This window comes from Hemicordylus capensis, chromosome 1 (genome assembly GCF_027244095.1).
Source record: "Hemicordylus capensis ecotype Gifberg chromosome 1, rHemCap1.1.pri, whole genome shotgun sequence".
Lineage (NCBI taxonomy): Eukaryota > Metazoa > Chordata > Lepidosauria > Squamata > Cordylidae > Hemicordylus > Hemicordylus capensis.
In genome coordinates, this window is record NC_069657.1 from 430,815,301 (window position 1) to 431,392,016 (window position 576,716).

Consider the following 576,716-nt stretch of genomic DNA (forward strand, 5'->3'; position numbering starts at 1 on the left):
GCCCCCTGAATAATTCTAGTCGCTGGGGTGTGTGGGGTGAGTCGAGCAGGCCTCCTCCCCAGCCATCCCCCGTGGCGGTGGTGGTAGCAGGGACGGCCACTGACTGTCAGGCCCAGCAGCCCCTGAGAACTGCGAGGCGCTCTAGCGTGCCTGCACAGTTGGGAAAGAGTGCCGCAAAACTCTACTGTAACTGCGCAGGTGTGCTGGAGCACCTCGCATTTCTCAGGGGCTGCTGAGCCAGTCAGTCATGCCCAGCGGCTGCTTCTGCTACCGCCGCCACCACGGGGGGAGGCTGAGGAGGCCTGCTCGGCTCATTCTCCACCCCCTGGCGGCTAGAATTATGGGGGGAAATCCATAGTTCAGCCTCATAGTGGGGTAGCGGGTCCAGGGTGGTGGCAGGATGCCCCCCTGGGCCTTTGGAGCCCCCCCCCCGATCTTGGAGGCCATGGGCTGGGATCCCAAGTTCTGGGGGTAAGAGCACCTCTGGGGGGGACAGCAGGATAGTGGCCATATGCTATACCAGAACAAAAGCAGATACAGCTCAGCATGGTGACATCCATAAGGTGCCTGTGCAGCAGCAAGAACCCACAGCATGGGGAAGGGGAAGGCTGCAAGCAGCCTCCCGACACTGGTGGCTGGAGGATATCCACCCACACCACCCCGGGCTTAATCATACCTATGTACCTATTCCATCTGGTGGAACTTGGCTATAAATCTCCCTCGGCTGGGCCTAGGTGTTGCCCAGGCAAACATCCAGATTCTGTCCTTGTCGGTATGGGTATTTTCCAAGTACCTACACTTCCAGGCTTTCATGCCTATTCCTCATTCTCTGCCTTCCCAGTCCTTCCTAAGCCCCCTGCAAGGCTAATCCCCTGCGCTAACACAGACCAAGTGCTCGCTCTCATGTAATGTGAATCTCTATGGGACATATGTGTATTTCAAAACAAGGCTTTCTTTGACCCACATTTCAGATGTGTGAGTAGCAATGCCCAAACTACCTAAGGAAGTTCTACCCTATAGAATTTACTCTAGTTTGGAAACCCAGGTTATCAGACCTTGTGTGAAAATGCACCCCAAGGCAGAAAAGGCACTATGTGGCTCGCAGAAAGGGACAGTTAGGAAAACCATAGTTGGGAAGTGGACTGGAAAGATGGGTGGTGCCAAGTCCTGGGGCAGTAGGCTCATGATGGGACCAAAGGATTGATAGGCAAAGTGAGTTCAGGGTGCAGATATTCTGGGAAAGACATCTAAGTGGTAGCGGGGCAAAAACTGAGGACTTCAAGGGAGACATCTATTTGTCCAATACGATGACGAATGGGAAAACATGAGGCTTCCTTGAAGGCTACGAAGGAGGAGGAGGAATATGGATGAAGAGACAACTAGACATAGGCCAGGACTGAGAAAGTGGGATTACAGAAATAGCACAAGTGCTTTGAATAGCAAAACAAGAACCATGACAAATAGTCTACCAAAAAAACCCCACATGAACTTGAATGCCTCTTATCCATGTCATTGGCCAAAACCAATGCACAGTGTACAATACAATCCCTAAAAAGCCAGCTCTTGGCTTTGTTGGATGTTTCCTTGTGTTCTCCTCTATATTTTTCTTTCTAAAGCTGCTTGCTCAGCCCTAGGAGTAAGGAAGCCTCTACAGGAATGGCCCACTGTGGACTGATACATATCATTTTCTACATGGTGACTACACAGGGAAATCACCACGAGCTGACATTCCAGTCCTGTGGGACAAGTGGAGCCCGTAGCTCTCCATCTCTTGGCACAAACCATCTTTGGAATGGGTTCAAACTGGGTTATGGTGAGCTGCCATCTTAAAGCACATTGGAATGATCACACATCTGCCCATCACGCCAAAATGGCAGTGCACAACAGCAGCAAATAATAGTGTCAGAAACTAATGAACAAATCAGGAGGGAGGGTTGCTGTCTGCACAGCAACACGAGGAGAGAAACACAGGATGGTAGGGGTGGAAATGAGGTGGTTGGGAAGATGGTGTGTTAATTTTGCTGTGTTTAAGCCAATTGTGAATATTCTACCCCCAAATACTTGGTGTCTCAAAAGCTTTACCAGCTATGGTCTTGGGGGCCTAGAACAGTCTGCAACATGAGGGGGATCTCATGCACACCACAGAGAGAATCCTGGACCCTAGAATGGGGAGGATACAAATACAGTGCAAGGAAACAAGGAAAAATACTGTGAAAATGTGAAGCATTTGCTCTCAAAACCCCACTGCAACTCCATCTCTCGTAGACACATGCTTCAGCTGCACATATCCAAGTCAGGGTTTTTGCAAATACCTCAATTATAATACAAAACCAGCAGGTTTGCCTGTTGTGACTCCTGTCCACCTCTTGGAATTCAGAGAATTCTGTTAGGGTAATTAGCCTTCTTGAAAAACTACAACTCCCATGGTTCCTTGGGTGGAAGCCATGACAGAAACATGGTGCTAGAACTTTGTAGTCTAAACACGCTCTGAGTTCCTCAAAGGGACTGCAGTATTTATCAATGAAAAGAGCCCATCTTCTAATACAATATAAAGTTAGCCACCATCTCACCAGAGGTGGGGACATGCAGAGTAAATCATGGCCCTTAAGGACCTCTTAACAAATAGCTACCAAAGATTTGCCTTTCCAACTGAGTTCTTGATTCCCACTGGGCAAAGGAGTAGCCAGGCTGTCTGGATTTAGACATAGCATGAGAAATCTCCTCCACCTGCCAAATAAGCAGCTGAAGTCTCACCAGTCAGCTGCCTGGATTGGGTGAGTGGATGAGACCCCTTTCACTCTTCAAATAACCTTTCTTGTTGGTTGAGGGGGGGGGGAATACCCAAGATGAGGGACCCAAGAGCTAATAGCAAATTAATATCTGCCCATTTCATGGTGTCATTTCTGGGTATCTATTCCACTGCAGATGCCATCACATCTACATGGGCTACCTTCAGGTTTTTAGATTTCACAGCAAAAGATGTGCATTTTTGCTGTAGTCCTGGGTTCCTAAAGCCTGGGCTCCTAGATGTATACCTTTATTTAATGCCTTTTCCTGGCTCACCTAGCAAGTTCATATCTCCCATTTCTCAGGCATGAGAAGGAGGAGGAGGAGGGAGGAGGAGGAGGAGGTGAAACCGGCTTCCCCAGATTAGCTGGGTTTAATAGCCACATCAGGACACTCACTGATTGCCCGTAAGTGCCAACCAGCAAGCCAGCTACTCTGCCATGTGGACCAAACAGCAGTTAGGCTTCAGCCTCTGGCAAGGTAAAGTTGTGTTTCTGAGGCAAGCATGTACAGCTATCAAAAGGCATCTTGGTCACAGGAAGCCTATTCAAAAGTGCTTGTGCCTACTGGTTTGTCCTACACAGTGCAGCTAGCAGGCAGAGAGGCTGAGTCTCAGTATGGGGGATGGCAACTAATTCACAGAACCTTGCATTTGGAATTAGAGGAAACCCTAATGATGGAACCATACGGTCCCCACATATCAAACTTTGGGGGTTGAGGGGCTATTTTTTCACCTTGTTCCTATTCCTGCCAAGGAGACAACTTTAAAAGGGCTCCCAGGAAGTGTTCACTGCTGCCTTTACACAAAACACCAGCTCTCAGTGGACAGTTCACTTAAAGATGTATCACTGAACAAACAGAACGAATGTCCCTCCACGTCAGAATATGTTGGAACAGCTGCATGCTTGAAGGGAAAGGAAGCCTTTCCCGAGAGCGGCACTTCTCCCCTACCACATGCTCTTCAATTTCTGCATCAGAAGCGACTCCAGAGAAGGCAGCTCCTCTTCTCATCAAAAAGAGTGTCACACATTCTCCTTGCTTAATATTGTAGGCAGGACAGCCAGGGAGGAGGGTGGTTGTAACTTTTGTTCCATCAGTGCTCAGGGTCAAAGGGCAGGAGGTGAATGGACAGGCCGCAGCACCAGAGCCATGTGAAGGAAGGGCTGGAGAGTGGGGAAACGAGGCCACTGGCTTGTCCAGACAGTCTTGAAGTTCACACCGAGACTCCTCCCTTCCAGGTAAATGCAGCCCTTTTAACCTCTCCACTGCTTTCGGCTGATGCTTTATAAAATGCCGTCTCCCCTCCCAAGCTGTCAGGTCTCTGGGGAGGAGACTGTGGGTATTGCTAACTGAGAAATGGAAAAGGACGGCGTGAGAGAAAGAGGAGAGTCAGGCACTAGGCAGGCTGCCCGAGTCGCTGCTTGGTGGCTGGCAATAGCAAGCAAGCATGAGCTGGCCAGGGAGGTCTCCGCCAGGTAGGAGCTGGATCGAGACAGCGTGGGCATGTGGGCAAGTGAAGCACTGAAGTACAGCTAGCTGCTATGCGCTTGGATTTCCGACACGTAAGGCTGTGCTGCAGCATCTCAATATGCAGAGGTTTCTCCAGCCTGGCAAGATGGTGGGTCGGTGGGTCACATGGTTGGCAGCAGCAGGTCATTATCTAGCAGTTGCCTTGCCTTCCTGGGATACTTGTCTTCCTTTGGTTGCTGGAGTTTGAACGGGGGCTTTCCCTCTTTGTCCTTTCCTCATCAGGCCGGGGGACACAGGGGCGTCTCCCAGCAGCCCACCTGCCTGAGCTCTGGAGGGAGCTCTGGAAGAAGGCTGGACCCGCTGAGGCAACGTGGTCCCCAGCTTATGTTGTCGGGATGGTGATGGGCTTTCCTTTCTGGATAGTGACTGGCTTTTGGGGGAAGCACTGAGGTTTCTTGGAGGGAGGATGGGACTCCTGGGTGGAGCACGGGGGGCTTTCCATGGGCTGCTCCGCAAGGGTAGCACAGCAGGAGTTGGTGTTGGCTTTGTTCGGGAGTCACCAGACACATTCCCAGGAGGTCTTTGACCCTGAAGCCTGGAAGAAGGAAACAAAGAGAAAGAGGAGATGAGGGTGAGATGGAAGAAAAGGGATTTTAGTGGAAAGGGTGCAGCTCCTGGTTAATCCTCCCAAACGCTGGACAAGGCCATGTGGCAGGACAGAGCAGCAACTGATGACATGTAGCCGCTTGGGACTGAGCACCACAGTGGCCAGAGTCCCCATCAGTAGCACGTCCAGGGACAGTCAGGCACTCCACAGGTAAAATCACACAACTAGGCAATCAAACCCCAGTTCAGACATTCTGGCAGTGCCACCCTCATATGGAGCAGCAGCAACAAGCTTGGCTCTTCTTTCATACGCCTTCTGCATGTTGGGCACTCCACACAAACAACTGATCATCGGAACATAGGAAGCTGCTGCCATATACTGAATCAGACCCTTGGTCCATCTAACTCAGTATTGTTTACACAGACTGGCAGCGGCACCTCCAAGGTTGCAGGCAGGAATCTCTCTCGGCCCTATCTTGGAGAAGCCAGGGAGGGAACTTGAAACCTTCTGCTCTTCCCAGAGCAGCTCCATCCTGAGGGGAATCCTACAGTGTTCACATGTGGTCTCCCATTCAAATGCAACCAGGGCAGACCCTGCTTAGCTAAGGGGACAAGTCATGCTTGCTACCACAAGACCAGCTCTCCTCTGCAGACCAGCTCTCCTGGTCAGGAGGCCTGGCATTTCCCTCCCAAAAAAGGGGGTGAGGGATCACATGAATGCAGCAGCAGTGGCTGGGAGACAAAGATAGGAGAAGGAAGAGGAGACAAGTGATTCTTTGCCAAGAGATGGCTATGCCACCACTCGGCAAAACTGGCTCCAGTGGTGAGATGTGGCAAGGGGGAATCTTGTCACCCCAATAATCTGCTGCTTGAGGTGACCGCCTCACCTCGCCTCACAAAATGACTGCCTTTGCGTAGATCTGTCTGTAATTTAAACAATATTGTAATCTCCTCCCTGGCTTATCAGAGAAGTAGCCCCCAGTGTCCAGGAAACACTGTGAGGCCTGTTCCCTTGAACTTTACATTTTGATGACAAATTCAGCAAGGTGCACAGAACTTTTACTGGTCAGTAAAACTATTACTGGAGAGCAAAACTATTACTGGTCAGACATTAAACAGAGTTAACCAATCAAATGAAGTGGAAGCTTGCAGGACTGGCTGAAGCCAGGCGGTGGGGGGCCCGCCCAGCCCGCAGAAGCCAGGGGAGAGACAGAGAGAGCGAGAGAGGTGCGGGGGGAGAGACAGAGAGAGCGAGAGAGGCGCGGGGGGAGAGAGCGAGCGAGAGAGGCGCGTGGGGAGGGGGAGACAGAGCGAGTGAGAGAGGCGCGGGGGAGAGAGACAGATTGAGCGAGAGAGGCGCGGTGGGGAGAGAGACAGCGCAAGTGAGAGAGGTGTGGGGGGAGAGAGAGCGTGAGCGAGAGAGGTGCGGGGGGGAGAGAGCGCAAGCGAGAAAGGCACGGGGGGAGAGAGAGCGTGAGCAAGAGAGCGCGAACGAGAGAGGCACGGGGGGAGAGCGTGAGCGAGAGAGGCGTGGCGGGGAGAGACAGAGAGAGCGAGAGAGTCACGGGGGAGAGACAGCGTGAGCAAGAGAGGCGCAGGGAGAGACAGAGCGAGCAAGTGAGACGTGGGGGGAGAGACAGCGCGAGCGAGAGCGAGAGAGGCGCACGGGGAGAGACAGCGCGAGCGAGACAGGCGCACGGGGGAGAGACAGCGCGAGCGAGAGAGGCGCAGGGAGAGACAGCGCAAGCAAGAGAGGCGCACGGGGAGAGACAGCGAGAGCGAGAGCGGCGCAGGGAGAGACAGAGCGAGCGAGGCGTGGGGGGAGAGACAGCACGAGCGAGAGCGAGAGAGGCGCACGGGGAGAGACAGCGTGAGCGAGACAGGCGCACGGGGGAGAGACAGAGCGAGCGAGACAGGCGTGCGGGGGAGAGACAGAGCGAGCAAGACAGGTGCGCAGGGGAGAGACAGAGCGAGCGAGACAGACGCGTGGGGGAGAGACAGAGCAAGAGAGGCACGGTGGGGGGAGAGACAGAGCGAGAGAGGCATGGTGGGGGGAGAGACAAAACGAGCGAGAGAGGCGCGGAGGGGAGAGAGACAGAGCGAGCGAGAGAGGCGGTGGGGGGGGCAGAGCGAGCAAGAGAGCTGTTGTGGGGGGGACAGAGCGAGTGAGAGAGCTGTGGGAGGACCAGCCAAACAAATTCTCCCAACTAACCCCCAAAAGGAAGTGAACTACCGCACAGATGCTCTGTGTGGGTTCAGCTAGTATACTTTATTACATAGGGTAGCATGCGTAGGATTCTAGGGGTGTGCACCGGACCGCGGACCTGCGGTTCGGCACTGGGGTGGGGGGTTCCATTAAGGGCGGGGGGGATGCCTTTACTCACCCCTCCCGCGCTTTGCAAGTTTGGTGCCATAATTCATTTAAAAAATGCGCCGCAGAATCGCCCTCCACTCCTATGGCTCCGGACCGGGGCTCCTTCCTGTCTTCAAAATCGGGCGGCAGGATACTTCCCTGCCGCCCCCGAAGCCCCCTCAAGCCATTTTAGCCCTTTAAATCTCGCCCCGGACCGAGTCCTATGGCGCTCGGGCGGGCGGTGGGGAGATGTCCGTCCGTCCGCCCGCCCCCTTCCCTGCCTTCTGCGAAGTGCAGGGAGCCTTCTGCGCGCGTGCGCAGAAGGCTCCCTGCACTTGAGTCTTCTGCGCACGCACACGCAGAAGGCTCCCTGCACTTCGCAGAAGGCAGGGAAGGGGGCGGGTGGACGGACGGACATCTCCCCGCCGCCCGCCCGAGCGCCATAGGACTCAGTCCGGGGCGAGATTTAAAGGGCTAAAATGGCTTGAGGGGGCTTCGGGGGCGGCAGGGAAGTATCCTGCCGCCCAATTTTGAAGACAGGAAGGAGCCCCGGTCCGGAGCCATAGGAGTGGAGGGCGATTCTGCGGCGCATTTTTTAAATGAATTATGGCACCAAACTTGCAAAGCGCGGGAGGGGTGAGTAAAGCCCCCCCCCCCGCCCTTAATGGAACCCCCCACCCTAACCCTCCTGAACCAAAACCACCCCTTGTCCGGACCAGTTCGGAGGCCAGTAGAATGGCCTCCGAACCGGTCCGTGCACACTACTATAGGATTCCCAGGCGGTCACTCATCCAGGCACTGACTTGATCGAGACCTCACCAAGATGACTCCATCATGTGCTGTTAGACCACGTTGGGACCAATATATTTCTCTCTCTTGGTAGCTTTTGGTCTTTAAAGCTGATTTGGCAAATTAACCATTTAAAATGTGGCATTAGTTTTGGTCTTGAGTGTGATTTGGATCTTCAGTCTGACCAGACTGGATTCTAGCCACAGAGGCTCAGCCATGGGAAGTACTGAATTCCTGTAGGTCCAGGGTTTTCAAACCTGAGTCCCCAGATGGTACAACTCCTATCATCCCCAGCCACAAAGGTTGCAGGCTCCCACTGATGAGAGTTGCAGATCTACTTGAAAGTAGATTATATTAGTTCCCAGATAGACACTGATCTAGATTCTGGTTTTAAAAACAACTGGTTTCTCCTGGCTATGGATCTATGGACACAGGGCTATTGTTGTTGTTTATAGAATAACAACAACAACAACAACAACAGTGGAAAAATAAGCCACTGCATGGTCAATATTTGCACAATATAAGTGGAAAATAATACATCACCAAGAACTGGCAATGGCTTAAGAATGGCAACTTGAAGAAAGAAACAGAAGGTTTAATACTGGCTGCACAAGAACAGGCACTAAGAACAAATGCAATAAGAGCAAAAGTCGAAAAGTCAACAACAAACAGCAAGTGCCGCCTTTGTAAAGAAGCAGATGAAACCGTGGACCACCTAATCAGGTGTTGTAAAAAGATCGCACAGACTGACTACAAACAAAGGCATGACAAGGTAGCAGGGATGATACACTGGAACATCTGCAAAAAATACAAGCTACCTGTAGCCAAAAATTGGTGGGACCATAAAATTGAATAAGTTGTCGAAAATGAAGATGCAAAAATATTATGGGACTTCCGACTACAATCAGACAAACATATGCCACACAATACACCAGATGTAACTGTAGTCGAGAAGAAAGAAAAACAAGTTAAAATAATCGACATAGCAATACCAGGGGATAGCAGAAGAAAAAGAAATAGAAAAAAATCACAAAATACAAAGATCTACAAATGGAAATGGAAAGGCTGTGGCAGAAAAAGACCAAAATAATCCCAGTGGTAATTGGCGCCCTGGGTGCAATTCCAAAACAACTTGAAGAGCACCTCAACACCATAGGGGCCACAGAAATCACCATCAGCCAATTACAAAAAGCAACTTTACTGGGAACAACCTATATTTTGCGACGATATCTATAATAACCAGCAGTATTGATGATGGAATTCAGCCATCCCAGGTCCTTGGGAGGGACCTGATGTCTGGATGGAGCAAACCAGTCAATAACACCTGTCTGACTGTGTAAACAAGAAATAATAATAAATATGTACATACTGTTTTTAAACAAAAATGTTCACAAAGCAATTTACACAGCAAAAGAAAATAAAAGATGGTTCCCTGTCCCAAAAGGGCTCATAGCCTAAACACCTACAATTCCCCCACTTCTCACCAAATCAGACTCCGAATTCTGTGTAGCCAAAATAGTCAAACTACAGCAGTTGAAGAGGGAGCCGACCACTATAGCCAGGCTGCCCTTTAAGGAAAGAGACAATAACAACCCTGCAGAGGGGCTGAATGGGATGGGACAAAAGAGGAATTGAGGAGATAAAGAATTAGGTGCCTGAAAGAGCTGACCCTCTGCCCCAGGACAAATTAGAGCCTCACTTACCTGTTTGTCATCATCATATCCCCTAGATTGCCACTCGGTGGTGGTGGAGGAGGAAAAGTTGAATGGCTCCCAAGTTTCAGTTCTATCACAGCTGGCTTTGCAAACATAATGGGGCGAGGGATTCTGCTCTTTGAACTTCTCTCTTCCCTTTTAATCAGGGGAAATTTCTCCTGATTCCCCATCTTCCTTGGGATAGAATCATCCGAGTCATGGGTATCCTCCTCGGAGCCAGTGGCTGACAGGGTTTCTGAAGCTCGCCGCCTCTCATCACTGGAAGAAGCAGAAGATGAAGCTCCTGAAGCCAACCTGAGCAGGCGGTTTTGCCTTTTCTCCATCACCAGGCGGGCCAAATCTTGCTGTTTCAGCCTCTTGTACAGCCTCTCTTTGCCAGAGTGTGAGGCTGAAAGCTCGGAACCTGTGTCCTCTTCAGAGAGCAAGATGGGAATCCGACTTCTATACCTGATGTTCATGGGTTTTCTGGAACCTTCCTTTGGAACATCTGCAAGAAGTTCTGTTTGTTTAAGAGATTCTGTTGCAAGAATCTTATTTTCGAGACCAGGCTCTTCTGAAACCAGCTTACCAGCTTCTTCCAAATCCAGTTCAAGGGCAACTTTGCTTTTAAGTTCTAGTTCCCCCTCTTCCATTTTAGTAATGCCATTGAAAAGCAGAGCTTGCTCCCCAGCAACTTCAAAGGATGTTTCAACATGATTCACTGAGAGAGCACAGCTTTCCATTTCTCCCCCTTCCAGGGCTGAATTCACACTTCCGTTTTCAATTAACACCTGATTTTCCTCCAGCTCTTCCTCAATGATTATCTCCTCAAATTGCCCTGGAGTGCAATACTCCTCATGCCTCATCAGCTGCCCACCGGAAGACATGATGTTTAAATGCGTCTTTTCAGCAATATGAACAAAGGTGCGCTCAACTTTGGTAAAAGGGGAGGAGGTTGTGGCCACAGTAACAGGAGGCTTTGGTTCGGACTTTAGGATGGAGGACAAAGTTCCTGGCTCAGACACATCAAGCTGACTTCCCATAGGCTGCGGTCTTTCACTCTGAGGTGTCAATGCAGCAAGTGTCCCTAGGTCAACATCAGGAGCCAAGTCTGTGTTCACTGGAGACTTCTTTACATCACCTGGTGAAAAGAGAACTAATGTTTTGGAGCCTTCCTCAAGTTCTAGGTCACCTTCTGCAGCTGATGCTCGGCCCTTAGATTCCTTTTGGTCATCAGCCAAGAGGGTTGATGGGGCACCTTCCTGACTACGCTCTGTACTCTTCTGGCTCACATCACTGCTCGAGTCACTGCGCAGGTCAAGCTCTTCTCCTAACTCACCAGCTTCCTCATCCTCATCATCCTCTTCCTCTTCTTCTTCCTCCTCCTCTTCCTCCTCCTCGTCATGTCTGCCATTTTCCATTTCCAGATGGGTTGCAGATGATTTGCAAGGAGCAGTTAGGACAACATTTGAGAAATCCACCTTCTTTACACGCTGGAGCATTCTAGATCTTTCTCTGTTTTCTGACACGTCTCTTTTGAAGTCCTGATAAGGCAAACTTAAAGGCACCACCTTGGGGAGACCATTCATTTCAAAAGGCTTCAGAGTAAACACCTGGAACAAGACATTAAAAAAAAAGATGGTTATCCAAGGAGGTATTACTACCTCATGAGCACTGATACGGTATCTGGGGTTGGTCTGATAAGCTTTTCAGGACAATAAAGTAGAACCAAAGAAGAATCCAAGCAAAACACAGCAACACAAAAACATCTATAGGTATGGAAAGTGTCTACATGATTCTGTAGAGATTAAGGTGTAGTTAGACATACTGGAGGGTACATTACCACATGGTATCAAACCCTGGGTTTATGGTATTCCAGGTTGTCTGATGAGCAGTTCATTCCCCCCTCATTCCATTTCAGTGCTTCTTTGTGACTATCCTGACATGATATTAGTAAGAGGGAATGAGAGGCAACTGCCTCCCACTAATCTGAAGGTCCATGCTACTAAAGGCAGGCAAGAGGCAGGAGCTCTCTTTCATCTGCTTACTTGTGTGATGTCTGATGAACACTCCTAAGAGGTAACAATGCAAAAGTTCATTATTCAGTTAGTGCACCAGCCAACCACATGGGCCATAATGGGGAGGGTTGAGGGGAGAAACCCAACTGGAAAGTGTGCAAGATGAACCGGTAGAAATATATACAACAGCAGTATCCCTGTAAATGATCAGAATACATATATAACAGCAAGCATAGGAAATCACATGGCTCATTGCAGTTTGTGATAGCATGAAAAGGGGATATAACCAAGTAAAACATAAGGGAGCATGTAAAATAAATTCTTAGGCAAGTCGGTGATTCCTCCGGAGCTGAAATATCCAGGAATAAGACAGAGACATACAAGATTATTGTGAAGACAATTGTTGGGAATTCTCCCAACATTTAAAAAGAAAGGAAAAAAGAAAGATCATGTCAAGATGTTAGGCTTGTGCACATAATCAAGAACAGGGTAGGAGAAGCCTTCTACTTTAGTTCAGGAGCTGTGCATACTCCCAATATTTGATTGTCTGTCAGTTAAAAACAATGTTGGAGGCTTCTTCTGTGATCATGTGGGTAAGCAGTAGCTAGGTCAGACGGCTCCCTCCTACCCAGCAGCACCTGTACCCAGCGGCTGAATGAAGCAGAATAAAAAATCCTCAACCCAGCTGCTCCTTAGCACATGATCACAGATGGCACCTCTGGCCTTGGCTTTAACTGACAGATGATCAAGTATTGGGAGCATGCACAGCTCCCAAACTAGAGCAGAAGGCTTCTCCTACCCTTTCCTGAACGACCCTGTTGAGCAGGAGGTATGTTTAATATGCACTACAGGAAGAGCTGTCACATAACCAACAGAGCATGGGCAAATCAAAGAAAGTACTGCACACAATTAATTTATGGAATTCTCTGCCACAAAATGTGGTGGCCACTATCTTAGATTGCTTTTAAAAGGAATTAGACAAAGCAATGAAGCAGAGTTGTGTCAATGGCTATTTGTGAAGTGCGAAAAGGACAATTTCCTTCAAAGCTCTGCTTGTGAGCTTCCCAGAGGCATTTAGTTGGTGGGAAGCCAGCATGCTGGTCTAGATGGGTCTGATCCAGCAAGGCTCTTCATATTTCTTATCTGGGGAAGCACCTAGGTTTCCTAGGAAGCACGGACAGATTACTGGTAGCAAGAACAGTCAACAGCTATGAGTCAGGATGGATACGGAAAACCATTACCATTAGCATGTTCTGTCAATGAACAAGAAATGTATGTACAGAATTTAAAATGCTTAATCAGGCTCTAAAGTAGGGTTGTACAACTTTGGCACCCCAGGTATTGTTGGACTACATTTCCCATCATTCCCTGCCACAGTGGTGGCTTGCATTCTTCAGGGCATGATCCAGCCAAAAGTACTTGACCCTCTAGTCCCCATACCCTACTTCAACCAAGCACAAGTACGCATAATTGAAACAACTGCACATTCTATGTCTGTTCATCCCTGCCTCCATTTCCCTTTTCTTCCTCTTTTGTCTTACCTGTGTCAAAGTTTACTGTGTAATGTCCTCAGGACACAACACTATGTTCTCTTGAACTTTGATGGTACTACATACACACATACATACAATTAAGTTCTCATTGATTTAAATAGAATTTAAGCACATGCTTCCCACTGAAATCAATGGCTGACATACAGAGCAGCCTACAGTAGCACAGCAGGAAGACATGCCTATGTGACAGCGAGCTTCCCACCACCACTCTGACCATGTAATCCTGGGCACAGAGCAGGACTATTGTCCATTTGGATGGTCTGTGCTGCCTCCAGATGTGCCCTGTCTCATCCAAAAATATGTCCCTGTGGGCTGCTTGATTCTCAGGGACATATTTTAGGGTGACACAGGGCACATCCAGAAGCAGTGCAAACCACTAAAATTTATTCCCCACTGCTGTGCACCCAAGGCTGCATGGCCAGAGAACGGCTAGGAAACGTCTCTATTGTTGGCATGTCTTTCTGCTGCATTGCTGGCAGACTGCTCTGGATGTCAGCCACTAGGCTTCAGTTTTGGCTGGGTCATACTCAAAATGTTGAGTTGTATAATACTAAAGTAAAAGGAATTAAAGACAACATTTTAGGATATACACACTGGTGGATATCCAGACGAACACTGTTGTAGTGCACAAAAATGCATTTATGCAAGATGGTTGCATAGTTGAGTGGTTGCTTGCAATTGCAGAATCTCTTGCTTTCTTGGTCTGCTTGTGCAAGTAACAAGGAGAGTGGATAGTCTTGGAACATATGTGGGTTGAGAAAGAGGTCTCACAGCAGGAGGCGTGCCAAAGGTTGTACACACCCTGTTGTTCCAGCACACACTAGCCTGGATTGCAAGCTCCCAACATAGCAGAACTGGCTGGCTAGCACAACATCCTTTCACTAGGGCAACATGTATCCATTAGCGCAGCATTAGTCCTGATGCCAGCTTGTTTCCTTTTTCCTTCCCAAGCACTAAACTGCAACATCCAGTAGTGGTATTCTTTGAGGTTTTGTTTTTTTGTTTTGTTTTTTATGTTCAGTTCTGCATCAAAAGTGGACAACTACTTCCTGTATTGGCATTACACTGGTTTCTTATTTCCACTCTCCCTAAAAATTAGTAGCAAGCTGCCACTTAAGGACATAGGAACAGCCCTGCTGGATCAGGCCCAAGGTCTTTGTAAGTCCAGCATCCTGTTTCCCACAGTGGCCCACCAGATGCCTATGAGAAGCCTACAGGCAAACTGAGGGCATGCCCTCTCCTGCTGTTTTCCCCCTGCAACAAGTAGCTAGAGGCATCTTTCCTCTAAGCCTGTCCTACAGTCATCAGACCAGTAGCCATATATAGACCTGTCCTCCATGAATTTGTCTAAGCCGTTTGACTACAACATTAGTCAGTGAGCACCTTCTGTATGTTGTAGTCAATGAGTGCCTTCTTCTGTATGATCCCCATTCCATGTTGAGGTCATCTGGAGAGGTCCGTCTCCAGTTACCACCGGCATGTCTGGTGGTGACTCAGAGCCAGGCCTTCTCTGTAGCTGCTCCTGGCCTATGGAATGCACTCCCAGCAGATATCCGCAGTTTAGGCTCACTGTCTGCCTTTAAAAGAGCCCTAAAAAACGGACTTGTTTGACTTGGCCTTCCAAGGTTTTAAAATTGTTTTTAAGTATTTTAATTGGTTTTAAATGGTTCTGAACTGTTTTAAAAATTGTTTTAATATTGTTTTAAGCAGTGTGTTTTGAAAATGGTATTTGTTATTATGTTTTTTAAACTTGTTGTGCACTGCCCAGAGCCTTTGGATAGGGCAGTCTAGAAGTGCAACCAACCAACCAACCAACCAACCAATCAATAACATTATTCCTCCTGTTCTAGAGCAGGGATTCTCAACATTGGGTCCCCAGATGTTATTGGACTTCAACTCCCATAACGCCCAGCCCCAGTGGCCTTTGGTTGGAGATTATGGGAGTTGAAGTCCAATAACATCTGGGGACCCACCACTGAGAATCTCTCTTCTAGATTATCCACTCAGTAAACTGGAAGAAGAGCCATAGCTCAGTGGGAAAGTATCTGCTTTGCCTAGTTAAGGTTCCAAGCTCAGTCCCCAGCATCTCCAGGTAGGACTGGGAAATACCTGTCTGAAACTCTGGAGGACTGCTTTAGTCAATGTACACAATACTGAGATAGATGGACCAATGGTCAGACTTGGTATGGCAGCTTCCTATGTCACCTATAAGTTTGTCAACTGGCACATTTTAAAATGGATTAAATAAGGTGCTAGGTAGATTTGAATTTCTTTTTACCATATAGTGTTAGTCATTCCATGTTCTGTTTGCATGTTTCAACTATTTTGAACTGTGCTGGTAAGTAGCTAATGTTCCAAGCTGGGTGAGAATTCCCTTGAGGAAATTGGTCCTGAAGCTTTACAGATGTTGGTTCTCCTTTTGGGAGGCCACCAGTGACTGATGAATATGTCTGGTTAAGTGGGTTAGGGAAAAGGTTTGCAGCTTCTGAGGACTTGCCTGCAAAGTTGTTTCACATATGCAATAATGTGAATGAATTGGAAGTGGATTTTCCACCTGTTGCCACCGAGCTCTAGCCAATGTAATGCAACTTTGCAACACAGCTTTCCATCACACAGTAGCTGAAATTGACACCCACTGCTATGCTTATAGGGCAGGAGGAGAAAAGTAGCTCCAGAACTTTCCAGAAAACTAGCTCCCCCTCCCCACCTACCCCCACTGCCAGACCCCTGTGGTTACTGGAAGGAAACCAGTTAAGCTCCATTAAGCTCATATTCCTGAAATGAACTTTGCCCCTTTTGCGCCCCTCCAGTGTTTCTTCTGGTGCCACCTAATGGCGCAGAGGGAAAAATTATTATTATTATTATTATTATTATTATTATTATTATTATTATTATTATTTTACATTTATATCCCGCTCTTCCTCCAAGGAGCCCAGAGCGGTGTACTACATACTTGAGTTTCTCTTTCACAACAACCCTGTGAAGTAGGTTAGGCTGAGAGAGAAGTGACTGGCCCAGTCACCCAGCTAGTTTTATGGCTGAATGGGGATTTGAACTCGGGTCTCCCCGGTCCTAGTCCAGCATCAAATCAGGTAGCAGTGATATAGGAAGATGCTGAAAGGCATCATCTCATACTGCACGGGAGCTGGCAATGGTAAACCCCTCCTGTATTCTACCAAAGACAACCACAGGGCTCTGTGGTCGCCAGGAGTCGAAATCGACATGACCGCACACTTTACTTTAGTGCTTCTGGTGCCACCACTGGGACTGCTTATCAAAAAAGAGATAGCAATAGCATGTACCCCCACGTACCCCACTATTTCCACTGCCCCTCCCAACCAGAAAACAGTCAAGGAGGACATTCTTGACCTACACTTTATGCCAATTGCAACCTTCATTTTTTTTTTGCATCCTCTCCAGGAAATTCTGAAATGCCTGTTGTTGCAGTCTATTCCTCCTTTGGAATAGAAAGAGAAATTTTTGGCCCCACTGGCCCATCAGCAGTTCCTGGGTGACCCTAGGACAGTTGTCATCTCTCAGCTTAATATTAAAAGAGGAAGGATTTTATTTTTTTAAGGGAGAAGTGGTAGAGTATCTGCTTTGCATGCAGAAGTCCCCCCGTTTACTTCCTGGTATTCCCCAGGTAAGGCATGAAAAGACTTCCCTGAAACCTTGGAGAATTGCTGCCAGTCAGGGTAGAAAATACTGAGTGGGATGGACTAATGGTCTGACCTGGCAGCTTCCTATATTCCTAATCTTGTACTTTTCATCTTGTACCTCAAGCTCCTTAGAGAAAGGGTGGGAGGAAAATGTAGCAAACAATAGTAATGAGCTAGGTTGGATGCTATTTTGTCCAGTGGCTGAACTACATGCTGTAAGATTGCATTTGTGCTTTGAGCACATACATCCTTCCTCCTCCCAGCATGCCAAGGCACCATTCATTAAACTGACTCTGAATAAATTTATGAAAGGCGGTACAGAAACAAACGAATACATATTCACATGGGGGAGTTGTCCATCCAAACCAATCCAAATGCCCCCTCCCCCCCACCATGCCCCACAGTTAAAGAAGCCCACTCTGGCACACCAGGAGGCATGTACATGTCCTTACAGCACAAAGTATCTTCCAGATTGGCCTAGTGTGTTTCTGGAACAGTGTGCAGGGTTTTTGTAAGATGAATCAAAATACCACCAAACAGGTCATCTTCATTGTATCTCCTTCCCATAGTCCACTATTACGATGAAGAGTGAGAACATTGCTATATATCACTAGTATAAACCCAAAATGGGAGTTGTGTTAGTGATACTCAAGGGCATTTTGAAAAGTGTTGCTGTTTACTTTCAGAAAAACCATCAAATGTAGGTCAAAATATGTAGAGTTTGCTTAAAAGTTGGGGTAGAGAGAAGCAACGTTGTGAATCTTGAAAAATTTTATAATCTCAATATCGATCTCCTTTCCTTATCATCTTTGTTTTGTCTCTCTATTTATGGAATTCCTTGATAAAAACACTCACTCTTCCAGCAATTCACATCCTGAGCATCACCAAGTATCAGTGTATTCTCTGAAGTCACAGATTTGATTAGTGTATCTCTGAGCAGGGGTGTAGTGACAAAAGAGACAAGGACTGCTGCTATACTGGGGCTGCCACTGCCGTGCCAGTCTGGGGCTGCCAACCACTTCCCCCCCACTGGGCATTCCACTGGCAGCTCTCTAATGCCAGAGCCATACGGCAATCCTAATGAGAACAGGTGACTCCTTTAAGGGAGGCCTGTTCTCATCAGGATCTGGAGTTGCACCAGCTCTGTGACATCATCAGGCTGCACTGGTGTGGCTAAAAAGAAGGTGGCCAGTCGGGCAGCTACAGTGAAGGTGGCTGCTGGACAGGTAGACGGTGGCAAAGAAGAAAGGCAGGTGGGCAGGTGGTCAAGGAGGCATCAAAGAAGAGGAAGAAGGCAGGCAGGTGGTGGCCTGCCATCACCCTTAAATCTTGCCCCGGGGCTGTGTCCAACCTTCCCACACCCCTGTCTCTGAGTGTCCTTGTCATACCACTTTGAGACTGATTCCAGCAGCCAGATGCCTATTTGGATTTCTGCTATGTGTGGAAAGAACTCTTCGAGACATCCCTCCGATACTAAAGGGGGTAGAGATCATGTTGGCATCAGGCCTGACGCTTCCCCCTGCTCCTTTGGATGATGAAGGTTGTACTCTATGAAATAGTTATCCACCAGCTTTTGTGGACAGCTTTTAGCAGTTCCATCTGCTCTCAGTCCTTGCACTCTCTGGGTTTGTAGGCTCTTCCAAAGCCCTGTGGTGGTTTGGGCTTCCAGTCTGCAGTAATACGTTGTCCCCCTGAAGATCAGTTCTAGAGGAGCTCCAACTAACTTGGAATCCATGGAACCTCAGAAAGGGAATGTGACCCAGGATGCACATCCCAGCTTTTAATCTGAAATTTCCTATTGGCCACCACAGTGGATTGTAGCCCTCATGCTTCCATCTGTAATGTGTCAAGGACAATCAGCTAGCAGAGCTGCCATGCGAGAGAACTTATTGGGCCCTTCTTTGATCTAGCAAAGGATCTGCTGTGGCCATTTATTCTGCCCATAAATATGTAGCTTTAGGAAACAGAGAATTAATAACTGATGCATAAAGGGCCACTATAGGCATTTTAAATCTGTGTCTCAGTGCTGCATTGGTCCACCTACATACATTCTTCATTAGGAATAACAGCTAAGGATGTTAGCATTGCCAGTAGATCAAAAACCTGTGAGACGCTCCAAGCACCCCATTGCTTTATTCAACGAATTATTGCTGCCTGACTTTCTTTTTCACTGCCTTGCCTCTAGCTGAGCTTGCTTGTTCTGCCTTCACGAACCTGTCTAAAATTCTGAGCAGGGTACTGTGGGAGCTCTGGATGTTCTTTGGAGCAGACCACTTTAGCCCCTTTAGACTGAGGATGTAGCCATAGCTTATCCACTTTATCCCACTCCTTTTCCCATTTATTCATGAAAGACTTTAGAGCAGCGATCTTCACTATTTTTCAAGGGCCACACTTCCCAGCACTCCATGCACACCTTCCAAGATGGTGTAAAGGCTCAAGAGGGCCTCATTTCCCTTAAAGGAGTCCCACAAGCACTGGGCAAAGCAAAGCACTGTGAGAACGCTCGCCTCCACATGGTGCCAGGGGGGCCATGCAGAGTATTCAGCTTCGCACAGGCCCAATAAACAATTAGTCAGAGAGCCGCACTTAGGATTGATGAGGGCTGCCACTAGCCCAGGCTTTGCAATGAAGAGCACTGCTTTAGAGGGTGGATAGCCTTGGCTAGCTGTTTAGGAGAACAGCTCTAAAGGAAGCAATCTTCCATGGGAAGATTCCTGTTGTGTACTTTTCTTCCTCAGGCAACTAGCACCTTTCCCTGTTTGAGGATGTCATGGATTTCACCAAATAGTCAAGGAACTTCTCTTTAGCATTCTCTCAGTACTAGCTGCCCAGTACTCTTGGTTATTAAGGGAATGAGGACCAGGAGAGGTGAGGCCCATGGACATTCCTGCATTGCCAGAGACCTGATAGGACATGAGTGTGATGATTCAGTAGAGGGACTGCTGGAGGAGACCAGTGCCTCCTGGGCTTCTAGTATGAGTAGCCATAACTGCAGCTCCTGCACTTGCTGTGGAATTGGTGGTATCTCTCTTGCACTTGTGGAAGTATCTAGATTTGTCCACTGAGAGTGATCTGCTTTCCTCCTCAGCCCACCCAGAGCTTTTTAAATTTGGCCAACCTTGGGATTAGACTTTTTTTTACTATTCTGGCCACCATTTATTTAACCCACCCAAGTAACCTGAGTTTTGCTTTGCAACCTGATAGCTTCAGGGAAGCTGGTGTGGACAGGAGGCTGGGGGTATGACCTGTGGAAAACTGATGTCCTTTGCTACAACTCACTGGAAGTGTTGACTCAGTGTGTGGCAGCTGTGAAAAAGGCCAATCCCATGCTAGGAATAATTAGGAATGGGACTGAAAATAAAAATGTGAATATTATAATGCCCTTATACAAATCGATGGTGCAGCCACATTTGGGAGTATCGAGTACAGTTCTGGTCACCATATCTTAAGAAGGACATTGTAGAACTGGAGAAGATGCAGGGCAACCAAGATGATCAGGGGCCTGGAGCACCTTCCTTATGAGGTAAGGCTACAGCATCTGGGGTTTTTTAGAGTGGAAAAGAGGGAGCTACGGGGATACATGATAGAGGTTTATAAAATTATGCGTGGAGTAGAGAGAGTGGACAGAGAGAATATTTTCTCCCTCTCTCACAACACTTGAACCAGGGGGGTCATCCCATGAAACTGAAGGCTGGGAATTTTAGAACCTACAAAAGGAAGTACTTTTTCACACAGCGTATAATTAATTTATGGAATTCCCTGCCACAGGATGTGGTGATGGCCACTGGCTTGGATGGCTTTAAAAGGGGCCTGGACAAATTCACAGAGGACAGGTCTATCAATAGCTTCTTGTCTGGTGGCTATAAGTCACCTCCAGCCTCAGAGGCAAGATGCTTCTAAATACCAGTTGCAGGGGAGCAACAGCAAGAGAGAGGGCATGCCCTCAGCTCTTCCCTGTGGGCTTTTCAGGATCATCCGGTGTGGAACACGATGCTGGACTGGATGGGCCTTGGGCCTGATCCAGCAGGGCTGTTCTTATGTTATGTTAGTCAGTTGGGTCCTTGACGAGTGCAAGTGACGTGCTAGGGCAACTTGAGATAGCAGACACAGAAAGACTTGTCGCTATCACTGCTCCCCATATGCTGGCATGTCTGGCAGTTGCTTCTGTCTTCTTCACAGCACAGTGTACTGCTGGAGCCCTCCCATGCCACTACAAAAAGAGGGAAAAGGAGATCCAGCCATTGCACAGAGCTCTTATTGCCTGCTCTCTCCCGCTACAAGAGTGAATCTAAGCATCTAACTGTAAGTTGTTGGCTTCATTTGATCCCGGCAGGAATGGCAAATCACTACCTCTCTTCTTCTTTCTCACCCTGGGTCCACTACAGAGACCAGGAAGGGAGAGAGGAGAGAAAGGAGGAGGAGAAGTCACACCATAGAGCTCCAAAGGAAACCCTACTGTCTGCCCAGATGATAACTCTGGTCTGGGGGGGTCTTTCCCAGTGGTGTAGTCAGAAGTGAATTCTGTCTTCCACCAGAACGAGATGTTATCCCAGAAATCAAAGACTGCCCTCTGGCTACCTATGGAAAGAAGCCCTCCCCCTGTGCTGATGTACACGTATTGCCCAATAGACAAATTCTTCCATATTGACCTGAAGGTTGCATAACAAAACCATATTTTAGTTTCAGTGAAGGTTCCATTCAAAAGAAAAGCAATCATCACAAATGTTTGCCTTTGATTCTTTAATAAGGTTTTGGTAGTATACAAGCTTTTTTCCCTTCCGATTGTCTGGATTAACATACATGGATTTAAAAAAGGCACAAAATCCATTGCACAGCTTCGGTTGTAGTTTCTTTTCTTTTTTTAAAAGATGAAGTTGCTTGTTAATTGTGATTTCAAGTGTAGGATCTTACAGTACTCTGCAGCATTTACAGCGTGTTCTACATACAGGTAAATTCAGTGCATGCTTTTATACAGGAGACAGAAATCAAATTCTCTCTCGTTATTAGTCTCTCTATATACACAAATAATACAGTGCTTTTATTCTGAAAAAAGCGTCAATATTTTTTCTTCTTCTCGCATGCTTGGTGTGCCCAGGAGAATAGTGCAAGCATATTATACAATGTTATTGCAGTACAAAAGGGCGAAGGGGGGTTGGGATTGTTACCTTCAGTCCTAACAGGGATTAGAGTCAGAAATAATAAAAAGGCTCAGGGAAAACAAACTTTTAAACCCCTTCATCAGACAACTTGGTCCTTCCAGGCTAATTCCTCCTTCACACTTGATAAGGTTACAGCTAACAACTCTCCCAGCAAAAAGGGCTCCCGGGCTTTCCTTGGCCTTGTTGCCACAGCAAGCGCTCCTGCCAAACAGATTTATGTCCTTCTGCAGTGAGTCCAAGATGACACACGTTTCTAAGGTTTTCATTAAAAGGGACTTCTAAAATATGTTACATATCGACTCCCTGTGCAAAACCCAAGGCTTCAAAGCTGACTATTCAAAAAGAAAACAAACCCAGATGCACCATCACAAGTAACGCAGCAGACAAGACAAGTAGCCAGTGCATACAGAATGTAGTTGCACTCTCAGCTGGAAAACTGTGCACTCCATTCCCAGGGTGAATTCCTCCCTGCTGCCTTAACCACGGCTAAGGGAGACATCGGCACTGAGATCCACCCTGGTTAAGCAGAGGATCAGGCTAGTCCATTCCATGGTTAACACTGGCGCCATCATCTCTTTTGACCTTGGTTGAGGTGTAGGTGGAGTGATTCACTCTTGGGGGAAAGTATACGATCCCACAAGTCTAATCCTGATTTCTAAACTACAGTTAAAGAGATTGCATCCTTTGGGTGCACCCTGGCCCTTTAAAGTGATGGAAGCTACAATTCTGTGCACACTTACTCGGGATTTAGTCCCACTGAACTCAGCACATCTCTGCATTTCCGCATCCTGCCTTTTTGGAACACAACAGAGATCCAACTCTGCATCTCTTTAAAGTCTTAAGTACCAAGTGCTGAAATCACACTTGATTCAGCACAGCAACATCAGAACTGCAGCAGCAAGCCTGCATCTTTAGGAGATAAGGCAAAGGACGGATATGCTGGTCCCTGAGGATTTTATTTATTTTATTATTTTTTGGAAGCTGGAAGGCCTGAGAAGCAGAAAGCAAGTTATCAAAGTGACTTCAGGCATCAGAAACTGGAAGAGGCCTGAGCCCTGAGAAATGCAGCTGGCAAACCAACAATTAAGAATCCAGCTTTCTCTACAACATTTTTATTGAATACTGTCAGGGCCTTAGCATATCCTGAAAGTGGCATTATCCTCTGCCAGCAGGTTTAGATGGAAGTGCGAAGCTTGGCAAACCCTGGGATTTGGACATTTTGGAAACCAAGAACCTGGGGGTGATAGCTGCTTTGTGAAACAGAAAAGGCACAAGTGCCTCCACAAGAAGCAATTGCATGGTGCTGGTACAAAAAAAATTGCATGGTGCAGTTTCCATACCATCAGCATTCTAAATGTCAGTGCTGAAAGCCTATACAATGCCTTTCTAATACTTTGCCATCAGACATTATTTATCCCTTCATAGGCTTTTGTAGGTTGAGAACAGATTCAGATAGCAAACTCCTGTGTTGCTGTTTCACAACTAGCAATACAGGAAGCGCTCCAGCAAAAAGTAGCTACTTTCCTCCCTGCTGGTGGGCACCTCTGCGCTCACAATGGGGAAACAACTCTGCAGAATGCACAAACTTGTGCTGGCAATTCATGGCTGTCCCTGTCAGTCATACGGACCAACTGGGAACCAGCAAAGGTTTCAGCAATCTGCACTGCAGGGATCAGAAGCACTGAAACTATCTTAGCTGGATTTGCTCTTATTGGAACATACCCTTCAATTTAAAACCTGAGATGGTTTATACCCTCACAGTGGCTGTATTTCCCACCCACTAGAGATCCGAAAGATAGAAAGTGAAGTGGAAGGGGGTAGATTTCACGAACAATTGTTCTTGGCTCTAGTTAGGAAGGCAACTTTATAGTAGTAAGAAAGAGAAGCATTAAAATGGGCTGAAATTGTTAATTAGAATGCCAAATATGAACTTGGATCTAGCTTTTTTCAGGAAGGACCAACGTGAAAGGGCAAGTAAGTGTCCCATGAGCATCCTTTTTATTCCACTGGTAACATGAAGCAGCTTTTGCAATGTGTATGCATTTCATGTTGGCAGATCACCTGTCTGCACTTGCAATGAAGTGTTGATAAGGAAGCTCTGTGATTTCTTATAAAGAAGATATATCAAGCCAGGTGCACTGAGGTGACAGGACCCAACAGAAAACACACTGCATAGTAAAATAAAGAATGAAATGAAACATAGAGCAAGTTTGTATCTGAATGTTAAGTTGCATGCAGGTGAATGTAAAACGGAGATCAGCTTTTTCAACCCGCAGGTTACATGGTTTAGCAGCTTGTTTTAAAAAAGTACATTCATTAGAAGATCATTTCCTCAATGGTTTGAGTAGTACAAAGAAGGACTTTTAGTACATCAAATGGAGAGTTAGAAACATTTCCTATAAATGTCATCTTTGTGCTGTCCTGTGGAACTGCTAATGCAGATCTATATATTACAGTGATCCAGATAGAGATTAGATGGTAGAAGGAATCTTAACAAGAAAAGGAACTAGAACATTGACCAATCGTTTACTGTACTATGCAACACCACACACAAGGACATCCTACCGGATTCATACTATTTGTGGGGAAAGACAATATCCAATAAATCACAAGTCACGCTGCCACACAGCTTCAACCAAGCACTCTTGTACAGTAAGATAGCAGACAGAGCATAGGGTGCAAGTGATATCAGACAGTGCAAGAACAAAACTATGATGGCCTAGCTCTTTGAAACTACTGAAAGTTGGAAACTATTGGCTCTAATCTGCAGGTACAAGCGTGGGTCCACTTGACTTAAAAGCTACATCCTATGAGAAGCTGCGCTGCCAAAGCAGCAGCCCAGAGGACCAAGCTTGATGGTTCTAGCCCCAATGGAAGGGTACCATCAGTGCCCTTCTGCAAGGGCTGGGATGACATGGTAGCATCAGAGCAATAGCAGGCACACCATTATTTGCACGAAGGAACTGTCATAGAAGGTAGGTAAATGGCAGGGGCAGACCTGGCGACAGCACTGTATATAGCATCCTAAGGGAATCTGAACAGCCCAGCAGCCCCATCAATAGCACAGCCCAGTGCATGAGGAGGGAGGATGGGATTTTACTGTTGTGTTTTATAGTCAGAAGCTTTGTCAAAAAGTGGCCCAGAGCTAAATGGTTCTGCATTCACATGACAGCACTGAGAGGCTTCAGCAAAACTACTGGAGTGCTCTTCATCTATTTGACAGAACTTCACTATAGTAAATACAAAAGGAGCCTCATAAACTGTCTTCTTGACATAAAAGATCTGAAATAGACCACCATAATAAAGACTACCCCATAAACTGCTGTGCATGGGCCTCAGACAGAATGTACATCCATCCCATCAAGAAACAGAAGATCCAGTAACAGAGGAAAACCACCATGGGATAAATAAGAAAAAGAGGAGCATTTTTTGGCTTTTTGAAGGGCCAGAATTTCCATTACCTACTGGTGCCCTTTCATATGATAGTGAAGTAGGTTAGGTGGAAGGCAGCCAAATCGGGGGAAGCTTTCCCAAATTCTCCAGGGGTAGTGTCTGCACCAGAGCTCTTCTGCTACAGCTCCTTTCATTTTGACGTATCCCTGGTTTTGTTCCTATACTGCTCTTTCATATCTGCAGTCCACATGCACAAAGATCAGCAGAGGAACAACAGGCAAGGCAGGCAAAGAGGGACAGTTGTGTCAGTTCAAGCAACAAGCTGGGGTCCCTGCTATTTATTTGTAGGTAGATGTGTTAACCTGCTACTTGAACAACAAGCTGGGATGCCTAGATGCAAGTAAAATTTCCTTCTGGGCAGACACCAATTTACCACTTGAAATGACAGGCTGGCATGTCTGTTCACAAGTACAATTTACTCATGAGTTGGTGAGGAAGCATGCCTTAGAATAGGGGACACTGTTCACTGCAAAATTGTGAGGGAAGTTGGTACTTCATTAGTGAGGAAACATGGAAGCACAGCCCTTACCACAGACAGACTACACCCACTGACTGCATTGTATCTTGGGACATAACATGCAAAAATGCTCTATTAAAGTAGGTGAATTCACCCAAAAGAGAAATAGGAAATTAAGCAATTTGCACATTTGCTGGAAGTTAACATGTTGATTTCTTAGGATTGCAGAACATTTGTGCCAGAAAATAGCCCACTCTTACAAGCTGGCTTCTTTCAAACAACTTCACAAGCAACCCACATGAATGAAGAAGAGACATCCCATCCTTCCTTATTCAAATGGTGCCGGTTCAGATGAATGTTAGCCTGCCAACCCTTTTATATGCAATAAGGTTTGAGCCCCATCGCTAACGTGCCCACCCCTACGTCACTTGAGGACTTGCCGATGCAGTCTTAACATGTCCTTTACTCACATGTGATCATCCGAATTGCCCCTCTACATGTGCTGCAAAACTCTGTTTAAACAGCGCATGTGGAGGGGCCATTTGGATGAGTAAAAGAACATGCTGAGAATGCATTGGCACATCCTTGAGTGACGTAGAGGTGGGCACATTTGCCACGGGGCTCGAGCCTTCTCGCATGTAAAAGGGGTAGCAGGCTCACATTCATCTGAACTGGCCCATAGTCTTGCACTCAAGAACTCAGCATGCAATAATGACACATGGAGGAAGCACCATTTAAGGGCAGTAAGAATGAAACATGGACTATGACACCAGCTTCAGACACTCCCACAAAAGGTGCATTGTGGGGAAGCTCAGATTATTTCATGACAAAGGAACAAAATCAAAAGCCATTTCTCAGCTCACTAACATGTTTCACAGAAATTGGTACAGGATTCACAGTAGTGGATTTGTGGTGCAGTTTCATATAGACACAAAACAGATACCTTGCTCTTCTTTGGACGTTAATAAACCCCAGGTGTTGTTTTTTTTTTGTTTTTTGTTTTAACCAGACAGAATAGCCAAGCACTCCTGGGGTTCTGCATACACTCCCAACTTGCATTTCATTTCCACTCTTCCTTGTGTCCATCCTAAATTTACTCTCATTCTGCAGCTTATCACAAACTGGTGTATAGCAGCATAGGGGCTGTTGAATCAAACTACTCTTTCATCAGAGATGGAGGCATTTCAACAGCAGAATAGAGAATTCTTATTATGGAATAGCTATGTTGTTAAACAAATAAATACTATGTATGTATACATATGTGTACATGTCTTTGTAAAGCACTTTTGAACATTTGAGATGAAATATGTTACAGAAAGCTAATATCCTATCATATATACATATAAAGTGTGCAGAAAAAACTGGCTGCCTGTTGTCTTGCGAGTTGCCCATGCCCCCAACACACTGAATGTTGCTGTGAAATCATGGAATGTTCACAAACATTCCAAATGCTAACAAGCAGGTCTCATTCAAAGAAAGTTGCCAGTTGGAGCGGTTACTAGGAAAGAAACCAAAAACTTTGACTGGAAATAGAAAGGGTGGCCTACAGGAAACTGGGGCTGTTTGTCAATGGTGGGAAGTGGGGCAGAGAGGCAGTTGAAATGCTGAGAACAATTGGGTCTGGAAGCAGCTTAGATGGATGAAGGGGGACAGAGTATGAAGTGTGCTGAGAAGCAGAAAGAATGGAGGCTGCTGGGGGGGGGGGGAAGGGAAAGTAGTCCAGTGCCAGGGAAAAACCTCACATAGGGCCTAGCAGGAAGAGGAGATGTATGCTGTTTGAGGAAAGGAAGTGGAGAGACAAGGAACTAGGAAGAGGGACCAATGGAACAGGAAGACCAAGGCGGCAGTGGGGCTGAGTAAAAAATAACAAGCCAAATATTTAGGTGTGACCTCATGTATGACATTGTTTACAAAATATAATTCACATTTTTATGAGGAGCAACACCCATATTTATTGCTCTCTGCAGTTTGGAGAACGAAACAATGCAGTTGTATAGACTGATCTGCCTGAATGAAAAGACTTTAGCCTTTACAAAGCACAGAGTATGAATACTCCTAAAGGCCTTCCCTGTCACATTCTCATAATTTAGTGATCTTTGAAACAAAACAAAATAATCACCAAAGCTCCGGTCCTCACATGTGACCCTGTTGGTGAGACATTGTTGGTGCAAACCCCATTAATTCCAAATCAAGTTTCTGTCGGTGAGGTATTGTAAACATCAAGTTGCTTGGCAGAAACAAAGCTATCACTTTGCAGCTGAGATTTTGCTGCAATGCATGCTGTATAAGCATTGCTAGGACTGAGATTTGCTTGTGGGATTAGCACACACAAAAAATTAGTCCTTCGTAGTTGTGTGATGATGATGGTAACACCTGCAGAAAACAACTGTACTAAAAATATGGGAATGGAAAGTTGAACTACAGCTCCCATCATTCCCAGACACAATTTATTGTGGGTGGGAATTATGAGAATAATAGTTCAACAGATGGAGAACCAAGATTACCCCTGCTTTAAGCAGTCTCCCCAAATACATGCATTTCACTGCCACTTTGTACACAATATGGGTTCTGATTAGCAACCTTAGGGCATGGCCCGATGTTTACTCTGAAGTAAGATTCACAGATTTAAATAGAACTTACTTTGAAGAAAGCATGCATAGGCTCACAGCCCTAAAAATGCAGGATCACTTTTAGGGTCTATCAATTGTGTGTACAAAATAAAAAGACATGACAACAAGCTGAAAATGAGCCCTGTGTGGCTCAAAATGATGCTACTGAAGAGCAGGCCTTTGAACCTATGTGAGAATATTGGGAGTTTGAAGCCTGTTTCAAAATTGTGAGCCTGTTGTGCCTACACTTGAGTTACCTGGAGAAAGTAAAAATACTCAGCCCAACCTCCTAGTGAAGGGACATTAATGCAGTAATGGCTTCTGTGCAAAGCTAAAACGGGGATCTGCCAGGCAACATTAAAGAAAAAGAGCTTGAAAATAAATTGAAGGCAAGAGCTTACTCAGCGTCTACACACTCTTGTAGACAAGCATCACCTTTTCCAGCACGATCTCACATGTAGGTTACACAGCCCACAGAGACCTTGCATGATCTCCACAGCACCACCTGCTGGCCAGCTTTTGTTTTCAGTGATTCATCCATCATATTTCATACTGCTTTTCAACTGAATTGGGGAAAGGGTGGGTTGATCACTGAAACCAAGAGCTGGCCAGCATGTGGAACTGGAGAAACTGCACATGATCCCTGTTAGCTTTGTATGGCCTGAGCATGAGATCACACCAGAAAAGCTGGTGCTTTCTGAAAGTGTGTGTAGATGCTAAGTAAGTTCTCGCTTTCAACTTATTTGCAAGTTTCTTTTTAAGCACTCGTCATTGCCTTCCAGAAACACCCAGGGGCAGGCTGCAGAGGTATATTCTAACTCACTTTTGTACGTTTTGCTCTAGATGAGTCTCCCACTGGTTGCAACAGTTTTGGAGAATCTCCTCTTTGGAGAAGCAAACAAACGCCATTTAAAAAAAATACAATGTTAGTTCAGTGTCACCCCCTCCCCGTGCTAAGAATTTCTTGAGAGTAAACTAAGATGCCAATGAAAGGGCTTTGGTTGGAAAGCCATTACCAACCAAGTATTTCCAGGCTCCTGGAGAGAGTTGTTTTGTAAAGAGCAAACACTGACTTTGGACACATAATCCCAAACTACACAATATTTGGACTAATTCTGAAGTTATTTTTTTCTCCACAGGGAAATGCATGATTTTGTACATACAGGTGGTCTGCAAGAAGGAACAGACATGAATCTAATCTCTTCCTCACATAATTTTCTGTAAAAATCCACGTTGCAACATTCTTCATACTATTGCTCTGTGGTGGGAATGGCATAGTAGCTGTTGGACTACAACTCCCACCACCCCCAGCCATAATAAACTGCAGTGGGGGATGATGGAAGCTATAGTCCAACAACAGCTGGAGAACCTCAATGTTGGTCACAACTGCTCCATGGGGGAAATCAAGCCATGAGAAACAAACCTTTCTTTGGCTCTTCTTAAGGCCTGATAAAGGAGAGGCTTACCAAAGCACTGGTTGTAGGAAAGTGTGGCAGCTCAGGTTTTCACATGACTTTTCCTATTCTAGACTTTGCTGGCATGGCAAATGTAGGAGATGTGTATGAATGGTGAAAGTACAGTTGCCATCTCACAGCTGCCCTGTGCATATAACAGAACTGGGGGTGGGTGAGGAGGGGGGATTAGTTTTTGTTTTAATGAAAATATATTTCCATTCCTCCTGCCTGCATGAAGGAAAGCTCCAACCAACCAACCAATACATACACATACTAGAAACGTGTTAAAAAATAAAGCCAATCATAAATTATGGGGCTAGTTAGTGTTTGTTGATCATTTTGAGCTGGCACCTTTATAAAGTGAGCCTTAGTAATCCTGGTACTCATAATAAGCACCCCATTAAGACTCAGAAAGGCTGTAAGAAAAGCTCTACAGCACAAAAACAGCCTCTGCACCACCATCCCAAATCTTCCCACCCTAAGGTCCTTTAGTTGCTGTATTCTGTCCTGCACTGAACCTCTTCAAAGCATCTCAGCATCATCAAACTCCTATCTGCTTTAAAAACCTGCAACCATTTGCTTCATGATACCCTGGCTCCAAAAGTGGCTGGAGGATTGACCAAATATTTCTTTGACCCTGCATTCATCTAGGTCAGAGGGAGATTTTATCCAGTTTGATGCTTCACATAAATGAGGATCATACCTTGCCCTAGGGTGGGCAGGGGGTTGTATGCCTCTTGACAATTCAAGTCACCTTTGAACATTTTTGAACCTTGTAAGATTTAATTACTCACATGAAACCAGTTAAAGACAACTCTTTCTGGCTCTGGACAATGGATACTAAAGGGGCAATATTTCAAAGGAAATCTAGCTAAAGGCAGGTGGTGTTCTAGCAGTTAAAATCCTTCCTTTCCGAACTATTCTAATATTTTGGCTGATTAATTTCTTCTCTTTTGCTAAAAGAAGCAGGATTATTGAAATAAACAGAAAAAGGAGTTGCCTTTTCTTGCCTTCCAAGAAAAACATAACTAGAAACCAATTCCTTCCTGACATGGCACCTGCTTAACTCCAGGTATGCACAAAACCAGGCCAGGCAAGAGAGGGGCAGGCAAGATTCCTGTTCCTGAAGCCAGGGAGTCTTTATAGCAATTGATAGGTGGGTCAGGATGAAAATCATTGCTCTACTGTCACACCTAAGTCAGAGTTGGGGGAGAAAAAGTGCAGGTGGATCTATTCAGGGCAAGGCGACAAAAATAGTTACAGAGTAAAGACAACGCCACAGGGGACTGACGGATGCCATTTGCCCACTGATGCACAAGCTGCAATAGAAGTACTGCAGTTTTGGCTGTCTAGGTGATGTGCAAAATATGCAGCAGCAAATCCCTCTCAGCTTCTGAGCTCTTGACCCAAACTTACCATGTGCCTTCACATGAATCAATGGCTGAGCCAAATTTGAGGGGAAGGCCTCCATCTGCGGCCTACCATTATCACAGACCAACACACATCTGCACAAATTTTATCTGACTGGGGAGACAGCTTTCTCTGGCACCTGCACTGCCTCTCCCCCGCAATCCCACAGTCTCAGCCTGTTCACTGAGGCAGCCCTAAACTCACCACCCCCAGCTGTAGGCCGCCATCACAGAGGCTCGACATCAACCCTTTCATATGTTACACATCCACTATTTGCACTCTCATCACAAATGATGACGCAGCCTCTGGCCCAGAATGAGCGAGGCAGGTGTTCCGAGTCTCTGAATTTTCTCTTGCAGGGGACTTGGACGTTTACAGTACCTTTTAGGCCAAAGTTGTCTGAGATTCAGTATTGCATTAAATGGTGACACACGGGGCAGGTGGGCTCTATTATTGCATTACAAAGGCTGTTGCTTCCCTCGGTACAGGCTATGTTTTGTGTGTGAAGCGGGCCCACACCTGCTGGAGCTGGGATCTGGAAATGCGGAGGACAGAAGGCATGAGTCTGTGGTTTCCTGCTGTGAGGGGCATGTGCCTGCGGTGGGGCATGCGCACGGGGCTGCTCTCCGCCGAACGGCTGCGCTGTATGAAAGTGCCGCCAAGGTGAGGGTACTGTTCTGTCTCCAGGGTTGAGGAGGAGAAAACGGAGGACGCCAGTCTTCTCAGGGGGCTGTACCTCGGGAGGGAGTGCTGAGAATGCCTGTCCTCCTCCAACTGAAAAAGACCAAGAAGAGTGGAGGGAAAAGGTGTCAGGCAAAGACTTGACTCGCCCCTGGTTTGCGTTGTGCATGCTGCAGAAATCTTCGCTGGCAGATGGCAAACACTTTTGCTTTAGGGGGGAGGGGGAGGAGATGCCTTTTAGGGGCAGGAGGCACAACTATGCCCTACAAGTAAACCCTCACACAAGGGAAGCAGGCCTGTACTTTCTCTAGTAAGGTGAGAAATTGAACAAGGGGCTAAAGCTCCTTGACACAAGTTCTCACCTTCTCCCTACCACACAGTGTTACAGTGGCTGCCTTCCTAACCTATCTGTCACTTACTCCCACATTTATTTTGTATATTTCAATACAACTGAACATTTTATTTTATAACATTTGTTAGAGCAAAAGCTGCTTGCTAAATTAAGCATTTAAATACGGTATCTTGTAATAGGGAAATTAAATATTTGAAAATTTTTATACATACATGCAGGTGGACCTCATTAATTACGGTACCGCTATTTGCAGTTCTGCATATCCACATCATAATAATAGGGACACATCCTCAATATCCGCAGATACGAAAGCATTAAAACCCACATATCTGTGGTTCCTAGGATACAAGCCCATTTCTGACCACCATTTTGAGAAAAGGAGCCATTTTGTGGCTTAAACAACAACAACAAAACATTTCCCCTGTGATTTTTCACAGGAAAATGGCAGGCTTGGGACTGGGGGAGGGAGGGATTCCTGGACAGTTGCAGACCTGCGGAGCATAGTAGGGCACTTTATTTTGATTTTTTTGCTGTTTTTCAACCTTTTCTCCAGCCTCCAGGAACCTAACCCCCCAATTCCCATTGCCTTAATGCATGATTATATGTGGCCCCATTATCCACAATGGTGGTAAAGAATAGAACCTCCGTGGATAATGAGGCCCATCTGCACATACGTACATACATAATCTCTCTCTCTCTCAGGCGTAGCTAAGAGAGAGGGGGCTCATGTTCGTTCATCTCCCTGGCAGCCCCTCAGAGTGATGTAGATAATGATGAAAATAGGGAGGGGTGGAGCTGGGGGGCCCTCAAGAGCTGGGGCCCCCGGGTTCTTTAAACCCATCTGCTCACCCCTGCGACACATCTGCTCTCACTCTTCCAGGCATTTTCCTAAGAGAAATGCTCCCACAGCATCTTGATCCGCAACTTCATATTACTGCCAAATACCCACACTGTGCAAGAGTGTGGGTATACAACACACAAGAGCGCAGCAGTGGGCACAGCATAGGCTGAAGAGGCCTCCATCTGTCATGCATGCACAATAAACCTCTCAACAGCTGCAAGCTTTATTGACATTTTGTGAGGGCAAAAACAGGTCTTCAGTGAATGTGAAGGGAGTTGGCATAAATCCTGCAGGGACCTATCCAGCAATTAGGCAGCTTGCTCTTCTTCTGACCTCGTTTCCCCAAATGCATATGGACATACCAAGGCCCACCATTTTATAAATACCAGACTTATTCCTGCAGTGCTGAAATTATAGCAGACAGCACTGGCCCAAAGTTTGCACATACCTGAGGCCAACAGACGAAATGCTGCTTCCCCAGCTGAAGATGTTGGCCTACAATTTCCATAATCCTTGGCTATTGGCCACTGTGACTGGGGATTATGGGAGTTGTAGTCCCAAAACAGCTGGGGGGGGCCTAAGTTGAGCAGGCCTGCTCTAGAGTCTATCCTCCCCAGCAATCAAGCAAGTGCCCTTCTTGTCCAAATCACATGATGAAGGAATTCACAAGGCTCATCTTAGTCTAGAAGAAAAATCAACATCCTTGCTAGCAGAAGGCTTATCTGGTCCGCCCTTAAAAATCTCCCCAAAGAACTTATGACATCCCCTACCTAGTGTGAAGTTATACTAGAACTTTTACAGAACTTATGACGTCCTTAATAGTAGTAGTAGTAGTAGTAGGTATGTACCACTTTTAAACAAAAGTACTCAAAGCGGTTTACACAGAAGAAATAATAAATAAATAAGATTGTTCCCTGTCCCAAGAGGGCTCACAATCTAAAGGGAAATATGATGCCAGCAGCAATCTGCTGGAGGAATACTGTGCTGGGGTGGAGAGTGACAATTGCTCTCCCCCTGCTAAATATAAGAGAATCACAATTTTAAAAGGTGTCTTTGCTCAGTTACTAAAGGTTTTGCTTTCTGCAATGTAACTGGCTGACTTCTAGACTGAATTACTACTGAGTAATCCTATTGGAATTAAGTAGTCCTTGGCTAACATGATGCACACTGTTACAGAGATGTAAAGCTGCACCTAAGGGCTGCTGTGGAGTTGGAAGGCAGCCCCGATACAGTTAAGAATTTAGTGATTGCACTAGCAGCACTTCCATAATTCCCCCCATTGTCACCAATGGGGGAAATGGCAGAGTGCTGCTAGCATAACTGCCTGTTCTTACCAGCGTCAGGGCCACCTTCCAACTCTGTAGCAGTCCTGGGGTGCAGCATTATGTAACAGTGCACATCATGTTCACCCTTTAGAGTAAATAACTCCTGAACAGTAACTTCATCTGGATGTCAGCTATTGTCTTACCCTCCTCCGTAACAAGGCAAAACTATTGCTAAAGAACTATTGCTCTTCTTTACAACATCCTTTTACCTCACTATTACATCCCATTCCCCTATTTCTTTTGTATGTGCCAAATATATATGGTTTCTTCAACATTTGCCATGAGAAACCATATGCCCGCCCCTTCTCTAATTTGCCAACTGACGTCTTAAAATCTAGGCATAGGCCTAACTAATGATGACTACAGCGGTGCAACTATCCCTGTATTAAAACAGGTATCTCTGCTATTAACTCCCTTCTCTAACAACCATCTTCCTTCTCAGCAACAGCAGTTCACTGCTCTATCATGTTCAATCTATCTTCTATATTACACCACATTAAAGTCACTGAAACACTGAACAAAGGTCATGGAGGTGTCATTCAATCATATTGGCCTCCAAAGTTACCCCCCGCCATGCACAATAGTAATCACACCCCTTGAGAGTCAAAAAGATTTGCCTGATTTGCCTACACAGATGGCTTCCTAACAGCACCTGCAGTTCTAAATTCTGTTGGACTTCTCAGTGGCATTCAGTACCATCGACCATGGTATCCTTCTGGACCGCCTCTTGAGTATAGGGATTGGAGGTACTGCTTTGGAGTGGTTTGGGTCGTTTCTCGGGGGTGGGGTACAGAAGGTGATGCTGGGGGACTGCTGCTCAGTTCCATGGCCATTGGCCTGTTAGGTCCCGCAGGGTCCGGTTTTGTCCCCCATGCTAACATCTACCTGAAACTGCTGGGAAAGGTAATCTGGGGAATTGGATTGAGTTGTTAGCAATATGCAAGTGACACTCAGCTCTCTCTCCCCTTATCGCCTGATCCTAGGGGGATAGTGATAGGTTGGATATGGGCTAATAAACTGACACTGAATCCAGGCAAGATGGAAGTGCTGTCAATCAGTAGGAGAGCCAATCGGGATGAGGGGATTCAGCCTATTCTGAATGCGGTTGTACCCCGAGCAGATGCACAGCTTGGGGGTATTACTGGACCAGGTTCTGCATTTGGAAGCTCAGGTGGAGGCGATGGCCGGGGTGCCTTCAGGGGTGCACAGCTTCAGCTACTGCATTCCTTTCTCGAGAAGGCAGATCTGCCCACTCTTACCCATGCCTTAGTCACATAGTGGCTGGATTACTGTAAAACGTGCTACATGTGGCTGCCCTTGAAAAATATTCGGAAACTGCAGCTACTGCAAAATGCGGCAGCTAGAATTTTATCCGAAGTTGTCCACTGGGATCACATCACACCCATTCTGAAAGAGTTACACTGGCTGCCAATTTGTTCCTGGCTCCAATTCAAGGTGTTTTTGACTTTTAATGCCCTTAACAGGTTGGGCCCTGGATACCAGTAGCACCGCCTGCTCCCAAGGGTTTCTGCCCACTTGACATCAGAGGAAGCTCTGCTCCGTGTGCGGAGGGAGACGCAGCTGTCATGCACAGGAGGGAGAGGGCCTTCTCAGTTATTGTCCCCAGATTTTAGAATGCTCTCCCGGTGGGCATCCGCTCCTCAGTCTCCACTAGTTTTTAGAAAGCAAGTGAAATTTTGTTTTTTTTCGTCGAGCTTTTATATTTTTGTTGCTGCTGCTCTGTATTTTATGGTCCTATTGTGTATGTTTCTTGTATTTTTATATTCCAATTTAATATTTTTATTTTGTAACTGTTTTATAGTCTTATATTGTTTTAAATGTTTTGTAAACTGCCTTGAAATTGTTTTAATGAAAGGCAGGATAAAAATGTAACAATAAATAAATAGTGTGCACATTTTTTCAAAAATAATTATGATAATAATCAGAAATTTACTACAACTTTCAACCATGAGCATAGGCCCCTTAAAACCTTATCTGTTTGGCCTGGACTTCCAGGGTTTTTAAACTGTTTTAAATGTTTTAATTGTTAATGGTTTTGTGCTGTTTTTAAATTGTTCTGTAATGATTGTTTCTGAAGGACTGATTTGTTGATTTATTTTTGTTGTTATGTACTTCCCAGAGCCATTTGGATGGGGTGGTATATAAATATAATAGATAGCTAGATAGCTAGATAGACAGTTAATAAATGACCAGTAAGGCCCCCTCCAAAAGGATTATACAACACTACATTAAAGTAATGCATGTGTGAGAGCCTGTCCTACAGACATATCTGTATACTATTTTCAAGAATGTATACTAGAAATGTTACAATCCTTATGCATGGTAAATTGGAGTATCTGCTAGCAAGTGGGACACGTACCAGCAGATTTGGGGTGACCCACAGATGTATAGTTTCACAAAAAACTGAAGGGAGAAAATACCTAATGGGGGGGCAGGGGATGGAACCCAACTGTCCCCATGTTAGTCAATGGGACAGAATATTTGTGAGATCACACAGTTTAGACACACATGTGGACAGAGCTAATGGAACTCAGGGCGAGAAAGCCAGGAGAGGAGGGCTTCAGCAAAAAGAGCAGGAAATTTCTCAGCTTGAAAAACCGCTTCTGCTCTGATGGGGAAAGCTGCCACAAAAGAAAAAGCTGAAATGCTATGGCTCCCTCCCCCACCTGTCAAGTGACCCTGTCATATTTTTAAAGGAGAAGAAGTTTGACACAGTTAATCTCTTGGTGTTATGAAGTACTGCCCTCTCAGGTGCTGGTTGGCAAGTTTTAAGTGAATTTCCTCACAACTCCTCAGTTTTATGGGAACACTGTGGAGGTTCAGAGAACCACAAAATTTCACAGAAGAAATGTGCCTTAGCCCACCCTGTAGCAGTTACAGGAAAATGAAGAGTCCTGCTTCTTATCATTACTCTTCCAGTTTTAGGGCTGAATGAAAAGAAGGTGGGACTGAGCATCAGTGCGCCCCCTCCCCCCACAAAGGAAACAACAACAAAAACTTGCACATGAAGTAGGATCCAAGTTACAGCAGGAACACCTATCTTCAGGGGTCAAGAAATGTTGGCTCAGTTCACCAGCCAGGCAAAAATATTTTGCTCGTCAGATGTTTCCTTGAGCTATGTTGATACATGACTTGTCAGGATTCTTCCCCCCCACCCCCCACCCCATCAGGCATATTTCACTCGTCACAGACTAGTAGACAAGTGCATTCCCTGAGTCCTGCCTATCTTTATTGTTAACTTTGGTTTTGTCATCATGTCCAGCCATCAGCTCAGGTAACACATGCACACCCGAGATGTAGTGCAACATTTTGTTATAGGTCCATACTTCTATTAATTCATAACTTCACAGAAACTGGCAGCATCTGACTATAACCCCTTCAACAGGATCTTGAATAAAACATGCTCAAAGGATAATAGTATTTGTATGACTAGGCCAGTGGGCTAGGGGAGGCAGGGTGAAACCTACTTTCCCCCAGATGATGGTCTCTGTTGTTTTTGGCACACCACTGCAGATCAATGGAGAATTTGGCATAAAAGCAGCCATACTGGGGGAAAAATTAAAAGAATGAAAGATACTGAGGCTGGTCACACGAGCAGCCAAACTCAAACTAAAGGCAGCCCAGCTTGGGTTTGGCTGCCCATGTGCACAGCTGGGATCGATCCTAATCCCAGTCATAGGCAGACCGGGGGGGGCAGCCAGGGCATGTGCCCTAGGCGCCACTGAGGAGGGGGCACCATTCCAGTTCCTGCCACCCACACCCCATTGCCCACCTGCCCAGCCCCAGGGCTCCTCAGCCACTTGCCATCCTGCTTGCCTTGGCTCTGGCTCCAGCCTAGGACCAGCGAGGCCTAGGATCTGAGCAGCCTGCAAACTCTTCTCACCCTGCCTCTCAGCTGATTGGTGGGTGGGCGTGGCTTCCAGAGAGGCCTCCGAGTAGGCCTCCCTGAAGCCTGAACTCGGCAGGCCCCAAGCAAGCCAGGAAGGAGGCAGGCAGAGTTCTCTGCAGCAGACCCTCTGCCCAGACCATCCAGCACAGCTTCTGCCAGGTAGACTGTGAATTCCTTTTTTGTGGTTACCCCCCACACACACACACACACACCCCAGGTATATAGGGATCTGCTTGCCATAGGGCTTTGATGTGGGGGGAAGACTGAGAAGTCTCTGAATATTTAATTTAAAACAGATTGAAAAATTTGCTGGCTTTAAAAACAAAAACTATCTAAAAAGGCCTATAAGTGGCTTGTTTCATGGCAGAAAATTACAAAAACTTCTGGAACAAATATTTATTCATTCATTCATTCATTCATTCATTCATAAATGCACTTCTGTTCAAGTTGTTTTGCAACCCAGAAGGTCTGAGTGAGAACTATGAAGCATGTGTTGTGCTTTTATTTTATTTTTCTTGTGTGTGAACTGCTCTCCAATAACTTGCAGGGACTTCCGGGTCAATCTGGCCAACATGTGAATGCAGCACCTCCATTCCAGAGATGTGTGTTAAAGGGCTTCAAAAGCCTCATGTGAAAAACTCCTGGAAGCTATTCAGATGAGCAGAAAACAGGGTTACCTCCTAAAAGCAGAAAGAACTCTATTTTTACCTCATAGCAAACAGATGGGCACATGCTGCAAACCCGGCAGGGAGTGTGAGTGACAGACGATTAACATTTTAAGGTTCTCTCCAGCCATTGCTAGCATTGTTGGTCCTCCAGTCCCGCCCATGGCAACAGCAATCATGAGTGGACAGAGCAAGCACGTGACCCAAGGAGACCACTCAGAGGGCTCCAAGCTGCAGTCCCTCTTTGCTGCTCCCTGATGGGTAGCCTCAGTTAACCCTTTCCTGTCAATTGCAGCACTGTCAAAGGAACTGAACTCCGTCCTGATGCCCAAAAGGAGAGAGAAGACTAGAGCAGCTGCAGCTGCCAACCAGCCCCAAAGGAAGAATCACACACACACCCAACGCACTCCTCAGATCCAGGAGGAAACAGCAGATGCCCCCTGGAGCAATTGCAAGATGCCCCCATAAGTAGCCCAGGCACAAGGCACACTCCGTACACCGCAGCATGGTTTAGGAAGGCAGAAGGGGGAACCTTCCCCTCACCCGCTCACCCTCCGCACAGCTGTGGCTGTGGCCTCCATGGCACACCCACCCACCCCACTGTATAGTGTGTGTAGAAGGTAAAAAGGAGAACCCCACCCCCCTCCGCCACCGTAGCCAAGTGGTGACTCTGCCTCCCCATCAATCTGCCACTGCCACCCCTTGCTAGCTTCTCTGGGCGTAGGAGAGTGGGCATGTGGGGAAGGATGTCCCCAACACCCACCTGCCCTGATGCTGCCACTTGCCACTCTTGCAGTGCCAGCAGGGTGGGAGAGTGAGTGGCAAAGTGTCGCCCACACCAGCACACCCTCATTGGCACTGCTACCCTCTGCATCTTGATGATGGTGCAAGGGCGGGTGGGTGGGTGCAGTGCCACACCGAGGCAAATTGGGCACTTGGAATGCCTCCGCCGTGAGGCCCTCTGCCGCTGCTGTGAGCCCCCTGCTGCCACCGCGAGCCTCCCCCCACTGCCATTGCCTCCATGAGGCCAAACCAGTGACCCTTGCATGGACAGTCATTCCAGCGGTCGCTCCCACTCCACCAGCAGATTGCGTGAAGCGGCAGGGAGCTCAGAGGCTGTCAAGCAGCATTCCACAGCGTTCCATGGCTCCACACGGACACTGGGAGGGGGCAGGCAACCTCCCCTGCTTGCTGAACTTGGTTTTAGAAGAGGGGCTGGGAACTGGGTGACCCTCTTTTGACAGAGCCCTGTTTGGGAGCATGCCGAGGTTCCACACGGTAGTGCTAACCCCGCCTTCAGACCTCAAGCCCTGTTTTTGCTGGTCGTGAGAATAGCTTCCTGGAATCAAACTTTACTGAATTTGTTCAAAATTCTGAGAAAACAAACACAGGCTCACCCTGCATGGTTGAAAGTCTCCTTTGCTAATCTGCAGCGAGGGGGTCATTTTAATAGTTAGCGTTGCTAGTGTGTTCTAGGCATTACAAGTAGCACAAATATATAGCACTCAATGTATATCACTATATATTGTGAAGTGCACGTGTGTGTATTTATTTCCAGGCAGCATACTTATTTTGAAACATCAGACTTAAATCCTTGGGGGCCTGGGGTGTGTGGAGGCTGGACTTTGAGGGGCTGGGGGCCCATTTTAAAATCTCATCTTGGCCCATTCCAACCTTGCTATGCCCCTGGCGGTCACTACACATGGGTTTCTGCACAACACCTGCACAGAAGAAACTTCCATGTAGAAAATGTGTCTCTTGTAAATTGACCCTGAATTTTCCATCCATGACTGGGATATCTGAGAGTTAGAGTCAATAATAAAAGAACAGCACACTGCTTGTGACACGAAGGAGCAAATTACAATGATTTCTTAGTCTGGCAGGGGCTGGTTTTGCCCCTGGCAGAACTTGGCTGTCTGCTCCTGTTGCAAATTCCTCTGTCTAGTGTGGCAAACTAATGCATCCTCCTCCCTCCTGGTGCCAAAGTAAGCACTAGTGTGGTGAATGCACATATATCCCATCATGAGCCAACAGTCATCACAAGACAAAGGATGGCAGGAATCATTCACTGGTTTATAGACACACACACACCCTCCACCTTCTTCTTCCCCTATTTTGCTAGTGGCTCTTTGGGCAGGTGGTCCTCTAGGACAAAGTCGTGTTTTTTTAAAAAAGCATGAGATGAGACAGAGAAAATAACACGTAGAATCCTCACATAACTCCTGACTGTTGTTCTAAGTCTTTAACAGAGATGGCTCGTGTTTTCAGGTTTTGATCAACAACCATGTCTAGATGGTACAGTGTTCCTTTTAACAGGGATTTCCAGAAATTGTTGACTACAAGTCCCATCATTCCTGTTTGGACAGGGGCGCAATTTCAATGCTTGCCCTAGGCACTATTTTCCCTAGATACACCTCTGATCCCAGTGCTGCCTTTGTGGATAGCCCGACTTTTAACCCTGGCCTTTAGACATGAGTGCATGCTCAGGGTTGTGTGTATGCTCAGGTGTCTAGAGCACCTGACTCAGGGGGAAATCCCTAAATTCACCACACTGGGTTCCTGAGCGGTGCAGGAAATTTAGGGATTCCTGGGTTCTTTGTGGAGCTTTGAAAGAAGAGTGAAGCTATCTCAGTCCAGGAATGAAGGGTGCAAAGACTTCTTGGTCTTACAGAACCAGTCAGCAAATCCAATCCAAACTCAGATTGCATGTAGCTTTCTCTGAGCTCCTTGGAGGAAGAGCAGGATATAAGTATAAAAAAATAATTTTAAAAAAATCATACCAGACTGAGTTTGGGGTAGGGGACAGAGCCAGGTAAGAAGAGATAACAAGAAGAGGTATCCCATGAGCTTGGGAGCATGGCTCTGGAATTCAGCACAGATTCTGGAAGAGCAGGGGTACAGAAATTCAGACACTTCCAGATGAAAAGTCCAGGCCCACTGGACCTTTTTCAGAGCCTAACAACGTAGCTTTACCCATTTCTAACTAGACAGGGCAAGCATCTTCCTTGAGGTCATCCAAGGACACTGACTGCCAAATGATTCAGGACAGAAAAAAGAAAGTACTTTTTCACACAGCATGTCACTGATGTCTGCAGTTTGCTACTACAAGGTGTGGCAATAGCCACTAGTTTAAATGGCTTAAAAGGGGATTCAGCAAATTAATGGAAGTTATGTCTGTTGATGGCTATGCATCATGACAAGTGGGACCTGTACAAAATGTCAACGTATTTTCCCACCTACAAACACAAGTGTTCTTGTTCAAGCCTTCAGATAGTGTTTATACCCCGCCCCTCCAAGACACTACTGCTTAGGATAAGTCACAACAATAACACAGATACAATATTAAATAAAACTAATAACATTAACCAAATTAAATAAACAAGTTAAAAGTCCTGGCTAAAACCACAATCAGAATTACAGTTGCTGTTTTATAAGTTTCAGGTTAAAAGTTATTTAAAAAGCTAAAATTGAGAATTATAATAACTAAAGAACCTGCAAGATATAACTGGAGATGGTTCCTTAAAACTTTTAAAGCCTCTTTTAAAAGATGTGTTTTCAGTTGTTTTTTAAAAACACTGAGGGGAGAGCATGGCAAAGCTCTTCAGGGAGGGTGTTCCAAAGCCAAGGGGCCACAACCGAAAAGGCCCTAATCCACAGCAAGAGCCTTGTAGTGCTGTTCAGGTCTCTTGGGCGCAAAGAGGTGAACTGCAGAACAGGAAGGGAAGAGGAGGACACTGTTTCTTTCTCACTCCATTGAGACCTCCCCTGCTGTACTATATAGCACTAGAGGATCAGGCTTGGGGCTGCCTGCCAGCCCAGACCTGAGCATTTATTGCTATATATCATGTGGGGTGGGGGTGGGAGAGAGGGAAAGGGGAAGTAAGTCCTTTTTCTTCTTTTCCCTTCTTCCTGTATAATGCAGGAGTTTTCCAACCTCACCGTGTGCAACCTACCAATTCTAATCACCCCTCCAAGATACTTACTACATGCTGTTAGGTGCATGAGCAGGCCAGTTCCCTCTCTCTCTCCCTATCCTCCATTTTGATGTGTTTTTCCTTTCAATGTACACCTTAAACATTCTGTGTCTTAGCCATAAGTTGAACAGGCTGACTCACACAGCCTGCCTGGATCCTTTAGACTGTTTTCTTTTCTCCACTGAGGCAGAAGTGAGAGCTGCCAGTGGATAACAATGGAAAAATCCAGGACTTTAGCATAGCTGTAATTGGGCAGTTGCAGCAGTGTGTCCCTTTCAACTTGCCACCAATGAAAGGTTGCAGTTCCCTCTCTCCAGACACCAGTCAACATGATGTTCAGCCTAATGCTGGCTCTTCCCTTTTGCTGGGGTTGCTGCACAAGTGAAATCTAGCCATGGCATAGTTGCACAAGTGTGCAGTTACACAATGACTTGGAAATGCAAGCTTGCACAATGGAAGACAATGGAAGCTCCTTGGCACACATATGAATGCACATTTCCAAGGCATTAAGCAGCAGGCCCAGCAGAAGGAAAACACTGGTGTTGGGCTGCGCATCATGTCAGCCAATGAGGTTATTATCGCTTTACTTTTAACATTCCATAAAGTTCTGTAAACTCACTCAGGTGCTAGAAGCCCACAAAATCATTCTGTTTTTATTTATATATTTATTATTCACATCTATATGCCAGCTCATATACAAATCTCTGGGCAGTTTACAGATTAAAACATAGACAATTAAAACATTAGATCATTTAAAACAATTTAAAATAACTATCAGTAAAGCTTTAAAACATTATTAACTAAAAGCCTGATTAAAACAGGTGTGTTTTCAGACGTTGTTTAAAAACAGCCAGAGATGGGGAGTCTCTGGTTTTGTTTGGGAACATGTTCCAGGGCAATTCTAGCAAAGGCCTGGTTCTGGGTCACCATCAAACAAGTCAGTGGTAACTAGGGATGTGCATGGAACCAGTTTGGCCGGTTCGATTCTCGGTTTAGTCGAAGCGGGTCTGGCTCAGGCCGGGCTGAACCCTCAAGCCAAGCTGAACCAGCTCACGGACTGGCCACCTCCAATGCTTATCTGTCGCCTATGTCACGGCCTCCACTAAAGGTACAGAGGCCGCTTTCTCTCACTACCTCCCCACCACCACCAGGAGCCTTTAGGGAGATTTAGGGATGCCCTCTTTACTTGTAAAGGAGAATCCTCAAAGATTCCCCTTTACAAATATACCCTAGCTGGCCTACGAGCTGGATCTTTGAACCGGGAGCTGGTTCAATTTCGAGCCTGGCTCAGAGCCAGCTCATACATTCCTAGTGGTAACTGCAACTGGACCCCCACTGATGATCTTATTAGGCAGCAGGGTTCATGAAGAAGAAGGTGCTCTCTTAAATACCCTGGACCCAAGCCATTCAGGGTTTTATAAGTAATTACCAGCACTTTATATTTTGCTCAGAAACTTATTGGCAGCCAGTGTAGTTCTTTTAGAATATGAGTAAAGTGGTCTCTTCGGGTAGCCCCAGAGACCAATCTGGATGCCACATTCTGCACCAATTGCAGTTTCTGAACAACATACAAAGGCAGACCAATGTAGATCACATTGCAGTAGTCAAGCCTGGATGTTACCAGCATATTCACCACGGTTTTAAGGTTGTTTATCTCCAGAAATTGATGTAACTGGCGTTATTAGCTGGAGCTGATAAAAAGCACTCCGGGCCACTGCCTCAACCTGAGATACCAGGGAGCGGTTTGGATCCAGAAGTACTCCCAGATGTAACTGTTCTTTCAGGGGCAGCATAACCCCATTCAAAACAGGCAGCTCTAAAGCATTTCCTAAGCTCTGACCTCTCACAGTAAGTACCTCCATCTTGTCTGGATTCAACTTCAGTTTCTTCTCCCTGATCTAGCCCATTACTGACTCCAGGCAGGCATTTAGGGAGGTCATTTCCTGATGAAGTTGATATTATTAATTTACAAACATGTATATATGCATACTTAGGGAGCTCCCAAGTATGTAAAACAGCTAACTTGTTTTGTGCAGACCCTATTTTGCTTTTGAGCACTTGATGGCCCAAGTTTGCTGCTAGTGTATGATGGCGATGGCTATACAGTACCTCCATTTTCAGTGGAAGATCACATTGAAGCTATTCTCACGAGCAGTGGAAACCGGGCTAGGGAAGCCCAGCCCAGTTTTCACTGCATATGAGAACTGCCGGGAGCCGCGCAGCTCCCAGCGGTGGTGAGCCCTCTAAAGTAGCCTGCCGCTTAACCCGGGTTCTGGGTGCAAATGTTTCCCAAAACTGGGCTAAATGATCATGTGTCACACTCGGGGGGCTCCTAGTAACCCTTGGGGAGAGGGGGCTCCCCAACCATTATTGGGGGATGGGGCATGACATAGGGGCACTTCCCTGAGCCTCACCTCTGGAGCTGTCGAGTAAGCCCGCAGGAGAGCCGCCAGTCGTCTGGGCGGGCAATCCGCCCACCCAGTTAAAGATAAGGGATCGTCTGCGGGGTGGGTCAAGAAAACCCACTCTCCCTGCAGACCTCACACTGCTTGTCTGAAGTGCCCCGTTGTTTGCAAGGGAAAGACCCATGTCTGAAATCCTGGAGAGTGGCTGGCAGTCAGTGTAAACATACTGAGCTAGAGGGACCTGACAAGGCATCTGCATAAAGGCAGTATGTCAGTGAACAACCATTGCTGGGGAGGAACAGCAGGAGAAGACTATTGCCTTCAAGCTTCAATTGTAAGCTTCTCTCAAAGGCAGCTAGTTGGCCATGGTGGGCCTACTCAGGAGTAGGAAGTGACCAGTTCAGGCACCTGCTTTGAATCAGGGCCAATCTGAGTTCCAGGAAAGGGTGAGGCTCCTAGCTCCTACATAACCCCTCCCTTTGCAGATTCCCCAGTTCCTGCCTTGAAGACCCAGCTATGGACAGCAAGCCAGAGCACAGTGTTGTCAGGTCTAGAGCAGACACTGACCTAGCTGATGTTCTCCTCATATCATTCACAGGGTGAGTGTGGGGGGAATTATGCCAGTTGTAGCTTCTATTATCCTTACAGCATTATGACCCAGGAATTCTTAGCAGGCAACAGGGACCAAGGTGAGGCCAAATTTCATATACTGATTTAAAACTAGATAGGGAGGAAAACTTGTGAATTTCAGACCAGAGTGAAAGCTATCTCATTTTGGCTCAGGCTCCATAAAGCTGGGAAATTCGAATCTAAAGCTGATGCCTTAACAGATGTGCCACGTGATTAGTAATGATGTTGTGCAATGTCACAAACAGTTCTTGCTTTCAACTTGTCCTCCATGCACCCACACTTTTTCTTGGTCTTTGAGGCCCAAATCAAGATGAGGAGGATGGAGTTTTTGGCAGCAGCCAAGATGTCCCAAACTCTCCTGGTCCTGTACTGCTGTATGAAGCATCTGGGACATTGCAGGGGTTTTCCAACTTAGATTGCCAAATGTAGTTAGACTACAACTCCCATTATCCCCAGCCACTGCCTTGCTATATTCTACAGCAAAACCCATTATGATACATTCCCAGATCCAGAGTAAGAAACTTGAACTCTCACGTCATTCAATGGCATATCTTCCCTAAATGCCTGCTTGGAGGCGGTAACAGGCTGGATGAGGGATAACAAACTGAAGCTGGATCCAAATAAGACAGAACTACTGGCTATGGGGGGGTTGGGACATGCAATATGGTTTAGATCTGCCTGTTCTGGATGGGGTTTACACTCCACCTGAAAGATCAGATACATAGCCTGGGAGTGCTCCTGGACCCAAAGCTCACCCTAGTTTCTCAGGTTGAGGTGGTAGCCATGAGTGCTTTTTATCAGCTTTGGCTAATTCATCAGCTACATCTATTTATAGAGGTGAATGACCTTAAAACAGTGGTACATATGCTGATAACCTCCAGACTTGACTACTGTAATGTGCTCTATATGGAGCTGCCTTTGTACGTAGTCCAGAAACTACAACTGGTACAGAATGCAGCAGCCAGACTGGTCTCTGGGGCAACATGAAGGGACCATATAACACCAGTTTTGAAAGAACTACATTGGTTACTGATAGGTTTCTGGGTGAAATGAAGCCCTTAACGGCTTAGGACCAGACTATTTAAGAGAACGTCTCCTCTGTTATGAACTCACCCTCCTTTTACGATCTTCTGGGGAGGTCTGGTTGTAGTTGTCATCAGCTTGTCTGGTGGCAACTCAGGACCAGGCTTTCTCTGTGGCTGCCCCAGGGCTTTGGAACATGCTCCCTGCTGAACTAAGAGCATCTCCTTCTCTGTTTGTTTTCAGGAAGACCCTCAAGACTTTCCTGTTCTCACAAGCTTTTAATTAGAATTTTAATAATTTTAATAATTTGCTTTATATTGTTTTTATTGTGTTTTATGTATTTTAACCTGTAATTTTAACCTGGGATTTGTACACTGCTTAGAGATTTACATATCAGGCAGTATAAAAATATGATAGATAGATAAATCATTCAGTCCCTTGAGTGACAAGGCAAGCCCTCTGGGGCACCATGTGATCCCCTTCACCTGCTGGAGTAGTGTCCTCCTCACCCTCCTCCTCTGGTGTTCTGTGTACCAGCTGAGGCTTTAAAAACAGAACTGGAAGGGACCAGAGACTATAGAAGACACTAGTGACTCCAGCATCTTATATAGTCTATGGGGCCATCCTCTAAGTTTTTAGCATCTAAGTCTATAGTCCCTAACAGAAGAGAGGGAAGCTAGTGACAAAGGAGCATCAAATAAGCTTTCTCCATGAACTTGGGACAAGCTCCGGATGGTGTTGCCATACAGCTTTTACTGGAGTGCACCATAAAACTTCCTCCTGTTGAGTCAGGATAAGGATGATGAAAGGTGCTAGAACAGAGCCCCCTCACAACTGCTCCTGCTCTGACAAAGAACTGCCTTTTTCTTCCCAACAGCTCTCTAGGTCGGGTGTGCTGATTGGCTGAGCCCTGGAGTTCACCAGTCTGTCAGTCAAGACAGGGTTCACTTCCAGTTAGCTCTTTAGAGGGAGGGGTGGTTGATCACTACAAGGGGCAGCAAGCTTATTTATGGCAGCCAGAATTTCCTATATATTATAGAACTTAATAAATAACTTTTCAAATAGTCATTTTTAAAAAAAAACTATCTTTAGATCTCTTTGATGTACACTACCAACAGCTGTCTATTGTGCCTTTCTGGTGTTGGCTATGATAGGGGCACTGCATGTCCCCCTCCTCTGTGTGTGTGTGTGTGTGTGTGTGTGTGTGTGTGTGTTGCGGGGGTTAGTTAGGGTGTGTGTTTTTTAATGGGGAAGCCACAGTGACTCCTCTCTCTTCCACCTTCCTCATCAATATGGCATTACCTGCCCTCCTCCTGACACCTTCTGAAAATGGGAAGGGAAGGAGATGCCTCTGAGGGACTTGGCCGTGTCTCCTGCCCATCCCATCTTACGTATCACTGTGGTGGCATTGGCAGTTCTTCTCCTCTCATCCTTAGAGTGTGGCAGAAGGCTGAGCTGCTGCCACCTAGTGGCAGCTCCTCTTATTCTCTTTCAGCGAGTTTTCCTCCCAAGGCCCCTGTGCCATCATGAGGGCCTCTGGGAGGAAGCCTATTTACAGATGAGAAGGGCAGGAAAAGGCAATGTCGCAGCAAGTCTCTCGTACCATTGCTGCCTTCTCCTATCTGCCACTCCAGCCATAAATGGGAATGCTTCCTAAGGTTCTGGGGATGTTCCCACTTTCTGATAGAGAGGTGGGTGAGGTGGCAGTGCAAGAGACTGACAGTGGCACTGTCTTCTCCTTTTTGTAGTAGTAGTACTCCTGGCATCCTCCATATGCCAGGGGACACAGGGGTTGGCCATGTGGCTTCAGACTAGTGCCCAAATTGGTCAACTCCTTGTAATCTGGCACAGCATACAATTGCTGGCATAGATTTCTAAGAATCTCAGTTTTCATGACATACAGAGCAAAATTTTAGCCCTCATGGTGTGCAAATGCTCTTTATATGTCACACAATATGTCTGCAAAATGCTTTTCGTCTCTCATCCACCACACAGCCCTACTATTTTAAAGCACTGAGATATATTTGTTGAGTTTGTGAAGTTAAAAAAACACTGGTAAGATGAAAGTAAAAATTAAAAATGTTCAACAATTGTGAAAAGGGTATTTCAACATTCTTGTAGTTAATCACTGAAGCCACAGGGAGAGAAATTTGGTCATCAGCTTAAATGCACTGAGCTCTTATTGTGAGCCAGTGGCTACAATCAGCTGACATCTTCATGATATACCTGTAGGCACCATTTCTTTACAGAGGAAGAGCCTTTGTTCATCTATGTGACAGGGTTAAATGTTTGTACAAATTTGCAAGATTCCCATATAAATAGTCCACTTCATGCTATTAATAACAAATTGCACATAGCAGCAGCATCTACTGAAATCACAAGTTGAAGCAGTTAGAGCTTCCTTTAGGCAGATTTACAGAAGCAGGATTCAAGTCCCAAATGATGGTTGTGTGTGCATGTGTACTCAGGCTGACCAACATCCTGCATGAGTCTAGCCTCAGGTTTGCCTTTCTTTGCCCCCTGCCACGATAAAGATTCAAGTGTTGCACTCTCCCCCTCTGTGTCACTGTCAAAACTCAACAAAGCTCTCCCTTTCCCAAAGCCCACATATTCCTTTTTTCAACTATGTACTAAGAATTTTTTTTTGTAACTGCACAGCATGTGAAGGAAACCAGATTCATTTTTCAGAGCTGTCTTTGGTTCTTTAAATACATCTGTAAATCTAAGCAGTGAGAATTAGGAAACAGAAATCATTCAACCAAATGCAGCAGTGGCTTGATTCATGGAACAGTCTAGCTCTTGGATAAATAAAGCAAGTATTGGGGAAAACAACTAGAAAAACATAACTGGGAACAAAAGAACCAAGAACATAGGCAGGCATATTTGACAGACTGGTGAAGAACTGAGGCAATTTGTTTATGTTAGCAGGGTAACTAGGAGTCATTTAGAATCCTCATCTCTCTGTTGTCCAATAGATAAGATTTTTCCTATAACACTTAGCATTTACATAACACCTTTGAGCACTCTAAAGAGTTTCACATATATTATTTTGGTAATGACTCATTTTCTTTAGTTGACCACAAGGAGTGCTCTCTGATGCAGGAAGTCATTTAACTTTCCCCCGATTTCCAGCCTAAACTCTCTGAATGACAGCAATACTTGGCAAAACGTCTGCATTAGAAGGAAACTGAATAGGTATTTCTATCTGGCCTAACAAAAGTTATTATGCCAACCAAATCTGACTCTCTTTAGCTGAAATAGGTTGACTATGTCATGGCTCCACTCATAAGGGAAACAGAATCCAACCCCAGTCATCAGCCCACACCTCTGAGATGTCAACCAGAATCTCCTGGGTGTTTTCTGAAGTATGAGATTTGCAACAGGTAAAGCGTTGCAAAGTGTGACAGAATAGTGCAACAGTTTAAAACTGAGAGTAAAGCGTTATTCAGTGTTTTGTTGTAGGCTGGTGGTCATTCATATTTTTCATCCATTACATGTTTTCAAGGCAGGACTGACCATTTTCTCCTTGAAACATGTTTATCTGCCCCTCCTCCTGCTCCATTTGGGCCAATGGAGTTGTAGTGGGAGGTGATGTGAATTTTTTGTTGTTGCTGTAACTTCTTGGTTGCCTTGCACAAATCCGCCAGCAGGGGGAAGAGCCGTCCCAAAACAAAAATCTAACTTTGTCTTGCATCACTCTAGTTTTGCGAAAGAAAAATCAATGATTGAGGCGGGGGCGGGGGGAGAGAATCCTGTGGTGAGCCAGGAAGGGGGAAAGACAGGAACTGGCATGCCTCCAAGTAAATAAATAGGAGGGAAGAGGCAGAGGGGAGGGCAGCACTCCTCCAGTGAGGGTTTATGGGATTGCACAGAAGTAAATTAATCATGATTCAGTTCAATGGGCTTCCTTTTAAGTAAGTGACTGTTCTGTCTCCCTGGTTCCTGCCCTTTGCCTTGTAGTAACCAAGTGGGATTGCACAGAAGTAAGTGATTTAGTTCAATGGGCTTCCTCTTCAGTAAAAGGTGCACAAGAAAGGGGTTGATTCAGAAATCTACTCAGCTGCTCTCTCCTCCCCTTCTGTGTTGACAAGTTCAAGTTATATTGGAAGCAAGTGGAGGAGGAGGGAGGTGTGGGGTTTGGGATCTGTGGGGAGGAAAGGAGGGGAAAGCCGAGATTTCTCCATGCTTGTTTCTCTCCCCATAGTGAAGGGACAGAGGAAGCAAGCGCGGGGGGGGGGGGGGGGGGCAATACTGCAACACGCTACAGTGCATTAAATGCAAGGCAAGGCTCCTTACAACAGAAAAATACAGCTACTTTTGCAGCGCATTTACAGTGTTATAGGCCAAAAATGCAACATTAAAATTTGAATCAAGGCATGGGAAATATGAACGGTACCCTGCTGACAACACAGCAACACCGATGTGGAAACACGGGCAATATGGAGGGGCGCTTAGCAGATATGTTGCGAGTATGTTGCAGCGTGTAATCTGGAAAACGCCTTGAAGATCTATCCTAGTGACCACAAGAAGCACCCAGCATGCTCCCCAGAGGCATAAGCACAGTAGAAGTGCAAGGCTCCAAGTGCAGGCCCTTCAAGGAGATGTGCCCTATCCAGGGGAGGCAGAGTCTGCAGGGCCTGCTCCAGTAGATCAGGGTTCAGTTAGCTGAGCTTCATAGGAAGCAAGCTGCAAGTTGCCAGGCTTGGATCTATCTGTAGTCTTGCAACCCTAGTCCAGCCAAACCAGCTATCTGTTGCATTGGCTGCTGCCATCCTGAGGGTCTCATCTGGCTAGGCCATGCCTGTAAGGACTTTGCCCTGCCCTCCAGGTCGCCACTCAAGGGCAGTGGTGCTCTGCCTGGCTTCCCATGTGGGGAGGTAGCATGGCCCTGGCCTCTGCACGTGTGTGCACAATGCTGGGCAGAGCACTGCTGCTTGAGGTAATTTGCAGGTGCTGCCCTAATGCTGGTAAGCGCCTGTTGATTTATTTTTAAAGGTGCCTCTGATTGCTGCTGCCCTCACTGGCCACTACTGGACTCTTGTTATCCCATCTTCACCACTAAATAGGCTTTGGGTCCAGAGCCTCACCTATTCCTTTAATACACACACTTTTAAAAACAGATTCATTTTTCCGTTGAGCAACGAGAGTGTTTTGCCCTTGCCCCTGCGGAGCAATTCAAAGAAAAACCAACTCATGCAGATCAGGGCTGGCTCCTCTCAGGAGGCCTTTGCTTAAGATGGTTCCATAATTGCTTGGGAGTAGTGGAGGCGTTGCTGACTGGGAACAGAGGGGAGAAGGGCATGCAAGTTTTACAAACAAACCATGCCTCTTTGCACCATCACAAACAATCTTAGGAGACAACACAGATGTGACTTTGAAGGGTCATAAACAGTGCAAAATGCATCTGAAAAGGCTAGGTCTTGAGTCTTCACTGTCAGAACCAAAATGGCAGAAACAATAATCAAATAATGGGTCCTTTAACTGATCTGGGACCCAGAAAGTACCCCACCCTGCTAAGCTCTGGTGGTAGCTATACATGCAACTGAACCTCCCCAGTGTTTTTGTCACCAGTGGCATTTTTAGGTTAGTCCAAGGGGGCATGTGCCACCAATCAACTACTTAGTGCCCCTGTTCTGGACACCATTAGTCCCCTGACCTCTCCTTGCTGGGCTACTTCCTGGAAGTTCTTCACACCTGGCTTTTAGTTCACATCTCCTCTGGAATGGAGGTGTACATTCACATATCAGCCAAATTTACCCCAAAGTCCCTGTGAGCTATCAGGGAGCACTTCACACACAATTCAAGTTTTTCATTGCACATTAGAGTGTAGCCTGATTTATATTTGGGGTTAAAATCCACTTCTTGAGTTGGTCTTGGGGGGCAACTTTAAACTCGCAGAAAACCCACAGTAAAGCCTGCTGTCTGGGAAAGCTCCTGGTGCTGGCTGGCTGGCTGGGTGTCATCTATACTGCCTCAGCCAGTGGAAGCTGAGCTCATACGTGGGGACACATAATCATGGCCAACATCAGGCTCTCTACAGGCCTTACTGGATGAGCTGTAAAGAGCACTAGGCAAAGGCAGTGAAAGTGCTCCTCCTTGAGGGCCTGCTCTCACTGGACGGAGTGCTGCATTCTAGTCAGCACAGAGGGAAGGAGGGAGACGGGCTGAGCTGCCCCATCGTCACACAGCCTCAGGAGGTAGAAGGGCACAGAAAAGTTAACACTGCATTAAAATGGGGCTTTTGTGGAAGAAGACAAAATATTTGTTAGGCAATTTGTGCTTTTTTGCCTGCCAGTTCAGAATGAGGGTAATGTTTTCTGTATCCAATTACTCTCATTCTAGATGGATAACAGGATGGAACAGTGTTTGCCCTAAATGCATGTTGAGCAGAGAAGGGGCACGTGCAAAAGAATGGCTGCTTTTGTAGCAGTTTCCCACCACCTAAGCAATGCAGGAGATTCCCCCAAAGTAAAACTGCCTTAATTCACAAGCCCCCACCCACTGCGAAAGATGTAGGGCCATTTTTGTTAGCAAAGAAAAAGGCTGTAAAGTTGGAGAGTGTGTTTTTGCTCAGCCCTAGCCACAACTGTCAGGAGAGCTCACAACTCTGATCCTTCTCAAATTGCAAAGACCCATGCATCCTCAAACATTCAAACCACAAGCAGTTTATATACCAGAGTCAAGAAATGTCAGGTCAGAATTGACCTTTAGTTTGTAGCAGCAGATGAAACTGCCAGGAAGAGCTGATTCGTTATGCCCAAAGCATTACTCATGAAACTTTACCCATACCACAGTGCAATGTTATGAAAGCCTTCTCCAGAGATTGTTCTGGTTTTTCTCAGGTACATTTCCTAGCAGTGTGGATGTTGGAGAAAACTGATAAGCCAAGCTTCACAAGTTCCTGCTTTTGCTCAAAGGTGTGTCTGCAGCATGAAAGGAGGGAGGCAAGTGGGCTGAAACTTCCTGTTTTCACACAGCCTTGAGAGGGAGTTTCACAAGCAAAGTCTAACATGTCTTGGTGAGCGGTTTAGTTTGGGAGGTAAAAGCACTGGGGCTCATGTCTGCCCGGAAGTAACATTAGCTGATCTGCAAGCCTTCCCTCTGACCTTTATTTATTTATTCATTCAAAATATTTATACCCAGCCCTTCCAATGCAATATCACTCAGGGCAGCTCACAAAATTAGGAAAACAATATAAAATTAGTAAAAACTAACTGGAAAAAGGATCCAATTAAAGCCAAATTTTAAAACGGAAAGTTAGAAAGTTATCTTTACCCCTGCAGGTGTGGCTTTTCTGGTTACTGAAAGTCCGTAGTGAGAGAAATGCATTCTGCACTTGCTCAGAGTAGCCTCTCTCTATTGAAACAAAGCCTACTCAAATGTGACTGGGCTGAATCTGTATTATTCTCCATTTCAGCCTTGCCTCCAATTTTCCTCCCTTCCTTCTATTGGATCCTTGCCTTTTTAGGATGTTCAGTTGTAAATGCTTAACTGCTATAATGGATTCACAGCTGGATGGAGATATACAACAGCAGCATATTCTCTTGCAGAGGGAATGCCCCTGATGTGTCGGTGTATAGATTTGGGATTACCCAGTACTTTTGGATCTCTGCCATCTGGCAAATGCTGCTGGAATGATTGCCTTGGAGCCTTTCAATCTTACCAGGTTCTGTAAGTTTGTTAGAATAGATGAAGTCCTTATCTGAGTGTCTGGGAAAATATCCATGCATTTGCAAGGACTACCAAAGCAGCATTATATTGCATCTGTTTATTTTTCAATAAACTCTACCATCTAGCCTTGTTTTTGTAAGATAAATTGTGGCCCAGTTAAATTCCTCCCAGTCCCCCTCATCCTATGGAAATGTAACAGAAGAGCCAACTGATCAAGAAAAACTGCATTGTCTGTTCTCCTTTGCACCCACACAGGTCTGTGTAGACCTACTTCCAGTGGTGGTGTTAATAAAACATTATTGATGCTTGTGCTATAGTTCTAACATCAATAACATACCTCTGGAATCTGGTGCACAAGGGTGAGAAGTATATTCACTATAATAGAATAGAAGCAGATTTTCTGGATGAGATGACTTAACTAGACTAGACAAACACAACAGAGATGAGGGCTAGCGAAAAATGGATGAACTGTGTTTCTTTTACATGTCTTACCTGTCTCTCAGGACCAGTAGGCTCAGATTCCCGTCTCCGTGGTCTGATAGCTGGTGCTGAATGTAAGGGGGACTGTGTGGGGCTTCCTGGTTGCTGTTCATGTTTGTTGTCAGATACTGTCTGACAATGCCCTTCATGTCTGTGGGAACTGTCCTCCTCAGCCACAGGCTGCATACCCCGGGTTCTCCCATCATGTATTTTCGGCCTGACCGCTACTTCTATTCCAAATCGCCTCCTCTCCTCGCCCTCTTCAATGGGTCTCAGTTCTTCAGGCTCTTCATCTGTTGTTCCGGATGTGCTCGGCTCAGCACCTGGGTGGAAGTCCTTCAGCTCCGTTTCTTTATCTATTATAACCCACTCTTTGCTGTCAAAGTCCTCCTCCTCAGCCAGGGGCACTGATCGGAAAGCATTGCTCAGTGCTTCATGCTCCACAGAAGCAGACACATCCATCCTGCCGCTTGCTTGCCTGTCTACCTGCCCAGTGTCAATGGACAGCATCTGTGCCGGCTGGGAAGAGCATACAAGCCGTGAAGGAGAGCCAGGCAAGTCCACTCGAGACCTGAAAAGAAAAATGGAAAGCCTTAGGGACTCATTAGATATCAGCTCAAAACTCAAATATCACAAAAGTCTGAGGTCCATTTTTTAATATGGTAACATCACCAAAAGGAAACTGTTCCTGTCACTCGTAATGGCAACTCTTTCTTCTGAATGCAAGGTCCACAAGGTTAAATCTGTTATTTATCATGTCCTTAAGACTCATCAAAAACATAGTGCTAGGGAACCTTCCCCTCACCCCACTTGCCCTGCCTCTCACAGAGCATTCCAGCCACAAAGATTAAACAACCAAAACAGCTGTATTGTTTGATTAAACTTCATTAGCAAATCAAAAAAGAAACTGCGAAAATTTGGCGGGTAATTAAGGTCAGTTACCGTACATACACAGAAAATAAAAGTAAACACTCTAACACAGTTTCTGGCTAAAATACTTTCCTTATCCTTTCTTTTCCTATTGGTAGTTTATCTAAGAAGCCTCTATGCTGTAGGCTTCTAGGCCCGACTTCTCAATCTTCCTGAGAGAGAGTGTCTCCAGTGCAACCTGCTCTCTCCACCTTCAGGACCAGACTATGTAACAGAACCCCACCTCTCAAAAAGAGGGGGGGGGGAATCCGTTTAAAATTGCTTGGTCTCAGGCTGGGCCCTGCTACCAATCATGATCCTCCTGTGGATTTCTAGGTCCTGTTAACCCATAGCTACCCACTACAATGATATAGATACCATGAATTATTTCATGAAACCCACTTGCATGTCCCAGACCACACAGTTTTGGGTGAGCAAATTCTGTTCTACCTATAGTCCTGATAAAGGGGGGTGGTGGATATGGGTCCATTCTGAACATAAATATGAAGCATTTGAAAGGATTTCAACATGCTACTTGCTAACCCTATAATTACTCTCCACAACAAAGCAGCTGTTTGATAGTTCTGTCCAGACACTCACTTTTTAAATTTTTTTTGAAAAGTAACACTTTCGGACAACAGAACAAGTTGTTCTAGTAAGAACCAATCAGCCTACTTTGCTTTCACTGTCTCTACAGCTGAACCGCCATCTTGAATTGGTGTGGATGACAACATCACAAACCATGCTGTTGAGGTATCCCTGTGTGTCACTCACTGCAACTGTACCCAATTTGGTTCAGATGGGTTAGGCAGTCCATAAATTAGCCCGCTTGTGCCTCAGATGTTCATGTGGTCACCATTTTTAATTGGAGTGGATGACATCATCACACACATCATTAGGGCATCCCTATGTGTCCCTATAGCTGTAGCAAATTTGGTTTTAATTGGTTAGGTGGTTCACAAGTTAGCCCATTTGCACCTCAAAAGTTTATGTGTCCGTCATCTTGGATTGGGGTGGATGATATCACAAACTACGCCGCTGAGATGTCCCTACAACTGTACCCGATTTGGTTCATATTGGTCCAGGTGTTGCAAAGTTGATAAGAGGGGACAGATGGACACACACACAGAATGCCAGGTGATCTCATAAGCCTACTGGAAAGTTGGCTAAAAAATCATCAACATTACAGGGACAATTTCCCACATTCATTTTAAAAGTGTCCACTTAAAGTGTTTTAGTTGCACTCAGAACCAACTGCAATAATTTTCCAAAGTGCAAAACAATGAATTGCTCTCAACTTTGTTCTTTGAAATGGCTGCATTATCCCTACTGACACTTTGAGCACAGTATGATGCTAACATATGGACTATTCCAGTCCAAATTGCTAGTTCAAAGTTATAGATTGAAAGAGGAGTTGTACAAATGCTATGTGGTTTTCATGACTTCCTGCTTCTAACTTGATAAAGAAATTATACAAAACTTCCCTATATCTATATCTTTATCTACATCTATAAATAACAAACATATTTTTATACCACCCACGCCCAAAACTTACATCTCTGGGTGGTTTACAATATTGCAAATTTATCTGATAAAATGGAAACAGAAGTAAAATTACCTCTGAGTAACCTGAATAATCGAGTCATATGACAGAGCTTTAGAGACTTAAATATTCAACATGAAATTAAGTGCCTCCAATAAAATAGCCAATAAGAGCACCAAGTGTGTAAGTGGCACTGCTGGTGAAAGCCTAATGAAAACACTTGGTGTGCCCAGTCTAAATAAATCAAATAGTATAAAATGTCCCTCTTCTATCTTAAGGTTAAGTGACTGCAGCAAATTAACATATCTCCCTGATATTAGGAACCTTCTAATTTGTCCTGGATTTCTAGAACTCTCTGATTTCTGCAAAATTATCATACATGTTAAAGCTGCACTTCCCTCAACCATGCCGATCGCAAAAGCAACCATGATCATGCCTCCAGCATTTGCCTCTTCAAACATTCTGTGAAGGGAGTGGGGAGACAGAGGCTTCTTGGATGTCGGTGCTAGGGAGAGGACTTCCGAGTATACTCTCAGACACTGTACAAAAGGACAGCATCCCTTTTTTAAAAGCATCTAAACAGTTTGATGAAAAATGTCTGTTTTTCACCACACTTTTCAAAAAACCTATTACCAAGGCTACTATTTTGATGGTGCATCTAGACCAGGCCTGCTCAACTTGGGCCCCCCAGCTGTTTTTGGACTACAACTCCCATAATCCCCAGCCACAGTTGTCAATAGCTAGGGATTATGGGAGTTTTAGGTCAACATCTGCAGGAGGGCAGAGTTGAGCAGCGCTGATCTAGACATACTTTTGAAGCTCAAACAGGTAGGCCCTAAGAGTTGGCCCATTCATGTACAGCAAACAAACCTTCTCTCGTGCTGATCCGCTTTGCCATCAGCAGTGGAGAGGCGTTCTGACTCAGGGCTATTCACACGACGATATCTCAGCGAACGCCCTTGAGTGGTAGGGGAGTCTGGTGCAGCACGCACTGGGGAACTGGGGCACACACCACTTTTCTGATCTTCTTCTGCCAAACACTGTGTCTGTGTGAGAGAGAAAATCCAAAGGAGAACATTATAAATCATTATAAACATTATAAGTCCAGCCACAAAAAGCACCATGGAGTATATGAGATTGCCTGCCATCTGGTAGTGCTAGTTAGCAATAGCACTAGCACTAGCAATAGCACTTACATTTATATACCGCTCTATAGCCGGAGCTCTCTAAGCGGTTTACAATGATTTTTAGCATATTGCCCCCAACATTTCTGGGTCCTCATTTTACCGACCTCGGAAGGATGGAAGGCTGAGTCAACCTTGAGCCCCTGGTCAGGATCGAACTTGTAACCTTCTGGTTACAGGGCGGCAGTTTTACCACTGCGCCACCAGAGGCTCCTAGTTAGCATCTAATCCTGTGGATTTCTAGGCCCTGTTAACCCATAGCTCTCTCTGTGTGTGTGTGCGTGTGTGTGCGCGCGCGTATGTGTGTGTGTGCGCACGCGTATGTGTGTGTGTGTGCGCGCGCGTGTACACACACACACACACAGAGATCAAGGGCCTGCTATGTGTATCACGTTAGAACATAAGAACATCTCTGCTGGATCAGGCCCAAGGCCCATCTAGTCCAGCATCCTGTTTCGTACAGTGGCCCACCAGATGCTGCTGGAAGCCACAGGCAGGAGTTGAGGGTATGCCCTCTCTCCTGCTGTTACTCCCCTGCAACTGGTACTCAGAGGCATCCTGCCTCTGAGTTCTTTATCTATGCACCTGTGACTAAAAAGATGTTCACACTTCCGTGCACTCATTAACGGAACACATAAGCTTACCAACACAGAATTTAACCTGTGAGCTAGAAAATGTAGCAAGTAATGCTGTCCTCACGGATGATTCTGAATTAGAGCAAGGGCTGACATGCCACACAGAGTTTGCAGCAATCCAGAATTAATGGGACACCTACTATAGATCATCTCTGTTAGTCCAAGAAATGCCAAGAGCCCTCATGTTTGATGGACCACTTACACAGCAAGTAAGAACAATCCCCTCCAATGCATGAATCAACAAAGTCAAATTTTTATGTCCTGTATCTTGCAGAAAGCCTAACTAAGGAATGATGATATCCTCTTCAACTCCACAATTCTATCACCTTTACCCCCAATCAGAAGTTTTAATAATGATAATTAAGAAACATTTTACAGGCTTTATCATATTTGGTCTCTCAGGTTTCAAGGCAGGAAGAGGAAGGGGGAAAACAGTGCACATTCAAAAAGGTCAAAGGAATTTACTTTGCTGATGCTGATCCTGAGTTTGTTGCGGTTCACATCCGTCTCTTCCCAAACCTCTCCTTCATTGAAGGCAATGTTTGGAGTCTGGCCCAAGTTCTCTGCTGGCCGGCCAGGCAAGATTGGGGGAGCATTCTCCTGGTCACTCAGGTGCTCTCCTTGCAAAACATCCTCCGTGTTCTCACGAAGCAAATCTCCAGGAACTGGGGTGACATTAACAACACTAGAGGAGAGACAACATATGAAAACATCAGATCAAAAGGCCTCTGTTGTGCATTGAGCATTAGGAACATTGTGGAGAAAAGGATTCCCCTTAGACCCTGGCCAGATCCCCCATTTTGTTGCTCTGGCTTTCAAACACCATTTCATTGTAACTGGGAAAATCTTCCTGTATCATTCAAAACTAGCTGCTGGTTAATAGTTGTCATCCTGTAAGAAACATAGGGACCTGCCTTATACCAAGTCAGACTATTGGTCTAGCTAGCTCAACACTGTCTACACTGTCTAGCAGCAGCTCTCCAAGGTTTCAGGCAGGAGTCTTTCCCAGTTCTACCTGGGCACTTTCCAGATATAAGACATCATAGCACTATATTACAGCGATTAAATTCGAAACAAGGCATTGGAAATCTGAACAGCACCCTGCTGTCAGCGTAGGGACTGCGGTGTCACAACACAGGAAGTGTAGAAGTACACTTCAGAGATACATCCTGACTCTGCTGCAGAGTCTAATCTAGAAAGCGCACTGGAGATGCCAGGGATTAAACCTGGGACCTTCTGCGTGCAAAGCAGATGCTCTCCCACTGAGCTATGCTTCCATCCACTAACTAAAGTAGGTGTAATGGGCTTACTCCAGCCCCAGGTCAATGTTTCATAATGGACATGCCGGTGGGGAGCGGGGGGTGGGGGGAGAGGATAATTGGCAGAGTGTCTCCAGTCATTCCAACTTCACACATACACAACTTCCACATCTAGGGTCCTTCCAGAAAAACTATACAACATGAAGAGCTTGCACACAAGTTGGAGGCAAAAGCTTTCTCAGCCTCCCCACACTCCTAAAAGATTGTGTCTTCTTTCCCAGTGGGACGTGACACACTGTTTAGAGAACTAGCAGCCACCTTGCGTGATTTCCACAGTGCTAGCTGCTAGTTAGCAAGAATAACCCATTCCTTTTCAGTAGTACTTTTCTGGAAAATGGATAAAAGGGTGGGTTATTCACGAAAAGCAGGAGCTGTGGAAATTGCACAAGGCCCCTGCTAGCTGTATGGATAGCCTGTGAGATCCCACTAGCAAAGAAGATGCAAGCCTTGCCCATCGTTGGGCAAGGTGATTGAGAGAGTGGTGGCTAACCAGTTCCAAGCAGTTTTGGAGAAAAACGATTATCTAGACCCATTTCAAACTGGTTTTAGAGCGGGCTATGGGGTTGAGATGGCCTTGGTCAGCTTGATGGATGACCTTTACCAGGGAATCGTCAGGGGGAGTGTGACTCTGTTGGTTCTTCTGGATCTCTCGGCAGCATTCAATACCATCGACCATGGTATCCTTCTGGATCACCTAGGGGAGTTGGGGATAGGAGGCCCTGCTTTGTAGTGGTTCCGCTCCTATCTCTCAGACAGATTCCAGATAGTGGAGCTTGGTGACAGTTGCCCTTCTAAATGGGAGCTATTATATTATATGGATTCCCTCAGGGCTCCATTCTGTCACCAATGCTTTTTAACATCTACATGAAACCGCTGAGTGAGGTCATCAGGAGATTTGGTGCAGGGTGTTATCAGTATACTGATGACACCCAAATCTATTTCTCATCATCATCATCAGAAAATGGCATTCACTTCCTAAATGCCCGCCTACGGGCAGTAATGAGCTGGATGAGGGATGACAGATTGAAGCTGAATCCAAGCAAGACAGAGGTGCTCATTGTGGGAGATCGGAGTTTGAGGGATGAGTTAGATCTTTCTGTGCTGGATGGGGTTATACTCCCCCAGAAGGAACAAGTACGCAGCCTGAGAGTGCTCTTGGATCCAGGCCTCACCCTTGTATCTCAGATGGAGGCTATGGCCAGGAGCACTTTCCAATCAACTTCAGCCGATTCAACAACTGCATCCATTCCTTGAAGAGAATGATTCTTAATTCCATTCCTTGAAGATGAATGCACTCCAAGCAGATATCTGTAATTTAGGCTTGTTGTTGGCCTCTAAGAGAGCCATAAGACTTACTTGTTTGGCCTGGTCTTCTAAGGTTTTTAAATTGTTTTTATGTATTTTAATTGGTTTTAAATGGTTCTTAATTGCCTTTAAATTGTTTTTATATTATTTTAAGCAGTGTGTTTTTTAAATGGTGTTTATATATTTTTAAAATTTGTTGTGCACCGCCCTGAGCCGTTGGATGGGGCAGTCTAGAAATGCAATTTTTTTGTTTTTAAGACTTTTGGAGTAATGTGGAGGCTGAGTTAGCTCTCACTTCCAAGTTGCACACAAGCTCTTCATATCACACAGGCCTTTTGCTGTCTGGTTGGAATTAGCTATTGTATCCAGCTGTCTTCTTGTATCTCAAGCATTATAAGTCAAATTTCCAAAGCTACGCTGTATACACCAAACCCTTTCATGTTTGGGTATAAGAGAATGAAGCCTCTTAACCCCTTCAGTTCCTTCCCTGCTGAGGTGAGGCTCAGAGTTCATTTCTTGACAAGGAGTGAAGTTTTCTGAGGTTTGCCTTTGTTCCCGATTGAGACAAAGAGCAGAAGCTATGCTTTCTTAGAAACACTTACTTTAAACCACCTTTTTTTTTTGCAATTTTTAAGGGAATTTGCCTCTTGATCTGAAGAGCCAGACTACTGTAGATTTTAAGTCAGAATACAAAATATGCTTTGCTTTTATGCACTATTTTAACTTGCCTCATTCTGAACCTTTGATTGTAAAGTCTGCTCCTTTTTTGTAATAAAACAAGATTTTTATCCTTTTACTATAAAAATTAGACTATGCTAGGTTTTATTAATATAACTAGCCCTGCTTATGCTGCACTCTGTAGAAACTGGAGGAATGCCTCCTTCCCCTTTATGTTCTATAAATTATTTTCTTTGTATTGGTTTGTTCTGTGTTCCCTCTGGTTCTGTAAAGCTCTGCAGAAGTTAAAAGGTCGCAGTAGCCTCTGATTGTCAGCTAAGTCTGAGGTAAAACGTTGCATTGCTGCTGGGTTTGGGGGGGGAATGTATCTAAAGGATCTGGTTGTCTCCTGGCAGAGACAGAAGGTTCTGGTTGCCTGAGGTAGGAATTATCCTACCTGGCTGATATGCACTTCTTCAGGGGGAAGAAGTGAATAAAAAGAGAGGGTTGGAGAGGAGAGAGAGCAGAGCAGCAGACTGCTGTGTGAGCGAGAGGCTAGAAGGTTGGAAGACTGAGTAGGACAGGTTGAAATTGCTGGGGAATTATTGGCAGTGAGGGAGAGCTGGGCCTACTGGAACCTGCTAGGCCTTAGTTTAGAAGGCTAGCAAGCTTGTCTGTCGAATAGTTTTATACTCTTGCTTACCTGAATTTCCCCCTGTTTGTTTCTATATGGTTGGATTTTTGAAGGTTTTGTTCTAGTCAACTTATTCTTGTTTTTCACTATTTTACTAGTGTCTGTGTATGTTGTTTTGTTCCCACTTCATGCCTACTTGCCCTATGGATTTACCACACTACTGAGTTTTTAGTTATTTTTGAGAGACAGGGGTTAAAGCTAAAAATCCTAAACTGGTGGCAACGGGTGTTTAGCCAAGGCCTCACAGGAACATAAGCAGAACATGATGCCACCAGATTCTACAGAGGAGTATGCCCTCAGATGCCTTTCTGTATATCTTCTGTAGCTGTATTGTCCCTTTTTACATCACACCTGGAGATTACATTGGCAGTTTCTCAGACCCTTGTTCTCTCCATTGCCCTGCAGGTCAAAATCACATGGAAGCTGAACACTTCAAAGAAAATTACATAAGAGAAAATGATGAAGGTTTATCTCAGAGTGATCTGAGACAGCATTCACAGGATCTGCACTTGGATATACATCCAGACTGTCACATACTTTAAATTTCCACATGCAATTTACATATATAAATAGTATATAGAAATTTGCATATATAAATAGTACATATAAATGTAATCCACATTTTATCACTGGGATTTTTGTGCTTGTAAAGCACCCAGCAGACTTACAGGATGTGTGTGTGTGGGGGGAGTGTAATGAGATTCTGTGAATGATGACTATGTTATGGGTGTAAATATGTCACTTACCCAAACATGGCTGCTGTCTGCCTTGTGTTCTGCTGAGGTGGAGTGGAAGTACTTGTAGATAATAAAATATCTGTACCAGCTTTCTCCCAGTCAAAGGCCTCATTTTCAGTAATCCCTCTTTCCTTCATGCTGTTTTCAAATACTGTCATGATCAGCTAGAAGAACATTGTAGTAATAAGGCTGCAATACTGATCCACAATCAGAACTATTATTTAGAAAGGATTCCTTATGTATGTTTTTGTTTTCACCTGATATAGGACAACAAACAGTTAGTTCAAATCTTGCAGCCTTATGTAACTATCACTGAATACTGTAAGCCTGATTAAGGCAGTATCTCAGGTCATACCTGAGGGGGAATATCTTCTGCTCATGGTTCTGCACTTGCACACTACGTCCAAAATATCCCATTTGGGGTCATTTGGATAATATAGCCAGAAGTAGCCCTGCTGTGCAAATGCAGCGAGAACTTCTTTATTCCAATGAAAATTGGGTTCTTTTAGGTTGCAATCCTATGCACACTCTCCTGGGAATAAGTCTCACTGAATACAAAAGGATTTCCTTCTGAGTAAACATGCATAGTATTATGTTCTTAATAAGAGTTTAGATGTTGAGCTATTTTTGACTTTTTAATGGCCCGGCTGATATACATTTAAACAGGTTGCTCACCTGTAACTTATGATCTGTAAGTGGACATTCATAAACCTGGGTTCTGCGTTTGCACAGGACCTTATGCATGAAATAGCCAAGCTCCTCACGGTGCTCACACTCGGCGTGACAGTTTATTTTGGCAGTTGGTTCCTGGATGACCGCCTCCATACGGTGCTCACACACTGCCTCACACTCGGCGTGATAGTTTATTTTGGCAGTTGGTTCCTGGATGACCGCCTCCATATGACAATCATCCCACGAAGTCTTCCAGAGAGCACAGTTAAGTCTTTATCTATTCACTTACTGCTACAGGGAAGATGGGAGGGTCTTATGAATGTTTACAGATCACTTAATAAGTTACAGGTTGGCAACATGTTTATCTGTAGCATGAACCGTAGGACATTCATAAGCCTGGGTGTTTAGCTAGCTTTCCCAGGAGGAGGGAGCAGTAGGTTATTGCAAAATTCTCTTCAAGACTCCCCTTCCAACATTAGCCTCCACAGCACAACAAAGGTCAATTGCATAGTGTTTCACAAACGGTAGTTCAGACAACCATGGTGCTGCTTTACAAATATCTTCCATTTGGATCCCTGAGACATGTGCCGCTGATGTAGCATAAGCCCTAGTAGAGTGAGCTCTAATTGTGCTTGGTGATTCTACCTTCTACCTTGTATGCTAAAGAGATTAGTTCTACCAGCCAATGGGACAGACATTGCCTTGATGGCCCTTTGACCTAAGCCTTATAGGCTACAAAAGGTTGTTTCATCTGATGATAACCCTTAGTCCTATCTAAGTAAAATAAAAGTGACCTCCGAACATCCAATGCATGTAAAGATGTCTTGAGGTGTTGTAGGATTTCTGACTCGATGGCACACTTTACCTTTACGATATCCTGATTCAGGTAAAAATCTGACACTACCTTAGGACAGAACTATAGGGATGTGCACGGAACCACAGAAGCGTGGTCCGGCACTGGGGGGAGTGTGTCTTTAAGGGGGGGTGGTAGTACTTACCCCCCCCCGGCACTGGTGTTTCTAAAAACGTTCTTCGGGCGGCAGAGTTCCTCCCTGCCGCCCCTGCCCCCGTCGTTGTCTGAAAAGTATACAACTAGAAAGAGCTGGTGGTGCGTATTTGCCCTTCGCGGCGCGTGCGCTCGTCTCCGCCGCTGGCACGCATGCGCCATGTGATGTATGTGGTGCGTGCGCGTGCCAGTGGCACAGACAAGCACGCGCCGCGAAGGGCACATGCGCGCCACCAGCTCTTTCTAGTTTTACACTTTTCAGACAACGACGGGGGCAGGGGCGGCAGGGAGGAACTCTGCTGACCCAAGAACGTTTTTAGAAACACCGGCGGGGGGAGGGGGAAGAGCGGCGGGGGGAGGGGGAAGTACTATCACCACCCCCTTAAAGACACACTCCCCTGCCCTGCCGAACCACCGGAATTCCGAACCGGTCCGGAGGCCTTTTCTATGGCCCTGGACCGGTTCTGTGCACACCAATACAGAACAAAGGATCCATTCACATGAGCACCTTGTCAGAATAAAATTTGTATATGGTGAGTCAATTCTTAGACCTGTTAATTCACTAACTCTCTTTGCAGTAGTTATGGCTACTAGAAAAGCAGTTTTCAATTAAAGTAATTACCAAAATAAATGGTAGCCATTGGCTCAATAGGTGGCTCAGTCAAAGTTGAAAGAACCAATGAAAGGCTCCACTGTTCAAACGGTTGTCTAACCGAAGGATAAAAATTATTTAACCCCTTCAGAAATCTTTTGCAATCTGGATGAGAAAACACAGTCTTGCCATCCCATCCCTTATGTTTTGAAGATATTGCTGCCAAGTGGACCTTCAAGGAAACATTAGCCAAACCACTGCTATTGTCAGATATTAAAGAACTTGTCCCCTGCTTTGGCTAAAGCTGGACACTCCTGTCACCTCTCATTCTCTCCAAAGAAACAGACCTACATAGATGGTAGTCATCATAGTCATATGGTGAGCCTGGAGACATAGTGCAGTGAAGTTCTTGAATTCCAGTTGGTTTTCTACTGCAGCTGTGGTGGTGAAAACAACCCAGTGATGCAGGTCAAATCCAGTAAACGGAGCAGCTGCAGCGATGTGAGCACCATGTAAAAGTCCTGTGTACATCATCTGATGTAGAGGGATGACCCAAATGCTGTGTGCTTCTTGGAGAGTAATGTTTAGCTAGAGACATAGAAGGAGTCTTGGAACTGGTATAACATCCTCAACATCATATCATCACATCCTCCTCCTCAGCATCAACAGTCCACATCTAGTCCTTGACTTTAAAATCCATTAAATGTTGAAGCTGATGGAGTGCTTTCAGTAGAGTCTAACAGAGAAAGCATGGAATGGGTAACAACCTGATTTGGACCAACATCTTCCCCCATCAGAATTTCTTCTTTGGCATCGATGATCAACATCGACGGAGAAAGACGACCTTGAGAATGAGACTCTGTTCCAATCGATGTTGATGGATACAGCAATGGAGACAAGTGTCTCAACACAGTCACTGTTGACGCTGGCACTGGGTCTGAAGCTTGCTCTTTCAACACTGAGATAGACGTTGACAGTCGCTTTGATACCAGTATCAAAAGTGCTTGCAGCTTAGCCATCATGGCTTTCTCCTTCGACAGTGATGTGATGCCGATGTCCACTTTGGCATCAACAGTGGAGATGCCTGCACCACCATTTGAATCTCTGACAGGGACGGAGTTCAAAGAGTGGATTTCGATGTCAAGGCATTCGTCGACTTGTGGGGTCTACGCTTCTTCAATGATGACTCCAAAAGCAATTCCTCATCTGAGGATCTTTTCTCTTTTCTAATGTTTCCTGCGGTGACTCCTGGACGCAGACAAATGCTTCATAGCCCGGACTGGCCGAGTGGCTTTCAGATAATAAATCAAGGCTCGACGAACATCCAGTGAATGCATTGTGCGTTCCAGATGTGTAGATGGATCCCAGAAAAAGGTGGGTAGTACTAACTCCGTGTTCAGATGGAAGTCGGTTATTACTTTAGGTCTGAAGTCTGGGTCCAAATGCATGACTACTCATTCAGGATAGAACCTCGTGTAAAGTTCATCAATCCAAAGTGCCCTGACCTCGCTCACTCATTTTGCTGGCATGATTGCCACCAGAAATAAGGTCTTTAAAGTTGTGTGTTTTAACGATGCAGACTTCATAGGCTTGAAAGGTGCTTCTGTCAGAGAGGACAGCACCAGGGAGAGGCTCCATTTTTCCACAGGTGGTCTCACAGGCAGGTATAGGTTATTAATCCCTCTCAGAAAATCCTTACATCTTGGGTGGGAGAAGACCGTCTTGCCATCCCAACCGTCATGACGGGAGGATATGGCTGCCATATGTAGCTTGACAGATACGTTTGCAAGCCCACTCTGTTTCAGGCTGGTCAGGCAGAGGAGTACTGCCTTCAGGCAAGCTTCCCTGGGGCCATAACCACGTGATGCAACGTGTGCACAGAATCTGCACCATTTGTCCCTGTAGTTGTGCCTAGTAGATGATTTCTGAGTGTTAATAAGGATTCATCTCAGAAGCCTATCTTCCAAGCAGTCAGATTGAGAACCATGAGGTTTGGCTGCAGTACGCGGCCGTGGTCCTGAGTTGTAAAATCTGCTCTGCGAGGAAGCCTTCTGTACATGCCGTCGGATAGTCTGAGTAACTGTGTGAACCACTGTTGCCTTGGCCACCATGGTGCAACTACTATTGCTCTCGTGCCGCCTTGCAATAGCTTGGTCGCTACGCTGGACAGCAATGGGGTCGGTGGATAGGCATAAAATGTTCCCCGACTCCACCAATATTGAAAAGCATTGCCCTTGGAGCGTGCACCCACTCCCATCCTGGAGCAATAGAGGAAGCATTTTCTGTTTGCTACTGTGGCAAATAGATCCACTTCCGGTTGGCCCCATGAACTGAACAGCTGTGTCAGGATGTCTGGGTTTAGTTCCCATTCGTGCTGTAGAAGAATTTGGTCCCTGCTTAGTGAATCCGCCAGACAATTCTGAATGCCCTTGATGTGAATGGCAATCAGATAGATTTGTCGTGGAATACACCAGTGCCATAGCTGGAGACTGAGGTTGCAAAGGGACCAGGACACAGTCCCACCCTGCTTGTTCACATAGGCAATGGCCGTTGTGTTGTCCATCTGCAGTTGAATGACCTGGCCTACTACATGGCTCTGGAAAGCTACAAGGGCATTGTATGCTGCTAAAAGCTCCAGGTAGTTAATGTGTAGCCACACTTCTTGCCGGGTCCAACGGCCTTGTACCCTGAATTCCGCTAGGTGAGCTCCCCAGCCCAGCATCGAGGCATTCAAACTCACCATCAAGGTGGGCACAGGTACCAGGAAGGGAACGCCTTTTAGTAGGTTTGCTTCCTTTGTCCACCAGTCTGACGAGGACAATACCCTTTTCGGGACAACAACCCGTTTGGACTGCGGCTAGGTTTGTGGATGGAAGGCAAACAGAAACCACATCTGCACCTGCGCAACCTTAATTTTGCAAACAGTACTGTTGTAGTGCATGAGGCCATCAGGCCCAGCAGAACTTGTATGGTCTTTGCCCCTTGCTGTGGATGGGGTTGGATTGTTTGGACGAGCGCTTTTATGCACATGAAGCTGTCCTTGGGCAGATAAGCCATCTGTTCTGCCATATCCAGCTGAGCCCCGATATACTGCAAGCATTTCGTTGGGGCTAAGAACAACTTCTTCCAATTGATCTGGACCCCTAGGTCCCTCAGTAGTGTCGTCACTACGTCTATGTGGTCCAGTAATTGATAAATTGTCTTGGTGGTTAGGAGCCAGTTGTCCAAATATAGGTACACCGACAGGCCCTGCATTCTGAGGTAGGATACTATCACAGCCATGCATTTTGTGAATACTCGAGGGGCAGTGACGAGGCCGAAGGGCAACATGTTGTATTGATAGATCTCCGACCCCAAGGTGAATTGGAGATACTTGCGGTGACTTTCCTTTATTCCGACATGGAAGTATGCCTCCTTGAGGTTGAGCGTTGCAATCTAATGCTTCTGGGCGAGAAGTGGAAGAATGGCTCACAACATTGTCATCCGGAACTTCCGTACTTCAATGTACTGATTTAGCGCCCACAAGTCCGTTATTGGTCGTATTCCCCCATTGCATTTGGGTATTTGGAAATACCTGGAGTAAAATCCTGTCAGGCTCTGAGCCCACTGCACTGGTGATATAGCTTCTTTCAATAACAGCTGTTGCACCTCCTCCCTTCATATCGGTGTTTCGGGAGTGAACCTCATCCCCGTGAATGGCAGAGATTCCTTGAACTCCATCACACAGCCCGTCGTAATTATACAGAGGACCCACTGGTCTGATGTTATACGGTGCCATGCTTGGGCATGACTTGCCAGTTTGATAGATGTTTTGGCTGGCGTTAAGGTGATGGCATTCCTTGCACTGAGGTCTATTTGTTGTGTGATTGTGCTGTTGATATTGTAGCAAAGCATGTTGCAGTGTGCTGGTGGGCTCTGACCCAGATCAAAGTTGCTGTTTGGATTGCTGTGAAGGCTTGTTACGGCCAGATTGTGCCGACCTGTTCCTGGGGTAGAAAGGTTTCTTTTTAGCATTATAGCGCTGGTATGGTCGTCAGAAGTCTCCATGGTTGGACTGACGATATCTAGGTTGACATCTTTGATAACTTTGCTGATATGGCTGGAATCTGGGGTTGGAGTACTTGGGGTGTGTAAAGGAGCATGCAGTTATCTTTGATTTCTTCCACTGCTCCATAGTGTCATCAGTTTTGTCCTAGAATAGTTCTTTCCCTTCAAAGGGCAGAGATTCTATACGGTCCTTCATGTCCTGCTGTAGTCTAGTAGCTCTCAGCCAGGCATGTCTCAAGATTATGGAGGAGGTAAGAGTGTGCGATTCAGATTCGGCTAAGTATTTGACATTTGCCAGTTGTTGCCGAGTCGCTGTAGTTGTCCTATTAAAGGTAATTTCAAATTTCTTCAGGAATTTCGCTGGCTCTAACGTTCCCCGTTGATCATAAAGTTGTTTCCAGAGTGAATGGGTGTATTTAGCTTGGCATGCTACGTAGTTTGCTATCTTTGAAAGACATGCAGTCGAATATGTGCGCCTGCCTAGAACATCTAGTTTATACCCTTCTTTGTCTGCAGGTGTAGTGTGTCTCTTGCCCCCTTTCAATGTTGTAGTGCAATCCACCACTAAGGAGTCTGGTGTGGTATGGCGTAGCAGGTACTCATTTTCTTCCTCCTGGATGCGGTATAGCACTTCTAGTCGCTTGGAGGTAGGCATTGAGTAGCAGTGCTCATCATATTATATGCAGGGTCATCTAACTCTGTTGTGTTCTGTTTCAGGTTTAGACCCAATACATGTGCCATGTCTGCCACCTGGAGGTGATAGCCCTTCATTTCTTCCGTGGGCGAGTTTGACAGGACAGGAGCTACATCAGGAATAGGGTCCGGAAGTACAGGATCTCCTCCGTCTGGTTCAGTTGAATCAGACTCATAACTGTCTTCCCCATCATCATCATCAGAAGAAGAAGCGACTGGGGAAGCGGCTGGGGAAGTGGGCCATGTCAGTTGAATGTAAGTACTAGAAATTGTCCAAGTGCCAGTTTGACACAACCTGCGTTGTAGAGGATCTGCCAGTGGACGTTTGGGTGGGAAATTAGCTTGCAGAGAAACTCTTCTTTGCCCTGTTTGTACTGGCGTAGTCTGGACTGCACATTCCGCCTTCTGTCCCTCTATACGTACTGTGGCTTCCCTTTCTCTCTTCCACTGCTCGAAGAGAGTGTACTCATCTGGGGAGATGGTATGAGCGTACCCCTGTGGGGAGATGGTATGGGTGGATCCCCATCCCCCCTGGGGTATGGTGCCCCTTATGGGAGTTGCCCTTTTGTTGAAGGATGGTGTTTTCAGGATCGTAGACACCTGTGCGTCCGTTTCCTGGAGTTGGGCATGGAACCCAGCAAAGGTCCCTGTTGAAGGAGTGCTCTCCTCCAAGTGTAGCATTCGGAATAGTTTCGAAGTGGTCCTTTGTCCCTCGATTCCGTCGTGTCTTATTTCTTCTGGGCTTGCTTCAATGTTAAGAATCTCGACACCGACAGTAGTAAGGTCATGTTCAATGTTGGGCTTGGCATTGAGCTCGGTGACCTGAATGATTGCAAGCATTGCTTCTTTACGTTTCGACGTCGATGAGGAGTGTTCCTTCCTTTCTTTCGACGTCGAAGGGAAACCTTGCGTCATCGCAACCGTGGAAGGAGTAGGCGGAGATTGATGAGGCGTCGGTGCCAGAGACAGAGAAACTGCCCGATGTCGAGGGCCTTCAAAAGGTTGTAGCCAGGACGGAGAGGGGGTTGCACTCGTAGCACTAGTACAGTCCCTCCCATGTTGATGTTTATACTTTTTTGCCTTAGGCTCCTTTGCCATTTCTCCACCCTTTCTTTTCGGGCTGCGCATAAGACTACTCGGCTTCTTGGCCGGTGCCCTGCCCTTCGCTGCCAAAGTAGCCACTGCTGAAGTGGTCAATGTCGAGGCTAAAAATGGTGCACTTGAGACTTTAGACTGCATTGTATTTGTATCTGCGGGTCTCTGCGCCGAAGGGGATGTCGCGGGCATTTTCCATTTTGAAAGTAAAGCCTCCTCCATTAAGGCTACTTTTAACCTCATGGCTCGATTTTTCAATGTCTGCTTATTAAAAGTGGAGCAGACATTGCAGCCAGCCATATTATGAGACTCTCCTAGGCAGAACAAACAGAGTTCATGCCCGTCAGTAAAGGGGAGTTTCCCATGGCATTCACGGCACCTCTTGAAGGTGGTTTTCTCCCTCCCCTTTGCCTTACTCATTAGAGGTTGTGTTGTTTTTTGTTTTTGTTTGTTTGTTAGTAAATGCAGTATTGTGTTACCACGTCAGTTGGAGAAGAAAGTAGAGAAGTCGTTTGAGCCACGGTCTCACCAAAGGTCCGAGTAATTTCCTAAGCCGAGGGTGATCCAAATAATATCCGATTATATGCCAAAGGTCATTGCCAGAAGTATGTGTTTTAAAGTTTTATTGAGATATAAAGATCTTAGTGGAGCAACCGTTCCGAGGACTGATCGCAATGGCGGTCAGCAAGAAACTGAATAGGAGGACGCCCAACCGCCACAAGAGGGTACTACAGTCACGTGCACCTGGAGGTTGCCAGCGTCGCGAGGAACTAGCTAATTCTAACTGAAGCCGATCTGCGCAGGTACAGAACCCATCAATTATGAATGTCTGGAACCACTATCCAGATCCTAGGTCGATATCAACAGTTTTTGTGGAGAGCATGGCATCGGTGTCAGGGGACGAAGTGCTTACTTGGGTCCGGTTTTTAAAAGTTTGATGAGAGAAGGACGTGCAAATTCTGCAGGTCCTTGTATTATGATCCTCGCCTAAACAGAACAAACAGGAGTCATGCCGATCTGTCAAGAGCAACTTTCTCCAACAATCCTTGCACATCTTAAAAGTTTTCCTAACATCCATTGAGAAATTAGAAACCAAAAATAAGCTGTGTCAAGCCAGAAAAGCAACCTAAATCCATCAACAAAAACCAGTCCATTTAGCAATGAGTAGTCAGCAATAAGTCCAAAAAAAGCACTTCACCAAACTCTCTCTCTCCCCTCCCCCCAAGTCTGAGGAGCCCTAGCCAATGAGGTGAACACTTTGACAATCGGAAATGAAGTAAAGGTGGGGTGCCCCAATCACCTATATAAACAGTTGCACCGAGCACATGGGGCAGTGCGTGAGCACCACGAGGAATTGGATATTCCACCTGCAAGGTCCTGCACAGGCGCAGAACCTAGGCTAATGAATGTCCTATGGCTCACACTACAGATCGTATAGTAATTTTGTTTTAATATTTGTTGTATTTATGTATGCTTTTAAGAAATCTTTTAGCAACTGTGATTATCTTTTAGATGGAAACATAGGATAAGAATTATCAGAAATACATTGTTTCCAACTAACTACAAACTTGGGAAGAGAACTGCTTCCATACTGATCATTAATTCTGAAAGCATGACATAAATGCAGCAGCTAAAGACATGAAAGGTGAGCACTCAAAGGGCCCATCAGAGATTTCCCAAACAGCATTTCAGTGAGCCCTTCATATATCAGAGGCCCACCCAACATGTTTAGAACAATCTGTCTGAAGACTTGTGTTGGTTTCTTGTGGAATACCAAAAAGGCAGACTTCTCTTTGACTAGTTTTTCAGAGATCCTTCTTTCTTGGTGATCTAGGAAACGCATCCAGAGTTGGCCACAATGAGTCCTGAACGACACGATTCAAGCTATCAATAAAGATAGGATTTTACCTGATAATCCGGTTTGGTGAAATAATCCAGATTTGCAATGTGATCCAGGAAAAGATGGAACTCGGAAGGCATATGTTTTAGCAGCATTCGATGTTCATATTTCTCTTTAATCATACCAACTTGCTCCTAGAGAAAAAGGTAACAGATTCCAGCATTACACAGCAACTACACATATTATACCCTAGGCAGACAAAATGAGCAATGAAATGGTTTAGAGTTTAAAGCAAGGATTCTCAAACTTTGGTCCCCAGGGAGTTATTCACACATGACTTCACCCTGCAGGGTAAATGTTGAGTGAAGTCACTTGGAAGTACACTAGTGGCATTGAGGGAAGCAGCCCCTCCCTCTGCTATTGGGTTTGCTTTGGATGCAGGTTCACAAGTTTTCCTTCATATTTTCCTTCTAGTCAATGGTGGGGAAGAGGGAGAGAGTATTGGAGCTACATCTGCATTTGTAAAGAGAGTATCTATATAATTAATTCTCTAAGCCAGAATGTGTGGTGATGTGGGGGGATGTGTAGAGATGCCTGGTGGAACTCTTGCAAGATCCCGTGAGAGTTCCAGCATGCTGCCCCATGCACCAGTAACAAGCGCCAGGACGGAGGAGGACAGAGCAGCAGGACAGGCACCGGGATGATGGAGGACGTATGGCAGGAAGACATGCGATGGGCGAGGACGGGTGATGGGCGAGGAGGGCCTGTAATGGGTGGCTACGATGAAGCAGGACAGGCGGTGGGAGGAGGGTGGGCGGCAGGTGAAGCCCCACTGCCCTCAGGAGCAGGACAGCAGGAGGGCAGGCCAGCGGGCAGAAGGTGGGGGGGGGAGACTGGGGCAGGTGAAGGGGAGGGCAGGGGAGACTGGGCAGAAGGTGGAGGCGAGGGCAGGTGAGACTGGGGCAGAAAGTTGAGAACTAATTGGGCCTGAAGGGTGGGGGGAAACTAACTGGGGCAGAAGGTTGGGGGGAGTGTACTGCCGCATAGATGTTCTGTGTGGGATCAGCTAGTCTTTCTTATCATGCTAATGATTCTACATCAGTGCCTCTCCTTATTTACTCCAGTGTTTTCAGGGGAAAAAAGCTTAAAATCAGCATTTTCAAAACCCGGAAATACCTCAAGATAAGCTAGAATTCACAAGGCAAAGCCCAACGTGTGTGGAGTGGGTCCAAGGATCTCGAAAGGATCTCAGGGTAAGTTTGGCTAGTGTGTGAATGCACACATTCTCTCCTGAAGGAGATTTGGGGTAGAAGCTCTGTCAGTAAAGCCTCCAGATGATGCTGGATTACAACTGCAATAATCCACAATGGCCTGTTGTAGTCCAACATAATCTGGGAATCCAAATTTGAGAGCCCCTGATTTAAAGTTTTCTATTCTGCTTCTATCACCAAGTTTCCTACCTTATCTTTGATCTTGCGCCATGGAAGCTGACCAACTGCAAACTCCACCAGCATGTAAAAAAGGGACCACAAGTCATCATGTCGACCCATTTCCTGAAGAAAATGAAAACAAAGGTGAAGGTGCTGGTACTAAAACAACTTCACAGCAGAGCAGGAGACTGCTGTACTGTGGCCTAGCAATAACAAATTAGAGGCAAATTTATTGTATTGACAATCTAAAGCAGTGTTTCTCAACCACCTGTCTGTGGACTGGTCCCAGTCCACGAGGCATTGGGTATCGGTCCGTGAGGCATCACTAATAAAAATCACCCCCCCCCCAAAAAAAACAACTTTGGTTCGGTTGGAGCCACCGGGAGCTCTCTGGAGTTCATTTCCAGGCAGCCCTCTCTGCTGGATAACATTCATTTCACTTCCTCAAAATGAACATTATCCAGCAGTGAGGGCTGCCTGGAAATGAACTCAGGAGAGCTGCCTGAAATCGTTTTTTGGGGGGTGTCTGGGGGTGAGGGGGGCAACCCCCTTACTAACTGCTGGTCCAGGAAATGGCACATGAATAATGTACCGGTCCGTGACTCCAAAAACGTTGAGAAACATTGATCTAAAGTAGACACTCACTCAACCTAAAGCTAAAAATTTAGAGCAGTGGTTTTCAGTCACTGTCTCTAAGAAATCCTTTCTGCGCTGTCTTGTTTGTTGAGGGGTCCCCTGTACATCACTCAGAAAGTCTCTTCAAGTTGCAGAAAACATTGAAGCCCAGAATATGCCCCACTCTCATCGTTTGTGAGGTTTGTCCTGCTGGGTTTCATTAGCACCTTGTTAGAACTAAGAATTTTCCCTGAAATTTGTCCAAACCCACAGCTGCACTTTAAAGGAGAAGATTAATCGAGAAGGGTAAGCTGTGCAATTTTGTTAGCTAGCCTTTTCTTTGAGGGTACAGTCCCCTAACTGAGACCTGGTTTATATGTATAAGCCATGGGAAGGATGGGATGGGGCCATAGCTCAATGGTAGAGCATCTGCTTTGCAAGCAAAAGATCCTAGGTTCAATCCCTGGCATCTCCAGATAAGGCTGGGAAAGACTCCTGCCTGAAACCTTGGAGAATTGCTGCACAGTAGCAGACAGTATTGAGCTAGATGAACCAAGTGTCTGACTTGGTATGAGGCATGTTTATATGTTTATCAATTTAAGTGTTTCACATGTGCCCCATTATATTTAAATGCACGTACCAGATGCGTCAGCCTGGGTGCACATAGCCTCAGCATGCCAGTGGTATGATGGTCCACAAAAGCACACTGGTATAGTGTGCTAATGCTACATGCATTTAAATGTAATGTGACACATGTGCAATACTTACATGGGAAAAATGACTGACCCATGACACACAAAATGTATAAACTGGGCTATGGCTTTTAGAGTTCAAGCCTCATGGAAGCAGAAATAGAGAGGGACAAACAAGCAAGTGGACGAGGAATCTAATCCGGTTTGGTGAAATAGCTGAATGGGCCAGGGAATAACAGCCTCAGTAGAGGAAACTGACAGATGCAAAATATAGTTCTCAACGGATCACACTGATAACCTTTTTGTGGGTTTTCACTGGATTTAGTGTTCTACGTTGTTTTATGATGCACATGTCAGAAAAAGTTATAGTCTCTTTTTGTTCAGGAAGAAATATGTTTCCCTTTCTCTAAGGGTCAAACTAGACGTGGCTTTAAATGTGTCTTTGAATCTCATGCTTGAAGGTGACTTGGACAAATGGCTACACTTTTCTGGGTCAATTTTCTAGTTCGTAAGAGAGAGCATTACTGATCAGTCAGTCCTTGGGAAGCACTGCAACAGGTAATTGCATAATCTGAAAAGCATTTTGTGAAGATTAAAAAGCCAATACAATTGCTAAGAAATATCACCCATAATAACTATCCTCTCTAATAAAAGCCTTGGTGTCCGTCCGTGGACACCAAGGCGTGTGTCCATGCCTCCCTGGGCTGTTCTGGGCATGCGCGGAGTGCATGCCCAGAACAGACCGAGGGAGACACGACCGCCAGCACCAGGCGGCCATGTTGGGCCGCGAAAAAGCGGCGGAGCCATGGGGAGCAGGAATGGAGGAGGAGCGTGGATGAGGAGGAGCCAGAGGACGCGGCGAGCCCCGCGGGGCAAGAGGCGGCGGGGGAAGCCGGCTGAGGTGGTGGTGGCACCGCCGCCAAGGCCTGGAGGCGTCGCCGAAGCTGGGCGGGTGGGAGACTTTGGGGCCCTTGCCCGAGAAAGAGCCAGAGGAAAACAAAGACAAAGAGAAAGTGAGAAAGAAACAGAGAGAGAGAGAGAGACAGACAGGTAAAAACACGGGCGGCCATGTTGCCCAAAATTGTCCAAACTGCCCAAAATCGTCCTATGAAATTGCCGCCGCCAATTACGGCCACCCAGACACGGGCGGCCATGTTGCCCAAAATCGTACCTCCATACCCGCTCCCCCCCCGATTAAGGGCCAATTTGGCCCATGAAATTACCGCCGTGGACGCCGCCGCCGACCATCCTCCCGCCCTCCCAGCTGCCCAATTCCTCCATTCCCGCTCCCCCCCCATTATTAAGGGCAAAATTGGCCCATGAATTTGCCGCCTCAGCTGCCGCCGCCGACCACCCGCCCTCCAAGATGCCCGAGTCCTCCTTACCCGGAAAAATGCATAGTCAAAGCAGGAGAGAGGAGCTCGCTAGCAGAGCTCCTTTCTGTGCACAGCCTCTGCCCATACTGCCGCTATGGACGCAAAGGACGCTACAGGCGTCCTTTGTGCCCAAAGCGCCAGTTTGGGAAGAGGCTTTGCAGAGAGAGGAGCTCTGCTAGCGAGCTCCTATCTCCTGCTCTGATTATGTTTAACTGACACAAGCCAGAGCAGGAATGGAGGAATTGGGCAGCTGGGAGGTTGGGAGGACGGGCGGCGGCGGCGGCTGTCACAGAGGTGACAATTTAAACAATTTTGACCAGCATGGCCACCCCTGTCTGGGCCAACCAAAAAAACAACGAACAGTTTCACAAGCACTACACAAATCCCCTGTCAGCCCAACCCATGGAGCAGAAAGCAGCCACCATTCTTTCGAAAAGAGATGAAAAACGCTTAAAGGGGGGAAACAAGGGTGGAGGAAAACAAAGACACAGAGAAAGAGAGAAAGAGAGAAAGAGAGAGAAACAGACAGACAGGTTTTAAAAAAAAAGGAACACACACAAACACAAAAAAAAGGGAAAAAGAGATGAAGAATGCGTAAAGGGGGGAGGAAAGGCTAGCGCCCGTTATTATAACAGGCTTAAAAATACTAGTGTCATATATTTTTGAATCTCTTCCAAAAATAAAAAAGCGACTCTAAGGACGATTCCAACACAGATTACATCATTGTGCATGCAACAATATTTCTTTCTTCAAGAGCTTTAATTTCTTAGTTTAAGGATGATTTCCTCTCCACACCCATACCAGGAAAAGAAAATATAATTGGGGACATTGCAAAACAACTAGAACACTATTGTTTCAAGCAAAGAAAACGACGACTGTAGAATTATAGGGCTCTAAGTAATGTTCTTAAAGTAAAAGTAAAGTGTGCCGTCAAGTCAATTTTGACTCCTGGCACCCACAGAACCCTGTGGTTTTCTTTGGTATAATACAGGAGGGGTTTACCATTGCCTCCTCCTGCTCAGTATGAGATGATGCCTTTCAGCAATGTTCTGAGGGCAGAATTATTCTTTCACTGCGTTCAGTGGATACCTTATTGAGAATATGTTGTGCAGTACAGTGGCTAAGAATTTGGCTTGCTTCAGCCATGGAAAGCACTCGGGGCAAATGTGTGCCTCAAATCCCCTTCTGTAATGTATGTGAACACACTGAATGCTCAAAGAAGTGTTATATAAACTATAATGATTACAGGAGGCCCTCTTTATTTGCAGGGGTTCCATTCTTAACTGAAATCATGGGTACAGAAACTGTGAATAAAGAAACCTTACTCCTATGGGAATAGAGGGGTTAGATTCCTTAAAGCTTTAAAAAGGCCCCAAAACGCAGAAATAAGAGAAATAAAGCACAAAAACCTTCTTTGGGGGGCCCGTAGCCAAACCTCCATTTTTAAAGAATTCATTACCATGGCTGAGGGGTGGCCGCGGGGGGGGGGCGGGGCAGAGCAGTCCTTCTCCCCTCTCCCCCAGCAGGGGCCAGAGCGACGCTGGGCTCGTCCATTCGGGCCACTGTCTTCCAGCTGTGAGGTGCGCCTGCATAATTGAGAGAGTGTCACAAGCCCGTGACGTCATGGCCTTGTGACGATCTCAACTGCGCAGGCGCGCCCCACAGTTGGGAGAAGACGCCGGCCCAAATGGACAGGCCCAGTGTCATTCTGGTCCCCGCTGCCGCTGGGGGAGAGGGGGAGAGAGGAGAAGGACTGCTCCGCTCCCCCACCCCCCAGCAGCCACCCCTCGGACACGGTAATGATTAAAACAAAAAATGGAGGTTTGGTAGGGTGGCCTCTGGAGGCCCCTGGCCCCAGTCATTTGGAGCCCCCCCGCCAGACCTTGGAGGACTGGACCGGGTCCCCAAGGTCCGGGGGTTAGAGCACCTCTGGTGACAGAAGAAGCTAACAATCATAAGACTTTCCTTTAAAGTTTGTTAAAACTATATTTAGTGTTCCTTGACTATAACAACCAAAAAATGGTGCTGACCTAGCATTAGGTTGTCTTCCACAGATGAACGAGTGACAAGCTGACTTCTTCAATAGCACAAGATTAATTTATGGAATTCACTACCACAAGAAGCAGTGATGGCCACTAGCTGAGATGGCTTTTAAAAGTGAATTATCATTTATTTAAGATATTTCTGATCTGCTCTTTGACCCATAAAGATCCTCAACACAGCTTACAAAAGTAAAAGCATTGGGCAGCATCCAAATTACTATTTTCATAAATGGAATACATTCTGTTCACTCAAGTGGGGGGGAGGGAATTTTTGTCAATCCCTCCTTCCCCGAGTCCTCATATTTATGTGGGACACAAGAAATTGCAGGAGGAAGAGGGAATCAGCAAAAACCTTCTGTTCATGGTACTAGTCTGGATGCTGCCCATTAACAATATCACAAACTAAAACTTTAAAAAAAAACATAAACCCAACAGAAGCAACCAGAGGTTAAAGAGAAGATCATTATTCAGTGCATCCCAAATGCCCCCTGAAATAAAATTGTCTTTATCCAGTGTCTAAAAACAGAGAGGGAAGGAGCAAGACGAGCTTCATTGCAGAGAGAGGTCCACAGTCTTGGTGTTGTCACTGGAAAATGCCTGTTTTATGTCACCACCCTCCACACCTATGATGGAGGGAAAACCCAGAGCTGGGATTCTGAAGATGGCTGATGTGTGTGGATTGGTTTATAGGGGAGACAATGGCCCAGGACAACCCCAAGCCAGTTAGGACTTTACAGGTCAAAACTGCATTATGAATTTGGACCTGAAACCGAATGGAATTTCAGAATTAGAGAAATGTGTTATATGTGCTAAAGGTAAAGTGTGCCGTCGAATCGGTCTCGACTCCTGGAGACCACAGAGCCCTGTGGTTGTCCTTGGTAGAATACAGGAAGGGTTTACCATTGCCTCTCCCACGCAGTATGAGATGATGCATTTCAGCATCTTCCTATATCGCTGTTGCCCAATATAGGTACCAGTGGGGATTTGAACCGGCAACCTCTGACCTGCTAGTCAAGTCATTTCCCATTGCGCCATTAGGTGGTTAGTTCCTGTTATTAGCCTGGCAGCTGCAGTGTCCAAATACTGCTACTACTATTTATATACTGCTTATCAACAAAAAATGTCTCAAAGCAGTTTAAATTAAAATCAAAAAAAGATGGTTCCCTGTCCCCAAAGGGCTCACAGTCTAAAAAGAAACACAAAGGCAGGTATCAGCAACAGGCACTGGAGGGATGATGTGCTGCAGTTGAACAGGACCGGTTGCGCTTCCCCTACTTAATATAAAGAGAATAATCACTTTGAAAGGTGCCTCTTTACCTAGTTGTTAGGCGCCAGGTACCACAGACAGAGATAAGCACAGAGGATAAGTCGTCAACCCAAGGGCTTTGACCAGAATACCTATAAGGTACCTCCATGTTCAGGGATAATAGTTTGAGTGCTATATGTTGGTCATCTTAAGTGGCGCAGCGGGGAAATGCTTGACTAACAAGCAGAAGGTTGCTGGTTGGAATCCCTGCTGGTACTATATCGGGCAGCAGCAATATAGGAAGATGCTGAAAGGCATCATCTTATACTGCGCGGGAGAAGACAACTACCCCCCTGTATTCTACCAAAGACAACTACAGGACTATGTGGGCACCAGGAGTCGAAATTGACTTGACGGCACACTTTACTATATGTTGGGACCAAACAGCAAGGGAAGACTGTCACTTTCATGCCCTTCTTGCAAGCACCCAGAGACTGGCTGCTACTGATGGAATCTGGATTAGATGGACCTTTGGTCTGCTGCAGTAGGCAGTTCTTCTGTTTAGACAACAGTCCCAATCCAGAGAAACGAGGACAGATCTGCTTACACAGTGGGGCTTCAGTATACTTTCTCCAAATTTCAGCCCCACACTTTGTATTTCTTTCCCTGATAAGCAGCTTGCAATACAGCACAGGGAAGCTGCTGTTTGGGGGAAAGAAACAAAAGCCCTGCTGCATGCATGAACTTTGTTGCTTATGTATATTCAAGTCAATACATTAACATATAACAGCAGGAGTGGCCAGTGACGGAAGCGCCAGGGGGGTGGGGCAAGAAGCAACTTTATGGAAGTAATAAGCAGGTGCTTACCAACGTGTAAGCAGCACCTGCAAGCTTCGTCACTCCACCCACAATCCTGCACGGGGCAGCAGTACTCCACCCAGCATCCAGCAGGGCCACAGTGCAGCCCTAGCCTCTGTGTGCGTAGAGCCCACACACAGATGCAGAGACCAGGGCCACGCCGGCTGCCAGGCAGAGTGCTGCCGCTTTGCGCAGGATTGTGGGCAGAGTGATGCAGCTTGCAGGCGCTACTTATACGATGGTAAGCACCTGCTTATTACCTCCATAAAGGTGCCTCTCTCACCACACACACACCCCGGCACTGCCCTCACCAGCGGCTCCTGTATAACAGATCATACACATAGGAGTTGTTGTTTTGTATACCGGCTTGCTACAGAAAACATTCAAGCATACACTTTGCATGGCAACGAAGCAGAATACCAAATGCTGCCCTGCTCTTTAAACCTCCCTCCAAAAAAAAAAAAAAAAAGCAACACTCACTCGGTTTTTGTGTGCGTTCACGGAAGCATAACGGACTGTTCCCCGGAAACCAGCAACATTACGAGGCTAATGAGAAAGAAAACAAAAATTTAATTTAATACCAAAGTTGAGATTTAGAGTTACTTATGTTGTCTTTAACATGTAGGGCCATAAAGCATTTTAATATGTATTTGTTAATCTATATTGGTGGACTAAGTAGGCATTTTGATTATAGATTAGAAAGCAGCATTTAGGCCCAATGATGCAGTATTTTCCACTGAATTTCTCTTTAAGACAAGATTGAACAATTAAATCCTGATTTTCAGGGCCCATTTTTATATATATCTATCTCCCGCTCTTCCTCCAAGGAGCCCAGAGCAGTGTACTACATACTTGGTACTACATACCCATGTCATCCAGTAGCACTAAAAGGGATATTTCTGGCTAGTTAGCGTAATAAAAGAATCTGATCTAGCACTAAAAGGGAATAACTCTAATCTCCCAAATATGAATTCTATTCAAATCTCATCTCCACTGTAACAAGTTCCATTGTGTGGTGCAACTAAGAGAAGAAGGTTCTCTTGAAGTTGTGACCTCTATTAAAATTTTCACAAAGAGCTTTTCCAAATTATCCTGAATTAGAAAATGTATTAAGCCACTAATGAGACTAAAAAAAAAGTTTTTAAAAATTTGTTATTTATTAATATTTTTGGTTTTAAAAAAAACATCTGGTGGACCACTGTACGAACCACTGTGCGAAACAGGATGCTGGACAAGATAGACCTTAGGCCTGAGCCAGCAGGGCTGTTCTTATGTTATCTTTTTTCCCCTCCTCTAGATCTGAGAACAAGGAAGCATATGCCAAAGGGGTGGCGGGAATTGTCACATGAGTCAAACCATCCTTGTTTTTATGGGTAGGATTCATTCACTAAAACAGCTTGAATTACAGGTGCATATTTCACACTGTCAGCTTTAGAACACATTTTTGATGGCTGTAAACAGCCATTTAGCATAATCTGTCTGTGCATAAGAAGCAAGACTCAAATGCAACAAACCACAGCAATCCCAACAGTGCCAAAACCACTGAGCTTTTTGAACTCAGAATCCAGAAGTCTTGGCCTATACATCAAGAGTTGCAACATATCCCAGTCCTGAAATGCAAAAATTAGATCATGAAAAGCAAGCAAACAAACAAACAAAAAGAAACACATAACCCAGAACTCTAATCATAATTAAAGCAAGCAAGCACAAAACCAAAAAACCCAAGAAGCATCATGATGGCTCACTCACTCACAACTCATGGCTGAGATGGTTATAAGCAGCAGATGGGAAGCCAACACGTCAAACACAGTCTCAAAAAAGGAGCCCAAAAGAACTGTAAAACAAAGAGAAACCCAAAGAAAACCATGACAATAACAATGCAAAATGAAGGAAAACAAAAAAAGAAATGATTTTTAAATCAAGTCAACATTTATTTATGTAGGCCCTTCCTGCAGCATGTGCTTGTGAGCAGAGGGAGTTGGGAAGTATATGCCCTGTAGTCTTTTCCACTGTTCTTGCTCAATCACTGCGGTTCTGCTGACACTTTCCCAGGCCCAGTCTGCACTCCAGGCTGCTGATCACAGAAACAGATGTGACTATACTTATGGCATTTGCTTCTTCAGACAAACACCCATAACTGTGAAGAGCGCAAGCTAGGGGAGGCTGAGTGGAGTGCTGGTGAGTGGGACTTCTGTTTCTACTTTGCATGCTGTAATCATGTATAGCAGTTTCCCCCCCGGTCTGAACCAGTTTATTGTTGGCTTCTACCAGGGGCTCGCAACCTTGTCCCCAGATGTTGGACTACAATATTCATGATGGGGTTGATGATGGAAGCTATAGACCAATGTCAGGGGAGCCAAGTTTGAGAACCCCTTGTATAAGTCAACACAAATTGGCCCTCATTTCTATTTGAACTAAGGACTGCCAACTTTTGTATGCTCGGGCCATTCTGTTTCATATTCTCCAGGGCTCCATTCACCAAGGACAGTCCTTGTTTTCTGGTACCTATCTCTGGAAGATCAGACTGTCTTTGACAGAAAATTTTGGAGACAGCTTTATAAATATTTGGTTATTGTGCATTACTGGAGTTACAGTTCTTCAGATTTCAGTACCCTCTCCCATCTCCCCAAAATCTAAAGGAGAAAATAGATATAATGTAAAAGAGAAGTCATTGTGATCTATTTACCTACCAGCTTCCTCTCAGTTTCACAATTTGCAAGAGAAATGTATAGACAAGCAAATCAAATGCGGGTTTAGATATCAGTCTTGCCCCTCCCCTATTCTTCACACAGGCTTCTCAACTTTATTTCTTAAAGCTCCACATACATATATTCATTTATACATTTATCCTTCAACTTTCAATAATAATAATAATAATAACAATAACAACAACAACAACAACAACAACCACTACCACCAAGATTATGCACAGTTTCCCACTGACAATAAGGACCCGCCGCAGCCGCTGTGCAACTTCAAAGGCAGTCCCAACAGTACAGTGATAGAGCTCTTGCAGAATGCCTTTAAACTGCTTCCAGGCAGCAGCACAGAACTCCTTTCAGCTGAAGTTGTACAGCAGCCCTGGCAGGTCTTTACAGCAGATGGGAGACTGCATAACATGTTAGCCAAGAAGAATAAACTTTTTAAAAATTGCTGTGGGGAATGTGGGGAGGAAGACATTGTAGTGAGAGCACAGGCATCAGCCAATCAGTGCCATGCATAGCCAGCTTCTGCTACAAACTTGCAGAACACTTTTCCCCCACCAGAATTTTGCCCTGGAGATGAAAACACATGTTGGAAGTGAACATGGTGAAGCCAATTCCAGACTGATCCCTCCACGTTACAACTTATGCCCCTCTGGCCTGCCCAAAAAAGTTTGAAGAGAACCCTTTCTGTTTTCAATTTATTTTCTCTTGACTGATTGTTTAAATACAAAACATCAGTGCACTGGTTCACCCCTATCCCTAGCATAACCACCTATCAATACAGGAAATATTGCTGAATATCGTTGTTATTCTATATTAGTTAATATTAGTGGAATGTTTATTTATTGTATTGAAATGTGTTTTATTAATTTAGTAAATTCTTGATGTTATTTATACATAATTTTGTATTTTTTGATTACATGATGTCATTTTATGTATTACTGTTCTTTTTATTTTTATGCGTTGTAAACCACTTTGAGTGCACTGTATGATGTGGAATATAAATGGAAAATGAGCACGAAAAAATGAAACAATAAGTGCAACCATATCCATTACAAGATTTAAAATTCTTACGGGATTTTTTTTTTTTAAAGGAAACGTTTATGATCAATTTACTAGCACATTTGCTTCAGAAGCGAATGTAAGACAGTGTATTTCAAAGGAAGGGAACATCATGCATAAGAGACTAAGAACAGCTTTCTGGAATGTATAATTGTGTGGCAGAGTGGGGCATTCAAGCAGTGAACCTTAGTGTGAAAATAGCAGTATTCCAAGTATACATGAGCGTCCTTATTGTCATTTGAGAAATGTTAAAAGGATGTCATTTTTCAGGGGACTGGAGGCACAGATTGCTATACAAACTGACCCCGCAAAAAAAAAGTCAAACCTATAATAAAGCTGGTGCCCTCTTGCAGTAAGGGCTTCATCACCTCATGCACTCAGGCATAACAGAAATATTACAAAGTGAGAAGAGAGATGTAATGCTTGATGAAGAATCTCTCTTCCAAACTGAAAATTCCTTTGTTTCACTGTTATGACTCACACTGTGGGCAAACTGTTTTGCTACATCTTGATTAAAATTTGGTAGAGCTGCCCAGGAACCAGATAAAATTACACTGGAATTGACCATTTCAGACGTAATGCAAAGCCATGGTTTAGTGCTAAGCAAAAAAGATTCTGAGAGCCAAGGCTCACATACAAAAGGAGCAGAGTAAAAGTTTTGGTTTGTTTTCACTGTAGAACAAACCACAATGTCTGTGTTCTTTACAAAGGGTGTCTTCTAAATCTAGGCCGCTTTTGCACGTGATGCCAAACAAGAGTTGAATGGGGCAGAGGTTGGAATTCATGTACATCTGAATGCATGAAACCACAGTTCCAGAAAAAAGCAAGATGGCGTCTGGAACGAAAACTCTTGACTAAACCAGCTGTCAAGGTTTTCAACAATTGTTTGGTCCTATCACCTCCCATCGGTCAGATGGAGGTCGGTATGTGTGCGGGGCTCGGTCCTCCTCCCAGAGGTGGGAGTCTGGGGTGGTCTTCAGACCCTGAAAAGTCTGGAAAACCCCAGATGAACATCTGGAGAGACCTTTCTGCAATCATCGAACTGAACGACCTGCTCCATTCTCTTTATCTTACCTAATAAATCTCTGAGATGTCCATGGCCGTGAGTTTGGCAGATCTACGGTTTCTTTCTTTCTCTCTTCCTTTTTATTGAAAGCTCTTGCCAATTTTCTGCTATCTTTACTTTGCTGGAGATCTCAGCATTCCAATGCTAACAGCTTTCAGTTTTGTCTTGAAGAGTGTTTTTTAAAAAAATGTCTGATATCCCAGCAATTACTTATTTCTTACTTTAATCTTGAACTCTAAATCATTTATAGCTTTCGTCTGAGATCATTACGGACTTTTTTTGTTGTTCTTGCCCCCCCCACCCAACTCTTTGTGAACCACCACCCCTTGCCTTGAACTTCCCTGCAGACAGGAACTTACTATGGAGAAGAGGAATGGAGAAGAAAATAGACTTGGAGAGAAGTATGTTTTTTTTCTTTTTTCTTTTGATTCCGTGTTTTTATTTTTTGTTTTGCAAGGCCACACATTTAACCGGGATACGTATGTCTTACAAAGCCCTGCGTGGAAAAATTCTGCTTACCTGCTTGCTGGGAGGCTCGACTCTAGAAGACTTTGCTTTGAACTAACAGTTTCATTTACAATTCCTTCTGTTTGCACGGCTGACAAAGTGTTTTATGGCTGAACAATCACCTTTTTGCCACTAATTATCTAAGCTCTGATGGGGGAAATGAAAGTGTTGGGAAAATAGTTTGCTTCTTTCATGCCAAGACTCTGACTTTATCTTGAAGAATTCCCATACATATCACTTGGCTGAGCTGGAGCGGTGAAGATTCCTCATTCCTCTCATTCCTCATTACTTTCACTTTTACTGAATGTTGATCTCGTTAAAGACAGGCTGGGCTAATTGGTATGGGGAGAGACTGTTAAGATGTGTTTTACTATGAGATAAATTCAGAAGATTCTACCAGAACGGACCTGAAAGTTTTAACTTTATTTGAAAGTTTACTTGCCTCAGTTGTTTACTCTTGGAAGAAACCTGATAACCGTTTGTTTTAGCCTCAGAAGTTAATTCCGGCATTGCTTAGTCTCTCCCCTATGAGAGAATGTCCTTGGACATTGTTTCAAAGATTTCAAATTAACCATTTGTGGTGTGAGTGGGAAGATTCTCAAAGCCTTAAGATTTTAATGCTGGTTTCTCCCTTTTTTCCTATCTATTTAAAGGTTCTAACTTTGAGTATAAGTACATATTATACCTCTTTAATTGGCCCTTCAATGTATTCCCTGTGTTTAATGTATTCTTCATCAAATATTTAGGGAGTTCCACATAGGGTGCAATACTGAAATAACCCCAATGTTCAAAGTCTTAACCTAAAGAATTAATACATACCATTAGAAAAGAAACTGAAATATATGTGAATATTTAGGGTATTACATTAGGATAGTAACTTTGAGTATAGCTTAATATTAAGCCTTATTACTTAGTCTTTCAAGGTGTTCCCTGTGTTAACTGCCTTTCTTATTTCAACCATCAATATTTAGGGAGTTATAAATAAGGTTTAATATGGGTATCAATCTAATCAGGAACTTAGTGGCATTATGATTTCCTTGGGTTTCAAAGACCCAAGGAAATGTCACATATATCTGCTTTTGGTTCTTTTTGTTTGTTTGTTTTCTTGCTCTCTACGGAAGAAATGAGAATGCATTGGGAATGGAGGATTCAGGGAAGAACTGAGAATATTTTTGTAAACTTAATTCTTAGAAGCAAATTGACAGAATAGAGCAAATATTTTTAAACATATGGCACAAGACTACCGGCTATACCCTATAATATGACATTATATATTCTGAAAGGATATGAATGACAAGCAGTTGAAGATTATGCTCTCTCTTTTCTTAGCTCCAGTTTATTATTCCCCTTTCCCCCCATTATGGGCTTTTGTTAACCGTTATGAATATTTTATAATAACACTTTGACAAGTTTAGCTTGACGCAAACAATTGGAAGTAAACTGCGAAGGATTAGACATCTGTATAGAGGGGTTATCTCACTGCTAAAGTTTGACAGTTTATGCTACCAGCTGTAGGTTATAAAGATCAGTCAGGGCTGAATTTAGTCTCCCTCCATTTATCTCTCCGGCTTGTTTGTTTGTCTTTCATTACATGAGGAGGGGGACTATTAGAGGTTTGGCTGATCTTTGTTAATTATTTTACTATGGTTTTTTGAATACTAGTCTGTAATGAGATGGGATACTTGTACGTTGGTGGACATGTGGCCTTGTATTTACAACACGCGTACTACTTTTGTCATGGCAGAATTCGTATTTCAGGTATTATTCTCTTCTCCATTGAATATTCCTGTTGGAAATCATTTTGTATGCACAGTTGTCTAATAATTAATTGAATCCAGAGTGAGTGTTCCGTGAGAGTTTTAAATCCTATTCTCTCTGACGAGTAGATTTATAGATGAGCCCATAGATGCCAATAAGTTTTTTCTGTACTGCTGTTTTTTGAACTTCCCATGGATTCTTCAGCAGGTAGCTGAATTGTCTTTGGAGGAGAGAGCCAGTATGAAGGGGTTGGTGAGATTTAGGGCGTGATTTGAGCGCAGAGAAACGCATAACCAATTTATGTTTGGCCTGACAGTTCTTTCCTTATTGTATTGAAATTATAACAATATAATCGGCACTGAAGCACATTTAAAACTACATACCAGGACATATTTGAGACACATATCTGAGGTACATTTAAAAATACACATATAGGTGGAGCTCACGCCACAGAGTATTGGGGACATCTGGCTCTGCACTCGAATTACTGGTATTATTTCTATTTTGTACGTCATAGTTGGGCTGGGTCCCTCCTCCTTAGATTACCTGACAGTAGGATGATCAACCAGGTCTGGGCTGTTTTTTTCCTCCCTTTCCCCCCCTTTAGGGTTAGGGTTCAAGACTCTTATAAACTGGGCAACCCGATTAGATCACTGCAAAGACAACATATGGCAGGGCAGTGATACCCGGGATCGGGTTTAAAAGGCAGTCCCACCCAGGAGTTATTGAATGGCTCTGCTCTATTTTTTGTACAATAAAGTTGGGAGAGGGGGCCCAGCTCCTTCCCCTTGGGTAAAAGCATGCTGTCTCTGGCGTTACTCATGAGAAGATCTGTCTAGCAGGAGCAGTATTGCCTTCAGTCACAGGAGAGATTCCTGCTGTGTGATGATGATGGATGCTGCTCCAGAGTGGACCACTCTCTCATGAGAGTGAAAAGGTCATGGAGACACACAAGCAGACCAGATGGCAGCTGCTGCCCCACCTGATTGCTTGACATAAGCAACCTGTGGGGACAGGAACCCCAGCAACACCTTTCCCTGTCATGGTGACTGCCACAAAGAAGCAATCCAAGCAGGCCCCTTTGCCACTCCGGTTGTCCATTGGCACACATCCATGTTAGTTTTTGCCTGGCACTCTGACCCTACTTTACTGGGATCATTGATAACTGGGGCTCCCTTCTCCTGCAATTCCCATGGTGGCTGATCTGCATACTCCACAACACCAGTCCAAACCTGGGAAATTTGAATGAGAGTAAAGATCTATCCCTGATCCCGGTGTTTCCCAAGTCTGTCCACCCTGTACCGCCTGGACACATGGAGCAGCCGCTACTCCTTGGGAGTATGAAAGGGCTGACTGGAAAGGAGGAGATCATGGTGTACAAGTTGTATTACTTACTAGAGAGAACAGGGGCCCCACACAAGTGGGGGGCCCTTGATTTGGGTGGCCTAACTCATGAGAGCACAGCCCAACAGAGGACCGAAGGTCTTGGGGCCTCTGGTCTTCTGCAGTGGACTGGCCCTCTCATGAGATGATTAATTCCCAGGCAGCAGGACAATCCAAGGGCAGGAGTGTGCTTGGGTGTTCCTTGACTGCTTAGCCAGGGCTGGCCATCACAAGAGCATCCCTGGTCACAGTGGACCCAACTCCAGGATTCTTTGCCCTCCCTCATATACATATTCCCTCCTAGGAAGTCATCATGATCCTTTCCTAGAATAACAAAAAAAATAGTGCCCCTCTGCATCCCCCTGTAGCCAGAAATTGTGCTTGTGCAAGACTGTCTTGGTCCAGGGCTGTTACGAAGGTAGCAGTGCAGCTGATGTCAGGAGAAAGGCATGCATGCAATTTAAAGGGATTCAAATGCTTTTCCCCTGCGCCTAGGGTGAGCGGGCAGGAGGTCAATTCAGAAAGGGCATGATCGCGCTTGGCACGCCCGATTGAAGATCGTGGCCAATGGCTACCTCTCTGCCGACATTCTGATGGCTTGCCCACAGCCTGACGATGCAAACGCTACAGAGCTTGCTGGGATGCAGCCTCGGCAGAAGAGAGAGTAGTTATAATCTAAGTGTGCTGCACAAATCTAGTTCCTCTGCCCTGAAACCAGAGGTTGCCAGACTATGGTAGGATGAACATATGTGATGTGATTCACGGTTACAAAAATTAACCTCCGGTTTATTTACCCATGGTTTGCCGTTACGTGCGAATGCGGCCCTAGTTGGAAAACAAACCGTCCAGTTTGTTAATGGTTTGCTTCAGCAGACAGGGAGGCTCTCCACACAAGCAGTGTGGAGAGCCTTACCAGGCTCTCCTCTGAGGTGAGCAGTCACTTGTTGCTGGGCAGTCGGATCAGCTGCCCACACAACTATCAGCTCTGTCACAGAGCTGGTAGGGGCTGCAGGGATCAGGGGCTACTTGGACCCCGGAAGTCCCAGGATGCCCTGAGACTGGGAGTCCCAGGAGACCCCTGAGACCAGGAAGCTTGTTTTAGCCTCCTGGAGGGGGTCTCCTCATGAGTCGCTGCGGCACAGAGTTGCGCCATGGCAACTCATGATCAGGAAAACAGGGTTAGTGGAGCACTCGCTCCACTAATCCCATTTAAGAGGAGGGCTTCTTTGGTGGGGTAGCCACCAGAGTACCACTGGGCTCGCCCGGGGATTCTCACGATGGGTGGAAACCGAGCTGTTTCCCCCATCGTGATAATAGCCTCTGAGTTAGAACAAACAAAAGTTCAGATTGTGTGTATAACAAGCATGGACCCACAACAAAACGTTGCAGTATATTCCTCATGTGCATGAGTTATTTGAGCTTGTGCCTGAGCATGGTTAAAGTTGTAGGCACCTTCCCTCCTCAGAAACAGAAAAAGTTGTGACTGTCAGTACCTCTTTCTCACCCACAGGTGTTCCATTTATGTGTCCATAAGGATAACAACATTTCCAGCTCATTCAGAAATAGACAGCTGGGGAAATATTGTTGAAAATGGAAGCTTTCTCCTTCACTGATACATGAGAGTGAAGGGACCACGCAAGCCCACGGCTCTTTCAGGCTCATTCACATCGCACAAAATTCCAGGCATTGTTTAGCATTACATCTGAACTGGGCCTATGAGCATTTCAGAACCGAAATCACATTGTGTTATGTTGGGTACCCCTAAGTAGCTAGCACTACCACAATGCCATGACAGGATGTAATGATCTACCTCATTTAGCCCAGCTCTGATGCAAATACATAATTCTTGCAGCTATTTTGTTAAAACAATTATGTTAAAAAAAATCCTAACAGTAATAAAATTCAGTGATAGGAAATACCTATATCAGCAACTTTGTTTTCTAATTTGCACAGATCTGTGACAGACTGAGACGGAAAAATACTGGTCTATTAGAAAATTAAAATATTATCTTCTTTAATTAGGGGTGTGTTGTATTTTGTTTGCATCCTGCAACTTTCAGATTAATCAAAGCAGATCATGCATTCTCTTTCCTAATCTTCTGTTTTCACCACACATTCACGGCCAGATTCCACTTATACATACATACAATATCCTCAGCCAAGCATTGCAAACTACTGCAGTGCGGTCTCAATCACGAGGAGACAGAGCTCGAATCAATGGCTAGCGCTGAGTCAGCAAAAGCAGCAGCAGCAGCATGTAAAGCATAGCAGTGCATTGCCAATTCATGTAAAGGGAGACACTTGTCATGACAAAAATGCTGCTTTCCCCTTGCTGTTCTACAAATGATATTGTGCAAAAGAAATATTTTTAAACAGAGAGCTTCAAGGGACTACATAAGCCAAGGCTTCTTGCACGAAATAAAATAATGTATGGTCCAGAGTCAGATTTCAAGCAGAGAATGAGAGTTTGCATTGAAAGAAAATAACTTGCATTTCCAGACCATTTAACTGTAGGCAAAGGTATTTCCTTATACGCAGCTGTCTGGGTGGCAGCAGGAATTTAGATTTAAAGTCTGCTAATATGGTTAAGCACAATTTTAAAATTGTGCAATATGAAACACATCTATTCTAAATCAATAGGTTTCTTTACATGGAAATCTGAATGTGGTTTGATAACATATATGCCACAAATAAAGTAGACATATTTTGCTGGATCAACCCCTGCTAACTGGGCAAAGAGGCACCTTTTACCATGGTGATTCTCTTTATTTAGCAGGTGGAGAGTAACTGGCCCTATCCACCCCCAGCACAGTACTTCCAGTGACTGTTGCTGGTGTCTATCTTACGTTTCTTTTTAGAATGTGAGCCGTCTGGGGACAGGGTTCCATCTTATTTGTTTGTTATTCTCTTGTAAACCGCCCTGAGCCATTTTTGGAAGGGCGGTATAGAAATCAAATTATTATTATTATTATTATTATTATTATTATTATTATTAATACGCTTTCGTGTTACATTGAGCTCTTTGTCAGGCAGAATGGCAACACAGCAAGTCACCAGCATATTACCAATATAACAAAGCTGCTTACTTGAAACTATTTTTTGTGTATTCACTATACGGCCTGGAATTGCATCTGCATAGCCCTCTGCTATACAACCACTAAAACCCTATCTGGACATTACACCGTATGTGTGTATAGGTATCTGTATGTGTTAATTACTATACATGTGTTCATTTTAAAAATGAACCAGGGTACAAGCCCTCCCAAATGTGGGGTACAAATAGGAAGTGTATTACAGTATGTACATTGAAGATAATGTGTAAAAAAACAGTATGTGTGTTCAGATTCAGAATACTGTACACAGATTCAGAGGTGCACCTAGGTAATGTTGGAGCCTGGACCTAAAGGCCTTTAGAGCCGCCCACCCCCCCACCACACACACAAATTAAGCATTGTCATGCTCAGCTGGGCGACCACACCACCCAGGACAGACTAAAGAAGATTTCGGGGGCCCCAGGGGCTGTGGGGGCCCTGGACTTTGGCCCCGAAGTCCAGGGGTAAGAGCATTTCTGCACAGATTGTACGTGCTTTGAACATGTGAAGAGGACATGTATCCTTTCTATTTGTTTCACACAGCCAAAGAGAAGATGCAGTAGTTCGAGACAACAGCCAATCACAGAGGGGAATGAGGGCAGAATGCACAGCTGTGTCACAGAAAGAATAATGAGCACAGATGAACGCCCCTTTTGCTCACCTGGGCAGACTTGGGTATTGTTGGTCATCAATTTGTAACTGGTAGGAGAGAAAAAATGCCCTGACTTATCTCCATCTTGTCTAAGGACCAAAGCAGATACGACATTAAATGTGTCAGTATCTACTTTAGAGCTAATTTTCATTGCCAAACAGCAGCTGTGCAAGAGTCAGATTTGGATTGAGACTGTGCAAGGAGGAAGGTGGTGCTTAACCGTGTAGTTCTGCATGGTTTTCCTGCAGGGGCGTAACGATAATAGGGCAAGGAGAGACAGTTGTCTGGGGGCCCACTGCCTTGGGGGGGCCCCCAGAGACAAGTCACATGACTGACTCCCCCAGCCGTGCACCCGCCCGGGCTTCCTTTAGTTGTATTCATCCTCCAAAACTGATGTGAGTGTTAAGACCTGGAGCTACCAGAACAGCCTGTCTTTCTTTAATACCATTAATTGACTTGCATTATCCACAATTTACAAAACCTGTTTAAAAATAATTTAGGATGATGTTCTATTGTGGCACATAGGGGTGTGTGTGTGTGTCTACACATACACACACACAAATTTTACTATGCTTTTTGTTACCACTATTCAGCCTCATTTAAGATTTCTTTACTGCATGAGCTGAGCTTCAGTGAGAAGGGGGGCCCATTTTAAAATCTTGTCTCTGGGCCCACTTCAACCTTGCTACACCCCTGTTTTCCTGCCAAAACTAGTCTTCCCAAAAGTGTTATGGGCCCCCAGAGCTGCCATTTGCTGCACTGGGGGGCCATAGCAACTTTGATAAGGAGCAGTCCATTATACTTTCTTGTGTAACCAATAAACAACCTGCCCACTGTCCACCTGAGACAGCGGTAGGGACGGCAGGTGGCTCCCCATGTTTAACTATCATTTGGAAGAGCCAGGAGGGATTAGGACATCTCTAGGCATTCAGCCTTCAGCCATTCCACCTGAGACTGCAGAAGGCAGATGGTGGGCTGTATTTATAGTACTGAGTGGGTATTCTGCTCTGCACTTTGATTTCTGCAGCACACGATGGCATGGTGCTAGGCTCTAAAGACCTTTGTGGATGAGATCAAGCACAGGGATGGCTGCCTTAAATATAATGCGAAAAGGCTGAGCATCATCTTTAAAAAAGGGTTATTGAAGGGCATTCTGAAAAGCAGGGAGAAAAGAGGAAGAGTTACATTGGCTCTGTGGGCTTTCAGAAAAACAGTGGACGGCCTGGAACCTATCGGGCAAGATTCAGTGATGCAATCAGTTAATAGTCTAGTAGGTGCCAGTCAAAGAGGCTACTCTGGCTCTGCTACATGATTGACTATATTATGATTAAGAAAAGGTAGCTGCTGAAAAGGCACTGCAGGTGGCTCCAAGATTTGACTGTTACCTGGAGGTGCCAGGAAAACCGGGGCTTCCTCTGTCTGTTAGCCAAGCCATTCCCATCAGTCACTCCTAGCCTCTGATGTCATCTTTTGGCAGAGGACTTTTAAGAGGCCCTGACAAAGGAGTAATCATGACCAGATTACCGGAATCCATGAAAGTATCCTCATTGCTGACTTCCTAGGGGGCTTCCTCTGCTTGCCTTTTAACCCATTTGGACTGGTTCAGCCAATCATCATTCTAAACCATAGGGATGGCCAAGCAGGAGCTTTCCAGCTTTTGCTGGACTACAAGTCCCATCACCCCCAGCTGCAACAACCACTGGAGAGCCTCAGCTTAGCCACACCTGGTTTAGATTATAATGCACACTGAGTTTTGTGCTTGCGTGCTTCCCTGTCTCCTCTTCATTTGCACTGATGAGTGTCCACTTTCAGTTTTGAATAAACTGCAGTTTGCTGTTCCATCCAAACATGGGAAACCATGGTTTGAGCCTGCTTTGTTTGAACTAAACACAGTCTGAATAAACCACCGTTTCATGATTTCGGGGCAAAAGAAACTGTGGTTGATTTATAACTGACAAGAGATGCTTTCAGCCAACAGATAACCAATTTGGGAGGAGAGCTGGTCTTGTGGTAGCAAGCATGAATTGTCACCTTTGCTAAGCAGGGTCTGCTCTGATTTGCATTTGAATGGGAGACTACATGTGTGAGCTCTGTAAAGTATTTCCCACAGATGATGGGGCCGCTCTGGGAAGAGCATCTGCATGGATGCAGAAGGTTCCTGGCATCTCCAAGATAGGGCAGAGAGAAACTCCTGCCTGCAACCTTGGTGAAGCCACTACAAGTCTGTGTAGGCAATATTGAGCTAGCTGGACCAATGGTCTGACTCAGTATATGGCAGTTTCCTGTATACTGTAGCGTTAGGGTGGGGCTACACAACTTTGGCCCTCCAGCTGCTGTTGGACTACAACTCACATCATCCCTTATTATTGGCCACTGTAGCTGGGGATGATGGGAGTTGTAGTCCAACAACAGCTGGAGGGCTGAAGTTGTGTAGCCCTGTGTTAGAACATTAGTTTTGAACTAGAGAGACCTGGGTATAAATTCCAACACACAGCTATGAAGCCAGTCTCTGTCTCTCAGTGTAGCCTACAATACAGGTAGACAAAAATCATAAATACTTGTGTTGGTCCATTAGAAAAATGCCACCAAAAGCCACCATTTGGTAATAGCTTTATTAGAATGAACCAAAATGACCCAAACTTAGAAAACTCAAAAACTTGCTTTAGATTTTGTGTCAGTTTGGTTTGTCCTAACACAGATATTACTTTTGCATGGCTTTATCATCTTACAGAATTGTTGTGAGGATAAAACTCCTTGAAAAGGGTTAAATATAAGTGATGTGTAAGAAACAATAACAAACAACAACAGTAAACAATAATAATACACCACCTTCCCCCATGCACAATGGAGGAGAGTGTGAGCCCAAGACTTAACAGTTCAGATAGATAGATAGATAGATAGATAGATAATCTCCTCTGCTATTCTTTTTCTTCCTTTAAAATACTTCATTTTTTGCCTCTTGCTTTCCTTTCCCAAAATTTTAATTTGGTTTAGTTTACAATAAGAAAAAAATCAACAACAAAAATCTATCTACCGACAAAACCATTATTGTCCACTTATATAAAGTGCAATTGTGAGTGGTAGTGTTTGTTTACACAATCCACCAATATCATCTGCTTTGCAGCACAGACAGTCCTATGGTACTCCACTTGGAACTAATTCAAATGTTTTGATTATATAGAAATTAAACATACCAAGAACTTAAATGAACACTGCTTCTAGTAGTACCTTCACAATGCTATTTAAGTAGAATGATTTTGCAAGAGAATGCTCTCATCCTCAACAATATATTAGTACATGAGTTCCCCTGTTAAAACAAAACACTGGCACAAAATCATATTTTTTTACTAATCCCATTCAGCATCCTTGATGTGTCAAAAACAGAGAGTAATGGACAGATAATGGGTCAGTTTTTTAATACTCTCTGGTGCAAGTCCTCTGCGTTTTTTGGTGTTGTTTTTTTACTGTTCAACATTCTCCTTTTGTTCACAGTAGGACAAGTATTTAAACATGTACTGTGATAGTACATCTCACTTATTTCCAAATTCAATATAATTCATAAAAGGCTTCTTTTTTATGACCAACATTTTTACTGTAAAGAAAGATCTAATGCTAGGATTTAATTTACTCGTATTATGAACCGCTGTATTTATAGTAACATATTTAAAGAACCTATGGGGCATTTCTTTAACAATAATCTGCATTTCCAAACTATGACATAACTAATGGCTGTCTCCATATGTCTCCATTATTTCAGTTTATTTAATTTCCCACTGATTTGACTGAATGATTGAAAGATCTGAACTCAGCACAGAAAATGAAATAACTTGCCCATAAATGCAAATGCAAATTATAATAAAGAGCAGGTAAAGGGATGCTGAATGTGACAAAAAAGCCTTTGATCCTTGTGTGTTGATGTTTGCTTGGAGTCTGGAGTATAGTGAAGAACTGCTGCTATCCTGAGTCATATGCCCATGGAGCTCTGGATGTCCCATTCATTTCAATGGGGTCAGGGGACATGGCTTTGCATAACCAAAGAGATGCCTCCATCACTGAAATTCCTTACAGATGAGAAACTTCAAGTGTGCATCAGAGCCCCAGTGTTCACAGCAATCACTGTCTCAGAGCACATTCATTGGTGTGTGACTACCCAGTGATGTTTCTGAAACCAAAAATAAAGGAAGGTGGAAATGGCTATAGGATGAAAATAACTATTCTTCACAAGCCCACCCTGCCTCAAAATTATAAAAGACATTTGTTCAAGGGAGATAATATCTTTACTGTTTCTTCTTTACTCCCATACAAGATGTGTTTTTAAAAAGGAAACTCCAGAAAATGTCAAATTACTGGAGCCTTGTGAACAATTTACAGCACTGACCTCTAAACAACAGGCACAAGCATAAAGGGGAATACTATGGCTTGAAAAGAAACACAGCCCCTCTTGGACAACAGGAAGTACCTGATGTGTTCTCTTTCCACGTCAATGAATGCACATGCTCAACCAGTAGCAATAGTGTTGTAGCTGTGAATTAACAGCATAATCGATTTGAAAATCCCGGTTACCTAAACAGCAGCAGAATTGGAAAAGATGTCACTTACGGGCCGGACTTCACCGTTGGTATTGGTATACTGCCGGGCCAGACCAAAGTCTAACATGTAGCATTTTCTATAGGTTGAGGGCAGACGTCCCATGGCAAAATTGGACTAGACAAAAGCAACAGGATGAAAATAGGTTAGCAGCACATAGCATAGCAGTCCTTTTCACATATAAAAGTCACAATCCACTGTTCTGTTTTAATTACCAATATTACCATCATCGTACTTAACGATTATCATCAGTTTGTTAAAAAAAAACTTTTGCAAATACTGCAGAAATCTTTCAGTTATATTCTCTCTGTGTTTTTGTTTTGTTTTTACTTTTTATTGCCTTTTGTTCCTAGCAGCTTCCCATACTCCACTCATACATACTGCTACTATGGCTAATACACTACAACCCATAAGTATTAGGCTTCTTTGGTTATTTTGCATGGCATCTGCATGCATTCCCAATCCTGGTTCAAGTAACTGAGATGGTGGCAGCTAACTAAGGGTTGTATAAGTTTGGGGGTGGCTGTGTCCCCATTCCATCCATATGCACAATTCCAATATTGCAGTTCTGTGAGATAGCACCCACAACTTACATTCTTCCTGAAAAATAGTTCTGCTTTCACTTCAGCATTGGACAGCATTTTAAGAACTCCATTTATGCAGCAAAAAATATTTCTATTCGTATACACTGATTGGGAAAGTTTTTCTCTATATAAAAGGCAACTAAAAAAACACAACATGACCTATATTACTACTACAAGAATGAAGCACTGTGAACCCACACTCTCTTTCAACCCATGTGAATCAAAACTTACTGAGCACACCTGGCTAATCATAACTGGTTGAGATCCAACAAATATACAAAGCAAAGCCAGCTCATCTCAAGAACACCACAGGAGAGGCTGCATGAAGCTGTTGCTAAATGCTTGTTATGGAATGGTTACAAAGGCACAACTTGGTCTGCCTCTGGAGGAGCAAAAAGATACTTCTTTGGGTCAACATAAATGTCCACAAACTGAAGACCAGTTCTTTGAGCAACAAATATTCAGTTGCTCCTAATTTGTTTATTTATAGGTATTTCTTAAAAGTAGAGCTTCTGAGGCTTCTCCCTGAAACCTTCAGTTTGAAGTTGCCATTGGCACCAATGGCAGGTTCCTTCCAGGGCCAAGGGGCAGCTTCAGGGGCAATTTTCATCAAGATCAAAAAGGGGAAGAGGCTGCCCACGTCTGCTATTATTATTATCTTATTTTTTAATTGAAGCACAATGACATTTTTAGCATCACATGCAGTTGACCCCAAGATCTGAATTTAATGGCACCCAGGCTTCAATACCAACCCTGTTGTGAGCTGAGTTCAAAGGTCAAACGCTGTTCACCAGGCCCCGTGAAGCCCCAGGCTCAGAACATCTTCCTTAATCTGAGCAACGTGTTTCATCGCAAAAAACTTCATATAGTCAAGCTCCCTGCTCCCTTCTAAAACCTAACTCCTTGCCTGCTTGTCTTGGAAGACATGCATGGCTGTCCAGAGATTTGAAGTGCAGTGTCATCAGTATGCAGATGACACTCAGCTCTCTTTCTCTCTCTTTTCCATCAGATTCCAGGAAGGGAAGGGAGATTCTGAATCAGTGTCTGGAAGCTGTGATAGATGTGGGTTAACAAATTAAGGAAATAATCCAGACAAGACAGAAGAGTTGCTGTTTGGTATGAAAGCTGAGCTGGGCTTGGTTATTCATTCAGCCTGTTTGTGATGGGGTAGCACTCCCTCTAGTGAATTAGGTTTCCATCTGGATGTACTCCTAGCCCCAGCTTTGCTCTTGGATAGTCAGCTGGTAGCTGTGGCCAGGAGTACTATCACACAGCTTTGGCTAGTACACCAGCAGCTCTCCTGCCTGAAGAAGCCAGAATTGGCCATTGTCAAATATGCTTTGTCATAACTCAGTTAAATGATGGCAACATGCTTTAGATGAGGCTGCCTTTGAAGAGTGTTTAGAAACTGCACTTGGTGCAGAATACTACAAGCAAGATGGTGATGGGGGCCCATCATTTGGAGAACATTACTTCACTATTATTTCTATGTGTCTCTAGGTCTTATTTCGCAAATGGAGGATACTGTGGGAAAATATGAATGTTTTTTCAGTATATGTATGTTTGTTAACAGAATTTGTTATGATATTTGATATTGACATGTGTTCATTTTACTGTTTCCAATACAGTACCCCTGCCCAGAAGAGAGGTGGTGTATGCATTTTGTTTATGGGTATTATTTTACTTATTTGATAATATCAATACACAGGTCCCCAGGCTACAGTCTAGCCTGTGCTCCTCCAGGTTTTCACCAGTTTGTTTTTCCCTATCCAGCAGTGTTCACAGTTTCTTTTTGGAGTACACGGAACGTGGCCTTATCAGCTCTGCCAACTCAATTCTGGAATTCCTCCCCTTGAGGGGCCATCTAGCCCATTTCCTCTTAATTGTTCAGTAATTGATGAAGACCATCCTGTTCTGGCTGGCCTTCCATGTCATTTGATGCATTTCCCCTGATTTGTAGGTTTCATTTAGCTCTGAGGCTGTCTGACAGACAAGATAACAGCAACAAAAATCACAAGAAGAGTCATTCATATATATAGGTAGAATAGGATCAATGTAAACTTCTTACAGGCTTGATGTCTCGGTGCAGGAATCCCACTGAGTGAATGGCTTCTATGGACTCTAGAATCTGCTTGCCTAATCGAAGGGTTGTGCTCAGTGTAAAGGTTCCTCGTGGCTGGCTTCTTCTGAGGTCTGCAAGGTTCCGGCCCTAAAACAGTTGCACATTGTTTTGGTAAGAAATGTCAGCACCAGGTACAACATAGTCAATTTAATACCCGGCAAGGAGAAAAGGTTCTACCTTCTATATAAGAACAGCCCTACTGGATCAAGTCCAGACTTTTCTAGTCCAGCATCCTGGTCCATAGCGACCCACCAGAAGCCTCTGGAAATCCCACAGGCAAGAGATGAAAGCCTGACTTCTCTCCTGCAGTTGCTCCCCCTACAACCGATATTCAGAGATTCAGAGACATCTTACCTCTGAGGCTGGAGGTGGCCTATAACCCTCAGACTAATAGTCACTGATAGACCTACCCTCCATGTTTTTAAAACAACAACAACCCAAACTCCTCTTTCTCTGTGCCATGGGCCTGATCCAACACGGCTGCTTTTTCAAAAGGAAGATGACACTGGAAGATCCAATTGAAGAATTCCCACATCATGTCTAGTGTGACCCAGTGAGCTTCATGGCTGAGTGGAGATTTGAATTTGGATCTCTCTCATACTAGCCCAGCCACCCAAGCTCCTAATGTTATCTGTATACATTACTTAAGATTTTGGTCATTTTAGGCATCTGCCTGCAACCTTGGAAAAGCCACTACCAGTCTGTGAAGATAATACTGAGCTAGATGGACCAAAGGTCTGACTCAGTAAATGGCAGCTTCCCATTTTCCTATTCTCTATATCAGCAAACTCAATGGAAAAATAATACATGGGTTAGAACATACAATACTTTGTATCCCATTTTAACTACTTTTGTAAGTGATCCTCTCCAGACTAAAAGACATTATTCACACTGGTTGTGAAGATATTTCCCAAAACGGTGACCACCAATACTACAGAGCAGCCCTTTTCCTTGTGGAAGTTTCTCTTGGATGTTTTGACAAACAGTTTAGTCAAAACAACCTTTAAAAACTTCTGGACAAAAAATAGAGAGAAAATGGGAACTGTCCTAAATATTTTTTCTCCTTTTTTCCCTCCACACTCTAGCCACTTATGCAGAACCAAATACAGAATGCAGCCATTTCACCACCCACTTAATGTCAAGCTTGGACCTTTCAGTTTATCTTTCCACAAAAGATTCCTTGGTCAGTATGAGATCCAGTAAAAGCTAAATGGTTCTTTTTGGGAAGCCAATCCCTTCACACATCATTGAAGAACAACCTCTCATTTTTAAGCTTTTTGGTAAATGCTGATATTCACAGTGCTGTTTTCAGTGGCTTCATACAGGTGGTATGAAAATATAATTTGATCATATTGATGGATTTAATAATATATTCCACTGGTGTTTATATCCCAGTGGTTAGCAGGATCCCTATGTCCCAATTCTTAGGATCCCAAAGAAGCAATAGCACGGAGAGGGTTGATCTGAAGGGAAGTATTTATTCCTTCTTGAGCTACAGAGAAGGGATTTCCTCCCCTTCACTGAGAACCTGCCTTTGTTTCCTATTCTGCTCTTTAAGTGCAATAACTATGGTAAGGGTGAATTTTTTTTTTTTTTTTAGGACCCAAGGTGGCCAAATTGAAAGGTAGACTTGGTTGACTGGTTCAAGCAACAACCACCAGCAGAGGGCAGCAAAGCCAGCTGGCTGTGAGTAGTAGCAAAGACAGTTGGCTTGAAGAAGCAACAGACTAGCAGCTGTAGAGCACACAGGCAGCCAGCTTCTCAAGAAAGAGACAGGCAGTGACAGCTGGCTGCTAGGCATGCGACTCTGCTTCTGCTTCTGATTGCTGGGCTTTTCTCTTTTCCTCCTTCCAGGCAACCTTTATAGAGTTGACCATTCCAGCTACCTCCCTTTGTAGCCATTCAGGGTGAAGATGCAGTGCTCCAGTCGTGTAGGGCAAGTGCATGTCAACTGGTCCTGGAGTCCTTAGTGGGCTTACAATGGTCAGGAATAGGAGGCCATGGTCAGACTCACACTCCTCTTTCCATCATCAAGCTTGGGGCATGTAAACAGAACTGCTGCTTCTAGAAGTTGGACTGCAGCATCTGCTTTGCATGAAGCTGGTCTCAGGTTCAGTTCCCAACATCTCCAGGTAGAGCTGGGAAAGACCTGTCTGAAACCCTAGAGAGTTGCAGCTAGTCAGAGTAGACAATTCTTAGCTAAATGGGCCTGACTTCCTGTGGACAGTATCCTATGTAACTAGTCTACTAACCCACACCCAATGTCATGCAATGAACTGAAAACTGGGCGTAGGTGCAGGAAACACAATTCAGAATTCCCTCACAGCAGGGGCATAACTAGGTTGGAGTGGGCCCTGAGACAAGATTCTTAAATGCCCCCCCCCCCGCCACCGCTTACCTCTCCTTCCTCTGGCCGGATGTCTCTGCTAACTATCCCAACTAGTTGCAAGGTACAGAGAACACGAAAGCAGAACCAACTAATACAACAGATTTGTGATGGCGTATTGATACCAATTGCTGTTTGAATCACAATTATCTCCCCCGCTCCATTAACAAGCCTTAAATGATGTTTGCGCGTGGGTACAATTTCACACATGCCCATCCTGGTTATTGGATTCTCTCCTTCCCTCCCGCCGCTGTGCAGGATTTAGAATGGGTATAGAAAGAATTCTGCCTGAAGAAAGAATGCACGATCTTTGTAGTCGTGTGTGTCTTCCTCCTCCTCCAACCCGCCGCCACCGTTAGCTAATTTTCTTCTCCCCCCTCCCAGTTTTCAGGCCCCAAAAGTTGCAGGAGTTTGATGTTGACTGATGGGGGAGTGTTGCTTTAAGGAGAAATCTTGTGTGTATTCATTGAAGGAAAGGGAGGGGGACCGCACATTCAGAGAAAAGGGGAAGGCTGGAGAGGCGGGCTACGGGCTACGGGCTTCACGTGACTGGTTGGCTGGCTGAGGGTTGTGCAAACAAGGCTGGGCTTCCCCTCCGCATGGAATTTGGCGCGGCTACTGCTGCAGCCTCTTCGCCTAGCGTGCACCGCGCAGTATCGACAAAGCGGTCGCAGAAGGCAGGAGAAGGAAGTTTGCTTCGTTACAAGCTAGAGAGCAGAGAGGCTCAGCCTTGGAACGTAGGGAAAGCAGCCGCGAAGCACTCCACCCCTCTCCCCGGGAGAGAAAAATGCCAGACAAGCCATAGCCCGCCGAAGAGGAAGCCGCCTTCTGCACTTCTCCCTGGGCTTGGGCGGGGGCGTCTCTCTTGTGCACGCTCCTGTCCTTTGATTTTGAAAACCTGCCATGAGCTTTCCAGGGCTGCCTCCTCGGCGGCGGAAGATCGGGTAGGCGCTGGGTGGGGGAGAGCCTCTGAGGCGCCCCCCCAAGGCGGGGGCCCCCGAGATAACGGCCTCCCCCTGCCTAATTGTAGTTATGCCCCTGCCTCACAGTCATAAATACATTTAGGGTGGCCTTGGGCATGTCACTATTCCTTTGACTTAACCAACCTCACAGAGTATGTTGGAAAATACATCCAAGAAGAATTTGGGTCTTGTAACGATCAGGCAGTAATAGCCTTTCCTTTCCTCTAAAGAGTGAACCGGAAGTGAACCCTGTCTTGACTGACAGGTGGGTGACCTTTAGGGATTGGCCACTCAGCACATGGTGGGTGGGACCTAGAGGGCCATGTGGCGGCAAAAGAGCCTCCATTTGTGCAGTTGAAGCCAGGCTGGGCTTGCAACAGGATGTGTAGTAGCCATGGAGTTACAAAAAGGAACTGCAGATTCTTGAGAGACAGGATGGCAGGATACTTGAATCTCATCAGGTGAGGGGTGAGTTTTCAAGGGAAAGGGGTTTTAGCCTAGGGAACAGTTTGCTAGTTAGTTTGCATCAGAAACTTATTTTCTTTCAGTGTGCCTTGCAAATCCTTGCAACTGTTCTATTGTGTTTTATCTGTAACATAACTAAGCCAAGAAACAACCACCTGTGCCCATCCATCCAGGGTGCTGCAAAAGTCTCTGTACACTTTCTAAGGTGCTTTTGTGTGTTCCTGCAGCCCTGTTCTTTAGAACTGGGGTGGCTTTTTAAAAGTATTATTGGAACCTACTGATTATTTTTGCAACTAAAAACTGAGAAAGCCTCAGAAGCAGTCTGTAGTATTTTGAATAAAGTTCATTCTTTGCAATTTTGGATAAGCCTCTTGAGTGGATTTATAACTCAGGAAAGGGGGACAGGAAAAATGGCTAGCTCTGGTGCAACACACAGCTCAAGTTTAACTGTTTAGCAACTCTATCAAGTTTTATCATCACGTGTAGGCTGCACGTGGAAGGTTTTTGTACTTTTCCATTGGTAAAGAGAAGGAGAGTCTCCCTGGAATTCCACCCAAATCCGGGTCTGTGTGTGTGTTTAAACTTTGTAGTAATTGGGTGGTGGTGGCAGCAGCCATTAGGTTCCTAAAGAAACAGGAAAGTTTAAAAGGAACAGCCTTTGTGGGTGAAAGCAAGAGAGAGGATGATTCAGCATTTTTCTTCCGCTCACGTGAGCTTGCTCTAAGACAAAGGCTGGATTAAATCTGCTACAAGTCTCTTAACATGTAATATACAAATAAATAATAGAACAACAACACTGAAACTAGATTACACTGTTGCCTTGGCTCTACCTAGAGTTAGAAAGACAATTCAATTCTTTCCATAACTGAAAGAAATAGGAAAATGCTCTCATTCCCCGAAGTCAAATCCATGCAATTAGAATGTCAATATGCCATTTTCACATCCACCACAGAAACATGCTGGCTACATACATTAATGTAAACCTTTAACAGTGTCAAGGGAATAGAGCTGAATTTAAAGAAATAGAGAACATCATCTGCTCAAGAACTCTTTTCCTGCTCTGTTTGAGTGACTTGTTCTCCTTGCAATTCCTGTAAAGAGACGGGGGGAAATTGACATTTCCCTGTCTTTTTCAGTTTACTAGCTTTGCAAGCTTGTAAATATTTTTAATATAAATCTATTACATTACATCAGTCAGGAGGGCCTATTAGAGTTACCTGGGAAAATCTCTGAACATTAGTTATTATGTTTGAGAATACTGACACTGTTGTATAGGACAGAGGAAGAGCATATACTCAGCAAAACCTCCACATATCTGCCCAGGAATCTTTCTCTATGAAATCAATGAAACTTAAAGCCCGCTTCAGCCATCATTCAGTGCCAACACATGAGAGGGGCACACTCAAGCTAGACATGCCCCCCCCCCACACACAGAGCTGGCTAGCCATACACCACATGGCCACAATCCTGGAGAACCCCACATTCACCACTTATGTGCAGAGGATAGTCACTGAATACGAAACGTTTCTCCCCATGGTTTAGAACCCTTGCCATAACATCTTTAGAATACCATGTCCAGTTCCAGATTATGCTCCAAGTGACTCAAAAGAGAGTCACTACTATTTACCATGCAACAACAAAAATACAAAATGTTTTACTACTACTACTACTACTACTACTACTACTACTACTACTAATAATAATAATAATAATAAATTAATAATATGGTTTCCTGACTCCAAATGTCTCACAGTTCAAAAATTCTTACAAATCTAGAAGGCAAGCCATATGAGGAAAGGCTATAAACAGGAAACCAATATGGGATTAACATCAAAAATAAAGTATTTTCTCTTCAGGAGTTCTTATCACAGGAATCCAGCAGAGATCTTTAGCACATTAAGAGACGGCCTAGCACTTCATTCATCTTTATCGACACTTTTCTCACAGCACAGAATATCTAAACCCAATATATGTCACACGATTACTTGTTAAAGTACTATAATCAAAAGGAGATTAAGGTGCAAAGTCAAAACTCCAAAATAGGCAAGTGCTCTCATGTCATTGATTTTCACACACCACTGCCATTCTAATTTTCAAACAAATGCCCCAAAATGTGTTTCCAAGTATAACACAAAACCTCTCTTTTCCCTGGAAGGAGGCAAAAGAAAAAAGTGGGAGAAATAATGTTTTTTCTGTTCTAATTGGAAAAACACAGGGATCCATGTATTTTGACTGGACTTGACAAATAGTCATTATTTGTGGTTGTCTCACTAGGGGTATACAATTCGATTTGCTAGCAAATCAATTCACCGTTAATTGGGAGTGATTCACTGATTTGTTCACTAATTGGATCACCCTTACATAAAGGGGCTTACATAAATCATAAAAGGGGTGATTCAATCACGAATCGAATTGGCAGCAATTCGTAGCGAATTGATTTGTGCTATTCGCTTAGCAAACACCATTTTGTCTCCATGTTTTTCGCTGATTGGCCTCCTAGCGCTGCCTTCTGATTGGCTTGAGATCTCCTTGCTTCTTGGTTGGCTTGTTGTCTTTCAAATCAAGTGTCAGCAGGGCAACTGTACTCCCATTGGCTGGGAGCCAAAAGAGGGAGTTTCAAAAGGTAAACAAGGGGCTGCTTGGAGGCAGAGAGACCATTGGTTTTGTGCCTCAAGAGAGGAAATAACTTGGACCAGAGACAGAGAGAGACTGCAGCAGCATTAAGAAGACAGCAGAGAGACTGTGCCTGAACACACACTCTCGCTTTCTCCTTTTAATTGCAGTGTCTGCCAACTACTTTATTTTTGCTCCCTACCTTTTAAAAATTATTATTTGTACCAGCAGCACCAGTGCCTTTAAATGGGTGCTACTTGGAATTTTATTTTATTATTCTTGATAGCTAGTACCACCCCCAGTGACTTTAATAACTGGGGTGCTATGTGTGTATGTGCACTGCAGTTCAAAATGGCAGCCGCTTGAGCATCTGAGGAGCCAGAGGGCTAATTTGTGGACTGCCTAACCCATTTGAACCAAATTGGGTACAGTTTCAGTGACTGACACACAGAGACACCTCAATGGAATAGTTTGTGATGATGTCATCCACATTGATTCAAGATGGCGGGCGTATAAGGTGCAAATGGGCTAACTTTTGAACCACTTGGGTGCCTGACTGGTGCCCACCTGCCCTCCCCCCAGCTGTTGAGTCCCAGTGTCTGCTTAGCCCAAGCGTGCCTCCGAGAGTGACACCTGGAAGACTCCAGCTGAAGACCATCCCTGTGTGCACCACTGCACTATAGACAGATCTGTGTGTGGCACACAGAACATAAATAGACCATCCCCAACCCCACATCCCCTTAAAGTTGCTTATTTTTCCATGGTGCGGGACCACTTTGAGTACTGCCCCAGTGACCCATGCCATGCTTTCTGCACCCATTGCAGGACAAGTGTCAGCAGGTGTAAGGACCCCAAGCATCTTGGGATGATGGCGATGCTGCAACATCTGAGACAGCACCTCCAGGGGTTCCCTGCTCTTGCTGGCAGCCATAGGCATGGTGTGTCCGTAGCTAGCAGAAAGGCATCTGCTCCTGTTTTCAAACAGGGGAAGTAGCCTGCACAGTCAGTGCAGTAGGTGGACAAGTGATCTGGTCACCCAGAGCTTCATCGTGTGACCCAGGCCATTGGGAGGTGATCACTTTGGACGACCAGCCATTCCAAGTGGTGCATGCTGGCTTCTGCCAGCTGCTTGCCCCCAATTACAAGATCCCCTCACGCATCACCTTCTGCAGGCAGGACCAGTCATACAGGGAGGCCATGTCAAGGCTGATGCATGCAGCAGCACCTGACACCAGCGTGCACGTCACTGCAGATCTGCAGACTAGTCCCAGTGGGAGATATGCTACTTTCCTGTCCCTCACGGTGCACTGGTGGGGGCAGGAGAGTGAGGGAATAGCTGGTGGCGTGGCCAGCCCCTCCCATGCAGCGAATAACAGGTGGGCTGTGCTGCATGTGGAGGTGCTGGACACTGAGCACAAGGTAGTTGAGCTATCAACAGCCCTGAATCCAAACCTTCGCCGAGGGTTCATGGTCACCGACAATGCTACCAACATCAAAAATGCAGCCTAGAAGGGTCAGTTTGTGTCCACCCGTTGTGTGGTGCACACTCTGAACCTGCTCGTGCAGGGTGTGCTTGGCCTTTCTGGGGCTGTAGCCAGGCAAGACATCCCTGCTGTAGGCGCTTGGTGTCATCCTGCTGCTGCCACAGCTGCTCTTGTGGAGAAGTGCAGCAAAAATGAAGCTTTCTTCCATCGGAGTGAAAAGGGTGGGAGTAGGCTCAGGGAGTGGCAGCTTGAACTGGGCCTACCTGAACACCTGATCCGTTAGGATGTTCAGACCCAGAAGAACTCCACCTTTCTCTTGATTCAGTGCCTGCAGGAGCAAGAGCTGGCCATCCACGTCCTGGCAAGGAGGTGCAGCTTGGAAGTGTGAGACCTATCCAACCAGGACTGGGCACTGCTTTCCAAGGTTGTCTTGGGACTCGAGTCATTCTATGTTGAACATCTTGTATGCCGAGACAGCAACACTGAGCCAGGCTTTGCCCAACACACTTCTCCTTGAGAAGATGGTGGGTGAGCTCCAGATCACTCTGACCACTGAGGAAGGCATTGCCTTGGCATGTCAACTGAGGAATGGAGTGGTGGATCGGCTCAGGGCACCTTTGAGTAAATTGGAAGAGCATGTTTTGTCCTGCCTATGTGGCTGAAGGATAAAGGGTAAAGTAGTCACCCCTGACTAGCTGCCCATGTGGAGGTACCTCCTGCTTGCAGAAGTTACACAAGTAGAGGAGAGGAAGCAAGGGCACAACCAGGAGGAGAGTGCTGGAGCACCTACTGCTAGTGCGCAGTCCACCAAGAACAGTACTACTATCGCTGCCACTTCCCAGTCTATTATTATTATTACATTTATATCCCGCTTTTCCTCCAAGGAGCCCAGAGTGGTGTACTACATACTTAGGTTTCTCCTCACAACAACCCTATGAAGTAGGATAGGCTGAGAGAGAAGTGACTGGCCCAAAGTCACCCAGCTAATATCATGGCTGAATGGGGATTTGAACTCTGGTCTCCCCGGGCCTAGTCCAGCACTCTAACCACTACACCACGCTGGCTCTCTAGATGTCTAGAAGCGTAGTGCCCCTGGCAGGGTCAAGTCGGCTGTCTCCACATTCCACCCGGTGGTTCATGGAGGGGTTCTTTGGTGCCTTCCCAGGGATATGGGAGGAACCCACTAAGCCCTGCAATAGTGCAGAGAAGTGTGTTCTGCAGTACCTGCAGGAGCCAGTGGCAGGCTGGGAGGTGGAGCCGATCTAGTTTTGGACAATGCAAATTTGGCCGGACTTGATGTCGGTTGCCAGACAGTTCCTCTCATGCCCGCCAACCAGCATGCAGAGCAAGAGGGTGTTCTCCATGGCTGGGGGCATGGTGATACCCCATTGCTCATGCTTTGATGCTGATATGATGGAGTGGCTGGTCTTCCTCAATGCCAACCTCCCCCTGCTGGGCTACGCAGAGCTGGCCATGGACTGTGAGTAACTCATGGTTACCCCCACCCACTCCAACACCACTGGCAGATCGCCCCATCCTGGTCGACCCCAAACCAAGATGTGTCACAGTTTGCCTGTTAATGCTGCTGACACATACACACACACACACCACCGCCATAGCCAATGATGAGATATGGACTGGTGCCCTGACCCATGTGTCAGGCTGTCAGCCAGGGTCTAGCACCAATCTGAGACCATGGTGTGTTATCCAAACAAAGGCAGGCAGGAAGACATATACGCTTACACTGGAGAAGAAGAGAAGAAAGAAGACTTCTTTTCATGGTAAGAGATTATCTCAGTGTCAGGCCTTGAGGGTAACTTGTGCTTCACGCACTGCTCTGGTCCGCTGAGCTCTGCAATCTGCATTGCAAGGTGTACTTGCTCATTCAAAATGTGACTGAGTGAAGACATTCTAGTTGAGCTTATGGCTATGCCTGCTGGTTGCTAAGGGTGCTGCTGTGCTGTGGCAGCTGTTGCTGAGGATAGAGTCATAATTGTGTGAGAGCGCAACTTGTGCACCAGCGCAGGCAGGCACTGTGGCTAGCAGTGGATTTTGGGTCAGTGATTCTTTTTTGGCCATCTTGGGACTGTCTGTTTGTTTGGCAAAATGTAGTGTTCTGTTCTGTGTTGGAAGGGAATCTGTGTGCTTCTGTTCTGCAGTGTTGTTTTTCAAAGCAGGGCTGCAAAATGTGTGAATTCCACTTTTTTTAGGCCCTAGAGATCAATGGGAAACATGAATCACCCCACTGTTACCCATGGTAGGTTCTAGGGACACCAAAGTGGGTTGGGTATCAGGGTAAGACCCTACCTATCTACCATCCAACCCACAAAACAATCAGGCAATCAGGCTATGTTTAATGAATTTTTGAATTTTATCTGAGTCAGTAGGTCAATGGTTTATTTTCAGAGCGTGGTTTATTCCAAACACTTTGATTAGAATAAGCCAGGATTCGTCAGTTCAAACATCATGACTGAACCCAGCTTGTTTCCAATCACAACTGGAAGTAGAATTCTTCCAGCTCATACATAGATAGGGGAGTGAGGAAAAACAGGTTGCTTACCTGTAACAGATGATCTGGAGGTAATCCGTTGTATTCATAAGGAAAGGGCAACCAGGGGCCGGGAATTGGCATTGTGGTGCAATGCAACTGACACCCGCCCACACTCGTGTCTCCTGCGCTGACCCCACAGGGGCAGTATCGGACGGACAACTTTTTAGCTTTTGGAAAGACGGCACAAGACCAGGTATCGCTTGATCCTAAAATGAAAACAGATTTGTTAGCAATGCTGGATTCGACCCCGACGGTGTGGTATCAGTCGAATCCAGCATTGCTAACAAATCTGTTTTCATCTTAGGATCAAGCGATAACTGGTCTTGTGCTGTCTTTCCAAAATCTAAAAAGTCGTTCATCCGATACTAGCCCCGTGGGGTTAGCGCAGGAGACATAAGTGGAGTGTGGGCGGGTGTCAGTTGCATTGCGCCACAATGCCAATTCCCGGCTCCTGGTTGCCCTTTCCTTATGAATGTAACGGATTACACTCCAGATCATGTATTCCTGCGACTGAGAGATGGTGTGGGAAGCCAAGGTTTGATCTTGGTTCCATGTGACATCTGAACCAATCCTAAGTATCTCCCAACCTGAAGCAAGTAAATGCTGACTGCTTCTCACAGGTCTTCTGTATGTGCCAGAGGAAGAGTGGGGTTTATTTCTCCCACTCAACATGGAGAGAGAGAACCCACTTGTGAATTTTCTGTGATATTCTCTGGGAAGGGGAGAGCCACAGATATGGTCATCAACAAAAAATTCTAGGTCACCAGTGGTGACCTAATGTCTGTATTTGCAAAAGCCTGAATGTGTAGAATGAAGAAAAGCTCACCTGAAGCTGCATAACAACATAGTTAAACTTCTCATTCCTTCCACAACCAATAAATCTGCAAACATGATCTTTTCCTGCAAAGAATAAAGACACATGACAATCAGAATCAAGTTTGCTTGTGGCCATAATCCCACTGGGCCAATGATTTTAAAGCTCTTATTGGGAATCCCTGAGATCCCTCAATGAAGCATAACATCACATGCACTATTTTAGAGGAATATCTACAAACCAATTTACACAAACTGTTACTTTACATCTCAGTACTCTGGAGCATTAGGTAAGACACTAGATTCCCAGTCATCCACTGAAACTAATTAGCAGTAAGTTCAGAATTGAAAAAGTAGAAGGTGTTTATGAATGCATGATAAACCTAAATAATTCAACACCACAACAAGTATAATGATGCCCAACACCCCTGGTAGTCTTCAAAAGGGATTAGTCAAATTCATGGAGGACTATCAATGCTATTAGCCATAATCGTTAAATAGAAGCATATTCGAAAGCAGTATGCCTCTGCACCAGATGCTGATGGGAAACAAAAGGTCATGCCTATTTACTGTGGCTCACATCCTTACTAATGTCACACTTATGGAAGTACTTTCCACTTGCATACAGAACAATTCTTGCCAATTCTCCCCTTTTCTTTTGCTGCTTTTGATGCCCCCTGAAAATGTCCCTGAAGGTTATTCAGCTCTCAAGGACATGTGAGGGGGGACATGGGGGGCAGCAGAGTGAAGGAAGAACAGCCAAAAATTGCTATTCTCCTTGTGAAAGTGGCAAGTAATTCTTCAAGTGCTACATTAGTCAGGATGTGAGCCACTGTCTCTAGGAAGCTCCCAAGTGGGATATATCTGGCTGGCCACTGTTGGAACAGAACATTGGACCAGATGGATCATGCCCTGATTCCACACAGTAATTTTTATATCAGTGGCAACCAATGATTGCTGAAGCACTCATCCTGTCTGGGAGGCAGAAACTGAAGATGCATGCCAGGAAGTAGCAGGTTAGCCTGATCATTTGGACCTGCGAGACCAAATAGATAACTGGTATCTTATTGAAGGAATGTTTGCTAACATAAGCTTATACAGGCTTCCTGAGTTCTATAATGAACACTTTCCCCTTCTAAAAATTGGCTCAAGAAACAAAAGCACTTTTCCTCATCCAGATGCTTTATTTTCTGGGTCCAACTTGGCAATAAAAGTCATACCAGACTTTGGAGCTTGGTCAGACACATCCGAATCCTTATTTAGGGATAGACATTTGCTGGTTCAAGGCAACCTTCTCCATGACTGTTTTTACTCACACAATGTGATGTAGAGGGGAGGAAAAGCTGAACTGATGGTCCATTCCAATGCAGGAATATCATAGTTTATGAGATCAAGCACAAGAGTGCCAGTAATAGCATAAGAATACAATATGTCCCCCTCTTGCCAGGACTGGGTCATCCAGCACCACAGTAAATGCATTATATATCCCAGACCTGGCAACACCACCATGCATGGAAATCTTAGGGCTATCAGAACAGCCTTAAACTCTTGGTGCTGCTACAACCCAAAACTAATTCTGTGCCAGGTATGGTGCAGCTAGCATTTGACAGCTGGAGCAGAGATGCATAGCTTTCCTCCATATGTTATCTTTTAGATGTCATTAGTTCTGCTACAACTAAAGCATGCCCTTTATATTTAATCACAAGTAAGGAACCCACATCTAAAATATTTTGGTTGCCTTGAACCTGAATTGAATGATTCATGGTTTTTCTTGCATGTTTTTTAAAAATCTTGTTGCACATACTGTATGTTGTTTCTAAAAACCTTTAATTTTTTTTTTCAAAATAAACAGTTATAAAAATTTTCTAACATATGAAATGAAATTGTATTTAAATTGAATTTATTGTATAGAGTTCGATTTCAAGCAAAAAAAGATATTATTCTGCATGAGAGGTATTTAAACTAGTTCAAAGGGACTCGATCAGTTACTGAACCCACTTTTAAGTTTGTGTCTGAACCAGAGAGTTAAAAAATACTAATGAATCTGAACTAAAATTGAACCCAACTTGTATGGCTTGCTGAACAGAAGTTTGCAGAATTCTTGGCTGGAAGACTTACAACGGGGCGGAGCTGTAACAGAGCAGATGGGTTCAAAGAACCAGTCATGCTCTGTGTTGAGGAGCCTCAGAGCATCTGGAGGATGCTGCCGAGCTCCCATGGCTGGGGCTCCTGCCACCGCCTCCACCTCCTTCCATGGCTGGCCTGGCTCTGCACCTCCTCCTTCCATTGGTCAGGCTCCCAGCTGCAACCCAGTGATGGGAGAAGGATGGGTAGAGCTGTGTGAGTGGGGTGTACTGTGTGAGTAAGCGTGCATGCTGCCACTGAGAATTTGCCATAGGGAGAGGGGAGGCCGGCTGTGTATTGGACACAGGCCCACTCTCCCTTCTCTATCCTCCTTACTTAGAGGGCATATCTACACTCTAGATTTAAACTAGTTTAATAGTTATTCCCTCTCTGGAATAAGGGAATAGGAGTTCTGGGAGAGAAGCTATGGATCTCCACAGAGCATACTTAGCAACCTCACTAAACTACACAGGATCATTTGGAGAAAAGCCATGACAGTTAATCTAGCATGCAGTTCATATGAGGTTGAAATGTAGATATGCCTCAAGAGAGAAACAGTCTGCTGTATAGAATGTAATAATATTTTGTGCTTTGCCCCCTTTTTTGCAAAAAAATATTTAGCATAAAATAGGATGTAGATGGTAGGTAAGATGACCAAACACAAGCTCTAGAAATGTACACCTTCCAGAAAATATTTTCCTCTCACCTTGTAACTTTTTTAAAACGGCCACTTCCATCTTAAGAACTTGCTTTGGCTGCTGAGCTGACTCCACCTTCAGGGCCACATTCTCACGGGTCAAAAGATCCATTGCCTCATAAATCTCCCCAAAGCCGCCACCACCAATCTTCTTCAGCTAAGTAGGAGACAGAACAGTATCATATTTGACAACTGGAGAGATTCCATCCAACTGATTCAGAGCTGATTCCATCCAACTGATCAGGGGCGGACCAAGGTTGGAGTGGGCCAAGAGACAAGATTTTAAAATGGGTTTCCTGACTTTTAAGACATTATTTCTGAACACCAAAAAAAACAGTATTTAATATACCTGCCATAAAATAAAAATAATGGAGAGGATTGTCTCAGTGTGCTTTCACAGACTGAGGTAAAAACACATCCTGTACCTACAGTTCAAACATAAAACCTACATTAGTTATATCCCATATTCCTACAATAGCATAAAAGAAGCTGAAATCATGACAGTCTCTGCATTAAGAATGCATTTTTGTGTGAATGCATACTTTACAAGAACTCTATCTTTTATTCAGCATTAATTCAATATTCTTGAATTGGCACTGCTTCCCTGCTTTTATACTCAAAATCACAAAAGCAATTAAGCCACATATAAATATGTGCTGAGTAAACAGAAAATGACAGATTGTAAACAGTCTTCTAAACACCCCAATAGCTAGCAAATTAGCATTATAAACTCTTTGGATATGCATGCTTCCATTGTTTTAGTATGTTATGGGTGTCTGTTAGCTCTTCTGGGTAATCTGTTTTGAAAATGGAAAGGTGGGAAAGAATTTTTTTAATAAATAAATCTTATATAGTGGATGATGCTCTTGACCTCATTATCTCTTTTTACAAACGTATATTTTAAAAAGACAAAGGCGGAATTTACAAGGGCAAACGAAGGCTGAAACACCAAATATTGAAGTACAGCAGTGGGGAATGTCAAAAGGTGACTGGCGCATGAGGAAACAGGTGGGCAACCACCACCTTTACAACAGCGAATCCTCAGATTCTCTCTACTACCCAAAGCACCCCCTTTTAAAAAACATTATTCTTTCTTTTATTATCCTTTAAGAAAATAAAACAGAAAAGCAAATTCAGATGTGAGAGTGCACAGTCCTTTCCCCACTGGCTGCTTTCTCTCTCTGAATAAGTTTGCCGATGCCACTTTCCCCTAACCTGTGGAGTTCCAAATGCATGTCTGCATCAGAGGTGTTCAGCTATTGCTTTCTGATAATCTTCCCATTTAGACACAGGAGTAGCAAAAGGTAATCATTCTGACAAAGCAACTTGTTCAGAATTGGTCTCATTACTAAAAGTCTGGCTTGCAGTGCAATCCTTTTGTTTAGTACTTCTGAGATGCAGCACTTGAGAACCTGTCTGCAGTGGCACCCTATCTGCTTCCCCTCCTCGCTAGTAAGGAGGGTGATGTGGAGGAGGTTTCCCCTTTCCGGGAGGAGGCAAAGTAGTAACAATAAAAATGAGGCTTGCTGCCAAGGCTAGAGAAAAAGAGAGGCACGCGCAAGTGCACACAGTTACCCCAGCGTGAAATCTTCACGGCCATGTGCAATAAGGAGGGAGTGAAGCCGGGGTCAGGAGCACAGCTAAAGCAGGAGGGAGGAAAGGCGGGCAGGGCCCCCGGCGCCCTTACAAGGGGAGCAGGAGGGTGCTGGGGGAGAAAAAAATTAGGGGGCACGTGTTAAAAAAAGCACCGTTACCCTAGCTCAAGGGAATAGCCTCCTCCCTTCTGTTTGCAGGACGCGTTGCACCAGTTAATTAACAGGGTTTGGGGTGGGAGGGGACTATTCTGGTCATCTCAATGGACATCTGCAGCAGAAGAGCAGAGCCAGGTAGCTGCCTTTGCACGCCCTGTCTGCTAAGAAAGAATGAACACAGGCATGAAAAGGAAGAGCAAGAAAGTTTTGACCTTTTGCCCCCACCCCCATTGCCTGAGGGGGACGCGACAGCTCTCTCCAAACTCAGCCTCTCTTTCCTGGAGCCAGCTATTTGCAATTTCACTACCAGGTTGCAGGGAGCAAGGGAGAGGGGCGAGTGTCCCAACAAGCCGGCTGCCTCTGCACTGGGTCGCTGGCCACCACCTGCCTTTCCTCAGCTCTCCCTCCAGCAGCAGTGCCGGACTGAGGCAGGACAAGGTAGAAGTTGGCAACAAAAGAGAAAGTTCTTCTTCTGTGGGCTGTGGCGGCTATGTTTGCAAGCAGGTGAGCAGAGTGAGCAGCTGGCTGGGGGTGGGGAGGGTGTATGGGCGCCCAATGGGAAGGTTCAGCTTGTGCAAAGCACCACATCAGGATGGAGAAGAGCCTACCAGCTGCCGCAACTGCCCGGGAGCTCATAAGGACGACAACCCACAAAGAGCTCGGCAGCCGGGGCTACGCGCACACCTCTTCTCCAGGACAGTGTGAGGTGTGTGAATGCTCATTCTGAGGATCCAGGGAGCTACTTCTGGGTTAGCTCTTTGGACACTGCCCAATGAAAATGCACAATTCTGACCTCTGATCAATGAGAGAACAGAACGTAAGCAAGAGGGCAACAGATTTCTTGTCACTCCTTTTCTTTACCAAAATGTATCCATCTCCTGATTCCCAGGAAACGGCACTGGGGAGTCAGGATCATGTGACTTGCCTCTGGGGGGCCCTTTGAGGCAGCAGGCCAAGAGACAACTGTCTCCCCTTGCCTAACTAACAGTACGCCCCTGCAACTGATCCACACTAGAAATTGGCCTTTGTCATAACATTGAGGGCCAGTTCAAGAGAGACATTTGTGTCAAAGAGATCTGAAGGATAATATCAGAACATGCATCTTTGGAAGATTATCCTCAAATTTATGTCAACAAAACAAGTGGCTCCACAAAAGCAAACACAAAGAAAAAATTGCTTTCTCAGAGATAAAACTGAGTAAAATGGGATAGAATTAAAATAGGTAAATAAATATACGCTGACCATTCACTATAGATCTCTGCTTCATGTCTTCATATGAACAGAATAAAAGCTACCCAGTTTGGGGCAGAATGTTCTCCTGTCTAGGCAACCTAGCTTTACCTGACAATATTATAAGAACATGGCAAGTTCCCCATATAATTAGTCAAGCGATCATTTCAAAATATTTCTGAATCACAAGGGATGTTGCAAACCTTCCAGATCTAGTGAACTTGGACCGACTTCATGGCATTAGAAGTTAGCCAAAAATATTTGTACATTTTGAATCTAGAATTTGCATGTCCAAAGAGGACACTACAGTCTGCTTGAAAATCCTTTACATGACTAGATTCTCCAACAGTTCATTTTCTTCTCTTCCCCCTTGCCCCACTTGCTACTGGATTATTCCAAAAAAATCCCTAGAGAGCTGTGGTTATATCTTCTGTGACCAGACAATAAACATGGAAAACATTGCTACAAATGTGATATTACATCGATTTCCTATAGAGAACTGATACAACATTCATGGAAATAAGGTTAGGAGTTTACATGCACATCCAAAATTGCTATTTTACATTAAACGGCTTAATATCCTTGCAGAATACACAACTCTGTGACTTATGACGATGATATAGATTAGCTGCTAGCTTCCAATTCAAGATACTGATGTTGATCTACAGTGCCCCCATTCAGTTTGAGTCCCACATACCAACCTATACATATTTCCCACACCTCTCTGCCCATTAAAATGGGGTTTGGAGATCCTGCTTAATATTTGATCTGTTTATTTAATCCAACACATATTGTAGGGCCTTCTCAACAGGAGCTAGAGGAAGAACGCTACAAGGAAAATATTTTTTTTGCATTCTTGCCATATCTTTCTTGTTGCTGTTAAACTCAGTGAATTAAATGTGAATTCTGTTGCACAACAAGATACCAACCAGCCAACAGCAGATGTCAAATCAGGCGAAGACATTCATACTGTCAATTCCTGAAGAGACCAACAATGGTCCTTGAGAATTCAGCTGGGACAGCCTCTACCTTAAACTCTGTTTTCAGGGGGAAGTAAAAGAAAAGAAACCTAGGGCCCATTAAGACATAGAGCTGGGTCTCACAATCAGTGAGACCCAGTTTGGTGCGCTGAGTGGGGAGGAAGCCCTGGGCAGCCGGATTGACCGCCCACACGATTGCCAGCTCCATGACGGAGCCGGCAGGGGCTGGGGGGGGCCCCGGAAGCTCCAGCATGCCCTGCGTGAGCACGCAGGTCATGCTGGCGAGATCCCCGGAGCTGGAAGGCGGCTTTTCGCCTTCCCTCTGGGGGTCTCCTCATGAGTAGCCGTGGCGCGGTGCGGCTACTCACGATTTAAAAAAACTGGGTTTGTGGAGCACTCGCTCTGCAAACCTGGTTTTAGGGGAGGGGTATTTAGGCTTGCGAGCCCGGTGGCTCCCATGATCAGTCAAAATTGGGCTAGGCTCCCCTAGCCCAATTTTGGCTGATCGTGGGAATAGCCCCATAGTGTGAAACATCAGGTAGACAAACCTGTGGTTAATCTGTTAAACCGGAAATCATTCCACAGTTCAACTGCGGTTTCGCAACCACTGGCTTCTGGGCAGAGTGACCCCTTTCTCTTCCTGGTCTGCCAGGGCTGTATCCCAGCAAGTTCCATACCATGTGCATTGCCAGACTGTGGGCAAGGCATCAGAACTCAGTAAAGCGGCAACCATTGGCCATGATCTTTGAGTAGGCATGCCCAGTGCATTCGTGCCTTTTTGGCACTGATCGCCCACTCTCAGCAGGTAAAGGACAGAGCATCAGCTCTGAGAAGTGGCCAGTGAGAAATGATGCTGGCATAGAGCTAACCCATTTCTGGGCTGCTCTGAGCCACCCCCTCTATGGTTTCAGGAGGAGCTAGAGTACTGGGTGTAGAGTACAAAATCCAGCAGAATTCAGATAAAACAATGGCCCTTTGGAACCTGAGGTTTTGGCTGCAAAACTCACTACAAACCGAAGGTTCAAATCCTGGTTTGGAAGTGAAAACAGAGCCATGGTTGGGTGACAAAACTGTGGCTTCACGCATTTGGATGACCACAAACTCAAACCTCTGCCATGTTTACCTCCGGTTTCATGTTATGCCTATAGGCAGCCCTAGTCTAGGAAGTTCTTGTCATCACCATCATCCTAAGACAAATATTTTTATTGCTTTATTCTTTTAAATTTCAAACCACATTTAATGATTTGGCAGAAAGGCTGCATATAAATGGAGCAAACAAAACAAAACCACTTTTTGTGTGTATGCTCGCACCCAGAACCCATGTTAAGCGGTGGGCTCTGTAAGCAGGCTTGCTGCCATGGCTCCCAGCAGTTCTCACAACCAGCAAGAACCAGGCTGGGCTCCCTTAGCCCAGTTCTTGCTCGTTGTGAGAATAGCTTCTATGTGTTTGAGGTGTCCCTATGTGTCCATATAACTGTACCAAATTTGGTCCAAACCAATTCCCACTTGTACCTCAAATATTCATGTGTCTTCCATCTTGAATCAGGGTGGATGACATCATTACAAACTATGCCCTTGAGGTGTCCCTATACCTGTAGCAAATGTGGTTCAAATCAGTTAGGCAGTTCACAAGTTAGCCCAATTGCGCCTCAAATGTAGCCCGTCTGCTATCTTGAATTTGAGTGGATAACATCATCACAAACCATGCCATAGGGGTGTCCATGTGTGTCACTCACTACAAGTGTACCAAATCTGGTTCAAATTGTTTAGGCAGTCCACAGGTTAGCCCTCTTGTGCCTCAAATGTTCACGCGTCTGTCATCTTGAACTGGGGTGGATGACATCATTACAAACTACACCACTGAGATGTCCCTATGTGTCACTCACTACAACTGTACCAAGTTTGGTTCAAATTGGTTGGATGGTTCACAAGTTAGCCCACTTAAGCCTCAAAACATTAATGCATCCACCATCTTGAATCGAGGTGGATGACATCATCACGAACTATGCCACTGAAGTGCCCCTACACCTGTAGCAACTTTGGTTTAAGTTGGTTAGGCGGTTCATAAGTTAGCCCACTTGTGCCTCAAACGTTTACATGTCTGCCATCTTAATTTGGGGTGGATTACATCATCACAAACTATACCATTGAGATTTCTCTATGTGTACCTACAACTGTACCTGATTTGGTTCATATTTGTCCAAGCATTGCGAAGTTGATGGCGGCCAGGGGGATACACACATGAACAGACACACACACAGAATGCTGGATTATCTCAAAAGCCTACTGGAAAGTAGGCTAAAAAATGACTTTCAGACATAAAGAGTTATTGAAGTCAGTGAGATTTGGATGCACTCACCTTTGGCTAAATTATGCCCTAAAAGTTTAGCAAATTAATCTTCTGTTTAATCTGATTAAGTATTGATGCCCTGATTTTAATGTCATTTTCCTTCTAATTCTTTGACACCATCTCTGCCTAATTTGCATTTCAATATTCCGATTGTTTTTTTCCATTTGATTGCCCTTTATTTTCCTTCGGCTCAGTTTCCTTTACTTTCCTATCTTTTTTGCATGCATACCTGTGTATCCTCCTCTTAACTAGGATTGATCTATCATACTCAACAAGAGTAGCATGATAAACATGGGCACAATCCAGCAAAAGTTAGTTGTGGCATTTATAGAAATAGATGTGTCCTTTAATGTGTTCTATTTTGCTATCCTGGAAAGAAAAGGAAAAACCTGAAAGAAGTCAGTAATTCAAAACACTCTCTCTCCCTCCAGTGAAGAAAATCTGACTGAATAAAGGATTCAGCACTGAACCATCCCCCTGTCTCTGCCAAGCTGAACAAGAGAGCAATAAAATGGGTGGAATCATTAAAATCAGTGGGTTAAACCAACAAAATGCAATTAGAAAACTTTGAATTAACACTGGAAATAGAACTTACTTAAAAATGGACATTATCAGGAACTTAGCCATGAGAAAGAGCATTGCTTGTTAAAAAGGCACTATAGTAAAAGCTGTGAGGAACTTCACTGTTTCCACTTCCAGAAAAGAAATGCCTCAACTGTGTAAAGGACACGAATATGGAAGACAGCAAAGTCCCATTGAAAGCAAGAGAACAAGCAACTATTTTATGCCATTGGTTTGAATAGAACTTACAGTTTCATGTTATACTGTCACATAACAAGGAAGGAAAAATGCTAATAAAGGTGTTGCCTCTCACCTAAAACTAGTGGTGCACTTTATACTACAATGACTTGAAAATGTTATATCATGTCAAACCCTACTGAAAAGATGGATAACACTGAGGCTGCTTTTACTATGCACAGGCCAACTGCAATTCAGGATATAGTGCTGAGCTCAACTCTTTACAGCAAGGTAAAAGTGATCTATACCTTGTCTCCAATACAATCTTACACTGGATATTGCAGTCTTGCAGTAAAATATGTGTCCACTTCTGCAATACACCCAAGATCATTTCAGCACAAACAAAAGGGGTAGAGTTGATAAATGACTGAAGGACACCAAGGGAAGATGGTTTACGGGCAATGGCTGAAGAGAATGGGCCTACCTGAAAATTTTCTGTAGAAGCTTAAAAGATATCTGTATTTAGGCACTTCATATTGTTAGGAAGTCCATTACTGTGCACCCCTGTGCACCCCTAAAGAGGCACACAGTCTGGACCTGCCTACCCAAAGGAGGGTCCAAGAATTAGAGAGTGTTTAGCACTATGGTTAAAAGCTGCATAGGGAGACTAGCCACAAAGGGAGTGCAGCTGCAGTTCCCCGCTTTAGTAGCCCAGTACCCCAACAACCTAAAAAGGACTTTTCCTCTATGAAACCTTTGGTGGTCCTGAGACTCTAGGGCAAGGCAGCCCTGATTCCCCCTTCACACACTCACGATGTTGCACTCCTGACCTCAGCACCAATGCCACTAAAGTCATGCCTCTCAGATCGTCCAAATCCCCAGAATCAACAAGCCAATATCCCTAGAGTCAACACTCTACCTCTGTCCCAAGGAAATCCCATCTTTATGTCTAACTACAGCAAATTCATTGTTCTCTGCTGGGCTTCATCCCCAGGAACCATTAACCCAGAGGGGCACTAATTCTGCATGTAACTTCAGTACACAAAGCATCTTCTTTCTCTATAAAGATAGTAAGCCCAAAGCCTCCAAACAGCACAGTCTCTGGGATCCATTCTGGAGATTGTGACCCTCTGCTTATTCACCATTGCACCCCACTGTCACACCTGAGGATCCCAGGCTCCCCACTTCCTTCACATTGGACTGGTAGTACAGGGAGCCTCCCTCTCCCTCCTCCTCTCTCGGGAATTTCCTCTTCTCCCCAATTCCCCCTTCCCTTCCCTGGGTGTGTGTGCACGTGTGTGCGCGTGTGCAATAACCTCTAGATTAGGCTAAGAAATTCTGTTAGGTTTATCTTCTACCAGAAAAGGCAGGGAGGGCAGTCAACTCCTCCCCTAATAAAGGTAGCCCAGGAGGTTACCCGGGACTACCGAGACTAAGACCGCTGTGCTTAGACAAAAACAACAGAGGTGGCTGCTCTAGCCGTCTACTAGAATGCACACTTTGGGGTGTGCTCTCCCATGAGTAGCTTAGGACAAAGTGAAGAAGAAGAAGAAGAAGAAGAAGAAGAAGAAGAAGAAGAAGAAGAAGAAGAAGAAGAAGAAGAAGAAGAAGAAGAAGAAGAAGAAGAAGAAGAAGTTGTTAAAGTGGTTTACACAGAAAAGGAGGAGGTTCCCTATCTCCAAAGGGCTCACAATCTAAGGCAAAACAAACAAACAAACAAACAAACAAACAAACAAAACCCCAACAACCAGAGGAGACACCATTAACTGCCATTGGAAGGATGATATGCTGGAGTTGGATAGGGCTGGTTGCTCTCCAGTTGCTAAATATGAGAGAGAAGAGGGAGATGAGATTGAAAGCAGAAGGGGGAAAGTTGCAATCTCAAGTTTCAGAGTGGTCTATTGATAATTCTTCACGGCAACCGCTCCCTCCAGACTCTTCTTTTGCATCACAGTTGGCAACTGTGGAGAGAAGTGGCAGCTCTCAGGGAACGGATGTTGCCCATGGGTTATTTGTTGTTGACCTCTATTACAAGCACTAAATTCAGTGACCTCTGCACATTTCCTCTGAATGACTATGAGTTTAAAGAGTTCAGATACTATCAGAGCCTCACCAACCATTCTGAAACGTCACGTCCTTCTACAGTATCCCAGGTGTCTTCAAGAGCTAATTTATAAAACTATCAAAGCACAACTTCCAGTGGAATCGAATTAATAATAACAACAATAACAAACATCTGCCACACAATACACCAGATATAACTGTAGTTGAGAAGAAAGAAAAACAAGTTAAAATAATCGACATAGCAATACCAGGGGATAGCAGAATAGAAGAAAAAGAAATAGAAAAAATCACAAAATACAAAGATCTACAAATGGAAATTGAAAGTCTGTGGCAGAAAAAGACCAAAATAATCCCAGTGGCAATTGGCGCCCTGGGTGCAGTTCCAAAAGACCTTGAAGAGCTCCTCAACACCATAAGGGCCACAGAAATCACCATCAGCCAATTACAAAAAGCAGCTTTACTGGGAACAGCCTATATTCTGCGACGATATCTATAACAACAGCAACAACATTGACAATAAAATCCAGCCATCCCAGATCCTTGGGAAGGACTCGATGTCTGGATAAAACAAACCAGTCAATAACACCTGTCTGACTGTGTAAACAAGATAATAATAATAATCCTATGCATGTTTACTTGGAAGCAAATCTCAGTGTGCTCAATGGGGCTTACTCCTTAGTAAGTGTGTTTAGAACTACAATTGAGCAGAGTGTCTTAGGAACAGGTGCCACTCACAACCAGGGGCTACTCACCTGCTGCCTCTCTCCCACCTAATCCCCCAGTTCCCTGCTGTCTTGCCACTCCACAGTGGCTCCTAAACCACAGTGACAGCTCCTTTGCCTGGCCACTAACAATATAAAGATGTCATGGCCCAGCACCTGATGGTGGCAAAACAGCGGGGAACTGCGGGTAGAGAGACGACAATTAGCGAGTGGCCTCCACAGTTGTGGCGGATCACCTCTCCCTGGCAGTGGGAGAGGTAATCTGCCACACAGTCAGCCTCGGGGTCAGAGTCCAAGTCCAGGGTGGCAGATAAGAAAGGAGGCTGGTGACATGGTGGCTGTGTTTAGGCTGCCACCAACTTTCTACACCACTGGAGAAAAGCAAAGGAAGGAGGAACACTCTAGTCCAATTACAATGAACCCTCCCCCCTCCACAAGTGCTCCCTCTAAGGTGTGCACATGTGTGAGTGCACACAAGTTTTTAAATGTCCGTTCAGTTGATTTTAGTTCCCGCTCACGTTGAATCAGGAAGGTCACATTCTGAATGTACGTGTGTACACACTGCCTTGATACTGTTGCCCAGAACAAATCTCATTATGTACACAGATGAAAAAAATGAGAGGGAACACTGCTACACCCCCGCTCACACACACACATATACTATGTAATTAGGAGCTCCTAATAGCACAGAGCTTATGCATGTACAGCTGTACGTACACAGGCCCTTTCTAACATTCCGCTGAATGCACGTATGCAGGTGCCGGTGGGTACATCGCTGTATACACTGAGTTTACATAAACATGGAGCAGTTCGTTAAAATTGCATTTATGCCTTCTCATGGTCAAAAATGGAGCCAGAAATCTCAGAAGAGAAAAACCAGAGTGGTGGTAACCCTCTTCCCTCCAGCAAAGGGCCTCTAGGCTGAGCGCCCCTCAAACACACCGATTACATAGTGCTGTGATTCATATTAAGTCTTAGATAATTAGGCTAGTCACCTGCCCAAGATTGCCTTTATGCTCACAGCCAGCTTCTTGCTTAACCTCATTTCACCTTTTATACAGGTCTGTCATAGAACCTGTACCTGACATGGAGCATCTGTTAATGCACTTCATGACTGCCAAAACTGGTGAACTGTGAACAACTGACTACACTGTACCAAATACCAATAGTGTGCCTGAATGGTGTCAATCACATCCAGTCGGACTGACAAAAAAAGAAAAGGGAAAAAAGAAGTGACCAAGCAGACTTCAAGAACTATTGATCGTTGAACCACCTCCCTGCTGCTTTTAAAAGTGCCCACATAAGCAGCAGGGAAGATGGTGGGGGCGGGGAATCTGGAATGCTGAATAACCCTGCCGAAGTCTGTGACTGCATTTCTGCTAAGGATTACCTTATGTCCACTGACTTATACTAATAAACCAGTTCAATGGTTAAGAAGAGACACAATCAGAGAGGACCCCTCTAGCTGTGGCATCTAAGATTGTGGTGGGTCGGGGGAGAAAAACATCTTTAGCTGAGTCAAATCTGACTAGGATAGACAATATTATATTCCTAATTTCAAACATGGCATAAATCATATGGACAACTGAAGACAGCAATCATCAGATCGCTTTGCCATCTCAGAGATAGATGTATGGTGTGTTATAAACCAAGTCAATGCCCCATTAGAGCATCTTTTCTGGTTCCTGAGCTGGAGGTCTTCTGAATGACAAAAACAGACACACAAAAGACAAATGTTGAAGCTACCTGCAGCATGCTGATATAATCACTTGGGCTCAAACTGCCTGTTACAAAGAATGCATGATTGCCATGATGAGAAGCAGCCCTCCTCATTAACATTTAATTTAATTTAAATTGTATGTATGTATGTATGTATGTATGTATGTATGTATGTATGTATGTAAAGGCTTTACCATTCACTTTTCAGCACATGTGAGTTCTCTATGAGGGGAAGGAGTACTGAAAACTAAAAATATAAACTAAATATCAAAACAGCCAGTGCAAATTGAATCAGCAGCGCTAGCTTAGCAGAATGGAGAACAAAACAAATCCAAGCTAAATACTGTTGCCCTTGGCGGTTCAAAGCTTGCTTTAAAAGTAAGAGTGGGAAAAGACCTTCGGAGTCCATCTAAGCAGACAAAACAAACCTCAGGTAATAATGAGTTCCATAAATGCAGAGCCACAACAGACAAGGCTATTTTTATTGCCAAAGTCAATCTAGCCTCCAAAGGGACTGGCAACTGCAGCAGGAATGTAGTTGGTCACACATGGAAGTAGGTGCTCCTTCAGGTATATGACCAAGACTCAGGTTTAATTACTTCGCTACTTGAAAAACTTTTAGAGATACAGTACGGGAAATTAATATGATGGAATGTGTGTTTTTCTTACTGTATAAATATTATTTATTATTATTATTTATTCAATTTCTATACTGCCCTTCCAAAAATGACTCAGGGCGGTTTACACAGAGAAATAATAAATAAATAAGATGGTTCCCTGTCCCCAAAGGGCTCACAATCTAAAAAGAAACATAAGATAGACACCAGCAACAGTCACTGGAGGTACTGTGCTGCGAGTGGATAGCGCCAGTTACTACTCTCCCCCTGCTAAATAGAGAATCACCACATTAAAAGATGCCTCTTTGCCAAGTTAGCACTTAATTTTAGATCCCGCTGCCAAATCTGATCATAATCTATTTAAGGCATCAGAAAAAATTGTCTAGTAATTTTTAAAGAAACAAATACAAACTTTATGCAAATGAGGGGAAAATTTGCATGGGGGGGAATTCCAATTCAAAAATTTCCAGAAGACCCACATCTATGTGCATTTCCTTGCAATCCGTACCTGCTTTCTAAATAGATACCACCTAGAATTTGTATATTGCTTCAGAAAGTAAGTGCTTCACATACATTAGTTATCTGAATGGTCATCATTACAACCATCCTGTCACTTAGGTCAGTAACCTGTAACCCAAGTAGTTAAACTGAAATATTTGGGGGCGGGGTGGAGTGCGCCCAAGCCAGGCTGGAACTCTCGCAACGTGAGTGTTCTGCAACCAAATTCTTAAGGACATGCATGGCAGCTAAGATAAATAAGTATATAGATACTGGAATAAATTCAAAGCTTTATGTGGATATAACCTTTTTTAAAATGAATACTCAATAAATCAAAAACACATATGTACTCTCTCACACACTTACTAGGTATAACCACCTTAAAAACATTAACTGTAACTTTGAAATTGCTGAACTTGCCTAATATTGCATTGGCATCCATTCATTGTTACTAATGAATTTTATGAAACAATGTTGGACACAGGGGCGTAAGTTCTATAGTGCAAGGGGATACAAATGTCTCTAGGCCCACAGGCCTGGAGGGCCCCCCAAGGCCCCTTAGCCAGTCCCCCTTGCTTTACCTACTGGCCCCCTCTCTTGCTAGCCCTCCTGCTCTGGCCAGGGAAGTGAAGCAGCCTGCCAGTGGCTTCAACCCCTTCAGGCTCCGCCTCTCAGCTGTTCGGAGGGTGGGCGGGGCTTCCAGAGAGGACTCCATGCAGGCCTCCCTGAAGCCTGAACTCGAGTGCCGGCAGGCAGGCAGGCAGGCAGGCAGGCAGACAGACAGCAAGGAAGGAGGGAGGGAGGGTGGCCAGCACTGGCTGCCCTTGCCCACCACAGCTCTGCCCAGCTTTTGACTCCTCAGGTTTAGTAATGGAGGTAGGATGTTGTTTCCTTTTTGTGGTTCCCCCCCCGCCCGGATATTTAGGGATTGCTTGCCATAGAGTTTTAATATGGGGGGGGTGTCATAGGGCAGCTTGAAATGACTCTGAATATTTAATTCCGAGATTGAGGAATTTGCTGGTTTAATTTTAAAAACAAAAAACAAAACTTTTTTTTTAAGTAGTTCCACCCCAATTTGGAAGAATCTGCCCTTTGCTTTCATTTAAAAAACAACAACACACAAACCATTTCAGCCCCAGTCTTTAGATCACCTGGAATGACTGGGCATAGGGCTTTGGTTTTGAGCAGAGAGATGTGGGATGAATATGTATATTTAAACTGAAGTGGGTTGGACAAATTGTTGGTTTTTAATATTTTTTAAATTTAAAAAACCATCAAAAAAGTCCTATAAGTGGCGTGCTTCATGACAAAAAATTACAAAGTCCTTTAGCTTTCAGTGAAATGTACTTCCAGCTAAATGTGGTTAGATTTGCTGCCTGAGGCTGCAATTCTCTACACACTTACCTGGAAGCAAACTGTTCTGAATTTGTTAGGATTTATAAGAAAACATACATAGGACTGCACTGAATGGTTGAAAGTCTCCTTTGTTAATCAGCAGTGAGGGGCCCATTTTAAAATCTCGTCTCCAGGCCCACTCCAACCTTGCTACGCCCCTGGCTGGATATCCAGACTAGCAGTGAGAGTTCCAGAGTACAGCTGCACTGTTGTTTGAGCAGGGGAAGGGGTGATTTTTGCCATTCTTCCCTTCCCTCTGAAGTCCACTGTACATCACCAAAATATGCCCCCAGGGATCATACACACTTCAGGGACATATTTTGGTGATGCACAGTAGGCTTGAGAGAGAAGGGAAGATTGGCCAAAATAATCCCTTCCCCTGCTCAAGCAGCAACACAGTGGTAGTCTGAAACTTGCATTGCAGGATATTCACAATGATAGTCTGGATGTCAGTCAATGAAATTTTACAAATGGAAATTTTTCCACCAGAAAAAATAAAGTATGAGAAAATGTTCTCACATGTCTAGAAACTCAACCCCGTTAAGCTCCCTCATCATGAGATGAGCCCATGTGAAATATCACAAGACTATGCAATGGAAAAGGCAACGTGTTTGGACAGGGTTCCTAGTTCCAAAGACAACAGCATGCATCAGTACCAATTATGGTACTGATGAAGTAATCGCAGCTGAGGCAGTGAATGCTAAAAAGTAGTGTTCCATGGTCTGCTGGCAAAGTATAGAGACCAATTATTTGTTCAGTACCAAAAAAAACTACTACGGACATGTTCATTCTCATCTTTGTACTGGACAATTGAGTTGATTATCAGGATATATTAAGCCACATTGAATCATATGTCTCACAGTAAGCTTCATGCCTCAATCCTGCTGACTATGAAGATTGTTGATGGGTGGCTTACTGCCTGACATGTGTACCTGGAAATAAATATCAGAGAACTGAAGGGAAGTTAGTCCCCAAGAAGTGTGTTTAAGTTTTCTGCCCTAAACTCAGACAGGGCACTCTGTCTTTTCTCTGCTCTAGATTTTATATCTTTTGAGAATATATGTCTTCTACTTTTTTGAGCTAAAGAATCCACAAGGCAGTTTACAACATGGACAAAACTGGATATATACTAAAGCAACAAAAGCATAATACACAAGATAAGTCCCCAAATCAAGCAGGTATTTCACGCATGAGCTCAGCATTCCTTAAAATACTGCTTTCCACCCAGCAAATAGTTTGAGAGACCGAGACTGGTTTCAGGGGTGTTTGCTGTGAAATAAATTGTATAAATCGTTTGTGTGAATGAGCTTCACTAACTCTATTCCAGTATGGTGGAAATCAACCATTTTCAGGATAGGGTGTATTTAATATGCCCAACAGTCACACTGCACAAGCACAGAATTCAGTATCAGGTATAGAATTCCAAGAATCTTGGCATCCATGTTTAAAAAGCACACAACAAAACGTATTTTTATCCTGACGGCAAGGATTTGCAAGGATTAAGCTTGCAAACATGTGGACTGCTGAGATGTGTAAGCCACCTTGCTTCAAGACATGCTCGACACTGAGCTGGCCCGGTTCGGCTGGTCCAAATTTGAACTGCTCCAACCCCCCAAAGGGGGGTGCCGGTTCGAGTTCGAACCAGACTAGACCCTGGTTCAAAGAACCGGCTCGCAGACGGGCTCGGATATACTTGTAAAAGGGAATCCTTGAGGGATTCCTAAGCATCTCTAACCTAAGCTTCCCTAAAGGTGGGGGTGGGGCAGTGAGACAAACCAGCCTCCATACCTTTAGGGAGGTTGAAGAGTAGGCAGCATAGGCAGGTGGCGAGATGGTGGTGAAGCATCAGAGGAGATACAGGGCTCCTCCAAGCCCCCTGCCGGCCTCCCAAATGACAGCCTGGACCAGCTGCAGCCCAGTTTGGGCCTCTGCACGTGCACAGAGGTCCAAACCAGGCAGGGCTGTCATTTGGGAGTTTGGCGGGGGGCTTGCAGGAGCCCCGCTCCCCTCCCCTGCCACCTCGTAGTCCACCTATGCCGCCTATCCTGTAGCCTCCCTAAAAGGTACAGAGGCCACTTTCTCTCCCCCTCCCACCCACCGCACCTTTAGAAAAATTTAGGTTAGAGATGCCCCTTTACTTGTAAACTTTGTAATCTTGTACTTTATTAATATACCTGAGCTGGGCCACAAGCCAGTTTGGATAGGCTTGAGGGTTGAGCCAAGCCAGACCTGGTTCGACCAATCCCAGAACCAGACCAGACTGGTTCAGATTCGAACCGAGCTGGCCCAACCGGTTCCACGCACATCCCCAGTGGACTGGAGATTAAGGACACCTCAAAATACAGAGGGGATTCAGAAATTAGGGATTAGGTTTCAGTATTTTTGATTACCCTTTGCCCTTCACATATATCTAACCAAAGTCAGGGAAAAATATATGCAATGCTGCATAATATAGTCAGTGGCAAAATCTGTCTTTTATTTTGAAAGAAATTTGGTGAAGAAGTACATTTTTGGTGCAGAGTATTTTCAATCATGTGCCTGTTTTCTCAAGAGAAGTTTTAAAAGAAACATGTGCTAGAATAGTTAGCATTCTTGGGGCAGCTCTGTTATACTGACACTGACCCTGAGGCATGTAGACACGATAGAAAAAGACAATCCAGATCAGACTCAGGAGCAGGTGAACTATAAACCACCAAAAGTACTTTGGGAGTGACAACGTTCAGGACTGCACTAGAATTACATGTGTTAAAAGCAGAATTGACTTGTCTTCATGCCCAATATCTGGAAGCTGAAGTCTGTCAACTTCAAACAAGCAAGATGATGTAGATGTTTAGCTCAAGTATTAATGACTACAGTACATCTCCGATACTTTGTGGTGGTGGTGTTTTTTTAATCAAAGATGGATGACTTTCTAAAAATAAGTTCAAGCGCAACTATAGGGGTAGAAAGATCGATGAAAGTACTGCAAAGCATTGAGCAGATGGCGATTTGGGGAATATTGCCAGAGACACATCATGGAGAGAAATCAATGAAGATGGAACGGAAAGCAGCAGCAAAACAAACACACACCCTGACAATATAAACCTCATAATCACAACACACAGCTAAACGTTGTTGCTGTAAGAGTTCCTCATCAAAGACTCCTGAGGAAACTTAGCAGTCATGGGATAAGCGGACAAGTACATGTGTGGATTGCTAACTGGTTGAAAGACAGGAAACAGAGTAGGTATAAACGAAGAGTTTTCACAATGGAGGGAAGAAAGAAGTGGAGTCCCCTAGGGATCTGTACTGGGACCAGTGCTTTTAAATTTATTCATAAAGGATCTAGAAGTAGGGGTAAGCAGCAAGGTGGCCAAAACTGATTGTGACGAGCTCCAAAAGAATCTCTCCAAACTGGGGGAGTGGGTGACAAAATGGCAAATGTGGTTCAGTTTTGGCAAGTGTAAAGTAATGCACATCAGAATGAAAACCCCCAACTTCAAGTATACATTGATGGGATCTGAACTCAGTGACTGAACAGGAGAGGGATTTTGGGGTCATGGTGGAGAGCTCGTTGAAAGTGTTGACGCAATGTGGGGCAGCTGTGAAATAGGCCAATTCCATGCTAGGGATCATTAGGAAGGGGACTGAAAATAAAACTGCTAATATTATAATACCTTTATACAAAACTATGGTGCGGCCACACCTGGAGTATTGCGTACAATTCTGGTCACTACATCTAAAAAAGGACATTGTAGAACTGGAAAAGGTGCAGAAGAGGGCAACCAAGATGGGCCTAGAGCACCTTTCTTATGAGGCAAGGCTACAACACCTGGGGCTATTTAGTTTAGAAAAAAGACAACTGCAGGGAGACATGATAGATGTCTATTAAAATCATGCATGATGTGGAGAAAGTGGATAGAGAGAAATTCTTCTCCCTCTCACATAACACTAGAACCAGGGGTCATCCCATGAAATTGATTGCCAGGAAGTCTAGGGCCAACAAACAGAAGTACTTTTTCACACAGCGCATAATCAACTTGTGGAATTCTCTGCCACAAGATGTGGTGACAGCCAACAACCTGGATGGCTTTAAGAGGGGTTTGGATAACTTCATGGAGGAGAGGTCTATCATCGGTTTCTAGTCGGAGGGCTATAGGCCACCTCCAGCCTCAAAGGCAGAATGCCTCTAAGTTCCAGTTGCAGGGGAGTAACAGCAGGAGAGAGGACATGCCCTCAACTCCTGCCTGCAGGCTTCCAGCGGCATCTGGTGGGCCACTGTGCGAAACAGGATGCTGAACTAGATGGGCCTTGGGCCTGATCCAGCAGGGCTGTTCTTATGTTCTAAGACATTGTGCATAGCCACGGAAGGCAATATTGGATGGCCTGAAGCATGCTAAAGCTCTCTTTGAATCTTAACATACCCACCTCATATGAGCTAGAGTGGCCATTGGACAATGGACTGTCATATATCTGTTTCATAATCATAAACCCTTGCTAACTTCGCAAAGAGGCACCATTTAACACGATGATTCTCTTTATTTAGCAAGGGGAGAGTAACTGGCCCTATCCACGCCCAGCACAGTACCTCCAGTGACTGTTGCTTGTGTCTATCTTGTGTTTCTTTTTAGATTGTGAGCCCTTTGGGAACAGGGAGCCGTCTTATTTATTTATTATTTCTCTGTGTAAACCGCCCTGAGCCATTTTTGGAAGGGCGGTATAGAAATCGAATAAAATAAATAATAAATAAATAAATAGTCATTACATTGCTTATTTAATTTACAAAGCCAGGAGTACTTTATCAACAGACAGACAGACACAGGAAATGGTGCAGCTGCTCTAAGTTCACTAACACAGCAGCTCCTCCTTGTAGCAAGCAGCAGGTGCCACACATCAAACAGAAACAAAACTAGATGTTCCTTCTGCATGTTGGGAGTGGAGACTGCTTCTCACCTCAGATTTTATTTTTTTCCCTATGTAGGTTTTAAAGTATACACTTAAACATCTAAACTTTGAATGCAACACACAGACATATGACATCAAATGTATCATGCTCAGGGCACTGGAACTGACCCCTATTCAAGCACAATCTGTAAAATGGGCCTAAAACAGACTTTCGGGGAATGCAACAGAATGGTGAGGAGCAGCCTTAGACCAAACATCGGATTGTCAACAGTGAAATGTAGGAACAATGTTAACAAAGCAAGTTTGTGTTAACATTTACTAAATTTCAGCTTTGACAATCTCTAGTCTTAGAGTGGCACCCTTATATAACATTGATGTTATATAATGCATTAATTTTGATTCTGTGAGGGCACACAAATAATTTGCTGAGGGGAGAGGCTGCCACAGACCACAAGTCAGAAAGCATTTTCCAGTGGGTACTGAAAGGGAATTATCACTAGATTCAAAAGCAAAAATTATTTGGTCCTTATTTTAAGTAGAAGGTAAATGTATGATATTTCCCATCTCTCTCACTCTCTCTTTTTAAATTGCCAGTCTCTGCTGTCAGCAATCTGAACATCAAATGGTTAGAAAGTGACTGGAAATTGAACTGTCACCCTGTTAAATGAGAAGAACTAACATCTCCATTTGTCAAAGTACTGACAGCCTGTAATATCTTGGGGGAAATAGCTTGAAAGATGTATTAAATTGATCTAATTTTTTTTTTGTTTCACTGTTGGCATAGTGCCAGGTCTAAGTATTTAAAAGGTTCAAGGAGGAGTCCAAGTCAGAGCCAGTCATGATGCAAAGGGCACATTTATGAAAGTATTTGGGACTATGTCTGTAGAACCTCGGTTTTGGGGATCAAATGCAAATTACAGTGGGCAAGACAATTCTCCCTGTGTGGTTTCTGCAGGTCCATGCTGCCAAATTTTCATACAGGATCAGCACCGGCTCTGTAGCCCACATAACTGGACTCCAACATTAAATGTGGATTTTAAAAAAAGAGGGGGTGCTAAGGAAAATGACAGGTCCTCCCCCAGCATACTTTTTGTGTTCCTCAAAAAGCACCATGGCACTCAAGTCACAGCATGTGGATGGTCCCTTAGTGAGCACATTTCCTCACAGTTAAATATTTCGTATTTACTTTAATCCAAAACTAGTTTTCCCCCAAGTTCTTGGATGTTAGAAATCAGAAGGACAGCTTAAATTTAAAGTACTCTTCTTTTCAGGTATATACAGATATGACCTGTATTTAACCTCTATTTTTAAGGGGCTAGCCTTAAATTCAGAGTCATCGTCTATTTGGGTAAATACAGTATTAGCACAACTGGCTCCAGCACCCAGCAGGACCAGACTGCTACCAAGGGAGCATGGAGAGAACAGCAGGAAAGAAGAAAAAGGAATAAAAGGATTGAATAAAAGTCACGGGAATACATAGGAATAAACGTCTGGGTCTCTGGGCCTAACAGGGTGTGCTGGGGTCAGAATATCAGACTAGGGCCAGGGAGGCCCAGGTACAAATCACGACTCAACCATGAAGGTCACTGAGTGACCTTGGGCCAGTCACTCTCTCTCAGCCTAAGCATCTCACAGGGCTCTTGTGAGGATAACATGGGAAGGGGGGAAACCACATACACTGACCTGAGCTCCCTGGAGGAAGAGTGAGATCTTTAATTTAAAACAAAAACTCCTTACTGTAACCTTCCTGCTGTTCTCCTACGACTTTGAAGACTAGAGGGAGGAGGAAACAAAGATAACACAAGAGAGTAGCTGAGATGCTCTTTGTTGCCCTCAGTAATGAAATTGTATATATTTATATTGCCAATAAATAACTATCAATGGATGAAAGAATTGTGTAACCCAGTACCCGGGGTGGCTCCCCCATGAGGCAAGGTGAGGCAACAGCCCTCAGGTGGTGAGTGCACTACCGGGCAGTGAGTGCAGGCACCACACCCATCACCCATCTTCCTAGTGTCATTGCCCCTGACTATGGGTTTCCTCCCCCAGCCCCATTGCTGGCTCCATCCCCTGCCTCTCTCATCATCTCACCCCCAACCTCACTGGCCCAAATGCCACCCTCTGGGGTACACCACTGCAGCAGTGTGGAGTGTGCATCCAGCAGTGCTCTCTCCTTTTCTCCCCACCCCAGCACCAAGTGTGCAGCGCTGGTGCTTGCACAGTGCTGAAATGGCAATGAGAGGTCAACTGATGAAGGAGCTGCTGCTGCTGCTTGCACACTGACAAGGTGGCAACAGCTCCTGCTAACCACTCATTGCCACTGCGATGCTGTGCAAGCACCAGTGCTGTGCGTACGCACCCTCTCCTCCAGCATCCACAACTGTGGAGAAAGAGTGAGAGCATGATGCTTGCACACCATCACAGTGGCAATAAGAGACCAACTGGTGAAGGGGCTGCTGCTGCTGCTGAATGCACACTCCTCACTGCCTTGCCGTTGTGCAAAAAGCAATGATATAGGAAGCTGCCACATACTGAGTCAGACCACTGGTCTATCTAGCTCAGTATTGTCTTCACGGACTGGCAGTGGCTTCTCCAAGGTTGCAGGCAGGAATCTCTCTCAGTCCTATCTTGGAGATGCTGCCAGGAGGGAACTTGGAACCTTCTGCTTTGCCCAAAGCGGCTCCATCCCCTAAGGGAAGTATCTTCCAGTGCTCACACTTCTAGTCTCCCATTCAAATGCAACCAAGGCAGATCCTGCTTAGCTAAGGGGACAAGTCATGCTTGCTACCACTGCACCAGCTCTCCTCTCCTGCTCTAGAAGTCCAGCAGCAAGGGGAAAAGAGGGTGATGTTGGGGTGGTGAAGTGAGCCAGTGAGGGAGCAGTGTGGGTGGCGTCTTCATTGACTCCAGCCCAAGGAGCAGGGTGGCAAATAGCAGCAAGTCAGTGCTGCAGGTAATACAATACGTTAGATCAGTCATATGGAGTCCTAACTTGAATCACTGTCCCCATATCTGTGGAATGTTGTCATTACAAATCAAATACAAAAATAAATAAAATAAGGATGATGGAGGCATCATTAAGAGCTACCATGCTCAAGTAGGGTGTGGAAGCCCTACAGCTTTAGTCAAAGTACATAGAGACAGGCTGCAGGTGTTCGGCAGTGAGAAAAGGCACCTTTTTGCATGCCTTTATTGTATCTTAAAACAGTTTCTTTGATGAATGGGCATAGCTTCAGTTGGGAAGTGGAGGTACTAGACTGGCATGATTAATGGAGGAAGAGATTTGGAGTTGCAAAAGCAAGGCCGACAACAGGACCTGTGAGAAAGTTCTTCTGCTTACACCACTCAAGAGCTCCCAAATAACATTGAGCCAGCCCTATATATGAAGCTCACTGGGAACATGTTTTGCAAATGCAAAGCCCTATAGGATATAAGCAGTGCTATTTCAAAGGGTTTTTTCCCCTTTAAAGCATGGAGAGGTTAACATATTCCGTTTGAGCACATGCCACCTTTTTATTCCCAAATTGTACATCAGATTTCCTTTGAAACATTTTTTGTGACACATCTCCTTTCCCGGCGGCAATCCTTCCCTTCTGGACTATCAATCACGAGTTCAACTAAAATCACCTGCTCAGCAACCATCTGCTGCATAGCTGTTATTCGTTTTAATTATTTCTTCCTGGCTACTTTAGGGATTCATAGCTTAGACATTCCTGGGCCTGACTCAAAACATGAGACATTGTTCAGAAAGACAAAGTTTAATGACCACAGGCAGACTGATAATTTGCATTCTATTTCTTTGAATTTAGCTTTAAGATAGCTAACATGGGGCTAAACTACATGTTGCATGCAAACAAGTATAACTGCAGCCTGACGACTCTTTTACAAATGGGAAAGTTAGGCTGTCTATTGTTTTTAAGTAATTTATTATGAGTGATTGTATTCTGTTATATTGTGTTTGAGCATTGTTTTATTGATCGTTGTATTGAGTATATTTGTTACTCCTATTTCTGCTGGCCAATGGCCGTAATAAAATTGATGATGATGGCTGGCAGTGGGCACTTTACCCTGTTTCCCCAGTCACTGTTTCTCCAATCTAAATCATCCTCCAGCAAGCTATTTTCCACCATGTGGTTCTCTGAGAGAGGTTGGGGCTCAGTGGTAGAGCTGCTGCCAGTCAGTATAAATACTGACCGAAATGTACTAAAGGTCTGATTCAATAGAAAGCAGGTTCATATGATGCAGATAGGTATACTAGTTTAACAAGGACAAACAAGCATTTGAAACACCATTGGGGGAGCCACTTGTGGGAGTGACTTGGAGGAGGGTCTAAGCACCCCCTTCCCTGTTTCATATGTCTGCTTCCAAAAGAGCTTTTTCTGTTTTAGTAACAGCCAGCCAGCTACAGTTACAGAAGTATGGGCAAAACTATATTGACAAGCAAATGGCAAAGAAGCTCTCATCCATTAGGATCCCAGGACATTCTTGTAGATTTCTCCTAAAGACAGATGAATTTGGTTTTCCTCTCTTTTGTGATCTTCAGATTACTCCAAAGGGTCATGTGGCTCGAATAACTGGCTGAGAAAAGGAAGTTAGGAAGTCACGTGGATGTCCTGGAAGTGCCTTCTGGAACATCAGCATGATGCCAACTCTTTCTTTTTTTCCCGTCAAATCCCTCACCTTTTCCATGAAGCCTTCCAGTAACACATACAGCACAGTGGCAGGAAAGTATGGAAGTACTTTGGAGCTCTCCAGGGACGGAGCCACCATTGGGTGGATGGGTCCAAAGAACCTGGCCTCCACTCCTTATGGAACTGTCCCATCCAACCTAGCCACTCCCCCTGCGCCTGACGGTGCAGACACAGGAGGCATGGCTAGGGTACCCATGATGCTGCAGGCTTCCTATGCACTTGGAGCTCTCCCATTACTTGCTGGTCATCTAGAAGGCCAGAATTAACATGCACAGAAACTCAGAAAATGAAACGGACTACTCAATGTGCATGTCCTGTACATATTGTATCCACAGCTGCAAGTGTACATAGCTGTCAGCACATACGGTATATGTAGTCTAAGCCTGATGCATAACTGCATGCTCCCATTAACCATTATTTTGGATGTTTGAAAAATCCCATTTTATGTACAATGTGTTCTGAGATTTAATATGAAATAAAAATAGGGATTTTTAACTACCACTTTCTAGACAGGACAATGCAAAATAGAATCAAACAACACATTGGCCTTATGCTTTACTTTTGAAGTCATGTTAGGGTATTTGGGATGTGCAGGAGAAAGAAACCCGGGTTAGGGGTATTGCTTCCTCAATTCTAAGCTTAGATGTTCCCTAATGCATCACCATAATGAGTGTGCAATACAAAACTTCACCAGATTCCACTGCCACCAGCAGCCCTTTATTTAAGAGTAGCTCTGCCTTGCCTTTCCACTTCCAAACAAGCAACAGCAGAGCGATAATAACAATCACAGAAAAAAATAGGAACTCCAGACTGGCTGCTTGCTGGGAGTAACAATCTACTTACAATGGTACTTTAGGGACATAGCCTTCTCTAAAAGGCACACCCTTTACCACTTCAGATCTCCTAGACACTCCAGTGAGTTATGACTCTTTAGCAGCACAAAAGATGTAGGTTAGGTATTATGTAGGTAACTGCAATGCTACTCCCACTCTAAAATTAAAAAGCAAAAATTCCAAAATGCATTGGTTTATACACACAGCCAAAATTAGGAATTGTTAAACAAGCTATATGTGTGTTTCCTTCACATATTAATTCATTCATTGATGAGTGGACTGGCATTAGCTTAACAGTTTGCAGAATAATGGATTTTACTTCTGAAGTACGATCTTACATCATCAGGTTAAGGTGGAAGACCACCACTCAAAGCAACCAACTACTCAAAGCAATTCAGAACCTTCCATGATTGAACAGCTCCAAAGGAGCAATCCAATCAAAACAATGGACCACTCTGAAGATGGACCACATTCATTTGCCTCCAGTATATAGGCGCAATTAAAAGCAGCAGAAGGGAAATAGAAGAGAGGCTGTAGCTCAGTAGTAGAATACATATGCTTCACATGCAAAAGGTCCCAGGATCAATCCGTGGCATCTCCAGCTTTAAAAGTATCAACTATTAGGGGATGAGAAAGATTACTGATGGAGACCGTGAAGAGCCACTGTTAGCCAGAAAAGACAATAGTGGGCTGGGCGGACCAATGACATGTTTCATTACAAGACAGCTTCATAATAGGAGACTCCCAGGGGAAATCAGTCAGTTCTTAAATCTTCTCCTTCAACATACTCTATCTTGGGGCTTGACCAATAACAGCAAATTCCTTGAAGCATCTTTCAAGGAGCCAGCAAAAGGCTTGCTTCAGTTAATATCCAAAACTCAAGGGAAACTGTAAGAAAAATTCTAGTATTTCCTGCACAGTAGGGCTACTTCCTTGATAAGCTAGGAAGGAAATTACAATATAAGCTTATGTTTTCAATTGCATGGTATCAAGCAGTCTCTCTCACATATATTTTGCAACGAAGCTTGCTCTGGTGAGCAAACAAGGAAATTGTGGCTCCCTCAACAAAAGGCTTTTATTAAACACTATGAGTGAAGAATGTTCATTAGCATAAGCTGGAAGATGATACAGTATTTTGACAGTTCTTATATCTAACTGGGAAAACAAAAATCTATAATTCTAAAACAGCCAATATTTTTTCAAAAACAAAACCCCTGTGAGATCTAAGGAACCCTTTGCTAGAACTAGCTAGCTGCATTTTGCAATAGAAGTTCTTTCAATTGATTAAAATAAAGCTAAAACATGCACCCATTTCATCTCATGTCTGAACACAGGCCCTAAGAATTTACAACTTAAGGAGATAACTTAAAATTAAACACTGCTCAGATCATTTAAAAAATTCCCCTGCCCAACCCAAGTACTGACATGATACAATTAGACAGAAAAGGAGATTATGACATAAAGCACTGCACCTTCACAAAAGTATTGGGGAAAGCCAATGTCCTTTGAATACACTATTCGTAAGGACAAGGATCTCATGTTTAGAATATTCAGCCTTTATCTGCAAAAATATTATGTTTAATTCAGTGTGCCACTGAATGGATGAATATAACAGAGGCTGGTCTGGCTGGCTGTGTGCCAAGCACTTCAGAACACAGCAAGCATGAAAACCACATTAGCAGTTGACCTCCTCAGCTGCAGTTCACGTATTCTGAAGCAGCACAAACAGCATGGAAGAAAAGCAAACACAGCTACTAATTACCCTGCTGCAGGCAAACCTGCATAAAGTACCAAATACCTGCAACTCTAAAGTGAGACTGTGCATATTATTTGCATTACAGATACAGGTGGACCTCATTATCCACAATGGTTCCATTCCCGGCTGAATCGGCGGATAGCGAAACCATGGATAACGAGGCATTGAGAATCGGGTGGTTAGGTTCCTGGAGGCTTAAAAAACTGCTCAAAACTAAAGGAATAAGAGAAACCAAGTGCCATATTGTGCTCTACAGGTCTCCAGCAATACCCACCGCCTAAGCCACAATTAATTATTTATCTATCTATCTATCTGTCTGTCTATCTATCTATCTATCTATACATACATACATACATACATACATATTTTTATACCGCCCAAAGCTTACGTCTCTGGGCGGTTCACAACCAGATAAAAACAAAGATAAAACGTTAGTTAAAAAAAAACAAAAACTTAAAACACAGCAATTTAAAAACAATTTTAAAAACAATATTCTAAAAACAACATTAAAACAATTAAAACAATAAAAGTTAAAAGCCTGGTTGAACAGATGTGTCTTTAGAGACTTTTTAAAAATTGTCAGAGATGGGGAGGCTCTTGTTTCACTAGGGAGTGCATTCCAAAGCCTCGGGGCAGCCACGGAGAAGCCCGTCCCTGAGTAGCCACCAGACGAGCTGGTGGCAGAAGCAGACAGACCTCTCCTGATTATCTCAATGGGCGGTGGGGTTCATGACAAATTATGCCATTTCCCCACGAAGAATTGTGGGGAAAATTCCCCCCGCCTAAAAAAAGAGCCAAAAAAATTACCTTGGAGGTCATTTCCGGCCCCCTAGGAACCACAGAAACAGTTTTAAACCCTTTTATTTACCACATATACCGAGGTCAGGTGTCAATTTCCCTACTGCAGATACACAGATCTCAGAACCGCGAGTAACAAGGTCTGTATGCCTAGTGGACAGAATAGAGGCCTCCTGAAATACATTGCCAAAAATGGAATAAAAGAATGGTGCACCAAGCTAAACTCTGCAGTCCATACTACATACTGCGAAGTCACTTTGCATGTGATCTATCACCCTGTCAGCCCTACCAGCAGAGTTCAGTTGGGTAAAAAGTGCATTATGAATGCACAGTAACTTTTTCTTCCTGTTTAGAAAGGAGCAGCTAGCTCTACTATTTTCTCACAATACACCAACTGAAAATGTGCCTCCTCATTTATTTATTGCATTTATATACCACCTCATACAAATGTCTCATGGCAGTTTACAAAATAAATGATAAAACCAGAATTAAAGCCAAACATTAAAACAGTTAAAAAATTTAAACAACCAATTCAACAGCTGTAACAACCATAAAAACCAAACTTACAGCTGATTGAAGGCTTGATTAAATAAATGCATATTGAGCGCTCTTTTAAAATCTGCTAGAGATGGGGAAGCTCTTACAACAGCCAGGAGTTTGTTCCAGAGCCTCAGGGCAGCTTTAGAAAAGACCCAACCCTGAGAAGCTGCGGACAACCAGAGGTGGACCTCTCCCAAAGATCTTAATTAAAGATAGGGGTCCTGAAGCAGAAGGCACTCTCTTAAATATGGCTGTTAACTGGGAAACATGAGCTCACATGCTCACAAAGCAGGTACTATGGCAAATCTTCAACTGGCTGAATATGGTATAATGAATACAACTCTAACAGCGGTGAATGAAAAAGGGCAAAAATTCAAATAGCAAAAAAGGAGTTCCTTTTTTCTTGCTATTGTCGTTTGCAGCTCTGTATCTCTTTCATATACAATCTCAAGCTTGCCATGATGCATTCCTATTGGAGGTCTTCAGCAGAAGGATTACTTACATATAGTGGTTAAGAGAAACAAAGGTGATCCACTAGAGCAATGATAGTGGGGCACTTTCCTCCAAGTCAAGTTCTCCAGACGGAATCAGCAACAAGGCTGGGGGAATTTAAGTGAACCATAACTGTAGTGAAAGTCAGGCTTGAGGGAAGACTAGTCCTCAATCAGAGTAATTGCTTAGAAGGTGGGCTTCTCCAAATAAGGAAGAAAGCCCGGGAGAGTCAAATCTCTGTGGCCCAATCCAGAGTGGGGAAGGGTTTACAGGACAACAGTCTATAGAGAAGTAGGGGAGGAGTGTGTAGAGTTCAGTTCTTCTCTGGGGGCCTCTGAAAGAGGTCTGATCAGCAACTACTGCAGGACACAGAGAGACTAACAGCCTTGGGCTGGGAATCAAGTGGGAGTTCCTTACCTGGAACTAAGTAGGAAGGATAAGGACCAGTTTAGCTAGACACGTCAGAGAATTTATTTTTATGTAAGTGCTTAGATCTGACTGCATGGTTCTTCTAGTTCCTGGGGAAGGGTTTCACTTGAATGGAAGCAGTTATTGTGATCCTTTTATAGTTTTCTTTATCATCCAATTATTAATAAATCCTTCTTGTTGTTGGAGTGTCACTCCTTATTGGGTCCTCCTGCCCTAGTCATACCCTCTTGAAGACCTAAGACTGCTCAAGCCTTTTTTTGTAGGGAGGGGTTTTGCACTTTACTCTCCCAGAACATTCCCTTGGAAGGGTGAACCTGCTCCTATAAAAAAGTGAATGGTGGCAGCCTACCTGGGACTCCTCACAGCCAGAGGAGGGATTTTGTACTTTTTTTATTCTGCCCGCTCTTGATTGTTACAATAACAATCATCCATCATTCCACACAGCAACATAATGAAGGTCTTGGACACAGAAACATCTACTCATAAGAACAGATATGGATAACTTAATTGATAAACTGAGGAAAACAACAATGCTCTCATAAAATAAAATAAGTAAAATAAAACAATACATCTTAAGAATATCAATGCCAATTATTATTAGGGTGCTGCTGTCATCAAAATCCAACAAACGGGGATATAATTAGGCAGAGATTAAGTAGTTCCATAATTCTCTCTGCATGGGCATACTGTCTTAACTTCTCACTCTGATCGTATTAAGAGGGTACACTACATTAGCCTAAAAGATTATTGTGGGTGAAATGGAGGACGCAGTTTCTTAGATACACTGGGCCCAGTTAACAGGACTTTGTAAAGAGAAACCCACACTTTCAGAGTCTTTGCATGGGTTCTCATGATTAAAATGCCTCCAAAGGTTGGATGGAGGAGGGAGCAGAAGGTGAATGCACACCCATCTGGGTGGCAAAAATGTCAGGTGGAGGACCAGGAAGTGATTTTGTGCAAGGAGCAAATGTAGTTGGTTGGTGCAGGCAGCCAACCTGTTCCACCTTAAATCAAATCTAAGATCAACATTGACAACTACCTGACCAACTACAATCGACTCTTTGTATACTATCACTTCCTGGTCCCTTGCCCAACATTTTTGCCAATCAAAGTGCTGCCAAAAATTGGCAGAGGAGGCTGCATGTGAGCTTCTGATACTCAACTGCCTGGACGGTGAAAATGTCAGGCTGAGAACTGGGAGGTTATCATGTGCAAGGAGTCAGCTATAGTTGACATTGGTAATCTTAGTTTTGATCGAGGAGAGGAGAGCTGGTCTTGTGGTAGCAAGCATGACTTGTCTCTTTAGCTAAGCAGGGTCTGCCCTGGTTGCATATGAATGGGAGACTAGAAGTGTGAGCACTGTAAGATATTCCCCTTAGGGGATGGAGCCACTCTGGGAAGAGCAGAAGGTTCCAAGTTCCCTCCCTGGTTTCTCCAAGATAGGGCTGAGAGAGATTCCTGCCTGCAACCTTGGAGAAGCCGCTGCCTGTCTGTGAAGACAATATTGAGCTAGATAGACCAATGGTCTGACTTGGTATATGGCAGCTTCCTATGTTCCTATCTATGGTGGAGGAGGTCAGCTGCCCATGTTGACCAATTATAATTGCACCTTGGACATAATCACTCCCCAGTCTTCTGATCAATATTTCCCCACCCACCCCCAGACAATTGAGCATCGAGAACATGCCCTTCTCCACCTCCATCCTCCAGCAGACGTTTGGCAGCACTTTGATCATGAAAACCAGGCCATTGTATATATAAATTAGAGGAAGCGCCATGGCTAAGTGGTAGAGCACCTGCTTTGGATGCAGAAGGTCTCAGGTTCCATCCCTTGAATCTATAGATAGGGCTGATAGAGAGACCTCCTGTTTGAAAGAAAGGAAAGCTGCTGGAAGTCAGCATAGACAATACTGACCTAAGTGGTCAGTAGAAATGTAATAAACAAAGCTCACATGTCCCCAAAACCATACATTCATAAGGATGGAATTGAGTACAGGAGGGAAATTGGCACATGGTATACTCTGTGCATCGTGGGGCAGTGGAGGAAGAAGGGAGGAGCATTTACAAGGCACACTTTGTGTACCAGCACACCATTCCACCTCAGGCACTGGGGAGCTTTGGGTCAGGCCTATGATTCATCCAAGGCAACACTCAAAAAAATCAGAACTGACTTAGGTTAAAAAGCGCAGTGGGTGGCCATCATTAGTGTTTATTACATTTTTATCCCACTACTTGGTTATCTACTTCACCATCCCACTTTGGTAGCTACCAAGGCCAATGGTGGTGGAGGGGGGGGGGAGGGAGAGAGAGAGAGAAATTATACTCACCACTTTCCAGCGGTCCTTCACCACGTAGTTGGCCGGCAGAATGTCGACCTGTTCCCCTCCCCCACTCATGTTTGGTTCGTCCTTGATAGCAGCTGCTAGGCACTGCATTTGCCAGCCAGAGAATATTTTAGTAGCAGCTCCCAATTTAAATGAGCCATTTATCTAGAAAGAAAAGGGGGGAGGGGACACAAAAGAATTAATGCAGGTCATCACAGGCAGATCATGCTGGTGAATGAAACCCAATTTAGAAAAAGTAGCACTGGAAAGGCGGCAAACTCACCTTGGGGTCACAGCGCAGCTTGCAGTAAAGCCTTGCTGGCCCAAGCAAGTGCCCTCTTTACAAAATCCTCAGCTGCCTTCATGCACAAAATTAGCAAAAGCAACCATGCTGTGAGTCAGCAGCACAAACTCAAAGTAGTGATAAGTTACTGGCTTACACCATGCAGGGTTTTCAGTGCTCAGGGGTCTGAAAGCCAGCAACTTAAAGATGGGCCAAAGCCAACTCCTTGGATACTACCGGAGTATCACAGTGGTGACAACAGAAACAACTGCACAAAGCTGTAACTCTACAAAGAGCATCAGTGATCTTGCTGAATTAAACAGAGCGCTTTCTCTTCCAAGAACCACTTCCAACACTCAATGCACCAAAGTCTGATAGGTACCACAAACAGTAAGCATCCAAGTGGGACCAGAGTGCTCTTTTGAGTTCCAAGATTAAAAATAGCTACTTCTGTGAGACAGCCAAGCAGAAAAAGGAATACATTCCGAAGGGTTTCAGTCATAATTAGTCCTATTTGGAATAGGTGGCCTTACCAAACAAATAAGTCAAATAATGTACAGAAAGGAGTTTTAAGGCTGATTCTAGCTATGCTTACTCAGAAGTCCTATTGATTTTGGCTGGAGCTGCATCCTTGGAAGCTGGCTTAAGATTGCCATCTTTGTTACTGTTACCATTCCTCATGTCCAGAGTAATGGTCTCTTATTGCCCACCCCAACCCAAAGAATTAGGGCAAGTCACAGCAATTTTCCTGCCAAAGAACCAGCCACCTGTATTCACTTTTGGATGCCTGTTTAGGTCAGTGTTCCTGAAGGTATCAGTATCTGTTTATTTTAATTAAGAATACTATTCCTTTGTTTTCTCAGATAACCTACGTTATGACCTTTTTGCTACATTTCATTAATTGAGAGGAAAGGGGAGTTTGAATTAAACTTTTCCCTAGTCATTCTACCTTCCTTTCCTAAGAAATGGATCTTGCCTTGCAGCTGGATTGGAATATAAAATTCGTCATTACTGCATTTTCTATTTAAAACTGTTAATTGTTTAACCAAGTACACATGCATGCATACGCGTACACACACACACACACACGCGCACACTGAAAGACCTCAGAGGGGGGTGGAATGAAAACATGAATGATCATGATATGAAATTGGATACATCAGGGATTTTAATGCGAAATTTGTATGACTAAAAAAAGATTGCAATACATACCTTGCAATAAAAAAACAGAACAGCTTAAAATGAATTTTTTGTATAGTCTCATATACTACTTTTTTTCTCTACCACAAAATCACCAGCATTCAAGAATGAATACACCTGGCTCAAGAATGAATACAACAGAAAAAATGTTTGCTAGAATCATTTTCTGGTTTTGAAGATTTGGGTGTTTTATTCTTTTATTTTTTTAAAAATAGACCATCCTTCATCCAGAAATCCATGTGCACTATGATGTGCATGGAGAACCCTGGTGAATATGGGATTCTCTATTCAGTTCAAGGGAGATAGCTGATCTATGTATGCATTCCTTGCATGATCAGATTTGGTCCCTTCACTGAAATTAATTAGGACATTCTTAATAGGGGACAAAGTGGCACACCCACAAACAATTGTTGGATTGAAGTGGTGGTGAGCCACAGTCTGTTGGACAAATACACACTAACAAAGATTTCCTGGTTTTAACTATGGACAACTTGTCCTTGTCTACCCTTGTCTTCCATGGGCCAGCAATAGGACCTGTTTACACACACAGTTTCAATACATAAAGTTTTAATACTGTTTTATACATTAGGTATGCAGACTAGTACTACTGCAAGTTCCGCTCACACATGGGGGAAAGGGCAATATGCAATGATCCCTCCTTCCATCTGTTGCCCATATGAACCCCCTGAAAATCTGCTCCTGAGTGTCCCCCAACTCTCAGAGACATATTTTCAGGGGGAACAGGAGAAAAATCATCCCAAAAAAATCATCCACCAAATAATCTAGAATTGTTGGGATGGGATTTATTTTCTTAAATAGAAAAGCAGAGAGTCTGCCAGCCCTAACTCAAGAAGTGAGCTTCATCTTGAAGGAAAACATTTTCTGAATTGTCAAGGAAGTTAAGTGAGCAGTAGGAAAACATTTGCTGTTATTTGTTCTGTAAAGGGAGCACAGTTATACTTAAAAGAAAAACAGGGCTGCCTGGGACAAATAAAGTTTTTATTAAATTATTCCACCTAGTCTAGTCTACGTGCCACAGTTAAATTTCTAGGCATCATGGCTCTCTGGCACCTGAGATTTCTCAAGCCCTGCTCCAAAATATTAAGCCACATAATGGTGCAGCAGGCAAATGCTTGACTAACAAGCAGAAGGTTGCTGGTTTGAATCCCCGCTGGTATGTTTCCCAGACTACGGGAAACACTTATATTGGGAAGCACAGATATAAGAAGAAGCTGAAAGGCATCATCTCATACTGTGCAGGAGAAGGCAATAGTGAACCCCTCCTGTATTCTACCAAAGAAAACTACAGGCTCTTTGGGCGCCAGGAGTCGAAATCAACTTGACGACACACTTTATCTTTACTTTTGCTCCAAAATATTACCAGTTTACAAGATAGAATTATATTATGTAAAATTGTCTCTCTTGCCCCATTAAGTATGATCATCAGACATTTTTGCTAACAAGACAGCAGATCCTACCTTCATACTGCAAGACCCAAACTGACCTCATATTTAAAAAGGAGGTTAACACGATGTTTGCTGCCTACATCAGAGATACACAAAGTGGCAACAGTGTAGGGAGGCTGGCAGCGGCTCGTGTGTGACCACCGCTGTAGCCCCCTGGGCTCAACCCCCATGCCTGATGTCAGATGCAGGGGCCTGGCTAGCCACGCCCCTGCGTCTGATGTCAGACGCGGGGGGCATGGTATTCTTCCCAAACAGGGCCACGTGGCCCCGTTTGGAAGGGAGATCAGCCCGCGTTGCATTGGGCAGCGTGGGCTAGAGTGACTCTCCCTGCCTTAAAGGCAGGGCCAATCTCTCTCCTAAATGGGGCTGCACAGCCCTGTTTGGGAGGGAGATCGATCGGCCCCACTGCATTGGCAGCAAGACCAGGTCCCTACAAGACCAATGCAGCGCGGGCCACTCTCCCTTCCAAACAGGGCCGTGTGGCCCTGTTTGGGAGGGAGACCATGTCCCCCATGTCTGACATCAATGTAGCATGGGCTGATTTCCGCTTCAAATGAGGCCGCGCAGCCCTTTTTTGGATTGAAATAATGCCCCCGCGTCTGATGTGAGACATGGGGGTCGTGTCTGAGGCCAAGATCACGGCCCCTGATTGGTGGTGGCCCAGGTTTTTTGAACCCGTTCACCCAATGGTGGCTCCGTCCCTGCAAAGTGGGAAAGTAGCATTCAGATCTGCTTGCCATTGACAAAGTGGGTGGAGGGGGTAAATAGGATGAAAGCAGTAAATAAATAAAAAATGTTCACCCAATCAATTTGGGGAGTTATTTCCAAACATGAGACTGTGGGTTTGGGATTTTTTGTGCACTGACTGATCCACACGGAGAATCACTCATGAGAACTGGCTGCCATAAGTATCAGTCATCAGCATGCACACTGTGAGATCTGTGAAAAACCCACACAGCCTTTTGCATTCACACATGCTCACATATCAGTTCTGTGCTTGTGGCAAACAAATTACAGAAATAGTATGCTGTGTGCACATTCAAGCTATTTGGGAATGTGAGCTTGAGCTCAAAAAGAAGTCCAGCCCCTCTCTGTCAGCTGGTTCTAACAGTTAAGGAAGTAAGCCCTTTTCTCTGAACTAAACTTGAGAAGTGACACAGTCCAGCACATTCCCAACACCATCCCTGCGTCTTCTATGACTATTGTGTGTTGACTATCAGGCTCTGAAATCTTATCAGGCCCTTTGGGGTCTCTGATATGGCCCTGGGCATTCCTACTGGACACTAAAAAATTCAATCATTTTCAGGGTCAGGGAGTGAATGCCCTTAAGAGGGCAAAGGTGCTGACTTGCCAATAGCTGTTAAGACATGGCACAGCACCAGCTCTTCTCTCATTTCTTTTATTGTTGCAATGCACAATGGCAAGTGTTGTGGCAAGTGCAGTGTTGTGTTAAATTCCTGCTGCCAGGAATGTGTCCTCAACAAAACTCCTCAGTTTATTTATTGGTTTTTCGCTCCTCCTCACCCCTGTCCTTTCCTACACTGCTCTTTGTGCATTCTTGCAAGTATCCCATCCAGGCAGGGTCAGCACCAAGGATCAGTCAACTGGCATATTGGCCAAGGGCCCAAGGCCCAGAACCAATCCCTAAGCCCCTATGAAAACAAGATAGTGGCCACTAATGAGGCTGCTGAGAAGTGGCCCAAGCCACTGCCACAACTATCATGGTAAGCTTCCCACAAACTTCCCTGGAGGCAGTGGCAGCCCAGAGTGTTCTTCAGCAGCTGAACTGCTGGTGCCTGCCATCTTTGTTTACCTACTATTTATAAACCACTTTTCAACAAAAGTTCCCAAAGCGGTTTACAAAGAGAAAAAACAAACAAGTAAGTAAGATGTTTCCCTGCCTAAAAAGAAACATAAGCTAGGACACCAGCAGCAGTCAGTCACAGGAGTGATATTGTGCTGGCACGGTATATAATGCAATGCACTTGTCCCGACTGTTGCATCACTAAATGCAGCAATGGGAACTAGAGAGCACTGCATTACAGCTAACCAAAGATGGCAGGTGCCAACAGCCAAAGAGTGCTCCAGGTTGCCACCACTACCAAGGTAAGCCTCCCTTGTAGGAGGCAGTGGCAGCCCAGAGCCCTCTTCAACAGCTGCACTGCTGGTGGTTGTCATCTTTGTCTCCCCCTGCTAACTGAGCAAAAAGGCATCTTTAAAAGTTGTGATTCTCTTATTAAGAGGGGGAGAACAACTGTCCCTATTCAACCCCAGCACAGCATCCTTCCAGTTGTTGTTGCTGGTGTCTACCTTAAAATGAGAGCCCTTTGGTGACAGGGAACCATTGTATTTTTCCCCCTATGTAAACCACTTTGAGCACTTTTGCTGAAAAGCATTATATAAATAATTACAGTAGTAGCAGTAGAAGGCATTGTGCTCGTCCCTGTCATTGCATCTGGGGTGAACACATTTCATTATTATGCAAGGCACAGCTGCCCAATCACACCACTAAAGGGTCCACAACAGCCCTTGGCAAAGAACCCATGTGAGCTTATTGCCAGCACTGCATCCAGCTACGTCAAAGAGTAGGCTTAGGTGCTTACTCCCCAGTTTACCATTTCAAGCAACCAGCTTGCAAACTGAATAGTTATCCCTGCATTGAGCAGGCAAACCTCAAAAAGAAGACTTGGACAAATGATCTTTATTTAAAACCTTCTTTCTCTCCTGCCCTTGTTTCTCTACCTGGGAGATGCCCTAGACAGTGAAGCAGTTGCAATGGGCATTAGACTTTGGAGAACTGATGTGCGTAGAATTAACTTTGGAGGTGAAACATTATGGATGCAGCCTTTGGCATCTGCTAGAACATGGCTCTCCAACTTATTTCACACCCCTATCATAGAATATCACCCCAGGAAGACTTCAGTACAGTTTTACCTTTTTCTGTTTATGAGAGCTAACTGAACTGATCCTCAGAAGTCTCTCTCTGCCTGGCATCAGCCCATATACTATATCCAGCCAGACATAGACAAGAGTTCTTAAGTATTAGTACAGTTATCCTGCTTTTAAGTTAGATTTGCAAAAGACAGATGCTATCTATCAATAGCAGTTGTCTCTTTGAAACTCAAAATGGAACTTCATATACAACAGAAATAAGTAGATTAAAAACAAGCGATCAGCTAGAACAGGCAGCAGGGAAGAAGCTCATTTTTATTTTTAAGAAAGTTTGTAGGAGAGGATTATTTTCAGTCCAGCAATCAGCTGATTTCTCCCTACACAGAGGAAAGCTAAACAGTTTAGATTACAACTTCTGTTGGTAAATAATGATAGGGCTTTTTCAAATCGCAGAGAAATGCATGTCCAGCTGAGGAAGAGTGTTCTATAGATCACATGGAGGACTTAAGAAAAGCTTGGGGGGGGGCAGAAATTCCCCACCATAGCTTTAACAATTTTGCAAATTTTCTGGATAAAAAGTTTTAAAAATGGAATTGGAGATGTTCAACACCCCTTTCCTATGTTAAATCTCTCTCAGCTCAGGGTTGCTGCAGCAGCATTTGCTCAAACACAGCCAAAACGTAAAAAGTAACATCCAAAATCTCTTCAGAATGCTGCATTGTCTCCATTCAGCAGAACAAAGCTATGGAAGTCTGGCTCTCACCATCTTACTAAAGGTCCCAGGAAACACTTAAGTGTCTTATGCTCAATGCTGAAGAACTGCAATATCCCAGTTTATCTCAGGATACATCCTCACCTCAGGAAGCCTATGAATTAGAACAAGCAACATTTATTCAAGTCGTTGGAAACAACCATCATCCCATCCCATCCCACCCTCCCCCCACCGCCCAGATTTTCAGTATTTTCCCACCCAAAGAAAGGCTCAGCAAGGCTCATTAGTGAAATAAGGAGCGAATTTTTCATTACAAAAAAAAGAAAAAGAAAACAAATGACTCAAGAGAAAGCACAAACTTGATTCAGTTATCTGTAGAGTAGTATGAGAACTCCCAGTTTGCTGAATGGATTTTGAGAGTATTGATTCCCCCTTAAAAACAGGAAGGGGGCCAAGGGAAGAAAGTTGTAAAAAGGTTGGAAAGCTGGGATTCTCATTTTTGTATATCTAATATGCAGAAACGCCTTCTGCACTAAGACAGAGCAGAGAGGAAAGAAGGCAATAGATACACAACACTGGAAACAAAAGCCAAACAACTGTGGAGCAGTAAGAAACGAAGAAAAGACCCTACTCTGCAGAGGAGGAATTAGCATGCAGTGGGCAGGCCCCAGCCAAACATCTAATGACAGCAAGGACTTTCACCACATTTGTATGAGGAGCTGCATTTTCCTTTTTCACAATCACCCTGTAAGTTAGGCAAAGAGTGTGTAACTGGCCCAAGCAGGGGCGTAGCTAAGAGAGAGGGGGCCTGTGTTCATTCCTCTCTCTGGCGGCCCCCCAGAGTGAAGGAGATAATGAAGAAAATAGGGGGGGTGGACCTGGAGGGCCCTCAGGAGCTGGGGCTTTGAACCTTTTCGCTCAATTATAGCTATGCCCCTGGGCCCGAAGTCATCTAGTGTACCTCATAGCTGAGTGGGGATTTGAGTCCAAGTTCCCGCAGCCCTAATCCAGCATTCTATCTACTATGCCACACTGACCCTCAATGTGTATTACAGGTACATTCAGAAAATCCACATTTTAAAAGCAGTCTCTGGCATCAACACGGGGCTTTCTTTCCCTCTCTCTTTGTCCCTGTCTTTGCAATTTTTTTCTCAATAAAATAATTAGTAGGCATCCTATATAATAAAAGGCTAAGTGAGTGGCCGTGGCTTTGGAACGTTGGGGATCTGCGTCCCTGCCTCCCTGGGCTGTTCTGGGCCTGCGCGAAGCGCAGGCCCAGAAGAGCCCAAGGGACACAGGACTGCAGACACCAGTGTCCCACAGCCACGGGCGGCCATTAGCCGGTGTGTGGCGGCGGGGGAAAGTGGCCGAGGCGGCGGCAGAGCCGCCGCCTCGGCCATGAGCTGCGGCACGGCGAGAGGAGGCCGAGGCAACCAGAAGCGGCCGCCCTGAAAAAGGCGAGGGCAATGGCGGCGGGGGAAGACCGAGACGGGGGACAGGGAAGCTGGGCGAGGTGGCGGCGAAGCCGCCAACGAGGCCCCCGCCCGCTCACAGCCGTCGCCCCCGCCTGCTCACCCTCCCTCCCAGCTGCCCAAAATCACCTTCCCCGCTCCCCCCCAAAAAAGATTAAGGGCCAAAATGGCCCATGAGAAGGTCGCCGCCCCCGCCTATCGCCCTCCCGCCCACCCAGCTGCCGAAGACCACCTTACCCGCTCCAGCCCGAGGGAAAAGAGAGGAGCTCACGAGCAGAGCTCCTCTCTGTGCTAAGTCACTGCTCAAACTGCCGCTATGGACGCAAAGGACGCCTATTGCGTCCATTGCGACAGTATGGGCAGCAGCTTAACACAGAGAATAGCTCTGTTCCCGAGTTCCTCTCTTCTCCTTCGGGCTGGAGCGGGTAAGGTGGGCTCCGGCAGCTGGGTGTGCGGGAGGGCGATAGGCGGGGGCGGCCACCTTCTCATGGGCCATTTTGTCCATTATTCATCCACACAACCCCCCCCCCAAAAAAAGTATAAGCAAAATAAGGAAGAACAAAAACAGAGACAACAACAACAACAACAACAAAAAGAGAGAGGGGACAAGGGGGAAAAAAAGAGACAGAAAGAGAGAGAGAGAGACAGAAAAGACGGGATAGAAAGCTAGCGCCCGTTATCATAACGGGCTTAAAAATACTAGTACAGTATATAAAACACCTCAGATAAATGTAACAAGCATGATACAATAGTAAAGCAGACAGCAAAACAGTCTATACTGAAATTGCATTTGAAACTTCAGTGTCACAGTCTGCAACAGCAGAAACTGCAAATGGATTTACTTTATGCTACTAAAGCAGGGGGACAGCAGCAAGCTAGTGAGCCCTCATTTCTGTCTTAATATATTTCTTATTTGTATTTCTCATATGGCAAGATCCTGTTTAGGAGACAGCAGCAGTCCCTCCCTCTGCAGTTTGGGCTCCTCTCCACTGAGATGTCTGCTTTTCATCAGAAAGAATCCCCCTTAGAAATTCTTTATTGACCCTTCACAGGACCCAGGTTCTAGAAAAATCAAATGTAAGGATCTGGGGAATACTGTTTGTTCCTAGAAAGCTGGAAATTTACATGCCATTAAGAATTTAGACTAACCCAAGGATACTATAACCACCTCCACCACCACCACCGAACCTGAGATAACATACCAAATGCTCCTGTCAAAGTGAGGCACTGACAAAGATTACCTTTTTGAATAAGCTTTTTGGGGATCTGAGTTACCCCCATTATCAATTCCTCAATCCCCATTATAAATCCCTCAGAAATCCTTCAACTGTTGCCTAAATCTGCCTATGGCTATACGTAAGGACTTAGTATTCAAAGAATGTGGCCTAAAATAACTTCAGATTCCCAAAATTCCTTTGGCTATCTTCATATTTAGGATATAAGATTGCCAGCTGCTAATGTTTTTAGTGGATTGCTTGTATTTCAGGAGCATTGACCATAGTAAATGAAATTGTCCGTATTCTCATGAGAAAAAAATCTCATAAGTGCAATAGCCAATTTCACCTAAATGATTAATGACAATTTGAATTTCATTTCCCAGAACCTCCCGGGCACTGCACTGTCTTAAAGAAAGAAAGTAGATAACAGCTGTGAGTCCTGTGGAAAACAGAATGCCTGGATAGGTGGTCAGTGCACCCTACTCATAACAGCAAAGCTATAATGAGCTGTTTTCCAGCTCTATAGTGGGAGATGGCAATAGTAAACCCCTCCTGTTTTCTACCAAAGAAAACCACATAGCTCTGTGGTTGCCAGGAGTTGACACCAACTTGTCGGCACAACTTTTATTTTTATAATATACAGTAGTTATTGATTACACTGTGCTCTCAGTAATCCTGTTAATGGGCTACTAATTTTGCCCCAAAGGCACACAGAATGGCTGGACTGTCCAGTAAAATGGTGGCAACTCAGGAGCCTCACCCTCACCAAAGTATCAGAGTCTGACCAGGAAAAGGCAGGGCCCAAATCAGACCCAAACTCTGGCCAGCAATAACCCAGAATCTGTGGGAGTCCCAGAGGTTAACAGTGCTGCAAGGGGGAGCTCTAGAGATGGGACCCCTTGTGACACCCTGAGAAACCAGCCTCAGAGCCAAAGCACCCAGAGGAACCAGTTCCTCCTCCTCCTCCATCACCCCCTCCGATACTGGCTCATCAGCGCCAGACAAGGCGCCAGACAAGGCAGGATCAGCTAGAGTGGTGTCAAGCTTCAAGCAAGGACACTACCCCTTTAAATAGGTTGCTCTTTCAACAGGAAGGTGGAGCTTAGCAGCGGCAGACTGGGCTCAGTTGACCTTTGCCTGCTGTTGGATCAACATGTCCCAGGGCTCTGTCCATAGTGCTACTTAGGCTGCTGCCTGCGTCTCACATGACTGCCTGAGCCACACCTCTTGGTTGGAACTGTGCCTCACTCAACTGCCGTTGTTGATCTCCAGACTTCAAGGACTCTGCAGTAAAGGATGGGACAGGACAGCAAATCGCTTGCGACTTGTACAGGCAAAGACACTGGCAATGGAATGTAAACACAACACACAATTATCCAGTCAGTTGCTGATCTGTCTCCCACTGCTATTCTGTATAGCAAACCACCAGAACTCCTCGCATTTAGGCACATTAGGAGGCACAAATGTCATCAGAGAACCATACATGAAAACTAAATAAACTAGAAGTAACAGTGAGGAGTGATCACTTTCTTTTCCATAGTAAAGAAAGAGTTGAGACCAGAGTTCCCTCCAACAGGGATTCCCAGATGATGTTGAATACAACTCCCAGCATCCCCAGCCATAATAGCCTTTGCTTGGGGATTATAGTCAACATCTGGGAATCCCTGTTGGAGGGAACACTGATTCACATGACCCCATCTGGGGACTTTTTTCAGTCTGCACCTGGAGTTGCCAACCTGCAATTATAAAAATGCCCGCTCAACACTAAGTCTGTGGGCAGAGCCTGAGGTTTTGGCAAGGCTTGGCAGATCAGGGTGCAGTGTCCAAAAAATAAAATAAATAAATCACATCTTTTCTGACATATTTTGTTCAACAATATACCTCATATCAAATCCAATGCATAATAGATATAAGGCAACCCTGTATGTATCTATTTTCCTTTTGTTAGCCCAGACTAAAAATAAGCATAGCAAAGCATCTCGAGTCTTCCTCAAAGACCACAACACTTTGAAGACTAGTGCAGGCACCACATGAATCCAGGATCCAGCTTGTGGTGGAAAGGTAAAACAATGACTTTATCACATCCACCCCTCTCATTAGGCAGTATGGCAGTGCTTGAAAATACATTTTCCATCAGCCACTGAACCAAGCTCTCCCATCTTTGAGGGCCAAAGCATTCTGCAAACTACTAGTCCAGTAGACCAAGTTTCATATTTGGACTAACCTTAAAAAAAAATTGTAAGAGAAACTATTCCATGTTCATTTCTCTCATGGAACTCTTTTATGTGAAATATCCAAAATCTACAAATCTAGGAACAAGGAAGGGGGAAAATAAAAGATGATCACTTTTTAAATTACACTTTTCTGAGACCAAAACAAAACTAATATATGATTAACTGATAGTGTTTTCATGCAACTGATCTGTAAATGTGTTAATTCCTCCCCACCCCTTCACATCAGTTTGAATTTTGTTCAGTGTTTTAAGTTCTGTAGTGGGCATCATCACATCTGAGAAGCTCAAAATCAAACCAATTACAGGAATGAACATCTACGTTGGCAATTCAAGAAAAATCCAATGCATAGTAGCATATAAGGCAACCCTGTTTGTATCTATTTTCCTTTGTTTATTCCAGCTCTTCATCATTAATAATCGCTGATGCATTTGTGTGGTGCTTGCAAACCACTGTACCTGCAAGGCCAGAGTACTCAAACCCTAGTATGAGCCAACTAGCCTCTTGAATCTGCCCAGGGAAGCCATTCCACAGATGCAGCACCACCACCGAGAAAGCCTTGTCTCTATTCACTGCCATACAAATTTGAGATACTAGCAGGCCAAAAAGCAGGGCTTGCAAAGATGATCTTAACGCCTGGGCAAGTTTTTGTGGTTGCAGACAGTCCTTCTTGGGTGACTCCAAGCCATATAAGACTTCAAAAGTTAATACCACCACTCTGAATGTGGCTCAGAAGCAAAGCAGTAGCCATCACTTGAAAAAGTACCTCTGCCCAGATACAGAGCTTGAAATTTACAACAGTGCTGTAGTTGAAACTGATTAAGTTGTATAAAAGACCTGCTTATTTCATTGCCTAACTTACAGAACAGCAAAACTGTATATTTTATTTTTAACAGTTACACTCATTTAGACTGCTTTGGAAAAGGAAAAAAGGATGAGATTTTTATTATGTAAATGGATCATATATGTACTTTAAAAAATAAATAAAAATTGTTCTCTTATAATTATTTTAGCAGCAGCATCTAGGTCTATTGGGCTATACAGTTTCTTTCTTGGCATCTATCCAAAAATTCCCACTGCACCAAAACAAGCTTCTCAAAATCAAGGGGAAAGGAGTGTTTGGGAATACCAAGAAAAGACAGAAAGCATAAGCTGATGGTGCTCAGGAAGAAAAATATTGTGTAATTTAAATTTCTTACAAAAAGGGCACAGGAAAAAAAAAGTCAGAGAGGAATTATAGATTGCTTCCCTGGCTCCCAGTGTTTAAACTAATTAATTAAGGCTAATTAATGCTTCTTCTTGCACTGATTAGGGCAGGCTTGCATACCATCAAGCCTGTGAGCAGATTGCAGCCTCCCCCGTCATTATTTGCAGCTCCCTGAGGCAAGTCCAAACACCTATTACGTAGGCTCCAAACTCTCCCTATTTACCAGGGATAGTCCCTGTTTTCTGACATCCTGGTAAATTATTGTCCCTATTTTTGCCTCTTAGGGATGCCTTGTTCACTCTTTTCCCCATGTGAGTTGCTAGAGTTCATATCCTTCAGGATTCAGCTCTCTCTCCAGAGTCTTTAGGAATTCAGTCTCCAAGCGTGTGGGTGGATGGGTCATGTCTCTTTAGTGCATCTGCACATAAATAGGTACACAACTCTAAGGTATTATGCAGTGCACAGTGCGTGGAATGCAGTCTTCTGTACCGTGTAACACTAGAAAGGGTGGTTAGACTTGAGCAGTGATCCTTGAAATGAGAACTGGTTGTTACAAGCATATCCCTGTTTTCTTCTAGGGATGTACATGGATCCGGCAGGGGCCAGGTCGACGAAAGGGGTGGGATAACTTACCCACTAGGGCAGGGGAGGGTGCACTTACCCCTCCCTGCACTTCCCCCCTGCAGCTTGCTGGAAAACCAGTCGGGGGCGGCGGCAGCGTACCTCCCTGCTGCCCTGTCCGCTCTTCAGACCATAAGTAGGTGGAAGTAACTCATGCACATATGGACACATGAGACGAGAACAACGTGCGCATGCACACATGCTACTTCCACCTACTTCTGGTCCAAAGAGTGGATGGAGTGGCAGAGAGGAACGCTGCCATCCCACCGGACCAGCCAGAGCCAGCGGGGGGAAAGTGAAGGGAGGGGGAAATGCACCCTCCCCTGCCCTTAAAGTCATCCCACCCCTGCTGTCAAGCTCTTCAAACCGGCCAGTGTTCGAACCTGTTCAGAGGCCCATAAAAGGGCCTCCATACAGGTTCGTGCACAACCCTATTTTATTCTGTGAAATACTGGAGAATATAGGCTTGGTTCATTTGCTTTGGTAATCTGGAATCATGTACTCTGCATGCTCTTTATTATGTGCTTTCTATTTGTGGCATGCTTGTTAGAAACCTATTCCAAGCCACCAAAACTGCTTTGGCCACATCCCCTACACATTCAAGGCATGCCCCTATTTTTAATCAATGAAATGCTGGAGACTATCAGCAAACTCTTCCCATCTATTTCATGGGGAAATGGGTCACAAAGGTCTGTCAGTAGTGGACTGGGGGATGAGAAATAGCTATGATATGTTCTGTCTTGTTCCTCCTGCCCCAAGATTCAGATGGACATATAGTGGAATGAGTGCTTGTTTTTCCAAGCAGCCATCCTGCATTGATTGATTAAGTGCTGTCAAGTCAGTATTGACTCTTAGTGACCACATGGATAGATTCTCTCCAGGACGATCTGTCTTCAACTTGGCCTTGAAGGTCTCTCAGTGGTGCATTCATTGCTGTCATAATCGAGTCCATCCACCTTGCTGCTGGTCGTCCTCTTCTTCTTTTTCCTTCAACTTTTCCCAGTATTATGGACTTCTCAAGGGAGCTGGGTTTTCACATAATGTATCCAAAGTATGATAGTCTGAGCCTGGTCATTTGTGCCTTGAGTGAAAATTCTGGATTGATTTGTTCTATGATCCATTTATTTGTTTTCCTGGCTGTCCATGGTATCCTCAAAAGTCTTCTCCAGCACCAAAGTTCAAAAGCGTCAATACTTTTTCTATCTTGCTTCTTCAAAGTCCAGCTTCCACATCCATAGAGTATCACGGGGAAAACCATTGTCCGAATTATTCTAATCTTTGTAGGTATAGATACATCATGTCATCTAAATATCCTTTCCAAGGCCTTCATTGCAAGTGCTAGTCTGCGGCATATTTCTTGATTGCTGGATCCTTTACTGTTGGGAAAGGCAGAAACTATTCACCACTTCAATGTATTCATTATCTGTTCTGAGGCTGGTTGCTGTACCCCTTGTCATTAGTTTAGACTTCTTTACATTTAGTCGTAGTCCCATTTTTTCACTATGCTCCTTTATTTTCATTACTAGAGCTTGCAGATCATCCGCATTCTCAGCTATCAGAGTAGTGTCATCAGTGTAGTGCAGGTTATTGATGTTTCTTCCTCCAACTTTAAAACTATGTTCATCTTCTTCCAATCCAGCTTCTCTCTTTTGCCGATCTGAAACCAGTCTGTTTCACCATGTTCTGTCTGGACTGTGGTTCCCTGTCCTGTGTATAGGTTTCTCATGAGAACAATGGGATGTTCCAAGACACCCATTTTCCTAAGGATATTCCACAACCTGACATAGTAGACACAATCTAAGGCTTTTCTGTAGTCAATAAAGCACATATTGACTTCTTTCTGGTATTCTTTGGCTTTCTCAACTATCCACCATGCATCAGCAATGAGGTCTCTCGTTCCTCAGCCTTTTCTGAAACCAGCTTGAACATCCAGCATTTCCCTTTCCACATAGGGCTCTGATCTGCGTTGGATGATCCTGAGCATTATTTTGCTAGCATATGAAATTAAGGATATTGTGCAATGGTTTGCACAATCTGTTAAGTCTCCTTTCTTTGGTATGGATATGTAGACTGACCTCTTCTAATCTGTTGGCCATTGTGTCGTTCTCCAGTTTTGCTGGCATAGGTTGGTTAGAGCCTTGACTGATTCTTCTTCTGTTGCCTGCCATATTTCTGTAGCTATTCCATCAATTCCTGTAGCCTTCCGATTTGGCAATGACAGGAGTGCTGATCTAACTTCATCTTCCCATACTAGAGGTTCCGGCAAGTGGGGAATATCTTCTAGAGAGTATCTTGGATATTGACATCCCTGCTGTACAGATTTTCAGTATACTCCTTCCATCTCTGTTTGATCTTCTTTGAGTCAGTTACTTTCTGTCCTTTGCCATCCCTTAACATACCAATTTGCAGTTGGAACAACCTTCTGAGTTCAGAGATCTTTTGGAAAACTTTCCTCATTTTTTTCCATGTCTATTTCCATCCTCAAGGTCTTTACAGATGCCATTGTAGTACTGCTCCTTGTCTCTTCTAACAACTTTCTGAAATTCCCTATTAAGTTCCTTCCTGAGGTCTTTATCTTTCTTGACTCTGGCTTCTCTCCTCTTCTTGGCAATTTCTACTGTCTGTTCTGACATTCATTTTGCTTTCTTCGTTTTCTTGGTCTTTGGCAGTCTCTTTTCACATTCATCCTTAACAACTTCTTTGATTTCATTCCACAGTTCCTCTGGTTCTCTATCAATGAGGCTCAGAACTTCAAAGTGGTTCCTGATGTTCTCTTTGAAAATGGTGAGTACATTCTCAAGATTATATCATTTAAACTGGATAGCTTTGTTTCTCCACTTTAGCTTGACTTGGAACTTGCACATAAACAGTTCGTAATCGGTTCCACAATCGGCCCCCTGCCATGTTTTTGTTGTTATAACAGCTCTTCCACCTCCTTGCACCAATAATGTAATCAATTTTATTTCTGTGTACTCCATCTGGTGATGTCCATGTGTATAGGTGCTGCTTTGGTTGTTTGAAGAATGTGTTAGCAATGAAGAGATCACTGGCTTGGCAGAAAATAAAAAGTCATTCTCCTGCTTCATTTCTGTTTCCTAGGCCATACGGTCTGACTGTGTTTTCCTTCTTACCATTTCCAACTTTGGCATTCAAGTCTCCAACCACCACCAGCATATCTTGCTTGCATGTTCTGTCAATTTCAGACTGAACTTGAGCATGAAACTCATCAAATTCCTCTTCTTCTGCATCAGTCATTGGGGCACAGACTTGAAAAACTGTCATGTTAAAGGGTTGTCCACGAAATCTAACTGATATTAGTTGGTCACTGACCACATTGTACCCAAGTACTGTCATTGCTATATCCTTCCTGACTATGAAAGCAACACCATTCCATTTTTGTTTTTCATGTCCTGAGTAGTAAATGGTAGGTTTTTCTGACTGAGTGTGCAATTCCAGTCAATTTTAATTCACTGATGCCCAAGATGTTCTATCTGTAGTCAATTCATTTCATCTTTCACTGTGTCAAGCTTTCCCATATTCATGCTTCTTATGTTCCATGTTCCCATTGTAATTCTGACTTTGCAGCTTCGGATTTTCTTTTCTCACATGGCAACATCAGCCGCTAGACGTCCAAAAGGCTTTAATCGAACTGTGTCATAAACACCATGGGTACTCTGAGAGATCTTCAGCTTTTCTTCAGTAGTATGTTGAGTACCATCCAACCTGAGGGGCCCATCATCCGGTACTACATCAACAATCATTCTATTCTGTCTATCCATGTGGTTTTCTTGGTAAAATACAGGAGTGGTTTACCACTGCCTTCTCCCGCGCAGTATGAAATGCCTTTGTCATTGTCACTGAAGTGATTGCCCGCCTCCATCACCTTCTTATATTGCTGCTGCCCAATACAGGTGCCTGCTTGCTTTAGCTGGGCAGCTGGGATGACCTTTGCGCTTTGGGTGACCCTACTGGGAGTATATCTCTCGGCATACTTCGCTCATCTGTCCCAGGAACACACACACACACACACCATGATGAGGCAGCATAGCAGGACTTGTGGGGGCCATCCTGCATGGCCTACCCAAATCCTTGCCACTGGGCTCTGCAAGGAGAAGGAAAGACAAGAATGGTCACAGGGGCAGAAGAGAAACAGAGCAAAAACAAAAAAATTGAGATAAAGGAGGTGCCTTGCTGGAATTTGCAGCTGCAGCAATATTTTATGCCAGCACTTTTACAGCACTTCTGTAGCACTGATTCAATAATATTGCTTCATTATCTCAAGTATTCAGGAGTGAGCTACGTGTTGGTTGTTTTGTATTGCACCAGGGACTTTTGTGCACAGCAGGTTTTACCACGAGTTTACGTGGAGGCTTTACTGCAGATTCGAAGTTGTCCCCCTGAAAATGCCACAAATAGTGGATTTTTTAACCCCGGATATAAATTGGGCTACACTATAATGTGATATTGTATCAGGCAGCAGCGATATAGGAAGATGCTGAAAGGCACGATCACAAACTGCGCAGGAGGCAATGGTAAACCCCTCCTGTATTCTACCAAAGAAAACCACAGGGCTCTGTTGGCACCAGGAGTCGAAATTGACTTGATGGCACACTTTACCTTACCTTTACACTGTAACATGCAATGAAAAACACCAAATGTGTAAGAACTGCTCCCCGATAACTCTCAGAGACTTCAGGCTAAATCTAGGTGATATGTGAACACACCCCCTCCATTCTGAAGGAGATGCACGTTAAAGGGCTTCAAAAGCCCTGTGTGAAAAGCTTCCAGGCTATGTTTTTGCCCCAGATGTTTCCAGGCAGTTTATACTAATGAATAGTTTCTAGTTACTCCTAGTTAACAACTGGAGTTATTCCTAGTTAAGCAGTGTTCTCCCAGCTCAGTACAGTTAATTAGAGATGTGCACGGAACCACACGGCGCGGTCTGGCACTGAGGGGGGGTCTACCTTTAAGGGCGGGGGGGGTAGAACTTACCCCTCCCGCCGCTCTTCCCCCTCCGGCGCTGCGTTTTAAATTGAAGTTTTCGGGGCAGCAGCATTCCTCCCTGCCGCCCCTGCCCCCGTCGTTGCCCGGAAGAAGGAGTAAGACGATCACGCATGCGCGCATCGCGGCACACGCACGCCTGTCGCCGCCGTGCGCACGGCGGCAACAGGCGCGCGCCGCGACGCACGCATGCGTGATCGTCTTACTCCTTCTTCCAGGCAACGACGGGGGCAGGGGTGGCAGGGAGGAACGCCGCCGCCCCGGAAACTTCAATTTAAAACGCAGCACCAGAGGGGGAAGAGCGGCGGGAGGGGTAAGTTCTACCCCCCCGCCCTTAAAGGTAGACCCCCCTCCAGTGCCGGACCGCCGGACCGGTCCGTTTCCGAACCGGTTCAGAGGCCTCCAACATGGCATCCGAACCGGTTCGTGCACATCCCTACAGTTAATAGACCTGTGATGATACAGAAAGAGTGAGCTTGTGGAGAGAAAAAGGAGTTTAAAAGATAATGGCTAGGCTAAACACTTGCCAAAAATGCCTTTCTATGGTTAAAGTAGTGATGCAGCATTCTGGAGTTGTCAAGGGGACCCTTGGAGGGATTAACTGTGCACTCTTCGATTTGGACAGGAAATCACCTTCCACCTAGTGGGCTAATCAAGACAAACAAAGGCTAGGAAGGAACGCTTTATAGAGGAGGTCTGGAAAGGGGGGAAACTGCTTTTCCTTACAAATCATCTTGGGCTTTGAGAACATTGGCTCTAATTCAACACTTCCTATCCTTCAATTCGCACACCAGGTTTTCCCAGTTTCATATAACTGACCTAAATTTTACAGCCCCACCAGTAGAGAGATAAAGTAATCCTGCATACAGGATTATAATCCTCACACAGTTGTAAGTCAATGATGAAATCCAATTGAATTCAATGGGCTTTATGCACATGTTACTGTGTGCAGGATTACAGCCCATGCTGTTAGTTTCTCATGCAACATTGATGAAAAATGTACTGAACAGCACTGGCTCACAAATCAATTGCAGTGCAATGCAAGTAGAATCTTCCCCATGTTTTTTTTTTAAAATGTGCATTAACCAGTTTTAATACATATAATATTGCTGTATTAGTATAGTATAACAGTATACAGCCCCAGTTTGGAGCTGGGGTACCTGTATGACTGCATTCACCCATATGAATCTGCCCGAGTCCTCCGTTTGGCATCCCAGGCCCTGCTCATGGCCCTACCACTAACAGAGATTCGGTTGGCAGGGACTAGAGACGGCCTTTTCGGATGTGGCCCTTTGACTTTGGAACACCCTCCCAGAAGTGCTTTGCCATGCTTCCTTCCTCAGGGTTTATTTTAAAAAAATTAAATGCACATCTTTTTCGGAAAGATTTAAATGCTTTATCCACTGCTTATAGCTGGTAAGTTTCTTAGTTTTTAGCTTTTTACTTATAACTTTTAATTTGAAACTTTTAAAATCTGAAACTTTTAAATATGGTTTTAGCCTGATTTTTTTTTAAAAAATAAGTTTTTACTGCTTCAAATTGTATCTATTTTATTAATGTTGTGAGCCACCCTGAGTAGTAGTGTACTAGAGGAACAAGGTATAAACATTCATTCACAAATAAATAAATATGTCTATCTTCTCTGAGAAATCCTGGAGAATTTACAAGATGCCACAATACTAGAGATGGATTAATATTGTCCCAGTCTTTGAACAGGGAAAGTATGAGGATCCAAGCAACTGCATAGTCTGATATTAGGGAAGATACCAGAACAGATTATAAATCAGTCAGTCTATAAGTAGCTTGATAACACTGCAGTGATTAGTAGAAAGCAGAATAGAATTGTCAAGAATAAATCCTGCCAGACTATTTTATCTCTCTTTTCTTTTCCAAGTCATGAGAAGCAATAGGGATTATTGAAGACAAGCCATATGGGGAAAGATTGAAGGAATTGGATATGTTTAGTAAGGGGAAGAAAAGGCTGAGAGAGACCATATAGAAGACAGCAAAGACATGTTCTCTACTGCCCAGAGGGCAGGATTATATCTAAGGGACTTATGTTAAAGAAGGGCAGATTTCCACTGAACATTAGCAGAAACTTATTTTTATATATACCACCTGATATATACATAATCCAAAATAAGTCAATCTCTTAAATACCCTGGACCTAAGCCATTCAGGACCTTATGGGTAATAACCAGCACTTTGTATTTCACTTGGAAACATATCAGCAGCTAGTGCAATTCTTTCAGAATCGGTGTTATATGATCCTTTTGTGTTGTCCCAGAGACCAACCTGGCTGTTGCATTCTGTACTAGTTGTAGCTTCCAAACTACATACAAAGGCAGCCCCACATAGAATGCATTACAGAAGTCAAGCCCGGAGGTCACCATCATATATACTAGCGTTTAAAGGTAATTTACCTAAAAAGCATTCTTGGCCATTGCACCAACCTGAGAAACCAGAGAGAGTTTTGGATCCAGGAGTACTCCCAAGCATTGTTCCCTCTAAGCTAAGTGGCTGCACACACGTGCAGAAAAGTCTCACCACCACCACCCCGCTCAGCTGATTCTAGTCCTGAATAGTCCCTATTAATTTGGAAGGAGATCAACATGGCAGCAGTAGCAGAGTAGCGAGATCAGCAGTAATATGGGGCTTTTTTAAAAGGGTTAACTTCCTTTCTGCCTTAGACTTGACCTCTCCTAGCAGGAGCCTAACTGGTTCAGCTGCATTCTTCTGCAGCATGAATGGGAAGTGGATGAAGCTAGGCTGGCTGAACTTGTCTCTCTCAAGGGAAGTAAAACAGAACCACCACCACGCTTATATCTGTTTTATTTGATTTGTTCCCCTTAGGAACATAGGAATCTGCCATATACTGAGTCAGACCATTGGTCCATCTAGCTCAGTATTGTCTACACAGGCTGGCAGCGGCTACTCCAAGGTTGCAGGCAGTAGTCTCTCTCAGCCCTATCTTGGAGATGTCAGGGAGGGAACTGGGAACCTAGATGCTCTTCTCAGAGTGGCTTCATCCCTTAAGGGGAATATCTTAAAGTGCTCACACATGTAGTCAACTAGGGAAGACCCTGCTTAACTAAGGGGACAAGTCATGCTTGCTACCACAAGACCAGCAATCCTCCCCTTGCTTAAGCCACTGTGTGGCTTAAGCAAGGGGAGGATTCCCCCTTCTTCCCCCACCATGTATGGACTTCCCCCACCATGTATGGACCGTGTGTGTGCAAATGTGGGAGAAGCCTCCCACTTGAAAATTTCAATTGATTTATTGCATATGCTTCTTTCCTCCTGGGCTGTATGTGCCTGTGTGCATTTGAAAGGCAATTTGCTTGTGTTTTTTCTTCCACTCCGACTTCCCTCCCTGGTCTGGAATGTGTGTGTGTGTGTGTGTGTGTGTGTGTGTGTGTGTGTGTGTGTGTGTGTGAGAGAGAGAGAGAGAGAGAGAGAGAGAGAGAGAGAGAGATTCCCGCCACACAAATAATAGAAGCCTCCATTTCTCTGTGTGTGTGTGTGTGTGTGCACGCAAGTGTGTGCTATTGTGTGTAATCTGATTGTTAAAATAAGCCAAGTTGGGCAAAGGTCAAGAGAGCAGGTGTAGGATGCACAGTCCAAAACAGCTTGTCCACATTCTCAGGAGTCACAAACTGAAAGTGATCCAGTCTGACCACACAAGAGGAGTTGCTGGATGCATACCTAACAGACTCTACCCTAATTGTAAAATCCAGTTTGGCCCGAATCCGAGAGTTTTCCCCACAAAAATATCATTAAAGGTATCGCAGTGGGTAACCGATGGTTCCAAATTTGGATTCAAGGGGGAAGAGGCTCATATTCTTAACAGTAGGAGAAGTTATGGACAATGGAACCAATTACTGGAATGCAGGGGGAGGACATTCCCTCGCTGGAATTCTTCAAGCAGAGACTGGACAGTCATCTGTTGCAGATGTTCTAGCTCTGGATTTCCTGCACTGAGCAGGGAGTTGGATTAAATAGCATATAAGGCCCCTCCAGTTCTAGTACTATCTATCTATCTATCTATCTATCTATCTATCTATCTATCTATCTATCTATCTAAAACCCACCTTCCAAAGACAGAAGATACAGCAGAAATAAGTAAAATACAAATAATAAGTAAAATAAAAAATAATCTGAATAGGGATGTGGTCATTTTACTTTGTACTAAGATGGCGAACTAAAATCTTAAGAATCACAGCTGACGAGCTGAGAACATTCTGCTAAAATGTTAGGAGCAAAATAAACAAGGGGTGATAGAACCAATAAGCTCTATACATACCAGCCAAGCATATGTCTAGTCCTTCCTGAACCAAACTAAATGAACTAATTGGGTAAAATAGTAAATACATAAGTATGACAACATTTTGCTTGAATTTGTTCCATTAATAAACACAGAATTAGCAATAACAAGGAAGAATTTCTGGAACAGACCAACCTCAAACAACTCCAAAGAAGAACGTGCAACACAACCTGATTAAACAAAAAACCAGGATCTGTGTTCATCTGGTTGGTTTTGTTTTTTCTTGCCCTAATGATTCTGAAAATGTTGTTTCAGACACATTCACTCGTATTTGGATCTGCTGGGATTGTTTGCTTTAACAACAGGGCTTACCAGACAATGAAAAGTGAGACCACTGACCAGTGCCAGTTGAACCTTCTAACAGCCCTTCAGAGCAGGTGAATGGTTGCATATGACCCATGTTTCGATTTGTTAAATTGTCCTATATGCTTTGCTCCAGATTCTTGCCAAAGTCCCTCAGGAATGTTTTGCAGACAGCTGAACATAGACCAGACTCTGCCTTGCTACTTAATCCCTTTGGTCTTATATTACAGCTGTTTCCTACTTCAGTAACCACTCTTACCCTTAAACGCTGCTACGAGAAATCAAATATTACAGCATGACCTACAGTATTAAGGATTCTGTCCACAAACAAGGTTGTGCTTACTGACCAAGGATTTTCATTGGGATAATAAAAAAGCTCTTTAAAAATCAATCCTAGTAAAACAGATTTTGTACCAAAGCTAGAGAAAATGACACCTGAAAGTTTTATCTAAATATATTATCCCGTTGTTAACAGCAGTAGGAATGCGCATGGAACCGGTTCAGAGGCCCTTTATGGGCCTCCAAACCAGTTCAAAGGCAGCAGGAGTCTCCCTTTAAGAGCGGGGGGAGGGTGCACTTACCCCCCCCACACACACACTGCTTTTCCTCCTGCTGGCGTCAGTTTTTTTTAAAAGCCCATCAGGGCAGGAGCGTACCTCCCTGCTGCCCCATTACCCTCGTCTTCCGGTTAACCCCTGCTAACTTGGCAAAGAGGCACCTTTTAACATGGTGATTCTCTTTATTTAGCAGGGGGAGAGTAACTGGCCCTATCTACCCCCAGCACAGTACCTCCAGTGACTGTTGCTGGTGTCTATCTTGTGTTTCTTTTTAGATTGTGAGCCCAACTGATGTGTTTAGAAAACCAAAGAAACTCCATGTTTGCCCAGAATACCTCATTCTAACTTAAAGTAACCTGGCCCAGCTCAGGGACATCACTGCCTCTCATGATTGGCGTCATTATCTCTATCCAGCTAAAATGTATCTATGAAATTTGCTAAGACAGCTAAGCTTCCCAGGCCAGAAAACAGGATATAACCAAATAAGGAGTAATCACCAGATGAACAATGAATCATTCGCATGCGTACTAGACACTTAGACCACCACTTTATTGCCACGTATACTGTGTCTAGGGTGTCAGCATCATTCAGCTTGTTTGTATAAATGTAAGATGCACCTGTAACCAAACTGTAATAGGTTTGAGAGCGTTAGCCTATTGATTACCTATTGCTAAACTGCAGAAGCAATAAAGCCTCTAAATGATTCCCACTGAGTCTGTTTGATTGACTAAGAGGCGGACGCAGGGACGAACCATGTTCACATCATTTGGGGACAGGGAGCCATCTTATCTTATTTATTTATTATTTCTCTATGTAAATCGCCCTGAGCCATTTTTGGATAGGTGGAATAGAAAGCAAATAAATAAATAAATAAATATGACTGGAAGTCGTCACACTGCTTGTGTGAATATGGATCAAACAAATTGCAATACAGTATACACACACTGGATTTCTTCAAAACCAACTATTACTCCAGAAAACAATAATTGGTTAATTGTTATCCTAACCCTGACCCTACCCTAATTCTAACCCTTTCCGTTGTGCAAAAATGAATGCAATTTTACCCTAACTGTATGTGGGTAGGGAATAAGAAGGTATGATAACACAGAGAAACCTGTAAGTGCAACAATGCTATCACCTCTTTTCCATCTCTACGGCACTGAAGACATATTTATTCACCCAGGCATTTAATTAGATTTATAGTTTTAATACTTTTAATGTTGGGTTTTTAATGATTTGAATGTTAATCCTTTTAATGGTTAAATGATTTTAATTGTAAATCACCCAGAGATGCAAGTTTTAAATATAAATATAAATATAAATATAGGGGACAGATGTTGTCAGATTATCACTATGAGCATTCATCCCCTGAGATGGTATCGATGGGCAAAAATTTATGGGCCTAGCTCATGGACTATATAACCTTACAAGCTGTTCAGACAGTATTTATTTATTTATTTATTTATTTATTATCATATTTCTCTATCGCCTGATATATGCATCTCTAGGCAGTGTACAAAGTTAGAAAACACAACAAATATAAAAACAGTATAAAAACAGTAAAAATTCAGAAAACAAATAAATTCAACAAAAAACAGTAGCCAGTTAAAGAAAAAGACCACCATTGTATGTGGAACTAGAAGTTTATAGCTAGTGGAGGAGCAGTCTGGGATTCCATGGGAGTACAGGGGAAGTACAGAATTTAGTACTAGGCACAAAATTCAGTTTCCTGAGAATCACAGCTTTCAATTTTTAAACTGTCCAGAGATTCAAGTTTTAGGCGGTATAAAAATATGATAGAACTGAAAGGCCACATTTCTAGCCCTTGTGTCTACAAAGATATACTTGAAATGCATGAGCAAGAACCGCTGACATTTCAGAAGCCAGAGGGCTGGCTGAATAAGATTTCCAGTGGCTTCAAAGTCTCTGTCCCTCCCCACAACTAGCAAAATCAGAATAAAGTATGCAAAATTGTATGCAACATTTCAGAATTTTTCAGTGTAAGAAAAATTACGAACATTCGCTTAATTTGCATGATTTACCTGGAGACCAAACTTAATATGACTTGTGATGATGATCTCTCTTAGTAAGTGCAACTCCATGCAGTTGCTCTGAAGGCTGGGGAAGTGGCTCTGGAGAAAGAGAAGTTAACCATTTCCCCTTTGTGCCACCCCCTGATCTAAACCACACCAGATGCAGTTGGTAGACCCTCAGCATGGTGTAGTGGTTAGAGTGCTGGACTAGGACCGGGGAGACCCAAGTTCAAATCCCCATTCAGCCATGAAACTAGCTGGGTGACTCTGGGCCAGTCACTTCTCTCTCAGCCTAACCTACTTCACAGGGTTGTTGTGAGGAGAAACCTAATTATGTAGTAAACCGCTCTGGGCTCCTTGGAGGAAGAGCGGGATATAAAATGTAATAATAATAATAATAATTTACAGGACCCTCATGCAGTCACCAGAGGAGGTCACTTCAACTGGGGAAATGGTGCAGGGGGAAAGGGTTACCTGCTCCTCCTCCTCCTCCAGTGCCAATTTCCTAGCAACCAACCATGTGGGGCAGCTTATTAATTAAACAAAAACAAAAAGAGTGGGAAATCCTGATCATGGATCTCTATGTCATGTCTAGTTTGGCCTATGTGGCAGAATTCAGCCTTTCTCAAAACTGGATGCAGAATTTTAGTCTCAGGGAGGGGGAGGTACTGCTCATAAGAACATAAGAACAGCCCTGCTGAATCAAGCCCAAGGCCCATCTAGTCCAGCATCCTGTTTCGCACAGTGGCCCACCAGATGCCGCTGGAAGCCACAGGCAGGAGTTGAGGGCATGCCCTCCCTCCTGCTGTTACTCCCCTGCAAATGGGGAGTAACTGCTCAAATACCATCCAAGTGTTTAGCCTATTAGGGACAGCCAAGATTTGTACATTTAGGAGTACTCAAATAATTCCTCAAGAAGAAGAAGAAAAGAGGTCTCTCCTCATCCAAGTACCCCCCACAAAGGCAATTTCATCTACTTACAACTTTAAAAGGAGGAAAATGTTCCTCTTTATCTCCATCCCAAACTTTTGATAGGCTGATATACTCCTTTCAATTTATGGTAAGAAAATATACATTCCACTGCAGAAAATATTCCTCTGTTCTGGTTTCTCGAGTGAACAATACTGTTTATAGACAAGAGATGAAATTTAAAAGCTTTGGGCAAATGACTCACTGAAGAGCCCCCATTGGTAGCATCAGAAACACTTTAAGAACTGTGAACACATTGAAGGAAGTGGCCACAAAACATATTAGCACATAAAGCAGCAAAACTCCAGGTCCTTGCAAGAACTACCTATTCCGATCCCCTCCCTCAAAGACTGTCAGCAAACTAAACTGAAAGACAAATCCCCCCAATCCTCTGCTTAGCTACTCTGTCACTTAAAATAGTCTGCCCATAGTCAACGTCACTGAGAACATAATGACTCCCTCTTCTGGCAATTACTCTATCATAGTCACATTATTTCTGCACAAAGGCCTTATAAAGCTGACTGATGGTGGCATGTTAAAGGAAATATCGTATGCTGTCAGACCAAAGATTCACTTAACCCTGTCATTGATGCCAGCCAATCAAGCACTCCCAGGAAAGTTCACAAACAGGAAGCTGCCTTATAGAGAGTCAGAACATTGGCCTATCTGGCTCAGTATTGTCTAAAGTGACTGACAGTGACTCTCCAAAGTTTCAGGAAGAATTCTCTCTCAGCCCTAACTGACGATGCCAGAGATTGAACCTGGGATCTTCTGCATACAAAGTAAATGCTCTGCCACTGAGCTATGGCTCTATGGCAATAACCAACCCTTGTTGCATGTGCCTTGAATCCAATAACATGAGGTATAGTTTCTGAATACAGAGAGGGTCATTGTTGACCATTATGGCTAGTGATCATATACAAATGCTATTTTACATATGATATGGATTAACTGGGTTGCTATAAAGTTTTTGTTTCTCAGATTAAGACTGACACCTTGTTAGAAGGTGATCATATACTGAATTCCTGCTGCTTCCAACAGTCAGGTTAGTGACACAGTGAATTTCAAGCCCATTCAGTCTCCAGAATCTTCAATTAAAATAGCTCACATAGCAGTTCTGGGTAAAACACTACATCTAATACCCTGGGGAGCTGTCACTAGTACTGAGCTATATGGATCGTTGGTACAACTCATGTTAAGGCAACTCCTAATATCCTATACAAGCAACCAAGTGTGTTTATGTTTGCTGGAAATAGTTTTTTCAATTTTTTTTCCTTCTGTAAGATTTAATTCCCGACATTATTTGCAAACCACACACCCCCAGAAAAATCGTTATCTAACATTAAAACAGGAAAGCAAGCAGAGCAATTAATGACATCTTTCATGTAATCAGAAACTGTAAACTAAAGGAAGCCAGCAGTCTCAAATTTCCAGGTGGTTTTACACAGAGGCAGGTCTAAAGCTAACATTTATTTATTTATTCAATTTATATATCACCCTTCCTAAAATGGCTCAGGGTGGTTTACATTAAAATAAAAAACATGTAATAAAACAATCAATTAAAAAAAACATTTAAACCAGATTAAAATTAAAACTAAAATTAGATATCATTAAAAGGCAGGCTAAAAAGATGGGTCTAAGGCTCTCTTGAAAGCCTCCAATGAAGATAACCCCCTCATGTCCATGGGGAGCGTGTTCTACAACCTAAGGGTGACAACTTTAAAGGCCCAATAGCATGATCTGATAGCAGTTTTAAAAAAAATACCCAAGGAACTGAAAAGCCTTGATAACTAATTCTTAGATCATGTACAAGACATGGCATACACCTGGTAACTGGACAAGGAAACACCTATTGGAGTGGTTGCTCTTATTTTAACAGTGGTAGTGATGTGGAGCTACTGTCCCTATTCAGCCCCAGCACAGCATTTCTCCAGTGGCTATTGCTGGCGTTTACCTTGTGTTTCCTTTTAGATTGTGAGTCCTTTTTAGACAAGAATAATATTTCAATTCAGTTGGCCATGTAAACCACCTTGAGAGCTTTTTGTTCTTGAAAAGCAGTGTGTACCTATGTCAAACAACAACAACATCTGCCTGCCTGGGGTATTAATAAAGATTTGGTGGGGTTGTAGCAACTGATTTTGAATTAGGATTAGATTCAATAGTAAAGTGAATTCCCTTTCTGTTCCAAATTAAAAGGTTCTATGCCCAGGTTCCTAGACAAGAAGTAGGCTAATTACTTCATTAGAGCACCTTGCTCTATAACAGACCTATACTCCACAAATTTGTCTAATCCCTTTTCAAGTCATCAATCTATATTAATGACCAATACAAAGTGACAGTGAATTTGAGGTGTTAATTATGCATTGTGTAAAGAAGCATTTCCTTTTGTTTAACTACCAATCCGTTATATTGCTTGGGCTCTTATTTTGAGAGGGAGAGACAAGAACATAAGAACAGCCCTGCTGGATCAGGCAAAAGGCCCATCTAGTCCAGCATCTCACACAGTGGCCCACCAGATGCCTCTGGGGAGCCCACAGGCAAGAGGTAAGTGCATGCCCTCTCTCCTGCTGTTGCTCCCCTGCAACTGGTATTGAGAGGCATTGTGCCTCTGAAGCTGGAGATGACCCACAGCCACCACACTAGTAGCCATTGATAGACCTGTCCACCATGAATCTGTCTAAAGGCATCCAAGCTGGTGGCCATCACCTTATCCCATGGCAAAGAATTCCATAGATTAATTATGTGCTGTGTGAAGAAGTACTTCCTCTTGTTGGTCCTAAATTTCCCGGCCTTCAGTTTCATGGGATGACCCCTGGTTCTAGTGCTGTGAGATAGGGAGAAAAATTTCTCTCTGTCCACTCTCGCCACTCCATGCATAATTTTATACACCTTGATCATGTCTCCCCTTAGTCACCTCTTTTCCAAGCTAAAGAGACCCAGATGCTGTAGCCTAGCCTCATAAGGAAGGTGCTCCAGGCCCCTAATCATTTTGGTTGCCCTCTTCTGCGCCTTTTCCTGTTCTACAATATTCTTCTTAAGATACAGTGACCAAAGCTGTACGCAGTACTCCAGATGTGGCCACACCATAGATTTGTATAAGGGCATTATAATATTAGCATTTTTATTTTCAGTCCCCTTCCTAATGATTCCTAGCATGGAATGTCAGTGTGGATGTTGACCACTACTCTAAATGTAATGTCCACAGAATTGTGTAGTAACACTAAGACAATTACAATTGTGCAGTAACACTATGACAATTTTCAACTGCTTTCCATGTTGGTCTTACTGAAGTCTGTGTCAAGAATCCATTCTTGTCACAATGAATAACAATACGACACATATTTATATATCGCTTTTCAACAAAATTTCCCAAAGCGATTTACATAGATATCAATAAATAAACAAAATGGCTCTGACCCCAAAGGGCTCACAATCTAAAAAAGAAACATAACATAGATACTAGCAACAGCCACTAGAAGGATGTTGTGCTGGGGATGGATAGGGCCAATTGCTCTCCCCCGCTAAATAAACAGAATCACCACTTTAAAAAGGTGCCTCTTTGCTCAGTTAGCAGGGGTGACAGAACTTTGCTTGCATTGACAAACCTCATTGGCAAGTACTCACTACTGCTTCTGTTCACTAAAAGTAGCATTGGGTTATTAATATGAAATGCTAAAAAAGGGACCAAATGAAATGACAGACAGATAGATACTAAACTATTACATAGGATTATCAAAACATCCATTCAAATATCCCAATGCCCCTAATACATAAGACTATCAGCTGCAAGAAGTGAAAGGCAAGAAGTGAAAATATTGTTAGTTCCCCAAGTTGTTGAAACTTCACCCAATCCCCAAATTTAGCATAACAGGACACTGAGCTGGACAGACCATTGGTCCGATCCAACAATGTTCTTACAAATCACTAGACCAATAGGATGTGCCATGAGACATTTGAATTTAGCCACCAAGGGCAACATTTAGCTGAATCTAATGTCCAGAAATAAGAGTGGAAAAGCAAAAGCATGACTCTCAACACTAATGAAGGGACTATAGAGATATAATCTACAGTATATTTGCTTTGGGGTGTCACATTTCAAGGAGGATGCGGCAAATCAGAGAACACTCAAAATAGTAAAACCATAAGAATAATAATTTGTAAAAGGCAGTCATGTGGAAGAACTGAATGTAGCTAGACCAAGAAAACAAAGATACAGTAATGGTTTTAAAGTACAAAAGAGAGATCTAGAATAAAATGCAGAGGAAGGAAGATCAAATTTATAAGAGCAGTAGATCAATCTAAAATGTTGTGGGCCTTGTGAGCTTAACATGATTTTTTCAAGAAAAAGTTCGATCAGTGTTTGTTTTTTCCATTATTACTGTAAATTTGACAATGTAAAAAAACATAACCTAAGAGATAAACCCCAAATTGCTTAATACTCAGTATTACAGGATACACACTGTAACAAGGCACTTTGTCTCCTCATCTCAAAGACATTGCTGCTTCCAAACCAAACTACTTGTAGCTTGGTCACTTGAGACAACTACATGGCCGTCTCACATTTATGTATTAAGGGATGCAAAAAGAGAGTATGAGGAGCACATAGCTAGAAGTCTTAAGGGGAATAACAAGAACTTCTTTAAATATATCAGAAATAAAAAACCTGCCAGGGAGGTGGTTGATCCCTTAGATCAGGGGTGGGGAACCTTGGCCCTCCAGCTGTTGTTGAACTACAACTCTGGCTGGGGATGGTGGGAGTTGTAGTTCAAAAACAGCTGGAGGGCCAAGGTTCCCCACCCCTGCCTTAGATGATGAGGGTGTGAAAAGATTAAGGGGAATATAGAGACTGCAGAGAAGCTGAATTAGTCCTTTGCATATGCCTTCACAGAGAAGGATACTGACCATATACCCTCTCTGGAATTGAACTTCTCAGGTTTAGAGGCTAAAGAACTGGGACAATTTGAGGTGACAAGGGAAGACCCTAACAGTCTTGAAAAAATAAAATTTAACAAATTACCAGGGCCAGGTAGCATCCACCCAAGAGTTTTGAAGGAACTCAAATGTGAAATTTCTGATCTCCTAGCAAAAATATGTAACTTGTCCCTATAATCAGGCTCCGTACCAGAGGACTGGAAAGTAGCTAATGCAACTCGAGTTTTCAAAAAGGGATGGGGGGTGGGGGATCTGAGAAATTACAGGTCAGTCAGTTTAACCAGTGCCAAGTAAGTTGATGGAAAGTATGCTTAAGGGAAAAAATGTTCAATATATAGAAGAAAAGGCCTTGCTGAAGGAGAGCCAGCATGTCTTCTGCAAGTGCAAGTCTTGCCTCACTAACCTTTTAGAGTTCTTTGAGAGTGTCAACAGTCATGTGGATAAAGGTGATCCAGTTGACATTATATACTTGGACTTCCAGAAAGCATTTGACAAAGGTCCCCACCAAAGGCTCTTGAGCAAACTTAACAGTCATGGGATAAGTGGTCAGGTTCATGTCCTGGTAACTGGTTGAAGGACAGGAAACAAAGGGTAGGAATAAATGAACAGTTTTCAAAATGGAGGGAAGTAGGAAGTGGGGTGCCCCAGGGATCAGTACTGGGAACAGTGTTCCTTAACTTGTTCATAAATGATCTATTATTAATTATTATTGTTGTTGTTAGATGGATCCCTGTCCCCAAAGGGCTCACAATCTAAAAAGAAACACAAGATAGACACCAGCAACAGTCACTGCAGGTACTGTGCTGGGGTGGATAGGGCCAGTTACTCTCCCGCTGCTAAATAAAGAGAATCAGCACGTTAAAAGGTGCCTCTTTGCCAAGTTAGCAGGGGCTGCTAACTTGCCACTTGCTTCTGCTGTGGCTGGTTGCACCAAAGGGGTCTCTCTAGTCCAACTCAATGTGTGGCACTTCCTCCTCTTTGCTTTGCAACATTTCTCCATGTATTTCTCCCTGAGCCATTTTTGGAAGGGCGGTATAGAAATCAAATGAATGAATCACCACATTAAAAGGTGCCTCTTTGCCAAGTTAGCAGGGGTGAGGAGTTGGGGTAAGCAGCGAAGTGGCCAAATTTGCAGATAATGCTAAACTATTTAGGGACGTGAAATCCACAACAGACTGTGAGGAGCTCCAAAAAGTTCTCTCCAAACTGGTGGAGTGGGAGACACAATGGCAAATGTGGTTCAATGTAAGCAAATAGGGGTGTGCATGGAACCGTCTGGCTTGGTTTGGTTCGAGGCCGGACTGGCCTCGAACAGAACCGGGCCAGTTTGGTCCGGCCCCCCATCGAACCCCCATCCCGGTCTGGTCCGGTCACAGACCGGCCCGTGAATTTTTTTAAAATTAAGTATATTTTAAGTACCTTTAGCCCCTTCGGGGGGCTTGCTGAAGCTGCGGGGTGTGTGTGTCCGCGCGGATTCCCTCTCCCCCCCGCCGGCCTTCCTCATCACCGCCGCGGCCTGCCGCAGCCGGGTAACTGAGCATTTTCGGCCCTTTCGGGCCTCCGTATGAGCGCGCAGCCGCCGTGCATGCGCCAATGCCCTCTGCGAGGCTTATCTAGTCCAGCATCCTGTTTCATACAGTAGCCCACCAGATGCTTCTGGGGAGCCCACAGGCAAGAAGTAAGTGCATGCCCTCTCTCCTGCTGTTGCTCCCCTGCAACTGGTATTGAGAGGCGTGCCTCTGAGGCTGGAGATGGCCCACAGCCATCACAATAGTAGCCATAGATAGACCTCTCCTCCATAAATTTGTCTAAGCCCCTTTTAAAGCCATCCAAGCCACTGGTGGCCATCACCATATCCCATGGCAAAGAATTCCATAGATTAATTATGCGCTATGAAGAAGTACTGCGAAACAGGATGCTGAACGAGATAGGCTATGGGCCTGATCCAGCAGGGCTGTTCTTATGATTTCATCTTTTGCTACATAGTAAGGTATCTCAGTCTAAACCAGGCATCCCCAAACTGCGGCCCTCCAGATGTTGCTGAACTACAACTTCCAGCATACCCAACCACAAAAAATTGTGTCTAGGGATGCTGGGAGTTGTAGTTCAGCAACCTCTAAAGAGCCGCAGTTTGGGGATGCCTGGTCTAAACTGAGCTTGTCTGACCTGCATCTTTTCCAGTTCCAGTTTTCCTGTTTTCTATCATAAGCACTTGAAATTGTTTACTCATTAGGATCCTTCCTCTCCTACTCCTCTAGGACAACCTCTTCAATGAGGTCCTAATAACCAACCCATCCTTCTACTGCAGACCAACCAAGTAGTAACCCTTTAATGTCTATTTCTTAAACATGTATTTAGTACTATTAGAATACATTCTTGGAAACCCAAGATATACATTCAATTTTTTTTAATCTTCACATGAAAAAATTCAAGGAATTATTTATATTTTAAAAGGGTGGGGAGCGGAGAGAGAAGAAAACCTCTAGGATGCCCAGGACATCAAAATGTTTCAATATTTTTTAATATAATAAAATCAGCAAAATAAATCAATGGCTGACATCCTGACTACATTACTCAGCTGAAGTCCCACTGGAATTTAGTAAAGTGTGCCATCGAGTTGGTGTCGACTCCTGGAGACCACAGAGCCTTGTGGTTGTCTTTTAGTATTATACAGAAGTTTACCATTGCCATCTCCCACAGAGTATGAGACGTTGCCTTTCAGCATCTTCCTATATTGCTGCTGCCCGATAAAGGTTACCAGCAGAGATTAAAACCAGCAACCTCTGGCTTGCTAGTCAAGTCATTTCCCCACTGCGCCATTAAGTGGCATAACTAACTTGCCATATTAATTTTAATGGGACTTCCATTGAATAACTTAGTCAGGATGTCAGCAAGTATTGTGTGCACCCTAAAGGGTTTTTCCTCTCTCTTGTTGTGTTCCAACAAGCTTCCATCCTTGATACGTTTTAAGAAATGACGACAAAACACGTGCCTCACTTTTCGACCTTCCACAGAAACACCTGAGGACCTCACACAGGGGAGATGTACAGGCAGTGTGGCTCCATCACCTGAATTTCCCTCTAAGCATTAAACTGAATGGACCAGAACCAAAAACAGAGGGAGCTGAGTGTGGGCACCCCATGTGAAGCTATCCTAAAAGAAGACCCAGCTACATAGCTCTCATCACAAGGAAGGCCACGCCTCTTGCATAAACTCAAGGGAAAGTCACCCATCATCATGTGAAGCATGCACCCCTTTACCTCAGCTGCCTTCAGGGAAAATATATCCTGCTCCAAAAAGAACCCAAGCTCGTAACCCTTATTAGGAAGCTGTAATGGAAAGCTATTTCAGATTAGGGATACATTTGGGGAGAAGCTGGACCCGGTGGTCAGGAAGGTCTACTAGAAAAGGTCTTAGTTTGGATTACTAGATGACTCCTGGCGGGTGGAGCCCTGAGCCAAACCCCACGGGTTGCTCACAGAAACATTTAATCCCCCCGACCCCGACGTATCTTTCTACCTATTACGCCCCAATTACACCACTCGCAGCTCTCCAGGGCGTTCCCACCTCCTCAACTGACCAATCCCCTGAGGAAGGCAGAGAAACCAACCGCCAGAGCCCCTCCCCCTCGGTCCCTCAGGTAAGGCGCGAGGCCCGCCCCAAAGAAGCTCCGCCCCCTCCTTCCTCTCCCTGCACTGCAGCTTGTTTTAAACTCGCCTCCTGTTTCGGCCCCTTGGTTTCCCCACCCACCGAATGCTCTTCCTCGCGACCGGCCAAACGTCCCGTCAATCCCGCCCCGGGGCATCCTGGGAGATTAAGTCCCTGCGCCCAGACTCGTCGTTTCTGTTTCCAACCCCCTCCATGCGATGAGGTGCGGGGGGGTGGGTTAAAGGACTACAACTCCCACAATGCACCACCAGGCCACACTCAGCTGAGGGGTCCGAGGAGGGCCCTTCCCGCAGGGCCCCCTTCTCTCCCCTTATTCCACCCGGCCCCCGAGTGTTAAGTTGAGGGGTGGTCGCGCCCTCCCGCCCCGCTATTCCCCGCTCCGCGGGCCCGCCCCTCCCTGCCTCGCGCGCGCTCACCTGGTCCCTGCCGCAGCCGTTGGTGAGGGCGGCGCATCCCCTCCCCGCTGCTCTCAGTCAGTGCGGCACCGGCGCGTAGCTCCTTGCCCTGCCCTGGACCGCCTGGCGCTTCGCCCGTGGCTGTGCCTGCTCCTGCGGGGGCCGCCCGGGGAGCATCCTCCCCCCCTCCCGCACCGGCCTCGGGATGGGTCCGCGGCGGCAGGAGGGAGAAGGTAGGAGGCGGCGGCGGCGGCACTGGTAGCGGGATTCGCCCACAATGCACCGCGCGCAGCAGCATCAGCATCAGCCTGACATCAGCTCCAGCCTCCGCAGCGCCGCCCCGCCCTGCCGGCTTGCACCGGGACCTCAGGTGCCGGCTGGCACGCCACTGTCTCGGCCGCGGTGCCTGCAGCCCCGTCCCCAGCGACACGCGCGCGTCACAAGCTCCTTTTTCCATATTGTGCTTCCCCGCACTCGTTATTCACACACACTGCAAAATCTTGATGACAATGAACACGTGATATATGCTGACACCGGTCAGCAGCGTGCATGCAATACTTTCCCAGCCCGCGCTAGACATGTTGCTGCTACAGGCACTCCATGGAACACACCTACTTTGGATGGAAACTCACTCCCTCATTCAAATGATAGGAAAGAGGATGGAAGCAGATATACAAAGTCACTAGTGCCAGGCGAACTTGCTTTTCACAGTTTTCTCTTGAATGATGAGAAAAATATGCGTGTGGCATTCCACTTTCTAATTAGCTCTGTGGCTGAAGTAAGGGTTTTGTTCGGCAAGAACGGTTGGTATGTACAGGGATGTAGCTATAATTGAGCAGATGGGTTCAAAGAACCCGGCCCCTGAGCTCCCGAGGGCCCCCTCGGCTCCACCCCTCCCTATTTTCATCATTATCTCCCTCACTCCAAGGGGCCACCAAAAAAAAGGGTGAACGGGGCTCCCTCTCCCTAGTTATGTCTGTATTTTAAAGACATTACCTTGCTGCTAAAAGCAGCCCAGGCACCGTGCAACAAATTAAAAGTCATACCATGAAATAGCTACTGTAAAACTGGAAGCCAAAAGAACACATTAAAATCATTTTAAAAGCACATAAAATAGATTTTACTCCATGTTTGAATGTGAACAATGAGGCAGCCTGGTGTACCTCCGTAGGAAGCTGATGCCATAATTGCATGGCCACCCATGGAGAGTAGCCAGCCCCAGGACCCAGAGATGTCACTGCCCAATGTGGCGGTCCACTGGGAGGTGGGCCTACTCAAACTGGAATCCAGGGCATGGCTAATAAGAATATTTTACTGGATTATACTATACCTTCACCCAACGGGACTAATTCCTAAATTTTTATCGGTTGAGCCGCAAGCATCCTGGAGTAGGAAGAGAACAGATAAATTTTGCCAAAGCAGACTATCTCCTACCCTAATGCTGGAGGCCGGCGAAAGCATGGCCCTTAGATTGGTGAGACAGAGATTGACTGACAAAGATTTACAAACTGAGAAGGCCAGCTTACCGCTTTTCTATGAATCAAGCTATGCTAAGGCGGATTTCATTCCGGCAGCGTACTTATTCACAATTAGGGATGGGCCCGGACCGGTCTGAAGGCCATTGAAATAGCCTCCGGACCGGTCCGGACCTGGGCAGTCCAGTTCGGGGGTGGGGGGTACCTTTAAGAGCGGCGGGAGGGTTTACTTACCCGTCCTGCTGCTTTCCCGCTCTGGCGCCGTAATCTTCAAAGTAATTGGGCCGGCAGGATACCTCCCTGCCGCCCCTCCCCCACTGCTGTCTGCAAACCTCCCAGGAGTGCTTTGCACGCGCACATCTCTCTTTTTTTGCGCATGCGTGCGCAAAGCACTTCTGGAAGGTTTGCAGACAGCGGTGGGGAAGGGGCGGCAGGGAGGTATCCTGCCGCCCCAATTACTTTGAAGATTACGGCGCCAGAGCAGGAAAGCAGAGGGAGGGGTAAGTAAACCTTCCCACCGCTCTTAAAGGTACCCCCCACCCCAGTGCCGGACCGCAATGTGGCGGTTCCGTGCACACCCCTATTCACAATCACCTTAAGCAAATTTAGATGGGCCTTTTCTAGGGCTAGGTTTAACATTTTCCCATCGGCTTTACTGTATGGGAAATACGCAAAATTACCTTATGAAGAAAGGAAATGCCTTTGCGATCAGGCGGTCGAAACTATGGCCCGCATTTTATTGAAATGTCCTATATATCAGGACATAAGGCTAAGGCATCAATTAATTGGTCCATTATTAAAAGATCTGAATAGAAAAGCTGATGACCTTGTGGTAATGCACTTATTAGATGATAAGGATACATCAACTTCTGCCACAGTGGCCAAGTTTTGTTATGTGGCCTTAAGATTACGGCCCTCAAAGGAATAGTTTTTCTAAGGCTTCTGGGAAGCTACAATTTGTAGATGTACTCCATTTTAAATGATCAATTGGTTGTTATTTAATGTTCTGAATTTACTGTAAGAATGCTTTGTCTTCTTTTTTGTAATTGTAAATGTTTTGTATTATTTGGTCAAAGACCGTAAATAAATAAATACAAATCCAGAGATGTCACTGCATAGAGAATGTCTGTCTTTGTGGCAGATCCCAAGGAGTAAGAAGGTAGAGAGAGTGGCGAGCATGGAAAGGAGGAGTAAATTCCAGATGAATATGCATAGATCATATCTCCCATTCTATGTCCGGAACTTTAAAAAAATAAAAGTGTAATGAAAAGGTCTTCATTTGCTTTTAATGATACTGGAATGCTTCCCCTCCCCTACCTTAAGTCATTTTAAAAATATGAGACATTAGAAAGCAAAAATGCAATAAATTGTTGGGTATGGCATAGGGACACATGATATACAACCATCTTTCTCAAGTGTAAGTGAAACTGATCTAGGTCTAGTCAGTGTCTGGATGAGTGATCACTTGAGAATGCCATGTATAGCACTTTGAGTTCCATGATGGGGAAAAGGCAGGATATAGGAACATAGGAAGCTGCCATATACTGAGTCAGACCATAGGTCCATCTCGCTCAGTATTGTCTACACAGACTGGCAGCGGCTTCATATAAATATTCATCGTAAAACAAACTCTTAACACGTACTCAGAAGATTCATCGCTCCCCACTCCCCCCACAAAAAAACAAGTATGCTCTCATGTTGGTGAAAGCGTATTTAAGTCTCAGCTTGGAATTTTATTTTTAGTGCCAGGACCTGTCCTACAATATATCAAGAAATCAGCGTGCCAGTCCTTACCAATGACAAACAATGTATTCCCACACACTTAGAATGTAGTAGTAGTGATTTATGAAATCCTTGCCCTGCTGCTTCTGAGATTGGCTAACAAAGTAAATGTAAAGAACCAGCGTGGTGTAGTGGTTAGAGTGCTGGACTAGGACCGGGGAGACCCGGGTTCAAATTCCCATTCAGCCATGATACTAGCTGAATGAATCTGGGCCAGTCACTTCTCTCTCAGCCTAACCTACTTCACAGGGTTGTTGTGAGGAGAAACCTAAGTATGTAGTACACCGCTCTGAGCTCTTTGGAGGAAAAGTGGGATATAAATGTAAAATAATAACAACAACAACAACTTTACTGGGAACAGCCTATATTCTGCAACGATATCTATAACAATTGACAATAAAATTCAGCCATCCCAGGTCCTTGGGAAGGACTCGATGTCTGGATAAAACAAACCAATCAATAACACCTGTCTGACTCTGTAAACAAGAAATAATAATAATAATAATACCACCACCACTATAAATGAAAAGCACATGGCATAGCTTTGAAGCAGGCTTGAGCTTTACTACTTTTTAGAAACAAGGTTTCTCCCCAGACTGTTGCTAATCAGGAATTAAAAACAGCAACTGGCTGAACAATAAGTTGAAATCTCTCCCTTTTTTGTGGGTGTTGTGTTCAGTCTCTCTCTCCCAATTCTAAGCCCTCAAAAACTTTAGATCGGTCTGGTTGACCGGACCACTCAACTTGCTTTAGACTGCTTGTTAACTTCAGAGACTTCCTCCACAAGCATTCCAGCTGGAACTCAGTTCACTTTCCACATAAAATGCACACTAGTGAGTCAGAAGTCAGCAGAAGTGCACACTTGCACAGGCTGTTCAGAAGCTACTTTAAAAGCTGCTCGAGGGACAAAGACAGTAGTTAGAGCTTGCAGGAGCCCACAGCAGAGCCTTTAGGCTTTGCTGAACACTCCCAAGTCTCACTGAAATGACACCCTTGTCCACAGGAAGCAGAAGCATGGCAGAGATGTTCCCTAAGGAAGAGAAAGGCTTATCACAAGATTGCTTATCTCTTGTCCAAGGGCAATCCTCACATACCCAGAAGTGCACAGAATCAGAATTCTGCATGTGTCATCCATTTATGCATCTGAACTTTGCAAAAGGATAATATATGAACTACTGAATGCATTTTGTCTTACTGCTGAGAGATGGAAATGATGTGTGCTTCAAGTGTTCCAAAAGGGACAAGCAAACCTTTCCATGTAAGCAAACAAAACAGGGGAATTACTGTACAGGAATGTCTGCAGTATCTGACTATACACCATTTTTATTACACATTAGTCTATCAGACATGATATCCAGCTTTGACATAACATAACACCTATGTCAAAGCTGCATAAAATGTCTCCCCACATTCCAACCCATTACCCATTGTGTGGGGGAAAGTAAGTGCACGTAGCTCCTCCCTGCTCCCTAGGCATGCTGCCATCCACATGTAAATTATTATGTTTATTTCTTACATTTATATTGTACTCTAGCTAATATCATACTCTATGATTAGGTAGCATTTGGATGTTCTGTCCCAAGTACCTGCGGGGACAAAGAAGTGATGTACACTCACTCTTCATCATTCAATGGGCTGAATCAGAGGAGACATCATCTGATTCAAGAGTAACATATTAGGATGCCAGGGTTAGGGCTTTTCTTTTAAGAGTTCAAAATGCCGAAGCTGCCTCTTGCTGAATTTTTCGACTCTAATTATCAGGATAGTTCAAGACAACAGCATCTTCTTACATTCTTAGTTTGGAATTCATGATCTGAATAAGTGTGGGATACAATCAAAGCAGGTATCTTTTAAAACAATGGAGGGGAGCAGGGTATTTTTACACAGGATCATGATGCAATTCCTGTGATATAAGCTGCTTTCTACCCAAACTCCACCTGCAGAGTATGCCAGCATGAATAGGATGGAAGCAATTACTCCTGCTTTCTTGTGTTCCAGTCTGTAGATTGTTATCTAGGAGGCCTCCGATTTTCAATATCTTATGCAAGCTTTTTCAGATCAGCTTGTTCCCACCACTATAATTACATTAAATCATATTTAAACGAAGCCATTATTTCTCAGGATAGAATCCACCATACTCTGTCAGTCCTCCCCACTTTGTAGCAGTCCTTATCCCTCTTCAATCCAGCCCAGTATTTCTTAGTTTTCCTTTCCACTCAACACACTTTTTGTGTTATTCTCAAACACCATATCTCAAAAGTCTGTTTCCTTATTGTTCATTCTTTAAAGTTAAAGATAAAGTTGTGCCATCGAGCCAGTGTCGACTCCTGACAACCACAGAGCCCTGTAGTCATCTTTGGTAGAATACAGAAGGGGTTTACCATTGCCTCCTCCCACGCAATATGAGATGATGCCTTTCAGCATCTTCCTATATTGCTGCTGCCTAATATAGGTGTTTCCCATAGTCTGGGAAACATACCAGCAGAATTTCGAACCAGCAACCTCTTGCTCCCTAGGCAAGTTACTTCCCATGTTATACTCCATACACATGAAGTAGCATTAAGTGGAATTATTAAAATGTGTGTGCTGTGGGGGTTGGACAGATACTGAACATAGTATGTTCCTTCTTTAAAATTACCTTTGGGTCACATCCTTAAGAGCTAAGTAACAGTATAACTTGTGCACAGAGACTGGGAAAGGTGAGGACAGCATCACAGGTGAGACAGAGCAAGATGAGTTTAGGTTGAGAGCTATGGGGCACAGAACAAACAAGGAATTCCACATGAAAGTATCCCTAATCATCATCATAGGTTTTTAACTGGCATTTAGAATAAATGAAAATACCCTTCAAGATGAGCAAAAGAATCAGGCATTGCCTAACTTGTCCTTTTAATTTCAATGGGACTAAACAATTTTCCTCATGTCTGCCAATGGGTATATTCAATCTATTTTACATAAAACCTATACCATTGCAGAATACATAGGAATACAGGAAACTACCATATACTGAGTCAGACCATTGGTCCATCTAGCTCATTATTGTCTACACAAACTGGCAGCAGCTTCTCCATTGTTGCAGGAAGGCGTCTCTCTCAGCCACATCTGGAAATGCCAGGGAGGCAATGTGGAACCTTCTGCATGCAAGCATGCAGGTGCTCTTCCCAGAGCAGCCCCATCCCCTAAGGGGAATATCTTAGTCTCCCATTCAAATGCAAACCGGGGTAGACCCTGCTTAGCAAATGGGACAATTCATGCTTGCTACCACAAGACCAGCTCTCCTCCGCAATCCAGTTTGTGTGTAAGGGACTCAGGGCCAAACTGAATTTTATGTGTAGCTGCTGCTCAGAACAGCAGCCTCAAATCTCATTTAAGTCTATTAGCAGATATGTGACAAAATATCAGGGCTCAATTTTCCAGCCCCTGCAAGCAGTGAAGCAGAGGCAAGGAAACCACACATGACATCAGGTAAGATACCTTATTTTACTAAATATTACCAAGGAGATGTGGAACTACTTCTTCGGACAGAGCTGCAGCTCTGTTAGAGCACCTGTTTTGCCTGCAGACAGTCCCAGGTTCAATACCTGGCATCTCCAGTTAGGGCTGGGAAAGACTCTTGCCTGAAACCCTGGAGAGCCACTGCCAGTCAATGGAGACTATACTCAGCTAGACTGATCAAGGGTCTGTCTTGGCATAAGGCAGCTCCCAATGTTCTCGGCAGCAGCCCAGCATTTCCTGTAACATCCAGGTTGCCCCCAAGAAACAAGACTTGGAAAGGTATAGAAAGAAGAGAAGATCTAAAAGAGAATCACACTTAAGGCAGTAATAGAAGAAAAAAACCTGTTTATTTCATAAACAGTAGTAGTAGAATTTTGTTCTTTCAGGATTCTTTCATTTTCAAGAAAAGATAAAGCATAATAATCTGAACAATTTCAGCTTCTGCATATATATATATATATTTATATATATTTATATTATATATACGAATCCTCTGAACCTCTACATCCTTCAGAAATTCCCATCTGCAGGAAGAGAAGGCAATGACTCCAATGACAAAGTAACCCAAAAAAGTTGAAAAGTTACAGAAAACTCGACTCTAAACAAAAGACACGCACACAAAGCCATGTCCATTCAGAGTGCTGGCGACGCACAGAACTACCCATCAGATCCAGAGCAGGGCACTTTGGCTCAATTTGGGACATTGTGTTTAGCAATTTAAATAGCTCTCATCTCCAAACACACATAATGACCTAGATTACCTTCTCTCCAGTTAGGCAGAACCTTCCTCACTATACACCCATTCCAACAGAGAGCTCTCCACAGCAGTGGAATGAAAAGCTCTGTCCCTTCTTTCTAGACTTGTGCTAGAACAGAAATGAGAACTGCTCTAGCAGACACCTCTAATAGGTATTGCATCTGTGTGTGCACATGTTAGATCATCCATGTATTTACCACATGGACCATCCCTACTTGAAATCAAAAGTCATTGGCTGAAGCTGGCACTTTTAAGACTGTGCTGCTATTCTTTTCTGGGATTTCAGTCATTGTTAGGCTAAATTATAAAATCAAGTAGGTTTTGCCAAGGCCAGATTCCTGCAGAATAGTAGCAAATGGGCAACAAAATACAGGAAATACTGGTAAAAGTAGTGAACAACTTTTCATCTAACAGCTTTTCCCACACAAGTGTAACTTGTGGTGCTTGCTTAATTTCGTAAGGTGAAGTCTGTAGTGGGGCAGAGGCCATGGCTGGACCTTCGAGACTAATACCTGGTCTTATTTCCCAAGGAAAAGTATGAAAAAAAACCTCCCAGGTGACCCTTTCTTGCCAACAATAGATTAAGTTCGACTGTAACCAGGGACATCATCCCTGTACATTTTATCACGAGTCACAAGGCAGGAATCCCAAAGAAGAATGTGCCTTTTGTTGTAAACCACCATACAGCTCCTTCCCACCTGACTGAAATCTAATCCTTTCCCTGCTGTTTTTGACCATGACAGGTGTACAGAGTGCAGCAGGGAAAGTGACAGGTAAGTCATCTGAGTGACAGGTAAGCTTCACTTTCAAGTTTCTCTTGGGTGAATTTGGAGCACCAGAAAGCCAGCTCTAATCATAAGTTTCATCGTCGTCCTCAAAAAAGAAAGAATCTCTCTCCAGATTCTCTGATTCATCATCATAAGAAATGTTGTCATCATCAAGATCTTCATCATCATACTCCTCCTGCCACTCAGGGACATACTCCTCATCCTCGTCGTCGTCATCTTCTTTGCCGCCATCATCTGTGTCCGGTGAATCAGATGTTTCATCAAAAAGCAACCTGTGTGAAAACAAACCATTGTAGTCAGGGTAAACTTTATACATTTTTCTGCGGCTCAGCCGTAGCCAAGCAGGTATCTCTAAGATCAGATGTCTAAGTTCTAACCACCTCTGGAGCCTTCTCCTCCATTCAGATAAAGGGCAACCACGTTGCAGGCAAGGCTGTCAAACATTTGAGGTGAGCCACTCAATTAGGCCTTGTCCTTAAAGCCTGAAAGTCATCACATACCACACCACACATGGAGATTCTACGGTGTTTCATGGGTTTGGGGGGACATTGTTAGATCTTTAAAATTCGGGAATTCTGCATTTGCACTGCTATTATGACTCCAGCTAGAATGGGATAAAATTACACATTCATATATTACAGTAGGCAAGGTCAGAGGAAAAAGAGCATATAGGGTCTATACACTTGCTCACAAGAGCATTTTGTCAGGCCTAAAGACCACCAACTTGAAGTACCTGACATTCCAAACTATCTAGCTCGTTGTAAAAGAAGAAAGGGTGGGGTGGGGGACAGACACAAGAGGGCACAGCTTTTGTCAGCTTCTTCTTTTTCCAGCCTTTACAACTCTTGTGTGTTAAACCGTTCAATCTACCATACATTCAATTTAGATTCTAACCCCAGTTACCTTGCACCTCACTAAGAGTACAACAAAATCCCAACACCTCCTGTTCCTGCTGCCCATATCATCCCCTCGAAGAAAACTCACTGTTTATAAGCAGAAGCAGCATTAGGCACATTGGATAACTTCATCTCCCTTTGTTCAGAGCCTTGCCGGCTCTGGAACCCTACACGGAAGTCCTGCCAAGAGACAAGAAAGCTCAGAAAAAGCTGCACTCTGATATTAACACCAAAGATTTCCCTCCTAAAAACATGATGCAGTTTTTAAATCCAGGTCTGCTATTTTATTAATGTCTCCCCTCTTGTTGTAATACTGAAAAAAACTAATTTCTGGCAAAAACAATTGGTACCTGAGTGGCATGCTGCAGAATTGCTAGGAGCCGTTCCTGGATCCTGCGCACCAGCTCTAGACCCGTATTAAAATGTTCTGCTTTAAGCAGCTGAATGGAGGAGGCAAGATCTTGGCACTGCAGCAACGTCTCTTCTGGAATACAATGCCCAAAACAATAACATTCTCCAGGTTGCAGGCTACATAGTAAGCAGTGAAAAGCGGAGAGTCAGCTGATCCATCAAACCAAGCTGCCATCAGGAAAAGCCTGGAGTATCACTTTGCCTCAACTGCAGTTAATTTTAGGTCAGTTCAGAAGAGGAACACAAAAGGGAGGAGATTCCCCTTTGTTCCCATTTTTCTAGCTTGGATAGAAACTAGAAGATTTCTAAGGTCCCTTCCAACTCTAAAATTATTTATTATTTTATTTACTGATTGACTGATTACATTTCTAGACTGCCCCATCCAAAGGGGATGATTCTATTAACACATGTGTGTGAAACAAGTCCTGAATGCTGTTTTTCATAGTGCTGGAGCCTCTGTGAAGGAGTCCACCCTCCTCTCTTGCCAGCAATGAAATAAAACTTGAGTCCTATGGTAGATGGGACACAAAAGTAGGAAAGGGGTCTAATGGAGGAACGACTACAAGCTGTCTCAGTGCTTTGGAGAATTCAAGTGTATCGGCTCCTCCTCCAGATAAGAATCTGGCAAGCTGAACTGAATTTTGGGTACTAAGATCACAATTAACAAGTTAATCTAACTCTACTCATCTTCCTACTGGCTAGCAGGCTGCAGCTGGCAGCTCTAGACAGAGGGGAGGGAGAGGACTACTCACATTCAGAGCCCCTCCAAGTTTCAGTCTAGAATGAAGACTGCAGCAAGATCCCATCCCCTCCTCAGGAACTGTGCATTCAGGCATACAATACTCAAAAGGGTACAAGCCTTATAAGCTTTAGTGGTCTCTATCTTATGATTTGCTCTCTGCCTCCATTTCGGACCACAGAAAGTAGATTTCTGGCCAAATTTCATTACTAATGTAGCAACTTTTCCCCCATTCCCAAGCACTTTCGTTAACTATTTTTCATACACACATTATTTTAGACTTTTAGACTTAGACTTTTCTTCTTCTTCTAAGGAACACACACACACACACACACACACACACACACACACACACTGTTTTAACATGTAATGCAGACAAGTCCCTGGATTGGAGTTATCTAGAACAGTGATAATCTTGAGACACTTTGTCTTTTGGGATTATCAGTTTCCTCTGCCCTCCATATTACCAGCATTTTCTAAATCTGTCTCTCAAGGCAGAGGCTGGTTCATCTAGTCTTACTCACCTAAAAGGATTTGCAGAGCATTGGTATGCAGCTCCAGGTTCTCCGATTGCTGTTCCATGACATCCATCTTTTCCGTGTCTTGATTATAGTAGCTGTACACACAGGAGTAAGCCAGCACCTGGGAAAGTGCACATATAGCACCATATTTTACATACAAATAATGGGCAGCTACTTTTTTGTTTGTTTCCAGGAACTAATTCATATATGCATAGTTAACATTCCTGCTCTATGTTATTTCTGGCATAATCCTGGCCTGAATGGAACATCCACTTACAGGCACATGAACAGAAAGTCATGGGCAGACTAGAGATAATTCAGAAGAGAAAGAATCTGATCCTGGCAAGATTGCCAATCAAAACAATCAGAAAAACTAAACCCTTGTCTGCACAAGGGGTTTTGTTGCAGGTCAATGCAGACTTTAGGCCTGTATTGGGCAACTGAAATACTCTCTCTTCAGGCTGCGCAAATCAGGCATGACGTTATAAAGTTAAAAACTGCATGGTTTCAAGGACAAAATCTGTTTCTAATGAATGCTAGGGCTGGAATAAAATGGATTTTATTACTGCTGCCTATGAACAGAGCTTGTTGTACTCCTGTTTTCACTTTCTATAGCTTAAAAGGGAAGATGTGTTTACTGCTTTTCCACCTAATATTTATTTATTGTTAAATTTATATACTGCCTTTCATTAAAACAATCCCAAGGAGGTAAGACTTCAGTAGAATTGTAATAGTCACCCATAATGGTATATATGGCAAAGAAAAAGACGCAGGAGCATATGCACACAAGACAGAAAATCTGGGCTGATGCTGGAAACCAAATACTGTAATGCCCAAGACACAGCCAAGTGTTCCCAGAATAACCAAGCACAGACCCATACAGAATATGCTTCTGATACATGAAAGTGGAAAAACAAAACACTAGGCACAAAAATTCTGCTCAGAATTTGGATACAGAGCATGTACAACCACAGTAGAATCCCCCTATTAGCCAAACCAATATAATTCTGCATCAATGATGAATCAGGCTGTTTACAAAAGGTTATATCACAATAATAACTAAAGACCCATCATACTTTAGGTGTTTTTCAAATGAATTACAAGTTTTTTTCTTCTTTTTCTGCATGTGCACTCTCTTACCTACCTTATTATCCAAAACCAAGTTGTTCCATTTACCTGAATATGTCCTTCAAACATGTAAAAAACTAAACTAAACTGGGTTTCAACTTGTGCCAGAAACAGAACAGAACAACTGCAGCAGAAAAGGAGAAAGCAAAGACAAGAGGAGTGCATGGACACCCCACAGTCTGTTTCTCAAGAGTTATGCACTTACTTTTCGTGCCTGTTCCAGTATTTTGCAGGCATCGACAACAAATGTCAAGGTCCGAATCTTTGGCACATCACTGATAGTGGAAACTCTATTTCGCAGGTTCACAGCAAATTCCTGCAACAACCAAAAATATACTTCCAGTTTACGTGCTGTCTGCTATAGTTTCCCTGTTGCCTGCATGGACATAAGCATGCATTCCCTCCTCACCATCATTCAGGCACTGGCTTACTATCAACATCTATTCCCACTTCAGAATAAGATCTCACCCTATTTCTTCATAGTGAAACAACTTGGAGAGTAACTGATCTGTTTAGCTGAGAGGTTGACTGTTCTACACAGGGCCAAGTTCCACATGAGACAAATTTCCAGACTTCTTCACTAGAAAAAGCCAAAGTGGTCTTCATGGACACTTTCTACCACTAAAACTAAAACCAGCTGTTTATGAAATATTCTTGCCCACCACAGTTGGTGAAGCTTGATAATCAGCAGGCAGTTTTTTCGGATTACAGGTGAAACTCGGAAAATTAGAATATCGTGCAAAAGTCCATTAATTTCAGTAATGCAAATTAAAAGGTGAAACTGATATATGAGACAGACGCATTACATGCAAAGCGAGATAAGTCAAGCCTTAATTTGTTATAACTGTGATGATCATGGCGTACAGCTCATGAAAACCCCAAATCCACAATCTCAGAAAATTAGAATATTACATGGAACCAAGAAGACAAGGATTGAAGAATAGAACAATATCGGACCTCTGAAAAGTATACAGTGTACTGTGCTTGATTGGCCAGCAAACTCGCCTGACCTGACCCCATAGAGAATCTATGGGGCATTGCCAAGAGAAGGATGAGAGACATGAGACCAAACAATGCAGAATTGCTGAAGGCCGCTAATGAAGCATCCTGGTCTTCCATAATACCTCAGCAGTGCCACAGGCTGATAGCATCCATGCCACGCCGCATTGAGGCAGTAATTGCTGCAAAAGGGGCCCAAACCAAGTACTGAATACATATGCATGCTTATACTTTTCAGAGGTCCGATATTGTTCTATTCTACAATCCTTGTCTTCTTGGTTCCATGTAATATTCTAATTTTCTGAGATTGTGGATTTGGGGTTTTCATGAGCTGTACGCCATGATCATCACAATTATAACAAATTAAGGCTTGACTTATCTCGCTTTGCATGTAATGCGTCTGTCTCATATATCAGTTTCACCTTTTAATTTGCATTACTGAAATTAATGGACTTTTACACGATATTCTAATTTTCCGCGTTTCACCTGTATCTGTAAATACTGGTTTGGAGGAAAGCGACCATCAGATAAGTAGGAAATGTACCTACTTAATCAAATTCCATGCAACAGTATTTTATTTTATTTTTTTAAAGGATGAGCCCAACCTACTTTTTAAATTGTAGTCAAAGATTACCCTTCTGGCACTGACAGATTCCCACAACTGCTGATGTGAAATAGAATATCATTCTACATTGTTCTGTAACAGTTGTGGTTTCTGATTGGACTTTGTGTATGGGTAGTTCAGGGATGATGCTCTGCATAGCCTCCAAACACCAAGAGAGGAAAGCCTCCCATGTCTGGTGCAGGAACAGCCCTATCACATAATATGAGGAATCAAGCTACTTTCTGGCAGCAGATGAGGAGAGCAAATATTAAGGTGCTTTGCCCACTTTATTTATTCATTTGATTTCTATACCGCTCTTCCAAAAATGGCTCAGGGTGGTTTACACAAAGAAATCTATATTATTAATTCTCCTGGGTGTGCCTTAGAATGTGCGTCCCAGCACCCAGCTGATTGGCGGGGCGGCGGAGGCGCCTGAGTGGCTGAGGCGCACCCACAAGGCAAGTGGCGGGCCCAGCCTGGTGAGGCATGCGGCGGCGGGCCTGGGCCAGTTCGGCCGTGGAGGCCAGGCTGTGGCAGTGCACCAGGATGCGGAGGCCAGGCGGCAGCAGCATGCTCGGCCGTGGAGGCCAGGCAGCAGCGGAGCACCCGGCTGCAGAGTTGGACAGGGGGAGGAGGGAGGACAAGAGAGAGGAGGAAGGGAGAGGGGTAGGGCAAGAGAGTGGGGCCGGAGGGAGGGGAGAACAGCCGGCCCTGAAGAGCACACAGATGCTCTGTGCGGGTTGGCAAGTAATAAATAAATAAGACGGATCTCTGTCCCCAAAGGGCTCACAAACTAAAAAGAAACATAAGATAGACACCAGCAACAGTCACTGGAGGTACAGTGCTGTGGGTGGATAGGGCCAGTTACTCTCCCGCTGCTAAATAAAGAGAATCAGCACGTTAAAAGGTGCCTCTTTGCCAAGTTAGCAGGGGCTGCTAACTTGCCACTTGCTCCTGCTGTGGCTGGTTGCACCAAAGGGGTCTCTCTAGTCCAACTCAATGTGTGGCACTTCCTCCTCCTTGCTTTGCAACATTGACTGTCAAGGAGAAGCAGCTGTGGCAATGTGGCTATTACTCCACCTGCTGTCAAGGCATGGCATGGCTGCCCATAATGGCAGCAGCTGCCACCACCCTAATCACAGCAACGCTGGGCAGCTGCAAGAGCTGCCTGTGGATACCCAGCCTAGCCCAAGAGTATTCTTACCTGCGCTTTCTGCTCAGCACCACAGCAACAGCCATGGCTGCCCTGCAACTCAAGTCACTCTACAGGCACTCCAAGCCAAGTGGCCAGAAAAAGGGGAGAAGGTAAGAGAGTGTGTGTGCTTTGGGAATTTGGCACTCTGCTTCAGGCACCAATATATTTTGGGCCATTACTTTGTGCTATCCTGGAACTTCCCAAAGCTCCAGGATACTTCCTTTTCAATGCAAGGACACTTCCCAAGGACACTTCCTTTTCAATGCATGCCCCTTCCAAACAGAGGAATTTATACAGAGAAGAAGGAGAAGAAACTTTCAGCCCAGAACATTACCCACCCCCAAGTCTATTTTAGCCCATCTGAAGTGATTATTCTGGAAAAGAAATTGTTATTCTGGGGGGGATATTCAGGCCTTCACACCACTTTATGTGTAAGAGCAAGACACTAAATATCCTCAAATCTGAGATCAACATCTTTTAGCATGGTTTTTGGTAGGAGAGAAGTGCACGATTAACTTTTTTTATGCTACTGACAGAGAGAAAAGCCCTACTCCCCTACTAAAAGGAAACTACTATCTGAAGGGCACCTCCTGATACCAGAAGACATATTCTCATTTTTGAGCCTACCTCCTGAAGGAAAAAAGGCTTATAAGGTCACCATGTCCATAACTTTTAACTTCTGTGTTTACAGTTAGATACAAATTACATTTATAGAACACAAGAGTGGGTCCTAGGGGATACTGAGGAGGCTATTTTTATTTCAATCTGCCATTTTGTTTCAAGATGTCAACCACTCAAAGTATAAGCACTACCCTTTAGAACTTGTGTTGACAGTCAGAGGCGCTCTTAGCCACAGACCTTGGGGATTTGGGCCGTGGCCTCCTGCCCCTAGGGGGCTTCCCTCAGAGCCCCACCAAAGCGCAGCTGTGTGGTGGCGGCAGTACTTGGGGGGAGGGTGGGGGAGTGAGAGTTCCCCTTTATCTAAAGATTTTCCTCGGCCCAGGAAGGGTGGGATGGGGTGCGACAGTGGCAGTTGCTGCAGGGAATTAGGGGGGTGAGCGAAGAGGCAAGAGCTCCCCCTTTTACTGGGACAGGGGGTGGCGAGCTCCTTCCAGTTCCCCTCCCTCCTTCCAAGTGACTGCACGAGCCTTTAGGTGAAGGGGAACTCCCCCCTCCTCGCTCTCCTCACCCTCCCTGCAAGTATTGCCGCCGTCAGACAGCGGTGGCGGCTTCTTCTTTTTAACATAAAAGAGGGGACTTCCCCCCCCCGAAGCCACTCCCCATTCCGCTGCAAGCAGCAGCAGAGCTCTGGGGAGGCCTCTACAGAACATTTGGAGGCCCCCGTAGGAAGAAGCAGTGGCAGCTGCTATTTCTTTAAAAAAAATAAGGGGGGTCCTTGTGGCAGGGGGCCTTGTGGAGGGGAGGAGCCTCCAAAGCCCTTCAGGTCCAGGTTTATTTTGGACCTAGGTGCACCACTGTTGACAATACATGGGAACCCCTCCCCCCCGCCACCATCTTGAAACGAGATAGGGGCTACTCAAAATTATGAGCACCAACTGAATCATTTACAGTTGGATTGCAAATAAGATTCACAGCACATGTGAAGGAAGGGCCTAAGGCAGGCATCCCCAAACTGTGGCCCTCCAGATGTTGCTGAACTGCAACTTCCAGCATACCCAGCCACAAAAAAGTTGTGTCTAGGGATGCTGGGAGTGTAGTTCAGCAACATCTGGAGGGCCGCAGTTTGGGGATGCCTGGCCTAGAGTATGCTGACAGAGATCTTTTCATTAAACCCCCCAAACTTAAAAGCAGATGATGGTCATGCACATTATAAACACCTCCTTTAAAACTGTATAGAGGGTGGGCAGGGGGAACCAAGTGGACAAAAAAACCCCAATTTTCAAGAACGGTAAATAAATACTATCTAACAGATTTCATTCTAAATCCTAAATATGACTTGGATGTGAGAAGAAGTAAGCTCCACTTAAAACTATTGCTCTAAAACAGAAGCAGACAAATCCACTTTTTATTGCCTTTCCTTACTGAATGAGAAGGGTTGAACTGAGGTCTTGAACTGCACTTATCAACAGAAACCTATTGTAACTATAAAGTCCAATATGGTCTAGGTGTGAGACAAATAGTGGCAAGATGAAGGTCTGAAGATGGAATAGCGATCCTTACCCTTTCTTGATGATGGAAAGTGCATCTTTCATTGTAGTCCTGGAAACGCTTTTCCTGTCGAGCTGCTTTGCTCACCTAAGGAAGGGAAATGGGAAGTTGTTATACCTAGTGTGTCAGTACACTCTATGTATGTCTTGGACTCTGTAATCACAGACTCACCATAGCAGAGCAGTTGTAATAATCCTTGTGGGTTGGCTTCCAAGGCTTCAGGCAACGCCAGCAAAACCCATGGTTACATTTGGCACAAGTCATACTGCACAACACAGAAAGAAGGATAGTTCAAAAGTATGGCTAACAACTTAATTTCAAGGATCAGGCTAGAACAAAAATTCAGTAACAGCAAAATACAGATTCAGAGCTATTCAGTGTCTGATGAATGAGGACTATGAGCCATCACTAGCAATTACTGAACAGATCTACTGGGGCCACAGGTCTACTCTTAAGATCTTAAGAACATATCCACAAAACTTCTGGAATCTGCCACTTCACCAGCTATCATTTTATCTGAATGGGTACAATGTGCTTGCCTTCTGTTTCAGACATATTTGGGTCAATCTGAATAACCAAGTTCCCGAGCCACCAAACAATTCCTTATCACTTTGAATTTTTATGGCATTGACACTTCCCAATGGCAACATTCTGGATTTGATCTTCATCTTGCTGGGACCCATCCATTTTTGATTACATGCACAACCAACTCCAGTCTGCATTATCTCCTATTCTGTATGAAATATTTACTATGGGCAATAAAACGAATACTGCTATATATTATTCTAGGATAGTATCTTTTCCAGTGGATGTTTTCTAGTAACTTCCTTGTATCTTTTTTTTTTTTTTAAGATTCTGAGCCCCTTTAGAACGGAGAACCATTATTTTGATTGTTTCTTTTACTGTGTAAACTGCTTTGAGAAACTGGTACGCAAATATTCTAAACTAACCTATATCTTGCTCTCTTTACAAGTAGAGCTGAGAGCAAAACATAGGTAAAACTGTCAGTATAAGACCCTATTTGCACATATTTCTGACTGTCATGCTTCAGATATTCCTCCTAAAAATGTTTAAAGACAAGGTACCAAATTTTGAATTGCATCCTTTTTTTTTTTAAATGTGTGTTTGAACATTTGACCAGTGTAATGTATAGGGCAGAGCATCTGCGCCTCAGCAGCGTGTCCCTCCGCTCCCCTCACATCAGCCCTCTGCCACTGTTTCCCCCATCGCTGTTGTTTTCTCGCCCACCCACCCCCACCTGCCTGGCTTCTTCCTTCCCCTGCCTGCTGGCCCACCTGTCTCCTGCCCACGCAGCTGTTTTGTCTTCTTGCTCATCCTGCCGCTGGCTGTCCACCTGCCACAATTTTCTGCCGCCGCCGCCATTTCCCCCTCTCCCACCCGTCCTGTGACTAGCCTATCCGGCAGCTCTCTGAACTCTCACAAGAGCTGCCACGCATGGGATTAGTCATGGGTATGCCTTATAGAATTAAATATATAGAAGATAATTAATTAATTAATATTTGTACACCATCCTAAACTTTTGTCTCTGGGTGGTTTACAGCAAAAATAGAACAAATTAAAGCAGAAATCAAAACCTTAAAACAATTTAAAACCACAAATCAGGTTAAAAAGCTTGGGTGGTTATAACTAAACAAGTTGTTCTAGTAAGAACTAATCTGCCTACTTTCCTTTCACTATCCCTACAACTAGACTACATTGTTTTAAAATTTTAAAATTGTGTTTTACATTTCTTGCTTTTAAATTTTTGTTTTGTTTTTGTTTTTAATTAATGTTTTACTTTTTAATCTTGTTGTAAACCGCTCAGAGACGTAAGTTTTGGCGGTATAGAAATATAATTGATAAATAAATAAATAAAATTTGGTCCAAATTGGTTAGGCAGTTCACAAATTAGTCCACTTGCACCTCAAACGTTAACACATCTGCCATCTTGAACTGGGATAGATGACATTGTCACAAACTATGCTTCCAAGGTGTCAACTGTACCAAATTTGGTCCAAATCAGTTCCCACTTGCACCTCAAACGTTCACATGCCCACCATCTTGAATCAGGATAGATGACATCATTACAAACTATGCCCTTGAGCTGTCCCCAAGTGTCCCTACAGCTGTAGCAAATTTGGTTCAAATCAGTTAGGTGGTTCACAAGTTAGCCCAATTGTGCCACAAATGTTCATACATCCATCATCTTGAATCGGAGTGGATGGCATAATAAACTACACCATTGAAGTGTCCCTGTGTGTCACTCACTACAACTGTACCAAATTTGGTCCAAATCAGTTAGTCCACGAGTTAGCCCCCATGCGCCTCAAATGTTCACGCACCCACCATCTTGAATTGGGGTGGATGACATCATCACAAACTGTGCCACTGAGATGTCCCTACAACTGTACCAAATTTGGTTCATATTGGTTCAGGAACTGTGAAGATGATGGGGTGGGGTGGACAGATACATGGACAGATCCACACACATTGCTGGGTGATCTCATAAGCCTACTGGAAAGTAAGCTTTAAAAAATGTTTTCTTGCGGTAGATACCAATCGATGATGAAATAATTGTTTCAACTTTTCTTCACTGAGTGACAGAATTTTAATATCTTTCAGTCTCCATAGCAAGACACAGGTTTCAAAACTCATGCCATTCCTGTATCTCTTTTGAAGGCAGAAGTGATTAGAATTATGTCCATCTACTCTGAAAGGATCTGGAAGAGAGTGATCAAAATTCTCCAGTTGCTTGTTAAAGACCCAGGACTGACCCAAGTTTTTACATATTCCCCAGACTGACTGGTAAACCTACTGGGTCTCATTTTACTTCTTTGCTCCTAAAACCACTACAGCCTCTCACCTCATGAATGAGGAAGAAGGCACAAGGTGACTGATTTCAGCACTCTGAGAAGGAAGAGATGGTAGATGATATCAGTAATCCAGCACAAGTACAATTATCAAGCCAAGCCAAGTCAGGCAGACCTCCAACTTCTTTAGAATATAGTTGCAGAACTGTCAACATGTATGAGTGCCTTCTCTAATGTCATCCAGGCATCAAGTGAAAGCTTGTTTAATTTATTTCAAGATTACATTTTAGTGTTTTTAAGTTACTGCTTATTTTGTATTTAATTTTTGTATTTTTAATGTGCAACTTTGACATTTATGCAAACAAATTTCTTGGTACATCACCTTGGATACACACTAGAAAAGTGATTCACAACACTTAAAACTACCAAATAAAAAGATACTCACTGAAGACACCCCTCATTTTTCTCTATTTGAGCTTGGCAGCTTGGGCAGCGCTTGGAGATGAGTTTGGCTAAGTGCTTACTTTGGGCTTCCACAGTCATCCCTTCATAGAACCCGCCATCATCCATCCACTGGGACATGTGACTGCAGCTGGCAGGATAGTGAGCCTATAACAAATACAGAACCCTTTGAGTTTGGAAAGAAGGTGGGTACAGGAGGATATGATAGAGGTATATAAAATTATACATAGTGTGGATCAAGTGGAGAGTCTCTCTGATAATACTAGAACCTGGGGTCATCTGTTGAAAATGAATGCTGGGAGATTCAGGACAGACAAAAGGAAGTAATTCTTCACACACTGTGTAGTTAAAACTATAGAAAACACTGTCACAAGATGTGATGGTGGCCACCAACCTAGTTTTACAGTTCTAAAAGGGGATTCGACCAATTCATGAAGGATAGGGTTATCAGTAACTACTAGTCTTGAGAACTGTATAATTCCATCAGAATCAGGTGGCATAACCTTTAAAACTAAGTGCTAGGGAACGCCAGCAGGCTGGGGTGGTTGCCCTCTTTTCCTTGCTTATAGGCTTCCCAGATGCATCTAGCTGGCCACTATGTGAAACAGGATGATGGACTAGACAGGCCTTTGGCCTGATCTAACAGCACTTCTCTTACATGCTGCAGAGAGCGGGGGGGGGGGTCTAAAGTAGTGCTTTCTCCAACTGTATTTCAGCCTTACCTCTGGAAAATTGCAGTTGAAACAGGAGATCCAAGAGCACTTTGAACAGGCTTCTCCACACCCAAGGCCTTCCTTGCAGAGGATCTGATCACAGCCCTGAGGATTGGTGCACCACGTCAAGTTTGAGCAGCACTCAACATAACCTCTCAGGAGTGCTTTCTCATACTAGAGAGGAAAATAGAAGAATGGTGGTTCTGAGGTTCTCATACAAGATAATCATTTATTTGGAAGACAATCATTTGATATTTCAGTATTACCCTCACATCAGATTTGGAACAATTCTGAGGTTAATTATAAACCTATGACCAAAAAAACGCCCCCAAACAATCTTGGGAAATTAATTGATTAAACCCAAATTTCATGGATAGTGAGGATCATCATCTTAAAAATGAATGTGTAGCCTAACATTCTTTTTTATTTTGTAGTGTTCCAAGTCATACAGCAGGATGCGTTAGCATCATAGCAAAAAGTTTTAACTAATTCTGATTGGAAAAACAAATCACCCAGAATTTGCTTCCCAACTAAATGCTGTATGAAGCTTGATCTTATGAAGAAGATAAACTTTGGTTACAAATTGAGCAGATGGGCTGATCAGATTCCATTAAAGTATTTGCCATGGTATTCTATAAAATGACTCATGAGCATCTTTGTGTATTGTCATCATTACGTATTATGAAAGACAAATCCCTAGTCTGCTTTTGGTGGATGGCATCTAGACCTTCAGTGGAGTGGTGCTCCTCATGAGTGCAACTCTCCTTCCATTCACAGGAGCTTCCGGCAATGGAATGTTGCTATGTTGAAGGTCTGGATGCCACCCAATATTTCCAACTAAGGCATAAAAGCTACAATTTAGGAGAAATAATGTCATGTAATTAACCTGTATCAAATTATATGAAGGATGATATAACTGGTAATACTTACTATTTAGATGTATTATTATTAATTAATAAGTTTTATAGGAGTCTTAATATCAATATGGGGAATCAGTTTAAGATAAGAAATCATTATGGGGACCAATTATCAGCTTTTTTCACCAAGTGCTTTCAAAAAGTTCTCTTTGAAGTTAGCACAAAAGTTTATATCAGTGGTATCCTACAACTGAGAAGCTGAAAGAGATTTGCAAGATGAAAGAGCCAAAGTGTTGGCAATTTAGGTACTGATAAAACCAGTTTTGTATGTGTGTGATGGGCTGCCTAGAAATTAACTTTTATCAGGAAGCAAGAACTAAACATGGGGTCAGTAAAACTAGATGTATTATCCCATTAGCTTCTGAAGTTGTATTGTTTGGTAACGTTAACTTTTAACAATGACAAGCTACCTTGATAACACAGGGGTTTAATAAAATGAAGAATACAGCCAAACCAGCAACTTATGTATAAATTAGAGGGCACCCCCTAAACATATATAAATGATTTTTGTTAATGCAACTTGGGGGTCTTTTTTCCCAGGCCTCTGAAAATGTGGTTTAACCATGATGACTTATTTTAGAATTTATTTCTTTTATTAGGTTGAGCTTTGTCTTTAGTGGCTGCCTCTCTTCTGCACAGCAGCCACTGCCTGCCTGTCCTTCCTGAGGGTTGGGGAACCCTGGGGATCAAGGTAGGGCAGAACGTTGTGGGAGAGGGAATCCCCCCCCCCATGAGGTGGAAGTACTGTCTGCTTTGGGAAGGAGGGACATGGAAAGTACTTTGTGGAAACCTTCCCTAAGCACTACTTAGGACACAACCTAATCTTATAAACTGCATTTGTAGATTATATAGTTGAAGAGCAGGATAAAAACATACTAAACAGAAATAAACGTATTTCATGAAATATTGCACCAGTCAATGTAATTTAAGAAATATGGAAATAGATTTGTTATGGTAAATCTATGTATAGCACAACCAGATTTGCATAACTCCTTTTTAAAAATCAGTAGTCCTCCTAATCAATGTGTTTATAAGCATCCCTTCTGGCTACACTATGGCAAGAGATAGTCTCTGTATCACCATCCTGCTGCTCCCTTATTTATTTGAGGGCAGAAGCATCTTGCTGATACGACTTGGCTCTATTATGCCAGCCGCTCAGCATATGGTATCATAGGAAGCTGCCATATCCTGAGTCAGACCACTGGTCTATCTAGCTCAGTATTGTCTTCACAGACTGGCAGTGGCATTTCCAAGGTTGCAGGCAGGAATCTCTCTCAGCCCTATCTTGGAGAAGCCAGGGAGGGAACTTGGAACCTTCTGCTCTTCCCAGAGCAGCTCCATTCCCTGAGGGAAATATCTTACAGTGCTCACACTTCTAGTCTCCCTTTCATATGCAACCAGGGTGGACCCTGTTTAGCTAAGGCGATGTCATGCTTCCTACCACAAGACCAGCTCTCCTCTCCTGAGGGGAGAGGAGAGTGAGCTTAGAGCACAGAGAAACAAAGAGTTTCAAAATGACTTTATTGAGAATATAAGAAAAATGATTTCCCTCTCACATATGTTACTCAACTCTCTTATGTTGATTAAGAGTTTATAAAACATATATGTTCTACCTAATCTAACCAAACCAATTTCTCTAGTGGTTGTCAGAGCCACAATTATAACCAACTGTCAGGTCAAAGTTTTTTTTTTCCTTTCAAATTCCAAAAAGGTAAGAAGGGCACACCTCTGGACCCCTGAGAGGCTAGAGATTTTCCACCAAAGAAGGAGGCTGGTTCCCTCAATATAAACGTTCCAAGGTGATGATTAAGATCATGGTTTTGTAAACAAGTATGATGCAGCGGGGAAGCAACCTGCCTAGAAAGCAGGAGGCAGTTGGTTCAAATCCCTGTTGGTGTGTTTCCCAGACTATAAGAAACTCCTATATTGGGCAGCAGTGATATAGGAAGGTGCTGAAAGGCATCATTTCATACTACGCAGGAGAAGGCAATGGTAAACCACTCCTGTATTCTACCAAGAAAACCACAGGGCTCTGTGGTCTCCAGGAGTCAACACCGACTCAACAGCACAACCTTTCCTTTCCTTATGATGCAGTTAGGAGAATTGGGCTCAATTCTTAGCTCTGCTGATTCAGTGTCCTAAGAATCTTAGCTTTAATTTTTTCCACCCAAAAGGTCACATTTCAAGCCCTCAGGGGCTTGAAAACATGTAGAGCTGTGCAATGCCTGGTGAAACATCAAATTACAAGAGTGTGCACATGGAAGCTCAGCAGAATTTCTAGTAATCAGGGGAAAGGCACTTCAGTGTCCCCTCTCACTTATTAGTTCAACCTGAATTTTGCAAAATAAGCCAATATGCTAACATGTATGATTAATTCAAAAGTTGTGGAGTTCATTTGCTTTTTGTATGCAATATGACGACTCTGGTGCAGAGTTTTTACTTTGGTTTTTGGGTGTAGAATATATAACAGCCCTACTTAGAAAAGATCTTAAGAGAGACCAAGGGTAGGGATGTGCTTGAAATGTTTTAGCACCTCTATTTCTCGGTGCCAAAATGCTTCAAGCTGCCCCAGCTGAATTGTTTTGGCTGGGGGCTAGCGGGCACTTTACAAGGAGGAAAGTTACCTGCCCCTCCATTACAGCTGACCACTCAAGATGGTGTCTGCACATGCTCAGACACCATTTCCTGCAGGGAACAGGGAACTTCCTGTTCCTAAGCTAATGCAGCCAGCAAACAGAGAGCCCAGATGTTTAATACAAACAGTGCCACTGGGGCGGCATGGAGAGGCAGGTAAGACCTGCCTTCCTCCTTTTAGAAGTGCCCATTCTCCGCTGCCCTGGATATGCACGAAACGCTTCGTGCACATCCCTACCCAAGAGGCTGTTTCAGTTCCACACCAAAGCAGGACTAGGCATCCACCAGACCAGCTGACACTATCCAGAACACCAGATGTAACAAGCAGAGAGCAGGACCCTGAAGAGCAATCTCTTGCAGGTAACGACAGGATCATAGGAAGTCAGACCATTGGTCCATCTAGCTCAGTATTGTTTAGACATACTGGCAGCAGCTTCTCCAAAGTTACAGGCAGGAGTCTCTCTCAGCCATATCTGGAGATGCCAGGTAGGGAAGCTGGGATCTTCTGTATGCTAGCATGCAGATGCTCTTCCCAGAGCAGCCCCATCCCCTCAGGGGAATATCTTACAGTGCTCACATGTAGTCTCCTGTCCAAATGCAATTCCAGACTACAGGACAAGATAAATGTTGGCTCACAAGGATAAGGCCCAAGGTAATGACCCTGAAAGCAGTCAGAGAGCTCTCACCTAGGATGGCTGGTCATTCAGTGAGTTGTATCAGCACATTAGCACTACTGTGCCTACCTTGGCAATGACCTCCTTGGAGGAAATGATGGAGCGGATGAATTCAGTAGTGGGCTGCGCAGGGCAGTCAGAGATGGGACACGTGCAGTTCAGAATCAGGTTTTGCTCAATCCGAGTTGTCAAATACTCATTCCAGCAGGACTATTAGTAAATATAAATGAGAGGGAAGAGAATAAGGGAATTAGATCTAAAGATCCAGAGAGTAAACATCAGAGGCAGCATTGCTCTTGGTTGTATGCAGGGAAGGAAACTATTGGTCAAAACAAAAACCTATAAGCTATTTGTACTAAGCTATTGTTAGCCACCCCAAGCAGCAGTGTACTGAAGGAGAGGGGCATAATGAAATGAAATGAAATGAAATAGGACACATTCTCTTGTGGATCTGAATGGCAACATGACCTTTTGAACCCCAAACAGAGTGAACATATGATGAACAGAATGCAAGCAGATATTCAGTTGCGTGGGGGGGGGGAAGCAGGGGGGAAGCGCACCTCTATCTTCTCTAACACACTCCCATGAGAACTTCTGAAAAAATATGCAAGAAGGGGGAAGGATTCTCCCTACCACTTGGACTTAAGAGAGCAATCCTCACCTTACAGCAGTAGTGCATGCAGCAGAGGATGGGTGGATTGTCTGTTGTACTCAGCTGATTCACACACACTGGGCAGTGAGTGACAGGACTTGAGGGTGCCTGGGGGTTCCGCACTTGCAAACCCGAGGAAAACAGGAGCTGCTCTGGATCCTCAGTGTAGCGTTGAATCAGCACATCCACATTCCATTTACAGTGTATAAGCAGGTGCTGGGCTATATCTGCAGACACACTGAGCGTATCTGAGACCCTCTGCACTATCTGGTTCATTAGCCCATCAACCTCTTCCTGGTTCATTGTGCGTCCCATGGGCAACAACACAGTCTCCATCAACACCTCTTCTGTGCCAAGGCCAAAGGTGTCCAGCCTAGCAGAGAGAAAGACAGGTTGCTTACCAGTAACTGATGCTCCTTGAGTGGCCTTGCTGTGCAGAGACCACAGAGCAGGATTGATCAAAAACAGCATGTGGACATGGCCCCGCTCCTGATGTGCATCATACACTTAAGAGAGTTACCGGAAAGGAGAGAACTGGTTGCCCGTCTCTGTATCAGAAGGCATTTTTTTCTTCCAGCAATCAGCGTTCTGGAAGATGAGCTGAGCTTGGCCTCGGTGAGGTGTGGTGGGCTCTGTGGAGATGTACTCCAGGAGCTGAGGGCTGTCCTCCTGCCGCCGGATGTAGCCCTGGCTCAGCAGATGCAGGATGCAGGACAGCACATCGGTGCTGCTGCAGCAGAAGCTCAAGAATTTCGGAGCCAAGCCAGACTCCCACTTCTGGCAAGCATCAATCACCTGGGAGAGGCAGAAAGAGATCATCAAAGCCTGTTTTGGCTGCCAGATGGATTAAGCGACAGGGTTAGAGAGCCCTGCACTCCGTACCCTGAACACGAGGTTGTCAATGTGGATCTCTTTCTCTTCTTTCAAGATCTGGATGAGGAGGCAGCAGATGATGTTCCTCTTCCTCTCCAGAGCACTGCCCTCATTCTCTTCCACATTCAAGTATGTCTGTTTGGGCAACAGCCAAAGGCGCTGGCCAGACGCTTGGGCCAGCGTCCCCTCATTCAGCCTCAAGACACCTAGAACCAAGAGACATGGGACTTCAGATCAGCAAGGGCCTCCGTGGCTGCCTTCCATGGGGTCTGGCTGGGAAAGCGGACCTCAACCCCACTCTCCAGCAGGGCTTGGCAAACCACATGCTCCAGGGAAGCAGCTGAAAGACAAGTCCCCAAGTGCCTCCAAAGGCCAGCTTCAGACAAGCTTCCCAAAGCAGCTCCAGATCCCACTCCTCCTCCTCCTGCTGGGAAGTCCTTCCAAACTTACTTTGACTCTGGGTGAGGATCCCATTCTCCTTTGTCAATGGTTTCAGTGCATGGCCCAGGAGGACAGGGGAGAGGCCTGTGGCTTCTAACAGGGTCTCCAAAGAAACCTCCTAGAACCAATAAGAAAAAACAAAACAAGATGGAGGGAAGTACACAGAGAGTGAGGGAGACAAAGATATATCTGCCCTCTCTGAGCCCCTCTAAGTACAAATGTAGTAATGCAATAAACCCCCCACTTGCAAAGGAGACAGAGGCTGAATTGCAGGACACTGGCTCACAAGAAACACCTCCCGGACAGAGGAACCTCTAGGATAATGAAGAGACACTCAGTCCAGGCCTCGCCTTGATTTCAGCACCATTGACAAGTATGGAATAATAGGGTTACACTCCAGTAATCTCGGGAAAAGCCATCTTGGTCCCTCCCAGAGATTCCGTACATCTAAATATTCCGACTGAAGTCAAGACAGAAAATGCTGGTGGCTGCTGAAGCCCAGACCTTAGGAACCAGTAGCCACCTACAGCCCAAGTCCCTGGAGAATCAGGAAAGCTACCTGGCTGGAAACAGGTTGAAGAAGAGCAGAAGTCACTGATCTTATCCCACCTCGTCCTTCCCATAACCTACAGCTCATGGGCAACACTTCCAGATTGTATGACAAAGTGTGAACTAAATATATTTGCACCATGCAGGAATTGCCTCTACTAGAGTTTATTCAGAGACAGTTGAAGGTGGATTATGCCCCAGTGCTGAGCCAGTTCTTGGGACCTGATTCCATCAGTGTCCATAATGCAGTCCTATTGTCTCTGAGTGAAACCTAGTCTGCAGGAAGCTATGGTGGCAAAGGGTGGGAAACCCAAGGCAGTCAAGACCTCAGCGCCGTTGAAGCGAAGAAGGATGTACATCTGCAGGGTAGACACGTGCAGGATGCAACCCTGGTACTCAAGCTCAGCATGGCCCAGCCACGTCCACTGTAAGCGTCGGGGCTTCGAGTGCTCCAGCCCAAAGCGGCTCTGACCTGCAAGAGGCAAAGAGGTCAGTCACGGAGAACTCCACAAACAGCATTTCCCTGAGGGTTCCCCAAGCCCTCGTCTCCAGGCAGAGTGAGATCCTAGACCTCGTGGGACAGCAGCCATCATGGCAAAACTCACTACCTTGGAGGTCAACTGGCCCAAAAGGTAACAATACAAGAATTCCATCACACACTCTCTCTCTTTTCCTGTAGTATAGGCAGTCATCAGAAGTGGAGGGAAACACTCCCAACCTCTTCCTCACACCTCTCACTTGGTCTTTTAAAAATCGTACTTCTACTTCTCAAGTGCTGGGCCCTCCTCCTTCCAGCACTGGACCACAGATTTCTCCACCAGCTCATCTCCTTCAAGTGGCCAGCGCAACTGAGCCATTTTGGAAGGGCAGTATACAAATCAAATACATAGATAAATAAATAAACTAGGATGACATCCTCTCCCCACCTGGCAAGGCTACCCTCTTCCTTCCACTAAGCCTGGATCTCCTCTAGCACTAGCAATGATCTTCCCAGTTGTCCCTGAAATCCTATAGTCAGTCAGTTCCTCCAAAGAGGAGCCCTTAACACTGCCTCTTGGAAAAGCGACTCATATTTCTCCTTGGAATACCGTGTGGTCTCTTCATGGGAAGTTCAATGCCACTTGTTTCCCACCCAGAATCTAGAGGTGGACCAATACTGAACGGTCCACTACCAACTAAGCCGCCCAAGGCAGGCTGATGGCCTTGTAGGGATTGATCCCCCAACCCTGCCCAATCTGGCTGCCAGGACAGCCCCACACTCACTCTGGGTGTAGAAGTCAGCAAACTTGCCCAGGTCCTGACTCAGGGAAGGTGGGAAAAATCTGGCCGGGTCCTCCAGGTAGCAGAGTGGGGAGATGGTCCAGCAGCGCGGAGACAACGCCAGCACCTTCACCTCCGCCTCTACCTCCTGATGGAATGGCTCCACTTCCATCATCTGGGAGATAAAGGGGGCCAGTGTCAGGAGGCTCCTGGGTGGTGGCAACCAGGACCAGCGGTGGGGGGCTCGGCATCTGGCCCCACTTACCTCTCCCTCCTCTTCGCCTCCCCCATCCTGATCGAGTCCCAGCAGGTGTTGGTCGAGCTGCTGCAGCTGGAAGAGGTGGAACTGCTGCTGCTGCTCCTCCAACTCACTCAGGTTCTTCAGCATCTGCTGAGGGAAGCGGTTGGGGAAGCAGAGCCCAATGTGCTCCACCACCACCCTCTCCAGCCACGTCTTGCCCTGGGACAGGAGCCGGTCGCCCAGGTAGTACCTGGAGAGGGAAGGTGGGCAGGCAGGGTGAGGCAGGTGGGCAGGCAGGCTCCCCTCTCTTCTCATTCCCACAGGCGCCCCCCCCCAACAGCTTGTGTATGTATGTATGTATTGGTTTATTTCGGCCCAAGGCCAGCATACCCAACAGCTTGTGGTCCTCCCCCCACATGAAGGTCTAGGGCCTGCCTAGCCCACGTGCCAGACCCAAGCACCACCTGCTTGCTTCTGTCCTTCCAAAAGCAACCCAAGGGCTGAACTTGCACCCGTGGTGATTTTGTCCCACACCAGGCCGCCCTGGAGGTGCTTGGCTCCTGCTCTCCAAACACTTCCTCCGCTCCCTCATCCCACCCTCTGCCACCACAGAGGCCTCACCGGTAGAAGTGCTCAAAGGTGCTGGCCAGCTCCAGGCCCGAGAGGAAGAGGATGGGCTCCAGGCTCTGCTGCAGGCGCCGCAGCTTCTCCACGTTGCCCGAGTCCGCCCAGCTCTCCTGGATCCAGAGGTCGATGAAACGGGCAAACTGCTCGCTCACCTGGGAACCACAGGGCAGGAGATGCCAGATCAGCCAGGGAGCGGGAGATCCTCCAAGGAATTCCCCCCACCAGACTAGCAGCAACATCTCCAGGGAAGGGAGAAAGGCACTTTCTCTGGAGAACAGCCCACACGGCAAGGCACATGATGGGTTAAAGGGCAGCATGATGGGTTAAAGTGCAGGGGACTCAAGAGAGACCAGGGCTTCTGGCTCAGGGCCCTTGCAGTTCCTTCCAAAGGGCCTAGTCCAGGCATTGTTGGCCCTGCAGGTCATGCAGGACTACAACTCCCATCACCCCCAGCTACAATGGCCAGAGCCATTTAGGCTGGGGATGATGGGAGTTGTAGTCCAGTGCCATCTTGAGTCCCAGGGTCGAGAACCCTCCCAATGACCCATTTCCAGGACTGGGGGAGGTCCCCCAGGCCCTCCCACTCCCCACCAGCCCTCACTCACATGCATGGCAGTCAGGAAGGAGAGCTGCAAGAGCCCCCCCGAGAAGCCCTGGCACAGGGCCAGCATGAAGGACATCTGCTGCCCAAAGAGCTCCTCCATGGCGGTGCGGAGGCGCAGGTAGATGTTGCAGTATCGCTCCACGAAGTCGGGCATCTGCCACGAGGACTCCAGGAACCGCTTCACCTGGATAGAAACAGCAGCAGCAGCAGCAACATGAGAAGAGGCCCATCAGTATCTGGCTCAAAGAGGACTACGAGAAATCCGCGCGCGCACACACCCCCAGCAAGAGGGAGGCTTTTGCAAGGGCAGGTGCTGGTCTGCAAGTCGGATGCCATGGCTGGCTGCCTCTTGGGCTATTCTGAGAGCGACGCACACAGCAGCCATTGCTACTTCCGGTGACATCCGGTAAACGGTGGCACGGGGGTGGCAGGAAGGTACACTGCCGCTCCGACGGGCTCTTACATACTCGTGCACCAGCAGGGAAATGCATCAGAGAGGGGGGAGTGCACCCACCCCCGCCCTTAAAGCCATCCCCCCTCCCCCGCCATCAAACTTCGAACCGGCCCCGTCTTCGAACTGTAAAAGAGCCTCGGAACAGGTTCGTGCACATCCCTAGTATCTTGTAAGCAGCTGGGAGAACCTATGGGTGGGCTAGGAGGTGGGGTGGACAGATCAAAATCAAATTTTAAAAACCCAGCTAAGTCAGGAGCCTCACAAATGGCTGGGAATCAGGAATCCACCTTAGCCACCGAGATCCAGTCCTACTTTCCAGGCTCAGGCTTCGTGAAACTGCATCCCCATAAGAGCCCTTGAACAGGCGGGCAGGAAAAGGGCATGCAACAGCTCACCCCCGCCCCTGGGGAAAAGGCATGCACTAGGACCGCACGGTGGCTTGTTATGGAGAACACTGGCTTGCAGCGAGAGAGGGGGGGAGAGGGGGAGAGAGAGGGAGAGGGGGAGGGGGGGAGAGGGAGAGGGGAGGAGAGAGGGGGGAGAGGGGGAGGAGAGAGGGGGGAGAGAGGGGGGAGAGAGGGGGGAGAGGGAGGGTGGAGGAAGGGAGAGAGGGGGAGAGAGAGGGGAAGAGAGGGGGGGAGAGGGGGAGAGTCTGTGCTACTGAGCGAAGACCGCCCCTCCGAGCCCTCCCCTGCCTCTCGCTACTTGGCCCACACGCCTCCTGCTGCCGGCCACCCCTACCTGCTGCTGGACCACCCCTTTCCAGCACTGCGTGATGCCCGTCGTACTGCTGGGTTTCTTCACTACTGGCTTAAAAGCCCCAGAGCTCAACTCCTTGTTCTTCCCGTTCTTCCCGTCTGCAAAGTGGAGGTTGCAAACACTGATAAGGACTCCCAGGGCCCACGAGGACCACAGCCCCTACTAAGGCAGAGAGCATGAGGCGGGCCGCCCCGGATCTCTCGAGAGCCTTGCTCTGGAAGGGCCTGTCCAGCAAGAGCCACATGCCACCCACCCCGCCGTTCTGCCCTACAGGTCCCCTCCTCCTCCTCCCCCCACACACACTGCCCCTCTCACAGCCCCCTCGTCTCTTGCCTCTCCAGAAGGCTGACTTGCCCCTTCTGCTGCCTGTCTGCCCGGGGGTGGGGGGCACTCACTGGGTTTGACGGGGGGCTTCAGCTCCTCGGCCTCAGAGCTGCTCGAGTCCACGTGCACCAGCAGGTGGCTCAGACGCCGCACACGGGAGTTGAAGACGGCAGCTCGGCTCTTGCTGCTCCGGCCTGCCTCCAGGTTCTCCAGATACTGGCTCAGGAGCCACGAGAGGGGGCTGATGCCGCTGGCGTCTGGAAGGCCAGAAAGCGGCGGGGTCGGCAAGGGGAGGAGGGGCACGCATGACCCCCCTCCCAAGGGGGCCCTTGCCGGACGGGGGAGATCACATACCTGGGGAGGTGATGCTCTGCACCAGGGGGGTGATCAGGGCCTCCCAGCAGGTCTTGCCCAGTGCCTGGGCAGCCTCGTCGTCTGGGAGGAAGCGATCGGCAAAGACCTGCTCATGGCGCAGGGCGCTGTTCAGCCTGCAGCAGCAAAAGGGGCACAACGTGAACGACCGGCTTGGGAGAGACGCTGGATGTGGGGGGAAATGGGCGCAGTAATGTGGGCACGTGGTGTGCGACAAGGCAGGGCAGGAGGATGAACCACATTGGGGCGATACAGGTGAATAGGAGGATGCTGGCTCTTTCTGGATGAGGGAGTGGAGACTGCGGATGTCTGCCCTCTCCCACCACAGCGGGGAGCATCTCTAGCCTGCTCCCAAAGCTGCAATGCCCAGCATTTTCCGTTTGTAAACTGCTCCGGGTGAAATGCAAGGAGGCATTTCTGCTACCCAGACATCTCCTCTCTTGCCCCAAGGAAAGAGACTATGAGTGACACCTGACCTGTTGAAGAGCTGCAGAAGCTGCATCCGATCTTCTGAGATCTCCTGACACCAGGTGTGTGCCTTTGTGGTGTAGAAGAGGTAGGTGCGCCGGCACAGCTGCTCCTTGAAGATGGGCCAGAAGGTGGGCTTGGGACCCAGCACCTCAATGCCACGCACACGCGTGTCGATGCCACCCTGTGAAGGACACAATGTGCTCCAGTGAGGCAATGCTTGTAAGCCAAGTAACTCCCTGCCAGGTGCTTACATGCTTTCCAAGGAACTTTCCATGTGATAATTCAAAGTGTGTCTCAACCATGTTTTGACCACTGCACAATATTTAGCAAAACAGCTCAATATTACAGCCACATGCAAGAGCACAAAACGTGCATTACACTCTTTTAGGGACATAAGAAGCTGCCTTATAGAAAAGCAGCTACCCCTGCTAACTGGGCAAAGAGGCACCTTTTAATGTGGTGGTTCTCTTTAGTTAGCAGGGGGAGAGTAACTGGCCCTATCCAACCCCAGCACAGTACCTCCAATGACCTTTGCTGGTGTCTGTCTTATGTTTCTTTTTAGATTGTGAGCCCTTTGGGGACAGGGAGACATCTTATTTATTTATTATTTCTCTGTGTAAACCGCTTTGCAAACTTTTGTTGAAAAGTGGTATATAAATATTTTTCGTTGTTGTTATACAGTCAGACAATTGGTCTATCTAGCTTAGTATTGTCTACACAGACCAGCAGCAGCTTCTCCAAGATGGCAGGCAGAAGCTTCTCCCAGCCCTATCTTGGAGATGCCAGAGAGAGAACTTGGAACCTTCTGCATGTAACATTCAGGTGCTCTTCCAATGAGCTACAGCTTCATCCCCCAAGAGGAATATCTTACAGTGCTCACACGTTGTCTCCCATTCAAATGCAAAATAGGGAAGACCCTGCTTAGCAAAGGGGACAACAACAACAACAACAAATATTTATATACTGCTTTTCAACAAAAGTTTCCAAAGCAGTTGGAAGGAAGGAAGGAAGGAAGGAAGGAAGGAAGGAAGGAAGGAAGATGGATCAATTCATGCTTGCAAGACCAGTTCTCCTCCACATCTTGTAGTTTAGCTGCTGTTTATCTCTTCCAATCATTCTGGTAGCTCTGCACCCCTATGCATGGGTTGTGCAATAGGAATGCCTCACCTCCAAACCATTTTTTAAAGAAGTAAAGTTCCAAAATATAGCTCAGCATGCTTGAGCTGCAATGCAACCAAGAAGGAAAGGGCGGGTTTGTTTGCCACAAATCACATAAACTGTATCCTGTATACCTCCCTGTGCCACTCACACAACTGCTACAGTGGCAAAGAATCCATTATCTGTGTAAAGTATTGCATTTTCCCCAGGTACACAATTTAATCATTCAAGTCAGCTGCTTGGAAAATGCAGTACAGGAGAACCTCTATAAACGCCGACTCACCATCCGCAGTTTTACATATTCAAGGTCAGGAAAAATTCAACAAACAAAAGGTTAATTCTGTGTATCCAATGCAGCTAGAAATGACCATGGAGGTCATTTCTGGCCATTTTGTTAAACTGAGCCATTTCGTGGCTTGTTTACTTGAAAAAACCTGTGGAAAATTGCGGGGAAAAGCTAAAAGATCGGTGGTTTCTGGCTTAAGGGAGTATTGCTGGACCACTGGAGGCCCGCAGAGCATGGTAGGACACTTTATATTGCCCTACCAATGCCCAACCCCCCCCCCCATTTTTCCCTTTGAATTTTTTGGGCAATTTTCAGACCTCTGGGAACCTAACCCCCGCAATCCCATTGCCCTGATGACTCAGTATCCGCAGTTTCCATATCCGCAGAAATTGCAGAGAACAGAACCCTTGCGAGTACTGAGGTTCTCCTGTATTGCTAAAATAACATTATTCTGAGGAAAGATGATGGATGCTGCCCTTTTAAAACAAGCAATTGTGCTTTTAATGATCAAGAACTAACTATGCAGAAAAATCTAAATGAAGCTATTTCCTATTTGCTGCAGGCAGCAAGAGACCAGTATACATCCCTACCTGCTGGCAACGCTTGATTTTGATCTGTATGATAGGCCAGAAGCGGATCATGTTTTCTAGAAGAATCACTCTGCTTGCTGAAGGAAGAACATTCACCTGTTTGGGAGAAAAGAAGAGCTGAAGTCTCTATACAGAAGTGCTAGTTAATTTAATTAACACAATGAAATTGGGGCCTAGCCAGTAAAAGCAGACTTAACCATTTTGAAGAATATCAAGTTTCCAGTATGTGCACATATACTAGCAAGATCATGAGCAATGACTGAACTGAGGCCAATTCAGAGTTGGGAGTTTCTGCATAGATGCACATTCTTTTGTACAAGGTTGATCTGGGCATGGATCTCAGCAACATGGTGGGGAACCTTCCAACGTAAAGCCTTCCATTCCTGAAATTCATGCCCAGGTAAGAAGAGGCCAGCTTTAGAGAGAGGTTGCAGCACTCACAGTATTAAGCTCAGTAGTGATGTTGGATGTGTTCTCCCCTCCCATGACGACAATCCGAGCTGGCATGTAGCTGGAATCCTCACTAGCCACTAGCAAAGTCATCTGCCTGCAGCAGGAGAGAAACAGTGTCTTCTTCAGTGTTTGAGCCAAGCCTCTGGTGGAATCCTAGCATCACCGGAAAGCAGGAGAACACCTGCCTCAGCAAAGCAGCAGCATTTCATACCTGCCTGGCACAAGAAAAAGCTACAATTCTCACCTCCATCCCCAAAGAAGCAGATTCAACACAAGAAAACCAACTGGCCAACAAGCAGCTGAGCCGGTCATGTGAGGATGCCAGCTGCACATGCTTCAAGCACAGCCATATCCGTCTGTGTGGCAAAGTCTCAACCCCACCTGTCCAGAGATTCCTTACTAATCCCCAATAGGACCCACCTGACCACCACTCCACGGTGCATGTAGACATTGATGTAGTGGGAACCAGTGCTGCCATTCGACTCCCAGTATGTCTTTGGATTCCTGTCCGTCAGCTTGCTGGCACGATGGGGGTTGGAAGAGACTTCCACCCTCTCCCAACACTTATCCTCCTTCACTTCCACATTGGATCCTAGGTTAAAAATAATATTCTGTGTTGGAGAGAATCAAAACTGACACAAGCAGGTTCATGGGGATGAGTTCTCCAGCTTTCTTCTTCCCAAAGGCATGAGTCACTCACCCTGGCAAAGATTGTGCAGGAACACATCGAAGAAGGGAATGTTGATAGGCTGGTGGCTACGCCTGTGCTCTTCTATCTGACCCAGAACCATCTGAGGAAACACGGAAAATAATGGAACAAGGGCATGAATCAAACTGCGGACATGATTGGCTCTTTACCCCATCAGCTCCAGAAATCCAAGCTCCCAAGCATTTGTCTTTGTGTAACTACAATCTGCAGACCAAATCAGTAAACACACCTTAGCGAGATGGATAGAGAACAGAACCTCCCAAACTCAACAGAGCACCACTTCCAACATATTGGCCCTGATTTCCCTTGGATATCCTCCAATTTACTCCAGATCTCAGTACCAGTATCAGTACTGGTATATACTCTATCAATACTGATGCCGTACCTGCTATTTGGCTTTCCATCCCAATCCATACACCCCTACAAAGGATATCATATTCACCTGGATGCAGCCGGCCAGGATGCTGGTTGTCATCTTCTTGTAAAGGCTGGCATATTTCTCACAGTCAGTCACGAGGTCACGCAGCTCCGTCACTAGCAGCAGGTTGGAGTTATGCTTGTCCATAGCTTTGGTTAGTGCCTCCTTTGTGCCCACACGACCCATGACCACAGCACAGTCCTTGTTGGTGGTGGCCAAACGATGCAGGAAACGGATGAATTCCTGTACAACCTGCAGACAGAGAAGTAACAATGCCCAGCTGGTAGGAAACAGGGCTGGATTCTCCACCTTTCTTCCTCACAAACACTCCATATAGCTTTCAGCAGGTTCAGTGAGGCTTTGCATCTCCCCTCCCTTCCTCATCTTCCACTCCTTACAATCTCTAGCTGGTTAGTGTCCCATCTCCAATTTTTCTCCTTTCAGGAAAGGCTGAACTAGATGTCAGTCTGCACCTTCTAATGCAGCTTGATGCTTCTGGCTTACTAGATCCCTTCAACTGGTTTTCTATCTAGATATGGCTCCACAACGTTTCAGTTGTGGCTTTGGCTGATGATCCATGCTCTGAGATCACTCAAAAAAGCGTAGACCCCAACTAATCCATTTCGTCTTTAGGCTCTTGAGCATGAGTTCTCGCTCCTAGGAGGAAAGTGTCAGATGGCGATGACCAGCATGGTGCAGTGGTTGGAGTGCTGGACTAGGAACAGGGAGACTCGAGTTCCATGCCCATTCAGGGCGACTGGGTGACTCTGGACCACTCACTTCTCTCAGCCTAACCTACTTCACAGGTCTGCTGTGAGGATAAACACAGTGGAATAGCTAGGGGAATGGGTGCCCGTGTTCATTGTCCTCCCTGGCAGTCCTGCTTGGTGTGTGTGTGTGTGTGTGTGTGTGTGTGTGTGTGTGTGTGTGTGCACGCCAGTGACACCCCTGCATGTGACATCACATGTAAGGGGGCGTGGCCAGAGCCCCGGAAGGGCTGCATGAGCTCCCCGGAGCTCATTCCCAGCTGGCGGTTCTTTGCGGGGTGCACATTTCCCCCCTCTCCTTCACATGAAACAGCCAGCAACAAACATGGCTGGGAAACAAGTGCCAGCAGGAGGTCAGGGGGAGGGGCAAGTCAGGTGGCCCCCAGGAGCTGGGCAGCTTGGGTTCGTTGATTCTGTCCACCCTATTACAGATCTGCCTCTGGAGAAAGATGACCATGTACACCGCTTTGGGCTCCTGAGAGGAAGTGCGGAATATAAACGTAAAAGTAAAATTAATGATGAGAAAGGCCCATAATCTCCTTGGAATACTGTATGGGAGAATCACTTTGTATTTCTGATCAACAGGTGGCCTTTTGGTTAGCATACAGATATTTGAAAGGAGGAGCCATGAGCACGTTGAAGATGCTTAGTGGGCTATCTAGACCACTTCCTGCTTCCACACAATTATGTTTCTACATTCCTTTAATTTTCTTGGCACTGGATATAAAGCTGAAGGAGGCAAAACTAAAGTAACTTTACACATAAGCCCACAGAAAGCTATAAACCATTAACAGCAGTAATAGTTCACTCTGCTCACACATGCCTAGCTGAGCACTTGAGACCTAACAACAAGATAGCTACTTTCATAAAGCTCCCATCTGATTGGCTTAAAAAAGAAGTTGCTTACCTGTAATAGATGATCTGGTAGTGGTTCTGGACATTCATAACAGTGGGTTCTACCCCTGCGCAGATCAGCTTCGGTTAGAATTCGTTAGCTCCTTGCGATGCCTGCAACTGCCCTGTGCATGTGACTGCAGTACCCTCTAGTGGCGGTTGGGCATCCTCCTACTCAGTGTCTTGATAGCAGACTACTGGTAGTTGTATGTCAGGTACATGGATGCTTGTGTTGCAACGGGGATGGACGGGCGGGATTTATGAATGTCCAGAACCACTACCAGATCATATGGTAAGCAACCTGTTCATCTGGATAGTGGTTCTAGACATTCATAACAGTGGATGAATTACGTGCTACCCTGTTGGTGGTGGGTGCCACAAGCTACTGCAGAATTTGCTTAAGGTCCGCCCGTCCAAATTCCGCCGCTGCTGCTGAGCGGAAGTCCACTGCATAGTGCTTAATAAAGGTCTGGAAAGATGCCCAGGTTGCTGCAGTGCAAATATCCGCAAACCTAACGCCTGCAAGATGTGCCGCAGAGATGGCATACGCTCTGGTGGAATGCACACACAACATGGAAGGCAGAGTAACATGTTGAAGCTTGTAAGCCAGCCTAATCAGCTCCACTAGCCAATAGGAGAGCTTTTGTCTACTGGGCAAAAGTCCCTTATGCTTGCCCTTTTCACACACGAACAGGTGTCTCATCTTCCGGATGTGGCACATAGCCTTGAGATAGAAAAGCAGAGCCCTACGTACATCTAGGGAATGGATTGAGTGCTCCAGTAGAGAGGAAGGGTCTCTGAAAAAGGTAGGTAATATAATATTTGTGTTTAAGTGAAAGTCTGTAACCACCTTAGGCCTAAAGTCAGGGTCTAGGCACATAACTATTGGGTCAGGGTAGAACTTAGTGTAGGGATCATCTATGCAGAGAGCCCGAAGTTCACTGACCCACCTTGCAGTAGGGGTGTGAACGGACCGGTTCGGAACGGACTTTAGAGCGGAGAGTGCAGAGCGGGCGGCAGGAGAACTCCCTGCCGTCTGCTCGCTTCGCCCGCTGAGCTGCAAATGGCTTCTAGGAAGCCTTTTGCGCAGGCGCGCAAAAGGCTTCCTAGAAGCCATTTGCAGCTCAGCGGGCGAAGGGGACGGGTCGGCAGGGGAGTTCTCCTGCCGACCCGTTGAGTATGGGAAGGGAAGGGGCGGCAGGGGTCTTCGGGCTGCGGGGGGCGGCCGCCAGCCGAGCCGGGAGAATTGAAGAGCCGGGCGGCAGGGACTGGGTGATACCCTGCCGCCCGATTGCATGTTCAAAACGGAGGAAGAAGATTATTCGCAATGACTCACTGCAGCCGCGCCGAGAGGAGGGGGAATGAAGCGGGCGGCAGGAAGGTATGCCGCCCGCTTACTCTATAATATACGGTGCCATTCTTGAGGGGGTGAGTAACACCCCCCCTATTCCCTATTGGAACCCCCCACCCAAGTGCCGGACCGCAGCTCCGCGGTTCCGTGCACACCCCTACCTTGCAGTGGTAATGGTCACTAGAAAAAGTGTCTTTAAAGTTGCTAATTTTAAAGTTGTCCCAGCCATTGGCTCAAATGGCGGTTCTGTAAGTACCACCAGAACTAGTGATAAACTCCATATCTCTGCTGGCGGTCATATTGGAGGATAAAGGTTATTGATTCCCCTGAGGAAATCCTTACATTTAGGGTGAATGAATACAGTTTTGCCGTCCCATCCACTATGGCGGGCAGAAATAGCCGTCAAATGAACCTTTATGGAGACATTTGCTAGTCCGTCTCTTTTCAAGGTGGTGAGGTAGAGAAGGACATCTTTGAGGCTAGCCTGTCTGGGTAGAAATCCCCGTGAGGCAGTGTGGTTATAGAATCTGCACCATTTAGCTCTGTAGTTACGCCTTGTAGATGCCTTCCTGGTGTTGAGTAGGATATTTTTCAAAAGTCTATCCTCCATGCGGTCAGACTCAGCACTTGACAAGTCCGGGTGTAGCACATGGCCCTGGTCCTGAGTGACCAGATCCGGCCACCAAGGGAGTCTTCTGTAATTCCTATTGGAAAGCCTGAGTAGTTACATGAACCATGGTTGCCTTGGCCACCATAGCGCAATTACAATGGCCCGAGAATGCTCTTGTAGCAACTTGGCATCCACCTTGGCCAGCAGCGGTATTGGAGGATAAGCATAGACAATGCTCCGATTCCACTGGAACTGAAAGGTATCACCCTTGGATAATGGGCCTAGACCCATGTGTGAGTAATATTGATCGCACTTTTTGTTGAGTTGCGAATAGATCTACTTGGGCTCTTTCCCTAGACTGGAAGAGCTTTTCCACAATTAACGTGTTTAACTCCCACTCGTGTTGACAAAGAACCACGTCTGTGCTTATGGCCCTGCTCAGGGAGTCCGCTAGATAATTCAGGGTCCCCTTGACGTATATTGCAACAAGATGGATCTTCTTGGGAATATACCAGTTCCAGATCTGAAGACTGAGACTGCATAGAGACCTGGGTACAGTTCCACCTTATTTGTTTATATAGGCTATGGCTGCCATATTGTCCATTTGTAGTTGGACTACACAACCCGTTACATGGTCTTAGAAAGCCTGCAGAGCTTTGTAGGCCGCCAGGAGTTCCAAGTAGTGGATGTGATATTGAGCTTCTAATGGAGACCATAGACCTTGAGTCGTGTGTTCGTTCAAGTGGGCCCCCCATCCTGTCACTGAGGCATCTGACGTCACCGTAATGGTGGGTCGCAGTGTTCCGACGGGCAACCCCCTTAGCAAGTTGTCCTGGTCCATCCACCACCGTAAGGAGGTTAGTACATTTTTCGGGAGCAGTATTTTCTTGGATTGAGATTCAGTTCGTGGGTGGTATGCTTGAAGGAACCATTGCTGCAATATGCGAAGCCGCAGTCATGCATAAGGGACTGTTGTTGTACAGCATGCCATGAGGCCAAGCAGTATCTGCACTTGCTGTGCCCTTTGTAATGGTGTCAAATGAAAAGCGTTTATTAGGGTCTGTATGCGCCGGAAGCGGTCCTCTGGAAAATATGGCACTTGAGTCACCATATCCAGCCCTGCCCTGATGTATTGCAGGCAAGTGGATGGTGTCAAAAACTTCTTCCAATTGATCTGGACTCCTAGATCTTTCAACAGAATTGTTACCATAGTTATGTGGGACCTGAGTTTCTGTTGTGTTTTGGCTGTCAGAAGCTAATCGTCTAGCTAAAGATATACAGATAGGCCCTGCGATCTCAGATATGCCACTATTACTGCTACACATTTTGTGAAAACCCTTGGAGTGGTGACTAGTCAAAAGGGCAAGACATTGTATTGATAGATCTCCACCCCCAATGTGAAATGGAGAAATTTGCGATGGCTTTCTTGTATCCCCACATGGAAGTACGAGTCTTTCAGGTCGAGTGTTGCAATCCGTTGCTCTCCATGGAGTAGCGGAAGGATGGTTTGCAACATTGTCATTCGAAAGTTCCGTACCTCTATGTACTGGTTTAGCCAACAAAGGTTCATTATGGGACGTATGCCCCCATCCCGCATGGGAATTTGAAAATATCAGGAGTAGAATTCCATCTGGCCCTGAGCCCACTGCACCGGTGAAATGGCTTCCTTCATTAGCAACTGCTGCACCTCTTCCTGTAGTACTGGTGTCTTGGGAGTAAATTTCACACATGTGAAGGGAGGGATTTCCTTGAATTCCATTGCATAACCTGTTGTGATTATGCGGAGGACCCACCAATCCGATGCTATATGGTGTCACACTGGCATGTAGCTGGCCAGTTTGATGGTGACTCTGGGTGGCATCAAGGAGATGTTCATCCTTGTGTTGGTGTTTTGCAGGCGGGCTCTGGCCCAGATTAAAGCTGCTATTTGGTTTGCTGCGCAGCCTTATTACACCCAGGTTGGTTTGATTTGTTTTTGTTGTAAAACGGTTTCCTATTGTACCATTGGTACTGTCGTCTGAAATCCTTGCTTTCTGTTTGGCGGTAGAACTGCTGTTTCCGTTGGAATTGCTGGTATGGTTGGTATCTGGGAGCAGTGTTCCTTTGTATTAGAAAAGAGCGTGCGGTTAGCCTGGACTTTTTCCATTGTTCCATAGTTTCGTCAGTCTTATCCGAGAATAAACCTTTCCCATCAAATGGGAGGGTCTCAATGCGGTCCTTCATCTCTTGTTGCAGGCCAGTAGCTCTCAGCCAGGCATGTCTCCTTAGCACAATGGATGAAGTCAAAGTCTGCAATTCAGACTCCGCGAGATGTGTGGCGTTTGCCAATTGCTGTCTTGTGACTGTGGTTGACCTTGCAAAGGTGGCCTCAAAATGCTTTACGAAGTCTGCTGGGTCTAGTGCATTACCCTGGTCATGAAGGTTTTCCCAAGGGAGTGGGTATACTTAGCCTGGCATGCAATGTAATTTGCAGTTTTAATGGACAGACAGGCTGTGGAATAGGTGTGGCGGCCTAGCACATCCAACTTCCTGCCCTCCTTATCAGCCAGAGTACTGTGTGAATGGCCTCCCTTGGTCGTAGTTGAGCAGTCTACTACTGCTACTAAGGAATTTGGTGGTGGATGAGGTACTCATTTTTGTCCTCCTGCACACGGTACAGAGCTTCTAGGCGTTTAGAGGTAGGCGTTGAAGTTTGGATTATCTCCCACTCTGATCTGGCAGCTCTCGAAATGTGTGGCAGCATTGGAATGTAGACTGGGTACAATTCGGAGGCTGTCTTCATCATATTATAGACTGGATCGTCTAATTCTGTGGTCTTCTGCTTCAGTTGTAGGCCCAAGACCTGCACCATCTCCGCTACTTGCTGATGATAACCCTTCATTTCCTCATTGGGGTTAAGTGGAAGGAATAAGAGCTACATTAGAACCCGGATCTGGCAGATTCGGCTCTTCTGGGTCCTTTGGATCAGGTTCAGTTGAATCTGAAATATAGCTATCCTCGTCGTCGACTTCATCATCAGTAGCGGCGACCGACAGTTGAGGGTACCAAAGGTGAGTTGCCCACCGCGGAAGAGGTCATACGTACCGTTGACTGTGTATGGCTTGTTTGGATGGCCGTTTGGCATACTGTTGCCACGACCAGTCTTTGGGGGAAGTCAGCTTGGAGAGACACAGTATGTTGTCTCGGCAAGTATGCATTGGTCTGAACAGCAGAATCAGTCTGTTGCATCGGCAAAGGCTACGTTTGTATTGCAGATTCTGTTTTCTGCTGGTTCCATTGCAGCTGGTTTCTTTCCTTCATCCACTGCATAAAGAAGGAATATTTTTCTCGAGTGACCGTGTAGGAATCACTCCAACCCCCATTGGGGAAGAGGCCTGTGACTGGCATGGCCATTGCCGAGAGAGACAGGGTCTTGGGTATCGCACCCTGGGTGTCACTATCCCGAAAACCCTTGAATGTACCGGTTGAAGGTGTACTCTCTTCTGAGTCGAACAGACAAGCGATCCTCCTTGAAGAGAGATCCCGTATCCCAATGGGGGTTACTGGGAGCATCTCCACTTCATCTTCGCAGGTGATTTCACCTGCATTGAAATAGTCCTGTTCAATCTCGACATCAACATCGAGTTAAGTGTCCACAATAACTGCAACTGTTTGCTGTTCTGATTCAGCGTCTCTTCAACAGGTTGACATTAAAATCTTCTGTGATGATGTCAAAACCCCCTTGGTCTCGGGCATCGGCTGCGATGTCAACAGGGCAGGCTTTGCCTTTGCCTTCTAAGTTGAATATTCCCGATCCCCTGCCTCTGTGGCTGGCGTCGTCTTCGACGTCGATCAAACTTGAGCTGGAGCCGTCGCCCTCTCCCGATCTTGTGGTAGAGAGTGTGGTATCAATGGCAACTGACATGGAGTCGGCGCAGAGGATGAGATCGCTCAGTGTCGAGGCGTCTCCAGAGTCTGCAGGTTCTATGGCGAGGGGTGCGATTCGAACCGTGGCTATGGTACTCTTTGTGCTTGCTTTTCTTTGGCGGCGGTTGCCTGAGCCTTAGCTTTTCTCTTAGGGCTAGAGTGGGGGCCCACCGGCCTCTTTAATTCCACCGTGGACCTTGAAGTCAAGGCGGTTGATACCGAGGCCTTTGACGCCATGGCTGGTCTCGGCCCCGCTGGGACTTTAGCCTGCATTTTTTATGCAGGTCCTGGCGTTGAGGAAGTTGCGGAAGGCTTTTTTTGGCAGAAGAGCTTCCTTCATCAAGTACACTTTCAAGCTTGCCTCGCGGTTTTTCAGCGTCTGTTTGCTGAAGGTTACACAGATGGAGCATTTAGTGGTATCACGAGCCTCTCCCAAACAAAACAGAGGTCGTGGCTGTCTGTTGAGGGGAGTTTACTACGGCAGTTGGAGCACCTTTTAAATGTAGTTTTCTCCTTACCCAATTTCTGTGTTGCACTCATCTGTAGTTTTGGAGAATTTGGGTGGTTTGTCGTCCGTTCCATGGTCAAAGGGAGAGGCCGAGTACGTCATCAAATCCGAGGGGAAAATGAAAGTAGAATCGCTGTCCGTTCCGCGTCAAAAGGAGAGTCCGAGATTTCATCAAGTTCCAAGGTTTATCCAAAAGAATAGTCAAATCCATCCCCATAGTCAATTTAAGGATCATAAACGAGTAGAGAGTAATTTTTCGAGGAGCAAACTGTTTCCGAGGACTGATCCGTATGGTGGTCAGCAAGAAACTGAGTAGGACGACACCCAACCACCACTAGAGGGTACTGCAGTCACGTGCACAGGGCGGTTGCGGGTGTCGCGAGGAGCTAACGAATTCTAACCGAAGCTGATCTGCGCAGGCACAGAACCCACTGTTATGAATGTCTAGAACCACTATCCAGATCCTTATCCACCACAGACGGCCAAGAGAGTAGCTGCTTACAAGCCTGGACTAAAGTAATGATTACTGACACGTGTCAGTCACTTGGGCTGGCTGGTTTGTGCATGTGCATGCACAAAGATACCCATCACTGATGGCTCAGCAAACTAGTCTCTCAAGTTCACAACCTTAGGACTCCGCAACACATTTCTAAGTAAGTGTTTAATTCAGGTATTCAAGCCACGCTTCAATCAACTTCTCACCTCCCGCTCATTGCTGTGGGCAGACATAGAGGACAGACAAGGCTCAATGCACTCATGCCAGGGCAGCGCATCCTCTTGGGAACTGTCCAAAAACTTATTCAAAATCCTGGGAGAAAGACAAAGAGAGAGAAGGGTGAGACAAAGGAAGCAAAGCATGAAAACCTACAACCATAACCTTCAGTGTATTGTGAACTGGTCCACTTGTCCCACAAGCTCCCCTTTCTATGTCCTAAGCCAAGCTTGTGGTGCTACTAGAAGCCCAGCCTGTTCCATTATTTGCTGTTATTTCCCCACCCTCATGATGGAAATGATTTTCCATAGTATGGGAAATACGAGTTAGGCATCCTCTATCCTTGAGCTCCTACACCAAGCATCCTCTACCCTACAGAAGGGATAAGTTCCCCACTCTTGAGACAACACTGTTCAAGATGTATTGTTTTCCTTGCATCCAAGGAAATGGATGCAGAGGAGGAGAGCTAGTCTTGTGGTAGCAAGCATCCTCTTTGCTAAGCAGGGTCCACTCCGATTTACATTTGAATGGGAGACTGCATGTGAGCACTAAGATATTCCCCTTAGGGCATGGCTCTGGGATGCATGCTTGGCATATCCAGATAGGGCTGATCTGAGACTCCTGCCTGTAACCTTGAAGAAGCCACTGCCAGTCTGTGTAGACAATACTGAGCTAGATGGATCAATGGTCTAACTCGGTAGAAGGCAGCTTCTTATGTTCCTAATATGCCAGCTGAGGCGCTCTTCTAAAGCATCTCCCCATTACAGCAAAACATGCTCTTTTCTTCAAAACCTTCATCTCGGTGTCTGCCACTTCTAACAGCCCTCAACCCACCGTTATCTTCTCGGGGCACAGAAATGCTTCTCTCATTTTCACCTCACCTCAGCATGCCCATCTGCACTGTCTTCTCAGCTCCCAGGTGTTCCAGCGTTTTCAGCAGCAGCAAGAAGTGCTCACGGTCCGGCAAAAGCTCTGTGCCGTTTCCTTCAGGGCAGACACCCTCATCACAAAGGCAGCGCTCCAGTGCCAGCACCACCTCCTTTGAGAAGCTAGTCTCACGGAGGCTCTTCAGCAGTGATGGTACATCCATATCCTTGAGCTCAAAGGCAGTCTCTGAGTCTGGGGAGATAAAAGGGTGGGAAGGTTGGATCCCTATGAATCAAATCAGCATTCCTTTAAAAAGGCTACAGGATGAACCTTAGTTGGTGGAAATGTCCACTGAACATGATGAGAAAAGACTTGGGAATCATTAAGGCTACAGGAACATGGTAGTTCTACACCTCTCACCTTTCAAGCTCATGAGAGAATGGAGAAGGGTAAGAAAAGAAAGCATTTTTTACCAATCTTCTCCAAAATCATGAGCAGAAGTTTCAGACCTGCTGAATTTTCACACAGAAGGAGGCATACCATGCACGCATTTTCCAGTATCACAAGGAAGGGTTTGGAAGCAGGGAGAATGGAAATGGAACACAGGATTCTGTGCTTGGCTTCTTCAAGATGCCCTTGAAATGCAAAGAGAGACTGAGGATCAGGAACCACAGACTGAAGCAATCCATACCTGCATTCTCCTGGCTCAGCGGCAGCTTATGCTCAGTCAGACGGTTGAGCACTATCCGAGCCAGCATCTCATTGGAACTCTGGCCTGCGCGGCAGCAACTCAACAAGACAGAGCAGAGGTCACAGTTTTCCAGCTGCTCTGCCAGACCCTTGTGATTGCTGATCAGCATGTTCAACACCAAGAGCCCGTTCTGCACTGCTGACGAGGCCCTGAGGAAAAGAAGAACGGAGGGTGACTGCCTGGCCTCAACTGGCACTTTCAGCATAGGAAGCTGCCATATACCAAGTCAGACCATTGGTCCATCTAGCTCAATATTGTCTACCCTGGCTGATAGCAGCTTCTCCAAGGTTATAGGCAGGCGTCTCTCTCAGCCCCATCTTGGAGTTGAAAGGGAGGGCGCTTGGAACCTTCTGCATGCAAGTGCTCTTCCCAGAGCTGCCCCATCCCCTAAGGGAGTATCTTACAGTGCTCACATGAAATCCTCAATTCAAATGCAAACCAGGATGGATTCAGCTTAGCAAAGGGGACAGTTCTTGCTAGCACATGACCAGCTCTCCTCCCTAGGAGGCTTGTGGTGGGAGGAAGGACCAACAGCAGCAGTACAAGCAAAGCATTCTCCAACCCCTGAGAGGCTTGTCATTCAAGCATTAATTCAAGAGTGCTGGACACCACAAAGCCATGCAGCTGAATGTGTGGTCTTGGACTAGTCACTCTCACACGGCCAAACTTACTTTCAGGGCTGTTGTGAGGATAAAATGGAGATGGCACCACAGGAGCAATAACAACTTTGTCAAGATTATGTCCCTTCCTTCAAGCAAGATGGCCTACAAAACCCTTCCCCTGAGAAAGGTTCCTCATCTGAGACACTCAAGAGGAATAAGGGTATGCTCAAAGACTGGGCTTTCCTTAGCTTCATATATTAATACTTCGCTATTCCACCAAGATTCCTCCCATGACCTTACCCAGGTGTGCCCAACACCTTCTCAATAGCTGTTCGGATGGCAGAGAGCAAGTTATCAGAGTCCTTGCTAGAAGCAGAGCCAATGCTGGCAAAGATCTCCCGCATCATCTGGGCATCTGAGTGGTTCAAAGGATATGACTTCCCACTGGTACCCAGCAGCTCACAATTTCCAGCACCAACCAGTACTTTCAAGGCCTATAAGGACAAAACAAGATCTGAGTCAAACACGCAGATAACTCCTCCCTCTCCCAAAAGTGATCTCATTGACCACTAAGGTAAAGTGTGCCGTTGAGTCGGCATCGACTCCTGGCGTCCACAGAGCCCTGTGGTTTTCTTTGGTAGAATACAGGAGGGGTTTACCATTGCCTCCTCCCGTGCTGTCTGAGATGATGCCTTTCAGCATCTTCCTATATCGCTGCTGCCTAATATAGTACCAGCAGGGATTTGAACCGGCAACCTTCTGCTTGGTAGTCAAGCATTTCCCCGCTGCGCCACTTAAGACTGACCACTACTACTACTCATATTCCGCTTTTCACCAAAGAGTTCGCAAAATTATTAACATAGAAAAAGAATAAAGAGAAGATGGTTCCTTATCCCCAAAGGGCTCACAGTGTAAAAAGCAACAAAAGGTAGACACCAGCAACAACCACTGGAAGGATGCTGTGCTGGGTTTGAGCAGGACCAGTTGCTCCTACCCTGCTGAATATAAAGAGAATCACCACTTTGAAAGGTGCCTCTTTGTCCAGGTAGCAGGGGTGAACATCACACTTTCAATCATACTCCACTCTTGGGAATTGTATGCCCATAATCACAAGTACAACCACCTCTAAACATCCCCAGTACGCACCATTATCCCCCTCTCACCAACTGACATGCTTTCCTGCCCACTATCACACGTTGTGATTCTTATTGACCCTCCTTTGACTGCAAGCCATTACATACCCATTGAATTCCCTACATAGACACAGTCATGTGCATTCATGATTTGCAATGAGGGATATGCAATCGTGGACACACAAGTACGATCAGTTTAAAAACTCATCTTTTGTGAAGTTGCTCTAATTCCCTTCCAAATCCTATGTAGCACCAAGTCCCAAAGCTCTTTGTTTTAACTGTTACTTTTAATAGTTGTTTACCCACCATTCTGAATTTATGGGAAAGTGGCATATACGTTTTTAAACACACTTCAGGATAAAAAATCCTTTTACGTGGGCCCACCATCCCCATTGCTAATCCTCATTCACTTGCTTATAGCATAAGACACCTTTCGTCCAAATCCTGCCCCACTGTGCAGGCAATGATTGTTTATTTGTCCATCCCACTTACCGCCAGGCCAGCCTGCTGCACCAATGCTGATGTGGGGTACTCCTGCATGCAGCCCAACACAGCACGTACCCCACCTTCTGTGGCAAAAAGGACTCGCCAATCATACTTTGCCATGAACACATAAAGTAGTCGCAGCGCCATCACCATCAGCAGCTTCTCTTTGACTTGGTTGCTCAGCAGCTCCACAAGCATCTTCACCATTTTCTCCCTAAAAGGGACAAACAAGCCTGTTAGCCTGTGTGTTGCCTTGAAGCTGGGCAGAGGAAGCCCCAGCCTGTGCCCCCAGCGGCCTTTTCTAAGGCGGCTGACTAGAGACACATTGTCACATTGGAGAAATGACTAGACACACAAAGTCAAACTGGAGAAGCGGGATTTGTTCAGTAGATGGCAGGGAGCGATCTGCCCCAAATTCACAAGAACACATGGATAACAATCAATTTTGCGCTAAAACACAAGAGACCAATTCATCTTGTGCTTGATATCCCACTCTATCCCTAAAGACTCAAACATGACCTGAATTGCTTCCCTAGAAAAAACAGATATATTAGAACACTTCTCGTACTAAGAAGTCACAGCCATAGATCTCTGTATTTCACAAATGTCCGCCCAGGATCCATCAGCTAACCTTATCCTCTTCCAGCCACATGAAATGGCACCTGTTCGCCAGCTGAGTTCTGGAACTGAAAGCGGTTGCCCTGCAGCTATTGACCAGGGCAGGAAGAACAAGAGAACTGACCTGACAGTAGGTCCACCATCTACTTTGATGACCTGTCTGTCTTGACTAGGCTCCTCTTCCAAGATCTTGGTGATGAATCGGAGACCAGCCATCTGCAGCCCAACCTCAGAACTAGATTTCTGGATTATGTCCACAACATCTGCTAGCTTCTCCAAGGAGCTCCTCTTCCCTGTCACCTTCACACTGGAGAATGCTGGCCAAGATCAGAAGACAAAATAATACAACAGTCTCTTCACAACTGCTGCATTTTAAACACAGTCTCCAGCAACACTGTTGCTGAATAGTTTATTTGCTTCCATTGCCTTGATTGTATCTCCGTAGCAACCCTTACCTAGGTTTGAAGTCTAGTTAAGAACAGATATAGGAATGGGCAAATGTGATTCCCCACTAGGGAATGAAGTCTTAACAGAGAAAAGGGTTTCATCCTATTCGGAGTTTAAAACAAGGCTTCTGGGGACTTAGCAAGAGAAAATGGTGGTTTAACCAAACCTTGGGCAAGCAGCCCCGTTCTCCACATACATCATGCATAATTTTATAAACTTCTCTCCTGTACCTCCCCTTTAGTTGTTGGTTTTTTCTCTAAATAAAATACACCAGCTGTATTAGTGGCTTTTTTGTAGAGAAGGTGAGCCAGACCTTTGGTCATTTTGGTTGCCCTTTTTCTGCACTTTCCCCAGCTTTCTATCTTTTCTGGGGTGGTGACTAGAATTGTACATAGTTTTCAAAGTGTGGCCACACCACAGGTTTGTATAAGGGCATTACAATATTGTCAGTTTTATTTTTGATCCCTTTCCTATTCATCCCTAGTACGGAATTCACCTTTTTCATAGCTGCCACACACTGGATCAGCATTTTCATCGAGCTACCTACCATAACACCAAAATTGTTCGTGATTAGCCACATTATTAGGGGGGCTTGCATCACTTTACACTGAGCAGCATTTGCCATTTTACTGCCCATTTACCCAGTTTGGAGATATTCTTTTTGAGCAAAATAACTGCTAGAAGCTTTTGTTTCCAAGGAGTTAAGATAATGAGGCAGTTATTAAGAAGCCTCAATAAAAGAAGCCCCAATAAGTGGTTCCCTATTGAAGTGGGGGACACAATAATTCAGGCCACATCACACTTATATAGAAGATAAATTTGTAAATCTATAAGGGGAAATCCAGTTATATCTAGCTCTCTTCCTGTATGCCAGATATTAGACGGAGAAGGATAAGATACATTTTCTATGTGACACTTTTCTTTTTGTGTTTGAGACTTGCTTTGCTCCTGGCTAGGGACACAGAACAGCAGCCATGCTTCTTAAAATGACAAACTTTTGAGCTGCCTTTTGAAACCTTGAGGGAAGCACCTAATCTTAGTAGTCAGAGTAGGTACTATACTAGAATGTCTCTTGCTTTCTGCACTACCTCTTTTCATCCTGAATCTTTACTGCCTGTAAAATCTTTCCTTTTTGGCAAACACACAAGCTTTTAATTTAGTTTTTCCCATTATTTTGTGGAAATTACATGCTATGTAAAAGGGTTCTTGATTTGGGGATCTTCCTTTGGCTCCAGAAGATTCTCAGTTAAGTAGCTGAACACCCCACCCTTTTTTGGGAGTTCAGGTTTAAGGAGGTCTCCAGTGTAGCATGACTGGAGATGGCAACAAAAGAGGTTTTAGAGCATGTCTGGAGTGGACTAGGACTTGGAGTGCGTGGTTGGCACCCAAGCCACAAACCATCCAGTCCTCAGCTACTGAGGATCTGTGCAATATGAAGAAAGTGGACAGAGAGAAGCTTTTCCAGTCTTCCCCCATAACACTGGAACCCAGAATCATCTAATGAAACTGACTAGTAGAAGATGGCCAGACAAAAAGCAGTATATCTTCACATAGCATAGCCCCTGCTAACTGAGCAAAGAGGCATCTTTTAAAAGTGGTGATTCTCTTTATTTAGCATGGGGAGAGCAACTGGCCCTATACATCCATCCCCATCCAATCATCTCTCCAGTGGCTGTTGCCTGTGTCTACCTTATGTTTCTTTTTTTAAGATTATGAGCCCTTTGGGGACAGGGAGAAAAACAGGTTGCTTACCTGTAACAGGTGATCTGGTAGTGATCCATTGAATCCATAAGTAAATGGGTTCTGCGCCTGTGCAGGCACCTCTCGGGCCAACTAGGTAGCTCCTCGCGACGCCCAACCGCCCTTTTGCACGTGCTCCTGCACGCTAATTATATTGAGCGGTTGGGCGTCTTCCGTTAGTTATCTGTGCAGACTGCCTCCTCTGTGCAATCTGCAACCTGATGTTCTATCTGATGTTCATACTTCTGCAGTGGGGCTGGCTTCTGGGTGGGTCTTATGGATTCAACGGATCACTACAAGATCACTTGTTACAGGTAAGCAACCTGTTTATCTGGATCGTGATCCGTTGAGCCCATAAGTAAATGGGTGATTAGTTAGCTAACCCTCCTTGGTGGTGGGTGCAGAAGGATGCCCCTTAAGGCAACACCCTCTTTAAGACACTTCGCCCATATTCAGCCTGGCGCGCCATGCGCAGGTCCACCGCATAATGCCTTATAAAAGGCTGTTGCGAAGACCACGTTGCAGCCACGCAGATGTCATCCATCTTAATGCCAGAAAGATGAGCAGCTGATGTTGAGTAAGCCCTAGTAGAGTGAGCTCGTACAGTCTTAAGTGGTGTAATCCCTTGCAGTCTATAAGCCAGTAGGATCAACTCCACCAACCAATGCGCAATACGCTGACGAGACACTGGCTGCCCCTTGCACTTGCCCCTATAAGCCACAAACAGCTTATTCGTCTTCCTGTAGTCCTTGGTTCCCCTCAAGTAGTACAGCAAAGCCCTGCGCACATCTAAAGCGTGAAGTGCCTTCTCCAAAGATGTCTGAGGGTCTTTAAAAAAGGTCGGCAAGACTATTTCCTGATTTAGATGGAATTCCGTAACCACTTTAGGGCAGAAACTAGGGTCAAGCCTCATAACAACCTTATGCGGGTAGAACTGGGTGTAGGGCTTGTCCGCTCTCAACGCAGACAACTCACCCACCCTCTTTGCAGTGGTTATTGCGATTAGGAATGCTGTCTTAAGCGTTAGCAGTCATAAGGTAGCCTTATGCTGTGGTTCAAAAGGTTTTTCTGTCAACGCAGAAAGCACCAATGACAGACTCCACTGCTCTAATGGTTTCTTCAGTGGAGGATACAGATTATTAAGCCCCTTCATGAACCTTTTACACTCTGAATGAGTAAACACTGACTTCCCATCCCATCCTCGGAGTTTTGAGGATAGTGCTGCCAGATGCACTTTCAAAGATACGTTTGCCAGACCCTTTAACTTTAGACTAGTTAAATAAAGCAAAACCTGGCGTACTGATGCTCGCTGTGCATTGAACTTATTCACTTTTGCAAATGCCTTAAATCTCTTCCATTTACATAAGTAGCTATGCCTAGTTGACTTACGCCTATTGTTTAACAGAATGGTTCTTAAAAGTTTATTCTCCACGCTGTTAACTTTAGCGTCTGAATTTCTGGGTGCAGTATTCTTCCCCCTGCCCTTTGCAGGAGATCCGACGTTGCTGGAAGATGGTAATTGTTCCCCCTGCACAGGCGAAGCAGCAGGGCAAACCACGCCTGACGTGGCCACCAAGGGGCTACTAGTATGCAATTTGCCCTGTCTCTCAGGATCTGTGCCAACACCCGATTGAGGAGCGGCAAAGGCAGGAACAGGTAAAGGAGCCCCCTGCTCCACTCATACTGAAAAGCGTCTCCTAGAGACCGCACACCTATCCCTGCACGAGAACAATATCTCTTGCATCTCCTGTTCCTCTCTGTGGCAAACACATCCACCGAAGGGGTCCCCCAGAGATTGAAAAGCTCTCTGACACTTTCCTGCTTGAGTTCCCACTCGTGTTTCTGGTTGGTCTGTGTGCTCCGACTGAGAGCATTCGCTAGCTGGTTGTCTACACCCCGGATGTGTATCACCATCGGATATATGGCATGCATGATGCACCAGTCCCACAATCTCATTGACAAGGTGCAAAGCGTTGGTGAAACCGTCCCCCCTTGCCTGTTCAGATAAGCTATAGCCGTAGTGTTGTCCAGGTGGATCTGCACCACAGCACCCTTAGTTGAGGTTCGAAAGCTCTCAGCACCAAAAATGCAGCCAACAGCTCCAGGTAGTTGATATGCAGTAGGGCCTGTTGAGGCGTCCACTGTGCCTGGATGCAATCCGGGCCGCAGTGTGCACCCCAACCCTGCAGGGAAGCATCTGTTGTGACCCATGCTGTTGGAAGAAGAGGCCGGAACGGTACTCCCTGCAAGAGATTTTCCTCTGCCATCCACCATCGCAGGGAAGTCCGTACCCCCCTGGGAAGGAGCAGCATCATGTTCTGGCTGTCTACATTGGGCCGAAAATGGCCCAGATACCACCGCTGTAGAGGCCTCATCCGAAGTCTTGTATAATGCACAGTTGTGTTGCAAGAGGCCATCAGGCCTAACATTCTTTGCACCCTTCTTGCCTTCTGATTGGGATTGGTGAAGAATTGGCCTGCCAGTGCGTTGATCTGACTGCATCTCTCCTTTGGCAAGAACGCTCGACGCTGCTCAATGTCAAGGACAGCACCTATGAAGTTCAAATGTTTCCTTGGTGTCAAATTTGTCTTCTTCCAGTTGACATTGACCCCGAAGTCCTGGAGAAGATGCAGCATCACCTGTATCTGATGTTCCAGCAACACTCTGTCCTTGCTCACCAGGAGCCAGTCGTCCAAATACGGGTAGACTACTAGGCCCTGAGTTCGAAGGTAAACAACTACAACTGCTACCACTTTGGTAAAAACCCTTGGAGCCGTCGACAATCCAAAAGGGAGGACAGCATACTAGTAAATTGCTTCCCCCACTGTAAAACGGAGGTACTTTCGGTGGTTTTCCTGGATGCCCACATGGAAGTAAGCGTCTTTCAAATCCAACGTTGCCGCCCACTCTTCCTGCTCCAGGAAGGGTAGAATCTCCTGCAACGTCGTCATTCTGAACTTCCGGGTCCAGACAAAGTCGTTGAGTTCTCTCAAGTCCATGATTGCCCGTATCCCACCATCCTGCTTGGGTATTTGAAAATAGCGGGAGTAGAATCCGGTCAACCTCCTCACCCACTGCACTGGAACAATTGCCCTTTTCTCCAACAACACCTTTATCTCCTCCTCCAACACCGGTGTTGACTTCGTGAAACGCAGGCCGGAGAACGGAGGCAGGGTTGTGAACTTGATTGCATACCCTGTCTCCACTATTCTCAGAACCCACTGGTCCGATGTTATGTTGTGCCATGCTATAGCATGGCTTGCCAGTCTGATGGTTGAGCTGACAACTACAGGGCCGATGGCAGTGGTCCTGGCAATTGACCTTAAAGGCAGTGGGCTGGCAGAGCAATCAAAAAGACTGTTTTGCCCCCTCCTTGCTGTTGCGATTGCTTTGGTTCTTGATCTTATTGTTGCTGTTGTTGCTCCTGAAGCCCCTTGAACGCTGGTAGGGCTTGTTCTGTCTTCTGAAATCACCCCTATCTTGGTAATGATATGGCTTTTGTCTATTATAATTGTATGTACGGGATCCAGACGTTGAGGCAGACACCATGAAAGTCTTTGCCGTAAACTTCGACTTCTTCAACATCTCCATAGTGGTGTCTGCGCTCTCATGAAAAAGTCCCTTTCCATCAAAAGCAAGATTTTCAACACGGTCCTTCATGTCCGGCTGCAGAGAAGTTGCACGTAGCCAGGCATAGCGGTGCATGGTGACTGCGGTCACCATGGCCCTTGACTCCGTCTCGGCTAAATGCTTAAATGTACTAAGCTGTTGTTTAGTCACTGAAGTTGTTCTTTCGTATACCTCATGGAGCTTAACTTGCAGCTCTTCAGGGGACATCGAGGTTGAATCCTGCAGCAAATTGTCCCATAGGAGGTGAGTGTACCTAGCCATGCATGCTGCATAATTTGCAATTCTAATAGCTAGGCTTGACGCAGCATACAGCCTACGACCTAACACATCAATCTTCCTGCCCTCCTTGTCCGCAGGAGTTGTGTGCCTGCAGCCGCCCTTCCATGTAGACGCGCAATCAACCACAATGGAATTCGGATCCGGATGCTGTAGTAGGTAAGTATCCTCTCCATCACAGAGCCTATACAGGTTTTCAATGCGCTTTGAAGTAGGATTTGCTGACTGTACTGAATCCCATGCTGACTTTGCTGCCTTTGCTATAGCAGGTATCATAGGCAAGGAGACAGGGTGTGATGCTTTAGAGTGAAACATCATATTATAAACCGGATCAGTGGACTCTGTCTCAGGCAGCTGTAAGTTTAAACCCAAGGCTTCTGCCATTTCTCTAATTAACGAATGATACGCCTTAAGTTCTTCGGTCGGGGATCTTGAAAGGCGTGGTGGAACCTCAGATGGGAGTTCTGCCTGCCGACTGGCCTGATCCGAGTCGGATTCCTCCGATCCAAAGTCCTGTCGTGTCGACGCAGGAGATGATTCTCTGGATGATGGGCTTGGTGGTGGAGTACTTTTTATCTTCCTCTTCCCACTAGGTTTTTCCTGCAAGGTCTTGGTGTTGGAGGTAGCAGTGTGGTCCCTTGACCTCTGGGAGCGCCTCTCCTGGAGGTGCCTTGTTAAGGTACTCACTTCAGCAGGTGTAGCAGCCACAACTTGCCCCTCCACATGGGGTTGTTGCTGTGGATCTGGCCGTTGCGCCTTCCATCTCAGGTATTCTGCATAATCGTGTGGCAGAGTGTGCATGAATCCACACGTGTGCGCTGGTTGTATAGCGGGGTGGCGTATACTGCCATCTGCAACACCAGCCAATGGTGATACTACAGCCAGGGGTGACTGGAGCAAGTTCTCAGCCCCAACCCTTGGGGAAAGAGATGGAGTCTTTGGAGGCGGGAGACAAGGTTCTCCCTCTTCTTCTTCCTCCTCTTCCCTATCTAAACCCGTGCTCATGAATCCCTGAAAAGTAGATTCTGCAGGGGTGTTAGGTCCAGACTCCATCAAGCTCCTGAGTGCAGAAGACGCGCTCTGATCTGAGCACTGGCTATCCAACTGACGTGGAGTAGATGGAGATTGTTGGGGAGTACGTGCTAGTGAAACTGAGCAGCGTTGAGGAATCTGAGAATTTCCCCCCGATACTGATGAGGGCTTCGATGCCGACTCGTCCTGAGCACTCCGTGCTTTCGATGTCGAATAGGGCTTCAATATCAAAGAATCCCTTGTGCGCTTTACTCTCGATGTCGAGGGCTTCGGTGTTGACGGGTCTCGAGTGCCTTCCGTCCCCATCGATGCCGAGACCGGGCTCAATGTGCGAGGTTCCAAATTCCATTTACTCTCTGATCCCTGCACCAATGAAGGCGATGGAGTCTTGTGTTTATGTCCAGTTCTTTTAGTCTTTTCAGTAGCACCTTCGACGTCCTTCTCCTGGCAAAGCCTCTTCTCTCGGCGCTTTTGTTCCTTCGAAGAGACTTCCAATGGTCTCTTAAAAGCTGCATCCGACAACATGGTTTTAGACTGTGTCAAGACAGCTCCGTGATTTTCCGCCCCCAATGTCGGCGTCGATGCCGATGTCGATGGTACTTCAGGGTGAGGGGTGGGCGGGTGCGGCGCGTCCTCATAAAGAGCAGCTCTAAGGTGCAATGCTCGGTTTGTTCTCGTTTGTTTCGAGAAGGCACAGCATATTTTACAAGCCGCTGTGTTGTGCTCCTCTCCGAGACACAACAAGCAGGCATCATGGTGGTCAGTGGAGGGTAATTTAGCCCGGCACTTCACACAGCGCTTAAAGGTTGTTTTTGTTTCCATTTTCTTACTCGTTTCCCGTTAACAGTCCTGTCCGATACAAAGAATCTGTCCAATCTGTCATCTGAGTTTGTCCGTAAAGAAGTTTACAAGTCCAAAAAACAGTCCAAAGTCAAATTTCTGTAGGTAATCAATCCAAATAATGCCTAAGCAACTCTAACTCACAGTAATTTCTGTCTACCGAGGAGCACAAACGAGGTCTGAATGCTGTGGCGGTCAAACAGAAACTAACGGAAGATGCCCAACCGCTCAATATAATTAGCGTGCAGGAGCACGTGCAAAAGGGCAGTTAGGCGTCGCGAGGAGCTACCTAGTCGGCCCAAGAGGTGCCTGCGCAGGCGCAGAACCCATTTACTTATGGGCTCAACGGATCACGATCCAGATCATTTAATTTAATTTAATTTATATTTATGTAAACCACTTTGGGAACTTCTGTTGAAAAGTGGAATATAAATATTTGCCCTATAACCAATCTATGTAATTTGCTACCAGAAGATGGAATGATGGCCAGTAGCCTAGCTGACTTTTAAAAGGGGTTAAACAAATACATGGAGGACAAATCTGTCAATGGCTATCAGTCAAGATGGCTATCCTGGTATTCGGTATGCCTCTGAATATCACCTGTTGGGAAGCAAGGGATGGGAATACTGCCTGGCACTCACCTTTGGCCTTCTCATCCAGTGTGTCTGGGAAGGAAAGCCCTTCCACTTTGAGGAGCTCATTAATCAGCTGTGTGTCAGTTTTCTCTACTGTTGCTGGAGCTGGAGAAGGCACTTCAGCAGAGTGTGACTCCTTCTTTGGCTTTGTGGGAGCCACAGCTTCAGAAAGGCTGCTAGAGTCCACAGGGGCCAAGTCCACATTTTGGCCATTCTGTTCTGTCCCTCCTTTGTTGAAAGAATACTTGAGAGAGACGTGGGAACTCTGCAGGTCGCTCCGGGTGCAGCCCTGGCACTGCTTGTTCAAGAGCTGCAGCACTTTCTGAGCCAACTCGACTGACACAGACAACTGGATCAGGCCCTCCTCATCCAACTCTGACAGCTTAACACACAAGAGAGACAGTTTAGAGTACAATACAGATACCTCTGTAGCTATTTACTTCCAAAGTCCAGCTACTGCCTTAAAAAAACCAAGGGACGCAGAGAAAGTTTCTGCCATCCAAGGGACCCAGCTGTCTAAGTGGCTCAGGATTTTCTCAGCAAACATCTCACATATGAGCCCTCTCCCACAATACTGGAGATTTTCTCATGAGCTCCTACTACAGACTCCATCTCATGGGAAGTTGGATTAGACTTTACCAGGAGCAAGTAGCCACAATATTTTGGAACTCTCTTACTTAAGAGAAGGGAGTTCTTCTTTGGTGGACCTCTGAAGAAGTGTGCAAACTTTCCTTTTTCAGAGGCACTTTTGACAACTGTTGAGTGACCTCTGCCATGACCTATCTCCTGGATTCTCTTGTTGGGTTTTTCACTGCTGTGGCATAATTGTTGATTGATTTGACTTCAATTCATGTAGTACTGTATTATTTTATGAATGATTTCACTAGATTATTTAACTTTTGTAAGTCACAGAGAAGTTCTGAATGAGTGGTAATAAAGAAATATTTTTAAATAAAATAAATGGTAGGGAAAGGGAGAGGGAACATGCAGATTCTGGCTGCTAGATCATACCTTGGGTACAGCAAGCCAAAACTGTTGTATTTCTATTTCCTTCATCATCAAAACCTTTCATTCTACCTTTTCCCCTTCCAGGAAAGTTACTGTTTCCCCCTCTGTTCTTTTCATCTCATGCCTGCTCATTCCACTTGCCTGCTCTTCATGGTTCTGCTGGATGTAGTGAACAACTTCCTGCTGTTCATGCAGCTCTAGCTTCTTAATGAAGAAGAGAAGCTCCCACCATTCGGCCCGGCTCAGGGTTCCAGAGTTCTCACTCCTCTGATCTGGCAGGTATGGCAAAGAGTACAATCCCCCAAGTGGTTTGCAGTAGAATGTCTGGGTAACTGCATACAAAGAAAGAAGGCAGAAGAAAACCTTTCTAGCCCCTCCTGCTGTTCACAGTAATTCAAGCACAATTCATGAACTACCCGTGTGGCATGGCAGCTACTTGCTCTGTCACCATCCAATATTGTTCTATGGGCAGGGTACAAGGTACTGTGATGGAAGAGCGGACAATAATAGATGTTGCTGTGTGAAGCAGAAGAAAAGAGAGAGGAGAAAGAGAGTATATGCCCAGTCTACACAAATCTGATGGTGAAACAATTCCTAGTCAGCATCACATCAGACTACTCCCTCCCCATTAAAAACCCCCACAAACTATACCAATAGAATACTAGTATGTCAGAGAGAAAGATAAACTAGAAACCTTTCTCTTTGATATGCAAGTTTTCAGTCTGTAGAGTTCTTTACCTTTGGGAACATTCACTCATGTAATTCCCTCACCTACAGGCTGAAGTATGCCAGAAGAATAGCTTTACTGATGATATGCTGTTCACATAGACTAGGCAGAAAGTTGGGTATCAACTTATTGGCTCGTTCTGCCACTGATTAATCAAGCACAGCAGCCATTATCACTATTCAATTTTATGCAGCTATGTAAGCAGGAATCATCGCAAGGTACTATGTAGATGCTGGAACTGGATGCAATAACTGTTCTATTATTGTATTGTTCTATCCAGAAGATTCTTAACTCATGGCTTATGGTAGACAAATATTGCATGTTGAGAGACAGCTGAGGGAACCCAATTCTGAAGTCACCCCTGCTAATATTTATACAGTTAGACCATGAAAAACCATAATTGTGGCCAGAGCAAAAAAGAAAGGGCAAAGAATGTGGTGGCCGTGCTGGGAGGACAAGCTAGTCTTAGCCCAAAGAATTATTAGCAGACAATTATGAATCTTTCAACCAGGTCAAGGGAAACCACAGACATTCCTGAGCCTATATATTCCTGGAGTGTGAAGGCTTCAATGTTTACCCCAGGCCGCTTCACTTTTCTCTCTCCTCCCTGCACCTGTTTGCCCACCCCAATACACCATTGGAAGAAAAACCATTGGAAACACACAGTGAAAACGCATACGTTCAGAATCCCACTTTTAGCAATTATGCGCACCACACTGCTTCAGACAAAACTGGTACATGCTGCAGAATGCTACCTTTCTCTGCCTCACAGACTGCAATCCTAAAGCTACTAATGTAGGCCAATTATCAATCGAGGACAATTAGGTATATACCTAATTTAGGAAAATATACCTAAAAAGTGATGTCATTCCACCTGTGAAAAGCAAGCAAAACAAGCAGCAAAGGTGACTTCCATAAACATGCAAAATTACAAACTGTAGTTATATACATATGTATAAACGCATGCAGTGCCCCTATCCTCACCTGTGGGCAGCTTCAGGTTCTCTGCTAGACTGGATACCTTTTCTTGGGCAGCCTCTTCATCAGGCTGCTCCCCAGAGCCAGTAATCTCTACCATGTGCCAATGCACCCAGTAGGTGCGGCCTGTAGACTGCCACAAAACCTGCAAGACAAACAGAATTGCCTGATTAGACTCAACAGCCATCCCAAGCCTTAAATGCCACTGTTCCCTCTAAGGTGCGTGGCTGCATACCCGTGCACTAAATTCACACACACCCCGCCCGGCACAGCTATTTCAAGCAGTCACTCAGCTACTGCTGCCGGCTGAGAAGTTGTGATCCCCCCCCCGCCACACACACACAGCCACCTTTTCCCCATCACCACTGCCGGCTTCCTTGCCACCAGTGGCAAAGTTGTTACTCTCCCCAACTCCTGCTGCCTCCAGCTGAAGTTGTGCAACTCTCTCGCCTCTGAAAACGAGAGCGGTGAGGACTGCACTGGGACCGGCTGCCTTGATACTGCTGCCCAGAACCATCCTCATTCTGCTCACTGATTAAAATAATTAGAGGAAACACTAGGAGGAAGATACTCTGCCTGAAATGTGGAACAAGAAACCTGGCAGAAGCACAGACAGACGATGTGCAGCAAGTCTGCAGAGAAAGTGGGATAGTTATGGCAATAATGAATAAAATCCTAGACCAGGTTATAGAAATATTATCAGCCAACATGCCCACATGCCTCCAGTAGAATAGATTTGGCAGAATTCATTTCAGTCCACTCCTTCTGCAATGGGGCTCAGATACCAAGCAGTAAGCAACAAAGATATATCACTGCCTTTGAGATTGATTTAATTTACCATGGTTTTATATACAGGAAAGAAGCAGATTCAAACACAGTGCACACACCTTAAGCCTGCTTGGTGAGGGTAATAAGCTGATTATTTAAACTTGTGAAAACCAAGGAACCTGTAATTCTACAACTTCTTATCATGTTTATTATGTTAGCATAAACTAAAGCAAACGGGCTGAATTTACAGCCTTTGTTCCATCTGAAAAAGAGATTTCCCACCACTCATTATGAAAATTGTGTCAGTGGCTTGTATGGCAGATCAGAGGGTAGAATGCTGCTGAGATGGCTACAAGTATGATGGTGTGGAAGACAGACTGGCAGCTATCATGGAAAGGGACAGCAAATATTACAGAGTGTACAAGCATCACCTCTGATTACAGAATGCTACACACACACACACACACACACACACACACACACAGAAGCATTTTACTCATTTTAGACTCTGAAAATATTTCAAATGGGAAAATCAGTTTTATCAGTCATTTGAAGAGATTTTATTCCAAGGAACACTGTATTATGGGTTAATCTTACCCAGCAGTGTGGGTAAGAAATAAGGATGTGCCTGAAACATTTCGGCCACCGGGGCCGGTTCGGCTTTCGGAGGCGGCAGGGGTGTTCCCTTAAGGGTGGGGGAGGTTGCACTAACCCCTCCCGCTGCATTTCCCCCGTCAGCGCTCTGTTGTATCAAAACCCCTCAGGGCAGCAGCGCACCTCCCTGCCACCCCGTTGCTGTCCTCAGCCGGAAGTACTGGTTGAGCGTGCGCGCGTGCGATGGGCGCCCAGTACTTCCGGCCAAGGATGGCCACGGTGCAGCAAGGAGGTACACTGCCACCCTGAGGGGCTTTGATACAACGAAGCACCAGCGGGGGAAAGGCGGCGGTAGAGGTAAGTGCACCCTCCCATGCCCTTAAGGGAACACACACACCCCGCCTCCGGAATGGTTCAGGGCACATCCCTAGTAAGAAAGGGTGAACTCAACTACATATGAGCAGCCACTTAGCCTTGTGTGATAAAATGGAATAATATAAGGATGATGCCCTAACTGAGCAACAAATAACTGTCCTCTATATGCTACAAAACGGGTACAGAATTTTTAAAATGCTTGCATTTTAATGATGCAGCCTTATTAAGGAACACTCCCCTCATTAGTTATGGGGAGTAAAATTGCTTCTGAATGACCAGGCAACTCCCGTTCCCCTATGATGCAGAATAGAGGCACCATAACTCAGTCCTGAGTTTACTTTAACACCAGACTGGGTTCTAAAGGCTGGGCATGGCTCTCTCTCACTTCCATCTTCCTATCATTCTTGAGGCTGGAAGGAAGATGAAGAATGCCACGTCACTGTTTTTCACATGCCAGAGAGGGTACATATGCAAGTTCTCTCTTTCCAGCCTCAACGTCTGGGGATCTAGTGCTGAAAGGGAAAGCTATCTTTTCATTGTATTCTATATTTGTGGTGCAACCCCAAAGCCACCTACTTGATGCTCTCAACAACCTCTCTGTCATCTGGCTCTACGGCAAGGAATTGGGAGTGAGCTGCGTGGCCCCAAAGGCAGGCTGGTGTGATTGGCACATGCAGGAGAGTTGGGAGGGGGCACAGAAGTGTGCATTGCAAGAGAAAATGGGGAAACACCTGCTACACTCTGGTGCGCAAGCACAGTGGCGGCAGCTCTTGGACCCAGGCGACCTTCCGAGCGCGGTCCGATGCACCATTGCTTCGCCCACCCTGAACAGTGCCTCGTCTCCCCAGCGAGGAAGACGAGCCATCCACCACAATACCCCGCGCCCCCGCCATCTCAGAATTGCCCCCTTTCCTTTAACACCAGGTCCCCACCGCTCTTCTTTACGTTTTCTTTTACCATTAAAAAAAGTTTTGGAGGAGCTGCGCGGGCTTCATTAGGTCCGCCTCACAAAGTGCACAATTAAGAGCAGGATCCAGATCAAGCCAGGTGATCATAACTAAGCAGCACTGACACAAATGAGAGATGACTAAATTAATTTCAGTGGGTGGTCCTGACTAACGTGGTCTGGATCCGGCCCTGCGACTACACAACTCCAGCTAAAACTCCACCTTCATCAAGCGAGGGTTAAACTGTAGACTTCAGGCTCTACTGACAACTTGCCCAGCTCTCTGTCCTCACCTCCTTTTTGCTTTGCTTGACATCCAGCCTGATGAAGAGTTTTGGGGAATTCAAAAGCTTGCTTGTATGTTGGTTTCATAGTTTTTGAATTTTTCTAATGGCCCAACATCCCCTCTCCATTGAGTAATCACAAGCACCCCCACACCGCACATACTGGAGACATATTTGTTCACCCAGGCTTTTAGATTCAGGGGTTCTCAACCTTGGGTCCCCAGATGTTGGTGGACTTCAACTCTTATAATCCCCAGCCATAATGGCCAAATGCCATTGTGTTTGGGGGTTATGGGAGTTTAAGTCCACCCACATCTGGGGACCCAAGGTTGAGAACCCCTAATATTCCATGTTTGCAAAAGATTCCAAATTTTATTATTTTAATGCTTATATTATTTTAATTGTAAACTGCCCAGAGATACAAGATTTGGGCAGTATAGAAGTCTGTTAAATAGATAGATAGATAGATAGATAGATAGATAGATAGATAGATAGATAGATAGATAGATAGATAGACAGACTTAAACTTGAAACCCCTTTACTAACTGCTGGTCTGGGAAACTGCGCATGAAGAATGTAGCGGTCCTTGAAACTCTGCACGAGGAATGTAGCGGTCCTTGACTCCAAAAAGGTTGAGAAACACTGGTATAGATGAACCTCGCTATATACAGTACAGCTATTTGCAGTTCCATGTATCTGGGGTCAGAAAACAGGCACCCAACCTTGGCATACACAGGTACAGAAAGAGTTAAAATCCGTGACTCCTAGGTGGCCAGAAGTGACCTCAGAGGTAATTTCCAGCCACCATTTTGTTTAAAGGAGCCGTTTTGTGCCCCTTCTGTTGAAAAAAATGATTTTTTTCAGTGATTTTTCACAGAAAATTGACCGAATTGATGGTTTTGGGGGCGGGGGCACATTGCTGGGCAGATGGAGGCCTGCTGAGCACGGCACGACACAGCACTTCATTTGAATTATTTTTGCCACTTTTTGCTGGTTTTCCATCTCCCTCCGCCCTCTCAGGAACCAAACCCCTGATTCCCACTGCCCCAATGCCTCTTTATCCACAGTTTTGTTACTTGTGGGAAACTGTGGGAATGGAACCCCTGCAGATAATGGGGTACACCTGTACAAATAAGTTATAAAATTATTATACTCCAATATTGTATTTTAATATGCATATTTGTATTTGATTCCCTGCCCCGCTTTTTAAAAACTGGAGAAAGGGGTGAACAATTTCATAAGAGTGGAGATGAGGGGAGTGAAGACCACAAGGTTAGTATTAGAGCTAGTTTTATCACTCAAAAAATATCCCCTCCCTGCAAAATTGCCCTATTATATGGCATGCCAGTATAAGGGGACATGATTTTTACTTTATTTATCTCTGAAAAAGTATTTAAAACAAACCATTTCATGTAGGACGGAGGTGGGAGGAATCACAATACTACCCAACGGCCAGCTGCTTAATGGATTAATACTACTAAATATGGTATATGAAATTTAGGAGACATCACCATTGCCATCACTACTGATACACCACTTTTCAACAAAAAAAAGTTCTCAGAGCAGTTTACATAGAAAAAGAACAATATCTTTGGGACTCCCTGTCCCAAAGAGAGACACAAGATAGGACACCAGAAACAGTCACTTACGGGATACTACACTGGGGCTGAACAGAGATAATTGCTCCCCCGCTGCTAAATATAAGAAAATCAGCACCTTGAAAGGTGCCTCTTGCCAATTGCTAACTGTCAAATTATTCTGGGATGTTGCCACCGATTGGTAAAATCGGCCCTCTGCCTTTATGGGTTTTTGTTTGTTTGTTAGGCGGGGGGAGGAATCAAACTTGCAGTTCCACTGAGGTTTAAATGCCCTCCACAGTCCAGCACAATTGTAGAGACCATCCCCTACCTATCCACTCATGAAGGGCACAGGAAGTTCTCCCTGACCTGCAGCAGATCAGCCACCAGTAAGAGCACTGCTGCTGCTATAAAGCAGGCAGCTGCAAAAAGCTACGAAAGAGGTGCAGTTTCATCTGTTTTGCCCCCACAATGCAAGCTATCTTCCCCACTGGAAATGTTACACGAGATAGGGGAGATTGAGGAATCAAAACCAGGAGCAGTTGCAGAATGAAAGATTTAACAATGATCTTTCTCGGGGAATATTCACACTGGACTGCCTGGAAGAGATATCTTCTTTCCAAAATTCAAGCAGTCTAAGTCTTTCTTCCAAGCAGTCCAGTGAGAATATTCCCCGAGAAAATTCATTTATCAAAACGCATCTGAATAAATCTTCCATTCTCCAGCTGCTCTTGTTTTTTTGTTTTATGGCTATTCTCAGCGCACACTGATCCTCTAGATAGTTCTGAGAAATCACCAACTAGGGCTACTCCATTTAAAGGATTTCCTACCACAAAATAGTAGACTCAGTAACACAGCCAGTGAGAATTTATTTCCAACCCTACCATTCACACTGAAGATGTGCAAAGGATCAGTCTGGTGAGGCAACCTGCAGGAACCACCTACTGGGCCTGTAGGCAATTTTGCCATGAAGGAGAAGCATACATTCTTTTAAAAAATCATTTTTCAGATTTATTAGGCTCACCAATTCTAGTTCAGGACTTTCAAAATCAAGGAAACCAGCTTCAGGGACTCCAAATATCAGTTAATCATTAGATCAAAAGGTAAGACACCTGAAGCATAGGAGGAATCACAGTGAAAGTTCCATCTCTCCTCCTCCTAATCATTTCCACTGCTCAGTTTCACCTTTCCTTCTTTCCCCATGTCACATACCTGTACAGGAGGCATTCCGCTATTGCTCTGGCGAAATTCACCCTCATCTCCGGCGTTGATCTCCTCATAATCTTCCAGCATACGCACAGTCATCCCTGGTTTCAGATTCTCCTGCACGTACTCTACATAGCTGTTGCGGCTGGAGAAATCTGACAAAGTCAAGAACCCCTGCCCTTGCTTTTTCCGTGGTGAAGGCTTTGGAGTAACCATAGGCACCTGAACAGCAGTACATGTAGGGCCCTTGGGCTGGAAGATAGACCGAATTACTCGAGGCTGTGTGTCCCTCAAGGAAAGAAGTTCCCTCTCTTGGCTGCGGTCCCAGCCCATGACCCGCACCAGTTCTGAAATGAGGTTAGCCATGGCCATGCTGAAATCAAACTCCCGTTGCACCCGGCTTCTTTCCCCAAAGTTTGCACTCGGGGCTGCACAGTCTTGGCGCTCCCCTCCCAGTTCTGTAGTGCTGTTCAGCTTATCCATGAGGGAAGTAACACATAGGTAGCGCTTCACTAGAGAAAAAAGCAGCTTTCCTGGAATCTGAAACAAACATAGAAGATCAGACCAACAGACAAGAAAAAATGCAGTCTCCCTAGTTAGTTCTGTTTTGTTGTAACAAAGCTCCTTCCCTGCTGTTTCTCAATTTCCAATTAGTGTGCTGCCCATTACAAGTCCCCCACCCCCGTTTGTGACAGTCTCCAAACCCATAGGCACCTACCACCACACTAAACAGGTCCCTGGATCACCTCAGCCAATGCTATTGTCCTCAATATTGTCCTTAATTGTCCGCTCATCATCTCAGGCCCTGCTCATGACCCCACCACTAACAGAGATCCGGTTGGTGGGGACTAGAGACAGGGCCTTTTCAGTTGTGGCCCCTCGGCTTTGGAATGCCCTCCCTGAAGAGCTTCGCCATGCTCCCTCAGTGTTCTTTTTAAAAAACATCTTAAAACACACCTTTTTAAGGAGGCTTTTTAATGCTCCATTATTATTTTGTTATATCTGGTAGGTTCTTTAGCTTTTTATAATTTTCAGTTTTAATTTGAACCTAATAATTGTGGTCTTTAATCTGACTTTTTTAAAAAAATAGTTAATTTTATTACTTTTATTGTATCTGTGTCTATCTTATTGTTGCGAGCAGAAGTGCACTGGACTGGCGGGATATAAATGTTTTAAATAAACAAACAAATAATATTGGTTTTTAGACTACTCCACCCTTATCTCACTTGCCTCTCAGAGATGTCTCCCTTAATTATCACCCTCATGCCCATGTCAAGCAGTTCAGCTGGTACCTGAGGAAGATGGATCCCTTCAAAGGACATACAGTGCTCTTCAGAGGATGTCGTCTCTGCAAAGAGCTCCAAGAGAGTATAACGACTGTCAAAATCCATATGCTGCTCAATGCCATCCTGCTGGCTCAGGGACAAGAGAACATAAGCTCGGCTTCCTGAAACCAAAACAGACACATTTAGCACTGTCCCTTGCATTTTACTAGCGAGAAGAGTTCATCATAGAACTGCCATGTTTCTTCATTATTACGCATCTGTTCAGAATGCGGACACCTTATTCCACTCCAGCACACATATTAATAATGAACCATGAACTAGAAAGCCACAACTAAGCAATGTTTTCTGTTTATAATATACCTTGCATCAATGTGGTAGACGATCAACAATTTCTATGTCATAAGATAAACATTCTAGCTAATTCTAGATACCCAGCATTTCTAGACCCATGTGTCCAAAATTTCTATCAACCTATCCAAATAATGAAATATTAAAAGGAAACAGTTGAGATTAGTATTTGTCTTCTGTTTACAGAGAATTTCAAATATGTTACTTTCATGTCGCTTATCTTTATAATTGTGAGGACTAAAATTACTTCTGTAAGTGGAAGCTGACATACCTAGAATTCTAAGATAACTTGCTGGCCATTTTGCCTGGTATTCCCCATCTCTTAATTATAATTAAGAGCAGGCCATGAGATTGCATACTCTTCCTCCCTTCTGTCCTTCCCCTCTCATGCACAAATTCTCCCTGCTCTTCCTCCACTGACTTGTTTAATGATTCTGTTGGCACAGGTCTTAATTGTGTTTAATGCTAAGCAAGGTTCTTATCCTGACCAGAATTTGATCCCAGGGTTTGAAATTGGTTTGCAACTCCTGGTAACAACTAGCCTTTGCTAAGGACAGCAAGAAAAGGACTGTGCTGGGGCGGGTGGGGGTGGGGAGAATGTGATCCTGTTGCCCACTCCAGGAGCATTATATCTGTACCAGCTTCTTGTGAGCTTGGCTTTATTCCAAGAGTCCAAAGGGTAAATGCAACAAGCAAGACAACAACATTTTGTTGTCCAAGAGAGCTCATCCACACACAGATTTTGAAGATACCAAGCACCTCCTGAAAATAAGTAAAAATCTTTGAGGACAAGGGGAAGAGAAAAAAGACACTTCAAGAACAAGAGCCATAAACTCTATCTGATGGTGAACATTGTGAAACGATGCCAAGGGCTTTTCTTTAGGATCAATGGAACCAGATTGCTCCACTTACTTTGTGTGTGCTAATTGTGGAAGGATGTTTTGGAAAGGACAGATATAGTTATGAATATTAACTTTGATTTTTACATCAGAAATCTTAATACTAACCAAGGACTGGGGGTTAGCAGTAATTGTCCCCATGTTCAAAAAGGGCAGAAAGGATGACCCTACCAACTACAGACCCATCAGTTTGCTCAACACAGTCAGTAAGCTATACACAAGACAACTACATGGGAAATTTAAGAACTGGTTGGAACAAGAAGATCTTCTTGCAGAGGAACAAGCTGGTTTCAGGGAAGGCTGCTCTACCATCGACCGGTGCTTAGTTCTTCAGCATCTCGTCAGGAAATATTCCACCTGCAATGCAACCTCCCTTTATTGATCTCAAAGCAGCATTTGATTATATCTCTAATGTCAAACTGTGGGAGAAGTTGGAAGCCTCCTCCATTGACCGGTGTCAGCTATATTTAATTCACATCCTGCATGCAGACACGTCACTTAAGGTAAGGTGCAACTACAAAGGCCACCTTTCAAGACTAGTCTCAACCCAGAAGGATGTAAAGCAAGGATGCATACTGGCCCCACTCCTATTCAATTTCTACATTAACACAATGGTGGGCCAGCTTAACAACCTGGATTTTCACCCCACTAAACTTGCTGGGAGAAACACTGCCATTCTGCTATACGCAGATGATGCACTTAATACTTTCAAGGACCCTCATCGGCCTTAGAAGACCACTGAGGGCCCTAACACAGTACTGTAAGGAAGATCTCTTGGAAAAACTACCATAAAACTAAAATTATGGTCTTTCCCAAAAGGCCAAAAATTCACTCTTAGCAGCTAGATGGACATACGATTGAACATGACCCATGCTTTAAATATTTGAGGGTAGTTATTTACTCTGACAACTCTGGGAAAGCCCATGGGGAACACATGGTTCAAAATGCCTCCCAGAATCCCCAGATGCAGTAGCCTTTGCTTGGAGATTATGGGAGTTGTAGTCAACAACATCTGGGAATCCCTGTTTGAGAGAACACTGTCCTCCACTATCATCAAATTCCTCCATACAGGAGGAGAACATTATGTACCAATGGCCCTCAACCTGTTCATTGCCAAGCCACTAGCCCAGCTACTTTATGGTGCACAACTGGGTCCTATCCACAGCTTTGCTCCACTGGAACGTGTGCAATCCAAATTCCTGTGAGTAGTCTTCCAAGTTCCAGGTTGTGTCTCGAATGCCACTCTGCGCTTGGAGACAGGCCCGATCATAGTGGAGGCCAGGGAATGAGTGGCCATTCTCAGCTACTGGCTCAGACTATCCTTTCGCCCCATTGGTCTTGCTTCCTTAACCTTATGTGACAACTACCAATCTAAATGGAAATGGTCAGCTGAAACAAAAATAGCATCCTTGGGCTCCCCCCCACCATTGATCCTACTTAATATGGGCTACAATCAGGCCAAAGCTTCTACCAAACAGTGTATAATGGACATAGAGCACCAAACCAATTTAAGTAGGGTCCCAAATTTCCTCATCCATGAAGGTCTTACATATTTACAATCCCCGGCATCATATCTTACTCAATTGGAAGTCCCAAAACATAGGAAGGCATTCACCTTGGCATGTTGTCACATCCTCCCTCAATTGTGCTTGAAGGCCATTTCAGAAAGATCCCACTCACAGAGCAACAATGCCCGAGACTCCGGGAAGATTGGAACAACTAAGCATGTCCTGCTTCACTGTTTGGATTACAGAGACATTTGCTCTTCTTTTATCCATCCATTGTATGCAAGTACCCAGGACATTCGAGCCATATCGATGTCCCTATGGTACTGTCTGACTCTAAGACCACTATTACCAGGTTCTGTGCAGCACCATCCAAAATCTGTTGGAGGCTGGTAAGCGGTGGGTCCAAGCAGCCCTAATCTGACGACCTGCTGGCTACTGCATGCTACAATGCGTTCATCCAACACAGTGCACCATCTGAAAGACTTATGTTCCTCCCACTTTTTTGTATTATAGCTTTGCACTTTTTATATGAAGTTAAATAATCTCACTGTATTTATCACTTAGGCTTTTATGCAATTACACCTTTTTGTGCCTTTTATCCTTTATGCCTTTTAATGCTGTTTTATGCCCTTTTATGTGTTTAAATGTTTTTAGATGTTTCTTTAGGCTCTTTAACATATCGTTATGCATTATATTTTGCACTGTGTAATCACCCCCTGTATTTTATGCTGGTCTATAATCATAATAAAGATGATTGATTGATCATAATACTGGAGATAACTTGAAATTAGCAAAGTGTTAAATATTTCACAAAATTGGAAAATAAACATTTCCTGGGGTGGAGCAGTGGATAACTGATTTGTTGATTTTAGTGGCACATGGAAAAAGTATATATTTGAAGAGATGAAGTGATTATATATACCAGGGAAGAGCTCTAATTACAGTATCAGAGAGAACCAGTCTCTGCATGAGACAGCCATTGCAATGGTGGTCTCAAGTGCTCTCTGATATTGTAATTAGAGTTCTCGTATCTCTCTTCTTTGTGTTTTTATATTGTTATTTCATTGTGTATAGGGAAAGGGCATTGATACAGAGGTTATGTGTGTTTTAGATTTGGGCTTAAACTAGATATATGATTGGAGTGCACAGTTATAATATGATGAGAGGGCAGAGGTAAATAAATGTATTATTGTCATTTCCCTGTACATTGTATTTTGTATACTATGTTATAGAAATGTTTGTTTGTTTAATCAATTGTTAGTAACAAAAAAAAGACTCGCCCCACTCCCGCTGGCCCAAGGAAGGCTAGAAAATGTCATGGTTTTTTTCCAAATTCAGAAAGGTTGTTACAAAGCATTTGGGCACCACATACAGCACAGCCTCCCACCACTGGACTGGCTATAACTAAGGTAGGGGCTTGGCTAGAATTAACAACCAACAGGTGGCTAAACAGTGATGATTAAATAAGCAGCCGGGTTGTGGGAAGCTAGGCACCTGTGAGCAGCAAGAGCATTCAAGAGGCCTCTGCAGGGCTTAAAGAAAAGGATAAGTTGTGGGACAGAATTTATGTACATAGCCTGGACTGGAAGTGGATTAGTCAGTGGTAGGAGTGGGCATTCAGGCTGCATGATGGCATCTGTTAAGTTCAGAGAGCTAGATTTATTACAGGAAAAGTGAAATTTGTTTTTTATTTCCCTTTCCAGGCAATATACAGCAGTCAAAAGGCAAATGTCACACAAGATGCATGGCATGGAGAAAGTGGAGAGAGAGAGATTCTTTTCCCTCTCACACAACACTAGAACCAGGGATCACTCCATGAAATTGATTGCCAGGAGGTCTAGGACCAACAAACGGAAGTACTTTTTCACACAACGCGTGATCCACTTGTGGAACTCTCTGCCACAGGATGTGGTGACGGCCAACAACCTGGATGGCTTTAAGAGGGGTTTGGATGACTTCATGGAGGAGAGGTCTATCAATGGCTACTAGTCAGAGGGCTGTGGGCCACCTCCAGCCTCAAGGGCAGGGTGCCTCTGAGTACCAGTTGCAGGGGAGTAATGGCAGGAGACAGGGAACGCCCTCAACTCCTGCCTGTGGCTTCCAGCGGCATCTGGTGGGCCACTGTACGAAACAGGATGCTGGACTAGATGGGCCTTGAGCCTGATCCAGCAGGGCTGTTCTTATGTTCTTAAGACAGAACTGCACTTGCAGAAAACGTTTTCCTATAAAAGTGATGCCATAATTACTGGGTTAGTCTTCTAAGATGCCAGTGGATTCTACTGCAATGGACAAACATGGTTATCCATCTGGTAAGCTGAGGTGTAGGTGTATGTGTGTGCAAAATAAAATATTTAATTAGTAAGAGTGCTTTTGTAAACAAGAATACCCTTTCCAGCTAATTCATAAGATGTGCACAGATTGGCTTCAGCATTCGTTCAACTAAAATTATCTAAAATTTCTGCTATAAATAGTTCTGTCCATAGTCCAATCTTTGTGTAAAAACAAGTTTATATTAAACAGCACTGAGATTCTGGTTTAGCAAAACATGAGTTTCACCATAAGATTTATCTCTGTGTAGGAAAAATGCATTCTGGAACATATGAAGGGGCTAATATATTTTCCACCACAGCAACACAGTTTGGGCATCTGATATGCAATCAGTACTCATGCTTTTCGAAGACTTCAATGTCACTTTTTTATACGCAAAGTACATTTTAAAAAGTAATGTAAGTAGTGGGTGTCTGACTACCCTTTGATGAGGGCTTGGTCATCTTTCTGCGCCTCTGTTTCTTTCCAAGTTCTAAAAGACTGCTTAGACACCAGTATTCCCTCTAAGGTGTATGCACACACTCACACAATTTTTGATGTGCACTCAGTTAATTTTAGATCCCACTCAGCTTGAATCAGGAAGACCCCACTCTCAATATACGTGTACACACACTGCTTTGATTCTGTGGGCCAGAACAAAACTCATGCCACACACACATGAAAAAAATTAGAAAGCACACTATTTGACACCTAGCAGAGGAAAAACAACCTCTTTAAAGTTTCACCAGAATTCAGTTTCCTTTGTTTTCATTAGACAGATTACAAACAGTGAACTGAAGAGTACACGTTTTGAATTTATTCCCCCCACCCCCATAACTGGTCAACACCACAAATATTCCACTCAGGTTTTAGGTCTGCAATCCTTCTCTCAGTGCAAGTTTCTGAAAGAGCTGAAGAGTGAGGTCAGGCAAAGTTTGTAATATGAACAGCTGACTCTTTCCCAGAAGCGTGGGAACAATTCCAAAAGCTAGTGACTAATTCTCAGCACCCCTTCCTCAGAAGCCTGGGGGAGAGAGAAGGAAATGAAACCTACACAATCGTTTCAAATAACTGTAATTACCAGGATCATTATTCTGCCATTAAAAAGTGCAGAAAATGAATTAAAAAACAACTTTCTTATTTTGTATGAAGTGGCTTTATGTTTATACAAGCTAGAATTTACTTTGCACAAGTTTAAGAAGAAATGTATATTGAAGTTTTTTAGGGGTATTCCAAAGTATCTTTTCGTCTAGAGGTTCCCAACAAAAAAACAAACACACACACACTCGCACGCACCTCTTCTATCACAAAACTTCAACTGAGGTACCCCATAGAGTTAGGGAGGGAGGGCACGTGCGCGCGCACACGCGCACACGCACACACACACACTTAAAATGCTACAATTATGAGATAAGCTACTCCAGTCACTGACTTACATCCAGACTAAATTACTCATGAATACGCCCACTGAAATTAATGAGACAACTTGTCCTATTAATTTCAATGAGGGTATTCAGTGTCATAAGAACATAGAACATAAGAACAGCCCTGCTGAAGGCCCACCTAGCCCAGCATCCTGTTTCACACAGTGGCCCATCAGGCTGAAGGGTGGGGTATACTGTGCTTCAGCACATAGCCAGCCAATCAGGAGCAAACAAGGAGGATCTTATACTTCACCCTCCCCTTGTGCAATGGACACACTGTGGAGGACGTTTAGGCTTCAAGCCAGCAATCCTCAAAATGGGGGACACATAGTATGGCTGCAGCATTGGGAGGTAAGAGGGCTCTAAGTACCCCCTGGGAATATATCAAGTACTCCTAGGGGTACTAGTACCCTCTGTTGGAAATCCTTGTTTCAGATGCAAGCATCTCCACAATCCAAGAAAACCTGAATATTTTTTTTGCGCAAGTTTCATATCCACCTGTAAAATCTACAGTTACTCTGTACAATAAGGTTATTGTACCAGGGCTACCACACACATACACACACAAAAGAACAACCAGTATGCAAGGGATCATTTCTGGTTATGAAAGTCATAGGTGAGTGTCACCAGACTAGAGTCATGGCATCAATACTGCAGAATCAAACTCAGGATCACATGTAGCAAAAATTGTCTTCCAGCTTTAGTTGGAGTAATCTACTACTGTTTTATCAGTTATGTTCTTATAGATAAATTCATGGAGGACAGGTCTATCAATGGCTACCAGTCTGGTGGCTATAGGCTGCCTCCAGCCTCTAAATACCAGTTGCAGGGGAGCAACAGCAAGATAGAGGGCATGTCCTCACCCTTGCCTGGGGGCTCTCCAGACACATCTGGTGGGCCACTGTGTGAAGCAGGATGCTGGACTAGATGGGCCTTGGGCCTGATCCAGCAGGGCTGTTTTTTTGGAGGAGAGGTCTATTGATGGCTACTAGTCGGAGGGCTGTAGGCCACCTCCAGCCTTAGGGGCGGGAGGCCTCTGGGTACCAGTTGCAGGGGAGTAACAGCAGGAGAGAGGGCATGCCCTCAACTCCTGCCTGTGGCTTCCAGCAGCATCTGGTGGGCCACTGTGCGAAACAGGATGCTGGACTAGATGGGCCTTGGGCCTGATCCACCAAGGCTGTTCTTATGTATGTTCCTATGTTATACAAGGCAGAGTCTACAACTTAGTCATGCTTTGTATAAGGTTTCAGATTCAATCTGACAGTTCAGCAGCTGGGCTGCAAACAACCTTTGCTAAAACTCTGAATGGCTGGTTGTTGACAATTAATACAGATAGCTCTGAAGTAGATGCACAAATTGGTCTGATTCAGTATAAAATAACCATTGACATCTTTACCCCATCTCACATGTTTTAATTTGAAAGTTGCTTTGTGAGATTTTAAGCACCCTGCTTATTAGAGGAAAAATTACAGATGGAGCACTAAAGTGGTGCGAGAGTTATTTGCTTAAGGCCACATAACAATTTCATGGTTGTGTGGGAATCTGAACCCAGATCTCCTAATTCCAAGCCAACTGTCTATTCACCGGGCCATACTGGTTCCAAGAATTGGCATGAATCTCTGTGTATAACATACAGCTGTGAGTATGGGGTAGTTAAGCTGGCTAGCCAGTCCTTTTGTAAATTAAACTTTGTCTATTGGCTCAGGTAACACCTGCTACCACCTTTTCAGGGAGATGCCATTAAAAATGTTGTGTCACTTTTCTTCATCTTTCAGCAGGGCCTCACCCAGATGGCTCTAAGCAGTTCAAAGGAAGTCAGAATCCATAGCACATTTGCAAACACTTGGAATTTCCCATCACTTAGGGAAGCAGGACAATCAAGGCAGCATAACAATACAGTCCATCTTTCTACATTCTTGCTGCTGGTGTCTTCATGATTCCCTTAGTGGGTGTTCCCCATACTCATAGCACTGAAAAAATGTACCTGCAAAAAGCAGTTATAGATGCTTCCAATTTTATCTTCCAATCACATGTTGTCAAGTTGCGAACTGTCCCCAGAGCCTTGTCAGTATGGCGAACCAAGAAATGTTACCTGCTTTCAACCAGTGGTCCCTCTAATTTTTTTCATCTCTTTGTGGAATGAATTTTGTTCTGGGCAGCAATATCAAGGCAGTGTGTGCGCATGTGCATTCAGAGTGGGGCCTTCCTGATTCAACCTGAGCAGGTTCTAAAATTAACTGAGCGGACATCCAAAAACTTGTGAGCGAACGCCTTAGAGACAACAGTGCACTCAACTAAGGCCAGGTTTGAGTTGATTTAAATCGCTTCACAGAAGGACTCCATATGAATGATTTAAATCACTAACAGTAAAAGTACATTCTTGTTGTTTAATCTATCCTTGTATATGTATTAAGGTTATATGTAGGTTTCACTTTTAGCAGGTAGGTGGACACTATAATAGGTGCACAGATCTCATAACGCTGTTTCATTTGGGCAACCAGGCCTTGCAGTTCTTTCCTGCACAGTTCGCATATCGCACACCTGCCTGTCTTGTTCACAGGTACCTGGAATAAGGATCAGGTACAGGAACTTCATTAAAATAGTCCTAAATGGGGTCTCTTTTACAGACTATCATATTGCCATGATAGGTGTTTCCCTTCTACAATGGGATATACTTGAAAAACGTTTCCTCAAGGCTGCATGAATATGATCTGTTCACTTATGGTTTCACTTTCTATTCCTCTCCCTTATTCTCTTGCATTTACAACAGAACTTTAGGCCACCTCCAGCCTCAAAGGCAGGACGCCTCTGAGTTCCAGTTGCAGGGGAGTCACAGCAGGAGTTGAGGGCATGCCCTCAACTCCTGCCTGTGGGCTTCTCAGACGCATCTGGTGGGCCACTGTGTGAAACAGGATACTGGACTAGGTGGGCCTTGGGCCGGATCCAGCAAAACCCCCGCAGAAACTGAGGTCCATCTGTATATCCAGACTTCTCCTCGCTCAGATCTACTCCATCCCCCCAAATCCTCTATTCATTCATTGGCCTACTTTAGCCCAGTTCAGACATTATGCTGTACAAGCAGGTATACAAATGTTTGTACACTTGTAGACATGTCTGTGTGAACGAATGTACCTTGGTTCATTTTAAAAGTGAACCTGGATACAGGCAGTTCCAAACGCATAGTGCAGATAGGAAGTGTATTGTTGTAATTTATTTATTTATTTAACATATTTTTATACCGCCCAAAACTTACGTCTCTGGGCAGTTTACAACAAAAACAAAAACATTAGTTAAAAACCAAAACAAGGAATTTAAAATATGACAATTTAAACATTTTAAAACAATATTCTAAAACATTAAAAAAACCCAATCAAAACAGTATCAGTTAAAAGCCTGAGTGAACAGATGCGTCTTTAAAGACTTTTAAAAAATTGTCACAAGATGGAAGGCTCTTATTTCACTGAGAAGCGCATTCCAAAGCCTCGGGGCAGCAATGGAGAAGGCCCGTCCTTGAGTAGCCACAAGACGAGCCAGCGGCAAATGCAGACGGACCTCTCCTGATGATCTCAATGGGCAGTGGGGTTCATAACAAAGAAGACGTTCTCTTAAATACCCAGGACCCAAGCTGTTTAGGGCTTTATAGGTTATAACTAACGCCTTGTATTTTGCCCGGAAACATATCGGCAGCCAGTGAAACTCCTTCAATGCAGGAGTAATATGGTCTCTCCTAGATGCCCCAGAGACCAGCCTGGCTGCTGCATTCTGAACCAACTGTAGTTTCCAGACTACATACAAGGGCAGCCCCACATAAAGCACATTACAGTAATCCAGTCTGGAGGTTATCAGCAGATGTACCACTGTTTTGAGGTCATCTATCTCAAGAAACAGACACAGCTGGTGTATCAGCTGAAGCTGATAGAAGGCACCTCTGGCCACTGACTCAACCTGGGACACCAGGGAGAGGCTTGGATCCAGAAGCACCCCCAGACTGCGTACCCGTTCCATCTGGGGAAGTGTGACCCCATCCAGAACAAGCAGATCAAAATCGTCTCTGGAGTTTCGACCCCGCATAATGAGTACCTCTGTCTTATCTGGATTCAGTCTCAGTTTGTTATCCCTCATCCAGGCCATCACCAACTCCAGGCAGGCATTTAGGGAGGTTATGCCCTCTCCTGATGATGCTGACATGGAGAAATAGATTTGGGTGACATCAGCATACTGAAAACACCCTGCACCAAATCTCGTGATGATCTCTACCAGTGGTTTCATGTAGATGTTAAACAACATCGGAGACAATACGGAGCCCTGAGGGACACCATATAAAAGTTCCGATTTTGATGAACAACAGTCTCCAAAGGACACCATCTGGAACCTGCCCGAGAGATAGGAGCGGAACCACTGCAGAGCAGTGCCTCCCACTCCCAACCCCGTCAGACGCTCCAGAAGGATACTAGTCGATAGTATCGAAAGCTGCTGAGAGGTCCAAAAGGACCAAGAAAGTCACACTTCCTCTGTCAATTCCCAGGTGGAGATCATCCCATCAGGCCGACCAAGGCAGTCTCCACCCCATAGCCAGCCTGGAAGCCAGTTTGAAATGGGTCTAGATAATCCATTTCCTCCAAGACTGTCTGGAGCTGGGAGTCCACCACCCTCTCAGTTACCTTGCCCAGCCACAGAAGGTTGGAGACAGGCCTGTAGTTACTCAGCTCTGAGGGATCCAAGGTGGGCTTCTTCAGAAGCAGTCTAATAATTGCCTCCTTAAGACTAGGAGGCATCCTACCTTCCATCAGAGAATTGAGTTCAACATAGCATGCGAATGACTGTACCTATGTACAGATCTGAACCTGTGTACACTGTACACTTGTTGCACAAGTGTTGAACATAATGTGTGAATGTGCTTAATGTATTTGCACTGAAAGAGGGAGAAAGCATGCGGGGGGGACAAGGTTCGTGTGTGTGTGTGTTGCATGTACACCACCTGCAGAATAGGACTGATCAGGTCTGTTATCTCTCACCCCCATATAGTGCTGTTAAAATGTCCATAGAATATAATAAGACATTATGATTAAGATTCATGATTCTTTCTTTAACCTAGGTTTGTTTTTTACAAATTGCTGCTTTAATTAAAACCCAATTTATTTATTTATTTTTAAATCTCATTTAAATTTAAAAATATGAGGGGAGAATTGTCAAGGAAGTCCAACACAGATGCACTGGACTTCAGAAGAGAAAACCTTTTAAAAATGAGAGGACTGGTAAAAATGAAGGTGAAAAGGAAAGTCAGGAGCATGGAACATATTTAAAACCACAATACTAGAAGCTCAGTTGTAACGTATACCAAGAAAGAGGAAAGGTACTACCAAGTTCAGGAAGACGCCAGCATGGCTAACAAGTAGTGTCAGGGAAGCTATAAAAGGGAAGAAGACTTCCTTCAGATAATGGAAGTCCTGCCCAAATGAAGAGAACAGGAAGAAATATGCAGTCTGGCAAAAGGACTGCAAGAAGACAAAAAGGGATGCAAAAAGAGAATTTGAGGAGCTTATAGCTAGAAGTGTAAAACGGAATAACAAAAACTTATTTAAATATATCAGAAACAGAAAACATGCCAGGGAGGTGGTTGGACAGATGATGAGGGCATAGAAGGGATTATTAAGGAGGATAAAGAGATTGCAGAAAAGCTGAATAAGTTATTTGCATCTGTCTTCATGGAAGATGATACTGACCATATACCTCTCTTGAATTGAGCTTCTCAGGTTCAGAGGCTGAAAAACCGGACCAATTTAAAGTGACAAGGGAAGGTGTTCTAAACTGCCTTGAAAAACTAAAAATTAACAAATCGCCAGGGCCAGATGGCATCCACCCAAGAGTTCTGAAGAAATTCAAATGTGAAATTGCTGATCTCCTAGCAAAAATATGTAACTTGTCCCTACAATCAGGCTCTGTGCCAGAGGACTGCAAAGTAGCCAATGTAACTCCGATTTTTAAAAAACGATCCCGGGGTGGGGTGGGGAGTGGCTCTGGGGAAATACAGACCGGTGTCATGAATCTGTTAGCTCGGCTAACCCAACAGGATTTTACAACCCCTTTCAGCACTCCCCCTGAGAGTAACCAGAAAGCAGCAGCAAAACCAAATGAAGGAAAATAAAAGGCTCACAAAGCAATTAGTCAATGGATTAAGTCCCCTGAACTTAAACTAGGTACCCCCCTCTAACAGTAACTGAGTAATAAGTGGAAGGAAAAGACAAAACAAGGAATGAAGCAAGCGAAGAACACAGAACAAGGAATTAAGGGAACAATGCAGGAAAGTACAGACAAGGCAAACTAGGACACAGAAATGGTTGAAATTCAAGAGCACAATATCTGCAGCCAACGAAGTTGCAAACAGCATCCGAGCAAAGAGAGACTGTTGAATATATATGGCTCAAGAGAACCAGCAGCCAATCAGGCTTCCCTGAGTCAGCACTTTGGCTTTCTTTCTTGGGATCTCCTACACCTGCGTGACTCCCACTGAGCCTGCCTCTTGAGACATCATCTCAAGACAGGTGAAATCCCAGGCTCTTCCCCATCAGATATCATGTCTGGCAGCTGTTGCGAATCCTCAGCTCCAGAGTTTGGTTTCTCTGCCAAATCCTGTGGCTGTGCCTCTAAACCAGGCTTCTCCAAACTGCGGCCCTCCAGATGTTGCTGAACTACAACTCCCAGCATCCCGAGCCACAATTTATTGTGGCTGGGTATGCTGGAGGTTGTAGTTCAGCAACATCTGGAGGGCCACAGTTTGGGGATGCCTGCTCTAAACCCTTACTAGCTGGTAAGTCGTCCTGCTCTGACTCTTCAGAGTCAGAAGTCTGAGCCATGACAGCTGGTCAGCTTAACTTTGGAGCCAGGCATATAGATGGAAAGCATACTTAAGGACAAAACTGTTCAACATACAGAAGAAAAGGCCTTGCTGAAGAAGAACCAACATGGCTTCTGCAAGGGCAAGTCTTGCCTCTCTACCTTTTGAAGTCCTTTGATAGTGTCAATGGGCATGTGGATAAAAGTGATCCAGTTGTCTGGATCTGGGAGGCCACCACCCTCTCAATTACCTTGCCCCCCATTTGAAGGGAGATGCCACGCCAGTTATACTGCCACTGCTACTGCCAGCCGGTTCTGCCACTGCGCAGGCCGCCATGGAGGCCGCCACAGGCAGCGGATGCCACTCGCCACCTTTGGGTGCACTGTGCCGCTCACGACCGCGCCTCCCTTGGAAGGTTAAAAAAAAGAGAGTGGAGAGTCCTAGAGAAGCCCGTGTCGTGTGTAATGAGAGTCCTAAAGAGGCCTGTGAGCCAAGAAAATGTCCCGCCCGTCCCTCTTGCAGAAGTCAGCCATTGCTTCTCCCTTCCGGCTAGCATTAGCCTTTGCTGGGGAGCTGGGTAGTGCAGAGGCTATGTAGGGTGCAGCAGGATGGGCGGATTATGAAGTGCCCTAGAGGGGAGCTCCGGAGTGGTATGTGTGTTGGGGTGGCAAGGCGAATAGCAGTGGGGCTGGGAAGTGCCCAGAAAGGGAGCTCCGGGCGGGAGGGTAGTGGGATTCTTCCTGCCCGCTGCCCCAATGTGCCCACTGGGGAGCTGCTGTCTCCTCTCCCACCCAAACATGCAGTTTCACCCTCTGACCCATGGAGAGAGGCAAAGGCAGGATATTAGCAAGCAGGAAAGACAGCACCCAGCCGGGCCTGGGCAGACTCCCATCTCAAGGGTGAAGCGAGGAGTGTGTGTGTGTCTACATTCATAAGTGGGCCTTTGCAAGAAAAGAGGGACTGTGCATTGGATCAGCCCATTGATGCAAAGCCCTCCACAACTTGTGTGAAGGTGGCCTAGGATTCCCCCCACCCCACCCCACCCTCTCTCTCTCTCACACACACGCACACACACCCCATCTGAATTCTGGGGAGGACAAGGAGTATGTGGGACACAGGAAGGGGTGCCAGGCAGGAGGGTGGAGAGGGAGCACTGAAAATGCTCAGTTGGAGATGCTGGGGAGAAAGGTATACTGCTGTACTATGTTCAGTATAACATGTGAATACCTGTGTACAGCTCCATACCTGTGTACAGTGTACACTTGTATGAGTGTTGAATATAACATATGAATTTGGCTTCCATAACATCTTTAGGGAGTTTCTAAGCCAGGAGATCCTGACAGTTGCTGTTTCTTTCTGCCACACAAAAATTCAGTTTCTCAGCTCTGTAGAAAGGTTAATGCAGAATACTATCAAGATGATCCCCAGATGCAAAATCAGAGCCTGTTTGTCTCCTTGACGTCACCAGTGCGCGCCAATTAACCTCTCTTGCGCATTTCCAGGAAAACACACAGAGCTGGAAGGTATCATTTGCAGAAATGGCGTTGCTAGTGAGAGATCCGTTCACTTCTTGAGTACAGCTGGTGCCGTGGTCGGCCGAAGGTGACTCAGTGTGGGCGTTGCTCTGGGCCCGTTGCCAGGCACAGGTAATTGGGCTCATATGAAAGAAGTGTGTGTCGGGGTGGGGGGCGGTTGGTGTCTGTATAAGGGGTGGAAGGAGATAAAAAGAGGTTCCCTTTTTCATATAATCTACCTAAAAACACAGACAGAGCAGGGCTAAGGAATACTTAATTTGATGTTAATATTCAGAATCTGCTTTTCTTTCTCAAGGGTAACCTAAAGCTGCTAATCGTAATTGATATTAATCGATATTATGGTAATCAATATTATGGTAAAGTCATCTGAAAGATGGGTGTCAGATGCTTGGACAGAGGTGCAATTTCAGTGCTTGCCATAGGTGCTATTTTCTGTAGATACACCTCTGGAAATGGACAGCTTTTACAATGGAGGGAAGTAGGAAGTGAGGTCCCTCCAGTGACAGGGACCAGGACCAGTGCTCTTTAACTTGTTCATAAGTGATCTAGAACTTGGGGGTAAGCAGCGAAGTGGCCAAATTTGCAGAAGACACTAAACTATTTAGGGTGGTGAAATCCACAACAGATTGTGAGGAGCTCCAAAAAGATCTCTCCAGCGGGTGAGTGGGCAACAAAATGGCAAATGCAGTTCAGTGTAAGCAAGCGTAAAGTGATGCATATTGGGGCAAAAAACTCCAACTTCACATTTACACAAACCGATGGGATCTGAGCTGTCAGTGACTGATCAGGAAAGAGATCTTGGGGTTGTGATGGACAGCTCATTGAAACTGTCGACTCTGTGCGTAGCAGGTGTGAAAAAGGCCAATTCCATGCTAGGTATCATTAGGAAGTCATTTACTGTCTCATCAAATTAATTAATACCATTATGAATGTAAACAATACCAGTCAAAATCCAGTTTAAAATTTTAATTAGTGTGAGTTTTTTCTTCTTCAGTTGACCATTAACTCATGTTCAGTCCATATATTTAATCAATGCATAGAGAGAGATCGCAGCTGCCAGCAGCCACCAATATCCACATGTTCAGCGAAAGGCAAGAATCTGTTCACACCTTTGGCTAAATTGGAGGCTGGCATCAAATCAATTCCAAGAAGTGCAACCGCATTCCTCCTTCATGTGTTGATTGCATGTGTTGAAAGAACATGGGAAGAGGATTTATACCCAGGAAATATCTCTCTAATGTGCAGTGCTTTGAGTGTATTAAATTAGCATTTTAACAGTTTTCTACACCTTCATTCTCGCCACCCTGTAAATTTAAATAACGTAAGAGGAAGAAACATACTTACTGTGAATGGTTCTTTTTCACAGTGATGGAGGTCATCCCAACACCATGGGTTGTGGACTGAGCATGCTCCACAGACAGGATCCAGACTTTGAATTGAAGGTGTAGCTAGCTTCCTGGCACCAGTACCGGGACTGTTGCATGTAATGAGCAGGAAAGGAAAAGGAGACACTCTAGAAAAGAGAACAACATATAGAAAAATATACATACAAGGAACACAAAGGGAAGGAAACTACAATCTAACACAATCTGGGAGTCGCCTCCACCCTGAAAATGAGGCTGATGTGCTACATGTAGAATGGGCAGTAATGCCCTGTGGTACAGATAGCTTCATGGCTTCATAAGAAAAAGAATTACAGGTTTTGATCCACTGAGATAGGTCAACTTTTGAAACCTTCATTCCCAGGGAGGTTTGGTGAAAGGCAATGAAAAGGGAATCAGAACATCAGATTTCCTTGCTGCATTGGTAGAGCGGAGAGCTGGTCTTGTGGTAGCAAGCATGACTTGTCCCCATAGCTAAGCAGGGTCTGCCCTGGTTGCATATGAATGGGAGACTTGATGTGTGAGCAATGCAAGATATTCCCCTCAGGGAATGAAGCTGCTCTGGGAAGAGCAGAAGGTTTCAAGTTCCCTCCCTGGCTTCTCCAAGATAGGGCTGAGAGAGATTCCCGCCTGCAACCTTGGAGAAGCCACTGCCAGTCTGTGAAGACAATACTAAGCTAGATCGACCAAGGGTCTGACTCAGTATATGGCAGTTTCCTATGTTCCTACCTGATGTAAACTCTGAGGGCTCTCCAAACATCCAAATTATGTCAGGCCTGTTCCTTGGGATGGACAGAACGAAGGAAGCATGATGTCTTGAGTGCTGTGAAAAGTTGAGTTGATCTCAGGAAGGAAGGTCAGGTTGATTTTCAGAGCCACTGCATCAGGCTGAAAAATGTAAAGCTCTTTGTTTACAGAGAGTGCACCAAGTTCAGAGAGCCAACAAGCTGAGGTAATTGGCAACAGGAAAAGGAATTTGAAGGAAAGCAGCTTCAGGGAGATTTCAGTTAATGGCTCAAAGGGTGGCTTAGTAAGTGCATTTAGCACCTTGTTAAGGTTCCAGGAAATGAATCTGTGTATGGGAGGGAGAGCTAAGTTAGAAGCCCCTTTAAGGAACCTTCAATGGTGAGGATGAAGCAGCGAAGAATTGGAAACCAATATGGGGAGGATGGAAGAGAGAGATGAAGTTTGATGCTTTAGGGTCAAGAGAGATGAAGTTTGACACTTGGGCAGAGGCCCAGGTCAAGCCCTGCTTGTAGAAAAGCCAATACCTCTGGCACACTCACAGATAGAGGATGGAGTTTCTTCCTGCAAGACCATTGGCAGAAGACCGCCCAGGTGGCTTGATAAATGTGGTTGGTAGAGGAATGTCGTGAAGCCAAGATGGTATCCTGGCCCGCAGTGCAATAGCCCTGGCTGGCTAGGGCCGAGTGTTCAACTTCCGAGCTCAGAATTGGAGCCACTCTGGGTCTGGATGGTATAAAGGGCCTTGTGATAGTAGGTCATCCCTAAGAAGTTTCAGGTCTGAAAACCAGGTCCTCTGAGACCAATAGGGAGCGATGAGTATGAGCCCTGCCTGCTCCTGCTGGATATTCCTGATGAGTCTCCTTATGACAGCCATATTGGGGGGAGGGGGGAAGCATACAGCAGACCTTGGGGCCAGGGACCCATCAGGGTATCTATCGCTTCCGCCTGATGTGAGAAGCGGCTTGTGAAGAATCTGGAAAGGAGGTTATTGTGTGGTAAGGCGAAAAGATTCACTTGGGGAGCCAAAGAGAAAAGTCACCTTGAGAAAGACTGTGGGATGGAGAGACCATTCCACTGGCACAATAGTCTGAGCCAGTCAGCTTTGGAATTGGCAATCCCCTGCAGATGCTCCGCCGTGATGGAAGCCAGGTGGCGTTCTGCCCATCAAAATATGAGGACTGACATGAGGGGGCAGGACTTGGTGCCCCTTGACGGTTTATGTGAGATTTTGCCAAGATGTCCATCTGTACAAGGACATATTGACCCCGTATGGCAGGAAGGAAGTGTAGGAGAGCAGGACGGACTGCCCTGAGCTTGAGCCAGATGATCTTGTACAACTTCTCGCTGAGGCTCCATGTACTTTGAGCATAGTTGTTCTCACAAGGTGCTCCCCAACCCAGAAGGCTGGCATCTGCTGTGATGATGATGATACATGCAGGGAGTTCCAATGGGAGACCTCTGAGCATGGCATCAGAGAGTCACCACCAGAATGAGACACAAACAGCTAGAGGTAGTCGAATCTCTCTGTGATCGCAGGCTATGATGCTGTCCTGAAAGGGTAGAAGTAGCCACTGAAGAGGACAAGAGTGCGACTTCGCCCAAGGGGTGCACTCCAGGCAGGCAATCATTTATCCCAGGAGTTGTGCCAGGAGCATGAGATCCATGGACAATTTCCTCAGGAGAGGTGGTAATGAGAACCACCACAGCTTCTCCCTTCTCTCCTGTGGTAGTGATATTGTACCTTGACAGGTGTCAAAAACTGCCCCTAGTTGCTGTAGTGACTGAGACAGAGTGTGGTGTCTCTTCTGGGTGTTGACCAGAAAACCATGGGAGCTGAGATGGTGTAGAGTGCGTTGGACATCCACTTATGCTTGGTGAAATGAAGGGGCCCAGATCAAAAGATTTTCAAGTTACAGGTGAATATGTATTATTTATTTTATATTTATTTATTCGATTTCTACACCACCCTTCCAAAAATGGCTCAGGGCAGTTTACACAGAGAATTAATTAATAAATAAGATGGATCCCTGTCCCCAAAGGGCTCACTATCTAAAAAGAAACATAAGATAGACACCAGCAACAGTCACTGGAGGCACCATGCTGGGGGTGAATAGGGCCAGTTATTCTCCCCCTGCTAAATAAAGAGAATCACCACGTTAAAAGGTGCCTCTTTGCCAAGTTAGCAGGGGCAAAGAGTATGCCACTTATGCGGACAATGAGAGCTACCATAATCTTGGTAAAGGCCCATGGGGCTGAGGAAAATCTGAAGGGTAGGGCTCTGTATTGGTAGCATTGATTGTTGTAACAAAAATGGAAGAATCTGCCTTGCACTAGGATGATGGGAACATGAAGGTAGGCTTCTAAAAGATCTATGGAGGCCAGAAAGTCCTGGATTCAAATCACCTCTTATGCACCAATTCCATCCAAAATTCCTTTTTTGGATTAAGTGTTTTAGGCATTTTAAATCCAGAACTGTCTTCCAGGAGCCATTCTTTTTTGGAATTAGAAATAAAATTGAATAAGGGGCTTGACATAATTCTTTCGAGGGCACATGTTCGTCTGCCCTGATCTGCATTAGATGATGAATGGCCAGATTCATCCAATGTTTTTTGTCAGATTCTGTGATTTGGGAATGGCTATGAAATGGTTGGGAGGGAGGGATGCGAAGTATAGTGAACAGCCCTCTGTGATGGTAGTGAGGACCCAGCGAACCCAAGTAGTGGCTTTCCACTGGTGAAGAAAGGGGAGAAGCTGTCCCCCCACAGGGAGGTAGTCATTGTTTGCGGGGGGCTGGGACATCGTGGAGGGAAACTGTTGAGCCTGTTGACCCCTGGTGGATCCCCTACCTCACTGTTGCCACTGGTTGTGCCAGGTGGGTCTGGCGCTGGATACAGCACCTCTGTATCTGTTTACAGAGGATCAGTTGTCCCTGTATTGGTTCCCCAACAGTATGGGGAAGTTTCTGGAGGAGTGAAAGGAGTAGCTGTTATTACAGAATGGGTGACAAAAATCCCTGTGTCCTGAAGGCAGGGCCTTCTTTTTATCCCTTGTTTCTACAAGAATGGGGTCCAGCACCTCACTGTTGTGTACCTGAAAAGGGTATGGATACAAGATTAAGCTTGGACTTAGAGTCCACATTCTAAAGGCACCTATGTGCTGCCACCCCTGAAACCATGGCTCTAGATTAGGCTTGCTAAACTTAGCCCCCCATCCCCCGCTATTTTTGGACTACAACTCACATAATCCCCAGCCACAGTGGCCAATTGTCAGGGATTATGGGAATTGTAGGCCAACATCTGCAGGAGGGCTGAAGTTGAGTATCCCTGTTCTAGATGCATGCTGAACACAATCTAGGCTGGAATCTGCCATGAGGACTGCAGCCTTGGCCAGTTTGTTAATGCCCTGCTGCAGTTTTGTATTTTCAGGAGGAATGTGCTGGACTAATTACTTAGTCCAGAGGCTCAAGGCTTGGCCAAATACTGAATTGGTGGCCACCGCTTTAACTATAAGTAGCAGAGGCTGCATGTGCTTTACCATAGACCACACTTTCTGTCTTCAGGAATTTTTAACTTATCCTCCTCCACCTTGGACATTACAGAGCCAGAGACAAGGTACCTCAACAGAAGGTACTGCTATGAGGTCAGATACATCTTGTGGAATGGCATATAGTTTCTTAGGGTAAGAGCCCACAAGTTTTGTAGAGGTAGATTCCACCATCATGATACTATGAAATAGAGGTAGAAAAGGTACAGTCACTGTGGACACAGTTAAAGATGGGAAAACATTTTGATCAAAAGTGGTAAACATTTGATACACATCTATTGAGGAAACATCATTGATCGCACATTTAACTTTGGACAACAAAACCTCAAAGTCAGATGTGGAAAACAAACATGTGGACAGAAGGATTTGGGGAGAGATATTCTCATATAATACCCCTTCTTCTTTAGGCGATTCCCCCTTACTGCCAGTGCGAGGCCCTAGTGCCCTTCTGGATGAGATGCCTCTGAATCAGAATTCTGAGATAGAGGGGCTGCAGGGTTAGGAAGGGGGAGGGATGCTGCAGAGTCTGGTATCACAGGAGAAAGAGAATCAGGGGAGGGAGAGGACGACGACTGATAGACCATTTAGGTACGGTTGGGACTTCTTCTGAAGACGAAGGGACTGGGACCTTGCATCTCTGCCACTCAGGAATTTCCTGGGTATTAAGCAGCCCTGCTCCGTAGCCAAGATGGCAAGCCTGCAGGGGCTGGAATCAGATGAGGAAGAGAAGGAGGGGCGGATAGGTGATTTGGGATCAAGAGAAAGGGCTGGTGCTGCAGGAGCAGCTGGAGGAGATGAAGGCGGTGGCAGCTTGATAAGGGAGCTACACTCCCATACATTAAAGTTCTTTAACCAGGAAGCAACATCTTGGTGAACGGGGTGGTTGTCCAGCAAGGAAACCGTACTTACGACCTCAGTAGGGACTGCAGGCTCATCCGGTGTTGCAGGCTGAAGAGCTGTTGGATAGATCACCCAGTCGGGGGTGGGGACCAGACACACCTTTTCTCAACTGGGCTGGCGAAGTGGGGTGCACATCTGGGGAAAGGCACGGCAGAGCTGGCTCCCCCGTCCCCAAAGATGGATCCAAGTGTGGTGGCGGCGGCAGCACCAAGAAACCCGTTGACAGGCCAGAGCCCAAGAGCGGCCAGAAAGTGTTCTCTGATACTGGCACTAAGCAGCGAGGAACCTGGTCCTCACAAACCTCTTGCACCAGTAGCTGCTCACTCAGGTGAATGGCATCTGCCTTAGCCTGGCACTTGCAAGGTTGTTGAATAGCTCCTTCAGCGCTCTCCACGTGCTTTGTTTTCTGTGAGGTCTTTTTATGGCCCTTCTTAGCCTTGGGAGCCACTTCGCTGAGGGTGGCCAGGGGAAGGTGTGCGAGGTGCTCCCAGTGTGGCAAAGCCAAGCACAGGAGTTTGGAGCCCAAGAGGGCTGTAAATGAGAAATAAGGAAGCCGAAAGCAAAATTGCCAATTAGCCAAATAGACTAAAATAAAAGAATGTCTGGAGTTTCAAAATAAAATAAAATAAAATCAATTCCCTTCCCACCCTTGATCAATCTAAAGGAGGTGGGGGGGAAAGTTAGGAAACTAGCCAAAACCTAAAGGTTTGGAGAGAGCTCCTTCTCAGCCCTGTTCACTGGAGCAAGACAGGACTGGAACTGGTGCACTGGCCTAGCCATGTCTTCAATTCAAAGTCTGGATCCTGTCTGTGGAGCATGCTCAGTCCACAACCCTTGGTGTTAGGATAGCCTCCAGCACTGTGGAAAAGGGCATGTTATTGAACGTGTCATGCCTTGAATACTTATACATATTTTAAAAGAGAACTAATTCATGTAAATATAACATTTAAAACCACATTTAAGTGTCCTTAGTTAAATTATTTTCCTAAACAAAGATTACAGTTCAAATACTTTTGGCTAATGGGAAAACTGTGGAGATAGTTATACAACATTAACATGGCATGCATTTTTATTATACCCCACCCCCCAGCCAATATAAGTCAAATATACATGGTAAATCAGATCCTAATCTATTAAGGGTATCAGAACATGTTCCAGAAAAATTTCCAGAACACCCACATCACTAGTAACACACTTATCAAATATTTAGATACCTTGTGATTATATTAATCACTCTCTCAACCATAAAACACACTATTACAATGTGAATATTTAAATTTTTGCATACAGCAGAATTGTACGCCAAACCAGTCACCAATCCTAAATAACTTTAGTCCAAACAAAACTGGAGCCAAACCAAATCATCTAATGTTTTGGCTCCCAGGGTGTGAGGCGTATTTCCCCATCCACACAACTGCAAATTGTTACTGGAATAACAAGCATCAAAGTACATCCTAGCAAAGAAGAACAGACTGTATGTACTTGAACCATCAAGGTTCTTTTAAAAATACATTAAAATTAAACATACATTAAGTTAGCTACATAAAATTTCAACCCAAGACAAACATCTTTTATTATTTCCTCCATACACACCTAGAAGAAAGAGATAAGAACTCAGTGTGAGAATGGTACAGGTGGACACTGCTGCAAACTACCTCTGGGGAAAGATATCGGAAAAACCTCTTTGACTACCAGCTGAGGGTAAGCTTTAAGCCTAACCCAGACCTCAAAGAAAATGAAATCACCAGGATACAGGCTACAACTACTAAAAATGCACCTAAAAGATTTTAACTGATCTTGCTCAAGAGACCTGAAGAATTAGCTCTGAAATAATTTAAAGGCAAAATTCCAAACTACAAAACAAAAGATCTATGGGAGCTTTCAAGAACTTGGTCCTCCCAAGACAACTGTAGCCTCACTACTTTTCTCTTTCTAAAACACTGTGAGGAATGGGGGGGGGGGGCAGGAGGAACAAACAAACAGCACAGTAATAGGATCAAACCCACATGGGAGTAACAAAGGAAGCAGCCTTTTCCAAGGAACCGCTGAGTTGCCAAAGGCAAGTCACTTTCTCTCAGCCTTTATTTCTGTCTGTGAATGTGAAGAATGACCTAGCTTGCAGGTCTGTTGAGTGTAAAGCTAATACAAATTGCAAGTAAAATACTTTATGAATGGCACCAGTATACTGCAATTTCAATGCCTTTGAATAAAGTTCTTATAAGAACATCTGACCACTTCTGCCTTGGAATCAAACCTCTATGCAGTCCCCATAATCAAACATACCACATTTTAGGATGCAGGTTTACATCAGTATTTGAGTGACAGCACTCATAATTTGCCACCAAAAGGTAACAAACAGGAGCCATGATGAACAGATTTAGGCTACAGGGGAATCCCATTAAGAACTAAATCCCTATGAATACTTTAACCTCTATAGTTCCATAAAGTGCTCAAGTGGCTATCCAGGAAGGAGCCCAGAGTTCATCCTGGGGCTCCCAGCCAGGCAATCTCACCTGCATCATGGGAAGCCAGGGCCCTTAGCATCTTGCCAGCACTGCGACGGATTTGCTTCTCCTCATTACACAGCATCTTCATCAGCAGATCCAGGGCGCCCGTCTCCTTGAAGACACCTGTCAATGAGCCAATACTGGCATAGGCACTGAGCACATGGATGGTGTTCAGGATAGAGGACTCTGGGCCTGTTGTCCTGGCCATTTGTCGAGCAGCCCTCTGCACCAGGGTCCTGACATCAGCCTTCATCTCAAGCAGTGAAGCCTCATCCAGTGTAACATCAGATGGAAATGTGCTAGGTGCTTTCTCCTCCTTCACCCGCTGCCCCTCAGGTTTCCTCTTGCCCAGTAATGTGGGGCAGTTGGCATAAACTTCCTCTCCTGACATCCACATCAGAATATTCTCCGTTTTGCTCTCAGCGGAAGCAGCATTGGCACTGTTCCCTATGCTGTCATCCAAGCTAAGGATGCTCCAACGAATCAGGTATTCTGTGTGTCCATCATGGCCACGACGCTGCCGAATTAGCTCCTCAGGATAGGCCTGCAGTTTGGGCCCAAGGTGCACCAACAGATTTCCATTCCGCCTCTCGCCCACCATGATAGCAGATGTATCTAAGAACAAAGAGGAAAACAGTTAAGGTAGTCCCCAGAAGATATCCAGAAAATCCAAGCTAGAAGCCCCACATAATCATGCACTCTCCTGCCATAAGCAGGGGTGCTGGTCTGTTTCAAGAAAGCAAGTTACTCTGGAGCAAAATGGATAGGGACATAGGAAGCTGCCTTATACCAAGTCAGACCATTGATCCATCTAGCTCAGTACTGGCTACACAGACTGGCAGCAGTGTCTTCAAGGTTGTAGACAGGAGTCTCTCTCATCCCTTTCTAAAGATGCCAGGGGGGGGATTTGGAACCTTCCGCATGCAAGCGCTCTTCCCAGAGTGGCGCCATCTCCTAATAGGAATAATCTTACAGTGCTCACGTTATGTAGTCTCCCATTCAGATGCAAACCAGGGCAGACCCTGCTTAGCAAAGGAGACAGTTCATGCTTATTCCCACGAGACCAGTTCAGACAGCAAGCTGACTCAACAGACACCCCATCCCAGACACTCCAGGCTTCTCAAGCTAAAACCATTCTTTTCCAGGTATTTGACACTTAACACCCATAGAGAAACACTTTGCTCCTATTAACATGAGGAAGTTCTTTTCAAACCACAGCACTCCTGGTTTGTACAGCTCCACAGGAACCAGAAATTTTGCATTCAGGGATTTCCTAAGAGCCTCTTGTCTGAATCCAGGACAGCAGGGACTGTTTCATGTGGAGAAAGAATTTTAAAGAGATTTGAGAGCCCAACAACCCAATCTTAGTAATGTTTCCTCAGAAGTAGATCCCACTAAGTTCAAAGACACTTTCACCTAAATAAGTGTGAAATGAATTGTTTGCCCCCGCATGATGGAAATTTTACTATATTTTCAGCTGCTATAACTTGACAATATAATTCAAGTGAGAGGAAAACTTACAAACTACCTTCCACACAAATATCCTTGGATAAGCTAAACTTTATTTTTGTAATAGCTAATCACATATCTTGAGGGAGATTCAAATAAAACATCCAGACTACCTTTGGTCCTATACAAAATTTGTTTTTTATATCATATCAATCAGTTCTATTTGCCACTGTTTAAAAGCAGAAAGAGTATCATTAACTAATGAACTTCTACATGGCAATTATTATTTACCTTCTGGAAATATGCAAATTTCAGTTATCTATTCAAAATTAGGTGCTGGAAAAGCTACCCTAACAAAGGGAAGCATCCAGACTGATGTCCTACTTGGGCAATGGGGCCCCAGCCCTCAGGGACATATGGAGGAAGCAGAGGGAAAGAGGTATCCGCAAAAATTGCCCCACCCCATTCCTTGTGCAAGCAGTACATTACTCTGGATTGGGGCATAGCATCCATTAGAGAAGCAGGGACAAATGTCCGTAGGCCTGATGGGTCAGGGGGCCCCCCAAGGAGAATGCTCCACCACCACTTCTTATCTTGGCCTCCAGCTCCAGGGGGTGGGGGGTGATCAAGCAGGAAAGACAGCAGGCACGGCAACGGTGAGCCTCTCCATTCTGGTTGATCTGAACACCTGCGCAGTTCGACTATGGACATCACATGCCCGTGACATCCATATCCATAGGCCATATCCATAGTCAATATCCATATCCATAGTCAAACTGTGCACGTGTACAGTTTGGCCAGAGAGGAGAGGCCCGCCATGCCCGCCGCCTGTCCCACTCGGATCACCCCCAGCCACCCACCCCAGAGCTGAAGGCCAAGATAAGTAGTGGGAGGAGCGCAGGAGCAGTGGGGGGGTCAGGGCAGGGGGGGCGGGGAGATATTGATTGCCTCGCCCCTTGCATCTGATGTCAGATACGGCGGGTGTTTGGGGGTGCGGGGACACTCCTCTCACAACCCATGAGCACGTGCAGCAAGAGCACGGCTATGTAAGGGCAGAACTGAGCTGCCAAAAACTGTGAAAAGCAAAGCTGTTTATCTCAGATCACGAGGTCGGGTATATATTGCCCGACTGTAGATATGCAAAACTGCGAATGCTGAAATCGCAGATAAGACACCACCTGTATTTTGTACTGATGGCACCACATACCCCTGGGCCAGTTTTTAGCACCAACTAATGCTGAAACGAATGTAGAGACATTCAGGTTTCTGGAGTGAACAAACTATCTTCACATGCATAAATGTATATATCATATTTAATAGTGTTTAAATTCAACAATTATATCATATAGAACTATACAATTCCACTGCCCAATTTTTATTTATAGGTAACACCAAAGTGTCAAGATTGCATGCAAGTACAGTAGGAGGTCACATAACCACTCTCTGTTTAGCTCAGTCCAGATCTAGATTTCTATCCACTTGCCAACTATTCATTTTATAACTAAGGGCCTGTACCTAAAGGCAGCACCTTAAGTGGCACAGCGGGCAAATGCTTGACTAATAAGCAGAAGATTGCCAGTTCAAATCCCTGCTAGTATGTTTCTCAGACTATGGGAAACACTTATTTCGGGCAGTGGCGATATAGGAAGATGCTGCAAGGAATCATCTCATACTGAGCGGGAGGAGGCAATGGTAAGTTCCTCTTGTATTCTACCAAAGAAAACCACAGGGCTCTGTGGGCGCCAGGAGTCAACACCGACTTGATGGCACACTTTACTTTTACCTAAAGCCAGAGATTTTTAGCTTCACTTGCTGAAAGATAAGAAGTGTGCTACAGGGTTTTTGTCAAGCACAAAAGGTTTATTACTTGGTGCAATCAACATTTGTTTAAGATGAGGGTGCATCAAGTAGACAAGACCTTAAGGTCTGCTGAAGAGATTATTTTAGCTGTTCTTGCATGCGGCACTAGTGAGGTGATGAAATTACAACTACTAGTTGAGAAACTGGCATAGTTCCTGGAAAAGCACTGAAAGTAGACTTTATTACCGATAGGATTAACTAGGATTATTAAGAAGAAAGCTGCTCTCACTTTTTGAACTGTGGTTCAGTTCAAAGATGATTCAATTAACCTGAGAGGTGTACATTTCTTGCTCAAGAGTATGCTAACTAAGAGTATACGTAATCACTGAATTCCAAGTTGATTGCTTGTTTCCTACAAGCTCATGTACATTACATGAAAACTGATTCATGCATTCCAAACCAGGATATGTGCATGTGCTGACAATATGGAAAAAGAGTGCACTGAACCAGTAACCTGGTTCAGACGTCACACAGAACTATCGTTTAACCCTGAGTTGCACATAATATTTCCAAGCCTTGGGCTCAGATCGGTGCTCCACTCTCCATGAATGAGGGGAGGAAAGTTTCTACTTCAGTAATTGTTTAGAACTACCCGGGATTCTGGAAAATCCTAGCTTGGTCCCACTATAGTTTAGGAAAAACCAAGTTATTAAGCTGGACATCTGAATCAGACCACTGTAACTCTCTAAATAAAGCTGTAATCCAAAGTCTGTCCATTCGCTCTTCCATAAGGAGGAAACCATATGCTGCAAAACACCTAGGGCCTTAGGCTGTAGAAGAACATATCCTTATCTGACAGAATGAAGCTTGTGCTGCCACATAGGCATTATGATATTAACAAATGTGGGGAACAGTAAGCTCACTCTCTCACAGGCAGCTGTATCTTCTCATAAAGAATTATAGGCTTGTTACCAGGACCACATAAAATTTACCAGAGATGTGGGTTTTCTGGGCAGGAGGGGAACCACATTTTCCATACAAATTATCATTTGCATAAAATCTGCATTGTTTTCTTCTTTAAAAATCACTATACAAATTTTCCTGATGCTCTAAATAGATGATGTTCCGACCTGGCATATTATCTATATTATTAATTCCTGTAGATGGACCAGGGGATGCATGGGGATGTGGCAAGCCATGCCCCCGCTGAAGCCACGACCAATGGCGGGCCCAGCGGGGGAGACACGTGCAAGGGTGGGAGGGAGGAGCGTGCGCCAGGAGGTGGTTGGCGAGACTCCACAGGGGTTGTGGCTGAGGGAGGTGAACAGTTGACCGGCAGGGAGGAGAGGCCCCTTCAGGAGCCGCTGGGCCACCCGATGCCTGACAAGTACCAAACGAAAATGGCGACCCGCCACCCAGTGAGGTGAGAGGCTCTGTGCGGGGTCAGCAGAGGTGGGGAGGAGGGCAGGGGCAGGAGGTGGGGGGAGGGGGGACCCGCTGATGCTCTGTGCGGGGTCGGATAGTTTGATCTATTATATGACTTTTTTAAAAAAGGAACATTGGTCTTACCGTGAAGGTTCTTTTTCCCTGAAGTAGGAGGGCCTCAGAAAGGGTGATGTACTGCGCATGCTCGAGACAGAACTGGAATCACTTGATTTGACTGTAGGCGTGGCCACCTCATAGCCCCAGTTCCAGTGGAGACGAGCGAGGTATACAGACATAACGGGAGAGAGCTCAACCTAAACATGTGTAAGTAACAACTGACAGGAGTAACATGAAAAGATAGATAAACAGCTGGATTGAGGAGAAAAAACTGTAACCCTGAGAACAGTCTCAGACAAAAAAATGAACCATAACACTGTCCGACCCACCCTATGAACCTAGATAGCACATCCGGGCGGGGCTGAGGCCCTCCTACTTCAGGGAAAAAGAACCTTCACGGTAAGACCAATGTTCCTTTTTCCCCTGAGTAGGAGATCCTCAGATAGGGACGTGCCCAAGCTAGTTATGACCTGGGATGGGACAGATGTGCTTACACCACCTGCTGTAAGACGGTGCGACCAAAGGCCGCCTGGTCCTGAGAGAAATCAGGGATTTTGTAGTGCTTGATGAAGGGCGTGGACGAGGACCAAGTCGCCGCCCGACATATTTCTGATAATGGAACGTGTGCCGAGAAGGCCACAGAGGCAGCAGCACTTCTGGTAGAATGCGCAGTCAGCCCGCCCGGAGGTGGGAGATGAAGCGCCTCATACGCCAACCGAATGCAGGACTTGATCCAATTTGCCAATACGGCCAGTGACACCTTCTCGCCGATGTTATTCGGCCGGAAGGAAACAAAGAGGGCGTCGGAACGGCGAAAGCCTCTGGTACGTCTGATATAAGATCTTAATGCTCTTCTGATGTCGAGTTTATGCCACAGTTGCTCCTTCAGATGTACTGGGGCCGGGCAAAATGACGGAAGGACAAGAACTTGAGACCTATGAAATGTGGAATTAACCTTCGGTAGGAAGGTGGGGTCCAATCTAAGGACCACTGAATCAGAGTGAAATGTGCAAAACTCCTTACGCACGGAGAGTGCAGCTAACTCTGAGACCCTGCGGGCTGATGTTATTGCCACTAGAAAAAGAACTTTCATTGAGAGGAGCTTTAATGGAATAGATGCGATAGGTTCGAAGGGCTCCTTCGTGAGGGCATTTAGGAAGCGATTCAGGTTCCATGATGGAAAGTGGCTAAGTGGGGGAGGAGCCAGGTTTGTTGCCCCTCGCAGAAATCTGGAGATGTGCGGGTGTAGATGGACTGTACCCGATGTCGATGTAGAGAGATGCAGCACAGATGCTAATGCCGAGGCCTGAAGCCTGAGCGTGCTTGGCCGTAATTTCAAGTCCAGGCCAGCCTGTAGAAATTTGAGGACTTCTGGGACTCCTGACTCTGAGGGCTCTTTCCTTCGATCTTTGGACCATCGCACAAAGGCCGACCACGTCGCCTGGTATACTCTGACAGTGGAGGGTCGCCGCGATGCCAGGATAGTGTCCTGTACGCCCTTGGGATAACCCTGAGCTGCTAGTTTTGCGCGCTCAACCTCCAGGCGGCTAGTTGCAGCCAATGTGGGTCCGGATGTAGTAAAGGACCTTGGTTTAAGAGGTCTGGACGGTTTGGTAGACGCCATGGAGGCCGAGTCGCCAGGCTGAGTATGTCTGGGAACCACGGATGACGGGGCCAGAAGGGAGCCACCAATATCAACTCTGCTCTTTCCAGATGAAGCTTCTGGAGAACCTTCAATATTATGGAGATCGGTGGAAAGGCGTACAGCAGAACGGCTGGCCACTGGGAGTTCAACGCATCTATCGCCTCTGCCAACGGAGTGTGACACCTCGCAAAGAAGTGGGGAAGTTGATCGTTTCCTGGTGCGGCGAACAGATCGACCAGTGGGTTGCCTAGAACCCGGGTCATTTGGTGAAAGACCTCCGGATGCAAGGCCCATTCTCCCGGATCCACCGTCTCCCTGCTGAGCCAGTCCGCTAGCTCGTTGTTGTCGCCCTTGAGATGTTCGGCTACCAGTGACCGTAGGTTGCGCTCTGCCCATCTGAATAGCCGGTCTGTCTCTCGCATGAGGGTCGTAGACCTCGTACCCCCTTGGCAACTGATATGAGCCTTGACGGTGATGTTGTCCATCCGTAGTAGTACGTGATGGCCCTGAAGGATCTGTTGGAAGTGGAGTAGGGCTAGGCGTGCGGCCCGAAGCTCCAGCAGATTTATGGGTAATAATACTTCCTGTGGAGACCAGGTGTCCTGTACAACTTCTCTGAGACAGTGTGCTCCGCAGCCGGAGAGGCTGGCGTCTGTTGTCACAATTATTTGCCGGGGTTCCGTCAAATGCAGCCCTTGTAGAAGGGCAGGCGACAGCCACCAATGGAACGAGTGCTTGACCTCTTTTGGAATGTGGATGAGCGAATGCTGAGCGGCCATGATCTGATCCTGCCAGGGTAGGAGTAGCCATTGCAACGGGCGTGAGTGCCATCTGGCCCAAGGGGTGCAATCCAGGCAGGCTACCATGGAGCCCAAGGCCTGAGCCAGCATCATAACGTCCTCCCGGTCCTTGTACAAGAGGGGGCGCAGTTGCTTGAGGATGCGATCCCTGCATTCTGGGGGCAGCGAAATTGTGTCTTGCGCTGTGTTGAATAGGGCCCCGAGGTGGACCAGTTCCTGTGATGGTATTAGGTGGCTCTTTTGCCTGTTGACCACGAACCCATGATCCCTTAGGGCCCGTAGTGTAGTGCGAACATCCCTGATGGCCTGGACCCTGGAGGGCACCCGGATGAGTAAGTCATCCAGGTACGGGTGGAGCCCCACCCCTTGGAGGCGGAGGAAGAAAACTACGGAGACCATTAGTTTCGTAAAAACCCTCAAAGCGGAGGCCAGGCCGAAGGGGAGGGCACGGTACTGAAAGTGACCTCCGTCGTAGGCGAAGCGTAGGAATCTCCGATGGGAAGGTCTGATCAACACGTGGAGATAGGCCTCCGAAAGGTCCACCGAGGCCAAAAAGTCTCCTCTCCGCACAGCCTCCTTTATGGTACGAAGCGACTCCATGCGGAACTTTTTCTTTCGCATGAAGTGATTGAAAGACTTCAGGTCCAGTACCGCCCTCCAGGATCCATCCTTCTTTGGCACTAGAAAAAGGATGGAGTATACCCCCTGGAACCTTTGGGACGAGGGGACGTACTCTATTGCCTCGATCTGAAGAAGATGACTCACCGATTGTTGCATCAGACGATGTTTTCGTGGCACAGAAGATTTTGGTGTGGGGATGAAGCGGGGAGGTGGGGGGGAAACCAGATCTATGGCATAACTGTTGGAAATCGTATCCAGAACCCACTTGTCGGAAGCTGTCGACATCCATGTAAGTACAAAGCGCGATAGTCTCCCGCCTACCGGGGGGGGAGTCATTGTTTTCGGTGTCGGTAGTATGGGGAGAATGGTTGGGGTGCTGATCCGCGTCCCTGGCCCCTGTTATGCTGCCTCCATTGTGGTCTGCCGAAGCCTCTAGAAAACTGGGGGCGGTAATCCCTGGGCTGGGGGGATTGATTGAAATGGTATGGTTGATAGACATGCTGTCTGTAGGGGCGAAAGGAACTGTGTCCGCTACGAAAGGAAGTTCTGAAATCCTTCCGAACAGAGGGCATGACCTTCTTTTTATCTTTTGTATCTATTAGAATGGGGTCCAGTGCCACGCCGAAGAGGGAAGCTCCAGCGAATGGAGCCGAGGTAAGTGCCATCTTGGATTTGGGATCGACATTCCAAGACTTCAGCCACAAAATCCTGCGAACCACTACACCTGCCACCAATGCCCTTGATGACTGTTGAATAACATCCAAGCTAGAATCCGCTGTGAGTGCCGCAGCCTTGGCCATCTTGTTAATTCCCTGTCGTAATTTGGGCAACTCAGGTGGGACCATCTGCACCAGCTCTTTCGCCCAAAGGACTGCAGCCCGAGCGAAAATAGAATTTGTGGTGGCCATCTTTATGGAGGTGGCAGAAGCCTCGTGTGCCTTCTTTAACAGAACGTCACAACGTCTGTCCTCCTGCAATTTGAGTTGTTCGTGATGTTCTGAGTGGACCAACGCTCCTGACACCATCTGGGCCACCGGGGGGGTCTACTCTAGGTGTTGCAAGAAGTGTAGAAACCTCTGATGGCAATTGATAATGCTTTCTAGGCAAGCTGCCTATGGGCTTGGAGGAGGTGGGCTTTTGCCACTCAGCACACATTACTCTATGAAATAGCGAAGGGAAGGGAACCACTGGATTAACCAGATCTGTAGAGGGGAAGACCTGCTGGTCCAGAGTAGGAGCAGTGGAACCCGCTGGCGGATCTGCTGGGGAAACATCCTTAATGGTGCGCTTTGCCTTAGCCAACAATATGTCGAAATCTGTTGATGAGAAAAGCCTTGTGGAATTGGAAATAGGGGGAGCTATGTCCTCCTCTGAGAGTTCCCCTTCCTCTTTATCTGATCCCACAGGATCTTCGGGAATCAAAGGCTGTGAATCATAGGATTCCTCCCCAGAAGAAGCGGGGGGAGCCACTGGTTTTTCAGCTCTGACCGGAATGTTAGTAGGTGTATTAAGAGGAATTGCAGGTGGAGGAGGGTTGAGAATGGGTATAGGAGGAGGGTTGGGAGTAGGTACGACCTGGGGAAGGACCGGTCGAGTTGGTACACAGTCGCTGCCAGGCACATCAGAGGAAGAGGATGAATGCTCCCTGCGCCTGTGTTTGGATCTATGAGCGGGAGGTCTAGGCATAAACAGACCGCGTTCCCAGTTAGGGATGGCCCTACGTCTCGGACTGGAGTCCGGAGAGGATGAAGATAGGCGGCCAGTGCCCGTTTTCCTGACCCTTTTACGTTTTAGGAGGGGAAGACGGGATATTCGTGTGTTTGCTCTTTTTAAGAGCCTTTGAAGGACGATGCCCCATGGACTTTGAAGTCTGGGGTCGATCGTCAGTGACACAAAATGGCGGCGGAGAGATTGCAACGGCTGCAGTCGCAAGCGGAGATGGAGCCGGCGAGGCTGCAGGGACCGAAAAATCGGCAGCGACGGGCAACAGAGGCGCTAAGCTACCCAATTGCTGTGGTAGTTGCGAACTCTCCGACAGTGAGCCCTGCATGATCTCCGCGGCATGAGCCGCCTCCAAAATAAGCCCCTCAAGCGCCAAAAGGAAACACAAACAGAATTTGAATGTCCAATTGTAATCAGAAATAAAGAAGTAATTTTGAAACAATAATTTGAAATGCCAATTGAGACTGCTCCCTTCCCACCCTTGCACAGTAAGTAGGCAGAGCTAGAGTAAAGGAGTAGGAAGGGAAGATGAGAAACGAATGCACCAATATGAATCCGAAGATGAAACTGACCAGAGCTCTCTCCAATAAGTCCTATCCCGAGCGAGACAGAACTGGAACTGGGGCTATGAGGTGGCCACGCCTACAATCAAATCAAGTTATTCCAGTTCTGTCTCGAGCACGCGCAGTACATCACCCTATCTGAGGCCCTCCTACTCAGGGGAAAAAACACCTCCACCATATGAAATTCCCACACTGCGTATCTGAAGTTGTTTTAGTAGCCAAGTAGTTGAACTGAAATATCAGGGGCGGGGGCAATAAAGATATTTCATGTGTTTTAATTGTTATACTGCAACAAATCCAAAGCTTTACATGGAAACAAGCTTTTCATCCTCTCCCCCCAATAAATCAACACAATACATTTACTCTCTCACTCTTCCTGCGTATAATCACCTGAAAAACATTACTATTTATTTATTTATTTGATTGATTCATTGATTTGTTTTGATTGATTGATTGATTGATTTGTATACCGATTGATTGATTGATTGATTTGTATACCGCCCTTCCAAAATGGCTCAGGTTCAGAAATCACTGAACTTACCCAGTATTGCATTGGAATCAATTCATTGTTACTAATGAATTTTATGAAACAATGCTGACATTCAGATTGGTATTTTGCAAGGGCAGCAGTGCCAGACTACCGCTGCACTGTCACCTGCGATGGAGAAGGGCTGATTTCCTTCAATCTTCCCTTCCCTCTTAAGCCTAATGTATGTCACCAGAATATGCCTGAGGGTTACATGACTCTCAAGGACATATTTTGGTGATGCACAGTACGCTTCAGAGGGAAGGGAGGATTGGCAAAAGTTGGCCTTTCCCCTGCTCAAGCAACAGTGCAGCAGGAAAATGGAACTCACATTGCTTCACATGCACACTGCTAGTTTGGATATCAGCCAATGAAATTTTAAAAATGGAAATTTTTCCACTGGTAAAATAAACTATGAGGAAATTTTCCACCCCACATCTCTGACAAAATGATGATGATGATGCTTTTTGTAAAATACTGAGATACTCAGCTAGCAAAAATTGTAATTGTTACGAACTGGCTTCCTCCCCACCCCCCAAAAAAATTAAACATAATTTTTTGAAATATTTGAAAACAAGTATACTGCATCAAGATTTTTGTTAAAACAGTTGATTATCATTAAAAGTCCATGGATGTGAATCCAACCTGTGAATTTTGGGAGAATCCAATCTGTAAATTTTGGGAGAAATTTTTAGGCACCCTCATGTCAGAATTTTGATTTTTCACAATTAATGCTATATAGCTGAAAAATAATCCAAATGTATTTGTCAACTTATAAATCTTATTTTGAGACTGGATCTCAAAGGCAAGACATCATCTTTATAAAACAGAAGTATTATTCATCCTTAGATGTAATTTTGGATATGTTGGGAGCTGTTGCTAGCAATGCTTTTCTCCTCGTTTGTGTTTGAGTCTCCAGGCTTGGAGATCTAACTCTTGACATAATCAGGAGCCTCACAGTATTGTGAGCTCTCCATTTATGGTACATGAGAACAGGTCACAACAATAGTGGGCTAGTCGCCCCTAGATCTGGCTCCTAAAGCAATTGGAAAGGGGAGCAGATGCACACCCTTCCTATGCTGGGATACCCTAAGTAGACCCCAGAAGTTAACTAAAAGCAGGTTAACTCTCTGCCAAGGCCACTCTGCACTCAGAGTAAACCGCATCCTCATCCTTTCCTTTCACAAAGGATAGCAGCCAGCTATCCATTAACTCAGCAGGAAGAACAGAGATAAGGCTTGTGGAGGTAAATCCCCCCCCCCACAAAAGAGGCTGAATCAGAGATAAAGATCTAAGAATGCACCCATTAAAAGTACTGTAGTGGATTAAAGCCTTTGTCTCAGAGCAAGCTCATGTGAGGGAAAGAAATACTGGATTATCCCTGCTTGAACTGCCTGGCTAGGCTTCTCCTAAAATTATTCTGTATTATCGGTAGGTTCAAAATGTTGCCATCACCACACCTCTCATCAACAGAGCTTGAACCTCCCTGGGCTTGGGGTGGAATCCCAGGGAAAACTCTCCTTATTTTATTATTGGATAAGTACAAAAGTCTTCCACGTGCAAGCCCACACGTAGTGAGAAAACTGATAACTGCTGAATGTTTCAGGACGTGTTTTCATCAGAGAAACCCCCTTTGCCCCCTGCCTTTCTGCGAGTTAAAAACCAACTTGGAGAGGCTTGTAAAAAGAAAAGAACTTTTAAAAAACACAATTTAATTCAATTACTACAGACTGCTTCTGTCTGAAGCTTTCTCAGCTTTTAGATACAGTTAAGAATTAGGATTACAAAAACAGGTTGTCTTAAATGTTTAGTCTTTTGCAATGCCCTAGGTAGGAAGGGCGTAGGCTAGTGTTCCCTATTTTAATTACATTACAGGTAAATAATAACAGAACAGTATCAAGACTATGTAAAAGCACACACCCCAAAGAAATAGAAATTATAACACAAACTCTTACTAAACCACTTTCTCCTGCCCTAAGCTTCCGAAGGCTTCCTTTTTCCTTGAACTCATCAAACTCTGGTTAAGAATCAAGCCACTGCAGTTCTATCCTCCAATAGCTGCAGTCATCCTCCTGCAGCCAACCTCCATGGCCACATGGCCTCCTATGCACCTCCCACCTAGCTTCTTCTCTAACAAAAAACTCCCTTCTTCCTGGCAACAGCTCTCTAGGTCCCGCTCACCTGCTGTGCTGATTGGCTGAGCCCTGGAGTTGCTCACCAGCCTGTCAGTCAAGACAAGGTTCACTTTCCATTAACTCTTTAGAGGAAGAGGAGTCTGATCACTACAAGTACTAACTAGATTATTGGACTTTCCTTCCATGCAGATTTTGTCTCATGTCTATAGACTCTGTTTTCATGACAAAAGCCTTGGCATACCTCAGCAATTCCCACATTGTTACACACAGGAAGAAAGATCAGCAACAACTGAATCCTTGCCGGTTCCACCCAACACACCTATCCAACAAAAAAAGGTCAATTGGAATACGCCCCCAGGATATGTTTTTGGGCATAAGAAGTCCCAATTTCATGATCCAATATGCTCTTTGTGTACCCACTACCTTGGAGTCACCGGCTGCTGTTTGGGCGATTTACTGTCCACAGGCGATGCCATGCTGCATTCAGTTCTTTGTGCCACCCTTCAGATCAGCTTTCTTGCCCAGTCTTCCTTGCTAACATAGGAAGCTGGTCGCATAGAGCAAGCACACTTGTGGATTCATCTCTCTTAACTAACCCCTCCACCTGCCACTGCCCGAGCTGTCCCAGAAGAAGGTGGTCCCTCGGTGGTTCCAGAAGCCTTGAGATCCCTTCATCCAGATCAGGTGATATGAGTGTTTGCCCATTACTGGGCCCAATTCTATCTCTATTCCCCTTTCTTAAATCCAACCACCTCCCTCTCTAAAAGCCTCTTTTTTCTTGCCCGCCAGGGAGAATATACAATTAGGATTTTAAGCTGTAACGCCTCATTGCAGTTAACCATATTTTTGATAGTAGTAGTGCTTTAACCACACATTTTCTTCCACTGAACCCTTCCCTACAATAAATACCTTATTTTAATGTTGAAATTTAACTATTGTCTCAATCCAGTCATTTCCTGAGTCCACAGTTATGCACAAATTAAATCTGGCATGAAACTGTACTTTCTGAGCTAATTTCCCCATATAAGCCCAAACGTAGATTTAGGGGTGTTCACCAATCACCTTGGGGCAGTTTCATTAACAGAGCATTTATGCAATAATTTATTCACCAGATTAATTAAAAGATCCTCTCTCCAAGGAAAAATTGGAGGACCTACAGTTTTTCCCTCCTCCTCTACTTGACAAGGGTCAGCGTAGTATAGTGGTTAGAGTGCTGGACTAGGACCAGGGAGACCCAAGTTCAAATCCCCATTCAGCCATGTTACTTGCTGGGTGACTCTGGGCCAGTCACTTCTATCTCAGCTTAACCTACTTTACAGGGTTGTTGTGACGAGAAACGTAAGTATGTGGTACACCGCTCTGGGCTCCTTGGAGGAAGAACGGGATATAAAAATGTAAATAATAATCATAATAATAAGCGCAGATGAAACTGGTAATTCACTGATATTTCCTTCCATTTTTCTACACAGCTCAAGGGAGCATTAAAATCTCTCTGCATTTTCAAGCTTATCGTTGGGCATTTATTCCATCTTTAGTCTTGGAGTAAAACAATGAGTCCCAGGTTTCGGTCACACCTTGGGCACAGCTCAAAAGTTATTATTTGGCTCCACTGAAATTTTGGCAGGTGCTGGGTTCATCATTACTGGTGTTTAAAGCCACAAGGCATATGTTATTTATTTTATTATTTTTATTATTTTCTTCCTGGCAACAGCCTAAACCTACATACTTAGGTTTCTCCTCACAACAACCCTGTGCAGTAAGTTAGGCTGAGAGAGAAGTGACTGGCCCAGAGTCACCCAGCTAGTATCATGGCTGAATGGATATTTGAACTCGGGTCTCCCCGGTCCTAGTCCAGCACTCTAGCCACTACACCACGCTGGGTTCTAGACATGGTTTTGATCCTTTCCAGCACGAAAAGCTTACATTGTGGGAGAATCCCTGTTTGAAGATTGCTCATAAATATTATTATTGGGCTAACTGGGCCTCCCACAACATCATTACACTAGATCAATTGATTGCTTTTGAAGATGTTTTTAAATCTTTTCATACAGAGCAGAGTTTGATTTGTCTTTAAATGCTAGCTGGCAGTTTATTCAGCTAAAACATTTACTATCACAGTTTTTTGGTCCTGATGTGATTGCAGCGTCTGAAACTCCATTTCTATTATTAGACCTGGAACATCTATTGGATGCACCTCAGTCTGTAACCTTGCTCTATCAGAAGCTTAAAGATACTGATAAGACTAATACTGATTATATATGAGATCTTTGGAACAGTACCCTATCTAATTAAATCAGTGACAGGTTGGTAGGTTGGTTGATTGATTGATTGATTTAAAATATTTATACCCCGCACCTCCAGTGCAATACTGCTCGGGGCAGCTTACAACAATAAGATAGACACAGATACAAGTAATAAAATTAATTATTTTTAAAAAGTCAGATTAAAAACAATTATTAGGTTCAAATTAAAACTGAAAATTATAAAAAGCTAAAGAAGCTAAAGTTGTTAAGGTTGTTTTGAAGGCAGTGAAACATGCCTCTTTGGATCTTAAAATGAGGCTAATACAGCAGAAACATTTATTCCGTGTTTACTGGATACCACAGAGAATGTCTGATAAAGGATAGTCACAGACTTCAAGATGTTGGAGCTGTAATCTCTATAAGGGTACACTTATGTATGTGGGCTGGTCCTGTCTGGTTATTGTGCCATTTTGGTTTGAAATTCATATGGTTGTTAACATGACATTGCAGCAACCACTGTCAAGGATGTTCATGTTTTTTTGGTGTATATCCCCAGCATATGGAAACTAGCATTAGATTAAGAATTGTGGATTTTTCATGCTGGGGGGTTGCCAAAAATATTATAATACAGCACTGGAAGGACAATTTTACTCACAAGCTGCAACTTTTTACTCCCAAGCTGCAACATGTGTTCCTTGTCAGCATTTGAACTAGGCTCCCCACCCCCCGACGGAAAAATGAAGAGGAATTTTCAGCTATTTAGTCAAATTATAATGAATTATTAATGCTTTGAAGACAAGAGATATATCCTTAGAAGAAGGTCCCCCCACCACTACCCTTCTTTTTTTCTAGGTAGGTTGTATCTTGTTTTGTTAAAGGGATATTTCTTCTCCCCCCACCATCACAATTATATTTACACATATAATTGCTATCCTCAGTTATATTACATGCACTGTTGTGAATCTTATTGTGAACCACCTTGAGATGGTTTTGAGGAAAGGCAGTATACAAATTCAACAATAAAATAAGTTGTGATAAAAAGTGGGGAGGAATCTCTCTAGAAGATATTAGGGGTGCTGACTCCCTAAAGTTCCCATATCTTCTACTCTTGCCAAGGACAAGCAAACTGAAATGCACAAATACTTACTTATAGGGGTGTGCACAGAACCGCCAAACTGCGGTCCGGCACTGGGGTGGGGGGTGGGTTTACTTACCCCTCCCACCACTTTCCCCCTCCGGTGCCCGTAGTTCCTGTAGTAATTGGGGCGGCAGAATACCTCCCTGCCGCCCCTTCCCCCCGTTTCACTTCTAAAGGCTCCCAGAAGTCTTCTGCGGGCGCACACATTGTGTGCGCGCTTCAAGTCTCCGTGACATGTGCGCCCGCAGAAGATTTCTGGGAGCCTTTAGAAGTGAAACGGGGGAAGGGGCGGCAGAGAGGTATCCTGCCGCCGCAAGTTACTGCCACCGCCATACCTTCTTGCCACCCCCCGCCTTAGGATATTTTTTAAGACGTGAAGCGTGCGCACGCAGAAGACTTCTGGAAGCCTTTAGAAGTGAAACGGGGGAAGGGGCGGCAGAGAGGTATCCTGCCGCCGCCAGTTACTGCCACCGCCATACCTTCTTGCCACCCCCCGCCTTAGGATATTTTTTAAGACGTGAAGCGTGCGCACGCAGAAGACTTCTGGAAGCCTTTAGAAGTGAAACGGGGGAAGGGGCAGCAGAGAGGTAGCCTGCCGCCCCAATTACTACAGGAACTACGGAGGGGGAAAGCGGCAGGAAGGATAAGTAAACCCTCCCCCCACTCTTAAAGAAACCCCCCACCCAAATCGCCCGAACCCCGAACCACCCAGGTCTGGACCGGTCCGGAGGCCTTTAGAATGGCCTCCGGACCAGTCCTGGCACATCACTAAAACACACACACACACTTTTCTTTTTCTGAGTTCAGACAAAACTGAGCAATGCTAAAGATAAAGTGTGCCGTCAAGTCGATTTCGACTCCTAGCATCCAAAAAGCCCTGTGGTTTTCTTCTGGTAGAATACAGGAGGGGTTTACCATTGCCTCCTCCCGTGCAGTATGAGATGATGCCTTTCAGCATCTTCCTATATCGCTGCTGCCCAATATAGGTGTTTCCCATAGTCTGGGAAACATACCAGTGGGGATTTGAACCGGCAACCTTCTGCTTGTTAGTTAAGTATTTCCCCACTGAGCCGCTTAAGGTGACCGAGCAGTGCTAGAAAGGAACATTGGGTCTTACCTTGTGAAGGGTCCTTTCTCCCTGATCTGGAGATCATCACTAAGGGATCAAGCATTGAGCATGCTCAAGACAAGACCGGATATTCCAAAATGTAGATCCTCCTACCGCCTGGTGCCGTCCCCAGTTCCGGGACTGATGCGAAAGGTGACGAGGACCCGATATGCTCTGCTAAGAAACCAACTTAACAACACGTAAAAGAACAAAGGTATGAGCCCCCATACATATAAACCCCAAAAAAACTAGGCGAGAGAAACAGGACAGGGAGAGATGAAGCTAGAACCCTGGAGACCTGCCCTGCCCAAAAGCGAACTAACCCAGCCAACTGAAATATGAGGAAACATCCGGATGGGTCTGATGATCTCCAGATCAGGGAAAACAGACCCTTCACAAGGTAAGACCCAATGTTCCTTTCCCCCTTCTGGAGATCATCACTAAGTGACATACCCAAGCCGACACTTGGAGACGGTCCCACAGAAAGCGGGGGAAGGATGCTCATACCACCTGTTGCAGAATCCGGCGACCAAAGGCCACTTGGGACTCCAAAAATGATGGAATTTTGTAATGACGAATAAATGGAGAAACACAACTCCATGTTGCAGCCCTACAATATCTGCCAAGGGAGCCTGCGTCGGGAAAGCCGCGGACACTGCTGTGCTGCAGGTAGAGTGAGCCATAATACCCTGAGGGGGATTAAGGCCAAGACTTTCATAGGCCATCTTGATGCAAGCCCGGATCCACACCACTAGGGAGGACTTGGAAGGCCAATGACCTAGGTTGCAGGTAGAGAAAGACACGAAGAGAGCATCCAACTTCCTGATATCCCTGGTCCATCTCACATAGAAGCATAAGGCATGCCAAACGTCCAGTTTGTGCCAACGCACCTCCGTTGGATGGGAAGGATTTGGGCAGAAAGACGGGAGGACGACCTCCTGGGCCCGATGAAAAATAGAGTTGACTTTGGGCAGGAATGTAGGATCCAGCGTCAGCTTCACTTCATCTGGAAGAAAAACGCAGAGCTCATGGCGTGCAGAAAGAGACCCTAATTCGGAGACTCTGCGGGCAGAAGTTATAGCCACCTGGAAGAGAGTCTTGTAGGACAAAAGTTTTGGAGAGATGGACCCCAGTGGTTCAAATGGGTGAGCAGTCAATGCATTCAGCACCTCATTGAGATTCCACGATGGGAAATGGGGAACAGGAGGGGAGGCCAGGTTGGAAGCTCCTTTGAGAAAACGTTAAATGTGCGGGTGCAAGGATTGAGTGCCGGGGTCTGAAATTTTTAAAACTGATGCCAAAGCGGATACCTGTCTCCATAAGGCAGAAGGTTTGAGATGGAGCGCCAGGCCAGCTTTCAAGAAGTCCAACACTTCCGGGACCCCCGCTGAGAGGGGGTTGAGGTGTCTGGTCTGGGCCAATCTGGAGAAAGCTGCCCACGAAGCCTGGTATAGGTGCTGAGTAGACGACCAGCGAGAAGCTAAGATGGTGTTCAGGACCTGTGAGGAGTAACCCTTGGATTTCAGGTTGTTGCGCTCAACCTCCACGTGCAGAGTTGTAGCCAACTGGGCTCCAGGTGATGAATGGTTCCTTGGCACAGGAGATCTTGATGAAGAGGCAGCCTCCACGGAGGTGCCGTGGCTAGGTTGACCAGGTTCACGAACCATGCCCTCCGGGGCCAGTGTGGAGCGATCAGGATGACTTCCGCTCGTTCCATACGGATTTTCCTGACTACCTGGCCCAGTATCGGAGGAGGGGGGAAGGCATAAAGGAGAGCCCTTGGCCAGGGTATCACGAGGGCATCCATGCCTACAGCGGATGGGGAAAGAAACCTTGTGAAGAACTTGGGGAGTTGGGCATTGAGGGGCGATGCGAAGAGATCAATCAGAGGAATGCCGAAGCACTGCGTGATCTGATGGAATACCAGAGGGTGAAGACTCCATTCGGACGGGTCGACCGATTGCCGGCTTAGCCAGTCCACTTGAGTATTGTCCATTCCGCTCAGGTGTTCCGCCCTGATAGAGAGGATGTTCCTTTCTGCCCACTCAAACAGGAGGTTCGCTTCCTGCATCAGCCCTTTGGACCAAGTGCCCCCTTAACGGTTTATGTGGGCCTTGGTGGTGGCGTTGTCAGTTCTGAGAAGAACATGTGAACTCCGTATTGTGTCCTGGAAGGCCAGAAGGGCTAGCCTGGCAGCCCGGAGTTCCAGGTGATTGATGCTCCAAGCCTTTTCCCTCGATGTCCATAGGCCCTGTGCTGGTTGACCTAAGCATACTGCCCCCCAACCCAAGCAGCTGGCATCTGTGGTGATTAGTGTTCTGTTCGGTTCCATGAAGGATAGGCCCTTTTCCAAGGCGGGAGAGAGCCACCAGAGAAAGGAATGATGGACCTTGCTTGACAGTGTTACTGCCACGTGAGAACACGAGGTGAGGTGGTCTTGGTAAGGAAGTAATAGCCATTGGAGGGGTCTGGAATGCCATCTGGCCCACGGCACGCACTCCATGGATGCTGTCATCATCCCCAACAATTGTGCCAGCAGCATCACATCTGTCCTCTCCACCTGAAGGAGGGGCAATAAGATGGAAACAAGCTTGGTCCTCCTGTCCTCTGGCAGGGTTACTATTGCCAGAATCATGTGGAACACTACCGCAAGTGCTGGAGTGATCGAGAGGGGCGTAGGTGAGTCTTGCCCCAATTCACAACAAAGCCATGGTCCTGGAGGCAGTCCAATGTGACTTGAACGTGATGTGTGGCAGTCCTGAATGAAGGAGCTCTTACGAGTAAATCGTCCAAGTACGGATGGATACGAACACCCTGGAGGCGCAGGTGTGCAGTCAGGGCTGCCATTATCTTCGTGAAGACCCGAGGGGCTGTGGAGAGACCGAACGGGAGTGCACAATACTGAAAATGGAGCCCGTTGTAGAAGAACCGAAGGTACTGCCTGTGTGTCGGACGAATAGGGACATGCAAGTAAGCCTCGGAGAGGTCGATGGATGCTAGGAAATCGTTGGGAAGGATGGCCTGTTTGATGGATCGAAGCGACTCCATCCGGAACTTCTGCTTTTTTACGTTCCTGTTGAGGCATCTGAGGTTCAAGACCACCCTCCAGGATCCATCCTTTTTGGGAACCAGGAAGAGAAGCGAGTAAACGCCGGAACATTCTTCTGTGCAGGGAACCGGCTCGATCGCCCATGTCCTGAGAAGATGTTGAATCGCTTCAAGCATCAGATGACGTTTCTCGGGCCGCCGAGAGCATAGGGTGGTAAAGAAGGAGTCTGGAGGAGGGAGCAAGAATTTTATGGCATAGCCTTTGGTCACAGTGTCTAGGACCCATTGGTCCTGTGTTGTGGACTGCCAGGTGAGGGCAAATTGCTGAAGTCTGCCCCCAATGGCCAAGTAGTCATTGTCTTTTGCCGAACTGGGTGGGGGGGTTGGAGGCTCTGCCACCTTGTTGTCTAAAGGAGCCCCTGCCCCTGGGTCTCCACTGGGACCTGTTATAACCCCTGAAGGGAGGTTGTCTATTATCTCCTGAATGAAAGGAAGACTGGAACTGGGGCTGTCTGAAGTTGCGAAAGGAGTAGTTCTGGCCGCGCGGGGTCCTACGGAAATCTCGTTTGAGGGGGGCATAATCTTTTTCTTGTCTTTGGAGTCCACTAGGATGGAGTCGAGGGGCGGGCCAAAGAGATTAGTACCCGAATAGGGAGAGGCCTGAAGAGCCATCTTGGACTTGGAGTCCACCTGCCACCCTTTGAGCCAAAGGGACCTGCATACAGCAACCCCCGCAGCCAGGGAGCGAGAGGAATGTTGCACACAATCAAGGCTAGAATCTGCCATAAAGGCAGAAGCCTTCGCTAACTTGTTGAGGCCCTGACGCAACTGAGTATTACCTGGTGGAACCAGAGCTGCCAGCTGTTTGGTCCAGAGGATAGAGGCCCGGGCAAAAATAGAATTAGCTGTAGCCACCTTGATAACTGTGGCTGCTGCCTCATGGGCTTTTTTTTTTTTTTTAAGGGAGTCATTCTTTTTGTCTTCTGTGGACTTAAGTTTTTCCTGGCCCTCCATGTTCAGAAGGGAGCCCGAAACCATTTGAACAACGGGGGGGGGGTCTACTTTAGGGGTGGCCAGGAGTGCTGAAACCTCTGAAGACAGATTATAGTGTTTTTAAGGCAGGGTCCCAATGGACCGGCAGGAAGCAGAGTTTTGCCATTCAGCTAGCATAACCTGCTTAAAGAGGGTAGGAAAGGGAACAGAAGCGGATGCTCCCGAGGAGGATGGAAATACCTCCTGGTCAAATTCAGAAGGCGGAACCACATCAGCAGAGGAGACATCCTTAATGGCCCACTTAGCCTTAGACAGAACAACCTCGAAGTCCTGTGATGAAAAAAGGCGAGCTGAGATAGAGGGGGTAGGGGCGGATTCCTCCTCTGACAATTCACCCTCCTCCTTGTCTGTGGCCCCATCAGGGTTAGCAGGAGACTCATGATCAGAGTCTGGTTGTTGCAGGGGTATAGGAAGGGAGGGAAGGACTGGATTAGAGACCAAGGAGCATGAAGGAACACCACTGGGACCCGGGAGAAGCCCAGGAGCCACAGAGGGGGGATGGGGATGGCTTTCCCCATCCTTCCTGGATGTTTTCGGAAGAGAGGGTCCCAAATCAGAAGCAGAGCAGGAGGAAGTGCGCCTGCGCCTTATGAGTGGGTTAGGCGCGAAACGGCTGCATTCAAACAGGGGAATGGTGTCCCTGCGCGGGCTAGACGCTGGAGAAGAGGAGGCGAGCCACCCACGAGTCCTGCAAACCGGGCCTATCGGAGCCGATAGTGGTGGGGCAGGAGCGGTGGGGGCCGAAGGTAACCCGCCCTGGGGCAAAAGAGCATGGCCCGGAATCAAAGGAAGGCACTCAGAAAGGAAAAAAGCCTTCAACCAACCCGCCACATCCGAGGGGAGCTGGGAAGCAGGGGCCCCAGAGGCAGTACCTGAAAGTCCTGTTGCTGGTATCGGGAGACTGAGAATCGGCGCGGCATCCCCCTGGTCCTCTGCACTCAGGCGGGCTACCGTAGCTGAAGCTGGAGCTGCGGGCGGGAGCGGGGGATCGATCAAACCGCCGCCTGTCACAAGCACGGGTGAAGTGCTGGGGGAGATAGATTCACCCGAGTGAAGGGTGTCGCCTTTGCCACATCTGCCCTTGTGATCCTTGTTGCGGCGTGAGCGTTTACAAACTGCTTGGATGAGCAGTCACTCACTCAGCCGCACGGACTCCAAAAGCTTCTTAGCTTTCTTCAGTTTGGGGCCGTTGTCCTTGCTCGCCTTCCTCTTAGAAAGCTTCCATGGGGAGAGCAACTGGGGAGGGGCCGCCGCTGAAATGGGGAAGGCCGTCCCTGAGGTAGCGGGGGTGCCCGGGTGGGGCAGAGAAGGTTCCGTTGGCCGTTCCGATGCCATGGTGCCCTCAGATAAGGAACCCTGAAGAAGCTCCTCCGCATGCACTACCTCCATACTGCCCAGCAAGCGGACCGCCAAACAAGGGAAGAATAGCAAAAATGAAAGCAAAAGCCAATCTGCCGAATTGAGGAAAAATAAGAAGGAATTTGGGTTGTTTTATAAGGCAAAATAAAGAAAAAACTAAGGCAGTCTCCTTCCCACCTTACACACAGAAACAGAAATGGGGAAGGAGAGAGAATTCCGAGCAGAGCAAGTTCCTAATACGACCAAGCCTTGAGCAGACAAGACCAGAACTGAGGACAGCACCAGGCAGTAGGAGGATCTACATTTTGGAATATCCGGTCTTGTCTTGAGCATGCTCAATGCTTGATCCCTTAGTGATGATCTCCAGACAGGGGGGAAAGCAGCAAAGAATTGAAGTGTATTTACTAGAAAGTGTATTTCTTTCCTCTGATCTCCTTAGATGGATGAGGAGAAACTCAAAACATATCTGCATAGCAAGAGTAGTTTCCTTTTGCCAGTCAACCATAGTTCTTCATGGGAACAGCAGCTAGGAATCTCTAAGAATCCTCAGATGGCCAACTACCATTTCCAGGATTCTTTGCAAGGAAACCACGACAGTTACAATTAGTATGAAACTAACATAAATTTATATTGTAGATACACAAAAAAGGCATTTCCACTTATCCTTCCCAAAGCTCTAGCTGCACAAACCACTAGCACATGCAGAACAAGAAAACTGCATTAATTTATCCACAACATTTTCAACTGATCTCTGATTTGCTACCCAACACTGGGAGATAAGAAAGCCCAGTTCCTATTGGTAGAGAGACAGGGGCATAATCATGCATACCTTGCATACAGCCTTTCCCCCTTCTGAGCAGTGCTCTGCACGCCATCAACTGCTCTGCAGAGTCAAGTGCCAACAAGCATTTTGCAATGAGACACAGGCAGATTTAACACTGGGGAAATTAGCAGACCTTTTCCAGATCATAGAGCAGCCAGCAGCCAAGGAAAAAAAGGAACTGCCCAGTTAAAAGGCAGAGGGATATATCTTTTTGCAGAGATAAATATGAGGTATTTACAACAAATTCCTCATATTCCAACACAACTTTCCGGTGGAGAGTTTCCACACTAGCTGCATATACCCTTTAAAGGGGGGGGGGTTGTTATGTTATTGCAGTTCCCACAGTAATACACAGCAGGGATGTCTTGTGCACAAACCGGTTCAGCGGTCCTTTTCCGAACTGCTGAACTAGTTCGGAGGTCCGGCGTTCAGACCAGTTTGAGGGGGGGGGGGGCTTTAAGGCACAGGAAGGGTGCCCTTCGCTCACCACCACCACCACATTTCCCCTGCCAGCGCAGCCCCAAAACCGCTGGTGCAGGTACTCGCATTGGGCACTTCCAGTATGACACTGACTGGGGCTGCAAGTAGGTATGCAGTAACCCCATGCCAGCGGTTTTAGCAGTAGTGCTGGCAAGGGATACATGGCAGGGTGAGTAAGCACACCCTCCCTGCTCCTTAAAGGTAACCCCCCTGCCATTGAAAAGTCTGACAGATGGTTTGTGCATATCCCAGGTACAGCTGCTTGTGAGACCCACCGGGATCAGTCCTGATCCAAGCACTCCTTGGCTGAATAACTACACGCGTGTGGGCTGCCGGCAGCTCCTTTCAGGCTGCCAGAAGCCACTGAAATGATGGAGGCCAGGGGAAGGAGCAACCCGGCCTCTAGTGTTTCCACAACGCACCGTGTTGCTCACGCGGTGCATTGTGGGATTCCTGGAGGCCAGGCTTCACTTCCCCAGCCTCCAGATTGCTGCGATGATTGTTGGGGTATTGGTGAGCGGTGCATCTGCAGCAGAACCGCAAATGTGTGGGGAAAGTTAGGAACGATCCTGCCTTCCCCTGAGCCCTCCCCGGCCCCCAGTATAATGGTTGTGAGAATGACTTCAGTAGCTATTATGCAGATATTAAAACCCTATTAATTCTACATTTTCCCATATTGATTTGGAGTGAATTCATCTAACCAGGTAATTTTAGAACAGAGGTTTTAGAGGCTTGATCAACTGGAGATGAAGCAAAACAGCTATCTTGTGGTAGCAAGCATGACTTGTCCCCATAGCTAAGCAGGGTCTGACCTGGTTGCATATGAATGGGAGACTTGATGAGTGTGTGAGCACTGCAAGATATTCCCCTCAGGGGATGAAGCTGCTCTGGGAAGAGCAGAAGGTTTCAAGTTCCCTCCCTGGTCTCTCCAAGATAGGGCTGAGAGAGATTCCTGCCTGCAGCCCTGGAGAAGCTGCTGCCAGTCTGTGAAGACGATACTGAGCTAGATCGACCAATGGTCTGACTCAGTATATGGCAGCTTCCTATGTTCCTAAATCCAAATGGTGGGCAATTCTGGTGAAGCATTAATGGTGGAATAGTTAATACAAACTATCACTACATTCAGAAGTAGATATTGTGAAGAGTTATATTAAATAGAACGGTAACAATAATGAAAAATTAGTGTGTGGGGAAGTTCAAGAGCACTCTCACTTTATCGAGGTCCCCTAACACAGTAGTAAGGTCCAAGAAGTGGCAGAGGGTTAAGCAGAGAGGAGTCATGAGAAAAGTAGCAGCTCAGCTTCTGAGGAAGTAGGTGACTGGTTCCCACTTCTGAGGCTTTGCTACCCACAACAAGCCTCTTACAGCATCTGTCCACTTTGATGTTCAACTCTCTCCACCTAAGTAGGCTGGGCAAAAGGCTGCTTATTTCCCTGTAGGAGGATGAAACATAGTATCACAGTTTTTGAGGCGAATAATGCCTCCAAGATAAACAGGGGCCAAATGAGGAGAACAGTATATCCACCAGATCAAATAGGAAGGCAAGTCAGAGGACAGCAGGCAACGATTCACAAGAAAGAAGAGCTGTAGGAAGGTCTGTGCATTCCTTTAGTAAAATGGTAGTGTATCCGGTGATGGGCAAAGGCCAAAAGGCATCTAAGATAGGAGAGTTAAATATAACTATAATATACAGGATAAGAATTTGACTGTCTAATAATTTTCATTGTCTCACCTAAAACATCTTCATATTACACAGCTGTTAAGATCGCCTTTTGGAAAAAATGGGCACAGAAAGTTATGGCAATATTTTACAACTATGCCTTATAAAGTATTTCATGCATCATTCTAACACATTTCAGAGGTTGGGTTTTCAGACTTTGATTGTGTCTGTCTCTGGCCTTGGTGGGGCGGGGGAGGGAGTGGTCAAATAAACTTTTTTCTAGGTCTTCACATCTCAAGCCACATGCATAGAAGACAAAGGAAGGAAGAGGCAGGTATTTTGTGACTCTCCAAAGAAGAAGGACCTGGGTGTGGGGATTCAATGTACTAAAATTCAGATCAAATAGTACTAGCTGATCAGCAAGTAATTAAGCTATCCTTGTCTAATTAAGGAAACCACAGATATTCTACGCCTACATTTTCTTCATTTTTATCCACCCTTCTCCAAGGAGATCAAGGTGGTACACAAGCGTCTAGTAGTTATTTCAGAAATCACACAGCACATTACAACCCTTCAGAGAATGAATATGTTACTTTACATTTTCAAGATTCTTGTCAAGAACACAAAGTTTCCATCTTAAAAAAAAATTTTTAAAGGATCCTAGATCAGCAAATTCCACAGCCATAGAACACATAGAAACCCACTGATAGATAACCTCTTCGGGATCATACCAATGAGGAAGTAAACCTTTCTATTCGCCATACAACTCACAACTCACTCTGGGTGCACTCTTCTCTTTCATTATCCCCTTTATCACTAACATTAACTACAATCTCCTGGCCTGATCACAGTTCTGTTTCGACAATTGTCTTCATGCTATATCCCCCTACTAAAATACATTTTCACCACATGTGAACACTCTCAAGTTCACTGAAATGCAACAGAGCTCAAATCCCACAACAGAAGCTGAATGTTGCACACAAAGCAATACAGAAATCATGAGGTACATCCCCTAAGAACTGTGCATGATTTGATTCATGTGAAATTTCATTACTGTCATCTTGTGCCTCTTCTATTCTCATTCCTAATGGTCCAGTTAATCCTGACGTCTACTGTGCTGTCCCCGCCCCCGTACACCCACACAGCTATTTCTCAAAGTTGTATCACTAGCAGAAATAAGAAAGTTTCATATTCTCATTATTTGTTATGGCTTCTTTACTTCAAAAGAGCAAAGCCTCTTCAGTTACTCTATATATGTTCTCAATATCTTACTAGCCTGTAAAAACTTACAAGCAGATCAACTTAACTGCAGTAATTTCAATTTTGCCACAGTTTTGTTTTTTAGATCTGCCTGCTAATAACTGTCTTGACACTTACATGCTTTCCATGCCTTCCTTCCTCTCAAAGTAGCTCTCAACACTGCACTCCACCCAGTTTTTAGTGCATTCCAATAGGTATTCGTATTCATAATGCCTGATGCTCACATCTACTAACCTTTCCCTTGCTTGTTGCTTACTGTATTCTCACCTTAATCACACTGCCTGGAAACTCCACCAACCCACACATCACAATCAGCACTGCGGAGCCCCTGCACATCTAATCCAAATCAATTCAATTCTGCTTTAACTCTTAAATACGAGATGCTCTGCCTCACAATTATTATTAGCCCCCATTCATTCTTCAACATCCATAAATTGGTGCTCAAATGTATCCCTTGCAGGGACTGACAATTCCCAGGTGCCAGCATGCTAGCTGGATGGACATAAGCAGGTTGCTCCCTCTTCGGCTTCATCATATCAGTTCATCGCCTGCCTGAGGCAGATGGATGCAACAAGGAAGAGGAGTGGGAGGCAAGCAAGAAAACCCTTCCATGGAGTAAGGGGCAATGGTTGGGGTAAGCAGTGAGTCCACTCTTACACAGAGCAGAGGGTAGTGCTGGCAGCAAGCCCACCCACCCCCAACCCCCATGGAGTAGAGGGCAATTTGGCTCCCAAGTTTTTGGACTGGCTCCTAGAGACAAAGAAAATTTGTCAAGGCCTGTTCCCTTGGTCTCACACAAGCTCATCTGCTGTTGGCCCCTTTTGTCTTATCTAATATTTGTGCATCTGTGCCTTCTCCTGTGCTGCTGCCTATGCCTGGAAAACACACCTTCTCTCCGTTTGTCAGAATGACTCCATCTTCTACTTTAAGCCCTTCCCCTTCTTTAGCAAAGCTATCTTGAGCCACACTAGCTTTTCTTTTCCTATTCCTCACACTGTCATCTGACTCTCATCACCCTTATCCCCAGGACTCAAGTGTCAATTCCTAACCTCTCCCTCATCTATGACTTTCCATCTATTTGCAGGCTGTAAAGCCTCCTGGACAGGGAGCAACACATTTCCATATCCTGTACTACTGCTATGAATATTGATATAACACTTTTCAAGAAGGGGTCTTAATGTGGTTTACGTCTCCATCTCCATCTGTGTGTATAATATATAATGTATATTATGCTTCCCTGTCCCAAAAGGGCTCACAATCTAAAAAGAAACATCAAGTAGACACTGACAACAGACACTGGAGGGAATACTGTGCTGGGGTTGGATAGGGAAAGTTGCTCTCCTCTTGCTAAATATATGTGAATCACCACTTTTTTAAAATGTCTCTTTGCTCAGTTAGCAAAGCCTGTACAATGCCTGGTATCAATATGATTGAAAGAAGCATTTCGTTCCCTTACACTGCTATCGCCCCGCTGGCAGGTAAGCATCTTTTTTGGAACCAACATCAACCTGAGCCCTTCTGTCACTACGAAGAGTCTCATTCCAAGTTAGACATTCATACTTCCTTTTCTAGCATCTCCAGTCCTGGCTCTTCAACATCCAGTACCTAAAGAACACAACTGCCTCCTCATATAAAGAAACCAAGTTGCCTCCAACTTTCAAAGCCTTCACTCATTCCTCCTCCCAGCACACTCTGCCACATATTCTTCTGGTGTACACAGTCTGCTCAGCTAGCACCAATTAATGTTTATCTGCTGTGGGCTTAGCAGACTCCTTGTCATCTGGAATGCCCCAACTAAGTCTGTACTTCCATCACTCCACATTCCATCCATGCCACATCAGCAGTGGCAACCTCTAACAAAGCCAACTTCTTACTGAAATATACATGGAACTTATTCCTGTACTGAAATGGACACTGTACTGGGAATATTTCCTATCATTTTCTACAACTGTTATTTGCTGAGTCTATATATATTAACATCACATAACTGTAATTTAAAAATTGCTTGGGAATGTGGCTTTTATAAACTGGGAACATCATCAGAGGTGTGTAAATATCATGAGTCTGCAACAATATACTGCAGGCACAGAATTCAGTATTGGGTACACAATTCAGAATCCCAAGAATTCCAGCTTTCATGTTTCTATCCTTCAAGTCTGAGGAAATAAGCTTGAAAGTATATGGACAATGCATGTTAACTCTAAAAAGAATGAAAGGGAGAAAAGACTGAGCAGGATTTCCAGGGGCCAGAAGTGTAGCTTCAGTGAACAGTTCTCCGCCACATTAACTTCCAGATTATAAAATTCCGCAAAGTGTACATTTGAAAGAGAGCTGGGCTTCCTTTCATTTGATAATATGAGTTCCAGAACAAAAGATGAGTTCTACAAGCAATGTCATTACTAACAAATGCTCAGGATTCTGCCCATCTGGTGTCATTCAACTACATTATTCAAAACTAAAGAATTGAAGGAAAGAATCACAGGAACATTACAAGGAAACTTTAGTTACCAGTTCACTAAGATATAGGTCAACAGTTCTACTGGCACTGAAAGTATTTTTACTTAAAGAAGTCACAAACCAGTACATCTAAATTTATCTGTTCCCTCTGCCACCTCAGAGAATTCCTCTTTCCAACATGATTATACCAGTTTAAATATATTTGTAGAACTGTTGTGCATTAGTATATTGATCTGGGTATCACAAGTATCATCTAGATTTAATTTAGTACTGTATGCTGATTTCCTTCTTACATTCAGCCAATTCTGACTCACACCTGTCCAGATGGCCCCGACTGTAAAATGGCAAATTTATGTATTTAGTACATTTATATACCTACCTATATTTTAAAAAGTCCCTAGGCGGTTCATAATCTAAAAACCATTAAAGTAAGTAAGTCTTTATTTCATTCTTTGACCAGCATAATCTAAAAACCATTAAAACATTAATACAATTAAAACTATTTTAAAATACAATAAAAACTCTAAAAACAAAGCTTTAAAACTATAAACTAAAAGCCTGACTAAACAGGTCTGATTGGAGAAGGGGAAACTGTAATTTCATTAGGAAGCACTTTCCAGAGTCCCAGGGCAATTCTAGAAAAGGGCCAGTTTCAAGTGGTTTCAAAAGGGCCACTACCCAAATCGGTGGCAACTGCAATCAGACCTCCACAGTTGATATTAATAGGCAGTGCGGTGGATCAACAGAATCACACTACTGCTGTCGATTCCTAATTGGAGATCATCCAAAAGGCCGACCAAGGCCATCTCAGCCCCATAGCCTGCCTGAAAGCCAGTTTGAAATGGGTCCAGATAATCCGCTTCCTACAAGACAGCCTGGAACTGAGACACCATCACCCTCTCAATCACCTTGCACAACCATGGGAGCTTAGAGGCAGGTCTATAATTGCCTAATTCTGAGGGATCCAATGCAGGCATCTGATAACGGCCTCCTTGAGACAAGGACTCTGTCAGGCAGCGGTGTGAACAGTACACCTACAGAAGTCCCAGTCTATCCTTGGTCTCCAGACACAGGTACACACATTCAATATAGCCCAGTTCCCTGACAGGAACCTTGGTAAGGGGGATACTATAGACCACAACCAATCCTCCTCAACCACAACCTGCCCACATCCTCTCACCTGCTCTACAACAGAATATTCTGCTGGGAGAAGCCAGTTGACCCAAACTGGACCACTAGTTTCCCCCCATCCAAGTCTCTCTAATACATACCAGGTCAGCTCCATCATCCACAATCAAATAATAGATGATTTCTATTTTATTGTGAACTGACTTGGCACAATTACAGAGAGGCGAGGTTCTGTGGGGGTTTCGTACTGCTCCCAAAGGTCAAAGAGCTGGCAGGGAAACTGGAAAGGATAACAGCTATTAAATTCCTGACACACACCTCTCCCCTATAATAGCCTGCTACCCTACCAATACCACATCTTCCTCTATTCCCCACCACCACTGGAATTACCCCAGTGGAAGCACCAAATTCATTCCATTAGAGCAAAGGGTTTTACAGGAGCACAACATTAGTCACCTACAACAGAAGAAATTTCACAAAAAGAAGAAGGTTTCTAGTAAAATGTTTTCTTGCTAATTATCTAACATCTGGCATGGTATCTTCTCTCAGTTACTGATCCAAGCAGAACCAGGTTTAGTTTATGAGGGATGGCCATAAGATAATAGGGATGTACATCCCCAGCCCCTTTAAAACAGAGGAGAGTAGGTGCATACCTGCGCCTCTACTGCTCACCACCACTTCCTGAATCGGCAGCGCTCCTCCCAGATTTTTTCACGCACCAGTGGCACTCTTCCCCAGCTGCCCTCACACAGTGCTGTCACACATATGGCCTCTGCGCATGCACGGCGCCCATTTGTGTGGTCAGTAACCTTGATTTGCATTTTAAAATTTTTAGCTTCTGTTTCCCCATCCCATGCTTAGAAGCCTTTCCACCCTAACTTTAAAATGAAACGGAGGTCTAGAAGGCAGTTTTAGTAGATACAGCCAGAGTGGGGGAAATACAAAAGACTACTTGGTGACAGCAGTGAAGCTTAAGTTCATGGGGCTGGTTGAGACTGGGCCATGACACATGATAACAGCATACAGAGGCGCTCTTACCCCTGGGGAGCCCCAAATCCTCTTTAGTCTGACCTCTGACAGCATGGTGGGATCTGTGACAGCTGTAGTGTGCAGATATGAAATATACTTAGCAGAAAAATAAACACAAAAAACTATTTTCACTCAACATTCTGTGTACATGGTTTCTCCTAAACAGTGAAAGAAAAAGGCATACAAGAAGCAGCTGTTAATTCACATGGGGTCTTTAGCTTTCATTGCAACTAATGTGCCAAGTCTGAACAATTTGTTTAAAAATAAATCTGGATTTGAACTCTACTTTGTTTCACATTTTAAAATAATGTATAAAAATTCAAATACCCCAATTTCACAGGAGTACAAATTAGACCAACACCACATTTAATAAGGCAGCTCTTTGCCAAAGCCACTTGGCACAGGAATGCTGGTTTTCTTGCATTGCTTTCAAGAAACCTGCAGGAGCAATCAAACATTTGCACCATAGACGCAGTCAAGCCAGGCATTTCATGAACAGAACCACTTGCACAGTGTTTTATGAGTCTGACTCTTGTCACGTGAACTTTGGTGCTTAGGTTCTCTGATTAGATAGTTTCATATACAAAGGACAAACTGGAAGCTGTGGTGTCGGCCAATGTTCTCTAATTTTTCTCATCTGTGTGCGGAATGAGTTTTATTCTGGGTGGCAGTATCAAGGCAGTATGCACAAACATGCATTCAGAGTGGGGCCTTCCTGATTCAACCTGAGCAGGATCTAAAATTAACTGAGCAGACATCAAAAAGCTTGTGAGAGCACACACATGTGCATGCCTTAGGGGGAACACTACTGTCAACTCCATGTGGTAATAAGGAGTTGATTGGAAACATGCCATGCACCTACTAACATGATGGGGTGGGGGAGAGAATTGCTTCAACTGAAAACAAGAACAGAGTTAAATTACTATGGTTTTCTTTCTACCAATAAAAGCCACAAACAAAATAAGTTTTTAATGGGATACAGTATTTATTCTGAACCTTTTTCAGTAAATTGTGTTTTTAAACTGTTGGTCCCCACAAGCCATAGAGATGGGACAGGACAGAAACTGAAGCTACAAAACTGTCAATATTTTAAATATGAAGCATAATACTGATAGATCTTGCTCATTTCTGAAAGCTATTTTGACGTGCCACTATAAAACAGACTATGACTTATTTCCAAACCTTAAAGATGGCCTTTCCCTCATGAGGAATACTTTAAAAAAGGAGAGAGAGTATAGGTCCCCCCCCCCTTGTACATAGGAACAGAGTAAGCTGCCATATACTGAGTCAGACCATAGGTCCATCTTGCTCAGTATTGTCTACACAGACTGGCAGCAGCTACTCCAAGGTTGCAGGAAGGAATCAGGAATCTCTCTCAGCCCTATCTTGCATAACCTGGCAGTAGTCTATCCTCCCCCGCTTGATCTCCTTCGGAGAGTTGAAAGCCAGATCTTCCGTCTAGTATGGCACACAGCATCCTTCCCTTTTGCCCGTGCAGTAGCATTTAAGGAGGTTGAGCGGGGAGGCCTAGCCCTACCTGCCCTGCAACCCTATTTTGTAACTGAATGCACGTCCTACAATTTTGGAAACTAGATTTTTGTGAATGTCCATAATATGTCCAACCTCCTGCAAAAAACCTGGTTCTCGCTTTTCGCTCTGCGTTGGCGCAAGTCAGCATGGGGCATAGCATGGTGGGGGAAAGGATCTTTCAATGGTAATATCACACAAGTATTAAAAAGAACACCCGGACTACTTGAGAGATTTGTTATTCACACTTAAAAAATGGAAGGTTGAACCGGATCTATTTAAAGGATCCTCCTCAGTTAAGCAGCTAAGGAAAACAATTTATGGAGAGATTCTAGAAGTGGGTTTCTTAAAACCTGATTTAGAATGTAAACGCTACAAACACTGCACTTCACAGTACTTGTTGCAACCCAATCACCCTATTGCTCTCTTTAAGGAGAAAAAAGTCCCTTTCCATTTATGGGAAACAAGGTGGCGCTTATACCACCAAGTACTACCACTTAATGTGGCAAAGCAATGGCTCCCAGAGGACCAGCAAGAGTGTCCTAAAATCACCTGCAAACAGAAAGCTAGTGAGCTAAGTAAAACATTCAGGGAAACCCACTCACATTTCTTAAAAGAGTGTGTGGTAGCCAAAAGAGTGTGGCAGGGAGTAAGCAAGCTGTTAGAGTGGCCTGATTTGGAAAAACAGACTTGGGAAGAACTAACATCGGGTTTGAGCAATAGAACCTCCTTTCGAGGTCCCAGAAAGAAACCTTCAAGGAAACGGGACAGAACGGGTGCCCTCATACTAGGGAATTGGAATGTTCCCCTTCTCATAATCAGGTTAGTAAACCTGTACTCCTGCATAGGAATAGGAGGGAAGACGCGACCAAGAGGTTCACGCAGATGAGACAGTAAATCTCTTCTGGAAAAGTTTGTATGGTTATGTGCAAAAAGACAAGAGTATCTCTTCTAAACAGCAATGGGACAAATTGTGGAAATGGATGTCGGACGTAACACCCCCCCCCCCCCAATTACCTGATGTGCCTTGAAATCCCCCATCCCCCAAGTTACAGTACTACCTGCATATACTTCATAACCTTGTGGGTTTCCAAATCCTTGTGTATAAATCTTTGTAGATATATCATGTACTAACAACCACTTTGTATATAATTGTGCTTTGGCAACGTACTGTATGCTTTGGTAGTTTGTTGGTTCAATAAAAAAATAAAAAATCTTGTCCTATCTTGGAGATGCCTGGGAAGGAACTTGGAGCCTAGATGTTCTTCTCAGAGCGGCTCCATCCCCTGAGGGGAATATCTTACAGCACTCACACTTCTAGTCTCCCTTTCGTATGCAACCAGGGTGGATCCTGCTTAGCTTAAGGGGACAAGTCATGCTTGCTACCACAAGACCAGCTCTCTTCTCTGAGAGTACCCCAAGCCAGGGTAACAGTTAACACTTCTTCCCCCTTGATTTATCCCATATTTTTCTTAATCTCTCTCCCAGTCCCTGAATAGTTGTTTAAAAAAATAAAATAGAGTTTTGCCCTTTTATCCTATTCAATTGAACTTCACACTTGCCCATCCATACGAAAACCACTGAGTAAGTTATGCTTGAGCTGGTGCTTCCTTTCAGGGCTCTCATAAAGGTGCCATCGCTTTTATTTCATTCAGACTATTAGTTGATTTATTGTCTAGCTTTTAATCAATTAAAGCAAAAGAACCAAAACACTTTTTAGCCCTTGAGGCAACCCTACCAGTGTGAACACTTAAAATCCTTTTGCTAGTACAAAACCAAGTATCTTTCTGGTTAACACAATCTAGTTTTAAATTCTGAATCTTGCATCTGATAAAGTAGTCTCTAGTCACAATAATATGTTAAGCTTTTAAAGTACCAAAGGAGGGAACCTGTTGCAAGTTTAAATCAAGATTTAAAATCAAGATAATTTTAAGTCAGTAATTTGATTGGGGGTGGGAGGAAAAAAAATACTGATTTACATCATTTCCCATTTTGTAAATTATAAATTTCCTAACAATAAACGGATACTAATTGTTTACTATAACAATCAAAACATATTAGTTTGCAGTTAAAGGGCTTGCACTACTTCCTAATACAACATATACCTCTGATAATACTCTGTGTCTTTTGCACTACATCACTATCTTAGAGAAAAGGAGCAACTGTGAAATTAATGAATTTTTGTTCATCTCTCCATACACATGGAAGCACACTAAGCAAGAATACTCATTTGAAGACAAGAGCCACAAGTCAGTATAGAGTTAGGTTTACTGGATTGTGGACAAAGTGCCCAGAATGTTCTAGAAGTAAGGTAAAGAATTATTGAGCAGAACAGTGTTTCACCAAAGTAAAGTGACGAAAGTAAGCACCCATCCTGCTTGGGCAACAGAATCCGAAACATAATTTGCTATAATAAATCATACTCTATTGTATCATATTTATAATGCTTGATCTCAGAAATAAAGCATGTTCCCTACAATGACTCCATTCTGAACCACAAAGACTTCAGTTCTGTGTTCCCCACCCCCACAAGCCTCAGCGCAATTTGACAGAGGACCATGAATTTAGTTTTCCAAAAAAAGGGGGAGAGAGTATATTCAGACACATTTACCCCACCTCGCCATCTACACAGGATTCCTTCAAGGCAGGAATTCAACATGTGTCTCTTTAATTCAGATTGCGAAATGGAGTGCTTAAGGGCTTCCCAACAGATACATGCATCCGCTCTGGTCGCCCGCTGGGACGGGAGCCTCCAACAAAAACTCATTCACTAGAAGGGGGATTCTCCGGGGCGCAGGGGATTCTCCGAGCCGGTGCCCGTCGCGAGGGGAAAGCGGCGCTTCGCCACGGGGAGAGAGTTCGCTTTAGGAGGGAGTCGAGACTGTGGGGAGGAGGAGAAGCAGAGGGGCGACCGGGGCACGAGTGTGCGCGGTGGGGGGGGGGGAGGCGGGGGACGCGGCGCCCAGCAGCACAAGCCTCCCTCTCCAGCCGGAGGAGGGGACCGCGAGGGGCCGGAGAGCAGGAAGAGAAAGCCCCCGTCCCCACCTACACTAGCAAGGGATTTTCCCGCTAGCCTCGCATGGAAGACCTCGAGGCGGAGGCCACCCGGGGAAGGAAGGAGAGTCCGTTCAAGCCGCGAGCCCGTTACCTGCCCCCTCGCCGCCGCCGCCGCCGCCTCCTCCTTCTTCTTCCCCCGGCCACTTCGGCTCCACAAGTTCCGGGTAACTGGAGCGCATGCGCGTACTCTCGCGCGCGCGTGGACCCAACCCTCCAGCCGTCGACGGCGCGGCTACGGATCCCTACGAGGGACACTACAGACGGCGGGAGCGAGTAAGGCGTCACCACGTAGCGCCGTCTCTTCTTCCCTCCTCCTCCTCCTCCTCCAGCCCTTGCGGGTTGCAACGGCAAGGCAATCCCAGAGTGAGGTGTGCACCACCCATCATGCTTTGCTTTTTAAAAAACAAAATAAACCACCCTTCTCCCGGAGGTTGGAGACAAAAGCAGGTGCTTTCTCTGCTCGAGGAGGCTGCAGTTTTCTGCACACTCTTTACTTGCGGGGCGCGCGCGTGCGTATTGAGTGCAGCGGTTCTTACTCCTGAGGAGTCCAGTTGCATAGCATGGGATTCGGTAGGCAGTTTCGGGAATGCAGAGCTTTTAAAGGAATCTCGAGTCAGGACACCACGTCCTCCTCATAGTCGAGACTTATTTATTATATTATGTAATGTATTTAACCAAAAAGAACAGCACTCTGAATTTAAAATGAACCCCCCCCCATTTCTAACATCAAAGAACTTGGGGGGAAAACCTAGTCTTGGATTCAGGTAAATACAGTATATGTGTACCGACACCTGTATGCATGCATGCACAACATAATTTCTGAAGAGACATGCCAGATTCCCTATGTCTCTCCAGCTATCTTTAAAGCTTAAAATGAAAGCATCACCAGCAAACATAATTAACACTTTAAAGAAAGGTAAGCCAAACAAAACTGAAAAATAGTTTAAAAGAATGGTTTAATATGTTGAATGATTCCTTTTATATACAGGTATAACCTGTATGAAACTTCTATTTTTAGTGGTGGTGGTGGGGAGTCCTAGATTCAGGGTTGCCTTCTATTAGGAAAAAGAGTACGTTTCTGTGAGAACTCTACATGAATTCATTTAAAAAGTGTACCTGGGTACAGGACCCCTCAAATGCAGGGAACAGATAGGAAGTATCGTGTTCCAGAATAATTAAATTCAGATTCCTCTTTTGGGACTTTTCAAGTCTCATTTATTGCAGTAGCCTGGTAGTTCCACAAACACACTGGGATTTCATAGAACACAAGTGAATTCTGATAATGAAGAAGCAGGTCACACGTTCAAATGATAAAGCAGCCTATTTTTACAGGGCAGCCAGGTGACAGATGGAGTCCCATTTAAAGGCTGTGAACGAGATTGCAGTCAAATAGATGTTCATACATCTAACAATGAAGAAATGCACAGTACCAGGCAGAGATCATGTGCCCATTGTAAACCTGTAACCAAGCCTGCAGTGCCACACAGAAAAACAAGAGCTGCTGCTGCCAGGGCTGCCCTTAGAGAGCCCTGACAGGGTGTGGGGCCCAGAGCAAATCAGCCATCGTGGGCCCCCCTTCCAGTTAATTCTAATGGGGGTTAAAAGAGTGGGGTCTGAGGTGGTCACCCTGCTTGCCACACCTTAAGGACAGCCCTGGCTGCTGTCACCACAGCCAGCCTGGTGCAACTGCAGAGAGCCCGGGGCCCTCAGAAGGGCCAGCTGCCAGTTCCCAAAGCCTATGTGTAGTGGTGATGACAGTGCGACCCTCTTGTCCCAGGGCTTGTGGAGAATGGGCCTGCTTGCCCACGGTTTGGTTAGCTAACCAAGAGAAAACCATTTTCTCTTGCTAAGACCCCAACTTTAAACCTTAACTAGAATCACCCCCCTCTTTCTCTGCATAAGACTATTTCTTGGTAACTGGGAAGTCACATTTCCCCTTTCAGATATCTGCCAGGACTTCACACCTGGCTAGTGGTTCCCAATGAGACATAATCAAGGTAATAGAAGCAAATGGGCTAACCAGCCCAGGTCATTCTTTTGAAATGTGTGGGGTGGTAAAGTAAAGCGTGCCATCAAGTCGGTGTCGACTCCTGGCACCCACAGAGCCCTGTAGTTTTTCTTTGGTAGAATACAGGAGGGGTTTACCATTGCCTCCTCCTGCGCAGTATGAAATGATGCCTTTCAGCATCTTCCTATATCACTGCTGCCCAATATAGGTGTTTCTCATAGTCTGGGCAACATACCAGGGGGGATTTGAACCAGCAACCTCATGCTTGCTAGGCAAGTCATTTCCCACTGTGCCATTAGGTGGTAAGGTGGGGGCCGGTGATTATTGTTCGAGTCTGGCCATTCTCACTTTACACATGCCTAGGAGCTCACAAAACTCAAATGTACAACCATGGAGGATATAGCTTGGGAATATTCTATTAGCCAGAATATCCTCAAGCTGAGTGACCCCAACAGAGACATGCCAGGAACACACCCATCCTGACATATTTTGCAAACATCTTTCCACCATGTTCTTTTCTCATGGGGAGGGTTGGTTTGTCCAGATCACCACTTGACATGAGATGCAAATACTAGTAGGGATGTGCATGAACCTGTTCGGAGGCCCTTTTACAGAGGCCCTTTTACGAGCCTCCGAACAGGCTCAGACACTGGGCGGTTTGAAGGGTTCAAAGGTGGGGGTGAGATAAATTTAAGGGTGGAGGAGGGTGCACTTATCCCTCCCTCCACTTTCCCCCTGCCAGCGCTCGCTTGAACATCGGTCTGGCAGGGCGGCAGCATACCTCCCTGCTGCCCTGTCTGTTCTTTGGACCGGAAGTAGGCAGAAGTAGCTCAAGCGCATGCGCACATTGGGCATGTGTGTGCGTGCATTGTGCTCGCCAGTGTACACAAGCTACTTCCGCCTACTTCCGGTTCAAAGAGCAAACGGGGCAGCAGGGAGGTATGCTGCTGCCCCGCTGGACCAGTTTCCAAGTGAGTGCCAGCAGGGGAAAACTGGCCCCCACTGGTTCTGCGCACATCCCTAACTACTAGGCTCAAGTGTAAGCGATTTGGACAAACTGCCCAACAGGGGTAAGCAACCTTAGCTCTCCATAGGTCAACCAGATGGTGAAAAAAAGTCTATATCCATTGCCAAAAAAGTGGAAATAGAGGATGCTTTTCACCAAAAAGGTCTCCACTTTGCATATATTCATCGGTACTGTCTATGAATGTTTTGATAAAAATCAGATCATTTGAGAATCTAACTCACCACAGTTGAGCGGTATGTGTTTCCCATAGTCTGGGTAACATACCAGTGGGGATTTGAACCAGCAACCTCTGGCTTGCTAATCAAGTCACTTCCCCGCTGTGCCATTAGGTGGCTACTGCTAAGCTGACATGCTGTTTAAAAAAGGGGTCCTCATTTTGGGATCTTCCTTTGGCTCTAGGAGATTCCTAGTTAAGTGGCTAAAAGCCCTATCTTTCGTTTGGAGGCTCAGGTTTATGCAGATAAGTAGCCAGTTTACTATCACTGACAGTAGTGGAGGCGGCGGCAGAAAGCGTTTTAAACAAGGTCTTAACACACACCTGGCATGGACTGGGAAATTGAGTGAGCATCTGGCACCCAGGCGTTGGCTAAAAGCCCTCAGCCCTCACTCACAGCAGAATGTCCACAGGGCTCACCCAGGTTGAAGGGGGCCTTCTGAAATCTGAAGCTGGCTGTAGCAAAGGTGCCAACACAACTTGGTCTTGTGAGACCTGGTCTTGTGGTAGGGGAGGAGAACGGGTCTTATGGTAGCAAGCATAAATTGTGTCCTTTGCTAAGCAGGATCTACCCTGGCTTGCATATTAATGGGAGACTACATGTGAACATCAGCCACGGTGGTGCAGCGGGGAGGCAGCTTGCCTAGGGAGCAAGAGGCTGTTCGAATCCTCACCGGTGTGCTCCCCAGACTGTGCCTAGTAAATATATATTTGTAGTCACCTATATCAGTCAGCAGCGACATAGGAAGGTGCTGGAGGCGGATGCTCACTTCAGTGACAACGGCAGACATCATTTCCTACTGTGCGGGAGGAAGGCCATGGTAATCCACTCCTGTACTCTACCAAGAAAACCGCATGGCTCTGTGCTTGCCCGGAGTCAACAACGACTCGACAGCACAACCTTTCCTTTTTCTCTGCATTGTGAGCACTATAAGATATCCCCTTTAGGGGATGGAAGCTGTTCTGGGGAGCATCTGCCTGCTTGCATGCAAAAGGTTCCAAGTTCGTTCCCTGGCAGCTCCAAGACAGGGCTGAGAGAGACTCCTGCCTGCAACCTTGGAGAAGCTGCTGCTCTGTAGGGTAGGCAATACTGAGCTAGATGGACCAATATTCTGACTCAGTATAAGGCAGCTTCCTTTGTTCCGACAATAATTGGTTGTGTCAAGCACAGGGCCAGCCCTGGGGTTTTTGGTGCCCTAGGCAAAGAAGTTTGGTTTTGGTGTCCCCCCACTTCCTCCTCACCAGCTGTGGCACCCCAGCTTTAACTTGAGCCACAAAGGCTACTCATTTGTGAGGTCAAACGACCAACCTGCATGGATGACCAGCAAATGACTAACTCATGCTGGTTTGAGCGCGTGTTAGTCATTTGCTGGTGGGAGAGAGTCCCCATGCAGTCTGTTATGGGGGCAAAACTCTAAAACTTTAGCCATCAAAAGATGCTGCTGTTGATTTGGAAATCCAGTCTGAGACCATTTCTTTTTGGAAATTAATGCTGAGGCAGGCAATTCATGTTCAAGAGAGGGGTGCGGCTTATGAGACTAGCTGTTTATTGGGGGCCGAGGTGCAATGATCAGAGAAGACTGTGAGGCTATTCTCACGGTCATACCAAATCGGGCTAAAGGAGCCTAGCCTGATTTGGTATGCCCGTGAAAACCACTGGGCTCGCAGCCCAGCCCGGTTGTTCGAGCGAGCGCTCCGCTAACCCAGCTTTTTTGATCGTGAGTTGCCACGGTGCGGCTCCGCAGAAACTCATGAGGAGACCCCCAGCAGGGAGGCTAAATGCAGTCTCCCGGCTCGGGGGGTCTCTCCAGCATGCCCTGCGCACTTGCGCAGGGCATGCTGTAGCTTCCGGGGGCTGTGTGGCCCCCGAACTCCCCAGCCCCCGCCGGCTCCATAACGGAGCCAACAGTTGTGTGGCTGACTGTCAGGTCGTCTGCGAGAGAGCGGGCTAAGCCCGCTCTCCTCACAAACCCCATCTTGGTGGTTCCCACTGATTGTGGGAACCGCCTCTGTGTATTTTGGAGCGCAGACCCTTTGGGGAGCAGAGTGTAGTCTTGCATCTGACTTTATTGCTTCCTTGTGCAGTTCTTCAAGGGTGCAATACGAGAGGGAGAGAATAACTGGCAGAGCTATGTCCTGGCACTGTTTATGTGCCGCTGCCCCCACCCCCAGTATGGGTGGCCTAGACAGCTGCCTAGGTCTGACAAGTGGACGGGCAGACCCTGGCAAAGCAAAGTCTCCAAGTGAGACCAGGGGCAAGCAGGGGTTATATTTCCTGTTTAGTAGCAATGAAGAATTGCTATGGAGAACAGGTGGAATGGCAGGATTCAGTTCTACTCCTCGTCTTAGCAAAGGGTATGGCACAAACATCTCATTGACCCCAGGTTCAAGAAGCAGGCTTGTCTGAAGGGGGGCTGGGGGATTGGGTGTCAGCACCTCGTGCTTAATGTGGGGGGGGGACCATGCTGCAGCACAGTGACGCTTCTGGTTCCAGGGACGACAGGGCTGTAGCTCAGTGGGAGGTTGTGCATGTGCTTTGCATATTGAAGGTCCTGAGGTTCACTCCCTGGCAGCATCTCCAGGTAGGGCTGGGGAAGACACCTGCCTCAAACCTTAGAGAGCTGCTGCCAGTCTCTGTAAACAGTCAGGGCTGGATTATGACATGCTAATGCCAGAAGTGATGTTAAGCTTAAAAGGCTCCATAAAGGTAAAGTGTGCCATCAAGTCGGTTGTGATTCCTGGCGCCCACAGATAGCATTATCAAAAAGGGGGGGGGGAGTCAATGCAAATAGAAATAAAACTTTATTTTTACTTGAAGATGCAACGAAAAACTAATAAACCAAAAACAATTATATTGAAATAAGCCTGTTTGCATTAGAAATACTTTTAAATGGAAATACATTATGTAGAACTTGAATTTTAGAGGGTTTTAAATATATATATATATATATATTTAGAGGCACCCCATAATGTGAGGTCCTAAGCTGTAGCTTCCACAGTAACACAGATTTTTCTGGTTCTGGGGGGAACAGAACAATATTGATTCATCACAGAAAGGTCTTGCTTACTGTTCTCACCTTGGGCTCCACAAAAGCTAGCAGCAGCCCTGCTGGAAGGAACATGTACTTCACAACCAGATTTGAAGAAGACAAACCAGAAGCTAAGTCTCACTATAGGCAATGACCAATGGATTTTGGCCCAAACTTACAGTTCTATAAAAAGTACTTCTCCTTTACAATGTGACACAAGAGTGGCAAGTAAAGTGCATAACAGGTGCCTGGAGTTGCAGCTGCTTTTAAGTCAACTTTGAAGCATGACATTGCCACAGTGCAGGGGGCGGGGGCAGCTCATGGGTGGAGAAGGTAGATGCCTGCTGCCTTTTAAAAGGTACTCCCTGCCCCGCGCCGAAACATTTCCGCTGCAGGAGCCCAAATTGTTTCGGCGTCTCTTGAAAGAGGTGCCAAAATGATTTGGGCACATCCCTAGCTGTCAGTGACTGACCAAGAGAGAGATCTTGGGGTCCTGGCAGACAGCTCATTGAAAATGTCGACTAGTGCACAGCAGCTGTGAAAAAGGCAAATTCCATGCTAGGTATCATTAGGAAGAGGATTGAAAATATATACAAACCTGTGGTACAACCACATTTGGAGTACTACGGTGTACAGGTCTGGTCATTATAGCTTAAGAAGGACATTGTAGAAGAGGGCAAGAAAGATGATCAGGGGCCTAGAGCACCTTCCTTATGAGGCAAGGCTACAGCATTTGGCGCTTTTTAGTTTTTTTAGGAAAAGAGGCAACTATGGGGAGTCATGGTAGAGGTTTATAAAATTATACATGGAGTAGAGAGAATGGACAGAGAGAAAAAATTCTCCCTCTCTCACAACACTAGAACCAAGGGTCATACCATGAAACTGAAGGCCAGGAAATTTAGGACCTACAAAAGGAAGTACTTTTCCCACACTGCATGCAATTAATCAGTAGAATTCTCTGCCATGGGATGTGGTGATGGGCACTAGCTTTGCTGACTTTAAAAGGCATTATTGGCCAAACCCATTGCCACAACTGCACAAAACATATTTGCTGTTTGATGTATGTTGCATTTATCGACTTGGCTATAGGTTGCCCTCCTTTAATTTCAAAGCAGCAGTGGTGGGGGATATTTGTTCTTTAAAGATATACTAGGGGAATAAAGTGGTCTTGCAGTGTTATCAGCAGTTCAAAATATACTTCAGCAGCTGTGTGTCTCTGCACACCTCAAGGTACCTTAAGTGTCCATCCATATGCATGTAAATATGTCCTACAGTCAGAAACTCAAGAGATTTAATTTTATAGACTCCGAGGAGGGAACTGAACCCCGAGAAATGATAGCTTCAGCAACTCAGTAACAAAGCAAGTCATCTCTAAATGACCAAAATAAAGAGTAAAAAGGGCCAGCAAGGTTCTAGAGCTGGGTATCTGGACATCAAGTTCTTCCATGATAGAGGGGCTTTAGTGACCATGAAATTGTCTGATGAAGAGAGATGAATGATTCTACTCTTTGAAATGAGGTTGTATTAGGTCTAGCCCTGAAACCTCTCTCCTTCACTCAAATATGTAAGATGATTAATAATCTCAACAAGTTCAAGACTGACCTCTGCAGAATTTTTCTTAATACTGCTTTTCAGTGTTAATATCTAATATTACGTTGTTGGTTTTTTAAAGTTATAGCAGTTTGTGGGCAAATGCTTTTGGATACATGCACATCATGGGGGAGGGGGGAAGAACCCTTACGCACATCTGCCCATGTGTAGGGGGAGACTAATCAGGGAGGGGCAATCAGGGAAGGGAGCAAGAAAGATCTTTTTTTCTTTCTTTTTTGGTTTACATTTTTTATTGATATTAACAATATCTTAACATTGGGCTCCACAAAAAGCTAGCAGCAGCCCTGTCATTAGTTCTAGAAAGATTTTGATTTGGGGGGGTGGGGATGAAAATGCCTGGTCTATGTGTGTGTGTATTAGCCAGATATATTGCTGGGAAAGGTTAAACACCCTTTCTGCCTCTCCTCCCTCCACTTCCATATCCTTCACATATGCAGGTTTGGGAATGCAGCATTTTTGCCAAGGTAACGTGCAGTTCTGTCAATCCAGGGTTTTGGAAGGCTGACGTTTGTATTCTCTCCCCCTCACCTAGCCCAAATTCTAAGCCCTCCCACCACAATCCAATCTTCCTTTGCAGAACTCTTCCTTTCTAGCCTATTTGGTATCTGAACACTGTAGACCTTCAACAGCAACCCCGATTTTAGCTGTTTTCCCATTCTGAGCTCCTGAAAGCAACACCAAGGACGCAAAACGTGTGCACAAAATGATACATTTATTGAAAGAGGTTTTTTGTCTTGTTTTGTTTTTAATATAAAAGAAAGCTCTGTACATAGTACTGCGATTACTGTCACATCCTTCCAGAAACACAAACCCTGGAAAACAAACCACACACACAGCCACTCACGCACGCACGCACGCACGCACACACACACACACAAAACCCCAAACGATCTGTAAAGTGTGAACTAAAAAGGTCACCACACAATAAATGCCGTTTCATCCCTGATAAGTGTTCTTACAACTCAACACTTTAAAATTACATGCAACATTAGCGTTTAACCTGTGGGTGCTTTTGTAGGCGAACAAAAGGAGTGGGGATCTATGGAGCAAGATCCAAATCACTGGAAATCAGGATTACGGAGGGGGATTTTAAAACAGAGCACCCATTGAGTGCACGTGGCTTCTTGTCCCTCTTCAGCAGGAAACTCTTGAGCTAGCAACATGATTAGAGAAGTCCTGCTTTGTAGACATGCCTCTATCCCAAATAGTCTCTCCGTAATACTTCCCCACAGATTGAAACAAATTCTGCACACAGAAATTATTTTTCCTCCACCTCCTCAAGAGGTGAACTTACCACAAGGTGCAACTGCCGAGAAAGCACTCTTTTGTTATCAGCCTGCCATGGGGAGAACTTCACAGCTGCCCTACTTTACCCAGACTTCTGTCCAGGAGCAGATGTGTAGGCAGACCAGCTGTTCCACCAGCTTAGCAAGCAGTTGCATGCACACAGTGGTAAGTTACTGCTCGGTAAAAATGGCCTGCAGGTACCCAGATTACCTAGAACCTGAGCTAGCCTTACAAATATTGGACCAAAAGCTCTAAAGAAACTTTTTAGGATTGGAAAACTGGTTAAGCATCTTGATTTATGGCATCTATATATTTTAGAAGATGACATACTCTGCTTCCTCTGCAAAATATATTGGTGCAATAAATCAAGATTTTAAAAAATCCTTTTTCAACAGACGCAGGGGATCGGGGTTGTCCATATCATTAACTGCACATCCCTAGGAAGGGGCTGCAAACTAGACAGCAGGCAACAAAAACTAAATACATGTAAGAACATCCAGATAATGACCGTCTGGCTAGAACACTGTGGGGCACCTGTGAAATCCAAGGGGCAGTCTTGCTTGTGAATTAAATTTACAAGACTATTTTGAGGGACCCTGCCTGGAGATGGGGGAAGAGGCAGGGGAGTCAGAACAAGAAGATGCTTTGGTTCCTCCTTCGGCCCATCTTCCCATCTAACAAAAATAACTGCTTTCTTCTAGTTGCTGGATGCCAGAGAAGTACCGTTAAATACATATTGGTTGAGGCCTGATCTACACAGCTACAGAATCCTGAAGTGTTAGAGTAGGCCACGTCCCTTCAAACCGCAGCCAGGACAAACTTTCCAAGTACTCCCAACGTTAAAAAACACGCACTTCTTGCAAGGAAAAGGCTAGCACATCAGGGAGAAATGTTATAGCCCAGCTTGCTTCCTATTGTGCTAACTTTCTGCTCGCAGGGAGTTCTTCACGCAAGGGAGCATTGAAAGAAGGTGATCCTCTGAAGTTGGCACAGCCCATCCTACACCTCAGTTTGCTGCATCTGCAGACCTGGTCTGAGTCAGGGCAGGCTTGATTTCCAGAATGCGGCCAAGTGAACTAAAGTTGGAAAACCCACACACAATGCTTCCTTCCCCACTGGCTGATCCTTCCCACCAAGCCTGACCCCAGTGCTTGAGACAGGAGGCCAGTTTAAACGCTAATGTTCATGGAAATAATTTCAAAAGGTTAAAATACAAATTAAAAAGGCCCCTTTCCTCTTCTTCCCCACCCCTCCCCAACCCATGGCCCATTCTCCCCTTGCTCAGTACAAACCCCATGAAAACTGTACAGGAGCCAGACTTTAATTCCTTTAAGAATTACATAAATACTGAGTTTAACACTTAGAAAAATAAAGTCTTTTTTTTTCAAGGCTTCTTTTGTTTTTTAATTAAAAAAGAAAAGTTACAGTAGCTGCTTCCTTCCTTTAAATATCTGCAGCCTCCTTACTCCAAAGCTGGTCCTTGGAGAGGCGGGGGGGTGGGGGCCAAAACTGCTGAGCTGCTCACAATAACTGAGGCCCGATTTCCCGGCGGGGGCGGAACGAAGAACGCCCCCGCCCCCTTCCGCTGGGTGAGAATGAAGTGCATGATTGTGTGCAAGCCACTATCCACGGGCAGAGCTCTCCCATCAGCAGGATAGTTCATCATCCTCTGCCACCCCACAGCCACCAGCCTTCTGCTGTTCTGCTTTGCAGATCTAATAGCCCTGCAGCTTTTCCCTTTTTCTTTCTTTCTTCTTCTTTTTGCATTTGTTCACTCCAAACCTCATGTCTGAATCAGCATGACCAGAAGTCTTCACGAGCACGTTGGCGCAACAGCAGCGGCCGTCACTCCTGGACTCCACCCCCCCCCACTCGTCACCACACACTTGCCACGTGGGAAGGGCATTCCGCCACCCGCCTTGCTGCCTTGTCCCACCTCCCCAGTCCCAACTTAGCAACAGCAGGCCTCAAGAGGGCACCCTCCTGGCCGAAGCAGGCCAAGCGTCCTGGATGGCGACAACGCCCATCTTCTTTCAGGGCGGCCTGAAACAGCACCTTGGACGAACTTTGATTATTGCCTCCCCAGCTGTCTCGGTTGTGAGCGCAGCAGCCTTCGGGGAGGCCTGTTGAGTTTAAAACTTATAAAAATAGAGCTCTCTCTATTTGTGTCCTTTCCTTTACACTCTTGCCTAATTAAAACGGATTGTGGCTCAACTCCTCTTCCTTCCCAGAGGAAAGCGCTGGAGAAACACTGACCAAGGGGATGTCCCCCACAAAGTGCCACACGAGGCCAGGAGCAGGCGTAGTTGCTGGGGTTGAGAATGGCTGGATGTGATCCCAAGAAGGGCAGAGTGGGGCTGAGAAAACATCGCCAGGTTCAACGGGCACAAAGTGGTTGCCTCGTGTGCCATGTGGCCAACAGTCAGCCACACAATGTTCCTAGCGAGGAACGGGGGTGGGGTGGGGGAGTAAAGGTGCTCTGCCTTCTGCCCTCTCCTCATCCCGTTCCTGACTGCCCCAGCAGAGACCAGGGTGGACACCAGTCGGAACCACCCCGCTTTGCAAGCCGAGAAAAAAAAGGCAAGGCCACCAACAGGGTTAGCCCACAATGCATCACTGATTGCTTGAAGGCACAATACTGCAGCCAGCTAGAAGAACCTGAACTGCGAATGGGGTGGAGAAAGGGCTGCCCTTCTGCCTCAAAGTGGGTTAATTTTAAAAGGGGAGGGGGCGGGGGGGGAGAAGAAGAAATGTCCACGTCTGACAAGAGGCTCCCTTTTGAAGATAGCTTCAAGTCCTTCTGCATTCCAACTTCTCCCAGACTGCCTGGGTTGCTCTGCCCAGTGGTGGCAAAAAGCTGGGGAAGGTCATGGCCATTCGGTGGTGAGCAAGAGGGGAGGGAGAACTCCCGCACTGGGCAACGGAAAACAGGAGGAGTGTTATGTACACGGCAGAGCAAGCACTCCCACCTGTGAGAGACAGTTTCTTTGGCTGGAGTGAGGAAGGGTGGGGGGAGAACCTCGGACAAAACAAAAGCACAAGGAAATGCAGTGCTCAAATGCAAACCTCTCCCCATCCTCTCCCTGTAGTCCAGGCTCCGCTACCTGCTGCTGGCCTCGCAGCCACGTTTAATGTGTGTGTGTGTGTGTGTGTGTGTGTGTGTGTGTGTGTGTAAAGAGTGAGAAGAAAACGTGAAAAAGGCAACAATAAATAAGTGACGGAGTCCATATAAAAAGAGGGACCGCCGAGATCCTGGTGTCGGGTGCTGCCGGGAGGAGTGCCATAGATCCTGGGGCCATGCACAGCGCAAAGCACCACGGCGGCAGCTGCTGCAGGTGTGGGTGCCAGGTGTCCGCCCGCCCGCCTGCCCCCCACCCCCAGAGTTGCTCAGTCACTCTTAGAACTATGTGACGTGTCCAAGTTGACCACCTGCAGTTCTGTCAAGTTGGTGCTGCTGCTGGATTGCTGCCCGATAACAGCCATCTGCAGAGAGAGGGAGATCAGGACAAGACGGTGGGCAAAGGGAGGCAAATGCTGCTGGGTGCAGAGAACACTGCCCTGCCTTGCATGTTTTTAAACTTTTAACGGTATTAATCATGTTCTTGTTGTAAACCGCCCAGAGATGCGAGTTTAGGGCCGTACAAATATGCTAACTGAAATAAAGCAAACAAAAACAAAAAGGGTTGTGCATCTCTCCTAACTTTTTAAAAAGAAGAACAAAAAGAACAAAAAGGAATGTTAGATTACTAACTTTTAATTTTCTTCAGCTTAGGTTCACAATTCCCAGACTATGTGCTAGGGCATTATAAACTGATGTCCAATTAATTAGGACATCTTTTTTTTTAGCCAATTAAAATCTAACCCGAGGGCCAGGAAATTTAGGACCAATGAAAGAAAGTACTTATTCACACCGCGCATAATTAATCTATGGAATTCTCTGCCACAGGATGTGATGCCTGCTAGCTTGGATGGCTTTAAAAGGGGCTTAGACAAATTCATGAGGACACGTCTATCAAATGGCTACTGGTCTGGTGACTATAGGCCACCTCCAGCCTCAGAGGCAAGATGCCTCTAAATCCCAGTTGCAGGGGAGTAACAGCAGACGAGAGGGCATGCCCTCAGCTCTTGCTGTGGTCTTCTCAGAATCATCTGGTTGGCCACTGTGTGAAACAGGATGCTGAACTAGATAGGCCTTGGGACTGATCCAGCAGGGCTGTTCTTATGTTAATCAATTAAACGCTGCAGGCCCAATATTTTTTTAAAAATGCACTGGACAAATTAATGGAGGCTAGACGTATTAATAGCGATTAGCCATGATATCAAAATAGAGCCTCCATAAATAGGGACAGTATATCTGTTTTACCACATACTGTGGTAACGGAGAGAGCAGTCACTCTTCTGCCCTGCCTGTGAGTTCCCAAAAGCATTTAGCTGGTTGCTGTTAAAAATATACCAGCCTCAATGGATTCAGCAAAGCAATTACTGTATTCATATATCCTTACTTCTTGGCAACAGACAGTGTTTCTGGTGTCCATCCTGCTGCCTGTCATTTTCAGCAGATGCGTTCTACCAACTTCTACTAACTGAGCAAAGAGGTGCCTTTATTATATTTAACCCATGCAATCTGAAACACAGTCTTAAAACCACAGACTCATCTTTTAAAGGCAATTCACCTTCATGCTTAGGTTGTACCAATAAAACTCCAGATGTCAGGAATTTGAAAGGAACAGTGGGGGAATAGAAAACTATGGGGACTGGTATGCTTTGAAAATAATAACCAGCCACCGTCTCTCTCTTTGGGAAAAACTTAACTCCAGAGAAAAGGAGGTCTTGTTCTGCACATACCTGATGAAGTTGGACAGCTGAGACTGGGATTTGAACTGTCCCTGAAGGTGCTGTCAAGAACACCTGAGAGACTCCACCTGCCAGGCAAAAAGTCACAGACAGCCGTGATTCAAAATGGGCTACAAAACTACCTTCAGAAGTTCCAGAAAGTCACGTGCAATCACAATGGCAACAAAATGGAAACAATGCCACGCAATTAGCCAAAAGAAGAAGAGGTGAGAACAAGCAAAACAAGTGACCACACTAAAAGTGGGCAATGCTTTGTTGGATAGCAGGAAATGGTTCCCCTAAAAACATCTATCAATTTGTAGAAGAGATAATATACAAATCTAGTGAAATGCAGGGCATCTCATAGCAATGCAACTCTACATATCCATTTGGAGTTTATATTAAACTACAGAAATTGCCCCACTGGTTCACCTGGACCCAGAAGCAGCTAACCCTGACAAACAGCAATCTCTCCAATGTCTCAAGCAAAGGCTTTTTCCAGCTCTGCTACCAGACAGCCTTCCTAACGGGAAATGCCAAGGACTGAATCTGGGATGACCGGCATGAAGCTCACATGCTCTTCTACTGAGCAATGCAGCATTCAGCCGCTCCCTTTAGCCATTCTCAAGTCCTCCTTTTTGGAACACAGGAAGTTGCCTTATACCTACCGACCACTGGTCCATCTAACTCAGGGCTGCTCAACTTTGGCCCTCCTGCAGATGTTGACCTACAATTCCCATAATCCCTGGCTATTGGCCACTGTGGCTGGGGATTATGGGAGTTGTTATTATTTATTTGATTTCTATACCAGCCTTCCAAAAATGGCTCAGGGCAGTTCACACAGAGAAACAACAAACAAATAAGATGGAACCCTGTTCCCAAAGGGCTCACGATCTAAAAAGAAACATAAGATAGATACCAGTAGTGGTGTGCACGGAACCACAGAGGTGTGGTTCGACGCCGGGGTGGAGGGTGGCTCTTTAAGGGCGGGGGAGGGTGCACTCCGCCCCCGCCGCCCTTACCCCACCGGCACTTGGTTTCTGGCAATATTGGGGGGGCAGCAGCGTACCTCCCGGCCGGCCCTGCCCCTGTTCCTGGTTGGAAGTACTGTCTGCTCGTGCGCCAGGCATGATGTGCGTGCAACAGGCACATGCACAGACAGTACTTCAGGCCGCTTCTGGCCAGGAACGGGGGCACAGGCAGCAGGGAGGCACACTGCCGCTCCCAAAACATTGCCAGAAACCGAGCGCCAGCGGGGAAAGTGCGGGGGGGTGGGGTGTAAGTGCACCCTCCCCCGCCCTTAAAGAGCCACCCCTCCCCCGGCGTCAAACCTTTGAGCCGGCGCCTCTACAATGGCCTTTTGCTGTGGCCTCTACAATGGCCTCCAGACCGGTTCATGCACACCACTAGATACCAGCAACAGTCACTGGAGGTTCTGTGCTGGGGGTGGATAGGGCTAGTTACTCTCGCCCTGCTAAATAAAGAGAATCACCACCTTAAAAGGTGCCTCTTTGCCAAGTTCAAAAATAGCTGGGGGGGGGGCCTAAATTGAGGAGGCCTGATCTAACTCAATATTGTCTACGCTGACTAGCAGCAGAACTCCAAGGTTACAGGGAGGAGTCTCTCCCAGGCCTACCTGGAGACGCCAGGGAGTGAATCTGGGACCTTCTGCATGCAAGCATGCAGATGCTCTTCCACTGAGCTATTGCCCCATCCCCTGAGGGGAATATCTTACAGCCCTCTCATGTAGTCTCCCATCCAAATGCAAACCAACCCTGCTTAGGAAATGGGACCATTCATGCTTGCGACCACAAGACCAGCACTTCTACCCTTTGGCACCACCCGCATCTCTCTGGAGCCCCCAAGAGAACGAGAGAGGGCAGCATGACCAGTCAGAAACACCAGCATGCGTCCTGGTTCTACTCAAGGCTTACCCTGATCCTGCACCTGCCCGTGTGAAACCTGCATTGCTGATGGTGCCTGGGAGAAGGCATTGAGAACCGCAAGCCCACCATCCGTGAGGCCTGACGTAGGAGCGTACATCACCGTGTGAGGACTGGGGTACATCATGTGACCTCCCACCGTGGTTGGCACAGATGAAGTCATGATCGTCGCTGGCAGAGTCACTGAGAAGGCAAACAAAAAGGTAAGACCCAACTCATATGGATGGCATCACATCTGCAGTGCGCTGCGCCCCCCACTCCCCGACACCACGTGCCACATCAATTTACTCAGTTCCTTGGCTGACTCTCAGTGAAGAAACAGAGGACCTATTCACACAACGCTTAAGTGTATGAGGCCACAGCAAAAGTGCACAACACGTGTGCATAACAGGTGCAGAGCCAGACCACCACCAGCCTGTGTCCGGCCACGGCAGCGGCCCCGCTCACCCTGCCCCCCGTGTTGGACGTAAGGCGCGGGGACTAGCCAGGGGAGCTGCGTGGCTCCATTCAGGAGTTTGAGTCCAGCCGATGCTACATTCGCAGCACGGCCAGGAGCCGCTCTTCCCTGCCTTAAAGGAAAGCTCTTCGGAGACAGAGCTCTTTCTATTCGGAGCTCTTTCTATTCGGAGCTCTTTCTATTCAGAGCTCTTTCTTTTCAGAGCTCTTTCTTTTCAGAGCTCTTTCTTTTCAGAGCGCTTCCCTGCCTTAAAGAGCCACTTTTGGCTGTGCTGCAAATTCAGTGTTGGCCGTCCAACTCCTGAACGGAGCCGCGCAGCCCTGTTCGGGAGCTAGGTTGGGGCCGGCGCTGCGTTCGCAGCATGGCCAGGAGTGGCCCTTCCCTGCTTTAAAGGCAGGGAAGAGCTGCTCCTGGCCGCGCTGCAAATGCAATGGCCATTTCACTCCCGAATGGGGGCCACTCCCGAATGGGGGCCCGCTCAGAAGCTAAACCAGTACCCCTGCATCTGACACCAGATGCTGGGGAGGTGTCAGGGCCGCGAGGCGCAGCCACAGATTTGTGGCGGCCTGGGTTCTTTGAACCCATTCACCCAATGGTGGCTCCGTACTGGTGCACAGTGGCCCGCAGGCCACCACAATGCATCTGCAAAAACCAGCTTTCAAGACGTGTGTCCGTGTGATGCACCGAAGACAACACAGAAGTAGCACCATCTTCCCAGTGCTTCCAAGAGAGATTCCACACTAAGCCACTGTTCTATATGACCAGAGGGGAGAAGGGTGCATGTAGGCCAGATTGGACCAGCCAGAACAGCATCATCCTCTATACACTCCAATGTCCTCCTCTTCAAGGGGATCCTAGAAAACCCAGTTGGCTCCTGGGTCTTGTAAAGCAGGAAAAAACTCCACCACCTGCAGTCTCATACGCTGCCATTTTTTTAGATGCACAGAAGAGCCTCATTATTCACGGTTCTGCATATCTGTGGGGTCTGGCACCCATTTCCAGTTTCTGTGGATATGATAGGGTTAAAACCCACATATCAGCAGTTCCTAGAGGGCTGGAAGTGACTGCAGAGGTAACTTCTGCTCGTCATTTTGCCTAACTTATTAAAAGTTTTATTAATAATAATAATAATAATAATAATAATAATAATAATAATAATAACAACTGCCTTGGGGTTGTCTTTTAACGAAAGGCGGTATATAAATGCAACAATAAAATAAAATAAAATAAAATAAAATAAAATAAAATAAAATAAAATAAAATAAGAAAGAAAGAAAGAAAGAAAGAGCCAGCATGGTATAGTGGTTAGAATGCTGGACTAGGACCGGGGAGAATGCTGGACTAGGACTGGGGAGACCCGAGTTCAAATCCCCATTCAGCCATGAAACTAGCTGGGTGACTCTGGGCCAGTCTCTCAGCCTAACCTACTTCACAGGGTTGTTGTGAGGAGAAACCTAAGTATGTAGTACACCGCTCTGAGCTCTTTGGAAGAAGCACGGGATATAAATGTAATGATGATGATGATGATGATGATGATGGAGCCATTTTGTGAAATAAAAGATCAAACTTTCCCCCACAATTTTTCACAGGTTTTGGAGGCATTTCATCCTTTGGGGGGCATTCCTGGGCCCATGGGGGACCCACGGAGCACACCACAGTAAGTGTTTTTGCCATTTTAGGCCGGGTTTTTTGCCTTTCCCCCCTCCACCCTGGAACCTAAGCCCCCTTGTGGGCCTGTTCTCCAGAGTAGTAGGCAAGGAACGGAACCCCTGAGAGGAACAAGGTTCTCCTGTACATCTAAGTGTACACCAAAAAAAGCAAAAGTGTGCCTGTGACAAGCACATGCTTGCAAACACGTGTCCTACAGGGAGACTCATCAGGAAGCTGAGACTGACGGCAGTTCTCTGTAGAGTGCACTGTCACCGGCAGAGCCAGGCTTGCTGGCTTTGTATATAAAGCAGCCAAGGAATAGGAACTGGCTGAGAAATCTGGAGGCAGCAACAGAACAGTCTGCCTTGCACATTCTTTGATTAGAGAGGAACAATAGCTATTTCATAAATAAATACCCACTAGTCATCAGAAGAGCCCTGTTGGATCCGATAAAAGGTCTAAGTCAACTCAAACCTGGGCCCCCAAATGTTCTTTGATCACAACTCCCATCATCCCCAGTCACTGCCAATGGTCATGGTGGCCAAGGATGGTGAAAAATGTAGTCCAGAAACATCGGGGGGGGGCAAGTTTGAGAACCCCAGTCTATATAGCCCAGCATCCTGCTTTCCACAGTAGCCAACCAGATGCCCTTGGAAAGCCCACAAGCAAGAGGTGAAGCCACCAGCCCTGCAGCAACATGGAGGTTACATTTTGCTATCATGGTTAATACCCACTAAGAAGCCATCAGTTTGCCCAACCCCATTTTAAAGCCATAGGGCTTATCACTACATCTGTGCAGCAGCAAATTCCACAAGTCACGTCCACATGAAGAAATACGTTCTTTTCCCTGTTCAGAATCTATCGCCAATCTCACCCCGTTCTAGCACTAGCGGGGGGGGGGAGGCACTTTCTAGCCCCTTTCTCCGCACCATTGACTGCGGTGTGGCATCGCTCCCACTAGAGGGCACTAGAATGACACTGCACTGGAACTTCAACACATCCACAGGCTGCTCCTCCGTCACTGTCCTATCAGCCTTGTCAGGGGGCTGCTAGGCTCAAAAGGAGACTGTGACCTTGCAGGCAATGATGCCCTTTCGCACAGAGCAGCGCCTGAGACGAGAATACTTCCAAGCAAGCTCCAATAATCGTAGGCAATTGCCCCTGAGAAAGGCAGGCCAATCAGAAGGCACACCATAGGAACATAGGAAGCTGCCGTATACTGAGTCAGACCATTGGTCTATCTAGCTCAGTATTGTCTACACAGACTGGCAGTGGCTTCTCCAAGGTTGCAGGCAGGAATCTCTCTCAGCCCTATCTTGGAGAAGCCAAGGAGGGAACTTGGAACCTAGATGCTCTTCCCAGAGCGGCGGCTCCATCCCCTGAGGGGAATATCTTCCATTGCTCACACTTCTAGTCTCCCATGCATATGCAACCAGGGCAGACCCTGCTTAGCTAAGGGGACAAGCCATGCTTGCTACCACAAGACCAGCTCTCCTTTCCACCTCCTGCAACAGAGAGGGAGGAAAGGAAGCAGGGACTGTGGACACTGACTGTGCATCTAAACAATCCCAAGTCAGAACCAATTCCAGCAGGTTGGTATCTGAAGGACAGAAGAACTACCAGGAGGGGGCTTTGGGGGCGGCTTACCTGTTCCGCTGGAAGAGGTCTGGGTGAGGTCAGTGCTGCTGTCAGTCGTGGGAGACGTTTGCTGGGGGGCCTGATGCACCTGGATAGCTTGCACGGGGACCTGTTGAGCCACAGCACCACCTAGGAAGCAAGAAGGTGGTGCTTTTAACTCCTGTCTTAGCTCCGCTCATTTATTGTACGAGATGTAGTATCAAAGCACCTTTCCACAGTGCCATCAGGACAACGGAATCTAAAACACACTCCTTCAAAACAGCTTTCTACGTTCCCCAATCACAAAATAACTATTCTTTGTTTCATTTTCATTTCATTTCTAAAAATATAAACAATGCATTATGTAAAGTTAGCGCATACAAACTCAATTCGGCGTAATTAATAACAAAAAGATCGCACAAAATATCTATATCACTTTAAACTTAAGTATTTCACATAATGTATATCATCTTCTACCACTCTGGCCTAGTATGTTTATTTAGAATTGTCAATAAAATTGAGAAAAGAAATCTACCTTTCTAAAAAAATAATTTATATAACTCACATTCAAGGATGCTTTAATTTGCAAGGTTAATTTGTCCTGTACTAAGATTTCCCATATTGTTTGAAACCATTCTCATGGTGGTCGTCTTTTAAAGTTGGCTTATATTAACACCACCACAATTAATTCCTTCTGCACTTCCCTCAAAGTTCCCCAACTGAGTTAGCCACTGTCCATGCCCATACCAAACCTGCCAGGGCAAATAAAGGAAAGTCAGTCTGATGGAACAAGGTATCAGAAACGTGAGATGTTTCTAGGTTTAAAGTTCAGTAACATACACAGGGGCATGAACTTTCCTTGTCACCAGGGGCTGAGGCGACAACCTTTGCAATTCCTCGTGATTTGCTCCCAAGCAAGAAGCTAGTTTAAAATGTAGAAGGAATAGGCAAATCTCCAAAACGGATCCTTTAAAATCACCTTAGAACAAAGTTGAGAAAAGCAGCCCTTTTCAAGGAAAAAACCCTTTGTGAGCAATACTGATTTCTTAAGGGGAACTTTCTGGGGATCACACACCACAAAGGATGGAGCCATGGCTCAGGAGCAGAGCATCTTTGCATGCAGAAGGTCCCAGGATCAATCCCTGGCACCTCCAGGTGAGGCTGGGAAAGACTACTGGCTTAAGGAGAGCCATTGCCAGTCAGTGCAGACAATACTGAGCTAGATGGACCAATGGTCTGACTCAATATAAAGCAGCTCCATCTGTTCCTACACAATCCTAGATTCAGCTCTGGAAGAGTTATACAGACAACCATTCCTAGCACTATCTTTCTAGGCTGATGAGATGGGTAGAACTGGTCCTTCCCTCCACATTTTTAAAGCATTTAGAGGTCAACAGAAGAGCAGCCCCACTGAATCAGTCCAGCAGAGCCAGCATCAGAAGTTGGCCAACTGGGGGCTCTTGCCTGCAGCCAAAGGGCTCACACCCAATCCGAAGCCCTGGTGGGGGGGAAAAATAAGGGGGTGGTCACTGTCATCATCTTGTGGGTGTTTACCTTAGTAGCAGCCTGGAGCACTTTTCAGCAACTATGTAACTGCGTCCACCATCTTTGTTTACCCATAAAGCAATTCTCTCGTCCCTTCTGTTGCATAGATGAAGGGAGGCTGCACTGCCTTACTGCTTGCTTATTTATTGCATTATGTGGTGGCCACAGATGCGGAAAGGCATCATCTCACACTGCGTGGGAGGAGACAATGGTAGACCCCTCAAAACCAACTTGACGGCACCCTTTACTTTTACCGGTGCAACTGCGCCACAAAAAGGTCAACAATGGCACTTGGCCATGGGTCCACATGGACCTGGCACCAACACTGTAGGGAACGGTAGTTTAGTCTGCTTCTGCTAGTCATGGGGAGGAGCAAAGAGCTGTGGGGTGGGGGGCACTGAAGTCCAAGCCCCGGACTATGGGGACTCTGACTCAACCTCAGCCCCTCCCTCCCCCTTTCCACTTGCATCAGGCATTGCACCTACACACTTTTAACCCTCTTTTCGCAAGCAGAAAGGTTTCAAAAAATGATTGAGACAGAAAGTGCAAATTCCCAGGATGCCAAATGCTAATTTTCTGCAATGGCATCTGTTTATTAAATAGATATCCCATATTTCTTCCATGCTGGACCTAAAGGCGCTGCAAACGGCATCTCCAAGCAGACTAGGGCCTGCATAGCTTCAGCAAGGTAACCGCATCATGTGTCCTCAGACCACACTGTGAGATCCAAGGCATGATTGTGGGATGACAGGATACATACCGCCCTAGCCATTAACCGCTGCTAACCGATCAAAGAGGAATCTTTTAAAGTGGCAAATCTCTTCTTTTTAGCAGGGGGAGAGCAACTGTCCCTGTTCCCTGTGACAGGGATTCCCTAATGCTGATGACTACAATTCCCATAATCCCCAGATTATGGGAGTTGTAGTCGTCAACGTCAAGAAATCCCTGTCACATGGAACGCTGGTCCCTATCCAACCATAACAGAGCATCCCTCCAGCGGCTATTGCTGGGTGTCTACTTTAAGTTTCTTTTTAGATTATGAGTCTTTTTGGGACAGGCAACCATCTTAATTATTTTTCTAAGTAAACCAAGAACTTTTGTTGAAAAGTGGTATATAAATGGTTGAAGCAGAACACTGGTACACACACACACACACAAGCCCTGGGCAGTTAACGAGATTTAAAAAATCATTAAAATTCAGTTAAAACTTCTGGATTCCTTCTCCCAGCAAGAACATATACAAAGGAGTCAAGCTGGGTGGAATGTGCAACATCTCAGAGCCCTGCTACATGATCAGCAGAAACGCACGATGCAGATGTTGCTGGATGGTAGCACTTCACACTGCACAGAAGGGGCTGCACTTACTTGCCGCCGCCTCTTATCGTCTCTCTGCTTGCAGCAGCCAGAGGGTCCTCCTCAGCCCTTTCCTGCTGGCCTTTAAAGGCCTCCTGGCAGGCAGGTAAGGAGCTATCCTTCCCCTGCCCTATTATTATCTGGGCCCTGGCTGTCAGAGAGATGTATTGCCCTAGTAACACTGCTTCGCCTTCCTTATGAGGCAAAGCTACAACATCTGGGGCTTTTTAGTTTAGAAAAAAGATGACTGCAGGGAGACATGATAGAAATCTATAAAATCATGCATGATGTTGAGAAAGTTGATAGAAATTTTCCTCCCTCTCGCATAACACTAGAACCAGGGGTCATCCCATGAAATTGCTTGCCAAGAAATTTAGGACCAACAAAAGGAAGCACTTATTCACACAATGCATCATCAACTTGTGGAATTCTCTGCCACAAGATGTGGTGACAACCAATAACCTGGATAGCTTTAAGAGGCGTTTTGATAACTTCATGGAGGAGAGGTCTATCAACAGCTACTAGTCGGATGGCTATAGGCCACTTCCAGCCTCAGAGGCAAGATACCCCTGAATACCAGTTGCAGGAGAGCAACAGCAGGAGAGAGGGCATGCCCGCAACTCCTGCCTGTGGCTCCCAGTGGCATCTGGTGGGCCACTGTGTGAAACAAGATGCTGGACTAGATGGGCCTCCTTGGGCCTGGTCCAGCAGTAGAGATGTGCATGGAAGCGTGGAGGTGCGGTCCAGCACCGGCGGGGGTCTCCCTTTAAGGGGGGGTTGCACTTACTCCTCCCGCCGCTTTTCCCCCACCTCTGCTCCGTTTTTTGGAAATGATTTGGGGGCAGAAGCATTCCTTCCTGCCACCCCTGCCCCGTTGTTTGCTGGAAATACAGGAAGTAGCCATCGCGCGTGTGTCCGCCGCCACGCACGCATGCACGATGGCTACTTCCTGTATTTCTGGCAAACAAAGGGGGCAGGGGCAGCAGGGAGGAATGCTTCCGTCCCAAAATCCTTTCAAAAAAACAGAGCTCGGTGGGGGAAAAGCAGCGGGAGGGGTAAGTGCAACCCCACCGCCCTTTAAGAACCACCCCCCGCCAGACCAGGCCACATTTGAACTGGTTCAAACTCAAAGGCCTCTGTCATGGCCTCCGGACCGGTTCGTGCACATCCCTATCCAGTAGGGCTGTTCATATATTCTTATGCCTCCTCCACCCCCATCCCTGGCTAGTCCCTGCTCCCTGGCTGGCTTCCAGGCTGCCAAGGCAACAGCCACTCCTGGCTCCGTTGCTCTACCAACTCACACTGTCTGCCCCAAGGGATTATGTTCAGAGGAAGTTCCTAGACACAAAGGGTGATGGCACTGCAGCAATACAATCGTGTTGCATCATTCACTGGAGCTGTTCTTCTGAAATCTGGCCATAACATCACACTCTAGTCATGGCTCAAGAAGTCCTTGCCATTTGAAGAGAGACACTTACTACAAGGGAGAGAACAGAGAGGATACTGAAGCCAAACAGGCCTGATCAAGGAGCAGCCAAGAAAAGGGTCTTCTCATACGCTGGTGGTGCAGTGAGAAAGCCAACCAACCGAGGCGAGAGCAAGGCCAGACCACAGCTACGAAAACAGGGGCCTAGCTAGGGGAGAGGGGGCCCGTGTTTTCTCCTCTCCCCAGCGGCCCCTTGGAATGAGGGAGATAAAGAAGAAAATAGGGAAGGGTGGAGAAAGTGGAGAGAGAGAAATGCTTCTCCCTCTCCCATAACACTAGAACCAGGGGTCATCCCATGAAATTGATTGCCGGGAAATCTAGGACCAACAAACGGAAGTACTTTTTCACACTACGCATAATCCACTTGTGGAATTCTCTGCCACGAGATGTGGTGACGGCCAACAATCTGGATGGCTTTAAGAAGGGTTTGGATGACTTCATGGAGGTCTGTCATCGGCTACTAGTCGGAGGGCTGTGGGCCACCTCTAGCCTCAGGGGCAGGGTGCCTCTGAGTACCAGTTGCAGGGGAGTAGCAGCAGGAGAGAGAGCATGCCCTCAGCTCCTACCTGTAGGCTTCCAGCGGCATCTGGTGGGCCACTGTGTGAAACAAGATGCTGGAGTAGACAGGCCTTGGGCCTGATCCAGCAGGGCTGTTCTTATGGAGCTGGAGGGACCCATTTGAACCCATCTGCTTAATTATAGCTACACCCCTGTACGTAAACATGTGCTATTGCTCCCTGGAAGCATGACTGGTACCAGAAATGCTTGGGGGTCAGTCAGGGCTGCACCACTTCGGCCTCCTGTAGAGGTTGAACCTATTTGCCACTCTAGCTGGGATGGCGGGATGGCTTTCTAGCCGGCCTGCAAACCAGAAAACGTGGGGGCGGGTGGGAGTAGCCAGCCAGAAAGGTGAGCATGCCGGGGGTGGGGTGGGGACAGTGGCGCAGATGCTCTGTGCCTGGCCCGGCTAGTTTGTATTATGCTATGTACCCAACAGCAGTTCAAGCAGACACCTCTAAGTTCCCACTCAGGTCACGCATGATGTTTCCCTCCTTTAACGGTAAGGTCTTCCCAGTTTCCGGGGTCCTAGGAGGAGGGCAGCCAGCCATTTCTCTCTATAAAACCCTGCTAAATGAGCAAAGAGGCACCTTTTAAAGTGGCGCTGCTCTTGTATTTAGCAGAGGGAGAGCAACTGGCCCTCTCCAACCCCAGTACAGCATCTGCAGTTGTTGCTGGTGTCTTCTTTGTATTTCTTTTTAGATGGTGAGCCCCTTGGGGACAGGGAAGCAACTGTATTTACTATTTCTCTACGTAAACCGCTTTGAGAACTTTGTTGAAAAGCGCTATGCAAATATTTGTAGTCATTTTTAGTCAAGAAATAATGCAAACTAGCTACCTTCACCAAGAAACAAAGCTAGACCCACTTGATATAGATCAGGTAGCCAAGTTTGCAGAACAAAATGTTGGTCTTACCATGAAAGGTTCTTTTTCACAGCCGAGGAGGAGATCCACCAATAGTATGGGTTGTGGACTGAGCATGCTCCAAAGACAGGACCAAATAAGAACTGAAGGCGTGGCTAGCTTCCTGCCTGGGAGGTGGCAAACCCCCAGTTCTGGGACTGTTGAGCTCAGGGAGAAGGACAAGATAACATATAAATGGAAAGAGCAGACAAAGGCAACCCAACCTGTGTAGGGGAAGAATTAGAGGAAAAAACTGAGAGCCTGCAAAGCTAGAGCCCTGGAAGCGTCCCCCACCCCAGCGTGAGCCCACCATGGGGCGGAGGAACCGGTCCAGGAGCAAAAAAGTGGACAAATGAACATCCTAGGGTGGGTCGGATGACCTCCTCGGCTGTGAAAAAGAACCTTTCACGGTAAGATCGTTTCTTTTTCCACAGCCTCTTGAGGTCATCCACCAATAGTATGGGACATACCCAAGCTGATGTAAACCATGGGGGGAGGGGGAGAGAAAGGATGTGAAGTTAAACCACCTGTTGAAGAATGGTATGCCCAAGGGCAGCCTGAGCGGAATGGAAAGAACAGATTTTGTAATGCTGGATGAAGGGCATGATAGAAGACCACGTAGCTACCTTGCAGATCTCCAAGAGAGAAGTATCGGTCGAAAAGGCCACGGAAGTTGCAGCACTGCAGATGGAATGAGCAGTGATGCCACAGGGCACGGTTAGATTGAGAGATTCATAAGCCAATGAGATGCCCCAATAGAGCCCCTGGTGGCGCAGTGGTAAAACTCCCGCCCTGTAACCAGAAGGTTACAAGTTCGATCCTGACCAGGGGCTCAAGGTTGACTCAGCCTTCCATCCTTTCGAGGTCGGTAAAATGAGTACCCAGAATGTTGGGGGCAATATGCTAAAATCATTGTAAACCGCTTAGAGAGCTCCGGCTATAGAGCGGTATATAAATGTAAGTGCTATTGCTATTGCTATGCAGATTTTAATCCAAGCAGACAAGGCAGTCTTGGAAACTTTGGTGCCGAGGGATGACTGGTGCAAAGAAACGAACAAGGGGTCAGGAAATCCTTGGTTCTATGTAGGTAGATGCGCAAGGCATGCCAAACATCGAGAAAGTGCCAAACCCGTTCTTTGGGGTGCACTGGAGATGGACAGAAGGATGGAAGCACCACGTCTTGTGAGCGGTGGAAGGAAGAGTTCACCTTGGGCAAAAAGGTGGGGTCTTGTTTCAGGATCACAGCGTCTGGCTGGAAGATACAGAGTTCTTTATGGACTGACAGAGCTCCAACACCCTACGAGCAGAAGTTATAGCCACTAGAAAAAGGATCTTGCGTAAAAGAAACTTGAGGGGAACCTCAGCCAGGGGATCGAAAGGACTCTTGTTGAGTACCTTGTGCATTGAGTACCTTGTTCATTGAGTACCTTGTTCAGGCTCCAGAATGGGAGTGAGGTTGGTAGCCCCCCTGAGAAACCTCCTGAGGCGAGGGTGCAGCTGAGGGGCGTTTCCCATGGAGAGACGGAGAACTGAGGACAAGGCCAACGTCTGTCACTTTAGAGTACTAGGGCGAAGATCCATGTCAAGGACGGCTTGTAGGAAAGCGAGAACTTCAGGCACGCCTGCAGACAATGGATTGACCCGTTTCTGATGTGCTCAACTAGAAAAGGCCACCCAAGAAGCTTGGTAAATGTGGTTTGTTGATGGGCACCTGTAGGCTAAGATGGTGTCCTGAGCTGAGCCTGAGTAACCCTTGCTGGCTAGAGACACATGCTCAAACTCCAGGCGCAGAGTTGGAGCAACTGGGGCTCTGGATGGAGAATGGGTCCTTGAGCGAGCAGGTCCGGCCAGAGAGGGAGGCGCCATGGAGGGTTGACTGACAGAAGTTGAAGGTTGGAGAACCAAGGCCTCTGGGGCCAGAATGGCGCTATGGAGGGTCAGTTCTGCTCTTTCGATACGGAGCTTTGTTTGTACAAGTTTCCCGATGATCACTATTGGGGGAAACGCACAGAGGCGGCTGGGCGGCCAAGGAGCTTTCAGAGCATCTATTGCCTCCACTTGTGGGGCAAAGAAGTGGGGAAATAACCTGGGAAGGAAATAGTTGTAAGGAGAGGCGAACAGGTCCACCTGCAGGTTCCCAAAACGGTGAAGGATTTATTGAAACATGTCCGAATGCAGGGCCCACTCCACTGGGTCGACTGACTGGCAGCTGAGCACCCAGCGATCATGGGTGGTGGCTTCCCACTGCGGGTAAAAGTGGAGAAGCCTGCCTTCCATCGGAGGGTAGTCATTGTTTGTGGGAGGGCGGGGTGGTAGCGGGGTGGAAGGTACAGGAAAATCGGCCTCGAGGTGCTCTTCCTCTTCACTGCTGCCACTGGTTGCACTAGGCCGGGCAATATGCACTGCCCCGATTGTCTATGGGTGAGGTAGCTGCTCAGGAGAAGTTTCTGAAGGGATGAAAAGGTTGGTTATTAAACCTAAAAGGCCTACGGAAGTCCCTGTGAGCAGATGGCAGTGCCTTCTGTTTATCCTTATTTTCGACCAGGATAGGGTCCAAGGCATCCCCAAATAGCTGGGCACCTGAAAATGGAGTCACAGAAAGGTTAAGCCTGGATCTAGAGTCCATAGTCCAAATTTTTAACCATAAGGAACAATAGACCGCCACCCCTGATGCTATGGCCCTCGACGCATACTGGATGCAGTCCAACCTAGAATCAGCCATAAGGGCTGTAGCCTTGGCCAACGTGTTGAGGCCTTGCCTGAGCTTGGAATTTTCAGAGGGCACCATAGATGCCAGTTCTTTCACCCAGAGCATTGAAGCTCTGGCAAAGTTGGTGGTGGCAGCTTTAATAACGGTTGCTGAGGCAGTATGATTTTTATGTAAAAGGAGATCGCATTTGCGGTTTTCTGGGGGATTAAAGCTGCTCATCTCCTTCTTTAGCTACCACAGAAGAGGAGACCCACTGGGCCACAGGGGTCCACCGAAGGCACAGCTAAGAAGAATGAAATCTCCCCGGGCAAGTTGTAATGCTTTTGGGGAGTAAGTCCCACTGGTTTGGTAGAGGTAGGGGCAGCCCATTCAGCCATCATGACTTCCTTGAATAAATGAGGGAAGGGAACAGTGGCAGAGTGAGAGGAGCCGGAGTGGAATGCAAAACATTATGATCAAGTGAAGACACAGTTTGGGCCACATCCAACGGGGCAACATCCTTGATAACATGTTTGCCCTTAGAAAGCATAACCCCAAAGTACAATGCAGGGGAAAGGCATGAAGAAGAGGGAATAGGGGCTGGAGTAGACTCAGCAGAGAGCTCACCCTCCTCTTTACCATATGGTGAACCATTGTTAGCATTGCTCAGAACACCTTCATGGTCAGAAATTACCATCTGAGGCCTTGGAGTATCTACGTGAGGTCTATTAGGAACCACAGTCATAACGGGGGGGGGGGTCTGGCGGGTGGCATTGGATTGGCGGGGGCAGGGCTGGAGGGAGAGTAGGATGTTTTGGGGAGTGAGCCCCATCTGACGACGACAAGGAAGATAATCTAGGCGTCTTCCTTTTCCTTGTGCCTATGGGGCGAGACTGAAAATGGCCCCTCATTAGATGGAATAGGTTATCAGGAGGGGCTGGAGAGGACAATATGGAGGGGTGACGATTTGCCCTTGGGATGGGAGGGAGGGGAGGGGGGAGGGGAGATCAATGGTGAGAGATGAGCCTTAATTATAAAGGAACTCTGCCTTGCGATGAAATCACCCAACCAAGCAGCAATGTCTGGTGGGAAGGGGTCTTTGCCCGGCATCCACCAGCACTGGAATGCTCGGCCCCGCCACAGCCGGGGGCTGTTCAGGTCGGTCCGGAGCAGGCAGCTGTAGGTGTGGCAAGGAAAGACAGTCTGGAAGAGGAGAAGATGGAGCCACTGGAAAAGGAGGAGGCAGCGCCAGAGGCGGAGGTATAGGCAGCAGGGAAGCTCTCACTGGAGGAACCAGCCCACCTTCCTTCGGGAGCTCCGAAGCAGGAATGGGCGGCTCGACTGGCGTGAAGTCAGCTGCAAGAGTCAGAGCCGGGGGCTCCTCAGGGAGCAGGAACAGGCAGAGGCAGTTGGGGTCTATTGCCCTGATCAGCAGGGAGAGTGGTTTGAGTCTCCTCAGAAGCCAGCAAATAGCAAGGGGGACGCTCTTCACATATCGCCTGCAACAGGAGTCTCTCGCTCAGGCGAACAGCGGTTGTCAGCACCGAGCGTTTGTTGTACAAGCCATCTGCTTTTTTAGGTTGATCCGTATGTTTGGTCTCCTTTTTTGTCTGTTTGTGAGCCTTTCTAGAGGCCTCCACAGCATCACTGTGGGCTGCCGGGGGATTCCATGCACCGCGCTCCCAGCTAGGCAATCCAGAGCGGGCTAGAGTGGAGGCAGAAGGAGAATCTCGGTGGGGAGATCTGCCTCTGGATTCAGACTGCGGCCCTTCGGACAAGGAATTCTCCAAGGGGGCTCCAGCATGAGAGCGCTGCATAGTGCAGCCAGAAAACAAGCCCCAAGGCAAAAACGAGAGTAAAAGACCACAATCAGATCAAATGAAATAAAAAAGGCAATTTGGTAGTTTTGAGTAAATGTTTTCGACTTCCTTCCCACAGTGGCACAATGCTAAAGGAGGGAGAGGAAGATGTATGAGAATTTAAGAAGGAGCTAGCCACAATAGAAGGAAAAATAGCAAAGGAAAGAAGAGCCTCTTTGCAGTCCTGTTCACCGGATCAAGACAGGGCTGGAACTGGAGGTCTGCTGCCTCCCAGGCAGGAAGTCAGCCATGCCTTCAGTTCTAATTTGGTCCTGTCTTCGGAGCATGCTCAGCCCACAACCCATACTATTGGTGGATGACCTCCTCGGGCTGCATGGGGGGAAAGTCTGGTGTGTGTCTACAAAATGTGGACGCTTGAGCAACACACACTGAGCAGCAAAGAGAAAAAGGAGGCAGGAAGGGGGGGGGCATCAGGGCCTTCTACTCACCACCGCTGGCTGAAGAGGGACTGCACTGATCTCATCTCATTTCCCCATCAGAACTCCCACCCCATTCAGTGCACAGGATGTTTATATCTGAAGAAATATTTATACTTAACTGCCCTAACCAAGAAGATTCTCCCTGTCTGTGCAGAGATCCAAACCTTGTGCACACAAACAGCACGGTGGGAGGCCTGCCGCTAGTTCCACTGCTAAGAAAGCATTCAGCCAGCTATTGTGTTTCAGAACACCTATGGACTTTTGCCCTTTTCAATCAGGCACATGGGACAAGATGCACAGATCTAAGTTCTCCACCATCCAGCTTTGCACACTGGCGTGCGTAAATCATTTTCTATTTTATTTATTGTTGCATTTTAATAACAATATTGTTAAAATGATTTTAAGCCAAGTCATTCACCCAGCTGCAGTCTTCCTATGTCTTCCACTACCCAATCAGCCTATCCATGTAGCCAGAAGAGATAGCAGTGCTGCACTGCCCAGAAAAGTGGAGGGCAAATGAGAATTGACAGGAGAGCACTAGAACCCTTGTTCACTATTTTTTACTGCATTGTGCTTTCCTTATTTTTTCTCTGGCCCGCTCCCCACTCTTCCACCTCACCTTTTTCAGGACACACAAAAGCACAAGGAGGGCATCCAATGAGTTGTTTGCCACTATTGGAGGACCATGAAAGGTGCATTCACAAGACCACATAACAATGGCCATGGGGATCAACAGCTTTGCATGCAAAAGGTCCGTTTCAATCCCTAGCATCTTCGAGTAGGGCTGGGAAAGACCCCTGCCTGCAACCTTGGAGAGCTGCTGCCTGTCAGAGTAGACAATACTGAGTGAGATGGACCAAGGATCTGACTCGGTATAAGGCAGTTTCCTAGGTTTCTAATTGTTTCATGTGAAAACAAGATTTTCAGGCTAAAATAAATTATTCATTGGGTTTTTGTATAATTACAGATATTGTAGCTTCAGAAACAACATATTGTTTTTGTTGTAATTAGAGACATAAAGCTTTCCCTTTACGGCTCAAACACCACCACCCCCAGTTTCCCCAGGTAAGCTGCGATACAAAAGTTGATCAGTCAAGAGAGCTGGGACAAGGTGAGGAGAATAAACTTGGAAGACTAGACTTGCTTCATCAGGCATCAAGCTGAGAGCTGATCCAAATCTAAATGAATTCTTAATAGTTTGCTATTCTATCTGGCACGCCTGTTTTTGTTATTAGGAATCTGTTTATCAAATTGTTCTTTATATGGAAAGAGATTGTGGATAGTGATGAATTGTTTATGACACATCCGTATTGTGTTGTTTTCATCATTTTTTTTCTTTAAAACTATTTTAAGAGTAATGCCTATGAAAAAAATGACCCAAGAATACAGTGACTTAGTGCATGACTAGACCTGGTAAGTAAAATCTGGACTCATTGCTCATCTTTCTTAAACAGTGACATGCCACCTGTTAAACAATGACTACATTATTTAATAGCAATAGCAGCAGCAGCAAAGGTACAGCACACCTTTTGGGAATTGCTAACATTTCAGGGAGGGGCAAAGGAGAGAGAAAAACCAAGCCACAGTGCTAATTAAATTTCTCCCAGTCACTCCTTTTCACTCGTGTAGTTCAAGATAGTTTCCTCTTAACATTCAAAATGGAATCATCTTATCATAATAGCGGTTTGTCAAGTGCTGGAGTCCAGAGCCAGGGATACTGGCAACAAGGATTAAGCACCATGCACCAACAAGAAAATGCCCATGCAAAGGAAGTAATTGGCCTGAACCCTGATGCACGGAAGCACCTTATAATGGCCAGAGTTGGTACTGCTAACTTCTTCAGCCCAAGTGACCTGAAGAACCAATCAAAGTTAAGCTGACTCTATATAACAACTTCTCCAGGCCTTGGGCAACTCGTCTGACCAGATAGCACTACCGACTTTCCTTGACTAATCCAGGATCTGACCACAAGCCACTCTTTGACCATCTCTCTCAACTCTAGCCCTATGATTCTCATCTGCCTAATCTGGTACCTGATCACCAGCCCATTTTTAGCCTGCTTTCTGAAGAGTGGGTGAGTGTGTCTTCATGACTCGCTCTAATAATGTTTGTGTCTACAGTTGGATACAAACCAAATTCACAGCACACAGCAGGTAGTCCTGGGATCCTAGAAGGGTTGTTTTAACTGATCCACCGTATTGGTTCAAGATGGCAGCTATTCAAAGTATATACAACACCCCTTAGTAATTCATGTCCTGACAGTCAGATACAAACCAAATTCACAGCAAAGTGAGCAGGAGTCACCATTTTGAGAGAAGCAGAATGTAGGTTCCATTAGATCTACTTAGAACTACTTGTTTATTATGCCTTCTGCTCCTGATCTTTTGACCTTTATCTCCTTCCATTGAGACAAGGCCTCAGCCTGTCCTGACCCTTCTGTGGCTTGACACAATTATTAGTATGAGTTATTGTACTATAAGAACCACTTTGCTGAATCATGCCAATCTAGTCCAGCATCCAGTGGCCCACTAGCTACCCCTGGGAAGCCCACAAGCAAGAGAGAAAAATATGCCCCCTCTCCTCCTGTTGCTCTCCTACAAGTGGTATTCAGAGGCATCCTGCCTCTGAATCTGGAGGCAGCATATAGCCATCAAGACTAATAGACAGTGACAGACTTGTCCTCCATGAATTTGCCCTTCTCAAAACCACCCAAATAAGCCCTTCTCAAAACCACCCAAGCTGGTGACCCTCTCTCTCTCTCTCTCTCTCTCTCTCCCCCTCTCCCTCTCCCCAAGGCAAACCCGTCGCTATTCCCATGTGTGGCAGCTCTCTTGAGCGTTTGCAAGCAGCTGCCTGGATAGCGATGGGGAGAGAAAATGGCAGCAGTGGCAGGCGGGCAGGGAAACCACCAGCCAGGATGGCCAGTGAGGGAAAGCGCCACAGGTGGGCAGGGAAGGAAAGCACTGGCCAGGCTGGTCGGTGAGGGAAACCGGGTGGGGAGGGAAAGCATCGCCGGGGAAAGCTTCACCAGTGGGCAGGGAAGGAAAGGCCCGCCATGCCAACGGGCAGAGAGGGAAAGCGGACTAAGAGGGGGAGAATGAACTGGGGCTGAAGGGAGGGGGGAATGAAGATGGGGAGGAGACTCAAGGAGAACTAGGGGTGCAGATGCTCTGCGCCGGATCAGCTAATTATAGCTTAATTTTGCACAGTATGAAAAAGTTTTTTCTTTGGTCTGTCCTAAAACTTCCTGCTAATCAGTTTCATAGAATGACCTTTATTTCTAGTGTTGTGAGAAAGCGGGGGGAGGGAAACCCCTCTTTCTATCCACTCACCTCTAACACCGCCGGAAATCAAATTCATACAATATTCTCCCAAACTCTCTGCTGTGTAAACAAAATGATGGAAGCAAAAATAAACAAGATCAACACATGAAGGGTTAATCAGCAATGGAGTAGCTGTTCTAATTCATATGAAATCAGGCGGTATCCAGTGGTCCCTCTAATTTTTTTCATCTCTGTGCGGAATGAGTTTTGTTCTGGGCGGCAGTATCAAAGCAGTGTGTGCTCACGTGCATTCAGAGTGGGGCTTTCCTGGTTCGACCTGGGCAGGATCTAAAACTGAGTGGACATCAAAAAACTTGTGAGCGTGCGCACATGTGCACACCTTAGAGGGAACATGTGCACACCTTAGAGGGAACAGTAGGTATCTCAACAGGATGCTGCTTGAAGCTGTTGCAATGCAAACCAGAGTTCATACTGCCAATATGAAAGCAGGCTTCATGGCATTGGACTACTCTGACAAGGCTACAGAAAACACATCAGACACTGAATTTCATGCACTATTATTCTTCCCAGTCACCAAGTTTTTCCCTTGTGGTTTTCTCTAGATTTGCCTAATCCAATTCATTATACTACTCTGAAGATATTAATGGCTCCGTGGCATGATCCTTTCCCCAAATCAATTTACTAAATAAGTATGTTCTATAAATAATATATGAGATATGTAGAATCTGTTGATTGTTTTAATTTGTTTTAATATGCAAGTTTGAGGCAGTATAGAAGTATGTTAAATAAATAAATAAATAAAACTACTTTTTAGGTCTCGGGGTGCCTTGCTGAAACTGAGCACATTCTTACCAGCGTCCTCTGCTTTTTGAGTGGTTGCAGAAGTGACGATGCCAAGCTTGATAATACAAATACGTACGCTAAGCATGATATGTGACTGGAATGTACAGATGCCCTGCTCCCTACGGGCAGTAGTCATCTTGTATCTACTGCAAGCTCATTAGAAGTAGATAACAATCCCAGAGAGAAACATGAGGCAGTCACCTTGCTGAAGCTAAGCAGGTCTAGATCTAGATAGCTATGTACTTCAGTCCTTGACAAATCCCAGGTGCCAGGGAGCCATGGTATCTAGACATTTAACTATGATGCTTAGATTGGATATTCAAAAGGTAGAGTCATTTAATCTTCTTTATTTCTCAAAGACATACCCATCGCCAACCCTATGTGTAGCAGCTCTCGCAAGAGTTCACAAGCAGCTGCCCAGTTAGCGACAGGGATGGGGGAGAAAACAGCGATGGTGGCTGGCGGCAGGCAAGTGGACAGAGGCAGCAGGCAGGAGTGTGGGCAGCTGGCTAGCCGGCCGGGAAAATAAGTGTTGTGGGGTGGGGAGAAAATGGCAGCGGCAAACTAGAGGCACAGATCTTACTTAATTTTATTTATTTATCAAATTTATATACCATCCAAACTTTCATCTCTGGGCTCTATCTTCTGCACCCGGCCTAGCTAGTAATTTTTTATTTGTCCCAGGCAGCCCTGTCTCTGTTCCAAGTAAGATACAAAGGGGATAAAGAGAAACCCTGTTTACCCTCTCACCAGATCCATTGGCGTCCAATAATTTTGTCAAGTGTCCTTTGTCTGGCCCCTACATTTTAGGGCTGGCTCCTAGACCCAAATTTGACAAGGCCTGTATGCCGCCATGAGTTCCACCATGGAAGAAAGGCAGGATATGAAAGTAATACATAAATATGTCCGATGGTAAATTCAAGACCACAACTTACCATTTATGGGAGGATTGCTGGTCTTGTGGTAGTGAGCATGAATTGTCCCCTTTGGTAAGCAGGGTCTGCTTTGGTTTACATGTGGACGGATGGATTTTTACACGAGTTCTGTAAAATATTCCCCTTAGGGGATGAGACCATGGTGGCCCCGGGTTCACTCTCTGGCATCTCCAGGTAGGGCTGGGAAAGACACCTGCCTGAAACCTTGGAGAGCTGCTGCCAGTCAGTATAAGGCAGCTTCCTATGTACCATGTGGTAGCTCTAATCACACAGGGAATCCACAAATTCCAGTTATACAATGTCATCACTTTTCTTTAACCATTCAGAAATACAGCAGTACGTAGCTACAGATTGCTGGCTTTTCATGTAGCTAAAGCTCACCATTCAGGATGTTTTTGTAAGGTCGCCACACTAAGTGGCCAGCTGTTTCAATCCTTAGTACTACCTTCAAGGACAACACTTGGGTAGTAATACGAGACGACCCAGGTCCTCAGATCAGCCTTAGGAGGCTTTGTTTGGAGGGCCAGAAGAAAGTCTCACGAGGCAAGGCCCCTTTGACTGCGATACCTAAGCCTTCAAACGCCCTCCTGAGGAAACATATTCTTGTCGCCCTTTTTCATTGGCGAGTGAAAACACTATTGTTTTAGCATGTCCTGAGGAGAAGTAATAATTGATTATTGGTTGTAAATGCATGCTGGTAATGGTTCTGGAGGCAACCTATTTTGTGTATGTAAAAAACACACCCAAAAAATGGTGTGTACACTCTTTTAATATTTGATTTCTGGTTTCATTTTTGTTAAACTGATTTATTCTGTGGTTTAATATTGTTCTCAGCAACCTTGGGGATGCTGAGGGATAGAAAGGTGGAATCAGTAGCGGCTGGTGAGGGCAGGGCACCGGTGGAGGGGTGGCGAGAGACACTTTTAAGTGTAAAAGAATTGGTGCTTACCTCCGCTCTCACTGTACCTGAACGCAGCTCGGGAAAGCAGCATGCTGCCAGCACCCCTTGCAGTGAGGGATCACCTCTGCCACTCAGCTGGCTTCCACGGAGCTGATCCCCTGCCTGCGGCCAGGTGAGTGGCGGAGGCAATCCCCTGCCGCATGGGGTGCTGGGCGGCGTGCTGCTTCTCCAAGCAGCATTCAGGTACAGCAAGAGCAGAGGTAAGCACCAATTATTTTACTCTTAAAGGCGCCCCTCGCCGTCCCTCCACCAGCACCCTCACCAGCCACTACTGGGTGGGATATAAGTATTTCCCAGAGAGAGAGAGAGAGCTGACTAGCTGAACTACCTAGTCCAAACCACCAGACAGAGGAAGATGTCCTACATAATGGACATCCATATCAGCTCAAATAGGAACTGCGGGGGGAATTAATAAAACTTTGTATAGTGGATTGTGGGTAGTGGAATATTTTCCTTTCCTGACTCAGGCCAAGTTAATGATTAATCTCCCTGACCAGTCAAAACCATTTTACAGCACGAGGGAGACTTTAGTGCTGAGTCTCCTGTGCTCTGAAAAACAGACTGGCTGGTTTAAAAATCTGTAACTTTCAAGACCCAAATGTTAAGAAAAAGATTCTGGAAAACCCCTGAAGTTGTGGTAGGTTAATCTTACTGCCATCAGGTCACCTTTTTAAACATTTTTCTTAATGAGGATTGAGTGACCAAAAATTCCTGTCTCACTTTGCTTCCCCTTGCTAATAGGCAAGAATGAAACCAATTGTTCTCTCAGGTGTCTCCCTGTATGTGAGTTGTTAATTTGGCTAAGCTCTCATTGAGATGCATTTTGCACCAAAGAAATTCCCCTTATGCCCCCCTTTTCTCCTGCTGGGTTAATAACCAACCTTGGGAGGCTTGTAAAAAGCAAATAACAAAGAGAGAGAAAAGACTTTTTAATAAAATTACTACAGACTAGTTCTGTCTGAGGCTTTTAGCTTTTTAGATACATTTAAAAATGTTTAACTTGGTTACAAGATGCTTCAATATGCCTTGCTGGTTCTGAGGTGGCACACTTTGAAATCTTAGTTACTTATTTGCAAAGAACAGATATGTAGGAAAATGCAAAGCACACACACAAAGAAATATAAATTCCTAATGCAAAGTCTGACTAAACACTCTTTTCCTATGCTAAATTCCTGAAGCCAAAGACCCTGGCTTCCATCCCTTGAACTCACCAAACTCCTGATGGGAATCAAGCCTCCTGCAATCCTATCTTACAAGGATCTACAGTCATCGTGCTACAGCAATAATCCATCACCTCATGTCCTCCTCCATGCTTCCAGCACACACTCCCTTTCTTTTTGACAGAATCCGCCCCCCCCCACCCCCACCCGGCAGCTCTCAGGTCCCTCCCACCTAGTGGACTGATTGGTTGAGCCCTGCAGTTCACCAGCCTATCAATCAAGACAAGGGCTTATTTCCTGTTAACTCTTTAGAGGGTGGGAAGTCTGGTCACTACACCTTGATTTCAAATCTTCTACATCTGTATCTCAGTATTAATGAGGCAAACTGTCTTGTGGTGTTTTATGCCCACACGCCTTTGAAATGTTTTTGTAAACTGTAGTGTGCACTATGATGCTGATGGACCTCCAAGGTCCTTTACAACTCTAAAATTCTATTATTCCATAGCCCCATTCAGATGTTATCAGAGGAGGCTGTACGTAAAATGAGGCGGAAGTCCTACTCAGTGCATCAATCACGTTCTCCTGCTGGGCAAGTCAGTCATGCTTACAGTCTTAATCTGAAAAGTTGAAGGCTGTAAATATGATGGTGGGCACATCCATGATCTGGAGACTCAGACACCCACATCTCCCGATGCGCCCACGGAACACCCACGGAAGCGCCCACCATCATGCTTACAGCATTTGTCGCTCAGCTTGATGCTCAAGCTGGAAGCATGAGTATCACTAGAGGAGGAGTGAGGGGGAATGAAGGACACAGCAGGAAGGCGGGACTTTTCCCTATTAGAATGGTGTATACAAGTACACCATCCTTTTCCACTAATGTCTGAATAAGGCTTATGACAAAGGCCCATCAAGTCTAGCATTCTGTTTCCCCACAACAGCCAGCAGATGCTTTAGGAAGCCTACGAGTAAGGTTATAAAGGCAATTCTCCTCTCCCACTGCTGTTTCCTAGCAACCGGTATTCAGGGGCATATTGCCTCTAAACAGGAGGTTCCATATAACCATGATAACAAATAACCAGTTGTAGACCAAGCATGAATTCGTCTAATCCCCATTTTATTTTATTTATTATTATTTATTGTTAAATTTATATACCACCTTTCATTAGAACAATCTCAAGGCGGCTCACATAGAAAAATTAACTCTATAAAAATTACAATTAAAATATTAAGCTAAAAATATTAAAACATAGATTTGACTAAAAAAATTAAAATACAAAGACAATATAATCATACAAAATACAAAGCAACAGCAGAAGAGACCATCATGTTACAGCCTGAGTAACAAGCCAAGCTATATGCCATCACCGCATCCCATGGCAGCAAATTCCATGAGTTGTGTGTTATGTAAAATAAGTACTGTTCTCTCCTGAGTCTTCAGTCAGTTCCATTGGTATCCTGAAGACTATCATGATGAAAAATCAAAACATGCTTGTGCCTTTCACAATTGATGGGCTGGAGCCAGGGCTGATGAGGGGGGCAGGGGAGAAAGCCAGTACAAATTACTGGGGCCCAGCAGTCCAGAAGGGGGCACTAAGTGATAACGATAATTATTGTAATTATCTTTAAAATCCAGTCCAGCAGCTCTTGAGAACTGCGAGGCGCTCTAGCGCACCTGCACAGTTCAAATAGAATGCTGCCGTCTTTCCACACTCTGTTCAAACTGCACAAATTGCTTCGACGCGCTATTCGAACTGCGCAGGCACGCTGGACCGGATGGTCACATTCAGCGGCTGCTCCCACTCTGTCCGATACCACCACAGGGGGGTGCTCTGCTCACACACACACACACACCGCCCCAGCCATGCACATGGCGGCTAGAATTATTTTAAAGACTGGCGGTTCGGCCTTGTGGCAGTGGCGGCCTTGTGGAGGTGGCCTCGTGGCAGTGGCAGAAAAACCTTGTGGCAGAGCTCCGGAAATTTTTTTTTCACTGGGGCCCAAACCTGCTCTCAGCGGCGCTGGCTGGAGCATGTACTTTGTATGCAGGTATATGATGCAGTAGTAGCAGCAGCAGCAAAAGCAGCAGCAATATATCTATGTGAAAAGTACATGCTCTCCAAATTATGAAACTCAGGTGCGAAGTGGCTTTCAGTCCATCCTGTCTGGTGTTACAGTCCGGTCTCCCATGAGTTCTTGAGATGTTCAGGAAGGGGAGTGGGGGAGTTCTGGTCTTTTGCATAACACATCACTGGGGATCTAAGCAAGTTTTTCTAAACTGCTAACTACTTTAATAAGTTATTCAAGACACAATCACAAGGGAACCCTCCTACAATATAATGCTTATCAATATAATGCTTATTATCAGGGCTCAGCCTTCTCCACAGCTGCTCTGGAACTGTGGAATATGCTCCCTACAGGAATCTGAGGCCTTTAATGGCCTTCAAAAGAGCCGTAAAAACACATTGTTTTAACAATTTTTATTGTTTTAATTGGTAGATTTATTTAAAATATGTTTGCTTGTTTTTATTTGGATGTAAACTGCCTAGAGCCATTTGGGTTGGGCAGTACAGAGAAACACACATACACACAGATTACAACCAAAGTTAGCGGCTGCTCCTTGATCATTTGGAGGGCCCTGAACTTTAGCTTTTAAGATTTTCACCCACCTCCCATCATAAACTTGACCAGCTTTCTTTGGAAAGAAATCTGGGGTTCTGTGATAGAATCACAGCATATGATTTAAAGTGTTAAAAAACCTAAGGCCTTTGTGACAGGACCCAACCGCCCAAAGCCTTTGGATGTATAGGTCAGTATAGAAATGTAATAAATAAAGACAAGAGCTGACCAGCTTGAAAACGTTAGCGGTTCTGCTGCAAATGCTTGTTACATTAAGGGTATTGTTTACTGTGCATACAGCTGTTCCCAGACACAGACAGCTGCTATTCTTGACACTCTCTGCCACACCAATTATCACAGGTCTTCCCTGCTGTTCTCTTGAGAAGAAAGCTCAATTCATTCAATTTCACCAGTCATAGCCAAGGCCAGTGGAGACAGAGGCTCCTCCCTTCTATAGGTATCCCTTCCTCTTCCTGTGTTCCCACACAGATATATTCACCACCCCAACTAAAACACTGCACAACAGTCTGCACCACCACCACTACAGCAGCAGCAGCAAGAGATGTCCCTAAAAATGTAACCATGACAACAGAGCAGCGCAGTAAAATACATTATAGTACTGCTTTGGAAGGTGAAATGTTTTCAGGCCAGCAATTCCATGACAAGTCTACTAAGAGAAGAGGATCAACCATCATCACACGCACATCTTCCTATCAATATCTTAAACCATGTACAGGCAAAGCTCACCATAAGAACAGCCCTGCTGGATCAGGCACAAGGCCCATCTAGTCCAGCAGTCTGTTTCACACAGTGGCCCACCAGATGCCTCTGGGGAGCCCACAGGCAAGAGGTATGTGCATGCCCTCTCTCCTGCTGTTTCTCCCCTAAAACTGGTATTGAGAGGCATCATGCCTCCGAGGCTAAAGGTGGCCCAAAAGCACCAGACTAGTAGCCACTGATAGACCTGTCCACCATGAATTTGTCTAAGCCCCCTTTAAAGCCATCCAAGCTGGTGGCCATCACCACATCCCATAGCAAAGAATTCCACAGATTATGCGCTGTGTGAAAAAGTACTTCCTTTTGTCGGTCCTAAATTTCCCAACCTTCAGTTTCATGGGATGACCCCTGGTTCTAGTGTTGTGAGAGACAGAGAAAAATTTCTCTCTGTCCAGCCTCCCCACTCCATGCATAATTTTATACACCTCAATCATGTCTCCCTTTAATCGCCTCTTTTCCAAGGTAAAGAGCCCCAGATGCTGTATGGGCCATACATGGCCCCAACATCCACAGTCAGGCAACTGACACCTGGCCTTGGTTTAAGTATTTAAAAAGGCGGATTTTTTTACTGGCGGGGGGAGGGCACTGCAGGGAAGCAGCAGACCTGCAAAGCATGGTAGGGCACTTAATTTTGATTGTTTCCGCTGTTTCTTGCCCTTTTTTGATAACTCAGGAACCTCACCCCCCGCGTCCCACTGCCCCAATGCCCTATTTTCCACGGTTTTGTTACCCATGGAAATCTGCTGGAACGGAACCCCCATGGATAACAGTCCACATGTACCCCACTTCTGCTGGTTATCACATTCCTACACAAAATCTGAATGCTGTGTTCCAAGTTTCGGTTTTACAAGCCTGAGTTTAGTCGGTAATATGTTTGTGTGCACACCAAAAAGATACACACTGGCTGCAGAAGTCGACTAATCCAGAGATTCTCAAACGTGGATCCCCAGATGTGTCTGGACTCTCATCACCCCCAGCCACAAAGGCCTTTGGGAAGATGAGGGTTCTAGTCCAAGAACACCCGGGAACCCAGATTCCAGAACCCGAGCTCCATTCTGAGCAGTTCCTATTGTAATCCCAAGTTATTTTAAAGCAATGGGAAATAATCATACTAACTGCTTGCTAAGACGGATCTTTGGTCACATTCTAACTATAAGGCCAGCTCCAAAACTCAGCTCCTGTGCCTTCTCTCTCCATCCTCCCATAGCACCACACCTATGAAGCTGCCTTCAGACCACTGGTCCATCTAGATCATACTGTCTACACTGACTGGCAGTGGCTCTCCAAGGTTTCAGACCAGAGTCTTTCCCAGCCTTAAACATGCTAGGGATTGAACCTGTGACCTTCTGCATGCAAAACGCATGCTCTACCACTGAGCTGTGGCCCATCAGGATGAGGCCATAGCTCAGGCATGCAGAAGGTACCAGGTTCAACCCTTGGCATCTTGTGGGCTGGGAAAGTTCCCTAGCTGAGACTCTGGAGAGCTGCTGCCAGTCAGTGTCGACAACACTTGCCCAGGTGGACTAATGACCTGACTCAGTAGGCAGCTTCCTACCGCTAAGAAGAGAACAGTCCCACCTCCATCTGGGCCCAGCTGCCAACCTCTCCTATTGCTGCTTTCAAGGTTTCTATCCCTGCTTTCATGTGTCTCCAGTGGTACGAGGCAGCTCGCCCCTGCGAAGGGTGAACAGGCTTCCCCAAAAACGTGCACTCCCACCAACCACCCATGAGCAAGCGGAGAAGCGAGCGCTGACCTGTCAGAGACACAAACTGCCCTCCGGCTGAGGCTGGAAATCGGAAGACTGTCTGCTGTGCCTGCTGCAGCTGTCCAGGGGTGCCTGCGACCGCCACCTGGCCCTGCTGGCTGGAGAGGGCCAGCGAGTGCGGCTGCAACTGAGTGAGAGGAATGGTAGGGGTCCCAGGAGGGAGTGGAGCACCTGCTGGAAGGAGGGAGAAAAAAAGGCTTTACAGAGGCCAGCTCTTTTTAAAACCTCCTTCAGCCCCCAGCTTATATGCCAAGTCGCCTCCCAGTCTGTTTATCAAGCGACTTCCTGGGAGGAAGAGGGCAGAAAGATGCTGCCCAGCTCCATGTCCTAGCTCCAAGCCCTACAATTCTCACAACCAGGGGTGCCGAGGAGGAAACGGTCACGGTCTCCTCTCTCCAATGGGAGCCCTGGGGCTGGCAGCAGGGACAGCAACATGACCGCTTCCACAGAACTTCACGTGCTCCTAGGATCCACCACTCTCTGGTCCTGGACATGCCAGGACTACCCTCACTCATGCTCACCCCTTCTGAACCAATCACATGCGAGAGAATGCAGCCTCAACCTTCCAATTCCAGCCCCTCACAGCCAATGAGGGCCCAGGCCCGGCATGCCCATACGGTCACGGAGGAATCCACAGGGAGACGCCGGAAATGCCTCCGTCGGCAAGAGAGAACTGACCTGACATGAGGGTGAAGCCGGTGGGTATCTGCATTAGCCCTCCGGAGGCCACCGCACTGGTTCCAGTGGTTTTCAGCACCGTCCCGTTGGCACTGGTGACCGTGTTGGGGCTGACGCTGGCAGAGACTGGCGCAAGGTAGTTGGTGATGGGGAACGAGGGGCCACTGCTGACCTGCATGGAGGTGGAGGTGGTGGGTGCCGTCTGGATGGTTGACGTCGTCCCTGGCAAGTTCGTGACCGTGAAGGCAGGCTTCAGGGAGTCCTGCAAAGAGAAGGGGCAAGTGAGAAGAGCCCAGCCAAACCAAGCGCGTCCCCCAGAGTCAACACGCAGCACGCCCCTCACCATCCTGCAACAGGCCAATCTAAAGAAAAACAAGGAGAGTCAGTGGGCTCCTGATCCAAAAGTAATGACTCTCTTTCCAACATTTCAGAGCGCTGGAGTCCACAGGAACGCACACAGGAACACAGGAAGCTGCCATATACTGAGTCAGACCATTGGTCCATCTTGCTCATTATTGTCTACACAGACTGGCAGTGGCTTCTCCAAGGTTGCGAGCAGGAATCTCTCTCAGCCCTATCTTGGAGAAGCCAGGGCGGGAACTTGGAACCTTCTGCTCTTCCCAGAGCGGTGGCTCCGCCCCTTAAGGGAAATATCATGCAGTGCTCACACTTCTAGTCTCCCTTTTATATGCTACCAGGGCAGACTCTGCTTAGCTAAGGGGACAAGTCATGCTTGCTTCGACAAGACCAGCTCTCCTCTCCAATCAGCAACACAACCAAGCTGTGATAAGATTTATCCAGAGGAGGAGGCGGCTGGCCTAGGCCAGGGCTGCACAACCTTGGCCCTCCTGCAGATGGTGGACTACAACTCCCAACATCCCTGACTGCTGGCCACTGTGGCTGGGGATGATGGGGACTGTAGTCTAAAAACAGCTCTCAAGGGGTGAAGTTGTGCAGCCCTGGCCCTGGCAATGCAGAGCCTGTGAAGCAGTTTCAGGTGCTCAGATCCAAGCGCTGGCATGGCAGGAGAGACAAAAAGTATCTGAACTGGAAGTGAAGATAGGCAGGAAGGCAAGGGAGGTGCAAAAGCACCCACGTCTGGCTTGGCTCAGTAATAAGCTCCCCACCATGAGAGAGTGTGGGAGACCTTTTATTTTATTTATTTTTATTGTTAAATTTATATACTGCCTTTCATTAAAATAATCACCTTGGTGCTCTGTAACAAGCAGTGGCATGGGCCTGGATCCCTGGGATCACCCAAGTACCAAAACAGGAGGAGGAGGATTCTGGTCTGTGCATCCTGACTCAAACTGCCTGGAGCCCCCTTCTCCAGTCTCCCTGCTGATGCAGGAGCAGGGGATCACTGACCAGTCTTTGGAAGGGAGATTAATGAGAAGATTAATTGATTAATGACAAGATTAATGGGGATTAATGGCAGGGAGATTAGTGATCGCCATGCTCCCTTAACTTTTAAAATAACTTTTAATTTGAGACTTAATTCTGATTGTGGTTTTAGGCTGACTTTTAACTTGTTTACTTAATTTGGTTAATTTTATTAGATTTATTTCACACTAATATTTTATTATTGTGAGCCGCCCTGAGCAGTAGTATACTGGAGGGGTGGGGAATAAATACTCTTAAACATTAAATAAATAAGTAAGAGGAAGCATTTTTCTGCAGTTTCAATTATTCCTCTGTCTCAGACTCTTTTAACTTCAAAGTGGTAGGATTCCTTAAAATAGATAGCTTCCTGGACTTTTGGAAGGCAAGGAAAGAGGGGCTGTTGCTTTTTCCTTTCCTTTTCTTTTTAAATTAACATTGGCAAATATTTGCCTGCAAACCTGGTGTTTCTCCAAAATTTATGCAGAAACCACTACCTGGTTTATGGGCTCAATTTTGCTAACCAGGTAATGTGAACAAGACTATCAAGTTCAATAGTAGAAAGAACTGTTGAGGATGAGTAATAAATCTTTACTGGTTGGCCCGGGCGCAGAGCACTTCTGCCCCTAGTTTGGCCTGGGCACCTGTCAGCCGCCGGCCAGCCGCCTCCTCCTCCAGTCGGCCGGCGTGGCTCTGCCGGCCAGCTGCCTCCTCCCCACCCCCCTTCAGCCCCATTTCATTCTCCTCCGGCCAGCCTGCCACCACCTCCTCCCACTGGCCACCTCCTCAGGCCGACACGGCTTCACCCACCAGCCGACCACCTCCTCACCGCCCCCTCATCACCCACCCAAAGTCAGGAACTCTCGCGAGGGTACGGCCACTCTTGCGAGAGTTCTGCCACACATCCCCAAGCATCCCCAGCAGCACGTCTACGAGAATTAAGTATATAGATGATGAGGCGGGTCTCACGATCCATGAGACCCACTTTGGCCGGGTTTGCAGGGAGAACGGGCTAAGCCCACTCTCCCCACAGACAAGCAGGGCAGGAGCCCTGGTCGGCTGGATCGGCCACCGACACGACTGCCAGCTCCATGACAGAGCCGGCGGAGGCTGGGGAGTTTGGGGGCCATGTGGCCCCCGGAAGCTCCAGTATGCCCTGTGCAAGCACGCAGGGCATACTGGAGAGACCCCTGGAGCCGGGAGGTGGCTTTTCCCCTCCCCTCCGGGGGTCTACTTGTGAGTAGCCATGGCGCAGAGCAGCACCGCAGCTACTTACAATTTTGAAAACCAGTAAGGGGAGGCGTACTTAGGCGGGTTAACTGCCTGGGAGCCACCGGGCTCACACGGTCAGCCGAAATCGGGCTAGGCTCCCCTAGCCCAATTTCGGCTGATTGTCAGAATAGCCTCAGTATTTCACTTTGGTTGGGAAGCCTCTGACATGGACCAATTGTGCAGGATGCTGGAATAGAATGTTCACAAACATTTCAACTGCTCAGGGAATGCATGTGTCAGAATATTTGCATCCCTCAGAGAAGCTTTTAAGATTCACTTTGCCTGGAATTAAAATCCCACACAGCAGCAGCAGCTTTGAGGGTCAGGCTGAGTGTTCCCAGGAAAAGGATCCCAGGAAGCAGGGAACCTACATTCCAGTGTACTCAGAGGCAAGGCATGTGAAGGAAGCCTGCAAATTAGCAATAGATGAGAAGCAGGACTTTGAGTAAGACACATGTGAAGGAGAAAAAGGCTTGAGGAAAAAGGCAAAATTAAATTAACCCATTCTTAAGTGTTAATAAGAGGTCATTCTTAGAGGTAAAATCAGTGGTGCTTCTAAGAAACAGAGAAAGGGAGAAAGCAGCATATTTGAAGAGGTGGTTACATCCTCTGAGGAGCCAACCAGAACAGTTTGTTACTAGGTGGATAACAAATAACATTATTGTTGTTTATTTCTTTATTATGTTTACAGGGTGGCACAGCTTCAGCCTTCCTGTAGATGTTGTACTACAACTCTTATCATTCCTGACTTTTGGCCACTGTGGCCAGAGATTTGTAGTCCTGTTCTAAGTATGCAGCCCTGCATTAGAACAACCCTAAGATGGACAATTTATCACCAGAATCTGCAACACGTGTCCTGTTGCCCATCACACTCAAAGAAGAAGTGGAGGTGTGAGGTTGAACATTTTCCAGATTTTTTTCCCATATTTTATTTTTCCGTTGATAGTTTTTCAGTTTCTAAAAATTCATTCTTTCATAAAATTCATCAGTAAAAATGAATGGACACCAATGCAATATTAGGCAAGTTTGGCAATTTCAAAGTTGTAATTAATGTCTTTAAGGTAACTGCCTCTAGGGAATGTGTGTGAAACAGTAGATTTATGTTTTACAGACTATTCCAGTAAAAATAATTTCTTTTCACACAGAGCTTTGAAATTGCTACAGTATAACATTCAAATCACATTAAATGTCTTTATTTACTAGATGCAGTAAATATGAATGACAGGTAATATATACAAGTTTGCCTAACAGGAATTCATACAGATCTGAGAACTGAGCTGTTCTTTATAATAGAGAAATCTGATTATTTTACGTGCAGCGTCATAAGCGTAATGATGTGGGATGGAAAATTATACATTATCAAATTCTTCCGTGGGAGATTTTCTACCCTATATCACTGCAAATTATATGCCAAACCAGATCACTATCTACTTAGGGCCTTGAGGAAATTTACAGACTGTATTAACATTCTCTGGAGGTGGGGGATCCATGTACTCTTTATGCAAAAATGAGGGAAACTGTGCAAGAAGTTTTTCCCCGGATAACCCACATCCCTGTATGAGGGAAGCTGGCAAGAAACAAGTCAGGTTTGGTACTTTCCTGTCTTGGTGGGGTTTTGGTATCTCTCATTACTCCTTCCCAAGGCGATTGTTGTTAAGGTACTACTACTAGAAACCTGAGCCACCCCTGCTAACTGGGCAAAGAGGCACCTTTTACCGTGGTGATTATCCTTATTTAGCAGGGGGAGAGTAACTGGCCCTATCCACCCCCAGCACAGTACTTCCAGTGACTGTTGTTGGTGTCATATCTTATGTTTATTTTTAGAATGTGAGCCCTTTGGGGACAGGGATCCATCCATCTTATTTGTTTGTTAGTTCTCTGTGTAAACCGCCCTGAGCCATTTTGGAAAGGCGGTACAGAAATCAAATTAATAATAATAATAATAATAAGTGGAAAATCAGACCTGAATAATATAAGTGGAAAATCAGACATCACCAAGACCTGGCAATGGCTTAAGAATGGCAACTTGAAGAAAGAAACAGAGGGTTTAATACTGGCTGCACAAGAACAGGCACTAAGAACAAATGCAATAAGAGCAAAAGTTGAAAAATCAACAACAAACAGCAAGTGCCGCCTTTGTAAAGAAGCATATGAAACAGTGGACCACCTAATCAGCTGTTGTAAAAAGATCGCACAAACTGACTACAAACAAAGGCATGACAAGGTAGCAGGGATGATACACTGGAACATCTGCAGAAAATAGAAGCTACCTGTAGCCAAAAATTGGTGGGACCATAAAATTGAAAAAGTTGAAGAAAATGAAGATGTAAAAATATTATGGGACTTCCGACAACAAACAGACAAACATCTGCCACACAATACACCAGATATAACTGTAGTCGAGAAGAAAGAAAAACAAGTGAAAATAATCGACATAGCAATACCAGGGGATAGCAGAATAGAAGAAATAGAAAAAATCACCAAATACAAAGATCTACAAATGGAAATTGAAAGGCTGTGGCAGAAAAAGACCCAAATAATCCCAGTGGTCATTGGCGCCCTGGGTGCAGTTCCAAAAGACCTTGAAGAGCACCTCAACACCATAGGGGCCACAGAAATCACCATCAGCCAATTACAAAAAGCAGCTTTACTGGGAACAGCCTATATTCTGTGACAATATCTATAATAACAGCAACAACACTGATAATAAAATTCTGGCATCCCAGGTCCTTGGGAAGGACTCAATGTCTGGATAAAACAAACCAGTCAATAACACCTGTCTGACTGTGTATAATGATGATGGTGATGATGATGATGATGATGATGATGATGATGGCTCAGCGGGGAAATAACTTGCCTAGCGAGCAAGAGGCTGCTGGTCCGAATCCCCGCTGTTAAGTTTCCCAGCCAATGGGAAACTCCTATATCGGGCAGCAGCGAGATAGGAAGATGCTGAAAGGCATCATCTCATCTGCGAGGGAGATGGCAATGGTAAAACCCTCCTGTATTCTACCAAAGAAAACCCAAAGAAAACCACAGGGCTCTGTGGTCACCAGGAGCCGACACCAACTCGACAACACAACTTTACTTTGCTAGAAACCTGCAATCAAAAACTTTCTACCCCTGGCTGGTGATTGAAATGCAGTTCCACCTCACCCTCCTGCCGAATCACAACACTACAGCAACTACAAAAGCCCTAACAGGCAGAACCCCTCTCCTACACACAGTGGAGCGATATTTGCCCTGGGAAGATCCCCCTGTGATTACTCCCCCCAAACCTACCACCCTTTAAATATTAGGCTAAACATTGCTCCCAGCAACAGTGAAGCTGAACATCTGCTGGACTCTTCTTTCCATGCTCTTGAAGAGGAAAGCACTTCTGAGCAAGCATAAAATTCCCTTTCTCAATTTCTGTTGCTGTAGTCGGCTTCTGTCTGACCAGGACTGAGTAAGGGAGGGAGAGGGAGACACATCGTTAGCCATGGTGTGCATCTCCGTCTTCGCAGTGAGCAAGAGGCTGAGCATGACAGAGACAAGCCACTGCTCAGAGCTGGAGAGGAGGACGGGGCTTCTCCACTCAGCTTTAGAAACAGCCAAAGCCCAGCACAACGCCAGAGACAAGATGTGACCTGGACTCGCTGGTGGCAAGCACAAGTTTTGGCTGGCTACCAAGGCCAGCCAAACTCTGCACATCCCAGGGGCAGCTCTTAGACAAGCGTAAGCTCAAATACCTCTCTTTTTACTAAATGAGCACATGGGACTCTCGGGACCTGCACCACTTTCTTTTAAAGGCACAGAGAACTACCCGGGGGAGTGGGGGGTGTATGCAAGGTCAAGAAGCGACCGAACAATTTTACGTCCAAGCCTTCCTTTGCAAATAAGAGAGAGTTCTTTAAGAAAAAGAAACAGGATCGTAGCTGCTTGCAAAGCACCTGCTTCTAGAAATGGCCGCTGCCCAAAGTAGAGCATGTTCAGAATATACACAGTGCCAGAAATGCAGAGAGGGAAATGGGCAGGAAGGATCATCATAAGTGTCCTTGCAAGCCCTGCAGCTCCAGCCATACAAATCATCAAAAGAGAAGAATACTCTCTAAGGCTGCAGAATAGTATTGGAACATCAAGGTAAAGTGTGCCGTTGAGTCAGTGTCGACTCCTGGCACCCACAGAGCCCTGTAGTTTTCTTTGGCAATATACAGGAGGGGTTTACCATTGCCTCCTCCCACGCAGTAGGAGATGATGCCTTTCAGCATCTTCCTATATTACTGCTGCCCAATATAGTACCAGCAGGGATTCGAACCAACAACCTTCTGTTTGTTAGTCAAGCATTTATTGGATGCCCTGAGTCAGCATCTACATTTTCACACACCTGTATGAAGACAAGCACCAAAGAGCAAATACAATGAAGTGGACAGAGTAATGGTCTTCGATTAGGGGAACCCAGGTTCAAATCCCAAGCTCAGGCATGGAACAGATGGGGAGCCCATGGGCCAAGCACTATTTCACAGTCTACCCTACCTCACAGGGTTGTTGTAGCCAACAAAAACACATGGGTGGGGGAGAAACTAGGCACATGGCTCTGAATGCCTGTAATTTTTCTAAACCAATAAAATAAAGAGATGGGGGCTGTACCGGAGTGGTAGAGCATCTAGTTTCCATGCAGAAGATCTCAAGTCCAATGCCTGTCATCTTCAGGTAGGTAGGGGTGCAAAAGACTCCCATCTGAAACCCTGGAGATCTGCGGCCACAAGAGCGGACATACTAGACAGACCAATCGTCTGATGCACCCTAGGTGGGAACAGCCACCTGAATGTCTCTTGAGAGCCCAGTTATGCACATCTGGAAGGAAAATGCAAGCGATGGCTTCCAGACACATGAACCGGACAGGGCAGAACCGGAGGCATTGGTGCAACCGCATCAGGACAGAGATTGCAAGCATGCTCACTCAGGAGAGCGGGTGGGCATGTGGGAAGATATAAAAGCGGAGCTAGCCCCGAGTGTCATGAAACCACTCTTTAGGAACTAGGCTCGGCCATTTGCGTAACAGGGCACAACTCCTTCAGCCATTGTGGGGGTTGTAGTCCAACAACATCTGGGAAACCAGGTTTGAGAGCTCCGGGTGTAAGACGGTGAGGCGAGTCTCACGATCAGTGAGACCCGCCGGAAGGGGGGTTGTGGGGAGAGCTGGCTTAGCCCACTCTCTCCCTGCAGACAACCGGAAGGCAGCCCTGGGCGGCCGGATCAGCTGCCCACACAACTGCCGGCTCCATCACGGAGCCGGTGGGGGCTGCGGGGATTGGGGGGCCACATGGCCCCCGGAAGTTCCAGGATTTTATTTTTATTTATTTATGTTTACATTTATATACCGCCTTTCGTTAAAAGAAAACCCCAAGTGCGCAGGGCACCCTGGAGAGACCGCCGAGCCTGGGAGGCTGCTTGCTTGCAGTCTCCCGGTTGGGGGTCTACTTGTGTGTCGCTGCACGCCGCAGCGACACACCACCCAAAAGAGGCGGTTAACTGAGCGCTCGCTCCGTTAGCCTTGTCTTAGGGGAGGGGTATTTTTGAGGGCTAGCTGCCGGGAGCCGCAGGGCTCCTGTTGCAGCAGCACACAACCGCCCCAAAACGGGCTAGGCTCCCTTAGCCCACTTTGGGGCCATCGTGCAGATTGCCTCAATGTCTACTGTGTTTTGTCGGCACTGTCCAAAGACATTTCACAATCACCACCACCCCACAGGATACCTGTCGAGTAAGAAACGTAGGAAGCTCCCTTATTCAGAGTTAGTCTGAGAGTTCAGCACTGTCCACACCAACCGGCAGCGTCTGTTCAAGGTTTCTGGCAAGAGGCTTTCCCCAGCCCTGCCGGGAGACGCCAGCCCCTGAGCCTGGGACCTTCTGCATGCCAAGCAGATGCCCTGCTTCGGAGCTAGGGCCCCAGTAAGGGTCAGACCACACCATGGCCTGGGCTCAGGATGATGGGAGTTGTAGTCCAACATCATCTGAGGCCCCCAGTTCGAGAGCTCCTGTTTTAAACCATCCTGAGCAACTCAAGACGAAATAGGGGACAGAAGCTCAGTAAACGGGCTCTGCAGAACAGACGCCACGGTGCCAGGGCTCACTCTGTACTTTTGATACAGGGGCACTCAGACTTGTTCGAATCCTAGCCTGTTTTTTCCCATTCGCATGACGTGGGGTGTGTGTGCACGCACACACACACACACACACACACACACACACACACACATGCACGCAGAATAGGTTGCTCTTGCCCTTTCCCGGAGGAAAGCTGCTGTCCTCCCCCATTTTGGTGGGTGTCAGGTCAGATCTGGTCTTCAGCAGCAAGGAGGCTGCAGCTGAGATAATGGAAAGTTAATTTGCCCAACTATGCCCCATTATCACATGCTCATCCTAATTCCATCTACACAGATCTTGGTGCCAGGGCTGGAGAGGAATAGGGGGCAGGCATCTGCTGCCCAGCCCTCCCCTCCTCTTCTCCGCCCCCCCCCCACCGCCGCCTTCCTCATGCAGCAAGGAAGGGTGCTCTGGATTGGTTGTCTCTGTCCAAAATGGGCTGCCTTTCCTTTTTTAGATGTTAGTCGAGCTGTGAATTCCTTGTTTTTGGCAGCCTGTCAGGTCAGGAGCCTAGGGAAGCACATGGGAGTGCTGGCCCCGCCAATCTGGAGGGGGGGGGCGGTGGGCAGAGCATGGACAACATATGCACGTTAACCCTTCCCAGTCTTCAAAGATGCAGGGACGCTGGGAGCGAGCGGTCGATCAAGTAAATCGGACTCCTCATTCCCAAGACCAATTTCTACTTCAGTTAAGCTGCTGCTGAGGGATGTAACCTTGGCTGGTCTAAAGGCCTGTTCCGAAAGTTCTGTCACGTTACAACAGGAACAAGAAATAAACCGGCTTTTAGATAAAACCAGTATGAAGCTCATGGCAAGCCGGAGCAGGATTCTCAATGGCTGGGGTTACCAGGGACAGGGAGCAGGATAGGCTCCCATTTCAATGGTATCCAGGAACGCACTCCTCTGCCTTCTCACATGCGCGTGGGTGAGTTTGGGGGGTCAGGTCTGAGAACTCCTGGCGTCAGTGATCCCCACCCCACACCCTCCCATTTTACCCTCACCAGAACCCAATGAGTTCGACTCAGCTGCGAGGTCTTGAGTGGCCCAAGGTTACCCAGGGAACTTCTGGAGTGAGTAGGGATCTGGACCTAGGTTTTCCTCTCTGGCCACTACACCACACTGGCTCTCAACCAACAGGCTATGAAGCTGAGGGGTTTGGGGGTGCCATTTCTACATGAGGGGCAGGCCAAGAGCCAATTAACAGAGAGGTTGTTAGCACCTAATGGCACGACAGGGAAGTAACTTGCCTAAGGAGCAAAAGGTTCCTGGTTCAAATCCCGGCTAGTATGTTACCCAGACTATGGGAAACACCTATATCGGGCAGCAGCGATATAAGAAGATGCTGAAAGGCATCATCTTGTACTGTGCGGGAATAGGCAATGGTAAACCCCTCCTGTATTCTACAAACGAAAACCACAAGGCTCTGTAGTCGCCAGGAGTTGACACCGACTCGAGGGCACAAGTTTACCTTTAGTTAGCATGCCGTTAAAGCAAGTGAACAGTCTGTCACTTGCCTCGGATGAACAGGTCTCATCTCCAGGTATCCAGGAAGGAAAGCTTACAAAAACTGGTTGGCCTTTCTTTTGTTTGTTTTTAACACACATCATGACCAACAAATTGGGAAGATGTGAAATAGTAATTTTGGAACAGTGAACTTTCAAGGGCTCAGTTTTAGTTCTTGGCTTGGGGCGTGTTCACACAACTGCAGTTATCTCTTGACAACCTACGTAAGTGAAGCTGCTATAACCATATCGCAGATTACTGCTTCATCGCTTCAGGCGAATTCCACCACCACCACTCCACCTCACAAAGCAAAAGGGCGGACAGAAAGGAACTATCTATGTGCTATCACACCACAGGGTGCCTTAAGGTCACCAGAGACACTATGGTAAAAGTACATATCTGTTGCCCTTTTCCCACCATCATGAGCAAGGTATGTGTGTTAGACAGAGAACTGGAGCCACTAACAGCTCCTTGACCCCATTTCCATGGCAATCACAGCAGACAAACAAACAGGCTGCCCCCTGGTCAAGGACTTCCAATGTTCAAGAACCTCACAGCATGCAACTAACCTAGTGAGTTCCATGCAGGCCTCAAAGCCCCCTTCAAGCACAGAGGAGCATGCAATAATCTCTCTCTCACACACACACACACACACACACACAGTTACTTACTTGACACGCAGTAGGAAGCCTCTGGATCAGTGGCTCTGGGCCCCTCATAACTGCTAGGAATGTGGCTCTGGGCCCCTGCATGGTCAACAGTCAAAGGAGAGCTCGTCTTGTGGTAGCAAGCATGACCTATCACCTTAGCTAAGCAGGGTCCACCCTGGTTGCATATGAATGGGAGACTAGAAGTGTGAGCACCGTAAAATATTCCCCTCAGGGGATGGAGCCGCGGCTCTGGGAAGAGCATCTAGGTTCCAAGTTCCCTCCCTGGCTTCTCCAAGATAGGGCTGAGAAAGATTCCTGCCTGCAACCTTGGAGAAGCCACTGCCAGTCTGTGTAGACAATACTGAGCAAGATGGACCAATGGTCTGACTCAGTATATGGCAGCTTCCTGTGTTCCTGTGTGTGTTCCTGTGGACTCCAGTGCTCTGAAATGACTCAGTATAAGGCAGCTTCCTATGTTCCTATGCTCAGTGGCAGAGCACCTGCTTTGCATGCCAGGATCAATCCCTGGCAGCTCCACGTAGAGCTCGCAAGCTGTTGCCAGTCAGGGTGGACAGACCAGTGGTCTGACTCGGTATAAGGCAACTTGCTTTGTTCCTATCAGTGCAATGCCTTCTGCCTGCCTGCTGTCACATTCAGGCTTCAACACATAATATCAAGGACCCTAGATGAAACACACACACCCCAATTCTGGAGTTGGCTTTGACAAACCCCCACATGATGCATGCACACGGGCATCCACAAATCAGAGACCAGCATCCCCCAGGTGAGCAACTGTTCAGTAGCATCACAGAGATGGTGCTCCACTCCAAGACCTTTCATTTGCACTGTACTTTGGAGAAGGTCAGCAGCAGCAATAATCTCTGCAATGCAAGAAAGTCTTGCCATCTCCTACTTTCTCCATACACCAGCGCACAGCTGTGAGAAGACCCTGCCTCTCTCCCAAGCCCTCCGTATATACTAGGCAGAAGACAAAAGGGAGCAGGCTGGTGGCAAACACAATCGTGGATGGCTGACAAGCTAAGCTAATGTCTGTGGGCCCTCATAGACATTACAACGTGCAAAGCAGCCTTCATGTTACTCCTTTGACTTTGTGAACTTGCTTTGGGCGCGTTCACAGGATCATATTGGCTCCACAGGAATCTAGAGAGGGTGATACTGGTTTCATGTCAGGTTGGCATGTTGCCAGCTGGAGATCAGGGAACATTTCTGAGTTTACAAAATTGCTCTATGGGAGTGCATGTGCCACAAGAATCTCTAGATTCCTGCAACATGTGCATTTCCATAAAGAGATCACGTAAACCCAACATTTTTCTCAGATCTCTGGTTGGCAACACACCAACTTGGCCACACACCAACACACCGCTTTACCTAGGGTTACCTTTGAAGACGATCAGGAAGCTTCAGCGGGTCCAGAATGCAGCAGCTCACCTACTTATGGGTGCCAAAAAGTATGATAGGGTAACACCTCTCCTACAGTCGCTGCACTGGTTACCCATTCGCTTCCGAATTCAATTCAAAGTCCTGGTTCTTACCTTCAAAGCCTTGTGGGGCTTGGCGTCTGTTTACCTACAGAATCGCCTCTCCCATCCAGTTACATCCCGTCCTGTTAGATCATTTCAGTTGGCCCTTTTGTCGGTCCCTGATTTTCAAGAGGTTCGGAGTTCTAGGACCCGCAAAAGGGCTTTTTCAGTTGCTGCCCCACTTCTTTGGAATTCTCTTCTCCTTCAGATTCGTCTAGCCCCCTCTTTACCCATCTTTAAATTCTTACTGAAGACCTTTCTTTTCCGCCAAGCATTTGCCCTGTAGATTACTTTATTTCCTTTCCATTATCTGTTTTAGTTTGCAATTTTTAATTTAATTTTTGGTTGTAATTTTTAATGTTCCTTATTTTCATGTCATTGTACACCGCCCAGAGTCTTTAGAGCGGGCGGTATATTAAATGCTTCTAATAAATAAACAGACAAACAAACTTGACATTAGGGATGTGCAAACTGGCTTGAACTCAAGCCAGTTCGCACTTGAACCAGTTCAGTTTGAGGGCTCAACCTCGAACGGAACCAGACCGAATCTCCCAGGCTGGTTCAGGCCCAGTTTGAGGGTGGCGAGCACCATTAAGATTTGGTTTTTTTAAAAAAAGACTTGACTTACCACCACCGAGGGCTTCAGCAGCCTCATGGGGTGCTGCAGCGGCCACGGGGGTGCTGCAGCGGCCACGGGGGTCCTCTGGCGGCTTCCCCCACCCACATCTCCCGGGCCAGTTCAACCTGTTTTGGTCCTATTTGCACATGTGGTGGCCATTTTTTTGAATGGCCACCGAACACGCAAACAGGGCCAAAACAGTCCCGAAATGGGCTGAACTGCCCTGGGAAGATTCGGGGGGAGGGGGAGCCACTGGAGGACCCCACCCTGCAGCTGCCTCAGCACCCCTCAAGGCCAAAGCCCTCAGCGGTGGTAAATCAATCTTTTAAAAAACATATTATAAACCGCACTCGCTACCTTCGAACTGGGCCTGATCCAGTTTTAATTCGAGCTGAGCCAGGCCCCCCGTTCAAGAGGGCAAAATCAAACATGCTCAGTCCAGTTCAGATTCAAACCCCTACTTGACATTATTATTATGTATATTCCACTGATTATTTATTTATTTATTTATTTATTTGTATCCCATCACAGTGGGACTCTTCCACCCTTCAAGGAGCCCCAAGTTGTGTTTATGGTTATTTTTATCCTCACAACTGTTCTGGGTCGGAACTCGGGTCTCCTTCATGATCCAGGTCTAGCCACTACACTACGATAGCCATAATCTTAGGCTTGATTATGTTGGCTTCATGTCGGATCGGCACATTGCCAACCAGAGATCAGGGGAAATTTCTCAGTTTACACTACAGCTCTGTGCACATGCCACAGGAATCTCTAGATTCCCATAGAGCCAACATTAGATCGATTGTGTGAACCTGCCTATCTTGTGGAAGCTCTTTCCAATACAAATTCTTACAACAACTGATTTATGAGAAATCTTGTACAAACTGGATCCCACTTTTACTAGGTTTGACAACAGGTCAACACTATTCATTTGCTCATCGTTTTCAACCACCACACAGAATGGAGGACCCAGAAGTCCAAATCTAAATCATGGTTGCACTATTCATTTTAACCAAAAGAGTCTTGAGGCATCTTAAGAGAGACTACCAGATTGATGGTAGCTTAAACTTTCCCAGAGGCATCTGATGAAACAGGCTTTACTCCACAAATGCTTATGCCACAATAAATCCATCAGTCTTTAAAGTGCCACACAGACACATCGTTGTTTTTGCCGCTACAACACAGCTCTTGCAGTCTCTGGGATTCATCTCCTTGAAGGCTGTCTTGTTTCCACTTATATTTCAAGGTTCTGTTTCCATGCCTTGCTTCATTCAGGATTGTCCCGTAATGAAGAGATGTTTGTGTTTACGTACAATTACAACATGCAGGCAGCTGACATGTGTGTCCCTGCTTGCCTCAAGGAGCCTTTAAAAAAAAACCACACAAAAAACACCAAAAAAAACCCCACCCCCAAACACCCCAACAACTTACTCCCCTGTGCAAAGACAAGAAACCAGATGAAAATAAATCAGGGCACTATTGAATCATTTTGGAGTTACGATGCCCGATGAGGCGAAAGCTCATTCTCATGCCAAATCCCCCAATTTAAAAACAAAACAAAACCCAAAAGAGCTTGGGGAGCAATGACACACAAACAGCAAGGGTGTTTGTCTTCAGGCTGATTTAAAAGTGGAGGTGGAAAAGAGAAGAATAAAGCGGCAAAGGGGGAAGCAGGGAGACAGGAAGAGAAGCCGAGAACTAACAAAGGAGAAATTGCTCAGACCACCCAAGAACATTGCAACTGTTAACACAAAGGTCGCTTCAGGTAAGACAGCTTCATGTCACCCTCGTTTGAAGAAACACTATGGATTACCAAAAAAGGCAGCAGGAAAGTAACCTGCCAAGCAAGCAAGAGGTTGCCGGTTCGAATCCTCGCTGGTATCTTTCCCAGATTATGGGAAACACCTATATTTTGCAGCAGCGATATAGGAAGATGCTGAGAGGCATCATCGCATACTGTATGGGAAATGGCAATGGTAAACCCCTCCTGTACTCTACCAAAGACAACCACAGGGCTCTGTGGGTGCCAGGACTCCACAGCACAGCTTTACTTCAGACAGGCATAGTTGAGACCGGACATGTGATGTGGTGTGAATTAATCCCGAGTAGTAAGAGCAGTGGATCATTTGAAGAAGGATGGGTGTGAACGCCTTTTAAAGACCAGGGCTATTTTAATGCTTAGCACAATTCTGCACTGCCCATTTCTTTCAGCATAACAGCTGTACCCAGGTGCCAAGCGTAGGAGAGACTAAAGTACCTTCTCAAGCCGGCCAAACAGAGCACGCAGGACAGAAAACACCTTCCCTTCTCTGAGCAGGCAAAGTTCTGCTGCAGCTATCTTCTGCATTTATTGCATTTTCTCCCAAGAACCTAGATTTGATAGGGCAAACCAATCCAGAACACAGCTCCACTGTGCTCTCACTTTTTAAGTATATCCATATGACCAACCCTGTGCAGAATTATTCTAATTCTGTGCAGAATTAGTTTTGTTCTGAGCAGCAATATCAAGGCAGTATGTGTACGCAAGTGCATTCAAAGTGGGGCATTCCTGATTCAACCTGAGCAGGATCTATAATTAACTGAGCAGACATCAAAAACCTTGTGAGCGTGCACACGCCGCAGAGGGAACACTGCTCTCAATATCCTAGTCTAGGTTAAATTTCTAGGCGCCATGCCTTCTTTGTGCCTGGGATTTGTCAAGCCTTGTGTTAAAATAAGGATCATCTAAAGCCCCCAAAAGACACCCTTTGGAAGTTGGCCCTGTCATCAAACTGCAGAAAGGAAACGGTCTGTGGCAATGGAAGGCAAGAGGTAGTATGATCGTCATATCTCCCCATGGGAAGCCGCTTCTGAGTGGAGACTCTCCCTTCATTCACTGTCACATAAATAGCATTATTTGCCACATAGCTCTTCATGCTACTAGTGTACACATCTAGGAATATTTGGTGCAATGCAGATGATACTTTCTGAATGGCCCCGCTCCATGCATTTAAGTATGCTTAAGCACATTCCATCTCCATCTTAACAGGCTGGGGTGCCATTGCCTAATCACAGTGGGCGAATAGTTCATCTGAACTGTCCCTCCACGTGCAATGTAAAATCTACTTTAGTATTTAAACTGCACATGGTAGGATGGTTTAAATGAACCACATCAACCATGAAATAAGGCAATAGCACCCCAGTGCAGATAAAAGGAGGCAAGACATCCAAACTCATCACATGGTAGTAGGGTCAGAAAATATCACTGAAACGATCCCTCTAATACAGAAATCCAAAATTTGAATTCTTTATTGGCATTTAGGAGAGCCCTAAAGACCTACCTGTTCAGCCTGGCCTTCCAGGGTTTTTAAATTGTTTTAAAGGGTTCTTAATGTATCGGGTTTTTATAAGGTTTTGAATTGTTTTATTTTTTAGCTGCTTTATTGTATTTTAAAATCTTTGTTCCCGATCATTGATTGATTTTAACTGTTTTGTGATATTTGTGAACCGCCCTGAGCTATTCTGTAAGGGCAGTCTAGAAATCAATCAAACAAACAAACAAACACTATGACTTGTCATGTAGCTTCTCCCAGTCACACAGACATTACAACTGAGATATGAAGAGCTGCCATTTGTGAGCAGCCTTCAGAGGGATCGGCTAAGACCCAACCTACATATTATGCAAAGAGATGGTAGAATTCTGGACTGTTCCACTTCAAGCTGTAGGAGTGTGCGCACATCTTTTGGATGAAGGACTGTACCTGCATTCGTTTTAAAAGCGAGCCTGGCCTACAGATCCCCTCAAATGCATGGTGCAGGTAGGAAGTGTACTGCTGTACCTGCATTCAACATGAGAATAACTGTACCTCCATACAGATCTGTACCTGTGGCCACTGTACAGAGATTTATTTAATTTAATTTATATACCGCCCTTCCAAAAATGGCTCAGGGCGGTTTGGAAGAACGCTGAACATAACGTGTGAATAGGACTCAAGTGCTTTTTAGCAATCTCCACACGGTAGCTGTAATGAGATGACATTCTTACTGAATTAGCCCCAGAAGCCACATAGTCAGTGGCTTCAACTAGAGTTTCCATGTCCCTGTTGCAGAGCCTGAAGAGTCGGGGGAATTCTGGAGCATTCAAGAAAGAGATGCAGATCCACACCAACCGAGAGGAAAAGCAAAGGAAGGGGCAGCGAAACTGGGTCCTGGAGGCCCTGACCCCTTAGCACTGCAGCTGTGATACACATGAGCTAAGCATGTCCTATTTCTTTTCTGCCCTTGTTGGCAGCACAGACAGCCCCACAGACAATGTGTGCAATATCCTAGGGAAGCTATCTAGCAATTCCAACATGAATCAAGAGATCCTTTGACATCAGGTTATGCATATCCAACTAGATTACAGGTTGGGCAGGGGGGATGCCAAAAGAAAATGAGGAAACGTAAGAATAGGGATACGATACGGCCAGTGTAAGACTGCGCCCCATAGCCTTGAGGGAATTGGCCCTTCTCTCACACCTGCCACAGGGCATTCCAGCTCCTCGCCTCAAGGGAGAGACTCTGCAGCTGTTCCATTTGTCAGGGAACGAGTGGCACATGAAGAGACCCAGACAACCAGCCGGCTCACATACCGAGGGTGTGGAACAGAACAGGCAAATACTCATCCATCAAGGTCCAATGACAATACTCTCACTTGCACACCCCAGCACTGAAGGTAAGATCACAAAGGCTTGGGCTTAACCTATGAAAAAAGCAACCTTAAAGCCCTTAGCTAACTTCTACAAAGAGAGAAGAAAGCACCACCCTAGATGAATAGTCCCAGTGCAGAGGCGAAAAGGTGGCTGTTGGTAACATTTCATACCGGAGACTCACAGACTGAAGGATTCGGACTTCTGTCCTTTGCTATCTGTTTGCAACAATGAGAGGCCAGTGTTAGAATGTTAGAGTTAGAATGGTGGACTAGGCTGAGGTAGACATGGGTTCAACTTCCACTGGACGACTTTGGGCCAGTTGCTGTTTCTCAGCTTAGCCTACCTCACAGGATTCTTGTGAGGATAACACAGGAAGAAAGGAAACTACATTCACTACCCTGAGCTCCTTGGAGGGAAGGCAGGATAAAAATGAAAAACACACACACACACACACACACACACAGAGACACACACACACAGAGCTACCAGGCCCAAACTGGTTAAAGGCATCTGCCTGAAAGGGCCCTTAATACGTCCTGTGAAGCACACGAGCAGAATACAGGTTGGGAGCAGATGAACTAAGGTGCAGCAAGAACTAGGCCATGACTGAGTGTGAGGGGCAGAGGCCAATTTTCAGTGCATGATTACATTAAAATTCACAATATTAATGAAAGCAATTAGTTACTTGTGGATCTCCCCCCATCCCACCCCCGCCCACATCAAGGGGCCCACAGAAATGAGTAACAAACTTGGAACAGATATAGGGGTCCCTAGGACAAATAAAGATTTTATCAAATAACTCCAGCTCCTGAGTAGCCTAGTCTAGGCGCCATAGCTGCTATTTCTGGCAGCTGGGATTGGTCAAGCCTTGATATACTGAACAGAGCAGAAAATGCTTTCATTGTCAGACAGTTCTCATATGCTCTTTATTGTTTAAAATTCCGATAAAACTGGAGAGGCATTATGCATTGCTCTTCTGAAAACATTTGTGAACAGTATAGAAAGCATGCCCTTGACAATAATCTTCACAGAAGTACCAAATGTCCAGATGAACACAGCCAGTGTTACTGGAAGCGAGTTGGTGAAGATTGAATCTACAGGAGATGGAAATTTGGCGGAAGAACGAACTGTGCAATTTCAAATAGTTGGAGGAATATCATTTCCGAGGTTCCCTTTTGCTTCTCCATTTAAAATATTTTTTTAAAAATAGAAAACTAGCAGACAGAACTGTCTACCTCTGCTCTGTCCCGTTATGCTAGCTTTCTCCTTGTAGGGAAGGACGTGTACATGGGCAAGGATTTAAAAACGGCACACACGGCTCCAGTCAGAAGTGATACAGTCCAATCTACCAGCTGATTCTGCTGCATGCATCAACCAGGCCTCACTCATTGATTGGTGAGGTTCATGATGGACCTGAACAGTGCTTCTCCTCTTTAACTCTGCCTGACTCACAGCCAGGATGTACTCCCAGAACAGAGAATAAAAGTAGATTAGCGCACTTGTCAAGAAGCATGTATAGATCCACAAGTTACCAAGCAAGTGGCAGTTGGTAGAAAAGCACATTTTCCTGGAGTGTTTGCATTGTTCCCCTCTGCCTGTCAAATTAACTAACTAAAACAAGCATTTACCACTTTTCAACCAAAGTGCTCAAAGCGGTTGATGGAGAGAAATAAGATGGCTCCCGGTCCCAAAAGGGCTCACAATCTAAAAGGAAATATATAAAGTGCACTGGAGAAGAGCTTGTCTTGTGGTAGCAAGCATGAATTATCCCCTTTGCTAAGCAGGGTCCACCCCGGTTGCATTTGAATGAGAGACTACATGTGAGCACTGTAAGATATTCCCTTAGGGGACGGGGCTGTTCTGGGAAGAGCATCTGCATGCTTGCATGTAGAAGGTTCCAGGTTTCCTCCCTGGCATCTCCAAGATAGGGCTGACTCCTGCCTGCAACCTTGGAGCAGCCACTGCCAGTCTGTAAACAATACTGAGCTAGATGGACCAATGGTTTGACTTGGTATATGGCAGCTGCCTATGCTCCTATGGACTTGTCCCCTTCGTTAAGCAAGGTCTACCATGGTTTGCATTCGAATGGGAGACTACATGTGAGCCCTGTAAGATATTCCCCTTAGGGGGAAGAGCATCAGCATGCTTGCATGTAGAAGGTTCCAGGTTTCCTTCCTGGCATCTGCAAGACAGGGCTGAGAGAGACTCCTGCCTGTAACCTTGGAGAAGCTGCTACCAGTCTGTGTAGACATTACTGAGCTAGATGGACCAATGGTCTGACTCAGTATATGGCAGCTTCCTATATTCCTAGGCACCAGCAGCAACCACCACTGGAGGGATGCTGTGCTGGGATTGGATAGAGACAGTTGAACTCTCCCTGCTAAACATAAAAGAATCACTACTTTAAAATATGCCCTTTTGTTTGGTTAGCAGAGATTAATATAACTGTTAGAAGAACACAGCAGGGCTTGTACAGCAAATACTGGAGTGCATAGATGCCTTGTAAGATTCTGAGTACAGAAAGAACCAATTTCCTTTCAGCCATCATTTGATCATGGCAGTAGCCTTAAATTCAAGAATGTGACGATGCAGAGGCTGAAATAGCCCCATTGTGCAATGACTCAAGCCCTATTCACACATTATGCTCAACACACAATGTATACACACAAAGATCTGTATGGACATATATTTATGTATTATGTTCAATGCATATACAGTAGTACACTTCCTACCTATATGCTGCATTTCAGGAAGCTTGCATCCAGGTTCACTTTTCAAAAATAATTATGTACAGTCAATCGCACAAAGATTTGTGTTCACACATCTGTACACATGTACATGATGTCTGAATAGCACCTAAGTGTGGCTGAAGTAAAGAGAGGTTGAAGATTGTCAGGTAGTGCAAAATCTTTCCCTACAATAAATAGTAGACAGGAGGGCTTTTTTTATTTTTAAAAACATTACTTGAAAGTAAAGTCTTCTCTTGGGAACATTCGCAAGCAACAATGAAGGAAGAAACCTATTTGCAGGGAGATGGCCGAGAGGACATAACATACAGAAAGACCATGAATGGAGTGGGAAAGTGTGGGAACACATTTGATTACCTCTTTCCCAAAATACAAATTAGCAAAACAGGCAATCTTGTCATGTGTTGCTTCTCCATTTCACAAAAGATTCTTCCACGTCACAAAACAAACTCACTTACACAAACTGGCCGACATCTTCTGCAGCACTACCAGGGTGGAAGGAGGGTTCTGCCTTTGTAGAGCAGCAGGAGCCTAGCTGCCTTGAAGCCTCGGTCTACAGCTTAGCACAGACGGAAGAGAGCAATTTTAGCTTCTCTTCCCTCCAAATGCCGTTTTTGGTGGCCTGAATATGTCCCTTAAAAGGGATTCTGTAGGGAGGGGAGATAAGTGAAAGACAAGCCAAGGTTTCAGCATAACTAGGCTCCTGCTACTGTGCAAGGGCAAAGCCCTTCTTCTCCCTTGTAGTGCTGCAGAGGATGCGAGCCAGTATCACAACCTGCAAGCAAGTAACTGGAGTCTCTCATTTGGGTCTGTGAGACTGCAGCGTTTACTATCAAAACAACACATTGGGGCACTTCACTTTTCAATTCTGTTCCAATTTTCCACAGAAAAAATACACTTAAAGCAGCATGCAGGAACATCATTAATACAAATACTAACACATCATTAAACCACCACAACAAAAACAGCAGTAAACAAATTACAATCAGCAGAGACAAGTTATTAATCAAATGTCTGTCTCTGCAGCCCATCTAAAAACAGAGAGGATCAATCTCGTATTAAGATTATGATAACAGTTCTGGGGGGTTTTTTGGTGTGTGTTCCGCATCCGTCGTCTTGCTGTTTTGGTTTCAATGCAAATCAATTGTTTTCTGTCAGCCGTGTTCTTGATATTTAATATATCTATAGCTATATATATTTTTAAAAAGAGCAAGGGGGAGGAGGAGAGAAGCTGGCCGATCACTCCCAGGAGGACATTCCATAACTATGCCCCCCCTGCCCACCGCCCACAGAAGGCCTTGTTCCTGGTATTCAACAATACTCTGTGAAGGTGGGCCAGAAAGGGATTCTGATGCTGATCTGAAGCTCTGGGCAGCTGAAGGAGGTTTTTAAGGTAACCTGGTCCCAGGGCTGTTAATACCACCACTTTAAAGTGAGCCAGGAAATATCCAGGTAACCAGTGTACTTAACTCAAAATCACAGTAACATTTTCCAATTGCTGCTCACCAATCCACACGCGGACGGCTGCGTTTTGCGCCTCGTGGTTTCCAAATAGTCTTGGGGGGCAAACTCATGTACAACACTTTTCAATTTGGGTGCTACTAGTTAAAATATTAATATACCACTTTTCAACAAAAAATATCCTTAGAGCAGTTGACACAGCAAGAAGTATGACAATCCCTGCTCACGGGGCAAAGAAGCAGCTTTTAAAATGATGGCTCTCATATTAATCGGGGAAAAGCAACAGTCGCTATTCAGTTTCAGCACAGTGTTTAAACAGTTTCAGCAACTATGGTGCGGCCACACCTGGAGCACTGTGTACAATTCTGGTCACCACATCTAAAAAAGGACATTGTAGAACTGGAAAAGGTGCAGAACAGGACAACCAAGATTATCAGGGGCCTAGAGCACCTTTCTTATGAGGCAAGGCTACAACACCTGGGGCTTTTTAGTTTACAAAAAAGACGACTGTGGGGAGACATGATAGAGGTCTACAAGGTCATGCATGGTGTGGAGAAAGTGGAGAAAGAAAGATTCTTTTCCCTCTCACATAACACTAGAACCAGGGGTCATCCCATGAAATTGATAGCCAGGAAATTTAGGACCAGCAAACAGAGGTACTTTTTCACACAATGCATAATCAACTTGTGGAATTCTCTGCCACAAGATGTGGTGACAGCCAACAACCTGGATGGCTTTAAGAGGGGTTTGGGTGACTTCATGGAAGAGAAGTCTATCATCGGCTACTAGTTGGAGGGCTATAGGCCACCTCCAGCCTCAAAGGCAGGATGCCTCTGAGTACCAGTTGCAGGGGAGTAACAGCAGGAAAGAGGGCATGCCCTCAACCCCTGCCTGCAGGCTTCGAGTGGCATCTGGTGGGCCACTGTGTGAAACAGGATGCGAGACTAGATGGGCCTTGGGCCTGGTCCAGCAGAGCTGTTCTTATGTGGCTGTTGCTAGTGACTACCTCGTTTCTTTTTAGACTGTGAGCCTTTTGGGGACAGGGAACCATCTTTTTCTTATTCATTCTTTTTTTCTACCGTATCTAAACCACTTTGCTAATTTCTTTGTTGAAAAAACAGAAGAAAAATAAAATTGTTCCCTATTCCAAGAGGATTCACACTCTAGGCTCTCCTTTGCTCTCCAAGGTTCCGTGAATATCCCATTACAACAGATATAAATCAAACAGGAGTCCATAAACAATTATAGCCTTACCATACTGGGTGCTCCCAGGTAAAACAGACAGGTAGACAAATTATTGATGTCACACAGTACAGTCACATATGCAAACAAAAAAGCAACAGTGCCCCCAGTAGGCCATCTTCAAATATCCAGCAGACACCCAGGACTTCTGGACCAATTGCCAAATTAGACTGGGGAGACGTTTGCATCCGGAGATCTTTCACATCCGCAGCAGAGTTCAATCTGGAAACACAGCACCAACTCTGAACCAAAGTTTGGCTTACGTGACAGCTACTGGATAGGATGGCTGACCACAGACCTTTAGACTTTGCAGACCCTACAGAGCACCCCAACTAAAACCATTTGGGAAAGGGAGGCAGTGAGGTTCTGGAACATAACAGGGTTGCTGGCTGAAGCTCTCTCTTTTCTGTACCCAGCAGTTCTTTGAATGCACATCTTAGCTCCATCTGCTTCTATTTTAGTTTCTTTTTATATCTGTATCCTATATGCAACCTATGCATCTTCCAAGGCAGGATCAAAACTTGGTTTGGATCTAGGAGCCAGCCCCAAAATTTAGGAGCTAGACAACTGACCCTTGACAAAATCACCAGACTTCATGACGGACATTGTGAGGGAGAGGCGGGGGAAATGGGCTTCTCTTTATCCCCTTTAACAAGTAAGGACAGAAACAGGGCTACCTGGGACAAAGGAAGATTTTATTAAAGAACTGAATATCCTATCCAGTGGTCTTCACTCTTTTTCAAGCGGGAGCCACTTTGGCAAAAAACGTTCAATGTGAAAGCCATTTCCTACTGCGCTGACCTCCATATAGCACAGGGTTGCTCTCAGGGCTGGGAGGGCCCTTTAGGAGCAACAGGGCCTTCTCAAGAGCTCTAGAAGGAAAGTGCTGGCAAGGGCTACACTTCCCAGCATTGTGTGTACACCTGCCAAGATGATGCAGGGGCTCAAGAGAGCTTTGTTTCCCTTAAGGGGCCACCCACCCTCCAGCACTGAGCAAAGCCCAGCACTGCACAGGGAGAAAGGTCATCTCTGCATGGCGCCAGGGGGTCTGTGCAGAGTATTCAGCGTTGGCTGAAGGCCAACAAACAATAGGTCAGGGAGCCACACTTACGGTTGAAGGGGATTGCCACTGGACCCCAGGATTTGCAATGAAGAACACTGTCCTAGTCCAAGTGTCACAGGCAAATTTCTAGGCACCATGGCTCCCTGGCACCTGGAATTGAGTCGGGTTTGAATCCCCATTCAACCATGAAACTCACTGGGTGACTCTGGGGCAGTCATGTATCTCTCAGCCTTACCTACCTCACAGGGTTGTTGTGAGGACAAAAATAGCCATGCACACCGCTCTGAGCGCCTCAGAGGAAGAGCAGGATGTAAGTGAAATAAATAAATAAATTATTATTATCATTAATAATAGGAGAGGTCCATCCGCATTTGCCACCAGCTCGTCTGGTGGCTACTCAGGGATGGGCCTTCTCCGTTGCTGCCCCAAGGCTTTGGAATGCACTCCTTAGTGAAATAAGAGCCTCCCCATCTCTGACAGCTTTTAAAAGGTCTTTAAAGACGCATCTGTTCACCCAGGCTTTTTACTGATGCTGTTTTGATTGTTTTTAATGTTGCTTTAGAGCATTATTTTTTAAAAAAATTAATTGTTGTGTTTTAAATTTCTTGTTTTTGTTTTTATCTAATGTTTTAATGTTGTTTTTATCTGTTGTAAACCGCCCAGAGACATAAGTTTTGGGTGGTATAAAAATATGTAAGTAAATAAATAAAAAAAATCTGAACTGACACAGATTGGGCCATTGACTCAGTAACTCTTGCCAGTACCCTATAAAATAAGCCAGTATTATCCCTTTTCTCTTCAGTTCCTACGATGAAGCCAGCATATTAGACAAATCGAATGCAGCAGCCGATACTTTGCCTCAGAAGCATCCTTTTAGTTTAGGTGGCATAAGCAACAGATAGGCACCCATTTAAAATGCATGAGCTCTAGCTATAGAAAGCTACCCTCTGTTGCATCACAGACCAGAGATTCTATACACACACACACACACACACACACACACACACACACACACACACACACACCTCAACACCTGTGGTCCTAATTTTCTTCAACTCTATGCAGAATTAGCTTTGTTCTGGGCGGCAGTATCAAGGCACTGTGTGCGTAGATGCATTCAGAGCGGGGCCTTCCTGATTCAACCTGAGCAGGACCTAAAATTAACTGAGCGGACATCAGAAAACTTGTGAGCGCATGCATGTGCGCACGCCTTAGAGGGAACAGTGCTCAACACTCTTGAGCAAGAATGACTAACCTGCTGATGCTCAGAGAGCCTCCATTCTCTGGACAATGTCTGAAGATTGAAAGTGTATTTTGCTGCCTAATCCATACCCTGTATGGGTGATGAGATTTTTAAAGCTGGAACCACTTCAGGACAAGGACTTCACCATTATGGAGCCCAAGTGCTAGGACACAGCCAAGGCATTACACAGAAGGCCCAGAGAGATGCAGCATCTTAGAGAGTGCCTTCATCTGCATGATCCTCACCACACGTTAAGGTCATCTGAGGAGGTCCGTCTCCAGCTACCACCGGTGCATCTGGTGGCGACTCAGAGGCGGGCCTTCTCTGTAGCTGCTCCTGGGCTGTGGAATGCGCTCCTGGCAGAAATCTGTAATTTGGATTCTTTATTGGCCTTCAGGAGAGCCCTCAAAACCTGTTTGGCCTGGCCTTCCAGGGTTTTTAAGTTGTTGTAAATGGTTTTAATATTGTAACCTGGGTTTTAAACTGTTTTGAATGTTTTAATTGTTTTGTTTTATGGGGTTTTATAATCTGTTTTTAACTGTTGATTGACTTTAATTGTTTTGTTTTAATGTAACAAAACGCCCTGCGCCGTTTTGGAAGAGCGGTATAGAAATTGAATTAGATGGATGGATGGATGGATGGAAGGGGAGGGATCATAGCTCAGTGGCAGAGCACCTGCTTTGCATGCAGAAGGTCCCAGGCTCAATCCCGGACATCCCTAGGTAGACAGGGGGAAAGTCCCTGTCTGAAATCCTGAAGAACTGCTGCCAGTCATTGTGCAATACTGAGCGAGACAGAGCAAAGATAGGAACATAGGAAGCTGCCATATACTGAGTCAGACCATAAGTCCATCTAGCTCAGCATTGTCTACACAGACTGGCAGCGGCTATTCCGAGGTTGCAGGCAGGAATCTCTCTCAGCCCTATCTTGGAGATGCCAGGGAGGGAACTTGGAACCTAGATGCTCTTCCCAGAGCGGCTCCATCTCCTAAGGGGAATATCTTGCAGTGTTCACGCATCTAGTCTCCCTTTCATATGCAACCAGGGCAGACCCTGCTTAGCTAAGGGGGCAAGTCATGCTTCCTGCCACAAGACCAGCTCTCCTCTTCCTGAGTTGATATAAGGCAACTTTGTGTGTTCAGAATGGAAGAGTTTCTTATATTTCTCACAAGAAACAATTCTCTTTTCTGTACAAGTCAAGCCATGCACTTTTTTTTTAATCACCACTTTTGATTAAAATGTGGTAGGGCCACTAGCAGAAACAAACTGGTGCTGAGAGTTGCATTTGTCCTTGGGGACTCAAGTTGGACATTCCCTGCTCCAGTGTCTGCTAACAGAAAACAGGAGACTAGCAAGACTCACCTACTTGCCTCTCTACCCTAGAGCTAATTCCAACACACACACACACACACACACACACACACACACACACACACACACACGATTTTCCTGCATGTGAAGCAGCTTTATGTAGGAGAGACTCTTATACAGAGTCAGACCATCAGTCCCTCTGCCTCAGTACAGTACTGCATGCTCTGACAAGCAACAGCTTCCCAGGTCTCCGTCACCTGCAACAACCTTTAAAGCCCCTGGTGGCGCAGTGGTAAAACTGCCGCCCTGTAACCAGAAGGTTACAAGTTCAATCCTGACCAGGGGCTCAAGGTTGACTCAGCCTTCCATCCTTCCGAGGTCGGTAAAATGAGTACCCAGAATGTTGGGGGCAATATACTAAATCATTGTAAACCACTTAGAGAGCTCCGGCTATAAAGCGGTATATAAATGTAAGTGCTATTGCTATTGCTAAAAGTTAAGTTAAATGAGCCAGCGTGGTGTAGTGGCTAGAGTGCTGGACTAGGACCGAAGAGACCCAAATTCAAATCCCCATTCAGCCATGATATTTGCTGGGTGACTCTGGGCCAGTCACTTCTCTCTCAGCCTAACCTACTTCACAGGGTTGTTGTGAGGAGAAACCTAAGTATGTGGTACACCGCTCTGGGCTCCTTGGAGGAAGAGCGGGACATAAAACGTAAAAATACATAGATGGATAGACAGATAAAGTGGAGATGCCAGGGATTGAACCTGGGACCTTCTAAATGCAGAAGCAGGTGATCAACCACTGTGCAATGCCTCCTCGAGATCTAGGAACATAGGAGGCTGCCATATACTGAGTCAGACCATAGGTCCATCCTACTCAGTATTGTCTACAGACTGGCAGCGGCTTCTCCTAGGTTGCAGGCAGGAGTCTCTCAGCGCCCTATCTTGGAGATGCCAGGGAGGGAACTTGGAGCCTAGATGCTTTTCCCAGAGCAGCTCTATCCCGAGGGGAATATCTTGCAGTGCTCATGTATCTAGTCTCCCATTCATATGCAACCAGGGCAGACCCTGCTTAGCGAAGGGGACAAGTCATGGCTACCACAAGACCAGCTCTCTTCTACATATGGTATTTGCACATAGATCACCTTTGCCTGCATTTAGGTGTGGTGGCCAATCACAGTTTGCAGGCATTAATACATGCAATAAGAAGAATGCAATTATCGTTGCACGGGTTTCATACATCTCCCTACAGACTTGCAGTCTGTAAAACAAACAGCCTCTATTCCCCTTACATGGGGGAATGAGAACAGAACTCATACCAGTAGGATTGTATGTGGATGAGAAGCTGAAAAAATAAAGCGACATTTTCTTTCTCAGCAGGAAAGTTAAAGCTGTTAACATTTCACAACAATGAAATGAAGCTCTGGTGTGTGTGGAGCTTGGGGGGGGTGGATTCGTGTGAGCATTTGTTCCTACAAAATTAGAAATAAAGACCGCCCAATCAGAGGTTTTGAGAGTTGGGGTTTTGCTTCTGCTTTCTTTTAGGAGCACAACTCAGTAGAGTGTGCCATACCCTCTGACCACATCTATCAAGAAACGGTTCCAGAATTTCTGTTGCTGGCACCATCACTAATCAGACAATTCCAAGATAAACAGTCCAGGCTAGTCAAAATTACTAGAAGTCTGGAGGGCCTCTATTCCATGGGTGGCCAGCGTGAGGATCTCCAGCTGTTGCTGAACTACAACTCCCATCACTCTCAGCTGCAATATACTGATGGGAGTTGTAGTCCTACAACAACTGGAGAGACTCAGACTGGCCACCCTGCTCTGTTCTGTCCTGACACAGACATCAGCCCCCTTTGCTATTAACACATGAAGTCACCTTATGCCAGATCAGAGCATTTGTTTATTTAGCTCAGTATTGTCCGGCGCTCTGGAAAAGCTGCCGCCAGTCAGTTGCAAACAGGGATTTCCCCCAATCCTACCCAAGGATGCGAGAGATCGAACCTGAGATCTTCTGCATGCAAAGAGGAGAGGAGAGCTGGTCTTGTGGTAGCAAGCATGACTTGTCCCCTTAGCTAAGCAGGGTCCACCCTGGTTGCATTTGAATGGGAGACTTGATGTGTGAGCACTGTAAGATATCCCCCTCAGGGGATGGAGCCACTCTGGGAAGAGCGGAAGGTTCCAAGTTCCCTCCCTGGCTTCTCCAAGATAGGGCTGAGAGAGATTCCTGCCTGCAACCTTGGAGAAGCCACTGCCAGTCTGTGAAGACAATACTGAGCTAGATAGACCAATGGTCTTGACTCAGTATATGGCAGCTTCCTAAAGAGCCAGCATGGTGTAGTGGTTAGAGTGCTGGACTAGGACAGTGGAGACCTGAGTTCAAGATCCCCATTCAACCATGAGACTTGCTGGGTGATTCTGGGCCAGTCACTTCTCTCTCAGCCTAACCTATTTCACAGGGTTGTTGTGAAGAGAGACCTAAGTATGTAGTACACCGCTCTGGGCTTCTTGGAGGAAGAGCGGGATATAAAGTGTTTAAAGAAAAGAAGAAGACTACCACTGAGCTATAGCCTCTCCCCATACATGGGCTACAGAAAGGAATATACTGTAATCTGATAACCAACCCAGAGTTTTTTCACTTTACAAACACCATTTCTAGTCCTCATGGTTCTAGGAGAAAAGCACAAGTTAACAACTGCTAACTTGGCAAAGAGGCACCTTTTAACATGGTGATTCTCTTGACTGAGCAAGGGGAGAGTAACTGGCCCTATCCACCGCCAGCACAGTACCTCCAGTGACTGCTGCTGGTGTCTGTCTTATGTTTCATTTCAGATTGTGAGACCTTTGGGGACAAGGAGCCATCTTATGTATTTATTATTTCTCTGTGTAAACCGCCCTGAGCCATTTTTGGAAGGGCGGTATAGAAATAAATAAATAAAGCTCCTACAAAGAGCAGACTAGGAGGGATCTCCAGGACTCGTCTTCATGATCTGAGCTCTTCGTAACATGGTAATCCCTCGGTCCTTTCCCCCGCTACACCAATCACCTCACAATGTCCCATGGGTTCTAATCTTCCTTTCCCCACCTGGTAACATTTAACTAACATTCCAAAGACTCCAATGTTGCCTGTGCACACATTGCTCATCAATTACTTCGTCTGCTCCTTCTTGCTAGGAAAATCAAGCATGGCTATGCTCATCTGACTAACAGGTATATTTTAAGCTCCACCATTGAGCTACGGCCCTCTCCCCATGGCCTGAGATTTGATCATTATCCTTAAAGCCAAGCTCTGCAAAGCAAGCACAAGTTCAGGAGCTGATTGCATAGGGCTTTTGGCAAGGCGTGTTTTGGTGGGAAGAGATAAAAGCCTCCTCCAACAGGACAAGAGATGTCAAGGGGACATTCCATTTACACATACAGAGAAACTAATTTCAGTGATGGAGTGCCAGCTATATCCAGGTGCACACATGCTAGGGTGCCCATTTATAGCAATTTTGGGGACCTTTTGGAAGCTTCCATTATAAAGATTCAGAAGGAGTATCATTTTCTCTCCCCTCACCAACCTCAGCTGAATGAAAGATCAAGACTGGCCTCCTTACAAAGAAATTGCCATCTAGGCTCCCATCCCTACCCACGTTTTATCTCTCTGGATCTACACAGAAACATAGGAAGCTGCCATATACTGAGTCAGACCATTGGTCCATCTAGCTCAGTATTGTCTACACAGACTGGCAGCAGCTTCTCTAAGGTTGCAGGCAGGAATCTCTCTCGGCCCTATCTTGGAGATGCTAGGGAGGGAACGTGGAACCTAGATGCTCTTCCCAGAGCGGCCCCATCCCCTGAGGGGAATATCTGACAGTGCTCACACTTCTAGTCTCCCATTCATATGCAACCAGGGTGGACCCTGCTTAGCTAAGGGGACAAGTCATGCTTGCTACCATAAAGACCACCATCTAACCAGGGAAAGAGTGATATATGGTGGTTAATATTGCCATAGGAATCTAGGAAGCTAACTTCTAATGAGTCAGACCACTGGTCCATCTAACTCAGTGTTGTGTTCATTGACTGGCAGCAGCTCTCCAAAGTTTCAGACAGGAGTCTTTCCCAGCCCTATCTGCAGGTCCAAGGGTCAGTGTTCTCTCTACTTTTTTTCCACCATTTGTGTGAGCAATGAGTTTTGTTATGAGCGGCAAGGCAGTGAGTGTGCATGTGCATCCAGAATGGGGTCTTCTTCATTCAACCTGAGTGCGATCTAAAATTAACTGAACGGACATCAAAAAACTTGTGAGCACATGTACATGCACGCACCTTAGAGGGAACACTGCCAAGAATTCAACTTGGGACCTTCTACATGCAAAACAGATGCTCTACCCGACCACTGAGTTATAGCCCCAGCCCAAGCCTCATGGTAGCTTGCATGCTCCTGAGGTTTGGCTCAAAACCTTCTCCTTTCACTTTCCATCCCTCCCCCCCACCACCTTCCGTGGTTTAGCACACACTGCCGGTGCGGTTGCTAAGCTGCTCTCCCGTTGCTATGTTATTTTGAGTGCCCGAATGTGACTGGAGGAAAGCGTTTCCATGGCAAGTTATGTACTGTAGCCCAATAGGCTGGTTTGGGGAAGGGAGGTGGAGTCTCTGAGCCCAGGTGAGCTGGTTGAATGGATGCAGTGAGACAAAGCCAGAGACGGAATTTCACCCTCCCACAGACTGGAACATGTCCCTCACTCACGGTTTTAAGCTGTTAGGACTGCAATCCTATGCATGCTTACTTGGAAGCAAACCCTACTGAATACAACAGGACTTACTTCCAAGTTCACACAATGGATTGCTCAAGCACATGCCACCTAAATACCTACAATACAAATGCTATAAATGGTAGGAGTTCTCCGGTTCACACTTCCTAGCTACTTATCCCAGTTAGCTCTGCTTTCCTGGAAGGTCCAACATCTACCTGGTCCTTCCTCTGCAAATGCACCACATCTATGCAAGTTCTGAAACCCAGGATATAGCAGCATGTATGTGCCATGTGTGTGGTTCTGGGTTCAATTCCTACCAACTCCAACTAAAAATATCACTAGTGGGACTGCAAAAGACGGTTGTCTAACCATCTCCTCCATACTCAAGCAGTGAATGCATGTTCAGATCTGGAGATCCAATTAACACACTGCGTTCAATGCACATAGATCAGACGTGTACTGATGTGTCTCCTGAATTTTAGAGGGCCTGTATTCAGGTTCACTTCTAAAATGAATGCGCACACAGTCACTTACACAAAAGCACGGAAGTCTACGGACACCTGGACCCATGTACAGCACAATGTATGAACAGGGCTCTAGTCCAAAGCTGTTCCAGCCAAACCCCCATTGCTTCATAGCTTTGCACTGTACTCTTCATCCTGGGGTCTAGAAGCCAACAGACAGGTTTGTATGACCTAGACAAGCCATTACAGAAGTTTCAATGACCTCACCCTGCAAGCTACAAAATAAGAAATCCATGACAGCAATGGAGCAGGGCTTGACAAATTTTCTTTAGATCGAGGAGTCAGACAATGGACACTTGACAAAGCTACCAGACTTAGTGAAGGGCACTGTTGAGATGGAGGATTAAATAGGCTCCTCTTTATAATAGAAAGAGGGCTGCTTGGGACAAATACTTTATCACATAACTCTGCCTCTGAATAACCTAGTCAAGGTGCCAGTGTTCGATTTCTAGACGCCATACAACTATATCTTGGTTTTGCTGGTCTACCATCATAATAAAAAGTTTAACTGATAGATAAGATGCCATGGGTTCCTGGGATTTGTCGGGCCTGGCAATGGAGAGCAAATGCAGTGAGTAAACTCTCAGATGAAGAATACGGAGGCCTGAGTTCACATCCTCAGCCATGAAACCCAGTAAATAGCTAGTCACCCATTCTCAGGCTAGCAGCCTACCTCACAGGGTTATTCTAAGGATTTTTTTTTTTTTTTTTTTTTTGGAAGAGTGTGGGGGTGGCAAGGCTACAACACCTGGGGCTATTTAGTTTAGAAAAAAGGCGACTGCGGGGAGACATGATAGAGGTCTATAAAATCATGCATGGTGTGGAGAAAGTGGAGAGAGAGAAACTCTTCTCCCTCTCACATAACACTAGAACCAGGGGTCATCCCAGGAAATTGATTGCCGGGAAATTTAGGACCAGCAAACGGAAGGATTTTTTCACACAACGCATCATCAACTTGTGGAATTCTCTGACACAAGATGTGGTGACAGCCAACAACCTGGATGGCTTTAAGAGGGGTTTGGATAATTTCATGGAGGAGAGATCTATCAATGGCTACTAGTCAGAGAGCTGTGGGCCACCTCCACAGGCAGGATGCCTCTGAGTACCAGTTGCAGGGGAGTAACAGCAGGAGAGAGGAAATGCCCTCAACTCCTGCCTGTGGCTCCCAGCAGCATCCAGTGGGCCACTATGCAAAACAGGATGCTGGACTAGATGAGCCTTGGGCCTGATCCAGCAGGGCTGTTCTTATGTTGGGGGTTGTCTTCAACACTGTTCTGAGTTTCTTACCAGGAAGGCAGGTTAATATTAAGTACAGCACTGTGGCAACGAGCATGAGCCAGCAAATCCTTGGGTAAGTTTCACCTCCATCATCACTCACTAGATGGCCTCAAACGGCTGTTTCCTCAGTCTCAACCACAGGGGGATACCACCTCTATCATCTACCTACAATGCAGGATTATTATAAGGAATACTGAGACACAGGCACTGAATGCTAGGGGAAACAGTAAGAATAGCTAAAAGAATGGAACCTGTTAGCTAAGGGGGAGGTGGGCTTTCCCTTGCAGGCAGCAGTCGTCCAACATAGGCTGGCCAGCCATCTGCTGGACATGCTCCAACCTTGGGTTTCCTTTATCAAGTAGGAGGTTGAACAAGGCGGCCTACAAGGTCCCTTCCGACTCTTATGTGAAGAACTTGCAAACTTCTAAAAATGGAGCAGAACTGATGAGCAGTGTTCCCTGTAACAGGGATTCCCGGCTGTTGACTACAACTCCCACCCATCCCCAGCCAAGGGCCATTGCAGCTGAGGAGGATGGGAGTTGTAGTCAACAACATCTGAGAATCCCTGTTACAAGGAACAAGTGCTGCTGAGTTATTATTAAGTCACACGAATCAGCTCAAGACTTTTCAGCTTCTTCAGGGTCAAGGAAAGCAATTGCTGCATTATTGACAGTGCCGTCAGCTGCCTCTGTCCCCCACCCTACTAATGCCAGGGCTGCCGAAAAGAAATTCAAGAGTTAAATCAGCAGAGAATCTGGTTGGAGAAAGAGGCAGAGAGAGAGAGAGAGAGAGAGAGAAGGAATAGTCTGTTCAGCCAAGTGTTACAATTCCCCATGTCCTCCCTGCCCCCTTCCAAAACAGCACCAAAGCAAAAGACAGCTGCAGCTTATAAGGAATGCGAGAGGCCCAGCCAGGGACTCTGGGAAGGGAAACCAGGCCTTATATGGCCACGGAGGCAGAATCAAATTTTTATCAATGAGTGTGAGCACAGAGACGCCCAAGCAGAGATAAGCGAGGAGCAGAGCTGCTCAGCGAGGGCACAGGGACGATTAGCAGCACCTGTCAGGCTGCCTCCCACCCCCAGACCGGCACAGAAGCCCACCACATTGCTGCCAGCAAGGGAAGGCACAGCCCTCCTTCTATTCTGGCAGACGTCCAGCACAGTTGACACTGAGCAACTACTCAAGACCCAGAGAAGAGTAGGTGGGGGGAGGGGGGGAACACAACCCAAATCAGGAATGATGCTGTATGAATCCCCAACACACAAAGCAGACTCAGCCCACAGGCCTCCTGCCGCCCAAGTCTCAATTTACCAAACCTAAAGAGAAGAGACTCATCTTCAGGGACCTACAAAGTTAGGCGTAGCTCTAATGGTCCAGTCAGCCATTATTTGTGGTCGCCACTAATCCCTTCTCTCCCCTCATATCCTTTTCCGGCAGAGGGCTTAGGCGAGAAGCGGGTCTTCGGTTATCTGCACTGGGATATGGAGATGGTAAGAAGAAGAGGGAGCCCTCTCCTTCTACTCAGGAAGGATTCCTGCTGCTTCTGACCTTCTTTCTCAAAAATGGCAGGGGAAATGAGGACTCTGGGGAGGGGATCTGTGTGGCGCTGGGTGTCCTGCTCACCAGAAAGTTAGAGGCACGCATCGGTGAAAAGCCAGCAAGTGGATCTGTGGATGTCTGCTCGTATTTCGAGAAAACCGCTCCTCACCAAGAGAAGTCCAGATTAACTGCTTGTTCATACCTACAGCACAAATCGTACCTACTGCCTTGCTAGATCTGACCAAACAACCCTCGAGTGCAACATTCTGACAGCAGCCACCAGCCACTTTTAGGAGCTTACGGGCAGGCAATAAGCGGATGATGGCCTCTTCCCTGAGATTTCTCCCCAGCATATAGTATTCAGTACGTTACCACTGAACATGGAAGATCCATTCAGCTAGCTTTTGGCACACTTTTTTTATTTTTAAAAAAGAAAAGCCACCTAATGTTAGGGGTGATCTCCATGTCTTGTGGCAGTGAGAGAAAGTGCCTGTTAAGAACGGCTTCCTTTTGTTTGTCCTGAATCCAGTTTCATCATGCGGCCTCAAGTTCTAATGGGGGGACAGGAAGCAGTTGCCAAACAACTTGGAGCTGCTCGTGGGGAACACTTCCACATGCACCCAGAGGGAAGGGCGGTTTTCAGCAATCTGCCTTCGCAGTTGCTCCTGCCTCCCCAAAATATGTCCCTGAGAGTTGTGGGACCCTCAGGAAGATCTTTTCAGGAGGCATGGAGAGAAAGGGGGGGAGAAATCGGCAGAAACTCCTCCCTCCCTTCTATGTGCATGCAACTTTTAATTTAGAAGTAGGACACTGTTGACATCCACTCTCTCCATGACATTCATAATTGTCTTTACCTTACAAAGAAAAATGGTCTTCCCTCTACCAGCCCACTGTGAGTCAATCACACAAGGGCCAAGCAGCCTCCAATCACCTATAACTGCTATTTACAGAACTAAGCTTATGAGGCTGACTGGGCTATGAGAATTCACTTTAATGGTTGTAGGGCAAGGGTTCTCAAACCTGGGTCCCCAAGATGTTGTTGGACTACAATTTCAATCATCGCCAGCCATAATGGCCGAACAATGGGACTTGTAGTCCAACAACATCTGGGGACCCAAGTTTGAAAACCCCTGCCGCAGGAAAGTCTAGGAGGCAAGTTCACAGAGCTGATGTGGCATCCAGTTACAACTGTGGATGCACAGAGACCAAGGACTTGTAACCCGTGCAAGTTAAAGCATATGGAGACCTAAACAGCACACGAGCCACTCCCAGACAGAAGCCAAGGATTCCAGCAGCTTCCCTTCTCAGAGGCATACAGGAATAATCCACCCAACCTGACATGGTAGGGAAAAAAGGTGGTGGTGGGAGGAGGAGCTTACCTTTGTTTCTCCACTGCTGTCCGACTCGGACACCTGATAAGTGAGGTCTGTCTCCTCAAAGCCCGTAGCACTCATGCGCTGATCAGTGGTTGGGTCTGACCGAGGAGGGGAGTCAGGAGAGTTCAAGCATGTCTGGATCAGTGCTTTTCCCGTCTCGCTGGTGATCATGGGCTGCAGCTTCCGTGTGGCAAATGTGTAGACGTGGCCTGTCTCACTGGCCACCAGCAGCAACACTTGAGTGCCCGTTAGGGTGGAAAGTTCATAGGCCTAACAAAAACAGAGAGGGGAGGGAGGAAAAGGAACAACAGTTAGCCACAGGTCATCACAAGATCCTGCCAGTGGGGAGAAATACAACAGCTGGTAGTATCTCATAACAGGACACTGCATACATATACTGGAAGCTGCCTTAACCTGAGTCAGACCACTGGCTCATTCAGTACTGTCTACTCTGACTAGCAGCAGCTCTCCATCTGGGTTCCCTCTAACAGGGATTCCCAGATGTTGTTGACTACAACTCCCAGAATCCCCAAGCAAAAGCCATTACAGCTGGGGATTCTGTGACTTTTAGTCAACATGTGGGAATACCTGTTAGAGGGAACACTGCTCTCCATGGTCTTGAACAGGTTTTCACAAACAGAGCCAAAAAGATCTCCCACCAAACTTTCCAATGAAGAAAGGAATAACCACAATACAAATAAAGGCCACCTAATGGCGCAGCGGGGAAATGACTTGACTAGCAAGCCGGAGGTTGACAGTTCGAATCCCCGCTGGTATGGTTCCCAGTCTATGGGAAACACCTATATCAGGCAGCAGCGATATAGGAAGATGCTGAAAGGCATCATCTCATACTGCGTGGGAGGAGGCAATGGTAAACCCCTCCTGTATTCTACCAAAGACAACCACAGGGCTCTGTGGTCGCCAGGAGTCGACACCGACTCGACTGCACACTTTAATGAGAGAGTTACTACCGTATGTTAGAAAATGTATTCAATATGGGTCAGTTTATGAATAAAGAAAGCACAATTGTACTTCAACAACAAACAATGGAATCCATAGTAGAAATGAACACATGGATGATAAAGTCCACAAACGATGTGTCAAAATAGAGTAATGGAGTCCATAAGGTGAAAAATATGGGTGAAGAAGTCCACACTATGGTGACCCAGTGACCTCTGTTTCAAGATGCTTCTTTGTCAAATGCCAGTGGACATAGATCTTGTAAATTGAAATTGGTCAGCACACTCAAATGTCTTGATCTTCTAAGAAATGAAACTCAGTCATTATATAAAACTCTAACATACTTCAAGAAGCATACCTCCCCAATATATTCCCTGTTTCTAATGCAGTTTCTTTTGATGTTTCTGAAGTGACGTGTAGTTTTGTGTGTGGTTTTGTTGTATTGAGTGGCCATTGGCTGTAATAAAGTACTACTACTACAATGTATTCCCCCAAGGGATGCTTTTACCCATTAACATACTGATCAATTAAGCAAGAAGTTTAAGCAAAACTTACAATTGACTGGTTATTTTATTTAATTTATTTGTTTATTATTTAACATATTTGTATACTGCCCAAAACGCAAGTCTCGGTTATATTACCAAATGTGATGAAAACATATTCTTGTCTCTCTCCCAAAGGTAAAGAGATATTAGAGTTGGAAAAACACTCTAGCACAGCGAGGAAATGACTTGCCTAGCAAGCAAGATGTTGCTGGTTCGAATCCCCACGGGTATGTTTCCCAGAATATGGGAAACACCTATATTGGGCAGCAGTGATATAGGAAGGTGCTGAAAGGCATCATCTCACACTGTGCGTGAGGCAGCAATGGTAAACCCCTCCTGTGTTCTACCAAAGAAAACCACAGGGCTCTGTGGTTGCCAGGAGTCGACACCGACTCAAGGGCACAACCTTACCTTTAGTAAGGGATATAAAGACAGAAATTAAAAACCTTGTCAAAAACTATATTACAACCACCAAAAAAGTTCAGCAACTTGTATGGAACTTTCTGTTATGCTACCTCTTCTGTTACTTCTACAAATTTCTCTTGTAAAAGTAGGTGCAAAGCTTACTCATACACCAGCCTTTTCAACATGGCTTATATACCTACTAACAATCAATTGTAATTCGAGATTGAAGGTGTGCTGACTATGGAAGGTACTAATCCCAAAACTACTTAAAACAAATATTGAACACATTGGTTTTGCCATGCTGCACATATGACAGAACTCAGGAATTAGGAGCATGATAATATATAGTTTGGAGAAAGGGCCCTGAAAGGTATACATTTGAAAGATATAGAATATGATACTTATATTATCAATAGCAAGCTAAAACACACTGACATGGCTGTGGGAAATATACTTGAAAAGTGTTACCCGATATTGAATATTGTATAAAAGACCTCTACAGATATTTTGTAACAATATCTTATTACAAAAATGATATAAACTCCAATCTCTCATTAAGTCCAGACTACAGTATTTAAATTAAAAATCCAAAAGGCTTCCCGTTGAAGTAATTTAACTGATGAATCTATAAGTTTCTTACTTGAAGTGAAAAAAATTTCAATAGCAAAGAACTTTAGCTCATCCACCACTTGACTGAACTCCAAAAAATGTGCAATTAATGGGGATTGCCTGTCCTGATTTTGCTTTTATGTTCAATTATACAGGTTTTTAATGGTCACTGGTTTGGCCCGCATAAAAGAGTCAACAAGGGCAAATAATAATGTAGACCACTTGTGAATGCATTCATTTATTACAGTCAGTGATCAGCAATAAAATAAAATAAAATGGAAAAGTAAAATAAAATCAAAAACAAGACTGGGTAATAGAGTATCAAAACATATAGAGACAGATCACTCAATTACAATTAATCAACTGCTCCCAGAATGTTGCTATCCCAGCTGTATACTGGTCTGCCTGAAGGAAGGAAGTATAATACTCTTCTGATCGACCTGGCATGATTTTTAGAAGTGGATCAATCCAGGAAATGTGAATGTTCCTATAATATAAACAGTATAAAAGCACATGAGAGATGGACTTGATTGTGATGTAAGGCAATTCATGAAATATCTTAATCTGATCAAATTGCCATTATTAGGATTAACAAATTGCTTAATTTGCACAGAATGAAAACAACAGGAACATTGGCCACATCTATAATATCCTAAAAATCTGGTACTGGGATACTGCATTGTAATGTAATTGATATCAGAATGAACTAGATGGTCCTTCAGATCTGATGTTCTACGACAGCCGGTTCCGGTGGTATATCACAATCTGGGAGGTCTTGGACTATGTGCCAATGTCTCTTAATAATCTATTTAATCTAATTAGCTAGGGGGCTAAACTCCATAGACCAAAACAATTTGGACTGGGTAACAGAAGATTTGTTTTCAAACAATGTGTGTCTAGCTATCCCTTCTGTTCGTCTCACAGCCGAGTCCATAATATGTTGGGGGGAAACCCTGGTTTTTAACCACCAGGAATATGTCTCCCTTTGTTTTTTAAGAATATTACTACTTGTACAGTTCCTTTTTAAACTTAAAACTGCCCCAAAGGAATGTTATCTTTGGTATGTCTAGGGTGAAAGCTTTCAGAGTATGAGATGGAAAATCTGTCTGTAGGTTTACAGTATCCTCTCACCAATATGTTATTGGCCTCTTTGTACACAGTAACATCAGTATCCTCTGCCGTGAAGACAGATGCAAAGAACTCACTCAGTTTCTCTGCAATCTCCTTATCCTCCTTAATAACCCCTTTCATGCCCTCATCATCTAAGGGTCCAACCGCCTCCCTGGCAGGTTATCTACTTCCAATATATTTAAAGTAGTGTTTGTTATTCTCCTTGACACTTCTAGCTATATGCTCCTCAAACTCTCTCTTTGCATCTCCTTTGCCAAAGTTTATGTTCTCTTCAACTGAGCAGGGCTTCCATTTTCTGAAGGAAGTCTTCATGCATTTTATAGCATCTACTTGTTAGCCACACCGGCGTTCTCTTGAACTTGGAGGTACCTTTCCTCCTTGGTATACATTCCAACTGACCTTCTAGTGTTGTGGTTTTAAATAAGTTCCCTACTTTCTGGAGTGATTTGACCCTCCTGACATTCCCTTTCAGCTTCATTTTTACCAGTCCCCTCATTTTTGAGAAGTTTCCTCTTCTGAACACCAACGCATCTGTGTTGGTATTCCTTGACAATTCTCCACTTGTATACATACTGAACTGGACCACACTATGGTCACTGCTACACAATGGTTCTGCAACTCTGTCATCTCGCACCAAGTCCTGGGCACCACTCAGGCTTAAGTCCAAAGTCACCATCTCTCTGGTTGGTTCTGCGACTAACTGTTCTAAGGCAGAGTTATTTAGCATGTCTAGAAATTTGGCCTCTCTTTCATTACCTGAATGTGAATTTACCCAGTCTGTGTGTGGGTAGTTAAAGTCACCCATTATTACTGCACTTTGACGCTTCTCTTATTTGCTTCTCCAACTCCAGGTCATTCTCAGCATTGTGATCTGGAGGGTGCCTAGCACGTGCCTAGTAACACATTCCCTTTCAGTCCTCCTAATGTTGTCCATAATGATTCTGTGGAGGACTTCAGTCCACCTAGGTTTACTATAGCTTGTTGGAATCTATCCCTTATTTGATATACAGTGCAACTCCTCCCCCAATCCTCCCCTCCCTGTCCCTTCTGTAGAGTTTATATCCAGGAACAACCGTGTCCCACTGGTTCTCACCATTCCACCAGGTTTCCGTTACATCCACTATATCTATGTTTTCGCTAGTAACCAAGCACTCCAGCTCACCCATCTTCATTCAGAGGCTTCTGGCATTGGTATATAGACACCTATAAGCCATGTCCATCACCTGTTGTTGGTGTGTGCTATCCCCCTTACCAGCCTTTGCCTTATTTGGCAAGCTATCATGTGTTTCCTTCTACTCAACTCCTGGCTCTACACTGTCCCCTTTTGGTTTATCCAGAACCTGTACAACCCCGCACCTTAGGGGATTTGCTGGCCGAACCAGATACCTCCCAGTTCCTGTCGGCAATTCCCCAGGCGTCATTTTAAAAGCTGGTCTGCGACCTTTTTGATTTTAAGGGCCAGCCGTCTAGTTCCACCTTGGTTCAAGTGGAGCCTTTCCCTTTTGTACAGGCTTCTCTTGCGCCAAAATGTATCCCAGTGCCTAACGAATCTAAACCCGTCCTCCCAGCACCACCGTCTCATCCACTCATTGAGACCACCCCGCTCCGTCAGGCTCGCCGGCCCTGCATGTGGAACAGGTAGCACTGTAGCACAACGCTACCCTGGGGGTCCTGGACTTCAGTATGCTGCCTAGCAGCCTAAATCTGGCTTCCAGGAACACCCGATAGCATTTCCCAACATCGCTGGTGCCAACATGCACCACGACAGCTGGCTCTTCCCCAGCACAGCCTACCTAAGAACATAAGAACAACCCCACTAGATCAGGCCCAAGGCCCATCTAGTCCATCATCCTGTTTCACACAGTGGCCCACCAGATGCCGCTGGAAGCCTATAGGCAGGAATTGAGGACATGCCCTCTCTCTTGCTGTTATTCCCCTGCAACTGGTATTCAGAGGCATCCTGCCTTTGAGGCTGGAGGTGGCCTGTAGCCCTCTAACTAGTAGCCGTTGATAGACCTCTCCTCCATGAAGTTATCCAAACCCCTCTTAAAGCCATCTGGGTTGTTGGCCGTCGCCACATCTCGTGGCAGAAAATTCCACAAGTTGATGATGCGTTGTGTGAAAAAATCCTTCCGTTTGCTGGTCCTAAATTTCCCGGCAATCAATTTCCTGGGATGACCCCTGGTTCTAGTGTTATGTGAGAGGAAGAATTTATCTCTATCCACATTCTCCACACCATGTATGATTTTATAGACCTAGATGCAGCGTGACGTTCACAGCCTTCGCACCAGGCAGGCAAGTCACTGTGTGGTATACCCGTGGGTCACAGACCCATCCCTCTATGCCCCTAATGATCGAATCACCCACTACTAGGAGGCCCCCACTCCCTGGAGGAGTATCCTCTGTGCAAGAGGACATGGTCATATCACCCAAGGAAGGGATCCCTGCTAAGCAAGTGCTTCCCTCGTCCTCAGAGACCTTCACCCTCCATGACAGCAGAAGTGCCGCCAGCCTGTAAGTGGGATGCCCCAAGGATCTCATCCACACACCTCTCTGCCTCCCTGATCTTCTCCATGTCAGCCACCTTGGCTTCAAGGGAACCAACTTGTTCCCTGAGAGCCAAGAGCTCTTTGCATCAAGTGCACACTCAGGACTTCTGCCCCTCAGGCAGACAGTCATGCATGCAACACTTGGTGCAATACACTGGGAAGTACCCCCTCCCCTGCTGGCGTAACTGGTTTGATTGGCTATTTAGAATATATAGGGCTTGTTCACCTGAAGTATGTACTTGGTGCAGTTGTCAGCTAATTAAACATTTTAAGCTTGTCCAAGAAACTTACAAATGTCAGGTAGTACTCACCTTATTCTTACGCTGGGTGTCTCTGTGATGAAGGGGGACCACTTGTGTGCCTCTCCAGAGTTTCCCGCCAACCCCCCGCTAAACACCTTCGTTATCTGTTTACAAACCCGTTAGCAAAGCTCCACTGGTCTGAGCCTTGTATTCAAGATTCAGTGGAAACCTGACTCTCCTCAGGAATGTGACCCCTCCCACAAGGTGGAATGTCCCATCAGTCTATAACAATTGGCATCATTTAATTGACAGTATACCTCAGTCAAATAATCAACCTCCCACAACAGCACCCCCTTTATCTGCAGGTTTGATTATTAGGTTGGGATTGGTCTCTAAAGATGATTCAGCTAATTTCTCTTCTGATGTGAGGTTATGCCCTCTCTTGAGGCTCTTCTGTTCTAATTTAGCAATATCTCTCAGGACCACTTTCCTCAAAAGTACTAATTTGTGGATTTTGTGAATGTGGCATGGAAACAGATTTCAGTCCAAAACAATCTTGTGATGTTCTTTTAGCTTGATTTGTCTGATGAGTTTGAACACACTTATTCTTGTGCAAAACGCATTGTACCGTAGGATGGGTACAAATGAAAGACAAATGAAAATTGAGAATGGATTTTTCTGCATCATTAAGAACATGAGATGATAAATTTACTATTAACTGTGTTTCCTCCTGCCTACAAGAGGGAATGCATACATACACTGGAAGCTGCCTTGTCCCAAGTCAAACCACTGGCTCATTTATGATAAACCCCTCGTGTATTCTACGAAAAGTAAACCACAGGGCTCTGTGGGCACCAGGAGTTGAAATCAATTTGACGGCACACTTTACCTTTATGCTGCTTGTAAAGGCGATTAAGAAGAGCCCATTTACCCTCTCCGTCCTACAACATCTGTCACTAAGTCCGGTAATTTTGTCAAGTGGCCATTGTCTGGCTCCTAAATTTTGGGGTTGGCTCCAAAAACCAGATAAAATTTGCTAAAGCCTAGCACAAGGCATCACTGGTGGCAAGCAGTAAGCCTGCCCTACCCCACAGAGGAGAGGGCAGGCTGGCTCCTAAAGGTTGGGACTGGCTCCTAGAGTCAACGAAAGTATGCTGAGGTCTGTGCTAGAAGACCTATGAATGTAACTGCCCCAAGTCTGGAAGACATACCAGTGGGGATTCGAACCCGCAACCTTCTGCTTGTTAGTCAAGCATTTCCCTGCTGAGATAGGGAGTCTGAAAAGAATCCTCTCTTCCCCAACTGCAGATGTGTATTGAGTAGAATACCGACACCTCACCTAAGCTTCAGCCCCAAAGCAGCTTACAATGCTCAACTTTTAAGAGCACAAAAAGTAGTCAAACTGCCAATAAAACAACAAACAAATAAATATATTTTAAAAAAACATTGGTCTTACCTGTGAAGGGTTCTTTTTCTCAGTGTATGATTTCATCCTAGATAGTGGGTTGTATTCCAAATCATGCCTCAGGAAGTAGGTTTCAAAGCTGTAGCTCATATCCGGTAGTTAGGTAGGCGGAGCCCAATCCTCCAGTTCCGGACTGTTGAGCCAGGCAACCATATGTGCTAAAATGCAAAAGTTAAGGTACTAGAGAGAGGGGGGTACTAGAAACAGGCAGAGAATAGATGTCACATGGAAGAAAGAAGTCAAAAAACAGAGGAGATCATTGCTGTCACTCTGGGGAGTTGCCACCTACCACAATTGCAGCCCAATCCATTAGAAGAAACAAACAACGTCTGCGGAAGGGGCAGATGAAATTAGACACTGCGAAAAAGAACTCTTCAGGTAAGACCAATGTTTCTTTTTCTGCAGTTGTCTGATTTCATCCTAGATAGTGGGAGACGCCCAAGCAGTAGAAGAGAATAGGGAGGGACAAGTGGATGGTTAAACTACCCTGTTTCCCCGAAAGTAAGACCTAGCAGTAATTTCTGATGTATCGCTAATTGCCCGAGTGCATTTTGGGGGGCTAAAATTAATATAAGACACTGTCTTATTTTCGGGGAAACACGGTACCTGTTGTACGACTGTGTGAGGCATGGCCGCTTGATCGTCATGGAAGGACGAGACGTTATTATGCTTGATAAATGGAGAGATGGAGGCCCAAGCAGCCACTTTACAGATGACCTGAAGTGGGCCGTCAGCTGAGAATGAAGCTGATGTACTGGCACTGTGGGTAGAGTGAGCAGTGATGCCCCTTGGGATAAGTAGGGTGAAAGGAAATGAACAGAGCGTCAGAGTTGCAATGTGCTTTGGTACGTTTCAGGTACATTTGTAGCGCCCTGCATACATCCAGTGTGTGCCAAGCCTTCTCTTTAGGATGTGTAGGGTTTGGACAGAAGGATGGGAGAACCACGTCCTGGGACCTGTGGAAGGAGGAATTGATCTTAGAAATGAACGTGGGATCTAGGCGCAGGATAACTGCCTCTTCAGTGAAAGATCAAAGTTCCTTGTGGGCTGATAAGGCTCCCAATTCGGAGACTGTGTGCAGATGTTATTTCCACTAGAAAGAGAACCTTGTAGAAGAGATTCTTCAAAACGAACTGATCCTAGGTGTTCAAAGGGGTCTCAAGTGAGAGCGTTTAACACCTTGTTGAGATCCCAGGATGGAAATCTGTGTATCGGAGGAGGGATGAGGTTGCTGGCCCCCTTCAGAAAGCATCTGAGGTGAGGATGTAGCATGGAAGAGCCATGGGATGTCAAATCCAGAATCAACGCGAGAGCTGAAACTTGTCTGCGAAGGGTGTTGGGGCAGAATCCCATTCCTATGCCCTCCTGGAGGAATGAAAAGACTTCAGGGATTCCTGCAGTGACGGGAGAGAAGTATTTCCTGCGTGCCCATCTGGAAAAGGCTGACCATGTGGCTTGATAAATTCTGTTAGTGGAAGGTCTCCTTGACGCCAGAATGGTATTTTGCACCACAACTGTATACTCCGCCCGTCTTAGGAGGTGCATTCAACCTCCAGGTGCATAGCTGGAGCCAATCTGGGTCTGGATGTAGTACGGGACCCTGGAGCAGCAGATCCTGGCGACAAGAAAGGGGCCATGGTCCCTGGGGGATAGGGAGACTAGGTCCACAAGCCACCGTCTCCTGGGCCAGTGTGGGGTGGTGAGGATTACGTTTGCCCTTCTATGACCATCTTCTGCAGGACTCTGGCTATCGGTGGGAAGGTGTATAGGAGAACAGGGGGGCCATGTTGCTATGAGTGCGTCTGTGGCCTCAGCTAGTGGTGAGTGGAACCTGGTGAAAAACCTGTCAAGTTGATGATTGGATTGGGAGGCGAAGAGGTCCACAACTGGAGTCTTGAACACTTTCGTAATCTGCTAGAAGGCCTCCGTGTGTAGGGACATTCTGCCAGGTCTATGGTCCGATGACTGAGCCAGTCCGCCATCAGATTGCTCATCCCGCTGAAATATTCCACTGTGATGGATGCTGGATGTTTTTCTGCCCAAGTGAACAGAAGTGTGGATTCCCTCATCATGGAGCAAGATCTGGTGCCCCCTTGATTCACAACGTGCACTTTTGCTGCTATATTGTCCGTGCAGATGAGGTCCGTGTCCATGTACATGTTGGTCCCTTATCAGGTGCAGGAAGTGGCTGAGGGCGAGACGAATGGCTCTTAGTTTGAGCAGGCTGATACTCAGCAAGGTCTCTCTGTATGACCAAGTTACCTGGGCCGGTTGCTGAAGGCAATGTGCTCCCCCATCCCGTAAGGCTTGCATCTGTGGTCACGACGATCCTGTGAGGAGAGAATAGCAGGCTCCGAAGAATGGCTGGCGACACCCACCAGCTCAGGGAGTGAAGGACCTCCGAGGTGACTACTATCGTCTTGTGGGTTCTGGAAGTTATGAGTTCTTGGAATGCAAGAAGAAGCCATTGTAGTGGGTGGGAGTGCCAACGTGCCCAGGAGATGCATTCCACACAGGATATCATTGACCCTAGCAGCAGCACCAGGATGATGTCCACCCTTCACCTGGTCAGGAGCAGCAGGATTCGTGCTGCAATCTTTTCGCTGTGATCAGTTGTCAAGGAGATTGTGCCCTGAAGGTTGTTGAAGAGGGCTCCCAGGTGTTGTAGAGATTGAGAGGGTACCAGGTTGCTCTTTTGCCTGTTGACTACGAAGCCATGTGACTCCAGAAGCTGTAGGGTTCTTCTCACATCCTGATGAGCTTAGAGGAGGGACGAGGAGAGGATAAGCAGATCGTCTAGCTATTGGTGTACATGTAGCGCCTCTACCCTCATCCAGGCAATTAGGGCCACCATGAGCTTGGTGAAAACTCTTGGGGCTGAAGACAAGCTGAACAGCATCACCTTCTACTGATAGTGCTGGTCCTGTATTTGAAAGCAAAAGAATCTGCAGTGGAACAGGTGAATGGATATATGAAGATACACCTCTGACAGGTCTATGGAAGCCAGGAACTCCCTGTTGTGCACCGCTTCCTTGATGATGCAAAGGGATTCCATCCTGAAGGTTCTCTTCCAAATGTAACGGTTTAGGCGCTTGAGATCTAGGACCGGCTGCCATAAACTGTCCTTTTTGGGAACGAGGAATAGTTGGGAACCAGGAATCAGATGTTGTACTGCCTGAGATATCTTCCACATTTTTGTTGGATTCTTGGATGTGGGGGTGCGTTTGTGGGAGTCTTGCGGATATGAGGTGAATTCCAAGCGAGGAGACGGTATCCAGCACCCATGCATCTGATGTAGAATGGCTCCAAGATGTTGAGAAGAAACGGAGCCGGCCTCCAACGGGTAAGGAGTCATTGTTTTCTTCCCTGTTGGAATCATGGTCTGAAAGGTTGTCTAGGGGTTTGGTTCGTGTTGTTTCCTCTGAATCGCTGCTGTTGGCCCTGTGGTCACCAAGAGATTCTGAAATTGTTGTTGAACAGATGGTAGTCTCTGGAAGGGTTGAAGGCAGGTCTCTGGAAGGATCTATAGGGACGAAAGGAACTCTGAAAGAACCTACTCAGCTGGGTATAGTCCCTGCGGGATACAGGCATAGCCTTTTTCTTATCCCTAGTCTCAACTAAGACGGGTTCCAAGGAGTCCCCAAAAGGTTTAGCCCCCGAGAAGAGAGAGGAAGCCAAGTTTAGCTTGGATTTGTGGTCTACCTTCCAGTTCTTTAGCCAAAGGCATCTCCACACTGCCACACCTGCAGCCATGGATCTGGAGGCGTGCTGAATGCAATGCAGACTAGAATCAGCCATGAAGGACGCAGCTTTGACTAGTTTGTTGATGCCCTGTCTAAGCTGCTTGTTCTCTGGGGGGATGAGTTGTATCAACTCTTTTGCCCATAAGCCCACGCGAAAATTGAGTTGGTGGTGGCTGCTTTGATGACAGTTGCCGTGCCCTCATGGACTTTGTGGAGGAGGAAATCACATTTCTTGTCCTCAGGGATTTTAAGTTGTTTGTCTCTGTCCTTATTCATGAGTGTTCCAGAGACCAATTGTGCCATGGGAGCATCTACAATAGGAGAGATTAACAAGGTCATATCATCACCAGGAAGAGCATACAGCTTTTTTGGATATGGAGTGGTTGGTTTGGGAGCAGAAGATACTTTTCACTCAGAAAGCATGGCATCTCTGAAGAGCAGGGGGAAAGGCACAGATGGAGAAGAGACTGATGTGGGAGGAAAAACTACCTGGTCAAAGCCTGGTTGTGGCTGAGCAATGCCAGCCACTGTGCTTTTGCCAACAGAACCTCAAAATCAGCCAGCTGAAAAAGCCTGAATGAGCTGGCCTGTTGCGAAGGGGATTCCTCCTGTGAGAGTTCACCCTCCTCCGTGGTGGTGGAGGATGAGGTGTCATTAGAGGGAGGTGGAGGCTGGTTAGGAAGGGTAGCTGCAGGGACAGATCGCTGGGGGGGGGGGAGGAGTAAAGGAATAGGTGCTGGGGGGGAGATGTCTCTTGGAGGGGCAGGATCCTCCTCTCAGGAAGATGGGGACGAGGAAGGTGAAGGACATGCCAGCCTCTTTGATCTGCATTTCCTAGGAGGCCTTGGAAGGAATTGGCCATGCTCATTAGGAGAGATAACTCCTCTGCTTGGGCTAGACCCTGGTGAAGAGGAAAGAAAGATAGGCTTAATTAGCTGTGAAGTTCCCCTTTGTGGCAAGTTAGGAATAGAAGAGAGTTCTGTTCTAATAAAATCCTTAAGCCACACTTGAAACTCAGGGGCAGATTGCATATTTTGCAGCCCAGGGTGTGTGGGGGGGGTGGGGGGGGATACTCACGTCCTCTGTTGGAAATTTGCAGTAGTTCCTGACCGGTCCTGGTAGGAGACGAACTGGGGCTGTTGTGCTCGGCGTTGCTGGCTGGGCTGAGGGGGAAATGACCAGAGGACCGGGTTCCCCCTCCCCCTGTTGATTGCCAGGAGATTCAATTGCGGGCGCACACAGGTCACCCGTCCCCGTAGCCATGGCCATAGCCCCTTCCTGTACATGAAGCAGGGCAGACGGGAGACGCCGAGGAAGGCATTGCTGGCATACTGCCTGCAGCAGCAGGCATTCGCTGAGGCACGCGACCAGGGGTTTTATTTTCTTTTTATGGCGTCTCTGCCTCTCTTAGGAGGACCTCTGCTTCTTGGAGGGCTTAGTTCCCTCTCCCTTCAAACGCTTGGACTTCTTATGCGTCTTCCTGGGAGAAGCCTCTTCCTCTGCAGCCAATCTGATGTTCCCCAGCATGCAGGGAATAAGAGCAGAGGAAGCGGGAAGAGGAACGCTGCCCGTGTCGGGCAGTGGCGGGGAATGCAAGCACTTGGCACCACGTGAGGGTTCACGGGTTTCTCCTTCAGAGGAGCTGTTTTTGGTTCGGGGGGGGGTTCCCTTCGAGAGGGAACCCCCCCAAGAAATCCTCAGCATGAGCCATAAGGAGCCATAAGGGTCCATAAGTAGTCTGGTGGGGTAGCCCAAACAAGGAAAAAATGAAACTGAAAATAAGGAATTCAATGGACTGAATCAACAACTCAAAGAAGTTTAGAATTTAGCTAAATAAAACAAAGGACTCCCTTCCCACCCTTGCACAATGGGGGGAAAAAAGGGGGGGGTAAAAGGCAGAGAGAGAAAACAAGAAACACAAGCCTGTGTAGAAAACATATGGAGCTCTTTCTCAAAAGTGACGTTGCCTGAGGCGAGACAGGAACAGAACTGGAGGATTGAGCTCCGCCTACCTAACTACCGGATATGAGCTACAGCTTTGAAACCTACTTCCTGTCTTCCTGAGGTGTGCTTTGGAATACAACCCACTATCTAGGATGAAATCAGACAACTGCGGATAAAATCCAACCACCAAGACAGACACACAGCAGCATAGAAGCAAAAAGGAGACCAAACACAGAGCAAAATGAGGTCTTAACACTGCTTTGGAATGCCAAAAAAAATAAAAATAGGGGTAGGGCACAAATGAGCTTCCTGAGGGAGGGAGGCCCACAGCCTGTACTACAAAAGTGCCCAAATACCACCTGTATTTGCTCTTAAACACAGGAATATATTTTAAGGCCATAAAACACAATGGCTTTTCATAGACTTAAAGATGACATTGTAAAGCCCAAAGGATTTACATTCCAAAGGATTTTGCCCAAAGTATATACATGGGGCAGTGTTCCCTCTAACACGGATTCCCAGAGTGCCTGTAAACTGCACTCCAAGAGGAGTCTTCTCCCTTCCCCTTAAAGAGAGTCAAGCCACAACACAGTACCTTTAGACAGCAGCAACCTCCTCTGTGGAGCAGAAAGGCATCACCTCATACTGCACAGGAGATGGCAATGGTAAACCCCTCCTGTATTCCACCAAAGACAACCACAGGACTCTGTGGTCGCCAGGTGTAGACAATGACTCGACGGCACAACTTTACCTTTAATCTAAAAACAGGTGGGGGGGGGGCCTAAGTTGAGCAGGCCTGGTGTACTGAACTAGATGGACCAATGGTATAAGGCTGCTTTCTGTGTCCCTAATCTCACTGCAAAGAGGCCTACGATTTAAAGAAGCAATTAACACACACCTTTCTGCGGGCTAGCTTGGCTTGTGCACAGGCAGTCGTAGAAGCTGCCTATCCACCAGCTTCCCCGCTCACCCACCAAGCAGTTCCAAGCCAGATCCAACAATAAATCTCTCCCGAGCCCGACACCGGCTCTATTCTCATCCCAAGTCCCTGACTGTGGGCCTTTTGTCTTGAGGCCAAGAACAATGACAGGAGGAACATGGGAAATACACTACAATTGACAGTTCAACACAGACTGTCATTCAGCAAGAGGAAACGGGAGTCAGTAAAGCTTTCAGAATGCTAGCCAAAGTCATCAGCAAGGCAGGCACCTCGGCCTGACCTCCCTCAAAGCCCACGCCAACCTCCCAAGCAGAGCGGCCGGCTTGCAGATGCCCTTTACCTCCCCAGCACCACTGACAAGGTCAGGGAGCAGAAAAGCAACCCATCAAGGCATTAATTGGCAAGATCTTGCTGCTAAGAAACTGTCCAGCCAGTGCTCAGCTGGATCTAAGGAGATAAGAAAAGCCCTGTTGGAACAGACCAGAGGGCCATCTAGTCTAGGAGCCCATGTCCATTCCAACAGTAGCGGCCAGTACTGAGAAGTATAGCACTGAAGTTCTATCTAGCTATCATGTCTAATAAAATAATGATAATAATGATAAAGCAGCTACTGTTATTTATAGAGCACTAACTACACATATGGTGCATTACAGAAAATCAGATGACAGGTCCCTGTCCTGAGCAGTTTACAGTCTAAACATAGGCCCAAGGAAATGGAGTTGGGTAAAGGAAGAAATTATCTGCGATCATTTGGAGTTATATGCCTGGTACTTGACAAAGTTACCCATGCCTTAGTCACATCACGGCTGGATTACTGTAATACGCTCTACGTGGGGCTGCCCTTGAACAATATCCGGAAACTGCAGTTTGTACAAAATGCGGCAGCTAGGGTTCTATCTGGAGCTGCCCGGTGTGATCATATCACACCTATTTTGAAAGAGCTGCACTGGTTACCAGAGTGTTTCCAGGTCCAATTCAAGGTGCTGGTTTTGAGCTTTAAAGCCCTCAATGGTTTGGGCCCGGGATACCTGAGGGACCGCCTACTCCCAAGGGTTGCTGTCCACTTGACGAGATCATCTGAGGGGGCTCTGCTCCGGGTGCCAACAATGAGGGAGGCTCTGTTGTCGTGCATGCGGGACAGGGCCTTCTCTGTTGCTGCCCTCAGGCTTTGGAATGCTCTCCCAGTGGTCATTCGCTCCTCGGATTCCATCACAGTTTTTAGAAAGCGTGTTAAATCTTGGCTTTTTATCTAGGCCTTTACATGATTGTTTTATTGCTGCTTCTGTGTGTTTATCCACGTACAATTTTTGTGTTTGTATATTATATATTTTAAATCAGATTTGTTTTTATATTTTCAGCTTAATACTTTAAACTGACACTTTTATTATGTTTTTTAACTTTTGTAAACTGCCTTGGGATTGTTTTTAATGAAAGGCAGTATATAAATTTAACAATAAATAAATTAAATAAATACCAGGAGCTATGGTACCTAGAAATTTAACTCTGATGCCTAGACTAGGAAATAATAATAATAATAATAATAATAATAATAATAATAATAATAATAATAATAATACACCAGATATAACTGTAGTCGAGAAGAAAGAAAAACAAGTCAAAATAATCGACATAGCAATACCAGGGGATAGCAGAATAGAAGAAAAAGAAATAGAAAAAATCACCAAATACAAAGATCTACAAATTGAAATTGAAAGGCTGTGGCAGAAAAAGACCAAAATAATCCCAGTGGTAACTGGCGCCCTGGGTGCAGTTCCAAAAGACCTTGAAGAGCACCTCAACACCATAGGGGCCACAGAAATTACAATTACAAAAAGCAGCTTTACTGGGAACAGCCTGTACTCTGCGACGATATCTATAACAATTGACAATAAAATTCAGCCATCCCAGGTCCTTGGGAAGGACTCGATGGCTGGATAAAACAAACCAGTCAATAACACCTGTCTGACTGTGTAAACAAGAAATAATACGATTTCTATAGCGCCCTTCCAAAAATGGCTCAGGGCAGTTTACAAAGAGAAACAACAAACAAATAAGATGGTTCCCTGTCCCCAAAGGGCTCACATTCTAAAAAGAAACTTAAGACACACACCAGCAACAGTCACTGGAAGTACTGTGCTGGGGGTGAATAGGGCCAGTTACTCTCCCCCTGCTAAATAAAGAGAATCACCACGGGGTGCCTCTTTGCCCAGTTAGCAGGGGAGTATTAGAATTCAGTATCATTATTATTCAGTATTAGAATTATTAAATAAACTATGGTATTTGTCCCAGGCAGCACTGTTTCTGTTTTTAAGTATGCTACTTGTAAAGGGGATAAAGAGAAGCCCTTTTACTCTCCCCCTCCACAACGTCCATCACAAAGTCCGGTAATTTTGTCTGGTGTTCACTGTCTGTCCCCTGAATGTTTGGGCTGGTTCCTAGATCCAAAGAAAATTAATCAAGGCCTGGGCTAGAGAACCATGCCAAATGTTTCATAGAAAGGTGGATTTTGCAGGGAAGATCTGATGGAGGAGGTATAATGAAGACGCTCAAGGAGACAGCTCCAGGCATAAGGATCATCAAGGAAGGAAGGGCAGAGTCATTCAGAGGAGTGGGAGACCTATTTGGCTCCAAGAATTACCCCCAAACTTCACCAATGGCAAGTGAAAAAAGTCTGTATTTATATACGGCCTGTGCCCACATCACACAATTGAAAGCCATATTTGCTCGCACTTCTCTTGGCCAGTCTTGCCACAGAGCTCCAAGGCTGAAATGCAAGAAGAGCTTGTCTCCTGCAAACCAAAACAAGCCAGGGGTTTAGTGAAGACACCCAAGTGAAAAAGCATGGACAGCTTCCCGTATAAGTACACAAAACAAGGCCAATCACCTCTCCTCTCCAACAGCCGGGCAAAGGATCTATCTACCAAGTGGTGATTTCCAGCTGTGGGCACAGAACCACTTGCCCCCAGCCAGGCTTGCATCTGGATCATTTCTCAAGATCCCTATACAGACACTGCCAAGTCTCCGTAGAAAAAATGAAAGAGAAGAAGCACACAAGTCAATAGCCAGAAGGCCAGCTTCCACACCTGCAACCCGACTTCTGTGCATGTACAGTGGGTATAGGAAAGAATCACCCCCTTTGATAGACCTTAAATTCTGGTTCCCTTACATCCTGAAATGAAAACACAAAGAAAATTCCCTTCACCAGCTGTACTTATCCAATGCAACCTATAACATCCAACTGAAAAACATCACAATTACAGTCCTGAAAAAGTGTCAGAAATAAAAAACAAGAATTACTGAGATTGAAAAAGGATCACCCCTCCAATGTCAATATTTTGTTGAACCACCTTTTGCTTTAATAACAGCCTTGAGTCTGTTGGGATACTTCTCTATCAACCTTGCACATCTAGACGGAGCAATATTTGCCCACTCCTCCATACAGAACTGTTCAAGTTCGGTCACATTGGATGGTAGGTGTTGGTGGACTGCTATCCTCCCTGGATCCGGTTGGCCCTCCAAACTGGATGGAAGAGCAAGGAGGAAACTCTTAAGAGAGGTTACCAAGAGGCCAATGGCCACTCTGAAGGAGTTAAAGGACTTCATGGCAAAGAGTGGTTGTTCTGTGTATGTGACAACAATTTCACAAGAGCTCCACAGATGTGGCTTGTTCGGGAGGGTCGCAAGGAGAAAGCCACTTCTCAAGAAGGCCACATTAAAGCTCGTTTGAGCTTTGCCAGAAGGCACCTTGAAGATTCTGATGCCAAATGGAAAAAGGTCTTATGGTCAGATGAGACCAAGATTGAACTATTTGGCCTCAACACCAAACAGTACACCTGGCGTAAATCCAACGCAGCTCACCATCCACATCACACCATACCTACAGTGAAGCATGGAGGTGGCAGCATCCTGTTGTGGGGATGCTTCTCTGCCTCAGGGACTGGGGCTCTCGTTAGGGTAGAAGGAAAAATGGATGGGGCAAAATACCGTCAGATTCTGGAAGAAAACCTGCTACCCTCTGCCAGACAGTTGAGGACGGACAGAAGATTCACCTTTCAACATGACAACGATCCGAAGCACACAGCAAAATTGACCACACAGTGGCTGAAGGAGAAAAAAGTGAACGTCCTCATGTGGCCCAGTCAGAGCCCAGACCTAAATCCCATAGGAAATCTGTGGAGAGATTTGAAGATAGCAGTCCACCAACACCTACCATCCAATGTGACCGAACTTGAACAGTTCTGTATGGAGGATTGGGCAAATATTGCTCCGTCTAGATGTGCAAGGTTGATAGAGAAGTATCCCAACAGACTCAAGGCTGTTATTAAAGCAAAAGGTGGTTCAACAAAATATTGACATTGGGGGGGTGATCCTTTTTCAATCTCAGTAATTCTTGTTTTTTATTTCTGACACTTTTTCAGGACTGTAATTGTGATGTTTTTCAGTTGGATGTTATAGGTTGCATTGGATAAGTACAGCTGGTGAAGGGAATTTTCTTTGTGTTTTCATTTCAGGATGTAAGGGAACCAGAATTTAAGGTCTATCAAAGGGGGTGATTCTTTCCTATACCCACTGTAGGAGCATTTATCCAGGAATAACACAAAAATATACTGATGTCCCAAGAAAAGGAAAGGGAGAGAGAGAATAGACAAGATGTATCTGGCAACTCAGTCATTGCTTCTTCGGCAAAAAAAATTTACTAGCCACAGTACCAGATGCATTGAGCTAAAAGAAATCAAGAGAATTAGCTTAGGGGTCTTTTATATCTTGCTACATTATAGAAGCTGTAGGTCTCTCAGAGACCTGAAAAGCATTTGAGTCTAGCTCTTGCACAATGCTGCAGAGTATTCTATGCTAGGAGTTAACTACAACTCCCATCGTCCCCAGCCAAAGGTCATTACAGCTGGGGATGGTGGAAGTTGTAGTCAACATCTGGCAATTCCTGCTACAGGCAACACTGTTAGAGATCTTTCAAGAGTTTACTCTGGATCATCTAGGCTACAACACAGAAGTACAAACAAGGTGTGCCAAACCAGCAATGCCCACAGGACAAGGAATTAATAAAACAAAGCTCATATTACATTACATAAATATTCCACTTTTCTTCCAAGGAGCTTATGGCAGCAGACATTAGGCAGCATCTAGTCCAAGTCCACTGAAATTAAGCCATTCATAACTCGCTAGTTTCACGGATGTCAATAGTATTTAGCCATGACTAACTAATCTGAATGCTGCCCATAGTTCTTATTAATACCCTCCACCTTAACCTCACAACCACCCTGTGAGGCAAATGAGGGTGAGAGATGGTGATGAGCCCAAAGTCACCCACCGGGGGTTTGGATTCAGGCTTCCCCAAATCCTAATCTACCCACTACATGCTGGTTGAGCAGTCACTCCATCTTCTTCTGGGATGGCTGCTCAGAGCCAAAGCAGTCACTGTAAAAATAATTACAAAAATATTTTTTTGTTAAAAAAAAGTTTTGTAAAAAAAAAAGAAAGAGCAAAGTACCTATGTGCATATGTTCATATGCACACATAGAAAATCAATGAAGCTTCATGTCTAATCCGAAGACAGTTAACCAGAGCTTAGTCTGCAATGTACAAAAAGCCTTCCCACTTTCAGCATCCAACAGACAGACAGACAAGTAGACAAGAGTCTTAGGCAATCTGGACCTTTCACAAAGGTTTTCCAAACTGATTTATGTTGTACCATTAGAACTAAGATACTGATGGGTGGGATCCAAACAGCCACGAATGGAAATCAAAGGCGCTAGCACTGTTTATTTATTTATTAGAAACATTTAATATAGCGTCCACTCCAAAGACTCCAGGCAGTGTACAAAAACATATTAATAAGGCAACATTAAAGATTGCATTCTAAATTAAAAACTAAAGTAGCTAACAGAAAACAAATAAAGTAAACTACAGGGCAAAAGCCTGGCGAAAAAGAAAAATCTTTGATATAGATTTGAAGATCAGCAAGGAAGGGGCTAGACAAATCTGAAGGGTGTTCCACAATCTGACAAATCTGAAATGTTCCACAAACACACATGCAGGAGCTTAAAAAGTGTAACAAGAGGTCGGTTCTATAGAAGCTTTCATGATTCTGCTTGTCATAAGAACGTAAGAACAGCCTTGCTGGATCAGGCACAAGGCCCATCCTGTTTCACACGGTGGCCCACCAGATGCCACTGGAAGCCTACAGGCAGGAGTTGAGGGCATGCCCTCTCTCCTGCTGTTACTCTTCTGCAACTGGTACTCAGAGACATCCTGCCTTTGGGGCTGGAGGTGGCCTATAGCCCTCCAACTAGTAGCCGATGATAGACCTCTCTTCCATGAAGTTATCCAAACCCCTCTTAAAGCCATCCAGGTTGTTAGCCTTGTGACAGAGAATTCCACAAGTGGATTATGTGTTGTGTGAAAAAGTGCTTTCCATTTGTTGGGCCTAAATTTCTTGGCAATCAATTTCATGGGATGACCCCTGGTTCTAGTGTTATGCGAGAGGGAAGAACATTTCTCTCTATCCACTTTCTCCACACCATGCATGATTTTATAGACCTCTATCATGTCTCCCCACAGTCGTCTTTTCTCTAAACAAAAAAGCCCCTGGTGTTGTAGAGTTGCTTTCACAACTCTTGTGCAAGCAGGGATTGAGTTTCACTTTTCTCATGCAACATTCTAGTGCAAAATGTAGTGCCACTTCAGACATTATGCCTGACCACTGCATATGTACTGTTCCCTTTTCTGGCATTAATTTTTGCTTTGCGTGATTGCATGCAAAAGGTGGGCAAGGTATGGTTCACGTAGCTACAGGACAACAGGGCAGGCGGTTGCAGAGGAAGAGACACATACATGCTCATGCCTACCATCATGTCAGGACCAGTCAGATGCATAATCCAAACCTACTCACACTGTGTGCCATCCTGGATCCAAGTACTACAAGGAGGTTCTGAGACAGCCACATACTTGCAGGATCAAAGAGATCAGTCTTACTCATCTCTTTCTCCTGGACAAACAACTTCAGACATCCTTTCAAAGCTCCTGGCATGGATCAACAATAAGCAAACCTACACAACCTGTGAAATCACCAAGCCAAACAGTCTAATTGTCACATACTGCAGCCTGCCAGGTGCTAGAGAACCCCACCCACCCACCCCCAAAAAGGATATCTACAGGGCCCACCCCACCCACCACAGGGGATGCAGCTGTGCCCTCCTGCACAGAGCCAGCCCAACCAACCTTGGCTGCAGCTGCTCAACAGCCTTTGTACTGTTGTCCCAAGCAGTCAGTAGAATTTCATACAGGGCTGGATGATCGCTTCCAATCCAACAGCCAAATTCTTCTTTCGCTCTCGTCTAGCCAGACTGCCTTCACCTCGCTGCAAAGAGCCAACGGAGAGTATTCACGATCTACCCAGCGCCACAACCAGAAAGGAGGACAGCCGAGTGAACGCAGCCTTGTTCAACTCTGTCCGCCTGAGAAACAGCTGCTAGTGTGTCTTCATTTCACACCAGCAGCTTGGCGAAGGCAGGACCAGCTGTTCAACAACATCTGAGAGGGCGAGATCAGAGCACAAGAGACCCACAACCAAACACCGCGCTTGCCCCCAGGAAACAGCCTAAACCAGGGCTACGCAACTCAAATGTCCTGGTGGGCTGGAACCATCCACAACTTGGCGTGCAGGGGCCGAGTCCATTTTTAGCACATGATTACATTAAAATTAAAAATATGATTAGTTACTTGTGGATCTATTCCCCCGTCAATGGACCCATAGTTTCAACCAAGGATAGCGGCTAGAGAATAGGTCCTGTCGCTGCTCAATCAGTGGTGCCCCTAGAGTTGATGCCACCCCCAAACAAAAGCCAAGTCCTCTCCTCTCCCTAAATTGTTGCTGCTTTCAGGCTGCAATGCTAGGCATGCTTACATGGGAGTAAGCCTCACTGGGCACACCATGGAGCATATTTCCGAGAAAGCATACACAGGATGGAGCTATAAGGAAGTTTCCAGCTCCTGTGTTGCTGCAGGATACCTGGGGGCCAGTAAAGTAGTTCCTGCAGGCTGAATCCAGCCCCTGGGAGGTGCAGGGGCTGCATGTTGTGCAGACCTGGCCTAAACGTTGCAGTTTAATTAGGAGAGAAACACAGAGGGAGGCAGCCAATGACGGCAAGGTAATCGACCAATTCCCACGGTGCACTGCTGTCCCATAATGTGCTAACTGGCTGTGAGAAGTTGCATTATCAAGTGCCTGGAGTGGGCAATGTGCTAGATAAGTAAGAAGTAAAAAGGGTGGCTCCAGAAGGGGGCATGGGGGGGAAACACCCCCTCAAAAAAACAGTCACTGCCCCCATTCCTGTTTCAGAAACTGAACATGTGGGACACAGTTTACCCCCCCCCCCCAGAAAAGTGTACTTGGCCCCTTCTGGAACCCCCACAATTTATTTATTTTTGGTCTGGTGCCACCACTGAAGAGGCAGAAAGCAGATTCTCAATCCAAGCAGGATAACAATGCTGCTGGAAGCAGATTTCAACTGACCAGGAAACTGGGATCTGGCCTGAGCTACATAGCGAGCAGTCCCCTTAAGGATCAGGCTGGCAGCTACTAAATCCAGCTCTGACTACAAATATACACATGGCATCTGCGGCACAACACACCACTCGCCAATTCCAGTTGGTGCAGAAGCTGCACCACCTTTGGGGGTGGGGGGGAGAGAAAGGACCTTACCAGAGGCCTTGACCATTTTGCTTTGGTCAAAGATGGCCAAAATCTTATGAAGTGGACAATGGACACTTGGTAAATTTACCAGATTTCATGACGGACATCATGGAGGGGGAAGATAAACAGGCTTCTGCTTATCCCCTTTACAAGTAACAATACTTGGAACAGAAACGGGGTGCCTGGGACAAATAATTTTTTTATTCAATAACTCTGCCACAGAATATCCTAGTCTAGCTGCCACAGTTAAGTTTGCAGGCACCATAGCTCCTGGGACTCGTCATGCCCTGCCTTACCATAATTTCTCTTTGTAACATCCGAGTAAGACTGCCCAAGTGCACTATCTGCGGGGCTGCCTCTGAAGAGTGTTCAGAAATTTCAGCTGGTGCCAAACACAACAGTCAGGTGACTAAGAGGGCCTTGTTGCAAGCCACATAAGCCACTGGTGGCCCTATGCTGGATCCCAGGGCATGTCTGGGTGCAATTCAGAGTGGTGGTCTTGACCCAGAATGGCCTGGCACCAAAGTATCTAAAGGATTACCCATCTGTCCACTTAGGGGTTAACCCAAGGCCCTCATCTGGGTGCCTTCATCTTCAGAGAATAGGAAGGCGTTAACTGGAAAGAGGGCCTTGCCTGTGATGACACCACTGTTCCCTCTAAGGCATGCGCATGTGATGCGCTCACAAGTTTTCTGATGTCTGTTCGGTTAATTTTAGATCCTGCTCAGGTTGAATTGGAAGGCCCCACTCTGAATGCAGGTGCACACACAGTGCCTTGATACTGCCTCCCAGAACAACCCTAACCCTATTCACGTGTTATCTTCAACACCTCATTCCACACAGAGGTGGAAAAAAATTAGAGGGACCACTGGATGACATCCGATAAACCCTTCCCAGTATATGACACCCTTCCCAGGTCACCATGTGACATCCACTCTGCTACTTACATCCCAGGTGAACACTACGTGTTATTCTCCCATGCTTTCAGCTAAAAACAAAAAACCCACTTAAATATTCTGTACTTTTGGCCAATGCAGGTTGAGCTGCTCGTTCTCTCTTGGCGCTGTTCTATCTTTTGAGTGCTTTTATTATTTTTGAAATAAGCTGGTTTTGGTATTGTGAGCTGCCTTGAACAAATGCTGAGGAGAGGCAAAATCTAAATAAAGATAGATAGATAGATAGATAGATAGATAGATAGATAGATAGATAGATAGATTGCTCAGGCCAAGGCGCGTGCCTCTTATCTGCCACAGAAACCCAGCCATGGGCTGCCCTGCAATACTTGCAAGAGGATGAAAGAGTCCCTTTCAGCACTACTTTCTGAGTACAAGTTGTGAAGCCTTCAAAAGAAAATCTGTCCAGCAAAACTTTAAACAAAAGCATCAAATGCGGGCTGGAGATCGCACACACCAAACCCTGCAACAAAAAGGGCTTTGCCCCAAACCCTGAAGTATCAGAAGAACTTTGAGGAGAGAAAATTATATAATAATCCTTCATATGTAAACCTCCCTGAGCCATTTTGGAAGGGTGGTATAAAAATCAATCAATCAATCAATCAATCAAATAAATAAATATTCCATGAAGGACAGCTGTCCTAGTGTTCTGGTTTAGAGATTGAACTACAAATCAAATAAGCCCTCTGTCCAAGTTCACTGAGTGGCCTTTTTTAGCCTTGACTTCCTCATCTACAATCTAGGGATAACACCACTTCCCTAACCCTATTCACGTGTTATCTTCAACACCTGTCCAAGTGTACAGGGTGCAGATCTGTTATGCAGGTACAATTATTCCCATGTTGAACGCAGGTACAGAAGGTACATTTCATATCCGCACCATGCATTTGAGGGGCACGTTCCCAGGTTCACTTTTAAAATGAACACAGGCACAGTCATTCATACAAACACATGTATGAGTGGAGTGTACAGACATCCAAATGCAGCAGGTGACTAGGGCTCCTACCTTACAAGATTGTTGTTATGGGGACAGTGTATGAAGCTTTCATTGAACACTGCTTATATAAATGCTAATTATTAGTCTATCAGTTATCGTTGAGTATGATAACTGAATGGAGCGTCCAGGTTCAGAGGCAGTAAGCCTCAGAATACCAGCAACTGGAAAACAGCAGGGAAGAGCTGTCACTTTCATGTGCTACTAGAGGGCATGGAATTAACTACCACTGGAAACAGGACAAATGTACAATGGACCGTCCACCTAATCCAGTGAAGATCTTAAGCTACATTTACACAGGAAAAGGAAGATGCAGACAGAGATATGGGTCGTAGCACTTGCAAAATTTTGAGCACACACGCACATTTTTCCTTTTGCGATTGCTCACTTGTGCCCTAAGCATCCACTGTGACATCAGCAGGCATCCACTGAAGGCACAGCTGCACTATGAGCTAATTTTAAAGTTGACCCAGCATTCACAGCTTTATTCATGGAACTCTGGGAGTTGTAGTTTTGGAGCAGGACCGAAAGGTGGTTAGCAATTTCTAGTCTAGCCCCATCACAAAACTAAAGCTCCCAGAGTTCTTTGAGCGCAAGCAGTGAAGTCACTGTGAAACCAATCTAAGTTCGTACTGTCAACACGCCCCTTGAAAGGATCACCCATGGCTCTGTGACGGAGCAACAAATGGGCATTCCCTTCTATCCTCCGCAATAGCCCCAGGCTCCATCATGATCTCTACAATCTGCCATGAAAGGATACTGCCTTTCCCTGAAGCCAGCATAGGAGACAAAAGCAAGTTAAGGAGGGGCTCCCAAGAACTACTTTCCTCCAGGGACCTACCAAAGCCTGGCCTTTGCCAAACAGCTTCTGGGAGGCAGATCCTTTAGCTCAAGGGTGACCAACCGCAGGCTGTAGGGTGGTGTTGGACTACAGCTCCCATCATCCCCATCCACAATAAAATGTGGCTGGGGTGATGAATAGTCCAACAACACCTGGAGCGTCTCATGTTAGTTCACCCCTTCTTTAGAATGGGAATCTGTATGCAAAGTCAGTCTTTTGCTCCATCTACAGAACTTGCCATATTAGGAACCTTAAAGGGAAAACACAGAAGTTCTTTCTAAGCAGTGATGTTAGTGGCTAAGAGTAAATTGTAGGATTATTTTGAGCTCTGTGTGTTTTACTTCCCCCCTCTCTTTTAACTTTATGTGCTTGTAGGGTGGGGCTAGACACCCCATTAGAAGCTAGAGCAGATGGAAAACACAGAACGTTGTCAAGCATTGGATACACATGATACATTTGACAACATTACGCATGGAGTGCATTTAACAGGGTGAACTGTAAGTTAGTAAGCTCTCCCGTTAACTGAGCAAAGAGGCACCTTTTTAAAGTGGTGATTATCTTTAGTGAGCAGGGGGTGAGCAACTGGCCCTATCCAACCCCAGCACAGCATCCCTCCAGCGGCTGTTGCTGGTGTCTATCTTATGTTTATTTTTAGATTGTGAGCCCTTTGGGGACAGGGAACCAGCTTTTTTTTTTGTTTTTTATTTCTCCATGTAAACCGCTTTGGGAACATTTGTTGAGAAGCGGTATATAAATATTCATAGTAGTAGTACATCTAAGTAAATCAGCAAACACAGAAATATGTCATATTAGATCCAGCAGTCCTCCGTCCTGCAGTACCACACAGAGAACTGCATGTCTTTTCCCCCCAAGGTAAAATAGGGCAAACAGCATAGAGCAGTGAGGTTAGTGTTGGACTAGAACCAGAAACCCAGACCGTGGGCCACTTGCTCTTAGCCTAACCTACCTCACAGGGTTGCTGTGATGACAGGAAGAGGAGTACCATGCACACTGCCCTGAGCTCCTTAGAAGCAGCATGGGATAGAAATGGAATAAATATGATTAGGCTTGTAAGTTTCCACGTATCCAAAGCTCACAAGGATCTCAAAGGTACCAGGCACAGACTCTTCACAAAAGTTGACCCTTTTTCTGTACGGTCAGACGACTAACATAGGTTTCGTGCAACCTGATGGTCTACTGCAGGGCTGCACAACTTCAGCTCTCCTGCAAATCACCCCCAACTACTGGCCTCTGTGGCAGGTGATGCTGGGAGCTGTAGTCCAGCAACAGCCTTGGTCTACCATATGTTTTTGTGCCCTGGCAGCTTTTGCGGACATTTAGGCCAATGGCAACATGTGTAGAGACAGTTATGCGGTGGCACAGCGCCATTAGTTTTATCAACTTTGTGAGTTGACAAGGAGAGACAGGGAGCGAGAGAAGGGATGAGAGAAAAAGTGGTGGGAAGTTTTGCACCATTAAAACAAATTCTGATACTGACACCTCAAACATTCTCCTTCCCCCTCACAAGAGAAGTTGGCAATGAGACTCTTCTTCAAACAACCAAAAGTCTTGAAGCACCAAACAAATACTGTATATTGTGACATAAGCTTACACCACTATATGACTCTTGGGTTTTGCTGCCAAAGGCTAACATGGCTGCTACTCTGCAATTGTCTGATATTGGCTTTGTATTGTATAGAAATTTAAGTTTAAATAAGCAAAGCACTGAACTATGCTAAGCATCCCTAAAATGATGAGGACAAAATCAAAGCTATCTGTTCAATTATAAATCCAAGGAGCTAGCTGATCACTTAGAACCCAGCATGGACAGATCCTGGGCAAATTCGGGAGTATATATTTTAAAACTTACAAGCTCATAGGTACTCAGAGAGTGGCCAAGGAGGCAGTCCCCCCCACACACACACACACACCTTCCAGATCAAGCCATTCTCATTGAACTGGATGGGGCTTACTCCCAGGTAAGTGGGTATAGGATTGCACCTTTTGCACCCCACCCTGGGAAAGTCCTGCAGATGCCCATGGGAAAGCTACATTTTAATTTCAGAGCCCCGTTTCAACCCTTCAAGCAGTTCCCACCTGAAATCATCTAATTGATAAAATCAGAAGGATCCAATAAGACACTCAGCAAGATCCTCATCCAGCATTGTGTTTTTTGAGAACCCATTCCCATAATTGCTAATTAGCCCGCAGGTTACACCAATTACCACCTTACATGCTGGTAACCACCCAGCTCTTTCCAGCTCATGCAACCAAACCCTATACAAGTTAACTGAAAATCGAGAGCCAGTGAACCCCATGGGAGTCATTGCTGTTTATGGCTGGTGCCCAAGCCCCCCTACTTATCCCAGAAAATAAAAATAATAAGCCTGTGATGCGCGTACATACCACCCACACCCCACCCTCTCTTTCTGCTCCGAGATGCGGCAGGGGGTTTGCTCCAACTCGGAGCAGACTCCGACCTTTCACCGAGACGTAACCTGCTTCCGAACACATCCGAGGTCAAGGAGAGCCAACCCCGTTTCCTCCCCGCAGTATTTAAGAGAAGGAAGGCTGGCAACGAAGGGGCTGCCAGACCAGAGTGGGGCGTGCCTTTCCGGCGCTGCAGCGGGCCATGTCTAGGCCCGTGCCCGTCTCCCTTCCGGTGTCAATCCCCAAGACCAGCTCCGGCAGTTTCCCTCTACAGTCAACGAGGCTGCTTCCCTGCCCAGGCTGGGCCGGGCGAGTGACAGGCCACTGGATTCCTGGGAGCGTCATGAGGTCTCTGAAGAGCACGTGCAGTAAAGACTGCCACTGTGCATGTACAGAGTGCTCCCCCCATTCTGCTCTTCCCCAATCCCCAGTAACATTTGGATTCAGAGGGGCTCGGGGTTTCCCAAGGCAGCCCGGCTCCCCGTGTCTTTGCTTGAGAAAAGTGTCTCCTTCCCTTCCAAGCGCCGGGCTGATCCAGGCTGCCTGAGCCGCAGACTTCCGTCCGCTCACCACGAAGGACCCTCCAGAGTTACAGCCGCCGCCACCGCCTTCGCCCTCCCGTCCCGCGCCGGCTCCAGGTCGGCCCCGTCCCACTTCCTCCCAGCGGCGATACCTTCTTCATGATGCCCGTTTTCCTCTTGCTGAACGTGGTGTAGCGCCGCAGCTTGTTGTCGATAAATTCCATCTTGATCTTGACGCGGCCGCGGGTCTTCTTGCCGGGCTTGGCGCCGCTCACCGCCCCGCTCACCCCGCCGTAGCCCCCGGCCGCCGCCGCAGCTGCTGCAGCCGCCGCCGCCACCGCCGCCTCATGCCCCACGAGTTCCATTTCGCCCAAAGTCCGCTTCATCCCGCGCCGATCGCCCCCCAGCTCCTCGTCTTCGGCCGAGTCTGACTCGCCCTCGCTACCGCTGCCCACCGCCGAAGCTGCCGCCGCCACGTCCCGGTCTCGCTCCCGCTCGAGGCGGCTGCCGACCGGCCCCTGGCCACTAGGCGGGCCCGTCCCATTGCCGGGCCCCCGGACGCCTGCACCACCGCCGTTAGCTCCTCGCGGGATCCCAGCGCCTGGCCGGCCAGAGGACGTCCGCGCCATGCCCATGACCGAGCTCCGGGGCAGGGCAGCAGCGCCGTTCCCGGCCTGGCTTGGTAACATGGTGTCGCCGCCGCCCTCTAAGTACGAGCGGGACTAACGTGTCGGGTCAAGCCGGAGCTGCCATGGCCCCCCACGCCGGCGGATCCGGCCCGGCCCCCTCTTCTCCTCCTCCTCCTGCTTCTCGCCACCGCCCGCCTTCCTGCCTGCCCGCTTGCTCACGCTACAGTGGGGAGCCGCGCCGGCCCGGGACACCCCCCCGCCCCGCGCTACCTTCCCCCCATATAAAGCGATACAATGTTGCCTTTTATGGCGAGGACGCTCCTTATATGGTGAGAGCCGGCGCTTTGCATCTATTGGCCATCCCCTAGCAGGACCCGCACGCCGTTGGCTGGAGAGGGCCCAGGTCGGCGGCCCATTGGCCAGAGGGATAAGGGCTGATTTGCATACATTCCAAAAGAGCTGCGTTCGCGACGACGTCAGCCGGAGGCGCAGCTCTTAAAGGGAAAGAGCCCTCTGAAGGAGTAGCTTTTGAATGTTGCGACCGGAGCGGGAGGGAGGAGACGCAGAGCGGCGAGTGAAGCTTTAGCAGAAGAACAGATGGGTAGACAGGAGAAATTATCGCAGCAGGGCCCACCAGCTGGGGAGTGGGGCAGCTTGATTCCCCCCCCGCATGTTTACTTGGAAGTAAACCGCACCAAGTTCAGTGGAACTGGCTTAAGGATGCATAGGGTTTGCGGACCTGCATGTACACAGAAGACTAATAAGTCGCAGGAAAAGGGTGCATCCCATACGTTCAAAATTTGACTCAGGGAGTCAAGAAGCAGCATCTTCTCGAAGAGAGTCGGAGCTCTGCAACAAATCAGGGGCTATACTGGTGTCACAACCGGTCACTGAGGACTGAGACCTCCCCTCATCCAAACCACTTTTGATTATCGAGTAAGTAAGCCCTAGTCCCAGTGCTAAGAGAAGCCAAGATCACTTCCCTGTCTGACTCCTCCTGACCTGGGATAGGCCAAAATCTATCAAAGGCTTTCCAGAATCAAAGGTCTCTGGAAACATGCAATTCATTTATTTATTTAACATACTTTTATACCGCCCAAAACATACGTCTCTGGGCAGTTTACAACAGAACAAAATAAATGACACAAAAAAAAACAATCAATCAACTTTACTACAGTCACAGACCAGCATAGGTAATAATACAGCAAAACAGAAATTTATTATTTATTTAATTATTTAAAATATTTATAACCTGCCCCTCCAGTGCAATACTGCTCGGGGTGGCTTACAACAATAACATAGACTTGCTACATATATGCATACAATTATCAATTAGTATAAAAATATCTAAAAAGTATAAAATAGGCTATAAAATATACTAAAGGGGAAAAGAGATAGCTAAAAAATAAAAGGAGACCACTAACTCATAAGGAATAAAACTGATGAGATAATTAACTAATATAAGCAATATGTAAAAATTGGTCTATAGAAAAATACAACTCTAATAGGATGAGAAATAAAATGTTAAAAGTTAACTACGAGTTAAACGCATCTAAGAAAATATAAGTATATAAAAAGACATATTAAGATATACTATAAGGTACAATGGCCCAGAACACCCCATTGTTCCCATGAGAAACACAGGGCAGGAAGCCATAGTCCAAACAGAACATGATGAAACAGACTGGTTCCAGATCAGCAAAGGAGTAAGACAGGGCTGTATATTTTCTCCTTTATTCAATTTATATGCTGAACATATACTGAGATAAACTGGATTGGAAGAAGATGAGCATAGTTTTAAAGTTGGAGGAAGAAACATCAATAACCTGTGCTACGCTGATGATACCACTCTGATAGCTGAGAATGCAGATGATCTGCAAGCTCTAGTAACTAAAGTCAAGGAGCACAGTGAAAAATCCAGAGAACAAGTGGTAGGCCGTACCGCTCCAAGCAGCTTGTCCACGTCATTAGGAATCACAGACTGAAACTCATCCAACCTAACACTGCAAGAGGGATCGCTGGATACCTCCCTCACAGACCCTGCAGAAATAGTGGAGTCCAAGTCGGCCCGAATACAGGAGATTTTATGATATAAAGCAATGAGTGTTTTAGAGCACTATTATAAAGCAATGAGATTTTTAGACCCCTGCTAATTGTGCAAAGACACACCTTTTAAAGTGGCAATTCTCTTATATTTAGCAGGGGGAGAGCAACTGGTCCTATTCAACCCCAGCACAGCATCCCTCCAATGGCTGTTGCTGGTATATGCCTTATGTTTCTTTTTAGATTGTGATCCCTTTGGGGAGAGGGGACCATCTTATTTATATATTATTTCTTTTTCTATGTAAACTGCTTTAAAAACTTTGGTTGAAGAGCGGTATATAAATATTCATTGTAGTAGTAGTGGTGGTGGTTGTGATGGTGGAAGAGTAGGGGTTCCCAACCAGTGGTTCGCCAGATGTTGCTGAACTATAACTCCCACTACAACTACAATAAATTGTAGCTGCTTCGGGGTGATGGGAGTTGTAGTTCAGCAACATCTGGTGTACCACAGGTTGGGAACCCCTGTTTTAGAGAGAGGTGGGACCTCAACAATGCCACTAGAGGAAAGAGAGTTATCTCTGTCCACAGCTAAACCCAGAGGCCCATTACCACTCTTACTAACTAGAGATTATCAAAAAAGGAGGGGAAGGGACAAGGATGGACTGGGCGCGCTGAGAGGGTGGTGGAATGTATGTGGGGAGGACACCGGGTTTTGAGCAGAATGGGTAATTAAGGGTGGGAGTATTCACTGCTCCCGAGTGCAGCGGGGCGCAGGGGCGTCCCGCAGATGGTGTGCACCAGGAATATGCCCTGTTGCCCTATGGGCCAGTCCAAGCTTGGGAAGGGGTCTACTGAGCCATTGAGCCTGCCAGTTAGCAGCACTGGTGCCAGAGAAAAGGTAATAATATAGGGCTTTTAAACATTGGCATCATGTAACTACAATGCCTGGAGAGAAGTACTGGGGTTGTGGGGGAGAAGGGTAAAATTCATTAATCTTCCAGCCCAAATTCCAGGGCATTTTGTATACGTACACTTTCCCTACATCCTGGATTGTCCAGGCTAGGGGTTCCCAACCTGGGGTACTGCTGGTGTTGCTGAACTACAGTCCCCAGCATTCCACACCACAATAAATTGTTGCTGAGGATGATGGGAGATGTAGTTCAGCAACATCTGGAGTACCACAGGTTGGGAAGCCCTGGTCCAGGCCAATCCTGGACATGTAACAACCCTTGTTCATAGCAGCAGCATTAAAAAAAATCTCAGCTGGTCTTGTGGTAGCAAGCATGACTTGTCCCCTTAGCTAAGCAGGGTCTGCGCTAGTTGCATATGAATGGGAGACTAGAAGTGTGAGCACTGCAAGAGATTCCCATCAGGGGATAAAGCCGCTCTGGGAAGAGCAGAAGGTTCCAAGTTCCTTCCCTGGCATCTCCAAGACAGGGCTGAGAGAGATTCCTGCCTGCAACCTTGGAGAAGCCGCTGCCAGTCTGTGTAGACAATACTGAGCTCGATGGACCTATGGTCTAACTCAGTATATGGCAGCTTCCTATGTACCTATGGCCACAATACATTTACTGACTGATAGACAATAGTGGCAGCAGGAACAGCTAGTTGACTGGGGAAAGGATGCTGAAGATTTCCTCCCCAGGACCCCAACTTTGCTGCCACCACCCACATTTCAGGGAAGCAGAGCCACATACCACCATTGTTCAACAATATCTGGTATTCCAGATCTGTCATTGCAAGGGCAATACCTGCTTTTACGACTGTGGTAGAGTTTGCTTTTAAAAAAATGATGATGTTATCTGTATCTTTTTAAATGTTATGGGCTGCTTTGGGCATTCTTAGATGGAAAGGCAGGTTGTAAATATTTATAATACACACATACACATCATCTACCTATAAATCTGATTTTATGATCACGAACTGCTTTGAGAACCATTATGGCTGAAAAGTGGGAGGCGAAGATTACTAGCTAGAGAACTAGAGAGCGAGATAGATTACCCATCAGCTGTTCTAAACATGTTTATAGTTATACCAATCTTATAGTGTTATAGAGTTATAGCGATCTTGCACAAATAGCTGCTCCTATGAGTAATGCTGGAAGAGTGAATTCATGCCAGATCATCCCTTATCATGAACAACTGCATGTTGCAGGCCTGTACTGCAGATGACCAAATAGTTAGAACAGGATTTCTTAACCTTGGGCTCCCCAGATTTTTTTGGACTACAACTCCCATCATCCCCAGGCAGGGCCTTTGTGACTGAGGATGATGGGAGTTGTAGTCCAGCAACATCTGGGGGGCCTAGGTTAAGAAACCCTGAGTTAGAACATAAGAACAGCCTTGCTAGTGTAGTGGAGTGTAATAGAGTTGAAACTGAGGCTTAAGTTTATTGAACAAAGTTACTATTTTTATTACTTAACTATAACCAAATCATAAACAGCCCTACTCTGAGTGAAAGATCACCCTAAGAGAAAAATGACTCAAGAGTCCAGTAAGAAAAACAAACCAGCCAACTAGTCAACAGAACTGATGACTGACACCAACGTTCTAAAATCTACCACTGGCCTATACACAGCTGTAGATACAATACACCTGTGGCAAGAACAATGACAAATGTATATACACAGAAATCCCAACACCTGGATCTGGCCCAGGGCCCGTCCAGCATTCTGTTCCACACCGCAGCCCACCAGACTGAGTTCTTCAGAGCACACGACAGTGACAATCCGGTCCCTTGCCTCAAACATTGCTGTGTGGACGGGCAGGGCAACCACCCCGGGCCCCACTCTCTTAACCCCCATTAGAATGAATTGGAAGGGGACCCCGCACGGGCTTATTTGCCCCAGGCCCCGCGCCCAGCCAGGGCTCTCTAAGGACAGCCCTGTGGACGGGGCTGTAGCTCAGTGATAGAACATCCATTTTGCGTCATCCAGAAGAGGGTTCCAGGCAGAAGCGTAGCTATAATTGAGCGAAAGGGTTCAAAGAACACGAGCCCCCAGCTCCTGAGGGCCCTCCAGCTCCACCCCTCCCTATTTTCTTCATTATCTCCCTCACTCTGGGGGGCCACCAGAGAGAGGGATGAACATGGGCCCCCTCCCCGCTAGCTATGCCCCTGGTTCCAGGATTCAATCCCTGGCATCTCCAAGCAGGGCTGAGAGATTTCTGCCTGGAATCTTGGAATGCTGTTGCCAGTCAGTGTAGACCAGGGCTGCACAACTCGGGCCCTTCGCCTGTTTTTGGACTACAGTTCCCATATTCCCCAGCTACCATAGGCAATGGTCAGAGGTTATGGGAGCTGTAAATTTAACGTTTTCAAAAGGGCTGAAGTGGTGCTCTGATGCAGTGAACGCACCTCCGGCGGGGTGGGGCGCAACAGCGGGAGGCACCTTTAAGAGTAAATTAATTCGGTGCTCACCTCCGAGGTACCTGAATGCTGTTCGGAGCTGCAATGTGCTGCCCAGCAGTCCTTACAGCGGGGAAGCGCCTCCGTCACTCACCTGGCCGCTGGCGGGGGCTCAGCTCTGTGGAAACCAGGTGAGTGGCGGAGGCGCTTTCCCGCCGTAGAGGCTGCTGGGCAGCACATTGCGGCTCTGAACAGCATTCAGGCGCCGCCGCCGTGGAGGTGAGCACCAAATTAATTTACTCTTAAAGGTGCCTTCCGACGCCTGCCCACCCACGTTCACGGGCCGCCACTGCTCTGCTGTAGAATATACTGAGCTAGGTGGATTAATGGTCTGACTCCGTATAAGGCAGCTTTATACATTCCTATGTAAGGACGTGGAGCGGATTACCAATTTGGGGGATCTAGAGTATTTAGTTACAGTAATTTGCTATTGCCATTGAAAAGCGCTTGTGGGAATATCACACAAAAGCTAAAAAGCAGACCAGGTCCACTTGGGTTATGTGCCAAGGCCCTTAATTTGTCCTGCCTCTCTGTAGTATTGATGATGGTGGCTGATGATGTACTATAGAACTATTTTATTACACCACAGTAGGCTTTTGCTCCCATAGTCAACATCTGATTATTGTAGCTTGGACTGGGAAAGAATTCGCCCCAGGTCAAGTTGACTGGCAATTTACACAGAGAAAGGAGCAGGAGAGTTTCACTTGATAAGTCTTGGTGCTCAATTAATTTGCAAACAGTTGTGTGGGGTTTTTTTTAACATCTTGCCTTCATCCATCTCCAGCTCTTGTGCAACTTTGGCCGTCCCATTCTTCCCACTTGTGGCACTTAATTTGAATCTGGTTTGACTCCACATTGAGGTGTCCTTCAATATAAGTCTTTGACGGCTTAGTGAGATGCACCCTGTCTCAATAGGGGCAGCTGGATTAATCTCCCTTTCCAAGGTCTGTTCTATCCATCTAAAATAATGGCAATGTTTTGTTTCATGGGCTTAGTACAACTCTTTCTTTATATAGCACCATTTATGTGTCTTATACTTTACAGTGCACAAGAAGGCAGGTCCCTGCCCTGCAGGGCTTACAAACTACACTTCAAACACATGAGAGACAAGCAGAGGCGTAACTATAGGGGGGGCAGGGGGGACACGTGCCCCGGGCGCCATCTTTTCTGGTCACGTGGGGGCCGCCGCCATGACCAAATTTTTTTAAATTTTTTTTTTAATTTTTTGTTAATACAAATGTTTCCTGCTCAGTGCAGCAGCGCTGCAGCAGTCAAGGGAGCGCGCCGGTGCCCCCTTCCCCATGAGCGGTCCCTTCCACGCCTCCTGCGCCCCCCCCATTGCTTTGCTGGCGCCTGGCAGCCAGTCATTGGCCTGGCTTGGCGGCGGCAGCGGGCGCTTGTGAGGAAAAACCTAAGTATAATGTAGTACATTGAGGGGGCGGCGGCGGGGGGCACGGTGGGGGGGGCGCCATTTCAGTGCTTGCCCCGGGCGCCGTTTTCCCTAGTTACGCCTCTGGAGACAACAGAAGGAGAGGCCAGGGTAAAGAGGGGGAAATGTTATTGCATATGTATAGTGTGGTATAACCATAAACATGTTTAGAACCGCAATCTTCACTCTTAAAAAATAATAATAAATTAAAGTCAGTGTGAGACCCATTTCCCACTGTGCTGACCTCTGCCTAGTACTGCACTTTTCTCAGTGCTGGAAGGACCCTTAAAGAGAGACAGAGCCCTCTCTTAAGAGCTCTGTGGAGAAAGCACTGGGAAAGGCTACACTTCCTAGCACTTCAGCCAGGGACTCAAGAGAGCTCTGCTTCCCTTAAAGAAACACATAGACACACCCAGCGCTGAGCAAAGCGCATCCCTGCATGGTGGGAACTTCCACATGGTGCCAGGGGGACTGTGCATATTCAGCTTCAGCCAAAGCTTACAGGGACCCAATAAAGAATTGGTCAAGGAGCCACACTTCAGGTTGATGCGGGCTGTCCCTGGCTCCTGGACCTGACAATAAAGAATGACGCTAATCTAGAGCAATATAAAGCTTAGTCTAATAAGATCTCCTGCCCACTGTGGGTAGCTTCAAGGGTTGCGCAATGTGTTGATGCAAAGAGAAGGGACAAGCATCCTCCTCCACTGTGTGAGGTCTGATGTCTGTGCACCTAGAAGCAGCAGGAAGTGTCACCTAAAACTGTGAGGGGATTTAGAGAAGGGGAGGAGAGGCTCCAGTGACTGTTGCTGGTGTCTATCTTATGTTTCTTTTTAGAGTGTGAGCCCTTTGGGGACAGGGATCCATCTTCTTATATTTATTTATTATTTATCTGTGTAAACCGTCCTGAGCCATTTTTGGAAGAAATTGAATTATTATTATTAATAATAATAACAACAACAATAACCGGAAAAATATACAAAAAATGCCAACAAGGAAATAATGATCTGCTATTACAAATCTAGTCCAACTAGAAGAGGTTATTTAAAAAGAATGTACCAGATTTGGAAACAGAAGCATCCAGATACAGAAATAACAGAACAAAGGCTAGCAGACCAGAGAAGATTCATAATAAGAAATAAAGTATTCACAGAAGTTGAGCTGGAAGAACTGCAAAGAGCAACACAGGCTCAAGATATTACTACCAACCGAAGAAGTTGCTCAGGCGCAGGTGGAGGAGGTGTTGGAAATAGAGGATGCCACCGTTGCTGAACTGTTTCAAAATCAAAACCAGGCAACCTCCCCTCTGCCTTCACCTCAAAAACCCAAATGCCGTTTAACAGAAAAGCAACAAGAACTAAAGCAAAAAATAACTGAGCACATGAACCAAACAACCACCAGGGTTCAACTTCCAGCTCTAAATACAGTTGCCAAAAACAACTTGCTCAGGCATTAAAAGATGTCAATGCTGCACTTGCAGAAATAACAACCAATAATTTGCAAGAAACAAACCAACTATGTACAGTGCAGCAAAAATAACAACACAAGAGCTCGGATATAAGATCAGTGGACCTGTCAAAAAAGAAAGTAGTACATCACCTAAATGGAAGATTAGATTAAAAAATAAAATCGTCAGGCTTAGATCAGATGCTAGTAAATTGAAAGATATGAAAGACAAGAAGCTGAAGAATGAAAACACCAAACAGTATCTGCTCCAAAAATACCACCTAGATTCAAGGAAAATTAGAGAAGTCCTGGAAATAATAAAGCAGCAAATAACAGCAGTGTCAAAGAAGATTAGCAGATATGAAGCCAGAATTACACAACACAGGCAGAATCTCCAATTCCAGTTGAATCAGAGATGTTTCTACCAAAGCATAGAAGGAGAAACTGCAAGAAACTTAGAAACACCAAATAAAGAAGAAACTGTGCAATTCTGGGCAAAATTATGGGACTCCAATAGATTATAATAAAAAAGCAGGCTGGGTGAAAGAGGTCAAAACATGTAACCAACAAATGCAAGGTCTAATAATAACACCAGAATTAATAAGTGAAAGAGCAAAGAAAATTAAAAATTGGACTGCACCAGGCGACGATGAACTGCATGGCTTTTGGCTTAAACACCTAACAAGCTTTCATGCCCTCACACCACCAGGGCATGAGCCCCTGGTGGTGCAGTGGTAAAACTGCCGCCCTGTAACCAGAAGGTTACAAGTTCAATCCTGACCAGGGGCTCAAGGTTGACTCAGCCTTCCATCCTTCCGAGGTCGGTAAAATGAGTACCCAGAATGTTGGGGGCAATATGCTAAATCATTGTAAACCGCTTAGAGAGCTCCGGCTATAAAGCGGTATATAAATGTAAGTGCTATTGCTATTGCTATTGCTATAAACAACTATCAATCACATCAATCACAGTTCAATCACATTTTGCAAGGAGGTGATATTGAATAATGGCTAACAACTGGGAAAACTCAGCTCATAATGAGACCCAGCAAAAGGTGCAGCTGCAAGTAATTATAGACCCATAACCTTCCTGCCAACCATGTTCAAATTATTAACTGGAATAATAGCAGATAAAGTAATGCAACACTTATTAACTAACAAGCAGCTTCCAGTTGAACAGAAAGGAAATTGCCCAAACACCAGAGGCAGAAAAGACCAGCTGCTGACTGACAAAATGATTTTAGAAAATTGCAAGAGAAGAAAAACAAATCTAAGTGTTGCATGGATTGACTACAAGAAAGCCTTGGACTCATTCCCTCACACATGGATACTAAAATGTTTAGAAACAACTGGTGTCAGCAAAAACATTCAGATATTTATTTAAAAAGCAATGAGCATGTGGAGTACACAGTTAATCAATGGCGAGACACTTGGACAGGTTAGCATTAGAAGAGGAATTTTCCATTTCCATTTCCATTTCCATTTCCATTTCCATGTACTACTTTCCAGAGGGCCGCCACCCCTCAGGGGCCACACCTCACGCCCCAGTCCACCACCACCTGGCATCTGATGTCAGATGTGGGAGGCCACACGGCCCCATTTGGGAGCTAAATCGTCCAGGAGCAGCTCTCCCTGCCTTTAAAAGGCAGGGAGAGTTGCTCTGGCCAGCCGATTTAGCTCAAAAACAGGGCCGTGTGGCCTCCCACATTTGACATCAGATGCCAGGTGGTGGTGGACTGGGGCGTGAGGTGTGGCCCCTGAGGGGTGGCGGCCTGGATTCTTTGAACCCATCTGCTCAGTGGTGGCTCTGCCCCTAGCCTTGCGTCTGATCCAGCAGGGATGTTCTTATGTTCCAAGGAAAAAGGGGTTGGGGAGTTCAGAGGCTCTATTGCTGCAGCCACCCTACCCTCAGCAGTGCAGGTCCTGCCATCCTTACCCTACTCTCTGTCTCCCTGAGAGGCAGCTTTTATCTGTGCTGCGAGGAGCTTCCCTCTGAGACCAACCAAGCCTGACTGCAGCCATGCCAACCATTGCACACACCACTTACTTCCTGTTTGGAGTCTGGGCGTTTGAGAAACCAAAATGGAGATTCCCGCCTGAGCGGCTGCAGCAATAACAGAGCCAAGAGAGGGAGGGAGAGAGGGAGGGGGTGGAGACAGAGTGCGTTTAGGGGGAGGAAAGGCCCTTGGAGGCAGGCTCTGCTGCTCACTCAAAATTCCACCCAGGGAGCTGCAGCATGCACCCCCTCAATAACTGATGCGCTAGGCCAGTGTTTCTCAATGTTTTTGGAGTCATGGACCGGTACACTCTTTGTCCACACTTTCCCGGATCAGCAGTTAGTAAAGGGGTTGCCCACTCCCTCGCCACACACACCAAAACAATTTCAAGCCGGAGGGGCACTGCTGCTGTGAGCTCTCCAGAGCTCATTTCTAGGCAGGCAGCCCTCGCTTCTGGGATAACACACTCATTTAGCTTTTTCAAAATGAACGTTGTCCCAGCAGCGAGGGCTGCCTGCCTAGAAATTAGCTCCGGAGAGCTCCCAGCAGTGGAGGCCCACACCAGCTCAAAATTGTTTTGTGGGGGCATTAGTTCCTCATGGGCCAGCACGGACTGGCACTCAACTGCTCATGTACTGGTGGCTGAGAAACACTGCTCTAGGCTACCACCTGGGCCCTGCCAGAACTTTGGGTACCAGGTGCAAAAAAAAAAAAGAAGAAGAAGAAGAAGTAAGAAAGTCTAGCAACTGACCATACTTTTTTTCTTTCCCCAGAAAGTGTGCTTCTTGTTTAGGAAAAGAATAATAAAGATGCAAACGAAAAAAGAAAAAGGAAAGGAAATCTGAACACACTTTCTTTCGGAGATGTACTTGTAATTGTGAGAACCATGAGTTTAGGAGGGGAAAGTATGTTCCAATCCGTTGAGGGGTAGGGCTTTTTGGGATGGAATCAATACTGTGTTAAATGGCAAACATGGCCTTATTTAGCTTGCTTTGAGGGGGGAATCTCCTCCTCCTTGGCTCTGTAACATCAGACTACCAGACTTTGATTTATTGAAAACCTTGGTTACAGGCCCATAACTCATATGCATGCCTGCATGCTTGACTTTCAGCATTTGCAACTGTATTTTTGGTTTGTTTTTGTTTTTAGGATTGTAAGCTGAGATTCAGCATGTCCTTTTCTAAAGTTATGACAGTAGTAAAAGACTGGCCTTAACAAGATTACCAAGAGTTCTAGACATCATTATTCAAAAAGAACAAACAAACAAATGTAAACACAGACATACCATTACAAAATTTTAAATACATTTTCCCTTTAGAATCAGACAGAGTTTTGCAAGATTGGCTATGCATTGGACGGCTACCGTCTCTGACAGCTCGTGAGGAGGGCATTAAGGTGATTAACTCCTCCCGTTTGCCTCCATTTAGGTCAGTGTTTCCCAACTTGGGTTCCTCCAGATGTTGCTGCACTACAATTCTCATACACCCCAGCTACAATTTTGATATGGCTGGGGATGCTGGGAGTTGTCGTTCAGCAACATCTGGAGGAATCCATGTTGGAAACTACTTGTTTAGATAATACAGGTTCTAGCCATGGATAGACCGATCATCCGTTAATTTGCCCAGTGTTCCATTTGTCCCTTTGTTCATCCAGGTCCTTCTGAGCCATTGGATTAGTTCTATGGGGATGTGCATCCCATTTGGGGTCACTAATTGCATGTGGACAGAGCTGAACAGGGCATAACTACCATTTGACATGGGGAGGACAAACGTCCCTGAGCCCCTGAGGGAGGGGAGCCTGCTGACAGCATAAACAGCTTGTTCTTTACTTTCTCGCCTCTCTGAAGAAGTGGGGGCACAGACCCATCTTCAGTTCTTGTCCCAGGGCACACTCCAAATTGGCTATGCCGCTGGAGCTGAATCAGGGCTATCCAATATAAGGTTTATGCATTGAGCATTACTTCCAAGACAGACACAGCCTTTCCAAAACATGTGTAACTTTTTGGCAACTCTCATATCTTTTTTGAGAAACAGACTCGTAAACCCTTCATACATTATATTTGACATGGGAATTATTTTTCAGGAGTGCACAGGTTACTTACAAACATTGAGTTGGGAAGGATTCAAGAACGTAGATTTCGACAAGCGTAGCAAGTTGATAAAATGATAATACTCAGTTTAAAAAATGGATGGAAAAACCAATTAGAGAAGGATTGCTATTTTTAAGCATGTATTAGCAGTAAAGTCCTTGTGCCTACCAACTATTCAGAGCCAGTTAATTTCCTCAAAAGCTTGTCTAGAAATGGTCCCCTGACATGTAATCTCCTCCCACCTCAGCTAGCCAAGTGAGCCCCCCCTTCAGCCTCAACAGTCCTCACTTGAATTTTGTGAACAAATCTAATGTGATTTGAAAATCTGGTTCCCACAGCAACCGTCAGGAGCTCGATGGAGAATCTGTCACTTTACAGGATGCTAAATTCCATAATATTATTTCCTGCTGCATTCTCTGGTTCTGCTGCCATGGAAATGTGGGCAGAACATGCCTCCAGAAGAGGTGTCCTTGGCAAAAACAAACAAGAATCCTACTTCACATTTCCCGGAGTGTTACCTGCTTAAATGAGTGCTGAACATTTAAGAGCAATAGTCAGAAAGGTCTATATAGACTGAGAAGTTGTGGCACCTTTTAACTGGGTAATGTAGAAGAGCCATCCAGAGTTCCACACAGTGATCCAAGTCCTACGTCTCCTCTCCAGGTCAATTCAGAATGTGTTCAGAAAAAGCATGTGGCGCAGTCCTCCTGGGACTAACTGTAAGAGCTGTTTAACAGTGGCACTGTCTGCCTTGTGTAGACTCAGGGTCTCCATTGTTGGAGGTTTTCAAATAGAGGGTGGATGGCAATCTGTCAGAAATGCTCTAGCAGTTTCCTGCACTGAACAGGGGACTGGTCTAGGTTTCTTCCAACTGCCATCTTTATGACTATGTCACTTCAGAATGCAGGTGGATGGGCAAGTGTTGCCTGGTCATCAGTCTGGAATCTTTATGCTGTTCCGCTCACACTCAGCCTTCATTTCACACAGCCCACACCCCCTTTCTTTCACAGCATGACGACAGGGGCCCAATTTAAACATGTCTGAGGACCAAAAACATACCTGTGCAGGACTGTACACGCCCAGCCTCTTGTTTAAGAGGAGGTTGCCTCATCGGTTAGCACATCAGGGACCCATAAACTGGGTGGGTGCTGCATGCACAGCAGTTGAGGGTAGATGTGTGTCATGCCATAGTGCCTGTTGCTCATCCATCATCAGATTTCAACTCAGGCTGACAGCACTTCTCAATCCAGGGAAATGGCTTACCTTTTTGTACCCCACATGCCTTAGGGGTTCTGCTTGCTTGGTGACCTCAGGGCAGCTGCAAAACCCATCTTTTCACCCAAGCTTTCCCAGCTTTTTCAAACTGTCTGTTTTTTAATTGTATGGCTGGTTTTTAATCGTTGCATTGTTTTAACTTTTTGTGTATTTTAATTGTTTTATGTTAACCACCAAGAGACAAAAGTTTGGGTGATATAGAAGTTAAACAAACAAACAAACAAACAAAGGTCCCTCAACACCTAATGTAGTCAAAAGGGGTGGTTTCCTCCTCCCTCCTGTTTTATACCACCATCACCACCTCAGGCATGTCAGATTTTCCACAGCACTTCACAGTGGTGATGCAAGAGGAAAGCAGAAGCTACAACAGAGGTACAACAGAGGAAAGAACACTTTCCTCCTTTCCAGCCATACAGCACACTCTCCCACTCCTGTTTGAGGCTCCCGTGCTGCCCTCCTTCAGGCAGTTGGCACGCATATTCACCAGCCTTAGATTCTTGTATATTTTCACCCAAGCGTGCAAAAGGTTGTGCGTATACAAGAACTCCCACACACTGGCAGTTCTTGGGGCTGATCACATGTGAATGCTTCATTTAAAACAAACACGCACTCCCCTCCACGCAGAACACTAGTGCATCAGGAAAGAGGCCAGGCTGATGTACCTTTTTTTCGATGTGCTAGCTTTTTAAAAAGTGTGTTGATGCAGGAAGTGGTACTGTCCCAGGAACAGCCCTAGTTCAGAAGTCTTGGTCCTTTCAGTAAAATCCAATGTGCCATTTGCTATATTTCCTCTTAGGTACCTAAACATGGAATTTGGGGAGCAGACACCACCATTACATTTCTAAGTCTCTCCATGCAGTGGATAGCATGTTGGGCTTGGACGTGGGAGAGGAGACATAGGTTCAAATTCCCAGTCATTTCTGGTTGACCTTAACCAACTCAGTCTCAGCTCAGTATAGCTCCCAAGATGGTTGCAAGGATAAAGACAGACCTGTGCACCAAAATATACACAAGACAGAGAGACCAAGATCTATTTTTATTTGGTGATATGACTTTGCATGGTTTCCAATAGTCAAATTTGATGGACTTAATACTGATAAAAACAGTGATTCAAGTTATTTTCCTACTTTTCTGTAATATTAAGTTCAAATAGCATGTCCATACAAGAAATAACATACCACTAAGTTAGCAAATGCAAATCCTCTTTGTTCTTGATTCTACGTTTGAGAAATCCCACCCCAAAATAAGAATGTGTGGCTACTTTAAAAAAAAGTGTAAAGCACTATGTTCACTGCCAAAGGATATAAATTCGTGTATCTTTTACATAGAAGCTGGTTGCCTGTCACTGCAGTGATGTCATAGAGGGCCCATTCACATATTATGTTCAACACTCATACAAGTGTACAGTGTTCAAGAGTACAGACCTGTACACAGGTACAGTCATTCACGTTATGTTGAACGCAGATACAGAAGTACACTTCCTATCTGTACCATGCATTTGAAGGGCCTGTATGCAGCTTCTCTTTTAAAATGAACACAGGTACAGTCATTCACACAAACACATGTACGAGTGTACAGATATCTGTACACTCTTACAGCATACTGTCTGAATCAGACTAGAGCACTGGTTTCTAATGGGGGGGTGGCCTCCAGATGTTATTGATGCTTATTTATTTATTTTTCAAATTTGTAGACTGCCCCAAACTTCCGTGTCTGGGCAGTTTCCAACAACATAAAACAAACAAGTCTTTAGAGACTTTTAAAAAGTTGTCAGATGGGGAGGCTCTTATTTCAGCATGGAGTGCATTCCAGAGTCTCGAGGCAGCAACAGAAAAGGCCCATCCCTGCATAACCACCAGACGGGCCAAGGGCAACTATAGACAAACCTCCACAAACGTTAACCAGAAACCCAATTCAATTTATATCACATGTTAGTACTTTACACAATTGTACTTTCATTTGTTCAGCTCCTATACTCCGATCAGGTACTCTTATGCAGAGAATAGCAGAGTGCCCTCAAGTGGTGAACATCCAAAAAGACATCCAAAATGGAATCATACTGCCTGAGGAGCGGTAGAGAGGTGGCCCAAATAAACTAGCCGAGAGATATTCCAGTCAGTAGAACAAAGCTACCCAGGACAAAAGCAAGGTGCAGAGTCTTCAGTCTCAAAAAAGGAAGCTTGATACTTCTATTTCCCACGCAGCGTCCAAAATAAGAAATGGCTGACAACATTCCATTTGCACCTGAGGCACTTTCGTGAGGAAACGTGGCGAGGTGACCATTTCCAAGGCTGGAGATTAAACACTGGGCCCAAGGTCATTGGTCTCTCTTAATTTTTTTCATCTGTGCAGAATGAGTTTTGTTCTGGGCGGCAGTATCAAGGCACTGTGTGCGCAGATGCATTCAGAATGGGGCCTTCCTGATTCAACCTGAGCAGGATCTAAAATGAACCGAGCAGACATCAGAAAACCTGTGAACGTGCGCATGCGCGCACGCCTTAGGAACATAGGAAGCTGCCATATACTGAGTCAGACCCTTGGTCTATCTAGCTCAGTATTGTCTTCACAGACTGGCAGCGGCTTCTCCAGGGCTGCAGGCAGGAATCTCTCTCAGCCCTATCTTGGAGATGCTGCCAGGGAGGGAACTTGGAACCTTCTGCTCTTCCCAGAGCATCTTCATCCCCTGAGGGGAATCTCTTGCAGTGCTCACACATCAAGTCTCCCATTCATATGCAACCAGGGCAGACCCGGCATAGCAATGGGGACAAGTCATGCTTGCTACTGTTACCACAAGACCAGCTCTCCACTGTTCGCCTTAGAGGGAACAGTGCCCAAGGATGTCCAGCAGCAAGAAGCAGCAGCAAATGGCAGGTAAGAGAACAGAGGAACCGGAGAGACGTCCCAGCTCCTTTAGGGCTGCATGGTGAGGAGAGGGGGACCAGCCAGGATGAGGCGCTGAGTCAACATCTTGGCCCAGATCAGTGGACCCTTTCGACAATTGACACCTGAACATAAGAACAGCGCTGCTGGATCAGGCCCAAGGCCTATCTGGTCCAGCATCCTGTTCCACAGAGTGGCCCACCCGATGCCTCCGGGGAGCCCACAGGCAAGAGGCGAGGGCATGCCCTCTCTCAGGCGAGCAGCAGCAAGAGAGGGCATGTCTGTGGGCTCCCCAGAGGCATCGGGTGGGCCACTCTGTGGCACAGGATGGTGGACCAGATAGGCCTTGGGCCTGATCTAGCAGGGCTGTTCTTATGGCACCCATTTGACAACTGATTTTATTATTTGTAAATGACCATTATTAAGTTAACACACACAACATACCCACACCCCTACATGCCCATGGACACCTCTGTGTCCCCAGCCTGGAGAAGGCATGGTGAGTTGAAGGCAGAGCAGAGGTAATAAACCACATTGCCTCCACGTTGCTCCCAAGGGGGGCATGCAGCTGTGGGGAAGGCGCATTGATGGATATTTGTGATAGGGGTCTAGACGTTTCCCTGCCCCAGCCCTGAGGAGAAGGTGCTTGCCCGGGGGTGGTGGTGGTTGTCACTGCTTTCCCACAATTTCACCCAGCCAGGCCAGAGGGCCTGAAGTCTTGTAGCGACTTCTGCTATGGAGTCCCTAGACAGGCCATGCTTAGCCCAGAAAAGGAGTTTACCAGGTGGCAATAGGCCTCCTGCTCTTGTCCTGCCCAGCTCGGAGAAAGCTGTCATGGCAGGGAATCCCAGAATCACAGAGCTAATACCATTATTGTGGCATTATGTTGTAAACCGCCCAAAAACTTGTGTTTGGGGCAGTATATACATGTTTTAAATGAATTAAATAAAAAAGTATGGACCAGTTTCCACCCCATTCTATCCCGTGTGGCCACTGAATACCCCCTACCTGCTTGGTAAATGGGGCATAGGCTGCCACCAACCTTGGTCCCAAGTCTGTGGACAGTACATCCTTTCACTTCCTTCCTAATCCATGAAGTTTCTGCTAACTGAGCAAAGCGACACCTGGGGAAAGCCGCTGGCCCTATCCACCCCCAGCACAGCATCCCTCCAGTGGTTGTTGCTGGTGTCCATCTTGTGTTTATTTTCAGGGAGCCATCTTTATTTATTTATTTATATTTCTCTATGTAAACCACTTTGGAAACTTTTGTTGAAAGCAGTCTATAAATATTTGTAGTAGAAGTAGGTGGTCCATTCCCTTCTATGTTGGGAGGGGAGGTGGGAGATGGAAAAGTATATTAATCTTTTTCAAAGATTATGTTTTACTTGCTTTCAGATGTCTGTACACATGAATATGTGTTTGTGTGAATGATTGTGCCTTTTTGTTTGAATGGCTGTGTTCAGTTTAATAGTGAAGCTGGGTACAGACCCCTCAAATACATAGCACAGATAGGAAAGCCCTATTCAGATGTTATGTTCAACACTTGTACAAGTGTACTGTGTACACAGGCACAGTTATTCACTGTACCCATGATCTACATGTGCACCCATATTCTAATACACTGTACCCGTATTCTACCTGTATACACTTCACAGTTGTATATATGTTCAACATAATGTCGAGTAGGGCTTTAAAGAATGAACAACAAAAGTTACACACACACACACACAACACTCTACACAGCCTCTGCACCTGTGACCCAACCTGGTGATGAAGCAGGGCTACTTTGGGAAACACTGAGCCCCCCCAGGGTTTACTTTTCACGTGGTCCTGCCTCCTGACTGAAGGCTATCCCAAAGGATATTGATATATTCCGATATTGCTTCTTGGGAAAATGAGAATCAATCCATCGTTTCAAATGGAGACAGGTATATCTAAGCAGAGAAATCCAATATAGTCAGCACCAGTCATTCAATCAGAGGGAAATCTTCAATCACATCTAACACCATGACAAACTTAGGTAGACCCACTCTCCAGATAAACTGACAGCCAGTTTTATTTGCACATGATGGTCTTTTGATTCTCAGCATTTGGAGTGGATCCCTACTCTCACCATAGGGTGCATTCTTCACTTACTTTCTCTCACCAAGGGTAGCAAGTTCAGTTATTGTGAACCCTGCTCTCATCATGATTTCCTCCTCCATATTGCATCAGACAGGACCAGGCTTCAAAGACTGAGCATTAGGAGTGGACCCTTGCACCACCCCCAAGGTAGCAACCCCACTTGAAGTTGCCCTGCTAGCAGTGACCCACTACCCACACCAGGCCTTCCTGAGGTAGACCAGCTCCCATAAATCATGCTGCACTATGGCTGCAATTTTGACCCCAAAGCTTCTATCCTCAAGCACTGTCTCTTACTCACATGCTCTAACCCACTTGGTTGAATCACTCTTCCATGGGACAAAGAGAGGCAAAGGGGATAATGATAACAATGCTCTCCTGGCCTCTTGATGTTCCTGTCTACAAATCTGGTGGCTGTTCTAACCTACTACGCCACGGGCGCTTGCATTTAAGAAATCTGTAATATAGCCCCATAAGGCTGTTGCTATTAAGATAGCCAGAGACACCCTGAATAATTAAAAAAGGAACTTAGAAAGGCAGGTTATAAATTGTAAGGTTTAAAAATTCGTATTTTTACTGTTCAAGTAACCATCCTGTCACATAATCCCTGAATTTTCACCTTAAAGCATCTCCCTAAGCTTTCACTGCTCAATAGTGTTCCCACTTTATCAGCGAGAAGCTGAGGCTGAGAAAGTGTGACTGGCACAGCTGGTAGGAGCACAGAATGGGGCCTTGCCTTACCTGGAGCATCTTCCTTGTGAGGCTAGGCTACAGCATGTGGGGCACTTTACCTTGGAAATTAGGCGACTATGGGGAGACATGATCGAGGTGTATATAATTATGCATGGAGTGGAGAGGGTGGACAGAGAAAATTTTCTCTCACACACACACAACACTAGAACCAGGGGTCATCTCATAAAACTGAAGGTCGGGAAATTTAGGACTGACAAGAGGAAATACTTTTTCACACAGCACATAATTAATCTATGGAATTCCCTGCCACAGGATGTGGTGATGGCCACTAGCTTGGATGGTTTTAAAAGAGGCTTAGACAGATTCATGGTGGACAGGTCTATCAATGGCTACTAGTCTGGTGGCTGTGGGCCAACTCCAGACTCAAGAGGCACAATGCCTCTCAATACCAGTTGCAGGGGAGCAACAGCAGGAGAGAGGGCATGCACATACCTCTTGCTTGTGGACTTCTCAGAGGCATCTGGTGGGCCACTGTATGAAACAAGGACTATTATTATTATTATTACATTTATATCCCGCTCTTCCTCCAAGGAGCCCAGAGCGGTGTACTACATACTTTAGTTTCTCTTTCACAACAACCCTGTGAGAGCTGAGAGAGAAGTGACTGGCCAGTGGAGTCACCCAGCTAGTTTCATGGCTGAATGGAGATTTGAACTCGGGTCTCCCCGGTCCTAGACCAGCACTCTAACCACTACACCACGCTGGCTAGATAGGCCTTTTGCCTGATCCAGCAGGGCTGTTCTTATGTACCTTCATGGGTAGGTGAGTAGCCTGTTCTGTCACTCAGATTTGAGTTGTCACAAACCCAAACAGTCTCTCTCTCGCTAGCTCGGCAGACATACCCTGGAGATTAGAAGCTGCAGTTGTCAGATATCATCAGAACTGAACAAATCCATCTCATTTAGGCTGTCATGGTTATTTATAGTGATTTTCTGGGTGGTGTGTGTGTGTGTGGGAACTTTCTTTCTTCGTTTAAGGAATGTCCCCCCGCCACGCCCAACCCCACAACTTGTGGCAAACCATGATTTGAACATCTAGACCATGCTCTGCTTTTATAGCTCAAGTTTTCCATGTTTAATTGTCAGAAACTGCTGCTGTAAACCTTGTGGTAGAGCTGCTCTGCACTTTTTGAAGCAAGTCTTAAACCCAGTTCTTTGTTTAGAGGCAACTGCTAATGTAATCACACATGAGTAATTCTGCATTTAGACTGGCCTCTATCCAAAAGTTGGACACCATTTTGGCGGCTTCTTCTTTTTGGGGGGGGGGGGTAGCAGAGGAAATGCATGGGAGGTATTGCCTTGTGTGAACCTGCCCTGTGGTTTACGCATACTTCAAGGAGCAGCTACTTCTGTGGGATTTTCATACAGTGCAATATTCAATACAGAATGGCAGATTTGCATGTTACTATTATATTTACAGCTGAAATATAGCTAGTGGCATAAAAGGAAGTTTAAACAGCAGCAGTTTTAGTCTCAGTCTATTACCTAGTCTGATCTGTCTTTCAAGAGAGAGTTGGGCAGAATCAATGCGTAGATTCTTCTTGTGGCAGAGGCCTCGTCTGGATAACCATTCAGGCTCAACCAACTTAAGAGTCTAGAGGGGAAAGCCACTCTGTATATACACCCTGTCCTAACATAGCTCAATCTAGTTCTTCGTTTGAACGTGTCCAAGGAAGGGGCGGGGGGCAGAATCACTCTTAACACAAGCTAGGAAACACTCCCTGTGATTAGATTCTTCCTTAGTTTCAAAACCCTTCAAGGGAATATGGCAAACACAAAGTCTGAATGCTGACAGGTCCCTCTCTTGCCGCAACTAAATTGGGATGGGAGTCTCTTTAAACAAAAAAAAAGTGTGTGGAGGGTGGAGTTAGTAGAGAAGCGTGCTAAATGGGTGTGATTAAATGCAAGAGGGGCTAGGTTTATCAACCAACATTGCTAGCACTTGATCCAATTCATTCAGGTGGATTGATGGGTACCAATTTGTATCCATATTGTCTACAGGGGCGCAGCTTCAATAGCATGGACAGATCCAAAGAACCCGCACTGCCCTGCCTCCCAGAGCCTCCTGGCCCCGACGAGGGCTGCCTTGCTTGGCTTGGCTCCCTCACGGGGCAGCGCTTCCCATCCCACGCATGGCATTCCTGCTTCCCGAGCACAGAGGGATGGAGTTGCTTCCCAGGCTGGACCACACTCCCCCCCCCCCAGCAACGGCGGAGGCACGTTCACTCTCCCGCCAGCAATAGTCTCCATAATCAGGTCAGCAGCTGGAAAGCAGAGGGAGCCAAGTGGCACTCCAAGGGCAGCAAGGTGCTCCAGAGTTTCCACCCGGGCCGCCTTCAACCTTGCTATGCCACTGGTTGCCTGGATATACATGGGGTGCTTTGGCACTCATCAATCTGTATGAAAAAATCAAAGTCTGCATAATCCAGATGGCTGGCTTGTTGCATGTCCCAAGCGGGGGAAAGGTACCATTTCCTCTCTGGAACACTTGCTATGTTCCTGGCCGTATGCTAGGATACCTAAGCAAGACCGTGAGATGGGGAGAAACGTCCATCTTAGAAACAAGCCTCCAGTCTTAGTCCAGAGGCCTACATGCCCTTCGGCTTGGACAATACGTTTTGTAGGATTTTTTAAACAGTACGTCTGTGTTAGCCCAAGGAACCTTATCGAAATGTTTATCCAAGACAATGCTTCTTGTAATGTAAACTGATTTGATTAATCAACTAAAAGCATTTTAAGGTTGTAGAAAAAAATCTGGACAATGTGCATACTGACAAGGTCCTACTGTTCTACACCATCTTGGGAGCCTCCCCACCCCCAACCCCAGTGCAAACCTCCCCATGCAAAAGAACTCTGTGCTGGTTAGCAATATTCACACTGAAGGAAGGAAGGAAGCAGAAAAGTGACACAGAGGTGTTTTTTGGTTTTTTTTAAGAGAGGGACTCTTTATTAAGAGCAGCATATAAAAAAAAAACCACCCTCTTGGCTGTTCTACCCTCCACGCAAGCAAACTGAAACTAAAATGTCTCTAGGCTGCAATTCCAGTAATAATAATACTAAAAAAAATACTAAGGCTGAGAGGTGTCAACATTAAAAAAAAAAGGAAAACAAATATTGCCTCAAATAATCATATAAAAAGGCGGCATTGGATAGTCAGGAAAGCAAGTGAAAATCTCCTTCATATGCCAGGCACTTAAGTGTTCTTTGCTCCTTTTGGATATGTTGGGAGGTGCCAGAAAGCCTGACAGACGGACAGTTCCAGGAGAGAGAGAGAGAGAGAGAGAGAGAACTGCTTAATAAATATACAGCTTCCTCACTGACTTAAGAGGAGGACAGTGTGTGTGTGTCTGGGGGCATGTTAAGGAAGAGTCCTCCTTTCCAGTGTGGGTGGACACTAGATCCTGTGCGAGGGCCGGAGACTGCTTCCCAAGAAGAAAATGGCAGGCGTATGTTCATGGAGAGCACCATTCACCCCCTTCCAAATGGGGCTACCAGCCTGGCCTTGGCAGCTGCTCAAAGCCTCCTGGTCTGATCACTGAGGTGGGAGAGTTCAGAATCAATCAGGCGGTGAGGGATTGACACAGGAAGCTGCCTGATACTGAGTCAGACCCTTGGTCCCTCTACTCTTTACTGCCTACACTGACTGGCAGCAGCTCTGCCAGGATTCTTTTCCAGCCTTACCTTCAGATGCCAGGGACTGAACTTGGGCCTTTCTGCATGCAAAGCAGAGGCTTCGCCACTGAGCTATGGCCCCATCCCCTAAGCCAATGCAATAACTGAGCTAGACCATCCAACGTGATGCTGGACATGGTCAAGCAGACAGCTCCCCTAGGACAACACAAGGGGGTCTTGCTGCCTTGTTCCGGCCATCTCAGCATCTCCTCCTCAGGAGACAGAACCCCCCGATGCCCCCTCCCACCAAGTCAAGATTCTGTCCTGGAAGGAACCGACCTGTGCTTTAAAAAAGAAGAAAGGATTCAAGAAGGAAACTGCTAGATGTGCCAAGACAGAGGAGCCCCCAAACCTGCCACAGGCTTTTCATTGTGAGCGACTGGCCTGTGGTGGCTCCCAGCATCCCCTGTAACTCGTGGGTATGAAGTAGCCCTGTGGATATTGGAGGTAGAACCTAGAGGAATGCAGCCTAGTCAGGCGCAGGGGCTGGGGCCTGATAAAGAGGCCTCAGGCAGAGGGACAATGTCCATGACCTTTGTCCATTAGTGTAAAAATCCATGGTCCCTTTGGGTTTGGACCCCGGGGTCCCACTCGAGAGTCTGTAACAGTCACCTGCCAAAACTAGGCTTTGGCCCCATCCGAACCCCAGCCACAGGGGCCAGCGTTTCTGCGCTCAGGCCTTGCTTTCAGATGGGCTCTCCCCAAGCATATTGGCAATCTCGCTGAAAGATGGGCGGTCCTTTGGGCTGGGAGCCCAGCAGCGCTGCATCACCTTGGAGAGCTTGGAGGGGCAGCCTTCTGGGTGGGGAAGCTTCATCTTCCCAGACTGTAAACCTGAAGACAGAAAGAGCGGGGGGGGGGGGAGGGAGAAAGTGAAAACAAGGAGAGAGAAAAGACTGCCTGGCTCCGTTCTTGGAAAGGATCAGGCAGGGAGCCTCTCAATAAAGTCTGCCTGCCAGGAGCCCTTTATGCCCTGCACGAAGAACGGCTGTCCTCCTCCCTCACCTTTACTGAGCTGCTCTGTATGCAGACTGTCTTGCTAGATCCCCTGCATATTAGCAACTCCACTTTCCTTCAGCCAGCCACATGCTTATCGCCAGTCTGGCTTTACTTCTCATCAACTGCTCCCTCTTTCTCTCCCACTCCCATCCTATTAATGTTCCTCCTTCTCCTCCTCCTCCTCTCTATCATGTCAGAAAGAACACCAGGAGCCTTAAGAGATGGTTACAACCCTCATACCACCCACTTTCAGGTCAGGGAACGAGTGCTGTGGGGCTGTCATGGCTGCACATACTTCCTCCTCTAGCTTTATGGGCCAGGAGAGGTAGCATGGGCAAAACGGTGCTAAATTGTGCATCAATTTTTGTCAGAGGTGTGTGTGTGTGTGTGTGTGTGTGTGTGTGTGTGTGTGTGTGTGTGTAGGAGGAGTTCCATGGAGTCCTGTCCAAATGAGAGAAAACCACTGTGCTCTCTAGAGGGAGGGATTGCTAAAAAAAAAAACCCAAGAGAAATCACTATTCAGTGCAGGGGAGCAGATATCTGAATATACACCATATCGTTCGACATGCATTTATCTTCCTTTGGGTGGTGCGGAGAGGCAGCACAGGACATCCTCTTAGGCAAGAGACTGATAAGGTTTGCCTCTGTAGACTCTTTTTCAAGTGATAGTCATGAAGATATGCAGCAGACTCATGACAATGCCATCCCTTCCCTGAGATCTCCCGAGGCTTCTTGTGCCCTCTTGTCCTCCTCCTGACCTCAGAGAGAGCCATCGGCGTCTGATATGGGCAGTAGCTCTCAGAATGCCTTGAGAATGCTGCTTGCCATATCAGATAAAATAATCCTACCTGGCATTTAAATAGCACTTTAGAATAATCTGAAAGCAATGCATAGACATTATCTCTTTGTTATTGTAGTATTATCATCCCCATCGTGCAGATAGTAGGCTGAGGTTGTGTGTGTGTGTGTGTGTGTGTGTGTGTGTGTTTGCTTAGAGAGACTTGGAGCCAGGAACTTCTCCATTTGTAGTTCAATCTTACATACTAAACTACACCAGCTCTAGGAAAAAGGAGCAGCCAGAGCTGGTCAAAGCAGGAAAAGTAGTATGAAGCCTGCTATATGGCTCAATGGGGTCAAGATCTCATAGGAAGCTGCCTTCTACTGAGTCAGATCATTGGTCCATCTGGCTCAACGTTGTCTACACAGACTGGCAGCGGCTTCTCTAAGGTTGCAGGCAGGAGTCTCTCTCAGCCCTATCTTGGAGATGCCAGGGAGGGAACCTGGAACCTTCTGCATGCAAGCATGCAGGTTCTCTTCCCAGAGCAGCCCCCATCCCCTAAGGGGAATATTTTACAGTGCTCACACATGTAATCTCCCATTCGAATGCAACCAGAGTTGTCCCTGCTTAGCAAAGAGGACAATTCATGCTATTGACCACAAGACCAGTTCTCTGTGGTGTGAGGAGCAGCATGTTTGTATTGTATTATGGATATGCAGAGTTTTGCCAACCCCAACATCCTATGAGCAGAACACTGACATTCTGTAATTGGACTTATGCAAATTTGCTCAACTGACATCCTGTTTGCTGCATATTTTAATCTCAGAAGAGGTTAAGTGAGGTGCTGAGGGATGTGTAGTAAGTCGGGGGAGAAGGCATCAAAACAGTGCTTCATCCCTCCCCTAACGTAGGATTGAATCTAGACTTGTGCAATGGGGAAAGGTCCTCCCCCCTCCTCTCCTCCACACTGCAGCCCATCTCACTGGCTCAAGGGAACATCATCAGTGAGGAGTCACATACCTGTTAGCACCTCCTCATCCACCAGCTTGGAATAGGGCATTTCCCCAAGGGTGAATATTTCCCACATGACGACCCCGAAGGACCAAACATCGGATTTGGTGGAGAATTCATCCTCCAAGACAGCTTCCGGTGGCATCCAGCGGAGAGGGATCCAGGCTTGGTGGTAGTGATAGTATTCACTGCTCATGGGAAAGCAAGAGACAAATCAACACTGCTCCAGAGAGCCAACTACTGCCTTCAGCCCCAGCTAAGCAAGAGAGACTTGCAGTTGTCCTTACCTGTTGTAAACATCCTTGCTGAGGCTCAGGCTGGACACCTTGACCTGCCTTTGTGCACTGACAAGACAGTTCCGAGCGGCCAGGTCTTTGTGTACAAATCTGCTGTTGGAGAGATGCTCCATCCCCAAAGCGACTTGACAGCAGAAGGATACCTGCACAAAAAGGCATGCATCAATCACTTAAAGGCACACTTAAGGTGACCTTGCCCTTGAACTGGTTGTGGGCAGAGAAGGGTGAGGGGACAGAGAAGGACAGGAACATAGGAAGCTGCCACATACTGAGTCAGACCATTGGTCCATCTAGTTCAGGATTGTCTTCACAGACTGGCAGCAGCTCCTCCAAGGTTGCAAGCAGGAATCTCTCTCAGCCCTATCTTGGAGAAGCCAGGGAGGGACCTTGGAACCTTCTGCTCCTCCCAGAGCGGCTCCATCCCCTGAGTGGAATATCTTACTGTGCTCACACTTCTAGTCTCCCATTCATATGCAACCAGGGCAGACCCTGCTTAGCTAAGGGGACAAGTCATGCTTGCTACCACAAGACCAGCTCTCCTCTCCTAAGAGGATAACAGACACTTTGTGCAATATGCACTATGCCAGTCATATTGCTTGGAATATTGCAAGGCACCCAATTTTAAGCAGAAAGGTTTTACAGGCTACAGGTGTAATGAATTGTTCTAATCCACATTTTTTTCAAAAAATGCAAAACCCAAACTGCTCACACATACAGCCATGATCCTGCCCTTACAGTAAGCTCACCCCACCTCAGTGCCCCCAAACGACCTTCAGCAGCTGGTCTACATCTGCTTCTCACCCTGATCTCTTACACTTGAAGAAAATATACTCTGCTCATGCATCTAAGCTCCTCACTCCTTCGTACAAGATCAGGTGTGTGTTATTTTAAATAATGTCCCTGTGTCACCATCCCAACAAAGTAGTCTGTGTATCTAAGCACATAAGCATATTCCCCTGCTAAATATGCACCTTTTTAAAGTGCTAATTCTCTTATACTTAGCAGGAGGAGAACAACTGGCCCTATCCATCCTCAGCACAGCACCTCTCCAGTGACTGTTGCTGATATCTTATCTTATGTTTCTTTTTTAGATTGTGAGCCCTTTGGGGACAGGGAACCATTTTATTTTTATCTCTATGTAACCACTTTGGGAACTTTTGTTGAAAAGCGATATATAACAACAACAACTACTACTACTACTACTACTACTACTACTACTACAAATATTTATATACCGCTCTTCAACCAAAGTTCACAAAGCAGTTTACATAGGCAAATAAATACATAAATAAGATGGTCCCCAAAGGGATCACAGTCTAAAAATAAAGACAAGGCAGATACCAGCAACAGCCACTGGAGGGATGCTGTGCTGGGGTTGGATAGGGTCAGTTGCTCCCCTCATGATAAATATAAGAGAATCACCACTTTAAAAAGTGTCTCTGCTCAGTTGGCAGGGGCCTATATAAACATTTGTAGTAGTAATAAACAGCAGTTTGTGTGAGGAGGTTTCCACGTAGTTAAATCTGACTGCAATACCAAAAACCCTTTTTTAAAAAATGATGATTAGGGTTTACTGGCTGAGTTAAAATTGGCTAAACACAGAAGCTGCTTCATACCAATAGCTTCCCACATAGTTCCTTGCTTCTGTGGCAGTCATGAGCCTGAATCCAGCTACAAGATCAGTTCAGTAGGCAGGGTGTTTTAAACCAGCCAGAGCACTGATACTAAATGGCCAGGGAAACAGAAAAAAGGGGTTGAAGAGCTGCCAAGAACAGACTCTAGGAAACCACCCTGAGCAATTTGGATGGATGAATGAATGAATGAATGAATATATGCAGTCCCTGGCTGTCTAGTCTAGTCAATACCACAGAATGATGCCATCACTGGCTTTGCAAAACTGGACCTCTCCTTCACAAGTGAGATGCTTCTCTAAATTTCAGTGCCAAAAAAAAAAGGGGGGGGTCTCCAGCTGAAGTGGTGGTCTCCCACTTTACCTTCTGCTTGGTGCTGATGGGCTGGGGCTTGAGCTTCTCATCTTTAGTCCTGGAAATCCTCAGGAACTGCTTCAGGTCTCCCTAGGAGGAAAAAGTGCTCTTTTCAGAAACATGCAAGGAGCATCCAAGACCTGGGAGGCAGGGCAGGGCTAGCTCTCTGCCCAGGCAAGGTTGCGTCTTCTCTGATGCAGCCAGCCTAGTGCAAAACCCGTGGGATGCGGGTCTTGCTGCTTCAGTCTGGATGCAGCCACATTGCTTTTGCGCAGAACTTGGATGATTCTCGGGTCTCAGGATATGATGATACCATGAACCTTTAAAGCAACTTGAATCACCATTTAATGCTGCGGTCCTTCATCCCCATCATCCTTTTCCATTTGAGAAACGATTTTGCATTTATTAGCACATGAAGCCACTTTGCTTGGTAGAGAATCCAAGCTCTCTTCACACCTTTCAATGAACTGGAATCTACATTTTTAGCCTTCTATATAAGAAGCAGGCTAACAACACCTCCAAACTAGGAACGTAGGAAGCTGCCATATACCAAGTCAGACCATTGATCCACCTAGCTCAGTATTGTCTATACCAGGGCTGCTCAACTTCGGCCTTCCTGCAGATGTTGGCCATGATCCCTGGCTACTGTAACTGGGGATTATGGGAGTGGTAATCCAAAAACAACTGGTGGGGGGGAGGGCACAGTTGAGCAGGCCTGGTCTACACAGACTGGCAACGGCTTCTCCAGGTCTCTCTCAGCCCTGCCTTGGGAGTTGCCAGGGAGGGAACTTGGAACTTTCTGCATGCTAGCATACAGGTGCTCTTCTCAGAGCAGCCCCATCCCCTAAGGCAGGCAACCCCAAACTGCAGCCCTCCAGATGTTGCTGAACTACAACTTCCAGCATAACCAGCCACAAAAAATTGTGTCTAGGGATGTTGGGAGTTGTAGTTCAGCAACATCTGGAGGGCCGCAGTTTGGGGATGCCTGCCCTAAGGGGAATATCTTTGTGCTCACACATGTAGTCTTCCATTCAGATGTGAACAAGGGTGGACCCTGCTTAGCAAATGGGACAATTCATGCTTGCTGCCACAAGATCAGCCCTCAGTGGCCTTCTTACCAGATCCACATATTCCAGCACCATGTAGTGAGGCTCTGCTTCCCGACATAGGCCCAGCAGTCGCACCACGTTGCTATGGTTCAGTTTGCCAAACATCTCAAACTCCCGCCTGAAGTCCAGCTGCAGCTGCTCGTCCCTTGTCTGAAGACTCTTGATGAGAACAAGCACCTCCGTTTCATTGTCCTCAATGCCTTTTGCCTTGGCCAGAAAGACTTCTCCAAACTCACCCTTCCCTGGAAGAACAGGGCAGCATGTAACTCTTCACCACACTAACCAGAGCCAGACACAACAAGATCTTTAGCCTACTTTCACCCAGCAGTGTGTGTGTGTGTGTGTGTGTGTGTGTGTGTGTGTGTGTGTTAGGGATGTAGATGGAACCAGTTTGAAGGACCAGCAGTTCCACCAGTTCGAAGGCGGGGTTGGTGGTGGTTGACTTTAATGGCGGGGGAGGGTGCACTTATCCCTCCCTCCGCTATCCCCCCGCTGGCACTCCATTAGCAAAGGGTCTGTTGGGGAGGTAGCGTACCTCCCTGCTGCCCCATTGGACCCTACGTCACCGGAAGTACCTGACGCACCTGTGCACGTCAGTACGTGCGCATGTCACACTTGTGCACCGAGGAGGCAATGAGTAATAAGGTATCATCACTGAGGAGGCAATGGGGGCGGCAGGGAGGTACAATGGACCCTTTGCTAACGGAGCGCCAGCGAGAGAAAAGTGGAGGGAGGGGTAAGTGCATGCTCCCTCGCCCTTAAAGTCAACTTCTCCTTTGAACTTAGCCCATCTGGTTCCGTGCACATTGTGTGTGTGTGTGTCCCGCTATCAACTTTGTAATGCCTGGACCAATATGAACCAAACTGGGTACAGCTCTAAGAACACCTCAATAACATAGTTATTGGTGATGCCATCCAGCTCAAGTAAAGATGGCGGATGCATAAATGTTTGAGGTGCAAGTGGACTAACTTGTGGACTGCCTAACCGATTTGGACCAATTTTGGTGCAGTACCTCAATGGCGTAGTTTGTGATGATCTTATCTACCCCAATTCAAGCGTGGACAAGTGAACAACTGAAGTGTAAGTGGGCTAACTTGTGAACTGCCTAACCACTTTGAACCAAATTTGATACAGTTGTAAGGGCACATAGGGACATCTCAATGGCATAGTTTGTAATGATGTCATCCACCCCGATTCAAGATGGTGGATGTGAGAATGTTTAAGGTTGAAGTTGGCTAAGTTGTGAGGATGTTAATTATCAGTTAAGATTATAATGAAAGCAAAGTAGACAAGATTAGTTCTTACCAGAACATATGAAAGGATCTGAATATTGTTTACCACCACCCCAATTCCAAAATAATGGTCTTGAAAATGCTTAAGAATCTCTTATCTATTATTAGGAATTATATATGTCAAACCAACAGCATTCAACATTATTTAAGCTGTGGGGAAAACATATAGCAGTCAAGCACTAGGAAGAGTAGGACCTCTGTGTAAGTGGTAAGGTATCATCGCATAGTACATAGGAAGCTGCCTTCTACCGAGTCAGAGCCTCGGTCCACTAAGCTCAGTATTGTTTACACAGACTGGCAGTGGCTCTCCAAGTTTTTAGGCAAGCGTCTCCCCCAGTCCCACCTGGAGATAGTAAGGATATTTCTTATTAGTACCTATAAAACCTGCAGATTGCAAGCCCCAAGAGGCATTCCTCCATCCCTCTCACACCTAACAGGAGGGAATGCCTCTTAGGATTAAGCCAGCTACAACACATACTGATCGCCCCCTAAAGACAAAAATAAATATGCTTTCTACTTCACAACCATTGTTTTTACTGATGTGCAAAATCAACCAAAACTCAGAATTACAGTAATCCCTCGACCTACGAACTACTCGACATCCGATGTTTTCGAGTTACGAGCGACAAAAAAGACCGGAAGTAGTTGCCGGTTTAGATTCAGCTTACTCGACCTACGAATTTTTAGATGCGGTTTCCTCGACTTACGAATGTTTCCAGACTTCCGTGGTGCGCTCTTCGACTTACGAAAATTTCGACCTCCGAACGTGCGTTCGGAATGGATTAATTACGTAAGTCGAGGGACCACTGTACTACCACGATGAATATATTTGTATATATTGCTTTTCAACAAGAGTTCTCAAAGTGGTTTACATTAAAAGAAAAAGGGGGGGGGAGATGGCTCCGTCCCAAAGGGATCACAATCGATAAGCAATATAAGGTGCATACCAGCAACAGCCACGGGAGAGGTGCTGTGCTGGGGTTGCATAGGACTAGTTGCTCTCTCCGTGCTAAATATGAGAGAATCTCCACTTAAAAAAAAGTTAGCAGGGTTGCCCTAAAAAAAAAGGTTAAATGGCACCAGCCCAGGGACGGGCAGGGAGACGTGGGAGCTATGCAGCAAGGCTTCAGTGGACACGTTGGGAATCTGCAAATCCATCAAACCATGGCACTGTTTGAAGAGGGAGGGAAGGAGAGCAGCAAATACATGGGCTGAGATCAGGCTGTGCATTGGTCAACAAACACAAAGCAGAACTGTTGCTATGAAGCATACCTAAGGTAGTGATTGTCTGCAGGTTGGAGCGAGGGAAGTGCATCTTGTCACCAGTGCTGTGCCTCTTGCTGGTGGCAGAGCTGCTGCCAAGATTGTTCAGAGACGCTTCTTCTTGGATCTCAGCAGTGGTCTGCCCGTTTTGCAGCAAAGTGCCTCCTGAAAAGGGAAACATGGATCTTTATAAAGGATTGCTGTTACAGTGAGCACATCCTGGAGTTTGGGTATTTTATTGTAGGGGTTCGCACACTCCTTGGCAACGAACCATGCAAAATGGAAGCACCGACGGCCAGCGATTGTGCCTGCAAGGCAAGGCAAATTCCAGGGGAGCTCTATTGCCTATGCCTCTGCAACGGGAGTTGGATAAGTGGCCTATGGCACCATCACAATCTATAGCTTGAGTGCACAAGTCCATTTAGCCAGCCACCTGAGCTGCTAATTATGTGCAGGGAGCACATAACTCCTGGTGAAGGTTGGGCAGTGTGGCCAAGTTTTGTGATACTGCCTGTAAAATCCGCAAACAATTTACCAACTAAAATGATGTTATCTTGAATGTGTTTATTTTATGCTGGTCAATGACCGAAATAAAAGATTCTGAGTCCGATTCCTGGTGAAGGTGAGACACTCTTAACTGAAGTGAATCCAGAGGAGCATGGGGAGGTAAGCTTTCTTCCCTGACCCTAAAGCAAGTCTTATGCCTTGAACCTTCCCCATAGAAAAACACATGCCTCGAGAAGTAGCAACCAATGCAGGAAAGCACCTCTGTTTTGATTACGTGAGTCCATCTTTTGACCTATAACTGAACCACAGCAGAGAACGTTGCAGCTTTCCCAATTATATACGTCAGCCTAAGAGTTGCTTTAACACTTGGCTTTCTTCTCCCAAAAATTACAAAGGATTTTCTTGGATTATAGGGGGAATTTGTAGGCAGAATTGTAATTGACTCTGGATTACTTCAGTTGACTGAGTCACGCATGTTATCCGCATGCTTGGCATATCAATTCATTCTTTAATCTCACCCCGCAAAAATATCCCTCCCCCAATCAAACCTGCTGTCCCGTGTGCAGATTAAGCTGTCTCGAAGAACAGCCGTGGGCAGTTCCGAAGCAAGCTGGTCTTCAGTAATTTGGGGGCAGAGTGTGCAGGGATCTATTTCTTGAGAGAATGGTCCATTCTTAAGACTAGCTTGTCTTGGTCACTAGAGGGCACTGCAGCCACACAATTCAGGGATGCCTTTCTCCTTGGCAGCCTTCCCATCTCTGAAATTTGATTAAGCCCCCTTGCTATTTGGCCTATCACTAGAGGCTCCTGCTGAATGCCCCTCATGGTTTTTTTCATAACCCTCCAGTAGTTAGATCAAACCTCATCATGGCTCCTCAGCAGCAGAGGCAGCAGGTAGGTATTGCTGTCACTTGTGATGGATTAACAGAGTATTCTGGGCAGCTCTTGTGTTCTCAGAGGAACTGACGGGTTAAGTCTGCCCTGCACAGAAAAGCCTGAAGCTACATCTTAAGTATCTAGCAAGACAGGCAGTCCCCTCCACGCAGAACATTTCCTATGGCTATTCTTAATGCTGAAAGGTATGTTAGAAAAACCCAACTAAATCAGAACCAATGTAATGGAAATTCTGCCCAGGTTCTGGTCATTATGAGGTTCTGCAGATTTTGAAAATATTTTGGCAAGAATGGGCCCTACATCCATCCATCCATCCATTTCCATTTTTATATTGCCCTTTATAATGTATCTCAAAGCGGTTTACAAAAGATAAAATACATAAAAGTTACATTTAAAACCTTAAAATCAGCATTAAAAACCATAAACGTACAAAAAAAATAAAATAAAAAGATAAACAGAAGCAAGAAACCTGGCAGCCTCTAAGAGGTTAAATAAATAAAAACAGAACAATTAGCCGAGACTGGAGAAAATAAGGAGGGAAAAGATAAGCTAGAAGGTACTGCCACTGTGTAAAACATGAGCATTCAGCTGGGATCACAACTAATTAAAAAAAGTGGATTGCACCAGTGAAACCACCACCATTTTATTTTCTTGCTTAGGTGTGTATTCATTTATTTTTTAAAGTAAGAGATAGAGGGAGAGATCAGATGCATAGGACATCTTTGGCTATGAGGGTTGTGGAGAAGAGTGGATTTTGGCAGGCGCATCTTGTCTCATCTCTGCATGACAAGCTGTCCTTGCCTGTATTTCCTCTTCCATACAATTAAAGGAACAGGAGCCCTGCTCTGCACCTGTTCACCTCACCAAGAGGAGAAAAAAGCATATTGTTGCAGTTGCAGGGAAGTAACAGCAGGAGAGAGGATATGCCCTCAGCTCCTGGGCTTCCCAGCGGCATCTGGTGGGCCACTGTGTGAAACAGGATGCTGGACTAAATGGGCCTGATCCAGCAGGGCTGTTTTAATGTAAGAAGCATTGCTTACACTAGCATTTCTTTAGCATTTCTAAGCCTTTAGCAGACACTGTTGGTACATTTTCAGGTGCTACTCTGCAACCCGAATGGTTAAAAACTTGGTGGGTTTTTTTGTTTTCTGTTTTTTTTAAAATTAAACCAAAGGACCTAAGGAAGTCAAATAGTACATGAAATTAGTACTGAATGATGAGCATCAGAAAAACATGGCGGGGGGAGAAGAGGGGGACCCAGAAAGAACAAAATGCATTTCTGGGTGAGCGAACTGTGTTCTACGTGTTAGATTTCTGAAACAGAAACGTAGGGGGTGGGGGAGCTGGGAGGGCAACTACTTTTCTGCCCCTCCCTTGGGAGTCACCCTTGGTGAGCACCACAGAGGCACAGGAGACACTCAATTCTTCCCAGTCATTATTATCTACACCAGGGTTTCTTAACCTTGGGCCCCCAGAGGTTGTTGGACTACAACTCCCATCATCCTCAGCCACAAAGGCCATGTCTGGGGATGATGGGAGTTGTAGTCCAAAATCATTTGGGGGCCCAAGGTTAAGAAACCCTGATCTACACACTTTGGCTATAATGATTTAATATTCTGGTGAAGCCAAGCATTGGCCAGTTGTGGGGGGGTGTTGGTAGGGGCTGCTAGTCTACGGCTGAGTAGGCACATTGGTCCCAAGTCTGTGAAACCCCAAAGCCCATCTTGGAGCGTACAAGCAGCCAGCTCAGAGAGGCTCCTCCCCATGACTCACTCTCCTCAACTGGCCTTTATGTCCAGAAGCATTATCTGCTCTGGCCATGTACCCTCCAAGGTGGAAACCATCAATGCCCTTGCAACTCAAGAAGCCAAGGCGGCATCTCTCCAAGAACAGTCATCTACTCTTTGAGATCCAAAGCTTTCTTAAATTGTTCTGCAAAACTGTATTAAGGTGGTGCCTTAGCTTCTGGGAACTTGAGGTTTCTTTCTATACCACAAGGGTTGATCATTCTTCTCCCCTGGTCAGGACACCCACCAAATCCTGAGCATTGATCCTGAGCTGAAATAATAGTGTGGCTCCCTACCTTATCTACTTTGTATCCCTATTCCAAATCCACCCTTTCCTTGCTTTTATGGAGTGCTTCCTGACACCACGTAAACAGTGGCTGGGTCTCAAGGTTTAATACCGAGCGTATGCATAGATCAACAGGTCCATATTAAAGCTTTGCCATCATACAGTGATTTCTTCTAGGAGTCGAATCAAAGGAGTTTCTTAAGATCAGCCCCCAAAGCATCATAAGCGTGCTTTGTCATCACAACTTGTACTGTAACCCACCTATCACCACCAAACAGCCACTTCTGGAGACATTGCCCTTATCTTCTCCAATAAGAATTCTAATCAGGACCACAAGTCAGGTCTATAATATAATGAACATTTGTAATAAAGCTGACCAGTTGTATAGAAAAAGGCATGGTGATAACCTGACAGGGCCAATCGACCTCCAAGTTCAACCGGGAGCATCCTCTTAAGTGGTCTCTCTTTCTGCCCAGCCCAAATAGCACAGACAAGCAGAGAGGCACTCTTGTTTGGCTACCACAGAACTGAGAACTTTACATAAAAGCCAATGATGAAGCCTGAGCATCTTTCAGAATGCTCAGCCCTTCAAGAACCTTGCACTGGCTGTCATTGTGCAGCAGGGAGGTGGGAGGTTCTGTATCCTATTCTATTAGCAGCTTCATTGACATTCCTGTGCTTTACTTTCTTCCCCAGCCCTTGGGGTGTGGCAGGATATTTATTTATTAAATGTATATGCCACTTTCCTACCTGGGTAGTCAAAGCAGTGTACAACAGAAGATGAACCAACAGAAATAGAATGGAAGTATTCCAGACAGGGCAGAAACTGTTCCAACAGTTTCAAAGAGATGGGTTTCCCCCACCTTCAGGTGACCTAAGCTGAGTGCCATATCTGTGCAGACTTGCTCTTCCGAGCCAGGATCATGCTCCTCTCCCTTACCGTTCAGGCACTCCATCTCAGGTTCCTCCGCCTCTGGCTGCTTCTTCAGCCTCTTTGCTTTCCTCCTCTTCTTGCAGTAAAACATGAGGCCCAGCACAATGATGATGTAAGCCACAGCAGCACCAACCGATAGCCCAATGGTCTGGATCATCTTGTAGGGAGTGTGGCTGTTGGGTGAATCACCCTGTTCTGTCATTGGTTTGTCTGAAAGTAAAACGCCAGAACATTGCAGCATGATGCTACTTCCTTATTTTAGCAATAAAACCCCTGGTTATGTTCAGTGTTTCACAACCAGACATGTATGTAACTCTGCACAACCTCAGCCCTCCCAGCTCTTGCTGGACTTCAACTCCCATCATTCCCAGCCACAGTGGTCAATAGTCTGGGATGGTGGGAGCTGCTGGAGGACTGAAGTTGTGCAGCCCTAGCTTGATCTGTCTTTGTGATGCAGAGAATTAGCCCAAGTAGTCTCCTCCACCAAGCCAGCACGGCCAGGTTACGCCTGGTCCTGAACAGGATATAAACGTGGGATCTTCTTTTTCATGAATAACCAGGAGAATTGCTGTAATTAGAACCTCCACGGCTTAGCTGAATATTCTGACCTTTTAATTTATTGTATTATTTATTTATTTATTCAATTTCTATACCACCCTTCCAAAAATGGCTCAGGGCGGTTTACACAGAGAAATAGCAAACAGATAAGATGGAACCCTGTCCCCAAAGGGCTCACAATCTAAAAAGAAACAAGATAGACACCAGCAACAGTCACTGGAGGTATTGTGCTGGGGGTGAATAGGGCCAGTTACTCTCCCACTGCTCAATCAAGAGAATCACCACATTAAAAAGGTGCCTCTTTGCCCAGTTAGCAGGGGTCTTCAAGATGAAGCCATGAGCTCAGCAGTAGAGCATCTGCTTTGCATGCAGAAGACCCCCAGGTTCAATCCCTGGCACCTCCAGGTCAAGCTGGGAAAGACTCCTGCCTGAAACCTTGGAGAGTCACTACCAGTCAGTGTAGGCAATACTGAGCTAGGCAGACCAGTTGTCGTACTTGGTATAAGGCAGCTCCCTATGCTGGCTACCACCTCTTGCTTCCGGAAACCATAGAATGCATAGTATACAGATATGGAACATTCTGCCTCACCCATTGGTGGGGAGATGCAGAGCTCTCCTGCATTCCAAATGCAGCAGTCTGACCACCACCAAATCTCTTACCTACAACATGGAGAGAGGCCTCGTGATGCTTGATGTTGCAACTGTTCCCGGCAATGCATGTGTACTTGCCAGAGTCCTCAGTGGTGACATCATATATGATCAGGGAGCCATTGGGCATAATTTGCATCCTGCAAAAATACAAGAAAAGGAGGCAGCAGTAGGGAGGAATCATGGCAGAAGTGGACCACTCAGCAATCGACTGACACAACCCAGGACATTGTGTTCCATAAGCAGCACATATCCACACCACTCAATCAGGGCGCCAGCTCTAGATGACTCAAGCCAGGCAAGTTAATCAAGTCATACCTTATAGCAGGGCTACACAACTTTGATCCTCCTGCAAATGCTGGACTACAGCTCCCATCATCCCCGACTATTGTCCACTATGGCTGGGGATGATGGAAACAGTAGTCAAAAAACAGTAGGAGGACCAAAGTTGTGCACCCCTGCCTTACAGGGAACATAGGAAGTTGCCACATGGTGAGTCAGACCATTGGTCCATCTAGCTCAGTATTGTCTACACAGACTGGCAGCGGCTTTTCCAAGGTTGCAGGCAGGAGTCTCTCTCAGCCCTATCTTGGAGATGCTGTCAGGGAGGGAACTTGGAACCTTCTGCATGCAAGCAGGCAGATGATCTTCCCAGAGAGGCCCCATCCCCTGAGGGAAATATATTACAGTGCTCACACATGTAGTCAGTCAAATGCAAACCAGGGCAGACCCTGCTTAGCAAAGGGGACAATTCATGCTTGCTACCACAAGACCAGCTCTCCTCTCCTCTCTATGGTGTGGCCACATTTGGAGTACTGCATATAGTTCTGGTCTCTTAAGAAAGATGTTGTAGAACTGGAAGAAAACCCCTGCATCACATGTCCCCTCCAGTCCTTGGCCAGTCGGAACAGTTGGGGTGAAATTCCTTCCTAAACCCGGATAGGACAACCAGTCAGATCCAGAGAGTAAACAGACATTAGGCTCTCTTTTAAAAAGGAAGAAATTTGGCAGCTGCTTTTAGGACATTTCAAATGGTTGTTTTAGTTGGCTTTAATTTTCTTGTTGTTTGCATTCTTGTTTTTAAAAATTGTTCTTTTATTCTTGTAAACTGCCCCAAGCAGTACTGAACTGAAGGGGCGGGATATGAATGCATTAAACAAACAAGCCAGACCTGGAAGGGAGGAGAGAAAACTTTTTAATATATTTGGAAGCAAGGAGAGGCAGAGAGCAAGCAACTCCATTTCTCCCAACCTAATGGGTATTGACGACGACAATCTGACTCCTAGAGGAGAGAAGGAAAAATACCCCTAACAAGTTCCTCTGGTAGTCACTCAAGACTACCATGCAGACAACGGTCTTTCTCTACCCTGCTACCTGAAACCTAACCGGTGATGCCAAAGATTGATCCTGTGAGTCCCTATCTGAGCCAAGCATGCGCTCGACAGCAGCGCTACAGACCCCCAACCTGCCATGCCAGTGCAACTATGCTGTATCGCTTTGAGGCATGCTCTGTAAGCATCTGCCTGATTGATTAAACAATTCTGAATGCTAGTTATTGCTAAATACACTTCAGGGCAATGAGATGATCCTTTAATTGCCTGCCCATTGTGTTGGCTTCTGCTGTGCGGGAACTGGAGAGAGCCATGCCACGGGCTAGGGAGTGCACTCTTCCCACACAAAAGGGAAAGTGGTGAAGGAACTGCAGACAGGCAGGAGATCTGAGAAGCCTGTAGGTGACTGGAGTGGAGAAAAGAACCTCCCTGTCCTGAAGAGCACAGCAAGCAAGAGGCTCTCAACTGTGGATGGACACATACACGTGCGGGTGCGCGCACACACACAAACACACACACACACACACTTTTAATGCTAACACCTGCTCACTGAGCAAAGATTGAGCACCTTTTAAAGTACCTTATATTCTCTTATATTTAGCAGGGGGAGAGCAACTGGCCCTATCCAACGCCAGCTCAGCATCCAACCAGTGGCTGTTGCCAACATCTGCCTTAAATTTCTTTTTAGACTGTGAGCCCTTTGGGGGCAGGGGACCATCTTATTTATGTATTATTATTATTTATTATTATTTCTTGTTTACACATTCAGACAGATGTTATAGACTGGTTTGTTTTATCCAGACATCAAGTCCTTCCCAAGGACCTGGGATGGCTGAATTTTGTTATCAATGTTGTTGCTGTTATTATAGATATCAATACAGAATATAGGCTGTTCCCAGTAAAGTTGCTTTTTGTAATTGGCTGGTGGTGATTTCTGTGGCCCCTATGGTGCTGAGGTGCTCTTCAAGGTCTTTTGGAACTGCACCCAGGGCGCCAATTACCACTGGGATTATTTTGGTCTTTTTCTGCCACAGCCTTTCAATTTCCATTTGTAGATCTTTGTATTTGGTGATTTTTTCTATTTCTTTTTCTTCTATTCTGCTATCCCCTGGTATTGCTATGTCGATTATTTTCACTTGTTTTTCTTTCTTCTCGACTACAGTTATATCTGGTGTATTGTGTGGCAGATGTTTGTCTGTTTGTAGTCAGAAGTCCCAAAATATTTTTGCATCTTCATTTTCGACAACTTTTTCAATTTTATGGTCCCACCAATGTTTGGCTACAGGTAGCTTGTATTTTTTGCAGATGTTCCAGTGTCTCATCCCTGCTACCTTGTCATGCCTTTGTTTGTAGTCAGTCTGTGCGATCTTTTGAGAACAGCTGATTAGGTGGTCCACGGTTTCATCTGCTTCTTTACAAAGGCGGCACATGCTGTTGTTGATTTTTCGACTTTTGCTCTTATTGCATTTGTTCTTAGTGCCTGTTCTTTTGCAGCCAGTATTAAACCCTCTGTTTCTTTCTTCAAGTTCCCATTCTTAAGCCACTGCCAGGTCTTGGTGATGTCTGATTTTCCAGTTATATTGTGCACATATTGACCATACAGTGGCTTCTTTTTCCATTTTTCTGCTCGGTTCTTGACTTGTTCTTTCTTGTAGGCCTGCTTTGTTTCATTGGTGTTGAATAGTTTCTCATTATTGACCATTTGAAGTGCATCTTCTTTACTGTCCTTTATATATTTTTCAGGGCCTCTTTTCTCCTCTTCTATTGTTTGATGGACTTGCAGCATTCTTCTTCCACCTGAGCTGCAAGGGAGGTATAGCCTATCTACATCACTGCGTGGGTGTAGAGCAAGGTTGCCAGGATCCAAAGGGTATACTCGTGGGTAAAATGGGCTGTAACCCAAAGTTTGGCTAAAAATTAGCCAAATCTAATTTTTAATGATTGGTGGTCATTATTTTCCTGATCTTACGATCTAGTGTCTCTAGCTCTGCCTCGGTCCAGTCTATTATTCCTGCAGTGTATCTGATAACAGGTATAGCCCAGGTGTTTATGGCTTGTATTGTGCTCCCGCCATTGAGTTTGGACTTGAGGATTTTTCTAACTCTCCTGATATATTCACTTCCCATTTTTCTTTTAACTTCAGTGTGTGCAATGTTATCCGCCTGGAGAATGCCCATTAATAATAATAATAATAATTATTATTATTATTATTTTTCCTATGTAAACCGCTTTGAGAACTTTGGTTGAAGAGCGATATATAAGTATTTGTGGTAGTAGTAGTTATGCAGTGCAAGATGGTGGCCTCCCTAACTTGCAAGTTCCTAAAGAAAAGCTTTCCTGCCCTCTTGTGGAAATTGCACACAGTGTACCCGCAGCTCCAGTTGATAATGTGTCTTACAGGGAGAGACGTTGGCTCCAACAATGTTTGGTCACAGCCCTGATTGCGGGGAGGCTTACAATAAATCTGTGTGTTTTATACAAGGATTTGCTCAAAAATGCTGAAAGTTGTCTGAACAGCCAGCAACCATCTCCACCTCGTCAGTTAGTTATAGTTGCACATGCTCAGTGCTATGCACAATGCTTCAAAAACAACACTTCAAAAATGCTTAATTCTGCTATTTGCATGAATTATGCAAATTTAAAGTTCACGTCTTTTCACTTATATTATATAATTCGTTTCTACTCGTCATGTCCCGTCTACTGATGTTATTTCACCAGTTATTACCCACAGTCTGTACAGCCATAAAGGACTAGAAACTTACTTTTTGTTTTTTACGCATGCAGCCACGGCGGCTAGGATAGTATAGGCACAGAAATGGAAAGACACTAAAATACCCACAAAAGAAGACTGGCTGATAAAAATTTTGTTGCTGAGATGGCAAAGCTTACAGCACTTATAAGAGACAAAAATTTGGAATGTTTTAAAGATTGGGAACTATTTTTGCTTTACTTAAAGAACTATTTTTCTAATATGGACTTTTCAGTAGGGTTTGAAATATATTAATAACAGCAGGTTGGGTTGGGTTGGGTAAAACTGAGTAGTAGTGTGGAGTATGTTTGTTTTGAATTATTATAGCAATGGTTTATATGTATAGTTGTCATGAACCACGCAGATAGGTAAGCGGGAAGTCAATCTTTACTTATGTGTAGAAATGAATGTAGTTTGAATGTAAAGCTATTGTAAAAGCCAATAAAAATTTAAAATGCAAAAAAGGAAAAAAAGAAACTTGCTTTTTGGAGGGGAAATAAAGCCTGAGATTTTTATGATGCTAAATTCTGTGCCCAATACCAAATCCCACTCCTGAACCTGCAATCACTAGGTACAGCCTTGTGCCTGAATGGTTATAGTCATATCTTCCTGAACTGTGAAGAAGCCTCTATAAAGTATCCTGACATGCTCTCCTGTTTCCACTCCCCTTCTTCCTCAAAAACATTAAGATTCTAGTCCTCATGACTGAGGATGAAAACCATGAAAGTATTCTGGCAATTACTGGTTAAGGACTGGAAATCTGAGAGAATGGTAGAACTTCTAGGTGGTAAAGGTAAAAGTCTCACACACTGCACATTTCACCTTGCCCTCAACACATGTATCCTCCCCATTTTTCCATGTGACCAATTTTACTTTTCCAAAGCCTGGTGAAAATAAGTACAGTCAGGAAAGAGTGCAATGGAACAAAGCTTTAAAATTATGTGCATTAAACCGACACCTGCTCAATTTGGTTAACATTTATTCCATCCAAGATATTCATATTCTGGTTGCCAAATTGGAAATTTTAACATAGAATCCCAGCACCTGCAGTGGTATAATTAAAGTAACAGGAAACATTATGTATGGCAGCAGGACAAAACTTCCAAGTGGAACCCACTAAAGCGGAATATGCATATTGCCTCAAAGCATACACAAATGCCCTCTGACCCCAGAAGCCCCACTTTACATTTGCAAGGCTATTTTCACACCTGCAAGGTTGACTTCACCCAACAGGGACAAGGCAGGGCGACCTGCAGAGGGAGTGGAAATTACCTGGATATGGGTTTGCTGGGATCCAACATCCTGTCTTTCCCTTTCCACTGGATATGCGGAACTGGGTCACCTTCAGCTTGGCACTGGAACATGGCAGTGTGCCCTGGGTAAACCGTTGTGTCATCCGGCTTCAGCTTAAAGCTTATAAAAACTAGGGGGGGGAAGGGAAGCACCCCAGAATAAGTCTTTAGATCCACACAAGAACAGGTATGAGCGTTACTCTCTACAGAAGTCTCAACATCCCACCAAGCACCTCAAAAGACCAGGGTGGGCTCACTAGGCTCACAGACTCCCAACTGCACTCACCCAAGTCCATCTAAAATAAATGTTGCTCCACCCAATGCTCACCTGCCACTGTGAGTTGCACCACAGCTCTGATCTCTCCCTGTGGGCTGTTGGAAGCAATGCAAGTATAATTGCCAGCATCATTCCTGGTCACTCTAGCAAAGTGCAGGTTTCCGGCATTGTGACGGACTGAAGTGGGCAGGCTGCTTCCATCTGTATCGTGGGGGAGCAGAAACATAGCTGAGTAGGACCAGTGCACTGGGGAAGAGCAGTTTCACCCAAAAGACAGTCTTCGTTATCCGTAACGGACAAGAAAAATAGGCAAAATGCAATGCATACATACATACATAAGCCTTTATTATGGTAAGAGACCAGCATAAAATTACACATTGAATGAAGGTAATACTAGAGAAAAGTTACATGTTGATAGAGGTGATTGCAAATATGATGGTAGCTATTGTGAAAAGGCTAGAATTCAAAATAATTACAATTTAAAAAGAAACAAGCTAGACTACTAAGAAACTAAAACCACTAAACATACTTTTCCATAATAAAATACACAGAAAAGATAGAAGGGGAATTTACATAGTAGTAGTAATATAGCTGAAAATGATTACATATGATTACATATGTGGTAAAAAGCTAGAATTAAAATTAAGAATGGTTAAAACTATAATGGTTACCATAAATTGGACTATTACTAAAAATGGTAAAGTTACACTAAATTACACTAAATGGTACACTAAAATACACTAAGTGGTGAAGTTACACTACATTAATCTAATAAAATATTATGTACTGCCATAGTGCAATTAATATGATATGAAGAATATGGAGGCGAGTGTTATCAGGAATCAGATTAGGGGAGCCCATCAGCTATCATCTTTCGCAGGATGCCAATCGCAGCTGAGCAGAACTTGGCAACGATCTTTGTGGTGGGTGGGTTAGAGTCAGATAGTAGCAATTGAATATAGAAGTGACTCGTACGACCCGGAAGCTTGTTCAGCAGTGGAGAAATAAGGGCGGCGCAAATGTCTCTGTAGAACAGGCAGTATAAAAGGACATGCTCAGTGGTTTCAATTTGCTCTGAGCCGCAGGGGCATAATCGCTCTGCGTACGGGATCTTTCTGTATCAACCCTCTATAACTGCTGAGGGGAGACCATGGCAACAGGCCAGAGTGAACGCCCTTCTGTGGTTTGGGGCCTCCAGTTGAGAAAGGTATGTTGCCGGAGAGGCGATATATCTAAGCTCCTCACTTATACAAAACTTTGGGACACTGCTGAGATCCACTTGGCGCTCAGTGTCTGTGATGCGCTGTTTGATGATAGCTTATAACAGAGAGTGGCCATCCCATAAGCTAGCCACAATCTTGATCAGGCCTGTCTCTAGGAGTAATGTAGCATTGGAAACACATCTTGGTACACGCAGTGCTGCCCTGAGGAACTTGGATTGTACCGTTCCAAAGTCACGATATTGGGAAAAGAACCCAATTGAGCGCCATAGAGTAGTTGGGCAAATGACTTGGCTTAGAACAGTTCAAAAGCTGCAGGGATATAGTGGCCTCCTCTTGTGCGCATAAATGGAAGAATAGCGGAGGAGCTTCTCTGAGCATTTAAGGCCACATGATCTCCATGGGCTTTTCTGGAGCCACTTGAATGAAAGACTACGCCCAGGTATTTAAAATGAGTCACTAGGCAATAGAGTGAAGAGGCAAAATGCAATGCAGATAAGCTTCTCTGCAAAGCAGAACATACATGTCTAGAGGCTCTTACTAAAAAAAAAACACCACCCAAGCATTCTATTGATACATCATGCAATAAGCCAAGCTTGTGCAAAGCCATTGTGTGTCACCCACTACCCAAGACTACTTCTGCTTACCGGTTTTAATCCACTGGATTGTCGGTTTCTCCTGGCCTGTGGCCGAGCAGGACACATTGACTTCTTTATCAAATTCAACACATTGCGCATGCAGAGGAGTTGGCGTAAACTTCAGCTTCTCTGGAACAAATAAGGTTGCCCAGTCAGAGACATGAATAATATACAAGTAAGGGCTGCCCAAACAATCAATTCTTTTGCAAAAACACCCATTTTTTTGTGGGCAACATATCTTGGTCTGCAAAGACTCACATTTTCCAGGCAATCCCAGGAGTAGGTGACGCAAATGGTTTACATGGGCATAGATTCACAGACAGTGACACTTAACAGTAGGCACAGTGCCCCGAAAAATCCCATGAGCCTAGAAATTGAACTGTGGCACCTAGACTAGGCTATTCAGAGGCAAAGTTATTTAATTAACTCTTTTATTTGTCCTAGACGGCCCTGTTTCTGCTCCAAGTACATTACATGGGATAAAGGATAAAGAGAAGCCCATTTACTCTCCCTCTCCACAATGTCCATCAGTAATTTGGTCAGGTTCAGTAATTTGGTCAGATGTCCACTATCCGGTTCCCAAATTTTTGGGCTGGCTCCTAGATCCAAAGAAAATTCGTCAAGGTCTGCAGTAGCACATACCCAGAACGTGGACACGAGCCTGTTGATCCAGGCTGCCAGCTGGTGTACTGCTCACACATTTGAACAGTGTCCCATCGTAGACCTCCACATTGTTAATACGTAGTGTCCCATTCTCAGCAATTTCAAAGCGGGGATCTTGCTGGAGTTCACAATGGCGAAAAGAAAAAAAGAAAGAAAGAAAGAAAGAAAGAAGGCTGTTAAGACTCTCAGGCCAGAAGGAACAATTCCAGAAGTGGTTTTGTCCAGAAACTCAGCTAAAGCTGCCAATTCAAAGTGATGTTTCATCCATACCTATTCAGATCCCAAAGATTAGCAGCAAGCTGGGGCATCCCTGATCTGCCTCAACAGGAGGAGAACTGGTCTTGTGATAGTGAGCACGAACTGTCCCCTTTGGTAAGCAAGGTCCACCTTGGTTTGCATTTGGATGAGAGACTACATGTGAGCACTGTAAGATATTCCCCTTAGGGGATGGAGCCACAGTAGGGTTGCCAACATTTCATTGCCAGAATGAGGGACACAGGTTTGTGGGGACTGGCTGGGGGCAGGGCGGGGCTGGGAGGTGTATGCAGTGGTAATCAAGAGCCTGAGTATCATTGACGTATATGTACAGTGGTCCCTCGACTTATGAACTACTCGACATCCAAAGTTTTCGACTTACGAACGACAAAAATGACCGGAAGTCGCTGCCGGTTTAGATGCGGCTTCCTCGACTTACGAATTTTTAGATGGGGTTTCCTCGACTTACGAATGTTTCCAGACCTCCGTGGGTGCACTTTTCGACTTACAAAAATTTCGACCTATGAACGTGCGTTTGGAACGGATTAACTTCGTAAGTCGAGGGACCATTGTAATTGAATTATATGCTATTGAATAAATGAGGGACAAATGCTGTCCCTATAGGGACCAACATTTCATCCCTGAAATGAGGGACATCCTGTGTAATGAGGGACAGTTGGCAGCCCTAAATATCTGGTTTGCATGCAGAAAATCCCAGGTTCAATCCCTGGAATCAAACTTGTGTGCGCAGGCAGATGTGCACACCTTAGAGGGAACACTTCTCAGGAGTGGGTTTAAATCAGAGAAGACCCCACAAAATGACATTTTTATCTTCATGGAACCTAGAAAAAGAAAAAAGGTTGCTTTGCAGACAGTAGGACTAATGCTGGCTGCAGCAACATGCCCCAAGGCAGAATTCAAAGAACCTCAAGTGCCCTTTTTGCACCTGGCACCTTTTCTCCACTGGCAGTTAGGTTCTAGTTGGTTCTTGCCTGCAACAGCAAGAACAGGATTTTGTTTCCAGAAGTATCACACAGAAAAAAGGGGATTTAAAAGGAGACTGCATTTGAAAGCTTATTTAGTACTATGTCAGATGGCGGAGCCTGTCTCCCTTTTGTTGCATTTTTTATGAAAAGGGTTTAATTGCATGATGAGATTAAGCCAGTTGGAACCTGATATATAAAACCACAGGACACACTCAGTCGTTAAACCCTTGTGTGGTCTTGCAGCTTGAGAGTGTGAGTGAGAGAAAAGAAGATGTGAGAGAAAGGTACAAGTGAGAAAAAGGGGACTGACCGGGGGGGGGGGGGCACACTGCTGATTTAATCTGGCAATTAGCCCACACACATATTTCAGTATATGTGGGCAGGTATATCCTCCCTCCTCAAACACATACACAGAGTACATCTGAAAGACAGAGGTCTCTATGGGAGGATAGGGTCTTGTGATAGCAAGCATGACTTGTCTCCTTTGCTAAGCAGGGTCCACCCTGGTTGCATATGAAAGGGAGACTAGAAGTGTGAGCACTGCAAGATATTCCCCTTAGGGGATGGAACTGCTCTGCGAAGAGCATCTAGGTTCCAAGTTCCCTTCCTGGTATCTCTAAGATAGGGCTGAGAGAGATTACTGCCTGCAACCTTGGAGAGGACACTGCCAGTCTGAGTAGACAGTAATGAGCTAGATGGACCAAGGGTATATGATCAGTATATGGCAGCTTCCTACGTTCTTAGACATGCAGGTACTCTCACAAAAACATACCAAGACACAGGCATGCACTTTCCCTTCTACAATCAGAACAGAAATCAAGGGCAGCTGCCTTCCCACGAATTTCCCAAGTTTTAGCAACAGCAGCTCTCTCCTTGGTCTTCTGTGCACTTGGAAGAACACAGGAACCTAGCTTATGCCAAGTCAGACCACTGGTCCATCCTGCTCGGTATTGCCAACATTGATAGGCAGCGGCTCTCATGCTCAGAGGGACTGAACCTTGGGCCGTATGCATGCAAAGCAGAAGGTCCTGTTCTGCTCTACCATTGAGCTATGACCCCATCCCCCAAAGCACTCACTAATCACGGGCCAAAACTCCTGGCTCTAGAAGGCTCTGCCCCAGCAACAAGGCCACCTCCGATGCCTTTTGGAGCCAGGCATTTCCCACCAACCCCCCAATAAGTCACTTTGAGCAAGTTTCCCTTGGCAGAGCCATTTGAGATAGAAATGTGGGCTTGAAATCACTCCCCCTGTCCCTGCTGCCTGGTTTTAAATCAATATTTAAAATGCATGTCCCACAAGGTGGCATAAGAAGAGCCTTCCAGTCTTACCTCTGAAATGGGGATGCCATTGCGATACCAGGTGATCGAGGGTTTCAAAGAAGCTCTGCTGAGACAGTGGAGGTACCCCGGTTTACCCTCTTCCAGCTGACTGTCCTTGGGCTTTTCTACCCATTCTGGCATTGCTGGGAATACACAACAGTGGTCACTAGTCAGAACTAACCCAATGACTTGGGAATATATCACAGCCCACCTGAGGGATAGGGACCTGCCCTGAACAGCTTAGCTTCAAGTTATCTTAGAGAGTGCCTTCCTCTGCATTATCCCCACGGCACCATTAAGGTCATCTGAGGAGGTCCATCTTCAGTTACCACCAACACGTCTGGTGGCGACTCAGAGGCGGGCCTTCTCTGTAGCCGCCCTGGGGCTGTAGAATGCACTCCCAGCAGAAATCCGTAACCCAAGTTCATTATTGGCCTTCAGGAGAGCCCTTAAGACCTATCTGTTTGGCCTGGCATTCCAGGGTTTAAAAAACTATTTTAATTGTTTAAATAATGGCTTTATGCTGTTTTTACAGTGTTTGATTTTAATAGTTGATTGATTTTAGTTTTGTTTTAATGTGAGCCACCTTTGGAAGGGCGGTATAGAAATCAATCAATCAAATAAATAAATAAAACTAGCTGGCCAGAGTGTAGAGCATCTGTGCCTCTAGTTCTCTCTTTTTTCTCCCCCAGCCCCTCCCTAGTTCTCGGCTCTCCCCCCTTTCTTGGACCCCTCTCCTGTTCTCAGCTCTCCCCTCCCCTCCACCCCTTTCTCAGCCCAATCCGGGGCACTCTGTGCAGGCACAGAGAGGCCTGAAATGGGCCGAGTACAGCCCAACCAGTCATTTGGGCAGCAGGAGGGCCCAAAGAAGGAGATTATGCCGCGCTCTCCCACACCTGATTGGCCATCCTCCTCGTGAGTAGGTTGGATGGAGGTGACATACGGCCTCCTGCTGGCTTGAAGTGGAGGCTGCAGATTGGAGATGGTGTGCGCTTCCGGTGGAGCTCCCTCCCCCCACCCCCCGGTCGCCGCTTCCTCTTCCCCCCCTCCCCGCCAACCATTTTCTCTCTTCAGCTGCCCACCTGGCCAGCCGCTGCCACTGCCTTCCACTTCCTTTCCCCTACCCCCACCACCCACCCACCTTTTTTTCTCTCCCCCTCCAGCCACCTGTCCACCCACCCATTCACCTTTTTCTTCCCTGCCGCCGCTTTCGCTTTCCTCTCCCCCTCCCGGCAGCTTACTCATAAACTTGCGCGAGAGCTGCCATGCATGGGATTAGTCACAGGTACGCCTTAAGAGAATTATATATAGATATCCCCATCATCTCCAGCCACAGTAAGTTGTGACTGATGGGTGTTTTAGCTCATCAACAGCTGCAGGAAAAAGATCGCCCATCCCTGCTGTAAGGCAACAGCCATCATCACGGTCATGCTGGAACGATTTAGTGGAGACCATGGTTGAGCCCTAGGGCCGTCCAGCCCAAAAATCAACCAGTACCTATCCCATCTATTGAGCTCTCAACTCGCACAACCGCAAGTGCCCCTTCCATTCTACCCGTGACTCTTTTCATTTAACACACATGCCCCTCCCTCCCAGAGGGCAAAAAGAACCTGCTTACTGGCTACTGTGATGGTCAGGTCTTGCTTTTTTTCTCCAGCCTTGTTCGCTGCGTGACAGGTGTACAGCCCTGCATCCTTTTCCAGAATACTAGTGAAGACAAGCTGATCACCTTCTTGGCGTACCCTGCCAGTGGTGGAGAGCGGAACATTGTTCCTCTCCCACCAGATACGGGGTTCAGGTACTCCTCGAGGGGCCTCACAAGTCACACGCTGTTCTCTGTTGGCTATGAAAACCTTTGGGGTGAGTGGATAGGTGAAATCGTCAATTTCTAGGGGGGAAAAAATTACAAATGGACAAGTTAGAATCCAGCAGGTTGAGAACATGCATTGCGGGGAAGGTGTGGGAGGAAAGCATCAAAGTATGGATAAACCTTAGGCTACATATTTCGTTTAGGAACTTCCGGTAACCATCCATGTATTTGAAACCCAGGTCTTGGGGGAAAGGGATATAAGGAGGACTATCCCAGCCAGCTCTGTCCTGCCTGAAATGCTGTCAAGGTCAAGAGCTGACAGAAAGTCTGCTAAACAATGTAAACTCAGCTGGGCATTCCCAACACCTGCTCATACCTGCCAGCTGCAAGGTTGCCTCTAAGACGACTGGTTTCCCCCTCTGCCCATGCCCAACACACTTGTAGACTCCCGCAGTGCGCAGTTTCACATGAGTGATCAGCAAAGAGCCATTGGAGAACACCACACTCCTTGGGAAGCAGAGAGCAAAGAGAAAAAGATTGGGGTCAGTCACTGAGTTTATTCGGAGCAGAGATGCTTCCAGGAAGCAGCGGGTGCCCTCTAGGCAACAATTCTATCCATACTTATGGTGCCCTTCCATACAATATAGTTTGCTGTAGTCACATGAAGAGTATTTGAGAGGAAGAAAAGTCTACAGGTCTGTACACAGTAGGCAAGACTGACAAAACTCAGAGTCAGAAACTAAACTTCATCAGTTACCGATACGCTCAATATTAGGCAGAATTATATCTTTTTGAGTAAATAAATCATGTGTGGTCGACCCTGGGCAAATTCAAAAAGTGGTTGATACACAGAGCAAAGGTGCACTGGTACAGCAAGAACACAGCATTGCAGAACTTCCCAACTGCACCAATGCAGCAGCCAAGTCGCAACTTTTGACAGCACCCTCTTCTACAAGGAGCCCTCTGTACCACCCAAAAATATACCTGAGGGTTGTACAGCCCCCGGGGACATACCCTTGGATGCCACAGAGGGCTTCCTGGAAAAGGGGAGGGTGTCAAAAATTGCCACTTTGCTCTTGCACTAGTGCAGTTTGTTGGGAAGTTGTTAGGCTGCTCTCTTGCTGCTCTGGTGTATCATAGGAAGCTGCCTTATGCTGAGTCAGAACATTGATCCACCTAGCTCAGTATTGACTGCACAGACTAGCGGTGGCCTTTCTAAGGTTGAGGGAGGAGTCCCTTCAGCCCTATCTTCAAGATGCCAGGGAGAGAACTTGGAACCTTCTGCGTGCAAGCATGCAGATGCTCTTCCCAGAGCAGCCCCATCCCCCGAAGGGAATATCTTACAGTGCTCTCATATGTCTCCCATTCAAATGTAAACCAGGGTGGACCTTGCTTAGCAAAGAGGACAATGAATGCTTGCTACCACAAGACCAGCTTTCCTTGCTCTGTCAGCATTCCACATACTATTAGCAGCAGTACCGCAGAATATGGAATCAACCCCTTTTGTATTCCAAGCAATATTGGGGATTCATCTTTCCTTGAGCACAAATCCTTTACTTTAGGGAAAGTATATTAGCATCACACAATCACATAGCTTTCCATTCTGAAATAGACTGCATACCTGGACCGATTGGTAACAGGAGAGTCATCTTCATACAACCATTCCTGAGTGGGAGGTGGCACAGCTTCGAACTTGCAATGGAACATGGCCTCCTCGTTCTTATTGACAATTTGGTTCTTGGGAATAATCACCGGGCGGGGAAAGCTCTCATCTGTCACGAGGAAAAAGGGAACATGGGAATGGAAGAGAAAGATCCATCATCTGGGTTCTTTGTTCCAGATTGCATAGGAGGCTCCTTTATACCAAGTCAGACCGTTGGTCCATCTGGCTCAGGACTGTCCACACTGATTGGCAGCAGCTCCTCCAAGGTTTCAGACAGGAGTCTCTCCCAGCCCCACCTGGCAATAGCAGGGATTGAAACTGGGACCTTCTGCATGTAAAGCAGACACTCTACCACTCAGCTACAGCCTGATGCCCAAGCAATAAAGCTTGGGATTTCACACCAGCAGGCAGTCGTCTGGCTAGAACAAAGCATCCAAGCAGGCCCACTGAGGCTGAGATCCTTCCAGAGAAAACTAGCACCGTTTTCTCTGCTGAGGCCCCAGGTTCTCTCAAGCGCACTCCTTGAGGAGCTTCTGCCTTCCTCTGTGTGGGTTTTAGAGGCTCTGCTCTTCTGGAGGAGTCTGGCAGTGACCTTCTATTTAAGTTTGCTTTGTACTATGCAACCCTATGCTTGCCTTTCAGGGTAATATGCATGTAGCTAAACCAGCCAGAGTTGAATGCTCAACGGAAGACTCCACTTTGCTATGCTGCAGGATGTACATCAGTAATGGGGCACAACATAGGAACATAGGAAGCTGCCATATACTGAGTTAGACCATAGGTCCATCTCGCTCAGTATTGTCTACACAGACTGGCAGCAGCTTCTCCAAGGTTGCAGGCAGGAATCTCTCTCAGCCCTATCTTGGAGATGCCAAGGAAGGAACTTGGAGCCGAGATGCTCTTCCCAGAGCGGCTCCATCCCCTAAGGGGAAGATCTTACAGCGCTCACACTTCTAGTCTCCCTTTCATATGCAACCGGGTAGGATCCTGCTTAGCTTAGGAGACAAGTTATGCTTGCTACCACAAGACCAGCTCTCTTCCCACAACACAAATGGTGCAAAAGTTAAAGACAAGCCCTTATTAATCTGGCAACCTTTCAAAGGTAGCTGCACTTAATTTGGAATATTTAAAAAAGCACCAAAGTTTTAAATAGCTTTTGGGACTTTTTGCAGAACAGATTAAGTTATACAAGATAGCACAGAGCTAGTAAAAACCTACAGTGAGGCTCTCTTTCTGCAGAAGAATCTGAATGGTGATAGTCTCGCCTGGTGACATTCTTACTTTCGATTAAAAAACATACAAGATCAAGCTTTAAATTCCACTGTGTTCCATGGGGCTTACTGCCAAGTACACATGCCTAGGATGGCAGTCTACTTTCCTTTGGCTTGGCTGGCTTAACTGAACTCAGTTATTTGAAAAATATTATGAATTCTCTTTTTATCAGATTAGTATTTTCTCTTCTAACTTGTTGGTCTGCTTTTTAATGTTCTCAACTATTATTCTATTTGTATTCCTATACAGCTATGCAGGGTCAGGGCAAGGTTGGAGTGGGCCCTGGGACAAAAAGTGAAGATGGGTCCCTGCTTTTCCTTTCTTTCCCTCCACCACCCCCATGAGGGGGAGAGCTAAGAACAAACTGTCAGCCAGCTGGCAAATGGGCCCACCGACATTTGTCCCACCCCACCCCGTATTCAATTGTAGCTGTGATCTTGCAGCTGTGTTTCTGCTGCCACTTTATGCGTGGAAACTGTCCTAGGTTTATGATCTCTTATCTTGTGTTATTCAGAAAAACCTCTTAAACATCTATTCTTGGTGTCTATTATCTGGATGGTACAAATCAAACCTAAAAGGAAAGTAAGGGACTCTATCCTGGATTTGCGATTCCATATAGCTTCAACACCCAAAAAGACTAAGCAACACGGTTGTGATAGTTACTACCACCCTATATCCAGTAGACATAGTCTACCTGGACTTCCAAAAAGGTTTTGACAAAGTTCCTCATCAAAGACTCCTGAGGAAACTTAGCGGTCATGGGATAAGGGGACAAGTACATGTGTGGATTGCTAACTGGTTGAAAGACAGGAAACAGAGAGTAGGTATAAATGGAGAGTTTTCACAATGGAGGGAAGTAAGAAGTGGGGTCCCCCAGGGATCTGTATTGGGACCGGTGCTTTTTAATTTATTCATAAATGATCTAGAAGCAGGGGTAAGCAGCGATGTGGCCAAATTTGCAGATGATACCAAACTCTTCCAGGTAGTGAAATCCGAAACGGATTGTGAGAAGCTCCAAAAGGATCTCTCCAAACTGGGGGAGTGGGCGACAAAATGGCAAATGCGGTTCAATGTTAGCAAGTGTAAAGTGATGCACATTGGGACAAAAAACCCCAACTTCAAGTATATGCTGATGGGATCTGAGCTGTCGGTGATGGACCAGGAGAGGGATCTTGGGGTTGTGGTGGACAGCTCGTTGAAAGTGTCGACTCAATGTGCGGCAGCTGTGAAAAAGGCAAATTCCATGCTAGGGATCATTAGAAAGGGGATTGAAAATAAAACGGCTAACATTATAATGCCCTTATACAAAACTATGGTGCGACCACACTTGGAGTACTGTGTACAATTCTGGTCACCACATCTTAAAAAGGACATTGTTGAACTGGAGAAGGTACAGAAGAGGGCAACCAAGATGATCAGGGGCCTAGAGTACCTTTCTTATGAGGCAAGACTACTACACCTGGGGCTTTTTTAGTTTAGAAAAAAGACGTCTGCGGGGAGACATGATAGAGGTCTATAAAATCATGCATGGCATGGAGAAAGTGGAGAGAGAGAGATTCTTTTCCCTCTCACACGAGGTCTAGGACCAACAAACGTTAGTACTTTTTCACACAACGCGTGATCCACTTGTGGAACTCTCTGCCACAGGATGTGGTGACAGCCAACAACCTGGATGACTTTAAGAGGGGTTTGGATGACTTCATGGAGGAGAGGTCTATCAATGGCTACTAGTCGGAGGGCTGTGGGCCACCTCCAGCCTCAAGGGCAGGGTGCCTCTGAGTACCAGTTGCAGGGGAGTAATGGCAGGAGAGAGGACATGCCCTCAACTCCTGCCTGTGGCTTCCAGCGGCATCGGGTGGGCCACTGTGTGAAACAGGATGCTGGACTAGATGGGCCGTGGGCCTGATCCAGCAGGGCTGTTCTTATGTTCTCCAAATGGCAGGCAAGTACCACCAGACAAGCAGAGCCTAGAAAAGCCCCCACAATGGTCTGCTTTTCTATATGCTACAGAATGAAAAGAACACTTTCTTGCACTGTATTTTGATAGCTCATTGCATTTTAAAAGGTACAGAGAAGTCACACATCTCTCTGGCCAGTCACCCAGACCTCTAGGGACAACCTCTGTTGCTGTGTAGGAAAGGTAAGAAGAAAACCTGTTGAACATTCCATTATCAGAGAGCGGTTTCATATATTAGGATTATGGAGAAACGAGGCCTAGACCTCTTGGGTTTCTCTAAATTAGCCCCTGTATTGTATAGTGTATTAATAGACCCAAACCTCTTATCGTAAATAAGCCCTGATAAATGAATTGTGTCATATAATATTCCTAAAAACCTCTGTATTGTTGTAAATAGGATTTCTATGCTTGCAGATCCCTATGCACGAAGAAGGTGCAGGGTCAAAAGTTCATTCTTGTTTCACTTTTGGTTTAGCATTCTGACAGTTGATTTTTTGGAGGGAAAAGAGATTTCAAGAAATGGAGGGAATTTTTGTTGTAATTGGATGGCTTTAAAAAAACTGTCGAGCCAGAAAAACTGTCTATGTTGGGAGTGTTTTGAGGGGGAAGTCACTGAAGTCAAACAGAGTCCTGAGAGAAAGAGCTGGAGGTTGCAGAACGAGGAATTGAGTCTGGAAGTCTGCTCAAGTTGAGTCCAGGAAAGCAGAGAGTGAGCAGCCAGCACGAAGAGAAGCTGAGCTGAAATCACTAGAAAAGGAAGACCCAGGTTGGACTGAGCCCCCCCGAGACCTGTGCAGTGTTCTCTCTAATGTTTTTGACCTGTGTGTGCAGAATGAGTTTTTGTTCTGGGTGGCAGTACCAAGGCAGTGTGTGTGTGTGTGTGTGTGTGTGTGCACACATGCATTCAGAATGGGGCCTTCTTGATTCAACCTGAGCGGGTTCTAAAAGTAGCTGAGTGGACATCAAAAAAACTTGTGAGCATGTGCAAATTACAAGAAGAGACTACCCAGCCAGCCAGAAGTGAAGAAGAAAGCAAGCACAGAGGACTCTGAGTAGGGACCAGTACAGAGCCAGGTACTGATTGCATTTTTCCAGTTTTTATTTTGCCCTGCCCTGCCCTGCCCTGCTAATAACCGTTTTAAAATTGTAATTTTTGCTGCAAAAGTCATGTTTTAGTTGAACCATTTTTTCCCTAAAAGTAAACTCTCTTGTTATAAAAAGTCTACTTGGTGGCAGTGCTAAAAAGATCAGGAGGAACAGAGGGCTGTTCCTCCACATGTGGTGGTAGTGATGGGAGCGTGGTGGGACAGCTGTTCCTCCACAAGGATTTTCTGCACACATGCTAAAAATACAGTGCTTTGTGTTTCAAAACTGCAGTATGGGTATGAGACACGGGGAGCTCCTGACTGGCTGCTCGTCCCTTCTGTTTGTACCCAAAGAGAAGCATACATTTCCCCTGACACAATGTGTGACTGGCTTTAAGCCGCTGCTGAACCTCAAATGTAACCATGAAAGGAAACCCTTTTCCGGAACAGCTCATGGGCTGGGCCTGAGTCTAATACAAAAAGAATGCAGACAACACAAGGATACAAGACTTTCCCCCCAAGACTGGGAAACGTGAGAGAGCACAATTGCCTTTACCAATAATGCTGAGTGTGAAGTTGTTGTTGCTGCACACATGGGCCACAGCATTCCGAGCACAACAGGAATAGATGCCATTGTCATCTGGGCTAGCACTCTTGAGAGTCAAGGTCCGCTCCTTGCTGTTAACCGAATAGAGGGTGCGGTCATCTGCGATCTGGGTGCCATCCCGCAACCACAGGCTCGCTGGGCTGAGAAACAAAAGAGTTTAAGAGTTCTGCACCACAACAAAGACAGATTTTCAACAAGCACCTGATCAGTGGTTCACTTGACAAAGTCTCCTTCCTGGCACAAATGGGCCAGACACAGATATCCCAAGAGAAATGAGTGAATCTGACAGCAATCCCAGAAAGCAATAGTGTAAAACTACATTGTGCCAAGAAGCAATAAGTGACGCTCTAAGCCCACACCAGCTCTGCACCATCGTTACATCCTGGGGGCAAATTTAGGCAGCCGCAGTACCGTCAGACTGAGAAGCTGCTTTCTCTTCAACCGTCAGGGATGCTCTGTTTCACTCTTATTTAAATGTTTCTTGGAGGAGAGAGATTGCAGGGACAGAAAGAAAGCAAATAACACGGATGGGTTCATAGCAGTGCTTCCTTACCGTGGGTGCCCATCAATATGACAACGCAATGTCACTGGGGCAGAACTCTGGATCTCCTCCACCGTGGCTGGGTTCTTCAATGCAACTCCTCCTGTTTCAATCCCTGCCGAAAAAGGGAAAAGAGGGCGGGAGAGAGAAACCAAACAAAGGTCACTTTGAGGCCTCTGCCTCTTGATAGTACTTTGGAAATTGAAGTATCCACATATCTGACACTAGATGTCAAAAGGTCATGAGAGGAATGCAATGCTGGTTCCACCTCTGCATGATTGCACTTGCTCTGCACAGGGGAAAATCACAACTGAGAGGCACATTTGCACTGCCTATCTAGTAATCTTATAAAGCCCTTGTCCACCGACCACATCTAGCTTATAGCTTCACCTGGGGCCAAGAAACACATCCACACACCAGCTACTGAAATCCCTGCAGGTGAAGATTTATTGAGGAAGCAGCAGCTTCTCCGAGCCAATCTCTCCTCACTTCGTGTCTGCATTCATGCAAGACATAAATTAAAGGACAAATACAGCAAGGCTGCACAATGTCAGCCCTCCGGCAAATGTTGGACTACAATTCCATCATCCCTGGCTAATGACCATTGTGGCTGATGGGAGTTGTCCAACAATAGCTGGGAGGCAAATCTGTGCAGCCTTGTGAAAATAGGAAGGAAAGAAATAAGAAAAACTAGCATGTGCTACCTATGATCGGAGACTCAGAAAATGATGAAAAAATAAAGCTTTCATCCATGTTGCCGGAGAGTCAGGTTTCCACCCAAACACCAGCAATTAGGTCTATATTAGTCCAAACTTAATGAGCATTCCAAGGAGCTAACCCTACCATAGTGGGAGAGGAGATAAAATGCCACTGGGCTTTCTTGTCAAATGTTGTGTTTAGAACATTTCAGTCACATGCAGCATTTGCTCTTGTTTAGGAGTATCATGAAATTCCTGGGACATCTCCAAGTCTGACTTTCTGCAACTGCAGGCCAAGCAAGAAGGCAGCAGGTGGGAGCTATTGTACAAGTTACATGATCACACTTCAAGAGCACAGTTGGGCTGCTAAATGAGGTCATCACATTCCTAATGGCTCTAAAGCAAAATTAATCGGGGTGGGTGGAGGAGCAGAGGACAAAAATTAACTGCGCCAGATAGAGGATTTACACCTGGAGGTGCTAAACCAACACTGGCAGGCCAAGCCAGGCACTCTCTCCATGCTTACATTTGGCTCCTTGCAAATCTTCCAGAGCTCCTTTTTGTTTGGCTTCACCCTAAACCAAGAATGGGGTTTATAGTAGACGTAAATACGGCCTGGCTCAAAGGCTCAGCTCAAGTGATAAGCATGGTTTGGAAAGGAATGAGGCGACTGAAACAACAGCTATAAGTTCTACCACATTAACAACTAGAAACTCCATCCCTAAATAATGGCTCAAAGACAAATCTGCTACTTATGAAGTGGTATTCACTTATTTCACTGATATCCTGCCTTTCTGCTGGTCTTATGGGAGGAGAGCTGGTCTTGCGGTAGCAAGCATGAACTGTCCATCCTGGTTTGCATTTGAATGGGAGACTTACATGTGTGAGCACTGTAAGATATTCCTCTTGGGAGATGGGGCTGCTCTGGGAAGAGCATCTGCATGCTTGCATGCAGAAGATTCCAAGTTTCCTCCCTGGCATCTCCAGATAGGTCTGAGAGAGACTCCTGCCTGCAACCTTGGAAGAATCACTGCCAATATGTGTAGACAATACTGAGCTAGATGGACCAATGGTATATGGCAGCTTCCCATGTTCTTCCACAGAGCTCAAGACAGCAGAGAGAGTTCCCAGAAAAGCTTCTCATCCAGACACTGACCAAGACCCACACCTGCTTAATTTCTGCAAAGCTGGTGTATAATGTGCATTCAAACCACACTCTGGGCCAAAAAGGTGGTTCCCTTGCAGTTCTTCCCTAGGCAGGCAAGAACAGCAGTTTCTCCGGTGCCCCTTTCTCTTGCTGCCTGCTAGACACATTCTTGTATTTGGGTGATTTAGGGAACACACATGCGAGTGCATACAGACAATGTGAACGTATATCTTCCTCTTATCTGGGAGAAAGAAATGTACATGTAAGGGGCGCAAGTGTGCATGTCAAAATTCAATGAATTAAGAGAATTTATGTCACGAATATGCAACTGGATTAGACAAATGCCTTTACAAGTAAGCAAATGTGCAAAACAAATGCTAGCAACAGGGTGTCCCAGGGCAAAAAAGTTCCTCTGCTCCAGCATGCTCTGATGTACTTGCTCAGATCTCCTAACAAATAATAAAAAGCATGTCTTTAGGCAGTTTTGCCAACAACATGGCTTCTCTTACTAATGACCTTGTTGCAAAGAATCTCCAAGAGAGCATCCATATCAGTAACACTCCATTTGCTAGCCAGTCTCCAAACACAAACTGCCATTGATTCAAGTACTCCATTGGACCCAAGAACTTCCATGCCAGAGACAGCCACATGAGATATAGCACCTTGCTTCAATCAATTTAATTGAGGAGACTGATCTTGGCAAATATGCACCAGCTCTTACATAAGACCAGCCCTGCTGAATCAGGCCCAAGGCCCATATAGTCCACCATCCTTTTCACACAGTGGCCCACCAGATGCTTCTAAGAAGCCTACATGCCCTCTCTCTTACTGTTGCTCCCCTGCAACTGGTATTGAGAGGCATCGTGCCTCTACGGCTGGAAATGGCTTATAGCCACCAGACTAATAGCTATTGATAGACCTGTCCTACATGAATTTGTCCAAGCCCCTTTTAAAGCCATCCAAGCTAGTGGCCACCACCACATCATCACCACCACATTGTGGCACAGAATTCCATAGATTAATTATTCACTGTGTGAAAAGAGTACTTCCTTTTGTTGGTCCTAAATTTCCTGGCCTTCAGTTTCATGGGATGACCCCTGGTTCTAGTGTTGTGTGAGAGGGAGAAAAATTTCCTTCTGCCCACTCTCTCTACACCATGCATAATTTTATACATTTATAATTTTATGTAGCCTTGCCTCATAAGGAAGGTGCTCTAGGATCCTGATAGTCTTGGTTGCCCTCTTCTACACCTTTTCTATTTCTACAATGTCCTTCTTACAATATGTTGACCAGAACTGTGTGCGATACTCCAAATGTGGCTGCACCTTAGATTTGTATAAGGGCATTATAATATTAGCATTTTTAGTTTCAATCCCCTTCCTAATGATCCCTAGCATGGAATTTGCCTTTTTTTACAGCTGCCAAAAAAGGCTTTTTTTTTTAACTGAAACAAGTGAATAGAATATTTTAAACTGAAATAAGCAAATCCCATATTTGCTAGGGGAGTGAATTTGGACTGGACCATGGGCATGAGGCCCAGTCGGTTCAACAAACCAGTTCGAACTGGTTCGTGATTGAACCAGCCCAGTTTGCAGTGGTCTAGTTCTCAGACCAACTGGTTCTGCACATCCCTAATGTTTGTCCAAAGGGTACGGACTTTGGAAAGCTGAACAACTTTTAAAGTTGATCATATTATTAAGTGGATCAGAGCCCTAAAAACCTATTTGTTTGGCCTGGCCTTCCAAGGCTTGTAAAGTGGTGGTGTTTTTTAAAAAAAGAATTTTAATTGGTTTTAAATTGTTTTAATTGTTTTTGAATTGTTTTTAGCATTGTGTTTGAATTGTGGGTTTTATGTCTTTTTAAAAAGTTGTTGTACATTGCCCAGAGCCTCTGGATGGGGTGGTTTATAAATTTAATAAACAAACAAATAAACAAATAATAAATAAATATTTGTAATCCACAATGGCATTCCCAAGTTAATTTGGTTGGCTTGGGGTCACTTTGCATGTTAACAAATTCAAAGCAGATAAAGCATGTATCATCACCACAACCGAAGAGCTACATGCACCTGTTTTTGTACATGTACACACAGTAGGGAGCTGTGGTGAAAGAGGGTGCTTGGTGTGCGAGTTTTGTTTTTAATTTTCGTGTCAGAAGAAAAGTCGGCTTATAATGAAGAACAGATTTGTTGTGAGCACCCTGCCGCCCCACACCTTTATGCCAGACTAGATTAAACAATGCTTATATCAGACCAACCAAGTCCACTTTGCCACGGAGTCACTCACACTTTATATTGAAAGATGCATTTGTTGTCCGGGCTTCTTCTCCGGTCACTACATTCCTGGCCACGCACTGGAAGTTCCCACCATCTTGCTGCCGATCGACAGATGTGAACTGAAGGTTACTCCCTTCCTTGAAACGGCGTTCGGTGTCCTGAACAGGAACTCCGTTCTGTAGCCACTCAAACTCTATGTCGCTTGGTTCTTCCACTTCACAGCGCAAGATGGCACTGCGGCCGTGTAAGGCATCCTGGGAATACGGCTCCTTATTGAAGGATATCTTTGCTTGAACTCCAACCACTGAAAAGAGCAAAAGAGGAAGAACATCAGACCTGGCCCTGGAAGTATTGGGGCAGTAGGACCATCTCTCTCTACCTTATTCCAAAAAGCACAGAGGAAGAGCGCTGAACCAAAGCAAATATACATCCTAGCATGCTTTAAAGGAGCTATTTTGGGTTGTATTAGAATCCGACTAATGTATTATGTATTAATTTTATTAGAAGCCACCTAATGGTGCAGCAGAGAAATGATCTGACTAGCAAGCCAGAGGTTGCCAGTCTGAATAAGAACATAAGAACAGCCCTGCTGGATCAGGCCCAAGGCCCATCTAGTACAGCATCCTGTTTCGCACGGAGGCCCACCAGATGCCGCTGGAAGCCACAGGCAGGAGTTGAGGGCATGCCCTCTCTCCTGCTGTTACTCCCCTGCAACTGGTACTCAGAGGCATCCTGCCTTTGAGGCTGGAGGTAGCCTTTAGCCCTCCAACTATTAGCCATTGATAGACCTCTCCTCCATGAAGTTATCCAAACCCCTCTTAAAGCCATCCAGGTTGTTGGCTGTTGCCACATCTTGTGGCAGAGAATTCCACAAGTTGATTATGTGTAGTGTGAAAAAGTACTTCCGTTTGTTGGTCCTAGATTTCCTGGCAATCAATTTCATGGGATGACCCCTGGTTCTAGCGTTATGTGAGAGGGAGAACAATTTCTCTCTATCCACTTTCTCCACACCATGCATGATTTTATAGACCTCTATCATATCTCCCCGCAGTCATCTTTTTTCTAAGCTAAAAAGCCCCGGGTGTTGTAGTCTTGCCTCATAAGAAAGGTGCTCAAGGCCCCTGATCATCTTGATTGCTCTCTTCTGCACCTTTTCCAGTTCTACAATGCACTTTTTTAGATGAGGTGACCAGAATTGTACACACACTACTCCAGGTGTGGCCACACCCCGCTGGTATGTTTCCCAGACTATGGGAAACACCTATATTGGGCAGCAGCAATAGAGGAAGATGCTGAAAGGCATCGTCTCATACTGCGCAGGAGGAGGCAATGGTAAACCCCTTCTGTATTCTACCAAAGACAACCACAGGGCTCTGTGGTCACCAGCAGTCAACACCAACTCGACGGCACACTTTACTTTAGAATCCTAAGAGCCTAGTAGTTCTTAGAAGAGCCAGAGCTGTGGCGTTTCTGGAAAAATTTGAATTGGAAAAACTTCCTATGCAAGTTTTCCCTTCATTTACATAAATATGCATTTCCCCCTCAAAAAACAAACTACTATACATTTTTTCTTGATGCTCTATAGATTGTGATATGATTTGGCATGTTGTTTATATATTTATACTGTTAAAAAACAAACACACCTCCACCATATCAATTTCCCAGTAATGTATCAAAAAAAAAAAAAATTCAAATAGCCAAGCAGAAATTTTAGAAATTGATTTTTTTTCATGGAAAGATAGGTATGTTTTTCCATAGGAAAAGTATGAGGAATTTTTCTGTTTTGGAAGGTTTCCAAAATGGAAATTTTCAGGTTTTCTGTGGAAAATTTCCCACCCACATCTCTGAGAAGAACTAAATTTCTAATCCTTAGGGTTACACACATCTCTAAAGAATGTCATTGCACTAGAATTCTGCTTTTAAAGGATCCTCAAGCCCTAACATTCTGAGTCTGCTTTAAAACTAAGCCATTAAAGAGACCTCAGAAGCCTAGAACAAATGCTTAATACCAATAATGGCCCAGGAGACCCATGCACACCCAATAAGCTGTCTTCATTTCGAGGTTCAAAGTTCCTTTGGAAGTGTCAGGAGCTATTGCTACAGTCTGAGTGGGTAATAGCCATTCTGAATTAGGTTTCTTCCTCCTATGGTACAGAAATAAGCTTCTAATGGCTTTCCAGCAGCAAAAAGCACAAAAGAGTTGGGCTTCGATAAAATACATTCTCCAGCACCTTGAGACATACAACTCCCCTTGTTGGCATTTCCAGAAGCAAGCCACCAAGATACTATAGGGCATCCAATATACAGCTAGGGAGCATGCTTTCATCTCCAAAACGATTCTCGACTTATTAAGAAATTTGCAATTACTCTGCCCTCCACATTTGACATTTACAGGAAGAGAAAAGCCTTACAAAGTAAGAAATCAAGTTGAGGATAAAGATCAGATAACAGTTCCGAAAAACGATGGGTTTCAGCAGCACTAAGGCCCCCAGACCCACTGCTCTCCAATCCAGGGCACAAACTTTGACGTCTCTAGGTGTACAATGCATTGCTGTAATGTGAAACCCACACGAAGGCATCCTATTCTAACTTGTAAATTTAGAATGGAATAATTTTATGTGGAAAGAAGAGTTTTATGGTTAAATATATGCCTTAACAAGGCCCTGAGGTGCTTATGAGATGGCCACCATCTGGGACACCAAAACTGAGAACTGCCAGACCTAACAGCAGGGAGTCTTTATAGCCTAAGCTATAAAGCCACGGCGCCATAGCTAGGCTGTAAATGACTCTCTTATGCTTAGTGGACCACAACGTTTCAGAGACCTCCCAATTCACACATGCACAATGCAAGGATCCAAAGGCTTATTTCAGACGATTCTGCAAAGTGAACCACAACGGCTTTCCACTCACTTCCCCTTTCAAGATCCTCTCAGTCCCAGTGATGTGGGTTTTCTGGAACATTTTGAAACCAAAGCAATTGAGATCTGATTTAACATGTCTGGATGATCTGCATATTTGGCTTTAATTTATCTTGTTTATCCTCCACAGTATTTACAAATAAATATCCTGTGAGTGTGTATTCACACATGAATTTTACAAGTATTTATTTTTCAGGGATAGTCACCTTAAAAAATCTTGTTTGTAAATGAAATTGCTCAGAGTTATTCTGTCCACTCCTTATGATGCTTTTTAAAAAATGATGCATTTTTTAAAACCTAAAAAATGTGCAATGAAAAATATAGTAGTGGGAGGTTTTCTGCCCAACTTCACTGCCATAGGAACACTGGAAGCTGCCTTATATCAAGTCAGACCATTGGTCCATCTAGCTCAGTACTGTCCTACAACTCCAGTCATTCCTGGCTATTGGCCATCGTGGCTGGGGGTTATGGGAGTTAGCTGGGGGGCCTAAGTTGATCAGGCCTGGTCTAAACTGACTGGCAGCAGCTCTCCAAGGTTTCAGGCAGGAGCCTTTCCCAGCCCTACCCAAAGATGCCAGGGATTGAAACTGGGACCATCTGTGCACAAAGCAGATGCCTTACCTTTGAACTACTGCCCCAAGCCCTAAAGGGAATATCTTACAGTTCACATGTAATTACCCATCCAAATGCAAACCATGGTGAACCTTGCTTAGCAAAAGGGACTGGCCCTGCAACTATATTCAGTCCCCATAAGGCAGGATCTTGTGGGCACAGGGGTGACGTCTTGCCACAGACCTTAGCAATGTTGTGTTCCTGGATGTCAAAAGCAGGAGGTGAAACAGGCATGACCTTTAAGAAACAAGGGGTATGCATGCTGTATCACTTCAGAGGGGGCAAACTCAGGCTTCAGAAAGCTATTTCACAGTTCCAGGAAAAAAGAAGAGGCATTTCTTGAGGAGGAGGCAGGAAGGAAGAAATAGTGGCAGGCATTTCAACCTTGAAATTAATCTATCCTTCCATTTAGCCATCTGCTAGACTCTCACTAGAATATTGTGGTCAATGCAACAAATGCTATTACGCGTTTCCTTCCTTTTTGGTTTTTCCAGTTAGTGCAATAAATGCACCATCACTATTTAATTCTTGCAAGGGGGGGGGTTAAAAAAAACTAGATGTGATCAAAGCATTCACATACACTTTCCTAGGGTGGCATTTTTTGTTGTTAGGAGACACTATTTCCCCTAAAAATGCAAAAGGCTGTTACTAGAGAAAAATATGCTTGTCCCATAATGACTGTCATTTCCATTGCTATGTGGAACATGGATGTGCCTGTGATACCACTACTAATCACACTGTTGCAATTTCCTCCTCTTCCCTGCCATTCCTAAATCACTTTGTACATTTTTTCAGAACCTGTATTTCACCTTTCTTCCAACGTTTAAGCCCTCCCCTGCTACAGCATTAAAAGTTATACAAAACCTAACACATGGGATGACAGCACTACAGCCATAACCTTCTACCACAAAATTGTGTGTGTGTGTGCATTTGAATGGGTGACCACATGTGAGCACTGTAAGATATTCCCCTCATGGGATGGAGCTGCTCTGGGAAGAGCAGAAGGTTTTGACTTCCCTCTCTGGCTTCTCTGGCAAGATAGGGCTGAGAGAGATTCCTGCCTGCAACCTTGGAGAAGCCTCTGCCAGTCTATGTAGACAATACTGAGCTAGATAGACCAATGGTCTGACTCAGTATACGACAGCTTCCTATGTTCCTATGAGATTAAAACAGAGAGACACGGGCCTTGGGCCACTCTTTCGATCTGAAAGATTCATCTCAGAGTAATTCAAGTGGCTAGCTAGACCTGTGAGTTTATGAAAATAGCTAAGCACGTACCATTCGACCAAATCTCACAGAGCCAGCATCTGGTCTGCAAACCACCAGCTCTACACATTCCAAAGCTCTGCTCCAACTGGGGTCCATCATTTTGTGGCTACCTGGAACTCTCTACCCTGGAGCTCACGTGCTCAACCTTTTCAAAAGAGGGTCACAGAACAGAAGGAAAGAGCAACATTTCTGCACACATAATGCCCTTTGAAGAAAGTTTACTGAAAGTCAATGCTTTGATCTGGCCAATAAACAGATATAAAACAGGAGTGGGCATAGCCTATGGCTCTCTTTTTTGAGCTGCTGCAATAAAAAAAAAAATCTGTGCTGAAGGACTACAGGGGGGACATACATAGCAGATGTTTGAAAGACAAATAAAAGTTGAGGGGTTTCTTTGTACCCTTTCACAGGAACCAAAGATGCATTTCACAAGTACTACACCACCTCAGACAGGTAAGTAGATGAACCTCCAAAACCATTCCAAACCAACAAGAAATGCAACATGTTTTTACCTCAGTTTGCTGTTTGGCGAAATACAGAAGTGGCCAAATACCTTGCTTTCTACTTAGGGGCTGGTAAAAAGTAAGGTGTGACATCGAGTCGGTGTCAACTCCTGGCGACCATAGAGTCCTGTGGTTGTCTTGGGGGGGGGTTACCATTGCCTCCTCCCATGCAATATGAGATGCTGCCTTTCAGCATCTTCCTATATCACTGCTGCCCGATAGAGGTGTTTCTCATAGTCTGGGAAACATACCAGCAGGGATTCGAACCGGCAACCTCTGACTTGGTAGTCAAGCCATTTCCCCACTGTGCCATTAGGTGGCACAGGGGCTGGTACCTGAGCCTAAAAACAAAATATTCCTGAATAGGTTTTACTGTTTTCCAGTAGTTATCTTCCCTCCTTGCTCTTCTTCCCGACATACTAACAAGTAAGGCCAACTCTTGAGCCACCAGACTGGTTTTAAACCTCTGGGAGACTCAAGGTGCTGATTTGGGCAGCAATTTTTCATTTGAGAGTGGCTCAAAGGCAACTTTAAATCCTATTAGCAGTCCCTAAAATCACAAGGTCAAAACTTCAAAACTCTCCCTAAGTAGTGGTGGTGGTGGGGATTAGAGAGAGATCATAGATGGGGAGAAGTGGACAGCATTGAAACAGTGAGGCCACACAATAAATCCCCCCAGGGCCAATTAAAGTGACTGATGGCCTTGGAGAATCAAGAGAGACAAGAAGAGCAAGCCTGCACATCTTAAGCTGCACGAATGGAGAGGAACTACCTGGGGAGTGCTGGCAACGTTATTAGCATCAAGGGAGAGATGAGACAGAACTATTCCTACGGAACAACACATCTCATCTAGTATTTGCATGGAGCCCTCTGAACTGGATCATTATAATTCCCTAGGCTGATTTTGCAGATTAAAGAGCCGAGATTGACACTGTAACTTTTCCAAGGACACCCAGTAAATCAATAGCCGAGCTGCAATATTTTGTGATGAAATAACTGACCCCTTGAAAAATAATCCTTCAACATATCCTGAGAATGGACTAAAGGCCTTAATCCCTAGCTCTTATTTTATTGAGGGCTTTACTTGCAATTTGTCAAGAGCAATCTGCTGATCGGAGATTTAAGGAAATGAGGCTCTACTCCAATTCTGTTCCGGCTGCAGTTTATCAGTTTCTTTGACAGCCCTGCTTTTAAGTAAGGGAGTTCAGGCCACGTTTAAGGAAGGTGACAGAGAATGTTTGGGAAAAGAGGCACAAGGATCACAGCCACGTTTGGATAAATACGAGAGATGTAGCACTTGTATAAGCTCTATGATTTGGGAGGGGTGGGGGTTGGCACTCATCGAGATGCCTTCTAGTGGCCTGAAAGCAGGTGTGTGGTGTGGAAGGCTGCATCTGCAGCAGCTGCTGCCCACACAGCTATCACTCAAGTCAGTAATGATGGCTCAGCGCAGTAGTCACACCTATGATAACGACCAGGTAGACTGCTGTCAGCAACGGCTCCTTGTCACCATTTCCACTCACTCAGGTGAGCAGGTAAGCTGGTGGTGGTGATGGCAAAGCAACCAATACCCACCCATCCCCTCTAACTCTGCAGCAGATGGAGGAGGAGGAGGTGGTGGATGAGGCAAGCCCAGGTGTGTCTTACTGATGAGAGGGCCTCAATTCTTACTGTCACCTGGGGAAGGTGATGGTGGTGCCTGGTGCTCCTTAGCAGCCTGTCCTTCAAGGGTGTTGGAGCTTCAGGAGCCAACATCTACATCTATAGGGATGTGCACGGAACCGCGGAGCTGCGGACTGGCACTGGGGTGGGGGGCTCTTTAAGGGAGGGGGAGGGTGTACTTACCCCTCCCGCCGCTTTTCCCTGCTGGCGTGCGTATTTTGGTAAGCCTTTCCCCCGATCGTCAGCAAAAGGCTTCAGAAAGCCTTTTGCGTATGCGCACGTCGCGCGCATGTCATATCTCCGCGACATCCATGACGCGGAGGTTTTCTGAAGCCTTTTGCTGATGGCCGGGAGAAGGGGTGGCAGGGAGGTACCCTGCCGCCCCAAAGGCTTACCAAAATATGCGCGCCAGCAGGGAGAAAGCGGCGCGAGGGGTAAGTACACCCTCCCCCCAACCCTAAAGAGCCCCCCAGCCCAGCATCAAACTGCCCCCATGTCCAGACCAGTCCGGAGGCCTTCAGAATGGCCTCCGGACCGGTCCGTGCATATCACTACACATTTCTCTGAGGCGTACCTATCACTAATCCCATGTATGACAGCTCTCGCGAGAGTTTGCAGGCAAGCTGCCGGCAGTGGGAGAGGAAAGTGGCAGCAGACAAGGCGGGAAACAAAATGGTGGCGGGGAGAAGAAAATGGCGGTGGGCGGGCAGGCGAAACTAGAGGTGCAGATGCTCTGTGCTCGGCCCAGCTAGTTCTCTCTTAAAAGATCAAAGCTATTCCTTCCAGGTGTAAGTAGATTTGATAACAGGAAACCATGAAAACCGTGTGCAGCTTTCAATCCCCTCTTTCCAGAGTAGAGCTGACCTAGCTTCAAAGACCCATCAGGTTCGGTATATGAGCAACCATTTAATCCCAGTGGGATATCACTACCTTTGTCACTTCTGTTCAGAGTAACTTCACAGCAGGTTTGTAGGCACACTTACAAACACACGCTTACACCCCTGACACTCCACCTTGATCTGAGAATTAATTTGACAATTGTTACAGCAATACATGTGCTAACAGCTACAGTCAGACCCCACGCATGGTGATGATCACCAGTTAGGTTTAAGTTAAAATGGTTGTTACTTGGTAGTTCACCACTGGGACTTAGAAGAAGATCTTTAGAGTGGACTATATTGCTATCCCTCTCATTGCAGGAAGGAAGGAGCATTCAACTGTATCAATGAGAGACTGCAGCTGGAATGGAGAGACAGGAAAAGGATCAATGAACGGCATATGAATGGCAGGAAACCGAGGCCAAATCATTTTTTCTACCTCATCAAAACGCTCACCTGGGGCTTTAGGGTCAAACTGCCCGCATGGAGAGCCCAGCTGAGTCACATGGCTAGTTCTGAAGCTGCAGAACCATTGACAAGATTATGGTGGGAATTGCTCCCGTGTATCAGCTGCAGTGACGCAGTGGGGAAACAGCTTGCCTAGAATGCAAGAGGCTGTTAATCCAAATCCCCACCAGTATGTTTCCCAGACTGTGCCTAGTAAATACATGTGTAGTCACCTATATTGGGCAGCAGCGATATGGGGAGGTGCTAAGGCATCATCACATACTGCGTGGGAGGAGGCACTGGTAAACCATTCCTGTATTCTACCAAGAAAATCACATGGAATGTGATCGCTAGGAGTCAACACCGACTTGACGGCACAATACCTAGCCAAACTAAACTAGCTTTTACCTAGAAGATCTCACAACTAGTACTCCAGCGAGGGCCTACAAATAGCTGCACATTTTGCACTCCTCAGGTTACAAGCCGGCTATAGAGAGGGGAACAAAGGGCAATTCAGCAGTTGCTGCTCTCCATCTGATTCAGTCCCCAGGAATGAACTCTCACGTGGAACACGGCCAAGCAGCCTGGAATTTCAGGGTCAGTCTGATACGAGACAGATGCTAAGAGGCTTATACATAAAATACTCGTCATTTTAAAGAAGAAAATCCAAAGCAACAGAAAGGGCTCATGGCGGCTGCTGCCAGCCTCCCAACTAGTTACACCAATGGGTTTTGTTTGATGTTTACTAATTTGGGTACAAACAGTTAAGTCCTGAAATTCTAGAGAAAAGAGAGGAAGTGTTAAGGTTATTTTAAATGATTTGCTCAGTGCTGCAAATGCTGTGCCCAGCTCTTTAACAACAGCTGGCAAAGATCGGAAGCTAACCCCTTTCCTCCTCCACACTTCCTTCCATTTGGGCACTTGACAGGCAGCCAGACCCTTCTAGCATGCAGCTGTCTAGTTCCTTTAAAGACATGTCCCTCATCCCAAAGCTAGATAATACACATCCCTTGTACAGGCCACTCTTTCTCCTGTGAAAACTGACAATACTGATAATTCAAGATATTGATAATTCAATGCCTTTAAAAATCACCTCATATTTAGGAAAGAACCTTCTGCTGATCAGAATCCAAATGAATATTTAGGTGAAAATCACCTCATTTTAGGAAAGAACCTTCTGCTGATCAGAATCCACATGAATATTTAGGGTTCCAGCAATTAGGTGAATTAAAGGTTTAAAAAAAAATAGAAAAAAGAAACAAAAAAAGAATTGTATATGAGTATAAATCACATGCATTACTATACAACTTAAATACTCAAAAATAGCATAGAATATTCTCTTAATTATCCAACAAGCAATCACAGCAACTTTAAAAATATTCAGTCCTATGTCAAACACATGCAAAACATCACCAGAACAGTTAGCTTCATTTTACCAAAAATGAATGAAAGGCTGCCAGTTTCTCTTGTGCATGTTGCATTTCTGCTTCGCCTCCCTTATCCTGACATACACTATTCATTTTGCCATGACAGCATAACAATGCATTTTTTCTTCCCATTCAGTTAATAAAAAGACTGCCTTTACCTTTTCAGTATTTGGCATGACATATTCTAACTGCAGACAACATAAAAGCAATTAAGACTTTGGGGAATTCTTAGCATATGATGATTAAAAAAACCTAAAGGCTCTAAATCTATTCTAGTTCCTATAATATTCTCCATTGCCATCTATATTTGAATTCAACAACGATGAGCCTATTCACATGTCCACTATAAATGAAAAATTGTACCAATTTCCTCTCTGTTTATTCCCTCCATCCTATTCCAGCATGAGCTCTCTCTCCAAGAACGGAGGCTGTGTGGAGACGGGTGCAGTTGCACCTATAACTCTGGTCGGCTCACTTGCCCAGTGCACAGGGCAGGATCCAGACTCATCATGACCAGGTCTCCCCAGTGAAATGAACGAGACTTCGCGTGGTCAGATCTTGTTTATTTCAATAGTGCTTAGCTTATATAGCCCAGCCAGCCCCCTTGCGGAATGATGTCCCGGCTTCCATTTTACTTATTTACTTTACTTATTTATTTAAACATTTTTGTGCCGCCCAAAACTTACATCTCTGGGCGGTTTACAACAGAATACAAAGTAAAACATTCGTTAAGACAAAAATGAGGGGGGGGTGCACACACACACACATTACAACAATTTAAAATTTTTAAAATAATATTTTAAAACAGCATTAAAACCATGAACAACATTAATTAAAATTAAACTTTGCTTGAGCTATTCTATATAAGACTTCTGCCTCCAATCTTGAGGTGAGCTTTTCTGGTCTTCTGCTTCAAATTATGGTAGCCATATTACCAAACTGTCTTTCACTAATACTGTATCTCTGCTTATAGCCAGAATTGCTACTCTGCAATTCATTAATCTTGTGGAGGAAGCAGGCATAAAGTCTGCATCTGCCAGATGCTCAAGTTCCTTATGGATCAATTGATTAGGTTTCACTCCATATCAACTGTATTCAGAAGGTTCTGCTCTAAATGTTGTTTAAATCTCCCAGAATACATGGTCCACATGGTCAGGATATTCCCCTGAACAGATTAAAAAGAAAAAGAGGCATAAGAAGTCTGATTGTGCAATATTTAACTGATTTCATCTGGGGTAAGATCTCTTTGGGTCCAATGACTTAAGTTAACTGAACTTAACTAAGTTTCGAGGTACAAAATCAGGGATTTGAGTCCCTCTACATTCCAACAGAAGATGTTTAATGTTGGATAACCTGCAATATTCATTATTTATTTGTTTGTTTATTATTTATTCAATTTCTATACCGCCCTTCCAAAAATGGCTCACAGCGGTTTACACTAGAGGAGAGCTGGTCTTGTGGTAGCAAGCATGACTTGCCCCCTTAGCTAAGCAGGGTCTGCCCTGGTTGCATATGAATGGGAGACTTGATGTGTGAGCACTGCAAGATATTCCCCTCGGGATGAAGCCGCTCTGGGAAGAGCAGAAGGTTTCAAGTTCCCTCCCTGGCTTCTCCAAGATAGGGCTGAGAGAGATTCCTGCCTGCAACCTTGGAGAAGCTGCTGCCAGTCTGTGAAGACAATACTGGGCTAGATAGACCAATGGTCTGACTCAGTATATGGCAGTTCCTATGTTCCTAAATAAACAAAACAAAACACAACACCAAAAAAGATGGATCCCTGTCCCCAAAGGGCTCACAATCTAAAAAGAAACATAAGATAGATACCAGCAACAGTCACTGGAGGTACTGTGCTGTGGGTGGATAGGGCCAGTTACTCTCCCCCTACTAAATAAAGAGAATCACCACATTAAAAGGTGCCTCTTTGCCAAGTGAGCAGGGGTGTATGCAGGTGATCTTGAAGTAAACAACCTATTTGCAAAAATGCTTTACATGCAGTATGTTCCTCGAAGTGATAATGTGCTTGACAAAACCTAAATGCTGCTTCCACAACTGTGCATCCCCGCAGGAGGGCACATTTATAGACTAGATGCCATAATTCAAGTGATTGGCCATCACTTCTGACTATTTCCTCTTGCCTTCTTTTGTCACTCCTCCTTCCACTTCCCCTGCTTTAATCAAGCCCCTGCCCCCTCCTTTCTCCATTTCGCTTCTTTTGCCTAGCACCTGTGTGACATGGGAAGAGCTCAGACAATTACTGCCAGAGCCTTCACCACAAAATCCCCTAATGCATAGCAATATAGCTGCTAAAAGGAGACTGGCTGGGGCCACGAATACAAAGGCAAAACCCCAACAGCCAGGCACCAGACAGATACTCATCAGCTGTTCTATACCTCTGCTCAGCTGTGGCTTTAATGCTAATGCTCCCTTTCCAATGCCAGTCACAACTCTCAGTTTTAAACACACCAGGGAACAAGAGCTCAGCTACAGTTGGCTAACATGTACCAATTTTCAAGTGCTCCTGCCATTAATTAGTCAAGAAAGGATGCAGGCACACCAAAGGTCACTTCCCTAGCTAGACTAATTAGCTCTACCATTTAAAACACAAATTGCTGTATAGTAAATGTCACAAGAATCTGAAAATTGGATGACACTTGTGATCATGTTAAGACTGGAAATGCAATTAATTTAGCTGAACTGTTGGATGGGTTGAAAGAAAAGGAAAGGAAAGGTTGTGCCGTTGAGTCAGTGTCAACGCCTGGTGACCACAGAGCCATGTGGTTTTCTTGGCAGAATAAAGGAGTGGTTTACCATTGCCGCCTCCTGTGCAGTATGAGATTATGCCTTTCAGCACCTTCCTATATCGATGCTGCCCGATATAAGAGATTCCCAGAATATGGGAAACACACCAGCAGGGATTTGAACCAACAGGCTCCTGAAAGAAACTCACCTCATTTTAGCGTCTATAGCTTGTTTAGTTGGATGCCTCATTTTAAAGCTTGCATCCCTTCCTGATACAAGATGACAAAGCATAAAAAAATAAGTCCACTGTGTGAAGATGATTGTTCATCAGATTTCTTACCAATTAAATGGCGCTCTGTATGTTTTCTGCATATCGCAAGCTCTTCCGGGAATCTCAAATATTGTAAACTTTGTTGTGTTAGCCAAGGAGATAGGGAGCTACAGACATTATTCTGAACAACTTCCCACTCAAGATGGCAGTCTAGGCCCCCTTTTAAGAGAGCAGTGTTCATTCAACACAAAGAATCTGGTTAGAGTCTGCTTAGGCCAGATCTGCTCCACTAAAAGCAACACCATTCTAGCCCTATGCCTGTGATGTGCCTCGATGAAAGACGGGGCCATTGCCAAACCACTCCAGTATTCACACAGAGCTCTACTTGATTATGTTCTCAACTATTTCATCAAGTCCAGCCTTTCATACTTTTAAATAGGTCAAATTCTGTACTCATCACCTATTAAAGCTGAAAATAGTGAGGCAGTATTTTATAATACCCCAAATAATAATAGTGAGGGTATTTATAATATCCAAAGATTTAGTGCAATAAAACATCCTAACACCAAAAAATTAGGATTCCATTATTTAATTTATTTTATTTATCAAATGTGTACACTACCCCAAGCTTTCGCATCTGGGCAGTTAACAATAGCATAAAACAAGTTAAAAACATATACAAAAAACTTAAAACAATTTAACAATTTAAAAATAAACCAGAGGTTAAAACCTAATTTTTTTTAGGAAGCTGAGAAAGCTTGGGCGAAAAAATGGGTTTTCAGGTGTTTTTTGAAAATTGCCAGAGATGGGGAGGATCGTATCTCAGCAGGGAGCACATTCCACAATCTCGGGGCAGCAACCGAGAAGCCCCGTCTCTGTGTAGCCACTAAACAAGTTGGCGGTAACTGGAGACAGACCTTCTCAGATGACCTCAATGGGCGGTGGGGCTCGTAGTGAAGAAGACACTCTCTTAAATACCCAGGGCCTAAGCCGTTTAGGGCTTCATAAGTTATAACTAGCACTTTGTATTTTGTCCGGAAACCCATTGGCAGCCAGTGTTGCTCCATCAGTAAAGGAGTAACGTGGTCTCTCCGAGATTATCTAGGGGAGTGTGGTTGCTTGCCCCCCCACTGGAGGTTTTCAAGCAGAGCTTCTAGCTCTGGATTTTCTACAAGCATGAGCTGGACTAGGTGGCTGACAAGACTCATGAACACCATGATTCAAAAAACATGTAAGTATATGAAGATGGTAAAAATATCTGCAGTCAGAACACGCAACTGACTTGCTTCCCATCCTAGTAGTCATGCAATAGGTTTCCCTCAGCACTGAACAATGCTTCAGATTAATCTTTTAGTATTTTTGATTTAAGAAGCAGACAGAATAGTTAAAGGAACCTCAAGAGCTTAATTCCCTGTTCTTCATTGCAAGGCCTGGGGGCCAGTAGTAGCCCCCATCAACCCTAAGTGAGGCTCAGCCTTGCGTGACGCTTCAACCAAACCTGGATACTCTGCACAGTTCCCCTGGCATCATGCGGACATGGCCATTCTCACAGTGCAGTGCTGTGTTTTGCCCAGCACCAGTGGGCAGGGCTCCTTTAAGGAAAACAATCTTCTTAAGTCCCTGTACCATCTTGAAAGGCATGCACAGCGTGCTGGGAAGTATAGCCCATCCTAGGGTGCTCTCTTTCTCTCTCCGGCTCCATCTCTCTTAAAGGGTCCTCTCAGCACTGAGAAAAGTGCAGTACTGTGAAGAGGTCCAGCATGGTGACCTCTGAAGGTGGTTTTTTTGTTTTGCCAAAGTGGGCCCTGAAAACCACTGCCTTAATGCAAACTCTTGCCCAAGGCAGAATTCACCATGCACCAAACCCATATTACCCCAGTGGTGGGGCATTATACCTAGGTGGCCAGATTTGGCTTTAAAAAAAGCCAAATTCTGCCTTACGGCTCATTTGACCCACGAGTATACCCCTTAGGTTCTGGCAACTCTGCCTAGGAAAACAGGAGTAAAAAGGTGCCCCTGTCCTTTATGAGCAATTTTGATAAGAAATGGTTTTGTAAAGCCACCTTGTAATCACATGCCAACCCCCTTTCTCTGCCACCACCCCTCCCACCTGCAAAACTCAGATTACCATGTTGCCAAGTCCGTGTCCTTGAGATTAATTTTTCTCCTCGTTGTAAAGACAGGTCTAATTTTCTCATCTTGGTGACAGAGAAATGCCAAAGGCCGTTTCCATCATCAGCTGCCGTATACCCAAAATAATGACTTCCAATGATGACCTGTTTATCCGTCAATTCACAGCAGCTGCTGCTTAAACAACAAAGGCTGCCTAAGTATCTCAAGGCTACAGAGAAAACGGAAACACATGCTCCTATATTAAGATACACATGTGAAATTAGCAATGCAGCATATCAACTTCACTGCAAATTTTAACACACCAAATGTTTGCCATTTAATACAGTAAGAGAGATTAAAAAGCAAACAGATAGGGACACTGTAGTGAATGTTGGTTCACGTACTCTCACGCAATCGTGCTCATTGACTAGTATTTAACAATGTAGGTATCTTGTTTGACTTGTTTGTGTCTTCTCATCTGTGGCATACATTTTATGGGAAAATATTACAGTAGTTTAAAATAGGGGTCATCAAGGAGATTTGATTAACTATATAATTCAGCACCCTCTTAACCAAATCCCGCATTTTATTGCTTTTTAACAAATTCCCCATATTGAATTAAACATGACTATGTTGTGTTTTCTGGACAAGATTCCACTCAGATGACCATGAAAATTGACTTTTGTGGTCAGTTTTGGCATTCAACATACTGACAGGAGAGAAGTGGTCTAGGAAGTCCTATACAGTCATATTTAAATTTCAAAAGGGGATGAGTGTTAGTTTCCACTGTAAAATTATGGGACAGGCCTGGAAATTATTTGATTTGGAAGCACAATGTGCAAGGCCCTTGCTTATTTTTTCTGACGTACATGTATTTCCAAACTTATCCTCATGAGAAAGGGCTAGAAAATTTCTCTCTCTCTCTATCTCTTTCTCAATGCTTAGATCTTTATGGAGTCAGCACAGAACACTCACTGGAAACCAAAGTAACACCCATCTAGCTGGCTCAAGGAGATTTTACAGCAGCCCTTTTAAAACCGTGTTTCCGGGAGCCCTGGGATTCCTCAGACACTTATCAGGAATTCCCTATTAAGAAGTGAACAAACTTCCCTAAGGACAGTTTGCCCATCACTAGCAATCTTGACCTGCCATACGTCACTGCAGGAGAGATGGGCATGTTCTAGGACAGGGGCTCCCCAAAGGGGGTAAAAGTACCTATGGGGTACTTGAAGGGCTCCCAGGGGGTGGGGTGGTACTCGGAGCCCTCCTGCCTCCCCATATTGCAGACACACTATTTGCTCCCCATATGAGGATCGCTGGCTTAAAGCTAACACGTCCTCAGCAAATGTGTCCTTTGCAGGAGGAGGAGAAAGATATAGACCAGGGCTGCTCAACTTCAGCCCTCCTACAGATGTTGGCCTACAGCTCCCATAATCTCTAACTATTGCCCACTGTGGTAGGGGGTTATGGGAATTGTAACCCAAAAATAGCTGGAGGGCTGAAGTTGAGCAGCCCTGATATAGACCCTGCTCCTGACCAGCTGGCTATGTGCTGAAGCTCAGTGTAACCCTCCCCTCAGCCTGACAGGCTTCAGAAAATCAGCACTGATTATTCCCATTAAATTTCAGTAGGATTGCTTATGAGTAACCTACTGTGGATGTGAGCCAGTGACTTGAGTAGCCTGTATTCCTAACTTTAACACTTAAATATGTGTGTGTGTGTGTGTGTGTGTGTGTGTGTGCACGCACATACACACGCATGCACGTGCATTTAAATGCTACAGTTATGAGACTGGCTACTCCAGTCACTGGCTCACATCCACACTAGGTTACTCATAAGTAGTCTCATTGCAATTTAATGGGACAAGTTTACTTGTCCTATTCATTTCAGTGGGAGTACGCATGAGGAACTTAGCCTGAATGCAAGCCAGTAGCCTGTCTCATGACGGTAACATATATGAGAGAGAGAACATACACGTATGTGCACACGCGTACACACACAAAAATTATGTGGCGTACCTGAGCTAAAGGCTTATGACAGGAGGGGTACACTTGGTGTTTTTTTTTTAAAAGCTGGGAACTGCAAATCTAGATCATGTTTTCAATTCAAGCAGCAAAACTGAATGTTCACCATTACAACATAGCTTAGAATCCTCTCTCTCTCTATATATGCAGGGATTCCTTGGCATATGAGCAGCTTTGTTTCCTTAAGATGGGAAGTTTGAGAGCCACCGTTCTATAGCAAAGGAAGAAAAAAATTCCATAACACTGCATAGCCATGCAAACTAATTGCAGGGGGGAAACACCCCAAGTCACAACTGCAAGGACATGCCAAGCCTACAGACTATGAGCCATGCAGGGAACATCAACAGGCTTAGAGGTATCCTTTCAGGTCCCACAAAACAGCTTTGTGGGATATTTCAAAGTACTGCCTGGGGGTGGTGTGGGTGGAAAGTGAAGGAGGAGAAGGCTGCCACCAAATGTAACAGCCCTTACAAGCACAACTTTTCCTGAACAGGAAGAGAGGAACAGCCCTCTCTCGACTTGTGGGAGCAAGGAAAAGGCAGTTACAAGCGCCCATTTCCTGCCCTGTGACAAATTATACTGAGTGCTGCAAGACAGAACGCTGCCTGTGTTCACACTGCTTACACAAGCAATGAAGTGTGCAATCGTCTAACATAAACAGTTTTCTTCCTCAGTCCATCTCCCAACTAAACCATTGCCCCTTGTACTCTGGTTCCTAGGGGCAGAGCTGGTCCTATTTTTCCGACATGTAGCTCTGCAAAAGCAATATATAATATCTGTGTATTTTACGTGAGAGAGAGAGAGAGAGAGAGAGAGAGAGAGAGAGAGAGAGAGAGAGAGAGAGAGAGTAACAAAGACATCTGGTATTAAGAACTGCCTAAGCATTAAACCACGCTTGCATGACAACAAGAATAAGTCCGGGAAATTAAGTACAGTGCGCCCTATCTATGCAAGACTGCAAACTTGTATTAAGAAATTAGAAGTACTAAACAGCCAAGGCTTACTAGCCAACAGTCAAAGCTCAACGGCTACCCCCAATCCACACTGCTTAATTCTTTACAAATTAAGAGCAACCATTCTACAGCCTGTTGTGGGGAAAGCACCATGTGTAGGCATTCACAGCACTGCGCAGAGGAAAACGTCTGGCCAGCACAGCCTCCATGCAGACATGGAGAATTGAGAGTGACAAAGCTCTACCTTTCTGCACTCTTAGCATCAGCTACAAGATAAACTTGGAAAGGGTGAATAAGATGCCTGTTCCGATTTCAGTCAAAAGAATTGCTTAGAAAACCTCACCAAAAAGGTTGATTAGCTTAATTAGGAGTTGTTTTCGAAGTCAAGCTCCAGCTCCAAATAAAAGCCTTCAACCATTAAAGCACTATTAATGCAACTACCAAAGGTGACCTGCTGAAGTAGTACATATGCATTTTATGCCTATTTCTAAACACAAATGGCATGGTGTAGATGAGGCAGTTAAGATCTGGCATCAAAATTCACATGCAAACCCAAGGGAACTAAAAAAGAAAGTGCGGCTCTGAAATTCTCCATATTACTGCTAGTAGCTCATGCTTGCACCAACAGTCCAACCATCGTGTACAAGACACACAGTGAGAGTCCTCGTGAAAGTCCTCAAGCAGTGTGCATTTTGACTGCTCTTCTGTGTAAAAAAAAACCCCTGTAAGTGGTACATTCCATGTCAGCGAGAAGACTAGACTAAACTCTGCTCCTTTTGCACAGTACCATTCCACCTGTAAGGTTTTCACAAGGCGAAAGAATTAAAAACATGGAATCCCTCCATCTACACAGATGAGTACAGCAGAACCTCTCTGTCTGCAGATTCGCCATCCACGGATTTGCGTATCGCAGTCAGATAACAAATACCCAATCTCGGCATATGCGGGGAGCAGGGGGAAAGGGTTAAACCTGCATATCCGCACTACAGGGGTGGCTAGAAATTACCTCGGAGGTCATTTCCAGCTGCCATTTTGTGGGAAAGATCCATTTAAAATGTGTTATAGTTTATGTTTTAATTTTGTACACCACCTAGAGATTCTTATACTAGGTGGTATATAAATTCAATAAATACATAAATAAAATAATTTTGTGGCTCAATTGTTAACACACAAAAACAAACACAAAAAATGCATTTTTTGTGTGGAATTTCAGGGATTCTGGGGCTGGAGGGGGTCACTTGACAGGAAGGCCTGTAGAGCATCGTACGGCCCTTTGACCCGTTTTCGTGCGGGGGGTGGGTTGGGTTGCCACTTTTTAGTACTATTTTTGAAGTCTGGGAACCTAACCCCTGCAATCCCATTTACTTCAAATGCTTCATTATCTGCAGTGTCTACTTGTGGTAATCTGCGGGAATGGAACTCCTACAGATAATGAGGTCCACCTGTACCTCTTATATTACTGCATGTTTTAAATTCGCTCTACCAAATCCCTGTAAGTTTCATGCTTTTAGCATAAAAAGCACAGCAGCTACCAAAATCCGCCCCACTATACTGCTCTAGAAATTGGAGGCAACTAAAATATTTATACAATTGTAGGTTTAGAAAGGACATTAGTTTTAACACTTATTTATTTATTTTGATTTCTAAATACTTCTAAATACTGATTTCTAAACACTTTTACTGGTATTCAATTAACCAAAGGCATTTAGATTTAACAGCCTAAAAGTTAAATGTGCTGGACTCTCAATGAAGTTAAAGTATCTGATCCAAGCTTTATTACCTTTGGGCTGATTTATTTAGGACTCCTCCTGAAGGATCTGAAAATTTCCTTGCAGGATCTCCAAGGATCTCAAGACTATGGTCTTAGAGAATAAACCAATGAACCTACCAAGCACAGTTCTGAGTGAAGAGCACTCTCCACTGCAACTCTCACCCATAACCTTTACTAATGTTTTATTATCCTAAGTATGCATACTTTGCATTAAGAACTACTGTGAAAAGCTATTTTTACTAATCTGAAGTTTGACAGTTCCCCTATATCGCGTTCCCCTAGAGCCGGAGTCTCAAACTCCTCATCTAGCTGTTTTTGGACTACGACTCCCATCGTCCCTAGTCACAATGAACAGCAGCCAGTGAGTTGTAGGCCAGTATCCACCGGAGGCCACTGTTAGAGACCCTGCTCTAGATATTTCCTGCTACCTTACTCGGATATATCCTGCCCAGTGTCGCTCTCTGGACCGGACTTCTGGTCCCAAGTCCAGTCCTCCGCCACCCGGGGAACCCCCAAGGTCCCGCAGGTGGTGGCTGCACTGCCACCAGATGGCCCGCAGCAGCCCGTCTGCTGATCACGCAGGCTTGCAGCCCATGCAGCCATCCCTCTGCCTGTTCTCCTGTTGCGGGGTGGGGTGGGGGTTGGGGTGCTGAGGGCCAGGTGCGGCACCTCTGACCCTGCCTCAATAAGAATGTGATCAGCAGCATTCGCCACGTTTAGAATAAGCAGCACGCTTTGCTTCCACAGCAATACTTGGCATCAGTTCTCCATCTCCTTCTAAACTATTTCACTAAGGTTGCCAATATCTGAACCCTCACAGTTTTATTATTGCAGGTCTTGACAAATTCTCTTTGCCTCTATGAGCCAGGCCAAAATTTAGGAGCCAGACCTTGACAAAATTACCAGACTTGGTGGTAAGCATTGTGTAGGGGGAGGGTAAAAGGACTCCTCTTAATCCCCTTTACAGGTAACATACTTAAAACAGAAACAGAGCTGCCTGGGACAAAGAAAGCTTACAATAAATAATTCTGCTTTTGCATATCCTAGTCTAGGCACCACGGTTAAAACTTCTAGGTGCCATGGCTCCCAGGCACCTGGGATTTGTCAATCCCCGAGTTACCACATCTCGCAGGTTTTAAAAGGAGATTTCTGATTCTCTTTACATATAAAAGAGATTGTCTGTGTATGCAGCGAGCGACAGCTAACCCCAGGATCACATCTCAGGAGTGAAAGGCATAAGAATTATATGTTCAGCTAAAAGGCCCAAATAGCTCATGCCAAAATGGCTGAAGACCCCAGAAGTGTTGAGGTATGACCCCTGAATTTGAGTCTAGAAGATCAGGCATTTGGCAGTCAAATTACCGCTAACTTTTGCTGGCAGTGCTTCCTTTCCTCTCACTGCTCCATAAGGCAAAGAAGCACAAACTCTTGCTTCCTCATTTCACAAATAAGCTTAGAGAGAGGTGACAGGGCTACAGGGGGAAAATGCATTATACAAGTCTCCTCCAACACGGTAAATCAATACTGGCCTCGCCAGCCACTGTACCTACTTCACTCCAAACTTAAAAACCAACAATATGTGAACCCCATTAACTAGTAGCAGAATCAGAACGAGTTCGACAGCAGTTCAGGAAGCACAAAAGGAACTCACAAAGCAGACAGTAGGGCAGGAGTTCAAGGTCTGGCTTATGTGCAAAGAGATGTCCAATATACACAAATTGATGTAAGCACCAAAAACCTATACTAATTTAATTTTTTCCTCTAGTCCAGCCTCAGCATTATGGTAAAGGGATTTGTAAACTATAATAAGAGATGGGAGATACTGGTAGCTGTGCACTGCAAGGCTTCATGGGAAGAGGAAGGCAATGCAGGCCCTTCGGACGGAGCTGCGGGTCCACGAACTGGTTCGGTCGAATTGACTGTCTAACCGAACCAGCTCAAACCAGTTCAGTGGTTCAACTGGCTATGCTTGTAAAAGGGAATCCTCACCAAATTCATCTTTACAAGCATAGTGCCTCAAACTACCGAACCAGACTGCCATGAACCGGGGTGGATTTGGTTTGATCTTGGACTGGACCACCTTCCCTGATCACCAGTCCAATTTGTAATCGAACCGTCAAACCAGCCCAGCTCATGGCTGAACCGTTTGTGCACACCCCTCTTCAGGTCATTATGCAGAAAGCATTTGCTTCACCTTGCCCAGGAATATATGCACGTGTGTAACTCACGTTTTTAGCAAGTGGCCAAATTTTACAAACATTGAGCACCTGCTAACTGTGCAAAGGGGAACCCAGTTAAAGCACGTTGCTCTCATATTTTGCAAGGGGACAGCAAATGTTCCTATTCAACCCAGCATAGCACCATTCCCAGTTGCTGTTGGCATTCCTCTTGCATTCCTTTTTAGGATTGTGAGCCCCTCTGGGTCCTTAAGTGAAATAAGCCGGGCAGGGAACAAACTGGTTCCCTGAGAGCCAGGAGCTCCTTGAAAGCACACACCCATGATTTCTGCCCATCGAGCAAACAGTCATACCTAAAACTCTCTGTGCAATACACTGGGAAGCACCCCCTCCCCTGCTGGCTTTCTACCTCCATGACTGGATTCGTTAGCTGTTTAGAGTTTGTTTGAACGTTAGGTCTTAGTTGAAGTTGTCAACTATACAACAGTTTAAACTTTCTTTCCTGAGAATATAAGAGAGAGAGTAGTACTTATCTTCCCACTGGGCTCTATGTGATCAAGAGGGGCTCCTTTCAGGCTCTCCCACACACTTCCCCGCTAAACTCCACACACATCTCCTATAATATCGTTTTGCTAATTCCTATTCACTAAGCTCTGGTTGCTAAGTTCCCTGGCAGTAGCTTCTTGTGTAGAAAGTAGGCTTCAGTTGTCATGGGAAAGGAGGACATAATTCTGAGAAAATGCTCCCTTAGAAGAGATCCCTTCCATGGTTATCGAGCGCATATCCTCTTGAAAAGGGGTTCTCCTCCTGGGGTGGGGGCCTCCTAGTAGTGGGTGATTAGATCACTAAAGGTATAGAGAGATGGGGCTGTGACCCCTGTGTAGACTGCACGGTGACCTGCCTGCCTGGTGTGAAGGTAGTGGCATCTTGATAGGCTGTAAGGCAGTGCTGGGGAGGAGTGAGCTGTCGTAGTGCACGTCGACACCAACAATGTTGGCAAATGTAGGTGGGAGGTCCAGGAAGCCAAATTTAGACTGCTAGGTAACATACTGAAGTCCAGAACCCCCGGGGTAGCATTCTCAGAAACGTTACCTGTTCCACGTGCAGGGCCAGTAAGACAGGCAGAGCTGAGGTGTCTCAATGCGTGGATGAGATGGTGGTGCCAGGAGGAGGGGTTTAGACTTGTTAGGCAATGGCATACAATTTTGGGACAAGATGAGCCTCTACAAAAAAGGACAGGCTCCACTTGAACCAAGATGGAACCAGACTGCTGGCGCTTAAAATAAAAAACGCTCCAAAAAGAGTCTCTCCAAACTGGATGCGTGGGTGCCAAAATGGCAGATGCAGTTCAATGTTGGCAAGTATAAAGTGATGCATACTGGGGCAAAAAACCTCAACTTCACATATATTCTGATGGTGTTTGAGCTGTCAGTGACTGACTAAGAGAGATGTCTTGGGGTCCTTGCAGACAGCTCATCAGAAATGTCAACTAGTGCACAGCAGCTGCGAAAAAGGCCAATTCCATGCTAGGGATCATTAGGAAGGGGACTGAAAATAAAAATGCTAATATCATAATGCCCTGATACAAATCTATGAAGCAGCCACATTTGGAGTACTGTGTACAGTTCTGGGTCACCATACCTCAAAAAGGACATTATAGAACTGGAGAAGGTGCAGAAGAGGGCAACCAAGATGATCAGGGGCCTGGAGCACCTTCCTTATGAGGTAATCCTACATCACCTGAACTTTTTTAATTTAGGGGGGGGAAGATGACAGAGAGGGGATATGATAGAGTACTATAACATTATGCATGGTATAGATAAATTGGATAGAGCAAATTTTTTCTGTCTCTCACATCACACTAGAATGAGGGGTCATCCTATGAAACTGACTGCAAAAGAAATTTAGGACTGACAAGATGAAGTACTTGTTTACACAATGCATAATTAACCTATGGAACTCTCTACCACAAGGTGTGGTGACAGCTGCCAACCTGGATGGCTTTAAGAAAGGCATAGATAAATTCATGGAGGACAAGTCTATCAATGACTACTAGTCTGAGGGCTATAGGTCACCTCCAGTTGCCTCTCAATACCAGTTGCAGGGGAACAACAGCAGGAGAAAGGGCATGCCGTCAGCTCCTGCCTGTGGGCTTCCCAGAGGCATCTGGTGCACCACTGTGTGAAAAAAGATGCTGGACTAGCTGGAAACAGGATGCTAGCCTTGGGCCTGATCCAGCAAGGCTGTTCTTATGTTCTTAATCCACTTTGTTGTTTTTATATACTATTTTTCAACTAACAAGTTCATAACTTGCATACTGTCATTGTCACCATGCCCTCCAGTTTGTTTAAACACACACACACTCACCAACAAGTCACCAAATTGTCTGATTTGCTTCCGCAACAACAACATAAACCATTTTTGATTTACTAGTTACAGACAACATATAATCCAATTAACATTCTTATGCATTTCAACCTTTAAGTCCTTTTCAGGGCTTATCCAGCTGAAATGAATAAAAACCACTTAGTCTTCCGGATTCTTAGGGACAGAATATTAACCATTGTTGGTGGATTCCAAGTCTTCTCTACTCTGTAGAGGTTAATTATCTGCCTCTTTGAATGTGAGTATTTCATACCATCTGAGAATTAAGGAAAGGTAGGAATGACCAGCTTAAGCCACAGGATTCCTATTGAGTGTTTTTTTTCTGGCAAGAAGAAAAATCCAGTTGATCAGAACATGGATTACAGGTTTAGCAGTAAAGGGCTCCTCCCACACCCCAGAGCAATGATGATCTGATCTGAGATTCCAAACAAACTGCTTTGGGGACAGAAAGCATGGCAGGGCTTTCGTCAAGGAACATACCGAGTTAATTTACAGCATAAGCAGGAGGTCATATTGGTTATTAGCAAAATTTATAGGGATTGAAATTACCTCTGCTAATCTCCACTCTTAGTGAGCTATGTGAAGACAGGAACCACAAAGCAGGCTCTATTTGCATTATTATAGTAATTTGGGTTTCTTGTAATAACCAGTCAAAATGAACCACATCCCAGCATTCTGGAATATTCACTTCAAGATGAAAAAAGCCTTTAAAAGCTTGGGTTGCTTTGGCTTTTTGCTCCGGGCTACAGGAAAATGCACCCTACTAGATAAAAGTGCAGCTTTTAGCAAATTTAAAATTAGGATTTTCACACGTGCCACAATACCAAGCTTTGAAGAGAGAGAGAAAATACAAGCCTCAAGAATTGTGCAGCCTAGCATTTTATACCATTCTGGCAAAGTCAAAAAACCTTAAAGTGGGATTGCAGCCAGTGTGCCAAGGGCATTCCACAGTCATGACTCTACACTGAACAAAGCCAATTTAAACAAACACTTTACTCCTAGAGGGCTCCCTGCTAAAGCTGTCTACTCCAAAGGCTTCTGGCCCCTATACATGTACCATTCTACTGTTTGTTCCACTTCAACAAAGTGCCCAAATGTAAAGGCCATGAGAACCTTTAGAGTGTTATTCTTATTCTAGAACTCTTAGTTTCAAAACTGGGACCATCATGGGTCTTTCCAATTTAACCACCATTTAAAACGCTAAGAATATGGGATTTTTAGCTGTTTTGTGGCTTACCAACATTAAGCATATTCTCTCGCAATATTTTCCAGGCAACTTTTATCAGGAATCCCAAGGCAGGATGAAAGCAGACAGTAAAGAGGCTGTGGATTCACCACATTTCCTGGGAATCAGCACATGTATCTTAACAAGTGCCTCTCCCTACATAAGACTTCCTGCCTGTTGAGAATCATAGGGTGTGTTGTGACTGGCCTCCAGGCTATTTTGTGCTCTTTATCAGAACCATCAAGATGGCGGGCAATGCCTTCTCAGCTATGGTTTTGGTTTGAAAGCCATAGAAACCAACCAGATCTAACATTAGCAATCATTCAGGAATAGGCAAAAACCATTTTACTTGGCCAAGCTTTTTGCCAACTTATTCTGGTGATATCTATTTCTATTAGTTGCATTCACATTTTATTTCCTAATAATTTCTACGTTGCATTTCTGAGCTGGTTGACTTGTGCCAAATTTTGTTCTAAGGATAGGAAGACAAAGACATTTCCAACAACAAATGCAGCTCACAACCAATCTTGTCCACTCCTGAGAGGAGGTCCCTCAGCTCTGAAGGTGAAGATGCAATCATTGCATTGAGTAAAGTGACATAACAGTGCATGAGAGTGTCTGGCTGCTAGAGGACAGCTTAATAGAAATGAACTCAGTGCAGCTTCCACTTTCCATTACCATAACAGCCCTAGCCACTGTCATTAAAAGGAGCATCCACAAGCTTGGAACCAAGAGTGCATCCTTACTGTAACACATAAGACACAGTGAAGGACTGGGTTGTTCTACGGTGCACTCTGACCACTGCTCCTTATTAACTGGGCCAAAGCGCCTAGCTTAATGTCCTGTGTGGGCTGGGTCTTGTACCACAGAACACTCCCCAGGATCCTCTGAAACGGACTGGGCTCTCAGGCAGACAAGTCAATACGGTACCACTCCATTTTTATATATAAGCTATCCACAAGCATGGAAAACCCATTTTGCCAAAGCTACTTCTAAAGCATCAATCCTCATTTCAGCCCCTGCCTCATTTAGACATGAAGACAGACCCACATCAGGGGTGGGTAAACTTGGCCCTCCAGTTGTTTTGGACTACAACTCCCATAATTCCCAGCCACAGTAAATAATAGCCAGGGTCTATGGGAGTTGTAGGCAGTGTTCTCTCTAAGGCATGTGCACACACGCACATATTTTTTAATGTGCGCTCAGATAATTTTAGATCCTGCTCAGGTTTAATCAGGACAGTCCCACTCTGAATGCATGTGCACACACACTGCCTTGATACTGCCGCAAAGAACAAAACTCATTCTGCACACAGGTGGAAAAAAATTGGAGAGAACACTGGTTGTAGGCCAACATCTTCAAGAGGGCGAAAGTTGAGCAACCCTGATTTAGATCAAGTTTTAGATCTAAAGCCACCTGCTTTGTTTATTGTTCAATTTCTATACCACCTTTCATAATGCATCTCAAGGCAGTTTACAAAAGTTATAATACAATAAAATTCCATAAAAGTTACATTTAAAACCTTAAAATCAGTGAATCAGATTTTACAGTGAAACAGTGAAACATTAACACACCAAAACACAACCATAAAAAAGACATACAGAAGCAGGAGAGCTGAGAGACCCGGCAGCCCCTAAGGGGTAAAAGCCTGAACAAATAAAAGGGTCATTAGTTGTTTTATAAAAACAGCAACAGATGTCAAGAAGTGGACATTCACTGGGAAAGCATTCCAGAGCCTGGAGGCAACAAGAGAGAAGGCCCTGTCCCATGTGCCCAACAATTTAGATCATGTGTCATACTCTGACTGCCCTGAAGCCTTGTTTTGCTGCCCCTTGTGGCAGCCTGCTGGATTACAGTGGACTACTAGGCATTTGAAGCCCTGGACAGACCCAACCCAAGAGGATCACTCATGGGCTTTTCCCTGCAGCAGGGAGTACAAGGCCTCCCTCAGTATCAAGGTCTGCTTATGCTGGTGCGTTGTCTTGCTTTTGCTCCTGAACCATATGGCTTTGAGGTCACCAGGTGTTGACACCGACTCAACAGCACAACTTTACTTTACTCCTTGGTTTAACGTTGAGTGTGTTCCTGGCTCCTGTTGACTTCTCAGTTTGACCCTCCGCATGCTCCTAGCTGTTCCCTGGCTCCTGACAACTACTTGGTTTGGCCTTCTGTCTGTTCCTGAATTCTGGTGTGTTACTGGCTCTCGGCTTCTGCCTTGACCCTCCTGGTGCCCGACGTGACCCCTGGTGTGTTCCTAGCTCTCCCAGTCCCGGCTTCAGGCTTGCTCCCCTGGAAACCACAGTCTACAGCTCAGCTTTGAGAGACTCAAGTGTATTCTGCCCATACAGCCCCTGCTTTCTATCTCCCACGTTTCGTGTGCCCATCATTTGTATCTCCATCCACATTCACAGCTGCTATAGGAAAGATGGGAGATCAAAACTTCCAGTCTTTCATCACTATTCGTTATCCAGGCGTATCCCCACCTCACATGTACATACCACAATCATCCACTCTATTCTTTGACAAACGGCACTACAGAAAATCGGGTAGAGCGGCAGACAATATATAAAGTTGGCTAATGACAGGTTCCTTCCAACAGCCTAACAACACTGTGTGTAGATAAGTGCAAGGTATTTGAATTAGCCTTAACCCATCTCACCACGTCATTTCTAAGCTGCTGTGGGCACTTGTTAGGGACAAGGAGAGGCAAGAGAGAGAAAATTAAACGCAAGGCCATTTAAATAGGAATGCATGCTGATTGTTGGGTTTGCCAAGCCAAGAGGCTCAGAGACATTTTGCACTGTGCTCTTAGGAGTGCTCCACTGTGACTCACCTAGTATAGCAACTCCAGGTTTAAAAGCAAGTGGGGAAGTAACTTGCCTAGAGGTGGCTGGTTCGAATCCCTGCTGATATGTTTCCCCAGACTATGGGAAACACCTATATCGGGCAGCAGTGACATAGGAAGAAAGGCATCATTTCATACTGCACGGGAGATGGCAATAGCAAACCCCTCCTGTATCCTACCAAAGACAACCACAGGGCTCTGTGGTCACCAGAAGTCGACACCGACTCGACAGTACAACTTTACTTTACTTTACAAGGATCACAGGTAGCTCTACAGTCATTGGATCCTTCTGTGACCAAAACATTTTGATATAACCATACCTCCAACTTAAATTGTTAGGAATTTGACCTTGATCAGCAAACCAGGCTCTCTCCTAACTGGTATGCAGATGACTAAGGCTTTCTCCATTCTGGCTGATGCAGACTATCTTCCATCCTGTTAGCAATCCCATGAACAGTTGTGGCTAAGTCTTTTTTCAGGACATAAGGAGAGGCCAAGGTGGTAGAACGCCAGTTTTGGCTATGACCAAACAGTTCACATCTTGAATCAATTGGAAAATGTGTGCCGCGGCAACTTCCTGACAGACAGAGCTGGAGAATGCCGCCTTCACCACAAGACAGTCCACCTTGGGCTCCCCGTTGTCTCTGCAGTGACCTCTCTTATCTATAACGTTTCTTGGAAGGAGACAGCCCAGCATGATGCAATGCTGTACAGAGGAATGAACTGCCAAATAAAAATATTAGTGCTGAATTAAGCCTCTGTGGGAACTTCACCTACCAGTATTTCAAGTTGCCGCTTGAGAAGAATTGACAGGGAGTTAAGGACATTTGAGTGCTTTAGGGCTTCAGAGTTAAAATGCTTCAGGAATGGAATTAACTTCCAAACTTCCACAAAATGCATTTGCATTTATTTCTTGTCCTATTCTGGAGGTACAAGACTTCATAAAAAAGAAAGAAAAAGCCAGCCTTGCTTATCCTGGCCAGTAAAAGCTTGCTCAAAGCACATTAACTCCTGATATTGGTTAGACTTTGATCAAATGTCTGGGGAGAGAGAATGACCCAGGGCTGGGGAGAAGCTAGCAGAACAGTGTGGAGTCTCCTTTTCCAGGACCACGGCTGTTGCATAAAGCTTATACAGATTAAAGCAGCACTTACCCTCTTCCATTTGTAAGACAATGCCACTAGCGGGTCCTGCACCTTTCTACCTTCACTCTGCAATGCACACTGGGAATTATCTAGGGGACAATTTTTGGCTGACTAACTATTACAACAGGGCAAAGCCTCCCAGAAACCTTTGGCAAAAGCCTGCTCTCTGGGAAGCCCCTGCTAACTGGGCAAGGAGGCACCTTTTTAAAGTGGTGATTCTCTTTATTTAGCAGCAGGAGAACAAATGGCCCTTTCCATCCCCAGCACAGCCTCCCTCCACTGGCTGTTGCTGGTGTCTAGTTTATGCTTCTTTTTTAGATTGTTAGCCCTTTAGGAACAGGGAGACATTTCATAAACACACACACACGAGAGAGAGAGAGAGAGAGAGAGAGAGAGTGAGAGAGAACACTTTTTGTTGAAAAGCAGGGTATAAATACTCGTCATATTTTCGTAAATAAAAGCTATAGAAAACCTAATTTCTATTTGTGAAATATATCTTCAGTTGCCAGTCAACTCGAAACCATCTTTCCTTCAACACGGAACCAACACGGAACCGCCCTGAGCCATTTTGGAGGGGCGGTATACAAATAAAATAAAATAAACAAATAAACAATCTTTTTTCTAAACTTCCTAAAAACAGTCTCCTCCTCCCCCGCCATCTCCCATCAGCTGCCAAACCAACCAACCTCTCCCCCTGAATATTCAGGACTTCTTCCACTTTGTGACAGCATCATCTCTATAACTGAGCCTATGGTAGAACTCCTCCCAGTACCCACCAAATGCCTGTGACCGTATTAAAACCAAACCTTCAGCAGACCGAAATAAGTTCTTTACCAACTGAGGTATTTATTTTAAGATGGTGCTCAACGCACTGATCCGGGATTGGGGCATTCACATACGACAATTAGAAGAGATACGCTAAAAAACCAAGAAAAAGAATGGATGGTGGAAATAAAGGGTTTGAGGAGATGAGGAGGCAGAGGCAGAGGGCCTCCTGTGACCCTAAGTGCCTGTTGTGGAAGCCTCCACAGACCTCCAAGACTTGAGAATGGCTTTCATAGTGATCTCTATAGTTGCCTAGGACAGGCCTCAACAAAGGCTCTAGGCGTCTACCCAAAACATGTAGGAGTCAAACTGCCCTGTGTGTGTGTGTGCTGTGGGGGGGGGGGCATCTCCCAGGAACACCCTCTGCTGCTCGGGGAACGGCAGACCCACCAGTAGGAGTGTGCACAGTTCGGTCCGGGCACAATGTAAAAGACCGCCAGACCGGTTCGGAGGTCCGGAGGTTCAGGAGGGCGGGGGCATGTAGCTTTAAGGGGGTGGTGGTAGTACTTACCCCCCCCCCCCCGCTCTTCCCCCTCCGGCGCTGGTGCGTTTTAAAATCTTCCTGGGGCGGCAGAGTTCCTCCCTGCCGCCCCTGCCCCCGTCGTCGTCATCCAAAGCCTTCAAAGGAGTACAGCTAGCGGCGCGCATGCACCTTGCTGGAAGATTTTAAAACGCACCAACGCCGGAGGGGGAAGAGCGGAGGCGGGGGGGGTAAGTACTACCACCACCCCCTTAAAGCTACATGCCCCCCAGTGCCGGACCACGCCTCCGTGGTTCCGTGCACATCCCTACCCAGCTTGCTTGTTCGCTCTTTCTCATAGACACATCTATCCATTCAGGCTCGGACTGGCCCACAGGGCAACAGGGCATATTCGCGGTGCGCCCCACCTGCGGGGCACCCCTGCGCCCTGCCGCATTCGGCAGCAATGAAAACTCCCACCCTTAAGTCCCCATTCTGCTCAAAACCCGGCGCCCTCCCCACATACATTCCACCGCCCTCTCAGTGCCCCCAGTCCAACCTTGTATCCATCACCTGGCTTAGGCGCCACAACAAAGCTGCACTTTTGTTGTCACTCTGTTCTCCTGATCTAGGAAACCTATGCAGGGCTCTGAATGCTTCAGGTGGCTGTTGAGCCCAGAAAAGCCAGCTCTTAAGCAGGATGAGTGGTTTCCCCTGCTAACTGGGTGAAAAGGCACTTTTAAAATGTGGTGATTCTTTTTTATTTAGCAGGGGGAGAGTAACTGGCCCTATCCACCCCCAGCACAGGACCTCCAGTGACTGTTGCTGGTGTCTATCTTATGTTTCCTTTTAGATTGTGAGCCCTTCGGGGACAGGGAGCTAGCTTATTTATTTATTTGTTATTTCTCTATGTAAACCGCTTTGGAAACTTTTGTTGAAAAGCGGTATATAAATATTTGTTGTTGTTTCACAGTGGAGCAGGCAGCCCAGATATAAATCAGCCCTTGGCAGAGTGCAATATAGGGAATCAACCAAGCAACAAAAATGGGAGAGGGGGTAGACCTGGGAAAGAGGTGGGAGCAAAATATATAGGGAAAAGAGAGAAAAGGCAACTAATGAGAGAGGGGCTCTGGGGGGGACCCAAAGTGCAAATCATAGTCTTGAGCTGGTGAGGATACCAAAGTGCAAAGAGGGCTAGCTAAGAGACTGAGAGCCAGCATGGTGTAGTGGTTAGAGTGCTGGACTAGGACCGGGAAGACCCGAGTTCAAATCCCCATTCAGCCATGAAACTAGCTGGGTGACTCAGGGCCAGTCACTTCTCTCTCAGCCTAACCTACTTCACAGGGTTGTTGTGAGGAGAAACTCAAGTATGTAGTACACCGCTCTGGGCTCCTTGGAGGAAGAGCGGGATATAAATGTAATAATAATAATAATAATAATAATAATAATAATAATAATAATAGATGGCAAGATGGTTAAGGAAGTAGGACAACATGGGCAGTGGATTCAAATGCAGGGACATGAGGAAACACAGGCACCAGACATGGAGCTCAAGAGAGGAGAGTTGAGAAAAAAAGCTTCAAATAGGTGCTGAGGATAGGAAGGGCTAAACACCTCTGGTGGGAAGGGACTGGACAGGCAAAGATGGTTTGCAGACTGGGCTGGGAACATGGGATTGCCCTGTGCAGAGGCTGGATCCTAGGAAGGCTGCTGAATCTTTAAGGGTTGTATAGGAGAAGAACGCTGCCTGTTGATGCGCTGCTCTCACTGCATCACTGTGACCCAACCAAGGGCAAGAAGCAGAGGGGCAAGACAGAGATTGCATTGCATAGCGAGAGTACTGTCTGCTGCAAGATATTCCCTTAGGGAATGGAGTCACAGCGCCGTGGTAGCGCATCTGCTTGCAGAATGTCCCAGGCTCAATCCTCGGCATCTGCCTCAAACCCTGGAGGGATGCTGACAGTCATTGAAGAGAATACTGAGCTAGATGGTCTGACTTTGCAGAAGGCAGATTCCTATGTTCCTAGACAGTCACCCCTTGCCAACCGCTAGGGTTCTGTTCTGGCAAAACCTCACAGTTGGCAAATTCACGGTTGGCGAGGCATTAAAGTATATGGGAAACAGGAGGTTAGGGGAACCACGACCACAAAAAGACCTAAAAATAAAAGGGGGGGGGATTAAAAAAATTGCTTTAAAAAAAAATCACCAAAAAATCCTGAAATATTGCCAAGCGTCACCAAGAAGAATGGGCAGATCAAATCTCTGGAAATTTTTTGAACCCCTGCCCCCACCCCCCAAATCACTCCAAGGCATTTTAAATTGGCAAAGGACAGCGTGATCAGTAAGAGGAATGAGCAGATAGAACCTATGAAACCCCCCAAATTGCAGAACCCCTACCCCATCATGGGGGAAAAACACACCAACCACAGATACTCAGGTCACGGTTGGCAAAACCTGTCTCAACTTCCTATTCGCATATACCCAAAATCACGGTTGGAAAAACTGTAGTTGGCAAGGGATGACTGTATTGATTTGATCTACAAGCCAATTTTTTTTAACAGCAAGCCAATTTTTTTTAACAGCAGGCTTCCTGTTTATTCTGTTGTATCCTGTTCCTCCCAGTGCTCAAAAGTATGTTGCATGGCAATAGAATACGAAAAATATTTCTATACCGCTTTTTTTTAAAAAATCCCAAAGTGGTTTACATAGATATAAATACATACATAAATAAAAATGGCTCCCGGTCCCCAAAGGGCCCACAATCTAAAAAAGAAACATTAGATACACACCAGCAACAGCCATGGGGGTGGGGGGGTGCTGAGCTGGGGACGGATAGGGCCAGTTGCTCTTCCCCTGCTAAATAAAAAGAATCGCCACTTTTTAAAAGTGGTTCTTTGCTCAGTCAGCAGGAGACAATATAAGCAAATCACTCACCACTGGAATTTCACAATTCAGCCGTTTTGCTTAGTGAGCAGAACTGGGTCATTTCAAGTACCATCTTCACATCTCTCACACAGGTCAAGAAAATCTGTAAGTACTTAACACTCCCAATGGAGAGAAAAAACCCAATCCATATAGGATATTATTCTAAAACATGCAATGCTGTTCCCTTTGTCAATATGTTTGGACTATGCTATATGCACCTTTTCAAAGTTTTCAGCCTAAATTTTTGGGTTAGATGGGCTACAGTAAAAGGGCCAAGGTTTTCCTTATTAGTTACAACTATGCAGAAAAACCAATTACAGATGAGGCAGGCAAGACCAATGAATGTTTATAGGAACAGAAACAGTTCTCCAACCATTAAACATAACGTCCATCATATGAAATGGGCAACACCCAGTGGTAACATGTACATATACCAAAGTTTTAATGAGAGGTAAACATTCAACAATTAACTCAAATCAACTATGCCTCAGCGGGAGGCCTGGTTCTTTACTCATGAGGATGAATCATGTACAGATATGCTTCAGCACAATAATAAAGCAATTGTTCATTAGTATAATGCATTCCCGGGTATGGAGATTTCCTTATTCCCTCATCAAGGGTCACAATGGACCCCAGAATGTTCTCTTTTTATGTAGCATTAATCCAGCAGTTGAATTAAATTCAAAAACAGAAACAAGTGTCACCGACACCTGGCAACCTTTCAAATCAAGGATTATACCCAACAACTCAACACAACCCTGAAAATGTTAACTACATATAGTATGTTTGTTCCCCAACTTTAAAAGTCTGCCAGCATGATTAGTTATAATAGCCTGAAAAATGTCAGAGATGTTCTGAAACTTTTTGCAGTCAACCCCAATCTCTGAAATTCAGAGAAACCCAAGTAATTCCATAAAAAGGCTTGCCGAAGCTTGAAAGTGCAGCTGGCAAGCCATTCATTTTCCTACCGTAGACTATTTTGCTATTTGATGGGGTACACAGTGCCTCAACTGACCAGTTTGTAGGAGACAGCTAGGGTACAGGGAATCATTATCCCTCTCCATCCAATAACCTACACAAAACAACATTATAAAACTTAACTCTGTACTTTCAGTTTTATTAGTTCATGGGAACACTGCCCAAGGGAACCAAGCATTTGATAGGAGGAAGTAGACACATCAGCTCATGTTTATGTAAAGGATTATTTCACAGACTAAATTAACAGAATGCAGTTTAGCCTATGCCTCAAGCACTTCTTCAACTTGATCTCTCCCCACAACCCCCTTTCTTATTCAGAGGGAAGTTGAAAAGAACACAGGCCGATTATCAGCTCACCAGTTGGAAAGCATTGTCTAGACCAGTTTCAAAAATAGTTTTAAAACAAGTTGTTCTGGTAAAAACTAATCTGCCTGCTTTCCTTTCACTATAATCTTAATTGATAATTACCATCCTCACATGTTAGACCACTTCAGCCTTCAACGTTCATTTGTCTGCCATCTTGAACTGAGAGGGATGACATCATAAACTATGCTATTGAGATGTCTCTATGTGTCACTCACTACAACTGAACCAAATTTGGTTCAAATTGGTTAGACAGACCACAAGTTAGCCCACCTGTGCCTCAAACCTTTATGCATCTACCATCTTGAATTAGGGTGGATGACATCACCACAAACTATGCTGTTCAAGTGTCCCTACAACTCTATCCAATTTGGTTCATATTGGTCCAAGCATTGCAAAGTTGAGGTCACATGCACACACACAACCAACGCTGGGTGATCTCATAAGCTTGCTTTTCTTAAGGAATGTAGGCTAAAAAAAATTAAATTCCAAATGAAGGTATAATTTGATGTACCAGAAAGTCACCATTGCACTGTAGAACTTGTTACAGACTAACAACGAATGAGTAGTTTTGCCCCAATTCATGTAATTTCTTGTTCAAAAGAAACTTGCAAACCTAGAAAATCATGCTAGATCATCACTGGACTAGTACAGAGGTAACCTAGAATCACCAATTTTACTTACGCTTTTCTTAAGCATAGACTCTAAGAAAGCTGGTATCAGTTCCCATTCTAAAAGAAACGTTCTAGGGGCAGACACAAGTAGGGATGTGCACGGACTGCGGTTCAAACTGCGGTTCGAGCACTTTTTGGGCAGGGGGACTGAGAGCAGTAAGAAAAAGGAGAGCAGGTCCTTACCTACTCTCTGCTGCCCCAATAACCCCCACGCGGTGCCAGCACACACATCGCTATGGTCCAATATAAGTACACACAACTGAAAGTGACTCTTGTACCACCAGGCATGGCGGGGACCGTGTGTGCTGGCAGCACGTGGGGGTTATTGGGACATGCATCACCCCAGCAGGAAGCTGCACGGGGTGGCAGAGGGCAGGTAAGGACCTGCTCCCTTTTTTCTTAACATTCCCGCCCCCTCTGCCCCAAAAGTGCTCAAACTGCACTTTTAGACACAAGTGGATATATTATATTTTGAAAGACAAGTTATGAAACTTTTCTAACTAGTAGGCCCGGGCGCAGAACATCTGCGCGGGCGGGCCACGTCCCGCCGCCACCAACTCCGTGCTGCCGGGCCGCCCCGCCGCCTCACATCTGCGGCCGGACTGGGGCCTGCCGCCGCCGCAGCCTGGCCCGCCACCGCCACGGGCCGAGTGCCGCCGCCGCCAGCAGGCCAAGTGCGCCGAGTGCCCCCGCCGCCAGCGGGCTGAGTGCCGCCGCCAGCGGGCACTCCTGGGTGCGCCAGCCAATCAGGCGCCCCTGCAGCCAGCCAATCAGCTGGGTTGCCGGGACGCATTTTTCCCTGGCACACCCAGGAGAATTAAATATATAGATGATTAATATCTATGTGATCAATTCCTGTACTGGAGGAAAGTATATATTGCATGTATGTACATCCTGGAGGAAAGCAAGTATTTCATAACATATGGTGTCTTTTTCTCCTAGACACACATACACATATCATGGCCAGTTCCCTGGAACATAGAAAGCTGCCTTACACTGAATCAGACCAATGATACATCTAGCTCACTATTGTCTACACCGGGAACAGGCAATACTAACACTCCAGCAGCTATTTATTTTTTAATTTATTTTATTGTTAAATTTATACCCCGCCTTTCATTAAGAAAATCTCAAGGCGGCTCACAATAAAATTTAAAAACACGATTATAAAAAAGACACATTAAAATATTGAACTAAAAAGTATAAAAACAAATCTGATTAAATAATAAAAATAAATTAAAATACAAGCATAAAAACAGCACAAAATACAAGAAGCAGCAGTGGAGACAATCATATAAAAGCATGAGTAAAAAGCCACGATTTGACATGATTTCTAAAAACTGTGATGGAGACTGAGGAGTGGATATCCACTGGGAGAGCATTCCAGAGTCTGGGGGCAGCAACAAAGAAGGCCCTGTCCCGAGTGCACGACAACCTAGCCTTCCTCATTGTCAGCAGCCAGAGCAGAGCCCCCTCAGATGACCTCGTCAAGCGGGCAGCAACCCTTGGGAGCAGGCGGTCCCTCAGATACCCCAGGCCGAAACCATTAAGGGCTTTAAAGGTCCTATTGAACTACAATTCTTAGGAACATAGGAAGCTGCCATACACTGGTCTATCTAGCTCAGTATTGTCTTCACAGACTGGCAGCTGCTTCTCCAAAGTTGTAGGCAGGAATCTCTTCCAGCCCTATCTTGGAGAAGCCAAGGAGGGAACCTGAAACCTTCTGCTCTTCCCAGAGCGGATCCATCCCCTGAGGGAATATCTTACAGTGCTCACACTTCTAGTCTCCCATGCACATGCAACCAGGGCAGATCCTGCTTAGCTAAGGAGACAAGCCATGCTTGCTACCACAAGGCTTAAACAAATTCACGGAGGACACGTCTATCAATGGCTACTAGGAAGCAGGATGGCTCTAAATACCACTTGTAGGGGAGCAACAGCAGGAGAGGGGGCATGCCTTCATCTCTTGCCTGGGGCCTCCAAGAACCATCTGGTGGGCCACTGTGGGAAACAGGATGCTGGACTAGATGGGCCTCAGGCCTGATCCAGCAACCTGTTCTTATGTCAGCTTCCCAAAACATGAATCCACGCAATTTATTCCCACCCGCCCCCACCCTACATGGAAGTGTCAACTGCATGAGAAAAGAAAAGTAACTTCTGTAAGTATTTGTAATGCATGTACACTACTCTACCACTCCACTGACGACATGATAGATATTTGCTGCAGAGGCCCATTGATCCTACTTTACAAGCCAAATATCATCAAGTTACGTGTGATAATGAATAAGATTCACAATGTAGTTTCTGTGACTGAAATTGAGCCATTTTTTTCATCATGAACACACACACTCATTCCATCCATACAAGCAAGATGTGGGTTCCTCCCTATCAATAAATAGGTTTACTTATTTAAATAGGATAGGATAAATGTCAATAATCCCCTGCTAAATAACAAGGAGACACTTTTAATGTGGTGATTCTCTTATATTTAGCAGAGGGAGAGCAACTGGCCCTATCCAACCCCAGCACATCATCCCTCCAGTGGCTGTTGCTGGTATCTGCCTTGTGTTTCTTTTTAGACTGAGAGCCCTTTGGGGACAGGGGACCATCTTATTTATGTATTATTATTTTTCTATGTAAACCACTTTGAGAACTTTGGTTGAAGAGTGGTATATAAATATTCTTCGTAGTAGAATTAGGAGTAGTAAACACAGGCATAGTGAGTGCGACAATTAATACTTTCATGCCTTCTACTTTCTACTACAAAATTTATTTATTGCTCAATTTATTGATTGATCATTCCATTTTTACACCATATTTCATAATGCATCTCAAGGCATGTGGCAGCCAGGTTGGTCTCTAGGTCATCTAGGAGAGAACATATTACTCCTGTGTTGAAAGAAACTACACTGGCTGCTGATACGTTTCCGGGCAAAATACATGTTGGTGGTTATTACCTATAAAGGCCTAAACAGCTTAGACCCTGGGTATTTAAGAGAATGTCTTCTTCACCATGAGCCCCACCGCCTGCTAAGATCATCTGGAGAGGTTCGTCTGCAGTTGCCGCCAACGCGTTTGGCAGCTCCTCGGGAACGGCCCTTCTCCTTTGCTGCCCCTGGACTTTGGAATGTGCTCCCTGTTGAAATAAGAGCCTCCCCATCTCTGGCAACTTTTAAAAAGGCACTGTAGACACATTTATTCACCCAGGCTTTTAATTAGATTTATGGTTTTGATTTTTAATGTTGGTTTTAAATTATTTTAATGTTTAAATGATTTTAATTGTTTAATTGACTTAATGTTTTAAATTATTTTAATTGTAAACTGCCCAGAGACTTAAGTTTTGGGTGGTATAAAAATAGGATAGAAAAAGAGAGAGATAAGGAGGTCACCCCTATTTATACATCGTTCCAGCCTTTTCTGCCAACAGATTTTACTTGTTTCCAGCCAAACAAGACTGGAAAGACAAAGTAATCCTAACTTGAGAGCTGAAGACAAAAACCTCACCTTCCTTAATTAATAGAAGGGAACACTTTGGCTTATACTTTAATGCTGTACAGAAAAATCACTCTAATCCAATTATTTATCATCTTTTCTAGGGGTACTAACAAATGTGTCCAGGCCACTTTAGAATATCTTTGTAGATTAAGCTATACTTTATCTCTTTTCACACTTCCTTTGCTTTACTCGATGACATATCAAAGGCATGCAGGTATACATGGGACAACTGCTTTTCATTTAATCGCTTTTCAGGAAGCATAAAACACTTTTTCAATGAGCTGCAGGGGTACCAAAAAACTGGTCCACGTGTGTAACTTTAGAACCTTCAGCATAAAAGGCAAGGAGGCCATGCTGCCTTTTATGCAACATCTCTCCTAACAGAGACATAAAATCTAACACAACCAAAAGCCAACAGCAACAGAAGTGTCAGTATTATACCGTTCCAATAGTAAATGGGAGCTAGGTGTGTTAGGCATGCTTCAGAACAAAACAGAGAGCACCAAAACATGCCTAGGCAAATGCATATTAATGAGGCCAAGAAAATACTATGCCTTTTTGCAGTGGAAAATGAATGCCCCCAGAGAACAGTTTCAATGATCTTAGTATGCCATTACCTCAAATCGTTCTTGGGTCTATTTAATTCTGGAAATTTTTACGTCATTCCAGAAGAGGGAGGAGTACGGGCTAATAATCTGCTATATTACTAATTTGGTCAGTTCATTTATGGACGACATTTGGGAACAAGCCTTGGGCTGCTGAAGTTTCTGTTAATAGTTTCTGGCTAGGAAAATAAATGCCAACCAAACACACAGACACTTGACTGCTTGCTGCAAAGAACTGGAAGTGAAACAGAGAATGTTCAGGGCTAGCCCAGCAAAGCCAGAAATACTCTTAAGAATAATTGCACATAAAGCAATTTCCTATGCCCCAGTTAGCCCAATAGTGCTTAATTACAGTGGCATTCTCTCATAGCAAAAGCTGCTTTCCTATGCAACTAGCATTAATAGGATTGTGATTTTTCTCTCTTTAGCCACCCCATTTATACGATGAGCAGCACATAAGTAAATACTAGCTATTGCCATTTGAATTAGGGCTTCAACAGTTCCATATAGAGGATAAGCAATGAGAAGATCTATAATTGGATGGAAGGTGTGATGGAGATGCAAAATGTACTGTTCTGGGTAGTATATTTGGTAGCAGTCTTGATCACAATGCAGGCATATTGTACGTAAAGCTTTTCATATTCGAATGAAAAGCTTCCAAAGTCACAGGAAAGTCTGACAGATTTCTCTTTTGTTCCTTGTACATGGATATTTTTTGTAGCCACCTAATGGCACAGCGGGGAAGTAACTTGGTTAGGGAGCAAGAGGTTGCTGGTTTGAATCCCCAGACTATGGGAAACACCTATATTGGGCAGCAGCGATATAGGAAGATGCTGAAAGGCATCATCTCATACTGCACGGGAGATGGCAATAGTAAACCCCTCCTACCAAAGAAAACCACATGGCTCTGTGGTTGCCAGAAGTCGACACCGATTCGATGGCACAACTTCACCTTTACATGGATATTTTAATACAGATTCCACATCTATTCCATTCAGCCATTAGAAAAAACCATTCCTGCAGTTATTCTCTGGTAATATATTTTAAGGCCAAAGTACAGAAGCAAGGGTCCTTGGTTTTTAAAAGGCTCTTGATTTTAAAAACTTGCTATCCTCAATTAAGAGTTTTTTTTCTAGAGGATTGTTTTAGTGTAAGCCCAACTGTATGTTCTATTTAGTTTTCCTTGAATACATTTTCCTTAAAGAGTATATAATTTGCCCAGGTTATAAAATGACACTTATGCTCACTATAGTTTACTGCCTAGAAAGGAAATTAAAATGGAACAACATGTTTTGCCACTGGTAAAACAAAGTTGAACTTCGCTTTGTAAAGGGTCCATAAATATTACGTTATTTTTGTTCTTGGTTGAGAATCAGATTTCCCTACCAATCTGAATACAAAGTCTCTGAGCAGATAGAGTACAGCTATTCTGTGTTGTTAAGTATAAAAACAGGATAAAATAAATACCTTATTATACAAATCCTACATCTCAGTCAAAATTGACTCCCAACACACCTTAAAATTAAACCTCCCAGAGAAAGATACAATATATTAAGGATATATGTAGATGTCTATGGGAGTCTCTTCCGATTCCTGACATTTGAAATGACAGTCCAAGTTCCAGAAGGAGAGGGGCAGAAGGAGATACATATGGACTTGGGGCTGGCAGATGGTGAAAATGCCGACCCACACAAGCAGTTTTCCCATTGTTATCTTGCCTCCCAAGTGAAGCACCACTTCTGGGCTGGACCAACATGGCACAGCTAGATCAGCTGGTAGGTCCAAGTCAGGGGTGGGAGGAGACATATATTTCTCCTGGCTTGGACCTACCAGCTGATGTATCTGAGCCAGTGCATTTCTCCTATGATGCTATATAACTAGTGTAGCAAATAAGGAAGCCTGCAAGCATATGCTTTCCATGTACAAGGACCCAGGTTTAACTCTGAAAAGAATCTCAGCTTCCAAGGACTGGGAAGGGTTTCCGAGCCCTGGGAGAGCCATTGCTGGTCAGAATAAGAGGTACTGGGGCGGAGGGACCATGATGCGACTTCCATAAAAAGTCAACTCCTTATATCCAGAATAGCATCCTCAGAATAGCCCACAGCTGTGAGTTTCCTATCAACACAGCAGCAGTTGAGTGCCACTACTGGCACACTGAAACAGTTTCCGACATGCCGTTTCAATCACAAATGGAGGAGAAACAAAACGCAGAAGGGCATGAAATCTAGTATGTATCTCCGTCCAGAACTCTTGATGTTTACATGTGAAACATTCCAAACCAAGAAGTGTCACATGCATTAATTATCCTCCTGGAGCAGCAGAGCAATTGCCTGAACAATTGTGGATGGCAGAATGGGAACCAGGAGCGAAGTCAGAAGAAGCTGGAACCATGCAGTTTAATAGGCACTCCACATGTTTACAAGTGGGGAGATGCAACAAGAGAAAGACATTGGGTGCATAAACTGCTGCCCTGTGTCAGGAATGGCTGTTGATTTTGTTCCTATGCTCCCAAAGTCTGGGAGATTCCCCAAAATGTTAATGCAGAATTCAAATGCGTTTGTTGTGGGTTTGTGTCTCTGTCAGGGCAGCTGAGTGGTGGGCAGTGATACTTGTGAGCACAAGTCCAGAGGCCAGGACTGGGAGAGTCTAGAACTCGGAGGGTTGCATGCCTGGAGGGTTGAGACAGAAGTCAAGATCCAGGTACATGCCAGGGGTCAGTTGGATACATACATCAGGAATCAGAACGCTTAGGCAGGAGGCAATGATCAGAGTGAGCAAGAGGTCAGAACCAAGGATCCATCGGGTTAGGGGAAGAACCAGAAGCCAGGAGCTGAAGTCAAGCCAAGTATTAAGTCAGAAGTCAAAAGAAAAAAGTGGGAGCCGAGCTGCTCTTATGGTATCAAGCATGAACTGTCCTCTTTGCTAAGAAGGGTCCACCATGGTTAGAATTTGAATGGGAGACTCAGTATATGGCAGCTTCCTATGTTCCCAAGAACAGGCCAGGAGTCACAAGGGGAGACAGGAGCTATAGTAAAGAGATGCACAACAGACCAAGGAACCTCAGTACTGAGGCAAAAGTATCTGAATAGAAAGCTTCTTACACCCTTCCTATCTGTACAGGAGCCAATGACATCATGCGGGGGTGGGCGGTGCAGGGGAATGGGCCCCAAATGTTTTGGAGAGTGCCCCAGATCTCCCCACCTCACCTTGCCCCTTTATGCAAGGATGACGGCAGAGGAGAAAAACAGCATGCTGCCAGTGTGTGAAAAGTGAGCAGGGAGGTGTGCACATCTTTTTTTTTTAAATTGTTGCATTTATATACCGCCTTTCATTAAAAGACAACCCCAAGGCAGTTTACAAAAGTTAAAACATACAATAAAAAGGCAATAAAAACATCAAGCTAAAAAAATATAAAAACATAAAATACAGGCATAAAAACAATACAACAGGTAAAAACACACAGAAGCAGCAGTAAAAACGATTATGTAAAAGTCTGGGTAAAAAGCCAAGTTATAACAAGCTTTCTAAAAGCTGTGATGGAGTCCGAGGAGCGAATGGCTACTGGGAGAGCATTCCAAAATCTAGGAGCAGCAACAGAGAAGGCCCTGTCCTGAGTGCACGAAAGCCGGGCCTCTCTCATTGTCGGCACCCGGAGCAGGGCCCCCTCAGATGTACTCATCAAGCGGGCAGCAACCCTTGGGAGCAGGCGGTCCCTCAAATACTCTGGGCCCAAACTGTTAAGGGCTTTTAAGGTCAAAAACAGCACCTTGAATTGGACCCGGAAACAAACCGGCAGCCAGTGCAACTCTTTCAAAATGGGGGTGATGTGCTCCCAAAGGGCAGCTCCAGATAAGACCCTCGCTGCCGCGTTTTGCACTAGCTGCAGTTTCTGGATATTCTTCAAGGGCAGCCCCACGTAGAGCACGTTACAGTAATCCAGCCGTGACGTGGCTAAGGCATGGGTAACCGTCGCCAGATCTGCCTTCTCAAGAAAGGGATGCAGCTGGCGCACTAGCCGAAGCTGTGCAAAGGCACCCCTGGCCACCGCCTCCACCTGAGCTTCCAAAAGCAGAGCCGGGTCCAGTAGTACCCCCAAGCCCTTCAAGGGGAGTGCAACCCCATCCAGAACCGGTAAAATCTCCTCATCCCAATTGGCTCTCCTACTGACCAACAGTATCTCCATCTTATCCGGATTCAATTTCAGTTTATTATCCCACATCCAACCCATCACGGCCTCCAGCCCCCGATTCAGGACATCCACCGCCTCCCTAGGATCAGATGACAAAGAGAGATAGAGCTGAGTGTCATCCGCATATTGCTGACAACTCAGTCCAAATCCCCGGATGACCTCTCCCAGCGGCTTCATGTAGATGTTAAACAGCATGGGGGACAAAACCGATCCCTGCGGGACCCCACAGGCCAACGGCCAGAGGGCCGAGCAGTAGTCCCCCAGCACCACCTTCTGGACCCTCCCCCCAAGAAAGGACTGGAGCCACTCCAATGCAGTACCTCCAATTCCCATACTCGAGAGGCGACCCAGGAGGATACCATGGTCGATGGTACCGAACGCCACCAAGAGGTCCAGCAGAACCAACAGGGACGCACTCCCCCTGTCTAGTTCCCGGCGTAGGTCATCCACTAGAGCAACCAAGGCAGTCTCAGTCCCATACCCGGGGCGGAAGCCAGATTGAAAAGGGTCCAGATAATCCGTATCATCCAAGACCCTCTGCAGCTGGGACGCCACCACACGCTCCATCACCTTGCCCAAAAAGGGAAGGTTAGACACAGGTCTATAGTTATCCAGGTTGGAGAGATCAAGGGAGGGCTTTTTAAATAGTGGTCTTACCACCGCCTCCTTGAGGCACGATGGCATCCTGCCCTCCCTTAATGAAGCATTAACGATCACCTCTAGCCATCTGCCTGTCCCCTCCCTGGCAGCTTTTATTAGCTTCCCGGCTGGGGAAGCTAATGCCACTTCCCGGCTGGACGAAAGTAATGTTGTGGTGCCACAGTCTGGGTCTGGCCCCAGATCCTTTGGGGGAGTAGCAATGCCCCTGAGAGGAACCAATAACAAGCCTCCATGGGCAGATCTTAGCATAGAGGCCGGAGGCTGAGTAAATGCTGCAATATAATGGATCCCCACTGGAGGCAGTAGTGAGCAGGTACTCTGAAACTAGGAGTTATAATCGCGTCCTCCTGCAGCCATTTCCAACAGGCTGCAGCAGAGAGCAAGGCTAAACCGTGAAGTCCATCAGCCAGGGAAGAACCAATTGCTATCTGGCCTTCCCCTCAGAGATTTATAAGACTGTGAGCCAGTCTTGGAGAAAGGGCTATTAAAAATGCTGCCAACCACTCTGGGCCTATGGGACAGAAATCCAACAAGCCAATTCATGCAAGGTCCAATTCTAATTTTCACAACTCTAATTCATGCAAAGTGGTGCTTGGTAACTATCTCCAGCCCACACTGTAGAGCGAGTATATCTCAGAACTAAGCTATCACGCTGGCAAGCCAGCCTCTGAAGTTGCATATAATAAACACTGAAATAAACGTAAGGAAAGCCAAGTCCAGGTATGTGCAGTGAGCGTTTTCAAACAAACAAACAAACAAACAAACAAATAAATAAATAAATAGATTTGAGGGTTTAAAATATATATAAAGATATGCTTATACAGTTTTGAGGAGCAAAAGTGAAACAGTTTCTTAATTTTATGGGGAAATAATAACACACCCTCCCCCAGTCTTGGGCTGTTCCAAGACACATGGCACTGAAAATTAGAATTAATAGGAGGCAAGTCCATAATGCTCTCCTGAATGGAGCCAAGAGAAACACATGGCTTGATTGCCCATGAATGGGAGATTTGTGCTGGCAGCAGTTCTTGGCTCCCTCCACTCTTTTACTCGCAGACCAGCTGACAAAAAGCGGAGGTTTGGCAGCTTTGTTCACTATAGGTGAAATCCTGCAGCTTCGTGGCTTCTCAGGGCAGTGGCAGGACAAGAATGGAAAGAGGTGAGTGTGGCAGCCTCTAGCAGCAGCCAAATGAACACTTTTCGGAGATCTAACCCCAAAATACCTCTCATGATATGGTGGCTGTGGCCAGGCACGCCTCTGCACAGCTTTGGCTAGCATGCTGTAAGGCTCCCGCCTTGATCAGGAAGATCTGGTCACAGTGACCCATGCCTTGGTCATGTCACAGCTGGCTTAATGTACGTGGGACTGCCCTTGAACAGTATTCAGAAGCTGCAGCTAGTGCAAAATACTGTGGGGCTAGTGGCCAGGTTTACTTCCAGGTCTAGTTCAAGGTGCTGGTTTTAAACTTTATGCTCCCAGCAGAATTTGCCCACCACATAAGGGAGGAGAGCTGGTCTTATGGTAAAGGTAAAGTGTGCCTTTGAGTCGATTTCGACTCCTGGCGCCCACAGAGCCCTGTGGTTTTCTTTTGGTAGAATACAGGAGGGGTTTACCATTGCCTCCTCCCGTGCAGTAGGAGATGATGTCTTTCAGCATCTTCCCATGTCACTGCTGCCCGATATAGTACCAGCGGGGATTTGAGCCGGCAATCTTCTGCTTGTTAGTCAAGCATTTCCCCACTGCGCCACTTAAGGTGGCTTAGTCTTATGGTGGCAAGCATGAATTGTCCCCTTTGCTAAGCAGGGTCTGCCCAGGTTTGCATTTGAATGAGAGACTACATGCAAGATATTCCCCTTAGGGGATGGGGCCCTCAGGGAAGATCACCTGCCTGCTTGCATGCAGAAGGTTCCAGGTTTCCTCCCTGGCCTCTCCAAGATGGGGCTAAGGGAGACTCCTGCCTGCCTCCTTGGAGAAGCCGCTGCCAGTCTGTGTAGACAATACTGAGTTAGATGGACCAAGGGTCCGACTTGGCAGCTTCCAGTGTTCCTAAGATTGATGGGGCTGGGTTAGAGGCTTGCTCTGCATGCAGATCTTTTGTTCATGCAGCACAGGGCATTCTTGGCAATTGCCCCTAGACCAGGACTGCACAACCTCAGTCTTCCAGCTGTTGGGACTGCAGCTCCCATCTTCCCCAGCTATAACAGCCAAAAGTTAGGGATGATGGGAGCTGTAGTCCAACAAAGCTGGAGGGCTGAAGTTGTGTAGCCCTGCCCTAAGCCATGGAATGCCCTTCCCAGGGATGTTCACACCCTCCTGGCCCTTTGAGTTTTCTATCGCTGAATAAAAACTTTGCTTTCTACTCAGGCATTTAATGCTTAATTGGATTAGTGCTTGGAATCATCTGCCTTTAAAATCGGTTCTGTTTTACTTTTCAGTATTAACTGCTGCTTTTATTCATGTTGCTGTGCCACTGATTTGCACACCTCAAAACCTAGAGAATGAGGCAGGCAAGCTGACCTTAAAGAAGATGGGGGGCGGGGGGCAGGAGAGGAGGAAGCAGACCTTAAGGGCTCAAAAAACCAGCCTGTCTTTGGCTACAGGCCTCTAATCATGAGGCAGATCATCATCAATGACATCCATTGAAGGGAACATAGGAACACAAGAAGCTGCCACATACTGAGTCAGACCATTGGTCTATCTAGCTCAGTATTGTCTTCACAGAATGGCAGCGGCTTCTCCAAGGTTGCAGGCAGGAATCTCTCTCAGCCCTATCTTGGAGATGCTTCCAGGGAGGGAACCTGAAACCTTCTGCTCTTCCCAGAGTGGCTCATCCCCTGAGAGGGGAATATCTTACAGTGCTCACACTTCTAGTCTCCCATTCAAAGGCAATCAGGGTGGACCCTGCTTAGCTAAGGGGACAATTCATGCTTGCCACCACACCTTCCATACATGCTTTAGAGAGGTGATTTCTAGCATGCAACAACTCTGGCCAAGATCCAAAGACACACACTCAAGCAAGATTTGCTTGTGCATTTGATAAGCAGTCTTCTCTCCTGGAACCCCACGCTTCTGATATGGCACAAGGTTAATCACTTCAAAAGGAAGAGTCAACCATTCTACTGGGCACACCCTTGGATGAGCCTAAAGTGGATCCCAGCCTCTAAATCTAACAATGCACACATTATTTTACACCCTCTCTCTTTTTCAACTAATTTAATGAGTGAGTTTATACTCACTTAAATCAGTTTTAAGAGAGAGAGTGGGTACCCTAATCCGATCAGATCCAAACTGCAACCACTTTGGACATGAACCTCCAATTCTACATATTCAAAAGGCAAGTGCAGGAATCTATGTCTAATGTGTTTTCCTTCCAAGTGTACTGTCTGTATGAGGGTCTCTAGTTTACAAAGCCTCCCAGAACTATGTAAGCTTGCAATAAAATGTTTTAAACATCCAGAGCATATGGAAATACTTTAAACACAAGGAAGGTTTTTTGTATATACAGCTGACCTGTTCTAATCAAATTCAACATCTGGAAATTCTTTCTAAAGCCCACCAAGCTAACTCTGAGAAAAGCTCTATCTAGATCTTCAAAAACCAATACAGCATTAATATCCTATTGATATGCATCCAAATACATATTGTTCTTACCAGGATCTGACAGCAATGTATCTGGATGTCGCAAGCTGGAATGCAAAGAAGTTAAACAGAGCTGCATTCTCTGGAAGATCAGAGCCACCCTTAGTAAATCATAGGCAGTCACTACATCCAAGACCTACCTTCTTTCCTGGGAAGGAAGAACTTATGGCACAAAACTGCAAGCAGCACACAAGTTGTGCTGTGGCAGGGAACTAAACTTCTACTGCTTTGTCTTGTAGCAAGACAGTGGACTATGTGAGTGACAGAGGGTCTATTGTGCCCGATAACAACACCCTGAATAAAAATAAAATAACTGAATTGCAGAATGAGAGTGGATAGTCAACTGAGCCCTCATGGGCCAGATCCAGCCCTCAAAGCTATTTTATCTGGCCAAGTGAGCCTTATCAAATTTTAATCAGGAGTATCTTTAAAAGGTTGCCCAAAGTTTCACTTACAAGGAAAATGGTTTCAAGTTATAAAAAATCTAATTAAATATTACATTTCTGATTTTGATTTTCTATGCAATATATGAGTACACATATTTTTATGCAATGCTATGCTGGAGAACATGTGGCCCAGGACTGAGAAGTATTTACTGAGAGACAGCAGCAATACAATTGGGGTGATAGTCCAGTTTATATGGCAAAATATACTGCTGACCCTAGGGCCTCTGTTGATTTATTTAATGTATATACCTCCTGACTCCATAGGCTCTAGGTGGTTCACAAAAAGAAACACAACAAAAACAAAATAAAACAAGCTGTTAAAATAATTCAAGACATTAAATAATGTTTTAATCTATCTATCTATTTCTCTTAGGCGTACCCGTCACTAATCCCATGTGTGGCAGCTCTCGCAAGAGTTCACAAGAAGCTGCCAGACTAACGACGGGGACAAGGACTGCCAGGAGCAGGAGGAGGGTACAGGCCAGCTTGAAAGTCAGCCAGAAACTGTGGCCAGTCGGGGGGTGGGGAGTGGTCTGGGTAGGCCGGCAGAGGCGCAGATGCTCTGTGCCTGGCTCAGCTTGTGTGTGTGTGTGTGTGTAATCTCTCTCTCTCTCTCTCTCTCTCTCTCTCTCTCTCTCTCTCTCTCTCTCAGGAGTACCCCTGGTTAATCCAGCGTGTGGCAGCTCTTGCGAGAGTCATGAACAGAAGCACCGTGGTGATTGGGCAGTGGAGATTACATATGCAGATAGCGAAGAGGAGCCGGTGAGAGAAGAAGCACCTTGGTGACTGGGTAGTGGGGATTCCATATGCAGATAGGGAGGAAGAGTCTGTGATGGTTAAGGTCAGTAGGAATGGAACTGTTACTGGTCGGAAGATGTTCTTGATTGTAGAGGAGAGGAATCTATCTATATATAAAAAGATAGTGGGCAGGGGTCTGCAAAGAGAGGGGTCGTGAGGGAGGAAAGAGTCCCTTCAGGAGAAGAAGGCTGCTGTTGTGTGAATTAGATGAAGAAACAAGATGAACAAGATCTGTTAACTCAGGAAGAGAGGGGGGGGTGGTAGGGGAAGAAAGAGGGGAAGAGCAAGTGGACGAGAGAGAAAGAGAGAAAATGGGAGGGCAAGAGAAAGAAGGAAGGGCATAAGAACATAAGAACAGCCCTGCTGGATCAGGCCCAAGGCCCATCTAGTCTAGCATCCTGTTTCGCACAGTGGCCCACCAGATGCCACTGGAAGCCACAGGCAGGAGTTGAGGGCGTGCCCTCTCTCCTGCTGTTACTCCTCTGCAACTTCCGGTACAGGGGCGTAACTATAATAGGGCAAGGGGAGACAGTTGCCTGGGGGCCCACTGCCTTGGAGGGCCCCCCCGAGGCAAGTCACATGACTGACTCCCCCAGCCGTGCACCCACCTGAGTTTCCCTCAGTTGTATTCATCCTCCGAAATTGATGTGAATGTTACGACCTGGAGCTACCAGAACAGCATGTCTTTCTCTCGTACCATTAAATGACTTGCATTGTCCACAATTTACAAAAGCTTTTTAAAAATAATTTAGAATGATGTTCTATTGTGGCACATAGGGGTGTGTATGTGTGCGTGTAAATTTTACTATGCTTTTTGTTACCACTATTCAGCCTCATTTAAGGTTTCTTTACTTTATGAGCTGTACTTCAGTGTGTGGGGGGGGGGCACTTTACAATCTTGTCTCTGGGCCCACTCCAGCCTTGCTACGCCCCTGTTCCGGTAAGAGAAGGGTCCAAGCCTGTCAGCAGCCTGAGGGAAATGGCGGCACCTATTGGCAGCAAGGAAAAACCCAGTCAACCAGAGCTGCTGCTTGAGGCTACCGAGGCCACCGGTGGGGGTAGGCAGGCAGGCAAGGGATGGGCCTGTCAGTGGCCTGAGGGGAATGAGTGGCCATGGTGGTGGCGGCAGCAAGGAAGGGCCCAGTCAACCGCTGCTGCTCCTCCTCCTGTGGGGAGGAGCGGGGCTTAGTTGAGGGTGGGGACAGGGGTCTGCAGCTTGGCCAACAGGTGCCAGCATGCCAATGTTGCAGCCACAACCAAGAGGGATGAGGGGGATGGAGTAAAGGGATGGAGGATTGACCAAAAGGGATGAGGTGGATGGAAGCAATCAGATGGAGGAGGAGCAGGAGTGTGGCTCAGGTGAGGGTGGAGAGATCTCTGAGGTGAGGTGGGCTCAAATACTAGCATGCAGATGCTCTGCGTGGGTTAAGCTAGTTATATTATAATATTTAATATATAATATAATATAACAGATAATAGAATGGCTCAAGAGACATAGAAGTCAGCCATCTTTAATCACAGATCTCATTATTGTGAAGGGGGTTATCTCCCTGTTGCGAACCAACAACAGATAGAAGCGATGGTTCTTATTAAAGACCTGAAAACAGGAAAGGCCCCAGCCTCAGACTTTCTGCCAAACAAGTTGCTGAAGGTAAACAGTGAGTGGTGGGAGCTGCCATCAGCATATTTATTCTCCCATATAGGCAGACTTGGCCAGATTCCAAGAATCTGGACAGAAATAATAATTACACCCATCTGTAGAAAGGTTAATGATACTGTTGGTAAATCACCACCCTACAAGCCTCCTCTCTCTAACTGGAAAACTCTATGAAATGCATCAGAAAATTAAATTAATTGAATTAGTTGAGATGGAGAATGTTTTAGGTGCTGAGCAGGTAGGTTTTAGGAAGGGCTGCTCAATCTTTGATTATGGGATCGTTCTGTATCATCTGGCATAAAACAGTCAAAGCACTTAAAAGGTGAAACAATATACTTTTTGTGTATTTCAAATCAGCATTCAATTCCATATTAAGAGAATGTTTATGGAAAAATTGGAATAGTCCTCAATGAATAAAACCTGCATTTTCTGACAAAATGCGTTCAGCATATGCTAACACCTCGTTGAGGGTGTGCTGCAGCCCAGAGGGGATCCCCCTTTTCTCAGAAATCTTCCAAATTTGAGGCATCTCACAACTCTATTTCAAACTTATGTTTAAACTGTTTAACCACATTTAAAGCTTATACAAGTATAGTCTGCACAACACACTCTCTAGAGGTAGCTCCACCTCCTTCACACTCGAAGGATATGCTGCCACTGCCAACTTAATTCCATTTCAAATGCCTTTCACGGTTTGCATTGTACTTTGTATGCAAAAGAAGTACCTTAAGAAAGACATAAGCCATCTGGAGTTTCTAATCAGCCACTACAGTTTATAAGAAGGCAGCATATAAAGGGATTACAGTGTAAATTGATCACTTGAGAAAGTGTTGAAGCAAGCATCACAATAGCGTACATGAGAATAACTAACCCCCAGGAAAAATTCCTACAAGAATGTTTTCAATACTATGCACAGCATGTAAGCTCTGCTGTGCATGGTTCCATCACAATGCATAGACTGTTACTATTCTTATGCTGGGCTATAAGCATAGCATCCTCCTTTTAAAAAATGCACAAAACAGCAATGTGAAAATTCAGTTCCAAGCACTTCAGAAGAAAAGCCTTTGCTACCTTTTCACTTTTTCATCTTCCACTTCACTTGCCTCCCAAGTCACCTTTAAAATCTTGTCCCCTTTCATGCTACACAAAATCTCAGGAGGGCAAAACTTCAAGCCAAAGGATTTCAGTCTCTTCCAACTCTGCTATTATGGCAACTTCTTATTTTAACCCAACACAATAAGCCAAAAGAGGTTTTCTGCTTTATCACAAGAACAGATATCCATAACTGGGCAAAACAAATGTTTTAATTAAAAAGTATACAATTCTCCTTCAACAGAGCTAGATGTTAGGAATCATTAAATGTTTTCTATTCCCTGATGAAGAGTGCACCAGTTTGGAAAATGTTAGCATTTGGTACTTTTACAAACTGTTTAGTGCCCACAATTTGAATTACAGATGATGTTGGATTTAATCAAGATCAAGCTTCCTTTTTACTTCCTACCCTCTGGCTTTCCCCCCTATTATCCCAACTCGACCCCCAGCCAGCAACTACTCAAAGAGATAAAGTTTCATTCCACAGTTCAAGTTTCTAAACATTTTCATAAGACGATATTCAGTCTGCAAGGAACAAAGACAACCAAGTTGCATAAACAAAAACTATGCTGCTACTGCAGCTTTTAATATTGTTAAAAATTGTTTTAGACTCTAGCTATTTTATTGTAGTTGAAGAGGGTTTTATTATTGGTAAACCACCTTGATTATATTTTATAAAACAAGACAGGGTAGAAGCAGAAACAACAATTTCCTAGAAAATGACCACTTTACAGGGGATGAGAGCATAACCAGGAATGTTGATTGTAGCTCTGAGACAAATAAACTTAACTATCTCTGCATTATGAGAGCACTCCCATTCTCACAAGACAGTTAACAGACCCAGCCTGTTCTGGTCTCCTTCCTCACAGTAGCTGCTGCTGTGGGAACCTGCTCATTTATTTGCCTACCTGGCCTGGGCTGCTTGCTATGCTGCATTTGCCTACTAGGTGCCACTTCCTGACCTCGTGCTTCTTAGACCATGCTGCTTACTTAACCCTGTCTCCCACCTGGCCAACAGCTTGCTCCATTCTTGACCTACAAGACATTAATTCTGTTAGCAGCACTTTGGTGCTCCCCAACAAACCAGGACAGCATGGAAATTTCTTGAAAGCTCAAAAATCAGACAGAGCACATTTTAAGCACTCCAGGAAGTTCCTTAGGAAAAACCTATTATTACCAGCCAGCACCCTTTTCGCAGGACATTGCCAAACTCACTGTACGGGGGCTTCCAGTGGTTAAGAATGCCTGCAGTTTGTTCACTTCCTGGTAGGGGTCTGCACCGACTGTGTGCAGCAGTTCCATGAACCGGTTCATCGGATGGAATGGTTGGGCTGGTCGAACTGATGAATCGGCTTAAACTGGTTCAGAGCGGTACGTGATTGAACCATTCAAACTGCCTAGTTTGCAGCTGCCCAGTTCAACCACGAACCGGTCCATGCACACCCCTACTCTCTAGTCCCTCCCTCATGTCCATTTATAACCCCTGACTGCCCCAACAGAATCTCAATCACACATCGCCTTGTGTTATGTAGGAGAACTGGTCTTGCGGTAGCAAGCATGAATTGTCCCCTTTGCTAAGCAGGGTCCACCCTGGTTGCATTTGAATGGGAGTCTACATGTCTGAGCACTGTAGGAAATTACCCTTAGGGGATGGGGCCGCTCTGGGAAGAACACCTGCACGCGTGCATGCAGAAGGTTCCAAGTTCCCTCCCTGGCTTCTCCAAGGTAGGGCTGAGAGAGACACCTACCTGCAACCTTGGAGAAGCTGCTGCCAGTCTGTGTAGACAATACTGAGCTAGATTAGTATTGACTTGGTATATGGTAGCTGCCTGTGTTCCTATGGTTGGCACAATGGTCAACTGACTGGTCAAATACTGCTTATTATTTGAATGCAGCCAAATATTATCAAATATTCCATGACGGTAAGAGTACCACAATATAAGCAGTAGCTCAGCCTTTCAGTTTAATCATAGCACTATTTGTCAGCAAGGCCAGGAATGAGGGCTGTTTTCCCCTTGGTCCTTCAACAGCTGGGATAAACCAGCGCTGTACAAGTTTGGCCCAGCAGCTGTTAGACTACAAATCCCCTCACCCTCAAACACAGAGGCCAATAGTTAAGGATGATGGAACTGTAGTCCAACAACACCTGAAAGGCCAAAACTATGCGGCCCTGCCCTGGCATAAAGTCAAAAGCTTCTATAACTACTATAAAAGTTTCTAACACTTCTATAACTACAAGTACTTCCAAAAAGGAATAGTCACAGCCACTAGTGGCAAGGGGCATCATTTTAATATGTTGGTGGTGGGGTGTTTTATTTGGTTGTTGTTGTTTTTAAGTGTCGTCGTAGGCTGATCCTGGTGTTTCAGAATAAAAGCCAAGAAGCATAGATGTTCAGTGAATAACTCACATGTATAGAAATAACTTAACATTGTTAAAAGATATAATTCATTAAAATGTTTTAAAAAGCTAACTTGCTGTGAAACAATGAAATAAGTTAAGTACAAAAAACAGATTAATCATCAGGTTTGATACTTTAAGGTGTTTTTTAAAAGTTCTGACAAGAGTTAATGCTTTACAAATACTTGACCATTATTTGGCTGGTCAAATGGTCAATCCTACTCTTACACTGTAATTCCATACCAGAAATAAATTCTAAAATTGTTGGAACAATTCAACTTCAGTTTGAGCAGTTCAGAAATATTGCCGTGATGAGTTGACAGACCCACCATTTCACAACACCTCATACTATAATTTAGTATCCTTTTATGCCTAGATCTCCATGATTCTGTCATCAACTGGTTCTCTTCCTACCTGTCTAATTGTTCTTTCCATGATTAAACAAAGGAAAGCTCCTCCTCCTCCTCCTCCTCCGGCATCTGTTCTTGCTACACACTGTCCTTGAGTGATCTAACCCAAATCCATGGTTTTCAATACTACATGTATGCCAACACCCAGTTCTCTCTACCACAGAACATTCTGCCTCCATTTAATCCAGGGGTGACATTGTGCACCCATGGACTGTTGTACAACTTCAGGCATCCGGTGGTTGTTCTACAAATTCCATCATCCCCAGCCACAGTGGCTACGAGTTAGAGATTTATTATTTATTTATCAAATTTGTACACTGCCCCAAACTCTCGTCTCTGGGTGGATCACAGCAACATAAAGCAGGTTAAAACACAGAAAACAAAAACCTTAAAACAATGTAAAACTGGAATCAGATTAAAAAGCTTGGGTGAAGAGGTAAGTCTTCAAGTGCTTTTAAAAAGTTGTCAGAGATGGGGAGGCTCTTATTTCAGTAGGGAGCGCATTCCACAGTCTCAGGCAGCAACAGAGAAGGCCCATCTCCGTGTGGCCACCAGATGAGCCAGTGGCAACTGGAGACAAACCTCTCCGGATGATCTCAATGGGCGATGGGGCTCATAATGAAGAAGACGTTCTCTTAAACACCCAGGGCCTAAGCCATTTAGGGTTTTATAGGTTATAACCAGGACTTTGTATTTTGCCCAGAAACTTATCGGTAGCCATACAGGAGTAATGTGGTTTCTCCGAGATGACCCAGAGACCGACCTGGCTGTTGCATTCTGTACCAACTGCAGTTTCCCGACTACATACAAAGGCAGCCCCATGTAAAGCACATTGCAGTAGTCAATGGAGGTTATCAGAATATGTAACACCATTCTAAGGTTGTTCATCTCAAGAAACGGATGAGCTGAAGCTGCTCATATCCAGTCTATTGCCAAATCATGTCACTTTCCACTAAATAAATTTGTAAAGTTACGAGCTTTACTTTCCACCCTTCAGCAAAAACTCTAATTCATGCCCGGATAATCTCTCACTTTGACTACTGCAACTTTCCCCTTGGATCTCCCAATGTCTCACCTCAACTCCCTCACCTCCATCTAGCATTCTGCTGCAAAATAATTTGTTTTTGGTCACTCTGATCATTGCTTGTTGCCCCTTCTTAAATCCCTACACAGGATTCCTGTCTGCTGCAGGATCCTGCCCAACCTGCCCCTCCATTCCTCTCAGCTCTCATATCCCATTACACTCCTGTCCATAACCTTTTCTCTTCCAGCTGCATCACCTTCCATGAGGCCTTTGGCACAACCTCCTTGTCCCTACATTTGACTGCAACTAAACTTAAATAAAGGTAAAGTGTGCCATCAAGTCAATTTCGACTCCTGGCACCCACAGAGCCCTGTGATTTTCTAAACGCATTCACGTAAAATATCTCATTTATTCTGCCATCCACTCCATTCCCACAAAAGAACAGCCCTGCTGGATCAGGCCCAAGGCCTATCTAGTCTAGCATCCTTTTTTACACAGTGGCCCACCAGATGCCTCTGGGAAGCCTACAGGAAAGAGCTGAGGGCATGCCCTCTCTCCTGCTGTTACTCTCCTGCAACTGGTATTTAAAGACATCTTGCCTCTGAGGCTGGAGGTGCCTCCATCTCCCCTGTGCCCACTTAAAGACTGTGAGCCTTTTGGGGGTAGGGACCTGTCCTCTCATCTGTTGTCAAGCATCATATGCATGGTTGACAAGCAAAAAGGACAAGTTTTACCAAATACGATGGGAAGATTATAGCCGACACAAGAAAATCTGGCAAGAGATTACTTCCAATACATGAACATCTTGGGAAATGGAAACATTTTCTGCTATAATGGCAGCAATAAAGGCAAAGCTTGTAAGTAGATTCAAAAAAGTTCCCTTAATTTGCCTAAAAATGTGTTATTCTAACGGAAGAACAAATTTGCAAAACACCACAAAAGTGGACATGGAAACTACAAAGTCTCTTCCTAGTACTCATGTTCAACCTTTCAAAAACTTACAGGTGGTCCTCGTTATCCACAGGGGTTCTGTTCTCCACTACAACCACCAACAACAGAACCACAGATAATTAGGGGTTAAGGCAATGGGAATTGGGGATTAGGTTTCTGGAGGAAAGGGCAAAAACAGCAAAAAAATTTATATATATCAAAAGTTGTCTCCAGTTGTCCAGGAATGCCCACCACATAATTCCCAAATCTGCCATTTTTCTGCAAAAAATAACTGGAAAATGTTTGTTTTTTTAAATGAGCCACAAAATTTCTCCTTTTCTTAAAATGGTGGCCAGGAATAGCCTCCAAGGAATTGTGGATACATTGGAAAATGTATACATATTCAGCAGATATTGAGGTTGGGTGTCTATTATCTGACCGTGGATACACAGAACCATGAATAGCGGTACCACAATTAACTAGGTCCACCTGTATTAAAAACGAGTTTCACATGGAATATAAACATGTAGAAGTTCATTCATTTTGTGTGCAGCAATTCAACCAGACCGATGTAACTGATCCCAATTTTTCAAATTCATTTGCTCTTTTTGAAACAAGAAGAATCATTTATTATGACTGAAGGGAACTGCATCCTAACTTTGGCAGTTATCCAAATTCCTAGACACTTAATTGGGGTTGCCTGCCAGGGAATGCGATTGACTTGTGCTAATTGAAATTCTGAGGAATGTTGATCCCAAACCATTAACATTTACCTAAACTGATCCTGCACCTAGACACTTTAGCAAATTCATCTAACCTATAGTTTTAGGAAAGGACTGCTCAGGATTAGTTAATGTTACAGCAATATTATTTCATATAAAATGATTTTAAAACTATTCTTAATATTCAAGCCTCAAATATCTTCATCTTCTCTACTAGCCTGCGCTAATGGCTCAACTGAGCCATCAACTAAGCAAAGGAGAGAGAAACTTGTCTTACTCCTCTATGGCTATTAAAACTCTCAGATGCTTTTCCATTTATTATTTTAGTTGCTGGATTTTGATAAATCATGATAATTCAATGTATGAATCTTTACTAAAATAAAATCTTTGCAGTATTCTCTGCAGATCAATTACATTCTACTCTATCAAAAGCCTTCTCAGCATCTAAAAACGTAATTGTTTATCCACTCTTTTAGCAAAGCCTGACAAGTTGATCAGGTTTCTTATGTTTGAGTTAACTTTCAATCCTTTATGAACCCTGACTAATCCTCAAATATAATATTATTCCCTGCAATCCTGATCCAATTGGTATGCTAAGATAGTTCACCATATTATGAAGTTCTACTTCAAAATAGCAGTTGGTCTATATAAACTTAAATGCATATAATCCTTGCCTGATTTAAGTATTACTATTGTTTTTGGTTCTGACCATGTTTGAGGATACCTATAATGTGGAACTCATGAATCACAGTACCGCTATTCACAGTTCCACATTATCCGCGGTCAGATAGTAGGCACCTGACTTCAATATCTGTAGATACAAGAGGGTTAAAATCCATATATCCGTGGTTCATAGGTGGCCGGAAATTACTTCTGGGGTCATTTCTGGCCCCCATTTCAGGAAAAGGTAAATTTTAATTGTATAGATTTTAATTTGGACAAATTTTAATTGTTTAATAGTTGGTTTTATTCTGTTTCTATTGTGTTTATTTTTGTAAGCCACCTGGAGCCTATGGAGTCAGGCGGTATATAAAATAAATAAATAAATAAATAAATGGAGCCATTTGGGGGCTTTAAAAAAATTCATCTGTTTTCCACAGGAAAATGGCAGATTCCTGGACAGCTGGAGACCCACGGAGTATAGTAGGGCACTTTATTTCAATTTTTGTTTGCAATTTTTTGCCCTTTTCTCCAGCCTCCAGGAGCCCAACCCCTCAATTCTCATTGCCTTAATGCCTCATTATCCACAGTTCTGTTGTCTGTGGTTGTAACGGAGAACAGAATCCCTGTGGATAACAAGGTCCATCAATAATTCATTATACACAAGAAGTGTTTCACCAAGTCTTTCTTCTGGTAATACTCATGACATTCAGACAGACATGGACCCATCTAAATTCAGAGATCTGTTTTTAAATTTCCAAAACATTTTCTTCATGTCCTCTTCAGTGAGAGAATCTTGAAGCAACTGCACACCCACTGGGGTAAATTTGGGTAAATTTATTGAGTTTAAAACGAATGTGTGTGTGTAAATATATACACATACTCCTCTTAGGCGTACCCGTCACTAATCCCATGTGTGGCAGCTCTCGTGAGAGTTTGTGAGCGAGCTGCCGACAGGGAAAGAGGAAAGTGGTGGTGGGCAGGTGGGGAGGAGAAAATGGCGGCAGTAGGTGTGCGGGGAGGGGAGAGAACAGGGACGGCGGTGGGTGGGGAGAGACCTAGAAGTGCAGATGCTCTGCGCCCGGCCCAGCTAGTAATCTCATAATACTCATGATCAGATGAATATAGATTGCTATATTTAAAGAAAGTCTTTAAAGTCTGTTTTTATGTTTCACCCATGGCTGAGGTGAGTGAGCCATCACCCATGGCTGGGGTGAATGAGTGGGAACGAACTTATAAATATACAAAAGATAGTATGCTTCCCAAGAAAGAGAAGGATACCAGTGTAGTATTTTGTTACCAGTATAGTATATTGAGAGACAAAATCCTCCATCAATGATTACTCCATGGAACATTAAACCAAAACAACTTAATTTACTTACAGAGAATCTCTAATGCAAGATACACACACATTTTGAAATTTTATATGTACTTATCCTAGAAAGGAAAAATCACCACTGTCTAAGAACTTGACCAAAGGTCTAACTGAACATGATATATTCCCCCACTAGGGAGCAAGGTTCCCCAATTCTGCAAGTGGCAAATCAAGCAAAGGTAGTAGGTTTTATAAAACAAAAACCAGATTCCACTGCCTCCTAGCGGTCTCCGATTTTGCCTGATTGAAAGTCCTAGGCTAGGAATTTAATTGAAAAGTCCCTTCAAGTACACTTCCCTTCTTCAGTTCCCTTCTTCAGGACCTCAATTCCTCCAGGGGGAGCCAGGCTTCCCAATCCTGCAGGGGTGGGGGTGGTGTTGGGCAAGGGTGACAGGCTTAAAGGAAATTCCTCCAGATTTTGCCATTTCCCTTAATTCATATACGTTGTCCTTCAGTGCAACCTTACTCTATATCTTTTCCAGATTCCTCAAATGGAGAGGCTTTGACTTCTTCCATATTCATGGAATACACTCTCCTTCTGAAGACAGTTGTGCCCAATGTATATATCATTTCTTCATCATATCCTCCAGCCTTGATCCTCAGGATGAGTGCTGAAGGCTTTAAGAGGGGTTTGGATAACTTCATGGAGGAGAGGTCTATCAACGGCTACTAGTCGGAGAGCTAAAGGCCACCTCCAGCCTCAAAGGCGGGATGCCTCGGAGTACCAGTTGCAGGGGAGTCACAGCAGGAGAGAGGGCATGCCCTCAACTCCTGCCTGTAGGCTTCCAGCGGCATCTGGTAGGCCACTGTGTGAAACAGGATGCTGGACTAGATGGGCCTTGGGCCTGATCCAGTAGGGCTATTCCTATGTTCTTATGAGAGCCCTTTGGCTCTCGCCCTTCAACACATGCTTCTGGCAGTTCCAAGACTGAAATATCCAAGGAAAGGGTGGGCCAGAAAAACTCAGAGACTGGCTAGCTGTAAACAAACTCCTCTTCCTTCCTTTCCCAACTCATGTTCAACATTTGTAACTAACAAACCTGGATGTGGTGGAGTTGGCAACTATTCAGGATGCTAGATTCATAGTTAAAACATGCATGGAATCGCAGAGTTTTTATCATCCGGCTAGCAGATAAGTATCCCACTTGAATTCTCCATTTCTCTGTTTTGGGGAATAAAATATGGCTCTGTCAGATCTACAAGCAGATTTGAACTGAGGCCAACCAAGTTTGAGATTGTAGCATCTGAGAAAAAAGAACTTTGCATTACTGGGAATAACCCCTTGTTTTCTGGTTTGGCCCCCTATTTGGAGTCTTCAGCTCATTTTTTAAACCATCAGCCTCAATTAAAATGACTGTATTTCCATTTAAGAACCAGCAACTGTAACCATCTGCAAGACAATCTTTTCAAGTATTTAAAAACAGTACATTTTCCTGCCTATTTCTCCCTATCATGGTTTACCCAGTCATCTACTCATCTTTCCTGGTACCAAACAGCAAAATTGCTGAGGGGAAGGGGGCAGCCGGGAACTTTCCGCATAACCTTGTTCACTATAGCTTAGATTCTCTCTTTCATATAAACATAGAAAAAGGCATAACAGAAATGCACACATACCCAACAAATAATGCTTTCAATATATAATCAGCATAGTGCACCAGACTGATGTAATCTAGATTCTTATGGTACTTGTGCTGTTGCATAATTTGGGCATTTGTCCTAGCTATTTCCCCGCCATTTCGTTCCTTGTGTTTGAGATCAGTATTGATCAGCTCATTCAAATATATATTGCTTTAGATGCATTCCTTCTCCCTACCAGTGCTCAGTTTCTTCCAAGCTTACTGCAGTCCACCCTGAACAAAAGTCACTGCATTGGCCAAGGTAGATAAATGAAGCAAGGACTACGAAGGAGTTTTTAGTTTTTCATAATCACTAATACTCTTTTCTTTCTCACCTTAATGATAGAACACTGATAACGAGCAACAGGAAACAATTGCTAGGAAAATGAATGATGCTAGGAAAGGCCACAACCATGCAAGAAAATACAGCATGTTTGTGCTTAGCAATACAAAGAGCAAGAGTAGACACGCTGGAAAAGCTCCATTTAGACCAACTTATCAGTGAACACAAAACCAGTTATATCCAGGGAAGTGCAAGCCTGAACCACTTCAAGCGTGAATCACAGCCATGATAATGCAGCCAAATAGCAGTCACAAATAGCCAAAAAGCCAATCAGAGTTAAGAACTGGGGTTGTGAGAATCGATTCAAATCTGAATCATTTTGACTCAAATCTGGCCAATTCAGACCATTCAAATTTGAATTGAAACTGCCAAATTGATTTGACGACAGTTTGGGGATATTTTAGCACCTTTTAAAAACCATTCCGGTGCTCCACTTGGTCAAAAAAGGTGCCAAAATAGGTCAAATCAATTTGAATTTCGATTCAAATTTGAGTCAAATCACCCAGTTTTGATTCAAATCTAAAAATGTGACTAGTGCACATACCTAATAAAAATGCTGCCCAGAAAGATCACGACTTGTGAAGTATATGCTCAGTAACAAACATAGGATGTCCCAAAAAAGTCATTTTAATATCCCTTAATTTTGTAATATTCATTCACTGTCCTTCTTCCAAAGTGTTCAGTGGTGCACCTCACTGACAGTCCTGTAAGGAAAGCTAGCCTAGAGAGTGACTTGCCCATGGTCATCCAATGAACGCACAGCCTAGATCAGCTCCACAGTAAATTCACAGCGTGTGAACAAGAGACATGTGACTTCAGCGGTGGGGGGAAATCTCATTCTTCAAAGCCAATGATATGGGGTATAATTTATTCTACTGGGGGGGGGAGTCTGCTACTCTGTTTTTCCATGGATTTTTCTTAATTTCTAAAAATGCATTGCTTCATAACATTAATCAGTAGCATAATTTCATAGTGACCAAAGCCAAGTAGAGAACCAGCAGATACGGCCAAGTACTCCATGGATGAGGTCAAGACAGTATCTGCTAGAACAGCCAGTCAGAAGACACAAGCAGCACTAGCACTAAGAGGAGTCAGCTGTAATTTGCCTTCATTGGTCTGCCTGCGGAACTGTCAAATGTAATCAGACTAATGGCCCACCTCTCCTAGGTTAGCCATCTCACCACTTGCTCCAACAGAAGGCACACAGGAGAGCTGGTTTTGTGGTAGCAAGCATGAATTGTCCCCTTTGCTAAGCAGGGTTTGCCCTGGTTTGCATCTGAATGGGAGACCACATGTGTGAGCATTGTAAGGTATTCCCCTTAGGGGTTGGAACTGCTCAGGGAAGCGCAGAAGGTTCCAAGTCCCCCACCCCGGGCATCTCCAAGATAGGGCTGAGAAAGACTCCTGCCTGCAACCTTGGAGAAGCCACTGCCAGTCTGTGTAGACAATACTGAGCTAGATGGCTCAATGGTCTGACTCAGTATAAGGCATCTGCCTATGTAACCCCTGAAGAATTAATTTCAGAATATCTGTGTCTACCAAAGGTTTCTTCCCCAGATTCCCTAGTAAAACAGGTTAGGGGCAGGACTGCACAACTCAAATGCCCTGGTGGGCCAGAACCAACTATGACATGGGGTGCTAGGTCAGAGGTTAGGTTCCAATGCATTGCTACATTACAGTAATTAAGTATATTAATGAAAGCTATTATTAGTGACTTGTGGATGTCCTCCCATTAAGTGACCCACAATTTTAACCTCCACTTTTGATAACTCTGTTGTTGCCGCTACCATCTCTGCCTCCCCAGCAGTGCCCTCTTTTGGCTTTGCCTCTTCCATCCCAGCATCTGACAGAAGAGTCCTTTGTGAGCTGCTTGAATGGAGGAAATTAAGCCATACAGATGTGCTGCAGGGAAGAAAGCAGCAGCAGTGAGCAACAGAAGAGATGGGCAGGTGAGAGAGTCACTGCTACAGCCACAGCAGCAACAGCAAGTGGCCAGAGCGCAGGGAGGCCAGCGAGGGGGCAGAAGGTTGGAGTCAGGCCAGGGCAGGGCTCCCTGTAACAGGGTTTCCCAGATGGTATTGACCACAACTCCCATCATCCCCAGTTGCAATGACCTTGGCTGGGAATTGTGGGAGTTGTAGTCAGCAACATCCAAGAATCCCCATTACAGGCAACCCTGGTCAGTGGAAAAGGTGAAGAAGGGAAAGAGGGTAAAGTTGCCATGTCCCCCGGGATTCCAGGTTTCATCCAGATTTTAAGCATCTCACCCAGCTTGCTTAGCTCACCCAGATTCTCCCAGATTTCAGATTTCATTAAAGAAAGGGGGAAAGGGGGGGAAAGGGAAGCTCTAGCCCTTGTAGAAGAGGAGTTATGGAGCAAAATGTGCAGTCACTATTCTGCTCAGAAATTATTTTCCAGCCACTTTACATAATATGCAAATTAGGCACCCAGATTTGGAAAGCCATAATATGGCAACCCTAAAAGAGGGATATGGGATGGTTTCAGAGGGACAGGGAGCCAACTGCATTGAGCCGCTGCTGCTCATCAGCAGGACAGGCAAAGAATTATTAATGGCTCCAGCTGCTGCTGCAGGATATTCCTGATTAAGGGCCAACAAAAGAGTCTTGCTAGCTGGATCTGGGCCCCAGACCTTGTGTTGTACAGGCCTGGGTTAGGGCTTCCGATTCTTACTGGAAGAACACTTGTTTCTTTTTACATATATATTCTGCTCCTCCTTCAAGAAGCCCAGCATGGTGTAGGTACATGGTTATGTTTATCCTCACAACAACCCCGTGAGGTAGGTTGTGCTGAGAGATAAGCTGACTGGCCAAAATAATCCAGTGAATTTCATGGTTGAATGGGGATTTGAACTTGAGTCTCACTGGTCCTAGTCTAACCCAAGGCTTCTCAATGGCTAAGGCCACTGAGGCTGGTGGTGATGGGAATTGTGATCCAACAACATCTGGAGACCCAAGTTTGAGAAGCCCTGATCTAATTACTGCACCACACTGGCTCTTGATCTTCATGTTCAGGTGTCAGAGTCATAAAGTATAGGATTTCATAGTTTCTATTTTATTTTCAGATTTAGGAATCTATGTTGAAGTCTCATAGCTGTCCCAAGTATGATGACATGCTTGCATTCAGTCCATATACATTTTGTTCAGGGCAGAGGCATTGTTCCTGCTCACAGAAATGAGTTGGGAACTCAACTCCTATGGTTGTGTTGTGCAACGTGCTAACAAGACACCACTATATTTTTGCTGAACATCAGCTTCCCCAAGACTCCACCAACATAGTACTTTCCTCCTACGCAGAACTACTCTCAGAAGAGCCTTAAACAACTGCAAAATCTACCGTGGTTTGGCATTACATGAATTAATCTTGAACTTGCGCACTCCCATTCACTCCTGCAACGTCCAATTCTTGGCAAACCAGCTTTTAAGAGCAAAGACCTAGAACCATCTCTCAATTACCTTTCCAGTTATAACACAATCCAAGCATACACCATTCCTACCATCCCAGGTCGCCATGGGGGAGAAGGGTTTGCATACCACTTGGAGCAACTGGATGTGCAAAGAATTCAGAACGTACACATACGGAGAGAAATTCTTTTGGTTCCTAAAGACGGGGTGGAGGGGAGATCAGTAGTATTAGTTTGTGCTTAGGCTATCCCAATACTCGTAGCCAACGAGAATTTTTTTTTTTTTTAAATTCAAACCTAAATAAGCACCAATTTTGGAATCTTAGGATATCAGACTCCTACAATTTTAAAAAATGCCCATGCATTCCTTCTGCAAAACAGTTCCTGAAGAATTCTTAGATCCAAAGAAACATGTGGATTATATACAAATCCAAATTATACTGAGCCAACTAAATTGGTTCAGAAATGCTTAATTGAAACAGGGTGATTTCTGTGCATAGAACAGGAAGTCATGCTCTCATGATTTGTGGTCTGTACAAAAACGAAAAGGAATGATTTACTTCTTGAGCCATTAGAAATCCGATAAATTAGCATGGCAAAATGTTCTCATGTTAGCTGGACAGAGTTACATAACAATCTTTCAGGTTGGTTTTTTGTTTTGTTTAAATAAAGCAAAGGAGAAAGACTTCCCAATGGGATAGTATAAACTCCCCAATCCATTTCCTCTGCCCTTAACAGCTTTTCCACTTCTCTTTTATTCCATTATGTTGCCCTTCCAGTCATCCACCATTTTGCCCTTTCAGTCATTGCCTTCCCAAAAATTTTACTCAAAAGCTAAATTCTTTAACATCAAAATGATACAAGCACAATTTATTTGGTAAAGATAATATGGATCCAATGGTTAAAATGTCAGAACAGCATGTTAAAGAGTATGGATTATTTACACAGCACTTCCAGTATCCAGAGTGCTTTGCAATATTAATATCTTGCATATATAAAGCTATCATGCGAAGCAGATCACCATTGTTCTGTTTTCCATACTGCAAGCTGGAGGTTGATTGCAACCAGAGCTTTCTTTGAATAAGATTTCTTGTGTTTAAAAAATCCTTCAACATTCCTTTATAACATATGTATTCTCCTTGGCTCTGACGAAAGCAAAAACATTTTCAAAGCGAGTCTGGAAAATTTCTGGAAAAGCTTAAACTTCAACACAGTACTCCTCCTGACAGTAATTTAGGATTCTTCTTCAGTCTTAGCAAGGTGCTTTAACAAATCTGAGCAGTTCAAGATCATCAAGGGCACTCTGAATTTTAGAACAGCATTGTTTTTGTTAAGAGGTCAAACCCAAGTAAGGCTCCAGGGAAAATTGTTTTCTGCTCTTCCATATTCATCTTCTAAATATAGCAACAATGGAGTACATTTAGTGGCAAGATGAAGGCTTCGCCAATCAACTATTTATGAGGACCCAACAAGAGCAGAACATGCACAACTTTAGATGTGAGCTGGGTTATATAAAATGTGAAAGTCTGCATCAGAAGCCACAAAAACTGGTGAACAACTCCAGAACAGCTGCCAAGTTTGCCCATATTCATGTATTATTCATTGTAATTGTAATACTCGACTCCTAAATATTGTTTCATTTCCTCCCCTTTAAAAATGGCTAAAAGCCATTTGCACAATAGAAAAGAATAACCTAAGCATTTTCTAAATAACTTTTTTTAATCAATCAATAATCAGGGTATAATGTGTGCTGCAAAAGAGTGTGGCCTACAGCAGCAGTCAACCATGAGGGTGGACAATTGTTTCGGTAATGTGTTGGACTTCCATCAATCCAGATTCTCAACAATTAATACATATGTCAGAGAATCTTAAAATATTTCTGTAGGGCAGTTGACACTTTTAAACCAACTGCTTATTTTCTCCAGGAGATCCATCCTTGCACTGGAAAACCTTCTCTCGCGCAGTCTCCATGTGAACTGTGCTGTACATGGACACAGCCCACAGCAATACTATGGTAGGCACTGCTCTTGTCATGCTCAGTTTCCTTGCTCTCACTCCATCCTGGAGTGAATTTTGATGTTACCAACCTTCACATGGACCCTGATTGAGGGAAATATTCTGTGCTTAAGCCCCCAAAAATAAACTTATGTCACAGCTGTCTCATCACTTTTAAAAGGATTTAAGAACTACCAACAATCTTTGCAAAGAAACCACTAAGTCTTTCTACTCATTGCTCCCAACTGACTCTGCAGTTTAGGTACCAGTTAACTATAAAAGACTTACAGAGGGGGAATGTTTATTTTAAATGATGCACCCCATAGTATAGGTTCAAAAAGATCATAGAAGGAACAACATGAAAAGAGAAGAGCTGAGTAACAGACTGAAAACATCTACATATTTTGCTCCACCAGTTAGTGTAATGTAAAAAGGTAATGTACTCTCAAACAATATACAGTTTTTTATATTTTATGAACACTGAGGTATTAAAATGGAATTTTCCTTCAGCAGCCCTAAACCCATCTTGATTGCAGGAATTTTTAATGAGCTCTGAAGGATGGAAATAAGGATCAATACCAGATAAAATACAAAATAAAACATCTTTAAATACATCAGGAACAGAAAACCTGCCAGGGAGGCGGTTATACTGTTACATTATGAGGGAGTAAAAGAGATTATGGGGGATATGGAGATTGCAGAGATGCTAAACAAGTTCTTGCATTTGTCTTCACGGCAGACGATACTGAGCATATACCTGTGCCTGAACAGAGTTTCTCAGGGACAGAGGCTAAAGAATTGAGTCAGATAGAGGTTTCAATAAATGACGTTCTAAACTGTCGGAGAAAATAAAACTAACAAATCGCCAGGGCCAGATGGCACCCACCCAAGGGTCCTTAAAAAACTCAAATGTGAAATTGCCGACCTCCTTGAAAAAATATGTAACTTATCCCTAGCTGGTTTGCTTAATGTCTGTGCCAGGCAAATTGATGGAAAGCATTCTCAAAAATAAAATTGTTAAGCATATAGAAGAACAGGAAGGGAAAACAGCATGGCTTCCGCAAGGGCAAGTCTTGCCTCACTTACCTTTTGGCGTTCTTTGAGAGTGTCAACAGGCATGAGGATCAAGGTGATCCAGTTGACATAGGATACTTGGACTTCCAAAAAGCTTTTGACAAAGTTCCTCATCAAAGACTCTCGACAAAACCTAGCAGTCATGGGATAAGGGGACAGGTTCATGTGTGGATTGGTAACTGGTTGAAGGTCAGGAATTAGAGGGTATATAGATAGTTCTCCTAAATGGAGGGAAGAAAGAAGTAGGGTCCCCCAGGGATCTGTATGGGGACCAGACCTTTTTAATTTATTTGTAAATGATCTAGAAGCGCCAATCTATTTAGGGTAGTGAAATCCAAAAGAGATTGTGAGGAGCTCCAAAAGAATCTCTCCAAACTTGTTGAGTGGGTGACAAAATGGGAAATTCGGTTCCATGTTAGCAAGTGTAAAGTGATGCATACTGGGGCAAAAACGCCAACTTCATATAGATAGATCTTTTTTAAGGTATATGACCAGATACAATTAACAGCAATTACAGTTCATAACAGCCTACAGTCAGTACAATCAATCTATCACATTGATTGTGATAGCAAGGTGAACATACAACTGAGGGAGCCTTAAGCATTACTTGGTGATTTTATACACAATCACACAAAATTTGGCAACACAGAAAGTAACAAATACATTCTTATCCACACAAAACATGTTTCACAAAATTGCATTGATCTTTCCAACAAACCCGTTAAAAGGGATTAAATCAATTTACTGCATGGAGTTCTGTAAAAAGCAGAGTGAAGTAAAATATATGCCACATATTCATTTCCCCTGAATCACACATACTTCACATATACGCTGATGGGGTCTAAGCTGCCAGTGACTGACCATGAGAGGTATACTGGGGCTGTGGTGGACACCTCATTGAAAGTGTCGACACAATCTGTGGCAGCTGTGAAAAAGACAAATTCCATGCTTGGAATCATTAGGAAGGGGATTGGAAATAAAACTGTTGATATTATAATGAACTTATAAAAACTATGGTGTGGCCACACTTGGAATCCTATGTGCAGTTCTGGTCATTATACCTCAGAAAGGACATGACAGAACTAGAGAAGGTGCAGAAGAAGGCAACCAAGATGATCACTGGCCTAGAGCACCTTTCTTATGAAGCAAGGCTACAACTTTTTAGTTTAGAAAAAAATAACTGAGGGGAGACATGTTAGAGGTGGAGAAAGTTGATTGAAATTTTTCTCCCTCTCAATGGCTACTAGAATGAGGACGACAGGCCATTTCCAGCCTAAGAGGCAAGATGCCTCTAAATACCAGTTGCAGGGGAGCAATAGCAAGAGAGAGGGCATGCCTTCTCCTCTTGCCTGTGGGCTGCTCGGAGGCATCGGTGGTCCACTGTGTGAAACAGGATGCTGGATTAGATAGACCTTGGGCCTGTGCTTGCAGTAAATGCAAAATAATCCAGTGGAGAGATACTTTCCTTGAAAAAAAGCTATTTGCAAGCTATTTTCCTCCTCTTTCTCATCATCTTCCCTCCATTGAATATCATACTTAATGGCAGTAAATAGCCATTAGGAGCCCTGAGTGGCAAGGTGAATTATCCACACTGCAGTCATTCAAGTTCCACTTGCAGCCAACATCTGTTATTTCTTCAAGTGATTAATATTTACGGTAGGTCCAAGCCTCAGAAATTATACTGAAATGTTTAAATATAGCGTGTACAAAATGCAGGGAATGCAAACAATGCGAAAGTCAAACAATATCTATGTTGACATTCATTTGGATCACTTTCTGGAGTAGAAGCATTGGGTAAAAACATTTCTTGGCATTCCTTTGAAAATGAACCCCTAAAAAGCGCTTTTGGGTGGCTCTTAATTACTCTATTTAGCCAAGAAATGTTCTGTGCAGTAGGCAGCTACACACACACAGCTATATGCAAGACTCTTCATAAGCTCACCCAAAGGTAGTGCTGGCTGAATTAAGGGGGAGTGGCATGAATACAGTTCAATGATCTGAGAAATCCTAAATTAAAAGGCAAAACAGCAGCACTAATATCGCCTATGTGTGAATTTCTACAATGAAACAAGTTATGAGCAAAATTTTTATTATTTAGATGGGCAAATCAATCAAATAAAAATCAAATCTATAATTTGATTAAAATTTATAAATCAAATATATAAATCAAATCAAATAAATAATGAAGGCATTTCTTGTTATCCAAGATTATGCCTATTGCAACTAAAGTATAGTAAAGACCGATCTGTTCAGTAACAAAAGGCCAAGACAAATTAAGACAAAATCAATGGCCAAGTAATTAAACAAATATGAGCACTAGAAAAGAAAAGCTGCACTCTTTGAATTCGTCATTTCAAACACTCACCTTATTTGGTTCCCCAAAATTTGTGGAGGAAGTCCACTCCCTCTCCCGACTAAACTTTATTGGACAGTTCGATGACTGGAGATGATCCTTCATTTATTCAAGTTAAGTACCTGTTTAAGCAACTGTTCATAGGGAGCATTAGGTGAAGAGCATTAGCTCTTCTCTTGATAATTAGTTCTCTGAATAGCACCATCTACTGGCCTTACACAGTCAAGAAAAGGGCTCAACTATTAGAGATCAGGTAGCTTCCACATTTGGAGGTCATTCAAGAATTAGAAAGAAACATTGGATTTACAGTGAATGGATCTTTCTCCAGAAACACAAATAAGTGGGGATCCATAAGAGATCTAGTGGCATTGAACATAAGAACATAGGAAGCTACCATATACTGAGTCAGACCCTAGGTGCATCTAACACAGACTGGCAGCAGCTTCTCCAAGGTTGCAGGCAAGAATCTCTCTCAGCTTTATCTTGGAGATGCCAGGGAGGAAACTTGAAACCTTCTGCTCTTCCCAGAGTGGCTCCATCCCTTAAGGGGAATATCTTACAGTGCTCACACATATAGTCTCATATTCATATACAACCAGGGCAGACCCTGCTTAGCTAAGGGGACAAGTCATGCTTACTACCACAAAACCAGTTTTCCTCCCTGAGAGATAGGTTAAGTGCCCGAACACTGCCCTATTTTACCAGTAACATTCCCCAAGAGTATGAAGCAAGTGCTTCATACTCGGAACTCAGCCTCATCTGGGGCTTGTTCCAAGGAGATGACAGGAGATGGCTTCAACTCCCCACTCACATTGTTTTGGCAAAGGTAGACAGAGTCTCTCTTCCAGTGGAAGAAACCCTTATTTACTCTACCCAATCCCCATCTGCCACATTCTATACCTGCAGGTGGACTCAAAATGGCGGCAAACAGATGAAAGATGTTGCCATATTTACCCAAATAGAAGGCAACTCTAAGTGGAAGATGATGCCTTAAAAGATGGACGTTAAATACAAATTATATCTGTATTTACCCAAAGGAAAGAGAACTCTGAATCTAAGATGATCACATACACACACACACCACATTTAACAGGCAGAAATTTGGGAGGAAATGGTCTTAGATTAGGGTAAATAATCCCTGCTGAGTCCCCTGCTAACTGAGCAAAGAGGCACTTTTTAAAGTGGTGATTCTCTTTATTTAGCAGAGGGAGAGCAGCTGGCCTTAACCATCCCCAGCACAGCATGAGTGGCTGTTGCGGATGTCTACCTTATGTTTAATTTTTACATTGTGAGCCCTTTGGGGACAAAGAGCCATTTTATTTTATTTATTTATTTCTATGTCAACCGCTTTGGGAACTTTCTATGTCAACCGCTTTAAGAACCTTTGTTGAAAAGCATTATTTGTTGTATTCGTAAATATGGTATACTGCACATGAAATGATTAGACATGCTAAAAACAATAGAAATAATAATAGACACGCTCTGCAATAGTGCAGAGACCTTCGGGGTATCTTCATTTAGAAGGGCATTTGCCAGCTCGGTGAGATGCCTGCACAAGTTTTTAACCTCATCAGTATTACGCCATAAGCAAAGTTTCAGGGAGAACAGTGCTAGCCTTTTAATGAGAGATGCATCAGAGGTTTCTGTGATACAGCAACCTCTGGGGGCACCCCCTCATTTTGTATTTGGCTAATATTTTTGCCTTGGGAGTGAGTAGCCAAGATGCAGGGGGGCAGTAGTGACATCATAACCAAGGGGGAGGTGTTTAGATCCAGAGCTGTTTGGAGGGAGCACCCCTAGCCTAAAGGGTTGGTAAACCTTGTTACAGTTATACACTGCTTTTCAGCAAAAAGAGTCCTCAAAACAGGATGCATAGCAAAATAAATAAGGAAATAGATCACTGTCTCGAAGGGGTTCACAATCTTAAACACATACACAGGAGACACCAGCAAGAGGAACTGGAGTGATGCTAACCTGAAATGAATAGGTAACAAGGTGATGCAATCATCAACAGGTCCATGCTGAAGTCTGAATAAATATTTAACTGACAGGCAGATTCCTGCTGGAAAAACCAAACAGAGGGGGCTTAACTGAATATATCTATGCCTCATTAATCCTCATTTAAAATTCCTACATTTATCTAACAGGCACAGGGTTATTTCATTAGCAGACTTACAAAAACTGGTATTGCTTAGAAATTCTAATGAGTTTAAACCTTTTATTACAGGAAAACTTTGGTAGCGTCTCATATGTATCATGAAGATGCTAAATATGATTATGAGCCCTCTGAATACAGGGCTTGTTTCTTTCTTTTGTATAATTATTTTAAGGTAACTTTTCTGAGCCCTTGGGATAGGAGGGGCTATAATTTCAGATCCAAAACATCTAATACAAATGACGTTTACATGAGTACTGTACATGGCCTCAGAAGACATTTTGCAATCAGAAATGCCGACGTTCTGCACTGTAGGTCTTGGTGCGTGTTCTTTGAGGATATTCTGTTCCCACAGATTTATAAAAGGCAATAAATAAATAAATAAATCGGTAGATAGATAGATAGATAGATAGATAGATAGATAGATAGATAGATAGAATCATTCATCACAATGAAAAAAATTAAGTATTTATACCCCGCTTATACAACCCTACTAACTGAGCAAAGAGGCACCTTAGTGGCAGATTTCTTATATTAAGCAGGGGGAGAACAACTTTTCCTATTCAAGACCAACACAGCATTCTTCCATTGGCTGTTCCTGGTGTCTACCTTACTTTTCTTCTTAGACTGTGAGCCATTTTTGGGACAGAGAACCATCTTATTTATTATTTATTTTTCTATGTAAATTGCTTTGAGAACTTCTGTTTAAAAGCAATATATTATTATTAGTAGTAGCAGTAAGGAAAAAAGTCTACAGTTTCAAAAGCAAAAGGTGTGTGTGGGTGGGGAGAGAATGGTTCCTTGCTTGAAAAGGGCTATTAAAAGGAAACAGCATCAAAAGCCACTGGAGAGAGACTCTGTTGAGCTGTACAGAGACTGTTGCTCTCCACCTACTACTATATATCTATACTATATAAGCCCACTTACACCTTAAGTGGCGCAGCGGGGAAATGCTTGACTAAGAAGCAGAAGGTTGCCGGTTCGAATCCCCGCTGGTATGTTTCCCAGACCTATATCAGGCAGCAGCGAGAGAGGAAGGTGCCGAAAGGCATCATCTCATACTGCGCGGGAGGAGGCAATAGCGAACCCCTCCTGTATTCTACCAAAGACAACCACAGGGCTCTGTGGGCGCCAGGAGTAGAAATCAACTTGATGGCACACTTATGTCCACTTAGCAGCACCCTTTCCTCCCTCTCTGGGAACACCCATGCTGGATCAAGCCCAAGGCCCATCTAGTCCAGCATCCTGTTTCACACAGTGGCCCACAAGATGCCGCTGGAAGCCACAGGCAGGAGTTGAGGGCATGCCCTTTCTACTGCTGTTACTCCCCCACAACTGGTACTCAGAGGCATCCTGCCTTTGAGAATGGAGGCGACCTATAGCCGTCCAACTAGTAGACGTTGATAGACCTCTCCTCCATGAACTTATCCAAACCCTTCTTAAAAAGCCATCCAGGTTGTTGGCTGTCACCACATCTTGTGGCAGAGAATTCCACAAGTTGATTATGCATCGTGTGAAAAATTACTTCCGTTTGTTGGTCCTAGATTTCCTGCCAATCAATTTCATGGGATGACCCCTGGTTCTAGTGTTATGTGAGAGGGAGAAGACTTTCTCCACATCATGCATGATTTTATAGACCTATATCATGTCTCCCTGCAGTCGTCTTTTTTCTAAACTAAATAGCCCCAGGTGTTGTAGCCTTGCCTCATAAGAAAAATGCTCTAGGTCCCTGATCATCTCGGTTGCCCTCTTCTGCACCTTTTCCAGTTCTACAATGTCCTTCTTCAGATGTAGTGACCAGAATTGTACACAGTACTCCAGGTGTGGCTGCACCATAGTTTTGTATAAGGGCATTATAATATTAGCCATTTATTTTCAACCCTCTTCCTAATGATCCCTAGCATGGAATTGGCCTTTTTCACAGCTCCCGCACATTGAGTGAAACGTTTAACAAGCTGTCCACCACAACCGCAAGATCCCTCTCCTGGTCAGTCACCGACAGCTCAAGCATACGACAAGTATACAACAAGTATACAAGTATACAACAGCGTATACTTGAAGTTCAGGTTTTTTGTCCCAATGTGCATCACTTTACACTTGCCAACATTGAACCGCATTTGCCACTTTGTCTCCCACTCACCCAGTTTGGAGAGATCCTTTTGGAACTCCTCACAATCCGTTTTGGATTTCACTACCCAAAAGAATTTGGTATCATCTGCAAATTCGGCCACATTGCTGCTTACCTCTGCTTCTAGATCATTTGTGAATGATCCCGTCCAAGCACCAGTCCAAGTACAGATCCCTGGGGGGACCCCACTTCTTACTTCCCTCCATTGTGAAAACTCTCCATTTATACCTACCCTCTGTTTCCTGTCTTTCAACCAGTTAGCAATCCACACATGTACTTGTCCCCTTATCCCATGACTGCTAGGTTTTGTCGAGAGTCTTTGATGAGGAACTTTGTCAAAAGCTTTTTGGAAGTCCAGGTATACTATGTCAACTGGATCACCTTGATCCACACACTTGTTGACACTCTCAAAGAACTCCAAAAGGTTTGTGGCAAGATTTACCTTTGCGGAAGCCATGCTGGTTCACTCCCAGCAGGGCTTGTTCCTCTATGTGCTTTACAATTTTGTCCTTGAGGATGCTTTCCATCAATTTGCCTGGAACGGATGTTAAGCTAACCGGCCTGTAATTTCCCGGATCACCCCTGGATCTCTTTTTGAAGATCGGTGATACATTTGCTACATTTAACCCCTGCAAGGGATGAAAGAATCCCCGACTCACACCTGAGATGAGAGGTAAGAAAAGACTCGGGAAGAGCATATAACCAAAACATGAGGAGGCAGCAAACCGAGGATTATGGGGACAGAATGAGAACAAAAATGTGACCACTGAGATACAAACAACAAGAAAGCAAACAACTGAAATAGCAGAATCATGGCTTGTTAGTAGCAGAGGCTTTGGCTGTTCGCAAGGACTATATTTGTTTATTTATATACTGACCTCCGTCCCAAGACCCCTGGGTGGTTAACAACAGGATAAAACAATAAAACTCAACATAAGAACAGAACAAAATGTAGCTAGAACTTTTTTTTTTTTTTTTTTAAGAACAAGGCCAGCTCACTGGCCAAAAGCATGAATAAAAGGGGCAGTCTCCACTCTCCTCTTGAAGGCTAGGAGAGAGTAAGCCATGTAGGTCTCTTCTGACTATACACCCACACAGCCAGGAGGACTGTGACCAGTCAGCCAAGACAAGAACTGATCAGCAGTAAATTGAGAGGCATCAGCAGTTCTGCCTCTCTGTTAATTACTTGGAGCATTCCTTAGCAACAAGGACTCCACATGGGCAGTGCTGCAATTCCACTATGTAAAATGCCATTATAAAGTATGTTCAATGCCTGGATTTAGGGTTAGCCTAGAAGCCCCTGGGACTGCTCCCAAGTGCAGTCGTTTACTTTTCTATAGGAATAAAAAGGCATTTCACTTTGAGAGAGAAAGAGGGGACCAGAGGAGAGCTGGTCTTGTGGCAGCAAGCATGACTTGTCCCCTTAGCTAAGCAGCATCCGGCCTGGTTGCATATGAACGGGAGACTAGAAATGTGAGCACTGTAAGAGATTCCCCTCAGGGGGTGGGAGCCACTCTGGGAATAGCATCATCTAGGTTCCAAGTTCACTCCCTGGCATCTCCAAGATAGAGCAGAGAGAGACTCCTGCCTGCAACCTTGGAGAAGCCAATGCCAATCTGTGTAGACAATACTCAGCTAGATAGACCAATGGTCTCAACTCAGTATATGGCAGCTTCCGATGTTCCAGATACACTATTAGGGAGGGGCTAAACCCGTTTCCTCTCCCTGGGAACCCCAGCTACGAATCAAACTTCTCCTGTTCACCTAGTTCTACCATACTTTCTGTTTCTTGGCCACACTGAAGTATAAGAACTTTGTGAGAGAAGATTTTTTTAAACAACATTATTGACAATCTGAATTGCAAATGTAAGTCTCTGTACATTGAGGCAATTACTGGCCTTTATATCTTGCACCCAGAGCGCACACACTGACTTATACTGGGTCAAACCACTGGTCCTTCTAGCTCAGTATTGCCAACACCAGTGGTTCCCAAGTTGGGGGCCTCCAGGTGTTGCTGAATTACCATAATCCCCAGGTACAATAAGTTGTAGTTTAGTTAGAGTTGAAGTCAAGCAATATCTGAAGGCCCACAGCTTGGGAACCTCTGGTTTACATTGACTGGCAGCGGCTTCACCAAGGTTTCAGGCAGGAGGAGTTCTTCCAAGGCCTAACTTGGAAGGCCTGTTCTGGATGAGGTCACACTTCCCCAGAAGGAAAAGGTATGCAGTCTGGGGGTGCTTCTGGATCCCAACCTCTCTCTGGTTCCCCAGGTTGAGGCGGTGGTCAGAGATGCCTTCTATCAGCTTCGGCTGATATCTTTCTTGAGATAAATTACCTCAGAACAGTGGTACAAGTGCTGGTAACCTCCAGGCTTGACTACTGCAATGTGCTCTATGTGGGGCCGCCTTTGTACACAGTCCGGAAACTGCAGTTGGCTGAGAATGCGGCAGCCAGGTTGGTCTCTGGGTCATCTCGGAGAGACCATATTACCCCTATATTGAAAGAGCTACACTGGCTGCCAACAGGTTTCCAGGCAAAATACAAGGTGCTGATTATAGCCTATAAAGTCCTAAACAGCTTAGGCCCTGGGTGGTCTTTGCTACGATTCCCAATGCCCATTAACATCATGTGGAGAGGTTCGTCTACAGTTGCCACCGGCTCGTCTGGTGGCTACTCAGGGACGGGCCTTCTCCGTTGCTGCCTCGAGGCTTTGGAACACGCTCCCTGTTGAAATACGAGCTTCCCCATCTCTGACAACTTTTTAGAAAGTCAATTAAGTCACATTTTTCACCCAGGCTTTTAATTAGATGTACAGTTTTAATATTTTAACTTGTTTTAAGTTTTAAATTGTTTTAATGTTTACATTTTGTTTTTGATTGTGTTTTTATTGTGAACCGCCCAGATACATAAGTTTTGGGAGATCTAGAAATCTGTTAAATAAACAAGCAAAATAAAATAACTTGAGAAGCCAGGAATTAAACCTGTGACCTTCTGCATGGAAAACTCTATAGCTGAGCTATGCCCCCATTCTTACTTATGATGCAAAAATACCTCCCATTTATCCTGCCAATAATCAATATTAATCATCCATAATGGCATAATATTATGAATTCAAGACATCTACCTCTCATTTTGCTGTTCTACACAGATGTCCGGAATTTAAATCTGGATCTCCTGTTACAACTCAGACACAGTAAGTTATGTTTTGTTCATCTTTATAGTGCATACAGGAAGATATTTTATTTAAATGTCATCCATACTCGGAAACCCAAAGCAGTTTGGAAAATCACTGCTGGTTATATATTACTTTTTATCTACAGTATTTAAAAGCCATTTTCTGTAAAACATACATACAGTATGAGTTTAACTAGTTCTCACTTCTGCTATTGATATTTAGGTTCCAAACATAAGACCCCACTCAGTACAGAGTTGCTGGGTTTTGTTTTGAGTTTTTTTAGTACTAAGGTATGTATTCCCAACAGGAACTGAATAGCTGCAACATCCACTCTCTGACTTGTGTATTTACTATTTTAAATACCTCTTTTGTAGTATTTAAGTATCTCCTACACAGGAAATCTGTTTTCAATGGGAGATCTTCAAAGGTTTACTGTAGTATTAAGCTAGGAAATCTCATTAAACACAGTTTCTAGCAAAACAGCTGTGAGCCAAAAATAAATCAACACTGGGTAACAAAATCATACAAGCACACACTTCAAGAACCAGTCTTTCCCTCCCACACCGCCCCCAAGTTCAGAGTTCTTTGTCTCTACATTCAGAATTACTCCTTTGAAAAACAGCAACTCCAGTAGACCTTCCAGTAAGTTCCACTTGAAAACCCAGCAAAATAAAGCCACTGATCATGCATATGAAAACATAACACTTTTTCTGAACCAGATCAGAATAGTGTATACCTGTTTACTTAAAAAAGAGACCCAACCAGAATGCCTTGTATTCAAAACCAATTATCTTCTGCAAAAGGGAAATATAGATTCTCCTTTCTATATATTTCAGTTTTAATGGTAAAAGGTAATGTGTGCCATTGAGTACACTGTCTAAATTTTTATTATTTATTTATTTATTTATTTATTTTATTATTACATTTTTATCCCACCCCATCCAAAGGCTCTGGGTGGTACACAACAAATAAAATACAAAAACAAACACAATTTAAAACCAATGAATTAAAACAATATAAAAACAAATTTAAAACAGTTCAGAACTATTTAAAACCAATTAAAACGCTTAAAAAGAAGTCAGTATGTGCTTTATTAGCTACGGAAAAGCCTTCGATTGCATCTACCATGTCAAGTTGTGGAATATCCTTAGGAAAATGTGTGTCCCAGAACATCTCAATTGTTCTCATGAGAAACCTATATACAGGACAAGAAGCCACAGTCCAGATGGAACATGGTGAAACAGACTGGTTCCAGATCGGTAAAGGAGTAAGACAAGGCTGTATACTTTATCTTTATTCAATTTATTCAACATATACTGAGAGAAGCTGGATTGGAAGAAGATGAGCATGGTTTTAAAGTTGGAGGAAGAAAAATCAATAACCTGCGCTACGCTGATGACACCACTCTGATAGCTGAGAATGCGGAAGATCTGCAAACTCTAGTAATGAAAGTCAAGGAACACAGTGAAAAAATGGGACTACAACTAAATGTAAAGAAGACTAATGACAGCGGGTACAGCAACCAGCCTCAGAATTGACAATGAAGACATTGAAGTGGTGGATAGCTTCTGCCTTTTAGGATCAACCATAAACAGTAAAGGATCCAGCAGTCAAGAAACAAGCTGCAGACTAGCACTTGGTAGGGTTGCAATAAAGGCCTTGGAAAGGATATTTAGATGCCGTGGTGTGTTTACACCTACAAAGATTAGAATCGTTTGGACAATGGTTTTCCCCGTGACACTCTATAGATGCGAAAGCTGGACTTTGAAGAAGCAAGACAGAAAAGGCATTGATGCTTTTGAACTCTGGTGCTGGAGAAGACTTTTGAGGATACTATGGAGAGCCAGGAAAACAAACAAAGGGATCATGGAACAAATCAATCCAGAACGTTCACTCGAGGCACAAATGACCAGGCTCAAACTATCATTCTTTGGACACATTATGCGAAAACCCAGCTCCCTTGAGAAGTCCATAATGCTGGGGAAAGTGAAGAAGAAGAGGACGACCAGCAGCAAGGTGGATGGACTCAATTACTACAGCAATGAATGCACCACTGAGAGACTAACCAAAGTTTCCGAACTAGGTACAAAGGCAGCCCCATGTAGAGCACATTGCAATAGTCAAGCCTGGAGGTTACCAGCTGATGCACCACTGTTTTGAGATCACTCATTTCAAGGAATGGAAGCAGCTATCGAATCAGCCAAAGTTGACAGAAAGAGCTCCTGGCCATAGCCTCCACCTGGGATACCAGAGTGAGCCCTGGATCCAAGAGCACTCCCAAGCTGCGAACCTGTTCCTCCTGGGGGAGTGTAACCCCATCCAGCACAGGAAAATCTAACTCATCCCTCTAATTCCAATCCCCCACAATGAGCACCTCCATCTTGCTTGAATTCACCTTCAGTTTGTTATCCCTCATCCAGCCCATTACTACCCATAGGCAGGCATTTAGGGAATGAATGCCATTTCCTGATGATGAAATAGATTTGGATGTCATCAGCATATTGATAACGTCCTGCACCAAATCTCCTGATGACCTCACCTAGCGGTTTCATATAGATGTTAAAAAGCATTGGTGACAGAATGGAGACCTTAGGAACTCCACATAATAGCTCCCATTTTGAAGAGCAACTGTCACCAAGCTCCACCATCTGGAATCTGCCCGAGAGGTAGGAGTAAAACCACTGCAAAGCAGTGCCTCCTAGCCCTAACTCCCTCAGGCAATCCAGAAGGAAACCATGGTTGATGGTATCGAACATCGCCAAAAGATCCAAAAGAACCAACAGAGTCATACTCCCTCTGTCAATTCCCTAGTAAAGATCATCCATCAGGCTGACCAAGGCCATCTCAACCACATAGCCTGCTCTAAAGCCAGTTTGAAATGGGTCTAGATCAGGGTTTCTCAACGTGTGGGTCCCCAGATGTTATTGGACTTCAACTCCCATAATCCCCAGCCCCAGTGGCCTTTGGTTGGGAATTATGGGAGTTGAAGTCCAATTACATCTGGGGACCCACACGTTGAGAAACCCTGGTCTAGATAATCTGTTTCCTCCAAAACGGCCTGGAGCTGATTAGCTACTGCTCTCTCAATCACCTTGCCCAACCATGGGAGACTGGAGACCAGTCTATAACTATCCATCACTGAGGCATCTAAGGAAGGTTTCTTAAATAGTAGTCTCATCACTGACTGCTTCAAACAAAGAGGCATCCTACTCTCCCTCAGCAATGAGCTAATGATATTAACTAGGCCATCTCCAACTGCTTCCCTGCCAGAAAGAAGCCATCAGGTCGGGCAAGGATCCAGAGAACAAGTAACAGGCCGCACCATCCCAAGCAGCTTGTCCATGTCCTCAGGCATCACAAATTGAAACTGATCCAATCTAACACTGCAAGAGGGATTGCTGGACAACACCTTAATAGACTCTGTAAAAACAGTGGAGTCTGTCGACCCAAATACAAAAGATCTTGTCCACAAAGAACCCCTTAAAGGCATTACATCAGAACATAGTCTCTGGAGACTGGTTTGAACTGGAGGGAGCCTGAATCAAGCTTCTCACAACTTGGGACAGCTCCTCTGAATGTGAACCTGCAGAAGCAATGCACACAGACCAGAATGGGGTTGTGGGTTTTTTTGCAGCACGCACCACTTCCGCATAAAGCTTCAAATGGGCTCTATGCTGTGTCCTGTCAAATTCGAGCCAAGTTCTCCTCCACTTGCATTCCAGTCGCCTACCTTGCTAGGGTATCTTAAGGATGACTAAAAAAAAAAAAAAAAAATACACATAGGATTTTATTGCCCACTCTAGACAATCCATCTGTAACAAAGGCGATTTGTGCAACAGCAGTCTGCAAAGGATAGCTACTTTAAATGAAAGGAAGACTTCCACGCATTGCTGCCTGTGGCTACATGAAATTATGATCCGTGGGTAACTTTTTTCCATAGTCAGCAATAGGCTATGCCCCTCTGCGTAAAGTAATGGTTGCTCTTGTATAGCCTGCATGTTAAGCAGGTCAAAACCACCACTTTTCTTTAATGGCAGAAGGCTTAACAGCCCCGCTCACATGCCATCTTTCCACAGCAAACTGTCCAACAAGCACCCAGCCAACACAGACCCTGCACAGCTTGTTCTGCAAGGAACACACCTTCCACTGGCTTCACCAAAGAAATCAAACTGCAATTTAAGCAGACAATCAAGCCAAGTACCAGAATGAACACACACTTGTCACACTTTGTGCGTTTCAGCCTCTGGAAAATTCAGCAAGACAGACACAAACGCTCCCTCAATGAACATTCAAAGTGACAGCCCTAAAGATTTTTAACAAACAAAAGGCCACACATTCCTGTGCTAAAAAAGGGAAAAGGGAAAAAAAGTAATGTATATGCTCTAGGTTATGCAAGTGATTATAACTTTGCTTTGCATAATTTTATTTGTTTTGCAATATTTGTGCTTTAGGACAAAATGGGTAAAAATCAAGAAGAGGAGGATCAGAGGGTTGAAGTCATACCAATGAAGCAGTTATGCAGAGAAGAGGGGTGGAGAGCTGTAGAAATCAAGATGATGTGCTGCTTCTGTGTTTTCCGGCCTCGCACAATTGTTCCTCCTCCCTTGGCCCGAGGCTGAGCAAAGTTTCATTCCATCCTGACAGAATAGTCTTCCCTTGAAACACAATGAGGAGGTGCTGGTAGTGGCAAGATAGTTGGTAGATAACAGCTGCAACACAACAAAGCAAGGGGAGGGGCTCCTTCCACTAGGCAAGGAAAGAGCAGATAAAAGGAAGATTAGGACTACAGCTTTGCTGTGAGAAGATAAGGCACCTGATCAAGGACAAATGATCATTGCAGCAATTATGCTGCAAACTATTGCCCAGAATAGTCCTCCATTTGCAGATGGCAACAATTTTTAATTTTATTTATTAGTACATTTATATCCCAGGGAAATAACTGGCCTAGCGAGTAAGAGGTTGCCGGTTCGAATCCCCACTGGAAAGTTCCCCAGACTATGGGAAACACCTATATCGGGCAGCAGTGATAGAGGAAGGTACTGAAAGGCATCATTTCACACAGCACAGGAGATGGCAATGGTAAACAGCTCCTGTATTGTACTAAACACAACCACAAGGCTCTGTAGTCAACAGGCATCTACACCAGCTCCTTCTCCAAGGAGCCGGAGCACTGTAGATGCTTACGTTTATCCTCACAACAACTCTCTGGAAGTAGGTTAGGTAGAGAGATAAATGACTGGCCAGAGAATCACTCGGTGGTAAGGTTTACAGCTGAATGGGGATTTGAACTCATGTCTCTCTGACCAACACACTAATCACTACATCACACTGGGGGCATTTTGGAGATGGGAGGTCTTAGAAATTCTTTGAAAACTTCAGAAGTGGCTTATTGCCGACCAACAGGCTGTTTTCTTTCTTTCTTTTAAGGAAAGGTGCTACATCATGATGTTGCATCATTACTAGGAGGTTTTTAGAAGGGGGAATGGTGCCCCGCTCGGGATGACACTACATCATGACAAGGCATAATTCCTGGGACACTGTAGAGGAGAAAAATCATGGTGGATTTTCTGCTGCTGCTAAAAGCTCCACCACTGCTGTTGCCATGACCAAAGAGGCAATGGAAAAGAATTAAAGGGGATGGGGAGGACAGCTGCTACCCACCAATGGTAAGCCACCCCATCACAAGCTTCCAAATTCTCTCTCAGTGCCCCCCTTGAAACTCATCCTGGTTGCCCATCCATCCACTCCCAATTCTTCCTAAACTACCAATTTTGAGCAGAACGTTTTCCCAGAGAGAGAATGCTCAGCTCAGCACTAACCTGAGCTGTCTTTGGGTAAGTTGTAGAGCGGAATTATATATGTATGTATGTATGTATGTATGTATGTATGTATGTAATAATATGGAGAGCATGACTCACCAGACAGGGAAAGGGGGTATTGCCTGCAATGTTGGTTGTTTCTAGCAGGTGTCATATTACAGATAATGAACCTGCAATACGACACTTATGATATACTGAATCCTAGAGCACAAAGAATGCATATGCTATTCTTTGCGCTCTAGGATTCTACATACAAAGCAAAGGAGAAAGCAGATCCCCTACAAACCATGAGGAAAGAGAAGCAATTATATACCCATTCCATCCTATTAGCCCTCTTCCTCAGTTATGACTTTTAAATTGGCATGGAGCTCTTGCCAATTGGTTGTGGACTGAAATATTTAAAATTTATATTTCAGCGGAATCTATTCATTATGAAGAGAAGAAAATCCCCCTCCCTCCTTCTTGCCAGGCTAGATAAACTCTTCAAGCCCAAGCAACCATGCTGATAATTAAACACAATAAACCTAATCCCCAAACTGAAAGCTAAATAGTTACTACTGCACAAGGATGCAGGCAGACTTCACTTTTTTTGGTGGGAAAGGAAAGCAAGTTTGAGGAGATAACAAATGCTTAGGGGTGATCTGCACCTCTATTGCAAGTTAGGAATAAGTGTTCCACAAAATTCCAAGTGACCCAGGAGAAATAAAGTCATCCCACATCTGAGTGAGTCAGTCAGCCTGGCCTTGTCACATGTGATCTCTTATACCTAATTAGGGTGTTATACGTGAATAGTAGTTAAATCATTCAGTCCAAAAATGCACCCTCTCCAACATTTAAATGTAGTTTCTCTGGCAAATATATGTAGCAACGGCAACTTCCACAGAAAGCATTTCTTTGAGACAGGGGCGTAGCTAGCCCTCCGGTGGCCCGTGTGCAGCCGCGGCGGGCGCCCCAATAGCCCCGCCCCCTGTGTCTGATGTCAGACGCAGGGGATAGCCACGCCCCCGCATCTGACATCAGACGTGGAGGACGTGGTCTGGCTCCCGAACAGAGCTGTGAGGCTCCGTTCAGGAGAAGCAGCTTAACTGCTGAAGGGGCCGTGTGGCCCCTCTGGCAGTTAGACAAAGGCTGGTGCTGCGTTTGCAGCACAGCCCAGGAGCGGCTCTTCCCTGGGAAGAGCTGCTTCTGGGCTGCGTTGCGAAAGCAGCACCAGTCTTAGCTCCTGAAGGGGCCGCACGGCCCCTTCAGGAGCTAGTTAGGCTGGCGCTGCATTCGCAGCACCAGCCTTTGTTTAGCTCTCGAAGGGGTCACGCAGCCCCCGCTCGAGAACTAAACTACCGCCCCCGCGTCTGACGTCAGACGTGGGGGTGTGTGTGTCAGGGCCGCAAATGGCGGCTCCTGATTGGGCACGGCTCGGGTTCTTTGAACCCGTTCGCCCAATTATAGCTACGCCCCTGCTTTGAGAACATAACAGCAGCCTTGCTGGATCAGGCCCAAGGCCTATCTAGTTCAACATGCTGTTCCCCAGGGACTCACCAGATTCCTCTGGGAAGCCCACAGGCAAGAGATGAAGGCATGTCTTCTCTCTTGCTATTGCTCCCCTGCAACTGATATTCTGAGGCACCCTGCCTGTAATAGAACCCATATGCAATTAAGTGAACTTTTTTTTCATGTTCATTAAAAAAAATGTAGAAACTCCAATTCCATAACGAACATGAAGTGATCTTTATTTCTGTACTGGCAACTCAACTTAAAAGCATTTGGAGATGTGGAAATGTTTACTCACTAGCTATTCACCTGGCTGTTTACTTACCGATCTATACACGATAAGCTTGGGCTTTGTTCTTTTGAATCTGAGAAAGGAATGTTGGTCTTACTGTGAAGGGTTCTTTTCCCCTGTGTCTACAACTCCTCATTGATGGGTTGTGCAGTGAGCATGCTCGAGACAAGACTGGAATTTTGCCAGGCTAGCTTCCTGCCACCGGAGGGTGCCCTATCCCAGTTCCGGGACTGAAGCAAAGAGTGGCACTACAGAAAGAGTGAATTGCCTCAACAGCAGCAAACAAGGAAAAGATACCAACTGGGACAGAAAAAACAGTTAGTGCAAGAACCTTTGAACAGACAAAACTAATGGTAGTTCTGTATCTAGGATCCCTAGGAGATGACTCCACCCATTCTCCCTTGACACTCACTTAATGAAATGTGCATCTGGGGTGGGCATGAGGAGCTCCAGACACAGGGAAAAATAACCCTTCACGGTAAGACCAATGTTCCTTTCCCCCTTGCGCTGGAGCTCCTCATTGATGGGACATGCCCAAGCGGAATGACATACTCGGGGGGGAGAAGGATGTACCTATACCACCTGCTGTAGCACTCTACAGCCAAAGGCTACCTGGTCCACAGCAAAGGAAGATATTTTATAGTGATGGATGAACGGGATAACAGATGCCTACATAGCCGGCCTGCAAATGTCCAGAAGTGGCGCATGAGCCAAAAAAGCAGCCGAGGCTGCAGCGCTGCGGGTAGAATGTGCTAATATCTCTCATGGGGTTGGCAAGTTGAGGATACAATAGGCCAAGATGATGCAGAAATGGATCCATCCAGACAGAATAGCCTTGGAAACCTTGCAACCCAGGTTTCAACCCAGGATGAAAGGAAACAAGAAGTGAATTGGTTTTACGAAGACTTTCCAAGTGCCTTATATATGTCTGCAGGGCCCTGCGGACATTGAGCTTATACCAAAGCTTCTCCTTGCGGTCAACTGGAGCAGGGCAGAAGGATGGTAGAATGATGTCCTGGGAACGATGAAAGGTTATATTAACTTTGGGTATGACTGTAGGATCTAGCTTCAGAATAACCGGATCATGCTGGAATGTACACAGTTCCTTACAGACCAACCAAGCCCCAGCTCCGACACTCTCCTGGCCGATGCGATGGCGATCAAAAACAGAACCTTGCAGGATAGCAGCCTCATGCTAATGGAAGCCAGTGGCTCAAATGGAGGCTGAGTTAGGAAACCTGTTCAAATCCCAAGATGGAAAACAGATAGGTGGTGGTGCCAAATCGGAAACTCCTTTCAAAAATCATGATCTATGCGGATGAAGCGATGAAGTGCCTGGATCTGAAATCTCCAGAACAGATGCCAATGCAGAAGCCTGTCTACGTAATGTGCTGGGACACGGGTGAAGATCCATTCCAGCCTGAAGGAGGGCCAACACTTCAGGAACTCCCGAACACTGTGGATCCAGACGTTTGCGGGCAGCCCACCTAGAGAAGGCGGCCCAAGTAGACTGGTATATACGTTGAGTACACAATGATAGTGTTCTGAACCTGCTTTGTATAACCTTTAGCTATGAGGTTTGTGCACTTAATGTCCACACGCAGAGCTGGCTCTGGATGTAGCAAGGGCCCTGGTGCAAGAGATTCCGGCGGAGAGGAAGACACCACAGAGGATGGGTAGAGAAGAAGACCAGGTCTGAGAACCATGAGGAATTTCTCTGGCCTTCTTATCTTTTGTCTCAACTAAAACTGGATCTAAAGCCAGGCCGAACAGATTAGCTCCCATAAAGGTAGAAGAGGTAAGGGCCATCTAGGACTTAAGTGTCCACATGCCAAGAATTGAGCCAGAGAGACTGCCCAACTGCAACCCCAGATGCTATAGTCCTGGATACCTGCTGGGTGAAATCCAGGCTAGAGTCCACCATTAATGCAGCTGCCTTAGCCATCTTATTAATGCCTTGACGGAGCTTCACATTCTCAGGAGCAACTGAAGTGATACACGCCTTAGCCCAAAGAATAGACCCCCAAGAGAAAATTGAATTGGTAGTAGCTGCTTTTATCACCGTCACGGAAGCTTCAGGAACATCACATTTTCTGTCTTCAGGAAACTTCAACTGATCTTGCCCCTCTGTATTCAAAATAGACCCAGACACCAGAACAAAACTAATTCCGCAAAGAGATGAAAAAAATTAGAAGGACCGCTGCTCAGAGCATGTGCAGACAGACTCCCTCTTCTCCACCACTGAGTAACTACACCAGCCCCAAAACATCAAGGACGATGCTTAACATTTCCCCTGCCAAAGTATTCCCTCTCATACGACAGCTTTTATCAATGTGTATAATGCCTGTTCATTTCTAACAAACTTACCTGGTATGGGATTCACGTTTACTTCCTTCCAGGATAAGGAATGCTTTTTATGTTGTGTTGTTTAAATTGTTGTTACATTAGCTACATCTTATGTAACACCAGAGTCAGTTTTTAGCTGAGTTTTTAAAAACCCAAAAGAAAAGGTAAATAAAACCCCTGCAAAAGCCATCTTGCTAACTCTAAAACGCAATAAACACAATTTTATGGGCAATTCAAATCACTTTATGGACAATTTATGATAATTCTTTCTTTTTTTAACCTTCTCTAGGCCTCCACCTGCGCACCCGCCAGAAACTGCTGCGCGGGGGCCTGGATGTTGGTGTGCGCACCTTAAAGTTTCTAAGCTAACCATCAACATCTCCTTCTTGTCGGGATTAAGTTTCAGCCTGTTGGCCCCCATTCAAGTTTCAGCTTGTTGGCCCCATCACGGCTTCCAAGCCATGGCTCAGAACTTCCTCTGCTTCCCTGATCAAAGGATAAAATTAATGAAACATTATAGTGTCAATGTGTTGATGTATAGAGAGAAGTTCGGAAAAGTTCTCAAAGACAGAAATAATATAGGAGACTACTGGAAACAGGGCCTTTTCCCTGTTGGCACCCTGATTATGAGACTCCTCTGAAAGTTCATTTGCCTAGTGCCATCATTATTCGTTTTCAAGTGCAAGGCTAAATCTGCCTTATTCCTTAGTAGCAATTAATATCGATCTGCTCCTATCTGTCTCTTTTTAGGCTATGCAATTTAATTTTTTAAGCTTTATTACTGGCATGTTATACTGTTTTAAATTGTTTATAGGCTGCCTTGGAAGACCTAAATGCAGGATAATTAATAAATAATCCTGTACATTAAATATTTAACTTTATAATGGCATAAGCAAGGAGTGTCCTTTCAGCCACTAGCAAGTTCTTGGACTTACAGGACCACAGATATGCACAGTTCACAGAGAGAGCATGGGTTCAACACAACTTTATTGTGTTACAACGCTACTAAAGCTCGCCCAATGGCATAAAACCATTTCGCCTCTCCCTTTTGGCCAACCTGAAGTCTGGCCAGTGCAGCAGCATGGCTGTCATTTGCTAGATAACCCTAAGGCAAGAGCTTTAGTGGAGGACACTTGTGCTGTTCCTCACAAGCACCATAGTGGGCAGGGTGGAATTAAAGAAGACCAACAACTGAGTCAATTTTTCAACAGGAATAAACAAACTTATTTCATTTGTAAATAAAAGCTGTGGGGGAAACATCTTTGCCAGTCATCATACAGTGTAATAATTCCATATACATATACTATGACTTGTTACTGGGGGCCAGGAACTAGCAAGCCACCACAGGTGACATCCACTGATCCATCTTGATGGACTTTTTAATGCCTACTAACTCAGGGCATAGCTACAACTGAAAGGGGGTGGATTTCCCTGGGCCCCCTAAGGGAGAGGCCCCACCAGCGAGACGACAGCTTAGTATTTGCTCCCCTGCTCATGTCTCTCTACAGCAGGCCTGCTCAACTTAAGCCCCTCAGCTGTATTTGTACTACAACTCCCATAATCCCCAGCCACAGTGGCCAAGAGCCAAGGATTATGGGAGTTGTAGGCCAACATCTGCAGAAGGGCCGAAGTTGAGCCGCCCTGTTCTACAGTGACATTTTCACTTTTTGTCCCAGGGCCCTCTCCAACCTTGCTGTGTCCCTGCTACTACAGTAACTACTTGATCTCTACAGCTAGCTCAGAGTTATGAACATAGTTGTAAAATGTGTATAATTCTACCCACTGAAGAACATCAGCATTTACCTTTCATCTCATGGAGAACACAGATCTAGCCAAGAGGGGTAGGGCAGTTATATGCAGGGCTCAGGAAATCCACTAGCCTACTTGTCTGTGATGAGTGAAAAATGATACCTGACAAGTGAAAAAAGATCCAGACGAGTAATGGACCAACACAGCTCAACGAGTAAAATACTTTGGCTGGTGACAAGAGCCAACATTTCTTGATCCCTGGTTATATGACAAAGAAGAAGGGGCAGACTAAAGATATAATGGAAAGAGGCATTTTCTAGTAATGATCCCAACGGGCACTTGTCTACAAAAACCTGCCATGGCTTCAGCTGTAAGAGTGACTATTTGAGAAGAAATTCCTTTGCTAGGCAAAAAGAATAAGTGTGACAAAAGTAAAACAGTGCAATGAGGTGCAAGGTCTGTTTATTAGAATGAATCTACATTAAATTGTACATCCATATATATATATATTTCTCTGAGGCATACTTATTGCTAATCCCATGCGTGGCAGCTCTCGCGAGATTCTGCAAGCAACGGGTGGGGGAGAGGAAGGTGAGCAGCCAGTGAGAGAAAGCGGCAGCCAGGCCGGGCAGCTGCCAGATGACGAGAGGAAGCGGTGGCCAGGCCAGCTGTCGGGGGAGAACGGCTGAAGGGATGGGGCGGGGGAGGGAGCGAGAACTAGGGGCACAGATGCTCTGTGCCAAGTCAGCTAGTTTTTATTATTACAGCAATCAATCAGCATGCTTTTTTTTTTCAGGTATTATCTAAATAAATTGAATGTGTTTTAAAATCAATGATTTGTGTCCTTTTTTCCTTGGCAATTTCAATCAATCCACCCTGGTAGCAAGTGCCCTGAGTTCTGTTTTGTCGGCTGACCATATCTCCTTTTATACCTTTCCATGCAAAGCAATACTTTTCCAGTTACCTGTGTGCTGCCCCTCCTTATTCTATCCTACAGCAATACAGAGAGTTTCATCAAAGTTAGTTGCACAGTGGTCGATTGTTTCCCAAGCTTTCTGTCACAGTAAAATCAGCAAATGACATATGGTGTAGATCTACTCACTAGTTCACCAAGCAATATAGCCAATTCCACTCCATGATCCAGTAATAAAGCAAAGTCAGCAAGATACATTGATATTATAATCTGCCAAATATGCAATATCTATATTAATTCAGCAGAAGCATCCTACAGATACCCTTCATCTAAAGCAGGGCTGCACAACTTTGGCCCTCCTGCAAATGTTGGACTACAACTCCTATCATCCCTGACTATTGGCCACTGTGGCCAGGGATAATGGGAGTTGTAGTCCAATAGCAACTGGAGGGTCAACATTGTGCAGTCCTGAGCTAAAGGAATACAAGCAGTTCAACCTTACGAACAATGCGTGAGCCATTTCTGTACTGGGTGTCAACCTCTCCATCACTCACTTCCTTGTGTCCTTCAGCAGCCCACCAATAATGTTATTTATGTACCACTTTTCAACCAAAAAATGTTCTCAAAGCAGTTTACACAGCAAAAGGAATAAGATAGCTCCAAAAGAGTTCACAATCTAAAAAGAAACACAAGGGAAACAACAACAGCCACTGGAGGAATGCTGAGCTGGGGCTGAATACAGACAATTGCTCTCCCCCTGCTAAAAATCTGTTTCTGGGAAACATAATTATGACTATGCACCATTGAAATCAATGACACAAGTTAGCCACAATGAACTGAAATCCCATTAATTTCAACAGTAATGATTTAGTCTGTTGTTCAATATGAAATATATTGTTTCATTTGTTTTATTTCCACAATTGACAATAAGAGTAGCAGAAGTTCATTCTCCCTTTATTGGCAAAGTGTGAAATAGGTCCAATATATCTTAGGATGATGTCATCAATGTTCAAAATCAGTTCAAAATGTAATCAGATGTAATCAGTTCAAAATCTTCCAAATGAATTTAAAATGTCCCAGAATAATAATAATAATAATAATAATAATAATAATAATAATAATTCAATTTCTATACCGCCCTTCCAAATATGGCTCAGGGCGGTTTACAAAGAGAAATAACAAATAAGATGGCTCCCTGTCCCCAAAGGGCTCACATTCTAAAAAGAAACATAAGACACACACCAGCAACAGTCACTGGAAGAACTGTGCTGGGGGTGGATAGGGCCAGTTACTCTCCCCCTGCTAAATAAAGAGAATCACCACGGTAAAAGGTGCCTCTTTGCCCAGTTTAGTTTGATACTGTTTACCATTTTAGAAAAGGTATCCATTTTTATCTTCTCTCCCTCAACCCTCCAATTTGATACTTGCCTCTTTCCAATATTGGATGGTGTAGGAAGGGAAGAGGAGTTAGATACACACAAGACATCCCCAGTGGGCACTTCCAAAGAGGCTGTACAGCTGAAATTCTGCAAATTCCCTCACAGGCAAGCCCCATTATCATTAACTAGGAGAGGAGAGCTGGTCTTGTGGTAGCAAGCATAACTTAGCTAAGCAGGGTCTGCCCTGGTTGTATATGAATGGGAGACTAGAAGTGTGAACACTGTAAGATATTCCCCCTTAGGGGATGGAGCCGCTCTGGGAAGAGCAGAAGGTTCCAAGTTCCCTCCCTGGCTTCTCCAAAATTGAGCTGAGAGAGATTCCTGCCTGCAACCAAGGAGAAGCCACTGCCAGTATGTGTAGACAGTACTGCGCTAGATAGATCAATGGTCTGACTTAATATATGGCAGCTTCCTATGTTCCTAACTTGTGAGTAACCTGTTCCAGATGGCTTTATCTTCAGAACTACTGCTTTAATGCATATGCAAATTTAATACTCAACTGAGAAAAATACATGAATATAATCAATTAAGATGTATTTAATCAAATGAAACCAGAAAGTGTTATGGAATTTATTTAAATTGCATTCAGAAAACATCCAATTTGAGGGTGGAGGGGGAGAAACAGTAATAGAAAGACTTGTATTACTTGTTTACAGAAATCCACATCAGAAGGTACATAAGAAGAATTGGGAAGTGGAGAACATGTATTTGACTTAATTAAAGTTTGGCACTGTGCTTGTTTTAAGTTGAAAGGGTACCTGCCCGTTTTTTAAAAATGCATGCTGCATTATTAACTTGTGGGAATTACTGACACCGGGCGATGCCACTGCAATAAAACACTTGGCAAAAATTTATATGGATGTTTAATATTCCTTCAGATACCAGGAGACACTAATGGTAATTTAAAACACATCTTACAAGAAGAGATGTTCACCTCTAGGCTTAAAAGCAGCAAGCCATACCTTTGGGTATGGCCAGGGCCAGAAAAATACCAGGCACTGGTACAACTAAGCTTCTAGCAGTTTTATGCTGATGCCCAGAAACTGGAGGTATTTACATAGCCCTATTCAGCATGAGCTCCCCAAAACTGAAATTCCGGGAAATCCAGAATCCATATCGACATAGGAAGTTGCCTTATAAAGAGTCAGACCACCTAGCCTGATACTAACCACATGCGTACGTAACACGAAACTACAGTTAAATGGGGCAGAAGTTTGAATTTGTGAACATCCGAATGTATGCAACCACAGTTTAATGGCAAAAGCCACACTCCAATTTGAACCTTCAGTTTGTAGTGAGTTTCGCCACCACAACCTGAGCTTTTTGGTGGCAGGATTACATCTGAACGTGTAAACCGCCATTACTGCAGATTCATGCAGTTTGTGGAACTGTAATCCACAAACTGGGTGGGTGTGGCCCACACCCACTCTCCATGCCCAAGGTGCTTCTTGCTGGCTGCCTCTCCGAGCACTTGCCCCACCGCCTGTCTTCAATCTAAGAAAGCTGTTGCCTGGCGATGGGGACATCGCTACATCCCATCCCAAGCCTGTCAAACGGGAGTCTCATGGGGGTATGCCCTTCCCATTCTGTCCCTTGTTTCCACCTCCTGGCAGTCAGGAGAGAAAGGGGATGGGATGGCAAGATGGGTACTATGTCCGAAAATGAAGAGATCAAGATCAAGCCATCGTGTTTGTTTATTATTTCTCTGTGTAAACCGTCCTGAGCCATTTTTGGAAGGGCAGTATAGAAATCAAATGAATGAATGAATGAATAAGGTGTATGTTCACAGGAACATGCAGTGGTGGTAGCAACAAAAACAGGGCAACCCCATTAGATCGCTGGGACGGCAACGTATAGCAGAGAGGCAATAGCCGAGGTCGGGTTCAAAGGGGAGCCCCAGTCAGGAATTCCTGAATGTCTCCAGTCTATTTTTTGCACAATGATATCGGGGAAGTGGGCCCCAACCCCTTCCCCTTGTGTGAATATGTGCAGTCCTAGGCTTAGTCATGAGAAGGGCCAGGCAGCAGGAAAAGCATTGCCGCCAGTGAAAGGAGAGGTTCCTCACACATGTAATAAAGATGGATGCTGCTCCTAAGTGGACCGCTCACTCATGAGAGCAGTGCTCCCTCTAAGGCATGTGCATGCTCACAAGTTTTCTGATGACTGCTCAGTTAATTTTAGATCCCACTCAGGTTGAATTAGGAAGGCCCCACTCTGAATGAACGTGCACACACAATGACTTGGTACTGCCGCCCAGAACAAAACTCATTCTGCACAGAGATGACAAAAATTAGAGGGACCACTGCATGAGAGTGAGTCCATGGGGATACACCTTCACAACTCATGAAAATAACTGTCTGTGGGGACAGGGCTGTAATTCAGGTTGAATTACTAATAAATGCCCTTCTCCCACGGACTGCTCTCTCACGAGAATGTCAGATCATGTAGACACACATGCAGGCAGTCCAACAGAAGACTGAAGGTTGGTGAGCCTAAAGTCCACCCCAGTAGACTGGTCCTCTCATGAGAGTACTAGTCCTCTGGAGGCAAACCGCCACAGGCACAGGAGTGTGGTTTCATGGACTGCTTTGCCGGGGTGAGCCATTGCAAGAGCATCCTTGAGCACAGTGGGCCAAGGCTTGCTGGGATGCAGCCTCGGCAGATTAGGAAGAGGAAGGGGCTCCCTGCCCTGAAAACAGAGGTTGCTGGGCTGCGGGTGGATAAATGACTGCGATGCAATTCAGTTAGAAAAATGAACCACAAGTTCCACAACCTCCGGTTTCACATTACGTGTGAATGCAGCCACTGTCAAGACTGATATGAACCTCCAACAACTGGTGTTTGGTTCCAGCGAAACAGCGGGCTTTCATTCAAACAATCTACTCAAGCAGTCTAACGAGATAAATTAAATTTATTTATTTATTTGATCACCCTTCCAAAAATTTATTTTATTTTTATTTATTATCATATTTTTATACCATGCAAAACTTACATCTCTGGGCAGTTTACAACAAAATAAAAACAGAAAGTAAAATATTAGTTAAAACAAAAAGTTTAAAACATTACAATTTTAAAAAAATTAAACAATATTTTAAAACAGCATTAAAACCATTAAAACAATATTAATTAAAAGCCTGGGTGAACAGATGCATCTTTAAAGACTTTTTAAAAGCTGTCAGAGATGGGGAGGCTCTTATTTCACTAGGGAGTGCATTCCAAAGCCTTGGGACAGCAGTGGAGAAGACCCGTCCCTGAGTAGCCACCAGACGAGCCGGTGGCAGCTGCAGACGGAACTCTCCTGATGATCTCAATGGGCGGTGGGGTTCATGACGAAGAAGACATTATCTTAAATACCCAAGGCCCAAGCTGTTTAGGGCTTTATAGGTTACTAGTGATTTTAAGCCCGTTAAATTAACGGGCGCTAGTAGAACTTTGGTGCCGCCTATCTCCGCCTCCTCT

The 576,716-nt window shown here is 45.4% G+C and overlaps 4 protein-coding genes and 4 long non-coding RNA genes across 34 annotated transcripts in view; 4 read left to right on the plus strand and 4 right to left on the minus strand.

The window, feature by feature from the left end:
• Window positions 1-3,611: 3,611 nt before the first annotated feature.
• Window positions 3,612-182,790, minus strand: TTBK1 (tau tubulin kinase 1). 18 transcript variants are annotated; one of them, XM_053312842.1, is made up of 18 exons: window positions 182,545-182,790; window positions 179,879-180,115; window positions 178,863-179,025; window positions 153,644-153,746; window positions 147,043-147,204; window positions 116,238-116,385; window positions 113,421-113,494; window positions 102,080-102,220; window positions 99,440-99,544; window positions 83,096-83,161; window positions 75,817-75,909; window positions 74,425-74,550; window positions 64,421-64,575; window positions 60,165-60,384; window positions 58,751-58,926; window positions 55,441-55,999; window positions 9,709-11,312; window positions 3,612-4,852 (listed from the first exon to the last, which is right to left on the minus strand). In XM_053312842.1, exons 4-18 carry the CDS (start codon window positions 153,644-153,646, stop codon window positions 4,444-4,446), a joined length of 4,041 nt encoding a protein of 1,346 aa, XP_053168817.1. In that variant the 5' UTR covers window positions 153,647-153,746; window positions 178,863-179,025; window positions 179,879-180,115; window positions 182,545-182,790; the 3' UTR covers window positions 3,612-4,443. The 18 variants fall into 18 exon arrangements, with proteins under 18 accessions (XP_053168817.1, XP_053168838.1, XP_053168805.1 ...); XM_053312863.1 differs by lacking the exon at window positions 179,879-180,115; XM_053312830.1 differs by lacking the exons at window positions 179,879-180,115; window positions 182,545-182,790 and adding an exon at window positions 181,720-182,059.
• Window positions 72,277-75,931, plus strand: LOC128352415 (uncharacterized). The gene is made up of 4 exons (XR_008320395.1): window positions 72,277-74,161; window positions 74,351-74,562; window positions 75,481-75,609; window positions 75,809-75,931. It is a non-coding gene; the product is annotated as an uncharacterized LOC128352415 (long non-coding RNA).
• Window positions 77,228-93,114, plus strand: LOC128352412 (uncharacterized). The gene is made up of 3 exons (XR_008320394.1): window positions 77,228-77,651; window positions 84,558-84,793; window positions 87,796-93,114. It is a non-coding gene; the product is annotated as an uncharacterized LOC128352412 (long non-coding RNA).
• A 6,813-nt stretch (window positions 182,791-189,603) lies between the features above and the next one.
• LOC128352424 (cullin-9-like) lies at window positions 189,604-310,896 on the minus strand. 2 transcript variants are annotated; one of them, XM_053313005.1, is made up of 41 exons: window positions 310,687-310,896; window positions 274,429-275,037; window positions 250,494-250,648; window positions 249,208-249,741; window positions 243,458-243,596; window positions 241,888-242,078; window positions 240,745-241,120; window positions 232,263-232,455; window positions 231,527-231,734; window positions 230,202-230,395; window positions 229,240-229,448; window positions 228,563-228,800; window positions 227,672-227,777; window positions 218,958-219,185; window positions 218,507-218,597; window positions 218,227-218,398; window positions 217,795-217,900; window positions 217,354-217,449; window positions 215,325-215,500; window positions 214,831-214,964; window positions 214,548-214,733; window positions 214,135-214,250; window positions 212,941-213,123; window positions 212,330-212,487; window positions 211,733-211,958; window positions 211,471-211,642; window positions 210,534-210,679; window positions 209,668-209,776; window positions 209,227-209,423; window positions 208,865-209,139; window positions 208,354-208,717; window positions 207,762-207,902; window positions 203,477-203,641; window positions 202,738-202,901; window positions 199,654-199,747; window positions 199,495-199,569; window positions 194,721-194,831; window positions 193,391-193,508; window positions 192,067-192,200; window positions 191,805-191,896; window positions 189,604-191,092 (listed from the first exon to the last, which is right to left on the minus strand). In XM_053313005.1, exons 1-41 carry the CDS (start codon window positions 310,772-310,774, stop codon window positions 190,882-190,884), a joined length of 7,680 nt encoding a protein of 2,559 aa, XP_053168980.1. In that variant the 5' UTR covers window positions 310,775-310,896; the 3' UTR covers window positions 189,604-190,881. The 2 variants fall into 2 exon arrangements, with proteins under 2 accessions (XP_053168980.1, XP_053168983.1); XM_053313008.1 differs by having other exon boundaries at window positions 310,588-310,690.
• An 8,281-nt stretch (window positions 310,897-319,177) lies between these two features.
• Window positions 319,178-420,085, minus strand: SRF (serum response factor). 8 transcript variants are annotated; one of them, XM_053313025.1, is made up of 9 exons: window positions 419,549-420,085; window positions 390,418-390,684; window positions 354,128-354,389; window positions 353,438-353,620; window positions 344,437-344,487; window positions 330,302-330,421; window positions 326,539-326,730; window positions 324,617-324,693; window positions 319,178-323,254 (listed from the first exon to the last, which is right to left on the minus strand). In XM_053313025.1, exons 1-9 carry the CDS (start codon window positions 420,083-420,085, stop codon window positions 323,159-323,161), a joined length of 1,785 nt encoding a protein of 594 aa, XP_053169000.1. In that variant the 3' UTR covers window positions 319,178-323,158. The 8 variants fall into 8 exon arrangements, with proteins under 8 accessions (XP_053169000.1, XP_053168992.1, XP_053169033.1 ...); XM_053313017.1 differs by having other exon boundaries at window positions 353,438-353,623; XM_053313058.1 differs by lacking the exon at window positions 419,549-420,085 and adding an exon at window positions 418,852-418,963 and having other exon boundaries at window positions 353,438-353,623.
• A 147-nt stretch (window positions 420,086-420,232) lies between these two features.
• LOC128352466 (uncharacterized) lies at window positions 420,233-431,559 on the plus strand. The gene is made up of 2 exons (XR_008320431.1): window positions 420,233-420,961; window positions 431,113-431,559. It is a non-coding gene; the product is annotated as an uncharacterized LOC128352466 (long non-coding RNA).
• Window positions 431,560-442,378: 10,819 nt separating this feature from the next.
• PTK7 (protein tyrosine kinase 7 (inactive)) overlaps window positions 442,379-576,716 on the minus strand; it is a 153,145-nt gene continuing 18,807 nt past the window's right edge. The window contains exons 1-20 of one of the 2 annotated variants that reach the window (XM_053313091.1): window positions 517,409-517,495; window positions 481,273-481,566; window positions 477,155-477,257; window positions 476,551-476,741; window positions 471,639-471,789; window positions 470,394-470,524; window positions 469,826-470,095; window positions 468,217-468,350; window positions 465,626-465,764; window positions 464,993-465,112; window positions 463,177-463,326; window positions 462,829-462,979; window positions 457,489-457,616; window positions 456,277-456,480; window positions 451,872-452,027; window positions 449,316-449,548; window positions 448,207-448,287; window positions 446,204-446,355; window positions 445,926-446,104; window positions 442,379-443,962 (exon numbers count right to left, since the gene is read on the minus strand). In XM_053313091.1, coding sequence (XP_053169066.1) covers window positions 443,802-443,962; window positions 445,926-446,104; window positions 446,204-446,355; window positions 448,207-448,287; window positions 449,316-449,548; window positions 451,872-452,027; window positions 456,277-456,480; window positions 457,489-457,616; window positions 462,829-462,979; window positions 463,177-463,326; window positions 464,993-465,112; window positions 465,626-465,764; window positions 468,217-468,350; window positions 469,826-470,095; window positions 470,394-470,524; window positions 471,639-471,789; window positions 476,551-476,741; window positions 477,155-477,257; window positions 481,273-481,566; window position 517,409 — 3,129 coding nt within the window. In that variant the 5' untranslated portion in view covers window positions 517,410-517,495 and the 3' untranslated portion in view covers window positions 442,379-443,801. Of the gene's footprint in view, window positions 443,963-445,925; window positions 446,105-446,203; window positions 446,356-448,206; window positions 448,288-449,315; window positions 449,549-451,871; window positions 452,028-456,276; window positions 456,481-457,488; window positions 457,617-462,828; window positions 462,980-463,176; window positions 463,327-464,992; window positions 465,113-465,625; window positions 465,765-468,216; window positions 468,351-469,825; window positions 470,096-470,393; window positions 470,525-471,638; window positions 471,790-476,550; window positions 476,742-477,154; window positions 477,258-481,272; window positions 481,567-517,408; window positions 517,496-576,716 lie in introns of those variants that run through there. The other variant, XM_053313098.1, reaches the window with a different exon arrangement.
• On the plus strand, window positions 530,560-569,554 carry LOC128352481 (uncharacterized). Its single transcript, XR_008320438.1, has 4 exons — window positions 530,560-530,726; window positions 559,185-559,229; window positions 564,639-564,877; window positions 569,446-569,554. It is a non-coding gene; the product is annotated as an uncharacterized LOC128352481 (long non-coding RNA).

Coding starts and splice junctions, on each gene's coding strand:
- LOC128352424 (XM_053313005.1), bottom strand. CDS start 310,774: ATGCGCTCCAGTTACCCGGAACTTGTGGAGCCGAAGTGGCCGGGGGAA. Junction 202,902..203,476: donor TCAACTGCAATTTTCCAGAG/GTAAGGCTGAAA, acceptor TATTTGTTATAG/GCTCACTATCCTGCCAGCTG. Junction 191,093..191,804: donor GCTGCTTCTGCTTATAAACA/GTGAGTTTTCTT, acceptor GTTTTCACACAG/GTTGCTTTTTGATGAAACAT.
- TTBK1 (XM_053312863.1), bottom strand. Junction 11,313..55,440: donor CTACTGGTCCTGAGAGACAG/GTAAGACATGTA, acceptor GTCTTGTTCCAG/GTGTTTACTCTGAAGCCTTT. Junction 4,853..9,708: donor GATATGATGATGACAAACAG/GTAAGTGAGGCT, acceptor TCCTTCTTCCAG/GCTTCAGGGTCAAAGACCTC.
- SRF (XM_053313017.1), bottom strand. CDS start 420,085: ATGTTACCAAGCCAGGCCGGGAACGGCGCTGCTGCCCTGCCCCGGAGC. Junction 390,685..419,548: donor AAACGGGCATCATGAAGAAG/GTATCGCCGCTG, acceptor TGTTTTTGTTAG/GCCTATGAACTTTCCACCCT. Junction 324,694..326,538: donor CGGGCAGGTGCAGGATCAGG/GTAAGCCTTGAG, acceptor TTTGCCTGGCAG/GTGGAGTCTCTCAGGTGTTC.